The 547791-nt window shown below is 49.1% G+C and overlaps 4 protein-coding genes, 3 long non-coding RNA genes, 2 other non-coding genes and 2 pseudogenes across 9 annotated transcripts; 9 read left to right on the top strand and 2 right to left on the bottom strand.

Moving 5' to 3' along the window:
• Nucleotides 1-18203: 18203 nt before the first annotated feature.
• LOC131094637 (uncharacterized) lies at nt 18204-20568 on the top strand. The gene is made up of 3 exons (XR_009115713.1): nt 18204-18291; nt 20073-20154; nt 20342-20568. It is a non-coding gene; the product is annotated as an uncharacterized LOC131094637 (long non-coding RNA).
• A 131508-nt stretch (nt 20569-152076) lies between these two features.
• On the top strand, nt 152077-190748 carry LOC131094633 (synaptonemal complex protein 1-like; annotated as a pseudogene).
• Nucleotides 190749-197691: 6943 nt separating this feature from the next.
• LOC131094632 (zinc finger protein 239-like) lies at nt 197692-199091 on the top strand. Its single transcript, XM_058042279.1, has 2 exons — nt 197692-197707; nt 197845-199091. Exons 1-2 carry the CDS (start codon nt 197692-197694, stop codon nt 198801-198803), a joined length of 975 nt encoding a protein of 324 aa, XP_057898262.1. The 3' UTR covers nt 198804-199091.
• Nucleotides 199092-205970: 6879 nt separating this feature from the next.
• On the bottom strand, nt 205971-225198 carry LOC131094626 (antigen peptide transporter 2-like). The gene is given in 16 exon segments (XM_058042275.1): nt 205971-206715; nt 207578-207705; nt 208226-208385; nt 209153-209214; nt 209217-209325; nt 210352-210540; nt 210621-210711; nt 210713-210744; nt 211788-211844; nt 220977-221114; nt 221739-221818; nt 221821-221875; nt 222443-222504; nt 223093-223223; nt 223301-223409; nt 224697-225198. Coding segments are annotated over 16 exon segments (2172 nt in total). The 3' UTR covers nt 205971-206448.
• A 14221-nt stretch (nt 225199-239419) lies between these two features.
• On the top strand, nt 239420-239502 carry LOC131094727 (small nucleolar RNA SNORD45). Its single transcript, XR_009115769.1, has one exon. It is a non-coding gene; the product is annotated as a small nucleolar RNA SNORD45 (small nucleolar RNA).
• A 1677-nt stretch (nt 239503-241179) lies between these two features.
• On the top strand, nt 241180-241262 carry LOC131094726 (small nucleolar RNA SNORD45). The gene has a single exon (XR_009115768.1). It is a non-coding gene; the product is annotated as a small nucleolar RNA SNORD45 (small nucleolar RNA).
• Nucleotides 241263-257393: 16131 nt separating this feature from the next.
• LOC131094631 (zinc finger protein 850-like) lies at nt 257394-536150 on the bottom strand (annotated as a pseudogene).
• On the top strand, nt 303737-306755 carry LOC131094634 (uncharacterized). Its single transcript, XR_009115711.1, has 3 exons — nt 303737-303801; nt 306280-306414; nt 306698-306755. It is a non-coding gene; the product is annotated as an uncharacterized LOC131094634 (long non-coding RNA).
• On the top strand, nt 401625-404597 carry LOC131094635 (uncharacterized). The gene is made up of 3 exons (XR_009115712.1): nt 401625-401670; nt 404122-404256; nt 404540-404597. It is a non-coding gene; the product is annotated as an uncharacterized LOC131094635 (long non-coding RNA).
• On the top strand, nt 405393-414082 carry LOC131094577 (serine/threonine-protein kinase PAK 3-like). Its single transcript, XM_058042233.1, has 9 exons — nt 405393-405552; nt 407282-407348; nt 408033-408081; nt 408849-408961; nt 409628-409745; nt 410447-410546; nt 410948-411144; nt 412480-412617; nt 413990-414082. Exons 1-9 carry the CDS (start codon nt 405408-405410, stop codon nt 414080-414082), a joined length of 1020 nt encoding a protein of 339 aa, XP_057898216.1. The 5' UTR covers nt 405393-405407.
• LOC131094636 (serine/threonine-protein kinase PAK 1-like) lies at nt 492149-507204 on the top strand. The gene is made up of 9 exons (XM_058042281.1): nt 492149-492293; nt 494022-494088; nt 494769-494817; nt 495586-495698; nt 496373-496488; nt 497191-497292; nt 497694-497879; nt 499180-499361; nt 507151-507204. Exons 1-9 carry the CDS (start codon nt 492149-492151, stop codon nt 507202-507204), a joined length of 1014 nt encoding a protein of 337 aa, XP_057898264.1.
• Nucleotides 536151-547791: the final 11641 nt, after the last annotated feature.

Raw genomic sequence — 547791 nt, 5'->3', positions numbered from 1 at the left:
TAATCCCAATTCTGTAGCAATCTCTTGCATCAACCTCACAAACAGATTCTTATTCGAGGATGGCAGGTTCCAATCTTTATAGTGCTGTTTAAGCTATTTATACAATTCAGCCAATTCTTTTGACTCTTTTCTCTTGTTCTTTCCTCTATTCTCCTTTGTTTCTTTCTCTTCTTTTATTTTCTCTTTCAATTTTTCTCTTAGTGCCTGGTTTCCCATGCTTATACTTGGATCATTTCAATTATCATCTCTTTCAAAACAAAAGAACTTTTCATACTGGGGGCAAATCTGATTACCATGGGGATGAGGAGCTCGTCCATTATAGTTTAAATTTTTCCCTACCCAATGCATCTTTCTTTCTTTAACACAAACATCTATAAAGCGGTTGCGATTGTAGCAGGCAGAACTAACATATGGGCGTGTCACAAACACAGATCCCATCTTGTCCTTAATCTTCATAGGGTGATTGCAATAGTCACAAATATTGAAATTGCTGGGACTTGGTTTTTGCCCTGTTTGCTTTTTTATTGATGAAACTCTGTCCAGTGTGGCTCTCTGGCTTTGGCCAACCGTCTAGGGAACCAGAATGATCACAGTGAAAATAATATAATAGTTTCTTTAGGAAATCTACCTTTCTACCTTTCTCAAGGCCCCTTGGGTTGCAACCAAGGGCCGAGATGCTAGTCTTCTCAGTAGCAAAGGTAATATCTAGGGATCTAGTCACTGGTGTTTTTAGTTTCTTTGGTACCCATAGCCCCACAGAGTTTGCTTGTCCCCTCTTAAATGCCGTTTCTCAGTTTGGCTGGTTAAGAAGAAATAATTAAAATGACAAGAACAGGGTAAAGGTTAGGCTGGAATACCATAAACCTGTATTTTCCAAAATTTCAGGGATGTGTCAACCACAATAAGATTTCACTAAATATTTTCTACTTCAAGTGCAAGAAGTGTATTAAATCGCAGCCTCCAATAGGCACACTCGCCAGGCCAATATGCCCCTGGAATGCGCTTATGATGTGATATATAGACTTCTTCTCCACAACAACTATCTATTATGAGACACTGGTCTATAATATTATAAATCGCTCATTCTCTTATTTGTGCTATAGCAAATATGGCAAGAACCAATTGATCTAAGTTCTCTGTTAATCTAATTGCTCCTGGAAGGGTCCCGTCTCCCAGTCTCATTGGTATCTAAAAAAAATCACTAGCAATGTGTTCTATAGTTAGCTGTCTAAATACATAACTATAGCAAAGCAAGCAAATCAATTGTTTCTCCTTCTCTTCCCTGTTAGTTACTCTCCACCATGAGTTAAAGCAAAGCGTGCAAACAATACATATCCAGGGATGACACCCTAAACCATGTTTACTGCACTCCCAACATTTTAGTTGTCTCTGGACTCTTTCAACAACAGGTGTTATCAATCTCAGTTTCTGGAATTGCAGTTTTGTAATAAATTCTAATAATGTTGCTGGTGGGTAACCCTGGAGGAGATCTTTGATCCTTTTAGGCTGTTCCCACCGATTCAGAAAGTGTTGTTCTTTTCCACCAGCGTTCTTCTGCCTCTGAGCTCAAGGGAATTGCGGTCGACAGCCACTCCAGGATGCTTAGTTCATTCTTACTAAATCAGGGTTAATATAAATCCACTTAAATCCCACCATATTATCACATTCTTGGAATTACATGTTCCAACAATCTTTTAGCCTCCATTTGAACTGTAGCCTGAGCTGCTGGAAATGCTTCAGCTCACTGAGTTAATTGATCTATTATAACTAACAAATATTTCCACCGACTCACTTTAGGCAATTCTGTAAAATCAACCTGGATCTTTTCAAATAGCCTGTAGGCTGTTTTTCATCCTCCAGAGGAAGGGCTTCTTAACACCTTCTTAGTTACTTTTTGACAGGTGAGACACTCCTGGGTGATTTGCTTTCCAATTTCAAATATCCTTATACACCCATAAAATTTTAAAAAGTGATCACAAAGGGCTCTTGTTCCCCAGTATGTCCATCTATGCAAGTTATCTAAGACCTAATGTGCCACTGGTTTTGGCATCATAATCTTGCTATCAGGAAAAACCCACTTTCCCTCCTTAAATGTTGCTCCTAATTTCCTTATAGGTGCCAGTTCTGCTAGCGAAAGAGAAAGTGTCCCCTGCTGAATTCTGTTTCTTGTGAGGTCATGATTTCAGTATTTTTGCTTTGGGTTTTTTTTTTCCTTAAGGTCGCTCTTTTTGCTTCTTCGTTGGCCAAATTATTCTCTCTGACTCAAATATCCCTCTCTCTCTGGTGTCCCTTTGCATGAACTACTGCTATTTTCTTTGAGCTTTTTAAAGCTTCAAGTATCTGAATTATCAATTCCCCGTATACTAACCCTTTCTCTTGAGTGTTTATAAGTCCCCTTTCCTTCCAAATTTTTCTAAAAGTATGTACTACACTAAAAGCATATTTGGAGTCTTTATAAATAGCCCCTTCTTGCTCTTTTAGTATGAATAATGCATGGAGTAATGCATAAAGTTCATAGGCTTGTGCTGACCAGGAGAGACTAAGGGAACCAGATTCCTTTACCCCAAGCTCTTCCCCACTTCACTCAAATGCCAATCCGTATCATTAATTTCCAGATTATCTTCTTCAGTTAAAGAATAATTTTTTAGTTTTCCTTCCCAGGGATTTATCTGTAAATTTAAGGCTATTATTAGATCTCTGCTTAATAAATTATTCTCGGCTTCTGGTATCAACAATAAATAATTTACTCCAAATTTGTCGCCTGTTTAAATTTGCACCCCTTTAATTACAGGAACTGGAAAAGCCTCTCTTGTAATTCTAACTACTGGAACTCGCTCACGACTTATCTCACATCCCTGGGGTAATTTTGTCATTGTCGACTGAGAAACTCCTGTATTGACTAAGAATATAACTTATCAACACACTTTTGGTGGTGTTTTTCAGTCCCCTTCATTAAACAGAGCCCCTGACCTCCGTTAAAAGTTTCCTCATCTTGCTCTTTCTTCCTGCAACTTTTTTTGTCTGTGCCCCTTTTTATGATAGTAAAAACAGGTAGGACCTGCACCCTTTAAGGTAGGGCAAGAATTTTTTTAGGTGCTCTTTCTTGTGGTGGGAAAAACACACAGGTCTTGTGTTCCTAAAGATAGATCTTGAAATCTGCTCTTTGTTTTTCTCTGTGGATTTTTCTGTATTCAAAGCTGCCTGCATTTCTTTAACTGCTGCTACCAAAATTCTGGCATCTGCTTTCTGCTTTTTCTTATCTCCGTTCACATACACCCTTTGTGCTCCTCTCAGTAACTCCTGAGTCCCCTGTCCTGCCTCTGAACAACAGACCTACTTCTCCCCTCAGGACTCCAAAAGGCAGCATTTTCACTCTCCTCCTGATTAACAGGGTCTTTTGAATTCACATATATATTTAGAGCCTGGAAAATCCAATCCTCAAATGATCCGAACTTGGACCAATATAAATTATCTTTATGGATCATTTCCTTTGTCCATTTAAACATGCAATACTTAACTATTTTCCGTTTACTTTTTCTCCTTTGGGATTCCCATTCATCCCCAAACCGTATTATCATCCCAAGTGGGCTGTCCTGAGGAATGCTCTCCCCCTGAGAACCCGCCTCACAGTTCCTAGATACCTCAAACTGCTGTGAATTATTCACACAATCCACAACCCCTGGATCAAGGAACTTACTTTTTCCCTGACCCATTTCTGGCGACAACAAACTAAGAAATCCCAGGTGTCACAGACATCTTTTGTGAAAAATCCTTTCTATAGGATTTTTTCCCCTTCTGAGAAGCTGTGGCCTCAGCAACAAAATGTAAACAATGGTTATCTGCTGCTGTGAAATGCAACAGGTGCACCTGTGATTGGCCCATGTTGGATGTTTACAATTAATGGCCAATCAAGGACCGAGCTCGTTCTGGGACAGAGTCGGAGAGAGCTCCTTTGTTATTAATTTTTTTCTATTCTTAGCTTAGCTAGCCTTCTAAGAACCTTTCCTTCTATTTCTTTTTAGTATAGTCATCATGTAATATTTGCGACCACTGTGACACCCCGGTACCAGGAGAGTCTTAGTTTCCCACTCACCTCATGGCTCAACTTCCTCACTACTTTGTCACATTGCCTTTTCAATCTAACTGTTCCACTCCTATCTCTCCCTCTGCAATCTACTTGTTCCACTTCTATCTCTCCCTCTTTCTCAATCTATTAGCGTCAATCTCTCACCATCTAATCACATACTAAATTGCCTGCTACCAACCCCTCCAAGGAAATTTGAACCTATTCATTCACCCTCTTTCTTAGTCTCCCTACTGAGTCAATACCTCCTGTTCAAGGACCTTCCCACAGGTGCCTGGACCAGGGATCCCTCCTTCCCCCTGGGTCAAACCCTCCCGGGGTCCCCACTCGTTCACTTTTCTTTCACTTCACTCCTTTCCTGGCTGGTCTCCTCGCAGAGATCTCGGAAACGCGGTACTGGGAGGTCCCGCTCACTTTGGGGGTCCGGGACTGCCCAGCCCCTGTCTCAGACACTCCACACACACTCACACATGCATACAGCTGCCCCCTGACCCAAAACCTCGTGATACTCACAGCCTCCTTTTCTCACAAGGGTCTTCATGTACAAAGCAGTTTTCTATGGGTACCCTCTCTCCTATAAGCCGGCACTCTGATGGGAGCCTCTCTTGCGCGCTTTCATAATTAATTTGCTTACGTGTTATTTTAATAAAGACTCTCTTTTCCCAAGGAAGAGTGGTCTAACCTTGGGACCACTTAAAAGTCAGGTGGGGAGCTCCTTCCCAGAAACTATCCACCTCCCAGGAGCTGAGAGAGTCCCGGATATTGGCACCAAAATTCTTATGTTTGCCCAATTATCCCATCATAAAAAAAAACCAAACAAGATTAAAAGTAGTAACAATGTTAATTGAACAGCTAAAGTAAAAAAATATAAAATTTAATACAATTTAATTTGATTAAAATAAGGGATAATTTGGTTCCAATTATGGCACATAAGCAAAAGATAACGGCGGGGTATGGAGTGCAGGGTTCTGGGACCATTGCCACATCACGTACACGCTTGTCAAGTAAAGATTCCCCCATTTTATGCCACGTCTAAATTCCATCGCCTCCTATTTTCAGTTTGTCATACTTCTCTCACTGCCGTCATTACCATTTTTACCATGCATGTGCCACCACTCGGTTTGGTGGTCGCACAAGTCTTTGGGGCTCGTCACTGATGAAGGCTCTGTAGTCATCTTCTTTGTCCTTTAATTCACCTTTGGACTACACATGCGCATAAGAAGTACAATGTAAACCAAGAATAATATATCACTGTAGCTACATATCAAGGCAAAAAATCCCTTATAATTAGCACTTTCTGGGACCCAACCGGGTTTTGCTCATTTTTAGCAATTACATCTTCAGCTTCTTTCCTGTGGTCCTTGAGAACATCTGCTGGGAGGAGGGGTGGAGCCCCTCCTCTCCCTCTCTTCTTTGCCAGTACAACTTTTAACTATTTGAATATTCCCAAATATTAACTACTGTATCAATACTGATTACTGTTTCAATTTTTATCAGCACGAATCATACCTCTTTATCACAGTTCTGTGCCAGAAGGAGCCAAAGCCCACATGCATGGGAGGCTGTGCTCCTACCTGCAGGGGTTGATGGCAGGAGCACCTGGAGCAACTGCTGGCACACTTGGTCTCTGTCAGATGATGTTGCTCCATCCTGAAATGAGTTTTTCTCGTGGAAGGCATTGGCAGTAGCACCAGAGCACCATCCATTGCTGAGTTTCCCAGGGCAATTAGATTGCAAAGAAACAGTCTGAAATTTCCTTGTGCTTTTTTCACTCTCTTTCCCACATTCTGGAAAAACCAGAATCTGCCCAGTCTCTGCTATTCTCAGCTTCCGTTGCTGCATGTCTTGCTCTGGCAGCTCATGTCCAAACAAAACTATGTCCCTACTGAGCACAGCAATGAGCGGCCACAAAGTGGGAAATTCCCCAGTGGACATCAAGGCAGACACGTGGAAGTGCAGAAGATAAAGATAACTCTGGGAGGAGGAGCTCTTCTGTGTCTCTGACAATGGTGCCCACACCCTGAAGCCATAGCCAAGAGAAAGGCTGGAAGCAGACAGGCGCAGTTTTGGGCAGCACAGTATCAAAAGTTATGAAACCATTAGCCAGAATGCAAAGGAGGACTGCAAGGATGGAGTGTGGCCTGGAGGGGAAGCCCTAGATGCAGCTGAGGCCACTTTGTTCAGCCTGGAGGAGAGTAAAGGGCGTCATTGTGGTCTTCAACATCTGCCTGAGGGGAATCAGAGGGGCTGCTGCAGCTCTCGTCACTGTTGGGACCAGTGACAGGACTCGAAGAAAGGGCAGGCAGTTGGGACGGGGCAGGTTTCATTTCCGTATCAGGAAAAGGTTTTTCACCCAGAGCACGGTCGGGCACCGGGATGGGTTCCCCACGGACGCAGCCCAGCAGACCCCGGGCTGGCTCTTGGGAAAAGTAAAAATGGATAGAGAAAACCCTAGCAAAGTAGCAAAAAGATTGGAGTTCGTAGTCAAGAGTCAAGAGCCGGGCTGTGGTGATACTGATTCCATGTTGACAGAGCTAACCAAAGCAGCAAAAGAGTTGGCGATCGAGGCAGCCAGAGCACATGTGCAGGGACAAATTGCTAGTGGAGCCTTACAAGGTACAGCGCACAAGCACTGTCCCATCGTAAGCCCTTTGTGGGACGCGAACGATGCCGGCTGCTGTGCAATGTTCACCAGATACCAGGAATGACCGAGACTGGCAGTTCTTACCCTAGCAGGTTACCGGTTAAAATACAGCTAAAGAACAATAAAGAAGTTGAATTTTTAACTAAATGTGGAGACACATTTTCACTCTTGAATCAAGCACTGATACCCAAAAGTGAAAACTATCTGCAAGCAATAGGAGCCAGAAAAGGCATTCTTCCTGCAACCACTTCAATGTAAAATCAAGAAGAAAATGGGAATACATCAGTTTCTTTATTTACCAAACTCACTCCAATCTGTCCTAGGCATGGATTTGCTTGAAAATTTAGAAGCAAGAGTTCCGTTTAGAGAAAGAAAACTGACATGGAAGGTACCTGAAGACAAATGAGCAGTTTTAGCAGTAGGACTGACAACTGACACAAGACCAACAAACAAGACGAGCTATTTAGAGCAAGTATTGATCAGGTATACCCCAGAGTATGGGATACTGATAGCCCAAGAAAATCAAAACGAGCAGACCCTGTGAAAATTGAGCTACACACAAGAGTTGAGTCAGTAGTCAGAAAGCAATACCCTTGAAGATTAGAAGCTAGGAAAAAATAGAACCAACAATCAATAAATTCCTGACATCAGGATTATTGGAAGAATGGAAGTCAAAATTGAATACTGCTAGATTAGCAATAAAGAAACCTAATGGAACTTAGAGACTAGTGCCAGATTTCCAGGCAATTAATGGTTTATACCTTACTAGCTTACTAGCTATGCTTGGAGATGATTTTATTTGGTGCGGGGAAGGTGCATGGGCAGGTGCTGTGGAGAGCCGTTCCCTCTTGGTCTGAGAGACCAGCTCTCCCAGGCCACCTTGCTCCCAGGCCCGGAGGGTGTAATGTGCGCTCGACCAGCAGCTGCAGGAGGGCTCTTGACACCGTGTCTGATGCAACAGGGTTTATTGAAGGTAGGTCAGAGGGTGCAGGTTGGGTGAGGGTGAGAAGAGGGACAGGAAGAGGCAGGAGCACAAGCACTATAAGATGACACATAAGGCACCTGCAAGCTGCTGGGGAAGCCTCAAGTCTGCTCAGTGAGCCATGTGTGCCCTCAGCATTGGGACAGCCACCTTTCCCTCAGTGAGCCTCACATACCAGGGTCAGCAAATCAAGAGGCATCAGGCATGCTGGAGGTGACTCAGAGCGGGTGCAGTGGGCCATGGTGGCCAGGGGCCAGAAGCAGGCAGAAAGCCATCGGGGCTTGGAAAAGGCTCTGCTCTGCTTACAGTGTGGGCTGAGAGCCGGGAGAGCTCCGTTTCCCCCTTGAGATGTTGGAGACGGGGCCTTTCAGCCTCCTGATAGGGCTGCCCCTGGCTGCAGGCAGCCAGAGGAGGACGACGACACAAGGCCGAGAGCAGCAAAGCAAAGAGCCAGCCGTGCACAGCACAGGGAGGTGGCCCAGTGCAAAGCCAGCGTGGCACCCTGAAGGTGCCCGCTGCACTCTCATGTGTCCCTGCCTTGGGAAGGACAGGAACGCCCGTGATCCAAGAGGGCCTTTCTGTGGTCCCTGTGGGCTCAAAGCTGCTGCTCTTCTGGCTCAATGGGGCCTAAAGTCACAGAGCTCGGCCTCCCCCGCAGCAACAGGAACAAGACTTGGATATCAGACACTGGAGCTCAATGCCTAAGGCTGAGGGGCACGGGGCCTCCAGTCTGGAGCCCAGGGAGGGCACATGCCCAGCCCCACAACAGCTGGCCTCACAGCCCTGAAAGGCCAGGACCAGGGTTCCAGGCCTGATTCCAGGGGGTCCCTCCAACCGGCCACAAACCTGGAAGCGCCAGAGCAGCCGGCTGTCAGGATCAAGGCGGCTGCCAGGGGGCTGCTTATGGCCTCTGCCAGCCAATTGCTCAGGGCTTAGCAGCGCCTCAGCCCCTCAGGGTCTCCCCCAGCCTGGCCAAGCTTGCCGGCAGCAGCGCCGCAGCCCCACAGCAGCTCCAGAGGAGCCCCATCCAGAGGCACCTGGGAGCCCTCAGCAAGGCAGCCAGCAGCGCATGGGCAGGAGGACACGGATGGCCCTTCCTCCCCGGCACAGGGCTTGTGGCCATTGCCAGGCACCGCTCTGGCAGGGATCCCCGCAGCTCCGGCCCCTGCCCAGCCGCTCTGTCGGCAGCACAAAGGCTTCAGCAGAACCACCAAAGGCCAAGGGGCTTCTGGCCATTTTCCCTGCGACACTGCACGCCTGGACAGCTGGCTGAGCACAAGCACCTATTTCCCCCTCTCCCCCTATGCCCTACAGACCCTGTGCAGGAAAAGAAAGATCCCGGGACTCTGTGTATTGGAAGATATTCTATTCTATTCTATTCTATTCTATTCTATTCTATTCTATTCTATTCTATTCTATTCTATTCTACGTTATTCTATACTCAACAAAAACGAAAATACAAACAGAAAAATCTTGAAGAAGAAACAGAAAATCCCTGCTGGCTTAAATGGCCCCAGCAGACAGAGTCTTTCAGATCATCTCTCTGCGGAGCTCCAGCAGAACAGCACGGCAGTGCTGCACAGATGAGGCCGTTTCCTCCATACACTGCGGAATCGATCTCGCAGCTTACGCCATGGGGAGTAGGGAGCTCTCTGTAGGGCCCGGAGAACTAAACAAAATTCAACTGCAGCGTCTCTGATTGCAGGACTGCTGTCACATGCCATTTCTTCAAGGGCTGCAAGAGAGCGGAAAAGAGGCAAGGTCAGATCGCGCATGTACAGGGAGCCGAGGAGAGCCCCTGCCGGTGCTATCCCGTCCGGCTCTTGCCATGGCCCGCAGGGAGAAGGGAGCAAGGGGATCAGCCCGAAGGTGCTGGCCACCAATGCCACACGTGGCCCTGAAATCTCTGTGTGCTCTGTCCATGGGAGCAGAGCCCTCCGCAGCCGGGGCAGGGCTTGCAGCTGCCCCCTCCAGCCCCCGCGGTCAGCCGGCTGCCCTCACATGCTCACCGGTCCAGTTTAGCTGCAGCTCTTGCTGCTGCCCCCTCAGGCGCCGCCCGGCCATGCCTGTGAACACAGAGCCTGTCACGGCCGCAGCGGCACAGCTCCTTGCCAACGGCGCTGCCGGCGCTGCGGCCACACGGGCTGCTGGCCCGGCAGGGCTCAGCCCGGGCCCTTGCCGCACGCTGCCGCCCCCGGGCACGGCTGCCAGAGGGCAGCAGCAGCAATGCCCAGGCCAGGCGGGGCTCCACGGCGCCGGGCCCGGCTGGCGCTGCCGGGGGCAGCGGGCGGGGCCGGGGCCGAGCTGCGGCGGGCCGGGGAGGGAGCCCGGGCTCGGCACTCACCCATGAACCTGACGGCCACCTCTCGCAGGGACTCCTGTGGGCTCTGCAGGTAGCGCAGGGCCTGGCGCAGCTGCTCGGCTGCTCGGCTCCTGTCCTCTGCCAGCTGCAGAGAGTCGCAGGACGGAAGGCTTGGCGCGGGCTCAGCCCCTGGGCGGGGCGCTGTCTGCGCCCAGCGCCCGCCTCCCCTGCCCGCACAGCCCTGAGGCGCGGCCAACAGCCTCTGGCCAAGGGCTCCCGAGGGCAGGGGGCAGAGGGCCGGCTGCTGCCCGGGGAGCCGCGGTGCCGCCCCGCAGCCCTGCCGGGCCCGGACTCCCAGGGCACCCGACTCGGGCCTGCGGGAGCCCGGAGAAGAGCCCGCGCGACCTCTGGGTGCAGCAGCGGGCATAGCTGCCAGTCCCCCACACTGAGCACCCCCCTCAGGGTCCTTCGCCATGCTGAGGCTGGGGCTTCTCGGCTGCTCTTTCCAGGCACTCGCCAAAGCTCTGATCCACGTGTAGCATTTGTTCAATATCCCTCCTCTTCAGGAATCTGGCTGAGGAATGCAGCGTTTCCCGGGAGGCCTGGAGAGCGACAGAGAGGCACAGATGGCCCCACAGTCCAGGGCACAGGACCATCCCAGTAGCACAGGCTGGAGGAGGCTGCAGCCTGCAAGGTGCCAGGGCAGGAGGCAGCCCAAGCCCCTGCCAGGGGGACAGCAGCTGACCACAAGTGCTCACCTCAGCAACAATCTGATTCTCATCATGGCAGTGGAAGCAGAGAGGGTGCAGGCTCTGGCTCACGTGGGACTTGAGGGCCTTTCTTCCCTCTTCTGTTAATAAGTCCAGCATCTCTTGAAAGACAGCCATGGAGCTCAGCTGCACCTGGATATCATCCTGGATGAAAGGAAAGGGCAAAAGACCTGAGCATCAGCTGCTTCAGGCCCTCCAGGACACAGGCGTGCATCTGCACAGGGCACCAAGTGTCCGGGCAGCAGCCAGTGGCTGTGGCTGTGGGCACAGAGCCTTACGCTGTCAAAGAGTGGCAGGAGCGCCTCAGCCAGCTGCAGGGCGATGGGGGTGGCTATTGGGGCGCCATTATCCAGGAGCAAATATCTCAGGAGAAGAATGCTCATCCTGATCATGTCGCTGTCATTTTCCTCCAGGAGCTCCACAAGACTTTCTGTCAGGCTCTGCATTTTTTCGGCCTGTGCGGAACACCACTTTGTGAAAGGCCGCCCTGCTGCCGCAGGGCCCAGAGGCCAAAGGCCTGTCCCGAAGATCTGGGGCAGCTGGAGCGGGAGGCAGGAGAGCTGGGAGCAGCTGCCCTAGTGGCCGAAGCCCATGCAAGGCCAAGCGACAGTGTTGCCCAGCCCCATGCTGCCTGCACGGCTTCAGCCACTGTCCCTTCTCACCATCAAGGGATTCTTGCCCAGCACTATGAGGCCTCGGAGTGCCAAGTAACACCTAGCCATGTGCTCTCTCTGCAGGTTCTGTGCCAGGATTTCCAGAACGCTGTCACTGCATTCCCTCAAGTCCAGGCACTCGAGGACCTGAAAGGCACAGGGCAGTGACAGGGGAGCCGGCCGGCAGGAGTCCAGCAGCGCACAGGGCCGGGCCCAGGCAGCAGCACAGGGCGCGGGCACTGTCCTGGCAGCTGTGGCTGTGAGAGGGCAGAGGGCTGGGAGGCGGCTCAGCCGGGCAGCGCTGGCCTTGAGGCTCACCTCCACAAGGAATGCCAGGGCAGGGAAATCCCAGTATGGCATCTCTTGGCCGAGCAGGGTGAGCAGGTAGAATGCAATCGCAGAACAAAAGTGGATAGCTAAGCGGCGAATTTCTCTGAAGAGGGGAAAAAGGAAACAAGACCCTGAGCCAGTGAGGCAAACCTCTTCTCCCAGGCGTGACTCATCCAGTTCTCATCTTTCCCCAGCACCCTTCCAGCAAGGGGACGTGGGCCATTTGGCAGTTGGTTGCTCATGGGCACCGTCCTCTGCCAGCCTTTTCCAGTCTGCTTGGCCGTTCCTTTAGTGACAAGGCCCTCTGGCCCATGGCCACCACGGACACTTTGTGGGGCACCTGGGCACAGAGCAGCAATGGCAGAGGCAGTGGGGAGAAGGGGGTCTCACCTGGCAAGCAGAGCCACGGCAAAGTGGTGAGTGTCAAGAGAGAGCAGCGTGTCCCAGGCACACCTGCGCTCCATTGCCACCCCCACATCCTCGCAGCGGAGAAGGCAGAGCAGGGACTTGAGGGTGCGCACTGCAAACCTGTGTGCAGAGCAAAGCCCAGGTCACAGCGGCAGCACTGGCTCCTTGGCAGGCCACGTGGCAGGGACAGGAGGAGTGGCATGGGGCACCTGTTGGGGCTGGTGGCAAGGCCGTGCTCTTCCTGGCATCCCTTCCAGAAGGTGTCCACCGCCTCTGGCATATCCAGAGTGCTGAAGAACACTTGGAATAGCAGATGCACAAACAGGCAGGGGAAATACACCTTCAAGATCCGTGGGAGACAGGGCACCTGGAGGATCTTCCACATCACCACAGTTGCCTGCAAAGGACAAAGCCCCCCGAGAGAGCGCTCAGTGCCGAGGTGTGCGTGTGGCTGGGCCCGAAGGTGGCAGGGAGAGGCCAGGAGAGACCTCGGCAGGGGGAGCACGGGGCCTGCTGGGCCTGAAGCTGCCCCTGGGCCAGGTTTCAGGCCAGCGCCTGAGGCAGGGAGATGCAGTGAGGGAAGGAGGATGGAGAGCTGCTGGAGAGGCAGCCTTGGGGCCTGCAAAGGCCAGTTGCAGGAACTCACAGCCAGGGCAAAGACACCCGTTTCGTCCCCATCAGAGGTGCAGGTGCTGTACTCTGGCCAGCTCCCCAGCACATCCAGGAGGATCAGCTGCGCCAGCTCCGCAGTCCTGGCTGAGCCCATGATGGTCTTCCACAAGGCCATGGCAGCTCTGCGGGTTAAAGCTGTGTCTCAGGGGGGTCTCAGACACAGCAGCGGGGGCAGCTGAGCCGGCTGCCATTTCTGCCTGTGCCCACTGCCCCCCTGGCAGCAGCAGCCAGACAGCCCAGCCCTGTGAGGACAGAGCCCTGAGAGGCGGCAAGGGAGCATGGCAGCAGGCTGCGGGGCTGACACGGCAGGGCTGGGAAAGGGAGCAGCCAGAGGGCTCTGGAATTCTCTGTTGCTCAGACACTTGGGGCAGGCCGTACAGGGTGATGGGCTGGGGAGGCCTGAGCCCTGTGGGCAGGTGGGCCCCATACCTGTCACAGGACGGGGCCACACGCAGGAGCGTGATGACTGCATCATTTGGCTGTGCTTCGGTGAGATCCAGCAGTGTCTTGTCCAGCCTGTGCTCAGCAGAATCATTGGCCATGAGCCACTGGTGGATGTAGCTCACCATGGCAGGCACCTGGAGAAGGCACGGGGAGACTTGGGAAGCTGCCAGAGGGAGCAATGTTCCCAGCTTCCCCAGAGGAGTGCTTCCCTTCCCAGCCCACTGCCATGTGGCCCCAAAGGCTCCCAGCAAGCAGCATGCATGGCTGGGGAGACCAAGCAATTGCTGGGAGGATCAAAGCCTGGCCACAGGCTGCTTACTTGCTTTGGAGTGTAAAAATCTTCCTCGACAAGCATAGACAGCAGGGTAGCACTGGTCTTGCTTAGGAAGATGGGCGAGTATGGTCTGAGGCCTATGCCTGTGGCGATGGTCTCTTCCTCCTCTTTAATTCTCTTGAGGAAGTTGCAAACGAACTGTAGGAGAAGGGCAAGAAGCCGGGGATGTTGCATGGAGTGCTGCACACACGGTGCTGGGCTGAGCAGCGACAGCAGGCCCAGCCCAGGTGGGGGTGGCTGCAGGTACCTGCACTGTGCTGCGGAAGTGGCCACGGCTGGACTCCTGCTCTTGTGTGCGCTCCAGGGCTGCATCTGGCAAAGAGCGAGCGCAGCCAGAGATGAGGGGCTGCAGGAGAGGCCGGAGAACACGGGCCAGCCCTGCGCTCCCCAGGCCGAGAGAGCCCCGGGATGCCCCAGGGGATGGAGCACGGCCACTGCGGGGTGTCTGCCCGGCCCCTCTTCCGTCCTGTCCATAGGCATGTCCGCAGGGGATAGCATGGCACAGCACAGCATGGCATGGTGTGGGGCCAAGCTGGCAGCAGGCACCAGTCCTGTGGCCCAGCTCTGCCACTCACCCTCCTGCGGTGGCTGGAAGGGCACCACCTCTTCAGTCTGCTGTGCCGGGGCAGCTCCAGGGCCTTCTTCCTCCTCCTCGACCCAGGCCAGCTCGGGCACTCTCGGGGGGTCTCTGCTCCATGTCTCTGACCGGATTGGTGGCTATTTGCAGGAGAGATGCCCTGCAAAAGCCCCAAGTCACCAAGTCGTGCAATGGTGCCTGGAAGGCACCTTCAAGTAAGAAGCCTCAGGAAGGCTGCAGGACAGCAAGTCCTGCACTCGGTCTCAAGGGCTCCTGCCACAAAGACAGGAGACTCCTGCCAAGGACTTGTGGTCTGGCCTCAAGGGCACCTGCAGAAGAGAAGCCTCAGGGAGACCACGGCTCAGCAAGGCCTTGTGGTCTGGCCTCGAGCTCAGCTGCAGACACAAGGCTTCAGAAAACTCCAGGTGGGACGCGAACGAGCGCGCTGTGCGGGGGCTCCTCACAGCACCGCTCTGTCCCGTCCTGTCGCGTCGCGTGCTCTGAGCACTGTGGCGTGCTCTTGTCACCGCCAGCTCCAATGTCACCAGGTGTCACAGAGGGCCCTTGGACACCCGGTTCCATGTCACAATGACTGTGCGGCGCCGTGTCACCAAGGGCCCTTGCACACACTGCTGCCTGCCTTGGGGCTGTTGTCCGATTGATAAATGACACAAAACTCGGATAAGTTTTGTGGGTGCTTTATTAAGGGCCCGGGGAGCTTGGGGGACTCACGTCCCAAAGTCCAAGCCCCCAAATTCACGTATGGGTGCTTCCCTCTTATACATGCAATTCACAGCAAAGTCTCCAAGAAACAGTTTCCCCACTCCCCTTGCCTGGTCACAGACCCCTTGTGATACATTCCTTGGTTCACAAACAAGATCATTAATCCTCTGCTTATCTTATTCTAAGAGCATTGTACGCTGCCTCCAGACAGGTTAGCATTCTGACTTTCCTGCACTAGTTTAATTATTTATTAAAACCCTAAGACTACCTGCTAGGTTACACACAAAACCCAACACACACTTTTCAACGGCTACAAAAGTACTTTTTAACAAACCAGTTCACACACAACTAACTATAATTAAATATTTTGCTAAATTTCATTTCTTTTCCAACAGGATAATCCCTGCTCAGGGGGTGAACACCACCCCCCTTACCCAAACTGGCTCAGGTGTAAAACCCCCACCCTGGGAAGGGCACACACAGAGGGGACAATGTCACACTTACCCTGCCCCAGGGGAGGCCTCTGTCCCTGTCACTCCCTTCTCCAGCCGAATTTTCTCTTTCACAGATTGGGGGGCTTTGCCAAATATAAGAATACTTTGTCTCTTTGTCTCTGTCTCCTTTGTGAACACCTACACAGAGCTTTACCTTCCTTTTCATAATCTGAATTTGGCCGAATTTCCACATTTCTTTTATCAGAATGTGCCAGCAGCTGAGCTGGAGCTGTGCAGGACTGATGAAACTTGGAATTACCACAGAATTGCTTTTATTGTCAGTTTATTAAAGTTTGGGGGTTTTTTGCATTTCCATCAAAAGCATCTTGTTGGAAGAGCAAATTCAAGGCATTTTATGTAGGGTTAAGTTTGATTTCTGACCAGAAATTACTTTACTTTGTTCAGTGCCCAGAGGATGCTCAAGGGGTCTCTGTGCCTCTTGCCCTGGGTGATGCTTGGGAGGGTTGTCCCTGTCCCTGTCACCCCAGGCCATTCTCCAGGGGGTCTCCATCATTCTCACCCCAGGGAATGCCTGGGGGGTCTCCCTCCCTCTCACCCCTGTGCCAGGGGGTGCTCGGGGCAGTCTCTGTCTCTCTCAGCCCAGGGAATGCTCTGGGGTCTCTGTGCCCTCGCCCTGCTCGATGCTTGGGGGGTCGCCATCCCTCTGGCCTCAGGGAATGTCTGTGCAGGGCTGGGGACCAGGGGCTCTGTGTCCCTCTCACCACTGAGGGTGCTCGGGGCTGGGGGGGCTCTCCAACCTTCTCATACCTGGGTAGGCTGGGGGGATCTCTGTCCCTCTCAGCCCTGCTGTGACCCCACCCAAACATCATCAGGGACACCCCCAAACCCTCAGAAGGGCTGAACCTGGTATTTGGTCTGGGGCTGAGGATTTAGGAAGGGGCTGGAATTGGGGCTGGGCTTGGAGTTGGGGCTGAGATTTGGATTAGAGCTGGGATTGGGGTTAAGGGTAGACATGGGATTGGCTTTAAGGCTGGGGTAGGGATTGGGTCTGGGGCTAAAGAGTCTGGGACTGGGATGAGATTAAATACAGAACTGTAAATGTGTCTAAACATGGAGTGAGATTGAGACCAGGATCAGTGTCAGGTTTGGGACTGAGCTCACCCAGAGCAGGACAGAGGGGATGTCGCTGCAGGATGTCCCTGGCATCATCCCAGCCCTCCTCAGGCACCTCCAAACATGAGGGGCAGCTGTGTGCTCCAAGATCCAGGTGCTCCCACGCTGCCCCTCAATATCAGGCAAGCATTCCCTGAGGGCAGCCCTGACTGCTACCATTGGGGCTCTGGGATCAGCTCTCACATCTCTGTGGGAGCAGCTGCTGACAGGATGAGAGATTTCCCCTCCCTCTCTTTCCTGTGGAAGGGTGAAGCCTGGCTGCCCTTTTCTTTTGGTGCCTCCTCCGCTCCTCAGCTGAGGATGTCAAACTCTCCAGGAGCAGGAAAATCCCCATTCCCTGTTTGCTTGTGCCTGCAGCCTGGAAGATTGACAGAGGACAAAGAACTTTATGACAGCCCTGCTGAATGACAAGGGGAGGAGGTTTGTGAGAAAATGAAGAAATTGTATTTTGATAGGAAATAAAAGGTGCAAAATTATTTTTTTCTGTCCCATTAATTTTAAGTCAGTTCCGGTCTGTTTTCAGAGTGCCACCTTCTCACCTGATTGTGTTTGCGTCCTCCTTTCTCTCCTGCCTCTCTTTCCCTGCTCTGTTTCTCTCTCAGGGTCTCCCTTGACCGTGGGCAGCTCCCACCAAAGACCCTGCCCTGATTTCATTCCCAATCCACGAGCTACAACAACCATGGGTGAAGTTATGAAGGCTGGCAGTGAAATGTCACTGTAGGATGTTGCTCCACTTGGCTTTCAGTCCCTTCTTAAGAGCTTTGCCTTCAAGGGCGGGAACATCTTTTTCTGGCTGGGAACTGGAATTCCAGAACATGGGAGTGTGTGCCCTGGATCCCAGAGGGGCATTCCTGAGGCTCCCAGGGTGCTGCTCCTGCCGTGCCTCCCAAGGAGCTGTGCAGGGCCAGGGGACGAGGTCCAGCAGCTCTGTGGGCTCCCAGAGCATATATCAAAGATGGCTTTGATGGACATTTTCCAGCACCTTCCCCGCTAGAAGCAGAGGGAGATAGGAAATGGGAGCGAGTCCCCAACAAAATCCTGGAAGGATTGGGCTGGGAAAGGACCCTGCCCATGGGTTACGATTTCGCGAGGGAGAGACGCCTCTGTCCCAGGGAAGGAGCGAATGAGACCCTGGGAACGCAACCGGCGGATCTGCTCGAACTTGGATTGAACTGAACAGGAAATGGGGAAGAGAGAAGGAGAGAAAGAAATCGGGAAGAGGTCTCAGAGAGAGAAAGAAATAGGAAAGAGGTCTCAGAGAACAGATAGAAATAGGAAAAGGCTCTGGGCCAGACTTCGCAGCTCCCAGGGACACCCGCAGGGCGCAGCGCCTGTCACAATTCCAGCCAATCAGAAGAGGCGCCAAACAATATCCAGCCAACCAGAGCCTTTCTCGCCGATGACTCACCGGTTGCCAGGCGGGGCCGCAGAGCCCGGCGGCCCCGGAGCGGAATTTGGGGCTCGGGCCCGGGGGCGGATCCGCCCCGGGGGGGTCCCCGAGCCCCTGCCCAGCCCTGGGGCCGATCGGGGGCTCCCCCACCCAGCAGCCGGTGCTGCGGGGCCGCGGGGCAGAGCGGTGGGAAAGGGAGTCCGGGCTGGGAGCGGCGGAAATGCGGGAGGAAGAGGAGGGAGAGGAGGAGCAGGAGCAGGAGCGGGAGAATCGCGGCGCTCGCAGCGCCCGCACGCCGAGCCTGCAGCACCCCCTGCCCCGGGAGCATCGCCCCCAGCCCCGAGCCGCAGGTGAGGGCCGAGGCCGAGCTCGCCCCGGCTCCAGCCAGGGGTCTCCGGGAGGATTTTTTGGAGAGTGTTCGGAGCCGGCAGATCCCGGACTCGAGCCCCGGCTATTTCCGGGCTCCCCAAGAGGAGCTTTTCGGGGTCAGAGGAGCCGCGATCGCCCCTCGGGAGGGTCCCGGCGGGTCCACGTGGGGATGGCCCGGTACCGACGGGGCGGGACATGGGTTTTGGGGATCCCCGTGAGAGCCGAGGCTGTGGAACGGGGGACCCCCGGGGCGGGGAGAGGGGAAGGGGCGATACCGGAGCTGGGGGACCCCCGGCAGCCCGGAGATGAGGCGGGGACGGGACCCCCTGACCCTGACAGGGGCGTGTCCTGGGGTGACTTCATGATGCTCGTGCCCCATCTGTCTGTTTGGCCCAGAAATGAGTTCTGCACCTTTAAGGCTGGTTCTGAGAGCGAAGGGGAAGAGGAAGAAGCTGCAGTTTGTTTTCAGAAACTGCACTCACTCCTCCACATTCCGGCTCCCGGACTGTTGCGGTGCCTTAAGGAGCTGGAACAGAGGCCACATGGAGTTAGGAGGAGTGAAGTTGATTTTTATGGAAATGCCTTCAAAGGCCACACCCCGGCAACACAGGAGCCACAGCTGTGGCTCTGCCTGGATGGCTCCAAGATGGGAGCAGAAGAGGGCTTGGTCACGAGATCTCACATTTAAACAAGTTTTAATCCATTTGTATATAGAAGTTAACTGCTCAATTAATAGTTTCAAATTATGAAGTTACATCTTCCTTGCTTGAATGCCTGCTCTACTCTTTTCACGTTGTTTATGCTTTGGGCCAGAAGTTTGAAGAGATTGTCCTTGAGTCTCCAGCCAGAACAGAATTGTTTTGTCTTCACCACCTTGTGAAAAGATCCCAGGAACATTAATATGAAGCTAAAAGCTGCACATCCAAACAGAATGGAAAAATTTAAAACCTAAGGTATCGGTTGTCTGCAGACAGACAGCAGGACAGAGCTCTCCTTTGCTTTTAGTTAGTTTTAGCTCACTGAGGCAGAGAAGTTCCCCCAACTGTGGTTTTTGCTTTTCTTTGGAGCTGTTTAAACCTGCTCTGCACTGAACACCCAGAACACCGCTGGCAGCTCCCACCTGTGGCCCACCTGGCCGGGCCTGGGCCGCGGCAGTTCCAGTGCTGGAGGGGCTGATAAGAGACTGATAACAGACTGAGTGAGCTGAGCTACAGCCCACAGAGGGACTTTCTGAGTTTGTCATCAATTTTAGAGCGGCAAGAGGTTTTATTTTTAATATTGTTCAGTTTCTGTGCTGATGTATGTTTGCCTGTTACATAAACAGTTTTTTCCCCTTTTCTCCATGGAAATATTTTCTCAATTCGGTTTGGGGAGGGGCCGCTTGAATCTGCTTTCTAGAGGAAACGCTTTTGGAGATTTTCTCCCAAATTTGCCCTAAACCAGGACAGGGTGGTGGGAAGAGGGGAGAGCCCCAAGTGACTGGACTGGGGTGAGGCTGAAGAGGGGACCCCAAAACCGCTCAGCATCCCTAAGCAGGACCCTGGAGAGGGGGAATCCCCAGTGCCCATGGGATCTCCAGCAGCCCTGAGATGGGGGACCACCAGAACCCCAGAGACTGGAAATGGGACACTCCTGGTGGCTTTTTTTGATTCACTCTTGATTTTTGAAGGTTTTTATGGACACCAGATGACTTCTAGTGATGGACTTGGGCGGGAGGAATCCCCAGCCCAAGGCATTCACACCTTGTTTTTCCCCAAACCAGGATTTCCCATTCCCAAACCTTGGCAATATGGAGGAGGAGAAGGCTTGGAGGAAGAGGAAGATGCCCGGGGACACCCAGCCAGGTGAGGAGGAAGTCAGTGCCCCTTTCCCCCTCTCTCCTGCTCCATCTCCCAGCCCAGCACAGCCCCCAGCTGCAGGACAACCCTGCTGCCAACGCCGTCCTACCGGGGATGCACTGGAGGGGATCTCCTTCCCCTTCCCTCTGGCACAGAGGCAAATCCCATCCTCTCCTTGTCCTTCCTCCCCCAGGGAAGGAGCTGAGGATGGAGACCAGGGAGGAAAAATCCCCACAGCAGAACCTCGTGGAAGAGGCCATTTTGAGTGACTCCACAGTGCAGGAACCCAATGGGGAGGAAAAGCCCTGGGCAATCCCGCACAAGGATGGGCTCCAAACCCAGCCCAGGGTGCTCTGAGGAGGAAAGACCCACCCTGAGCCAGGAAGGTGGACAGAGCTTCAGCCAGAGCTCAGAGCTGGTGGCCCATGAGCAGCTTCAAGATGGGGAGAAGCCCTAAAAGTGCTTGGAGTGTGGGAAAAGCTTCAGGAAGAGATTCAACCTGATCTGCCACCAGAGGATCCACACTGGGGAATGGGCCTACGAGTGTGAGGAATGTGGGAAAGGGTTCAGCTGCAGCTCCCCCCTCATCACCCACCAACGCATCCACACGGGGGAGAGGCCCCACGAGTGTCCCCAGTGTCAGAAGAGGTTTCGGACAAGCTCCAGTCTCCTCCGCCACCAGCAGATTCACACAGAGCAGAGGCCCTTCCTCTGCCCTTAGTGCAGGAAGGGTTTCAAGTGCAACTCCAACCTTGTTAGGCACCAGCGCATCCACAGTGGGGAGAGGCTCTACAAGTGTCCCCAATGTGGGAAGAGGTTTCAGACCGGCTCCAATCTCCTCCTGCACCAGCGCATTCACACAGAGGAGAGGCCCTTCCGCTGCCCTGAGTGTGGGAAGGGCTTCAAGCACAACTTTACCCTCATCAGGCACCGGCATATCCACACTGGGGAGAGGCCTTACAGTGCACCCAATGTTGGAAGAGCTTCTCACAGTGCTCATTCTTTACCTGACACCAACAGAGTCACCCGTAAGGGCAGCCCTGTGAGTGCCCCAGCTGCAGGAGAAGCTTCATGTACTGCTCCAGCTTCATCCCCCATGGGAGGACCCACGTTGGTCAGAGCCCTGGCGATCCACATTCCCTGTGATCCATATTGTGAAGACACTGGGCTGGTTATTCTTTTGTTTTGGCCCTAATTTTCTTTGGATTCATCTTCATCCCTTTAAAACAGAGAAAATTGGGGTAAAAATCAATAAATTCATCAAAGGCATCTAAAGCCTCACTTTTTACTTATGTTTCAGGAGAATCTGGGATTCAGGGAGATAACTGGAAGAATTTGGGGGTTTTGGGGGTATTTGGTGTACTTGTTTCCCTTTCTTGGCAAGGAAAGAGACAAGAGGGTTCAATCTGTCACCTCAATGCCACTGAAAACTAATCAATCCCACCCCAAAATTCCTCAATTCCACACCTTTTTGGTGTGGAATGGGGTTGGGAGGGGATTGAGCAAAGTGGGCTTCAAATCAGGAGGGTTGAGATGGGCATTAGGTGGGGCAGGATGGGTGGGATGGAGTTTGGGAGGTGGGAAATGGGGGAAATATGGCTTGGGAAGGGGGTCTTGATGTCCAGGAGTGGTGGGATGAGTTGGGGTTGGGATTGGGGAGGTGGGCTGGGGTCTGGAGTGAGACAGCCAAAGTTTGGGGATGATGAAGGGAGGGGGAGCCCATTACTGAGTGAGTTTTTTAATAATCCAAATTCCTGAAGAGATTTTGAGGTATCTCATGTTTCTGAGGCAGTTTTTGGGCACTCCCCAGCTCTTGGTGGTTTCCTGAGAGCAGCTCCATGGAGCCCCATTGCCAGGGGTGGTTGCCTTGGGCATGAGCTCAGAGCTTTTGCCAGAGTCCGTTGCCTCAGTGCTGGAACGCAGAGAAATGATGAACGGCCCCAGACATCTTCAGTGTGTGTTTGGGGGCAGAGAGAGTTCTGCATAGGTGGGGTGGTCACTGCCCTACCCAGCCACTGCAGCCTCTGGTGCAGCCCCAAAGTGGCTGCCAAGCCCCTGGCACCCCAAAAACCCCACCTGTGAGAGGGACCAGAGCAGGTCAGGCAGTGACACGGGTGTGACACTGACACGTACCACGGCCCCAGAGCTCACAGCAGCTGAGATCCAAGACTGACTGTGGATCTCTCTCTCCCTCTCTCTCTTCTCCTGACTTCCTTTTATCGAAATCTGGTTAACTTGAAGTTGGACGGGTTAGAGTTTGCGAAGTCAGTGCTTTGTCAAGTGATTTACTGTAATTCAATGCTGTTTCAGATTTCCCCAATACCTCATTCTCTGAAGTTTGTGACTAAAAGTTTGTTCTCCACCCTTCTGAGCAGTTTGTTGTTTTCTCCCCTTGGCCATCTGTCCTGCAGGCTGTGCCCCCTGTGCGTGCTGCTCCTCTGCTCTGGCCGGCTGCACTCGCCCATCTCGCTGTGCCCCAGCATTTCTCACCCAGCGTTTCTGTGCCCTCCCTGGGCTCCCTGCACCCAGTGCTGCCGGCTCCTGGCACACAGAGCCAGGGCAGGAGCCCACCCTGCCAAGGGGCTCTGGAGCAGGGCGGGGGCTGCAATGGCTTCTGAGCTCAGCAGCTGCTCCTGGCATGGTTCCATGGAGACCCAGCACAGCAACGCTGCTGAGCATTGTTCCTGCTGAGGGCCACACACTGCTGGGGCACATTCCCTGCCTGCAGCATTGCTGAGCATTGTCCCTGCTGAGGGTCACACACTGCCGGGGCACATTCCCTGCCTCCAGGATTGCTGAGCATTGTCCCTACTGAGGGTCACACACTGCTGGGGCACATTCCCTGCCTGCAGGATTGCTGAGCACTGTCCCTGCTGAGGGTCACACACTGCTGGGGCACATTCCCTGCCTGCAGGATTGCTGAGCATTGTCCCTACTGAGGGTCACACACTGCCTGGGCACATTCCCTGTCTGCAGGATTGCTGAGCATTGTCCCTACTGAGGGTCACACACTGCCAGGGCACATTCCCTGCCTGCAGGATTGCTGAGCATTGTCCCTGCTGAGGGTCACACACTGCCGGGGCACATTTCCCGCCTGCAGGATTGCTGAGCATTGTCCCTGCTGAGGGTCACACACTGCTGGGGCACATTCCCTGCCTGCAGCATTGCTGAGCATTGTCCCTGCTGAGGGTCACACACTGCCGGGGCACATTCCCTGCCTGCAGGATTGCTGAGCATTGTCCCTGCTGAGGGTCACACACTGCCGGGGCACATTCCCTGCCTGTAGGATTCGTGCCCAACCCAAGCGCTGCATTTGTGTCTCCAGCATTGCTTTCCAACAAAAACAGGGGAAGGCAAACTGTGCAGGTCATGGTATTTTAGTGTGTCTAAAACTCACTAAGTCATTGATCTTAGAGGTGAGATGAATTTAGAACTCATGGCATGGAGAAGTAGTGCAAGATGGAAAAGGGGAGCATAGAAATAAACTGAGGAAAACATTTCAGATTATTTCTTTCCATTTTCATTTCATTTCTGGAAAGCTGGTTCAGTTTTCCAGGAATCTTCTCTGTGATCCTGTCTGCTCTTTTCAAAAACCTTTCCTGGAGAATGAGGTCGAGCTCCTGTCACAAGATGTGCCAGCAACTGCAGCTTCTCTTGGCTTTCCACACTGTGTGCAGCAGGACTCTTGCAGCAAAGCAGGACAAAAGTTTTGAGGACTTGACAACTTGTCCTTTCTTTTTCTGGTGGACTGGGAAGTTGTGCTATGGGTAAGGTTTTCATTGTTACTGTTCCAGGCTAAGAAAACAGGAGGTGGTACAAAGAATTGTTAGGGAATACAAGCCTGGCTGAATGCAGAGAAAGAATCTCCAGAGCCTGCAGCCACAAGTGGAGAGTTGTGTGATGATCATTCCAACCTGTCACTGGACATCTTGAAAATTATCTGGAATGTGAAAATGCTCTGACAGAGGGAGTTTGTTTCTGAATTCAGTGTGGATGATTCCACATCTGGCGCCTTGGTGCATAAATCAAGAGCACAATCAGTTCATGATAAGCACCAGAACAAGATGGACCTCTCAGAGTAGCTGACTGAAACAATCTGAAAAGGAGAAATGCAGGGAATGATCGGATGAACCTTGTCTGGAAGAAGGGTGAATTTTTCTAATAATTACTAATCCATTCCCTCGTCTTTTGGCTTTCTTAGCAAGGCCATTTGCATCCCAGATTCCCTATGAAGTGAGAGGCCTGAGCTTGTGGAAGTGCCTGAAAGATGCCCTGTTCCTCTGCAGGGAGACTCAGGCTGGAACAGGAGCCAGAGCCCTCTCTGGAGAAGCCTCCTCCAAGCTGGAATTTGTGCTGTGCTGGGAGAGGAGGAGGAGGGGGAGAAGGCTGGCTCTGTGTGGCAGGAGCAGGAGATTTGGGCAGACATTCCGTCTGTGCCGCTGCCCCACAATGGGCGGCCGTGCCCGGGGCTCTGGGCCTGGCCCCGTGTGCGCTGAGCTCCCTGGGCTGGTCTCAGGTTCCCGCTGGGACTGGGCAGAGCCTGGGCTCAAACTGGGGGCAGCAGCAGTGCAAAACACCTCTGGGCACCTGCGTTTCCTGCTGCTGGGAAGGAGCAATGAAGCGAGTTGAGAAGTTCTGGTTTCTGTTTCTCCTGGTGGATTTTTTGATTTAATTCCACATTGCGGAGGCAAATTCTGTGACAGCCTCTGTCAGCTTATTCTATTTCAACAATGCCAGCAACAGAGCTGTGTTTGAGTGCTACAAATGTGGCCTGTGTGGCTTTAATTCCCCTCATCTTAGTGTTCAGGGGCTGGTGAGCATTCCAGTATCTGCTGATCTTTATGCTTGTGACAAAAATACTGACTTCACTGTCATGAAAGCACAGTGGGTAGCACCAACTGAAACAGGCACTTGCATTTTTATGGATAAAATTCAGGTTGCAAGCAGAAGAGGGCCAAGAGCAGCCATGATCTGCAATTCCCAAGGCAAAGGCACCAGCAGCCTCCTCCTGTCACCTCAGGGTGAGTAAAAGAGCATTGAAAACAGCGCTGGAACCCGGTCCTTTCTTCCTCTGAGGGCTGGCTCAGGGCAGCACAGGCGGGCCCTGAGCAGTCAGGGCTGTGTGTGGGTGCTGGTTGCTCTGCTCCAGAATTGAGCTGGGAAAAGCCCTTGGGAGCCGAGGCAGGAGCAGGCGGGAAGGGGCCGGCGCTGCTGTTGCTCCTGGCCGGGAGCCCCGGCTGGGCCAGGCCGGCGCCCCCTGCGCTGCGGCTGCTGCTGCTGCCAGAGCCGGGCGGGACTCGGGAACAGGGAATGGACACGGGGGGACAGCAAAGGCCTGGCGGCTGCAGGGATGGTGGCGCTCGGGCCAGCGCCAGCACAGAGCTTCAGCCCACAGTTAACCCCGAGGGAAACGCTAGGGAAAGGCTTCATTTCAGCTTTCTTTACTTGTCGCTGTAATGAAGGGACTGAAACGAAAGGAGAACAAGCAGGGCCCGACCCCTCCTCCTCTGGGAGGAGCCCCGTGTCTGGGGCTGTGAGGGGACGTGAGGGGCCGTGAGAGGCCGTGGGGAACTGTGAGGGGCTGTGAGGGGCCATGAGGAGCCGTGAGGGGCCATGGGGAGCTGTAAGGCTTTGTAAGGGGCTGTGAGGTTTCATTCTTGAGTCGAGAATGACACAGGAACAGGCGGGAAGCAGTTGTGTAGAGAGAGTGAAAGAAGGTTTTATTCAAGAGAACTGTGCAGTTTTTATAGAGTGATATGATTTATTCTATTTGATTGGCTGGTTAACAAAAACACATTATACACTGTCCTTGAGAAGAACAGAAAGACAAAGTAGAAGAACACCACCTGCAGATTGTTTTTAGTTAACAAGTTATCACATTCCTACAACACCCTAAAAATTCTCACATGCTGCTGTGAGAAACACTTGCTGTTTCTCTCTCTCTCTTCCAGAGCATCCACAGTGGGGGGCTGTGAGGGATTTTGGGGAACTGTGAGGGAGCCATGAGCTGTGGGAGGCTTTGAGGGGCCATGAGGGGCCATGGGGAACTGTGAGGGGCCATGGGGAACTGTGAGGGAGCCATGAGGGGCTGTGAGGGGCCCTGAGGGGCCATAAGGGTCTATGTGGGAGGCCAGGCTCCTCATGGAACCAAGGATCCATTGTGACACTGCGGAACCAAGGAGATCATTGTTGACAGTACAGAACCTCATGGAATCAAGGGGCCATTGTGGCACAGCTGATGGCCTTGTGGAACCAAAGGGACCATGGTGACACTATGGAACCTCATGGTACCACAGGTCTGTTGTTACACAGCAGCCACAGCAGGGCCGCAGAACCAAGGAGATTGTTGTGACACTACACAACCTCATGGAATCAAGGCATCCATGTTACACAATGAACCTCATGGAGCAAAGGGTCCATTGTGACACTGTGGAACCAAGGAGACTGTTGTTGGCAGTAGGAAAGCTCATGGAACCAAAAGTCCATTGTGGGGCATCATGGAACTATGGAGACCATTAGGACACTTCAGGACCACGGGAACCAAGGGGCCATTGTGACACTGCAGGGCCTTGTATAACCAAGGGGTCCTTGTAGCACTGATAGTGGAACCCTGGAAAAAGTTAAAGATAGAATCTAAAATGTTAGGCTTTGTGCTTTCCCAGATCAACTGCACCTGCGTAAGCAGTATGATAAATTATATAATTGTTAGATGTGATGATTGTTTAGTAATTAAATGTAATTATTATATAACCATAAGAAGAATAGTGAGAAACTATGTTGGAAATTCAGAGAGGGGCTAAATTTATGTATACAATAGAACAATATAAGTTTAATAATTAACATGAAAGTTATGTAAAGATAGAGTATAAAACATGATCATTTCGGATGTATGGTCGGAATCAGATTTGGGTTGAATATACTCCGATTCCCAGAGCTTTTAATAATAAGCACTGCATATAATCCCCCGTGATTATGTGTTTCTGAACACTTACAGCACTGCAGGGCCTCATGGACTCAAGGGGATCAAAGTAACATTGTGGGGCTCCATAAGGGGCTGTGGAGCTCCATAAGGGGCTGTGGGACTCTATAAAGGGCTGTAGGGCTCCATGAGACCACGGGGCCATTCTGATGGTGGAACCAAGGATACCATTGTTACACTACAGAATAAAGGAGGCCATTGTGAACCAGCAGGGGAACCCGCTGGGACTACTGTGACACTTTAAGGGCCATTGTGGAACAGCAGGGCCTTGTGGAAGTGATGAGACCATTGTGACATCCCAGGGCCTCATGGGAGCAGGGGGCCTCTGGGACACTGTGGGTCTCCATGGAAACAAGGGGCCAGTGTAACACATCCAGGCCTGCTGGAACCAAGGGGTCACTGTGATCCTGGGGAACCCAATAGAACCAAGGGGCCATTTGGAGACATTGACCTCATGGAAGCAAGGGACCATTGTGCAGTCCCATGGCAAGAAAGAAACCATTTGGACACTGCAAGGCCCCATGGAAAGCAAGGGGCCATTGTGCCACTGCAGAGCCAAGGAGACCATTGTTATATCACTGGGCCTAATGGAAACCAAGATCTGTGGTGATCCTACAGGGCCTCATGGAACTAAAGGGCAATTTTGATGCTGCAGGGCCTCAAGGATCCAAGAACATGGAACAGGTCTGGGTGGCTGGGCCTCCTGGGGGCTGCTTGACTGGTCCAGCTGGCCTTGGCATGTTGAGAGTTGCTTCTTATCATCCCCTGAAACCCTGGAGTTCTGTGCATTGCTTCCTGTGGGAAAGAACTGTCCTTCTCCTCCAGGGGTTCAAGGCTGAAATTGGGATTCCTCCTCCAAATCTGATTATATCCAAGGATTATTCCCATATGAAACCCGCCAGAACAGACTGCTCTGGCTGGCCTTGGCCTCTTGGGGGCCACCCCTCATGTGCCTTCAAAACACTGGGGGCCCGTTCTTTTCTTCCCATTGAAAAAAACACTTTCAAGTCCAGCCATCCATGGCCAAAATTGAGAATCCGCCTCCAAAATTCCTAATATCCAATGGTACCTCCCAGACAAAAGCTGCCAGGGCTATCTAGATTCCCTTGGCTGCCCTGGTGGCCCTGGTGTTGCTGCAGGGCCTGAGTGCTCTTGGGGCCGGGCACAGCCCTGGGGGTGGCAGTGCTGGGGCTGCAGCAGGGACAGGCCATGGGCACTGCTGGGGCAGCGCTGATGGCTCAGCCCAGGGCCTGGGGGCTCCAGGTTCCTTGCCCAGGCTCTCTCAAGAACACGCCCAGGCCAGCGCTCAGCACAGAAAAGCCCCGTGAGCAGCCCCAGGCTGGCCGTGGGCAGGCTGGGGGCAAACAGCATGGCTGGGGCTCTGCAAGGGCCCTGGGGGAGATGGGAAGGAGCAGCAGAGCAGGGGCTGATCCATCCCCAGTGCGCTGGACAGCACAGGGCAGCATCCCAGAGCGTCCTCATGGAGCTGCCAACAACATCCCCCCTCTGCAGCCCTGGCCTCTCCTCCAGCTCACAGAGGTGCCCCATCCTTGCAGGCACAGACACGGCAGCACTGGCTTGACAGCCCCTGTTTGCATTGCACACAGCAGGCGGGAGCACCCCCATGCTGTTGCTGTGGGGACATGAACCTGAGGGAGCACAAATGCCATCAGCTCCTGGGGCCAGCAAGGGCTGGGGAACACCAGGGAAACCACTCAGCTTTGTCCTGACCTCTGCAGTCAGCCAGAAAGTTTGTTCCCATCAGCTGGGAGTTTCCTGTCCCACTGCAGGTGCCGTTGCTCAGAGCCAGGGCTGCCTGGCAGCCACCCCCAAACTGCCCTCAGCATTTCCTTTGCTTCACCTTTGCTTTCTTTCCTCTTCCTGCTACAAATTTCTTCCTGTTGCCCACCCCTGTTCCCTGCCCTGCAAACAGCCCATCCCTCTTTGCCCTTTCCTCTCTGGCCCCACTCCCCATTGCAGTTCCTGACTTGGCCCCATAGGAACATCCCTTGGGGAGCAGGATCATCCTACAAGTGCTGCAGGAATTGTCTGCAGGCTCCTGCAGTGCCTGGTGCTGCTCCCTTGCCAGAGGCACCCCAGGCCAGAGGGGCACATCTGGGCTGCTGTGTCTGGCTCTGGGGCTTCCTGTTCTGGGCAGTGAGGAGGAGCTGCAGAGACTCTGCAGGACTGACAGGATGGGCTTTGGGGCTGGCAGGAGAAGCTGAGGGACCTGGGCTGCTGGAGCTTCTGAAGAGGAGGCCCAGGGCTCCTCCTGCAACTGCTGCAAGGGTGGTTTCAGAGAATCCCAGAATCAACAAGGTCGGAAAAGACCTTGGATATCATCAAGTCCACCCTGTGCCCTGACACTGCCTGCTCTCCCCTGAGCCTCCTCTTCTTCAGGATAAACAACTACAGCTCCCTCAGCTGCTCTTCACAGGACTTGTGTTCCAGACCCCTTCCCAGCCTTGTTTCCCTTCTCTGGACACGCTCCAGCCCCTTCATGTCCTTCCTAAATTGGGGGGGCCCAGAACTTCAAATAGCACACGAGTTCTGAGCACTGGGGAAGAATCACTGCCCTGCTCCTGCTGGCCACAGCATTCCTGAGCCAGGCCAGGAGCCATTGGCCTCCTTGGCCACCTGGGCACCGTGCTGCCTCATGTCCAGCCTGCTGTCCATCAGTCCCTGCAGGTCCCTTTCTGCCTGGCTGCTGTGCAGCCACTCTGTCCCCAGCCTGTAGTTCTGCAGGGGTTGTTGTGGCCAGAGTGCAGGAACCAGCACTTGGACTTGTAAAAGCTCACTGTGTTAGATTTGGCCCCTGGATCCAGCCTGTCCAGGGCCCCGTGCAGAGCCCTCCTACCCTGCAGCAGATCCACACTCACACCCAGCTTGAAGTCATCTGCAAATTTAATGATGGTAGACTCAATCCCCTCATCCAGATCATCAATGCAGACATTGAAATCCACGCTGGCTGGCTCTGATCCCTTGGCCATCCTGTGGGTGCCCTGGGATGGCACTCAAGGTGTTCCATCACCTTGCTGGGCACCAAGGTCAGGCTGATAGGCCTGGAGTTCCCCAGCTCCTCCTTCCATGTCCCTGTTCCATCCCTTCTCGGGGATGGGGTCACCCTGGCACCTCCAGTCCCCTGGGACCTCCTCGCTGAGCCAGGACTGATGATAAATGATGGAAAGCAGCTTGAGGAGCTCATCCACAGCTCCCTCATCCCCCTACACCTGTGAGCATCGGAGCGGCTCTGCAGGTCACCAGGTGCTTCCTCCTGGATTACAGGGGGCTGTTCTGCTCCGTGTGCCCATTTACCAGCTCAGGAGAGCACTTGTCCTGAGGACAAGCTGTCTTCTTGTTGAAAATTGAGACAAACAAGGTGTAAAGTAGCTTAGCCTTTTCCTTATCTTTAGTTACTTTAGTTCTCTGTGTAGGAGCCGAACTTGTGACCCCTTTATCTTTAGTTATATTCTCCACTGCATCCAATAAAGAATAGAGATTATCCTTTTCCCTGCTTTTGTTATATTTTTTTATTAAAACACCTTTTTTTGTTTTACAGAAGCAGCCAGTTAAGTTCTAATTGAGCTTTCACCTCTCTAATTTTCTTTCTGCATAGCCTAACAATATCCTTAACCACTTCCTGTGTTGCCAGTACTTTATTCCTCTAGTTCCCACAAAAGCTGCATGGGCAGCCAGGACAGTCATTTTCCTCACTAGCTCATGTTTTGGCATGCTGGGACTGGCTGCTCCTTCCCCGTTAAGATTACTTTCTGGAAATGTCTTCATCCTTCCTGGACCCCTTCCTTTTTAAGAGGTCCCTTAAAAAAATCAGTACCTGATTTGGTACTCCCCAAATCAGAATCCTAACTAGGCCAAAGTCTGCCCTTCCTAATTCCAGTGTAGAAGATTTGTTGCTGCCCTCTGCAGAGCTTCCTGCCCTGCAGCACAGCCACATTCCCACCCAGCTTGGTGTCACCTGGGAACTGACTGAGGCTACCCTCTATCCCCTTGTCCAGATCAGCAATAAAGAGATTTAAATGACTGGGCCCCAAACCTGAGCCCTGGGGACACCCCTGGATGTGGTTCCATTCCTCAGCTGCTCTGAGTGTCAGGGCTTGGATGAGGGAAATGGTGGGATGGGGGTGGGGACAAAGTGTGATTGACTGTCAGCCATGAAGGGTCTTGATTTTCATATCAATTCAGGCTGCATTAGGAGGTGCTGGGGATCAATATCAATTGGACATTGCTGATACCAATCTATGAACAGGACAAGAAAACTGAACAGGACACAACAATTCTCTCTTCATTGTTTTCAATATAGTAGATTCACGTTGAATACACTTGTGAAAGCTATGTAATTAACCACAGAAAGATTGAAGACTTGAATTATTCCCATGGGCTTGTCTTGATTGGGTATTTAGAACAAATGTTTATCAGCTTTTCTCAATGAATTCCTGAACTGAAGAGCCAAAGAAAGAAGAGACCTGTGAAGTAATAAAAATCATCAGCAACCTCCAAATGGCTGAGGATCCATCCTCATCAGAGCAGCAATGAACAGAAATTGGCAGCCACAAAGCTTGGGTTGGGCCCTGGGCCTGGAGCAGGAGCAGCTTTTGAGGGCACCGAGGCCGGGGCTCTTGTGCTGCCCTGGGCAGATGGGATGGCAGCAGGGGCTGCAGAGCTCTCAGCACCTCAGCCCGAGGGGAGCAGGGCTGCCAGGGAGCATCCTTTGGCCTTGGCCAAGCACCTTCCCCCATGCCTGGGGCTGAGTCCTGTGGCAGCTGCAGCTGCTGCTGTGCCCTTGCCAGGGGCTGAGGCCGTGGGGCAGTGCCCAGAGCAGCCTGGCCTGAGCAGAGCTGTGGGGCCAGAGCTGGCTGGGCTGGGCTGGGGAGAGGCCCTTGGTGCTGCCCAGAGCTCAGGGCAGCTGGCAGAGCTTGCAGGGAGCTGGGCTGGGCTCAGAGAGCCTGGCCCAGAAACCATCAGTGTCCATCTCAGCCTGGCTGAGCGTGCAGGGGCAGGACTGAGGCCAGGCCTTGTGGGGCAGGGCCAGCACCTGTGCAAGGCACTGAAAACAGGCAAGTGGCCCAGAGAGGAGGCTGCACTGTGCCCTTGGTGGCATGGACAGAGCAGGAAGGGGGCCCAGGACATTTTTCAGCGCCAGCCTCTGTGCCCAGCCCTTGGCAGCCCTGGCTGCTGAGCCCAGCTTTGTCCTGGGCTGAGTTTGGCTGTGGCCCAGCTCCATCCTCCTGCGGGGCTCAGGGCCTGTTCCTGGCCATGGCCAGCCCTGGCTGCCTCTCTGCTGGCCCAGAGGCCGGCAGAGCCCGGGGCAGGGCTGTCTGTGCAGCCCCACAGGTGCCACGGGCTCTGCAGGAGCTGGCAGAGGCTGCCCAGCAGGGAGGCCATGGGGCACAGAGCCCCAAGGCTGCTGTGGGCACCACGGCACAGGGGCCGTTCCCAGCTGCAATGCTCCTGGCCTGGGCTGGGCCTGCACAGGGGCTGGGCCACCGTGGCTGGGCCAGCAAAGGGCCACAAAGGGGCCACGCAGCCACTGCCAGGGCTGACAGCAAGGCCAGGCACACACAAGCAATTGCTGAGCATGGCCTGCGCTGGCCAGGCCTGACTGTGCCAAAGGCAGAGCACAGTTTCCCCTGGGGGCTGCAGGAATCGTCCAGAGCCCAAAGAGGCTCCATGGCTGTCCTGGAGACCAAGGCTGGAGCAGGGAAATGCAGGGCTGCTGAGGGACAGGATGGAATTCCAGCAGACTCATCAGCTTGCAAGGTGCCAATCTCAGCTTGGCACCTCAGGGTACTGGGGCCCTACAAGGAGAGCTGCTTGGATGAGCAGAACATCAGAACAACTGGTGTCTGCCTGGAAAGGGGCACGCATTTTAATACCTGTTGTGTCCTCTGCGTTGGATCTACTGCACAAATACCAACAAGACATTCTCAGGAGCTCAAAACAACAAAACAGCCTTTACTGGCAACTTTAGAAAATAACTGAAACTTTGGCAAAGATTTAAGATGACAGTCAATCAACAAAAAACACTTCTCAAAGTGTTCACATGGCCATTCAACTACAGGAACCCAAGCCTGTTCAATTTGAAGTTAATCAAAATTTGCAAGGGGAAAGAACTAGAAGAAATAGACAGACAAAGATAGAAAGACAAATAAGATACAGAGAAACACCCACACCTGGGTTCCAGTGTTGTTCAGATGGAAATTCCAAGAGGAGGTAGGGTCAAAATGTGTGCTTGCCTTGTTGTCAGCCTTAAATACCCCTTGGTCTTCCTGGGCCCTTCCCCCAGCTGGGACTATGGGTCATTTGGTCACTCAGGAGCTGGGCTGGGGGCTGCAGAGGTGGCTGTGGAGCATTGCCTGTGCTGTGCCAGGGACTGGCAGCCACTGCTGGGCTGGGATAGAGGCTCTGGGGGGATTGGGGTTACAGGGCAGGGCAGGGCTGGGCTTACAGGGCAGGGCAAGGCTGGACCTGCTCCTTCCTCCCACACACACAAAATTATTCAAGTCAACAATCTCCTCCAATCTGTCACAATAGGCAGTGTTGGAGGTGGAACCCAAATTGGGCCATGGGCACCTGGAAGTTCCTTTCCATAGGAAGGAAAGCACAGAGTCTGCCCCAGAGTTTTGGGGACAGAGGAGTGGTGACCCTTGTGAAACCACTGCCAGACAGACTTGTCCTGGCAATATTGCTAGGGGAATAATGCCTGGATATAAGGAAACTTGGTGGTGAAATCCCAGTTCTGGTCATGGGTGCCTGGAGGAGAAGGACAGTTCTTTTCCATAGGAAGGAAAGCACGGAGCCCCAGTGTTTGAGCAGCAGATGAAAAGAGACCCTCAATATGCCAAGGTCAGCTGGACCAGTCAGGTGGCCCCCGGGACCAGCCAGACCTGTTCTGTGTTCCCTTGGTTTTATGGGGCCCTGAGGTGTCACAAGGGTGCCTTGGTTCCATGGGGTCTCACAGTGTCACAATGGCCCCTTGGTTCCATGACACCCCAAAGTGCCATAATGGTCTCCACAGTTCCATGAGGCCCTGCAGTATCACAATAGACACTTGGTTTGATGGGGCCTCTCAGTGGCACAATGATCCCTACATTCCATGGAGTCACACACTGTCCCCTTGGTTCCATGGGGCCCAGCAATGTCACCATGGTCTCCATGGTTCCATGAGGCCCCAGAGTGTCACAAGGGTCCCTTGGTCTCACAGGGCCCCACAGTGTCACATTGGTCCCTTGGTCTCACAGGGCCCCACAGTGTCACAATGGTCCCTTGGTGTCACAGAGCCCCACAGTGTCACAATGGTCCCTTGGTTCCATGGCCCTGTGCTGCTGCATTCCCCCCTCCCCTTCTCAGGCCACCCTGCCAGCTGAGAAATGTTCCCTGGGCCTCAGCGTTGGCCAACAGCCCCTGGGCTCAGCTCCTCTGCAGCTCATCACAAACACTGTCTGCCCCAGGCACTGCTGCTGCCCAACCAGCTCCTGGTTCCTGTAGGAACAGCCCTGGGAACTGTTTTTGTTCCCTCAGTGGCACAACATCCCTGTTCTCACCCTGCCAAAGAAAGCTGTTGGTGCCAAGTGCGGCCAGGATGAACCATTGCTGGGACTGAAGCCCCTCTCTTGGGGCCCTGCAAACAGCGCTCCAAAAGGAGCCCTTGGAGCTCTCCTGGGTCAGCAACTCCCTCTGAGTGGGGTCTCTCCCAGCCGGGAACTCTCCCATTTGCTGCACTCGGGGATCCTGAACAACAATGGAGCTTGGGCCGATCCCCCCACTCCTCCAGGCTCAGCCCTTTGCCCTTTGCTGGGGAGATGCCAAAGGGTCCACAGTGAGCATTTCCTGCCCTCAGGGGAATTGCTCACAGGTGCCTTGCACTGACTCTTTGTGTCTGTGTGCACACAGGAGTGCCTGTGCAGGGGAAATGTGGCAGAAATGCTGATCTCTGAGGGGTCTGAGTGCCTTGGATAGCTGAGCCAGTGAGGCCTGTACGTAAGGGTGAGTCACAAATTGTAAGCTAAGTTAAATGCTGCTAAGAGTTTTTCTTTTGCTAAGTAGTGAAGTTTAACATAAGTTATAAGCTAAGCTGAATATTGTTAAGTGTTTTTCCACTGTAAAATCATGAAGTCCTAGGTTATAAGTAAGGTTAAATACTGTCAAGTGCTGTTCTTTTGCTAAATGCCGAAGTCTAAGGTATCAATCAAGGCCTGTTAAATTTGAGTTCTGTTTAGCTTTTAGGCTGCATTCATTTTATCCTTGCCTTCAGTGTCCTTTAGGCACACATTCAGGTGCACAAATTTTGACAGTTCTTAGTTAATTTCTGGTTTGATTGCCTGGATTTTGATTGGTTTTGTTGTTCCTTTGTTTCCCTGGTGTGCCTGAAGTGTCCAGTCAGGAGCAGAGTGACTCTTGCCAAGAAACTCTGTGCTGCTTTCCCTTAATATTCAATCTGGTTTTTGCTGCTCCCTTGCTGGGGATTTTTCGGCGCTCTCAGCCCCTTGTTTGTAACAGGGTGAAGGAGCCCTGGCCCAGGCTCTGGCCCTGGGGGACACGGGGACACTGCCGGGGGGTCCCTGTCCCCCTGTGCCACCCCCAGGGCCCCATCCCCCCGTCCCCGTGTGAGGCTCTGGGGTTGATCTCATGGAACATCCTCTGGGGGAGGCTGCGGGGCCGGGGGCGGGGGGACCCGGGGGGACAGGGGACCCCGCTGTGAACGAGCAGGGTTGGACTGCTCTGGGGGGAACTGTGAGGGGGGCCGGGGCAGAGTGACCTCCCCAGTGCCCTCACACAGCTCCCGTGATGTCACACAGCCCCCGTGATGTCACACAGCTCCTCAGATGTCACACTGCCCCTGTGATATCACACAGCCCCTGTGATGTCACACAGCACCCTTGTGATGTCACACTGCCCCTGTGATGTCACACTGCCCATTGATGTCACACTGCCCATGTGATGTCATACTGCCCCTGTGATGTCACACTGCCCCTGTGATGTCACACTGCCCATGTGATGTCATACTGCCCCTGTGATGTCACACTGATCCTGTGATGTCACACTGCCCCTGTGATGTCACACAGCCCCAGTGACCTCACACAGCCCCCTGTGATGTCACACTGCCCCTGTGATGTCACACTGCCCCTGTGATGTCACACAGCTTCGGGGATGTCACACTGCCTCATGTGATGTCACACAGCCATCTCTGTGATGTCACACTGTCTCCTGTGATGTCCACAGCACACTGTGGAATGTCACAAAGCCATCCTGTGTCACAGAGCCAATGCTGGCATATCCCTCTGTGATGTCATACAGCTGTGCTGTGATGTCACAGAATGCTCTGTGATATCACAAAGAAACCCCATGATGTCACTGTCCTGGGATGTCACAGCCTGTTCTGTGATGTCACTCAGACACCCAGTGATGTCACAACCCACTCTCTGATGTCACAGAGCCACCCTCCATGATGGTAGAGTCTGCAGTATGGCCTAACACCCTACTCTGTGATGTCACAGCCACCTCTTTGATGTCACACAGTGACATCAGTGATGTCCCACATCAGTGATGTAACCCCTCAGTGATGTCACACAATCCTCTCTGTGATGTCATACTGCCACTCTGTAATGTCCCTGCACACACTTTGACCTCACAGCCTGCTCTATGATGTCATACAGCCATGCCATGATGATACAGCCTGCTCTGTGATGTCACACAGTCCCCTCTATGATGCTGTAGCTGCTCAATGACTTCACACAACAAACTCTGTGATGTTACAGCCCAATCTGTGACCTCACACAGCCCACTCTGTGCTGTCACACAGCCCCTGCCAGTGCTGAGCCCCTGTGAGCTCTGTCTGTGCCCTGCTGGTGTCCCTGAGGGGCCCTAGCAGCGTCCCAGCCCTGCTGGGCTGTGCACAGGAGCTGCCTGCCCCTGGCCAGAGCTGTCTCTCTGCAGCGCTGCCCTTGCCAGGAGCTGCCTCTGGGCCAGGAGCCCGGCCCAGCTCAGCAGCACAGACACAGCACAGGGACTATAGTGACCCTCTGGGGCTTTGGTGCTCTTTGCATCAGACTCAGTCCCTCAGAGTGTGTTCAAAAACTTCTCAAGAACTCAAAGTTCAATTGAAACACTGAATTTGCTAGAAGATTTAATGGGTCCCACTGAGGGACAGGACTGAGAAAGTGTCCCCAGGTTCCAGGTACAGCAGAACCCTGGAAGCACTGATGACAGGCAGGGACAAGCGAGGCAAAGGTGTCTCTGTGCTGAGCACACCTGGATGTGTTTGAGGAATGCAAAGGGCCAAGGCCTGAGCCCCAGCCCCTGGCCAGGCAGATCCAGATCCTGTCCCTCCCTCCTTGCTCAGGGCTCTTCCTGGGATGGGCACTGGCATGTGGGGATGGGCAATGGCAAGGGCAGGAGCATGGGGCGGCCCCTGCCAGGCTGCTGAGCAGGGACAAGGAGGCAATGAGGCCCCAGGCCTGCAAGGGTCACTTGTCTCCTGCTCCTGCCTCAGGCCCAGGCCCAGCAGCCATGGCCAAAGTGCTGCCCAAGTTGGCTCTGGCAGGGCTGTCTTGCAGCTGCTGCCCATCCCTGTGCCCTGTGCAGCCCAGGCTGTCCCACAGTGTCCCTGCCCTGCGCCTCTGTCCCTGCAGGCTGTCAGCATCCCCCGGCTGCCCCACCTGGCTGGCCCCTTCCTTTGCTGACAGCTCTGCCTCCTGCCTGCCCCTGCCTGCCCACACAGAGCCTGGGGCTGCTCCAGGCTACAGCTGGGGATGTGCTGCACCACAGCCCTGCCCTGGCAGGGAAATTCCTTTCTGCTGCTGCCCAGGCTGGGCCTCCCCAGCTGCCCTTGGTGCCATTATTTCCTTCTCATGTTTATATCCTCCAGGAAGAAAAGCTCCAGCCTCTCTGAAACCACCCTTCAGCCCCTGCCAGGCTACGCCTTTTCTATCCTCAGTCTCCACCCCACTGAGCCCAAAGCCTGCAGCCTCCACCTGCTGGTTATGTGATGAGGCCTCCAAACCTCATCTTGGGAGATGTTTGGGTCCTCTCCAAGGTTTGTGAAAATGAAAAAACAGTGGTCAAAGGTATTTTCTCCCAAATCTTGCAGTGGCAGAACAAGGGTCCATATGTCTAAAGTGAATGAGGTGGGATTTACATTTGTTAGAAGGAGGAAATATTTTACAGTGATGAGAGTGGAACAAAACTGCAACTGTTTCTCCAGAGAAGTGGATGTGCCATCCCAGGAATTATCCAAGAGCAGGAGCTTTGTGCAACCTGACATAGGGAAACGCTTTCCCTCCCCAAGGATGGAATTCCTGTTGTGTGGGTTCTCTAATGTGCTCACAAGGCTTCTGGCCAGAATGTCAGCTGAGGGCAGCCAGGTTGCTGCAGCAATTCAGAGGCATCTCCCTAATAATTTTAATAACCAGCTGATAACAACCCACTGAAACTTGAACAGAACTTGTTCACCTTTAAGTAGTTTAAGCAATCACTATAGGGAAAAATGTATAGACCAGTACATTTAGAAAATATTGCATTTCTTCAGTGCGAAAAAAAAAGCACAATCAGTAGAGCATATATTGCTCATTCACTCAGCTGGGCAAACCACTGAACTGCTGCACCAGAGGACGGGCACTATCCCATCCTGTATTTCCCTTTGGCATTCTCTCTCAGAGTGCAGATGAGACAAAACCAAGAAGTTCAACTTGAGTTAATCTTTACCTTCAAAGGACATTCGGGAACCTTTTGCAGAAGCCAATGCTATGCACGTTGATGAACTCTTTGCAGAGGTCAAAGCTCTGCAGGCGTAGTAATTTTGCAGAGGCCAATGCTCTGCGGGTGTAGTAATTTTGCAGAGGCCAATGCTCTGCGGGTGTAGGAATTCTTTCAGGAGACCAATGCTCCGCGAACAATTCCCTTGGCGAATCGCCCACTGAAGCCGCCTGCAGGAGCCCCGGCTGCGCAGACCCAGCCAGGGCCGCGTTCTCGGGCAGCTGAGGCCGCGCTGCTGTCACAGACGCCGCCGCCGCGTTCGCGGTTCCCAGGCACCCGCGGCCCCGGCAGCCGCCGCCGTTTCCCGGATCCTGCCCCTCCCGGCCCCGCACGCCCCCCCAAGATGCTGTCGGGGCTCGGGGGCTTCGTCTGCCCGGGGTGGGGCTCGGCCTCCCCTGCGGGACAAGGTGGGGGGGGGGGGGACACGACCCCCGGGGGCGTGTGTGAGTCCCCAATGTGCCCCCAAGCCGGGGTCACCCCCTTTTCTCTGCCCAGAGCTCCTGAGCCAGCTCCTGCTGCCCCCCGGCAGGGGCTTTGGGGAGCCTCCCGGGGACCCCCTTGAATGACCATTCCTGCGGACTGGGACCCTCCGCATCTCCTTCCACAGCTGCAGGACCCCCTGCACCCCCTTTCCCGGGTACCCTCCTCTGGCAGCCCCTGGATCCCCCGTTTCCGTAAGCCCAGGGACCCCCGGACCCCATTCCCGGCCAGCCCGGGGCACCTCACCCCCAGGCCTCCCTTCGCCCGGCCACCGGTGACGGCACCAAAGACTCGGGGCGCCATTGGCGGGCAGCAAAGAGCGGTGCCAATGGCGAGGCCGGAGGCGGCTCAGGGGGCGGGGCCGCAACAGAGCAGCGCGGTGGCTCCAGCGCTGGGGCTGGGGGCGTTCCTGGTGCCCGGGGGGCGGCGAGAGCTGAGGGGGACCCCCGGCACCGGGACTCTGTGATTGCCCGTTCCGGAGCACCGAGGGGCTCCTGAACCCCCATTTCTTTGACGCCGCTGTCCCCCGCACCGCCATTCCCGGGCATGGGTTCCACCCTGCGCCCCCTTATCCGGCACCAACAACCCCCGCACCCTCTTCCCGGCCATCCCCCCTCTCCCAGCCTCCAGAGCCCCCTTTTCTTTGACCCAGAGACTCCCTGACCCCTATTCCTCCCTTTGGGAATGTGGAGCAGCGGGATGGGGGTTCCCCTCCCCGCCTCACCATGCCGTGCTTCCCAGAGCCAGAATCCAGCGGGAATCTCACCCTGGTGCTCCCTGGGTCTGAACGCGCTGCCATCGGCGTTGTTCTCCTCATCGGATTCGACGTCTGGAGGCTCCAATCCGCTTCCCCCCAAACCCATCCTGGGGGTCACCCTGTTCTTCCCCCCTCCCAAGACTCCTGGAGGTCCCCCATGACCCACCGAGCCCCTCCAAACTCCTCCTGGGTCCACCATAAGCCGCACATGGGGATTCCTGGGACTTCCCCTGTGTTCCCCCATTCCCAGGACTTTGGGGGTCCCCCCCGACCTGTCCGTATCCCCCCAGATTTCTTCCACAGCCCCCTGTGATGGCGGGGCTGGGGGCTGAGTGCTGGTGCCCCCCAGCCTGCAGCAGATCCAGCGCTGAGGGGAGTTCGGGGGTCCCTTTGCATTTGGGGTCCCCTGGGGGTTGGAATGACCCCCCGGGCCCCCAGGATCCCCCTGAACACGCTGACGCTGCCTGTGCTCGGTGAGGGGGTTCATTCCCAGTACGGGGTCCCAGCTCTGTCACCAGCATTGCCAAGGTACCCCCAAAACCTCTCGGGAGCCCCAAACCCCCTGGAACACCCCAAAATCATCCCTGGACTCTCCAAAAGCTCCCCAAGACCACAAAACCCCATACAGACTCCCCCCAACCCTCCCAGGACATCAAAATTCCCACAGGACGTCCCAACACCCATCCAGATCCCCCTGGGAAGGTTCATACCTGGCACGGGATCCCCATCTCTGTTGCCAGCAGGTGCGCCAAAACAGCCTTGGGTTCCCCCTGGCATCGCCTAATCCCCCCTTTGGACCCCTGAAAATCCCCCTTGGGAACCCCAAAAAATCCACCATGACCCCCCAAAATTCCCGGTATACACAAAACCTCCCCAGGAACACCTCACAACAGTTTATACCCAGCACTGAGTCCCCATCGCCATCACCCAGGAACTCCCAAACCCTCCCAGGACCCCCAATGCCCCCTGGGACCCCCAACATTCCCAGGATCTCCAACCCCCTCCCAGGCTCTACTGTCAGAATCAGCGGGAGTGGTGTTGCCCTTTTAAGGGGACTTACAATGGGACCCGACCTCAGTGGGGGACCTTAAAGCGGCGATGGTAGAGAGAACCCCAAAAATCCACCCTGGGAGGCAAAACATCCCCTACAGGGGCTTGGAGTGGAGCCCCATAAAAATGTCACTTAAAGCTGTTATGATCCCTCCTTGAAAGGGGCTTGTGTGGCTGCAGCCACACAAACACCCTAAAATGGGGAGGATAAAACACCCTTGGAGTGGTGGGATCCCCCCAAAAAACCCTAAGAAGAGAAAACCTCCACTTCAAAGGGACCTGAAGAGCCTCAAAGGGCCTCGAGGAGGGACAAGATTCCCTCCTCTGCTGGGGCCTCTCCCAGCCAGGAACTCTCCCGTTCGCTGCCCTTGGGGCAGCCCCTGAGTCTGTCCAAACACGGGAACTTCGCTCTGTTGAGCCCAGATCCAGAGTCCTGACTCCTGCACAGGGCACAGGAAATCCCTCGCTCGCTGCTGTGCATTGTCCCTGCTGAGGCTCAGACACTGCCGGGGCACATTCCCTGCCTGCAGGATTCGTGCCCGACACAAGCGCTGCACTGATGGCTCCAGCATTGTTTTCCAACAAAACCAGGGCAAGGCAAACTGGGTGTAGCTCATGGAATATTACAGTGGCTAAAACTCGCTAAGGCATCCATCTGAGAGGTGAGATGCATTTGGAGTTCATGGCATGGAGAAGCAGTGCAACATGGAAAAGGCGAGCATAGAAATAAATAGAGGAAAACATCTCAGATTGTTCCTTCCCATTTTCATTTCACTTCTGGAAAGCTGTTTCACTTCCTCAGGAATCTTCTCCCCAGTCCTGTCTGCCCTTTTCAAGAACCTTTCCTGGAGAACGAGGTGCAGCTTCTGTCACAAGATGTGCCCCCAGCTGCAGCTTCTCTTGGCTTTCCACACCGGGAGTGCAGCACGACTTCAGCAGCAAAGCAAGACAAATGTTTGCATTACTTGACAACTTGTTCTTTCTTTCCCTTGTGGCCTGGGCAGTTGTGCCATTGCTGAGTTTTTCACTGTGCCTGTTCTGACCCAAGAAAACAGGAGGTTTTGTTGGAGACTTGCTGGGGAATGCAAGCCTGACCGAATGCAGAGAAAGAATCTCCAGAACACTCTGGGAGCTCCCTGGGCTGGGCTCAGGTTCCCGCTGGGACTCTGCAGAGAGCTGGGCTCCAAGTGGGGTCAGCAGCAGTGCAAAATACCTCTGGGCATCTCCATTTTCTGCTGCTCCGAGGAAGTAATGACGGACGCCAAGTTCTGTATTTTCGTTCTCCTGGTAGATATTTTCATTTGATTGGCCACTCCAGAGGCAATTTCTATGATGGTCTCTGTAAGTTGAGTGTATTTCAACAGCACCAGCAGCAGGGCTGTGTTTGAGTGCTGCAAATGTGGTCTGTGAGGCTTTCATTCCCCTCGACTTAGTGCTTAAGGACTTGTGAGCATTTCAATCTCTGCTAATCATGATGCCTGTGAGAAAAACTCTGAGTTCACCATCACAAAAGCACAGTGGGTAGCAGTGATTGAAAGAGGCAACAAGCAATTGTACTGAAAAAACTGAGGTGGCAAGCAGAAGAGGGCCAAGAGCAGCCGTGATCTCCAGTTCCCAAGGCAAAGGCAGCAGCAGCCTCCTGCTGTCAGCTCAGGGTGAGTCAAAGAGTGCTGAAAACAGTGCTGGAACCTGATCCTTTCTTCCTCTGAGGGCTGGCTCAGGGCAGCACAGGCGTGCAGGGCGCAGGTTCAGGGACATCACACCATGACCAATATGATCCAGTGAAGCCAAATTAATTATCCCTAAAAGGACTATATTTATAATAAATCTCTGCTGTCCACATGTCTCTAGCTAACACATGATTGGTTAATCCTAGCTGTTCATGCGTCTAAATTAAAATGTGGATTAGATCACCTAATTTTTCACCTGTCTTGCTGTGGTCGTCTGGCCCACCCATGGCTCACTTTTTTCTTACTTTCCCAAGCTTGCTGACAAACTTGCTGAGTCCTGATGACTCTTCTTGTTGTATCTCTTTCAAGGATATACCGACCCCATGTCTGAATATGTCCATTATTCATTCTTTGTGAACGTGTCCATAGTCCATTATTACAAGCAGGCTGGATTGTGCATTGGCTGAATATGGCCATTGTCTAGCAAGAACTCCTCAATCTTCAAAAAACTCCCAACAGTTCTCCGGTTTTTTTTTGCACAAGCCAGACTGATTTAAAAGCATGGTCAATTATTTTCTGCACACAGCGTACTAAGCAAGGCACTATAAGCAGAATTGAAAAAAGAACACAAAGTTTCATAATGCCAAAGCATACTAAATTCTTGAGCCAGTTTGTTATTCTCCAGGATTTTACCCACTCATCAAAAGAATTCTCAACAGCTGTGAGTGTCCTGGGGTGACGTGATAATGCTTGTATCCCCATTCATCTGTTCTGTGCCTTTAAGACTGGCTCTGAAGAGTGGAAGTTTTGTTTGGGTTTCTCTTATCAGGGACACAGAGACAGCAGTACATAGGGCTGTTTTTCACTTCTGGCTTTCAGCTTGCTGCTTTGCTTGCTTGCTCTTCTCCTGCTCTTGCTTCTCCTCCCGCTTTTGCTTCTGCTTATTAGCTAGTTCTAGCTGAACAGTCCAAATTCCTTCCCGGACTGTTTCTCCTCTCCTGTTCCTGTGACCATCTCGAACCTGCTCCGGACTGGGACCTGGGAACACCGAAGGTTTGGCTGAAGCAACTGCCCAGCGCCGGAGGGACTGAGAGCAGAGCAACCACCCCCGAAAGAGACTTTCTGATTTTGTCATCTTTCTCAGAGCGGTGTCATCGGGTATTGTTCATTTTGAGAGCTGGGGGGTGCTGTGCCTGAAATAAACAGGTTCTTTCCACCTCTCTCCAAGGAATTTTTTCCTGAACCGGTTGGCAGGAGGGGCCGTGTGGGTTTTGCTTTCTGGAGGGGCCCTCCTTTGCAGATTCTTTAACAAATTTGCCCTAAACCAGGACAGTGAGCTTTTTCATATTCTCCTTAAGCAATGACAATTTCTTGCCAATAGATTCAGAGTGGTCAGAGAGATTCATGCAACACATCCCTTCAACATCTTCACACCCATGTCCTTGTGCTAGCAACAAAAAATCTATAGCAGCCCTATCCTGTAACACAGCATGGCATATGCTACCTACATCAGTGGTAAGCTCATTCAGGATTGCAGATGTAATGTTAATTTGTTTTCCTGTCCAATAAGCCAATTGTTTTAATTGTGTAAGGGCCTGTGATGAAGCTACTCCTGGTGTAAAAAGTGATGCCAGGATAACCGAAGGCCTATTCCACAACTCTACATTATCCTTACAGTCTGAGCCTAATAGGTGCACACTATGTTTTGGACATTGGAATTTGTGCTTGATGTCAAGCATCTGCTGAATGCTAGGGGCAAACAGTATCAATTTCCCAAAATAGCACGATCCTCCTCATGCTTTCTGAGGAATTGCAGGCCAGGCTCTATCTTCACAAATGAGGAAAATTCCAGGAGGTAACATCCTTGCTGATTTTTGTTTTAGGGATACAGACCATGTCCAATTGGCACAGTATGCCATGGTATTGTAATACCATGAAGAAACAGGAGATATCCAAGTGCTATCATCTCCGGGTTTTCCTGACTTCTCCCTAATCAGCTCTTTACCCTTGTAGTACTCAAAGAACAAACAATAATTTCCTGGCACTGATTCCAAAATGTCCAATTCCTGTGGTTCCTGACTTGTAGTATTTAAACCTTGAGCGATTGTAAATGCCTGAGGTCCTAAAGGATTTCTAGGCATTTTTTGTTTTTCACACCAATTTTCTGTGATCATCCTATTTTGATTAGTGCACCAATTTGACCAGGCCTTACTTAAGTTGCCATAAATTTGAGCTCTGGTCCAATTTCCAAATTCTTCCATTGAGTCTAAGGGAATTCCAATTGAACCGGTGCAAAATGGATCCGCAGGTGTAGCTAGCGATAAGCAGAAAGACTCTTGCCCTGTTCTGTTAGCCCATGTAACCCTCATGTTAGCTCGTTGCTCTATATTGTATACTCCCTGCGTTTCTGTAATCACTACAATAAACAACATTGTTAATATTTGCCAGACTGCTGGCAGTGTTGCCAGGTTCTAATGCCCAAGTGACAGAAGTTTGGCACATCATGGGGGAGTTTTTTATGCCTTGGGGCAAACAAACCCATTCATACCTTTTGTAGGGTTCTGCCTTCTTGATAGATGGAACAGAAAAGGCAAAATGACTTGTGTCATGTGGATGCAAGGGAATGGTGAAAAAACAATCCTTGAGACGAAATGATCAATAGATTCCATGACTCAGGTATCATAGTAGGAGATGGAAGGCCAGGTTGCAAGGCATCCATACTTAGCATTTACTGCATTAACAGCACATAAGTCATGTAGCAAGCTCCATTTCCCACTCTTTTTTGGGATGGCAAAAATTGGAGTGTTCCAAGGGCTAGTGGATGGCTTTATGTGCCCTTCCTCAAACTGTTCTCGCACTAATTGTTGGATTATGGGCAGCTTTTCCTTTGACAGCGGCCCCTGATCAATCCACACAGGTGTATCAGTGGTCCAGCTAATTTTGAGGATCGGCTGCCCCCCAGTAGCCACTGCTAAAAAGGCTGTGGAACAATGGGAGCTTTTAACTGGCCGAACAGATCCCTACCAAACAAACCTAGTAAAGTACCAGGAGTTTGCATGACATAAGGCCTTGTAGATACATTCACTCCATCTGGGAAAGGAAAAGTAATTACTTCCCTGCTCATCAGAGTTGCCTGAGTCCCTCCAATCCCTGCAATGCCTAAAGTAGGATCGACCAATGCCCAATGTTTTGGCCATATCGTATTTGAAATGATGGTTACATCTGCTCCAGTGTCAATTATGAGTTTCTTTGTAATAGAATCACCATTAGGAAGTGTCACAGTTACCTGTTCATCTGGTTTACCTCTTGTGATGTCCATGGCCCAATATACTTCTGGTTTACCTGTGGAACCAAAGCTTCCTGCTCCCCGTTCCTTGTACCCTGTACAGGGGACACAAGACTTCAAAGGAACAAGCTGAGGAGTTTGTTATCCTTTAGGGATAGATACAGGAGAGAAAAATGTTTGAACCATAATTTTAACAACCCCTTGATGGTCTGCATCAATAACCCCAGGAATTAGATCCAATCCCTTTTTACTGGCAGATGATCTCCCTAACAGAAAAGCACTAAACCCATTCTCCAAGGGTCATTTTACATTGGTATCTATCAGGTGAACAGCAGAGTCCGTGATGGTCACATCTACTGCGGTTTCCACGTCCACTCCAGCGCTTCCAGAAGTTGACGATCTATCTGAGTGAGTAAAGTCCTCCTCCTCCTCTGTGGGAGGCTGAGCTATCCAGGCAGCTCTCCATACTTGTCTCATGGCGCCCGGAGAGAAGGTGCTCTGAGACCCGTTTCCCTGGAACCGACATTCTTTAGTATTGTGGTTATCTTTTGTTCAGATAGAAGAAAATTTTCTCATAATTGCAGAGTGACACTGACTCCTAACATGTCTGATTTTACCACATCCAAAGCACTTAATGTTCTTTCTTCCAGCTCCCTTTTGCAGTTTAGAAAGCAATGGTTTTATTGCATCCTGTACTGCTGCAACTACATAAGCTGCTTTTTGTCTCTCTGTAGTTCTAGCCATGAGTTCCAGCATTTCTGTAACATCAGGTCCCTTCTTTAATGTTCCCAAAATCTGTTGAGTTTTAACATTAGCATTGTCAAAAGCAACCATATTAAACAATTGTACCTTTGTGTCTGAATCCAAATCAGGATGATCATAGATAGTTTCTTGCAATCTGTCTACAAATTTATCAAAGTCCTCATTCATTCCTTGGCAAATCTGTGTAAAAGACTTAGTGTGTAATCCACCTGGCAGTGCAAGAATAGCATTATATGCCAGTTGTTGGCTCATCTGTAAGACTTGATCAATGCTCCCAGCCTGGGCAGTGGCAGTAGCCCAGGGCCCTTGGCCAAGTAACTGTTATGCTGTTGAACCATACAGAGGATCACCCTGCACTCCAGGTCTTGCTGCTTCTTGAGCACACTTTTCCTCCCAGCTTTTATGAAGCATTACCTGCTGATGGGGTGGCATTATGAGTCTTATTAGGGTATGCCCATTACCCGGAATTAATGTGTTAGATGTAAAAATATACTGCAGAAGTGACTATGCAATTTGGGATTTTAAACCAAATTGGGAAATTGCAGCTCTTAACCTCTCTAAAATCTCCCAATTGAAGGGTTCCCAAACTCTACTTGCAGCATTAGTTACTACAGGAAAAGCCTCTACATCATTTGAAAGAAAAGTCCCTTCCACAACAGCTTCTGTAATAACTCCCTTCCACTTTTGTTTCTGAGCTCCTTCTATTCCAGGGTCACATTCCAACTGTAATTCCACATTCTTTACAGCATGACCGGGAGGATTTTGTCTAACCGGTTTAAATGCTGCCTCAGAGACAAACTGAGAGGGTGGTCACCGCTTTCCTGGTTGTCTGTCTGAACCTACTATCATTGGTAAGACCATTTTCTCAAAAGAATGGTCTCTTTTGGGGACAACTGAATGCTTTTGTTGAATTACCAATTTTTGCAACCTGTCCACTAAAGACTTTTAACCCTGTTCCGTAGAAGTATTATTCATAATAACATCTCCTTCCTTATCCTTTTCACTTTCAGCATGTTTAGTTTCTAAGTTACTGTTATCAACAGTTTTTTCACTCCGATTTCAACTGTCCTTTGGTCTGCAGACTAATCCCCCCCGAAGAGGCAGCAGCTTCCTCATTCCCACTCTGAGCTGGAGGAGCTCGATTCTGAGCTGACGGTTCGTTTGCTGCGCGAGGGAATATCTAAGGTGGTAGAAAACAGTTGCTGAACTGAAGTTGCCAGAAATGCCTGAGGCTGTTCTGACTCAGAGGCAAGGGCTGCACAAGCCGCAGCAGCAGCTTTCCTCTCTGCCTTTAAGGCTTGTAACATCTCTATGACAATTTTCCACAAAGTAGCATATTTAGACACCTCTTTTTCCTCACTCCCATCAGATGCAATGCTATCCCACAACATCTGCCCCACAGCCTCCCATGTCGAAATCTCAAAAGAAACCTGTACTTCTGCCATGAGATTATGGTCCCAAGCCCAGTGTAATAGTCCCTTCACATTGGAAGCATCGTACTTTTGTTCTCTCTTAGAGAGGATATGTTGGAGGAGTTTCTGAACACCTTCCCTTTCATGTTCAGATCCCATCTCCTCCCTGGTCGCTCACCTTGATCAGAGTGAGATTCAAGTCGTCTACGACTGGAGCTCCAGTAACCTTTCCCTCTCACCGTGGCAGTGAGGATACTTTCAACTGGCTTCTCCATTCCTCGAGGGTTGGCTCCGATCCTCTGCACAGAAGCCAAATTGCCGACCTCGAGTCCCTTTATTGCTACAACATTTGGCCTGCCCGCGTTCTCCACCAGAAATGTGGGGTGCGCAGGTTCAGGGACATCACACCATGACCAATGTGATCCAGTGAAGCCAAATTTATTATCCCTACAAAGGCTATATTTATAATAAATCTCTACTGTCCATGCATGTCTAGCTAACACATGATTGGTAAACCCTAGCTGTTCATGCATCTAAATTAAAATGCGGATTGGATCACCTAATTTTTCACCCGTCTTGCTGTGGTCATCTGGCCCACCCATGGCTCACTTTTTTCTTACTTTTCCAAGCTTGCCGACAAACTTGCTGAGTCCTGATGACTCTTCTTCTTGTATCTATTTCAAGGATATACTGACCCCATGTCTGAATATGTCCATTATTCATTCTTTGTGAACGTGTCCATAGTCCATTATTACAAGCAGGCTGGATTGTGCATTGGCTGAATATGGCCATTGTCTAGCAAGAACTCCTCAATCTGCAAAAAACTCTCAACAGCATTCCTCACATATCCATTCCCTGGCTGGAGCCATTTCTGCTGCTCCACTGCATTTAGGATAGTGACAAACAATACCATGATAATTACTTTTCTCTTTTCCACCTTGAGAACACTGAAAAGAAACCCTCCTTTTCCTGTGGATTGCATGGATGTAACCGACAGGAAAAGGAGATGTTTAATCTCCTTTTGAACATCAGATGTTCACTCAAGCCCAACACACAGTTCACTCAGGTACCGCAGCAAGGACAAGGTGGATTTTTTATCAGGAACAGTCACAGTAAGGATGACTTCCAGAGTCTATTCCCCGTGGTTCTCTGGCTGAGCTGGGGATGTTGCCAGCTGGGTGTCGTTCTCTGGCTCAGCAGGCGATGTTTCTGGTGTGCCCTCAGTCTCACAGTTGCTGTTTCTCTTCCTGTTGTCAAGCACAAACGATTCACAGTTCCTCAGAAGGCAGGTCTTCAGTCCCACACTTGGCCGTGGTGCAAGCTGTTCATAGACCTCAGGCAGCCTGCTCAAACCCTCCCAGCTTGTGGGAAAATGAACGCATTCAAAGTTATGCATAAACAAGTCCAGTCTATAAAGCTCTCAGTTCACCAGAGAAGCCAATACATGGTCTCCCAAACTGAAGGGTTCAGAGGTTAAATTTTTCAGCACTAAGTCTACCCAGTTTTTAGACAACAGGTCTACCTGGCATTTAGAAAATAAAGACACCAGGTTTACCGTGCAAAATTGAGACAAGGTGTACAATTTTAGACCCTGGAACACCAGGCCTACCTGGCCATGTTTAGAGGTTTGGTTTTAAAATGGTTCTCATTTTTATGGATTTGGATAGGAAATTTGCCACAATTTTAGGAGGGTAGAATAAGATCAGTAGTGGATCCCCACCCACGTAGCAATCTTTTCCCACTTTAAAACTCTGGGGCCAGGTTTTGGGCAAAGGTTCACCCAGGTCTTACTGTCAGTTTGTTTCAGGAGGATGAAATTTCAACAGGAGGACATTGAACTGGCCATCCCCAATGCCTCTGTGCTGGGGCAGAGATCAACTGGGTTACATTACACAGGGTATTCAGCAGGACCACGAGGAGGTGCAATCTCTGCAGCAGTGCCCAGTTTTTAACTATACTCTCAAAAACTGCCTTAGGAGAGTCATAGTAGCTCCTGCCACTTGCCTGCACTTCATTGAATTTCTTCACTTTGACATTCAGAGCACTGGGCAGAAATCCCATCGCATCAACACCCGCCCCGGGCCTTTGGGATGATTTGTTTTAATTAAACAATCAGATTCCCCTGGTTTGCACCAGTTCTAATCTGGCTGCTGGGTGCTGGCCAAGGTGGGGCACCAGTACGGGGAGCCCCTCAGGGACCCTCCCCTGCACAAACCGCTCATCCAATGCCTTTCCACAGCAGTTGACAGCAGGACATGGAGCGACAGATACGGCTTGATGGTAGCCAAGTGTTCCACAGCAGCTGGGAGTCTCACAGCAGCCAGATACAGCTTGGCAACAGGCACGGGCAGCTCCATAGCAGCCAGGAATGGCTCCTCAGCCAGGCGCCCCCTTACTGTGGCAGGGCGCTCTCCCGCCGGGGCCGGGCACTGTCTCGCCATGGCTGGGCACAGCTGTAGGGGCACTTTCAGTCACAGCAAAGCACAGAGGGGTGGTTCCACTGCAGGCAGAGATGGCTACAGGGGCAGCCGCATGGCACAGAGGAGCTGGAATCTCACAGGGGCCAGGCACTGCTTCTGAGATCTCAGCTGGTATGGCAGGCCTGGTGGAGAGGCAGCAAACCCCGCTCCATGGCCAGGCACTGTCCTGCAGGAGCAAGGTGTCTCACAGTGGGGACAGCTGGGTGCCTTGCAGCGGCTGCAGGGGCAAAGCGCCTCCCTGCTGCTACCAAGTGCTGCTTCTGGGGTTCCAGCTGTGGCAGCAGGGCAAGCAGAGTGGCAGAGGGCCTGTTCAATGTGGCTCTGCAGCATGACATCTCTCCACCCTCTGGATCAGCAGCAGCGCGCTCCATTGACAACCCGCGCTGCTCTTGGCCAGTTGTGGCAGTTTCTGCCAGCAGGGCAGAACAAGGGGCAGCAGAGGGCACAGCTGCACAGCAGCCAGTCCTTTCAGGAGTCTTGGCAGCCACGGCATGGCACGGAGGGGCTGCAGGGTGCTCATTTAACACAGCCAGGCTGCTCGGGGCACCTCCAGCACTGAGCCTGGGGACGGCACACTCAGCTGACAGCGCCCTCTCACCCGGGGCAGTTCCATGAACTCCACAGTATCACAATGTTCCCTTGGTTCCATTTAGTCCTGTAGTGTCACAAGGATTCCTGGGAACCATGAGGCCCTGAGGTATCACAATGGATGGTTCCATGAAGCCCCAGAGCTTCACAGTCTCCTCTTGGTTCCATTGGTTCTACAAGACCCTGGAGTTTTACAGGGCTCCATGAGTCTTCACAGTGTGACCATGTCCCCAGGAGACACTGCAGTGTGACAATGTCCCCAGGAGGCCCTGCAGTGTCACAGAGGAGCAGCACTGGAGTGGGCACAGCACCAGGGGAAGTTTGGCAGTGTTCCCATGTCTGTGACACAACAGTGGTGGCAACACCAACGTTCCCCTCTCTATGATACCACAGCGGTTCAAGACTGAGCATTGCTCTGTCTGTGACACCACAGCTGTGGCAGTTGCATGTCCCTTCTCTCTGACACCACAGCAGTGACAATTCCAACATTCTCCATTCTATCATGCTACAAGGGTGGCAATTCCAACGTTCCCCTCCCTGTGACAGCACAGCAGTGGCAGCCCTAATGTCCTCCTCTCTGTGACACAATGGCAGTGGCATCCCCAGCGTTCTTGTCTCTGTGACACCATAGCAGTGGCAATCCTGACCTTCCCCTCTCTATGGCACCAAAGCTGTGGCAGCCCCAGTGTTCCTGTGTCTGTGAGAACACAACTGTGGCACCCCCAGTCCCATTTTCTGTGACACCACAGAGGTGGCACCCCCAGCGTTCTCCTCTCTATGACAGCACAACAGTGGCAGGCCCAACATTCCCCTCTCTATGACACCGCAGGGGTGGCAGCCCCAAATGGCTCCCCTGTCTATGACAACACAGCGGTGACTCCACCAACATTCTCCTCTCTGTGATACCACTGAGTTGGCAGTCCCAGTGTTCTCCATTCTGTGGAACAAGAGCAGTGTCAGCCCCAACATTTCCTTCTCTGTAACACCACAGATGTGGCAGCCCCAAGTGCCCCTGTCTGTGACACTGCAGCTTTGGCAGCCCCAGCGTTCTTCTCTCTGTGACTCCACAGCAGAGGCAGCCCCAGCGTTCCCATGTGTATGATACCACTGTGGTGGCAGCCAAAACCTTCCCCTGTCTGTGACACCTCAGTGGTGGCAGCCCCAGTGTTCCCCTCTCTGACACCACAGCAGCAGCCACCCCAACGTTTCCCTCTCTGTGACACCACAGCTGTGGCAGTTCCATTGTCCCGGACTCTATGACACCACAGTGGTGCTGCCCGAACACAGTGGTGTTCCCCTCTCTGTGACTCAGCAGCTGTGGCAGCAGCACTAGAACAGAAGCAGCATCTGTGGAACACCAGGGGAGCAGGGGAGGAGCAGAGAAGGAGCAGTGGAACAGTGGGAGATGAGCAGTGTTGGAGCAGCAGAGGAGCAGTGGTGGAGGAGCGGAGGAACCGTGCTGAAACAGCACAGCACAGCTTTTGAGCAGCAGTGGAGTGAGCATGGAAAAGGCAGAACAGTGGTGGCACAGGAGCTACAGCCATGGAACAGTGGTAGCACAGGAACAACAACCATGGAACAGTGGTAGCACAGGAGCTACAGCCATGGAACAGTGGTGGCACTGGTGCTACAGCCATGGAACAGTGGTGGCACAGCCCCGCAGCTGTGGAGCAGCGCCTGAGATGCTGAAGCTGTGGGACACAGAGCAGCTCCCAGCGCTGTGTCCTGCAGGAGCCAGCCCTGCACACACCAGAGCGATGCCCCTCAGGCTGAGCCAGAGCTGGGGCAGAGGCAGGAATTGGCACAGAGCCCCCAGCCCTGGCACAGAGCCCACCCCACCTGTGGCACACATCCAGCCCCCTTGCCCAGCATCCCTCCAGCTCCCTGCATGGGGCAGCTGCCCCTGCAAGGGCCCAGGCACCTGGGGCACCGAGGGGGGCAGGCAAGGAGCTGAAGGCAGCTGGATCCCCAGTACAGACAACCCCCCCCTCCAAGACAATCCATCCCCCAACAGCCCCCACAGCCACATCCCCCATGTCCTGATGCCCCTCCTCTCCCAGAGCTTTCCCTCTGGGACACCCCAGAGCTGAGCCCAGCCCCAGCATGGGGAGAACATGGGGAACAAGGCACATGGGATCAGGTGAGCAGTTGGCATCTCCAGTCACTGCAGACTCTGGGGAGCACTGGGCAATGTTGATCACCTGCAGACAAGGCTGAGGGTTAGGGAATTGCTCAGCCATGACAATTCCCACATCCAGACAACCACATATCCCTTTCCCTGCAGATCCCAAACTCATCCAAGCTCCAGCCCCAGAGGTGAGTCCAGAAAGGAATACGCCATGCCCTGACCCTCATCCTGTGACACCTGTAGCCACTGTGGCCTCCCAGAGCACCTGAGTCAATTCCCTGTCTCTGGGCCCAGGCAGGCACAGGCCCTGAGCAGGATGTGTCCATCCCAAGGGACATGGGGAAGCTGGCACCTGTCCCCATGCAGCCACTCAGAGCTCACTGGGCTTGCAGAGATGCCCTGTGAGGAGGAGGAGGGATCTTGGTCCCCTGCCAGCATCCCTGAACAGCCCTGTTCACCCAGGGCCTGAGGCACCAGGAGGACATTGAGACATCTTGGCCTTGCTGGCATTGCCTGATGGAGGCTGGTGTGTACATGGCAGAGCTGGAAGCAGATGGATCCCTCATGGGGACAAGCCCAAATCCAACACAATCCATCCTCCAACAGCCCCCAGAGACAGATACCCCCATCTCCTGCTGCTCCTTCCCTCCCAGAGCTTTCCCTGTGGGACAGCTCAGAGCTGATCCCATCCCCAACCCATCAGATGGGAGCAGAGTTGCCCCTATTCCTGCTCTGGCACTCGGAGGAAACAGCAGTGGGCACTGAGCCCTCTTCCTGGGCCAGCAGGAGCCCAGACTCAGGGAAAACAGGAATGGGGCAGGACTTGGAGTCAAGGGCAGGCAGGAGATTGGGATCTGCTGTCACTGGGGACACTGGGGAGCACTGGGCAATGTGGATCACCTGCAGACAGGGCTGAGGCTTGGGCAATGTCTCAGGTGTGCTTGTTCCCACAGCCAGACCACTCCATTTCCCCTTCCCTGCAGGTCCCAAACCATCTCCAGCCCCAGAGCAGATTCCAGATGGGAATGGCTGCTGGCCTGAAGCTCTCCCTGTGCCACCCAGAGCCACCGTGCCCACGCAGAGCACCCATGTCCTGCTCTGCTCAGCTGCCACACATGCAGGGCGCCAGGGACCCCATCCCCAGCAAGGCTCCAACTCCAGCCCTGGTCCTGGCTGGAATAGGCTGCAGCTCCCCAAGGCCCTTGTCCCCACACAGCATCTCTGCAATGCCCTGCTGTGGGATTCACCTCCTCTTTGAACAGACAGAGACGGAATTCTCTCTGCCATGATTTTTCCTGGGGAAGGCAGTCAGAAAAGTCAGAGAGAGAAGAGAAAACCATTCTTCTCTCTATTTGCTGCTCCTGTTTTTTGGCACATGTTCAATGTGTTATGGACATTGTTTACCCAAAGGGATTTGTTAATTGGACTCTGCTGATGGTTCTTTGGATTGATTGACCAATTAGGTCAAAGCTGTGTCCTGACTGTTGGGTCATGGGTTTTTCTTTAGTAGTAGAGTTCAGTGTTAGCATAGTATAGTATGTATTGTAATATAGTAGAGCATAATAAAGCAATTGTTCATCCTTCTGACATCATTGGAGTCATTGGACGTTATTTCCCTGGCTGGGGTCACCTTGGAACTATTCCCCAGCCCTGAACAAAGGTCAGCGCTGGCCCTCAGCAGGATGTGCCCATCCCAAGGGATACGGGGCACTGAGTGTTTGTCCCCAGGCAGCCACTGAGGGCTCATTGGGCAAACAGAGCTGCCAGGGCAGGAGGAGGGATGTTGGTCGCCTGCCAGCATCTCTGAGAAGCTCTGTTTAACCAGGGCCCCAGGCACCAGGAAGATACTCAGACATCTTGGCCTTCCCGCAAGGAAAATCCACCCAGAAGTGGTTCCCAAAAGCAGTCGAAGGCTGTGATTCTTGTTTGCCATTCCAGGGCATTAGTGGAGGCTACTGCTTCTCTCTTTCCACAGGGACCCTGTGGATCCATCAGACATGTTGTGGGCCAGCAAAATTGTCCCTACACTTGTGCCAGCATGTCAGGAAGGATGAGTTTCCCCTCTCCCATTGACTGTTCCATTTGCAGAACCTATTTTGCAACAGGCTCTTCAGCACAGCAACATCCTGGAGCTGACGGAGCAGTTCCAGAGCAGGCTGCCAAGACACTGCAAGGGCTGGAGCACCTCTGGGACAGGCTTGGAGAGTCGGGGCTCTTCAGTGTTGTCCTGCTTCAGGGCAAATTTGGGACAGAATTTCTGAAGGTGTTCCTAGAGAAGCAAATTCAAGCGTCCCCTCTGGCAGCTGGTTCAGGAAAAATACTTCCTTGGAGAAAAGTGGAAAAAACTGTTCATTTCACAGAGAAAGTGTTCACCAGCAGAAAGAAAATTGAACAATAAAAAAGAGGAAAACTTCTTGCTGCTCCAAAAGAGATGACAAACTCAGAAGGTCCCCTCTGTGGACTGTAGCTCGGCTCACTCAGTCTCTTCTCAGTCCCTCCAAGGCTGGAAATGCCGCTGAGAGAGACATGACCAGTGACTCTAGCATGACATCTTGGTGAGACTTGTGGAAGCATGGAGGATTGGGAAGCGAAGAAACAGAAGCTGTTGTGGCAAAAGGGACATTGTGGAGAGTGGAAGTTTGCAGCAGAGGAGGCCCTTAGAGGCAAGGCAGATTCTGTCTGTTGAACCTCTGCGTGTCATGGTGTTGGCAGCTGGGCAGCCTTGGCCCAAAGCTGATGGGCCCTGGCTGTGCAGGGAGGGAATCACTCAGCATGCGTGCATGTTCCTGCTTAGGAGCTGGACGCGTTGCCTGGCAGGAGAAAATAACAGGGAGACAGTCGGCAGCTGCCCCAGGTCCTGCACAGACCCATCCCCTGTGGGCACCCCCTGCTCCACGCTCTATCCATTGCCAAGGTCGAGAAATGAATGCCCTGCTTATCTGGGGCTGTGCATTAGTTCTGGCAGCACCACTCTCCCCTTCCCGTCGTGCTGGGCCAGGAGATGAGCAGGAGGCTCTCGTGGCACTGGCAGCTGTGTCCCTGCTGCCAAAGGCTGGGCTGAAGTGCACCCTGGTCCCCAGCATCTCAACTGCCCGGGCACATGCCATGGGGCAGGCCAGGCTCCCCCGCCTCACTGGGGCTCTGGGGGGCCCGGCAGTGTTTCCTGGATGTGCCCCAGTGCCACAGCTCACCTGGGACACTTGGATTCAGGGCAGCACTGAGGGGAAAGTTCCTCACTCAGGCACACTTGCTTGGATGCTGAGATCCACATGGCAATGTCCCTGGGCTCCCCCTCAGCATGCTCAAGGGCATCAAGGAGCTCTCGTGCCCCTCTTGGCCTTTCAGATTCTGCACTTGTACCCCATGCTTGCAGCAGATGATTCAGGTGACAGGAGACTGGCACATGTGACAACACAAACCAAACACCAGGTCTACCCCAGCTGCCGGAGCGAGGTAGACCTGGTGTCCCCGGCCGGCGCCTGCCACCAGGCAGCAAGGCCGACAACAGCAACCCCGGAGCCGGGGTAGACCTGGTGTCCCGCCGGAGCGAGGTAGACCTGGTGTCCCCTGCAGCTGGGGTAGACCTGGTGTTTTGTGAGGAGGTTCAGCCCATCATCTTGACAGCAGAAGCCAGAGCACAGAAGGGCAGTATTGTTTCTTCTCTATAAAGTTCTTTCTCTGGCCTGCCAAGGTCCATTCAGCAGGTCAGACAGAGGCACTCTGGCTGCCCTCAGGGTGGTGTTATGTTTTTATACTAAAGACTGTGTGTACAATACTTTCAATTACTTTCCAAGACCTATCACCCATGTTAGACTGTGAGCTTCTACTCTAAACCAATCCAAAAGTGCCACCATAACAGCAGAAGTTGGAGGCCAAGAAGAAGAAGGAGGAGGAAGATTGGACACACCCAGATTCCTCCACCTTGCTTCTCCATCCCCCATTCTGAAAACCCCAAAAATCTATTTTTTCACCCCATTGACAAATTATTATTTTACTTAGAATTTCGTAGCTTTCAGATCCTCATAGAAGGTTGGTATTTTTTTTTTCATGGGTCATAACCAAAGTCACAGTGTCTTGAGCTCTGTGCCACGGTCTCTGAGCCCCCCGGGCAGGGCCTGGAGCCCTCCAGGGCGGCCAGGGGAATTTCCTGGGTTCTGACACTTACCAGGAACTCTTTGTGGGGATTTGCATCCCTTGTCAATAACCCAAAGGAAAATAATTTAAATGATGCCTTCACTTACACCAGGGATCTTGCCTCGAGTCCCTAAAGGTCTAAAGTTAAGGTTCCCCCTGAAAATTCCTCCGTGCTGGCAGGAGATCTGTGGATTCATTGAAGCTCTAGGCTGATCTTCTGGCTGGCTCTCCAGTTTACTGCCACAAAATCTCTTTTTGTGACTTGGCCTCGCACTGACTGCCGCCATAGACCTGATGCAAGACAGAATCATCCACAGCAATGACCCCACAGGGATGGTCAGTCTGGACACAGAGCCCAAAACCCTTTCCCCAACTGTCTCCAGGCAGCAGCATGTTCCCAGCCACGAGGCTGAAGTGATGACAATGAAAGACAGAGCAAGTACTGTCACAGGCACCTTTGCAGAAAAATCCTTTCCTTAGTATAGTTTTAATATAAATATTTTATATTAATATAACATAAACATATTAAAACTATACTAAAAGAATAATATAATAAATATAAATAATAAATAATATAAAAATATAAAAATGATATAATACATATATTTAAATAATATAAGTATATTATATTAATATAATACAGGTATATTATATTAAAACTATACTAAAAGAATGGAAGAAAGGATTTCATCAGAAGGCTAGCTAAGAATAAAAAAGGAATAGAAGGATAACAAAAGCTTGTGTCTCGGACAGAGAGTCTGAGCCTGCTGGCTGTTATTGGCCATTAATTAGAAACAACCACATATATCATAAAATAATAAATCAAGCCTTCTGAAACAGGGAGTCAGATCCTCATCTCTTCCCTCATCCGCAGACCCCTGTGAACACCGTCACAGAGTTCCACCTCCTTCCTTCAGGTGATGCACAGAGCCCTCTTCTGTCTCTGGGAGCCAGTCCAGAACCTTTCCCAGTCCCACATGCAATCCCAGCAATTCGTGTCCAGGTGGTATTTACAGAACCACTGCCCATTGCACGAGGGCAATGTTTTGGAAAACTAAAAGCCAAGGACCAAGACCACAAGTTAATAAAAGAAGTCGTTAGTACAGTTCAAGATAAGCGTCTTTAGCTTTCAGTTGCATACAAGCACAGTTATGGATGAAAGCAACAGCAGCTCTGATCATATAGGAAAGGGGTGAAAGTAATTTTCCCGCTGAAATTCAGAAAGTTGTCTAAGATAATGCAGTTGATTTTGAAAAGAAGTTTCAACCCCAGTAGACTATAGTAAATTTCACCTCTGATCCTGATTCTAATGTAGCCATAGTCTTTGTGCTTACCATACATAATGCCACTGTTTACGTTATCCACTCCATCATTGCATTAAGATTAAATCATGAAAAATCAGCGCTCTACCCTTCAGAACATAGAGTGTGTGGAACCCTGGAGTATTTCCACTCTGCCCCAGCAGATCTCTCCCAAAGCTGTTGCTCCGTTTCCTCCATGCACGCACAGCCCAGCTCGTGCTGGCAGAGGAAAGGTGACAACAGGCCAGAGCTGCAGGGAACCAACGCCATGTGCTGGCAGGGTCTGTCCCCACATGCTGTGGCCCCAGGCTGCAGCTCAGCCCCCGTGGCCTTGGGCATTTTCCTCCTCTCTGCTTTCACTTCTCCCTGATTTCCACTCTAAAGCAGAGGGCAGCAGCTGAGCATGTGGGGACATGGATAGGCTGGAGGGGAAAATCTCTCCTTGCTGATTCTGAAACCAGGAACTGCATCAAAGATGTGGGGTGAGATTTGGGGGAAACAGGGCTGGGACTTCATGCCTCACTCAGTCCTGACCCCAAGGGATCTGCTGGGCGGGCTTTGTCCCTCCTACAATGAGAAGCAAGGGCTCACTTTGTGCTTTTTGCCCCCACCAGGCTCCAGCATCACCCACACTGCACTAAACAGGGTGAGTTCAGGCACAGCCTTGGTGCCAAAGCATAGAGCAGGGCCCTGGGGACAGGATGTGCCTGTCAGGGTCTGTGTTGGTGACTTGGGCTGGGGAGTCCCACAGGGCCCCCAAAACTCCCATCGAAGCCTTTGCAGATATACACATTTAATAGATATTTTTTTCATCAAACCATTTTGTAATTTATTCTCTCAGGATCTTTTGCAAATTTATTAGCTATAAAAATGTTACATACTGAAATTTGAAATTTAAAATTTTGGGTGTCTTCAAGTGGGAAAGAATTCCTCGAGCCCAGGTCCTTCTTCTTTCCCTCATCCTTGAAGGCAGTCAAAGAACAGCATTTTCTTGGTCCATTCTAAGAGGAAAGGCCCTGTGTCATTAGTGGAACAAGACCTAACCTCAGGGGAGGAAAATTCATCTTTCTGAAGGTCAATCTGTCTCTACAGGCAAGCTGACCAAAAAGTCCTTTGCCTTTTGTCAGAATGGGCAGAACTTCCTTGGGAGCAGCTTTTATGTCCCAGTCACGTGGAACACCTTTGATGCTGAGGTGATAACTGGATATGGTCAAGTTCCTCTTCTCTCCCTTGTTGTAGAAGGGAGTGAAAGAGCAGCAACCTCTTGGTCCTTTTTAAGAGGAAAGCTCTGTGTCATTAGAGGGACAAGACCTCAGCTCAAGGCAGAAAAAAATGATTGTCCCAGTGACACCAGGAAGGACAGTGGAGGCAAATGTCACAGGTTCTGTGAGGATGATAAACCTCTTTAGTTCATTCAATGATTTCCCTAATGAAACAAAATGTTGTTGTATTTCTTGATTTCCAATTTGTTCCTTGGATCCAGGGAAAGCTGCAACAAAATGTGGTTTCCCAAACACCAACTCATACAGGCTCACTTTCAGACTAGTTTGAGATTGTGTTTTAATTTGTAACAATGCTAATAGTAACACCTGTGGCCATTTCCTGACAGTTTCCTGACATATTTTACCAAATTGGCTCTTTAAATTTGATTCATTCACTAAACTTTTTTGTTAGACTGAGGTCTCAACAGAGATACAAATTGGGATATAAATCCCAATTAATACCCAACTATTTACTAATTGATGTAATACTTCAGATATAAAGCTGAGTACCCTGTAAGATGGCATCCCTAAAGGCACCCCAAACCTGGGCATGATTTCTTTGAGAGGTGTCTTGGTTACTTCCCCAGCCTTGCTGGTGTGGGAGGGGAAAGCTGCCAGATCAGAATCTGGCAGATATCAGAAAAGATATCCACTAATACCAGGAGATGTCTGTATCCTTGCTGGTGTGGTAGCTCAAAAATCTATTTACCAGTAACCTCTGGGAGTGTTTTCTCTTTTAGCGATATCTAAAGGTGGCCTTTTTAAGTTAAAAGCATTATTTTCAAGACATATTAGGCATTTTTCTGTAACAGACTTGACAATTTTTGTCATAAGAGCACTGGGTGTTTGAGTCTACAGACTACTCACCATATCACCAAAATTCTAGTGGGTTTGCTGGTATTTCAGCTTGAGAATTTGCAACACCAGTTGTGGTGGGACTCTGGCTGGATTGTTGGGAGTTACCAGCCATTCTGCTCTTTATTCTGGGCTTTTAGATAAGCAGCTAATTTTAAATCTGCTTGACTCTATCCAGGGCTATGTTCTTGGAGAGAAATGGCTTTCTCAGGTATTAACAGCAGGTTGTGCAACCTCTTGTGCTGCTTTATCTGCACATCTGTTCCCTGCATGAATTTGGGAATCCCCTGTTGTAGAGTAGTGCAGCCACTTCTCTGGGCAGCTGAATAGCATCTAGGAGGAACAATATTTATTTTTTAATATTTAATTGGAAATCCAACTACACACCCGTAATCCCAATGCTATTAATCAATTTTGGAAATTTTCTCCACAGCCCCAGGTCAAATGCAGTGTTCTCTTGCAAGTCTGTGCCTTTCAGCACAGAAAGTTTAAAATTCTCAGCATCCAGGGTTCCAACAGCCAGGTGTTGTCATGCCACCCCTCCTGGTAACAGCTTTCCCTCCTCCCAAATGCCAATGCCAGGGGTACAGGTACACAGCCTCCCTCCACCTGTCCTGGCTACCAAAACCTGGGTTTTGGTACCTCTGGGCAACTATTTGGGAGGGAAGGGGACTGTGGAGAGAAGAGAAGACATCTAAACAACAAATCACAATAACGTAACTGTACATCAATAAAACTTCTCTTAACATTCACATAACATCCATCCCTTAATTGTGAGAGCCAGCCATGGCATTACCCATCCATAACAGCAATTCATTCAATTTCCCTTCTCTTCTACAAAACAATGTCAGCTATAAAAGTGTCTTATAAACTAAGGTACCGTCCTCTGGCCACTTAGCCTGGGAGTTTAGCTTGCACGCTGACCACCACTGACTACAAGATTGGATTAGGTTTAGTTAGTGGGTCTTCTCCTGTCTGTTTCCAGATTTTCAACAAACATTTCAATGGAGAATTTGGAATATCATCTTCCACTTTGGTTTTAGAAGAAACTGACTCCATATTCAATAATTACAAATATACAAATTACCTTTGTAAGTTGTAATGGTGTTTCCAGCTTTGTAATGGAGGGGGAGAGGGGAAGAGGAAGGGGACTGCCAAACCTGCAGTCACTAAGACCGACAGAAGAGGGTGCTTATAGTCCACAAATGCCATCTCAGCAAGGCACACAAAAATAAAGCAACTCCAAACCACCAGCAAACACTCAGACATGCTCCAAGACTCTCAACGCTCTCTCTGCAAATTAATTTTTATATCAAGGGCATCCCCATGTGGATATGCTGGCAAACTCACATCGCGGTACCACTCTCACATGAGCACACTCTCAGAGTTCAAGAAGAATGCAGGGAATGGGAGGAATGCAAAGGAATTAACCAATCTTCACCACAAAAGTGGCTCCAGATGAAGCTGTGGCCAGGTTTCAGTTGCAAATGGAGAATGTGGTTTGTTTGTTTTTCTTCTTTCCTCCATCCAAGTCAAGATGGAGGCAGCGTATGCTACAAGACAGCAGAACAATGATTTTTCTTTAAATATGATCTTGGACTGGTACAACAATTCCTGATACCGTTAGCGTTCAGGAACACATAATCACAGAATGATTATATGCAGGTGCTTTTATTAAAGACCTCTGGGTGTCAGGGGACACAAACCCAAATCTGACTCTGACATGATTTGGGACAAAACGTGGTTTATATTCTATCATATAGAATATGATATATTCTATCATATATTATATAACTTACATATCAGTTATTAAACTTACATTGTTCTATTGTGTACATTGATATAATCCAGGCATGGATTCCTCGTGGATCCCTCAAACCTCTAACATAGTTTCTCATGGTTCTTTAAACAATAATTATATCGAATCACACCTAACAATTATATAATTTATCATACACTGACTACACAGGTGCAGTTTGACATCATCTAGCAAATACAAGGTCTAACATTTCCCAGGGCCTACCTTTAACATTTTCCCAGGGCCTACCAAGCCTAACTCCCTTTTGAGCTCCCTGAATTTTGTGATTTTAAAATCTTTTACTATCAATACCTCCCAGGTGTGGGATCTCAGCACCTCAGGACTGATGTGCAGAGTGACCGAGACCACCCTTGGGGGGCTCGGAGGTCCTGGAATGTTGCCAGAAGTGTCTGGTGGCTGGACTTTGATCCTACACGGGAGACGACACCTGTATGAGGATGGGAGGATTTCACTGGGGTAAATGGTGAAGGGATAAGTTAATTAGAGTGTGAAACACAGAGTTTAAGATTTCTGTACAGGAGGGTCTAGAGAAGTAAGATGGAGGAATTGGGGCGTGTCCTGTCCTTCTTCTTCTTCTTCTTGGCCTCCATCTTCTGTGGTGATGTTGGCACTTTGGGATTGGTCATTACTAAAGGTGTACTGGTCAATAAGGGTAAAAGGTATTGCGGGAAATAAGTAAATATTGTATACGTAGTTTTGAGTATAAAGATAAGTGACCGCCCCGGGGGCACTCAGTGTGCTCATGGCTGGCGTGCTGTGCAGACCTCTGTTGGGCCGAGAGAAAATCTTTTAGATAAAAAACTAATAAACTCTGAAGACCGAGAAAAAACCTGAAGCCTCTTCTCGTCCTTTAGAGCGCGGGCTGCCCAAGGCCACCCCGAGCCTTCCCGGGTCATGAAAACAGCCGAGAAACCAACACCCGGGGACAACCTCTAGTATTTCCTAGGGAACTCGAACCCCTGATAGTTCTTGGGGATTTGAACTCCAGACAGGGGAAACTCCCCAAGGTCAGGAACTGGAACTTCTTCCTGATAACCTAACCCAGGGACTCAAACCCCCCTTAGCTCTTGGAGTCTCTGCTGGTCAGAGTGACCCCAAGATAGGTTAGAAAGTCTCTTTTCCCAGCCTGGTGGTCAAAGAAGGAGTCAGAGCTCTTCAGTTCTTATTCTCAAGGTTTACTGTTTCTTATCTATAAAATTCTTTCTCCTGGCCTGCTGAGGTCTGCTCAGAAAGACATAAGCACACTGACACCCTCAGTGTGGTGTTATCTTTTATACTAAAAACTACATGTACAGTATTTACCATAACTTCCCAATACCTATAACCTATGTTAGACAATGAGTTTCTACTCTAAACCAATCTAAAATTGCCAACATCACCCAGAAGATGGAGGTCAGGAAGAAGAGGAAAAAAGGACAAGGCATGCCCAAATTCCTCCATCTTGGGACTGTAAGCCCCATCTTAAAAACCTCAGAAATCTATTTTTCACCCTGTGATGAATTCATTATCATTCTACTTAAAATTTCTTGACTTGTAATTCTTCCTATAAAGGTTGGTAATTTTTTCCATGGGTCAAGATCAAAGACATGGGGGTCTTGAGCTCTGTACCAAGGTCTCTGAGCCTTGGGGATTTGCATCCCGTGTCAATAACCAGAAGAAAAATAATTTAAATGATGCCTTCACTTACACCAGGGATCTTGCCACGAGTCCCTGAAGGTCTAAAGTTGAGGTTCTCCGTGAAAATTCCTGAGTGCTGGCTGGAGATCTGTAGATTCATTGAAGCTCTAGACTGATCATTTGGCTGGCTCTCCTATTTACTGCCACAAAATCTCCAAAATGTTGGAACAAGACTCCTTAACACTGATTTGGTTTAAAAAGGCATAATTTATTCAGGCCTGAGCTCACACAAAGGATACTCCTAACCATTCATGCACACATGATTTTGCAAATAAGCAATGTACATATTACAACTTAGCCATTACCATAAGGCCCAGATTCAGTCCTTGTTTTGCCTATTCCGACATTCTTGAGCCAGATGTCTTCTTCTTCTCTTCCAACTGTTCTTGCTGGGAAAGCAGTTTTTGTGTGCCTGGTTTCTCAGTTCACAGGCACAGTAAAAACTAAATTAATTCCTTTGCTGTCACATAGCATGGAAGCCTCTCTTCAGCTTCCTTGCCAGAGCTCTCCTGCTCCTGCAGAACCACCCTGATAATGGACCTCCGTGTGTTGGACATGGCGGCTGTCACCTTGGCGTGGCCAACACTCACCTGGACGGGCTCCTGGCAGGTGTCCAGGGTGATGTAGCAGCACGCAGTGCTCCCGGTGGTGGTGAAGGATGTCCTCATCTGGGACATGTGGCTGTAGGTGTCCTCCAAGCTGCCCAGGTGAGCTTTGAGCAGGGACAGCTCCAGGCCCAGCTCCATGGCAAAGGGGTTGTAGTCCAGGGGGCTGGAGAAGAAGATGGCCATGGTGAAGGTGGTGGCCTCATAGACCAGGACTCCACAACAGCCATGGAGCAGGGGGCTGGAGAACTGGCAGGTGTCAGAGGAGCCTGAGGGCACAGAGGGGCTTGGGGGGACGGCGCTGTGCCCGCTGTAGAACTAGGTCCTGAGGAGGAGAAACGGGGCTGTGTCATCAGGGGAGCATGGTGAGACCACCAGTGCCACAGACATTTTTTAATGAAAAACCCTTTCTCTAGGATTTTTCCTCTCGAGAAGCTGAGAGGCCTCAGGAACAAAATATAAGCAACGATTATCTGCTGCTGTGGAATGCAAAAGGTGGATCTGTGATTGGTCTCTTGTGGTTGTTACTAATTAATGGCCAATCACAGTCAGCTGGCTCGGACTCTCTTTCCAAGACAGAAGCTTTTGTTATCATACCTTTCTTTTTCTATTCTTAGCTAGCCTTCTGATGAAATCTTTTCTTTTATTCTTTTAGTATAGTTTTAATATAACATATATCATAAAATAATAAATCAAGCCTTCTGAAACATGGAGTCAGATCCTCATCTCTTTCCTCATCCTGAGACACCTGTAAACACGGTCACACACCAGGAGATCATCGCGGAGCAAGTGGTGGGTGGTGGAACCAGCAGGAGGCAGTCTCACCAGCACTGGGAGCACTGGGAGGTGCTGGGGGCATTGCTGGGAGGTGATGGGAGGACTGGGAGGTGCTGGGGGCACTGGGAGGTGATGGGAGCACTGGGAGGTGATGGGAGCGCTGGTGGGAGGCACTGAGAGCACTGGGAGGTGCTGGGGGCATTGCTGGGAGGTGCTGGGGGCACTGGGAGGTGATGGGAGCACTGGGAGGTGATGGGAGCACTGGGAGGTGCTGGGGGCACTGGGAGGTGATGGGAGCACTGGGAGGTGCTGGGGGCACTGGGAGGTGCTGGGGGCACTGCTGGGAGGTGCTTGGAGCACTGGGGGACAAGTAGGAGATGGACCAAGCCCAAGATATGCTCTCATTGTGGGATGATGACCCCACCCTCTGGTGGTGTTTGTAGGGGTCTCAGGATGAGGGAAGAGATGAGAATCTCGACTTAATGTTTCAGAAGGCTGATTTATTATTTTATGATATATATTATATTAAAAGAAATTTATATATTAAGAGTTCCTTAAAGAATAGAAGAAAAGATTTCATCAGAAAGCTAGCAAAGAATAGGATAGAATGATAATAAAATCTTGTGACTGATTAGAGAGTCTGAGACAGCTGATTAGCTATTAATTAAAAACAACTACATGAGCAAATCAAAGAGGCAAATCAAAGATACACTTGTTGCATTCTACAGCAGCAAATAATTATTTTATTATATATATTATATTAAAAGAAAATGATATATGAAAACTTACTGAAAGCATAAAAGAAAAGATTTCATCAGAAAGCTAGCAAAGAATAGAAAATGATAGAATGGTAATTAAATCTTGTGACTGACTAGAGAATCCAAGATAGCTGGACTGTGATTAGCTATTAATTATAAACAAGGACATGAGACCAAAGATGGACTTGTTGCATTCTACAGCAGCAAATTTATTATTTTATTATATACATTATATTAAAAGAAAATGATATATTAAGAGTTACTGAAAGAATAAAAGAAAATGTTTCATCAGAAAGCTAGCGAAGCATAGAATAGAATTATAAAATCTTGTGACTGACGAGAGAGTCTGAGACAGCTGGACTGTGATTAGTTATTAAATAAAAACAACTACCTGGGACCAATGAAAGATGCACTTGTTGCATTCTACAGCAGTAAATAATTATTGTTTACATTTTGTTTTTGAAGTCTCTCAACTTCTCAAGAGAAAAAGTCTTAACTAAAAGATTTTTCATAAAATATGTCTGCGACACCACCCTGTCCTGGTTTGGAACAGGAGGAAAATTCAGGGAAGTGATGCAAAGCTCTTTGTGTAACTGACGGGCTGCTAAACCACTGAGAAGCTGGGAACAACTCTGTGAAACACACATGTTAAAAACCAAAAAACCCCAAAACTCTCTTTTTCCTTTCCAATCAACAAAAAAGCAGCAAGCCCCAACCTCAACCCCCATCTCAGCCAAACCAAGCCAAACAGCATCACTGTGATATTTTATGGAAAATCCCCTCACTGGGATTTCTTCTCCTGGGAAGCTGGGAAGCTTCAGCTTCTCCCTGTTTTGCTGCTTTGGAATGTGATTTGGAGAATTGTTTACCCAGCCTGTGAATTGTTTTTAATTAATGACCAATCCCAGTCCAGCTGAGTCGGGACTCTGGTCAGTCACGGGTTTTTATTATTCATTCTTTTCCAGCCTTCTGATGTATCCTTTCTCTTTCTTCAGTATAGTTTTAGTATATCATTTATTTTAATATAATATTGAGGGAACCCAGGAAATTCTTCTGGCTGCCCTGGAGGGCACCAGCCCCTGCCTGGGGGGCTCAGAGCCCAAGACCCCTGTGCCTTTGACTTAGCCTTCGGAAAAAACAATTACCAACCTTTATAGGAAGAATTAGAAGACAAGAAAGTTTAAGTAGAATAATAGTTAGTTTGTCACTGGGTAAAAAATAGTTTTTTGAGATTTTTAGAATGGGAGCTTGAAGTCCCAAGATAGAAGAATTTAAGCCTTGTCCTTTTCCCTTCCCTTCCCTTCCCTTCCCTTCCCTTCCCTTCCCTTCCCTTCCCTTCCCTTCCCTTCCCTTCCCTTCCCTTCCCTTCCCTTCCCTTCCCTTCCCTTCCCTTCCCTTCCCTTCCCTTCCCTTCCCTTCCCTTCTTCTTCCATTTTTAAGTGATGCTAGCATTTTAACATTAGTTTAGAGGACAAACTGACTGTCTAACATAGATGATAAGTATTGAGAAGTTATTGTAAAGAGTGTACACATAGTTTTTAGTAGAAAAGGATAACACCGCCCCAAGGACAGGCAGTGTGCCTCAACTCGACCTGCCAGACAGACCTCAGCGAGTCAAAAAAAGAATTTTATAGATTAAAAAAAAACAATAAAGAACCTTAAGAACAAGAATAGAAGAGTTCTTACTCCTTCTTCAACTGCTGGGCTGGGAAAAGAGACTTTCTAAAACATCTCGGGGGCACTGTGACCAGCAGAGATTCTGAGATAATAGAATGTCATAAAATAATAAATCAGCCTTGTGAGAACTTGGAGTCAAATTCAGCATAATGTTAACCCTTCCAGTGCCTCAATCTTCCCTCAAACAGGAAAAAAACTCCAAAATACCAACATGTAAAAGAACAGCAAAAAGACATCAAAGTCGGTGTAGAAAAAGTTAAGTCCCAAATAACAAAGAAAAAAAATGCCTTATTTCTTAGAGCTGAAATCCTCTTATAAGCTATAAAGAGAAGACTCTTTTTCCTTATAGTACATAAAACTATAAAGAGATAAAAATGTTCAAATTGATATCAAACAAAAGCCTCCATACTAAATAAACAAATGCTAGAATAGCTGTAATCCCATAAAAAGTTAAACAGAAAAAAAGAGCAGACCTTTACTTCCAAAGAAAAGAAAATCTCTATTCCCAAAAACAAATATAGATAGTAAAGAGAACTTTTGCCTTTAAACAACTCATCTTTAAAACAATACCCCATAAATGAACATAACCCATCAACAAGCTACAAAAAATGCTTATAACAATAAGAAAAATTTCATCATAGCAACATTCCCCAAAGAACTGCTGTTCGTAACAAAATAAGAACCACAAAAAACCTGTTTCCTTTCCTCTTATGAAAAAGTCTCCACAACCTTAACAAAAAATACTACTTTCCCTCAATAAACTGAAGAAAAACTACTTTAAAAGTCATAAACTAACTAAAAATCTTAAATGTAATTTTTTACATTATCAGTGAGGAAGAAAAGTTGTGAGAAGAGGAAAAGTTTTCTAAAAGATTTGTTTTCATTCTTTCTTACTACTTTTTTCCTTTTAATTACCTCTAATAAAATTTTCTTTATACCCTCCTAAAGTTTTAAACCTGCCTTACATTTCTCCTAATCCTACCTCACAACAAAAAGTAAGTGTATTTGTAATCAGCCAACACCAAACCTACCACATTCTTAAGTACATCAGCCAAAAATCTTCAAATTAGAAAAATCTTTAGTTAGCAAACCTAAACCACAACACAAAATTAGTATTTCCACCCAATTTCAAACTAAAACCACCCCACACACCCTGCACCCCAGGGGCTCTCCTGCACCTTCCCCTCACCTGGGGTTCTCCAGGGTGACATTCCGGGTGCTGTTGGATATCTGGATCTCCACGGTCCTCTCCAGGAAATTCCACATCTTGGCATGCAATTGGCTGCTCCAGGGGGACAGAATCTACTCCTCCAGTCTGGGCTTTCCTCAGCTCTGGGATTTTCTCCCTGGAGACAGAATTTTCTCAGCTCTGGAGTCTCCTTGAATCCGTGATCTTCTCATTCCAAGGTCCCCTCCTCAGCTCCAGAGTTTCTTTGTTCCAGAATCTTCTTCTTGGATCCAGGATCTTTTCCTCAGCTCTGGGGTGTCTCCTTGGATTCAGAATCTTCTCAGCTCTGGAATCTTGTTCCTGTCTCTGGAAATTTCCTGGATCTGGAATCTCTTCAGATCTGGAATCCCCTCAGATTCAGTCTCTCTTTGGATCCAGGGTCTCCTCAGCACTAAAATCTTCTCAGCTCTGGGGTCTCCTTGGATTCAGAATCTTCTCAGGTCTGGAATCTTGTTCTTGTCTCTGGAAATTTATTGGATCTGGAATCCTCTCAGATTGGGTGTCTCTTTGGCTCCAGGGTCTCCTCAGCACTGAAGTCTTCTCCTCAGCTGTGGTGTTTCCTCAGTCCTGGGCTCTCCTCAGCACTCCTTGGATCCAGAATCTCCACCTTGGTCTCCTTGGATCCAGGGAGACCCTGGATCCTGCATCTCCACCCCAGCCCCCAAATTTCCCTGTGGTCTCCCCCTCTGAGCACCTTCTGGGTCTCCACTGGTGCTGGGAGTGTCCCGGGGCAGGCAAATCCCTCCCCTGGCTGGAAAAATCCTAAATTACAACTTCCTGGTGGTTAAACAGAACCAACTTCCTGGTGGTGAATCCGGGGCAAAATCCCCCAGGGCCTGGCACCTTTAGCTGGGGTAATTGGTTTAACTGGCTGAATTGTCTAATCAATTTCTCTAATTTATGTAATTTAATCCAGTCTATCTAACTCAGCAGGTTTAAATGTTTTAAATTATTTAAATGGTTCCACTATGAGTTTATAACTGGTTCAACTGGCTTAATTCGTTCATCTAATTGAACGAGTTTAATTGGTTTATCTAGTTAAACTGGTTCAATTGTCTCACTTCCTGAATTGGTCTAAGTGATGTAGCAGACCAGAGTGGGGGTGATTTGTGAAAAAAAGACTCCACAACTTGTAAAAGTGGTAAAGCTGGAATTATTTATTTCATTGCTGGACATGAGCACCCCCAAAATTCCTGAGTCTACTTTATCCCCTAATGTTGCATTTGCATAATGTTGCATTTGCATAAAATCATGCCTATGTATTAAACGTATCAATTTTATGAGCCTGTATTGTTTTTCAGTCCCATAGTTGTAATGTGGTGTTTATAACCCAGATTCAGTTTTTCTGTTTGCTTCAGTCTCAAAGTCAGCAGGGAGCCTCTTCTCATCTCTCTTCAGCTTTTCTTTCTTGTCACATTCCTATTTTCTGAAAAATCCCTTCACCCAGAATTTTTCTCCTGACAAGCTGAGAAGCCTCAGAGAAAAAAGAAAACAATAATTATCTGACTTGCTTCTCCAATGTTTTGCTGCTTTGGAATGTCTTTGGAGATTGTTTATCCAACAGGTGATTCATTGTTTTCATGTGAATTGTTTTGACTTATTGGCCAATCAGTGTCAAGCTGTGCTGGGGCTCTGGAAAGAGTCACGGGTTTTCATTATTACCTTTTTAGCATGTATCCTGTCTGTATTCTTTAGTATAGTTTAGTATAGTATTATTTAATATAATATAGTATTATAAAATAATAAATTAGCGTCCTGAGAACATGGAGACAGATTCATCATTCCTGACCTGAAAATACAATATTTTCTGAGTAGCCTTGAGTCTCCTTTGTTCTCTCTCTGCAGGCCTTTTGGTGAGCACACAAGTTAAAAGACTAAACAAAAAAAACAAAATTGCTTTCTACCCTGAGTTAAATTTCCAATCCCCTGTTTCATTCCTCCCTTTTCTAGAAACAAGTAAATTATTTTACTTAGTACAAATTTCTTCGATAATAGGTGTCCCTTAATGCTTTGCCATGTACATTTGATAATGAGGTCAACACTGCTATTTGCTGCAGTATTCTCCAATTCCAAATTACCACGATAAAAGATAACCCTAAACTCACCCTAGCTAATACCAATAAATTTGTAAGGCTGCCAGCAAGAGTCTCCTTGGTTCCACAGTGTTACAATGGACCCTTTGCTCCATGACGTTCACTAGTGTAACATGGATGCCTTGATTCCATGAGGTTGTGTAGTGTGACAATGATCTCCTTGGTTCTGCGGCCATGCCGTGGCTGCTGTGGAACAATGGACCTGTGGTACCATGAGGTTCCATAGTGTCACCATGGTCCCTTTGGTTCCACAAGGCCTTGCTGTGCCACAATGGCCCCTTGGTTCCATGAGGTTCTGTACTGTCAACAATGATCTCCTTGGTTCCCCAGTGTCACAATGGATCCTTGGTTCCATGGGGTGCCTGGCCTCCTACAGCCCCTCACAGACCCTTATGGCCTCTCATGGCCCCTCACAACCTCTCACAGCTCACGGCTCCTCACGGACCCTTACGGCTCCTCATGGCCCCTCATAGTTCCCCATGGCCCCTCACAGCCCTTCACAGCTCATGGCCCCTCATGGCTCCCTCACAGCTCCCCAAGACCCCTCACAGCCCCTCACTGTGGATGCCATGCGACAGAGATAAACAGCAAGCGTTTCTCCCAACAGGTTGTGAGAATTTTTAGGCAGTTGTAAGGATGTGAGAACTTGTTCTTCTACTTCATCTTTCTCTTCTTCTCAAGGACGGTGTGTAAAGAATGTGTTTTTGTTAACTAGCCAATGAAATAGAACATCTCGTATCACTCTATAAAAGACCTCACGGTTCTCTTGAATAAAACCTTCTTTTACTGTTTCTGCAATACTGCCTCCTGCCTGTTCCTGTGTCATTCTCGGCGCAAGAGTGACACCTCACAGCCCCTCATTGCCCCTCACGGTCCCTCACAGCTCAAGGGCCCTCACGGCCCCAGGCGTGAGGCAGCTCCGGCCCCGCCATTGGCGCCGCCCTTTGCTGCCCGCCAATGGCGCCCCGAGTCTTTGGTGCCGTCACCGGTCGCCGGGCGAAGGGAGGCCTGGGGTTGAGGTGCCCCGGGCTGGCCGGGAATGGGGTCCGGGGGTCCCTGGGTTATGGAAACGGGGGATCCACGGGCTGCCAGAGGAGGGTACCCGGGAAAGGGGGTGCAGGGGATCCTGCAGCTGTGGAAGGAGATGCGGGGGGTTCCAGTCCGCAGGAATGGTCATTCAAGGGGGTCCCCGGGAGGCTCCCCAAAGCCCCTGCCGGGGGGCAGCAGGAGCTGGCTCAGGAGCTCTGGGCAGAGAAAAGGGGGTGACCCCGGCTTGGGGGGCACATGAGGGACTCACACACGCTCCCGGGGGGACACGACCCCCGGGGACCTCCCTCACCTTGTCCCGCAGGGGAGGGCGAGCCCCAGCCCGGGCAGACGAAGCCCCCGAGCCCCGGCAGCATCTGGGGGGGGGGGCGTGCGGGGCCGGGAGGGGCAGGATCCGGGAAAGGGCGGGGCCACGGGTGCCTGGGAACCGCGAACGCGGCGGCGGCGTCTGTGACACCTCAGCTGCCTGAGAACGCGGCCCTGGCTGGGTGTGCGCAGCCGGGGCTCCTGCAGGCGGCTGCACTGCGCGATTCGCAAAGGGAATTGTTCGCGGAGCATTGGTCTCCGCAAAGAATTCTTACACCCGCAGAGCATTGGCCTCTGCAAAAGGTTCCCGAATTTCCTGTGAAGGTAAAGATTGACTCAAGTTGAACGTTTTAGTTTTGTCTCATCTGCTTTCTGAGAGAGAATGCCAAAGGGAAATACAGGATGGGATAGTGCCCGTCCTCTGGTGCAGCAGTTCAGTGGTATGCACTGTCACAGACATGTTTTATGAAAAATCCTGTCCTTGGGATTTTTTCTCCCGAGAAGCTGAGAGGCCTCAGGAACAAAATGTAAACATTGATTATCTGCTGCTGTGGAATGCAACAGGTGCATCTGTGATTGGTCTCATGTGGTTGTTTCTAATTAATGGCCAATCACAGTCAGCTGGCTCAGACTCTCTGTCCAAGACAGAAGAGAGTCTGTCTTTTGTTATCATTCCATTCCTTTTCCATTCTTAGCTAGCCTTCTGATGAAATCCTTTCTTCTACTCTTTTAGTATAGTTTTACTGTAATACATATCATAAAATAATAAATCAAGAGTCAGATCCTTCTCTTCCCTCATCCTAAGACCCCTGTTAACACCACCACAATGCCCAGCTGAGTGAATGAACAATATATGCTCTACTGATTGGGCTTTTTTTTGCACTGGAGAAATGCAACATTTTCTAAACGTACTGGTCTATACATTTTTTGTCTATAGTGATTGCTTAAACTGCTTAGAGGTGAATTAGTTCTGCTCAAGTTTCAGTGGGTTGTTATCATCTGGTTATTAAAATGATTAGGGAGATGCCTCTGAATTGAGGTGCAAACGAGACCAGATGGCAAAGTCAATAGTCTGGATTTTATGTGACAGTAAATGTGAGGGGCAGAGAGAGAGAGAGAAAGGAATAGAAAAAGAAGTGGGGGGAGAAAGAGAGCGACAGAGACAGATTAAGTAAAAATATGACCATTCCACAGATCCCATTGGCATACCATAAAATCCTCTTCTGGTCTTCTCTGTCTTAAGTTCCTTTAGGCAGCTTAACTCACAGTGCCAAGTTCCAGTCAAGGAATTTTCCGGGAGGGGTGGGCTTGGGTGGTCGCAGCTTCTTTATTCAGTTTTGTCACAATGAGCAGAAAGTCCTTTATAGCAATATTTAAGCCATTAGCCATAACATTCCAGTCTCTCCAAAGTCCTGTGAGGAGCAGCTGAGAGAGCAGGGGTGCTTTAGCCTAAAGATGAGGATGTCCACTTTAGGTATTTTTAAGTAATATTTAAGCTGCAGCTTTGTCTGTTCTAACTATTATTAGTGTTCAGCTTTTTAGCTCCAGGTTTCAGTATGATGCATCTTTGAATTGCACAAGGTAGCCATATAGTTCAAATAAAGTCCAGCTAGAGGCCTAACAATACTAGCTGCTTACACCAAACAAGCACTCAGCTACTTTCAAATCACAGAAAATTTTTAGCACCAGTACATCCCTTGACTCTGGCATACATTGGGCTGTGAATTTTCAGACTTCCATTGTTCCTTCTTCCAGTTTTGTTGAGGCGTTGTCACTCATCTGAGAGATCCTGCCTTCAAAATGCCTTCTGCATTCCCAAAGAAGACCTCGACACCCCAACTTTTGTCCAGGGAAAGACTGGCATCTTTCACTGTAAGTACCCACTGGGCTGTGTTAAGGCTGGAAATTGCCCTGGTGTCCCTGCTCTCCCTGCCCCTGCTTTAGTGCAAGCAAGAAAATTCTTTAAGTAGGTAGTAAGCAGAAATATTATAGTAAGGCTACAAAATGCAAATAATAAACGACATGGTTATGAAAGCTTCTTTTTAGGTGAACAGAGAGGGGAAATTGTGGGAATCTATAAAATCAGAGGGTTTTGGGAAAGCTGCAAAAGACAGGCCTCAAAGACTGTAAAACTGTGATTGGAGCTAAGCAGCAGCCATGAGATAGGTCAGCAGAAAAAGTATTTAAACTGTAGAAAAGCAAGGACAAATAGAACAATGGTCTGTGCATTAATGCTTGTCGAGAATAACTCCCTAAGCTACAGAAAAGTTTATCTAGCAAGATATTAGGAAGTTCTAAGCTTAATAATGGAGCTCTGTGCATTGTGTTTAAGGCTTACAAGCAGGTATTGTATTCAGAATAAGCAAGCATTGTTTTAACCAAAGGTACCTGTGCTTATAGTGGTTGGATAGAACTACTGTCAATGTGCTTTTGCTTTGTGTGATTGGTCAAGAAGCTTATAAAGTAAGTTGTAACATGAAGTTCTTGGTCTGCTGCCTGGGATGTGAGCTGCTGGCATCTTCCCATTGTCATAACCATGTAATGAGACTGATGCTGAAAAATAAAACAGCTCGAGGCATGTTCCACAGCAGCTGTGTCCTGTTTGTGATTTGTACAGAGCCCCCTGCCACTGTCAAGACCCAGCTGCCCTTGGGCACCTGGGCATGTGGGGGGGAAGCTCAAACTCTGCCCAAAACCTTGTGAGAAAGGGCTGGTCCCAGCTGGAAGAGCTTCCAAAGCAGCTGTTCTCTCCCAGCTCCTGTGTGGGCACAGATCCAGCCCTGCAGACACAGTGTACAGCAGAGCAAATTATCTGCTGCAGCACGTCCAGAAGAAAATGTCTCAGACATCTTTTAGGAAAATTCCTTTCCTTAGGATTTTTCCTCCTGAGAAGCTGAGAGGCCTCAGGAACAAAATGTGAACATTGATTATCTGCTGCTGTGGAATGCAACAAGTGGATTGGTGATTGGCCCGTGTTGGTTATTTCTAATTGATGGCCAATCACAGTCAGCTGACTTGGATTTTCTGTCTGAGCCACAAGCCTTTGTAATCATTCTTTCCTATTCTATTCTTAGCTAGCCTTCTGATGAAATCCTTTATTCTTTTAGTATAGTTTTAATGTAATATATATCATAAAATAATAAATGAAGCCTTCTGAAACATGGAGTCAGACCCTCGTCTCTTCCCTCATCCTAAGACCCCTGGGAATATAGTCACACCTTTGTTCTGCAGGATGGTGGAAATCTTCCTGTGATGGGAATTCTCCCCTGATTTTGGTTGGCCATGTGTTGATGGTGTCAATCCCAAAGGAGCTGACTTCTCTTGAAAGCTCTGGATTGGTAGGAATGTTGAGGGCTGTGCAGTTCTTGCCTGCTCACTGGAGTCAGGGCCACAAAAGTCCCTTGGTGTCTGGAGCTGACTTGACTGAAGATGCCCCACTGCTGAGGCTCTGTCAAGGAGATGCCTCTGTTTTCTTCTCTGGCGGGCTCTGTGAGTCCAGACAGAGAAAACAGATGCTAATTAACAGAGAGAACTAAAACTTGGACGCATTCGTGTGCTCCTCACTCTTGATACAACGTTCCTTTCTTTCATCTCTTGGACTCAGCCGGCAGTGATATCTCCTTGCTGTGAGTTCTCAGTGCTGTACAGGGATGGAGTCAGGGCAGTTCTGAGAGCTCCTCCCACTCTCTGAAAAGGTCACTGCCTCAATCCAATGAAACTAAAGAGGAAACAAATGCCCAAAGAGCAGAAATCCCCAAATATGTCCCATCAAATAATGGAGAAGCCAATGGGACAGAGCCACGTGGTTGGAGTATGTGCATTGCAGTCTGTATTATTAATTTATTTGTGCTAAGTATTTCAGCAAGTGATGTCCTGAGCTTCCAGGACTGTCCTGGACAATGTGATCACAAGTTGTTCACCAGTGCCACTTATTCAAGAAACGCCTTTCTGAACAAGCACAATTCTGAGGTTTTTGCTGTTTTATTTTTGCCTTTCAGCTGCTTCCTTCTAAGTTCCAGTGGGAGAAGTTTCTCAACATGAAGAAGAAGGCCATCACTGGGATGAGTTTTCTGCCCAGAATTGGCCCATGTGTAGACCTGGGGGTGACTCGTCCAAAGGTGCCTTTTCCTGCTCTTTTCCTTTCTGTTTGATGTGAAGTTTGAAGAGGGTGTGTGCTTGTGACAGGCAAAATACCTCAGTGTCCAGGTCCTGGTGTCATTGCAAACTGCTGGGAGTGGTGGACTGGGGGTCCTGATCTGCACTAAGCCAACCCAGATAAGCTCTGCTGCAGCTGCCTAAGTGTAGCTGCCATTGCTAAAACAATGGGGGAAAGGCTGGGGACACAAAGGCACAAAATTGCCCTTTGCCATTCTCCTGCTGAAGGAGGCACCTCTTGCTTTGGTGTGGTCACCATCAAGTGCTTGGGGTCACAGGATTCCCTCCAGAGTAGCAGCGTTGGCCTTTGAAGGCCAAGGACCTGCAGGAATTACTTCATATTTAACACAACAAATTGCCTTAATGCTTTGGGCTGGAACACCATGTGGGACCCCTGATGGGGTGTTAGATTTTGCAGGCTGCCAGATGTGCAGGGGACTGGCCCTGGGCAGAGGGGAATGGATGTGCTTTATCTGGAGCAGTGCCTACTCAGAGGTGCTTTTCTGGCAGGACTGGCTCAGTAGAAAGCACAGTCCAAACGGGTGGGTGACTGAGGTGGGCTGTTGTTATGAATGTGGTCTCTATATGTCAAATTAATAAACCAACATTAGAATTTAGCAGCAATTTTAATTGATATATATATAATATAATATATATTATATATATATAATATCTATCTATATATATATTATATATATTTTTAAAATTTATATATATAATATATAATAATGCAATCAAATATAACCAAGCAGATAAAAAATAATTTGGAAGTGGTTTAGATAGATAAAGCATAAGCAAAACCAAAAGAATCCAAACACAACTTATATACTGTATGCTAATACATATTCATCAATAATTTTCTGTAAATTTCCTCCTATTTTTGATTCTTGCAATCGATGTCACTACATTGCACATTGCATGCTCTGCTTGTTTCTAAGGGGTCTTTTGGCTTTTGGTGGTCACTTCCCATGAAGGCTTCTCCTCATCATCACTGTCTTTTGAACCACCCCACAAACTGCAGATGCACCCCAAGTCTTGTGTTATAGGAGCCAGCATTATATTCTAAAAATAAGCCTTATTATTTCATAGACACCTGGAGTCATCCCAATTTTGTCCATTTCAAGGCAGATTTTTTAATTATCCCGAGGCCTATTGCATTTTGGGATGTTACTTATCTCAAACTACATCCTGCATCCTGTTTTCTCATGAACATCTGAAAATATCTGGTTTGTGACACTGATTACATATCCTTTTCCTCTATTACTTTTTAACAAATGTTTTCTAAAATATCTAAAATATAGTTACAGTTGTTAGCATGAATCACATTCATTTCTCACACTGTTGAGCAGGAAATTGGCAGCAAGAGCCATGTAACACACTGGTTAAGGATTGCCCAGACAAAGCAGGGCAGAGTTTTCTCCAAGCAATGCCTCTGCTCCAGAAACATCTGCTGTTGTTGTGTCATTCCAGACGTGCCTCTGCCATGGTATCAATAATACAGCAATAATAACAAGATAGCAATAATTACAAGAAAGCACCCATTTTAAGCACATGGAAAACAGAGATACCAACTCTACTTTTACCCAAGTTGCTGAGAAAATAACTGAAGCTTTTCCTCATTCAGCATTCACCCCATTTGTCTTTTTCCTAACTTCTGTGTTACTTTATTTCTGCCTTTACCTCTGTTAGAAATGCTAACTAACTAACTTTTGAATACAATTAAAGGGGATAAAATCATCAAAACAAAAGGAAACTTTTGTAACGATGCAGCTGAGCCAGACGTGTCTCCCTCCCCCTGGAGATAAACAAACACAGCCTCTGAGAAAATGGCAATCTTTCTATCCCCTTTATACCCAGCCAGGGCTGCCCCTGTCCCCTTTCCCCTTGGATGGGTACTTGGGAACTTCCATTCTCTCAGATTTCCAGCTTTTCTGTCCCCTCTCCTCTCCCCCGGCTTCCTTTTGGTCAGGTCTTCAACCCTGTCCCTCTCCCACCTCACAGCAACACGCAACAAAGCAACCTGAACAATTCCAAACAATCCAAACAACAACACACAGAGCCAACAACTTTCATTTTTTAACTCAATAACCTTTTGGCTTCAGCAAAATATCACCTCATCTCTCACACCTCCTCTAGTACTGTTCTCTTCTTACTGATGCCTAAGTTCTAGATCAAAACAGATATTTGCAGTTGTGTGGGCCTTGGTTTCCCTGTCTCAGAGTAAAAGACATCCCAAATCCTTTCCCATGGAGTCTCCTGTAAATTCATGGGTTTTTCTCACTCCACGAGTGCTCAGGCAGTGCCCCAGAGCTCAGTGACCACATGAGCACAGGGCTGTGCTTAAGGAAAGTGCAGCCTGGCATTCTGGAGAAGAAAACCTGGAGAAATCCATGCCAAAAGAGCAGCTTGGCTTGAGCCTGCTCTGTGTGGCCCAGCAGCTGTGGATGAGCTCAGAGCAGAGATGGGTGAGCCACTGTTTGCCCAGATGTGCTCACCCAGAGCCTGTACTTCAGTGGGGATCAGTGTAAGGGATCCTTCATGAACCTTCCTCCCAGCAGCTGAACCTCTCCCTGCTCTCTCTGTCCTCTCCAGCTGCCGTCAGATCCCCCGAAGCAGAACTTGTTGCAAATTTCCCCACCAGAGGTGGAATTTCAGAACTTCGACCCTCGTGGTGTCTCTGAAATGGCTCTGTCTCTCACCAATGTGGGCAAGGTGAGTGCTGAGACGTGGAGCTTTCTTGGTTTCTCTGGGTCTGCATTGAAGGCACTTGAGATGGTAGTTCATGTTTGGACTCAGGTTTTTACTATTTCTTATCAGTAAAGCAGTCTCACGACCATGAGTTCAGCAGCTTTTCATTAGCAAGGCACAAAATGGCTATCTCTTGTTACAAGGTCTTTAAGACTAAGCTCTCCAATTAAGAACTGTCACCTAGATAATTTTCCCTTTTAACCCAAGAACTGATCGCACAGAGCCTGCAATGCAGACTTTTCTGTCCAATTACAAAACATCACTCAAAGCCATGAAGAAGAAGGAAGAAGCAGCATGAAGAAGAAACCCAGGATGACACCCTGTGCCTTCCATCTTCCTTTCATCCATGACATCCTAAAAATCCCAAACCCTAAATTTCTCACTGTGTGATACACCTACACTATTCTCTATAATCTGTTTCACACTTTTGTGGATTCTGGTCTATCTTGAAGTCTGGGAAACTTTCTCCATGAATGAGGGTCAAGGTCAGTGCTCCCCTGGGGGTCAGGACATTCCAGAGCAGAAAGAGAAATATTCCCAGTGCCCTGGGTTTCCACAGAGCTTTAACACTATGCTGGAAGAGGAGAGAGGTGTAATTCCCAGAGTGTACAGCAAAGCAAGTTATCTGCTGCAGCACGTCCAAAAGAAAATGTCTCAGCACCTTTGTTCTGCAGGATGGTAGAAATCTTCCTGTGCTGGGGATTCTCCCCTGATTTTTGTTTGCCATGTCTTGACGGTATCAATCCCAAAGGAGTTGGCTTCTCTTGAAAGCTCTGAAATGGTGGGAATGTTGAGGGCTGTGCAGTTCTTACCTGCTCTCATGCTTTGCCTCGAGTCTGTACCTCATCCTGTGTCTCCTTGGTTAAACTTGGCTCCTCTGCCTCTCGCAGCCAGTTTGGCTCCCTTTGTGCAGCTCACAGCCAAAGCTCAGGGCCTGAGCCTTCTGCACTTTATGCTGGAATCACTTTTCATTCATGGCATTGGCCCTGCAGGAGGTGTGTTCAGAAACAGCCCTGCAATCAGAGTGATGGAGCAGAAGCAGTGAGAGGCCTTTAGGTGCCACTCCAGGCTCCTGCTCAGCTTCATCCAGCTCTGCTCAGCTTTTCCAAAAGCAACACGGTGCTCTGCTTTCCCTTTGCAGAAGCACAGCACATCCAAAGCCATGTTCTCCTGGAGGTTTCCACCTTCACTTGAACAAATTTGGATTGTTTTGCAGTTTCCCAAGAGAGCTGAGAGGGAGAATGTTGAAAAATGTCAGCAGTTGTGTACCACTGTAAAGAGGAAAACAGAGACCATTGGAATTTCAGTCAGGGAAACATTTTCTCAAATGAAGCTTGTGCCAAGAGTGGGCTGGTGGGAAGAGACAGGAGGGAGTCCAAATCATCTGGTTTAGACTTTTGGAGAGCATTTTGGTTCTTGGGGGTGGATATCTATGTGCTAGGAAATGCCTGTGTGCTGTGTCTGTGTATCCCAGAGGGCATAACCTGGCCTGCTGGCTGCAGGAAGGAATGCCCAGCAGCCCAGCTTGCCTGCACAGGCAGCAAAAAGCCCTGGAGAGCCAAGATTGGCTTTGCATACTGGAACCACACTGTCAGTCAGTGCTGGTCCTGTTTCTCCAGGCAGAAAATGCCTTTAAAGCCCATGGTGATAGGCACAGTCTGTCTGTGTTTCTGTCACTTTTGGCAAGCTGGTTGCTCTCGTGGTTTTATGATTCTCCCTTGCCGCTTTACTGCCCATTTAAATTCTCTTTACCATCTCCTTGTTTTAGGGGTTGTCTTGCTTTCTTCCTTCATTTGCTTTTAAGGTTTGCTTTTATTCCCAGCAAAGCCACAGTGTTTGCTCTCCTCTCTTGCTGCTCTGCCTGCCTGACTCTATTCCCAGAACGTCCCTACCCAAACCTGATCTGCTAGAAGGGAATTTCTTCCTTCTCCCAGGACAATGTGCTGGTTTGCTTTCAGGTAGCACATTCCCCCTCTGGAACACGACTGCATGGCTGTGTGCAGGCAGAAGCCAGCAGGTTTCCTGGCCTTGTTGAATTTGCAGTTTACCACCAGCCAGGGGCTATGTACAAATCACAAATGGGACGGGGCTGCTGTGGAATGTGCCTTGAGCTGTTTTATTTTCCAGCATCAGTCTCATTGCATGGTTATGACAATGGGAAGATGCCACCAGCTCATATCTCAGGCAGCATACAAGAACTTAATGTTACAACTTCCTTTATAAGTTTTTTGACCAATCACACAAAGCAAAAGCACATTGACAGTAGTTCTATCCAACTACTAGAAGCACATGTACCTTTGGTTAAAACCATGCTTACTTACTTTGAATACAATACCAGCTTGTAAGCCTTAAACACAATGCACAGAGCTCCATTATTAAGCTTCAAACTTCGTAATATCTCACTAGATAAACTTTTCTGTAGCTTAGGGAGTTATTCTCGACAAGCGTTAATGCACAGACCATTGTTCTATTTGTCTTTGCTTTTCTACAGTTTAAATACTTTTTCTGCTGACCTATCTCATGGCTGCTGCTTAGCTCTAATCACAGTTCTGCTGCCTCTGAGGCCTGTCTTTTGCAGCTTTTCCAAAACTCTCTGATTTTGTGGATTCCCACAGAGATGACTTTGTTCAGGTGCTCTGTCTCCATCCTGCTGGTGCTGACCTGCTCGGCCCTTCCTTGCCACCGGGCACTGCCCAACTGCCCCTGGCCAAAATGCTGGAGCCAGACAGAAGGGGTTTGAGTTCACCCATGTGAAAGATGTGCCTGAACCTGCACAGCTGAAAGTGCTTTGGAAAAGGGGTCAAGGAGGGATGTCAGCAGGGCATGGACAGGTCTCCTCTCGTCCTGTTTCCACCAGTGGCAAAATAATTGTTTCATTGTTGGGAAGGATGAAAGTTTGACAATAAAGTGTCACAGATATGTAGGCTTAGCAGGAAGATTTTTAAATGTGACGTCTGATGAAGGAATAGAGATGGAAGCAAGTTTTGATATAGAAGAAAAGAATTGCTGAGCCACTCTTACTGGATAACTAAGAAGGCAAAGGGTGTGTGACTTAGAAGGGGTTTTTATGACTTAGAGCAAAGGATAAACCCACCTCAAACAAGAAGTTGTTTTTACCAAGCAAGAAGGTAGCACAGGCAAACAAGCCTACTGATGTGGCAAGTAGAAAAAAGGTCTGAGAATTTTCCACTGCAAGAAAACTGAAAAACAACTTCTAGCTTCAACTGTAATGTACAAACTTCTAGTGGTTGGAGAACAGTAACAAGAATATGGTAATGTAGCAGTTATGATAGGCTATAGGTAAAAATTAAGACATAGATTGGTTCTTTTATATGAAGATGCTCAGCAAAGAAGAGTATAGAATGCATTGTAACCACAATTAAAGGGTCTCCAGGCCTGCCTGCAGCTGGAGCTGACAGCTGTAGGCACAGGCTCTTTCACCCACGACCCTGGACTGCTGTAACCTCTTGGATGGAATTAACTGCATTTTTGGAGAGCTGCCTGGAGTCCTGCATCCCTCTTTCAGGCTCCTACATTTCATGTCTTTGCTGCAGGTTCCTCAGGTGGTGAAGGTCTCCATGGAGAGCTCCCCTTACTTTCAGCTCTCGTGCTCCAGCAATGTTTTCCGTCTGGTGCCGCCGGGCGCCTCTGTGCCTCTGCGCATCCGCTTCACTCCCAGCGAGAACAAGGTGGGACTGGAGCAGCCAAAACACAGAATGATCTTGTCTCGGTTTGGAAAGACAGCAGTCTGTTAAGGAAGGCAGGAGCGTCCCCTGAAATGGAAAATGTAAACCCTCTCCACCCCTCCAAATTGCTATAAATTTTAAATTAAGAGGCTCTCCGGCAAAAATATGGGAGCAGGAAATAACAGTTCTTTAATAGGGAAGGAAAAATAAAAGGATAAAATCAAAAATGCAGTTCACTAGAATAACACTGACACAGTCAGAACACAACCTGACACCCTGTGGGGTGTCTCAAGACGTCTGGATTATATCTGGGTAGCAATGCTTGGCTCCCCCCTCTGAGCAGAGTATCTCACAATGGGATGTTTCTGTTCTTATCAGTCATGCAGTGGCATTCAATAGTCTGTTATCAGCAGATGCCCCCTCCCGAGGGTGGTGTGAATGTGGTCACTCAAAGAGAGAGATAAAGCAAACTGCCCACTTGACAAAGATAATCTGCCATACAGATGGTAATTGAAAACATCTTGCATTGCAATCTTCAACATATCTCCACAGCCACTGTTCTCCCTGCACTCTGGCTCCAGCCCATTCCATGCTGTGAGCTGGGCTCCAGTCCATGGGCAGGCAGCCTGCAGCCAGTCACACCTTGGCACTGCTGGCGGGCACTGCAGCCAGGCCTGACAGGCTCTGCTTCCCTCCCTGCACATTCCTGAGCATTGCCAAGGGGAGATGCACAGGGAACAGGATGAAAATGACAGAGGGCTGTTGATAGATCTTTGGCCATCTCTAGGTGTGACACTGTTCACAGGGGTTCTTGGATGAGGGAAGAGATGAGGATCTGACTCCATGTTTCAGAAGGCTTCATTTATTATTTTATGATATATATTATATTAAAACTATACTAAAAGAATAGAAGAAAAGGTTTCATCAGAAGGCTAGCTAAGAATAGAATAGGGAGGAATGATAACAAAGGTTTGTGGCTTGGCTCTCTGTCTAAGCCAGCTGACTGTGATTGGCCATTAATTACAAACATCCAACATAGTCCAATCACAGATGCACCTGTTGCATTCCACAGCCACAGATAACCAATGTTTACATTTTGTTCCTGAGGTCTCTCAGCTTCTCAGGAGGAAAAATCCTAAGGAAAGGATTTTTCATAAAAGATGTCTGCGACAGCCCCATGTTCCTTAGAAGGGACTTTAGGAATTCTTTAACATCATTAAAATTTAGAGTAAAAATTGTGGTAGCCTAGGGCCATTCTCTGGGTGACCCAAGTGACACAAGAGTTGAATGCCACTGCGGTAGGTGTTGCAAAGTGCACTGGTACCTTTAAAATGTGACATATTAGTAGAACTTAGTGTTCATTTTTGAGGGTGCAGTATCTAAATTTTTGCCCTTGAAGGGTTATAGAAATGGTTTTTCTTCTACCACAGGGATGGCACTAAATGTCCTGTGCTGAGCCAGTTTCTTTTCCTGCAGGATTATTGCCACGAGTTCGTCTGTATCACTGAAAATGAGAGGATAGTTGTGCCAATTCGGGCCATTGGTGCCCGAGCTATCCTGGACTTCCCTGCCCAGCTGGACTTCTCCAAGTGTCCGGTCAAGGTCAGCACCCAGCAGACTCTGCTGGTGCGCAATGTCGGTAACCAGGCAGCTCGTTACCAGCTGAGCACCCAGAGGTGAGGATCTGTCCTTGTGCAAAACACCTTTGGTGATGACAGGGCTGGGGAAGAGCAACAGAAGGAACTAGGCTTCTCCATCAGCCAGCAGTGATGTTCTCACCAGTGGGAATGGGAGCAGGTCAGGCCCATCATCGCACCAAGAGATCCTTAATGAGCTGAACCTGCAGCAAGTTCATCAGCTGTCACTGCTGACATGAACAAAGCTCAACTTGCCAGGCGTTCTCCTTATTTTTGTGTGTGATGGTTCATGACCAATCTCTCCAGAAGACACTTTTGAGTGACAGAGTGACCACCAGCAAAGCAGCAAGGCCCAACAAAAGGAACTTTTGTTTCCTCAGTGGGGCTGTAGAAGAGCAGCCCAGCAGCTGCTGGGCAGAAGCACATTTCCCCTGAGCTGTCCCTGAGCATCAAAGCACAGTCTTGTGTTTGTCAGGCAAGAGCTGTTTACCTGGTGACTAAATCCTGATTGCTACTGTTAAATCCAAAGTGCACCAACACATCTGCGTCATTATTTCAAACACATTGCACAGAGTTTGTCTGGTGGGCAAGCAAACAGTTACCAGCCTGCATGACAGCCCAGAGTCCCAGACTGCATTGCTGGTAAATACAAAGAAACCTCCTATTCTGCTTCCTTGATGTGCTCCTGCTCATGGTGCTTCATTTTGCTGGGATTGGACCCTTCAGACTGTAAATGGCATCCTCCTTTTGGGTTTCCCTGTCACTGTATTGCTCTAATCTGTATTTGCACTCTCTCAGAATTTTGATTGCTCCTTTCCTTAGAGTTTTCACTGAAATGCTGATAAAATGTGCCCTTTTTTAGGCTAAATCAGGATGTTTTCAAGGTAAAATAAACCAAAAGAACCACACTGCAAATTCAACAGTAATTATTCCTTGGTCTCCAAGGAAAAGTTCCTTTTCCCTGTCTGATTCCTAGGCTGTAATCTCCCAGGACAGGGAGTGCTCTAACGTTTGCATCTCTTGAGATGCGATTTGTAGGCAGCAGGAAAAGAGAAATTCCTGAGGCAGTCAGTGTCAAGTTGTGCATGCAGATGGCTCTGAAGCCTCTCTGTGCTTTTCACAAACCATTCTCTGATGGGATTGCTGGCAGTGGGACCCTTGAGTCTCATTGCAGAGGGCTGGATGCACAGTCTGGGGGAGGTGAGGTCATTTTACCCCACAGCATCTTGTGAGGGCTGGATCTCCTCAGCAGTGGCTCAGTTGCTCTTTCTGACCCTGCCCTGTCTTCTGCTGACTGTGGTTGGTTTGCTCCCTGCTTGCTCCGGTGTGAAAAACGCCAATCACTTGTGTTAAAATTTTAAAAGTTTAACAGTAATAAAATAGTTCTAAAAAGAGTAATAAAAATTAGAGCAATAAGAATTTGGAAAATCAGAATTAGGACAATAAAAAAGCAAAGAATTATGGACAACCAGGCGTTCTGCTCTGGCAGAGAACATGTTTTGCTGACAAAGGATTAATCCTTAAAAGCAATTGCCTGTTGCATATTCATATATCTGATATGTGATGCAAACATTCCTTTCGAATTAGGGATTTTTCTGTTTATTGTCAGCTTCCCCCCCTCATCTTGTACATCAGTCATCTCAGTCCCCACAAAGTCTAGTTCTTCCTGATAAGGAGGCAATAATTCTTCTCTTGAGGTTTTGGGTGTCGTGTTGCTGTTATCTCTGTGTGAATAATTTCTTGATTATCTTATCCATTTCTTGAGCTAGTTAGAACAAGTATCTTACATCACATAGTTTCTATTTTAATATTATGTTCCAGCCTAAAACGACATTTAGCACACTACTTAAAAAGGATGAATACAGTACTACAAAATAACTTCCCAACATAACACATAGAGTGTGTGTTATGTTTATTTAAAAATACAAATTTATAAATTTATAAATATAAAAATATTTTAAAATATAAATTAGAAATGTACATAAATTTTAGTATAATATTTAAATAATTTTTATTATAAATTAATATAAAATTTATTTAAATATACATAATGTTAGATTTTTATATAATTTTTTATAAATTATATAAATATATAAAAAATAAAAATATTTAAAATAAAATATATTTAATAATAAATATATAAAATAAATATATAAAATTAATTATATTTAATTTTATTTTTATTTTTAAATATTTTTCTAAAGATAAATTTTAATTTTTATTAAAAATTGTAAATATAATTTTTAATATTTGCAAAGAGCCAATCATATAATATGCATTTTTCACACCAAGTGAGCTGAGGTGAGCTGCACTGCAGAAGGAATCTCATGCCCAGGTGTCCCCCCAACCCTGATCCCTCTCTTTGTGTTGCAATCCTTTCTCCGTGGTGCATTTTGGGTGTCTTGTTGCTGTTATCTCTGTGTGAATAATTTCTTGATTATTTTATTCATTTCTTGAGCTAGTTAGAAAAAGTATCTTCCATCACAGAGTTTCTAATTTAATATTATGTTCTAGCCTAAAATTACATTTATCACGCTACTTAAAAGGATTAATAGAGTACTACAAAATAACTTCCCAACATAACCCACATAGTATGCCTTATGTTTATTTATGAATATAAATTTATATATTTATAAATATAAAAATATTTATAAATAAAAACTTTTATATAAATTATAAATGTATATAAATTTTAGTATAAAAGTAAATTTTTTATTATGCTATTATATAAAAATATATAATTTATATAAATATAAATAAAATGTTTAGATATTTATATATAATTGTATATGTAAAAATATATTAAATATATATAAATATATAAAATTAAATATATTTAACAATAAATATATAAAATTAAATATATAAAATTAAATAATATTTATTAATATTTATATTTTTTATAATTTTATAAAGATAAATTTTTATTTTTACAAACATTTTATGAATATATATATATGAATATACAAATATATAGAATTAAAAATATTATTTATTATATAAATATAATAAATATAAATATACATATAAATATACATATAAATCTCATGCCCAGGTGTCCCCCCAGCCCTGATCCCTCTCTTTGTGTTGCAGCCCTTTCTCTGTGGTGCCAGCCATAGGAATTCTGGGCGCTGGTGACACCGTGCAGGTGACAGTGGAATTTCACCCACTGACCAAGGGTGACCATTGCAGCCTCCTGAGCTGCAGCACAGGTGAGTGCTGGGCCCTGCACTGTGTTTTGGTTTGGAAAGACAGGTGTCTGTTAAGGAAGGCAGGAGCCTCCCCTGAAATGGAAAATGTAAACCTTTTCCACCCCTCCAAATTGCTATAAATTTTAAATTAAGAGGCTCTCAAGCAAAAATATGGGAGCAGGAAATAACAGTTCTTTAATAGGGAAAAAAAAAAAAAATAAAGGATAAGATCAACAATGCAGTAAACTAAAACAACACTGACAGAGTCAGAACACAACTTGATACCCTGTGGGGTGTTGGTAGCAATCCAATTGGAAATGTGGCTGCAGTCCTCCTGCAGTGTCAGGTGTGATTCTGTTGGAGCACGGGAGATCTGTAGAGAAGGATGTATTCTTCCTCTGAAGATCCAGTGGAGGAAGAAGCAGCTGCAGTTCGTCTGGGAAATCCAGTGGAGAAAGCTGTGTCCATGTCTCAAAACCTCTGGATTACATCTGGGTAGCAATGCTTGGCTCTTCCCTCTGAGCAGAGCATCTCACAATGGAATGTTTCTGTTCTTCTCAGCCATGCAGTGACATTCAATAGTCTGTTATCAGCAGATGTCCCTTCCCCAGGGAGGTCACTCAAAAAGAGAGATAAGGCAAACTGCCCGCTTGACAAAGATAATCTGCCATACAGATGGTAATGGAAAACATCTTGCATTGCAATCTTTAACACACAGCTAAAAGCTGTGAGACTTCCTTCTGTGCCCTGTGGTTTGCTCTGTTCCTTGTGCTTCCATCAGCAACTGAGCTGAGCAAAGACTCCCCTTTGCTTTGTTCTAGGTGAAGAAAATATCCACACAAACCTGCATGGAGAAGCTGTAGATGTCAATGCTGGCTTGAGCACAAATTCTGTGGAGTTTGACAAGACTTTCATCACCATGTCAAGCCACAGAACCCTCTTCATCGAAAACAGGAGCAACATCACAGCCCACTTCCAGTGGAAGGCTTTTCCTACTGAGGAAGAAGAGAAGGAAGAGAAGAGGAGGTTGGTTTGAAAGATGGATTTCAGTGAGATCCATGGCCCAAGACTAAAACTGACGTGTGGCCTCAGAGGGTTGTTGGTGCTTCTGAATGGTTTAGGCCAAGTAAACCATGCCTGGCACTGGGGTGTGTGTCCCTGGGCTTCAGGAGCTCAGCACTCAGCATTCCAATTCCATTTATACTCAAGCCAGGGATGGCATTTTGGGAAGGAAAGGTTGCTTGCAATGACTGGATTTCCTCAAGTTCTAATTGGGCTCTTGCCTCTCTAGTCTTCTTCCTACATGACCTGGCAACATCCTTGAACAATTCAGTCTCTTTCCATAGGTGATACACCCTCTTTTTTCCCTTGGTTCCTTCAAAAGCTCCTTGTCCATCCAGGCTGGTTGTCAGCTTTATCTTTCCACACACAGGGACAGTCTGTTCCTGTGCCTTCCAGACTTCTTTCTTGAAGTGTGTCCATCCTTCCTGGACCCCTTTGTTTTTAAGGCTGTTGCCCAGGGTACTCTCCAAATCAGTCTCTTGAACAGGCTGCCCTCCACAAGTCCACAGTGGAAGTTTTGTTGATGCCCCTCCTTGTTTCACCCAATATTGAGAACTCTATTATTTCACAGTCACTGTACCCCAGACAATGGTGAACAGATGAAGTTCATTTAGTCATGAGGGAATTTCCTGGTGATAGCCAGTACCTGGAGCCCGGGGAGGCAGCAGACTGCCCTGTGGAATGGATCCAGTTGACATCCAGGGCCCTCAGTTCCCCTTAGAAGGGAATCACCTACTACCACTCCCCTTCTTTTCTTCTCAAGACCTGAGGCTGTGATCTGTGTGACAGACTAAGTGCAACTGGGAGCCTCTGCAGACAGAATTTGTTCTTTAGTGTCATCTGCCTGACGCTCTGGAGCCAGGGCCTCACACCTGTTCTGTCAGAGCACCTGGGCAGGTGATGGAGTTCACCTGAATGAGGGATGTGGGACTCCAGGCAGCTCTCCAAAATGCAGTTTATTGTGTCCAAGAGGTTACAGCAGTCCAGGGTAGTGGGTGAAAGAGCCTGTGCCTACAGCTGCCAGCTCCAGCTGCAGGCAGGCCTGGAGACCCTTTAATTGTGGTTACAATGCATTCTATACTCTTCTTTGCTGAACATCTTCACACAGAAGAACCAATCTATACCTTAACTATTATATATAACCTATCATAACTACTATCATTACCATATTCATGTTACTATTCTCCAATCAGTAAAAGCTGGGATGTCACAGTTGAAGCTAGGAGGTTTTTTTTCAGTTTTCTTGCAGTGGAAAATTCTCAGACCGTTTTTCTACTTGCAGCTTTGCTGACTTGTTTGCCAGTGCTATCTTTCTGCTTGGTAAAAAGATCTTTGTGTTTGAGGTGGATTTATCCTTTGTTCTAAGTCAGAAAAACCCCTTCTAAATAACACGCCCTTTGTCTCCTTGGTTATCCAGTAAGAGTGGCTCATCAATTCTTTTCTTCTATATCAAAACTTGCTTCCATCTCTATTCCTTCATCAGACTTCACATTTAAAAATCTTCCTGCTAAGCCTACATATCTGTGAGACTTTATGGTCAAACTTTCATCCTTCCCAACAAGGATGGCATTTTATTACCTCTCCAGCAGAGACCCATTTCCATTCTCCACTGTCTCCTAGGTCTCCTCCTTCTGCCTGATCCCAGGAAGGGCAGGGCTCCTCTGGCTCCTGCTGAGCTTCTCTCAGGGTTGGTTTTATTTCTGTTTCACTCTCCCTGATGCTCCTGAGCCTTTCCACTGCTTCCTTAAGCTCTGCCACTGGACAGAGCAGAGCATTCAGGTGCTCACAGCACACGCAGGGTGTCTTTGGCACTGTCCTCTGATCTTAGCACATGGCTCAGAGCCTTCCTGCAGCCAGGGGCTGGATAGCTGCGTCCTTCCTGGGGGTTCTCTTAGAGTTATACACTCCTCCTGGCAGCAGCAATGGCTTTGCATAATTTGTGAACCATAGCTGGGAAAAGGATAAAGGGAAAGGGGAAAGGGGAAAGGGGAAAGGGGAAAGGGGAAAGGGGAAAGGGGAAAGGGAAGGGAAGGGAAGGGAAGGGAAGGGAAGGGAAGGGAAGGGAAGGGAAGGGAAGGGAAGGGAAGGGAAGGGAAGGGAAGGGAAGGGAAGGGAAGGGAAGGGAAGGGAAGGGAAGGGAAGGGAAGGGAAGGGAAGGGAAGGGAAGGGAAGGGAAGGGAAGGGAAGGGAAGGAGGGAGGAAGGAAAGAAGGAAAGAAAGAAAGAAAGAAAGAAAGAAAGAAAGAAAGAAAGAAAGAAAGAAAGAAAGAAAGAAAGAAAGAAAGAAAGAAAGAAAGAAAGAAAGAAAGAAAGAAAGAAAGAAAGAAAGAAAGAAAGAAAGAAAAGAAAGAAGCACCTCAAAACCAGCAAAAAGACACAACCCACTACACAAGGAGGGTGGGTGGCTGCAGCCTTTCTGCTCAGCCTGCTTGTGCCAACTGCCACACAAAACCTGAAAAACACCGTGCCAAAACTGCTGGGCCAGAACTGCTGTGCCAAAAAAGCCATGCCAAAAGTGCTGTGCCAAAACTGCTGGGCCAAAACTGTTGTGGCCAGCCCCTGTTTGCTGCATGCCAGGTCGCTTGCACTCCCCAGAGCCATTTTAAATTGCCTGCAAAGGACCAGGAGAGCGACCCTTGCCCACCTGCATGGCTGGTGAGAGGGTCCTTTAGTGCCCTGGGCTTCTTTGTTTTCCAATGTTCTCCATGTCCTTACACAGTGTCTGACTCCCATACAAGCTCTGTGTGTTAAAAGAAAACTCCATGACCTTCTCTGGCTACTTCCCTGGGCTATTTATTTCCATTTTTCCCACTTTCCTGCCTTAGCCTGGACCCCAGGTGATCCATTTTCCCCTCAGAAGCAACTAGGCTTCCCAAAGTAAACTTCAGCCTGGTTTTGTAGGTTTTTTCTCAATTCCATCTGTTTTCATGCCAGTTTGTGTCCTAGACTGTCACCAGGACATTTTGTTCTTCCTTATTTCCAGTCTTAGGCATGGCTGTAGCTCCAAGGCCACTGCCCTGTTGTCAGAGCAGCTTTTGAGATCTCACAGCAGAGAGGACTTTTTAATAAGAGGAGATAGTGCAGGATCCTTTCCCTCTCAGGACATTCTACTGCCATGCGCTGCGATGGGAGCCAAAAAGCTCTGGCTCATGAAAAGGTCTCTCCAGGAGTTTGCTGTCTCCCTCCTGCACAACAAAGTCCCTTCTCCTCTCAGAGCCTCTGTTTTCATGCTTATAAAACTTTGAATGTCACTCTGAAGGGTTGTGGTGCCTGAACTCATCAATTTCCTTTGGAAGTGCTTTGGGGTGCTCTTGTGAAAGGTCCAAAATGGAAGGAGCAAAGAGTGATGCTTGTGAAAAACGCCAATCACTTGTTTTCAAATTTTTAAAAGTTTAACAGTAATAAAAATTAGAGTAATAAGAATTTGGACAATTAGAGTTAGGACAACAAAGGGACAATAAAAAAGCAAAGAATTACAGACAGTCTGTTGCATATTCGTATATCTCATACATGATGCAAACATTCTTTTCAAACAAAGGGTGTTTTCTGGTTATTGTCAACTTCTTCCCTCATCTTGAAAATCAATTGTCTTGGTCCCTCAAAGTCTGGTTCTCCCCAGTAAGGAGGCAATAATTCTTCTCTTGGGATTTTTGGTGTATTGATGCTGTTATCTCTTCTTGAGCTAGTTAGAAAAAGTATCTTACATCACATTTTTTCTGTAGCCTAAAACTATATTCACCACACTACTTAAAAAGATTAGCATAGCACTACAAAAAAGGGATTAATACAACATAACTTTCCAACATAACACATATAGTATTCATTTTAATATTTGCAAGGAGCCAATCATATAATGCACATTTTTCACAGTGCTGGTAACACGTAGCTGCAACCCAGCTTCCTCTCCCCTTCCCGGGGAAGTCCTGCTCCTTGACCATTTGTCCTGGTTTAGAGCAAATTTGGCAAATTCAGAGCAAATTTATCTGCCTCCCCCAGCAGCTCAGTGGTAGGAAAAGCCACTTGAAGTGGCTGGTGGATTCTCCCTCAGTTTTTTGGCAGAGGCTTTGAGCCAGGAGGTTCTCTGGAGGGATGCTGGCTTTGGAAACCTCTCCTGAGCTTGCAGGTGTGGAGTAAAACTCCCTGCTGGGCCAGTGAACAACAAGTTATCCTCTGATCCATCTGGGACCCCCATGGCTTGGGGTCAGCCCTTGCTGGGGAGCTGCTGCTTGGGAGAAATAGCCACTCCCTTTTCATAAGTTTAGAAAGGTTTATTAAACCTTATCAAAAATGCAACAGAAGACTGAATAGAGAAAATGTTATGGCGCCAGGAGCAAAGGATTTTCCCCACCATGTGCTCTCCCACACAATGGAGGTTTTGCCTTTTAAGCCTTTAGCCCCTCCCAAAATTCTGTCCATTGACTCCTTCTTCAGTGTCCAGTGGTAGAGTTTACTTCCTCAAATCTTGATTGGAGGTCAAATGTCACTGTAGTGACAAGGCGACCCTCCCACATATCCCAACCCCAGCTGTCCCTTGATAACAACTTGGGGTAAAAAAAATATTTTCTTAACCTCTATACATGATATTTGTCTGTTAATTGTGAGAGTCAATCATTGTGGTATTCACATTCTCTGAACAGAGAGACATAATTCTCTCTCACAGGGTTTTTTCCTGGATAAGCACAGAGAGAAGAAAGAGAAAACAATCCTTATCTCTATTTGCTGCTTCTGTTGTTTTTGCACATGTGGAATGTATTAGGAAGATTGTTTACCTGAAGTGGTTTGTCAGTTGGGTTCTGCTGAGGATTGTTTTGTTTCCTTGGCCAGTTGGAAAAAGCTGTGTCCGGGCTGTCTGGGGACAGTCACGAGTTTTCTTTAGTATTCTTTCTGGTATACTATGTATCTTTAATAAAGTATAGTATAATGTGTGGGAACCTACAAAATCAGAGGGTTTTGGGAAAGCTGCAAAAGGCAGGCCCCAGAAACAGCAGAACTGTGACTAGAGCTAAGCAGCAGCCATGAGACAGGTCAGCAGAAAAATTATTTAAACGGTAGAAAAGCAAGGACAAATAGAACAATAGTCTGTGCATTAATGCTTGTCGAGAATAACTCCCTAAGCTACAGAAAAGTTTATCTAGCAAGATATTAGGAAAGCTGAAGTTTGATAATGGAGCTCTGTGCATTGTGTTTTAATGCTTACAAGCTGGTATTGTATTCAAAATAAGCAAGCATTGTTTTAACCAAAGGTACATGTGCTTCTAGTGGTTGAATAGAACTACTGTCAATGTGCTTTTGCTTTGTGTGATTGGTCACAAAACTTATAAAGTAAGTTGTAACATGAAGTTCTTGGTCTGTTGCCTGGGATGTGAGCTGGTGGCATCTTCCCATTGTCATAACCATGCAATGAGACTGATGCTGAAAAATAAAACCACTCAAGGCACTTTCCACAGCAGCTGTGTCCTGTTTGTGATTTGTACAGAGCTCCTGGCCGGTGATGTCATGTAATATAATATAATTTAATAAAGCAACTCTTCAGCATTGTGAATCAATGGAGTCAGCTGCCAATCATTCCCTGCAATGGGGCATCCTGCTTTTCCATAAATCATCACATTACTCATCTCTCGCACTGCTGCTCCTCCCCAAGTGCTTTGCTCTCCTGCACTCACACTTCTCTCTGCCAATCTGTGGCTTATTAAACCCTCTGCTGGCTTTGTCTCTCCTGTGGCTGCAGGCAGCATCGATTCCTGCAGACGCAGAGAGAGCTGTGGCTGGAAAAATTAAAGGAGGAGAGAGAAATAGGGAAGGAGAAGGGCTCTGGTGAGGATCGCGCTGCCCTCCTGAGGCTCCCGAGGGAGATGGCAAAGCTGCACCAAGACCCCATGCTGTTCTCCGATGACATTTTTTTCATTGAGCCAATGGTAAGTGATCGCTGATGTTATTAATCAGAAGCTTGACTAGGCCAATATTCAAGCAGCAATCAATTTCTTAATTAATATGGTTAAGTATGAGCAGTACAGCGCTGGGTACAGTGGGGGAAGTTTTCCTCCAACTGCACAATGATAGTTGAGGCTTACAGGTATTTATAGAGGTACTCAAAAGCTTTCTCAGCAGTTTCTATTCCAATTTTTACTCATCAGCAGTTTCTATTCCCAACTTTTACATCACAATTCTACACACCATTGTGATTTAGTTTTTCTCAGGATGTATCCCAAAAGGAGTATTCCCAGATGGTCGTGGTCCAGTTTCCAAATGAATGAAGATGAATCCCATCTGGTGAGATCCAGCTCCCTAGATGTGGGTCCACCTTTTGATTGCAAGGACTCTAAATCTCATAACATTGATGTTCAGCTTCCCTTGGTCGAAACTATAAATCCGTTAGTTGATGTTCATCTTCCTTTCTCAAGCTTTTCTCTGCTTTATTAAGGCGTGAGATAAGCATATTTCCTTTATACATATTCCAAAGCTATAGTTTCAAGGATACAAGCAATATTCTAAAATTACACTTTAAAAGGTTATTATTGCAGAACTCTTTGAGGATCAACTACAAGCATAAAGACCCATCCTTAACGCTTTAATTCCAATGCTCCTAAATCAACCAAAGTTAATTGCAAACAAAAGACAGGTTCAAAGGCCTTCTTCCATGCTTTACTTTCCTCGGTTATTATTAGAATTTGTCTTTATAACTGTCCCATGGTCGGTTTCCACACATATCACAATCACAAATACACACATTGCCTGTACGCACCTGACACGAAACACAGCTTTGTATTTCACACTTCACACTGAGAACCCCATTTTCCTCCTCTTCTTCCTCCTCCTCCCACCCACTCTACCCCTGGCTGCGGTCACTGGGCAGATCCTCAGCTGGCTCAATGTGCTGGGAGGGAAGACATTGAGTTTCTGGTGCAGCTGCAGAGCTCACCTAAAAATGCCAAATGCTAAAAGCATTTCTACCCTGGAGCCTCAAGGCAGGGTTGGCAGCCTGACAAAGCCAAGCTCTGCTGCCAGGCTCGAGCTCAAGGCACTGTGTGTGTGTCCCTGCAGTGTCACAGGGAGCAGTTCTTGTAGGGAGGGGCTCCCCCCACACGTGAGGTTCAGCAGAGGCTGTTGGAGCACTGCCAGCTCACACACTGACCTGAAGCTTGCAATGGTTTGCTGGGAAAAGGAGGCCAAATGTGGGAATCCACAAAATCAGAGGGTTTTGGGAAAGCTGCAAAAGGCAGGCCCCAGAGACAGCAGAACTGTGACTAGAGCTAAGCAGCAACCATGACATAGGTCAGCAGAAAAATTATTTAAACGGTAGAAAAGCAAGGACAAATAGAACGATGGTCTGTGTATTAACGCCTGTCGAGAATAACTCCCTAAGCTACAGAAAAGTTTATCTAGCAAGATATTAGGAAAGCTGAAGCTTGATAATGGAGCTCTGTGCATTGTGTTTTAATGCTTACAAGCTGGTATTGTATTCAAAATAAGCAAGCATTGTTTAAACCAAAGGTACGTGTGCTTGTAGTGGTTGGATAGAACTACTGTCAATGTGCTTTTGCTTTGTGTGATTGGTCACAAAACTTATAAAGTAAGTTGTAACATGAAGTTCTTGGTCTGTTGCCTGGGATGTGAGCTGGTGGTGTCTTCCCATTGTCATAACCATGTAATGAGACTGATGCTGAAAAATAAACCAGCTCAAGGCACGTTCCGCAGCAGCCCTGTCCCATTTGTAATTTGTACATATACCCCCAACCAGCAATAGCCAAATTCAGCCCAAGGTTAATGACAGAAATGCCAATCTCCTCCTGTAACCATGCCTTGCACTATTTCTGAATGTCCCTTCCAGTGTCCTCTGTGAGCCTGGACTCGAGGGTGGAAGGTTCAAATGGGCCTTTGGAGTTGTCCTGCACACAGGGACAAAAAACCTTTTCCTTTTCTGTTTGTGCAAGCAAACCACCATGTGCTCCCATCATCCTGAGCCCTGATTCTGAGTACTGGCATTGTGAGAGACGATGAATGCCTGGTGTCTGCACAGTGCAACATCCCTTCTCATCCTGGAGTAAAGCCCAGAATAATGCCAAGCTCTGCTTTCTTTCAAAGGAGGTTAAACTAATATTTGTGTTTCCAAGGAAGGGGGTCATGTTCTCTTCTTGTGAAGAGCCAGCAGGGCACAGTGGCAGTTACAACCCACTGTAGCTGACAGCAGCATGATGTGACCAAGAGCTTGTTGTCAGAGCAGCAGGAATATTGTGGAGAGTGGGTGACGCTGGCAAGGGATTTATTTACAGATGCAAACAGGACGGGGCTGCTGGGAAAATGCCTCGAGCTATTTATTTTTTCAGCATCAGTTTCATTACATGATTATGATAATGCGAAGATGCTAACAGCTCACAATCCAGGCAGCAGGCTATAAAACTTGATGTTACAACATACTTTATGAGCTTCTCGACCAATTACACAAAGCAAAAGCATGTTGACAGTAGTTCTATCCAATCACCATAAGCACACGTAGCTTTGGTTAAAACAATGCCTGCTTATTTTGAATATAATGCACAGAGCTCCATTCCTAAGCTTAACCTTCCTAATATCATGCTAGATAAACTTTCTGCAATTTAGAAAGCTATCTAGGCAAGCATTAATACATAGGCCTATTGTTCTATTTGTCCTTGCCTTTTCTACAGTTTAAATAATTTTTCTGCTGACGTTTCTCATGAGTGTTGCTTGAGCACTGTTCACAATTCTGCTGTCTCTGAGGCCTGCCTTTTGCAGCTTTCCTAAAACCCTCTGATTTTATGGATTCCCACAATTCCCCCTCTCTGTTCACCCAAAAAGAAACCTTCATAATTGTGTCATTTATTACTTGCGCTTTGTAGCCTTACTATAATATTTTTGCTTATTATCAGCTTAAAGCATGTTCTTGCTGGCACTAAGCATTGCTATATTACAACACAGAAATTTAATGCTGTGAAGGTCTAGTCAGTGGAAAGGGCATAAATCATGCCTGACAATAGTTACAAGTCATTGTTCCAAAAACTCCTGTGGATTCCCGGGTCCTAACTCAAAACCTTCCTCCATTTCTATACCTTCATCCACCATCTCCGTGAGATTTCGAGCACTTTCTGTGAATCTTCTTCTTACTTCTCTCTCTTGTATGATAAAAACTTCTTTGACAGTTTTGTTCATCGTTCGTCGCACACACTGAATTATACAGGGTAGTACTATTAATACTACCACCAAAACAGCGCTGTGTTGAGCTGTGTTTGGAGGGTTTCCTTGGGCTCCTTATGTTGTTCACTCATCACTGATGCTCTAAACAAAGGTTTACAGGGCTGTGGTTGCAAACAAACAATGTGAAGTTTGAAGAGAAGTGTTTTGCTGTCTCTCTCTGTTGTAGGAGGGAGAAATTGGGCCGAATTGTTTGGCCGAAATCAAGGTGACCTTCAAACCCCTGGAAGAACTGGAGTACCTAAGCGTGGCTTACTGCAGCATCTCAGGTACAGCTCCTTTGCCCTGCCTCTCTCCCCCTCAGTGAAGCCATGGTGCAAGCCTGAGCCCACAGGGCTCCCATGGAAGTGCTGGGAAGAGTCCCTGGTCAGCAGGGCAGCGCTGGCACATCCCCCCTGGCCCTGCAGCCTCCAGGGAGTCTCCCGTGCCAGGCCAGGGCTCAGAATGCTGTGTGTGCCTGACTGATCCCAGAACAGCCCAGGCAGTGCAGGGAGAGGTTTTCATGCCATGGCTTTGCCAGCATTCCCTCAAAGGCCAGAGAGCTCAAGAGCAGAACAGCTTCAGTGAACAAGCACTAAGCCCCTCCATGTGATCGTGTTCACAGGGGTTCGAGGATGAGGGAAGAGACAAGGGTCTGACTCCATATTTCAGAAGGCTTGATTTATTGTTTTATGATATATATTATATTAAAACTATACTAAAAGAATAGAAGAAAGGATTTCATCAGAAGGCTAGCTAAGAATAGCAAAAGAAAGAATGATAACAAAAGCTTCTGTCTCGGACAGAGCGTCTGAGCCAGCTGACTGTGATTGGCCATTAATTAGAAACAACCACATGAGACCAATCACAGATCTACCTGTTGCATTCCACAGCAGCAGATAATCATTGTTTACATTTTGTTCCTGAGCCCTCTCAGCTTCTCAGGAGAAAAAATCTTAAGGAAAGGATTTTTCAGAAAATCTCATGGCTACACCTCCAGGATGGGTCCATTTGACATGGATCCATCATCAGGCAGCAGGAGCTGAGTAAGAAATGGGCTCCCTGAGCCTGGACCACCTCCCAGTGCCCAGACAGCAGCAGAGCAGAGGTGGCTGAGCCTTCCTGAGCCCAGGGTGTTGGTAGAAGGAGCAGCCTTGGCCAGCAGCTGCTTCTCTCCCTTTGTGGGAATTGAGCCCTTGCAGCTCTGTCTGTGGAAATAGAACACAGTGCTGAGTGTCAGGAGTTGGGGACTTTGGCAACAAAGTCCTGTGCTCCTGGGCCAGGGAGTTTGGTAATTGCCAAACTCTTTATGAGCTCTGTGCCTTCACTGAATGGATTTCAAAACTCCTCTAAGTGCATGGGAAGGAAAGCACAGAATCACAGTATGGTAAGGATGGAATGGACTTAAAGGCCTCTGGGCAGGGACAGCTCCCACTAGATCAGGCAGCTCCAAGCCCCATCCAGCCTGGCTTGGAACACTTTCAGGGCTGGAACCTCCACAACAGCCCTGGGGAACCTGCTCCAGTGTCTCACCACCCTCACAGTAAAAAAATTCTTCCTAATATCTAACCTAAATGTCCTTTCTTTCAATTTCTACCTGTTACTCATTGGCCTGTCACTACAGGGCAGCAGAGATGTTTTAAACTCAGCAGACTGGTGGCTGAAATGGGAAAGCAGCCCAAGGAATGGGTTAGAAATTAGAAGTCAGCCCCAAGGCTGAGGGAAGAGAAGGGTCCATATCTTCTCCTGCAGCATCAGAAGCTGGTTTCATCCAGCTCAGAGTCAGGGTCTAGCACTGAGGCAGCCTGGAAAATACAGTATAACAGAGGGAATGATTGTAGTGCAATGGACATCTCTCCCCAGGCTGTGAGAGCAGGCTGCCCCTGCACCTCTCAGGGGAAGGCCAAGGACCTTTGGTAGAATTCAGCTCTCCTACTCTGAACCTTGGGAACGTTTCTATCGACAACTCCTATGTCTATGAGGTGAGCAGAAGGCTTGGGGTGGATTCTGATGGCTCCTGAGGCAGAGCAAGCCTGGTGGAAGTGTGGAATTGCTGCCAGCCTGGGCACTTGTGATCAGGGAATATTTGATCTACTGGTGAAATCTGGGGGGGCTCTGAAAGGTGTGTGTGTTGTTCCTGAAGCCCCAGTTCCTTCTTTGGGGATCAGCTGGGAGGTTTCCTGCAAAACAACCCCTTGGCACATGAAACCAAGCCTGGGTCAAAAAGGGATGTTCAGAGGCTTTTGTGGCAGTGCCAGACACAAGGCACCTTTGGACTTGGCTGTTCAGAAGCAGCTGGAACAAACTGGCTGCCTTTGAGCTTCAGTCAACTGCAGACAGCTTCCAGTCAAGTGTCTCCTGCTTATTGCTGCAGGTCACAGGAAAGCCATCCAGCCTCCTGGCTCAGTGCTGGCCCTTGCAAAGGGCTTGGGAGTTCTTTCCCTTGCTGACCAGTCCCTCACCACACTTCAGCCTTGGTGCATCTCTGGCTCTAGAAAGAGAAAAGTTTTCCTGGGAATAAAGCAAAGCATTTTTCTACCTATTTGCCTCCTCCCCAATAGTGTCAAGTTTGCAAAAAAAAACTAAAGAGAGAGCAGCTGAAAGAGGTAGAAAATGAGGCACTACATCATGCCAGACACTTCCAAAAGCTTGGCTGTGGGAGGCAAAGACATGCTGAGTTTTCTTACCAAAAGATGGTGCTGTCTGTACATTTTGATGTTGATGCCTCATTCTCAATTGATTGTTTTCATGGTCTGGGAAAAGGTGAATGAGCAGATGGTGCTGTTGGAGCTGTGCTCACTGGGGCAGCAGCAACTCTGGGGTGATTCCCTACGCAGCTGCAATCAGCCCATGTTGCTCTCAGGGCCAGCTCTCCATGAGCTTGGTGCTGCTGAGCAGAGGGGCACTGCTCTGTGTCCATGGGATAAGCCCAGGGTGACTGCAGTTCTGTGGAGTTGCCACTGCTCTGCATGAAAACCCAAAGGCAGAACTTGTCCTGTTGTATCTTTGGACTTCTGCCATTCAGCAGCACAAAGCATCTTCTGCCTTTGCTGGGTGCTCATTGCATCATTGGACAATAACTCACAAGAAGGGAAGGTTCCACACGTATTTCCATTTTGCTTTCTTGCTGCTGCAGGTGGAACTGATGAACCTAGGAGCTATTGATGCTCCCTTCACCTATATCCCTTCAGCTGCAAATGTGGGCTTCTGCTTCAAGTTTGCACCCGAGGAGGGCATCATTGCAGCAGGTGGGAGCCAGATTATTCATATCTTCTTCAGTGCCACCGCAGTTGGGAGGTTTCAGGAAGAATTCCAATTCAGCGTGGCTGGATCTCCTCTGTCTGCAATCCTGGCTGTCAGGTGAGGACCCTGGGAGCTGGGTGGGCACATCTGTGGCTGTTTCTGGGACATCCCCCACCTACCTCCTTTTGGGGTTGAGCAGAGAAAAGAGGTGTTTCCTGAGGTCTGAATCTCTGCTGTGATCCTGGCATTGCCTTAGTGTGAGGATGTTAGTGTTCAGAAACACATAATCACGAGAATGATTATATGCAGGTGCTTTTATTGAAGAGCTCTGGATGTCAGGGGTACAAACCCAAATCTGACCCCTGACATGGGTTCAGGATGAACATGTTTTTATATTCTATCGTTATATAACTTTCATGTTAGTTATTAAACTTATATTGTTCTATTGTATCTACTGTTCTATTGTACATAGATTTCATCCAAGCATGGGCTACTCGTGGTCCCCCTCAAACTTCTAACATAGTTTCCATGATTCTTCTTACAATTAAACAATAATTATATTCAATTACTAAACAATCATCACATCTAACAATTATATCATTTATCATATACTCCTTACGCAGGTGCAATTTCACATAATCTGGCAAACACAAAGCCTAACATTTTCAGAGTCTATTTTTAACATTTTTTCCAGGGCCCCCCTAAGTCTAGCTTCTTTCTAATTCCCCAAATTTTATGATTTTAAAACCTTTTACTATCAAGGATGCCTGCTGCCCTGTGTGGTACCTGGGAGCTGGAATGACTCCTCCCTGCAGGGATCTCCCTGTGCCTTGGGCCATGGCAGGCAGTGGGATGGATCAGCTTTGGGCAGCAGCTGCTCTGGGATGTCCCACCTGAACACCAGCAAGGCCCCCAGGGCCAGCCTGGCTGATTCTGCAGCTGCAGCAGTGTTTGTAAAACCTTGTGTGAATAATCCATGCCAGATGGGCGGCAGCAGCGTCAGCTCACCTCTCATGGCCATGCTGTGGGGCACAAGCTGTGCCCCCAGCTCCTGTGCAGTGAGGGCTCTGGTGCCTCCTTTGCACAGCCAGCAAAGCGCTGATGTGGGAGTCAGGAACTGTGCCAGGGACATGGGCACCATCCCGTGGGCTGGTGCCATGGCAAAAGACAATCCTGGCCCAGGCACAGGGAGAAGGGCTGATCATAGGGGAAGCAGAGCTCAGTGCTCAGCACCACAGCAGCATGAGGCCTGGTCCCTGCCAGCCTGAGCCATGTGCTGCAGGATAATGCAGTGGAAGCAGGAGAGCTGGTGCTGGCTGCTCTGCAGCTTTGGAGCTGGGCTGCTGCTGGTGGGAGGCACTGGCTCAAGGCAGTGAAGGAATGAAAGGAAACTGCAGTCGATTATACCAATGAGAAGAGGGAGGTGGATTTTAAAAAGCAAGAAAGTTATTACTGAGCAAAAGTGGTGAGCATGTGTGCCCATAGTGGAGAAACAAGTCTGCTGGCTTTGTTTTTGGAGAAAAAGTGCTGCTTTTTTCATTTGGAAATCAAGAGGGAACCTTTCACCATCAAATAACTGATTCTCCTCTGTCCCTCCCCCAAACTGCTCATGGGGTGTTTCTGCATAAGCAGCTTTCTCCTTGAGCAGGGGCAGGTGTCTCTTTCTCAGATGTGCAGAGCAGAGCCAGGGGCAGTCCTGTGAATACAATAGAGGACACAGCTCACTGGTTCTTGATTTTGAACCAAAAGGCAGAGTAGTCACTGATGGGCATCAATCATGAAATCAACTGGTGAGTGTTGTGCAGCTTCAAGTGCTGATTTCAGTGGATGTTGGTGGCTTTTGGAGACTGAGCTCAAGGACAGGTGAGGTGCTGTGCTAGATTCAGGACAGCCAAGTTTGGTTGTTGAAGCTCTTGCTCTTGGCTGTGCCAGCTGGTGCACTGCTGACAAGCTGGTCCTTTCCTCTAGGATCCATCTGTCCTATGTGTAGAACTGTTGCTGCTCTTTTCAGAGGATGTTTGGGAATGCCCTGGATTTGTGTCTCAGAACTCTGTAATGATTGTGTGGGTCAAACTCTCCTGACAAAGCTCCTGCATGGGAACAGCAGTTGCAGCTAAGAAGGAGCAAAGCAGGAAAGGCTGCTTACAGAAGTTTCTGAGGACACCTCTATGTCCATCACATTACAGATGGGGAAACTGTGTCGCTGGCTGGGGGCTATTTACAAATCAGAAACAGGATGGGGCTGCTGTGGAACGTGCCTTGAGCTGTTTTATTTTCCAGCATCAGTCTCATTGCATGGTTATGACAATGGGAAGATGCCACCAGCTCACATCCCAGACAGCAGACAAAGAAATTCATGTTACAACTTCCTTTATAAGTTTCTTGACCAATCACACGAAGCAAAAGCACATTGACAGTAGTTCTATCCAACCACTACAAGCACACGTACCTTTGGTAAAAATAATGCTTGCTTATTTCAAATAAAGTACCAGCTTGTAAGCCTTAAAACACAATGCACAGAGCTTCATCATTAAGCTTAGAACTTCCTAATATCTTGCTAGATAAACTTTTCTGTAGCTTAGGGAGTTACTCTAGACAAGTGTTAATGCACAGACCATTGTTCTATTTGTCTTTGCTTTTCTACAGTTTAAATAATTTTTCTGCTAACCTATCTCATGGCTGCTGCTTGGCTCTAATCGCGGTTCTGCTGTATCTGAGGCCTGCCTTTTACAGCTTTCCCAAAACTCTTTAATTTTGTGGATTCCCACAAACCGGAGGCACAGAGCCTCAGTGGGTGTTTGCTCAGCGTCCTTCATGGGACCACCAGCAGCGCAGGGGCTCTTCCTGCCTGCCCTGGGCCCAGAGCCCATCAGGGGCTGTTGGCTGCTGCCACTTGGCTTCAGCTGCCTCCTGTGCGCAGGGCACTGGGCTGAGCACATGGTGCTGTGTTGGTTGGAACCCCACAGTGCCCTGACACGAGGTTTTACACCCCTGAGCCACAAGAGCTTGCTTTAACTCCCTTTAACCAAACCATTTCCTCCTGTGTCCTGGCCATGCAGGGGCTGTGTCACCGGACTGAGTTCACGATTTGAGGTCAATGAGCTCGACTGTGGGGACATCTCCCCTGGTGAGTGTTCCCTGATCTGTGCCTTCCAAAATGGAGCACTCGAACATAAAAGCATCCCTCACTCATGGTCTGCCACAGCAGCCTCTTCAGGGTGTGAGCTCCAGGGCTGCTGGGTGCCTCAGGTAGCCTTTTGCCATTGTGAGATCAAATAGAAGCAAGGAATAGAAATTTTCTGGTGTCCCTGTCCTGCTTTAAAAGACAGATGTCTGCCAAGGAAGGCAGGAATCTTCCTGGAATGGAAAGATGAGTCCCTCCTCCAAATCATTATAGCCTTGAAATTGCAGGGCTTTCAGGCAAAAAGATGGGGAAAGGAATAACAGTTCTTTACTAGAATATATCAGCACAAACAACAACACAACAACAGAAGTTTCCAACCTGCCAAGTGCTGTTTTTCCCCTTTGGTGTAGTTATGATCACAGGCAGGAGGAGCTGTGAGAAAGGAGAGGAGAGGAGAGGAGAGGAGAGGAGAGGAGAGGAGAGGAGAGGAGAGGAGAGGAGAGGAGAGGAGAGGAGAGGAGAGGAGAGGAGAGGAGAGGAGAGGAGAGGAGAGGAGAGGAGAGGAGAGGAGAGGAGAGGAGAGGAGAGGAGAGGAGAGGAGAGGAGAGGAGAGGAGAGGAGAGGAGAGGAGAGGAGAGGAGAGGAGAGGAGAGGAGAGGAGAGGAGAGGAGAGGAGAGGAGAGGAGAGGAGAGGAGAGGAGAGGAGAGGAGAGGAGAGGAGAGGAAAAAGCCCACAGGCAAAACCCCTAGCCCCCTTCCCAGACCAAGGGGAGCATTCGCGATGAAGCCTAAACCCTTAACAATGAAGTTCATGAACTTTTTAAGAAAACTAATTGTCTTTCCTGAGCTACTTCTTCCCCACCCTGCATCAGCACTGAGGCAGTTGTTAAATTGCCTTTTGAATAAATGAAACAAGAAAGGCAGCAGCAATCCCAGTGGCCAGCATGGGTGTGAGCTCATGTTGACTCACCCTTTGTGTGTCTTGAAAACGGTGGGAGTGTTGGCAGACTGAACAGAGAATTTGACAGCTTGAATTCTCAGAGTAAATGCTGGGTCTGGGTGCACACTCATCACTGAGAGAGCACTGGTGCTGGTTTGGGGCAGGGGAGGGAGCTCCTCCCCATCAGAGAGAGAGAGAAGCTTGCAGTGTTCAGCAGGGCTAGGAGTGGGCATTTCCAAGGCTGCAGCCTGGAATCAGTGTAAGAGGGAACTCAGTGACCATTAATTCCTCATGCAGCTGTAGTTCAGATAACAAAGGGCTGAACTCCAATCACACTTTCACCCTTTCAGGCTATTCACAGCAGCAGTCATGCCATAATTGGTACCTAAATGGATATTGACATTTGTGTCCTTTTCCTAGGCTCTACCTACACTGTGACCTCTTCCCTCAGTAACACCTCCCCGGTGTCCCATGCCAGCCTTTGGGGAGAAGCCCACTCCCCAAATCTCCAAATGCAGCCCAGCACCCTGGAGTTTGGCTGCCTGGTGGGTGGCACTGCAGAAGAAGAGAAGTGTTCTCTGGAGATGGCCAAGTGCAGCTCCCTCCCTATCCAGCACCACTGGTCAAACTGTTCCAGCAGCCAGGAGAACAGCTTGAGGTATGTGCACCTTTGCCCTCTCCTCAAAGCTCTTCTTGCTGGTGTGTCAGGAAGGATGAAAGTTAGACAAGAAAGTCTCAAAGATATGAATGCTTAGCAGAAAGATTTTAAAATGTAGAGTCTGATGAAGGAATAGAGATGGAAGCAAATTTTGATATAGAAGAAAAGAATTGCTGAGCCACTCTTATTGGATAACTAAGAAGGCAAAGGGTGTGTGACTTAGAAGGGGTTTTTATGACTTAGAGCAAAGGATAAAACCACCTCAAACAAGAAGTTGTTTTTACCAAGCAAGAAGGTAGCACAGGCAAACAAGCCTACTGATGTGGCAAGTAGAAAAAAGGTCTGAGAATTTTCCACTGCAAGAAAACTGAAAAACAACTTCTAGCTTCAACTGTAATGTACAAACTTCTAGTGATTGGAGAACAGTAACAAGAATGTGGTAATGATAGTAGTTATGATAGGCTATAGGTAAAAGTTAAGACATAGATTGGTTCTTCTGTATGAAGATGCTCAGCAAAGAAGAGTATAGAATGCATTGTAACCACAATTAAAGGGTCTCCAGGCCTGCCTGCAGCTGGAGCTGACAGCTGTAGGCACAGGCTCTTTCACCCACGACCCTGGACTGCTGTAACCTCTTGGGCACAATAAACTGCATTTTGGAGACTGCCTGGAGTCCCACATCCCTCATTAATGCTCTTACACTGGCGCCCTGCTTGTACTTTGCAAAGAACAAAGCTGTTTGCCTGGGATCTGACAAATAACACTGACCAGCTGTGCTCAGGCTGTATGCTCAGAGAATAGGTTTTCCACCAATTTGGTGCTGCACAGCCCCCATAATGGTTTCCCTGGGAAGGCAAGCTGGGGTGAAAGCGGCTTTCTCAGACCTCTGTGGCCTGAGGCCATGTCCCCCTTGATGAAGGGCTCGCAGTCCCAGCTCCCACCGTGCTGCTGGAGACCCTTCTGGCCCCTCTGCTTTGCGATGGGGCCTCTCTGCAGGAGCTGCTCTCTGCTCCTTGCCTTCCTCCATTGCATTGTGCTGGAGGATGCCCAGAAAGTCCCCACACCAGAGGAAGAGCTACCCAGTGCCTGGGCTGATGCTGAACATCCTGTTCCCTTCCCTTTCCTTCTTTTTGAGACAACTCCTTTAGTGCCAGGACAATTTCTTTCCCAGGGGTCGGCCTTCAGTGGACACCTTGGATTCTTCACTCCCTTTTTTGTGACACTTGTTACTCTTTTTGACTTTTCCCCTGCAACATGTCCCTTATGGGTTCTGTACTGCTTGACAGCAGGACTTGTTCATCACATCATCTCCTCTCCCTGCCTCCCAGACAGTTTCCACTTTAGAGAGTGTGACCATGTTCACAGGGGTTCTTGGATGAGGGAAGAGACCAGGATCTGACTCCATGTTTCAGAAGGCTTGATTTATTATTTTATGATATATAGTATATTAAAACTATACTAAAAGAATAGAAGAAAGGATTCCATAAGAAGGCTAGCTAAGAATAGAATAGCAAAGAATGATAACAAAAGTTTGTGTCTCGGACAGAGAGCCTAAGCCAGCTGGGCTGTGATTGGCCATTAATTACAAATATCTACCACGGGCCAATCAAAGATCCACTTTTTGCATTCCACAACAGCAAATAACTATTGTTTACATTTTGTTCCTGAAGTCTCTCAACTTCTCAAGAGGGAAAATCCTAAAGAAAGGATTTTCCATAAAAGATGTCTGCGACAAGAGTGAAAAATGGCATGGTCTGGGCACCATGGTCCTGGGAAGGTTCCTCAAACCATTCATTAAAACTAAAGAGAGTGGAATGGATGATTAGAGATCTCTTGGGGGTTATGATGAGACTGCCCCCCCCAATCCAGAAAGGAAACCCAGCCTTAGGGCACAAGTTTCAAAGCTAAAGACAGTGATTCTTTGGGGAGCAGGTCACTGAAGGCCCTGAATGCCTGCCTGGGAATGGAGCATCCAGGTCATGTTTGACTGTGGGGAGCACTTGCACCTCAGCAGGGTGAGAGGCAGGCACAGCTCACCTGTGTCCCTCACGTGGAATTAGAAACACCAGCAGAGTTACCCTGAGCTTCAGTTTAAAATGGGGAATGTGACCTGAGTCACCTGGGAGTGTTGGCAAATGCCAACCAACCTGCAGTGTCAGGGGAACATTCCTGATAAATCCCTGGTGGAGCTGCAGAGTTTCTGGTGTTGGGAACTGGGGTTTGCTGTGCTGGCTGGGCACTGGCTAGGTCTGCCCCTTGGTGCCTCAAATCTCACCTTTTTGCTTGCCTTCTCTGTCGTTCCTTCTCCCACTGTGCTTTTTGCATCCCCACAAGGTGTTCATCTGTGACAGTGTTCACAGGGGTTCTTGGATGATGGAAGAGACCAGGATCTGACTCCCTGTTTCAGAAGGCTTGATTTATTATTTTATGATATATATTCCATTAAAACTATACTAAAAGAGTAGAAGAAAGGATTTCCTCAGAAGGCTAGCTAAGAATAGAAAAAGAAAGAATGATAACAAAAGGTTTGTGGCTCAGACTCTCTGTCTGAGCCAGCTGGGCTGTGATTTGCCATCAATTAGAAACAACCAATATGGGTCACTCACCTGTTGCATTCCACAGCAGCAGATAATCAATGTTTACATTTTATTCCTGGGCCTCTCAGCTTCTCAGGAGGAAGAATCCTAAGGAAAAGATTTTTCATAAAAGATGTCTGTGACATTCATCCCTGTCCTCTGCAGTTGCTCAGTGCAAGCATTTGCAGCTGCCTGCACTGCTGCTACCTCAGTGTCATCCCTGGGCTGCCTTTAGAACAGACCTGCTCCAGCCTGGGTTTGGAAGGGCTGGATCAAACCATTTCTCAGTTCAATGCAACAGCACCCAGCCAGGGGCTGCATCCTGGCCAGGAGCTGCTCGTGCAGGTGTCCCCCACTCCCACTGCAACTCCCTGTTCATAGTTGTGTTATTTTCCAGATATGAGCCATAGTTCTGTTATTTTCCAGATGTGAGCCTTACCCATGTAAATTCCAACCCCAGCCACCAAAGGGGAAGAGACCCAGTTTGGATTCCTCGGCATCTCTAAGGAGACGCTTCAGGGTTAGAAATGTGGAGGAGCCAGCCACAGCCCTGAAAGAGTCGTGGGATTTTGCCCAATCTCCAGGAGATGAGGTAGATTTTCTTGCACATCCAGGGCTTGTGTTGCCTCCCCAGCCTGCCAGCACCAAGTCCTGCTCGTGCTGAGCTCCCTTTTTGCTGCCCTGCTGTGCTGTGCCCTGACAGTGGGCTGGGCAGCAGGGCCAGTGGCTGGGTATGGGCTGTGTGGGAGGGAGAAATAGGAGAGTTTTCCTTGGAGAAGCTGACTCAGATCCTGCAGACCTGTGTTGAGTGTGGGATTTCTTGGCCTGGTTTTCTTCCCAATGTAAGATGAGGCTTTTCTCTGCATCATCATGGTCAGACCTCCAGCTTCCCTCCCAGAGCAAGCTGGGATGATCCTGGTCTCCATGGAGCCTCTTCCCAAGGCAGCCAGACTCCCTGTTTGCAGGGCTGTGCTTTCACCCAAGGGCTGGCATTGCACTGCTGGCCCTGAAGTGTCACTATAGGACAGGAAAGAACACAGGCACACACTGCTGTTCTCAAGGTGAAGGAAAAGGGAAGTTTATTTTCTGACTCCAACATTTATAGTTTTCTAAGAGTGACAGTGGACTGGAGGGTGACAGTGCCACCTCTCCAATGACACTGGACAAACCAAGAGTCCATCAACTTTCTCCTCCTCCGTAAAGGAATGCAAAACAATGAGTTATTTACAGAAAGTGTGTAAGAAAGTTCATCACAAGAATGTCAACATCAGAAGGCTTAGAAAATCTCAAAAAACCAGGGTGACACTGAAGTTGTTTAAAAAAATGAGACTTTGCAAAGTGGCTGTCTCTTCCTCCTGGCACAGAGAATGGCTTGTTTTTCAGGTGCCTCCACAAACTCCTGAGCACCCTCAGCTCTCAGCAGGGCTGGCAGGAATCTCATCCTCCCTGGATGCGCCGCACACTCCCCTGGAAGCAGAGAAGGTGAGAGGGAATCTGTCTCACTTGCCCATTGTTAGTGTGGTAATCAGGGCTGCAGCTCCCAGTGCCACAGGGGGCCCTCACCTGTGACAGTGTTCACAGGGGTTCTTGGATGAGGGAAGAGATGGGAATGTTGACTCCATGTTTCAGAAGGCTTGATTTATTACTTTATGATACATATTAATTAAAACTATACTAAAAGAATCAAAGAAAAGGCCTCATCAGAAGGCTAGCTAAGAATAGAATAGAATAGAAAGGAAAGAATGATAACTAAGGCTCTGTCTCGGACTCTCTGTACAAGGCAGCTGGGCTGTGATTGGTTATTAATTATAAACATCTAAGATGGACCAAACAAAGATCTACCTGTTGCATTCCACAACAGCAGATAATCAATGTTTACATTTTGTTTCTGAGGCCTCTCAGCTTCTCAGGAGCAAAATCCTAAGGAAAGGATTTTTCCTGAAAGATGTCTGCGACATTCAGCATTGGCCACAGAGGGGCCTCGCGTCCCTCCAGGCCCATCAAAAAGTGCTGCTGAAGCAGCTGCTTCTTGGAGAGGCTGCGCACGACACGTTGTAGGGCTGCCCAAGGACGCTGTGCAGCACCTGTGGAGGGCACTGCTCCCCCTGGACTATCGCTGGCCGGGGGCTCTGGACAAATAACAAACAGAATGGGACTGCTGTGGAACGGTCCTTGAGCTGGTTTATTTTCCAGCATCAGTCTCATTACATGGTTATGACAATGGGAAGATGCCACCAGCTCACATCTCAGGCAGCAGACAAAGAACTTCATGATACAACTTACTTTATAAGCCTCTTGACCAATCACACAAAGCAAAAGCACATTGACAGTAGTTCTATCCAACCACTAAACGCACACGTACCTTTGGTTAAAACAATGCTTGCTTATTTTGAATACAATACCTGCTTGTAAGCCTTAAACACAATGCACAGAGCTCCATTATTAAGCTTAGAACTTCCTAATATCTTGCTAGATAAACTTTTCCGTAGCTTAGGGAGTTACTCTAGACAAGTGTTAATGCACAGACCATTGTTCTATTTGTCCTTGCTTTTCTACAGTTTAAATACTTTTTCTACTGACCTATCTCATGGCTGCTTCTTAGCTCCAATCACAGTTCTACAGTCTTTGAGGCCTGTCTTTTGCAGCTTTCTCAAAACCCTCTGATTTTGTGGATTGCCACACTGGACCTCAACAGCAGGTCCATAGGAAATTTTTGCAGAAGCTTTTGCTGAGGCACCCTGAGAAAGCAGCATTTAAATCAGAGAGAGAGGAAAAGCCTCAGGAGTCGGATGAGCAGGGCTGGAGTCCTTCCCTGAGCTCCAAGAGCTCTCACTCTGAGTCTCCTCCTTTTCTAAAAGCAGTAAGAAATGCTTTTTAAAGGCAAGCTGTGCATCAGAGAGAATTTCTAGTGCCAGAAGACATCCCAGTTCCCTTTAATGTAGTGTATGAATGAATGCATTGATCCCTGAGTATGGGAGAAGATTTTCCCCATGGTCCCTCCATTGGTCAGTGGCACAGATGCAGGATGAGATTAGGGTGATTCTGGCTGTGTTTGGGGAATTGGTCCCTGTCATGATCCACTCGTACAAACGGGGGTTGTGATGGTTCATTAACTGAGCTCAGAGTGCAAAAAACAACACAGAGGGGATTTCAGTATTAATCAAATCACCTGATATTGAGTGCCCACAGCAAATGTGAGAGAAGGATTAGAAAAGAGGTAAAGGAGAGAGGGAGAAAAGGGGGGAACAGCTATCAATGGAGAGATGAAATCCTCGTGGTCCAGCCAATAGATCTGTCTTGTCACACTGGTGAGAATCTCCAAGTCTTGGTTAACTCAGGAGTCTTTTATAGTCCTCTGCTGAGGGGGGAACAGTTAAAAGACAATGGAGAATAAGTTTATTGAAGATGGCTACAGATAGTCCATGTTCCCAAACAGGTTAAGTCAATCTCAGCAGTGAGTGGGACCATTGTTTCAGGACTGGCTCCCGTGGGAAACCAGTCTTGGTCCAGCAAACACACCTGCAGGCAACACTTGGCAGAAATCCTGCTTCAGTCAGGCCTGCACCCCTGTGTTAGAATTACAGGGGTCTCAGTCTCAGTCCTTGGGAGGGGGCTTCAATCTCCCTCTGTCACGGCGGTCATGAGGCAGATTGTTGGGAAGGATGCAAGTTTGACAAGAAAGTCTCACAGATATGTATGCTTAGCAGAAAGATTTTTAAATGTAGAGTCTGATGAAGGAATAGAGATGGAAGCAAGTTTTGATATAGAAGAAAAGAATTGCTGAGCCAGTCTTACTGGATAACCAAGGAGGCAAAGGGTGTGTTAGTTAGAAGGGGTTTTTATGGCTTAGAGCAAAGGATAAATCCACCCCAAAAAGGAGATCTTATTACCAAGCAGAAAGATAGCACTGGCAAACAAGTCAGCAAAGTTGCAAGTAGAAAAAAAGTCTCATAATTTTCCACTGCAAGAAAACTGAAAAACAACTTCTAGCTTCAACTGTAATGTACTGACTTTTAGTGACTGGAGAACAGTAACCAGAATATGGTAATGATAGTAGTTATGATAGGCTATAGATAATAGTTAAGGTATAGATTGGTTCTGCTGCATGGAGATGCTCAGCAAAGAAAAGTATATAAAACATATTACTGCAGCAGGATCCCCCTGGGGCAGCCCATGAGATGAACAGGTTAGCAAAGCTTGGGAGTCCAGCAATGCTTGTGAAGCTGGGCAGGCCATAGGGGAAAGCAGCCAGCAGAGACAGGGACTTGGAGGCTGTCTGCCAAAAAAATAATCTGAACAGTGTTTGTTTCTTGCTGCCTCAGGTTTCAGATACAGAAAACATCCTGGGGATTGTTCAGGCTGAAAACATCAAAATCTCTGCAGAGGTCTGTGATGTGTCTCTGAGCACCGACATGCCTGAAGGTCAGTGGGTGCCTCCCAAACAAAGCAGTCCAGGTGGAGCAAGGAAGAGGAAAATGTCTGATCATGTGTGTCCCCCCTCTTGCCAGGCCTGGGCTGTCACCCTTGGAACTTGGTGGCGTGTGGGCATGGCAGCCATGCTTGCAGAGCAGTGTGTGCTGGGCTTAGGGATATGTCAGGGTGTTTCCCTGGAAGTGCTGGGATGGGGAACTGCCTGGGGAACTCCCTGCAGAGGGAGGAAGGCTTGGAGCTAGGAAGCCTTGAACATGCAGGTGTCTGTGCACGTGAGGGGGCAGGTGGAGCTCCCTGCATGCTGACATGCCTTGCTCTCCTCCTTAACAGCTGTCAGAGTGAATCACATCGAGTTTGGGCACTGTCCTGTCGGAGAGCCCTGCTGGAGGGCCTTGACCATCAGCAGCCATGCGCAGACCAAGGTCATGCGCTTTGAGTGGGAGGCAGACGCCCCATTCTGCTTCTCCCCCAAGGTGAGCATGGACTGCTCTGCCTCTCCCCATTGCTCAAGCCCTGCCCTGCTGTGCCTGGCAGCTGGCAGGGAGTCCTCACATGCCACTGACAGCCCATTCCAGTGCCATGGAGCAGATGCAGTCCCTAGCTTGGCTGGGCCAAGGCTGTCAGCCTTGCACAAAAGGCTTCATGTTATGGCAGGTGGCACCTTCTGTTCACACTTTTGTCTATCAAACTTCACATAAATCCACTCTGAGGTGCAGATTCCTGGCACAGCTGTTCACCACATCTGTCCCTTCTGCTGTCAGTCCTGCCCTTGGCAGTGCTCCCAGTTTGGTCTTGACTCCCTGATTCCCCCTAGGTGGGACACCTCCATCCTGGCTGTGCCAAGGACATCACAGTGACCCTGAGATCAGATGTCCCAGCCACCTTCAGAAGGCACCTGGTGAAATGTAAGGTGACCACAATCAACTTGGAGCTGCCACAAAGGAAGGTTCAGGACTGGGATGACCAAATGACCATCACCATGTGGAAGAATACCACCGGGAAAGACCCGTCAGCCAGGTGGCCTCAAATACAGAGGGTAAGAAGCAGAACAGCAAAAAAAGCCAACCCAGCTTTTACAAGAAGAACCACCATAACACCATCACTGCTGGCTGAGCAGCTGCTGCTTCCTCTGACATTGGACAGCCGTGAGCTTCACCAGCAGTGCATTGCAGGGGAGAGGTGGATGCACAGTGACCAGATACACTCACACAGGATGGGGAAGCCTTTTGACAAGAGACCTTTAGCCACACACAGCTATCAGTCTGGGCCACAAGCACAAGTGTTGCAGCCCATGCTGAATGGAAGGCAATGCTTTATGATTTTATCCCATTTGATGGTGTTAGAAATCTCTTCATCTGACTGGTACCTTTTCACCAACAAAGAGTTAAGTCTGCTGCACTCTGCATCTTCTTTTGAAGTGGAGGGAAATCCACTTCTCCTGCATATGCTGGTGAACTGCGAGTTTTGTCTGCATAAGGATTTGGTTGTGGTCTCTGTATTGTGTGGGATATCTCATCATGGAGTAGCCCAGGCACTGTGTGACTCTATGGAGGAGTCCAGAGAAAGATCATCTCCAGAGACTCTTGCTTTTATTGTCATTATTGCCAAACACACTCATCTTGAGTGAAGGTTCTCTCTGAGTTACTGGACCATTTTTAGGCCTCTAAACCATCCCCTTTTCTATCAGAACGTCTGCAGTTGGAGACTTTCCCAGTGAGATCTTTCCCATCCCAAAATGCCCATCCCCAGCTCCCAGCAGTCTGGCTGTTGCTGCAGGCATGTGTTGCCTTCTAGACCAAGGCAGGCGACTTGGTTCTGAGGTACAGCTCGACAGCCCTCTCTCTCTAGGGCCGTTCGGGCCAATGACACACGCAGACACCAATGTGGTAGACGGTCAAAAGGCGTTTATTACTTCTTCTCATGGAGTCTTATAGTCTTAGGGGTCTCTACGTCAAAAAGGGGTTTGTCCTTCTTACCTATGGTTAGTAGGAGATAGAAAACTACTGGGTAAGAGATAGAAAGTTACTAGCTTCAGTAGGGCAACATTCCTATTGTTAGTGAGACCACATTCCTATGTTAATTTCTTATCTATGAGTACCTGAGAGTCTTATCTATGGAGAACCGAAAGTCCTAGCTTCCCGTGACATCGCGAAATCTTCCGCAGCGCCTCTTCCCTAGCTACCACAGGCATGACATCTGGAGAGCACTTTCTCCTAAGACAAGAAGAACAAGGTGCATTCTAGAACTCTTCAGTCTTGGGCTTCTCCATCCACAGAGCTCCAGCAGGGCAACTTCAGCCTAATTTTGAGACCTGCTGGATGTATAACAGAGCAGGAAAAAAGCCAGTCCCTCTACAAGGTTAAAGGACAGGGACTGAAATGCAGCTGTAGTCTCCATGGGGATATGAACAGCTGTGGTAGTGACTGGGATCAGTGGCTAGAAACAGCTACTGAACAGTCCCAGTACTAGAACAGTCCCAGTTTTGTCATCTTTGCAGGGAAGTAAAAGGGAATGGTCCTTTCTAGGCCCCTCTATGAGGCTGAGCTTGGAGGCCAGAAGATTGCCCTTGTGAGCCTGACTTTGTGGGCTCTGCTCAGTGATTCCTCCCTCTGTGTTTGCAGGTGGTCAAGGCAGTGCCAGAACCAGCTCACACTGTGCTGGAGGAGAGCAGCCAGGAGGTCGGGGTGTACCTCAGTGCCGTTGTTGCCCACGCCCAGTTCCAGCTGAGCACCACCAAGGTTCAGTTCAAGGACACCTTGCCCTTCCAGACAAGGACAGCCACGTGAGTGCTGGAGGCCAGGCACAGCTCCTCCTGGGAGCAGGAGCTGCCTTTGCCCAGGGCTGGCCCAGAGCCTGCTTGCCACAACTCTCCCCCAGCCAAAACCGTCATTGCCTGGGGCTCTATGTACAAATCACAAATGGGATTGGAATACTGAGGAACACACCTCGAGCTGTTTAATTTCCACATCAGCCTCATTACATGGTTATGACAATGGGAAGATGCCAGCAGTTCACATCTCCAGCAGTAGATAAAGAACTTCATGTTACAACTCACTTTCAAAGTTCTTTGACCAATCACACAAGGCAAAAGCACATTGACAGTTGTTCCATCCAACCACTACAAGCACACGTACCTTTGGTTAAAACAATGCTTGCTTATTTTGAATACAATACCTGCTTGTAAGCCTTAAAACACAATGCACAGAGCTTCATTATTAAGCTTAGAACTTCCTAATATCTCACTAGTTATACTTTTCTGTAGCGTAAGGAGTTATTCTAGACAAGCATTAATACACAGACCATTGTTCTATTTGTCTTCACTTACTTTCTGCTTCTATAACTTTTCTGCTTACAAATCCTATGGCTACTGCTTAGCTCTAATCAGAGTTCTGCTGTCTCTGAGGCTTGCCTTTTGTAGCTTTCCCCAAACACTCTGATTTTAAGGATTCCCACCAAAACCAGCACAGGCCCCTTTATGTGCACACAAGGCCAAGCAGGAGATGGTGGTCAGGAGAGGCTCAATGCTGCCGTACCTTTGTGCTGAGACCAGCCATGGCTTTGCTTTCACTGCATGTCACCGGTCCTCATCTGCTCAAGAAGAAGTTTGCAGTCAAAGCAAGACCTAAAGTCCAGAGGAAGCCCCTTAGCTTCAATGTCCTGGGCACCCTGTTGGCCCTTTTCTCCTAAACTTGCAGACTTTGAAATACATTCCTGGGTCAGCCAGGACAGCAGTCTGAGCACGGCAGGGTTGCCTGGGGAAGAAGATGCTCCTCAGGAGAAACTGCTACCAGGAGTCCATCAGACAATATTACTGTACTATTTGCTTTATGTTTATTGGAGGTCTTTTTTTAATTCCCACTTCTTGCTTTTCAGTTTCATGATGCACAACACAGGGGAGGTAGCCCTGAAATACTCCTGGGAGAAAGCTCAAGAGAGTGAACCAGTGAAGAAGGCATTCCCAACCACTCCAATGCGTAAGAGCATTTTACTTTGTAGCTGAGGGCCTGGGGAGAAGACCCTGTCACTTGACTTCAAAATATGAATTGTTTTTTCATCCTTGTCCCCACATCCACTTTCATCAGCATCTTCCCAGCCGCAGCTCTGGAGGTTTTCTCCACGTCCCCCTCTGCCTTTCAGCCCCTTCTGCTCTTGCCCTGCCACTTCTGCTCTGCAGAGGAGCTGAGCCAGGCTCTGGGGACAGCCACGTGCTGGGTCAGGACCGGCGAGGGAGACATCAGGTCATCTCTTGGAGAAGTCTGAGACTGGGAAAAACAGTGGTGTAAGGAGTGAGCTGCCCTGCAGCCCCTGTCTGTGTGCAGTTCTGCACTCCAGGGCAAATGCAAAGTCAGTGTCTAAAACCAACTCTCCTGCTTTGGCACAGGAGTGTGTGCTGCAGGCAGAGACCCTGCTCCCAGACGCTCTATTTCCTGCTAGAATAAAGGACTTGGCCAGAGATGCCCCAAGTGCATCCCAGCTCTCTCCCACCCACCTGCAGCAGGAGGCAGAGCAGCTGGGAACACAGGATTTTGTCTTTGAAAGGTGTCCTCTTCCTCCCTGCAGGTCGGTTCCTCTCCTACAATCCCGTGAAGCAACAGAAAAAGCTGCTGTGTCTTTTCTGGTCAGAGCAGAATTCTGGGAAGCAGCAGGAGCAGGATTCCGAGCAGCAGCAGGAGGAGCAGCCCGAGCTGCAGGACTGCTCCAAGAATCTGCGCTGCTCAAAACAAAAGAACCTCTCTCCAAAGCGTGCCAGCTCCTCCCTGGAAGCCTTCCCAGATGATTCCCATGACCTGTTCTCCATCAACCCCTTGCGTGGCAGCATCCCTCCTGGCCACAAGCAGACCTTTCACCTGCAGTTCTCCCCAAAGCGCGCCGGGAAGTTTAAGACCACCCTGGTGTGCAGGTGGGAAACGTGGAGGCACTTGCCAACTCCTGCTTCTGATGGGTGTCACTGAATCAGAGGCTGGGACAGGGTGGAAGGGAGCACAGTAGGTCATCTGGTCCCACCTCCCTGCTCAGGTGGGCTCATCCCAGAGCACATGGCACAGGGTTGTGTCCAGAGGGCTCTGCAATAATTCCAGTGGGGGACACTCCACACCCTCTCTGGGCAACTCATCACCAGCACAGGAAAGTTCTTCCTCAGGTTCAGGGGGAATTTCCTGTTCAGGTTCTGCCCATTGCCTCTTGTCCTACTGCTGGGCATCACCAAGCACAGCCTGGTTCATCCCCTAACACCCTCCCTTCAGTCCCTCTGACTGGGATGGGGAGGTGGGAGACAGGCAGCCCCAGAGAGGCAGCAGAAGCACCCACAGGAGCACAGAAAGATCATCATCTGGCCTTGGTAGGGAGGCACTGGGAAAAGACACTGCATGGAACAGTAAGCTCCTGGAGGGTTGCTGTCAGTTTCTCTGGATTGAAGGCACTTGAGATGGTAGTTCATGTTTGAACTCAGGTGTTTATTATTTCTTATCAGTAAAGCAGCCTCACAACCATGAGTTCAGCGGCTTTTCATTAGCAAGGCACAAAATGGCTAACAATCTCTTGTTACAAGGTCTTTTAAGACTAAACTATCCAATTAAGAACTGGCACCTCGATTATTTTCCCTTTTAACCCAAGAACTGATCGCACAGAGCCTGCAATGCAGACTTTTCTGTCCAATTACAGAACATCACCCAAAGCCATGAAGAAGAAGGAAGAAGCAGCATGAAGGAGAAACTCAGGATGACACCTTGTGCCCTCCATCTTCCTTCCATCCACAACATGTTAAAATCCCAAAACATAAATTTCTCACCGCGTGATACACCGATACCACTATCTATAATCTATTTCACTCCTGTGTGGATTCTAGTCTATCTTGAAGGCTAGAAAACTTTCTCCATGAATGAGGGTCAAAGTCAGTGCTCCTCTGGGTTTGGGACACCCCAGAGCAGACAGAGAAATATTCCCAGTGCCCTGGGTTTCCACAGTTGCAAAATCTGGAACGAGAGATCCAGGGAGAGCCAGTCCCTAGCTCTGCTTCCTTTTGGGACAAGCAAGGCCTGCTTCTCTCCATGGAACCCCACGTGCTGTAGTTGGTCCCCAGGCATTTAACTGGTCGTGTTCCTGCCCTTGCACCTCTGCAGCCTCCATGCAGCCAGTGCAGTTGTTGAATTTGCTGCTTGCTGCTTGCACAGAGAGAGGATGCAACACTGTGTGCTCTGCAAGGAGACAGAGAAGTGGCTGGCTGGAAATGTTTGTCTGGCTAATAGCAGTCCCTTTCTTCCCAGGATTCCTAACCTGGAGCCGGCTCAGAGGATGGGGCAGGTGATTGTGGAAGGCAGAGTCCAGGAGTGGAAGAATCTTGATGAACCATGAGAGTAGAGGGAGAAAGGCCAGGGAGCCAAGAAGGAGGTGCTCTGGAGAGCATCACCCGAGGGACAGCGCTTGTGTCAGCTGGAGCATCCGGCAGGAGCCGGCGGCATCGTGCCTTCTGCTGCTGATGGTCTCCCACCCTTCACCAGAGACCTGCCAAGCTCCAGCTTACCTTTTAGTTAGCTACATTAATTAACTGTTTGTTAGATAGATAAGTAGTTGATAATTGCCAGTTAATTGTTAATAAACAGTTGTTAATAAATTGTTCATTGTCGGCTTGTCTTGGTTTGAAAGACAGGTGTCTGCGGGACCTCTCTGGAATGGAGAATGTGACCCCCTTCCCTCCAAATTATTATAACTTTGAAATTAAGGGGCTTTCAGGCAAAGATGTGGGAAAAGGAGTAACAGTTCTTTGCCAGTACAACAAGGCAAGCAAACACCACCACCGGCAGCAACAACAAACAGAAACAGATACCCAAGCACAGCCTTCCCTCGGCTGCAGGCACTTTCCCTTTGGTGTCGTTCCTGTCACAGCCAAGCAGGGAAGGGAGGCAAATAATGAATAAAGTGATTGCTAGAGAAACCTGAATTATTATTGAGGGCCCAGAAAGGGACACAGCACTCGAGGTGTGGCCTCACCAGCGCCCAGCACAGAAGGACAATCACTGCCCTTGTTGGGAAGGATGAAAGTTTGACAAAAAAGTCTCACAGATATGGATGCTTGGCAGAAAGATTTTTGAATGTAGAATCTGAAGAAGGAATAAAAATGAAAGCAAGTTTGGATAGACAAGAATTGCTGAGCCAGTCTTACTGGATAACCAAGGAGCCAAAGAGTATGTAATTTAGAAGGGGTTTTTATGACTTAGAGCAAAGGATAACCCCACCTTAAACAGATAATTTTTTTTTAGCAAGTAGAAAGATAGCACTGGCAAACAAACATGCCAATGTTGCAAGTAGAAAAAAAGGTCTCACAATTTCCCACTGCAAGAAAACTGAAAAACAAATTCTAGCTTCAGCTGTGACATCCTAACTTTTACTGATTGGAGAATAGTAGCATGAATATGGCAATGATAGTAGTTATGATAGGCTATAGGTAAAAGTTAAGGTATAGATTGATTCTTCTGTATGAAGATGCTCAGCAAAGTATAGAATGCATTATAACCAAAACCAAAGGGTCTCCAGGCCTGCCTGCAGCTGGAGCTGACAGCTGTTGGCACAGGCTCTGTCACCCATGACCCTGGACTGCTATAACGTCTTGCATACAATAAACTGCATTTTGGAGACTGCCTGGAGTCCCACATCCCTTATTCAGGCTCTTACTTGTCCTGGTCCTGCTGGCTACACTATTGCTGATCCAGGCCTGGTGCTATTGGCCTTCCTGCCCACCTGGGCACACCTGGGCTCAGGTTTAGTTGTTGTCAATCGGCTTCCCAGCCACTCTTTCCACAGCTGGGAGCTGCAGAGGGTTCGTGTGGCCAAAGCGTATGACCTGGCACTTGGTCCTGTTTAACCTCATGCCGGAGGTCTCAGCCCACGGATCCAGCCTGTCCAGGGTCCTCTGCAGCCTTCCTGTCCTCCAGCAGATCCGCCAAAAAATATTATTGCAAGCACTGATTGGCGAGGGGCGGCATGTCCACCGCCAGCGGTCCCAAAGCCCAGGAGTGGGGAGAGAGGATCTTTATTTTCCAGCCAGGCTCCCAGCCAAGAGCAGCCAAAGCCGAGGGAGAAGAGATGTTGTGAGGCAGCCAGGAATTCAGCTCAAAGCTTCATTTTCTCTGTAAGGAAAAAAAAAGTCCTTTAAACTGTAAGGCGAAAGTCTTGTTCCAGCCCCAGCCTTGGCCAGAGAGTGTATGTGCCATATGGTCCAGGAATTGAATGTAAGGCATCCAGATATGCCGTGTTATCCAACAGTCACATGTAGGAAATCCATGAGTGACCTGTTGTCTAGGAAAACACACTGGGAAGCCAGACACAGCCTGTTGGACAGTGATTGCATGCCCAGTTGGACAGTGATTGTATGCAAGGAATCCAGATGTGGCACATCAGGTGGAGGCTGGATGCAAGGAATCCAGATGTGGCACATCAGATGGGGGCTGGATGCAAAGAATCCAGATGTGGCACATCAGATGGGGACTGGATCCAAGGAATTCACATGTGCTGTGTTATCCCAGAGCAACCCAGGGGGTGTGCAACAGGCAAACACACAGAGGCTGCACCTTTTTCAGGAGTGCTTGACCTCTGAGCCAGCTTGGCATCATCCAAAGAAGGACACTGAGGTGCTGAAGCAAGTGCAGAGAAGAGAAAGGAAGTTGATGAAGGGTCTAGAGAAGAAGTCTGATGAGAAATGGCTGCGAGAGCAAAGGGAGCTGGGGAGGGCTCAGTCCTGAGCAAAGGAGGCCCAGGGGAAACGTTGTCCCTCTCTACAGCACCCTGAGAAGAGGCTGGAGTGAGATGCGAATCGGGCTCTCCTCACACACAACCAGGGAGAGGACAAGAGGACACAGCTTAAGCTGCGCCAGGGAGGTGAAGTTGGACATCAGAAGGAATTTCTTCACAGAAAGGATTCTTCAACATTGAAGGCACTGCCCAGGGAGGTGGTGGAGGAGCCACCATCTCTGAAGGTGTTCAAGGACCAGCTGGACGTGACACTCGGTGCTCTGGTCTGGTTGTTTGGGCCAAAGCTTGATGCAATGATCTCAGAGATTTCTTACAATCAAATTGGTTCTGGGATTCTCTGAAATGAACACCTGGTAAAGACAGGAAAGTCGTTCAAGTTAGGTATGAAAAACGATAAGGTTTTGTAAAAGGATTTCACAGGAGCTCACCTATTCCCCTGACCCAAGTATATGATAGACATAAATCCCTAGAATTGTTAACTGTTCTCTGGTCTTTTTATCCACAAAGCACATGGTATTCCGTGAGGAGCGGCTCAGGGACTTGCAGTTGTTTATCCTGGAGAAGAGAAGGCTCAGGGGAGACAGGGCAGTGTCAGGGCACAGGTTGGACTTGATGATCTCCAAAGTATTTTCCAACCTTGCTGTTTCTGGGATTCTCTGGAACCATCCATGCAGCACTTGCAGGAGGAGCCCTGGGCCTCCCCTTCAGAAGCTCCAGCAGCCCAGGTCCCTCAGCTTCTCCTGCCAGCCCCAAAGCCCATCCTGTCAGTCCTGCAGAGCCTCTGAAGCCCCTCCTCACTGCCCAGAACAGGGAGCCCCAGAACCAGACACAGCAGCCCAGATGTGCCCCTCTGGCCTGGGGTGCTGTGGAGAGATTTATTCATAATTGGTTAGCTGAGAAAGGCCATACTGACATAAAGCCGCTGGTTAAGCTGAAGGAAGAAAGTCAGCAGTCAGCAAGCTGAAAGGAAAGGTCAGCAGTGACCTTGCTGCAACATGAGGACAGGGAGTAGAGATTATTCCTGAATATATCCTGAGAATATGTAGAAAGTATCAAAAGTAGAACCATAGGAATGCAGAAGTAGGCGTAGGTGCTGATATGTAACTGACCAATCCTGAGCTCAACTTTTCCAATATGTATGAAGCTCATTATTAACTGTATTTAACCCGCCGTACTGATCAATAAAATTGGGCCTGTGATGAACAAATTGATGTCCTGGTCTCCTTCCGTCGACAAGTGGTGTAGAATACGGGCATAACCGAATCTCTGCCCTTTTTTCTCGGATTAAAAGAAAAAGGGATTACGCCACGGTCGAGGAAGTTGGATTTGGGTCCTTGCAGCCAGGACGGTGCCGGAATTTGAAGCACCCTTGATGATCACAACGGTGACTCAAGCCAATACGTGTCTGCCGGAGCCTGGAGAGCTGCAACAGCGCACGCTGATTAATAGGTATGGATAGGCAAGCGGCATACGATTTATTCGCCACGTATTTAGAATGGCGAGGAATTAAAGGGATAGATTTAAAAAAAAGGAATTACCAGGGTTATTAGCCTATGGCCATGCTAAGGGTATCTTTTCTAATCCTCATAGAGTTCATGAGCTAGCAGAATGGAAGAAGTTTGGGGAAATACTGTGGGATACAGTGTTAGATGATGATAAGTCAGCAAAGAAATTAGGAGAATTATGGCGGGTGGTGTATAACACGTTACTTCAGCAGGTCTCTGAGAGAAAGGCAGCAGAAAGGGCGACAGAAGCTCATAAGAGGAATATAGGGTATGGTCGTGAGGATGATCCCCTGGCACCTTCTGTAACTAAGATACTTATGCCTAAGGGTCCCCAGCAAAGTGGTGTGGAGGATTTTCCTATAGGCGCAGTGGAACCGTCTGCACCTTTCCTGTCAGAGGGGGAGGGCGAGTCGGATGGTGGGGGTAAGAGCAAGCCAGCTTTGCCTCCGCCACCAGCTTCAGGCGGGTCGGATGGTGGGGGTGGGAGCAAGCCAGCTTCACCTCCGCCGCTACCCCTCAGTGAGCCGGCTCCGGTTACAGCTTCGGTGGGGGGGTCGATTCGTCCGCACGAGCCGGCTTCGGTGGGGGGGTTGCTTCCCCCGCGTGAGCCAGCTCCGCTCGAGCCGGCTCCGGTTTCACTGCCAGCTCCAGAGGGGGGGCTGCTTCCCCCGTGCGAGCCAGCCTCTGCTTCACTGCCTTCCCCGTGCGAAACCTCGGTGTCTGCACCGAAGCGCCAGCAGCATAGCACCCTTAAAGAGTCAGATCCCATCCCAGGGGCGCACCGTGATCCATGGGGGAAGATGGCTAAACAGAGGAGGGAAGCTTGGGCTGCTTTGGCGAAAGAAGTAATGCAAATGGGGGATGGCGAAGCGGTGGAAATAGCTTCTAGTCTTGCATGTCCAGTCACATACACATCACAGTATGATGCGCAGGGGAACCTTACGCATAATATAGCAGAATATACTCCCTTAGATTGGAAGCTGTTAACTCAGCTACGTTCTACGGTTAGTCAGTTTGGAGTAAAAAGTGAACCTGTTAGGCAAATGCTAGATTATCTTTTTAATACTCAGGTTTTATGTCCTAATGATTTAAGAGGAATAGTTCGGTTGATATTTACTCATCATCAGCAGTTATTGTTTAATGCACATGACCCATTACATGGAGTAATAGTAGAGGAGCTGATGGGCTTAGGGGCATTTTTGTGTACAGAGGCACAGATGATATCGGGAGCAGATAAACTTAGAGAGTCTATGTGGTTAGTGCATGCTGCAATAGACATGGTTAAAGAGCCAGGAGGGTTACCGGCTTATATGGGCATTAAACAAGGAAGGGAAGAATCATTTGGAAATTTTATCGATAGAACAGCTACTGCTATAGATCGGGCTGGTGTTGCAGGGTGCTATTGAAGCAGTGTGCTTTGCAAAATAGCAACCCAGAAACCCAAAGAGTGTTAGCTACTTTAGGGGCAAATTGGACTATTGAGGAAGCATTAGAGCGAATGGCATTAATGCTAACAGCTTCACAGGCATTTATAGCAGAAACCTTAAAGGAATTAGGATTAGGGTTGCAAAAGCAAGCAGAGTCTACTCAGAATCAGGTGTTAGCTGCTCTTGCTCCTCTCCGAAGTGGCTCACTGGCTTTCACACAAGGAGGTTCAAAACCATTCATCAAGTGTTACCGATGCGGCAATGAGGGACAGACACAAGTTGCCGCCGTGACATCGGAGACACCAGCTGCTGCCGTAACATCGTTGCTACCTCCTGTCTGCAACCCGCAACAACACGGAGCCTTGGCTTGGACTTATCAGCAGCAGTAGACGTCACACTAATGACAAACCGGCCTGAGAGGATACCCACTGGAGTAAAGGGTTCTCTTATATTAAATGGACAAACATGTGGAGCATTATTGCTGGGACATTCTTCTACAACTATGTTGGGATTATTTGTTTTGCCTGTTGTTATCGATGCGGACTTTACAGGGGAAATACAAATTATGGTTTACACCCTTTATCCTCCAATTAAAATTACAAAAGGACAACGCATCGCACAATTGATACCACTGTCACAAATGACATCGGGAATACAATCATTTACTGGGCAAACACGTGATGAAAAAGGTTTTGGCTCTACTGGTGTTACACTTTTAACTGTGGATTTACAAAATAGACCAAAGCAAAAGGTTGAAATTACTTATGGGCATCAAAGCATAACCCTTTATGGATTACTGGATACAGGAGCAGATACCAGCATCATTTCTCCAGAAGCATGGCCATAACATTGGCCCCTATTTCCTTCATCAAACATGCTGACAGGAGTGGGAGGATTTACATTGGCAAGCAGATCGCCGTCTTTGTCTGTGTGCATTGAGAATCAACAAATATCTGCTGTGTTTTCAATTGTTCAACTGCCTCCTACAGTTTCCTGTTTAATTGGAAGGGACATTTTAACCCAATTGGGAGTGGTGTTAACTAATCAGCACCCTTTGGGGTAATTGCCATTGCTTGGACTTTCCCCATTCCACTCACCTGGAAAACAGATACACCGGTGATGGTTAAGCAATGGCCATTAAGAGGGGAGAGTCTTATGCATGCCCATGAATTGGTAAAGGAACAATACACACAAGGATAGTTTACAAACCCTGGAATTGTTAGCAATAGTATGGACAGTGTTCAACTTACAGGAGCCTTTAAATGTGGTCACAGACTCTATGTATGTTGCAGGAGTAGTCAAACGAATAGAGGAAGCAGCAATTAAGGAAGTGAATAATAAACGATTGTATGAGTTACTGATACAGTTAAGGAAGGCTTTACGAGAAAGAAATGCAGCATATTCTGTGATTCATATTAGGAGTCATAAGTGGTCTGAAGGTTTAGGAGAAGGGAATGAATGTGCAGATAAATTGGTTACCCTACCCATTGATAATTCTTGTCCTATTGACAAGCACACATTGGCCAGAGAAGCACATAGTAGATATCATCAAAATGCAAGAGGTCTAGCAAAACACTTTGAGCTGAGTTTGTCAGAAGCCAAGGCCATTGTCAGAGCATGTCCAACATGTAGTTATTATAATGGTGGAATAGGTCTAGGCATCGGGGTTAATCCTCGAGGTTTAGAAATAAATGAAAAATGGCAAATGGATGTTACACACATAGCCAGATTTGGTAAAGTCAAGCATGTGCATGTCACCATAGATACATATAGTCATTACATATGGGCTACGGCTCAGGCAGGAGAGAAAGCTATACATGTTATCAGACACCTGTTAAGTTGTTTCGCTGTTATGGGAGTTCCAAAGAGTATCAAAACGGATAATGGTCGAGCTTATGTAAGTGCTAGGGTTCGGAAATTTTTGAATTGGTGGTCTGTTAAGCACGTGACAGGTATTCCACACTCTCCTACTGGACAGGCAATAGTGGAAAGAGCAAACGGTACCCTTAAGCAGTATATTGAAAAACATCAAGATTTGGCAGATCCACAAGCATGTTTGGCTAAGGTTTTGTATGTGATTAACCATTTATGCATTTTTGGGGAAGATGATACCCCTCCTGCAATGAAACATCATCCGAGGTCAGGTCAGGAAAATACTAAAGAAACAGAGGTCTGGGTTAAGTATAAGAACCCGAGTACAGGATTATGGGAAAAACCTGCAAAAGTATTATATTGGGGTCGGGGGTATCTTTGTGTTTCCTCACCTACAGGGCCTTTCTGGGTGCCTGCTAAGTGGACTAAACCTGTTTTTGATGCAGCCTCTGGTGGATCGCCTTACGGAGGAGGACAAGGAGCGACTGGGGAAGAAACTGCTTCTAGTCCTACAACCACTACTGTTACAATTGAAGGGGTACTCGGAAGCGGTGGACAGAGCACTGACACGTCACTATCGGACAGCCCGGGAGTTGATTGGTTTCATTGACTCATTATCAACTTTTCGCTTAACAAATCCAGCGAAACTACATTGCCTTGACTGTCACAATCCACATTGTGCTGCCTGGATAGCTCTACGTTGTGGGGGTTGTAAAAGAACTTTTTGGATAGAACAATCATTATTAAGGGATTTGTGGTGTCATACTTGTGAACACGAGCACATGTGGGGCAAAAGCTGGCAAGATGAATTAAGGAGACAAACAGGGCAAAACGCATATATAGCTTTAAATCTTTATGAGTCTCCTGAACAGAAAATTCTTGCTTATTATCGATGGGAAATACAATGTATTGTGAATAGAATTAAGGTTCAAGGTAAATCACGTATAGTTTCTATAAGGTGTAGGAAATTAGTGCCTTTAACACAGCATTCAATTGCAGGACCCTTCAAAGGAGATCCTGATAGAGCATTAGATTGCTGCATTGACAAGTTGCAAAAATTGAGTTTGCAAGTGGCAGGACCAGTAAAATCAGGAGCAGCAAGATTGAAGACAGATAAGAAAAGGAAGGCAAAAAGGGAACGGTCTCATTTGAATAAGGATATCAGTGATTGCTAATTAATTTTCTATGATTAGAACAATTTTGCTGTTGTGGGACCCTCAGGAGGATATAGTTGTTGAGGAGGATAACGAACAAGAACTACGATTAAGAAATAAGATACGCCTTGTGTTAAAGAAGCTGTTAGCCTCATATAGTAAAAAGGCTGAAGAGGCTTTGTGATCACCACCATTGAATTGGTTGCTTTGGATTGAAGAAACAGACTTTTATACTGGTCCTTACTTACATTCGCTTCCTTGTTATGTTTGCAAAAAGGATAAAGATAAGTGCTATGCATGGGTAGCTTTGCATTGTGCAGATTGTAATCAGGTTTATTGGTATTCACAGAGGTCACTAGGATATTTATGGTGTGCACCTTGTATTGGAAAGTGGATTCGAAATTTTATCTGGGTTAGAGCTCTTGAACAAAGTACTGGCCTGCCAGGACGGACAGGATTACAGCTTTTTGAGAGTGCAGAACAAGTGGTTATAGCATATCTTAGGTGGAAGTTACAGGAAAACCTTAGAATATTTGAAATTAATAAAGCCTCACGCATCATAGCAGCTCGCTGCAAAGCTGATTTGCCTTCAAACTTATCTCATGCTATACCTGTGAGCAAGGATGCTGATTTAGAATTGGATCAGTATATTCAAAAATTGACTCAGCCTTACAATAGACAATCTAGCAAACCAGGGAAAAGACAGTGAAGAAAGGAAAAACAAAGCAAGCAGAAGGAAGGAAAGGAGAAGCAAAGCAAGCAGAAAGAAAAATGAGGTTTGTTTTTGTAATACTGCTCAATGCTGTAGCAAGTGAAGCAGTAGGAATAACATACTTTAGTCAACCAAGGGAAAATTTATGGGTAACACTTGCTAATCAAACTAACCAATCATCACTCAGTCTTGCAGGAGTCACTAACCCATTTCGAACATGCCTGGTGGGACTTCCGGTGTAGTCTCCTGGAGAATTTTGCAGTTTGATAACCAATCAAACCTTATGTATGTCTAACATGTCAAACATCACATTGCCGGTGCAACAAGGGTATACTGCAGGTCAGAGTGATGGCTATCGTCAATGCTTACTAATCCAATCACTTAACACCTCTTTGCATTCTCCTCCTGAGGAATTGGATCTTTTTGGAAGTACAAATGCCAGTATATCTAACACTACAGCTGGTGGATGGTTTAGCTTCAAATTTTCGGATGCTCAGAATTTAAACCAACCTAAAGAAACATGGGCTACCCTAGATTCATCCCTGAATGTGAGCGAATTCTCTCCACAGCATTACAGTCAATGTAACGGCACAAATATCACAGCACCAATGAAATTACCCACAGGAATATTTTTGATTTGTGGAGACAGGGCGTGGAATGGTATACCAGCTAAACCACAGGGTGGACCCTGTTTTTTGGGAAAATTGTCATTGTTTCACCCTAATGTGTCCTTGCTAATGCAGCTGAGTCAAAATTCAAACAGGAAAAAACGTAGCATACATGACTTAGACTGCAGCCGGATTGGAGATCCACGGTTTTGGGGCACATTCAAACAAGTGATGGTTTCAACTATCTTGCCAGGAGGATCTGCCAATAAAGCCATGAATTTAGCAAAACAATTAGGATGCTGGGCAAGGGATGAGCTGAACAAGACATCACAAATTCTAGACATGCTAACTGCAGATGTGCAAAGTGTTAACCATTCTGTTTTGCAAAATAGAGCTGCTGTAGATTTTTTGCTCTTAGCACAAGGGCATGGATGTGAAGAGTTCGAGGGAATGTGTTGCATGAATCTGTCTGATCATTCGGTATCCATTCACACTAAGATAAAAGTATTGCAACAGGGACTTCACAAACTTAAGGAAGAAGACGGTTTAGGAATTGACGAATGGCTTAAAGGTTTAGGACTTGGACCGTGGCTGAGGAACCTTGTGATCTATGCTATAGGACTTCTGGGTGTAATTTTACTGTTTTTGCTTATTTTGCCTTGTATCTTTAACTGTATTCAAAACATGGTTAGCCGTACAATAGCAAAAACATGGCAAACCAATCTCCTTGCTCAAGAAGAAAATGGGGGAAATGTGGAGAGTTTTATTAATAGTTGGTTAGCTGAGAAAGGCCATACTGACATAAAGCCGCTGGTTAAGCTGAAGGAAGAAAGTCAGCAGTCAGCAAGCTGAAAGGAAAGGTCAGCAGTGACCTTGCTGCAACATGAGGACAGGGAGTAGAGATTATTCCTGAATATATCCTGAGAATATGTAGAAAGTATCAAAAGTAGAACCATAGGAATGCAGAAGTAGGCGTAGGTGCTGATATGTAACTGACCAATCCTGAGCTCAACTTTTCCAATATGTATGAAGCTCATTATTAACTGTATTTAACCCGCCGTACTGATCAATAAAATTGGGCCTGTGATGATCAAATTGATGTCCTGGTCTCCTTCCGTCGACAGGGTGCCTCTGGCAAGGGTGCAGCACCAGGCACTGCAGGAGCCTGCAGACAATTCCTGCAGCACTTGTAGGATGATCCTGCTGCCCAAGGGACGTTCCCATGGGGCCAAGTCAGGAACTGCAATGGGGAGTGGGGCCAGAGAGGAAAGGGCAAAGAGGGATGGGCTGTGTGCAGGGCAGGGAACAGGGGTGGGCAACAGGAAGAAATGTGTAGCAGGAAGAGGAAAGAAAGCAAAGGTGAAGCAAAGGAAATGCTGAGGGTAGTTTGGGGGTGGCTGCCAGGCAGCCCTGGCTCTGAGCAACGGCACCTGCAGTGGGACAGGAAACTCCCAGCTGATGGGAACAAACTTTCTGGCTGACTGCAGAGGCCAGGACAAACCTGAGTGGTTTCCCTGGTGTCCCCCAGCCCTTGCTGGCCCCAGGAGCTGATGGCATTTGTGCTCCCTCAGGTTCATGTCCCCACAGCAACAGCATGGGGGTGCTCCCCCTGCTGTGTGCAATGCAAACAGGGGCTGCTGAGCCAGTGCTGCCGTGTCTGTGCCTGCAAGGATGGGGCACCTCTGTGAGTTGGAGGAGAGGCCAGGGCTGCAGAGGGGGGATGTTGTTGGCAGCTCCATCAGGACGCTCTGGGATGCTGCCCTGTGCTGTCCAGCGCACTGGGGATGGATCAGCCCCTGCTCTGCTGCTGCTTCCCGTCTGCCCCAGGGCCCTTGCAGAGCTCCAGCCATGCTGTTTGTCCCCAGCCTGCCCACGGCCAGCCTGGGGCGGCTCACGGGGCTTTTCTGTGCTGAGCACTGGCCTGGGCGTGTTCTTGAGAGAGCCTGGGCAAGGAGCCTGGAGTCCCCAGGCCCTGGGCTGAGCCATCAGCGTTGCCCCAGCAGTGCCCATGGCCTGTCCCTGATGCAGCCCCAGCACTGCCACCCCCAGGGCTGTGCCCGGCCCCGAGAGCACTCAGGCCCTGCAGCAACACCAGGGCCACCAGGGCAGCGGGGCAGGGCCACAGCAGCAGCACTGGCAACACCAAGTGCTGCTGCTGCTGGGCACAGCTGCTGGGCCAGCACTGATCTGCCCCCAGCTCTGCACACAGACATTGCTGCTGCAGCTGCAGAGAAGGCAACAAAAGGGGCATCTTCAGTGAAAACTTTGCTGGGAGATCCTTTACTTCCCTTAAGGCCACCGACAACGCAACCCCTCATTGACACAGTCTGTGGCCACAGGGAATTTGGCGGAAAGCAAAATGAGAAACGGCAAAAACAATGACATTTCTTTGTGGGTAATATGAAAAAACTAAAACAAAGAAAAAAAACACTACCAAACTAAGAAGAAGTATCAAAGATTACTTTTATTACAAGTTATTTGCAGAAATTGGCCGGCAGTTTAATGTTCCTGAAAGCAACCAGTCATCAGTCTCCACACTGCAGCCTTGAGCTCCTGGTTCCTCAGGCTGTAGATGAGAGGGTTCAGGGCTGGAGGCAGCACCGAGTACAGAACTGACAGGGCCAGATCCAGGGATGGGGAGGAGATCAAGGGGGCCTTCAGGTGAACAATTGTGACAGTGCTGAGGAACAGGGAGAGCATAGCCAGGTGAGGGAGGCAGGTGGAAAAGGCTTTGTGCCGTCCCTGCTCAGAGGGGACCCTCAGCACGGCCCTGAAGATCTGCACATAGGAGAAAACAATGAACACAAACCAGCCAAGTCCTAAACAGGCACAAACTGCAATGAGCCCAAGTTCCCTGAGTTTTGAGTGTGAGCAGGAGAGCTTGAGGATCTGGGGGATTTCACAGAAGAGCTGGCCCGGGGCATTGGCCTGGCACAGGGGCAGGGAAAATGTATTGGCTGTGTGCATGAGAGCATGGAGAAAGGCACTGCCCCAGGCAGCTGCTGCCATGTGGGCACAAGCTCTGCTGCCCAGGAGGGTCCCGTAGTGCAGGGGTTTGCAGATGGACACGGAGTAGTCACAGCACATGATGGTCAGGAGGGAAAGCTTTGCTGAAATGAAAAAGACAAAAAAAAAATGAGTTGGACTGCACATCCTTTGTAGGAGATGGTGCTGGTGTCCCAGAGGGAACTGTGTCTGCCAATGGCAGCAGGAGGAAGTGCCTGATGGAGCTGCTGTTGGACATTTGCTGTGGCTGGGCATTGGGTTCTGCCATGGGGAAAAAGACAGTGAAGGGTTAGAGGAGATAACTGTAACCAAAATCAAAGCCATTTCTCCACCTCATGGCTCAGCAAGAGTTTCTCCAAGAAAGAAACAAAGCTTTTGCCTGAAGCTCCCACTGTGCCCATGACAGGAACCCCTGTGAGTGTCTGGGACATCCCGGCTCTTTGGCAGCCTGGGCACTCCTGGGATGTCACTGTGGAACCCCCACGAGTGCCTGTAACAGATCGGTGCCTTTTCAGCCCAAGGTGCCCTGGGATGTCACCATGGAATGGCTGTGACTGCCTCTGACCACAGGGCTCTTTCCCATCCCCAGAAAGCCCTGGGAGGTCTCCATGGAGCCCCTGTCTCTGCGTGGGACATTACAGGTCTTGAACAGCCTGGAGACTCTTGGAAAGTGCCCATGGAACCCCTCTGAGGGCCTGTAGTAACTTGGTTCCTAAGCAGGCAAACAACACCAGGCCCCGCTGTTGCTATGGTGTGTTAGTTTTACATGGGAGGCACTTACAAAAGTGATGCAAAGAGAAGCTGATAGCAGTTTCCTCCGTGTCTGACACAGAAACCAATCAGTAATTAGCTTTGAGAAATGCCAATCTGTTAAACCACTGAGAAAGCTGATGTGCCTCTGTGAACATGCATATAAAAAGGGAACAACCCTGGGAAACTCCTCTCTCTTTTCCACCTGGCACAGAGGTCACTGGCCATCCTGGCCCCCGTCTTGGCCAGGGCGGGCTGGGCTGCCCCTGCCGCAGGCTGGGCCCTTCCTGGGGAGCCCCCAGGCCCCACGGGCTGCTGGGCAGGGCCAGGGGAGGCCGTGGGGCCGAGGCCGGGCTGGGCCGTGTCTGTGGCTGCTGTCATCTGGCCACTAGTGAGCCCTGCCCTGCTGCCAGGCCAGGCTGAGCCAGGATCTGCCGGGCCCCAGGAGCAGCCCCAGGCCGGGCCAGCTCAGCCAAGATTCTGCCTCAGCTGAGATTCGTCCATGTGCTCGGGTGACGTTATGATGCTTGTATCCCCAGTCATGTGTTCTGTTCATGCTGGATGTTATATTCTGTGCCTTCAAGACTGGCTGAAAGTGAAGGTGGGGAGAAGCACACAGTTTGTTATCAGGGACTGGACTCACTCCTCCACAGTCTGCTGGAACACTGCTGTTTTTGGGGTGTCCTGGGTTGACTATATGATGCTTTTATCCCCAATCGTCTCATTCTGTTTATGTTGAATAATAAGTTTTGCACCTTTAAGAGTGTTCCAGGGAGTGAAGGTGGGGAGAGAAGAAGCGCACAGTTTGTTTTCAGACACTGCACTCTTCCTCCACATTCCTGCTCCTGGACTGTGTTGTCTGCGGATGGACAGACAGCAGGACAGAGCTCTCCTTTGCTTTTAGTTAGTTTAGCTAGCTGAGGCAGAGAAGTTCCCTGGACTGTTTTTTTCCCTTTTTCTTTGGACCTCTTGAAACTGCTCTGGATTGAACACCCAGGAGAGCACCGGCAGCTGCACCTGTGGCCCACTGGGCCGGGCCTGGCCTGCGACAATTCCAGCACCGGAGGGACTGATCAGAGACTGAGTGAGCTGAGCTTCAACCCAGGGTTTTCTCAGTTTGTCATCTCTTTTAGAGTGGCAAGGGGTCTCATTGTTTGATATTGTGTTGGTTTTATTGTTTAATAAACAGTCTTTTTCCACCTTTTTCCAAGGAGGTATTTTTTCCCTCCCGGACCAGTTGAGGGGAGGGGCTGATTGGATCTGCTTTTCCCACCGGAGCTCCTTTGGGGGATTCTTCCCCAAATTTGCACTAAACCTGTACAAATACATGGATTGGTGCCCAATGCGCGGCTGAAAAAGGTGGAAAAAAGCTCTATTAATTGTGTGTTTGTTGTTGTTAAAGCAGTTAATAGCCATGCTGCTTGGACCCCTGATGTCTCTGGGGGTTGAAAGCCTCTGTGTGGCTCTGGGCTCTAGACCTTTTTGAGGTTTCAATACTTTTCTGGTCACTAGAATTATTGTCCATAACACGTAATTTTTACAGTAGAGGGGTACAGATTGGAATAGCTGTTGTGCTGGCCTTGGTGATAATGATCACCAAAGCGTTCACAAAAATACTGGCCTCTGTTTACAATATGTATGGTTTATGGTTTCTTCATCCTACCCTGCATCCCAATTCCATTAGTACGTTTTGGGAATTTATTAGTAATTACACTCAGTCTGTTAGAGGAGGAGCCAAGAATGAGGCTTTCCAGCCTTTCTTTTCCTTCTTCTCCTTTGGATCTGTTATGTCACTTTTTGAGAATGTTCAGTTTCCGCTGAATGCTAAAGAGACCATCTTTCTGGTATTTAATCTGGTAAGCTTCCTCTATATGGTCTGCAGCTTCTCTAGAATGAGGGCTGAGATATCCAGAGGAGCTGGTGAGACCCCTGACCCAGAAGCAGATGCAGGCGTGAAAAATCCTGAGTGGTGTGGACAATGGGAAAATATAGGCCAAACCCTGAAGGAATTTTCTGATCCTGTAGACTGGGATTTTCCACGGGAACAAATTCAGAATGCAGCAGAAGTGGGGAAATACCTAAAAGAGAAGTGCCATGACGATTCTAAGGAGAAAAGGCTAATTGCAATAAGCTGGGCCCTGGCCTATGCTTATCCCACTCTGTTAGATAGTGTAGGGCAGCAGACAGAGGCAGGGGGGCAGGGAGATAAATCAGCTATCCCAGTCACTCAAGCTGTAGCCAACAGCCCAGGCTCAAAGCCAGCAGCCAGACCACACAGTGAGCCTAAGCCAGCATCTAAACCCATGGCTGTTGCTACCAGCACTAGAAGTGGGAAACGCATGGAAAAAACTGATCGACCAGTGGATGATGATGATGATGGTGATACAGGAGAAGAAACCTCAATGCCTCCTGACATAAAATCAGGAGTCAAAGCAGCAGGTGCAAGATCAGATGCAAATATTTAGTCTTATTCCCTGAAGGACCTTCGTAGCTTATGGAAGGATTACACCCGACGACCTGATGAATCCATAATTTGTTGGCTGGTCCGTCTCTGGGATGCTGCAGGCAAGGCTACAATTCTGGACGGCACTGAAGCCAGGCATTTGGGATCCCCATCACAGGATCCTGTCATAGACCAAGGAATGATGAGGGGGGCTAACCCTCACAGCCTCTGGGAACGGGTCCTAAGAAGTGTAGCACAAAGATACCTGTGCGCAGACGATCTCTATATGCAGCAAACCCAGTGGAAAACCATAGAGCAAGGGATTCAACGCTTGAGGGAGATGGCAGTAGCTGAGATTGTCTTCTCAGATGATGGAAACATTGTAAATCCAGACTTGGTACCATGCACATCTCTGATGTGGAGAATACTTGTATGACTTGGGCCACGAGAATGCGCTTCTGCTTTAGCAATAATGAAGCGGGATGATGGTGAGGAGACTGTGCTGGATATGGCAAAGAAGCTCTGAGCATATGCAGATGCATGGCCCAACACATGCCAGAATCACAGCAGTGGAAACATGTCTGCAAAAATTAGAGGACAAGATAGAGGAGGGTCACAAGAAACTGAGGGAGGAGATTAAAGAGGGCTTTCTCCAAATCTCGGCAGTGCAGATCAGAGGTTCTGGTACCCAACGCAGACGTTCCCCAGATGGCGAGAGAAGGTACATCCCACGAGCTGAACTGTGATTCTACCTGCATGATTGTGGAGAAGACATGGGGAGATGGCGTGGAAAACCTACCGCTGCTCTGGCACAACGGGTGCGACAACTGAAGACTCAGAGAGGAAGTTCCAAAAGGGAAGCCGCTCCAGTGGCCAGTAACCCAACTGTCACATATGATGATAATGACAATATTTTTGATCCCCTTGAAGGAACCTCCAAGACATATGCCCAGGGAAAGAAGGATAACCAGGCTTAGGGGGGCAATGCCTCTAGCCAGGTAGAGGCTGGGGAAAACCGTGGTTTTTGGACTGTGTGGATTCGTTGGCCTGGCACATCTGAACCGCAAGAATACAAAGCTTTGGTTGACACTGGTGTGCAATGCACATTAATCCCATCAAGATATGTGGGGACAGAGTCTGTTTCTATTGCTGGTGTGACAGGGGGATCACAGGATTTTACTTTGGTGGAAGCTGAGGTGAGACTGGAAATGAGTGGAAGAAACACTCTATTGTGACTGGCCCAGAGGCCCCATGTATTTTGGGCATAGACTACCTTCGAAGTGGGTATTTCAAAGACCCAAAGGGACTCAGATGGGCATTTGGAATAGCTGCTGTAGAGACAGAGGGTGTCAAGCAGTTGAACAGCTTGCCTGGACTGTCAGAAAGCCCATCTGCAGTAGGTCTCCTGAAAGTGGAAGAGCAACGAGTGCCAATTGCCACCTCAACAGTGCACCGCCGACAGTACCGAACGAATCGAGATGCTGTGATCCCCATCCACAAAATGATCCGTGAGCTGGAGAGCCAAGGAGTGCTCAGCAAGACCCACTCACCCTTCAACAGCCCCATTTGGCCTGTGCATAAATCTGAAGGAGAATGGAGATTGACAGTGGACTATCGTGCATTGAATGAAGTGACCCCACCCCTGAGCGCTGCTGTGCCGGACAGGCTGGAACTCCTGTACGAGCTGGAGTCCAAGGCAGCAAGGTGGTATGGCATCATAGAGATTGCCAATGCATTTTTCTCCATTCCTCTAGCAGCAGAATGCAGGCCTCAGTTTGCCTTCACCTGAAGGGTCGTGCAGTACACCTGGAACCGACTGTCCCAGGGGTGGAAGCACAGCCCCACCATCTGCCCATGGACTGATCCAGGGTGCACTAGAAAGGGGCGAGGCTCCAGAACATCTGCAGTATATTGATGACATCATTGTGTGGGGGAAGACAGCCGAAGAGGTGTTTGAGAAAGGGGAGAAAATCATCCAGATTCTCCTAAAAGCTGGCTTCGACTTCAAGAAGAGCAAAGTCAAGGGACCTGACTGAGAGATCCAGTTTCTGGGAGTGAAGTGGCAAGACGGACAGCGTCAGATTCCCACCGATGTCATCAACAAGATCACAGCAATGTCTCCATCATCCAGTGTGACAGTCTGTCTGAATTTTCCCTCATCTGCCTCACGATCGTCCTTGGGAGACCACTGAAGAGAAGACCCCTCCTGTCTATATCTGACTCTGAAGGAGGAAAGTCACACACCACGGGCCCTGAGACCTGAAAGCTCAGTGTTAAGCTATTATTTTCACAAGTGTGTTTGCTGTATGCTAAAAAGAGGGCACCATGCCCCGTTTGCAACAATAGCAGCTCTGGAAGCTTTCCCACCTCTCGGCCTGGCTGGACTTCTCGGGAGTTTTGGGTGGTCTCCCACCGAAGACCCTCACCTGTTTTACAACCACCATGACAGACAGACTGAGATGTAAGAAGTTTCTCCACCAAGGACTGGGACATGAAACTCCTAAAAGGCTCCTCTGCTCCTTCCAAGGACTGAGACTGAAACCCCCAGCCCGGGGGAGGTGTGTGGGGGAGGCAAGCTGACCGAAGCGAGATGTTTGCCTGCAGGTTGTGACCACTGGAGCAAGAAAACAATGGCTCTCATTTACTGCTGAGAACATGGACTACCTCTTACATCTGTTCCCTATTGTATCTGTTTCCCCCCCCTTACAATTTTCAGTAATAAAAACCTCTGAGTTAGCTAGAGCCTTCGAAATCTCCCCAGCATAGCAGGCGGATCTTCGGCTGGACAGGACCAAAGGACTTCATCTCTGCGTTGGTAGCTATATCCCTCTCTCTCTCTCTCTCTCTCTCTCTTTCTCTATCCTTTTCTCTCCCTTAATCCCTCTATCACATTTTTGCTGTAGTTATTTCAATAAAACTGCATTTGATTTGATTATCACTGCAAACCCCCTTGTACCGTGTTGGTGTTTTGCACTCTGAGATCATTCCTACGAATCATCAGGTCATCTGTTCACTAGGACGGACCCTGACAACATCCCAGCTTAGTTCTGCTCTCAGAAGAGGTTTTGGTGTCAGCAGCTGAATCCAGCACCTGCTGTCCTTCCCATGAGCTCAGGACACATGTCAAGAGAGCAAGAGGTTTAGGCTAAACACATCTTGACTTCTGCACTTTCAGGTTAAAAGACACTGGAGTCCAATTGAATTGGTTCAGGTCATTGTTTCCTCTTGCATGATCTTCTCCATGCCAGCTGTGTCCTGGCAGAGAGGAAAGAGTGCTTGTGAAGAGTTGGCAAAGAATGGCTTTTGCCTAGGTAGAGAGAAATGAAGGGCTGAGCTGGGATCAGAGATGGTTTGCAGTGTCCTGATCCTCTCCCTACCTTCCTCCGAACTGAGGGGACACCAGGTCTACCCCATCTCCAGGAGGAACCCAGGTCTAGCCCGGCTCCGGAGAGACACCACGTCTGCCCCCGCCACCGCAGAGCAAACGGCAGCAAACGGGCTCCCTCGCACCGCGCTCCCGGCAATGGCAGAGCCGCCGCTGCCGCCGCCTGCGCAGCCAAGCCCCCCGGCCGTGTCTCGGGCCTGGGAGCCGCGTGGAGGAGAGCGCCAAGGCGGGAGAGGAGAGCGCTGGGCCCTGTCGGCCCCGGCCCGCCGAGAGACCTCGGAGCAGGAGGAGGAGGAGCGCGCCCGCAGGCCGGAGCGGCGGGCCGGCCGCTGGTTCGAGAGAGAAAGCGAGAAAAGCTTGTGTGGAGGGCTGATTGTCAATAGATGGCAGCGAGGGAGCTGCCCTGCTCCGTCCGAAAGCCTGCGCTTGAATCAGGTGGTCTAGGAATGATTTAATCGGGGTGCTCCAAAACGATGCGGTCCGCGCCGGGGCAGAGGCGGCCCCGGAGCCGGCCGGCCCTGCGGAGCCAGCCTCCTACGGTGACGCAGCCGGAGGCGGCCGACACCAGCGACCCCTTGGTGAACTTGCGCAGCCGGCCGCGACAACAGGTCTACCCGGCACCCGCCGAAATTGGACGAAGTCCCGCCGGAGCGAGGTAGACCTGTTGTCCCCGGCCGGCGCCCGCCACCAGGCGGCAAGGCCGACAACAGCGACCCCGGAGCCGGGGTAGACCTGGTGTCCCGCCGGAGCGAGGTAGACCTGGTGTGCCGCCGGTGCCGGGGTAGACCTGGTGTCCTGCCGGATTGAGGTAGACCTGGTGTCCCGCCGGAACGAGGTAGACCTGGTGTCCCCGGCCAGCACCCGCCACCAGAGGGAAAGGCTGACTCCCCGCGGCTCCGGAGCCGGGGTAGACCTATTGTCCCCTGCAGCTGGGGTAGACCTGTTGTTTTGTTTGCGTGCTCAATTGTGCCCAAGTCTCCTGTCACCTGAATCACCTGCTGCAAGCATGGGCTACAGGTGCAGAGCCTGAAAGGCCAAGAGGGGCACGAGAGCTCCTTGATGCCCTTGAGCATGCTGAGGGGGAGCCCAGGGACATTGCCATGTGGATCTCAGCATCCAAGCAAGTGTGCCTGAGTGAGGAACTTTCCCCTCAGTGCTGCCCTGAATCCAAGTGTCCCAGGTGAGCTGTGGCACTGGGGCACATCCAGGAAACACTGCCGGGCCCCCCAGAGCCCCAGTGAGGCGGGGGAGCCTGGCCTGCCCCATGGCATGTGCCCGGGCAGTTGAGATGCTGGGGATCAGGGTGCACTTCAGCCCAGCCTTTGGCAGCAGGGACACAGCTGCCAGTGCCACGAGAGCCTCCTGCTCATCTCCTGGCCCAGCACGACGGGAAGGGGAGAGTGGTGCTGCCAGAACTAATGCACAGCCCCAGCTAAGCAGGGCATTCATTTCTTGATCTTGGCAATGGATAGAGCGTGGAGCAGGGGGTGCCCACAGGGGATGGGTCTGTGCAGGACCTGGAGCAGCTGCAGACTGTCTCCCTGTCATTTTCTCCTGCCAGGCAGTGCATCCAGCTCCTAAGCAGGAACATGCACTGATGGGCAGTGATTCCCTCCCTGCACAGCCAGGGCCCATCAGCTTTGGGCCAAGGCTGCCCAGCTGCCAACACCATGACACGCAGAGGTTCAACAGACAGAATCTGCCTTGCCTCTAAGGGCCTCTTCTGCTGCAAACTTCCACTCTCCACAATGTCCTTTTTGCCACAACAGCTTCTGTTTCTTCACTTACCAATCCTCCATGCTTCCACAAGTCTCACCAAGATATCATGACAGAGTGGGTGGTCATCTCTCTTCCTGCTGGCTGCAAGGACCTCTTTGTTGCTGAGGGAAAGGTGAGTGATTTCTGGAGATGGAGTCTGAAGTTGCACTCTGCTGCAGGGCTGTTGCTGTCTGACTCCTGCTGCTTTAGGATGGCCAGGTGCTTAGCCCATTTGCCAGGAAGCTGAGTCCCTCAGGCTTTTCTTTTCTCACCTGAGGAATACAAAGCTGAGAAGATGATCAAGACTTTCTCCAAGGGGTGACTGCCGTTCAATCTCAGAGGTCTCTGTGGTCAGGATGATCCCATGATGTGTTAGAGAGTCTCTTTTCCCAGCTGAAGAATGACTCAGGATTCCTTGACTCTCATTCTCAAGATTGTTCATTATTTCTTATCTATATCATTCTTTCTCCAACCCATGGAGGTCTGTCTGGCAGGTCAGGTTGAGGCACACTGACCGCCTTCAGAGGCAGTGTTATCTTTTATACCAAAAACCATGTGTACATTATTTACAATAATTTCCGAATACCTATGTTGGACAGTGTGTTTCTACTCTAAACCAATCTAAAAGTGCCAACATCACCCAGAAGATGGAGGCTAAGAAGAAGAAAGAAGAAGGACAAGACATGCCCAGATTCCTCCAACTTGCCTCCTGAACCCCCATTCTAAGGATCTTAAAATTCTACTTTTCTATCTTGGAACAAACTATCATTCTACTTAAACTTTAATGGCTTGTGAATCCTCATATAAGGTTGGTAATTGTTTTTTCCAAGGGCTAAAATCAAAGGCACAGGTGGTTTTGACTCTGTGCCAAGGTCTTTGAGCCCCCTGTCAGGGTCTTGAGTCCTGCAGGAACACCAGAGGAATTCCTGGGTTCCAACACTTTAACAGGAAAGCGGGGAGGAAGAGATCAAGTGCATCCCTGTGCCAGGCACACTTTGGCTTCCATGCTGTGGGCACATGAAGCGAGGCTCTGAGCTGGCTTGAATGCAGCCAGCACAGCTCCTGCACACTCTGGCTGCACACAGCTGCTGACAGCTGCTGGGAAAGGGCAGTTCTTTCTGCTGGGCTTGGAGAATCCCTGTGCCAGTGAGGTGAGGAGGTTCAGCCCATCATCTTGGCAGCAGAAGCTAGAGCAGAGAAGGGCAGTATTTTTTTTATTTATAAAATTCTTTCTCTTGGCCTGCTGAGGTCTGTTCAGCAGGTCAGACAGAGGCACTCTGGCCACCCTTGGGGTGGTGTTATCTTTTTATACAAAAAACTACATGTACATTATTTACCATAACTTCCCAATACCTATCACCTGTGTTAGACAGTGAGCTTCTACTCTAAACCAATCCAAAAGTGCCAGCATCACAGCAGAAGATGGAGGCCAAGAAGAAGGAGAAAGACTGGACACACCCAGATTCCTCCATCTTGCCCCCTGAACCCCCATGCTAAAAACCCAAAAAATCTATTTTTCACCCCATGACAAACTATTATTCTACTTAGAATTTTGTGGCTTGCAGATCCTCATATAAGGTTGGAAAGTTTTTTTTCCATGGGTCAAAATCAAAGTTACAGTGTCTTGAGCTCTGTGCCACGGTCTCTGAGCCCCCCGGGCAGGGCCTGGAGCGCTCCAGGGCAGCCAGAGGAATTTCCTGGGTTCTGACACTTACCAGGAACTCTGTGTGGGGATTTGCATCCCTTGTCAATAACCCAAAGGAAAATAATTTAAATTATGCCTTCATTTACACCAGGGATCTTGCCTCGAGTCCTTGAAGGTCTAAAGTTGAGGTTCTCCCTGAAAATTCCTCAGTGCTGGCTGGAGATCTGTGGATTCATTGAAGCTCTAGGCTGATCTTCTGGCTGCCACAAAAACTCCATATTGTTGGAACAAGCCTCCTTAACACTGATTTCGTTTAAAAAGACATAATTTATTCAGGCCTGAGGTCATACAAAGGATACTCCTAACCATTTGTGTACACACGATTTTACAAGTAAGCAATTTACATATTACAAATTACCATTACCATAAGGCCCAGATTCAGTCCTTGTTTTGTTTGTTTTGTCTATTCCTACATTCTCGAGCCGGATGTTTTCTTCTTCTCTTCCAACTGTTCTTGCTGGGAAAGCAGTTTTTGTGTGCCTGGTTTCTCAGTTCACAGGCACAGTAAAAACTAAATTAATTCCTTTGCTGTCACATAGCATGGAAGCCTCTCTTCAGCTTCCTTGCCAGAGCTCTCCTGCTCCTGCAGAACCACCCTGATAATGGACCTCCGTGTGTTGGACATGGCGGCTGTCACCTTGGCGTGGCCAACACTCACCTGGACGGGCTCCTGGCAGGTGTCCAGGGTGATGTAGCAGCACGCAGTGCTCCCGGTGGTGGTGAAGGATGTCCTCATCTGGGACATGTGGCTGTAGGTGTCCTCCAAGCTGCCCAGGTGAGCTTTGAGCAGGGACAGCTCCAGGCCCAGCTCCATGGCAAAGGGGTTGTAGTCCAGGGGGCTGGAGAAGAAGATGGCCATGGTGAAGGTGGTGGCCTCATAGACCAGGACTCCACAACAGCTGCGGAACAGGGGGCTGGAGAACTGGCAGGTGTCAGAGGAGCCTGGGGGCACAGAGGGGCTGGGGGGGACGGCGCTGTGCCCGCTGTAGAACTAGGTCCTGGGGAGGAGAAATGGGGCTGTGTCATCAGGGGAGCATGGTGAGACCACCAGTGCCACAGACATTTTTTAATGAAAAACCCTTTCTTTAGGATTTTTCCTCTTGAGAAGGAACAAAATGTAAAATGTTCCTGAGAGGCCTCGGGAACAAAATGGTTATCTGCTGCTGTGGGATGCAGCAGGTGCATCTGTGATTGGTCTCATGTGGTTGTTTCTAAGTAATGGCCAATCACAGTCAGCTGGCTCGGACTCTCTTTCCGAGACAGAACCTTTTGTTATTCATTCTTTCTTTTTCTATTCTTAGCTAGCCTTCTAATGAAATCCTTTCTTCTATTTTTTTAGTATAGTTTTAATATATTATATATCATAAAATAATAAATCAAGCCTTCTGAAACATGGAGTCAGATCCTCACCTCTTCCCTCATTCTCGGGCCCCTGTGAACACGGTCACACACCAGGATATCATCGTGGAGCAAGTGGCAGGTGGTGGAACCAGCAGGAGACAGTCTCACTAGCACTGGGAGGTGATGGGGGCACTGCTGGGAGGTGCTGGGGGCACTGGTGGACAAGTATGAGATGCTCCCATCATGGGATGATGACCCCACCCTGTGGTGGTGTTTACAGGGGTCTCAGGACAAGGGAAGACATGAGAACATGAGAATGCTGACTTTATGTTTCAGAAGGCTGATTTATTATTTTATGATATATATTAAAAGAAAATTATATATTAAAACTTAGTAAAAGGATAGAAGAAAAGATTTTATCAGAAAGTTGGCAGAAAATAGAAAATAATAGAATGATAATAAAATCTTGTCTGAGACAGCTGGACTGTGATTAGCCATTAATTAAAAACAACTACATGAGACCAATCAAAGATGCACTTGTTGCATTCTACAGCAGCAAATTTATTATTTTATTATATATATTATATCAAAAGAAAATGATATATTAGGACTTACTAAAAGAATAGGAGAAAAGATTTCATCAGAAAGCTAGTAAAGAATAGAAAAGGATAGAATGATAATAAAATCTTGTGACTGACTAGAGAGTCTGAGACAGCTGGACTGTGATTAGCTATTAATTAAAAACAACTACATGAGACCAATCAAAGATGCACTTGCTGCATTCTACAGCAGCAAATAATTATTGTTTACATTTAATTTTTGAAGTCTCTCAACTTCTCAAGAGAAAAAATCTTAATGAAACGATTTTTCATAAAATATGTCTGCGACACCACCCTGTCCTGGTTTGGAATGGGAGGAAAATTCAGGGAAGTGATGCAAAGCTCTTTGTGTAACTGACGGGCTGCTAAACCACTGAGAAGCTGGGAACAACTCTGTGAAACACACATGTTAAAAACCAAAAAACCCCAAAACTCTCTTTTTCCTTTCCAATCAACAAAAAAGCAGCAAGCCCCAACCTCAACCCCCATCTCAGCCAAACCAAGCCAAACAGCATCACTGTGATATTTTATGGAAAATCCCTTTGGCAGGATTTCTTCTCCTGGGAAGCCTCAGCTTCCCCCTGTTTTGCTGCTTTGGAATGTGATTTGGAGAATTGATTACCCAGCATGTGAATTGTTTTTAATTAATGACCAATCCCAGTCCAGCTGGGTCAGGACTCTGGTCAGTCACGAGTTTTATTATTCATTCTTTTCCAGCCTTCTGATGTATCCTTACTCTTTCTTTAGTGTAGTTTTAGTATATAATTTATTTTAATATAATATTGAGGGAACCCAGGAAATTCCTCTGGCTGCCCTGGAAGGCTCCAGCCCCTGCCTGGGGGGCTCAGAGCCCTTGGCACAGAGCCCAAGACCCCCGTGCCTTTGATTTAGCCTTTGGAAAAAACAATTACCAGCCTTTATATGAAGGATTACAAGTCAAGAGAGTTTAAATAGAATAACAGTGAGTTTGTCATGGGGCAAAAAATAGATTTTTGAGATTTTTAGAATGAGGGCTTGAAGTCCCAAGATACAAGAATTTAAGTGTGCCTTGTCCGTCCTTCCCTTCCCTTCCCTTCTTCCTCCATCTTTTAAGTGTTGTTGGCATTTTTAGATTAGTTTAGAGTAAAAACTCACTGTCTAACATAGGTGATAAGCATTTAGAAGTTATTGTAAATATTGTACACGTAGCTTTTAGCATAAAAAGATAACACCACCCCAAGGATGGGCAATGTGCCTCGACCCAACCTGCCAGACAGACCTCGGTGAGTAAAAAAAAATTATAGATAAAAAACCAATAAACAACCTTAAGAACAAGAATAGAAGAGTTCTGACTCCTTCTTCTACTGCCGGGCTGGGAAAAGAGACTTTCTGACACATCTTGGGGTCACTGTGATCAGCAGAGATTCTGAGATAATAGAATATAATATCATAAAATAATAAATCAGCCTTCTGAGGACATGGAGTCAAATTCAATGTAATGTTAACCCTTCCAGTGCCTCAATCCTCTCTCAAATGAGAAAAAAAACCCCAAAATACAAACACGTAAAAGAACAGCATAAAGACATCAAAGCTGGTGTAGAAGAAGTCCCAAATAAGGAAGAAAAGAAATTATTTGCTTTTTAGAGCTAAAATCCTCTTATAAGCTATAGAGAAAAGACTCTTTTTCCTTATAGCACATAAAGCTATAAAGAGATAAAAGTGTATAAAGTTGATAGCAAAAAATAAGCCTCCATACTAAAATAAACAAATGCTAAAATAGCTGTAATCCTAGAAAAAGTTAAACAGAAAAAAAGCGTAGTCCTATGCTTCGCAAAAAAAAAAAAAAAGAAAATCTCTATTCCTAAAAATAAAAATAATTTTTAAAATAGACAATAAAGAGAATTTTCACCTTGAAACACCACATCTTTAAACAATACCCCCTAAATCAACATAACCCATCAACAAGCTATAAAAATGCTTATAACAATAAGAAAAACTTCATCATAGCAAAATTCCCCAAACAACTGCTGTTTGTAACAAATTAAGAACCACAAAAAACCTGTTTCCTTTGTCTCTTATAAAAAAGTCTCCATAACCTTAACAAAAAAGACTTCTCTCCCTCAATAATATAATCTAACTAAAAATCTTAAGTGTAATTTCTTTACATTATCAGTGAGGAAGAAAAGTTGTGAGAAGAAGAAAAGTGTTCTAAAAGGTTTGTTTTAGTTCTTACTACTTTTTTCCTTCTAATTACTTTTAATAAAATTTTCTTTGTACCCTCTTGAAGTTTTAAACCTGCTTTACCTTTCTCCTAATCCTATCTCACAACAAAAAGTAAGTGTATCAGTAATCAGCCAACACCAAACTTACCACATTCTGTAGTACATCAGCAAAAAAAAAAAAATTCAAATTAAAAAAATCTTAAATTAGCAAACCTAAACCACAACACAAAATTAGTATTTCCACCCAATTTCAAACTAAAACCACCCCACACACCCTGCACCCCAGGGGCTCTCCTGCACCTTCCCCTCACCTGGGGTTCTCCAGGGTGACATTCCGGGTGCTGTTGGATATCTGGATCTCCACGGTCCTCTCCAGGAAATTCCACATCTTGGCATGCAATTGGCTGCTCCAGGGGGACAGAATCTACTCCTCCAGTCTGGGCTTTCCTCAGCTCTGGGATTTTCTCCCTGGAGACAGAATTTTCTCAGCTCTGGAGTCTCCTTGGATCTTCTCATTCCAAGGTCCCCTCCTCAGCTCCAGAGTTTCTTTGTTCCAGAATCTTCTTCTTGGATCCAGGATCTTTTCCTCAGCTCTGGGGTGTCTCCTTGGATTCAGAATCTTCTCAGCTCTGGAATCTTGTTCCTGTCTCTGGAAATTTCCTGGATCCGGAATCTCTTCAGATCTGGAATCCCCTCAGATTCAGTCTCTCTTTGGATCCAGGGTCTCCTCAGCACTAAAATCTTCTCAGCTCTGGGGTCTCCTTGGATTCAGAATCTTCTCAGCTCTGGAATCTTGTTCCTGTCTCTGGAAATTTCCTGGATCCGGAATCTCTTCAGATCTGGAATCCCCTCAGATTCGGTCTCTCTTTGGATCCAGGGTCTCCTCAGCACTGAAATCTCTTCCTCAGCTCTGGGGTCTCCTTGGATTCAGAATCTTCTCAGCTCTGGAATCTTGTTCTTGTCTCTGGAAATTTATTGGATCTGGAATCCTCTCAGATTGGGTGTCTCTTTGGCTCCAGGGTCTCCTCAGCACTGAAGTCTTCTCCTCAGCTGTGGTGTTTCCTCAGTCCTGGGCTCTCCTCAGCACTCCTTGGATCCAGAATCTCCACCTTGGTCTCCTTGGATCCAGGGAGACCCTGGATCCTGCATCTCCACCCCAGCCCCCAAATTTCCCTGTGGTCTCCCCCTCTGAGCACCTTCTGGGTCTCCACTGGTGCTGGGAGTGTCCCGGGGCAGGCAAATCCCTCCCCTGGCTGGAAAAATCCTAAATTACAACTTCCTGGTGGTTAAACAGAACCAACTTCCTGGTGGTGAATCCGGGGCAAAATCCCCCAGGGCCTGGCACCTTTAGCTGGGGTAATTGGTTTAACTGGCTGAATTGTCTAATTGATTTCTCTAATTTATGTAATTTAATCCAGTCTATCTAACTCAGCTGGTTTAAATGTGTCACCGACATCTTTTCATAAAAATTCTTTCTTTAGGATTTTTCTCCCTTCTGAGAAGCTGTGGCGTCAGCAACAAAATGTAAACAATGGTTATCTGCTGCTGTGGAATGCAACAGGTGGATGCGTGATTGGTCTCGGGTGAATGTTTGGATTTACTGACCACTCACAGCAGAGCTGGGTCTCTGTCTCTGCTGAGACATAGATCTTTGTTATTCATTCCTTTTCTATTCTTAGCTTAGCTAGCATTCTGAGAACTTTCTCTCTATTTCTTTTTAGTATAGTTATAATGTAATATATATCATAAAAGAATAAATCAAGCCTTCTGAACATGAGGTCAACATTCTCCTCTCTCTCTTCACCCTGAAAAACCCTTGCAAGCCCTGTAACAAATCTGCCATTCCTGACAAGTCTGGCTGGCCTTGGCTACTGAGGCTCTCATCTGCTTTCCAAACCTTGGAGCTCTGTGCTCTCCTTCCTATGGAAAAGAACTGTCCTTCTAATCCAGTTGCCCATGGCCACAATTGGGATTTCACTTCCAGCATTCCCTGTTGTGACAGACTGGAGGAGATTGTTGGCTCGAAACATTTTGTCTGTGGGGGAGGAAGGGGCAGGTCCAGCCTTGCCCTGCCCTGTAAGCCCAGCCTTGCCCTGCCCTGTAACCCCAATCCCCCCAGAGCCTCTATCCCAGCCCAGCAGTGGCTGCCAGTCCCTGGCACAGAACAGGCAATGCTCCACAGCCACCTCTGCAGCCCCAGCCCAGCTCCTGAGGGACCAAATGAGCCCAAGTCCCACCTGGGGGAAGGGCCCAGGAAGACCAAGGGGTATTTAAGGCTGACCACAAGGCAAGCACACATCTTGACCCTACCTCCTCTTGGAATTTCCATCTGAACACTGCTGGAATCCAGGAGTTGGTAGCTGTGTGTGTGCTTCTCTGTATTTTTTAAGCCAACAAACCCAAGAGAAGGCACAGTTCCATCAAATGCAAAAGTCATCCCTCTGCTGGATATTAAATCCACTTTCCACAGCAGACAGCCTGAGAGCAATGGAAAACACCTTCTGTGCCCAGCACAGATCCCAAGGTCCCCCCAAACCCTCCCTGCCCCAATTCTGCCCAGCTTTACTCTTTGCACACACGAGTCACATGCTGAAGTCAGGAGCTCCCTCCATGCCCAGAGGGAGGAAAAGAGAGAAAGGGGATGAAGAGCTCTCCTGTGCAGAGACAAGGCCCAAGTGCTCTGGGATGTCCCAGCAGCGTCTGACATGTCCACCATCTCCCAGAGATTTCCGTACAGTAACAGTTTTAGACAAAGACAAAAGGCAATTCTGTGAGATATAAAAACAATTAAGATGTTGACTAATATGATATTTATTTGAGCTTCAGAAAGATTGGGCAATTCCCTGAAGCTCAAAGCATGAAACCAGTCAGCTGAAGGGCACTTGAATGATCAGAAAGCATTGGGAGGAGTGTTAAGGGTTTTTTGCAGGACAATGGACATATGCAACATGTGCACAATCCAGCCTTCATAGAAACTGAATAAGGTCACTATGCCCTCGAAGGACATCAAAGAAGAAGAACATGCTCAGCAGCAGATGGTTCTGGATGCAAAGGCACACAAGAAAACTGCAGCGAGATGCATGAAGAAGAAAGACTAACTAAAATTAACTGAAATGTCCAAATGCATGCGTAAAAAGGATTTAACCAATCATGTATTAGCTTGAGGTGTGAACAATAGAGAACAGTATAAAAGTGGCTTGCTTTTTGTAATAAATTGGCTTCACTTGATCATATTGATCATGGCGTGATGTTCCATTAATGATCCTCCGCACCTAGGGACCAGAAATGCATGCAAGCCTTCACCCCAAGAGACATTATGAATTCAAAAAACATGACCATTAACTGCTTTATACCAACACAGAGTAATGGCAACCAAAATGCACTCAGACCCGGGTTTTTTCGACTCTCTCTCAAACCCCACATGTTGGGCACCAAATTTTGTCCTGGTTTAGGGCAAATTTGGGAGAAAACCTCCAAAGGGGCCCCTCCAAAAGCAAATCCAAACAGTCCCTTCCCCCAACTGGGTCAGGAAGGATTCCCTGGAGAGAAGTGGAAAGAACCTGTTTATTTAACAGGCAAAGCACCCCCAGCACACAAAATGAACAATACCAGGTGACACCACTCTTTCACCACTCTGAAAAACACGACGAATTCAGAAAGTCTCTCTTGGGCGTGGTCACTCTGTTATCAGTCCCTCCGGTGCTGGGGCAGCTGCTGCAGCCACAAGGTGCAAACTCTCGGTGTTCCCAGGTCCCCGTCCGGAGCAGATTTGAGTGGTTCCAGAAAAGGGAAAGGAGAAACAGTCCGGGGAAAAATTCGGACTGCTTAGCTAAACTAAATAATGAGCAGAAGCAAAAAGCAGAAGCAAGAGCAAAGCAAAAAGCCAAACAAAAAGGAAAAGCAGCATCATTTACTGCCCTGTTTGTCCCACCAGCCGTGGGGAAGCAGCTGATAACAAAACCAAAACAAAACTTCACTCTTCAGAGCCAGCCTTGAAGGCACAGAACATAATATCCAGCATAAACAGAACAGACAGCTGGGGATTCAAGCGTCCTAATGTCACCCTAGGACAGCGCAGTTATTCCAAACTGCCCCCCAGCAGCCCCCTCCTCACCCATGCCATCTGCTGGGCTGTGCCAGCTTCAGGAGATCCCTCCAGGGCCTGCATTACCTGTGTGAAAAATGCATATTGTATGACTGGCTTTTCACAAATATTAACATGAATATTATATGTGTTGTGTTAGAAAGTTATGTTGTACTAATTTTCTTACGTAGTGTCTTAAATCTAGTTTTATGGTATAACATAATGTTAAAATAGAAACCATGCTATGTGAGATACATTTTTAAAGAGAGAACTCGCTGCGAGATGGCAGCCAAAGGACACCTAAATCTTTCAGAGAAAGAGAATTTATTGCTCCCTTATCAGAACAAACGAAATTCTTCCTGCCTGCTCAGCCATGAAGGCGCTGTCAGGATTCAGAGGGAGAAGCTGACACTGACCAGACAGAATCCTGTGTTTGAATGGAATTTATGCATCATGTATGAGGTGTATGAATATGCAACAGGTTATTGTTTTTAAGGGTTAATCCTCTGTTAACCTGTGTCCTTTTTTGGGCTTATTTTGCCCAGAAAAAGGTACTTGGACATCCATAACTCTTTGTTCTTATTGTCTCGTATTGTCCTAAAACTTAATTGTCCAAATTTTTATTACCCTAATTATATTACTCTTTTTATAACAATTTAATTACTATTAAACTTTGAGAATTTTAAAAACAAGTGATTGGTGTTTTTCCCACAGTGCCCAACACACAATATCCCACGTACCGATGTTTCTTGGGGAGCCATTTACAACACGGGAGGGTTACAGGACGTGAAAAACACCAATGACTTGTTTTTTAAAATTTTAAAAGTAATAAAATGGTTATAAAAATAGCAATATAATTAGAGTAATAATAATTTGGGTAATTTGGATTAATATTTGCGAAAAGCCAATCATAAAATACGCATTTTTCCCACAGGAGGACTGGGCTCCCCCAGTTATTCCCTGCACAGGCGGGACCCCCCCTTCCCCTCAGAGCTCTCCCGCGCTGAGGGGCCGCTGCCGCTTCCCGCCCTTCGTGCCCGCCCTCAGCGGCCGCCGGGAGCTGGGGCCGCCCCGCCCGCCCTTTTATCGGAGCCATGGAGAAGGAAAACCGCTTTAAATTGTTCATGCCGCCGCGCCTGAGCGCTGGGCAGGTGTCTGCGGGTAGATCCCAGGTGAGCGCTCGGCCGCGTGGCCGCTGAGGGCGGCCCATACCACAACCCCCCGCCGCCCCCTCGGGCTGTGCTGCTCTGGAGGCCGCGGCTGAGGAGGGGACGGGGGGGAAAGCGCAGGGGCCCTTCCCTGGGGACACGGGGACAGTGCTGGGCCCGGGGAGTGCCCTGGCACAGCCCCGAGCTGGAGCACACACACACTTGCCCCTTGCCCCGGGCTGGAGCACACACACACCTGCCCCTTGCCCTGGCACAGCCCCGAGCTGGAGCACACACACACCTGCCCCTTGCCCCGAGCTGGAGCACACACACACCTGCCCCTTGCCCCGAGCTGGAGCACACACACACTTGCCCCTTGCCCCGGGCTGGAGCACACACACACCTGCCCCTTGCCCCAGCAGAGCTGGAGCACACACACACCTGCCCCTGCGTGGGCCGGGACGGCTCCTGCACTGGACTAATTTCTGTGCATATGCCTAGAGTGGCGTATGCACAGACATCTTCGGTTTGAATTTCAAAGACTTTTGTTGTTGTTTTCTGTCAGAACTGAAGGGAATCATCTTCTCGAGCATCCGCTCTGTGCTGTAAGTCCGTGTTTGATGTGGGTAATTCAGCCCCGAGGGCGAGCAGGGTTCTATCGCCAGCCAGGGTCTGTGTACAAATCACCAATGGGATGGAACTGCTGAGGAACTGCCTTGAGCTGTTTTATTTTCCAGCATCAGTCTCATTACATGGTTATGACAATGGGAAGATGCCAGCAGCTCACATCCCAGGCAGCAGACAAGGAACTTAATGTTACGACTTACTTTAAAAGTTTTTTGACCAATCACATAAAGCAAAAGCAGATTGATAGTAGTTCTAACCAACCACTATAAGCACACGTACCTTTGGTTAAAACAATGCTTGCTTATTTTGAATAAAATACCTGCTTGTAAGCCCTAAAACACAATGCACAGAGCTCTATTATAAAGCTTAGAACTTCCTAATATCTCGCTAGATAAACTTTTCTGTAACTTAGGGTGTTATTAGTTATTCTAGCCAAGCATTAATACACAGACCATTGTTCTATTTGTCCTTACTTTTCTACTTTTTACATAATTTTTCTGCTGACCAATCTCATGGCTGCTGCCTGGCTCTAATCACAGTTCTGCTGTCTCTGAGGCTGCCTTTTGCAGCTTTCCCAAACCCCTCTGATTTTATGGATTCCCACAGCTCCACTCAGATGCTCGCACTGGTGTTGGTGTCTTGGTCTCACAAGATCAGGTGTGCAGTGAAAATGTTCTGTCCCCACACTGAATTATGGGAATTCAACTAGTTATTTTTTCATGTTGAAGCTCCTTATGAAATATGTTGAGATTCAAATGGGATATTCTGAGAGCAGATGAGTTAGCGGTTTACAGGATGAACTTCTGTGACTTCAAAACCTTGTAAAAGGCTATTTTCATGCTGAAACATAATCAGATATGGTTTAGAAGTGCCCTTGGAAGTAAAGCAAAAAAGAAATATCAACTACTGGTCTTCAAAAAAGTAATTTGTCTCCTTGAGTCCTTTGCTATGCAGCAGTGCCCACACAGGCAGGAGCTGCTGAGTTCCCTGCATTGAAAGCTCCCCTTTGGCCACAGTCTGTAAATCAAACTGCAGGACACCAACAGTTTGATCAACCACTGGGAAGTAAGAAGTGAGTTTCAAAGCCATTACCAATACCTTGGGCTTTGAAAATTGTAGGCAGCTGTTTTATTAATGACAAATTCTATTTTCACATCAACTGTAGGGATTTTTTTCCTGGATTTTATAATTATTTCTTTGCAAATCTACCCATAAGAAACTAATTTTTAAATTTGTGCAGGGTTTTAAGAGATGCGCAGATGATGACTTTAAGCTGCCATTGGATGTGTCGAGCCGTGGCGAAATCACTGATTCAGGTACGATTGGAATATTTGCCATGCACCTTCTTTAGATTTTTATATATTGTCAAGTTTTAGTTTTCATGAGCAGTCTCACAGTTTCCTACCTGTAACTGTTAAGTACAGTTTCACTGTTACTTTTTTTAGAAATACATTGATCAAAATCTCTTCATGTTTCAGATACACTTCCACAAGTTTCAAGTGAAACTTTGCTCTGAAATAGATGAAGAGGTCAGATAAGTATCAACTCTGCACATCTCATTCCTTGGGGTCTTTTGAATTTGTTCCCAAACAGTGCCTAAAGCATTATTCAGTAGATATTTCAGGGCTAAAGGAAGTAGTCAAAAGGGAATAATGTTTTCTGTCTCTTGTTTAAAGCTGAATCACTTCCAGAAGATGTTTGGGATTTAGTGAACATGCTTGGAAACAAATCTTTAAAAATTAGGGTGATTGCAATATTGTTGTTGTTTTTTCTTTATTTTAAGTGCCTGTGTAGTCTAAGAGCTTTAATTAGAATAAGATTTAAACACCTAAGTATCCTTGTGGAACTGCTTCTGAATATTCTGTTGAGGGGAGAAGGGTTGAAGTCAGAGTATTCTTTGGAAAACTGAAGTAGATTATCCCAATTGCCTTGTCTGGCTTTATTTTTTCTGTAAAACAATGAATTCAGTGGTTTCCTCAAGCACTGGATTCTTTTCACAGTGTCTTTACTAGCAGATCTCTGCTTTAGCACAACTCAGTACAGCTAATTTTTTTTGCAATAGCTTCTGCACTTTGCAGCTACAAAACACTGTTTGCTACCACAAAATAAAACACATTTCTTGTGCTCTCCCTGCTGATTTTCATATCCCTGACAACTTTTGAGACTTTTTTAATCCTAAGCTATTAAAGTATGATCAGGACTGTAACAAAACTGTGCTGAAGCCAGAACAAGGATGGTGTTTGGGGCTGTTGTAAGTGAACCAAAGGGCCCTTGGGGCTCGTGTGGTGCTCTCCCTGCCTCAACCACTGGCCCAGCCCTGCTTGTAGGGCACTTTCAAGGTGTCCTAAGGGCACAAGGTTGGTGCTTTTCCTTCCTGCTCTGTGTGTGAGCAGAGAACTGTTGGGACACTTGGATATTTATAAATCCCTGGGTCCAGATGGGATCCACGTCAGGGTGATGAGGGAGCTGGCAGATGAGCTTGCCAAGCCTCTCTCCATCATGTATCAGGAGTTGTGGCTCACTGTGAGGTTCCAGATGATTGGACACTGGCCAGTGTGACACCCATGTACAAAAAAGGTAGGAAGGAGGATCCTGGTAATTCCAGGCCAGTCAGCCTGGCCTCAGTAGCCGGTGAGATAATGGAGCAGTGTCGACGGAAGGGAACCAGGACATCATTTTGATCATCACAGGCTCAATTTTATTGATCAGTACGGCGGGTTAAATACAGTTAATAATGAGCTTCATACATATTGCAAAAGTTGAGCTCAGGATTGGTCAGCTTACATATCAGCACCTATGCCTACTTCTACATTCCTATGGTTCTACTTTTGATACTTTCTACATATTCTTAGGATATATTCAGGACTAATCTCAACTCCCTATCCTCATGTTGCAGCAAGGTCGCTGCTGACTCTTCCTTTTAGCTTGCTGACTGCTGACTTTTCTCCTTCAGTTTAACCAGTGGCATTATATCAGTGTGGCCTTTCTCAGCTAACCAATTATTAATAATGCTCTCCACGTTTCCCCCGTTTTCTTCTTGTGCAAGGAGATTAGTTTGCCATGTTTTTGCTATTGTACGGCTGACCATGTTTTGAATACAGTTAAAGATACAAGGCAAAATAAGCAAAAACAGTAAAATTACACCCAGCAGTCCTATAGCATAGATCACAAGGTTCCTCAGCCACGGTCCGAGTCCCAGGCCTTTAAGCCATTCGTCAATTCCTAAACCGTCTTCTTCCTTAAGTTTGTGAAGTCCCTGTTGTAATTCTTTTATCTTAGTGTGAATGGACACTGAATGATCAGACAGATTCATGCAACACATTCCCTCGAACTCTTCACATCCATGCCCTTGTGCTAAGAGCAAAACATCTACAGCAGCTCTATTTTGCAAAACAGCATGGTTAACACTTTGCACATCTGCAGTTAACATGTCTAGAATTTGTGATGTCTTGTTCAGCTCATCCCTTGCCCAGCATCCTAATTGTTTTGCTAAATTCATGGCTTTATTGGCAGATCCTCCTGGTAAGATAGTTGAAACCACCACCTGTTTGAATGTGCCCCAAAACCGTGGATCTCCTATCTTGCTGCAGTCTAAGTCATGTATGCTACGTTTTCTCCTGTTTGAATTTTGACTCAGCTGCATTAGCAAGGACACATTAGGATGAAACAGTGACAATTTTCCCAAAAAACAGGGTCCACCCTGTGGTTTAGCTGGTATACCATTCCATGCCCTGTCTCCACAAATCAAAAATATTCCTGTGGGTAATTTCATTGGTGCTGTGATATTTGTGCCGTTACATTGACTGTAATGCTGTGGAGAGAATTCGCTCACATTCAGGGATGAATCTAGGGTGGCCCATGTTTCTTTAGGTTGGTTTAAATTCTGAGCACCCGGAAGTTTGAAGCTAAACCATCCACCAGCTGTAGTGTTAGATATACTGGCATTTGTACTTCCAAAAAGATCCAATTCTTCAGGAGGAGAATGCAAAGAGGTGTTAAGTGATTGGATTAGTAAGCATTGACGATAGCCATCACTCTGACCTGCAGTATACCCTTGTTGCACCGGCAATGTGATGTTTGACATGTTAGACATGCATAAGGTTTGATTGTTTATCAAACTGCAAAATTCTCCAGGAGACCACACCGGAAGTCCCACCAGGCATGTTTGAAATGGGTTAGTGACTCCTCCAAGACTAAGACAAAGTGATGATTGGTTAGTTTGATTAGCAAGTGTTACCCATAAATTTTCCCTTGGTTGACTAAAGTGTGTTACTCCTACTGCTTCACTTGCTACAGCATTGAGCAGTATTACAAAAACAAACCTCATTTTTCTTTCCGCTTACTTTGCTTCTCCTTTTCTTCCTTCTGCTTACGTTGTCTTTTCTTTCTTCGCTGTCTTTTCCCTGGTTTGCTAGATTGTCTATTGTAAGGCTGAGTCAATTCTTGAATATACTGATCTAATTCTAAATCAGCATCCTTGCTCACAAGTATAGCACGAGGTAAGTTTGAAGGCAAATCAGCTTTGCAGCGAGCTGCTATGATGCGTGAGGCTTTAGTAATTTCAAATATTCTAAGGTTTTCCTGTAACTTCCACCTAAGATATGCTATAACCACTTGTTCTGCACTCTCAAAGAGCTGTAATCCTGTCCGTCCTGGCAGGCCAGTACTTTGTTCAAGAGCTCTAACCCAGATATGATTTCGAATCCACTTTCCAAAACAAGATGTACACCATAAATATCCCAATGACTTCTGTGAATACCAATAAACCTGATTACAATCTGCACAATGCAAAGCTACCCATGCATAGCATTTATCTTTATCCTTTTTGCAAACATAACAAGGAAGCGAATGTAAGTAAGGACCAGTATAAAATTGTGTATCTTCAACCCAAAGCAACCAATTCAATGGTGGTGATCGCAAAGCCTCTTCAGCCTTTTTACTATATGAGGCTAACAGCTCAAGGTCTTTCTTTAACACAAGGTGTATCTTATTTCGTAATCATCGTTCTTGTTCGTTATCCTCCTCAACAACTATATCCTCCCGAGGGTCCCACAACAGTAAAATTGTTCTAATCATAGAAAATTAATTAGCAATCACTGATACCCCTATTCAAATGAGACCGTTCCCTTTTTTGCCTTCTTTTTCTTATCTGTATTCAATCTTGCTGCTCCTAATTTCACTGGTCCTGCCACTTTCAAACTTAATTTTTTCAACTTGTCAATGCAGCAATCTAATGCTCTATCAGGATCCCCTTGGAAGGGTCCTACAACTGAATGCTGTGTTAAAGGCACTAATTTCCTACACCTTATAGAAACTATACGTGATTTACTTTGAACCTTAATTCTATTTACAATACATTGTATTTCCCATCGATAATAAGCAAGAACCTTCTGTTCAGGAGACTCATAAAGATTTAAAGCTATATATGCGTTTTGCCCCGTTTGTCTCCTTAATTCATCTTGCCAGCTTTTTCCCCACGTATGCTCGTGTTCACAAGTATGACACCACAAATCTCGTAATAATGATTGTTCTATCCAAAAAGTTCTTTTACAACCCCCACAACGTAGAGCTATCCAGGCAGCACAATGTGAATTGTGACAGTCAAGGCAATGTAGTTTCGCTGGATCTGTTAAATGAAAAGTTGATAATGAGTCAATGAAACCAATCAACTCCTGGGCCGTCCGGTAGTGACGTGTCAGTGCTCTGTCCACCGCTTCCGAGTACCCCTTCAATTGAAACAGTAGTGGTTGTAGGAGTAGAAGCAGTTTCTTCCCCAGTCGCTCTTTGTCCTCCTCCGTAAGGCGATCCACCAGAGGCTGCATCAAAAACAGGTTTAGTCCACTTAGCAGGCACCCAGAAAGGCCCTGTAGGTGAGGAAACACAAAGATACCCCCGACCCCAATATAATACTTTTGCAGGTTTTTCCCATAATCCTGTACTCGGGTTCTTATACTTAACCCAGACCTCTGTTTCCTTAGTATTTTCCTGTCCTGACCTCGGATGATGTTTCATTGCAGGGGGGGTATCATCTTCCCCAAAAATGCATAAATGATTAATCACATACAAAACCTTAGCCAAACATGCTTGTGGATCTGTCAAATCTTGATGTTTTTCAATATACTGCTTAAGGGTACCGTTTGCTCTTTCCCGTAAAGCTTTCCTTAACTGTATCAGTAACTCATACAATCGTTTATTATTCACTTCCTTAATTGCTGCTTCCTCTATTCGTTTGACTACTCCTGCAACATACATAGAGTCTGTGACCACATTTAAAGGCTCCTGTAAGTTGGACACCGCCCATACTACTGCTAACAATTCCAAAGTTTGTAAGCTATCTGCAGGGTCTGCTGTGAGGAGTTGATGCTTCCATTGTCCTTTTTCTTGCCAGGTAACAGCAGCACGCCTTGATTTCTTTCCTGCATCTTTAAAAACTGTAATAGCTCCTTCTATGGGGTTTTCTTCTCTTAAAGGTCGAGTAATCCAGTTCCATTCTGTCATCCATTGCAAAACTCTAGGCACTAATTTACTAGTCTCTACTTTAGCAGGTGACATCAATAATGCTTCTTGTAAATTCTTTGAATTTATCAAGTACCAGTCCAAGGTTTCTTTTTCCATAGGCAATCTAATAGTAGCAGGTTCTCTACCATCCACTTCAAGAATTCTGAGACGCCCCTTTTTGATTAATGCAGCCAATTGTTCAATTTTTGAAGATATTGTTTTCTTATGCTGTAGTGGTGGTGACAACCATTCCAACACCTGTATCTCCCCCGTTTTCTTTTGCAACTGAGAGAGAGCACCAAGCAAGTGGCAAGGGCTATTCCAAATAGTAAGGTCAATGGGGTGGTCGAGTTGTCGACGAGACACATACCCTTGCTGTACACAGTTACTAATTTGCTGCAAGGCAAGATGATGCTCCCTTGTCAGGTGTACAGCAGTAGTAGGGTCCACACCTTTCAACAAAGGCCGTAGGGCTTCTAATAAGTGATTTGGTATTCCCACAATAGGCTTCAGCCACTGTAAGTCTCCCAGCAACTTCTGTGCATCATGTAGAGTTTTAATGTCCAATTGTAATTCCAATTTTTGTGGTATCACTATTTGATCCGTCAAAGTCCATCCCAAATATTTCCAGGGCTTTGTAGTCTGAATTTTCTCTGCAGCAATAACAAGTGAATATGCAGCAAGAGTATTTTTAATGGTGTTAATCTGTAAAGAGGAGAATGGCTGTTGCTGTGCAAACAAAATATCGTCCATGTAATGATATATTATAGTTGCTGGCCATTTACAACGCAGTGGCTGTAATGCTGCATCAACATAAAGCTGACATAAAGTGGGAGAGTTGCGCATGCCCTGCGGAAGAGATGTCCATTCAAATCTTTTATCTGGTTCCCCACGATTTATTGCTGGTAAAGTAAAAGCAAATCTCTTCATGTCATCAGGATGCAGGCCAATAGTGAAAAAACAATCCTTTAGGTCAATAATTAAAAGTGGCCAGTGTTCTGGAATCATAGCTGGATTTGGAAGACCAGGCTGTAAGGCCCCCATAGGTTCCATTTGGTCATTTACAGCCCTCAAATCATGTATCAAACGATATTTCCCTGATTTCTTTTTGATTACAAAAATAGGTGTATTCCAAGGGCTTGTGGACAGTCGTAGGTGCCCTTTTGTATATTGTTCCTGTACCAATTCATGGGCATGCATAAGACTCTCCCCTTTTAATGGCCATTGCTTAACCATCACCGGTGTATCCGTTTTCCAGGTGAGTGGAATGGGGAAAGTCCAAGCAATGGCAATTACCCCAAAGGGTGCTGATTAGTTAACACCACTCCCAATTGTGTTAAAATGTCCCTTCCAATTAAACAGGAAACTGTAGGAGGCAGTTGAACAATTGAAAACACAGCAGATATTTGTTGATTCTCAATGCACACAGACAAAGACGGCGACCTGCTTGCCAATGTAAATCCTCCCACTCCTGTGAGCATGTTTGATGAAGGAAATAGAGGCCAATGTTGTGGCCATGCTTCTGGAGAAATGATGCTAGTATCTGCTCCTGTATCCAATAATCCATAAAGGGTTATGCTTTGATGCCCATAGGTAATTTCAACCTTTTGTTATGGTCTATTTTGTAAATCCACAGTTAAAAGTGTAACACCAGTAGAGCCAAAACCTTTTTCATCACGTGTTTGCCCAGTAAATGATTGTATTCCTGATGTCATTTGTGACAGTGGTACCAATTGTGCAATGCGTTGTCCTTTTGTAATTTTAATCGGAGGATAAAGGGTGTAAGCCATAATTTGTATTTCTCCTGTAAAGTCCGCATCGATAACAACAGGCAAAACAAATAATCCCAACATAGTTATAGAGGAACGTCCCAGCAATAATGCTCCACATGTTTGTCCATTCAGTATAAGAGGACCCTTTATTCCAGTGGGTATCCTCTCAGGCCGGTTCGTCATTAGTGTGACGTCTACTGCTGCTGATAAGTCCAAGCTGAAGCTTCGTGTTGTTGCGGGTTGCAGACAGGAGGTAGCAGCGATGTCACGGCAGCAGCTGGTGTCTCCGATGTCACGGCAGTAACTCGTGTCTGTCCCTCATTGCCGCATCGGTAACACTTGATGAATGGTTTTGAACCTCCTTGTGTGAAAGCCAGTGAGCCACTTCGGAGAGGAGCAAGAGCAGCTAACACCTGATTCTGAGTAGACTCTGCTTGCTTTTGCAACCCTAATCCTAATTCCTTTAAGGCTTCTGCTATAAATGCCTGTGAAGCTGTTGGCATTAATGCCATTCACTCTAATGCTTCTTCAATAGTCCAATTTGCCCCTAAAGTAGCTAACACTCTTTGGGTTGCTGGGTTGCTATTTTGCAAAGCACACTGCTTCAATAGCGCCCTGCAACACCAGCCCGATCTATAGCAGTAGCTGTTCTATCGATAAAATTTCCAAATGATTCTTCCCTTCCTTGCTTAATACCCATATAAGCCGGTAACCCTCCTGGCTCTTTAACCATGTCTATTGCAGCACGCACTAACCACATAGACTCTGTAAGTTTATCTTCTCCCGATATCATCTGTACCTCTGTACGTAAAAATGCCTCTAAGCCCATCAGCTCCTTTACTGTTACTCCATGTAATGGGTCATGTGCATTAAACAATAACTGCTGATGATGAGTAAATATCAACCGAACTATTCCTCTTAAATCATTAGGACAAAACCTGAGTATTAAAAAGATAATCTAACATTTGCTTAACAGGTTCACTTTTTACTCCAAACTGACTAACCGTAGAACGTAGCTGAGTTAACAGCTTCCAATCTAAGGGAGTATATTCTGCTATATTATGCGTAAGGTTCCCCTGTGCATCATACTGTGGTGTGTATGTAACTGGACATGCAAGACTAGAAGCTATTTCCACCGCCTCACCATCCCCCATTTGCATTACTTCTTTCGCCAAAGCAGCCCAAGCTTCCCTCCTCTGTTTAGCCATCTCCCCCCATGGATCACGGTGTGCCCCTGGGATGGGATCTGGCTCTTTAAGGGTGCTATGCTGCTGGCGCTTCGGTGCAGACACCGAGGTTTCGCGCGGGGGGGGGCAGTGAGGCAGAGGCTGGTTCGCGCGGGGGAAGCAGGGGCCCCCCCTCTGGAGCTGGCAGTGAAACCGGAGCCGGCTCACACGGAGCCAGCCTGCGGGGGGCAATCCGCCCCCCCGCTGGAGCCGGCTCGGGCGGGGGAGGTGACCCCCCCACCGAAGCCGTAACCGGAGCCGGCTCACTGAGGGGTAGCGGCGGAGGCAAGGCTGGCGGCGGAGGCAAAGCTGGCTTGCTCTTACCCCCACCATCCGACTCGCCCTCCCCCTCTGACAGGAAAGGTGCAGACGGTTCCACTGCGCCTATAAAGAAATCCTCCACACCACTTTGCTGGGGACTCTTAGGCATAAGTACCTTAGTTACAGAAGGTGCCAGGGGATCATCTTCACGACCATACCCTATATTCCTCTTATGAGCTTCTGTTGCCCTTTCTGCTGCCTTTCTCTCAGAGACCTGCTGAAGTAACGTGTTATACACCACCCGCCATAACTTCCCGAATTTCTTTGCTGACTTATCATCGTCTAGTACTGTATCCCACAATATTTCCCCAAACTTTCTCCACTCTGATAACTCATGAACTGTATGAGGATTAGAAAAGATACCCTTAGAATGGCCATAAGCTAATAACCCTGGTAACTCCTTTTTTAAATCTATCCCTTTTATCCCACGCCGCTCTAAATAGGCGGTAAATAAATCATATGCCGCTTGCCTATCCATACCTATTAATCAGCGCGCGCTGTTGCAGCTCTCCAGGCTCCGGCGGACACGTATTGGCTTAAGTCACAGTTGTGAACCTTAAGGGTGCTTCAAATTCCGGCACCGTCCCGGCTGCTGGGACCCAAACCCAACTTCCGGACCGTGGCGTAATCCCTTTTTCTTTTAATCCGAGAAAAAGGGCAGAGATTCGGTTATGCCCGCATTCTCCACCATTTGTCGACGGAAGGGAACCAGGACATCATTTTGATCATCACAGGCTCAATTTTATTGATCAGTACGGCGGGTTAAATACAGTTAATAATGAGCTTCATACATATTGCAAAAGTTGAGCTCAGGATTGGTCAGCTTACATATCAGCACCTATGCCTACTTCTACATTCCTATGGTTCTACTTTTGATACTTTCTACATATTCTTAGGATATATTCAGGACTAATCTCAACTCCCTATCCTCATGTTGCAGCAAGGTCGCTGCTGACTCTTCCTTTTAGCTTGCTGACTGCTGACTTTTCTCCTTCAGTTTAACCAGTGGCATTATATCAGTGTGGCCTTTCTCAGCTAACCAATTATTAATAATGCTCTCCACAGAGCAGTTCACACTGAGTGCTATCACACAGCACTCCCAGCATTGCCAGGCTATCAGACCCAGCCAGCAGGGCTTTACCAAGGGTGGGTCATGGCTGACCAACCTGGGCTCCTTCTGTGAACAGGTGACTGCCTGGTGCATGCAGGAAGGCTGTGGGTGTTGTGTGTCTGGGCTCCAGCAAGGCCTTTGGCACTGTCTCCCACAGCACACTCCTGGAGAAGCTGCAGCCATGGCTGGGACAGGAGCACTCTGTGCTGGGCTCAGAACTGGCTGCATGGCCAGGCCAGAGAGTGGTGGTGAATTGTGCCGCATCCAGCTGGCAGCCAGGCAACAGTGCTGTCCCTCAGGGCTGTACTGGGACCAGTTCTGTTTCATATTTTCATAGACGACATGGATGAGGGCATTGAGTCCTTCATCAGTAAATTTGCAGAGGACACTAAGCCGGGAGCTTGTGTTGATCTATTGGAAGGAAGGAGGGCTCTGCAGAGAGACTTAGATCAGTGGGATGGATGGGCAGAGTCCAGCAGCATGAAGTTTAATCAGTCCAAGTGCTGAGTTCCATATTTGGGCCACAAAAATCCCCTACAACGTTCCAAGCTGGGGACAGTGTGTCTGGACAGTGCTCAGGCAGAAAGGGTCCTGGGGGTGCTGATGACAGCCGGTTGAATATGAGCCAGCAGTGTGCCCTGGTGGCCAGGAAGGCCAATGGCATCCTGGCCTGGATCAGGAATGGTGTGGCCAGCAGGAGCAGGGAGCTCATTCTGCCCCTGTATGGGCACTGCCGAGGCTGCACCTTGAGTGCTGTGTCCAGCTCTGGGCCCTCAGTTTAGGAAGGACGTTGAGATGCTGGAGCACATCCAGAGGAGGGCAGCAAGGCTGGTGAGGGGTTTGGAACACAAGCCCTGTGAGGAATGTTTGAAGGAGCTGGGGCTGTTTAGCCTGGAGAAGAGGAGGCTCAGGTGGGGTCAGTCTCTTCCACAGGACAGCACTGACAGAACCAGAGGACACAGTCTCAAGCTACATCAGGGGAGGGATAGGTTGGATATTAGGAAAAAAAATTTCACCAAAAGAATAATAAAGCACTGGAATGCTCTTCCCAGGGAGGTGGTAGAATCACCATCTCTGGATGTGTTTAAAAAAAGACTGGACATGGCACTAGGTGCTATAGTTGAGGTGTTAGGGCATAGGTTGGACTCGATGATCTGAGAGGTCTCTTCCAGCCTCATTATTCTGTGATTCTGTGATTCTGTGATTCTGTGATTCTGTGATTCTGTGATTCTGTGTGTGTTCATGGCAATATCACAGGTACTCCTGGGCAAAGTCTCTGAAGCTGCCTTTACTTAACTCAGCAGTGTCTGTCAGAAGGAGAGGACAGAAATGGGGTGAAGAACCTGCTAGAAGGAATTTTGGCTTCACTGATAATTCTGGCAAAACTTTTATTGATTTCGTGGACTGCAGTTATCCATGTCTTTAAGCCCATCTATTTGGTGATGTCTGAAGGGGGTTTGGGATATTTCATTGTATTTGTTTCTCCTATGTGCTCTGTAATGGCTTTTGATACATACATAGAGGATGCAGAAAGATTTAAACTTGGGCTCCTGATCATATCTAAGGTTATATCACCATCTGTGGAAAAAATGTTACTCTTGTGATGTTTCTAAGAGATAAATATGTTAACTACAACAGTCTTAATTAGATAGTATTTGAGATTAAATTGTGGAACCTGTTTTAATAGAATCCAGAAACAATGAATGAATTGTTCTCAAAACTCTACAAAGAGGCGGAGAAGATCAAGCAGTGGAAACTGACTGTGGAATCAGAACTAAACCAGAAAGAAAGAAAACTCCAAGAGAATAGAAAGATTATTGAAGCACAGAATAAAGCCATTCAAGAACTGCAGGCCAGTATTGTATAGTGTACATTAAATAGATGAAGTTCAGTGCTTCCTGATTCAGTCTGACACTATTATTGATACAGTTAAATATTAAAGACTGTTGCAGTTTGGTTTGTGTCTTGAGAAAATGATTATTTTGAGAAGTTGCAGGCAACTGTCCTGTGTGAGGGTGGGTATAAAGAATATACCTGTAAGTGTCTCATTTGCTGGTAAATTATTGTTCATTAATTATTGCATCTTTCATGCAAAAGATGACTCAGCATGTAATACCAGATAAAACAGACTTCTGTCTACTGATGCCCCAAATTACTTTTTCATGAGGAATTTGAGAAGTCAAAGTGCATTTCTAATAGATTTTTCAATAACAGTGTCTTTTTGCATTTGTACCCTATGAAATCAGTTTGAAAATGAAAAACTTCATTGGAAACGGAAGATGAGATATGTGAAAATAAAGATCTCTTGAAAGAGTAAGTAATAGAACCAAGGATATATTTTTGTGGTGGAAATAATCAGTTTCCATGTGGGCAGTTTTATATAGCTGTTAAATTTTGAAGGTCATTTCCATTGTTGCTCCTTAGGTACACAAAGCACTGTGCACTCCTGTGCAAACATGATATTTTTCCCTCCCTTAGAGCTGCTGCTTTGAGGCATCTGTGTAATCTGCTCAAGGAAACCTGCACTCGCTTCACAGAGAAGACCAGCAAATGTAAATGCTTTTTTAGTTTTTATTTATCAGAGTAAAAGTGCTTATAACTTGCTCTAAATTCACAAACAGAAGAAAGAAGAAGAAATTTCTTGTGCTGTTCAGAGAAGTTCTCCAGCTGAGATCGACTGGATGTGGCTCTCAGAATGAGAAGTGAATTTTAAGTGGCTCACAAAATTGGAAGTGAAGCCCCAGGTCTAACAGACTTGTGGTTTGTAATGCTGAATGCAGAGGGCTTTTGAAGGCAGTGAAATTGTTTGCTGCAAGGTTGCCAGCCTGGGAGCTCTTTGGGTGCCCAAACAGTGCTCCAGGTTTGAGGCAGTGCCCACAGCCCCGACTGGCACTGGAGCCACTGTAGGGCAGGGCAGGGCTCCCCAAGGCTGCCCAGCCCATTGAAGCTTTGCAGTCCCAGCCACACTCTGGGAATATATTCAGACATGAGAAGTGACACTTCATGCCTGTTTTTAGGCAGTAGAATCTACTCTGAATTCCCAGCACTCTGGAACAAATTTCCAGAGCTGACATTTCCTGTTTTCAGCCATCACACATTTGTGGGGAAAAAGGGTCTGAACCCCAAGGTGTAATGAGTAACTGGAATTCTTCTCATTAAATTGAACAAGCCAAGACAGCTAGATAACTTAATGAAGTTTAAAGCCTTGAGGTTTTAAAATATGTTCTTGATTGGAAATCCTACTTTATACGCAATTTAGAATCGTTATTATAATTAATTAGAATTTTACTAACTTGAGCCTGGATACTTAAGTGTCTGTTTCTTTTTAGCCTTAATTCTAGAAACACTTGTATATAGTTGTACTGTTCTTTTTTGATAGCTGTTTCTTTTACTGTTCTCTTTTTAATTGTTTTCTTAGGAAAAATAGTATCAATTACAAAAGTGAAAGGAAAGAAGGAAAATAGGGACATGGAGTGTTGCAATTTTATAATGACAGCTGTGTGGTTATAGGTATCTGCTGATAGAAAGAAATTCAGTGCTAAACCCTAAATTACAGTTTATAAATACTAACAGGTTTGATACAATATTATTCAACAGCATTGATACTATAATAATTAATATGCTCCCATAAACTGATCAAGAATTACACTTGTCACAGAAATGTCGACGGAAGGGAACCAGGACATCATTTTGATCATCACAGGCTCGATTTTATTGATCAGTACGGCGGGTTAAATACAGTTAATAATGAGCTTCATACATATTGCAAAAGTTGAGCTCAGGATTGGTCAGCTTGCATATCAGCACCTACGCCTACTTCTGCATTCCTATGGTTCTACTTTTGATACTTTCTACATATTCTTAGGATGTATTCAGGACTAATCTCAACTCCCTATCCTCATGTTGCAGCAAGGTCACTGCTGACTTTTCCTTTCAGCTTGCTGACTGCTGACTTTTCTCCTTCAGTTTAACCAGTGGCATTATATCAGTGTGGCCTTTCTCAGCTAACCAATTATTAATAATGCTCTCCACGTTTCCCCCGTTTTCTTCTTGTGCAAGGAGATTAGTTTGCCATGTTTTTGCTATTGTACGGCTGACCATGTTTTGGATACAGTTAAAGATACAAGGCAAAATAAGCAAAAACAGTAAAATTACACCCAGCAGTCCTATAGCATAAATCACAAGGTTCCTCAGCCACGGTCCGAGTCCCAGGCCTTTAAGCCATTCGTCAATTCCTAAACCGTCTTCTTCCTTAAGTTTGTGAAGTCCCTGTTGTAATTCTTTTATCTTAGTGTGAATGGACACTGAATGATCAGACAGATTCATGCAACACATTCCCTCGAACTCTTCACATCCATGCCCTTGTGCTAAGAGCAAAAAATCTACAGCAGCTCTATTTTGCAAAACAGCATGGTTAACACTTTGCACATCTGCAGTTAACATGTCTAGAATTTGTGATGTCTTGTTCAGCTCATCCCTTGCCCAGCATCCTAATTGTTTTGCTAAATTCACGGCTTTATTGGCAGATCCTCCTGGTAAGATAGTTGAAACCACCACCTGTTTGAATGTGCCCCAAAACCGTGGATCTCCTATCTTGCTGCAGTCTAAGTCATGTATGCTACGTTTTCTCCTGTTTGAATTTTGACTCAGCTGCATTAGCAAGGACACATTAGGACGAAACAGTGACGATTTTCCCAAAAAACAGGGTCCACCCTGTGGTTTAGCTGGTATACCATTCCATGCCCTGTCTCCACAAATCAAAAATATTCCTGTGGGTAATTTCATTGGTGCTGTGATATTTGTGCCGTTACATTGACTGTAATGCTGTGGAGAGAATTCACTCACATTCAGGGATGAATCTAGGGTGGCCCATGTTTCTTTAGGTTGGTTTAAATTCTGAGCACCCGAAAGTTTGAAGCTAAACCATCCACCAGCTGTAGTGTTAGATATGCTGGCATTTGTACTTCCAAAAAGATCCAATTCCTCAGGAGGAGAGTGCAAAGAGGTGTTAAGTGATTGGATTAGTAAGCATTGACGATAGCCATCACTCTGACCTGCAGTATACCCTTGTTGCACCGGCAATGTGATGTTTGACATGTTAGACATACATAAGGTTTGATTGTTTATCAAACTGCAAAATTCTCCAGGAGACCACACCGGAAGTCCCACCAGGCATGTTCGAAATGGGTTAGTGACTCCTCCAAGACTAAGACAAAGTGATGATTGGTTAGTTTGATTAGCAAGTGTTACCCATAAATTTTCCCTTGGTTGACTAAAGTGTGTTACTCCTACTGCTTCACTTGCTACAGCATTGAGCAGTATTACAAAAACAAACCTCATTTTTCTTTCTGCTTACTTTGCTTCTCCTTTTCTTCCTTCTGCTTACGTTGTTTTTCCTTTCTTCGCTGTCTTTTCCCTGGTTTGCTAGATTGTCTATTGTAAGGCTGAGTCAATTTTTGAATATACTGATCTAATTCTAAATCAGCATCCTTGCTCACAAGTATAGCACGAGGTAAGTTTGAAGGCAAATCAGCTTTGCAGCGAGCTGCTATGATACGTGAGGCTTTAGTAATTTCAAATATTCTAAGGTTTTCCTGTAACTTCCACCTAAGATATGCTATAACCACTTGTTCTGCACTCTCAAAGAGCTGTAATCCTGTCCTGGCAGGCCAGTACTTTGTTCAAGAGCTCTAACCCAGATATGATTTCGAATCCACTTTCCAAATCAAGATGTACACCATAAATATCCCAATGACTTCTGTGAATACCAATAAACCTGATTACAATCTGCACAATGCAAAGCTACCCATGCATAGCATTTATCTTTATCCTTTTTGCAAACATAACAAGGAAGCGAATGTAAGTAAGGACCAGTATAAAATTCTGTATCTTCAACCCAAAGCAACCAATTCAGTGGTGGTGATTGCAAAGCCTCTTCAGCCTTTTTACTATATGAGGCTAACAGCTCAAGGTCTTTCTTTAACACAAGGTGTATCTTATTTCGTAATCGTAGTTCTTGTTCGTTATCCTCCTCAACAACTATATCCTCCCGAGGGTCCCACAACAGTAAAATTGTTCTAATCATAGAAAATTAATTAGCAATCACTGATACCCCTATTCAAATGAGTTCCCTTTTTTGCCTTCTTTTTCTTATCTGCCTTCAATCTTGTTGCTCCTAATTTCACTGGTCCTGCCACTTTCAAACTTAATTTTTGCAACTTATCAATGCAGTAATCTAATGCTCTATCAGGATCCCCTTGGAAGGGTCCTACAACTGAATGCTGTGTTAGAGGCACTAATTTCCTACACCTTATAGAAACTATACGTGATTTACTTTGAACCTTAATTCTATTTACAATACATTGTATTTCCCATCGATAATAAGCAAGAACCTTCTGTTCAGGAGACTCATAAAGATTTAAAGCTATATATGCGTTTTGCCCCGTTTGTCTCCTTAATTCATCTTGCCAGCTTTTACCCCACGTGTGCTCGTGTTCACAAGTATGACACCACAAATCCCGTAATAATGATTGTTCTATCCAAAAAGTTCTTTTACAACCCCCGCAACGTAGAGCTATCCAGGCAGCACAATGTGGATTGTGACAGTCAAGGCAATGTAGTTTCGCTGGATCTGTTAAGTGAAAAGTTGATAATGAGTCAATGAAACCAATCAACTCCTGGGCCGTCCGGTAGTGACTTGTCAGTGCTCTGTCCACCGCTTCCGAGTACCCCTTCAATTGAAACAGTAGTGGTTGTAGGACTAGAAGCAGTTTCTTCCCCAGTCGCTCCCTGTCCTCCTCTGTAAGGCGATCCACCAGAGGCTGCATCAAAAACAGGTTTAGTCCACTTAGCAGGCACCCACAAAGGCCCTGTAGGTGAGGAAACACAAAGATACCCCCGACCCCAATATAATACTTTTGCAGGTTTTTCCCATAATCCTGTACTCGGGTTCTTATACTTAACCCAGACCTCTGTTTCCTTAGTATTTTCCTGACCTGACCTTGGATGATGTTTCATTGCAGGGGGGGTATCATCTTCCCCAAAAATGCATAAATGATTAATCACATACAAAACCTTAGCCAAACATGCTTGTGGATCTGTCAAATCTTGATGTTTTTCAATATACTGCTTAAGGGTACCGTTTGCTCTTTCCCGTAAAGCTTTCCTTAACTGTATCAGTAACTCATACAATCGTTTATTATTCACTTCCTTAATTGCTGCTTCCTTTATTCGTTTGACTACTCCTTCAACATACATAGAGTCTGTGACCACATTTAAAGGCTCCTGTAAGTTGGACACCGCCCATACTACTGCTAACAATTCCAAAGTTTGTAAGCTATCTGCAGGGTCTGCTGTGAGGAGTTGATGCTTCCATTGTCCTTTTTCTTGCCAGGTAACAGCAGCACGCCTTGATTTCTTTCCTGCATCTGTAAAAACTGTAATAGCTCCTTCTATGGGGTTTTCTTCTCTCAAAGGTCGAGTAATCCAGTTCCATTCTGTCATCCATTGCAAAACTCTAGGCACTAATTTACTAGTCTCTACTTTAGCAGGTGACATCAATAATGCTTCTTGTAAATTCTTTGAATGTATCAAGTACCAGTCCAAGGTTTCTTTTTCCATAGGTAATCTAACAGTAGCAGGTTCTCTACCATCCACTTCAAGAATTCTGAGACGCCCCTTTTTGATTAATGCAGCCAATTGTTCAATTTTTGAAGATATTGTTTTCTTATGCTGTAGTGGTGGTGACAACCATTCCAACACCCGTATCTCCCCCGTTTTCTTTTGCAACTGAGAGAGAGCACCAAGCAAGTGGCAAGGGCTATTCCAAATAGTAAGGTCAATGGGGTGGTCGAGTTGTCGACGAGACACATACCCTTGCTGTACACAGTTACTAAGTTGCTGCAAGGCAAGATGATGCTCCTTTGTCAGGTGTACAGGAGTAGTAGGGTCCACACCTTTTAACAAAGGCCGTAGGGCTTCTAATAAGTGATTTGGTATTCCCACAATAGGCTTCAGCCACTGTAAGTCTCCCAGCAATTTCTGTGCATCATGTAGAGTTTTAATGTCCAATTGTAATTCCAATTTTTGTGGTATCACTATTTGATCCGTCAAAGTCCATCCCAAATATTTCCAGGGCTTTGTAGTCTGAATTTTCTCTGCAGCAATAACAAGTGAATATGCAGCAAGAGTATTTTTAATGGTGTTAATCTGTAAAGAGGAGAATGGCTGTTGCTGTGCAAACAAAATATCGTCCATGTAATGATATATTATAGTTGCTGGCCATTTACGACGTAGTGGCTGTAATGCTGCATCAACATAAAGCTGACATAAAGTGGGAGAGTTGCGCATGCCCTGCGGAAGAGATGTCCATTCAAATCTTTTATCTGGTTCCCCACGATTTATTGCTGGTTAAGTAAAAGTAAATCTCTTCATGTCATCAGGATGCAGGCCAATAGTGAAAAAACAATCCTTTAGGTCAATAATTAAAAGTGGCCAGTGTTCTGGAATCATAGCTGGATTTGGAAGACCAGGCTGTAAGGCCCCCATAGGTTCCATTTGGTCATTTACAGCCCTCAAATCATGTATCAAACGATATTTCCCTGATTTCTTTTTGATTACAAAGATAGGTGTATTCCAAGGGCTTGTGGATAGTCGCAGGTGTCCCTTTGTATATTGTTCCTGTACCAATTCATGGGCATGCATAAGACTCTCCCCTTTTAATGGCCATTGCTTAACCATCACCGGTGTATCCGTTTTCCAGGTGAGTGGAATGGGGAAAGTCCAAGCAATGGCAATTACCCCAAAGGGTGCTGATTAGTTAACACCACTCCCAATTGTGTTAAAATGTCCCTTCCAATTAAACAGGAAACTGTAGGAGGCAGTTGAACAATTGAAAACACAGCAGATATTTGTTGATTCTCAATGCACACAGACAAAGACGGCGACCTGCTTGCCAATGTAAATCCTCCCACTCCTGTGAGCATGTTTGATGAGGGAAATAGAGGCCAATGTTGTGGCCATGCTTCTGGAGAAATGATGCTAGTATCTGCTCCTGTATCCAATAATCCATAAAGGGTTATTCTTTGATGCCCATAGGTAATTTCAACTTTTTGTTTTGGTCTATTTTGTAAATCCACAGTTAAAAGTGTAACACCAGTAGAGCCAAAACCTTTTTCATCCCGTGCTTGCCCAGTAAATAATTGTATTCCTGATGTCATTTGTGACAGTGGTACCAATTGTGCAATGCGTTGTCCTTTTGTAATTTTAATCGGAGGATAAAGGGTGTAAGCCATAATTTGTATTTCCCCTGTAAAGTCCGCATCGATAACACCAGGCAAAACAAATAATCCCAACATAGTTATAGAGGAACGTCCCAGCAATAATGCTCCACATGTTTGTCCATTTAATATAAGAGGACCCTTTATTCCAGTGGGTATCCTCTCAGGCCGGTTCGTCATTAGTGTGACGTCTACTGCTGCTGATAAGTCCAAGCCGAGGCTCCCGGTTGTTGCGGGTTGCAGACAGGAGGTAGCAGCGATGTCACGGCAGCAGCTGGCGTCTCCGATGTCACGGCAGTAACTTGTGTCTGTCCCTCATTGCCGCATCGGTAACACTTGATGAATGGTCTCCAGCCTCTTTACTTGACTGCCAGTGAGCCGCTTTGGAGAGGAGCAAGAGCAGCTAACACCTGATTTTGAGTAGACTATGCTTTTGCAACCCTAATCCTAATTCCTTTAAGGCTTCTGCTATAAATGCCTGTGAAGCTGTTGGCATTAATGCCATTCGCTCTAATGCTTCCTCAATAGTCTAATTTGCCCCTAAAGTAGCTAACACTCTTTGGGTTGCTGGATTGCTATTTTGCAAAGCACACCTGCTTCAACAGCGCCCTGCAACACCAGCCCGATCTATAGCTGTAGCTGTTCTATCGATAAAATTTCCAAATGATTATTCCCTCCTTGCTTAATACCCATATAAGCCGGTAACCCTCCTGGCTCTTTAACCATGTCTATTGCAGCACGCACTAACCACACAGACTCTGTAAGTTTATCTTCTCCCGATATCATCTGTACCTCTGTACGTAAAAATGCCTCTAAGCCCATCAGCTCCTTTACTGTTACTCCATGTAATGGGTCATGTGCATTAAACAATAACTGCTGATGATGAGTAAATATCAACCGAACTATTCCTCTTAAATCATTAGGACATAAAACCTGAGTATTAAAAAGATAATCTAACATTTGCTTAACAGGTTCACTTTTTACTCCAAACTGACTAACCGTAGAATGTAGCTGAGTTAACAGCTTCCAATCTAAGGGAGTATATTCTGCTATATTATGCGTAAGGTTCCCCTGTGCATCATACTGTGGTGTGTATGTAACTGGACATGCAAGACTAGAAGCTATTTCCACCGCCTCACCATCCCCCATTTGCATTACTTCTTTCGCCAAAGCAGCCCAAGCTTCCCTCCTCTGTTTAGCCATCTCCCCCCATGGATCACGGTGTGCCCCTGGGATGGGATCTGGCGCTTTAAGGGTGCTATGCTGCTGGCACTTTGGTGCAGACACTTCGCACGGGAGGGGCAGTGAAGCAGAGGCTGGCTCGTGCGGGGGAAGCGGGAGCCCCCCCTCTGGAGCTGGCAGTGAAACCGGAGCCGGCTCACACGGAGCCAGCCCGCGAGGGGAAACCAGCCCCCCTGCTGGAGCCGGCTCGGGCGTGGGAGGTGACCCCCCCACCGAAGGTGTAACCTGAGCCGGCTCACTGAGGGGAAGCGGCGGAGGCAAGGCTGGCGGCGGAGGCGAAGCTGGCTTGCCCCTACCCCCACCATCCGACCCGCCTGAAGCTGGTGGCGGAGGCAAAGCTGGCTTGCTCCTACCCCCACCATCCGACCCGCCTGAAGCTGGTGGCGGAGGCAAAGCTGGCTTGCTCCTACCCCCACCATCCGACTCGCCCTCCCCCTCTGACAGGAAAGGTGCAGACGGTTCCACTGCGCCTATAGAGAAATCCTCCACACCACTTTGCTGGGGACTCTTAGGCATAAGTACTTTAGTTACAGAGGGTGCCAGGGGATCATCTTCACGACCATACCCTATATTCCTCTTATGAGCTTCTGTTGCCCCTTCTGCTGCCTTTCTCTCAGAGACCTGCTGAAGTAACGTGTTATACACCACCCGCCATAACTTCCCAAATTTCTTTGCTGACTTATCATCGTCTAGCACTGTATCCCACAATATTTCCCCAAACTTTCTCCACTCTGATAACTCATGAACTGTATGAGGATTAGAAAAGATACCCTTAGCATGGCCATAAGCTAATAACCCTGGTAACTCCTTTTTTAAATCTATCCCTTTTATCCCACGCCGCTCTAAATAGGCGGTAAATAAATCATATGCCGCTTGCCTATCCATACCTATTAATCAGCGCGCGCTGTTGCAGCTCTCCAGGCTCCTGCGACACGTATTGGCTTAAGTCACGGTTGTGAACCTTAAGGGTGCTTCAAATTCCGGCACCGTCCCGGCTGCTGGGACCCAAACCCAACTTCCGGACCGTGGCGTAATCCCTTTTTCTTTTAATCCGAGAAAAAGGGCAGAGATTCGGTTATGCCCGCATTCTCCACCATTTGTCGACGGAAGGGAACCAGGACATCATTTTGATCATCACAGGCTCGATTTTATTGATCAGTACGGCGGGTTAAATACAGTTAATAATGAGCTTCATACATATTGCAAAAGTTGAGCTCAGGATTGGTCAGCTTGCATATCAGCACCTACGCCTACTTCTGCATTCCTAAGGTTCTACTTTTGATACTTTCTACATATTCTTAGGATATATTCAGGACTAATCTCAACTCCCTATCCTCATGTTGCAGCAAGGTCGCTGCTGACTCTTCCTTTTAGCTTGCTGACTGCTGACTTTTCTCCTTCAGTTTAACCAGTGGCATTATATCAGTGTGGCCTTTCTCAGCTAACCAATTATTAATAATGCTCTCCACACAGAAAAAAATATCTTAGGAAGGAAATTTAAAAGCTGAGCTTGCTTAAAGTTTCAATGAAATACACATTTTCCCTAGATTCTGTAACTTTTGCACAATGTTTCATAATGACTTATTTAATAAGAATGGAGCTGATAATTCCTTTTTTAATTCATTATGCTGATTAAATACAATGACTTGGACAGCTGGCATTCTTGTTCAAAAGAAAAACTTTCTCATATGTTCTTGCTTTGATAGATGAACAGGAAAAGGAAGCAACAATATAATTGTATGAGGAACTTCACAGCAACATAGAAGTAAGTTACCAAGCTCGATGAAAGGAATGTGAGTTATGTGAGCTGAGCTGAGTTCCATGTTTATGTTGGGATACTGTTTGTATCCATCCTGTGTGGGTATCATGTCATGTGTGATGCAGGAAGTTGGGTTTTCAATCCCTTTTCAAGAATTATTTTTGTGTTCTATCAAACACATTCAATGGAGAAGGTGCAGCAGTGTGTGGGATGTAGATCCCTGTGATCTGGGTGATGGTGTGCTTAGTGCTGGGTCACTGCCATAGCTTCTGGCTTCTCTTTGGGCTCTGTTTCACCTCCCTGCTGGTTCCTCAGAATGGCTGAGGTGGGCAGCAGCCCCTGGAGAAGTTCCAGGGTTTCCAGTATTGAACTTCAAGTATTAAATTTTGTTTTTAGAGAATGACAGTGGCATTTGAAGAGCTTCGTGTGCAAGCAGAGAACAACAGATTGGAAATGAGTTTCAAATGTGAGAATTCTGTTTATTGAGTTTATGCAGCTGGCTCAGTTGCTCAGTTTAGTACTTCATAGCTTGTGTTACACATGCAGTGTCAGGGCAGCAGGATGTGAAGTGCTGGAATGGTGAGCAGCTCACACTGAGACACTGGGACCCTTCTTTAATTCATGCGTCCTTTGGTCACTGCCTGGCCCTTTCTGTTGCTGTTCCACTGGGCCAAATCTGGAACTTTATTTTTCAAACAGTCACTCAAAATTGAAGTTTTGTCTGTGAAGTACAGTCTAGAGATCAACACTTATTTCCCATAGTTTGTTTAATTAAATGATAATGCACTAGTGTATAGCTACAGAAACTTTAGCTAAATGCTCTCTCTCTGTATGTATAGCCTGCGATGTTCCTGTTTCATTTTCACATGCTCTTTTCTGTTTGTATTTTGATTATAAAATCAAACATTGCCTCAACAATTGCTCTTGGGAAACAAATGGTACAGCTGTACAATTCCAAGCAATCTTAAACTGGAAGTTGTATTGAACTTGGAGTATATTTCAGCTAGAATGTTAACTATGGATGTTACTGTATCTCCAAAGTAAAAGAAGAAGCAGAAAAAGTGGACATGTTTGAAAAAGAATGCAAACTGGAAGTCAGTCAAAAGGAAAAGCAGGTTTGCTCATTTTACATCCAATATGTAGAGCTTTATTTGGGACTAAAGGGGCAATGCAAGAGCCAAGAAGTCTTTCTGGGTTTAGTGATGTTTCAATACCTTTAGTCTACTGGAATTCATGGTTTGATTTTGAATTGAGAACTTTTTGTTTAGAGTAATGTGACTTGATCAATATTTAGCTAAGATTATATCTAGCAAATATTTTCTATCTGTCTGTCTATCTATATCTATCTATCTATCTATCTATCTATCTATCTATCTATCTATCTATCTATCTATCTAATTAACTTGAATGACAGCAAAATGTCTGCTTATCATACCTGGGTACAAATGAAAATTAATATCTGTCCCTTTTCCAGACTTCATGATGATATTTCTTGCATTTTTCTAGATTTCAGCTCTTACCATACAGAGAGATGAAAAAGATGATGTCATAAAAGACATAAGGCTCAGCTGCAGATGTCACAAAATAAGATTGCTGACTTAATGGAAGCAAAATGTAAGAATTCTGCCTACTGTGTTTAAATGTAATTGTTTATAGAATTTAAATGTAATTGTTTATGATTGTTTATTTATTATATGTAATTGTTTATAGAAGCACAGGAAACAGGGCCCTGATAGTCTTAGTCTGTTGCTGGTTGGCAGCAGAATTTTGGGGCCTTGAAGGCCTTATTTTTGTTTGGAACAGGAGCTGCTCATGTGGGAGCAGGACTGGCAGGGCAGTTTTTAGGGTGAGTCAAGCAGTGAGAGCTTTTGAAAATTGCAAGGGGCAAATGTGTTGCTTCAGTTTTGCAAATTTAGTCAGGCAGATGTCACTGAGGAAACTTACTTTTCAGAACTTGACTTTCAGTATTTTTAAGCCATCTGTATTCAAATTTTATGTATTATTTTATAGTATTTGATGTCAGTACTGTTGGTCTTTGTTAAATTCTTTAAATGTATGTACTTTTCCATTTTTGTCAGCATTTTTTAGTAAATATTCTATTTTTAAAATATAAACATCTTTTTTTGTTTAGTACATAAGGAAGAAATGTTAAAGGAATCCCAGGGCAGTAAAGAACATTTGAGGGCAGAGCTGGAAGAGGCTAAAATTTCATTGCAAAAGGCAGAGGTACCCCTTGCTTATAGTTTTACAGTAGAAATAGACTAGATGAGTATTTGCATAAATAATTATGGATACTTTAGACATGAAACAGCTGTAGCTGTTTGTTGCAAAACATGTTTAGAAATGATATCATGTCTTGAAGGTTACTCAAAAGAACTTGGAAACTGAATTCCATACTACAGTGAAAACATTAATTCAGGTTACTGGAGAAAAGGAAGAGCAGGAGGAAGAATGTAAAAAACTGAAGGCTTTGCTTGCAGCCCTGACAGAGGAGTTTGAGACTTCTGTTGCCAATTTGAAAAGCTTGCTGCAAGAAGAGCAAAATAGGTAAATTAAAGAGTTTAAATTCCAAGAGTGATCTTACAGGTTGCAGTCTATGACAAAACCAAGAATAATTGGAAATGAAGCTGAAATTTGGAGGGTTTTTTCCGACAGTAGTCTAAATGCAGAGTATTTAATGTATTTTTTTTTTTGTTTGTGATAGTTGATGCTGTATAAAAAGTAAATATATGCCCCCTCCAACTTTCATAATTCTGTCTTTAAGAAATACAGATTTCTGTAGGTATATATTTGTTTACTTTTATGTCTGCTGTTCTGAGGTTGTAAAAGTGAAATTTGATATGTGTTGCAGGCAGATATCTCATCTGCCTGTTGAAAGGTAAATGTTCTTAAAGTGCTTGTGGTAAGACTTTGTCTTATTGCCCTGTAAGTTTCAAATGCAGTGCTTTATACTCCATATTTGAGATTTTTAATTTACCATTTTCTTAGATTAAAGAAATGTGAAGATAATTCAAAGCTGCTTACCTTGGAGCTCCAGAATAAATCTGCTGAACTGGGTAAGGCTTGTACAAAGGCAGAAAATGAGCTAGGCAGTAATAAAAATGTTTTCTGCTGTTGTCTGGAAATGGACTGACTGTCTCTAGCAGTTGGAGAAATGATTTTACAGTACCTGTACCTGTCAGGAATGCCTGGATTTATTTTTACTCAGCTGATCCCTTTTCTTTGGGGGTCATTGGTGCTGGCAGCAGCCAAAGGGCAGTGCTGTGCACAGCTCCAATAGTCAGACCATTCATGCATGAATTCCTCTGGAGGTAATTTTGGTTTGCAGCTCAGAGCAGCAGCACTGCAGGTGCCAGGAGTGACTTCTGCAGCAGAGATAAAACCCTCCCATGGAGGTTTCTGTGACCCTCCCCATGCTGGAAGTGGAATGATGCTGGCAGGGGTTTGTGACAGCGACCTGTGTGGGCGCTGCTGGTGATAGAGAGACGATGAATCTTGTTTCTTGATCAGAAGGCTTATTTATTAAGATATGATATATAATACATTAAGACTATACTAAAAGAATATAGAGAGAGGTTTGCAGAGCTGCTAGCTAAGCTAAGAATAGATAGAAAAGAATTCCAAACAAAGCTGTGTCCAGGGACTCAGTCCCCTAGCTTGTACTGGTGATTGGCCCTTAATTATAAACATAGGAAATGAACCAATCAAGGTGTCCCTGTTGCATTCCACAGCAGCTGATAATAATTGTTTACCTTCTCTTCGGAGGCCTCTGCCTTCCAGAAGACACAGAAATCTGAAAGAAAGGATTTCTGTGGAAAAATGTCTGCGACAGGGGTTGTCTTTAAATATCATCAGTTTGACATCCTGTGGTTTCTAGGGATGTGCTCCTTAGTCCCCAGAGTAAGAGCTCTGCCTTGCTGTTGAGAACTTGCAAAAAATACCAGAATTGTGGATGTGCACATAGAAACCATCTGGAAGTTAGTAACAACTGGTTTTCCTTCTCAGCATATCCATCTGATACCTTCAGCAGTTCAGATTTTTTTTCTGGAACAATGCAGGTGCATCAATACTTGGAGAATACTCTGGTCTTGGAGTCCATGGTTTATTTGAAGTTATAATTGTGGACAACATAATAGGCTCTAAATTTTATTTAAGATGAATATTTAGTTTCTCTTCAGATATAGATTTGCGAATGTCTGAATCATTTTTTCAAGTCTACATTTAGATTAAGTCATAAATTAGCTTTTCAGTTTCTTAACTTAATCCAACAAGTTTTGAGAACTGGGTATTGCAAAAGGGGAAATGTTTTATACTGCCTGCTAAATATGAAAAATTATTCCTGTTCCATTAATTTTACATTCCATGTGCTGTAGAAGAGATGCCTAAAGTAAAATGTGATAAAGAGTCGCAACTTGAAGAGCTGTCAGAAACTCTGGTAAATATTCATTTTATTAATCTCATGGCATTTGCTCTTCATATGAAATTCCTCTTGCTTTGTATCTTAAATGCCATAAATAAACTCCACCTAGTCAACCTTAACATTTCTACTAAACTTTCTCACACACAATTTCAGTGTTTTCTTTGAAGAACTTCTTTATTGCCTCTGTTTTTTCTTGTCTCCTATGCTTTTGGTTTTTCTTGTCTCCCATGTTTTGGTTTTCCTTCTCAAGGTTTTTGGTTATTTCCTTCTTTGTTCATGCCCATTCAAATGCCATTCCCTCTGGATATAAATGCCACTCCCTCTGTGAACCCTGCTGTGCTGTGACACAGGCCCATTTTCTGTCACAGAAATCTAAGGTATATGAAATACACTCTTAACAGAGGTTTATTTTCATTATGATTTTATATTTACAAGCCTAACAAGAATCCATATCAACTAAAGTTAAGAGAGTCTGAAATCAGGTGTGCATTTTACTGTGTCTGCTTGTTGTTATAGTCTGTGCATTGAGTGTTCTGAACTGAGTTTCACTCATTTTCTAAAATGGGCAAATTGGAGGACTTTTACTGAAGAAGAATCTTGAGGCTACTGTAGAAAAATATGCAGAGAAAGAAAAATGTGGAGAGAGAAATGAAAATGCTCTCCGAATGAGAGAGGTCTGAAGCAAGGCGATAGTAACACGTTTTTAGAAATAGTGAAGTTACATACCATGACTTGGATACAAGTTTATACATAAGAAACAGCACCCAGAGCAGGGTCCCACCCTAATTTTGCAGCCCAGGTAATGAAACTCACAGCAGAGGACAGACATGAACAGCACTGGTGTCGCAGTTCACCATCTCACACCACTTCCAGATCCCAGCAGAGATTGGAAAGATCCAATCTGGATAATCCATGGCATGGATGTTGTTTGGTTCTTCTGAAAGCCTTGTGCTCTTAGCTCATGTCTGATAACCTCCAGCAGTTGGAGTTTGCACATGGATACTCAGAACTCTTCCTTTTCATTTTGCAGAAAGAATTCCATGGTTTGAAAGCACAGCTGACAAGTACAGCTGAGAAGGAACAAGAATGTTTAAAGCAGCTTGTGACTCTGAAAACAGATCTTGAACAAGAGGGATATGACCATTTTGAAAATATAATATTGAATTAGTTTTGGTGTAATATAGAAGTTGCTTTAATCCACAGTGAAATGAACTATGATTGTTTTCTAATGAAAGTTTTGAACCATATATGTGACATTAATTATATACTTACATTTCTAAATTCCACTTTCTCTATTTGTATGTATTCTATGGCATATGTAGTTGTTCCATATCTCTCTGACTTATTTAACAAGAAGAGAAAGTTTCTGAATTCATTCTTAATCTTGCTTTGAACTACATCACCTTCACTAACCATTATATTTATATAAAAGTTGACTCTGATTCTCTTTCCTTCTTCTGTCACCTTTTTACATCTCTCTGACTCTGCTGCAAAGCTTATATTTGTAGATAAAGGCCTGGACTTCTTTCAGCATGGAATAACACTTGATAATGGGTATGTTTAATTTAAAAGGAAATTTCAAAATGCATCTTCTTATTCCTCTTGGCCATTTGTTTGAAATTAGGTTAAAGAATGAACAGCTAACAGTGTATCTCAGTAAGCTTTCACTAAAGAAAGAACAAACAGCACAAGAGAAAAATGCTGTGACTGCAGAACTCCAGAAACTGCAAGAACAACAAGAGGCCAGTTGTAAACTTCCAGCTTTCTTCAAAGGACAATACTCAATTTGACAAATTACTCAGTTTTACAAATTAGACGATGAGCTGCAACATGATTTGGGTCTGTAGAGTACCTGAGCTATTTTTTGTGTTTGAGTTGGAAAGGAAGAGTATTTACACTTCTGAACAAGGCAGGTCAGTGTGCTTTGGATGTCTTTGAGTTAAGAAGTCACTTTGAATTGTATTTCTTTGCTGACATATGGGTCTTTATTTAGGATAGTAAGAAAAAAGAAGAAAACACAAAGCAGTTAGTTGAAATCCTAGAAGAGGCAAACAGCCAGCTAAGGCAAGCAAAAACAAATATTAATAACTTACATTGTTAAAAGAAGTAGAAGTAGACTCAAATAGTTGTGTTCAAATGCTGCTTTCTGGGATTTTTTTATTAATGTTTTTCTAGATTACATAGCTAAACAGAAACTATTCAGAATTGCTGTCGGCCAAGTAGAAATTTTCTCAGATTAGAAATACCAATTGCTGCAGGAACAATGTTTGCCATCATTTTGTATTCCATAGTAGGAGCTGTCTTGTTTTGCATTAGACATCTCAGGTGTGAAGGAAATTCAAATGGAAGCTGAAGGTTATGGATGAAATGTGACAAGGCAAAACTGGATCAGAGTTACTCTCTGTATCTCCAGTTCAATAGACAGGCAGCTCCCATGTTTCACAGCTGCATTGCAATAGTCCAGGTCAGGATGTATTTTCCTTGGGTTCCTGGAACATCTTTTCCTACTTAAAAGAAGTATGGACAGTTCACATATTAACTTACTGGGCATGTTGCTGCATTTTAAGAACATTTTCATTGAGCAGCTTATGAAGTTCCCATCAACATTAGCAGCTCTTTTTAGAAAATAAAATATGGGTTTGTTAGAAGTACTGAAAATAAGTTAAAGACGTTAAGTAAATATTTACTAATGCTTGTTAATTTGGCACTTAGAAATGAACTGGAGTCTTTGAAGGAGAAAATGGCAAAGACGGGTGAAGAGATGAAAAGTACACTGGATGAAAGAGAAGAAAATGTATGTCATGTGTCGTGAAAATATCTTACAGAACCTGTAGGACAGCATTCAATGTAAAATCTTTGTTGGGGTTTTTTCTGCAAGTCTCTGCCTGGGGGATGTGATCTCTGCCAGAGGTTTCTTCTTTCCCAGCTGCTGCCAGCTGTGCCATGGTGTGTCCACATGTGAGCCCTGGTATTTCAAAAGACAAGCACAGTCACTGGGATGTTCACTCTAAAAGAGTGAAACGTCTTAAAGATTTGTTTGTTTTCAGACAAACAGAGAACCTGCTTTTCTGTTTTTTCATATGCCCACTCAGTGATGAATGGGCTCTGGATTAGCTTTTTATATGTAGTGTGAGTTTTAGCTTAAATAGATTCAAACATTTTTACTTTCTTTCTATTGGTTCAAAGCAACCTGGGGTTTTTAGCTTTAGAATGGATTTCAAAATTTCATTGTAAAAGTCAAAGATTTACAATTGCAATTTCAGGTTAAGAGTATTGAAAATGAAATTTCAAGAAAGGAAAACCCATTGAAGATTCTAGAAAATAATTGGGAAAATTCATTTTTTCATGGATGTAGGGAACTTCATACAAATGCATTTTTTAAATTGTGAAGATCCTTGTTTTTTGGGTTTTTTTTTCTTCTTCCTTCTTAACTCTATAACCACTAAGGAACTGGTTCACTGCTATAAATTAACATCTTGTGGTACTTTATGGCTAAAACTCTGATTATTCTAACATGTCAGCTGGTGTTTCAGTCCCATTGGAACAAACCAGACAGGTGCAAGTGCAGGTTTGAGAACATTTTCAGGAATTGCTCACATAGGGACTAATTTGTAGAACTTACTAATTCATGTCTGAAATACCTCTTTCAGATGAATAATTTACAGAAACAGGTGGAAAATAAAACCAAATGCATTGAAGAGTTGCAGCAGGAGGTGTGTAGAGATTTTAATTTCACAAATACATAAACACATCATACTTTGGGTTGCCTTTTCAGCAGGTTTGTGTCTGCTGTGATGTCTTTAGATACACCTATGTAATTTAAAAATTCTCCTTTCTTATCCTAACCCTGAGAAAATTAGGGAGTCATCTTAGGGATCACTTGATTTGTTAAATGAGCCTTAATTTGAAAAAAACAATTTCAAAAATAATATCTGTAATAAACATCTACTCTTTTTCATTTAGTGCATAGTGTTACTTATGTACTTGTATGAGTATCTCAGTTACCACTAGGATAAAAAAATTCTGCACTGGCACAAACTGTAGTAACTTCACTGTAAAAATAAATAACTGGTATTTTTGGTCATGACATCTTCACACCTTCTGCCAGCAGCATCTTACTTTAAATTCCCATTCTGCACCTCCTTTGTTATTCCCTGCTGCTGCTCAGGAGGAGCCTTTCTTAAGGTCATGAAGAAACAGTAATTATCACAGAAATTAGCTGAACATTCATTTGTTTTAAGAATTATTCTGGAACCTGAGCTGCACAACAGAGAGTTATTTGCCTGATGAAAGCTGGAATTTCTTGATGCAGTTAAACCATTACATAATTCTATTAACTTATTAAGGTACAGTGTTTGTTTTGTTTTCTTTCAACAGAATAAGGTGCTGAAAAAGAAAATTACTGCAGAAAGCAAGAAAAGCAATACTTATGAAGGGAATGTAGGTTTAAATAACATCATGTAGAAGATGAGGTGAGTGTTTTTAACTTCCAGTGTAAATAATGATAATACTTGTTAAATACATTCTGAACTGGTTTTTGGATCTGGAATACAGACTTTGCAGGAATGAGCTCATAGTTTTTAGAAGATGCTTCCATTTGTAATCATTGGGTGCTGACTATTGGACATTTAAGAGATGGATTCACATTGCAATTATTGATGTTTCAAATCTGTTCCTTTTTTTTCTTTTGTTGATAGCGGACTGAACAGGGCTCAGCAACCTCATTGTAACAGAAAAGCATTTAAAAGAAATATATATATATATAAATATATTACTCTTTTTAGGCTGTTCTTTAAATGTGTTCTGCAGTGGCAGTCCCTCTGATGGGAATATTGTGTCCAGCTTTGGGTACTGCACTTGAAGAAAAGTGGACTTTTTTGAGGATATTCATATGATAAACTTAAAAGGGAAAAACTGTAATCAAAATGCACAGCTGAGAGGAAAATGTACCATAAAACCTGTGAAAATCTGATACAGATTTACAAGACAGAGAATACAATCTCCATCTGTATTTGGTTTTTTTCCAAGGCATTCACAGCATTTAGGGTGACTGCTTAGGGCAGTCTTCCCCACTCTGCTGTTGTCATTGTTCCTTTGAGTATTTTCTAACTCACTTCAGGCAAAAGTTCAACTCTTTATTAAAAAAAAAGCTGAACTTTAAATAGGAAACACTTGAATCATATACCTGAAAAGTAACAGTGTTTGTGCTCAAAAATAAGATGTAAGAAAAAATCATTAACATAGTAATTCCTAAACAAATAACAGCAGCAATTCTGCTTTCTCCAAAGGTGAATAAATTGCAGTTAGAGATGGAAAATATGAACAAGCAACATAAGGAAGAAGTTGACATCTATCAAAAAGACATAGAAACAAGAAAACTAAATGAAAATAAACTTCGTGAAGAGGTGAGAGGTGTTAATTTTTATGCAATTTATTTTTTTAATTTAAAATGTTTTTATGAAGCTTTATTGGCAGGATCCTTGCTCATATTTCAGTCTTATCAACATAATTGGAACTTGTTGTGAATCCTTGTGAGCAAAGCTTTAGTACATTAGATGCTGAAGTTGAAGTATTTGAATGTGTCTTTGAAAATAAGAACTCCATTAAAACTTCTTTCTTTCAAGATGTAGTTCAAAGAAATTCCACCTTTGGTATAAAGTCAGCACAGTTAAATTAGATTGTAACTTCTCCCACATTAGGATTTTTCTGCCCACACTTTTTTTATGGCAATGCTAAGAAATGTTAGGGCAGAGTGCTTGAAATGGCATTTTGGTTTGCAGTGAGCTTGCCTGCCATGGCTGTACCTTTGATCTTGCCCATGTTAACAATCTGCAGAAAAGATGAGGGATTTGAAAGGATCTTAAAAGCAAATAAAGCCCAAGTGGGACTGCAAATTTTGCACCCACAGGGGGAAGAAGAAATTAAGATTTAAAAGAAATGTATTGTTATGTTGATGAATGAAATGCAATTTATTACTGACAGGTAGAAAAGATGAGGTTGCTTTGTGATGAAACTGCAATGATACAGAGAGAAACTGATGCCAGATGTCAGCACAAGATAACTGAGATGATGGCACTGATGGAAAAGCACAAGGTCAGAGATTTTCCTGCTTGCTGTGGTTTGCAATGTGTGATACCATGTCAATACCATGTTTATAACTTGTGACACCACGTTAATGACCTTTCAAAAGCAGAAACAGGCCTGAGTCTGGGAAAAGGAAGCTGAACATATGCTGGACTTTGCATCATCTAAAATCACATTCATTTGAAGATTATGAACACATTCCTATGGGCAGATAAATTCCATTCATCTAAACTTCTGGGATTTTTAGATTTTTTTCAGTTCAGGCTTCCTTTGATACCATGTGAATGCAATATTTTTCAGTATCAGTTTGGTTCTTTCTCTGAGATTACTTAGTGACTGTCAGCAGTTTAGCCTGACACATTTTAGTTTACCTTTCTATTCCTCTATTTTGCAACATCTTTAGCAGATACATTAATAAAGATTGCCCAGCTGGCTCTTAGTGCTGAGCACATATTGCTGCACAGAAATAAAGCACTCTCTGCCAGTCCACAAAATAATACTTGAATTGAACATTTCCTGTTTTACAGTTTCTGCAGAAGCATCAATGAACCTTTTCTTTATGAATCTTAAGAGCCTGGTTTGAAAATTGATGTTTTAAGACTGGATAACTCTATAATTGTAACATTTAGTCACATGTTTTGAGTTTGTTGTTAGTTTGGTTTTTTTACCACAGAATTAATATGATAAAATGGTTGAAGAAAAAGATGCAGAGTTAAAAGTATATGAAATGAAACAGCAAAAGCAGTTCTCATCAGAATGAGCCCTGGTAAGGAGCACTTTCCAATGGTCAGTAATTCAGTGAAGGGGCTGATGTCCTTGTGTAGGGGTTTTATACTGGCTAATTGCAGGCACACAAAAAAAACATTCACTCATTTTTCTCTGCTGTAGTTGAGCAGAGGAGGGGAAAGAAAAATTCAAGTTGAGATAAAGATTAGGAGAAAAACACTTTGAGGGTAAAGCAGATTCAAACTTAAATAGTATAAAAAAATTTATTACTAATAGAATTAAAAGTGAGTAATGAGAATTAAAATAGTATAAAAATTTTATTACTAATAGAATTAAAAGTGAGTAATGAGAATTAAAATAAACCTTTAAAACACCTTTTTTTCCCAATCCCTCCCTCTTGCCCACCCACAGCATAGAGAGACAAAAGATGTGATCTTCAGTCAGTTTGTGACTTCTCAAAATCTTTTTTCAGTTTGCTTAGAGAGTTCCTTTTCCTGCTGTGCTCTGGGGTCTTTCCCACCAGAGACCGTTCTCTGGGAACTTTTCCAGTGTGGTTTGAATTTTTACCAGTAGCAGTCCCACCCAACCTGCTGCAACAGATCTTATTCTGGGCACTAAAAACTCAAAATGTTTCTAAAAGTAAATTGGAGTAGCAGAGTGCTTGTGTCTGCTCTTCCAGATAGTGTGTCATGTTCTGATTCCCCACTTTGAATAGGAAACTTTTGTTTTAAATATTTAGATTGTGCCCCCTCACCCCTCTTCTCCCAAGGGTTTTAAGGTATTACCTTGAACACTTCTGATCAAGTACCTGTTTCTTAAAGTGCTTCAGTCTTTGTTAAACAAGCTAAAGCAAAGCTTCAAGTATAGGGCTGAAAAGCAAATAGAATTATCTTGTGTATCTAATGAGTGTCCCTGTTAATTACTGTCTCACCTGGGACTGTTTTCCTTTTTCTGGGCTGTGCATAGTTAACCCTGTTCTTTATTTAATGGTTTGTAGGAAGATGAGCTGTCATGTTTGAAAAGGGAACTGTCCTCCCTTAAGGAACAACTGAGAGCAGAAATGGAAGAAAAGGTGGAGTTTTTTTTCACTGAGCAGTGGGGGTGAGAGGTGTGGCCTGGGCTTGTGCTGTGGGAAGAGTTGGGTAAGAAATGAAACTGAACAGGAAAACAGTGACTTTGGAATGCTGGGGTTGTGCTAAATCTGGTCATCTATTTGTGTGAACTTTGTAACAGTCTGTGATTATAGATTATATATAAATAAACAAACAACAAAACAAAACTCTTCTTTATTTTAGTTAATTTTAACTAGTTAAGCAAAAAAGTTCCCTAAACTGTAGGATTTTTCAGTGACTTTTAAATGCTGAGGTTGTGCTAAATCTGGTCATATTTTTGTGTGAACTTTGTAGCAGTCTGTGATTATAGACTGTGCTCTTTAATTACACCAAGAAGATTTTTAACAACTGAATTCAAATCAATATTTCCTTGCTGTCACAAAACTCTTTTGTAGGAGAATCTTGTAAAAGAGCACTCTGGCAGTATGATTCCTAAAAGTGAAAAGAAGCACAAGGTAACTTTAACTTTTTAATTGCTTTTAGAATTTGGTAGCGTTATATGTGTAGAATCAATTGAAGTGCCATGAGTATTTATTTGCATTCAACAAAAGACATTGGAATGCTTTTGACTTAAAATTTTAAATTATAGAAAGTAAAAATTTATGTTCCTGGGATTCCTAAACCTTGTTTAGATCTATACAGTGAATCTATTCATGTAAAAAATAGAAGGTCTCCAAATTATATTCCTAACATTAAAAAAAATAAAAATAATAATTAAAAATGCCTCCTTCAGTACAGGAAGCTTCTTGGGCAGTCCAACACTGATATTTTATAACTCCTAACCGTGAATATTTCTTGTTGCATTTTTCTGCCTGTATTTCTTACTTCTCTGTAGATGATTTTTTCCCTCCCTGGGATAAGAAGGGATTTTAAAGGGTCACACCATTCCATGGAGATATTAGCCATCAGTTTCTGGAAAGGCTCCCAGTGTGTAATTTTTCTTGCTCAGTTGTTGATTTTTTTCTGTCTCTAGAATTGTTTTACTTAGTCTTAAAAGTGTCCATTTGTAAAGGCACTTTTCCTCTATGGAAGAGAAAAAAGCTGATATAGCTGTAAAAATGGTCAAAGTATCAAAGTAGTCCTGACTGCAGAGCTCACCCTTCTTCCCTGCCAGGAGTTCACTTGTGGTTTTCATATTGGAACAATGGAATCCAGCACCATTTTGATGTTATCTGTCTAAAAAAGGACTGCACTGGACCATTCAATGCTTCTCAGTTTCACTTCTAGTGAAAAGACTATTTTAAATAACACCAATCTTGATGTAGCTATCAATCTTTCTCTGAAAGCCTTTTCCTGCAGTTTTGTTTGTTCCCATTTTCTTTGATGTTTGATAGAGTCCAATGCAGTGGCTACAGTTCAGAATAGCCTGAATTTCTGCAGATAAGCATGGAGAACTTAAATACAATGTACCATGAAACTCAGCTCTTCCATAGCTTCCCCTTCATTCTCCTCATTTGGCAACAAAAATAATATAAAATATTATATTTCCACCCCTACCCACTTTGTTTGGGTTTTTGCTCCATGTTTGGATGGAAAGATCAGAATTCCACCATTTCTGTCAGGTGAATTCTTGGACACTCAGACTGTAAACTGGGTCCTGAGTTTGGCTTTAGATTCCACATTTAGCCCATAAAATATAATCTAGAAATAGAAACATTTTCTTTCCCAGACATGTGTTATAAAGACTCCTCCAGTGGATAAAATGCAGAGTGGAAGAAGCACAAACCTGCCTGCAGGGCAGAGCAGCAGGAAAAAGCAGAAAGTGCTTGTGCAGCTGACACTCAGTCAGACAGCTCTGAGCACACTGACCTCCTGGTAAGAGCCAGAGAACAAATCATGTGCTGAGCAGCTCTTTGTGCTCACTGCTGGGGCTGAGAATGGAAATAAAGAGTTTGGGCTCCCACATTCCAGCCAATATTTATCTGTATATTTTTAATTTATTGGTTCTTCCTGGAATTGTCATTGTATGTACATAATTAACATTCTTTTTATTGAACTTTATGCCTCATAATGACATCTTAACTTTTTTTTTCATAGTTTAATATCCTTAGGGGGAAAGAAAAAGTATTTTTAATATAGTGTGCCTAAGTAACTTTTAATTTAACTTTTAACTTTTCATTCATTAGAGCATAGTCTCGGAAGAAGAAACGTTTAAAAAATTGTACAGAGATTATCCACAAGCTTCATAATTACACTCCACAGCACCAAAAAAGGTATGTTAGCCTTTCCTAAGATTAAACCAAGCAGTTAATCAGATTGTTTAAAGAAACTAAAGGATGGCTTTATTTTCCTTCCTAGAGCCCAGCTCCATGCAGTGTGAAATCTCCAGGCTCTGCTCTGAAACTCAAAACCATGAGGAGAATGCGCCAGGCGGGCTGGGCTACGCTCTCCAAAATGAACAGGAAAAGGAAAATTAAAGATGCTGTAAAGCTCTTTGCTTAAAATGCAGAAATGCCCAGTGCCCTGACATTGCTTGCAGGGTTGTTTTTCTCTCAGAGTTAGTGCTTTGTTGCATTTTTCTGTTATACTCAGTGTGTTTAATACCTCAAAATGTTGTAACAAAAACTGGCCAATTTTAAATTTTGAAATAAACAGAACTACATAGAAAGTTGTTTCAAAGCTGTTTCTGGCATTAGAAATTCTGGTTTTAAAGAACTTCTGTTCTTTTAAATTTGCTCTGTTTTTCTTAACACATAAATACTTAGTGGAAGAAATGTAGCTGTTAAATGAATGTTCTTTTACCTGAAGTCCTCTTGCTTTTTCCTGCATTTTAATGGCTGTTAGACCTGTCTTTTTAGACTGTTTTGTTTTCTGTATGTTAAAATGGTTTCAAAACTTCTAAAATTTCAGTAGAATTTTTTGTATTTAAAAACATTTCAGCTTCACAAGGAGTAAAATATGCATGTTATAAGATTGTGTAAACAATGTTAGGATGCCATTAAATTGTTCATCTGAAATATCAAGTATGGGACTATTTGTTGTTGCTTTAAATATTTGAACACAGACAGAAATCACCCACCAGCCTTCCTAGGGACCAGCAGAAGTGCAAGGATAGATTAGAACACCTATTTCAGTATTAATCCTTGATTAATCTTTGTCAGGATCTCTGGCTGGTCAGAGTGACCCTGAGAAAAGTTCCAAAGTCTCTTTTCCCAGCCTGGTGCTTGAAGAAGGAGTCAGGGCTCTTCATTTCTCAGTCTCAAGGATGTTTATTTTATCTTATCTATAAAAAATATTCTCCTGCTTTGCCGAGGTCCCTCCAGCAGGACAGTTCCAGGCACTCTGCCTCCCCCGGGGCAGTGTTATGTCTTTAAACTAAAAACTACATATACAATGTTTACAATTACTTACCTATCACCTATGTTAGACAGTGAGCTTCTACTCTAAACCAGTCAGTAAGTGCCAACATCACAGCAGAAGATGGAGGCCAAGAAGAAGAAGGAGAAAGCTGGACACACCCAGTTCCCTCCATCTTGCCTCCTGAACCCCCATACCAAAACCCCTAAAATCTACTTTTCCATCCCGTAATAACTTCACTAACTAAAGTGTTGTGGCTTGCTGATCTTCATACCAGATTGGTAATTTGCTCCATGGGTCATAATCAAAACCACAGGTGCATTTTGTGCTCCGTGCCAGGGTCTCTGAGCCCCCTGGCACGGGTCTTGGCTGCTCCGGACAGCCAGAGGGATGTCCTGGGTCCTGACAAATCTTGGTTTCACAACAATGACAAACCCTGCTTCAGAGCCTAGACATACGAAGAAAACTACAAGTACATCTTAATCCCTGAGCCCCCTGCCCATCACTGGGGGCACTGAGGGTTTCTCCCCCTGCCCCAGTGTAGGATTGATGGGGGTGGCACGGTCAGGATGAACGGAGATGAGAGATCACTGCAGCCAGGTCATGGAACTTGGGGTTTATTGCACAGGGCCTGGGTGCAGGGCCCTGCTGGGATTTGGGGTTTATTGCAAAGGGCCTGGGTGCAGGGCCCTGCTGGGATTGGGGTTTATTGCAAAGGGCCTGGGTGCAGGGCCCTGCTGGGATTTGGGGTTTATTGCAAAGGCCTGGGTGCAGGGCCCTGCTGGGATTTGGGGTTTATTGCAGAGGGCCTGGGTGCAGGGCCCTGCTGGGATTTGGGGTTTATTGCAAAGGCCTGGGTGCAGGGCCCTGCTGGGATTTGGGGTTTATTGCCAAGGGCCTGGGTGCAGGGCCCTGCTGGGATTTGGGGTTTATTGCAGAGGGCCTGAGTGCAGGGCCCTGCTGGGATTTGGGGTTTATTGCAGAGGGCTTGGGTGCAGGGCCCTGCTGGGATTTGGGGTTTATTGCAAAGGCCTGGGTGCAGGGCCCTGCTGGGATTTGGGGTTTATTCCAGAGGGCCTGGGTGCAGGGCCCTGCTGGGATTTGGGGTTTATTGCAGAGGGCCTGGGTGCAGGGCCCTGCTGGGATTTGGGGTTTATTGCCAAGGGCCTGGGTGCAGGGCCCTGCTGGGATTGGGGTTTATTGCAAAGGGCTTGGGTGCAGGGCCCTGCTGAGATTTGGGGTTTATTGCAAAGGCCTGGGTGCAGGGCCCTGCTGGGATTGGGGTTTATTGCACAGGGCCTGGGTGCAGGGCCCTGCTGGGATTTGGGGTTTATTGCAAAGGGCCTGGGTGCAGGGCCCTGCTTGGAGCTGCAGCCACAGCTCAGAGCAGGCCCAAGAGAAGAGAGGGGTAGAGAGGATGACAGGGTAAGTAAGAGAGTAAAAGCATAAGAGAGTAAAAGGGGTAAGAGCATCAAAGGCAAGAGCTAAGAGACAAGAGGTAAGAGCAAGAGTAAGAGAGGTAAGAGCTAAGAGAGCAAAGTTCCCGTTACAATACAATAAATCTTCTTCTGTGTTGAATATTCTGATTCTCACTTAACCAATCTAGTACAATATACAAATCCTATAGTGTTTCCATACCGCCTGTAAGAATCACTGCATTACCATCCTGTGCTACATTTTAAACCCTAAAAACTCCTCTGTGGTCCCCTTCAGTAGGGGCTGCTCTGACCCTGGGACCTGCCTGCAGGCAGAAGGAATTGTTTCATCAAAAGGGGATTACTTTCAGCGGCCACACCGTTGTTTTCCCGTTGTTCAGTAACTAAGGGATCTCATAGCTTGCTTTCATTTCAATCTTGCTTATAGTTTCCATATTCTCAAAATCTTTTGCCAGACAATCATATTTGTAAGGCTTTCCTGTTTCATCTTCCCCAACACCCCAGAGCCGGCGCTGCTGCGGCTGTGGGGCAGAGGGGGTGCGAAAGGGGGATCCGGCATTGGAGCGGGAGGAAGGGGAGGGAGAGGGGAAGGGGAGGAGCAGGAACAGGAGCAGCACGGAGGGAGCAGCCCGAGGAGGAGCAGCAGCCGGGGAAGGAGCATTGCGGGGTTCCACGGCGAGCCTGCAGATCGGCTGGGCCCGGCAGCATCGCATTGCCCCGCGTCCCGCAGGTGAGCGCCGAGGGGAAGCGGCAGCTCCGGGAGGGTTTTTGTGGGGGGAGAGGGGGATTTTGCTGGGGTTTGGACCTTGCCGATTCCGGAGTTGTGAAAAGTGTATATTATATGGCTCTATGCAGATATTTACTGTGGGAATCCATAAAATCAGAGGGGTTTGGGAAAGCTGCAAGAGACAGCAGAACTGTGATTGGAGCTAAAGCAGCAGCCATGAGATTGGTCAGCAGAAAAATTATTTAAACTGTAGAAAAAGCAAAGGCAAATAGAACATTGGCTTGTGTATTAATGCTTGTCTGAATAGCTCTCTAAGCTTCAGAAAGTTTATCTAGCAAGATATTAGGAAGGTTAAAGCTTAAGAATGGAGCTCTGTGTGTTGTGTTTTAAGGCTTACAAGCAGGTATTGTATTCGAAATGAGCAAGCATTGTTTTAACCAAAGGTACGTGTGCTTATGGTGTGCGAAAAACGCCAATCACTTGTTTTTAAAATTTTAAAAGTTTATAAGTAATAAAATGGTTCTTAAAATAGTAAGACATTTAGAGTAATAATAATTTAGACAATTTCAATTAGGACAATACAAGACAAGAAATACAAAGAGTTACGGATGTCCGGGTACCTTTTTCTGGGCAGCATGAGCCCGAAAAAGGACCCCGCTAACAGAGGATTAAGGATTAACCCTTAAAAACAATAGCCCGTTGCATATTCATACACCTCATAGATGATGCATAAATTCCTTTCAAACACAGGATTCTGTCTGGTCATGGTCAACTTCTTCCTTCTAATCCTAACAGCCCCTTCGAGGCAGGAAGAAGTTCGTTTCTTCTGATAAGAGAGCAAAAAATTCTCTTTCTTGGAAAAATTTAGGTGTCCTGTGGCTGCTATCTTGCTGCAAGTCCTTTCTTTAAAAAAGTATCCGACATAGCGTTGTTTCTATTTTAACAATTTTTATAACCTAAAACTATATTTAACATGGTACTTAAGAGAATTAATACAGCATTACTTTCTAACACAACACATATAATATTCATTTTAATATTTGCGAAAAACCAATCATAAAATGCATGCATTTTTCACATTTACCATATGTATTTTGATGTATTGATTAATAGTGCTGTATTAACATTTTAATAATAAATGTAGTCTTGTAATTAAAAGGTAAGTCTTTTAGTTAAAATAAGAATTATGTTAGTGGGGTTTTTTTAAAGAAATGAATGAGGCACTCGCACCAGATAGCAGCCACAAGACACCTAAATCTTTCAGAGAAAAGAATTTATTGCTCTCTTACCAGAAGAAATGAACTTCTTCCTGCCTCTAAGGCACTGTTAGGATTAGAAGGAAGAAGCTGACACTGACCAGCCAGAATCCTGCCTCAAAGGGGCTGTTAGGATTAGAAGGAGAAAGTTGATGGTGATCAGACAGAATCCTGTGTTTGAATGGAATTTATGCATCATGTATGAGGTGTATGAATATGCAACGCGCTATTGTTTTTAAGGGTTAATCCTCTGTTAGCGGGGTCCTTTTCTGGGTTTGTGCTGCCCAGAAAAAGGTACCCGGATGTCCATAACTCTTTCTGTTTGTTGTCTCGTATTGTCCTAATTCAAATTGTCCAAATTATTATTACTCAAGTTGTATTACTATTTTTATAATAATTTTATTACTATTAAACTTTCAAAATTTTAAAAAGAAGTGATTGGCTTTTTTCACAGGAGTTGAGTCCCAAATATGTTTCGGTGTCGCTGAGAGAGGTGTTTTTAATTCATTTGATGAGGGGATATTTTGGATCTCTTAGGAGTGCAAAGGGGAGCAGGGGAAGCACTGAGTGCCTGGAGTGGAGGGATGCTGGAGAAAGGGGACCCTGGAACACCTGATGTAAAATTTCAATAGCCAATCCAAATTTTACTTCTATACCTTTTATTTTAAAGCAAGCAAGCAGCGCTGGGTAGCCAGAGAGTCACTGCTCCCCTCACAGCACACACAGTTTGGTAAAGTATACATACTGTTTTTAAGCCTACAAAGCATTTTCCAATGTGCTTGGTTAGTCCAAATTAGCAAATATCAATAAGCTGGGAGCACCAATTTCATAATCTTTCCAGGTGGTCATTGATTTCTATCCTTGTTGAGTTGTCTGGAGGGAGGTCTTAGACTGATGTCTGCTACATGATTTTGTCAAGTGCATCAAGTTTTTTATTATACATAAGATTTTAATTGCTTTTTTGCAATATCTCTTAGCTTTACCCCAACTTCCTCTATTTTATTCTAAGCATCAGTCATCTTGCTACCTCATCTCTTTTGCTCTACTATACTTCTTTGATTTTGATGCTTTATTTGGCTATTTGGTCATAAAGTTTCAGAAGTTTTCTTTGTGTCTCTTTTGGACACAGCGGATAGAAGGATTTGCTGATTCCATTGCCAATTGACATGAATCACAAAAACAATTTCGACAGAATCAGGGGAGGATGAGCTCTGAGACCTCCAAAACCCCCTCAGCATGCCTGAGCAGCACCTGGGAGAGGGGGGAATGCCCAGGACCCCCCAGAGCAGAGCTCTGAGAAGGGGGACCCACATAACCTCAAAGTCAGGACACTGGAAATGGGCAACTCCTAGAAGAGTGTTTTTGGAATTCCTGGTTTTTGAAGGTATTTCTGGCCACCAGACACCCAGTGACTTCTAGAGATGGACTTGGCCAGTGGGACCTTCAAAGCCAATGTCCTGGTTTAGGGCAGTTTTGGGAGAAAAACCTCTAAAGGTGTTTCCTGTAGAAGACCAAAGTCAAGTGGCCCCTCCTCCAACTGATTCTGGAAAAGTATTTCCTTTGAGAGAAGTGGAAAAAACTGTTTATTTAACAGGCAAAGCACTCACCAACCCCAAAAATTAACAGTATTAAGCAATAAAACTGCTTGCTGCTCCAAAAGAGATGACAAACTCACAAAGTCCCTCCGTGGGCTGTAGCTTGGCTTGCTCAGTCTCTTATCAGTCACTTATCAGTCTCTTATCAGTCTCTTATGAGTCTCTCTGGTGCTGGAAATGCCATTGCCCAGCCCCGGTGGGGCACAGGTGTGAGCACCTGGTGCTCTTCTGGGTGTTCAGTGCAGAGCAGGTTTAGACAGGTCCAAAGAAAAGGAAAACCAAAAACCACAGTCCAGGGAACTTCTCTTCCTCTGCTAGCTAAAACTAACTAAAAGCAGAGGAGGGCTCTGTCCCGCTGTCTGTCCGTCCACAGACAACAGAGGAGCCGGAATGTGGAGGAGTGAGAGAGGTTCTGAAAACAAACTCCATGCTTCTTCTTCCGCCATCTTTGTTCTCAGAACCAGCCTTAAAGGTGCAAAGCTTATTTCAGACAAATGGGGATATGAGCATCATAAATTTGCCCATTATCCCTGGGATCCACAAAAGACCCTTGGGCTGTGTAAGCAGGACCCAGGAGAGGGGGAATTCCCAGGACCCATGGGCCCCCCAGCAGCTCTGAGAATAGGGACCGCATAACCCCAAAGTGAGGACACTGGAAACAGGGAACTCCTGGGAGAGGTTTTTGGATTCCTTGATTTTGGAGATATTTCTGGCCACCCGGTGACTTCTAGAGATGGACTTGATCAGTGGGACCTTCGAAGGCAATGCACTCACATCTTGTTTTTTCTGCAAACCAGGATTTCCCATTCCCAAACCTTATCTGGATAGAGAAGAAGGCTGCGAGGAAGCTGAAGATGCCCCAGGACACCCAGGCAGGTGAGGAGGAAGTTGCTGCCCCTTTCCCCCTTTCTTCTGCTCCATCTCCCAGCCCAGCACGGCCCCTGGCTGCAGGACTGATGCTGCTGATGCTGTCCAGCCAGGGATGCACTGGGGGGATCTCCTTCCCCTTCCCTGTGGCACAGATACAAATCTCATCCTCTCCTTGTCTTTCCTCCCCCAGAGCAGGAGCTGAAGATGGAGACCAGAGAGGGCAAATCCCCATGGCAGAACATCGTGGCAGAGGCCACTTTGAGTGGCTACAGGGCACTGGAGTGCAATGGGGAGGAAAAGCCCCGGAGATCCCACAGGAGGAGGGGCTGCAAACCCAGCCCAGGATGCTCTGAGGAGGAAAGACCCAGTCTGGCCAGAGCTCTGAGGTGGTGGTCTATGAGCAGCTTGATGATGGCAAGAAGCCCCACCAGTACTTGGAATGTGGGAAGAGTTTCCTCACGAGCTACCACCTGATCATCCACCAGAGGATACACACTGGGGAACGGCCCTATGAGTGTGGGGAATGTGGGAAGAGCTTCAGGTTCAGCTCCCACCTGATCATCCACCAGAGGATCCACACCAATGAACGGCCCCACAAGTGTGGGGAATGTGGGAAAGGCTTCAGGAGGAGCTCCAGCCTGAAACTCCACCAGATGATCCACACTGGGATACGACCCTTTGTGTGTGGAGAATGTGGGAAGGGCTTCCGTGACAGCTCTTGCCTGATCATCCACCAGACAATGCATATTGGGGAGTGCCCCTACACGTGCTCAGTGTGTGGGAAGAGCTTCATCAAGAACTCCAGCCTGATTCTGCACCAGAGGATCCACACTGGGGAGAGGCCCTACAAGTGCAGGGAATGTGGGAAAAGCTTTAGGCAGAGCTGCCATCTGAATGCCCACCAGAGGATCCACACCGGGGAGAGGCCCTATAAGTGCAGGGAATGTGGGAAAAGCTTCAGGAGAAGCAGTGGGCTGATTCTGCACCAGAGGATCCACTCCAGGGAGAGGCCTTACAAGTGTGGAGAATGTGGGAAGAGCTTCAGCCAGAACTCCAGCCTGATTGCCCACCAGAGGATCTGCAGTGGGGACAGGCCATATGAGTGTTCTGAGTGTGGGGAGAGGTTTTTCAGAGCCAATACTGTCTCCTCAAGCATCAGCAGATTCACACAGAATAGAGGCCCTTCTGCTGCCCTGACTGCAGGAAGGGCTTTAAGAAAAACTCCACCTTTGTCACCCACCAGCAGATCCACACTGGGGAGAGGCCCTGACAGTGTCCTAAGTGTGGGAAGAGCTTCTCCCAGAACTCTGCTGTGACCCAACACCAAGGGAGGCAGCAGTAAGGGATGCCCTACAAGTGCCCTGTGTGCAGGAAGAGTGTCGCCTTGATTTTTTAAGATTTTCTAAGCCTTCTGATGTTTACATTCTTGTAGCAAACTTTCTCACACACTTTCTGTAAATAACTTATTGTTTTGCATTCTTTTTTAGAAGAAGAAAAATTTGATGGACTGTTGGTTTGTCCAGTGTCATTGGAGAGGTGGCACTTTCACCCTCCAATCCACTGTCACTTTTAGAAAACTATAAATGTTGGAGTCAGAAAATAAACTTTCCTTTTCTCCCCCTTGAGAGCAGCAGTGTGTGCTTGTGTTGTTTTGTGTCCTACAGTGACAGGAAGAGCTTTGAGCGCTGCTTCAACTCCATCCCCCGTTGGGGACCTCCACTGGATAGTCCACAGTGACCCTCGCTAGGCTGAGACTTGGTCATCCATGGTCCTGGTGATCCATGTTGGGAAGACACCTGGCTGGTGGTCTCCACATCTTCCTGGCTTCCCTTGGGCACTTGGACACAGCCATAGAAAAATCCATTGGGATGCAAACTGACATCAGAATTTCATAGGGGACAGCACATTTTTTTACTTTTGACACCAAAAAGTCTGACCTTTGGCATCCAATCCTTGCTTTGGGTGGCATCCAGGAATTCCAAATGGTGTTGGAGGTCTTTTCCAACCTGAATCATTCCATGATTCTAATTCTCTCTGGCCCACCGGCATCTTCCACAGCCAAAAGGTGATGGACTAGGGCAAAAAAACAGGATTTTGGAGACAATGGAGTGGAAATCCCTCTTAAAACAGGTCATTTCTACCCACCCAAGCACATGGATCCTCAGCCAGTGTGGACACGTAAATGCTTTTATTTTGGCCTTTATTTTCTCTCATTTTTCTTTGCCCTTCACCCAGCATTGGGGTAAATATAAAGACATTTAAATATCACACGGGTGGTGACATTGTGGGACATGGGTGGGGACGTGTTGGGGATGGGGACAAGGACATGGGTGTGAACATGGCTGTGGATGGCGATATTGGGCATGGGGGGGTGTCACAGATAGAGATGGCGACATGGGGCTCTATGGCCATGGATGAGGACATGGGGGATATGACCATGGATGGTGACACAAGTGGCCTAGGGGACAAGTCCATGGGTTGTCATGTCCATGCCATGAGGTGTCCCATGGCCAAGGACAACACATCCCCACCACCACCATGATACTGTCCCTTTCATGCTACCATTTATTCCCTGCTCCTCCCCTGGCTGTGGCACCTGCCTTACAGGATGTCCCCATGTCCTGGTGACCCGTGTCACTCAGGCCACTCCCACCAGTGGCTCCAGCAGCAGCCAGAGCTCATCCTTGGCATGCAGGATCAGCTCGGGCTGGCGGCACAGGGGTGACCTCACGTTGTCCCTCCGCAGCACCAACTGGGACGGTGTCAATGCCACTACCACCTTCATCTCAGCCATGGCAAAGCTCTGCCTGATGCAGTTCCTGCCACCACGTCCCCACTGTCACTGTCATCCCACTGTGAACCCAGCCAGGGACAGGGCTGGCACTTGGGGACACTCCTGTCCCCACTCCAGCACATACCTGGGGCCAGCAGAGAAGAGGATGAAGGATGGCAGGAAGGACTGTCCCTTGCTGTTCTCCAGACAACCTCAGAGGATTGAACACCTGGGGTGACACCGACACAGTCACACTGAGGGGACACAGCTGTCACCACTGTGGTGGCAGGGACACATGGAGGCCTTGAGAACAGTTAATAACAAGTCAATAACAGGATGAGAAAAACAAGTGTTAGTCTCAACAAGAAAACCACAGGTATCGGCAACAAAGAGGGGTTGGTGTGTAATCTGCAACCTATGATGAGCTCGGGTTTTGTAATATGTATAAGCTTAATTAACACCACTATAAAAGAGTGTAAGCTAGATCAATAAATCGGAGTTCGATGCTGATCAATTAGGATGGGTCGACTCCCTTCGCTTCCTCAAATGGTGACACCCGATGGTGATACGGCAATGCACCATGGAGAAGTGAAGATACGGCAATGCACCATGGAGGAGTGAAGACACGGCTCAGGTCCTGAGAAGCAGCCGGGATGGCAGAAAATGCGGAGAACAGAAAAAAAAAAAGCGGATAAAAAAGAAGCTGAGACGCGTCGTGCCTCGGGTGTTGTACAGGCGAGCCCGACTGATACGTGCTGCATGGACCTTGAAGAGGCTGCAACAGCGCTGACGATTTTAGGTATGAAAAGGCAAGCAGCATATGATTTATTTACTGCCTTTTTACAAAAAAGGCAGGTTAAGGGGATAGATTTGCAAACGGATTTACCAGGGCTTTTGGCTTATGGCTATGATAGGGGAGTTTTTATTAACCCCCATACAGTTCACGAGTTAACGGAGTGGCATAAATTCGGTGATTTATTATGGGAGGCTACTTTAGAGGGCGATAAAACTGCCTAGAAGTTAGGTAAATTGTGGCGGGTCGTTCGCAATGAATTACGGCAGTTTCAGGCTGAGAAAGAGGCTGCCCAGCAGGCTACCGCCGCTCATGGGTGTAATAAAGATTATGATCAGGACAGGGGATACGATCAGGATAGGGGAATACCATTAGCCCCTGCAATGAGGACGGTCTTATTACCTGCTTTGCCGCCCTCTTCTGCTTTAAGCCAGGCTACACAGAGCGCTTCTGAGGCTTCCACACCCCCTGAACAACACGAACTATGGCCAAGACCACCCAATAATCTCCCAAAAATCAATGAGCCGATCCCTGGGGCGGAAAATGACCTAGCGGGGGCTGTTGCAAGGGAGCGGAGGTTGGCCTGGGCTGCACTTGCCAGAGACACTATGAAAAAGGGGGATGGGGAGCTTATCAGAGCTGCTACCCAGCTGGCTTGTCCTGTTGTATTCAATCCACAAGAGGGAGGGGGCATGCGGGCTACTATTACAGCCCTTGACTGGAAATTGCTGTCTCAGCTGAGGTCTACTGTTAGTCAGTTTGGAGTGAAAAGTGAGCCAGCCAAACAGATGTTAGATTTTATTTTTGATGCCAGTCTTCTTCTTTTGGTGAATGATTGTCATGAGGATAGCTAAATTGATCTTTACTGAGCCTCAGCAATTGTTATTCAATGCTCATTGGCAAGGGCTTGTAAATGAATGCGTAGCACAGTTAGGGCTAGGCTTACAAGAACAGGCAAAGACCTCTCAAAATCAGGTGTTAGCTGCTCTTGGACCTCTTCAAACGTCAGCAACACTGCCTTCAATGCCTAGTTGGTGCCAGAACCACAGTGACCACGCACCAACAGAAGTCGTCGCTGCAGCATCAGCACCCTCTCGTGTCTCCAACCCGACACCACAGGGAGCCTCGGCTTGGAACCGGCAGCCGCCGTAGAAGTTATGCTGATGACCTGCACCCACGGAAGATCCCGACAGGGATTCACGGACCTATTGTTTTACAGGGTCACAAGGTGGGTGCTTTGCTTTTCGGAAGATCATCTGCATTGGGATTATTTGTTTTGCCTGGCATCATTGAAGTGGACTATATGTTATGGTGCATACTCTTTTCCCACCACTCCAGATTAACAAAGGACTGAGAATTGCTCAGCTGGTGCCACTTGAGCCAAATGACTAAGGGATTACAGACTATGAAAGGACAAGAGAGGGGGGAAAATGGTTTTGAATCCACTGGAGGACTTACTTTACTGGCTTTGAACCTTTCTGAGAGACCCAAGAAAAGGGTGGAAATGGAATTTCAAGGACAGAAAGGATCATTTTCAGGCTTGTTGGACACTGGAGTCGATTCCAGCATTATTAGCCCTAGCCGTTGGCCTCCTCTCTGGGTTCGCATGAATGAAAAACAGCTAACAGCTTTCCTTCTCAGTAGTCCAATTACCACCTACCGTGCAATGCCTGATAAGGCAGGACATTATGGCTCAGTTGGGGGTGGTTTTAACCCTTTGGAGTAAAAGCCATTGCTTGGACTGTGGCTGAGGAACCTTGTGACATATACTGTAGAGATATTAGATGTGCTTTTAATGTAGTAGATGTGCTTTTAATGCTGCTGCTTATTTTACCTTGTATTTTTAATTATATTCAAAATATGGCCAGTAGAATGATAGAAAAAACCTGGCAGACTAACCTCCTTGCGCAAAAAAGAAAAACGGGGAATTTGTTGGAGAATTTTGCTCAGACATGGCTTGAAGGAAAAAAGGCCATGAACATATACAGCTGGCTAAAAATTAAAAGGCAGCTGTGAGCAGCAAGTTCTCAGGCTTTTCCCTTAACAACAGTAAACACCATGTCCTTGAGGAAGTGATGAGAAAAAACATGGTGGAAAACATGGAGGCCTTGAGAACAGTTAATAACAAGTCAATAACAGGATGAGAAAAACAAGTATTAGTCTCAACAAGAAAACCACAGGTATCGGCAACAAAGAGGGGTTGGTGTGTAATCTGCAACCTATGATGAGCTCGGGTTTTGTAATATGTATAAGCTTAATTAACACCACTATAAAAGAGTGTAAGCTAGATCAATAAATCGGAGTTCGATGCTGATCAATTAGGATGTAGTCGACTCCCTTTGCTTCCTCAAGGGACACCTCATAGGGTGGCCCTACCTCAGGCTCGGGCCAGAGGTCTGGGCTGTGGTGGGTCCTGTAGATGCTCATCAGGCAGATGACCCCTGGTGGGATGGGAATGGCCACTTTAGGGACAGCAGATGAGGGTTGGTGGTGACACTGGGGACACCCTGTCATACCCTTGGGGATGACATGGCCATCACGCTGGGGGATGTCCTTGGTGCAGCGCCGGGACACAGCAGTGACAGGATTGGCGTTTTTTACATCCTGTGACCTCCCTGTCTGTTCGATGTTGTGTCAGGCACTGCGTGAAAAACGCCAATCACTTGTTTTTCAAAATTTTAGAAGTTTAATAGTAATAAAATGGTTATAAAAATAGCAATATTACTAGAGTGATAAAAATTTGGACAATTAGGATTTAGGACAATATGAGACAATAAAAACAAAGAGTTACAGACGGTCCGGGTACCTTTTTCTGGTACCCATTCAGCACCACAGCCACAAACAAAGGCACTGCACAGTTTTTTCCACCAAGATGCTTGAGCTTTACAACAGCAATTTCAGCTGTCAAACACAGAGGTTTGTAATATTGTTAGCATCTGTGCTGTCAAGGTCACGCTGCACCATTGCAGATGAGAGTGAACCCTCATGGACTGTGTGCTTTGCAAATCTGGCAAATTGATGTCACACACATCCCTGATTTTGGCCGTTTAAAACACACCCACGTCTCAATTGGCACCTTTTCCTCAGCAATATGGGCTACAGTACACACAGAGGAAAGGGGACTGGGTGCCATGGTACACTGGCAATCAGCTTTTGCAGCCTTGGGCATTCCTCAAACCATCAAAACTGATAAAGGGCCTGCTACACTTCCCAGAAAACCAGGCAATTTCTACAGCTCTGGGGTGTATCACACCAAGCCAGCATCCCTCATTTACCAGCTGGACAAGCAATAGTGGAAAGAGCACATGGTGCCTGAAAAGGTATAGTTAATAAACAAAAGGGAGGTATGTGGTGAGGGCCCACAGAGTAGAATAGCTAAAGCTCTATACACATTAAATCACTTAACAGTATTAGGAAAATCCCTGAACCCAGTTATGCTAAATCACTCCTTATCAATGCAATCGTGTGATGTTCAGCTGCCCAAATCCAAGGGAATGGCACGAGACCTCCTTACCAATACATGGGGGGGCCTCCCTGGGATCTCATTACCTGGGCTTGGGGACATTCATGTGTTCCAACAGACAGTGGGACACATTGGGTACCTGCCAGATGCATCCAGCCTGCACTGCATCCTGACAGCACCTCCTGATAAACCCTCAGCAGACACAGAGCCGTGTGATCAGTGATTGGTGACAACCTCATGGAAATCTGGGACTGCAGTTCACATAAAGATTCATCTGTTTACAAATTATTCCCCTGTTTACAAACTGTTTTCCTTGTCTACAGATTGTTTCCTAGTTTTTGTGTTTGTTTTTCTTTCTTTAATAAGGGTTGAATGATTCTTGTTCTTACAGACTGTTTTATTTTCTTCCAGGCTTAAATGGTTTGTTGTTTTTACAAATAAGTTGCAATCTGTAACCTATAAGCCTAATGCCTGGGGCATATTTACCTGAGCTCTCCCCTAGCAGTTCCTGGACATAAATGCTGCAGCTATAATGCAAATCAAAATTTATAGAAAAGAAAGGGTGAGATGTTGGTGTCACCTTGCCAGCCCCTGGGCTCAGTGACAAGAGCTTTAGCCAATTTGATCTCTCATAAGCCTGCAGACATCTCAGTGGCCCAGGACCCAAAGGGGTGTGGAGTTCAAACCAATGACAGCATCCAGACCAGGCCTTTCAAATGCTCTATATAAAGGAGGGAGTGGAAAACAAAACCCTCTCTTGCCACACAAACATCAGGGTGAGTGGTGTCTGTCTCCTGTGCCCCTCACCCTCCACATGTCACCTAACACAGAGGCAGATCCAGCTCTGGATCACCTCCATGCAGGTGAATCCTGGTGTGTGATCCATGCTGGAATCTCATGGATCCCCTCATTCTGCAGAAACAGGCAGAGAAACCAATTGCTTGATCACAGGTACAGAGGGGAATCTGTGCGGGATTCCAGAAGGGATATAGGGCATGATTCCAGATCAGGATCAGGTAGAATTTTAAAGTGTATCTGGGCTGGATTCCAGAGCAGGATCAGGTGGGATGGATGGGGCAGCATTGGAGTGGGATTCCAGAACAGGATTGAGGGGATTCCAAAACAGATCAGGTGGTGTTGGTGGAGCAGGATTGGGGTACAAGGGATGCAGTAGGATCTGATGGGATCCTTGCTCTCTGTGGGCTCTTCAGCCAGATCCAACCCATGGCGACAGAGACAGGGTGACACCAACTCTTACTCTCATCACCAGCTGAATGATCCATGGTGCAGGTCCAACCCCTTCCCTCTCCCTGCAGAAAGCCACAAATTGCTGGCAGAGTTCATCCTGCTGTTCCCACTCATCACACAGCAGCCCTTCCCAACAGACTGACTTCCTGTTTTCCCATGTTTTAAACACAAGAATTACAGTTGTTCAAAATGTTTTATTTCTCATGTATAAATACCCTGGTTTGGGCAATAAATCTCAGTCCCATCCTCCAGTGCCCAGCACTTCCTCTCAGGGAATGAGGAATAGAAAAGGGGACATTGGGAACTGGGATAAAGACACTGGGGATGGGGACACTGGGAAAGGACTGGGGACACCAGGAACTTGGAGTGAGCACAGCAGGAGTGAGATGAGGACGTGACACCCATGCCCAGATCCATTCCTTGGGATTGATTTTCCACCCTGTGCCCCATGTCCAGGAGCAGACATGGGGACCAGGGATCATGGGGACATGGTGGATACAGGGGATACACACACATCCAGGGAATGGGCAGACCTGGGGGACACAGTGGGGACATGGGGGACACAGGGAGTTGGGATCCTGAGGATGTGGGGAGAAGAGATTCACAGGACACTGTGACTGGGGACACCAGGAGCTGGCTGGTGACACAAACACCGGGAATGAGGACACTGGGGCTGATTCCCCTTTATTCCCTGCCAGATGCAGCCCCCTTCTCGCTGCCCATCCCGGGGCCCTCGGGCTGCCCAGTGCTGCCTCCTCCAAGGAGCAGGCGGCTGTAGGTGCTGCGGCGTTCCCGCAGCTCCGCTGGTGTTCCCGTCTCCATCACGGCCCCGCGCTCCAGCAGCACCAGGCGATCGGCCCCGTCCAGCACCCGCGGCCGGTGGGACACGACCAGCACGGTCTTGGCCAGCCCAGTGCGCACCCAGCGCTGTGCCTGCGGCCAGAGAATGCTCTCATCCCAACCCATCCAGCTCAGAGAACACTCATCCCAACTCATCCAGCTCATCCCAACCCATCCAGCTCAGAGAACGCTCATCCCAAACCATCCAGCTCAGAGAACTGCCATCCCAAACCATCCAGCTCAGAGAACTCCCATCCCAACCCATCCAGCTCAGAGAACCCTCATCTCAACCCATCCAGCTAGAACACTCATCCCAACCCATCCAGCTCAGAGAACGCTCATCCCAACCCATCCAATCAGAGAACGCTCATCCCAACCCATCCAATCAGAGAACCCTCATGCCAACCCATCCAACTCAGTCCTACCCTGTCCCACCTGATCCCACCCAGTCCCGACCAACCAATCCCACCCCACTCTCAGTCCCACCCTAATCCTATCATCCTGTTCTTACCATCTCCCTGTTCTCCATCCCATCCCCATGCCCACTATGCCATCCTGCCCACACTATCCCCATTCCCACTGTCCCATCCCATCCTACCACTCCAACCCTTCTCATTGCACTCCATCTCTGTCCTCATCCCAGCATTGCCATCCCCTTCATTCCCACCCCATCCCACCCCACCCTATCGTATCTCCTTGTCTTCATCCTTTGATTCTACTTTCCTGCCATCCTACACCCCTGGTCTCTATCCCATCCTACTATCCTGTCCTATTTCTCCACCTTGTTGACCCACACCACCCCATCCAATCCCTGTCTTCATCACATCATTCCCACTCCATGCCAATCATTATCCCTTATTGCCACTACCTCATCCCACCATCCCATTCCAGCCATCCCAGCCATCCCATCATACCCCATTTTCACCAACTGCACCCCTATCCACACCAACCCCCTCCATCCCACCCCACTCACCGCTCCATCATCTCCATCATCCAGCGCCTCGTCGAGGATGAGCACGGCTGGACGCCGGAGCAGAGCCCGGGCCAGGGCCACATGGCGCCGCTCCCGCGCCGCCAGCCGCCCCCCGTGCTCCCCCACCTCTGTGGGAGCGACCACAGGGGATCAGTGGGGTGCAGCCCTGGAGTTCTCCCCTCTTGTCCCACCCCCCACACTCCCCCACCTCTGCGGGGGGACCCTGGGATCAGTGGGGTGCAGCCCTGGAGTTCTCCCCTCTTGTCCCACCCCCCACACTCCCCCACCTCTGTGGGAGCGACCACAGGGGATCAGTGGGGTGCAGCCCTGGAGTTCTCCCCTCTTCTCTCACCCCCCACACTCCCCCACCTCTGCGGGGGGACCCTGGGATCAGTGGGATCCCAGCACGAGAGGTTCCCCCCCTTTCCCCTACCCCCCACACTCCCTCACCAGTGTGTGAGCAATCCCATGGGATCAGTGGGATCTGACCTGCGTGAGCAATCCCATGGGATCAGTGGGATGTGACCTCAGGGATCTCCCGCACACCCCACCATGCGCCACCCACTCCGCTCTCCCATCGCTGCCAGAGGATCCTGGGATCAGGGGGATGTGCCCCAGGGGTGCCCCATCCATCCCCCTAGCTCTCACCAGTGTCCCAGCCCTGCTCCAGCCCCTGGATGAACTCCATGGCTCCAGCAGCAATGGCGGCCTCCCGCAGCTCTGACTCTTTGCAGTGCTCCAGCCCCAGCAGGATGTTCTCACGGATCGTTCCAGAAAACAGGACGGGATCCTGCTCCACCAGCACCACCTGCCCCAGCCCCAAGCCCTATGATGCTGTCTTGGCTCCTGGTGTCCCCACCCCTGTTCCATGACCCCATGCCACCTTGGTGTCCCCATAGTGTCCATCCCTGATCCCATTCTCCCCATCTGTGTCCCCAGTGTCCCCACCCCTGACTTCCCACTTTTCCCATCCCCATTCCTTTCATCCCCATCCCATTTCCCAATGTTCCTATCCCATTTCTTGTTGTCCTCACCCTATTCCTGATGTCCCCATCCTCTTCCCAGTATCCCCATTTCTGCTCCCATGATCCTGTGGTCCCAGTTCCATTTCATTGTTTATTGCAGACATCTTTTATGGAAAATCCTTTCCTTAGGATTTTTCCTCCTGAGAAGCTGAGAGGCCTCAGGAACAAAATGTAAACATTGATTATCTGCTACTGTGGAATGCAATGGGTGCATCTGTGATGGGCCCATGTTGGATGTTTGTAATTAATGGCAAATCACAACCCAGCTGGCGCAGACAGAGAGCCAAGCCACAAGCCTTTGTTATCATTCTTTCCTATTCTATTCTTAGCTAGCCTTCTGATGAAATCCTTTCTTCTGTTCCTTTAGTATACTTTTAATGTAATATATATATCAGAAAATAATAAATCAAGCCTTCTGAAGCATGGAGTCAAATCCTTGTCTCTTCCCTCATCCAAAAACCCCTGTGAACACCATCACAATTGTCCCCTGACCCCTGTCCCCATTTTCCCCATTCCATGCCCAGTGTTCCCAGTGTCTCTGCTGTCCCACCTTGCGGTGCAGGTACTGGTGTTCATACTCTGGCAGCGGGATCCCATCCAGCAGCACCATCTGCTGCCAGGATCCCGCAGGCACCCCAGCAGCGCCACGGCCGTGCTCTTCCCGCTGCCATTGGGCCCCGCCAGCACCGTCACCTCCCCGGAGTGCACCTCAAAGCTCACGTCCTGTGGGATGGGGACAGGTGTGAGAGTCTGTCTGAAATATTCCTCATCTGCCTCACCATCATCATTGGGGGACCACTGAAGAGTCCCCACTGTCTAAAATCTCTGGTTCTGAAGGAGAAAGTCACATGCCAACAAGGCCCCGAGACCTGAGAGCATTGTTAAGCTGTTGTCCACAGGTGTATTTACTATATGCTACACTGAGCCCAATGAGAAGAAGAAGGGGGCACCTTGCCTTTTTGCAACAGTAGCCTTGGAAGCTGTCCCCTCTTTGCCTGGCTGGACTTCTCCTGAGTTTTGGGTGGTCCCCCACAAAAGACCCTTCACTCTTCTTACAACTGCCGTGACAGACGGACTGAGATGTAAGAAGCCTCTCCATCAAAGACCAAGACATGAAACCCCCATGTGTAAAGGCCCCCCACACTCTTTCCAAGGACTGGGACTGAGACCCTCAACCTGGGAGAGGTGTGTGGGGCAGGCAAGCTAACCAAAGCAAGATGGATGTTGCAGGTGTGAGCAGTGGACCATGAAAATAATGGCTCACGCCCACTGCTGAACATGGACTGTGTGTACCCCTTTTCCAAACATTATTCTTTCCTCCCCGAAGATACAATAAGCTACCTTTGACTCGGTTGCAAAATCCATTCCCCTTCCCCCATCGCAAAAGAGTATAATTGGGGTCCAGATGGACTGCAACCCTGAGATCTCCCCGACGTAACAGGCAGATCCTCGACTGGACTGGACCGAAGGATTTCGTCTCTGCATTTGGTAGCTATATCCCCCTCCTTCTCTCTCTCTTTTCTCTCTCTATCTTTTTCTCTCCCTTAATCCCTCTATTGGATTTTGTTGTGGTCATTCAATAAAGCTGCATTTGTTTTATTACTGCAAACTCCCTGTGCCGTGTTGGTTTTTTTGCACCCTGAGATCAATCCATGAACTATCAAGAAACCCGTTCGTAGGGATGGATTGTTACAGCAGGTGATGCCAAAATTCCCACCCCTGGGAAACCCCACCTCCCCCCAGACCCACCTTCAGCACAGGGTGCTCTGGATTTCCAGGATATGTGAAGGAGACCTTCTGAAAAGTGAAATGGCCCTGAAGCTCGGAGGGCTCCCGCATCCCCCCGACATTCCCTGCGGGTTTCCGATCCAGGTATTCCCAGATCCTCTGTCCAGCAGCTGCGTTGGTCAGGAATTCATTGAAGCTGTAGAACAGCACCTGGGGAGAAGGAAGGGGGTGGCACCAGGATGGACAGAAGCACGGTCGGATGGACAAACACGTGCATTCCATGGGATCACCTGGGTATGGCTACCAACTCTGTCCTGGTACAGCAGGAAGGTGACGAGGACCCCAGGAGTGATGGATCCGTCACGGAGCTGCTGGTGGCTCCAGCACCATGACCCGGATGGACAGTTTGATCACCTGTAGGTGGGACAGGGATATTGCCGCCCCCAACCCACTCCTGGTGTCCTCATTCCATCTGCCCCCATTCCAACCCACTCCTGGTGTCCCCATTCCATCTGCCCCCAATCCACTCCTGGTGTCCCCATTCCATCTGCCCCCAACCCACTCTTGGTGTCCTCATTCTGCCTGTCCCCATCCCACTCCTTTGTGTCTTTATCTCTGTTCCTAGTGGCCTCATCTCTGTTCCTGGTGTCCTCATTCCAGTTCTGGTGTCCCCATCTCACTCCTGATGTCCCTATTCCTGATCCTGATGTGTCACAGACATATTTTCTGAAAAATCTTTTCACCAGGATTTTTCTCCTGAGAAGCTGAGAGGCCTCAGAAACGAAATATAAACAATAATGATCTGCTGCTGTGGAATGAAGCAGGTGCATCTTTGATTGGTCTCATGTGGTTGTTTTTACTTGATGACCAATCACAGGTCCAGCTGTGTCAGACTCTCTGGTGAGTCACAAGATTTTATTATTCATTCCTTTCTAGCTTTATAATGTCTCCTTTCTCTTTCTTTAGTATATGATTTTATTTTCATATAATATATATCATAAAATAATAAATCAGCTTTCTGAAACATGAAGTCAAGAATTTTGTCTCTTTTCTCATCCTGGGGACCTGCAAACACCACCACACTGATGTTCCCAACCTTTATCCCAGTGTCCCCATCCTGTTTCTAATGTCACCATCCCCATTCCTGCCATGCCTGTTCCTGAACTCAATGTCCCTGTTCTGTTGTCCCCATTCCCGGTGTCCCCATTGTACTCTGAGTGCCCCCATTTCAGCTGCTGGTTTCCCATTCCTGGTCCCAGTGTCCCCATTCCCAGTACCCCCATTCCCAGTGTCCCTGTTCTGTTGTCCCCATTCCTGGTGTCTCCATTGTACTCTGAGTGCCCCCATCTCAGCCGCTGGTTTCCCATTCCTGGTCCCAGTGTTCTCATTCCCAGTGTCCTCATCCCTGATCCTGGCATCCCCATTCTCTGCTGTTCTGATTCCCAGTCCCCCCTGACCCTGTAGACAAAGACGACGATTGCCAGCTCCAGCTCTATCTGCTCCTTCAGCCTCAGCTTGTTGGAAAAGAAATGAAATTTAGCAAAATGTTTAATTATAGTGAGTTGTGTGAACTGGTTTGTTAAAAAGTAGTTTTGTAGCCATTGAAAGTGTGTTGGGTTTTGTGTGTAACCTAGCAGGTAGTCTTAGGGATTTAATAAATAATTAAACTAGTGCAGGAAAGTAAGAATGCTAACCTGTCTGGAGGCAGCATACAATGCTCTTAGAATAAGATAAGCAGAAGATTAATGATCTTGTTTGTGAACCAAGGAATGTATCACAAGGGGTCTGTGACTAGGCAAGGGGAACGGGGAACTGTTCCTTGGAGACTTTGTTGTGAATCGCATGTATAAGAGGGAAGCACCCATACGTGAATTTGGGGGCTCGGGTTTTTGGGACGTGAGTCCTCCAGCTCCCTGGGCCCTTAATAAAGCACCCACAAAACTTATCCGAGTTTTGTGTCATTTATCAATTGGGCAACAGTTTTCTGGCGACCGCGGCAGGATTCCGAAGGTTGCTGGGGGGGTTCGCGTCCCGATCCACTCCAAGCCGGCACCGAGCACTTCTCGGGGAGACATTGGTCGTGCCCGACCCCCCCGCGCCTGTTGGACAACTGCCAAGGTAAGCCCAAAGGTGCTTTATATTGGAAAAAGGTGATAATTGGATTTGGATTTGGTGGTTGGTAAAAAAAGCCTAGGCTCCGGCCATAAGACGTCTAAGGACGCAGGACCGGAACTCGCCTCCTGTTTGTTTTAGGGAAGGACGGCGAGAAGGTATATTGGTTTAAGGTATATTGGTTTATTGGGATTAAAGGTGGAATTAAAGGTTGTAATATGATGTCTTTTAAAACTTTTAAAACCTTAGTGCAAGCCAATGGTAAAATACCTGGAAATACACCATTAGGTTGTATATTGAAACGGTGGAAAAGTGAGGGGTATTATCAAGAATAGGATAAAAATAAAATGATAGATTATTGTAATCATTGGTGGCCTGAATATGAGATTGGGGAAGCGGGATGGCCGGTGAATGGTACACTGGAATTGGGGATAATGGAATCTTTGATGCAATTTTTAAGGAGAAATGAGAAATGGGATGAAATACCATATTTGGATTTGTTTTTTGTTTTGTACCAGAAAGAGGAATGGCAAAAGGAGTGCGGTATTTTGGTTTTAGAAGTGAATGATGAGAGGGAGTGTGTGGGATGTAAAGAAAGAAAGGAGCGTAATTTGTATCCTTCAGTCGAGGAAGATTTGTCTTATTGTATAGCACCTCCGAGGGTTCCGGTTGCTCCTAATGTGCCCCCTGCTCCCCCTGCGGATATAGCTATAAAAACGGGATCTAGTGAGAGTGATAGTGATGGTGGTGATGGTGAAAAGAATGAGAGTGTTAAAAGAACTCCGTTAGCAGGGCGGACTCGCAAGGGAAGGAAGGGGCAGAAGGGGCCACAGTTAATTGCACGGTTAAGGGAAGCTGTGGGACCACAGGGAGAAAGGATACTTATAAAGGTGCCTTTCTCCCCCGGGGATTTGGTAATATGGAAGCAATCAGCGGGGAGTTATCGGGAGGATCCTGAAAGGGTGGCAAGGGTGGTTAAAATGGTAATAAAGATTCAGAATCCAGACTGGAATGATTTACAGGTATTATTAGATATTATAATGGATTCCACGGAAAAGGAAATGGTTATTAGAGCCACTAGAGAAAAGGCTTATGAGGAAATTCGGTTGAGACAACTAAATGAGACAGTTGATGAATTGGTACCAAGTGAGGAACCTAAGTGGGACACAAACTCTACGGGAGGAATAAGGGCTGTAAAACGATATCAGGAATTGTTGGTGGAAGGAATTAGGACAGGAATACCTAAAACTATGAACTGGTCTAAGTTGTATTCAGTCAAGCAGGACAAGAATGAGTCTCTGTCTGCCTTTTTAGAATGATTAAAAGACATGGCTCGGAAGTTTACTAATTTAGATGTAGAGGATCAATCAGGAAAACTTCAATTGGCATTGTTGTTTATGGGGCAATCACAAGAGGATATTAGGAAAAAGTTACAAAAGCTGGAAGGAGAGGATACTAGGAGTTTGGATAAAATGCTGGAGGTAGCGTGGAAGGTATACAACAACAGGGAAAAAGAAACTGCAAAAAGACAACAAGCTAGTATTCTGGCTGTAATGCAACAGACAGGAGCAGGAGGAAGACCCATTAGGGGTCGAGGTTGGGGAGGAGCTAATCGCAGACAGAGGGGGATGGCAAGAGGTCAGGAAGGATTTGGGTTTGCACCTAACATGGGGAGGTTGGATCCAAACCAGTGTGCATTTTGCCGACAACTGGGACACTGGAAAAATGAATGCCTGGTTAGAGGAGGTATGGGCATGGGAAACATGGGATTAAGGACAGGTCCAATGGAGAACGCTCCTGTGGGAGGACTTACGGGAGGATCAGCAGAGGCCGCTCAAGCACTAGTTTTGGGAAACTATCAGAATCAAAGCTGACTAGAAAAGGATTTGAGGGTAGTTTTAGAAATAGATGGAAAGGATCAAGAATTTATGGTAGACACTGGAGCTACGTATTCTGTACTCAATAGACGATTGGGACCTTTGAGTGACACAACGGTACAGGTGGTGGGGGCAACAGGGAAGCTAGAGGAACAACCATTTTTACAACCTTTAAATCTTAGGTTTTGGGGGAAGGAATTAGATCACCAATTTTTGTATATGCCAAACTGCCCCACACCCCTTCTTGGCAGAGACCTGTTGTCCCAACTTAATGTGAAAATAATATTTGAAGGGGGAAGGGTGAAATTGGAAATACCTGAGGAACAAATAGCAGGCATTTTTGTGATCAAGGAAGTGGATGCCTCTCCTATTCCAGAAGAAATTGAGCAGGCTGTAGTGCCCTGGGTATGGGAGTCAGGGGTCCTCGGAAAATCTAAAGCTGCGCAGCCAGTAAAGGTGGAACTAAAGGAAGGGGCCCGACCAGTGAGGATAAAGCAATACCCCTTGAAGCTTGAGGCAAGGAGGGGAGTAGCCCCGTTAATTAAACAATATTTGGTTCAAGGAATATTACAGGAATGTGAATCGGAGTATAATACTCCAATTTTTCCAGTAAAGAAACCTAATGGTAAGTACCGTTTGGTACAGGACTTAAGGGCTATTAATGAAATAGTGAAAGACATACATCCAGTTGTTGCTAATCCTTATACCTTGTTAACATCTGTATCGGAGGAGTTTAAATGGTTCTCAGTGATTGACCTTAAAGATGCCTTCTTCTGCATCCCACTGGCAGTAGAGAGTAGGAAATATTTTGCCTTCGAGTTGGAGAGTCCTGATTTTGGGAGAAAGAAGCAGCTTACGTGGACCAGAATCTCACAGGGATTTAAAAACTCCCCTACTATTTTTGGAAACCAACGGGCCAAGGAGGTGGAGGAATGGAAGATAACCCAGGTAACAATATCCCCATCCTTGTATGTAGTCCTGCAGTATGTGGACGATATCTTTCTGGCTACTAAGGAAAGGGAAATGTGTGTGGAATTAACAGTTAAATTACTCAACATGCTTGGCCAAGCAGGGTATCGGGTTTCTAAGGAAAAAGCTCAATTGGTCAAAAATAGCGTTATTTACCTCGGTTGTGAGATCACACAAGGGCAGAGACGTTTGGGAGTAAACCGAATAGAGGCAATATGTGCTATTCCTTTGCCTCGTAACCATCAGGAATTGAGATCTTTTCTAGGAATGGTGGGATGGTGTTGACTGTGGATCATGAATTTCGGTCTCCTAGCCAAGCCACTGTATGAGGCCTTGAAGCAGCATCGGTTGGAGTGGATGACACAGCAAAAGAAGGCCTTCCCGGAATTGAAGCAGGCACTAAAGGAGGCCCCAGCCCTAGGACTCCCTGACCTGACCAAGGAATTCCAGTTGTATGTGAATGAGAGGCAAAAACTGGCATTGGGGGTCCTCACCCAGAAGGTGGGATCCTGGAAGAGGCCAGTGGGATACTTCTCTAAACAACTGGATTCGGTAAGTTCCGGGTGGCCCTCATGTTTACGAGCCGTGGCAGCAACAATAATTCTTATTCAAGAGGCCTGGAAATTGACTTTGGGGGCAAAAATGAAAGTGTTTGTTGCCCATATGGTCATGGCCGTTTTGGAGCAAAAGGGGGGTCACTGGCTATCATCCAGTCGAATGTTGCAATACCAGGCCATCCTGAAAGAACAGGATGATATTGAAATAAGGACTACTAATCATGTTAATCCAGCAGAGTTTTTATGCAGTGACCAGGAGGCTGGGGGACTGGTGCACGATTGCGTAGAGGTAATTGAACAAGTGTATGCCAGCAGACCTGACCTAAAGGATGAACCATTGGAAGAACCTGAATGGGAACTATACACTGATGGATCCAGTTTGTCGAGAATGGGACTCGCTATGCCGGGTATGCAGTGGTAACATTGGATCAGGTAACAGAGGCAAAGGCTTTGTTACCTGGAACTTTGGCCCAGAAGGCAGAGGTGATTGGACTCACCAGAGCCCTGTATTTGAGCAAGGACAAAAGGGTTAATATCTGGACAGATTCTAAATATGCCTTTGGTGTGGTTCATGTACATGGGGCGTTATGGAAGGAAAGGGGGCTTTTGAATTCACAGGGAACCAACATCAAGCACCGGGAAGAAGTGTTGCAGCTACTGGATGCGTTACACAGTCCCAAAGCAGTTGCAGTAATACATGTTAGAGGACATCAGACTGCGGAAGGAGACATTTACAGAGGAAATCGATTTGCTGATGTTACAGCACGGCAAGTGGCATGGGAAGTATGGACTCAAATGGCATTGGTACCAGTAAAAACAAATCCAGCTACCCCATACCTGAATCAGGAGCCCAAATATTCAATAGAAGATGGAAAACTAATAAACTTCCTAGGGGCACAGAGGAATCAACTTGGGTGGTACGTTACACCAATGGGACAAATAGTGGTACCTACCCGCATAATGAAATTTATTTTGGAATCAGAACATAATAAATGTCATTGGGGGGCAGAAGTATTGGTAAAATTTTTGAAGAATGAGATAATCTCTAATCAGATGTTAACAATGGCAAAAAGAGTTAATGCAATGTGCCCGGTATGTTTGAAAAATAATCCAGTAGTTAGGAGACAAATACAAATGGGAAAGTTGCAAGTCGGGCCACAACCAGGAGATTACTGGCAAGTTGATTTTTCTGAATTGCCTAGGGCACATGGATACAGATACTTGTTAGTGTACGTATGTATGTTCTCAGGGTGGCCGGAAGCTTTTCCATGCAGAACTAATCAGGCTAAGGAGGTGGTAAAAACCTTGTTAAAAGAAATAATACCAAGATTTGGAGTACCTTTAGGATTGTCATCAGATAGGGGTCCGCATTTTATAGCCGGGGTAGTGCAGGAATTAGCACGACTGTTAGATATAACCTGGAATTTGCATACCCCCTGGAGACCTCAGTCTAGTGGGCAGGTGGAAAGGATGAATCAAACCCTGAAATGACAAATCAAAAAGATTTGCCAGGAAGCTAAACTGCACTGGCCTCAAGCTTTGCCTTTGGCCCTACTCAGGATTCAAATGAAACCAAAGGAAAAGGTAGGCCTAAGTCCATATGAGATATTATATGGCAAACCATATCATGCAACTGTATTAAAAGGGGAGGTACATGTGAGTGGGGACCAGGCGATTGCAGAGTATGTTATGTCACTTAATAAGATCTTGAATTCTTTAAGAAATACATTACAGTGGAATAGACCGCTCACGCTGGAGAATTCTGTCCACGACATCCAGCCTGGGGACCAGGTGTACGTCAAGAAGTGGATCACGGATCCGCTACAGGAATCATGGAGCGGACCCCACCAGGTGATGATGACGACCTACACGGCGGTGAAGGTCCAGGGGAGGGATGCTTGGATCCATTACACCAGGGTAAAGAAGGCACCGTTCCAGTGGGAAACCCAGATAGTGTCTCCAACACGGATGATCTTCCGTGCAAAGTCGCCTTCTTAATTATATTACTGCTAGTGATCATGAGACTAGTACCCATTCAAGGGTCTACTCTAGTACAGGTTGAAGAAACAAAGGTTACAGTCATGGAAGGGATGGACGTTCAACTAACTTGTGTTATCTTTGACAGACAGAGAGTTGAGGCCGGTGAAGTTATTGCAATATGGCAACAGGGGGCTGAAAGAAGCCGAGGCAAGATAGGAGTCGGTTGGGATCAGGATAAACAGCAAGGAAACACGGTACTGAATCTTACCAAGGTAACCACAAACAATACGGGAGAATATACATGTTTGGTCAAAATACGGGATAGTTTTCATTACAAAAGAGTGAGTATGAGGGTTTTGCCATGGACAGGGGATCGTGCTGAAAACATAAAGGTTAATCCAGTATCAATGGCAGTGGACATGTGGGATGGGCCACCTCTCAGAATAAATTGTTCCTTCCTAGTAAGATCAAGATATCAAAGGAACCTTTGGGTCAAATGGTGGAAGCAAAATAGGGACTGACCTGGGACAGAATAGAGGACGGGACCAGTTGGTGGGGGAAGGAAGGCAAAGGTTGTGGGTGGTCGAGTGTCACTAATCCTAGAATAAGAAATGCATGGTGGAGGCATGACAGAATGATGTTATCCTTACAGAGACACGGTAGAAGGAGTAGATGGGAGGTTAATGATACACTAGAACGAAATACTGAGCAGGAAAACTTAGTGGTAGGATTAATCAGAGATTTTGGGATCATGCAGAATGTGACTAAAATAACAGCTTGCCTGCCATTACCACAGGCTGCAGGTGAACCAATTCCCTGGGGAATAATACCGGTAACCAAAATGCCTGAAACATTCAAGAATGTTTCATGGTCCTGCCAGTCAGTTCCCAAACCAGTAGATGTATGGAGGGATTTGTGTATGACCATTCGGGCTATGACTAGAGAGGAATGTGAAAAGAAATCCAATCATTATGGTTGGATTCAAAATACCAGGAGGTGTTTAATTGCAACCCCAATAGATGAGCCATGCAATACAGTACGAATAAGAACGAAATCCCAACGAAATGAGATGAGTTGTCAGAATGTCACACAGAATTTTGACACCTGGAATAGTTGGAAGACTGTCGGCGGAAGGGAACCAGGACATCAATTTGATCATCACAGGCTCAATTTTATTGATCAGTACGGCGGGTTAAATACAGTTAATAATGAGCTTCATACATATTGCAAAAGTTGAGCTCAGGATTGGTCAGCTTACATATCAGCACCTACGCCTACTTCTACATTCCTATGGTTCTACTTTTGATACTTTCTACATATTCCTAGGATATATTCAGGACTAATCTCAACTCCCTATCCTCATGTTGCAGCAAGGTCACTGCTGACTCTTCCTTTCAGCTTGCTGACTGCTGACTTTTCTCCTTCAGCTTAACCAGTGGCATTATGTCAGTGTGGCCTTTCTCAGCTAACCAATTATTAATAATACTCTCCACAGAAGACATTATGGGGACCTAGTGTTTTGGAACACTATAATTACCTTGGGGAAGTACAATGGTGCATCCAATGGTCAGGAGTAAAGAATCAGTCACATTATAGGGCCCTTATCACGTCTACATCTTCCTGAGAGTTCAGACTGCAGAAAGAGGATTGGAATTGTACTGAAGTTTTTACATGTGATACACCGGAAGACCGAATCGGATTGGTACCGGTGAAAATGGCATTAAAGTGGGGATGCGAGTGTAGGGGGTATGATCACACGGTTAGCAGAGAGTCCATGGATGGACCTATAGATTGCAGATATACTACTGTGCACAGCCCTGGAAATCTAGTCTGGGTGTTGGGACATGGACAGTGGACCACACATTTACCTCTAGATGGATCAGTAACACAAATCACCCTAGGGGTTCCCACATTGTGTCCATACTGGAAACAGAATAGATTGATCCAAAGGAAAGGACTCAGAAAGAGGGAAGAATCCCTAGAGGAGCAGTGGCATGAACCTGGCTCAGGAGTACAATTCGGATGGATATTGGAGTCATTCCCTCCGGTAGCGACATATTGAAACAGGGAAATGCTCAGCAATTTGTTAGGACAGACAGAAAGGTTGGCAGCAGCTACTAAGAAGGGATTTAAAGATCTAAATTTGCAATTGCAAGCTACATCAAGAATGACCCTACAAAATAGAATGGCATTGGATTTGCTACTGTTAAAAGAGCATGGAGTTTGTGGTTACCTGAGTAGGAGAATAGATCATTGCTGTGTACACATTCCAAATGTTACACTTGAAGTTGAGAAAGATATTTCTCAACTGGCAGAAGTGGAAACAAAAACCAAGGAAATTGAAAAGGAAGCACAGCATAATTGGATAGGAGCAGTATTTGATTCTTTGGGGCTTCACCTGTCTGGCTGGATTGCGTCTGCTATACAGTATGTACTAATGCTTTTAGTATTTTTAGTGACTATATAGATTGTATATAGATGCCTCTTAGATGTGATCGAAAAGGAAAAGAGGCGATCTCTCCGGTTGCTGAAGGCGATGACCCGTGGGCGGCAGAATGAAGAACACTCCCCACCTCGTTATGAAGATGTTACTGTCAATACTGTTGATTGAGCATCCTTGCAGCAGGACTGAAGGATGCTCAAAAGGGGGGAAATGTTGGAAAAGAAATGAAATTTAGCAAAATGTTTAATTATAGTGAGTTGTGTGAACTGGTTTGTTAAAAAGTAGTTTTGTAGCCATTGAAAGTGTGTTGGGTTTTGTGTGTAACCTAGCAGGTAGTCTTAGGGATTTAATAAATAATTAAACTAGTGCAGGAAAGTAAGAATGCTAACCTGTCTGGAGGCAGTATACAATGCTCTTAGAATAAGATAAGCAGAAGATTAATGATCTTGTTTGTGAACCAAGGAATGTATCACAAGGGGTCTGTGACCAGGCAAGGGGAACGGGGAACTGTTTCTTGGAGGCTAGGCAAGGGGAACGGGGAACTGTTTCTTGGAGACTTTGTTGTGAATCGCATGTATAAGAGGGAAGCACCCATACGTGAATTTGGGGGCTCAGGTTTTTGGGACGTGAGTCCTCCAGCTCCCCGGGCCCTTAATAAAGCACCCACAAAACTTATCCGAGTTTTGTGTCATTTATCAATCAGGCAACAAGCTCCTTGGACAGGTTACATCTGTGCTGCTCCTCCTCCTCTGCCGAAAAGGTTCGGATGGTCTTGATGGCAGCAATAGATTCCTGCACCCCTACGGCTGTGTGGGCGGATGCTTCCAGCATGGATCGCTGAAGTGCCTGTGGCAGCAACAGGGGATCTCCAACTTTCCCAGGTGACCTTCCTGGCCCACCATCCACATCCCATCCCACCACACCCACTGCATCCCCACTATTGCATTCCTGCTATCCCACACCCTTCTCTCTCACCCTCACCATTCCCATCCATTCTCTTATCCCACCATCCCCATCCCCACTGTCTCATCCCATACCCACCATCCCACCTTATCTCATCCTTCTCATCCACACCAGTCCCATCTCAACCATTTTGTTCATCCTCATGTCAGCACTTCCACCATCTCACTCCCCTGGTCTTTATCCCCTTTCATCCCACCATTTATCGTCCTCCTTTCCATTCTCCATCCCATCCCCATCATCCCATTCCCCTTGTCTTCATCCCCTTTCATCCCACCATTTCCACCTCCATCATCCTCCTTTCCATTCTCCATCCCATCCCATCCCATTCCATCCCATCCCATCCCATCCCATCCCATCCCATCCCATCCCATCCCATCCCATCCCATCCCATCCCATCCCATCCCATCCCATCCCATCCCCACCATCCCATTCCCCTAGCCTCCATCCCAGCTCCACTATTCCCACCTTTCTTCAGTCCCCTCCCACTCTTTCCCTCCTACTCCTGACCTGTTTGCGGGTTCTCTGGATGCAGCGGGTGGTGATTCCAAGGGGCACCTCCAGCAGTGCCAGCAGTGCCAGCCTCGGTGCCCCACCATGAACCCCCCCACCACCAGGGCCATCATAAGGCTCCGCAGTAAATGAGCCTTGCTTGGTCTTATCCTATGCAAGCTGTTACAGTTCCAGAGCTCAGTCCCCAAGTGGACTGGGTGCTAGAAGCCAGCTCGCTCTCAGACTAAGGCTGCAGGACAGCCTTAGCAAGCAGGGAATATTCAGCTCTTAGTGATTAGGCAGCTCTTATGATTTCAAGCTCTTTTGCTTGCTAGGTAGCTTTTCCCTTGGCCTAAGGCTCCAGCAGACGGTAGAGAGAGGAGAAGCAGAAGACGCTGGCTGTAGTATGTAGACGAGTATGGCTTTATTGGAGGGTCCATGAAGGGTCTCAGCTCTTCTTCTTCCAAGTTAGTAGGGGTACAGTATGCTACTTTTATACCCTTGGCCCGGATCCAATCCTGACCAATGGCAAAGGTGTTAGAGTGACCATAAGTGACCAATAGTAGGGTTAACAACATATTGCCTTACATGGCTATAGGGATAAGGTACAAGGCGGATGTCCCTGGAGACAGGAAACTTCTTTGCTGCTGTGTCAGCATTCTATTCTCCAAGGGGCCCTGGCTAAACCTGAGGGGTTTACTACACTGCAGCTGCTGGTTGGCTCCACTCGGTGCTGCCCTGCACACCCGTGGCACTTCCGTGGAAAACTGAGCCAGGAGCTCAGCTGTAGGGTGGGAAAAGAGGTTGGGATAGTGGTGGGTGAGACCATGATCCTATCCTGGATGATCTCATTTGGGATGGGAATGATGTAATGGGGAGCAGTGGGATGGGATGATGGGAATGGCTGTGGAGATGGTCAGGGTGGAATGGGGCGGGACAGGGGAAATGGGATGGTGGGAAAGGAAATGGTGGGATGGGGTGATGGGATGGTGGGAGGCAGCTGGGGATACGCAACAGGGTGGAGGCACGGGAGTGAGAATAATGGGAACAGAACAGTGGCTAGAATGGGAAAGTGGGATGGGGACAGGATGGAACACTGGAGTAGAATGAAGCCAGGAAGATGGCAAAGGATGGAATTGGATGGGATGGTGGGAATGGGAATGATGGGGATGGAGTCGTGGGATGGGATAACAGACAGATGGGATGGGATAGGATGGGATGGGATGGGATGGGATGGGATGGGATGGGATCAATGGGATGGGATGGTGGCAGTGGGGTGGGATGGGATGGGATGGGGGTGACAGACTAGCTGGGATGGGATGGAACAGGTGGGATGGGTTGGGTGGGATGGGGCTGGGCCGTACCCCGTTACCTGCTGGTGTTCCCTGGAAGAAGTCCAGGTCTTGGTGCACCAGGTGGGAAAAAAGCCGCAGGCTCAGGCTCTGACGGAGACGCGCCATCAACAGCATGAAGAGAGACCCCCGGCAGCCAGAAAACAGCACACTGTGGGGACACAGGGACACGGTGACATCGGGGACGTTGGGGACATGGGGACAGGCCCTGGGAATGCTCCAACCCACCTTGTGGCTCCAGCAGCCGCCGCCATCCCGACAGCTCTAGCGGTGACTCCGTCCCCACTCCCGATGGCATCCAGCACCTTCCCGGTGGTGTACGGCCCCGCCATCTCCCCTGGGTGTCACCGAGGCTGCGTCACCACAGGTGAGACCACTGACACAGGGGGACCCTGATTTGTGGGGGGCAGGATCCAGTCTGGGGAGCGGGGATCTAATTTTGGAAAGGCGGGACACGATTTGGGCAGGAGGCAATTTAGAGAAGTCAGGACCCAGTTTGGGGGGTTTCGTGAAAAATTTAGGGATTTTACACCCAATTTAAAGTGTCAGTACCAATTTTGGGGGGGTTCAGCACACAATTTTATGGATCAGAACCTAAACATAGGAGATCAGGACCTAAAGATCCCAGGTCTTAGAGGTCAACATCCATATTTGGGCATCAGACCATTAGTTTGATGGTCAGCACCCAATTTTGGGGGACCAACAGTCAAGTTTGCAGGGTCAAAACACAATTTGGAAAGTGAGCACCCCATTTTTGCAGGGTCAGCACCTAACTGAAGGGGTCAACTCACAATTTCGGAGGGCCACCACTCTATTTTAGGGTGGTCATCGCCTATTTAGGAGCTCAACACTCAATTTTCAGGTGGCAGCATCCAATTTGGTGGGGTATCCCAGATTGGGGGGTTCCCAATTTGGGGCTGCAGAGCCCAAATCGGGGGTGTCAATGCCTGTCACCACATGTCAACGTCCTAAGGTGACGTTAGGATGTTTGTATCCCCATCTGTGTGTTCTGTTTATGCTGGATATCATGTTCTGTGCCTTCAAGACTGGCACTGAAGAGTGAAAGCTTTACTTTGGTTTTGCTATCAGCCGCTCCCCCACGGCTGGCGGGACACAGACACGGGGCTGTACATGGTGCTGCTTTTGCTTTTTGCTTGGCGTTTTGCTTTTCTCTTGCTTCTGCTTTGCTCCTGCTTTGCTCTTGCTTTTGTTTCCCCTCATTATTTAGTTTAGCTAAGCAGTCCAAATTTTTCCCTGGACTGTTTCTCCTTTACCTTTTTTGGACCTACTTGAGCCTGCTCCGGACCGGGACCTGAGAACACCGAGAGTTTGCACTTTGTGGCTGCAGCAGCTGCCCCAGGACCAGAGGGACTGAGAACAGAGTGACCACGCCCAAGAGAGACTTTCTGAATTTGTCATCTTTTTCAGAGTGATGAAAGAGTGTTGTCATCTGGTATTGTTCATTTTGTGTGCTTTGCCTGTTAAATAAACAGGTTCTTTCCACTTCTCTCTGAGGAATCTTTCCTGAACTGGTTTGGGGATGGGCTGTGTGGGTTTGCTTTCTGGAGGGGCCCCTTTTGGAGGTTTTCTCCCAGATTTGCCCTAAACCAAGACAGTCACCCACCAACGACAGCCAGCATGAGGCAGAGGACAGCAGCTCCAAGGACATTCCTCTGCTCCCAGGTCAGTGCCAGAGCGCGCCGGACGCTGCTGGGAGCCTTGGGGACGCCTCCGGGGGTCTCAGGGACGCTGCCGGGGGCTGGGGGCGCGGCCCAGGCCAGCACGGCCAGGGCGGCAGCGGCGTGGGTGACCCCGAGCCAGGCGGGCGCTGCGGCCGCCAACAGCCCCGGGCCGGCCCCGAGCCGCCCCAGGAGGCTCCGGAAGGTTCCGAACACCGCGGGGGTGGCGGCGGCCGTGACGGCAGCCGCAGTGGCTCCGGAAGGACGGCGAGGGGCTGGCAGCCGGGTGGCCGCGGCCAGGATGGACAAGCGCAGGGCAGCCTCGAGCCACACGCCCAGCACGCCCAGCGGCGCCAGCAGCGGCACCAGCGGCACCAGTAACACCAGTGCCAGGGCGTCAGCCACTAGCAGCACACTGGGCAGGAGAGCGGCGGGTGGCAGCGCCATGGTGGGACCAGTACGGACAGTGCTCTCTGTGGGGTTCCCGGGGAATGAGCAACAGCCTGTGGAGACACCAGTTAAAACCAGTTAGGCCTGGGGCGCTCCTCTGTGCACACCAGTGCTCTCAGTCTAGACTACAGTGCTACCAGTCTGGCCCCGTGAGCTCAGCAGTCCACACCAGTGCTCCCAGTTCAGCCTGGGGCGCTCCTGAGTCCAGCCTGGGGCGCTCCCCTGTCCACACCAGTTCTCCCAGTCCAGACTACGGTGCTACCAGTCTGGCCCCCTGAGCTCAGCAGTCCACATCAGTGCTCCCAGTTCAGACCCCTGAGCTCAGCGGTCCACACCAGTGCTCCAAATTCAGCCTGGGGCACTCTCCAGTCCACACCAGTGGTCCCAGTCCAGCTCGGGGCACTTGCCACTCCACACCAGTGCTCCCAGTTCAGCCTGGCGCACTCTCCAGTCCAGACAAGGCACTCACCAGCCCACACCAGTGCTCCCAGTTCAACATGGGGCACTTCCTAGTCCAGCCTGGGGCACTCTCTAGTCCATATCAATGTTTCCAGTCCAGCTAAGGGCACTCACCAGTCCCCAGCAGTGCTCCCAGTCGAGCCTGGGGCTCTCCACAGTCCAGACAAGGCACTCCCCAGTCCACACCAGTGCTCCCAGTCTAGACTACGGTGCTCCCAGTTCAGCCCTCTCAGCTCCCCAGTCCACATCAATGTCTCCAGTCCAGCTTGGGGCACTCACCAGTCCACACCAGCGCTCCCAGTTCAGCTCCCAAAAACTCCGTTAAGGTACCGCTTTTGAGCCCCCGCCCATCCCGCTCTGCCCCGCCCTCTCCCCGCCATCCCCGCCCCCATCCCCGCCCAGACCCCGCCTACTCCCGCCCAGACCCCGCCCCCTCCAGGCACCGCCTCCTTCGCCTCTCAACCCGCTCCAGCCCCCTCTGCCTGGCAACCGATGATGTCACCTTCTCTTTGACCAATCACAGGCGTTATTTCAGGCGTGGGCGTGTCAGGCGAGGATTCCCGCGCGCGCGTTCCGGGAAACGGCGGCGGCTGCCGGGAAGGGAGTGGGGCAGCATCGGGAGCACACCGGGACCGTCCGAGGGCGACACGGTCCGGACCGGGACACGCTGCGAGCAGCACCGGGGCCCGCACGGGCCCCCGGGACTGCCCGGAACCACCGGCGAGAAGAACCGGGAGCAGGACCGGGAGCCAGCAGGACAGACCGAGACCCACCGGACACAGCAGAACCCACCGGTCCCCGTGTCCCCGATACTGTCTCCCCCCATTCGCCGGTTCCTGGCCCTGCTGAGGCCCGAGCGCGGGCGATGTACTCTGGTGGGAAGCTGATGTCGGCTTCTACTCTCGGTACGGGGGGACCCCGACCGGGGGGGCAGGACCCCTTTGAGGGGCTTTGGGATCCGATTTGTGGGTTTGGACATAACAGGACCCCTTTGAGGGGCTTTGGGATCCGATTTGTGGGTTTGGACATAACAGGACCCCTTTGAGGGGCTTTGGGATCTGATTTGTGGGTTTGGACATAACAGGACCCCTTTGAGGGGCTTTGGGATCCGATTTGTGGGTTTGGACATAACAGGACCCCTTTGAGGGGCTTTGGGATCTGATTTGTGGGCTTGGACATAACAGGACCCCTTTGAGGGCTTTGGGATCCGATTTGGACATAACAGGACCCCTTTGAGATGCTTTGGGATCTGATTTGGAGGCTTTTTGGACATAACTGGAGGGGGACGGGATGCCGTGGGGGGTTGCAAGGCAAATTTGAGGGGTCAGGACCCAATTTGGGGGAGGCAGAATCTGATTTGAGCGAGGTCAGAAACCAATTTGAGGGGTCAGGACCCAATTTAGAGGTTTTGAGCACCCGGTTTGGGGAATCAGGATCCAATTTTGGGACTTGACACGCAATTTTGGGAATGGTCAGGATCGATTTGAGGGGATTTGGGATCCAATGTGGAGGGTTTGGACATAACAGGACCCCTTTGAGGGGATTTGGGATCCGATTTGTGGGTTTGGACGTGACTGGGGAGGGGGTTAGGGTTAGGACCTGATGGGGGGTGTGGTAGCTAGGGAAGAGGCGCTGCGGAAGATTTCGCGATGTCACGGGAAGCTAGGACCTTCGGTTCCCCATAGATAAGACCCTCAGGTACTCATAGATAAGAAATTAACATAGGAATGTGGTCCCACTAACAATAGGAATGTTGCCCCACTGAAGCCAGTAACTTTCCATCCCTTACCCAGTACTTTTCCATTCCCTACTAACCATAGGTAAGAAGGACAAACCCCTTTTTGACGTAGAGACCCCTAAGACTATAAGACCCCATGAGAAGAAGTAATAAAGGCCTTTGACCGTCCACCACATTGGTGTCTGCGTATGTCATTGGCCCGAACGGCCCTAGAGAGAGGGCTGTCGAGCTGTACCTCAGAACCAGGTCGCCTGCCTTGATCCAAAAGGCAACATTTGGTGCCGAAACCCGGGACAGCGGCTTGCGCCCGGGGAACGGGGAACACTCCTGGAACGAGGACGGCGGCTGCGACAGCAGGACTGATCGCAGCGGGGGGGGACGCCTCCCGGACCAGCTTGGACCATGGAATCCACAGCGAAGGTCGTAAGTCAGGCTCATGAGCAATGGGGAATTAAAGGTGAGCTCAGGAACTCTACTCTTGCTATTGCAAGGCTCCTAGAGCTGGGGACGATCGAACGTCCGGTAAATATATTATATTGGGAAGCGCGGGAGAAGTGCACTGCCGCCTCAGCAGAGGACTCAAAGTCCGCAGGCAGTGGTAAAAACCTCAAAGCGTGGGGGAAAGTAGAAGAGGCCCCACGCAAGACGTTAGAAGAACAGGAGACGCGGGAAGCCGCGCGTATACGTTTATTAGCTACACCAAAGCCGGGGGTGGGGGTCGCGACGCAAACCGCCTCTAAGAGCGATCAGATTGAAGGCGGGAATACGCGGGGGCCGGGCGCGTTCCACCCCTTCCCGAGCCCGAGCCCAGACCCCCCAGAGCCCCCAGGAGACCCCCCGGAACCCCCAGGGGAGCCCCCGACCTTCCCGCGGAGCCCGCCGGGTCCTAGCCCCCCCGCGGAACCGTCCGAAAAAGCCGCGGTTTCTCTATCCGTCTCTTCCCCGCCGGCCGCCGGTCCGGCGCAAGAAGCAGAGCAGCGCGCGCGATGCTTCTGGCAGGGACTCGCGGAGGAGGCGCAGAACAAGGCCGGATTGTCGGACCCCGCCGGGATCGGTAAAAACTCGTCCCCGCCATGTGCGTTTAAAAATGGCGCCGAACCACATGGCGAGGGCGGAAGGGAGGAGGCGGGGGGCGGAAACGGAGTCAGCCTGCTTAACAACGCATGCGCGGGCGAGCGGGGAGACGGGGCGGCCCCCGCGGCGGAGCGTAAGAACAACCAGAGCGCTCTATTCAAATTAGGTCCTTGTAGGGTAAGGACCTCCCCCGGCAGGAGGCGGGGGGACCCCAGGGGGAGGGAGCAGCACCACCCCCGAAGGGAGGAGCGAGGTCGAAGCCGCACAAAACGGCACGGAGCGCCGGAAGTGTACCAGCAGTCAGCTTCCGGCTCAGAGTCAAGTAACAGCTGCTCAGACAGCTCGGAAGAGCCGACCGAGCCCGGCTGGGACTCGGAAACCGAGAGAGTAGAATTAATGCGGTTTCGAGCGAAACCGAATAAAGATTTAAACAATATCGAGAAACAATCGCAACACAAACTCACCGATTGGGGAAAAATGAAAGCAGCCTGTGGGGACCGGGCACCGGCAGCCTCCATGTACGCTTTCCCGGGGGGGGTTGCCGGAGCGCGGGGGAACCAACAAAGGGCATATACCCCAGTTAACCCAAAAGAAGCCAAAGCGATTTCAGAAATAGGGATCAACTCAGCTGTAGTAGCCACTCTCAAAGATGACCTTTCTAGCAATAACGATCTGCTCACTTTTGATATTATGCAAATAAGCCGCATGCTTTTTGATGGGGCGGGGCGGACTGTATTTAAGCAGGAATGGCAGGACGACCGCGTTAGCCCAGGCTTCCGGGGAAGGGCAGCAACTCAGCGAGCTGTCCCCAGCCGGCACAGCTTTCCCTGGCAGCACCCTCACTCCAAGCATCCCGGCCCCGGGGAAACGGGACGTCCTTTCCATGCTCGGATTTCGGATTACAAACCTATCCTGAAGGCCACTGCCATAGACCCCCTGCTGCCAATCAAATTGACTTGGAAATCATCAGACCCTGTATGAGTTGAGCAGTGGCCCCTGACAGAGCCTCGAATGGCAGCCTTGCTGGAACTGGTCGACCGCGAACTGCAAAAGGGTCACATAGAACCCTCCACCAGCCCATGGAACACCCCTGTATTCGTGATCCCCAAGAGGTCCGGACAAGGCTATCGTCTCGTCCACGACCTGAGAGAGGTGAACAAGACAATCCGACCCCTGGGTCTGGTCCAGACGCTGCTACCCACGAACTCAGCCATCCCCACAGGGCAGCCATGCGCAGTACTGGATATCAAGGACTGCTTCTTTTCAATACCCCTGCACCCTGAGGACAGAGAACGATTTGCCTTTTCCATGGCGTTTCGGAGCGGCGAGCGGCCCAACCTTCGCTTCCAATGGAGAGTGCTTCCACAAGGCCTAGTCGACAGCCCGACCATATGCCAGATCACCGTGGACAAAGCACTGACGCCGGTCCGACACTCCAATCCCACCGCAACCATCATCCAGTACATGGACGACATCCTGGTTGCAGCACCATCAACAAGGCAAGTAGATGACCTGGTGACCACAATCACAGAGACCCTTCAGGCCAACGGCTTCGAGATCGCGAGCGCAAAGATCAAGAGAGGACCCTGCGTGACCTTCCTGGGAGTAGGAATCACAAGCTCCTACGTGACACCCCCCGAGATGAAGGTCAACCGAGACATCAAGACGCTCCACGACGTGCAACGCCTGGTGGGATCGCTGCAGTGGCTTCGCAACGTTGTCCTGATTCCTCCCGAGGTCATGGACCCTCTGTACGAACTCCTGAAAGGGAAGAACCCCTGGGATCCCAAGGAGCTGACACCACAAGCAACGAGCTCCCTCGACTTCATCGAAAACCAGATGTCCACTGGCACACTTGCCAGGTGGAACCCAGCCATGCCACTGGACCTGTACGTCCACTTTACACCGAAGGGGGGAGTGGGAGCACTGGCCAAAGGGCCTTCTGAAAAGGCCCGACCAATCCAATGGGTGGTCCTCGGAAGACCCGCTCGTGCATTTTCCCCAGGAATCGAATGCATCGCCAGTCTCATCATGAAAGGCAGGAGACTCGCCTTGAAACACCTAGGGACAGAGCCGACAAGCATCCACCTTCCGTTTCGCAAGCAGCCGACCTTGGAGTCAGCCACAATATCAGAGTACCTGGCCCTTGCTCTCTCCGGCTTCGGAGGAGAAATCTCCTACTCCTCCAAGCCACTCTGGACGAAGCTGCTGACCGTAGTCGACATGGACGTGCCACCGAAGGTCAAGGACAGACCGCAGCCAGGACCAACGGTCTTCACAGACGCTTCCTCCACGACTTCAACTGCAGCAGCAGTGTGGCAGGCAGGAGAGCAATGGCACTGCGTCAAAGCGTGTGACCCCACACTGTCGGTGCAACAGCTGGAGGCAGCAGCAGTGGTTTTGGCGTGCGGACTCTTCCAAGACGAACACCTCAACATCGTAACGGACTCTATATTCGTGGCAAGGCTCTGCCTGTCCATGGCAGGACCAGGAGTATCGACATCAGCAGCAGCCCTAATGCTGGAAGAAGCACTTTCCTCGCAACAGGGCACCGTGTCAGTCATCCACATCAACAGCCATGACCCAGTCAAAGGCTACTTCCAGACCGGCAACGATAAAGCGGACGCCGCAGCGAAAGGCGTTTGGACCCTGCAAAGAGCTCGTCAACTGCACGAGTCGCTCCACATCGGAGTCAAAGCACTGGCGAAGAGATGCGGAATCCCGACGGCAGACGCGAAACATGTGGTAGCCACCTGCCCTCATTGCCAGAAGTCACCCCTTTGGACCTACGGGGTCAACCCGAGAGGTCTCAAGCCCTCAGAAATCTGGCAGTCGGACTTCACCTTATGTCAACTGCTGAAGCCCCGAGCATGGCTTGCAGTGACAGTAGACACTTATAGCGGGACGATCATAGCCACACAGCACCCCAAAACCAACTCCAAAAACACAATTCAGCACTGGCTGACAGCCATGGCTTGGCTTGGTATCCCCAAGCAGATCAAAACGGACAATGGCTCCAATTTCATCTCTAAACAAGTACAGGAATTCGTTGCAAAATGGGGCATCACGTTAGTGCAAGGCATCCCACACAACAGTACCGGCAGGCCATAGTTGAGAGAGCAAACCAGACCCTGAAAACCAAGATAGAAGTATTGGCAAAAGCAGAGGGCTTTGCCAATGCCATTCCCCCAGGAGATCAGGCACGTATGCTGGCAACCGCTTTGCTGGCACTGAATCAATTCCCTAGGGGAGACGAAACACACAGTCCCGTCCAAAAACACTGGGCCACTCGAGCGCTAGAAGAGGGCCCACAGGTGGTAATCAGAAACGAGCTAGGCGAGTGGGAACGGGGTTGGAGGCTGATGCTCACGGGGCGAGGGTACGCAGCTGTCAAAAAGGACGGCAAAATCAGGTGGTGTCCACTTAAGTCAATTAAACCGGACCTTCATAGCGAGCAGAATGAGACTGACGAGAATTGCGAGTCTTTGTTTACAGGACCTGCTCGTGGGACGTCCTCGTGACGCGTACATCCCGGTTCCAGACGAAAGTTACCGACCACCAAGCCGTCAGGCAGCACCCGAGAGACCCGCACGGGTGAGACCCAAGCACCAAGGGTGTTTCTGTGTGATTTTGCTGTTGGGGCTTGTCGCCAGAGGGCAAGCCAGCCCAGACCACTACCCCCATCGGCCATTCAGGTGGGTCATGCGACACCTTGGTAGTGGCAAAGCACTCAGAGAAATCACCACACCGAACACTCCATCCTTCGTGCTCCGCATCACCGACCTGTTTCCAGGACAGCCAAGGGCAAACCCCTATTCCCTACACGCCAAACACTCGTACCTATCCTACTGGTGCCCAGCTTCAAACCCTGGGAAAAGCTACTGCAATCACCCAGGGTGGGGATATTGTGGGCACTGGGGCTGCGAAACCATAGTTACAGATGCCAGACCGTCGGGGCCTGGGTGGGATCCACAAGAGCCAGACAAATTCTTACAGTTCACCTGGGCACCCATCGGCTGCAAAATACCCTTCTTCTTTCGCGAAAACCCCCATCGAAACCAAATTAAAATCTCTAACTTTCGGGCATGCACTGATTACAACATGACGGTCTTGCAGCCAGACCACCCTAGCTGGGCCACAGGCAGAACATGGACAGTGGTTCTTCAAGGGTCAAAAGAGAGGGTGAACGTGCAAATTATCAGGCTCCAGCCGTCAGCACCCCGAGCAGTCGGACCCAACAAAGTGATTAAAAGCGTGCCGAAAGGGAGAAACATAACCTACCCCAAAACCTTACCCACAGGGGTCAGCAATGTCCCGACCGGTCAAGCGGAAACCTTTCAGATGAGTCGCTTAACCGAGTCAGATGCAGACCCAATCCTTTGTATGTTAGAGGCTACCTTTGTATCCCTGAACGAATCCAACCCTAACCTAACCGAATCCTGCTGACTTTGTTACGACGTCAAACCTCCCTTTTACGAAGGAGTCGCTTTAGACACTCCCTTCAGTTATTCCACAGCCGACGCCCCTCACCAGTGCAGATGGGACACCCCTCGCAAAGGAATCACCCTGAGTCAAGTCACAGGCCAGGGCAGATGCTTTGGCAATTCAACCCTAGCTAAGCGGGGAGGTAACATCTGCACCAAAATTGGCAGGCTGAACAGGAAAAACAATAAGTGGGCAGTCCCATCCGCATCGGGGATGTGGGTTTGCCAGCGATCCGGAGTGAGTCCTTGTGTGTTCCTTCCCAAATTCAATGACTCTAACGACTTCTGTGTCCAAGTTCTGATTGTTCCTAGGGTCTTGTACCACTCAGACGAAGAGATGTACCATCTTCTTGAGGGACCCAGCCGGATCCACAAAAGAGAAATAATGACAGGTATAACTATCGCAATGCTGCTCGGCCTGGGAGCAGCAGAAACGGCCACGGGTGTCTCAGCCCTAGCGACACAGCACCAAGGACTGTCACAACTGCAGGCAACGATTGACGAAGACCTGCAGAGGATTGAGAAATCCATCTCCTATCTAGAAAAGTCAGTCTCCTCACTCTCAGAAGTGGTCTTGCAGAACAGGCGAGGCCTGGACCTCCTGTTCATGCAGCAAGGGAGCCTGTGTGCCGCCTTGAAAGGGTTTCTATGCAGACCACACGGGAGTCGTGAGAGACTCCATGGCAGAACTCCGGAACAGACTGGCCCAGAGGCAGAAAGACAGGGAGGCCCAACAGAGCTGGTACGAGTCCTGGTTCAATCAATCACCATGGCTAACCACTTTGATTTCTGCCCTGATAGGTCCATTGGCGATGCTGTTTCTAACAGTCACCTTCGGACCATGCCTGCTGAACAAGCTGGTCTCATTCGTTCAGAGCCGCCTGGAACGGACCAACATCCTGTTCATAGGGCGACGACAACTGCTGTGAATTCAACCAGGGAATTCAACCAAAGAACACTGCCAGTCACAAGATTTTCAAAACTTGTCTGGCAAAAGCTTACTCAGGTTTCCCAAAATCCCTTTCCCTTGTCAAGTCACAACCTTATACCTCAATTCAGTATCTACGTACACGACTACCTCATTCATTTGTGAAAAGGGAGGGGGAGATGTGGTAGCTAGGGAAGAGGCGCTGCGGAAGATTTCGCGATGTCACGGGAAGCTAGGACCTTCGGTTCCCCATAGATAAGACCCTCAGGTACTCATAGATAAGAAATTAACATAGGAATGTGGTCCCACTAACAATAGGAATGTTGCCCCACTGAAGCCAGTAACTTTCCATCCCTTACCCAGTACTTTTCCATTCCCTACTAACCATAGGTAAGAAGGACAAACCCCTTTTTGACGTAGAGACCCCTAAGACTATAAGACCCCATGAGAAGAAGTAATAAAGGCCTTTGACCGTCCACCACATTGGTGTCTGCGTATGTCATTGGCCCGAACGGCCCTAGAGAGAGGGCTGTCGAGCTGTACCTCAGAACCAGGTCGCCTGCCTTGATCCAAAAGGCAACAGGGGGGTTGCAAGGCCAATTTGAGGGGTCAGGACCCAATTTAGAGGTTTTGAGCACCCAGTTTGGGAAATCAGGATCTGATTTTGGGGTTCAACACACAATTTTGGCAGTGGTCAGGATACAATTTCCAGTCCTCTTCCCTCAATTCAGGGGTCACCACCCATCGTGGTGATGCTGATGCTGTGTCCCCACCGGTGAGGTGGCCGCCCCCTACTTCACCGGCCATGTCACCGACCGGGTGGCACAGGAGGAGGACGCCTCAGGCGCTGTGTGGCCCCTGGGGCTGGGTAGGTGGGTGACACCGAGTGAAATAAACAGGGCAGGAGACTTTTTCTCCTTTTTAATGCCTTTATTAAAAGTGATCAGCCCAAGGTTGGGAAGCTCGATGGGTCCGAAACTGCTCCCAGGGTGACTCGGAGGAGGAGGAAAGTGCAGCTTTGTCCGCTAAAGGGCAGAGCTGGGGGTCCCACCTGTGACGGTGTTCACAGGGGTTCTTGGATGAGGGAAGAGATGAGGATCTGACTCCATGTTTCAGAAGACTCGATTTTTTTATTTTATCATATATATTACATTAAAACTATACTAAAAGAATAGAAGACAAGGTTTCATCAGAAGGCTAGCTAAGAATAGAATAGGAAAGAATGATAACAAGGGTTTGTGGCTAGGACAGAGTCTGAGCCAGCTGACTGTGATTGGCCATTAATTAGAAACAACCACATGAGACCAATCACAGATGCGCCTGTTGCATCCCACAGCAGCAGATAATCAATGTTTACATTTTGTTCCTGAGGCCTCTAAGCTTCTCAGGAGAAAAAATCCTCAGGAAAGGATTTTTCATGAAAAGATGTCTGCGACACTTCACCTTGGCAGCAACTGGTATAACTGGTTCACTCTGCAACCCTTTTTTGCCCAAAAAATTGGCAGATTTTTTTTATTTATAACACCCCTGACCCCTCTGTCCATCCCTGCTGAGCCATCACAGAGCTGGGCTGTGACAGCCTGGCAGCTGAGGTCTTTGCTCAGGGTGAGAGGCAACAAAGGTTCTCAGCATCTCTGCAGGCTCGGTACTTTGTTCCTCACCTCCAGACATCACTCTGATCTCTTAATTCTGTATTGGCTCGTTGTTTTGGGGGTTTTTTCGGTAAGTTTGGTGGGGTTGCTTCCCATGGCATGCTGGTCCCGAGATTATTTTGCATTTTCTCTGATGCCCCCCCCACCCCATATCCAGTCCTCTCACTGTTTGGAGAGAAGGGCCATCAATTTAGCCTCAGGCAGGGCCCTCCCGATACAAAAGGAGTGATTAACTAAAACGACTGGTGATTACAATAACAAACAGGTAGAACTTCACTGTGACTGTGTTCACAGGGGTTCTTGGATTGGGGAAGAGACGAACATCTGACTCCCTCTTTCAGAAGGCTTGATTTATTATTTTATGATATATATTACATTAAAACTATACTAAAAGAACAGAAGAAAGGATTTCATCACAAGGCTAGCTAAGAATAGAATAGGAAAGAATGATAACAAAGGTTTGTGGCTCGGACAGAGAGTCTGAGCCAGCTGACTGTGATTGGCCATTAATTAGAAACAACCACATGAGACCAATCACAGATCCACCTGTTGCATTCCACAGCAGTAAATAATGTCAATGTTTACATTTTGTTCCTGAGGCCTCTCAGCCTCTCACGAGGAAAAATCCTAAGGAAAGGATTTTTCAGGAGAGATGTCTGTGACAGCCTGACTGCCTGTTCTGACAAAAGCCTGTGCTCTAAGAAACTGCTGCAGCCCAAGACAGAGATAAAGGGGGGGCCCTTGAACTCTGAAACAGAGAGGCTGCTGTGGAAAGCAGGGTCAAAATGACCCCAGGAATTCTTTCTGATAAAGAAAAATTCACAGGAAATGGAACAGGAAATCAGTAGAATGAATATGTATGAACCTGTTGTGAAATTGCATGCAGATGTATTTGAGAGGGAGCTATGCGACTGAGTTCTCAGGGGTCCAAGGATGAGGGAAGAGATGAAAATCTGACTCCATGTCTCAGGAGGCTTGATTTATTATTTTATGACATATATTATATTAAAACTGAGCAGCCCAGTTTCTGTCCAGGGATTATTTACCCTGAGCAGCCCAATTTCTGTCCTGGGATTATTGATCCTGAGCTACCCAGCTCCTGTCCAGGATTATTGATCCTGAGCAGCCCAATTTCTGTCCTGGGATTATTGATCCTGAGCTACCCAGCTCCTGTCCAGGATTATTGATCCTGAGCAGCCCAAGTTCTGTCCAGGGATTATTGGTCTTGAGCAGCCCAACTCCTCTTCAGGGATTATTGATTCTGGGCTACCCAGTTTCTGTCCAGGGATTATTTCTCCTGAGCAGCCCAGCTTCTGTCCAGGGATTATTGATCCCTTACTTGTAGGGTTCCTGCACACCCCAACACTCCTCAGGTGATTTAGCACCACAGTAGCCCCCGGATGCAGAGACATTTCTCCATCACACTTAAAAGAAAAGTTCAGGTGGGTTTTCCAATGAGCAATGTGGATTTCCCCGGAGTTCAGCAGCCAGGATCACATACCCCAGAACCAGAGCTTCTGTATCCCTATGGAAAGGTGATGGCACAGGGAGTATCGGCTCTGCTGCTCACAAACAGCTGCAGCTGCTTTGGGTGCCTGAACATCTGCAGTGACAACTGCACCCAGGTGTTCCTGCTGCAGGGTGCGCTTTTGGGAAAACATGAGCAGGATTGAGATGCTGTTCCCAGGTGCCTTCTAGAGCAGTATCAATAATCTTTCTGGAAGGAATGAGCTCCTGAGATTTGTTTTGCATTCTTTTATAGAAGAAAAGAAATTTATTAAACTTTTGGTTTGTCCAGTGTCATTGGAGAGGTGGCACTTTCAGCCTCCAATCCATGGTCACTTTTAAAAACCTATAAATGTTACAGTCAGAAAATAAACTTCCTTTTCCTTCACGTTCAGAATCCCTGAAAAGAACTGCTGCACCTCACCTGCACCTGGGTGCTGGGCCCCAGCTCCTGAGGGCAGCATCATCTCCCGGCTCACCTGTGACACAGGTACCAGCTGGGGAGTGAAAGAGCTGGGGCTGGGTGATCCCAGCGACAAAATAAAGCTATGCCTGCTTTTAATGTACGAATTGGTGTTAAAAAGTGTGAAAAACGCTAATCACGTGTTTTTAAAATTTCAAAAAGTTGAATGATAATAAAATGGTTATAAAAATAGCAATATAATTAGAGTAATAATAATTTGGACAATTTGGATTAGGACAATAAGAGACAATAGAAGCAAAGAGTTATGCACTCCGGGTACCTTTTTCTGGGCAAAATAAGCCTGATAAAGGACACACGTTAACAAGGGATTAACCCTTAAAAAACAATAACCTGTTGCATATTCACACACCTCATACATGATGCATAAATTCCATTCAAACACAGGATTCTGTCTGGTCAATGTCAGCTTCTTCCTTTGAATCCTGACAGCTTCTTCCCGAGTGAGGCGGGAAGAAGTTCGTTTCTTCTGATAAGGGAGCAATAAATTCTCTTTCTCTGAAAGATTTAGGTGTCCTGTGGCTGCTGACTGGTGTGAGTCCTTTCTTAAAAAAAAAAAAAAAAAACATCTTACATAGCATAGTTTCTATTTTAACATTTTGTTACAACCTACAACTAGATTTAACACACTACTTAAGAAAACTAATACAGCATCACTTTCTGACGTAACACATAAAGTGTTCGTTTTAATATCTGGCAGAAGCCAATCAGAAACCGCGCGTTATTCAAAATGCCCATTGCGGTGGGTGGAAGGCGCTGATTGGTGCCGGGGCAGGCGGAGGCGGCTGCGGGCGGGTCCCGTTGCCAGCCCGGCCCTGCCCGTTCCGGCCGCGTGTCCCTGGCAGCGGAGCGGCGGCGGCGGTAGCGGGTGCGTGGTGCGGGCCGGGCCCGGGGCTGGTGCAGGGCCGGGCGGATCCGCGGTGCCCGAGCGGGGCTGGGGGGGCCGGGCAGATCCGCGGTGCCTGAGCGGGGCTGGGGGGGCCGGGCAGATCCGCGGTGCCCGAACGGGGCCGGACATGGCCGGGCAGATCCGCGGTGCCCGAGCGGGGCCGGTGCAGGGCCGGGCCGATCCGCGGTGCCCGAGCGAGGCTGGTGCTGGGCCGGGCAGATCCGCGGTGCCTGAGCGGGGCTGGGGGGGCTGGGCCGATCCGCGGTGCCCGAACGGGGCTGGGGGGGCCGGGCAGATCCGCGGTGCCCGAGCAAGGCTGGTGCAGGGCCGGGCAGATCCGCGGTGCCCGAGCGGGGCCGGTGCAGGGCCGGGCCGATCCGCGGTGCCCCGAGCGGGGCCGGACATGGCTGGGCAGATCCGCGGTGCCCGAGCGGGGCTGGGGGGGCCGGGCAGATCCGCGGTGCCCGAGCAAGGCTGGTGCAGGGCCGGGCAGATCCGCGGTGCCCGAGCGGGGCCGGTGCAGGGCCGGGCCGATCCGCGGTGCCCCGAGCGGGGCCGGACATGGCTGGGCAGATCCGCGGTGCCCGAGCGGGGCTGGGGGGGCCGGGCAGATCCGCGGTGCCCCGAGCGGGGCCGGTGCAGGGCCGGGCAGATCCGCGGTGCCTGAGCGGGGCTGGGGGGGCTGGGCCGATCCGCGGTGCCCCGAGCGGTCGCTGCCCCGAGCGCGGTCCCCGAAGGGCGCTGAGGCCCAGGGCTCCTGGTCGGGCCCGGCGAGGCGGCTGAGGGCGATGGCGGCGGCGCCGAGCCGGGGCCGCGGGAAGAGCCGGGCCGGGGCGGCTCTGCCCGGGGTGGGTTTTGCTGCCAACAGCGGCACCGGCTCCAGCGCCGGGCCAAGGGCTGCTGTGGCGGGGCCCGGCTGCAGCCACAGAGAGCGGCCCTGGGCGCTGGAAACGGCGGCTCCGGGCTGGGAGGGCCCCAGCAGCAGCGGCAGGAGGAGGCGTTGGCTGGGCCCGGGATGAGCGCTGGCATGTATTATCTGAGCGGCTCTGATGTCTCTCACGCTTTAGCTCTAGAATTACTCTGAGGCCCAGCCAGCCCCCGATCCCTCTGGCAGTGCAGCTTTTCCCACTGCTGGCGTCGAGTGCTCAGGCCAGGCTGGGACCACTTTGAGGCAAGGGCTCTGAGGCAGAGGGGGAATTTTCCAGAGGAGAAATCCATTTGGATTGAGGTGAAATGTGCATCTGTGAGTTCAGTCTGCAGCTTGCTGTTTAGTCTGACTGCCTTCATCTTCTTCCTCTGAATCCTTCACAGCTGAGTGAGGCAGGAAAAAGTTCGTTTCTCCTGATAAGACAGCAATAAATTCTCTTTGGAAGATTTGGCTGTCCTGTGGCTATCTCAGTGCAAGTCCTTTCTTTTAAAGAAAGGTATTCTACATAGCAGAGTTTCTATCTTACCATTGTTGTAACCGAAAACCATAGTTAACACACAATTTAAGAACATTAATACAGCATAACTTTTTAAAATAACACAGGTAATATTCATTTGAATATTTGTAAAAAGCCAATCATAAAATATGCATTTTTTGCAGAAGTTTTTCCCTGTGGTCTGGTCACAGCTGTGCTGAGGAACAGGAAGACCCACGGCCACATGAGGGAGACCCGTGGAAAAGCCTTGGTGCCTCAAGGGGATCCTGACCAGTGGAGTGGAGAGCTGCAGGTGAGAGAAAAAGATGAAAATTCAACATCTCTCAGAGCCCTTGGGCATGGACACACCAGGCACGGGCTGTTCACTCCTTTTCCCTCTGCTGGCGTCGAGTGCTCAGGCCAGGCTGGGACCACTTTGAGGCAAGGGCTCTGAGGCAGAGGGGGAATTTTCCAGAGGAGAAATCCATTTGGACTGAGGTGAAATGTGCATCTGTGAGTTCAGTCTGCAGCTTGCTGTTTAGTCTGACTGCCTGTTCTCACCAAAGCCTGTGCTCTAAGAAACTGCTTCAGCCAAGGACAGAGATAAGGGAGTCCTTTGAACTCTAAAACAGAGAGAGAGGCTGCTGTGGAAAGCAGGGTCAAAATAAGCCCGAAAAGGGACACAGGTTAACAGAGGATTAACCCTTAAAAACAACAGCCTGTTGCATATTTATACATCTCATACATGATGCATAAATTCCTTTCAAACGCAGAATTCTGTGTGGTCGGTGTCAGCTTCTTCCTCTGAATCCTGATGGCTGAGTAAGGCGGGAAGAAGTTCATTTCTCCTGATAATGGGGCAATAAATTCTCTTTCTCTCTAAGGTTTAGGTGTCCTGTGGCTGCTATCTCAGTGCAAGTCCTTTCTTTAAGAAAATAGTATTCTACATAGCAGAGTTTCTATTTTGCTGCTTTGTTACAACCTAAAACTATATTTAACACACTATTTAGGAAAATTAATGCAGCATAACTTTATAACACACCACACAGAAGATATTCATGTGAATATTTGCCAGAAGCCAATTCAAAAATACACATCTTTAATGAAAGTTTTTTCCCATGGTTTGGTCACAGCAGTGCTGAGGAACAGGGGACAGCCAAATGAGGGAGACCCGTAGAGAAGCCTTGGTGCCCAGAGGGGATCCTGACCAGCAGCCTGGAGAGCTGCAGGTGAGAGAAAGAGATGAAAATTCAACATCTCCCAGAGCCCTTGGGCACGGACACACCGGGCACGGGCTGCAGCCGCAGAGCTGGGGAAGCACCGACCCTGGGTTCCCATGGAGGAGGAGGAGGAGGCGTTGGCTGGGCCCGGGATGAGCGCTGGCATGTATTATCTGAGCGGAGCTGATGTCTCTCACGCTTTAGCTCTAGAATTACTCTGAGGCCCGGCCAGCCCCCGATCCCTCTGGCAGTGCAGCTTTTCCCTCTGCTGGCGTCGAGTGCTCAGGCCAGGCTGGGACCACTTTAAGGCAAGGGCTCTGAGGCAGAGGGGGAATTTTCCAGAGGAGAAATCCATTTGGACTGAGGTGAAATGTGCATCTGTGAGTTCAGTCTGCAGCTTGCTGTTTAGTCTGACTGTGACTGTGTTCACAGGGGTCCAAGGATGAGGGAAGAGACAAGGATCTGACTCCATGTTTCAGAAGGCTTGATTTATTATTTTATGACATATATTATATTAAAACTATACTAAAAGAAAGGAAGAAAGGATTTAATCAGAAGGCTAGCTAAGAATAGCAAAAGAAGGAATGATAACAAAGGTTTGTGGCTCGGACTCTCTGTCCGAGCCAGCTGACTGTGATTGGCCATTAATTAGAAACATCCACATGAGACCAATCACAGATCCACCTCTTGTGTTCAACAGCAGCAGATAATCAATGTTTACAGATTGTTCCTGAGGCCTCTCAGCTTCTCAGGAGGAAAAATCCAAAGGAAAGGATTTTCCATAAAAGATGTCTGTTGCCTTCTAGACCAAGGCAGGCGACCTGGTTCTGAGGTACAGCTCGACAGCCCTCTCTCTCTAGGGCCGTTCGGGCCAATGACACACGCAGACACCAATGTGGTGGACGGTCAAAAGGTGTTTATTACTTCTTCTCATGGGGTCTTATAGTCTTAGGGGTTTCTACGTCAAAAAGGGGTTTGTCCTTCTTACCTATGGTTAGTAGGGGATGGAAAAGTACTGGGTAAGGGATGGAAAGTTACTGGCTTCAGTGGGGCAACATTCCTATTGTTAGTGGGACCACATTCCTATGTTAATTTCTTATCTATGAGTACCTGAGGGTCTTATCTATGGGGAACCGAAGGTCCTAGCTTCCCGTGACATCGCGAAATCTTCCGCAGCGCCTCTTCCCTAGCTACCACAGATGTCTGTGACACTTATGCATAGTAAACTTTTTTCCCAAAGAAGTTTCCATATTCCAAGACCTGTTTAGCATGGGTCCTCCTCAGTTCCACGTTTTTAGGGCATGTGTATTCCTTGGTTGTGGTTTTGGTCCTTTCTTATCATCTTCAGTTTTGGCCACTGCCCACACTGCCTTCAGAGGATGAGTGCTGATAGCTGGCACATCTGTACCAGGTGTCTTCATCCCATGTTCATTGGATGTTATCCCATCCAAGCAGGCACTGTAACACAAGCACACTTATATCAACTACATTACTATTATGTCTAAGCTTATAATTAACAACAGAAATAAAAACTGTATCTTAATAACAAAGTTATTTTAACAGCACCCATATAAAATCCATGTTAACATTTGCACAAAGCCAATACTGCAATCTATAGCAGGCCAAGGGCCGGGCGCCCCTTGGCGGCTCCGGCCTGGCAGAATTTTGGGGGTCCCGGTGTTTGGTGCCGGCAGAGCACCAGCGCTGGGCCGGGGCTGCGGGGCACCCTCCCTGGGGGGGAGTCGGGCTGCCCGGGGCAGGCGCTGCAGCATCAGCCCAGAGCCACGGGGGGATGTCCCGTGCCTGGCAGGCTGGGGGCTGGCACAGCGGAGAGGGGGCCCCGGAGCTGGGGGAGCCTCTGCAGCCTGCGGTGTCGGACACCCCGATAAGGGGGGGCCCAGGAGCCCGGAGATGGTGGCACCATGGACAAGGGACACCCATGGTGTGAAGAATGCATATTTTATGATTGGCTCTTTGCAAATATTAAAACGAATATTATGTGTCATGTTAGAATGTTATGCTGTATTGATTTATTAATTGATTTTTTAAGTGTGTTAAATATAGTTTAGGTTATAACATAATGTTAAAATAGAAACTGTGTATGTGAGGTATTTTTTAAAGAAAGGAATGAGGTACTCGCAGCAAGATGGCAGCCACAGGACACCTAAATCTTTCAGAGAAAGAGAATTTATTGCTCTCTTATCAGAGGAAACTAACTGCTTCCTGCCTCCCTCAGGCTTGAAGATGCCATCAGGATTCAGAGGAAGAAGCTGACACTGACCAGACAGAATCCTGTGTTTGAATGGAATTTCTGCATCATGTATGAGGTGTGTGAATATGCAACAGGTTATTGTTTTTAAGAGCTAATCCTCGGTTAATGTGTGTCCTTTTATGGGCTTATGCTGCCCAGAAAAAGGTACCTGGACGTCTGCTACTCTTTGCTTTTGTTGTCTCATATTGTCCTAAATCCTAATTGTCCAAATTACTAATGCTCTAATTATATTACTGTTTTTATAACCATTTTATTACTATTAAACTTTTAAAATTTTAAAAACAAGTGATTGGCGTTTTTCACCCTTGGGTACCCTGGGTGCTGAAACGGGAACCCTGCACAGGCAGCACCCCTGGGCCCCTCTGACTCACCTGGGGAGCCCAGGGAAGGAACCTCTGGGGTTGCCCCAGCAGCCCAGAGAGAGGGGACACCAATACACACTAGGCTGCAGGAGCCCAGACAGGAGAGAGCCCCTGAACTGCAAAGCAGGGAGACCAGAGAGGGGAACTCCTTGGTGGGTGTTTTTTTGCTGAATTTTGGTGGTTTGGGTTTTTTTGAGGGTGGCTGAATCCTGGTGGTCTGGAGGTTTTTATGGACATCAGACACCTGGTGAATTCTAGAGATGGACTCAGGCAGGAGGAACAGCCAGTCCCCAAAATCCCACTCTTGGCATCCCTCATCCCCCTCTGCATCCTCCCTCTAACATCTTTAAGCCTCTGGGAAGAGCCCAAAGGGATGGAAGTGCCTAAAACGCTGCTGAAGTGCCTGAGCTGCTCTCACCTGTGGATGTTCCTGTCCACAAACCTCTCCTGGTCAGTGCCACGGGGGGCTGGGAAGGAGTTTAGGGGATCCTGAGGGGTTTTGGTGGCTCTTGGCTCCATTTGTGGAGCTGGGAAGGGGTTAAGGTGGCTCTGGAGGGGTCTGTGGGAGAGTTTTGGGAGTTTGGGAAGGGCTGTGTGGCTTGGAGAGAACTTGGGTGGGTCTTGGCAGAGGTGGGAAAGAGTTTTGATGGATCTTGGGGCCATTTCTATTGCACAGAATGGTTCGGGGTGTGGGGGACAGCAGGGATCTGGGGGGTGGTTTGATGGAGCTGGAGTGGCTCTGGGGCTGGGAGGGGGTTTTAGGGCAGCCGTGACCCCCAGAGCTGCCCCCAGACCCTGCGCACAAGGTGCTGCTGGGGGACAGGGGCTCCGTGGAGGGGTTTGTGTTCCTGGCACTGTGGGAGTGAGGGGGGATCCCCAGGGGCCGTGTGTGACCCCCCCATGCCGGTGTCACCCCCTTGTCCCTCTCCACAGGGCTGCCTCAGCTCTGCTGCCCCAGAGGGAATTTGGGGAGGGGGCAGAGGGGGTGAGCAGCCCCTGCTGGGGGATGGCCCCAGCCCAGCCCCTTTGTTCAGCACCGAGCTGGGCTGGGGCCGCAGGAGGAAGAGGCCGATGGGAAGCAGATCCTGCAGCTGGGACAGGGCTTGGGGTCAGGGCAAGGTCCTGCCCTGCACACCTGGCTCAGGTGTGACCCTGCCCCAGCAAGGGAGCAGGACATTCCCATCCCCACGGATCAGGGCTGGGAGCAGCACTTGGAGCACAGACATGGAAATACTGGGAGCGACTGGAAGCTCACTAAGAGGGTGAATTATCCCCCCTTCCCCTTCTGAGGCCACCCTGCCAGCTGAGAAATGCTCCTTGGGCCTCGGCCTTGGCCAACAGCCCCTGGGCTCAGCTCCTCTGCAGCTCATCACAAACACTGTCTGCCCCAGGCACTGCTGCTGCCCAACCAGCTCCTGGTTCCTGTAGGAGCAGCCCTGGGAACTGTTTTTGTTCCCTCAGTGGCACAACATCCCTGTTCTCACACTGCCAAAGAAAGCTGTTGGTGCCAAGTGCGGCCAGGATGAACCATTGCTGGGACTGAAGCCCCTCTCTTGGGGCCCTGCACACAGCGCTCCAAAAGGAGCCCTTGGAGCTCTCCTGGGTCAGCAACTCCCTCTGAGTGGGGTCTCTCCCAGCCGGGAACTCTCCCATTTGCTGCACTCGGGGATCCTGAACAACAATGGAGCTTGGGCCGATCCCCCCACTCCTCCAGGCTCAGCCCTTTGCCCTTTGCTGGGGAGATGCCAAAGGGTCCACAGTGAGCATTGCCTGCCCTCAGGGGAATTGCTCACAGGTGCCTTGCACTGACTCTTTGTGTCTGTGTGCACACAGGAGTGCCTGTGCTGGGGAAATGTGGCAGAAATGCTGCTCTCTGAGGGCTTGGAGTGCCTTGGATAGTTGAGTCAGTCAGGCCTGTAGGTAAGGTTAAATCACAAGCTGTAAGTGAAGTTAAATGCTGCTAAGAGTAGTTCTTAGTTACTATGTTGTTACCTTTAGTATAAGTTATAAGCTAAGTTAAATATTGTAAAGTGTTTTTCCTCTGTTAAATTGCAAAGTCATAGGTTTAAGTTAGGTTAAATGCTGTTACACTCTGCTCTTTTGCTAAATTGTGAACTTGAAGGTATCAGTTAACATTAAGGTACAAGTTAAGTTTGAGCTCTTTGGCTGTATTCCTTTTATCCTTGCCCTCACTGTCTTTGTGTCACACACACAGGGACAGTTCTCAGTTCATTTCTGGTTTGATTACCTGGACTCTGTTTGGTTTTGTTGTTGCTTTGTTTCCCTGGTGTGCCTGAAGTGTCCAGTCAGGAGCAGAGTGACTCTTGCCAAGGAACTTTGTGCTGCTGTCCCTTAATATTCAATCTGGTTTTTGCTGCTCCCTTGCTGGGGACTTTTCAGCGCTCTCAGCCCCTTGTTTGTAACAGGGTGAAGGAGCCCTGGCCCAGGCTCTGGCCCTGGGGGACACGGGGACGCTGCCGGGGGGTCCCTGTCCCCCTGTGCCACCCCCAGGGCCCCGTCTCCCCGTCCCCGTGTGAGGCTCTGGGGTCGATCTCATGGAACATCCTCTGGGGGAGGCTGCGGGGCCGGGGGACCCGGGGGGAGCCAGGGGGACAGGGGACCCCGCTGTGCACGAGCAGGGTTGGACTGCTCTGGGGGAACTGTGAGGGGGGCCGGGGCAGAGTGACCTCCCCAGGGAACTCGCACAGCCCCTGTGATGTCACACAGCTCCTCAGATGTCACACTGCCCCTGTGATATCACACAGCCTACTCTGTGATGTCACACTGCCCCTGTGATGTCACACTGCCCCTGTGATGTCACACTGCCCCTGTGATATCACACAGCCCCTGTGATATCAACAACCCCTGTGATGTCACACTGCCCCCATGATGTCACACAGCCCCTGTGATGTCACACAGCCCCTGTGATGTCACACAGCACCCTTGTGATGTCACACAGCCCCTGTGATGTCACACTGACCCTGTGATGTCACACAGACCATGTGATGTCACGCAGCCATCTCTGTGATGTCACACTGCACCTGTGATGTCACACAGCCCTGTGATGTCACACTGTCCCCGTGATGTCGCACAGCCATATCTGTGATGTCACACAGCCTCCTGCTATGTCACAGAGCCAACTCTATGTCACCTTGTGATGTCATACAACAGTGCTGTGACATCACAGAAGACCAATGACACAAAGTCACCTTGTGATGTCACAATCTGTTCTCTGATGTCACAGCCTGCTCTATGATGTAACACAGCCACTGGGTGATGTCACAACCCACTCTCTGATGCCACAGAGCCACCCTCTATGATGGCAGACTCTGCTCTATAGCCTCATATTCTGCTCTGTGATGTCACAGCCAGCTCTGTGATGTCACAACCCCCTCAGTGATGTCACAAAACCCTCAAGAACTCAGTTCTATTGAAACACTGAAGTTTCTTGGACTTAAATAGATCCCTGTGAGGGACACAACTGAGAAAGTTTCCCCAGGTTCCAGCTGGAGCAGAACCCTGCAGGCAGTGATGACAGGTGGGGACAAACAAGGCAAAGGTGTCTCTGGTGCTGAGGAATGCAAAGGGCCAAGGCCTGAGCCCCAGCCCCTGGCCAGGCAGATCCTGTCCCTCCCTCCTTGCTCAGGGCTCTTCCCGGGATGGGCACTGGCATGTGGGGATGTGCAATGCCAAGGGCAGGAGCATGGGGTGACCCCTGCCAGGCTGCTGAGCAGGGACAAGGAGGCAATGAGGCCCCAGGCCTGCAAGGGTCACTTGTCTCCTGCTCCTGCCTCAGGCCCAGGCCCAGCAGCCATGGCCAAAGTGCTGCCCAAGTTGGCTCTGGCAGGGCTGTCTTGCAGCTGCTGCCCATCCCTGTGCCCTGTGCAGCCCAGGCTGTCCCACAGTGTCCCTGCCCTGTGCCTCTGTCCCTGCAGGCTGTCGGCATCCCCCGGCTGCCCCACCTGGCTGGGCCCTTCCTTTGCTGACTGCTTGCCTGGCCACTGCATGGTGTTTGGATTGATTGATCAATTAGATCAAAGCTGTATTGGACTGTCTGAAAGGGGATGAGTTTCTTAATAAGTACAGTATGATATGATATAATGTAGTAGAATAAAGCGATGGATCAGCCTTCTGCAATCATGGAGTCAATGCTAATTATTACCTGGCTGGGAGCCTGCAACAACAGGCAAATACTGCAGTACTGATAAACAGAGGTACAGCCAGGGGAGGGAGGCAGGTGGAAAAGGCTTTGTGCTGTCCCTGCTCTGAGGGGATCCTCAGCATGGCTCTGAAGATCTGCACATAGGAGAAAACAATGAACACAAAACAACCAAATACCAAAGACTAAGCACGATGAGCCCAAGTTCCCTGAAGCTGGAGTGTGAGCAGGAGAGCTTGGGGATCTGAGGGATTTCACAAAAGAACTGGCCCAGGGCATTGCCATGACATAGGGGCAGGGAAAATGTATTGGCCGTGTGCATGAGAGCATTGAGAAAGGCACTGTCCCAGGCAGCTGCTGCCATGTGGGCACAAGCTCTGCTGCCCAGGGGGAAGAGGGTCCTGTGGTGCAGGGCTTGGCAGATGGACACAGAGCTGTTGGACCATATGAGGGTCAGAAATGAAAGCTCTGCTGTGATAAAGAACAAAAAGAAAAAGAGCTGAGCAGCACATCCTGAGTAGGAGATGATCCTGGTGTCCCAGAGGGAATTGTGCATGGCTTTGGGGACAGTGGTGCAGATGGAGCCCAGGTCGCTGAGGGCCAGGTTGAGCAGGAAGAAGAACATGGGCGTGTGCAGGTGGTGGCCGCAGGCTACGGCGCTGATGATGAGGCCGTTGCCCAGGAGGGCAGCCAGGGAGATGCCCAGCAAGAGGCAGAAGTGCAGGAGCTGCAGCTGCCGCGTGTCTGCCAATGCCAGCAGGAGGAAGCGCCTGATGGAGCTGCTGTTGGACATTTGCTGTGGCTGCACTTGGGCACCTGTTCATGGAGAAAGGGACAGTGAAGGGTTAGAGGAGATACCGGTAACCAAAATCAAAGCAATTTCCCATACACCCTCCTTTGTAACACACAGAGACATGCTCTTGTGTTGAAGAGTTCTGATGTTTTCTTTTTAAGCTCTTTCCATGTACTTCCTGGTATTCTTGGATATCAGAAACCCTCAGCATTTCTGCTGCCCTCTGGTAGAACAGAGTGATTTCCCTGAGGCAAGATAATGAGTGGAGACTGGAGGCAGATGATCTGTCACTTCATTCTGTTTGCAGTTCCTCTGGGCTTTCACTTTTCTCAGGTGGAGGATATTCACAGTCCCACGTTTCTCTTAAAAACCCCCAGGCACTGCTGAGAGCAGATGGATCCATCACAGCCCAGCTCCACATTTGTAGCCAAGGAATCACATTGCTCATTTCACCAACCCAGCAGCATTTTCAGTGTCACAAACCTCTGCCTTTCCCCATGGATCTTATCACTGAGAGATGCTCTAGGACAGGTTTGCATGCTGGGTTGAAGCTCCCAGCCTGGACTAAAATCTCAGAGGGACTTCCAAGTGTCCTTATGATGGCATTGGATGAGGGAGATGCAGCTCCTTCCCTGGCTGCACTGACAGCATTGCCCAGAGCCGGGCACTGGAGACAGTGTCACCCTGAGCCAGCTGTGCCCCCTCCAGAGACCCCAGGGCTGGGCAGCTGCTCCCAGCCCTGTGCTCTGCAGAGGGAACTGGGCCCGGGGCTGCAGAGCTGCCCCACGGCTCTGCTGCAGCTCTGCCTGCACAGGAGGGGCTGCACGCCTTGGAGCCCCGGCCCTGAGGGCAGAGGCTGGGCTGGGGCACAGGAGGGAGGGGGCTTGTTCAGAGGGAGGGGCTGCACTGGAGGGGATCCTGTGGACATCTCTGAACTCTCCCTGCCACAGCATTGCTGGGTTTTGTTTTCTCTCATTGCCTGATCTTCTCTCTGCTTGCTGGAGATTTTCCTCCTGCAGGGGTTTCCCTGTGCCTCATCTCTCCCTGCCAGCCCTCACAGACCCCAAATCTCTGTGCACTCTCCCTGGCCCTACAGAACCCTGCCTGTTTGCAGGGCACTGCCTGGGGGCAGGTTCTGTTTGCAGCTTGGAGGAAGAACAGCTCAGACTCAGCCTGATGACTCCAGCAAGGGTGATGCTGCTGCTGACCATAGGCAGAGTAGCTGAAGGCACATCAGGGATCTACTGTGAACCTATTGATCACTAAAAGGAACAGTTCAGATGTCTCAGGCACTTGTCAAAATTCATAATTGTCCTTTAATATTTATCCCCCCCTCCATGTCATTCTCCAGTATTAGGAATCTGAAGACAAAGTCTTAGGAAATGTCCTCATTTTTATCAAAATCCTTGTCTTGGAAATATTCTGGGACTGATCAGAAGCCAACAGCATATCAGAGCTTCATGAGCATTTCACCTCCCCTGCACCAGAAATACTCAGAGATGTACTCAGAGAGTCTGTAGACATTGGGATGTTGCAGCTTTAGGAGATAACTGCAGGAGCTGCAGCTGCATTGTCCTGCAGCCAGAGGTTCCTGTGCCAAGGCTGGCAGTGATTCTGCCCCAGGCACTTCTCAGCCCCTTCCCAGCCCTGCCTGATTGAAGCTCTCTGTGCCTCTGTGCTGTGCCTGGGGTGGCTGCAGGCAGTGCCCCAGCCCTGCTGGGCTGTGCACAGGAGCTGCTCCTGGCCAGAGCTGTCTCTCTGTAATGCTGCCCTTGCCAGGAGCTGCCTCTGGGCCAGGAGCCCGGCCCAGCTCAGCAGCACAGACACAGCACAAGGACTTTAATGAGCCTCTGGGGCTTTGTGCTGAGGCCCTGAACATCAGTCCCTGAGAGGGAACTGAAGAAACTTCTCCAGAACTCCAAGTCAAAATCCAACTCCAAAGTTCCTTGAACTTTTAATGGGTCCCACCGAGGTTCATAACTGAGGAAGTGTCCCCAGGCCCCAGGCAGAGCAGAGAACTGGAGGCACTGATGACAGGTGGGGACAAAGAGAAGCCAAGTCTTGCTGCCCAGGGGCACAGCAGGGTCTGTGCCACCAAGGGCTGTGAGGAGACACCTTGTCCTGAGGCACTGGGGCCTCCTGGCACAGCCCCATCCAGGCTGGGCACTGTCAACCCCTTGTCCTGCCCTCAGCATCCCCCCCTCGCCCACATCCCAGTGGCCTCAAGGATCTGCTGGAAGGAGTCCCTGAGGAGCCTTGCTCAGCAATGGCGCTGGGGGCTCCTGAATGCTCCCTGCAGGGACTGCAGGTTTTTCAAAGGACTTTGGCTTTTGCTTTGGCCTTGCAGTCTCTGAGAGCTTTGTGCAATCATAGCCTCCAATTTTCTGCTGTAATTAGTCCCTGGAGAGGCTTTGTCAGTAACAACCCTCAGTGGAGCTCATTAATGCTTCAAGGTACTTCAGTTATTTTAAGGTACTTGGTGTTTCCATTTTGATAGAGACTCCATGAGAGATTTGTGCAATCATGGCCTCAGTTATCTGCTTTAACGAGTCCCTTGAGAGCTTTGTATTGACACTCAGTGGAACTCATTAATACTTTGAGGTAATAATGGTTTTTAAGGTGCTTTGGAATTTCCTTTCCTCAATGAGGCTTCTGAGAGGTTTTTGTGCCATCTGGCCTCCAATTCTCTCCTCCAAGGAGTCATGAGGAGCATGTTTGGGGAGGGACCTCAGTGGGACTCATTCATGCTTTGAGACACTCTGGGGTTTTCTTCTGTCTTTGACTCCTGGAAAGGTTTGTGCAATCTCCTCTCAGACCTTGAGATTCAAGGGCTCAGCTCCAAATGCACCATGGGGCTCATTAGAATCAAGCAAGTCCTGACAAACCATGGTTTTGCCTTGATTTCGCTCTACTGAAGTGCAGTTCACTAGGAAGGTTTTTTTCTATTGTTATGGAGAAATATTTCAAAGAGCTTCTAATAAATCCACATTCCTGTTTTAAGGGTGTATGGTTCTATTTAGAGAAGAAATGATAGCAGCCTTCTGTGACTGATATTGACCCAGGGACTTTCCTAAGGAGCTCTGGCCTGCTCTGAGAAGCTGTGTCTTGAGATCTGACACAGTGTGGAGAGCCTTGCTCCACATTTCCAAACCCCATCCTGTCTCTTCTCACTCACCTGGCATCAGCTTAGCTTGGAGAACTGGCTGCTCTCAGGCAAAGAGGGTTTTTTTTCTTTTCTTTTAGCACTCTAAAACTCCTAAGCTCCCTGTTGAAAACAGACACCCTCCTCAAGTGTGTGCCAAGCCCAAGCTGCCACCAAGACCCCTCCAGACCTGCCTTGGGCCAGCTGTGAGGATGTGTGGAGGCCCAGAGGCCTAGCATCAGAATCTCAATCCCCCAGACATGGAGGACTGGTTCTAGATAAGAGAAATAGGCTTTCAGGTTAGGGTGAGATGCTTTCTTCTCATATTGATCTTTGCAGACACATGCTGATTTATGTTACGTTAGATTACCCCATTGGCCCATTGGCCTAATTACCCTAGTTCAACTCCTATTGCCCACATTTGTTTGGCCCTAAAATGTTCTCTCTCTGTCCCTCCATTGGCCCTAGTTTGCTGTATTCCTCCACCCTTGTTTCCTATTGGCTGACCTCAGCTCTGACCCCTCCTCTGCACCATCTTCCCCCATATCCATTGGACCCTCATCCTCAGCTCCACCCTCACTACCCCATATAAGGCCCTGTTCCCTCAGTCTACACCCTGCCTTCGTCCCTGGGGCCTGTTCAGCTGTGTAGCTCTTTGTGTACCAATAAATCCAGTTTGCTGGAGATCATATGAAGACTCATCCTGCTCATTCTGTCAGCTTTCAAAGGTAGCAGTGAGGTTTGTGCTTATGAGTGCTGGACGCTCCAAGGGCCTCAGTAGTGCCATGATGCTACACATGGCGTCTGAAGAGGAACCAGATTCCTTGAGGTCCTTGTGTCTCCAGCAGTGATCCTGCCAGCCAGACATCACTGGAAGCTGTACCCCTTCAGGTCAGCCACAACACTGAAGTGAGTTTTATCTAATCTCGCTAAAGAAGAAGTTGACAATCCCCTCAACATCTATGGGACCTGCTTCTCTGACAGCCCCACTTTGGCTGGAGATTGTGCCTGTGAGACTGAGAGTGAGTGACTGAGTGGCAAAGAGCTCCCAGGGGTTTGGGCTTCTGATTTTCTGTTCCTGTGGGTGGGCATTCCCTCTTCCACTAGGGGCAGCTATGGGAGATACTCATTCCCAAGCTGAGAAGGATGTTTTTGTTAAATTTTGGAGAGTTTTAAATTTAGAGGGGAGTTAATTTTCTGAAGGGAGTTTAAAAGGTATTGTTCATGGTTATTTGAGGAGCTTCCTGATATCTCTGTTGATTCTATCTATCAGTTATCGTTTTGGGATGCTGTTGGGGATAAGCTTTATATTTTACAAATACAAGGGGTTTTAAAAGTTGAGAAATTTTATCTGTTGTTTCATTCAATTTATGGGATCATTTAATGAATTCATGGTTCCAAACCTTTGCCCTGGTTTATTCAAACCACCCTTCACATTCCCGAACCCAGGTTCCCTGAGAACAGGATGGGAGATGGAGCCCGCCTTTCGGCACAGACAAGCCATCTGCTGTCTGCCATCTCCCCTCCTTTTCTGTCCTCTCCTCAGGGTGGTAGTGGCCATGCTGCCTTGAGATATTCCCTCACCCACATTCCTTCATTCCCTAGTTCTAATCCTCCTTCCTATAAATCACAAGATGGCAATACTCCTGTTAGAGAGGCCGCATTTTTTGATTCCCTCCCACCTTCATCCCCATTTCCCGCCTTTGCTCCAGGTGCCTCCTCTGTGTCGAGTCTCACCTTAATGTTGAATTCCACTGCCACATTAGTCCCTCCCCTATCAGCAGAAAGGTTCTCCCCAATGCGGGCTGCACCTCTCCACTTCCAGGCCCCTTGTCCAGTCCAGCCTCTTCCAGTTCCCACATCACTGGAACCGGACATGGGACCAACTAGAAGGAAGCCATTTTGGCTACCAAAGGCCTTCAACGCCAGGCATTGCCGGTCGGCACAAAGGCCTGTGCCTCTGCCAGCAGACCTGCCTCCTCCACAGAGGAAAAGAGTGATAGCTTATCTGAGAGTGAGGATGAGCCCAAGGATTCTTGGCAGAGGATGCGGAGAAAAGCTGCAAAGGAGGGGGACTGGGAGGTGGTACCCAAGATTCAGGTGGCACCTGTGCAGTATAAGTGGGGCCAAAACCTAAATGGGAATCCATAGGGAATAGATTCCCATTTAGGTTTTGGCTCCTGGGAATCCATAGGGAATAGATTCCCATTTAGGTTTTGGCCCCTGGAAATAGATAGGGAATAGATTCCCATTTAGGTTTTGGCCCCTGGGAATCCATAGGGAATAGATTCCCATTTAGGTTTTGGCCCCTGCTTATACTGCACAGGTGCAACCTGAATCTTGGATTCCCTACCTCCATAGGGAAATGAAGGACTTAGTAAAGCTGCCAAGGATTATGGGAGGGGTTCTCCCTATTTTAACAATTTGCTGGACGTGCCATTTTCTACCCACACAATGGTGCCACAAAATTTAAAATGGTGTATGAAAATTATATTGTCATCTGATGAATTTATTTTCTGGAAAGGAGTTTGGATAAATAAAGTTCATGAGTTACCAAAAGGTTATGTTGAGGAAGAAGGGCGACAATGCCTCACAATGGACCACATTACCAGGGAAGGAGACTATACTAGACTGCAGTATCAGGCTGAAGTCATGCCCCAGTCAATACTGGAAGATCTCAAAGGCGCTGCACGGTCCACCCTCCTCCAAACACCTGATGCTTCTACACCCCACACTGACTTCACTTACATTCACCAGGGCTCGGATGAGAGCTATGTCAAGATCATAAAGCACCTTATGAAAGCCCTGGAAAAACAGGTAGATGATCAAAAAGTCCAGGATTATCTTATTAGCAAATTAGCTTTCTGTAATGCCAGTATTGACTGCAGAAAGGTTCTTCACAGCCTCTCCCTTGACCCTGAGCCAACCATTGCTCAGATGGTTGATGCTTGCATTTGCCAGGCGATCTCAGACTGTGACTCCAGCCTAGCCAAGGCCACCAGCCAGGGTGCAATTGAAATGCTGGTTGCAGCAAATGTGCTTCCCCACAATACAGAATGTAATAAAGGCAGTGGAAACTGTTATAACTGCAGGAAAACTGGACATGTAGCAAAAGACTATAAATACAAGAATACTGTTCTGGCTTTTTACCCAGCCCTCAGTCCCACAGCCATTACCCAAGCTGTTCTTGAAGCCAACAGCACTACCAGCCCTCAGGAAACTCCCAGCAGAGCATGAAATGACGCCAAATATGAAGTTATTCTGTCTCACCCTTCCATTGGTGAGAGATGTCCTAGGTTACAATATAAAGATGTATTCTATTCCCATCCTCAAGAGCTGTTGAAACAGGAGGGGCATTGTTTTATTCCTTATCTCCTGTTAATAGGCCCATCAATGCCTTTCTGCATGACTCAGAGATAATGCCCTCCAGGAGCCATTTCCCTTTAATGGACCACCTCATGACTCATAGAATATCAGCCCATTATGAGATACTCCACCCAGGGGGGAAGAGCTAAGCATGCCCCCCTGGATATTATCTGGGCTTTGGGACAAAACAAGCTGCCTTTCCACCGGATTCCCCAGAGCAACAGCTGCCATTTCCACTGGATTTTCAGAGGTAGGCTACACCCTACTACAGGATCGCTGCTCCAGCATAACCACATCTGCCACTCCAGGAGGACTGCAGCCACCATTCCAACTGGACTGCTACCAACACCCTGACCAACAGAGTGACAGGTTATATTCTGACTTTATCGGTGTTTTTTTATTTTGTATTATTGCATTATTTTTTTTCCTAATAAATTGTATTTCTGACTTTGAGTCTCTCTCTGGTTTTATTTTCAAATCAGAGCAAATGGAAAAGCCTGAGTGGGTTTCCTGAAAAACAAACCCACCTCAGAAACCACCTGCTCAGTCCAGGCTGCCTGGAATGATGTCACCCTTCTAAAAGGGACAGTGTGAGCATAAATGATCTCTGGGAGCAGAATTCTCTGAGTCTTGCAGCTGAATTCTGTGTCCCTGTCCTTTCCCTGGATCTGTGTTGCAGATGAAGCTACTGGTGCCATCCTCACCTTTTACCTCTCTCTTGAATGCAAACAGATGTTCCCAGGTGTATTAAGCACGATTTTTCCAAGTTGCTACAAAACTTTTGTGTTCCTCATGGAACGAAGGGGCCATTTTGACACTGAGGAGGTGACGTGGAAGCAAGGAGTCAGTTGTGACCCATGGAACCAAGGGGCCATTGTGACACAGCAGGGCCACGTGGATCCAGTGGTCCATTGATACACTGTGGATCCAAGGAGACAATAGAGACACCCCCAGAACCTGATGGAACCAAAGAGTCCATGGTGACCCAGCAGGGCTGCATGGAGCCAATGGTCCATGGTGGCACTGCCCATCCAAGAAGGCCATTGTGACCATGAAGAACTTCATGACACCAAATATCCATGGTGACACAGCTGGGCATCATGGGAATCAAGGAACGGCTGTTTGCGGTATGGAAACTCATGGAACCAGGAGCCGTTGTGGCACTGCAGAACCAACAGAGCTGCTGGACCTTGTCCCCTGGCCCTGCAGAGCTCCTTGGGAGGCACAGCAGGAGCAGCACCCTGGGAGCCTCAGGAATGCCCCTCTGGGATCCATGGCACACACTCCCAGGGGCGGGAATTCCAGTTCCCAGGCAGGAAAACATGTTCCTGCCCTGGAAGGCCAAGCTCCTAAGAAGGAGAAAAAGGCCAAGTGGAGCAAGATCTTACAGTGACATTTCACTGCCAGCCTTCATAGCTTCACCCGTGGTTGTTGTAGCTCCTGGATTGGGAAATAAATCAGGGCAGGATCTTTGGTGGGAGCTGCCCATGGTCAAGAGAGACACTGAGAGAGAAACAGAGCAGGCAAAGAAAGGAAGGAGAGAAAGAAGGGCACAAACACAATCAGCTGCGAAGGTGGCACTCTGAAAAACAAACTGGAACTGACAAAAAATGAATGGGACAGAAGTCAGTAATTCTGAAAGTTTTATTTACTATCAAAATACAGGCCACACATCCAGCCCCACACAATCTCAATCCCACACCCTCAAATTTGGATGCTACTTCTCCCAATCTCCTTCCAACCCCATCTCACCCTGGACATTGTGGAATCAAGTAGATTTGTCATGGACTGAGTTTTTCTTAGGTGGGAATAAGGCATTTTGACATGGATTGGTCAATTTTGGGGTAAAATGGAGGTGTTTTCAATGGGATTGAATTGTTTTGAGGTGACAGACCAATCTATCTGGAATTCTGGAGTGCAAAGATATGGAGAACACTTGCTGAAATCCCCCAAGAACCCACAAATCCTACAGAACAAATGTTCACAAACCATAAATTCCACCTCAAATACCTGTTAAATGCTGGGACTTTAGACATCCTTGATCAATTACTTTCATTTTAGTCCTATTTTAAGTGGTTTTAAGTGATAAAGACAAATCAGAAGAAAATTAGGGCCAAAAGGATAACCAGCCAGGTGTCCTCCCAACATGGATCACTGGGAATGTGGGTCACCAGTGTTCTGAACAATGTGGGTCCTCCCATGGGGATGAAGCTGCACCAGTGCACAAAGCTCCTCCTGCAGTTGGAGCACACACAGGGCTTCCCTTACCGGTGCCTGCGTTGGTGTCGGGTCAAGGTAGAGCTGTGTGAGAAGCTCTTCCCACACTGGGGACACTCGTAGGGCCTCTCCCCGGTGTGGATGCGCTGGTGGTTGATGAGGTGGGAGTTACGTCGGAATCCCTTCCCACAGTCAGGGCAGCGGAAGGGCCTCTCCTCAGTGTGAATCCGCTCATGCAGGATGAGATTGGAGCTGCTCCGAAATCTCTTCCCACACTGGGGACACTTGTAGGGCCTCTCCCCAGTGTGGATGCGTTGGTGCCTGATGAGTTCTGAGCTGCAGCTGAAGCCCTTCCCACATTCCTCACACTCGTAGGGCCATTGCCCGTTGTGGATCATCTGGTGGCGCATCAGAGTGCTGCTCTTGCTGAAGCTCTTCCCACACTCCAAGCACTTGTAGGGCTTCTCCCCATCGTGAAGCTGCTCATGCACCACCAGCTCCGAGCCCTGGCTGAAGCTCTGTCGACCTTCCTGGCCCAGGGTGGGTCTTTCCTCCTCAGAGCACCCTGGGCTGGGTTTGGAGCCCCTCCTCCTGAGGGATCTCTGTGACTTTTCCTCTCTGTTGGATTCTTCTGCCATGGAGCTGCTCAAAACAGCCTCTTCCATGAGGTTCTGCTGTGGGGATTTTTCCTTCCAGGTCTCCATCCGCAGCTCCTGCTCTGGGGGAGGAAGGACAAAGAGAGGATGAGATGTGCCTGTGTACCAGAGGGAAGGGGAAGGAGATCTCCCCAGTGCTTCCCCGGCAGGATGGCATGGGCAGTGGGGTTGTCCTGCAGCCGGGGGCTCTGTTAGGCTGAGAGATGGAGCAGGAGAGAGGGGGAACAGGTCAGGGACACTGACTTCCTCCTCACCCGCCTGGGTATCCTGGGGCATTGTCTCAGCAGGTGTCTGCTAAGGAAGGCAGGAGCCTCCCTTGAAGTGGAAAATGTAAACAACCTCCCTCCGAACTGTTATAATTTTGAAATTATGGGGCTCTAAGGCAACAGATATGGGAATGGGAATAACAGTTATTTAGCAGGAAAATTAACGCAATAGTAATAATATAAACGCAATAATACGAAGAAAAAATATTGACAGATTTAGAATACGACCTGACACCGTATGGGTTACGGTGGCGGTGGCAGTCCCAATAAACGGTGGCTGTATTCCTCCTGCAGTGACAGGTGTGGCTCTGTTGAAGCAGGGATCCTGTAGGAGGGTGGAGTTTTCCTCTGAAGATCCACTGGTGGTGGTGTTGGGCCTGGTCTTCCTCCGGGAATCCAGTGGAAAAGGCTGACTCTGGTCTTCCAGCCCTCTGATTATATCCAGGTAGGAATGCTTGGCTCCTCCCTCTGGGCGGAGCTTCTCACAATGGGATGATGGAATTTTATCAGTCATGCAGTGGCACTCAATGGCCCATTAACAGAAGATATCTCCTGGGAGGGAGGATGGGTTGTGGAAGAGATAAAGAAAACTGCCCAATTCACAGAAGGTAACTGCCCCATCAGATAGGAATAGAATACACGCCCCATGTCCAACCTAAGACAGCTGGGAAATGCTTTGCAGTATTCTGTGTCTTTGTGTCTGTGTTCATGTGTATTTTACACTCAAAGTCCCCCAAATTTCCAAGAGGTTTTCCCTGGGGTGTTGTCTTGTCCCTGTGTCCCTCTGCACCTCCCTGTGTCACTCTGTCACTGTCACCTCCACACATCTCTGAGCCCACTGGCACCTCCCAGGTTTGCACTGAATCCCTCCCTCCTGCCCTCCAGCACCAGCAATGCCCATGGCAGGGAGCTCAGAGCAGGAGCAGCCAGGCCAGGGCTAAAGCCAGGATCAGGAGTGCCTGGCAGAGGCAGGAGGAATCCCCCATTCCAGGCGGTGCAAGGGGGGCACCCGTGTCCCCTCCCAGCTCCAGGGCTACAGACCAGGGGGGAGATGCCTCAGCTGCCTCAGCTGGATAGCTTCCCTCAGCCCTTGGCCTGGGAAGTCTCTGGCTGGAGCACAACCTCTAGAGGAGAATTCCCACAAGGAAGAGAAAAGACAGGAATTGTTTCTTCCCTTTCTCTCATCACTGCCCCTTGTGCTGATTTTCTTGTCATCTCTTGGCAAAACCAACAAAAACGCATCTGGAATGAGGTGTTTCCCAGGGTCAGTTCCTAAACAGGGCCAAAGGAAGGTTTTCTGCCGGGGAAAAAGTGACAAATGTGGGATTTGTTCAGACAGTTGAAAACATGACAGTTTCTAAGCACTGGAAATCCAGAGACTATAAAAGCCAGAGTTTGCAGTTGTAATGGTCCATTGTCCTCCCTCTTCCCACTGCTGATTTGTCCCATCCCAACTCCAGAGGAGCAGATTATGGAAAGAAGACCTGCAAGGACTGTTGGAGGCCTAATCCCAGAGACTGGAAGAGAGAGGGAAATCAGGAAAAGATTTCCAGTTGTTTTCTTACCATATTGACCACAAATAGCTGTGTAGTCCATGGGCAATATCCAGATGAGGAGGCACGTTCCTGGTTTTTAATGCCAAATTGCAGTACTTTGGAACATCTTTCTGGATGAGAACAAACCACAGGCCAAAAATTGACCCACTTCAGTTCCCAAATCAGAAATCATTCAACTTCTACCAAGATGTGTTTCTCTGCAGGTGTCCCAGATTGCAAGGCAAGATGGATTTTATTTGCCATCTGTATGGCAGTTTTCCTTATCTCTTCCACAACCACTCCTCCCTCCTGGGGGGACATCTGCTGATAACAGGCTATTGAATGTCACTGCATGGCTGATAAGAACTACACCATCCCATTGGGAGATGCTCTGCCCAGAGGGAAGAGCCAAGCATTCTAGCCAGATAGAACCTGGAGATTCTGGAATAGCAGCACAGCTTCTCCCCTGGATTTCCCAGAGGAACAGCAGCTGCCTCTTCTTCCACTGGATCCTCAGAGAAAGACTACACCCTTTTCTACAGGAGCCCCTGCTCTAATAGAACCACAGCTGCCCTCCTGGAGGACTGCAGCCACATTTCCAATTGGATTGCTACCAACACCCTGACCAACAGTGTCGCAGACATTTTTTCATGGAAATCCTTTCTTTGGGATTTGTTCATCTTCTGGGAAGCTGAAGCCCCAGAAGAAGAATGTAAACAATTGTTATCGGCTGGTGTGGAATGCAACAGGTGCAGCGGTGATTGGTCTTCTGTGAGTGTTTGGATTTGCTGACCACTCACAGGAGAGTTTGTCCTTGCTTTCTGCTGGACACAGAACTTTGTTATTCTTCTTTCCTATTCTATTCTTAGCTTAGCAGCCTCTGCAACTTCTCTCTTTATTCTTTTTCGTATAGTTATAATGTATTATATATCATATATCAATAAATCCAGCCTTCTGGTCATGAACCAAGATTCTCGTCCACTTCTCTCACCCTGAAGACCTCATCAGGTCGCTGTAATAAACAGAGTGTCAGGTTGTGTTGTGACTCTGCTGTAGTTGTTTTAGTTTACTGCATTGTTTATTTTATCCTTTTATTTTCTTCCCTATGAAATAACTGTTATTTCCTGCTCCCATATTTTTTGCCTGAGAGCCCCTTAGTTTAAAATTTATAGCAATCTGGAGGCAGGGAGGTTTACATACTCCATTTCATGGGAGGCTCCTGCCTTCCTTAGTAGACTCCTGTCTTTCCAAACCAAGACAGCAGGACTGAAGGCACTTTGATTCCTTTTGTCCCAAGTTTCTGCTGAGTTCACGACTTGAGATGAACTGGAATGGTTCCAACAGCAGAAAAGCAGCCACAATGAGCAGGATCAAATCCCCAGGTCACCATTAAATGCACTCAATCCACGCCTTGCACAGCCCAGCAGCAATTCCTGCCTCTGTCCCCAGCTCTGGCTCAGCCTGAGGGGCATCACTCTGGTGTGTGCAGGGCTGGCTCCTGCAGGACACAGCGCTGGGAGCTGCTCTATGTCCCACAGCTTCGGCATCTCAGGCGCCACTCCACAGCTGCGGGGCTGTGCCACCACTGTTCCATGGCTGTAGCTCCTGTGCCACCACTGTTCCATGGCTGTGGCTCCTGTGCCACCACTGTTCCATGGCTGTAGCTCCTGTGCCACCACTATTGCATGGCTGTAGTTCCTGTGCCACCACTGTTCCATGGCTGTAGCTCCTGTGCCACCACTGTTCCATGGCTGTAGCTCTCGTGCCACCACTGTTCCATGGCTGTAGCTCCTTTGCCACCACTGTTCCATGGCTGTAGCTCCTGTGCCACCACTATTGCATGGCTGTAGTTCCTGTGCCACTACCATTCCATGGCTGTAGTTCCTGTGCCACCACTGTTCCATGGCTGTAGTTCATGTGCCACCACTGTTCCATGGCTGTAGCTCCTGTGCCACCACCGTTCCATGGCTGTAGCTCCTGTGCCACCACTATTGCATGGCTGTAGCACCAGTGCCACCACTGTTCCATGGCTGTAGTTCCTGTGCCACCACTGTTCCATGGCTGTAGCTCCTGTGCCACCACTGTTCCGCCTTTTCCATGCTCACTCCACTGCTGCTCAAAAGCTGTGCTGTGCTGTTTCAGCACGGTTCCTCAGCTCCTGCACCACTGCTACTCTGCTGCTCCAACACTGCTCATCTACCACTGTTCCACTGCTCCTTCTCTGCTCCTTCCCTGCACTCCTGCTGTTCCACAGCTGCTGCTTCTGTTCTAGTGCTGCTGCCACAGCTGCAGAGTCACAGAGACGGGAACGTTTGGGCAGCAACCGCTGTGGTGTCAGAGACTGGGACAACGGGACTGCCACAGCTGTGGTGTCACAGAGAGGGTAATGTTGGGGTAGCTGCTGCTGTGGTGTCGTAAAAAGGAACACTGGGTCTGCCAGTGCAGTGTTGTCATAGAGAGGAGAACACTGGGGCTTCCACTGCTGTAGTGTCACAGAGAGGGGAATGTTGGGGCAGCCATCCTTGTGGGCTCAAAGACAGGGTAATCTTGGGGCTGCCACCGCTGTGGTGCCACAGAGAAGTCAATGTTGGGAATGCCAATGCAGTGGGATCACAGAGAGGGGAATGTTGGGGGAGTCACTGCTGTGGTGTCACAGACAGGCGAGTATTTGGCACTGCCAACTCTGTCGTGTCACAGAGAGGAAAATGCTGGGGTTGCAATTGCTTTGGTGTCATTAATGGGGGGACATTGGTATTGCCACTGCTGTCATGTCACCGAGAGGGGAACACTGAGGTTTCCACCATTGGGGTGTCACTGACAGGGAAACACTGGGGCTGCAAATGTTGAGGAGTCACAGAGAGGGGAATGTTGGAACTGCCACTGTGTTGCTGCCATAGAGAGCAGAACTTTGGCTGGCCACTTCTGCAGTGTCATAGAGAGGAGAACTTTGGGGCTGCGAACACTGTGGTATCACAGACCGGGGAAGGTTGGGGCAGCCATTGGTGTGGTGTCAGAGAGAGAGGGACCTGGGGCTTCCACAGCTGCAGTGTCACAAAGAGGGGAAAGTTGGGGCATTCACTAGGTCTCCACCAAGGCTAACAGTGAAAGCAGGGTTCTGGGGCAGGCAGCAGGGAGAGCAGATGCTGTGCTGGGTGAGCGAGGGAAGAGGATGAGTGCAGAAGGCACAGCCCACCAGGAGGCCACCAGGCAGAGCTGTGGAGCCTCCCCAGGTGAGGGTGACCTGCCCAGGGTGTGCCCTGCTGCCCCCAGGACTGTGCTGCCACCCTTGGCCGAGGTGTTTGCCCATCAGGATGTCCCCTGGTCACCCGGGGCCGTGCCGCTGCCCCGGGTGAGAGGGCGCTGTCAGCTGAGTGTGCTGTCCCCGAGCTCAGTGCTGGAGGCGCCCCGAGCAGCCTGGCTGTGTTAAATGAGCACCCTGCAGCCCCTCTGTGCCCTGCCATGGCTGCCAAGGCACCTGAAAGCACTGGCTGCTGTGCAGCTGTGCCCTCTGCTGCCCCTTGTTCTGCCCTGCTGGCAGAAACTGCCGCAACCGCCCAAGAGCAGCGCGGGTTGTCAATGGAGTGCAGTGCTGCTGATCCAGAGGGTGGAGAGATGTCATGCTGCAGAGTCACATTGAACAGGTACTCTGCCACTCTGCTGTGCCCTGCTGCCACAGCTGGAACCCCAGAAGCAGCACTTGGTAGCAGCAGGGAGGCGCTTTGCCCCTGCAGCCGCTGCAAGGCACCCAGCTGCCACCACTGTGAGACACCTTGCTCCTGCAGGACAGTGCCTGGCCATGGAGAGGGGTTTGCTGCCCCTCCACCAGGCCTGCCATACCAGCTGAGATCTCAGAAGCAGTGCCCGGCCCCTGTGAGATTCCAGCTCCTCTGTGCCATGCTGCTGCCCCTGTAGCCATCTCTGCCTGCGGTGGAACCACCTCTCTGTGCTTTGCTGGGACTGAAAGTGCCCCTACAGCTGTGCCCAGCCACGGCGAGACAGTGCCCGGCCCCGGCGGGAGAGCGCCCTGGCACAGTAAGGGGGTACCTGGCTGAGGAGCCATTCCTGGCTGCTATGGAGATGCCCGTGCCTGTTGCCAAGCTATCCCTGGCTGTGAGACTCCCAGTTGCTGTGGAACACCTGGCTACCATCAAGCCGTATCTGTTGCTCCATGTCCTGCTGTCAACTGCTGTGAAAAGGTGTCGGCCGAGTGGTTCACACGGGGGAGGTCACCAGGGGGGTTCCCTGGGCCGGTGCCCCACCTGGGCCGGCACCCAGCAGCCAGCTTAGAACTGGTGCAAACCAGGGGAATCCGACTGTTTAATTTAAACAAAGCATCACAAAGGCCTGAGGTGGGTGTTGATGCAATGTGATTTCTGCCCAGTGCTCTGAATGACAAAGTGAAGAAATTCAATGAAATGCAGGCAAGTGGCAGGAGCGACTATGACTCTCCTAAGGCAGTTTTTGAGAGTATAGTTACAAACCGGGCATTGCTGCAGAGATTGCACCTCCTCGTGGTCCTGCTGGATACCCTGTGTAATGTAACCCAGTCAATCTCTGTCCCAGCACAGAGGCAGTGGGGATGGCAAGTTCAACATCCTCCTGTTGAAATTTCATCCTCCCGAAACAAATTTACAGTAAGAGCTGTGTGGCTTTTTGCCCAAAACCTGGCTCCAGAGTATTAGGATTTAATTCCAACATCACACTGCAACATCAGAGTTTGAAAGTGGGCAAAAGATTGCTACGTCCTTGGGGGTCCACTATCATTCTTATTCTACCTCTCCTAAAATTGTGGCAAATTTACTATCCAGATCCATAAAATGGGGAACCACTTTAAAACCAAACCTCTAAATGTGACTAGGTAGCCTTGGTGTCCCAGGGTTTTAAAGTGGACAATTTGTCTCAATTTTGTAAGGGAAATTTGATGTCTTTATTTTCTAAAAAGCAGGTAGATCTCTTGTCTAAAAACTGGGTAGACCTAATGCCGAAAAGTTCACCATCAGAACCCCCCATTTTGGCAGACCATGGATTGGCTACGCTGGTGAACTTGGGGTTTTATAGATCAGAGTTTTTAGTGAATAACTTTGAATGTGTTCATTTTCCCACAAGCTGGGAGGGTTTGAGCAGGCTGCCTGAGGTCTATGAACAGCTTGCACCACGGCCAAGTGTGGGACTGAAGACCTGCCTTCTGAGGATCTGTGAATCGTTTGTGCTTGACAACTGGAAGAGAAACAGCAACTGGGAGATGGAGGGCACACCAGAAACATCATCTGCTGAGCAAGAGAACAACACCCAGCCAGTGACATCCCCAGCTCAGACAGAGAACTGCAGGGAACAGACACTGGAAGACATCCTTACTGTGACTGTTCCTGATAAACAATCCACCTTGTCCTTGCTGTGGTACCCGGGTACCAGGTGAACTGTGTGTTGGGCTTGATTGAACATCTGAGGGTAACCCATGGGAAAATGAGGGTTTGCTTTCAGTGTGCTCAATGTGAAAAAGAGAAGAGTAATTATCATAGTATTGTTTCTCACATTCCTAAATGCAGGGGAACAGCAGAAATGGCTCCAGGCAGGGAGTGGATATGTGAGGAATGCAGCATGGACTTCAAGATGAAAATTGTTCTGGGACAACACAAAAGATTGGCACATTTATTGATTAGAAATCAGGAAAGGGTTGCTTTCCCACCCAAAAGAGACTTCCAACCAAGGAGCCCACAAAAGATGCTTGACTAAAGAGAAGGAAGAACTACTGATAAGATTGGAGGCTCAGTTTGAGGGGAACAAGAACATCAATAAACTCATTGCAGGACACACATCACAAGCAAAACAGCTAAACAAAGCAAGGACAAAAGGAGATTGCTGCCCAAGAAACCAGCTGAGGATGTAGATAAAGAAACAGGGATGAGTCATCAAACCAGGAGATCACATGAGGGCCTGAGAATGGACTTGGACAAAGATCTTGGGAGCAGTCAGATGCTTGGGAGAGCAGCTGCTGGAAGGAAAACAGATCCCAAGATGAGTCACCACCCTGATAAGGATAACAACAGTTGGGAAACAGCAAGTGACAGAGGGAGAGGCAGCTGCAGACCCATTATCTCAGAACCCCCAGTGAATGGTATCAGCTGGGACAATTAACAGGCATTCAAGCACGTCCTAGATGGCCAGGAGATGCAATCAACAGTCAATCAATCAGCACAGGAGTGCTTCTGATGCTTTGAATCAATCAGCCAGATAAGAATAGCAACCAGAGATAAGGGAAAAATGGGGACCCAGGAAAAAGGCACAACAGGACCTTTTCAAAAATGGATGAAAAGAAGAGCAGTTAAGAAAGGTTATTTTCTTTTAGTCCAGGACCTGTTCCATCTAGATAGGGGAAAACTTGCTAAAATTATCCTGAATGACACAGTGTTTGTCCTGTGAAATCATACCCAACGAACATTTTTCAGTTTTAAAAGCCATATGAGAACACTTGATAGCCTTGGAAACTTCCAAACTAATGGGAAAGCTGACAATGGTGCTTTCAGAGAATTAATTACAGCAAAAGAAATTGAGAAAAATGGGCAGGAGATGAGCAAAAACTCAGCTCCCAGTTTGGGATAACTCTAAGAGACATCAAGAAGATGGACCCAGAGAACTCCTGGACCACGGAGATCTTCAGCTTATGGTTAACATCAGGAAAAATCCCAGACATGGTGAGGGGTTGCAGGACTGTTTTGCTTCCTAAGTCAACCAAACCGGAGTGCCTAAAGGAAATTAACAACTGGAGACCCATGCAGATCTGATCTTGCTAAGACTGTTCTCCAGCATTTTAACAGCCACACTGACCAAGGCTTGCCCCCTCAACCCAAGGCCAAGAGGCTTTATAAGAGCAGTGGGATGCTCTGAAAACCTGAAACTCCTGCAAATCATAATTTGGTTGACAGAAGGAGAACACAAACCCCTGGGTGTTGTATTTGTGGACATCACCAAGGCTTTTGACACCGTAAGCCAGCAGCACTATCTACATGCCCTACAGGAAAGGGAAGCAGATCCCCACATCATCAATTTGGTGAGCAAATTGATGTGTGAGCATTAATTTGTGTGAGCAAATCCATGTGCCTGCTCCCATGTTTTTTCCTGAGAGCCCCCTTAATATAAAATTTATAGTAATTTAGAGGGGTGGGGAGGGTTTACATTCTCCATTTCAGGGGAGGTTCCTGCCTTCCTTAGCAGACGCCTGTCTTTCCAAACCAAGACAGATTTTGGCGCCCAACATGAGGTTCGAGGGCACAGAAACAAAAAAGGGAATAACAGCTCTTGAGTAATCTAATTTTTGTGTGTGGCTATAGAAACCTCATTAAGTGACCATGTGGTCCAGCTTGCCCTGGTTTGGGTGGCACGTGATCATGGCTGTATTTCTCCCATTTGTAGGCCCTCATCTAAACATGGGTCCTATAACCAAGGCTTCTGTGTCTGTTATCTGGATTGTTTTATGGGTGAATAAGGTGAGGAATTAATGGATTTTTAACTTCCTCTGGAAAGCAGGCACATGGATTCACAGCTATCACACACTAACTCTATGTTTTTGGGTTACTTTATTAATGGCACCTGCTGTAAGGAAATGACACTGGGCGAAATCTTCTCCCAACCCTTTAGCCACTTCTTTGGGTCCTCCCCACCAGTTTTTGAAGGGTTCAGTTCCACTCTGAATATTAATTATATCATACAGTGGCTAGTGTTGCTGATAAGCCTGCTCTATTTAGCATTTAGAGAGAAGGGGTGACTTACTTAGATAACCACCCTGACACCTACCCCAGAACCTAACATGCCACCAGAGTCTAGGGATGCTGCTGCCCCAGAGCCTGACCCTGCCCCACAGCCCACCCCAGATACAAACCACCCAGATTGGGTGGGGGGTCTGGTGAAGGAGATGCATGAGATGGGCCAGATGCTGAAGGAATACACTTCCCCAGCTGGTGAGGAAACCTCTCCCTGCCTTGAAGAGGGAAAGTCTAATAGTGCAGCAGTGGAATCCACAGATGTTACAACTGTCCAGGTTTCCAGCTGAATTGCAAAGGCAGACACAGCCAGCAGCAGTTGCCCCTGTAGAAACAAGGAGATCTAAGATGAAAGCAGAGCACCCAGATAGGGGAGGGCGCTCACAACCCACAGGGGAGCCAGAGGTTGCAATCATCACCGAGCCCCTGACGTATGAAAGTCTCCGTAATCTGCACAAAGACATTGTACGACGGAGACGTGAGACTTATACAACCTGGCTACTTCGGGTCTGGAACCTTATGGGTACAGGCCTGCAGCTGGATAGTGGTGAGGCAAGGAATTTGGGACCCTTGCCAGGACTCAGGTATCAATCAGGTTTTTGTAAGGGAGCCAGGGTCCCTTTCCCTCTGTGAGTGGCTTTTATGAAGTGTCAGAGAGAGGTTTATTCACAGAGAAAGAATGCAGGAGCAGCACCATAGAATGCGCTGGAAGACTCTTAAAGGAAGGGATCCAACAGCTGAGAGAAGTGGCAGTATTGGAGGTGCTCTTTGGGAGGGATGGACAGCCTGATAATGACCCCGACAAAGCCAGGTGCACAGGGAGAATGTTGTGGAGCCTGGCAAATCTGGGGCCATCTCAATACACCACCTTTATTGCAACAATTAATGCCGACACCAACTGAGACACAGTGGATTCTGTGGCCAACAATCTTAGGAATTATGGAAGTATGATCAATGGACTGATGCAGGCTCATGTCTCTGCTGTGATTAAGGACCTCAAAGAAGAGATGAGTGAGGTGGTGAGGGAAGAGGTGAGGAGGACCAGTTCCCACATGGCACCAGTACAATTCACAGGCACCAGAGTCAGAGCCCAATGTTCCCCAGCTAGAGAGGGGGGTGGTACACCCCATGGGCTGACCTGTGGTTTTTTCTGCATGACCATGGGGAAGACATGGGAAGGTGGGATGGAACACCCACTTCTGTCCTGGCAGCACAGGTGCATCAGCTCAAGGAGGGAAACACAAATCAAGGGAACTCCAGTAACGTGAAGGTAGCCTCAACTTCCCATGACCGAGCTGCTGAGTATGATCTGTCAGATGCCCTGGAAGGTACCTCTACCATGTATACCCAGGGTTAGAGGGGCCCTGCCTCCAGCGAGCCCAGGCTGGCTCTTGGGAAACCTGCGGGGCTGCGCCGGGAGTGGGGAACGGCCAAGGCGTGGGTCCTGCCCACGGCTAACCCTGGTGAGCCGCTGCTCAGTGGTTCAGGATCTACTCACTGCAGCACGCAGCAGGCCAAAGAGAAGGAGGAGGCTCCTCTATTGTTAGGTTCCAAAGGCAAATGTTTATCCCAAGGGAAGGATTCAGCCTGAAAGAGTCGGCAGCACTTCTGTGCAGGGGATTTTATCGGGGTACATACAACTCAGGGGGTGGATACAAACAACTGAGCAATAAGGAATCTGCAGGGGAGGAGTGAGGGCATTCCATCAGTTGCTTGGGACTAATTAGGACAGATGAGAGGAGAGGGTAGGTCACATGGGCCAGTGGGGCTTCCAGCAATAGGGGAATTCCAAAGGGGTGGTGCAGTCAGGGGTTGGTGCAAGGCAAAAGTGACAGGGAAGGTTCAGGAATAAAGAGCTGGATTATCTTGAGAGGCAGGGAAGGAGCTGGAACAAAGGCAAATGGCATGAGGGACAGCTTTGAGGGAAGGCAAAACCTGCGGGTAAACCAACTTGGGGAAAATACGGGGTACATATAAACAAACCATTCTACCGTAGCTGATAAATAAACACAAACCGGAACACCCCAGGGAAATGGGCACAGCACCAAGCCCGTCTGAGTTGGAGAAGTGTTTGAAGAACATTGAGCAGTCACCCAAGCTTTTAGACACTCCATCAAAAGTCAAGGGTTTTGACCTCTAGGTTTACATGAGTATATACTCCTGAGTAGGACTTTAGGCAGTGTTTTCAGAAACTTGTTGTATGTCCGATCATACCCCAATTCCTTGTAGATTGTGTGGAACGTGGAATCCTTTTGTTTTCACTGCTTGTTAGGACTATCAAAAAGAATATTGGTGCTGGGTGACTCAGAGACAGCCCATGCATGTTAAGTGTAGTATGCAGGGGATAAAGAGAAGGAAAGGAGAAGTACTAATACATCCTGCTAAGACTGGAAATTTAGATAGCATGAAGAATGAATAACACAAGAAGTAAAGATGGTATTAAAAAGAGTCCACTAGAATGTAATTTAGCAGATGAGAAAGATTTGGGAGGAATCCCAGAGGGTAATTTTTCGTGTAAGGTCACCTGATGAAATACTCTTACCCAATGGTAGGCTTAGTATCAATTAGAAAGTGGTGAAATGTGACCCCCTAATGGAACGTTATGATCCATTGCTACAGTTGATGTTATTTTTAAGACAAGAAGAAAAATGAGATCCGGTGATATATGCAGACATGGCTTTTACCCTGAAGAATAAATCCGAGTGGCACAAAAAATTGTGGCTTTGATTTGGCCCCACAGGACCTGTAGTCCTAACTTTGGAAAGAGATAAGAGGCAGAAAAGAAAGAGATGTCATTCAGCATTCAGCATAGGGCAGAGATGTTTGAACATGGCTGAAATGCCCCAGGAAGATTGTGTTCTAGGTGTCCAAGATTTACAGCCGAGTTAGCCCAGGCCAGCTCGGGTACGCTCCCCCTCAGGCAACCACTCTGCCCCCTCAATGAAAGCCAAATGGCAGTGAGGAGGAGATGAATGATCCAGGTGAGGGGACAATTTCAGAGAGCCCCAGTGACAAGCAACACACGGAATAAAACCAAGAAAGCTTTGCCTTTAGTCACCCCCTTAAGGCAAGACTTGAGTCCCCCAGGAGAAGCCATGTGGGTGAACATCTGCTTTTCTACTAGTGCCCTGAACAGTTGGTGGGAAAAAGTTAAAATGGATAGAGAAAACCCTAGCAAAGTAGCAAAAGGATTGGAGTTCATAGTCAAGAGTCAAGAGCCGGGCTGAGGTGATACTGATTCCATGTTGACAGAGCTAACCAAAGCAGCAAAAGAGTTGGCGATCGAGGCAGCCAGAGCACGTGTGCAGGGACAAATTGCTAGTGGAGCCTTACAAGGTAGAGTGGACCAGCTGTGTCCTATCATAAGCCCTTTGTGGGACGCGAACGATGCCGGCTGCTGTGCAATGTTCACCAGATACCAGGAACGACCGAGACTGGCAGTTCTTACCCTAGCAGGTTACCGGTTAAAATACAGCGAAAGAATAATAAAGAAGTTGAATTTTTAACTAAACGTGGAGACACATTTTCACTCTTGAATCAAGCACTGATACCCAAAAGTGAAAACTATCTGCAAGCAATAGGAGCCAGAAAAGGCATTCTTCCTGCAACCACTTCAATGTAAAATCAAGAAGAAAATGGGAATACATCAGTTTCTTTATTTACCAAACTCACTCCAATCTGTCCTAGGCATGGATTTGCTTGAAAATTTAGAAGCAAGAGTTCCGTTTAGAGAAAGAAAACTAACATGGAAGGTACCTGAAGACAAATGAGCAGTTTGAGCAGTAGGACTGACAATTGACACGAGACCAACAAACAAGAAGAGCTATTTAGAGCAAGTATTGAATCAGGTATACCCCAGAGTATGGGATACTGATAGCCCAGGAAAATCAAAACGAGCAGACCCTGTGAAAATTGAGCTACACACAAGAGTTGAGCCAGTAGTCAGAAAGCAATACCCTTGAAGATTAGAAGCTAGGAAAGAAATAGAACCAACAATCAATAAATTCCTGACATCAGGATTATTGGAAAAATGGAAGTCAATATTGAATACTGCTAGATTAGCAATAAAGAAACCTAATGGAACTTAGAGACTAGTGCCAGATTTCCAGGCAATTAATGGTTTATACCTTACTAGCTTACTAGCTATGCTTGGAGATGATTTTATTTGTTGCGGGGAAGGTTCATGGGCAGGTGCTGTGGAGAGCCGTTCCCTCTTGGTCTGAGAGACCAGCTCTCCCAGGCCACCTTGCTCCCAGGCCCGGAGGGTGTAAGGTGCACTCGACTGGCAGCTGAAGGAGGGCTCTTGACACCGTGTCTGATGCAACAGGGTTTACTGAAGGTAGGTCAGAGGGTGCAGGTTGGGTGAGGGTGAGAAGGGGGACAGGAAGAGGCAGGAGCACAAGCACTGTAAGATGACACATAAGGCACCTGCAAGCTGCTGGGGAAGCCTCAAGTCTGCTCAGTGAGCCACGTGTGCCCTCAGCATTGGGACAGCCACCTTTCCCTCCGTGAGCCTCACATCCCAGGGTCAGCAAATCAAGAGGCACCAGGCATGCTGGAGGTGACTCAGAGCGGGTGCAGTGGGCCATGGTGGCCAGGGGCCAGAAGCAGGCAGAAAGCCATCGGGGCTTGAAAAAGGCTCTGCTCTGCTTACAGCGTGGGCTGAGAGCTGGGAGAGCTCCGTTTCCCCCTTGAGATGTTGGAGACGGGGCCTTTCACCCTACTGATAGGGCTGCCACTGGTTGCAGGCAGCCAGAGGAGTACGACGACACAAGGCCGAGAGCAGCAAAGCAAAGAGCCAGCCGTGCACAGCACAGGGAGGTGGCCCAGTGCAAAGCCAGCGTGGCACCCTGAAGGTGCCCGCTGCACTCTCATGTGTCCCTGCCTTGGGAAGGACAGGAATGCCCGTGGTCCAAGAGGGCCTTTCTGTGGCCCCTGTGGGCTCAAAGCTGCTGCTCTTCTGGCTCAATGGGGCCTAAAGCCACAGAGCTCGGCCTCCCCCGCAGCAACAGGAACAAGACTTGGATATCAGACAGTGGAGCTCAATGCCTAAGGCTGAGGGGCACGGGGCCTCCAGTCTGGAGCCCAGGGAGGGCACATGCCCAGCCCCACAACAGCTGGGGCCCTGAAAGGCCAGGACCAGGGTTCCAGGCCTGATTCCAGGGGGTCCCTCCAACCGGCCACAAACCTGGAAGCGCCAGAGCAGCCGGCTGTCAGGATCAAGGTGGCTGCCAGGGGGCTGCTTGTGGCCTCTGCCAGCCAATTGCTCAGGGCTTAGCAGCGCCTCAGCCCCTCAGGGCCTCCCCCAGCCTGGCCAAGCTTGCCGGCAGCAGCGCCGCAGCCCCACAGCAGCTCCAGAGGAGCCCCATCCAGAGGCACCTGGGAGCCCTCAGCAAGGCAGCCAGCAGCGCATGGGCAGGAGGACACGGATGGCCCTTCCTCCCCGGCACAGGGCTTGTGGCCATTGCCAGGCACCGCTCTGGCAGGGATCCCCGCAGCTCCAGCCCCTGCCCAGCCGCTCTGTCGGCAGCACAAAGGCTTCAGCAGAACCACCAAAGGCCAAGGGGCTGCTGGCCATTTTCCCTGCGACACTGCACGCCTGGACAGCAGGCTGAGCACAAGCACCTATTTCCCCCTCTCCCCCTATGCCCTACAGACCCTGTGCAGGAAAAGAAAGATCCTGGGACTCTGTATATTGGAAGATATTCTATTCTATTCTATTCTATTCTATTCTATTCTATTCTATTCTATTCTATTCTATTCTATTCTATTCTATTCTACGATATCCTATCCTCAACCAAAATGAAAATACAAACAGAAAAATCTTGAAGAAGAAACAGAAAATCCCTGCTGGCTTAAATGGCCCCAGCAGACAGAGTCTTTCAGATCATCTCTCTGCGGAGCTCCAGCAGAACAGCACGGCAGTGCTGCACAGACGAGGCCGTTTCCTCCATGCACTGCGGGATCGATCTCGCAGCTTACGCCATGGGGAGTAGGGAGCTCTCTGTAGGGCCCGGAGAACTAAACAAAATTCAACTGCATTGTCTCTGATTGCAGGACTGCTGTCACATGCCATTTCTTCAAGAGCTGCAAGAGAGCGGAAAAGAGGCAAGGTCGGATCGCGCATGTGCAGGGAGCCGAGGAGAGCCCCTGCCGCCGCTATCCCGGCCGGCTCTTGCCATGGCCCGCAGGGAGAAGGGAGCAAGAGACACTGCTCTCTAATATTATCAGCTGCTTGTTCTCTTATTTGTGGTATAGACCATATTGGAAGAACCAATTTATCTAAGTTCTCTATTAATCCAATTGCTGCTGAAACGGTCCCATCTCCCAATCTGAAAGGTATCCAAAAAATCACTAGCAATGCATTCTATAATTAGCTGACATAACCATAGCAAAACCAGCAAATCAATTGTTTCTCCTTCTCTTCTCTTTTACTCTCCACCATTAGTTAAAGCAAAGTGTGCAAACAATACATATCCATGGATGACACCTTAAACCATGTTTACTGCACTCCTAATGTTTTACTTGTCCCTGAGCTCTTTTAACAACAGGTGTTATCAATCTCAGTTTCTAAAATTGCAGTTTTGTAATCAGTTCTAATAATGTTGCGGGTGGGTGATCCTGGAGGAGATCTTCGATCTTTTTCGGCTGTTCCCACCGATTCAGAAAGTTTTTTTATTTTTTTTCCACTGGCGTTCTTCTGCCTCCGAGCTCAAGGGAATTGCGATCCGCAGCCACTCCTGGATGCTTAGTTCATTATTTCTAAATCAGGGTTAATATAAATCCACTTAAATCCCACCATATTACCACATTCTTGGAATTTCATGTTCCAACAATATTTTAGCCACTGTTTGAACTGTAGCCCAAGCTGCTAGAAATGCTTCAACTCACTGAGTTAATTGATCTATTATAACCAACAAATATTTTAACCAACCCACTTTAGCAAGTCTACAAAATCAACCTGGATCTTTTCAAATAGCCTGTAGGTTGTTTTTCATTTTTTTGGTTTTTTTTTTTTTTTGTCCTCCAGAGGGAGGCCTCTGTAACACTTTCTTTTTTACCCTTTGACAGGTAAGACACCCCTGTGTAATTTGCTTTCAATTTCAAATATCCTTATACACCCACAAAATTTTAAAAAGTGATCACAAAAGGCTCTTGTTCCCCAGTGTGTCCATCTGTGCTAGTTATCTAAGATCTAATGTGCCACTGGTTTTGGCATCATAATCCTGCCATCAGGAGAAACTCACTTTCCCTCCTTAAATGTTGCTCGTAATTTCCTTATAGCTGCCAATTCTGCTAGCAGAAGGGAAAGTGTCTCCTGCTGAATTTCTTTTTTTTTTTTTTTAAGGTCATTATTTCAGTATCTCCCTTTCTTAAGGTCGCTCTTTTTGCTTCTTCATCAGCCAAATTATTTCTCTGACTCTAATATCCCTCCCTCTCTGGTGTTCCTTTACATGAACTACTATTATTTTCTTTAAGCCTTTTAAAGCTTCACATATCTGAATTATCAATTCCCCGTGTATTAACCCTTTCCCTTGAGTGTTTCTAAGTCCCCTGTCTTTCCAAATTTTTCTAAAAGTATGTACTACACTAAAAGCATATTTGGAGTCTGTATAAATAGTCCCTTCTTGCCTTTTTAGTATTAATAATGCACAGAGTAATGCATAAAATTCACAAGCTTGTGCTGACCAGGAGGGACTAAGGGGACCAAATTCCTTCACCTTAAACTTTTTCCCACTTCACTTGAATGCCAACCCGTGTCAATAATTTCTAGATTATCTTCTTCAGTTAAAGAATAAATTTTAAGTTTTCCTTCACAGGGTTTTATCTGTAAATTTAAGGCTATTATTAGATCTCTGCCTAACAAATTATTCTCAGCCTCCAGTATCAACAATAAATCATTTACTCCAAATTTGTCATCCGTTTCAATTTGCACTCCTTTTATTACAGGAACAGGGAAAGCCTCTCCCGTAATTCCGATTACTGAAACTCGCTCACGACTTATCTCACATCCCAGGGGTAATTTTGTCACCGTCGACCGAGAAACTCCTGTATTGACTAAAAATACGACTTCTTCACTTTGAGGACTAACTTTGAGCTTTATTATCAAGGCCTCTTCTGGTTGTATTTCGGTCCTCTTCATTAAACAAAACTCTTGACCTCTCTGATTCTCATCTTTTCTCATCTTGCTGTTTCTGTCTGCAATTTTTTTGCAGGTGCCCCTTTTTATGACAATAAAAACAGGTGGGTCTCGCACCCTTCACAGTGGGGCAAGAATTTTTTTAAGTGTCTTTTCTTGGGGCGAGAAAAATGCACAGGTCTTGTGTTCCTAAAAATAGATCGTGACATCCACTGCTTGTTTTTCCCTGAGAATTTTTCTGTATTCAAAGCTGCCTGCATTTCTTGAACTGCTGCCACCAAAATTCTGGCATCTGCTTTCTGCTTTTTCTCTTTTCTCTTTACAAACACCCTTTGTGCTTCTCTCAGTAACTCCTGAAGTCCCCTGTCCTGCCAATCTTCTAATTTTTCCAGCTTTTTCCTGATGTCACTGCAAGATCTGGTCACAAACTGAATTTTTAACATCTACTGCACTATCAGTATCTATACCTGAATATAATTGCAAGTCTCTTTTTAATCTTTTTAACCATTCTGCCAGGGACTCATATTTTTTTCTGATGCTCACTCAAAGCTTTTCCTATATTATCTTCCTTAGGCACTGCCCTCTGAATTTCTTGATTTTCTTCCCTTCAGGATTCCCATTCACCCCAAAACCATATTATCATTATAGTGGGCTGTCCTGAGGAACGCACCCCCTGAGAACTCCCCTCATGGCTCCCAGATACCTCAAACCACTGCGAATTTTTCCTACAATCCGCAGCCCCTGGGTCAAGGAACTTACTCTTTCCCTGACCCAGTTCCGGTGGCAACAAACTAAGAAATCCCCGGTACCAGGAGAGTCTTGGTTTCCCACACTCACCCTGTGGCTCAATTCCTCACTTATTCTTCTGTCACACTGCCTTTTCAGTCTACCTGTTCCACTCTTATCTCTCCCTCTGCAATCTACTTGTTCCACTCCTCTCTCCCTCTTTCTCAATCTATTAGCCCCGTCCTCTCACCATCTAATCGCATACTAAATTGCCTGCTACCAATCCCTCCAAGGAAATTGAACCTATTCATTCACTCTCTTTCTCAGTCTCCCTACTGAGTCAACCCCTCCTGCCCAAGGACCTTCCCACAGGTGCCTGGACCAGGGATCCCCTCCTTCCCCCTGGGTCAAACCCTCCCGGGGTCCCCACTCGTTCACTTTTCTTTCACTTCACTCCTTTCCTGGCCGGTCTCCTCGCGGAGATCTCGTAAAGTGGGAGGTCTGGGTACGGGGAGGTCCCGCTTGCTTCGGGGGTCCAGGACTGCCCAGCCCCTGTCTCAGACACTCCCCACACACTCACACATGCATACAGCTGCCCCCTGACCCAAAACCTCGTGATATTTACAGCCTCCTTTTCTCACAAGGGTCTTCGTGCACAAAGCAGTTTTCTATGGGTACTCTCTCTCCTATAAGCTGGCACTTGGATGGGAGCCTCTCTTGCGCGCTCTTAAAAACTAATTTGCTTATGCGTTATTGTAATGAAAATTCTCTTTTCCCAAGGGAGAGTGGTCTAGCCTTGGGACCACTTAAAAGTCTGGTGGGAGCTCCTTCCCAGAAGCTATCCATCTCCCCAGAGTTGAGAGAGTCCTGGGTATCGGTACCAAAATTGTTATGTTTGCCCAATTATCCCATAAAAAAAACCCAAACAATATTTAAGGTAGCAGCAATTTTAATTGAATCGTTTAGAAAATATATAAATAAGGGATAATTTGGTTCCAATAATAGCGCATAAGCAAAAACAACCGCGGGGTACGGGGGCAGGGTTCAATGACACTTGCCACCTCATTTAGAAGCTTCCCAAGTGAAAGTCACCCCTAATATGCCATGTCTCAATGCCATCTCCTCCTATTTTCGGTTCATCACTTTTCTATCTCCACCCTCATTACCACCCTTATCACACGTGCGCCAGCACTCCGTTTGGTGGTCGCACAAGTCTTTGGGGGTCGTCACTGATGAAGGCCCTGTAGTCTTCTTCGTTGTCCTTTAATTCACCTTTGGGTTACACATGCACACCAAGCCAGTACAATGCAAGCCAAGACTAACGTATCACTGCACCTACATATCAAAACAATAAATCCCTTATAATTAGCATTTGTTGGGACTGAACCAGGTTTTGCTTCCCTTTTTGCTCATTTTTAGCAACTGTATCTTCAACTTCTTTCCTGTGGTCATCGAGAACATCTGCTGGGAAGGGGGGTGGGTGGAGCCCCTCCTCTCCCTCACTTCTTTGGCATTACAACTTTTAACTATTTTATAGTTTTCAAATATTAATTACTGTATCAATATTGATTACTGTTTCAATTTTTATCAGCCTGAATCATACCTATTTAACACAGAGACAAGAAAATCTCCCATTGTTCCTGACAGCCTGAAGCAACTGCCAATTCCAGATCATTCCATGCATATAGGAAAAGAGGCTTTTGCATTAAAGTAGAAAAGAGTTATCGAAAAGGAGAGCAGGATCAAACAACAAAGTTATTTGGACTCATGCTTCTTGTGTCTGTTAAAAAGGCCAAGAAAATGCTCTCCTTGCTCTTCTGACACAGCTCTCTCTGTTCATGATGTGAGACAGTGAGTGCTGATGTGCAGGAGCTGATGCAAGGGACAGGGACGAGGATGCAGCAGGCTCAGTGCCAAGCTGACAGAGGGATGATCTCTGGCAGAGGCACTGAAGGAGAAGAGTTTGCAGGCAGGACAGAACATGGCCCTTTGTTTCACCTCTTCTGTCAGTGCTGCTAAGAATGTAGCCCGGAGCAAGCTGGGAACACCAGAGCCTGGAGCCCTTTCCAGGCAGGACTGCATCAGACACAAACCAGCAGGGGACTGAGGAGCCCCTGGGGTGGCAGTGAGCAACCTCGGGCTCTGCTCACTGCTGCTGGCATTTTCTATTGACCCATCTCCAAGGACTTCTGTTGTGCTCTGTGTTCCTAAGGGTTTCCCCCCTTGGTTTTTTTTGGTTGTCTCCTGCACCTTTTTTTCTCCAAATTTTCCTACCCTGGCAGCAGCAGCCCCTGTCCAGAACTGGCTCTAAAATATCAGCAAAGCAGCTAGGAACAACAACGGGTGGAATCCTGTGGCTCAGGAATTCCTATGCCAGAGCCCTGCCTGTGCCTGTGTCTTATGTCAGGATCTCCTTCTCTGTGCAAAAACTAGGGATTAGTGCAGTTTTTTTGCCACAGAGCTCCTGAGAGGCAAATGTTGTGCTAGGTTTCTCAGGAGTGTATCTGTTAAGTTCATTGCTGGCAAACAGAAAGTAAGGCCAGGGTAGCAGAGCAGTGGGAGCTGGTCACTCCCTGCAAAGGGCTGCTGTATGATGTGAGAACACCACGTTCCAGGAGGGGCGAGCAGGGTCAATGTGCTCAAAGTGCTGCCAATAAGGTTTGGGTTCAGTTACAGAGCAGTCAGGAGCGGTGAGCACTGCAAGATCCAGCTGCAGTCCCCATCCATGTCCCTTTCAGTGCTGGCTTTAGTGTGTCTGCAGCCTGGATCCAGAGCGCCCTGGGGGCTCCTGAGGCTGCCTTTGCATTCAGGGTGAGGATGCCCAGGAGCCCCTGAGGCCGCAGTGGGGAGCAGGGCTGGGGCTTGTGGCCTGGCAGGTGTGGCTCTGGGGGCTGTGACATGCCAGGGCATGGGTCACTGTCACTGCCCTCGGCAGCCCTGGCTAGCTCTGTGATGCTCCAGGGACAATGGCAAGAGTGGGGAACTGGCTAGGTTAGGGTTTGCCTGAGCCAGAACGTCTAGGCCAAATGCCCAGCAGTAGAGACCCCTGGAGGGCCGAGTGAAGGAAGCAGAGGAGGCTCTTCTGCGGTGTAAAGTGCAGCAAATTCATCAGGAGAGGCGGGGAAAAGGTTCACAGGACAGAACTCCCAAAGGGAACAGATGTTGAAAGAACCCCTAGCACTCCTCTGCACAGGTTTTTAAAATCTTTCAAAATACGGGGTGGACACCATATAGTAACCAATAAGCGACTCTTGGGGTGCGGTTTTGAGGGCTACAACAAATCAGAACAAGGGGAAGAGAGAGCGTTGGGTTAGGGATTGGATCTTAGGGTGAGGGACAGGGAACTTTCTGGAACAAAGGGTAGGGTTTGGGCTGAGGGATGGGGCAAAGGGGCTGGGTTGTCTTGATAGACAGGGAAAAATCTGGTGAGGAGGGAGGGGATTCCTTGAGGGACACTTGGGTAGGAGGGTATAACATAGGGGAGAGACTAACTGTAATAACTCGGGGAACACTTGAACATACCACTATATAACAGAACATTTGGCTCAATAAACTAACCCAGTGCAACACAGAAATTCAGGCTTTCGGCAGCTGAGAGGTGGCACTATTAGAACCCGCAGCAGCTGGTGAAAGCCATCTCTGTCCTTCATGGCATGGCATATTAGGGGTGACTTTCACTTGGGAAGCTTGCTGTGTCGGAAGGTGCTGCGAGTTGTGGTGGCTGCACTCCCCCTTTGCTGGGAGGATGATCTGTACCAGGGGAGAGCAGAAAGCTGCCATGGTGAGCAGAACATGCTCAGAGCATTACAGTTCAGAGAATGGCACTGCCCCTGAAGGGCAAAAAGCTTGAAAGCATAGAATTCTGTGCAGATGCGTTCCACAAATTTTCTCTACTAGAACATGCCCATTTTTGTATGCTGTAGATGAATACTCTGGGCTTTATAGAATACATGGGGTTTTTTTCTTAAGATTTTTGGGAGAACTCTCAAGTTAATTTCTGTTTGTATTTTACACCCAGATTTACATGCATACAGGTTTTATTTAATATTATTTTTCTTTAGTAAATACTAAGGGAAAAAAATACCTAAGCATTTTTTAATCCTTTGGGATGTTGTGATTAATATTCTAAGAAAAAAAACCTAGTTGAACAAGTGTGAAAACACAGAGAGAGGGAAAATAGCATAGATGTCTTTTAGAACAGGGCATGTAATAAGGACTGCAGAACTGAGTAATTCCTCCAAGGGCAGAATTAGCAAGATATACCACCTAGAATACCTGCCAAGATACTTCCTTAAATCAAGGGAAATGTGACCTGCAGCCATACGAAGCATAGCCAAAGCAAATGAAAACCTTTGGAAAAGAGGGAATTTTGCCAGTGACATCCGTCTGTCTGGATAACTGAGGGATGCCCATCAATATTGCACTATATTCCTCAATATTTGCAATGTCTTTTCTCCCAATTTCTGTGAAATTTATAAGCTGCAGTTGTTTACCATTAACTTAAGCTCTTAGGGGCATTACCAAGCACCATGTATGTTTTTCTGTAGCTGAGCAGGACTTGAGTTTCCCAAATCTTCTACAAAGCAGAAGGGAATCACACAGTTACTTGTGCTAATGTTAATGAAGGGTTTCATGAAAGCAGGTGAATGAGAGCATTGCATTGTAAAACTTCCACATGCAAGAAAACAGGAGTCCACTTAGAGTAAAACATATAAGGCTAGCATAACATCAGAACAGGATAAAATGAAATTGCTAGACAGGAACTGATGCATCAGAAATTTGGTGTATCATTTCTGATACATCTGCGTGCATTTGCAAGCTAAAACAGAAAAGGAAGGGCAGAGATTATAAGGAACTAAGATTTTAAAATTGCACTGTGCAGAAGAGACACACGAACCACCAGTGTGAACACAGCTGGGAGATTCAGCTTGGAGATGGATTAGAGTGGAATCCATTCACTGAAGGTCTCTGGTGCACATGAGTGCAAAGCCTGAGGAAAAAAGGAGAAAAGTTTAATTTCTGAAAGCTATTTAGATTCCTGGAAGCATTGTCTAGAGATCTAAAAATCTAAAGCCTCAGAGAATCTGAACCTAAAACATCCCCAAATGGATTGATAAGGTATGATGTGCACATCTCTGCTGCTTTCAGAGTCAATGAAATTGACAATGAGTGGCTGGAAATTAGGAATGCCCACCCAGATTTTATCTCCATTACTTTAAGAACACCTTAATAAGGCGCTTCCAGAACTAAACACTGACATTCTCACCCTGCTCTATTTACTTTACATTTGAATACAGGCTGGTAGAAGGAGAAATTGGTCTGTAATTTCTCCCCAAATGACCTGTTGCACTTTCAGGGTAGGAGTAGATGTAGATTCAGCTAATCACTCTCTCTGTCCATGAATATTCCACTAGTGAACTGACATAAAGAACATCCTTGTTCTCTTTTGTACCTTCCTAAATGGTGCCCAATGAACAGGACACTTGCATAAATCTCACAGAAAATCACCAAAATTGCTGAAATTGACACTGAATTCCATGATAAAAGCTTCTGAGGAAAGGCTTGACAGAATCACTGAAGAAACTGAATCTTGGAAGAGAAACACATTTCAGCACTGATCAAGGGGAAAGAAAAAGAAATGCTGTAAAAATTCCAAGTGGAAGGTAAGGAGAAACACAGGAAGCACAGAAAGAACAAGGCCCTGTCAGGTGACCTGTGCAAGGTAACTTTGTGCCCCAGCACTGTTAGAGGACATTCCCTGTCATTGGTGCAAGCAGCTGGAGACATAAATGCCGATTGATTTGGGGGCCACACTCTGTTGCCTTCTGGACCAAGGCAGGCGACCTGGTTCTGAGGTACAGCTCGACAGCCCTCTCTCTAGGGCCGTTCGGGCCAATGACATACGCAGACACCAATGTGGTGGACGGTCAAAAGACGTTTATTACTTCTTCTCATGGGGTCTTATAGTCTTAGGGGTCTCTATGTCAAAAAGGGGTTTGTCCTTCTTACCTATGGTTAGTAGGGGATGGAAAAGTACTGGGTAAGGGATGGAAAGTTACTGGCTTCAGTGGGGCAACATTCCTATTGTTAGTGGGACCACATTCCTATGTTAATTTCTTATCTATGAGTACCTGAGGGTCTTATCTATGGGGAACCGAAGGTCCTAGCTTCCCGTGACATCGCGAAATCTTCCGCAGCGCCTCTTCCCTAGCTACCACATCTCCCCCTCCCTTTTCACAAATGAATGAGGTAGTCGTGTACGTAGATACTGAATTGAGGTATAAGGTTGTGACTTGACAAGGGAAAGGGATTTTGGGAAACCTGAGTAAGCTTTTGCCAGACAAGTTTTGAAAATCTTGTGACTGGCAGTGTTCTTTGGTTGAATTCCCTGGTTGAATTCACAGCAGTTGTCGTCGCCCTATGAACAGGATGTTGGTCCGTTCCAGGCGGCTCTGAACGAATGAGACCAGCTTGTTCAGCAGGCATGGTCCGAAGGTGACTGTTAGAAACAGCATCGCCAATGGACCTATCAGGGCAGAAATCAAAGTGGTTAGCCATGGTGATTGATTGAACCAGGACTCGTACCAGCTCTGTTGGGCCTCCCTGTCTTTCTGCCTCTGGGCCAGTCTGTTCCGGAGTTCTGCCATGGAGTCTCTCACGACTCCCGTGTGGTCTGCATAGAAACAGCACTCTTCTTTCAAGGCGGCACACAGGCCCCCTTGCTGCATGAACAGGAGGTCCAGGCCCCGCCTGTTTTGCAAGACCACTTCTGAGAGTGAGGAGACTGACTTCTCTAGATAGGAGATGGATTTCTCAATCCTCTGCAGGTCTTCGTCAATCGTTGCCTGCAGTTGTGACAGTCCTTGGTGCTGTGTCGCTAGGGCTGAGACACCCGTGGCCGTTCCTGCTGCTCCCAGGCCGAGCAGCATTGCTATAGTTATACTTGTCATTATTTCTCTTTTGTGGATCCGGCTGGGTCCCTCAAGAAGATGGTACATCTCTTCGTCTGAGTGGTACAAGACCCTAGGAACAATCAGAACTTGGACACAGAAGTCGTTAGAGTCATTGAATTTGGGAAGGAACACACAAGGACTCACTCCGGATCGCTGGCAAACCCACATCCCCGATGCGGATGGGACTGCCCACTTATTGTTTTTCCTGTTCAGCCTGCCAATTTTGGTGCAGATGTTACCTCCCCGCTTGGCTAGGGTTGAATTGCCAAAGCATCTGCCTCGGCCTGTGACTTGACTCAGGGTGATTCCTTTGCGAGGGGTGTCCCATCTGCACTGGTGAGGGGCGTCGGCTGTGGAAAAACTGAAGGGAGTGTCTAAAGCGACTCCTTCGTAAAAGGGGGGTTTGACGTCGTAACAAAGCCAGCAGGATTCGGTTAGGTTAGGGTTGGATTCGTTCAGGGATACAAAGGTAGCCTCTAACATATGAAGGATTGGGTCTGCGTCTGACCCGGTTAAGCGACTCATCTGGAAGGTTTCCGCTTGACCGGTCGGGACATTGCTGACTCCTGTGGGTAAGGTTTTGGGGTAGGTTATGTTTCTCCCTTTCGGCACGCTTTTAATCACTTTGTTGGGTCCGACTGCTCGGGGTGCTGACGGCTGGAGCCTGATAATTTGCACGTTCACCCTCTCTTTTGACCCTTGAAGGACCACTGTCCATGTTCTGCCTGTGGCCCAGCTAGGGTGGTCTGGCTGCAGGACCGTCATGTTGTAATCAGTGCATGCCCGAAAGTTAGGGATTTTAATTTGGTTTCGATGGGGGTTTTCACGAAAGAAGAAGGGTATTTTGCAGCCGATGGGTGCCCAGGTGAACTGTAAGAATTTGTCTGGCTCTTGTGGATCCCACCCAGGCCCCGACGGTCTGGCATCTGTGACTATGGTTTCGCAGCCCCAGTGCCCAGAATATCCCCACCCTGGGTGATTGCAGTAGCTTTTCCCAGGGTTTGAAGCTGGGCACCAGTAGGATAGGTACGAGTGTTTGGCGTGTAGGGAATAGGGGTTTGCCCTTGGCTGTCCTGGAAACAGGTCGGTGATGCGGAGCACGAAGGATGGAGTGTTCGGTGTGGTGATTTCTCTGAGTGCTTTGCCACTACCAAGGTGTCGCATGACCCACCTGAAGGGCTGATGGGGGTAGTGATCTGGGCTGGCTTGCCCTCTGGTGACAAGCCCCAACAGCAAAATCACACAGAAACACCCTTGGTGCTTGGGTCTCACCCGTGCGGGTCTCTCGGGTGCTGCCTGACGGCTTGGTGGTCTGTCACTTTCGTCTGGAACCGGGATGTACGCGTCACGAGGACGTCCCACGAGCAGGTCCTGTAAACAAAGACTTGCAATTCTCGTCAGTCTCATTCTGCTCGCTATGAAGGTCCGGTTTAATCGACTTAAGTGGACACCACCTGATTTTGCCGTCCTTTTTGACAGCTGCGTACCCTCTCCCCGTGAGCATCAGCCTCCAACCCCGTTCCCACTCGCCTAGTTCGTTTCTGATTACCACCTGTGGGCCCTCTTCTAGCGCTCGAGTGGCCCAATGTTTTTGGACGGGACTGTTTGTTTCGTCTCCCCTAGGGAATTGATTCAGTGCCAGCAAAGCGGTTGCCAGCATACGTGCCTGATCTCCTGGGGGAATGGCATTGGCAAAGCCCTCTGCTTTTGCCAATACTTCTATCTTGGTTTTCAGGGTCTGGTTTGCTCTCTCAACTATGGCCTGCCCGGTACTGTTGTGTGGGATGCCTTGCACTAACGTGATGCCCCATTTTGCAGCGAATTCCTGTACTTGTTTAGAGATGAAATTGGAGCCATTGTCCGTTTTGATCTGCTTGGGGATACCAAGCCAAGCCATGGCTGTCAGCCAGTGCTGAATTGTGTTTCTGGAGTTCGTTTTGGGGTGCTGTGTGGCTATGATCGTCCCGCTATAAGTGTCTACTGTCACTGCAAGCCATGCTCGGGGCTTCATCAGTTCGCACCAGGTGAAGTCTGACTGCCAGATTTCTGAGGGCTTGAGACCTCTCGGGTTGACTCCGTAGGTCCAAAGGGGTGACTTCTGGCAGTAAGGGCAAGTGGCTACCACATGTTTCGCATCCGCTGTCGGGATTCCGCATCTCTTCGCCAGTGCTTTGACTCCGATGTGGAGCGACTCGTGCAGTTGACGAGCTCTTTGCAGGGTCCAAACGCCTTTCGCTGCGGCGTCCGCTTTATCGTTGCCGGTCTGGAAGTAGCCTTTGACTGGGTCATGGCTGTTGATGTGGATGACTGACACGGTGCCCTGTCGCGAGGAAAGTGCTTCTTCCAGCATTAGGGCTGCTGCTGATGTCGACACTCCTGGTCCTGCCATGGACAGGCAGAGCCTTGCCACGAATATAGAGTCCGTTACGATGTTGAGGTGTTCGTCTTGGAAGAGTCCGCACGCCAAAACCACTGCTGCTGCCTCCAGTTGCTGCACTGACAGTGTGGGGTCACACGCTTTGACGCAGTGCCATTGCTCTCCTGCCTGCCACACTGCTGCTGCGGTTGAAGTCGTGGAGGAAGCGTCTGTGAAGACCGTTGGTCCTGGCTGCGGTCTGTCCTTGACCTTCGGTGGCACGTCCACGTCGACTACGGTCAGCAGCTTCGTCCAGGGTGGCTTGGAGGAGTAGGAGATTTCTCCTCCGAAACCGGAGAGAGCAAGGGCCAGGTACTCTGATATTGTGGCTGACTCCGAGGTCGGCTGCTTGCGAAACGGAAGGTGGATGCTTGTCGGCTCTGTCCCTAGGTGTTTCAAGGCGAGTCTCCTGCCTTTCATGATGAGACTGGCGATGCATTCGATTCCCGGGGAAAATGCACGAGCGGGTCTTCCGAGGACCACCCATTGGATTGGTCGGGCCTTTTCAGCGAGTCCTTGAGCCAGTGCTCCCACTCCCCCCTTCGGTGTAAAGTGGACGTACAAGTCCAGTGGCATGGCTGGGTTCCACCTGGCAAGCGTGCCAGTGGACATCTGGTTTTCGATGAAGTCGAGGGAGCTCGTTGCTTGTGGTGTCAGCTCCTTGGGATCCCAGGGGTTCTTCCCTTTCAGGAGTTCGTACAGAGGGTCCATGACTTCGGGAGGAATCAGGACAACGTTGCGAAGCCACTGCAGCGATCCCACCAGGCGTTGCACGTCGTGGAGCGTCTTGACGTCTCGGTTGACCTTCATCTCGGGGGGTGTCACGTAGGAGCTTGTGATTCCTACTCCCAGGAAGGTCACGCAGGGTCCTCTCTTGATCTTTGCGCTCGCGATCTCGAAGCCGTTGGCCTGAAGGGTCTCTGTGATTGTGGTCACCAGGTCATCTACTTGGCTTGTTGATGGTGCTGCAACCAGGATGTCGTCCATGTACTGGATGATGGTTGCGGTGGGATTGGAGTGTCAGACCGGCGTCAGTGCTTTGTCCACGGTGATCTGGCATATGGTCGGGCTGTCGACTAGGCCTTGTGGAAGCACTCTCCATTGGAAGCGAAGGTTGGGCCGCTCGCCGTTCCGAAACGCCACGGAAAAGGCAAATCGTTCTCTGTCCTCAGGGTGCAGGGGTATTGAAAAGAAGCAGTCCTTGATGTCCAGTACTGCGCACGGCTGCCCTTCGGGGATGGCTGAATTCGCGGGTAGCAGTGTCTGGACTGGACCCAGGGGTCGGATCGTCTTGTTCACCTCTCTCAGGTCGTGGACGAGACGATAGCCTTGTCCGGACCTCTTGGGGATCACGAATACAGGGGTGTTCCATGGGCTGGTGGAGGGTTCTATGTGACCCTTTTGCAGTTCGCGGTCGACCAGTTCCAGCAAGGCTGCCATTCGAGGCTCTGTCAGGGGCCACTGCTCAACCCATACAGGGTCTGATGATTTCCAAGTCAATTTGATTGGCAGCGCAGGGTGCACGGCAGTGGCCCTCAGGATAAATTTGTAATCCGAAATCCTAGCAAGGAAAGAACATCCCTTCCCAACAGGGGTGGAGAATTTTGCAAAATGTAGGGGTAGATTGCTACTGTCTGTTCTGGCCCCTTTTTCGTGTGAAGTGTTATAGCCACCAGCTGGGTGCTTTTCCATGCCCGGGACTGCCCCCCCACTCCATTCACTGGAGGGACTTCTTTGATTTGCCAATGTCCGGGCCAATGTGCTTGGGGAATAATCGTGCAGTCTGATCCCGTGTCCGCCCAGAACTGGAACCCTATGACGTGTGGATCTTGACTACCATAAAGGCGGCATGTCCCCCACACCATCAGGGGTTCCTTCCCTATTTTCATGACCAAGGCCACCCAGGGATCCCGCTCTGGGGTGTCCCCTGCTGTTCCTGTGACTCCGGCGCGGCTTGTGGCGGTGGGGAGTGCGAGGGTATTGAGGGCGGTGCTGCGCAACTCTGCCATTGTATTGCTGGAGGGGATGCAAAGGTGACTGCTCCCTGTGGGGGCATAGGGTATGAGGGTCCCCTCCCCCACTGGGGGTTGTTGTAGCTGGGCCGCTGCATGTTCCAGGTGGGAGGGGGCTGGATACGGCCTGGCTGCCCCCTCCCTCTCCCGTTTCCCTGAAACCTGGATCTGCATTCCTTAGCTAAATGCCCCTTCCTTCCGCACACCCAGCACGGCCCCCTACCTCCCCCTTGGCGTGGTGGAGCATCTGCTGATAGGCGCCTTGGCTGGGGGCAGTTTACTGCCAAGTGGCCTGCCTGGCCGCACTTAAGGCACGCCATCACACTGGTTATTGCGGTGTGAACTGCTGCTTGAATGGGAACTAGATGTTCCTCCTTTGCAACGTGTCTGATCATGGCAGCTACATTGGACCCCTGCGGCAGTGACCTTAAAATGTCTTTGGTGGCTGAGTTACATTGCTGGCGTAGGCAGTCTGCCAGCACGGGACCCTTCGCCTCTGGGGGTAACGCAGAGGAATCTAATGCAGCCTGAAGTTTGTCCACAAACTGAGTGAAACTTTCACTCTCACCCTGTTTTATGAGAGACCACGGGGATGGTTTAGCTACCACTTTCGAAGTGTCACGGATGGCTTCTCGGGCAGCACGGGTGGTTGTCATGACCTCATGGGCACGCAAACCCTCAGCCTGTTGCTGGGGGGTGATCATAGTGGGGTCTGTGCCCATTAGCCTCTGTATGCTGGAGCCGTGCAGTGGATGGTCTGCCCCCGTTACCAAGGCTAGCTGTTTGAGGCAATTATCCTCCCATTCTTGTTTAAAAACGATCATTCCCGCACCATCAAATATCATTCTACACGTCTGCTTAATATCAAAGGGAAGCATATCGTCCCCACCAAAAAGGCCGTCAATGAGTGTGCGAACCATGGCAGAATTAATTCCCTTATCCGCAATCGCTTTAACAATTGCCTGCACATCTTTTGGATTAACCGGTGAATAAATCCTTTGGTTTCCGCCTGCCCCCCCCACACGAACCAGGAACACCAGAGTGGCAGACGGAGCCCATTCCGCGCAAGCCATTTTTATTTTCCGCCAGTTTGTAAGCGGGGTTCGGTTTTTCTCTGGTAACCCCTTCACCCATGCAGGAGCGTTGTGGCTAGTGACCTTACATGCCGCTGCTCTCTCTCTGTTAGAGCTAGAATCTGAGTCGGAATCCTCCGACCCTGTCTCGGGCACAGAGCTCGCGTCTGAGTCCGAGCCGGAAGTCGAGTAAAGAGACGCTTCCGGGCTGCTCTGCCTTTTCCTCGGGCTCCGACCCCGCCCCTTCTTGCGGGGGTCGGGCCGTTCCCTCCCCCTGGGGTCCCCCCGCCTCCTGCTGGGGGAGGTCCTTGCCCTACAAGGACTTAATTTGAATAAAGCGCTCTGATTGGTCTTACGCGCCTCCGCGGGGGCCGCCCCGTCTCCCCGCTCGCCCACGCATGCGTTGTTCAGCAGGCTGACTGCATTTCCGCCCCCCGCCTCCTCCTTTCCGCCCTAACCACGCGGTCTGGCGCCATTTTCAAACGCATATGGTGGGGGGGCGTTTCTATCGGTCCCTATGGGGTCCGACATTCTGGCCGCGTTACGGGCCTCCTCCGCGAGCCCCTGCCAGAACACCCGCGTGTGCTCCCCCCCCTCCGATGGTGAGTCCGCTCCCTGAGGGGGATCCGGCGTTCGCGCCTCCGCACGCCCGCCCGGGTCAAGCACCTCCGCGGTTTGTGTCGCCGCGCCCACCCCCAACTGCGGCACGGCTAATAAACAAGCTCGCGCGGCTTTCCAGGTTTCTTGCTCTTGTCGAGCTTTTTTCAGAGCCTGGACAACTCTGCCCCACGATTTTAGGGCTTTCCCTGAGCCCAAGGACATAGCGTCCTCCGCCAGGGCTTTTGTACAGTTATCCCACACGTCTGAATGTAGGACGTCCACGGGGCTTTCAATAGCCCCAAGATTAATCAATCTCGTCAATGCGAGAGTTAAATCCTTAAGTTTACATTCTATACCCCATTGCGCATGCATCTCTGTTACGACCTTCGCTATGGCTTCCATCGTCCAAGCTGGTCCGGGAGCGTCCTCCCCGCTGCGATCAGTCCTGCTGTCGCAGCCGCCGTCCTCGTTCCAGGAGTGTCCCCGTTCGCCGGGCGCAAGCCGCTGTCCCGGGTTCCGGCACCAAATGTTGCCTTCTGGACCAAGGCAGGCGACCTGGTTCTGAGGTACAGCTCCACAGCCCTCTCTCTAGGGCCGTTCGGGCCAATGACATACGCAGACACCAATGTGGTGGACGGTCAAAAGGCGTTTATTACTTCTTCTCATGGGGTCTTATAGTCTTAGGGGTCTCTACGTCAAAAAGGGGTTTGTCCTTCTTACCTATGGTTAGTAGGGGATGGAAAAGTACTGGGTAAGGGATGGAAAGTTACTGGCTTCAGTGGGGCAACATTCTTATTGTTAGTAGGACCACATTCCTATGTTAATTTCTTATCTGTGAGTACCTGAGGGTCTTATCTATGGGGAACCGAAGGTCCTAGCTTCCCGTGACATCGCGAAATCTTCCGCAGCGCCTCTTCCCTAGCTACCACAACAGTCTTGATAGGTGCAGAGGTGGTTCAATAACCTGACATGAGGGAGTTCCCTCAGAGCAACTGGGATGCCAGAAAGAAGTGAACAGCTCACTGCAGCCTGGCCCGCCCGGCTGCTTTTCCTTCTGACCCTCATGGGGAGGCTCTGACATTTCCTCTGCCCTGATGGAAGTGCAGCTGCTGCCAAGGGAAACGTCCCCACACTCACTCAGTGTTCCCTGTGCTTGCCAGATGTCCCATCTGCTGTCCCTGCCCAGGAGAGCTGCTCTGCTCGGGAGGAGGAGACCGAGCGAGAGCCTGGGAACATCGGCAGCTGCAATCCCTCCTGATCTAGCGCTGTTTATGGATGTGTAGTTAGATTTGGATAGTTACAAGTATAGGGATATTGACATACACTGACTGATATTTGCACAGGGATATTATGTGTGTATATTGTTATATTGATGCGTGTATATTCATCTGTTTACATACTTGTACAGCTCTGTAGCTGTGCATTTCTATTGCTGGAGTTGTATGGATTTTTTTATTGGTCCATTGATATTTGTGTATTTATAGACAGGTTTGTTATGTTTGTATTATATTGTCATGTTATATGTCATGAAATATGTAATGCATGTTTACATCTCTATATTGTTATGCCCATATATGTATTTACTTCTATTTATTATGTATGGAGTTGTATAGTTCTAAAATTCTATTTATTTAGTTCTGGATCTGAGATTCTTTAGAGAGGGATATTGATGTTTCTGTATTTGTATATGGGCTGTACAGTTGTAGTAATATGTAATAAATTTGATTGTTAAACTTCAATTCAGTAACTTCAATATTTGCGAACAGTGAGTTGTTGCAGATGGTTGCAATAAAGTAATTTTTTTTCACTCAAGTTGATATCTGTATATATTTACATAGCACAATTCTCAGAATAAATTAGATTTTATTCATAAATTGATATTTCTGTGTTTCCATATTGGTAGCTAGCACAGATGTTGTAATTTAAAATAAATTTCATTTTTAAACATAAGTTAATGTTTGTGTATTTGTACATTAGTAGCGCGGGTGTAACTATCTGCAATAAATGCAATGTTTCAACTGAAGTAAGTGTAGATTTGTGCTACCCAAAGCCATGGGCAGATGTAAATGCTGGAGGATTCTGGCCATGCAAATCTCCGGCCATGCCCAGCACATGCCCCACCTGCACTCAGGCTGGGCAGGGGAAGTGCAGATTTGGGCTGGCAGCAGAGCCCCACGTTGGCTCAGAACTCGCTGCAGAGGCTGCTGAGAAAACTCCGGGGCTCCACGAGCACAGAATCCAAGCAGGAGCCACCCGGGGAGGACAAATCCCTCATCCCACAGGCAGCTCTTTAGGAAAGTGCTCCAAGAGTCCCCCTGAAGCTCATCCCAGAGACCAGAAGCCAGCAGGGATCCTGAGCCAGCTCTGCTGCCTTTGGCAGCACTTTGGCAAATGAGCTGCAGCAAGGGGGAGGCAGCAGCGACTGTGACTGCTGCAGGCTGGGGATGAAGGAAGGGCCATGGACACAAGTGCTGAGATGCCCCAAAATCCAGAGGGAGGCTGGAGAGCTGGGAATCGACTTGGCATTTCAGTGCCAAGCTGTCACAGGCCCTGAAATGATGGAATCCCTTTGTGTGAAGTTACCTGGAGGAACTGACAGGGAGTTGCTGCTAGGATCAGCAGTAGCAGAAAGCAAAAATGTACAAACACTAGGAGATCATCTAATATCCCCCACAAGCAATGGCTTCAAAAATGATCTCATATATTCATAATAGAATAGAATAGAATAGAATAGAATAGAATAGAATAGAATAGAATAGAATAGAATAGAATAGAAATCAAAATATATAATATGCATGAAATTTAATGCACATGTATTTTTGGACAATTTTATTTTTTGATATATATTTTCATTTAAGATATATATTTGAAATAGTCTTTCAGCTTGGGAGAGTGAAGATTTACAACAGTGCAAAACCATCTGCACACACAGCAGTCAGCCTCTGGGAGTGTGCATGCACACCCACCCACTGTGCCTGCTCTTCTCAGCATCTCGGGGCTGCTGTTTGCACACAATTGGGATGAATTTAACTCGACAGAGCCATGAGTGGGGTTTCCAGCTTGTCATGAACACTCATGTGGCAACGAACAACACAGAGCTCTCAAATCACATTATCACAGGTCATTTCATTCCTGCTGGGCACTGTGGAACTCTTAAAGGACACAGAAAAGGGGTGGAAAACATTGGCATCATGCTACTGCTGGTGTCCTCCTGGAGGAAAATCTGTTGGGTTTCTTAAGGTGGTAGCTTTCCAAAACCTAGGAAAACCGCTCAGCACTGGTAGCCCAATTGTGAATGGTTTTCTTGACTTGGCAAAGCTGGGGTGTTAACAATGGACTCCGTCCTTGGTCCAAATCACCTGCCCTCACCTGCAGACAAAAGCACCACCACCACCAGCAGCAGCAGAAGCTACATCAGTCAGTTTTCTCAGAAAGCTGTGTTAAACTTGGGAGAGGAAAGGAAAACACATCAGACACTGTGGATTAATGACAAGACTCTGAGGAACAGTTCCAAAGCAAAGGGCAGCAGCTTCTCTCTGGGACACTCCTTGTGCTCCAAGGCAGCAGGGCTGCCCTGGCTGCCCAGGACCCTGCGCCCCGCGGGCTCTGCAGAGCTGCACAGCGGGGAGGCAGCTTCGGGCACCTCAGCACCTGGGCAGAAGGGGCTGCTTGCTCTGCAGGGCTGCCTGTGGGCAAAGCAGGGTGCTGGCCTTCTGCTCCTGGCCCTAGCCTGGCCTTGCAGGGCTGATCCTGTACCCTGTCTCAAATGTGCTAAAGACAGACTTGTTTGTTTCCAGCTCTGCACAGGTGTGATTTGCACCACAAAATACTGAAGGGCTAAGGCCTGAACAACAGACCCTGACTGAAGCCTCAACAACAGGACCTGAGCCAAAGCTGCCCTCTAGATGACCTTCCCAACCCAATGTTCTATATACCTGCTCCTTAACCAAGTGTTATTATCAAAAGGATTGTTGCATCCATTCACTGGTGAAACACATCTTCACCTTTCTGCATGAGGAAAATGGACAAGGCCACACCTGGCCTTGGTTCCTCCTGGAGCCCTGGCCAGGCTCAGGGAGAAAACCAAGAGGAGAATGACACCAGCTGTGCCCCCAGCAGAAGCTCTGGCACATTGCTCGCCCAGCACTGTCAGAGCCGGGCTACTCTCACAGCACACTCGGGAGCCTCATGGCCGCCAAAGGTGGAGGCACCGCAGGATTTCCCGGTTCCCGGCCGTGGCTCTGCAGGGCTGGGCTGGGACAGCTTCCCCCAGCTGATGTGCAGCTCTGAATGAAGGGGAAACCATTGGGCTACCTGGTGATGGATCTTCCTTAATCACCAGAGGCACCCTTTTGTAATAATGCTGAGGTGCATTGCTTAGCTTATCCTTTCCTGACTATTTTTTGCACTTTTCCATTACAGGAAATCACATTATTCCTTCAGCTGGTGTCTGTGTCTGCATCTCTGACCCTCTCCACCATCAAAACAAACACACAGCCAGTTTAGCATGAGACCTGACTCTCTGCCAGCCCATCTCTTGGCAAACACCGCTGGTGGCCATCTCCACAAATGAAATTCCCACTTTGCAATTTCCTTTCCTGCAGGCAGGTGAGAAAAGGAGCCACTCCCAGCTCTGGACACCTCCAGAAACCAGCTGCTTTCAGCAGTCACAACCCTGAAATATCAACCTCCTTCCTTAACCTGCCCACTGGGCGCCCCCCACCAAGAGGCCTTTTGTCCAAGGATACCCACAGAAGAGCTGGAGAAGGGAGCAGTTTGAAACACAGCTGCTTCAGAGTTTAAACCTGCCTTTATCAAGTGAGCACACACCAACCTGTCCCAAAGGAAAAGCAGGCAGGAATGAGAAGCTCCTCTCCCACAACAGCAAACTCTGTGCTTCCTTCTGTTCCAGCTGGAGACTGGAGGCCATGGGCTGCAGCTCACTTTGGGAAGGCGCCCTGGGAATTGGCCTGATCTGGGAGGGGAGCAAAGGAATTCCCCAAGAAGTAGGAAAAGATTCTTTGGAAGCATTAGATTATGACAATATTTCTGGAGGAAAGCAAAAAGAAAAAAAAAAAAAAAGAGTAATTGCAGTAATTCAAGAAGTTCCGAGAATGAAATTTGTTCGCCAGTGTGCCAACCCCAAAGTCTCTGTGGTGTGTCAGGAAGCTCAGGAATGTAGAGAGCATTTTGAGCAGACACTGGATGGAAGCAAGCTGCACAACCCTGCATACGTGCCTTAGAGTAGAAACATGCTGCCCTTGGGCAAACAATATAAAGAAGTTTGCCAAGATGTACCCCAGGAAAAGAGATGTGAAGCAAGATGTTCTAAGGATGTGAAGAGAAGATATGGGGCAGAATGTTCTGCTGACGCTTTTGCCAGTTTATCCAAAGATATGTTAGCTCTTTGTCCTACACATAACACTTTGTAACTAGTTATATGTATTGTCCCGGTGCTGAACCCTGCATTACCATATAAATGTACCCTGAGATTTGCAATGAACTAAGCACTGATCATTACCTCCATGAAGATTGATCTCTGCCTGCGGAGGGCTCCTTTCTCTATTACCCCTCTCCTTTTCCCCATCTCTCTCCTGTATACCTTTTTTCTCTATCTGGCATCCATATATTTTCTTTCTTTACAGGAATGAACCTGCAAGACTTGGATAAACACCACTGGTGTCCGTCCCCCAGAGCACGAGCAGCTCCCCAACAAGACTTCAAGACTAAGGGACAAAGCTTCCCCCTTCAGCTCTCCACAGCAGCTCTAGGGAGTCTCTCTCCTCTGCAAGATCTCCTTTGTCAGTCCACAGTGACAAGAGTTGGCTGCAGGAGCTCTCCCCAGATGGGAGGAAGAAAAAGAAGAGGTGATTCCTGAGGAAAGAAAAAGGCAACACCATTAGGGAAGACACCAGTGTGAGTTTGCTACAACTCTAAGCCAAAAATCCCATGAAGAAAGCAACATCCATCCATGGGGCAGCGCTTTGGCTTTGATATCAATGCTGACAAAATTGCTTCCCATTCCTGCTGCCGTAGCTCCAGTTCAGTAGAAATGTGCCACCTCTGCCAAAGCCAGGCAGACATGGTGAGATAAAACCAGCTGGTCTGCTGAAAAGGAGTCCAAATGAATGTTTTCTAACTCCCCCTTTGCATCCTCTCTGCAGCCAAGACAGAGCAATGTCCTTCCTCTCTGTCCTCGATGGTGACCCAGGCATGGGATGCAGCGTGGGGACAGAGCCTGTCGCTGCTCCCAGTGACCTGCCCTGCCCTTCCCTGCCTGCCTTGCCCTGCCCTGTCCTGCTGGATCCTGCTGTGCTGTGCCGAGCTGAGCCGAGCCCGGCCAGCGGTCACGCATTTCGGGAATGACCCTCCCCTGTGCCACCCATAATGAACATACCACTTTGTAACTTTGACTAGTTAGAGAGGCTTTGTCCCTGGTTTTCAGTTTTAACAATTCAGGGAGCTTTTGTTTTCCCTGACAGTACAGTTGCTGCCAAGGGAAACACACCCAAAGACCAGTAGTGACCCAGCCTTCCCTTTGCTTCCCTTTTCCTTCCCTCACTGCTACACAGCGCTCTCGTACCAGGACCTCAGTGCTGTCTCACTTGAGCATTTAGAGCTGCCACCAGGCCCTTCCAGGCTACGTGCAGGTGCTCAGGATTCTGAGGTTTTCCTAGCTTCTTGGGGAAGGTGTTTGCTTCATCTGGACTTCTTGGGGTTTCATTGGAGGAGCCAGGCACAGGCAAATTTCATCTCCACTCTGAGCTCTTCATTCTGCTTGTTCCCATGAAGCTCAAATGCCAACCTGAGCTCATCATTCCTCTGGTTCCCCTAGACCATGACAGCCCTTCCATGGCCTCTCCAGAGAGGAGCAGCTGCACATCTTCAGAGCAGCAGTTGCCAGCCCGCATCCCATCAGGGAGGGAAAGAGTTTCTACCCTTGCTTTCCAAGCAGGCTCTGGTTAATGACCCTTTAAAGTGTTTTCCTGCAGTGCTCTATCATGGGTAGATCTCAAGTGAGAATCAGGTAGAAAGGGTCAAGTTGCCTGGGAAGGGGGACCTTGAAAACAGAAAGATACTCTGCCTGCTTTTCCTGTCCTTGCTGCAGATTTGGATGGTGTTCTGGGCATTTTGCAGACAGCCTCTCTGTAGGGGTACAAGGGCAAGGTGGAAGATATTGCCTAACAAGTGGTCAGTGTTAGGTGCACTCTCCTCTTTCTTTGACTGAAGCCAAACTAGGACTCTGATAGGATATTGCAGATGTTTAAGACTGTCTGCCCTGCAAATCAAGCCGTGCCATTTGACGCTGGCAGGGGCTATGTAGAAATCAAGAGCGGGCCGGGGCTACTGAGGGACGCGCCTCGAGCTGTTTGTTTTCCAGCATCAGTCTCATTACGTGGTTATGACAACGGGAAGATGCCACCAGCTCACATCCCAGGCAGCAGACAAAGAAATTAATGTTAAAACTTACTTTATAAGATTTTTGACCAATCACACAACGCAAAAGCATACTGACAGTAGTTGTATCCAATCACTATAAGCACATGTACCTTTGGTTAAAACAGTGGGGGCTCTGTCCTTACCAGGCTCCTCGGGCTCCTGGGGATTGTTCCCACAGCTCTCGGTGCCAGGCAAAGCTCCCTCTGCTGCAGCTCTGTCCACAGGCTCCCCTCCTGAGGACTCAGGGGCAACATTAATATTCCCCTTGAAAGAGAAACAGAAAGGAAGAAACCCTTCTCACCACTTAGACAAAACACCTCGTTCAACAACTCCATGGCTCACACACTTAATCCCTTGTTCCTAACAAGAACTCTGGGCCCCAAAGCCCTTCAACAGTCAGAAAAAATTGACTTCTCAAACACAGTCCAAAAGCTGTCAAAGTTGACAGTGACAGTGTTGAACATGGGGGTGACACTGAACACATGGAATGGCTGCTAAGGAAATCAATTGCTGCTCTGTTCTGTAAGGTTGTATGTCTGACAGCACTAACATCAGTCCTCATGTCACTGATTGCAATGGAAGTAGCACTGTCTTCTTTCTTCAGCCAACACCCCAATCGGTGTAATGGTTTCAATGCCTCACCCAAGGCAAGTTGATGTAGAAATAAATTCAATGTACCTCATTTTGCAGGGCCCTACGGTCTGAAATTGCTATTACAGTTTTCTTTATAATGATGGGCAAATATTTTTTTCTCCGTGTTTTCTCTTGATGGCTTTTTTAACGATAGGTGCTATCACAGTGAGTTGTCTGATGCTACATGGGCCACCTTTAATTTTGGAGGGAATGTCCTGCCAGGCTCTATCTCCACAAATGAGCCAATATTCTGTTGCTAATTGTCATGGGGACTCATCTAGGTCATCTACCCATCAGCAGTTTCACCCTTAGGGGGCACTGGGGCAGTACAATTGGACCACAAACTTGAGTATCTGTCCTCAGGATGATGGGGAGTAACATTTAACTGTGGATCTCCCTGATACTGAAACTCAGCACAAAATTCCATCACTAATGAACCAAGAATTTGAATTCTTGAGGTTCAGAAGGTGCTTTAAGAAGATCAGGGGCCCAGTGATGCCAGCTGTTATGGGATTGGTCTCGTTGGCAGCCTCACACCAATATTTGTCACGATTGGGTATTGGCTGCTCCTTGGCTGGCACAGGCACACCGACCAAACGGGTTGCAAAGGATTTGTGTGGGCTCAAATTGGTCAAACACACGGTGTCTGAGCCTGCTGACTTGGCTAAAGCAAGGCAAACATTCATTTTTGGTTGATCTACAGGCACATATGCATGCAAAAGCAAGCAGGCAAAACCAACAAATGCCAGTATATCATTTGATCAAGCTCCATGTTCCTGTTCAGCTGTTTTTTGGCAAAAGCTTCCCCATCTATTTCAGTTCTAAAGCAAAACTTTTAGCACTTGTTCAGGGACTGGCCAACTATAGGGCACTAAACTGTCCCTCTAACCTTCAATTTTTACAAATTTGGATATCTTAGAATTCTTTCGAACACAATGGACACCACGCTTTTGCTGAAAGAGCTCTATGATACAAACCATTTTCACAGCCCAAAAATCAACATCAAACTCCAGAATTGTAGCTTTCACAGGTTGAACGGGGAACGTCTGGCATGCACCGTAGCTTCTCTGTGCGGCTCACGTCTGCGTGCTCATTTCCCTGCTGGTGGAATTGTCGCTCTTGTGTATGAGACGGTTTCACATCCTTCGCGGGGACCCACTTAGGTCCGGCACCTGTGCAAATACAAGCACACCCTTTGCCCCAAGTGATTAGTGAAAATGGTCCTTCAATTTGTCCTAACTCAAGGTTTCTGATCAAAACTGAAGGATTTTCTTTCAATTTTGCCTGTGTGCTGTTTGAAAAGTGCCTAAAAATTGGAGGGTTAGTTCCTGCAAATGAGCTATTAAAAACATAAAGACATATAAAGCTTTGCTCAACCTCATCTGGGGTGTTGCTTGGGCCACTCCCCCTTTTGTTGACCTAGAATGGTTTTAGAGTGTGGTGCATCCTTTCAACAATTGCCTGACCTGTGTAGGAATAGGGAATTCCAAAAGTGCGGCGAACACCCCAGTCCATCAAAAATATCGCCAATTTTTGAGCTGTGTATGTGGGGCCATTTGTCAGTTTTCACCTTGTGGGGAATCAGTTTGGCGAGCTCTGGGCCCAGTGACACTGACAAGGACAAAAGCAAAAGACGAGAGGCGTTCTCTCTTCCCAGGACCAAAGTCCCACAGCTTTAATGGAGAACAGCTCCAGGAGAGAAAGGGAGTGTCCAGGAGAGGACAGAGGATGTCCAGGGGAGGAAAGAGAGCATCCTCCTCGTGGCAGGAGACTGTAAATGCTCGGAGAGGGGGGCAGTAGAAAGGAACTGCCATAGTTCAACATAATAAATCACCACACTGTAGTTTTCTGCATAAATTGCTGCACTTGTTGCAAACAAAATCCTGAAATCTCCCCAAACACAACCGTGCAGTCCCAAATGACCACAGTGTGGGAGAAAAACCACTTAACCCCCCTGTATACCCAGGCACCAGGTGTCACAGGGAGTACCAACCCCTGCAATTACAAAGTCCACACACACAGGCTCACCAGGAAAAGGAATATCTCTTTATGAGGGGACAGAGAGCTCACTTTTCTCAACACAACACACGCCATCCACCACATCAGCATCCACCCACATCATCTTCCTCAAACATTCACACACTGAAAATACAACCACAATTACAACACACAGGCAAAATTGCAGCAATAAAACAGGATTTGCTCAATTCACCCCCAAAATTCCTAGCAGGTCCTTATTGACACAGCAAATCCTTTCTGCCAGCAGCCAGACCCACACCCAAACTGTACAGGCGTATGTTGTGCACAGGACATCTCTATGTGACTTTTGAACAGCCCTTCCCCTGCATATGCCTTACGGGTTACTTTATACAGAGTTAAACGTTCCTTTCTCCACAGTGCCAGCAGTCTTGTCTGTCCCCCACGAGGAGCAGCCCAGAGCGGAGGTGCCTCCAGGAAAGGAATGTCCTGGCAGCACCCAGAGACGTCCAGAGCCCGGATGTTCTCGCTGGAGCAGGGAAGCGTTCCTGCCGCGGTCACCAAATGAGGTGTGGAATAGAACTCTCCACAGTTAAAGGTAGAAGGTGGTATGTTTATTACAGCCAGGCACAGGAGGAGTTGTCTCCTAAAGACATGTGTGAGGAATCACTGCCGCTCTACTTATCTAAAAAAGTCTTACATACTGATATAATTCCCAAAATGACTAATACATATTCATTAGGTAACCCAAACAACCCCCTTTGTATTAAAATGTGTTATAATTGAATCCAAAGTTCCTTCACATTTGCGGATTCTTTCACATCACATGGGTTGGTGGGTTTTAAAGTGGGGAATGGTCTCCTTCAGATGAAGGCCAAGACCACTTCCTCAATTTGACCTCTTTCCTTATGATCTGTTGGCAGGCTTTCACACCCCTTGGCTATAGCTGTAGTTTTGGGGCCCAGGTGCAGGCTACGGTCCTCTTCTTTGTCACAAAGAAATCCGCATCCCATCCCCCTTCTTTAAACATAGTAAAGACAGGCAAGTGATATATTACCCTAGCCTTAACTACCTTATCTGATAAAAATTAACTATCCCTTATTATTTCTACTCTTCTTGCTATACTCTTTCCCCCTAACTAAATCCTGCTAAAATTTTAACTCTTCCAGTTCTTTTAAATCCTGGATTCATGGCCTCATCTCACACACCAGCCATGTGTGAGCCGATGCTGTAACTGGGAAATTCCACTCCTGAGCAGGAGATCCCAGGCCTGGTTCTGAGCTGGAAGGGTGAGAAGGATGAGATGCACGTGGTTTTGCTCCAGGGGATGTCCTGAAAGTGCACTGCCTACCTGCCCCTGCTGCCAAGCACCACGCTCCACCTCCTTCTCCTGCTCAGCAGATTTTTAGGAATCCAGGGCTTGGTATGTATTATTTGCTACTCCAACAAATAGAATGAATTTGCTTTGCAATCCCAGTTTTGTCCTGGGTTATTTTCTGCATGGGTCTCCTCCTGAACCTGTGACAAAGACCAGCAGGGACTTAAAGGACACTCCTATTCTCTTGTCAGTAAATTTGGAGAAGTGATTTAAGTATCAATAAGTCAATAAGTATGAATCAGTAAATCAAATACTTTGGGGGAATATTGAGCCTGTGAGTTTCAGCAAAGTATTGAATATGTCTTAGATCCATGGAAACAAACTAGTAAGTGAGATTGCTGGGTGGGCACATGTTAGGGAAGTGATTCCCCACACACCCAGTGCTGAGATCAAGGATTGCCTCTTTTCTAACCCTGAGCTGGCAGCAGGGATCGGGCCCTGCTTGGTAACATTCATTTTGAAGACTTCTGTTGAGCAGGTAAGAATGGTCAAAATGAAATCTTTTCCAGCTGTTTTCCTTTGGTTTACCTGTTTGGGGGTTAAAATTCTGTGCTGCAGGTGTGCTGTGTGTGTGCAGAGCAGTGCAGCCCCAGAAACCCCTTGGCTTGCCCACAGGTTGTCATGCCTTGTTGCCAGGTGTGCCCAGCTGTGGCAGGAGAAGGAGCCCGCAGCACAGTAGGCACCGTGCCCTGCCCAGCCGGGGCTGTCTGGCACAGAGCAGCAGCAGCACCAGCACCGTTCAACCCGCTCCTGCCTTGGCTTCCCCTGGCACACAGAAGCCTCTGGAAATCAGCACCGCCAGTGGCGTTCCCAGCTTGGAGCGGCTGCTGCTGGCGGGCAGATGCTGCCAGTTCGACTGCTGCCAAAGGGGAAGAGAGGCAGAGATGTACACGCACCGGAGCCCTGGGCATGTCCAATAAAGGTGCAAATATGTGGGGAGATTTGTTAGGAAACATTTCAGCTGTGATGCCAACAGTGGCTTCTCTCCTGGTTCTGTGTGTTCTGCATGAGTAATGCAATGGTTGGCTCTGACAAGTAAGAAGTAGACATTATGTGGATGTTCAAATGTGTAGTGATTGTATTGTAATATATCCTGTCATAGTCCTCTTTCCCGTCCCCCTTGTAACAGCCTGGGTAGTCAGGGCATTTGGGGAGGGCTGGCTTGTGACCAGCAGGCAGGGTGTAACAACACCTGACCTCCAGTCAGGATGCAAGAAAGTAATCTCCACCAATGGACAGCAGAGAAAGAGTTGACTGACAAACTTTTGGAGGGGCTGAGGGTGTAAAAGGCAGAGCGTCCTTTTTGCAGATGAGCGCATCAGCTAATCACAGAGACTCCCAATGCTGCAACTTTTCCTTAGTCAGTCCTTTGTTAAGGTTTACTAAACCTTTAAAATTTTAAAAGTGAGAGTCATTTCTCACACGTGCAATGCTGTGGGCCATTGTCTTGGTCTGGTTTCCTTTGCTTGTGTCCCATCTGAGTGCTCAGTTGGGGTACAGGCTGTAGGTGCTTGGGGCACTCCTGGAGTTCCTCTTGGATCCCCTGAACAACAGGGTTTGGCCCATGGGGGGAATTTTTTCTGCTTTGTGACAGATGAGAATTTCCCAGGCTCTTTTGTGTTTGCTGTAGGGAAGGTTGGTTATTGCTTTGCATAAACTCACAGTCCAACACAGAGCTGTCCCTTTGTGATGTCAGGGCATGGTTGCCACGTTGTCATAGTGGCATCAGAAGGTTGCCTTGGTGCACAGAAGGCCTGAGTGTCAGAGCAGCCCTAGGCCTTGCTCAGATCAGGAGAACCTTCCTGGTCAAAGCATCTGTCAGTAGGCAGCTGCCCACTGAAAAGAGGCTTGTTTTTATAGCTTTTAGAAAAATTGCAGAAATGCCAATAATTAACCATCTGGTCATTGCAGCTTTTGCTGCATATGGCATTACTTATTCCATTTATTATTTTAAGAATTTTGCACATAAGTAGAGGCTTCCCTTCTGCTTAGGTTAGGGTGTATCCTTACCTGGCTTTTGTATGTCTTCCTGCTCTTTCTTGGTGGCTGAGTTTCTGATTTTGAAAGAGAAAGAGCATTAGGATGCCTCTGGTTTGGTAAAGCTCCTGTCAAGAGGTTCAGCTAAAAGGGGGTGTCTGCAGCCACAGGGGCAGCATTTGCAGGGGAACCTGCAGGGCTTCCGTTCCCTGCACGGGAGAGTCTGTGGCAGCAGAGTCTGTCATTTCCTCAGTTTGCTGGGACAAGCAGGACACCTTTGAAAATGTAGACTGGCAGACCTTCTTTAAGGCCTTCCAAAAACTCTGCAGTTGTTCCCAGAATTCAGAGAAAGCTTCCTTCTTTTTAAATTTTGTCATGAAAGGATTTGACTAACTTGACCTTTTACTGAGTGCTAAAATAGTTGTTCCCTTTGAAAGGAAGTGCTGCTGTGCTTTTCCACAATAGAACTGCGCCACCTCTGGGGGATTTTGGGGAAGCTTTTCTGGGCAACGGTTTCCTGCAAGTTCATCAGAATTAGTGCATGACACTGAGTGAAAAAAAAAAAAGAGTACCTGAAGGAGATTTCAGAAGCTGTCTTATGTGTTTGATAGAACAGGAGCATTGAGTGTTAAAGAAAAACACTTTGCATTTGCTTGATCATATTTGTATTCATTTACTGGCTAAACAGGCCAAAGTGTAGGCACAACCAAGAATATTGTCCTGATCTCTTGCTGGATGTGTGAATGAGATGTGTCTCCTGGAGGGATGTTGTGAAATGGGAAATCATCTCTGTTTGGGATGACTTGTTCTGTGGGATTCAGCAGCCCCAGGCAGTTTTCTGACAGCATCTGGTTCATTTTCCCTTCCCACTACAGGACACCTGAAGCGTGTATTCAGCAGCGCTGAAGATCCTGAGGTGAGTGAGAAAGGAACATTTCATGTTCCTGGTGTTTAAGAATTGTAGAGGAAGATGTGAGCTTGGCCAGTAGCAATAGACTGTACAGGGCCAGCTAGGAAGGCCAAAAGAAAAACCATATTCATGCCTGTAACAAAATTAATAAAGGCAGAGATAGATATTTTTAAATTTCCTTCTCAGAGTTTGAAGAACTAAAAACCTAGTTTTGAAAAGAGAACGATGCTTGCCGACAGCAGACAGGGAAAATTTAATTAAGAGCAATTTCCTGTACAGTTGAATTAGATCATTTTAATTTAAAGAGAGGGACTTAGAATCCTATTCCCATCAAAACTGATGATATCTACTTGGAACATGAGGTGGTAGAACAGGAAGGCCATCTTGCAATGGTGCCTGCTGTATCTGAAGTGCAATGGGCACCTTTGTGGCTGGGGAGCTGCGTGGGCCCAAAGGACGCAGGGCTGGCGGTCGTGAGCAGCTGAAGATGAGGCAGCGTGGGGCCAGGGGGCCAAGAAGGCCAAGGGCACGGTGGCTGTGCCAGCAGCAGTGGGGCAGCAGGAGCAAGGCAGGGAGCGTGGCCTGTGCTGGGCAGCGCTGCGGCCACAGCTGGAGTGCTGTGTGCAGCTGTGGGCCCTGGGAAGCAGAAAGTCATGGAGGGGCTGCAGCGTGGGCACAGAGGGACAGGGGAGCTGGGCAAGGGGCGCAGCACAAGGCCAGGGAGGAGGGGCTGAGGGAGCTTTAGCCTGGACAATGGGGGCTCATGAGGAACCTTCAGGCAGACTGCCATTGATCCCTGCCTTGGATCCATAGAGCCAATGCTCAGCACGAGGGCTGTTTGCCTGCCAGACATCCCTTCACTGCATCCAAGTGCTTTAGACACTGGTGTGGGTACCACTTTCATATTTTGTTTGTTTGTTTGTTTGTTTGCTAGAAGGAGAAGCCTTGTGTAATTTCTCCTTCTCCAGGGAGCTTTTTCTCAATCTTTCCTGACCTTTTTCCAGCACTGGCAGAAACTTTCAGGTTAATGACTCCCATGTCTTTTGGCAGCCCAGGGAATCAGTGTGTGTTGTGTTTGGGAATTGAGCAGGAAATCAATGCCCTTGCATTCCAGCTGGTGCTCAGAGATTAGAGGAGGTGGGAGGGGCTGGGCTGCATTTCTGATTCCAGCCACTTTAGCACCATCAGTGTGGCCGAGACCAAGAGAAGAACTTGCCCGAGCACAGATGCACAAAGAGAGCTGTTCCCAGTGCAATGCTCTGGGTCTGGTTGCATTCAATAAGGACCTACATGCTCCAGATTCCCCAAGAGTGTGGGTTACTGAAGCAACAGGAGAGCAAGTTCAGGATTGTAGCTGAGTGGGGCACTGGCTACCAAATTTTGATGTCTGTAGCAACAGAGAGGACAGTAAAGGGAGTTTCCAGTAATAGGATCTGTCTGTCTGTCTATCTATCTATCTATCTATCTATCTATCTATCTATCTATCTATCTATCTATCTATTTAATTATGTAACATTTACATAACTGAATCTTCCTGGCTCTGGTCCAAGGCAGTTGGAGGTGCAAAGGTCACCTAAATCATCCCTTTCTGGGGAGGATTAGAGACATGTTCCCTTGACCGATTCTGAGTAGGCAGAGATGTTTCCCCCTCCAGAGATGGTGATTTTTCCCCTCAGTGCTGTTTTCCTCCTCCAGCCTCTTGTGCCCTGAAGTCTCCAGTTAATTCTTTAAACTTCTGCCTCTCCTAGAGAGGTGGAACAATTCTGTGTTTAGGTGGTGTTTGGTGACTCTGGTCATACATGCCATGCCATACATGACACATGGTTTCCTTCACTGGCATCCCCAGGGCTGTGTGAGTGCATTCGTTAATGGGGCCTTATGAGAAACTCTGTTACTGCTGGTCAGAATTCTCCATTGACAAAAGAGGGAGAAGAAACACCTTGGTCCTCCTCCGTATACTGAGATGGCCATAGAGGTTCTCTGACTTCCATCAGAGATCTTTGCATGCATCCTTATCTCCTGAATGACCCGGTTTTCTAACAAGAGTGTGGATGTCAGGAAGGAGGAATGCTGGTGCAGGCCTGAAGAGAAGGTGAACTCCAGAAGTGTCTCTCACAAGGAGTGAGCTCACCCAGGAAGCCCCTGCAGAGCCAGGATGGAGCTGTGGGACAGGGCAGGGTGTCAGTCACTACTGAAAGACGAACAGGACATGGCAGAAGCAGAGGGAGGCCCTCACCAGACCCTTGAGAAATGCCACCCCTTCCCTGTCAGCTGCCTGAGAGGCTGCTGGAGCTTCAGTCCCAGATGGCCCCTGATTGTAGGGCCAGGGTCACTTTGGAATCTGTGCCTCCCCTCGGGCAGAGAAGGACCCAGGAGAGCAGCAGCACAGTGCTTTGGGAACATGTGAGCCCAGCAGTCTGTGAGTCTTGGCCCACAAAGGGCGTATGGGAAGTTGAAACTCATCTTCTCTTGCTTTCTGTGCAGGTGCTTCTAGAGAAAGAGCAGGAGCACACTGCCTCATCTGAGCTGCCATGCCAGACTCAGGGAGAGCTGTTCCCAGCCCGAGAGCAGGAAGAGCAGCTCAGGCAGCAGGTGGAAGAGCCACAGGAGAATGGCCAGGTAAGCCTGACTGGCCAGGGCACAGAGGGAAGGGCAGGGAGAGGGGCATAAACCAGAGCTCTTGGGACTGAGGAGGCCAGGAAAGGCCTCCAACAGGCACTGAAAGCACAGAGCCTTGCAATCTGCAGAGTTCAGCCCTGGGACAGGAGGTTTGCAATGGAGGTAGATGTGGGGAGGGAAGCAGAAAGAAGGGGCTGAATAAATGTGATTTTGAGGCTGCAAGAGGACAAAAGCTGGGCCTGATGGCAGCTCTCAGTCCCTTGCTCTGCTTTTGTGTGTACAGAACATCAAGGCAGAGCCACAAGCAGAGCTGCCCGAAGCTCAGAGTGACAACATGGCAGTGAAGAGAAAGAACAAGGAAGACATGGGAAGAATTCAAGAGGAGAATCTCCATCAGCAGAGGGGCGATCAGCAAAACCAGGTGAATGAAAGAGTGGCAGCCACTCCACTCATGAAATGTCCTCTCTTTTGTTTGTTAGAGAACATGAAGGAACAGCTGGATGCAGAGCTTCAGACAGCTCACAGTATGATCAAGGCAAGGCATAAGCGGCTGGAGGAAGAAATGAAAATCATCAGAGAGAAACTTAATCGCTTCCGTCAGTCTCTGCAAAACCAAGTGAGTGAAAGAGGGATGCAGCCACTGCAGTCACCAATCTGGTGGTTTCTGCCCTTCTTGCCTTTCCAGTGCAGAGCAGCAGGGAGTGGGGCCATGCCTCTGAGTGCCATGCTGCTGTAGTGTGTGTATCACAGTCACTCTGAAGGACATTTCCCGGTGTGCTGAATCTCAACATCTGCCCTGGACAGTGAAACTTGTCCTTTGGCCTTTTGGCCAGCAGTCATCCAAATTGATTCCTGCTGGCCTGTTCCTGCTCTCCTTTTTTCTTGAGGTGTTTTTACAGTGGAACTTGGTGACCCAGCTGGAGGATTGAAACAAGCTGTTGTATCCCCTGTCAATCTGTTCTTTGCCTTTCCTCACAGTCGATGACTCCTGGCCGACAGGGACAAGCTGTAGTGTCTGACTGCTTTGTTCTGTTTGACTTGAGGTGCAAGTGTTGACATCTCTGCGAAGTCCCTGCGAAGACTTGCAGGGAATGTGTGGCAATGAAGAACCCCAAGTTAGGAGTGAGGCACAGGAACAGTGCCCACCAGAAATGCTCCAGGTCCAGCACATCATGGGCTCTGAACCTGCTGCAGCAGCAGCATCACCTCGAGGAAGCCCTTCTGTGAAACCTGGGAACTCAGGCTCGGGCACATCCCGGGAACAGGAGATTGAGGAGGAGTACCTGGAGCTGCTGGGTACGTCTGGGGTGTTTCTTGTCTGAGGGACAGTGTGTTGTGTGCAGGTGTCAGCAGAGCTGTACCAAATGCTCCTCCTGAGCTCGGTGTCACAGGGCCATTTAGGACTCCCCAGAGGCAGTGCTGTGCTCCGAGGCAGTGAGAGAGCTCTGGGTGTTCCTGCTGCCTCTGAGGGCACCTGGCACTGGCTTGGGTTTGCCTGAGCTTCCCTCTCTGCTAAAGGCTGAAGCAGGGATTGTTCTTGGATCAGCAGAAGGCTGTGACCTAGCAAATAATCTAGGCAAGTCCTGTGTGCTAGTGGCCAACCTGAACAGAATTTTTAGCTTCCTAAATTCTCCTTAGACTCCTGACTTCCAACCAGTCATCAGAGTAAAAAAACTTCACAGAAATGGACTGGCTTTGGAGTTTTGTCTTTTTGGTTGGGGATTTTTTTTTTGGGGGGGGGGGATGTGGGATTGTTTTTTTGTTGTTCATTTTTGGTGGGGGTTTTTTGTTGTGTTTTTCTCCATCCTGAAGGAGCCCTTCTACCCCACGTCTTACTGATGCCATTTTTATGACTGTTACTGTTACCACTACTACATCTGCAGTTTATTTTCATGAGAATGCTATATTTTTGTCAATAAGAGAATGCTATCTTTTTGTCAATAAGAACTACTTTGAAAGAACATCAGGTTACAGGACAAATAGAGAGCACGAGGTATTTTCCATGTGCTCCCAAAGAAAAAACAGAGACTTTATTTAATCTTCTAGTTTTATGCTTATCAAGATGTGTCCAGGAGACACATCCAAGTGGCATGATCAGATAAAACTGTACTGCAGGCATTTCTCAGGAGAGAGCCTCCAGCCCAGCCATGGTATATCCCTCAGATCCATGGCACTTTTCCATACCAGATTCCCACTCTTTCCCATGACTTTTAGAATCCTACCCATTGGCCCAGGCCCTGCTCAGATCAGTCTCTAGGAAAACACATCAAGCCCTTTGTGATTCTGCAGCACAACCCAATGAATCTGCTTCTTGCCTGTAACAGCTGCCAGTTCTGTGCTCTCAGATAAGAGACCTGGTGGGGCTGAGACCAGAGCCCAGTGGATTCTGTGTCTGCCATCACCTGTTGGGACAAAAAGGGCACTGATCTGTGCCTCGGTGTGGCTGATCTCAAAGCCCATCCTGTTGTGTCCTGAATGGGAGCAACAGCTTGTCCGGGGCTCAGGCTCACTCTGGCTTCTTCCCATCAGTGCCTGTCAGTGCTCATGCTTGGGCTTTGCCAGCCTTGTTGTGGTCGCTGCCCTGCCCCTGAGGGCTGGAGGGACTGCAGAGGCTGGAGCCTTCCTTAGCTGGGAGAGGGGCATCTTTGAGCTCAGCCTGCTCACAAACAGGTCAGGGTCCTGATGCTGAAAGCCCCGTCAGGATTGGTTACAGCTTGAGCTGCTCTGGTTGACAAATGGGAAGGCATTCCTTTGGCAAACTGCTGAAAGGTGGGGAAGATGTCCTCCTCTCCTGGGATTGTATGTCCCTATGCTTTGTTTCCTGTCAAGAGAACTCTTCAAAAGACTGTAAAAATCAGTCTCTGTGCTGGCCACTTGTGCTACAGGGCTGTCTGCCTGGTTGTGGTTGTTGTTACCCAGCCGACCACAAAGGCCTCAGAGTTCCAGGCACTGGGGCTGCCTTTTGTATCTCCTGGAAGCTGGGATCTCTGCTTTAAAGTCAGCATTTTGCATTTTGTTTCCCTCAGGGAGAATGGTGAACACCACTGAAAATCCCCTGATGAAATACACGCATCTGAATTATATTGGCAGCAGGTGAGTCCAACAGCAGTTACTCCTGTACAACCGTGGGCCAGGTGTTTTGGGGGTGGAATGTCTATCCAGTGTGAAGTCAGGCCAGCTGCAAATATGATCACACACTGGGGATAGATTGTCCCATCTCTCAATGCTGCTCAGAATTTGTGAGTGGGCTCAGAAGGCATTGTCAGAGATGCCTTGCTACCGAGGTCTTGCCTGCATCAAGGAACAGGACCTGGAAGGTCTCCTTGTCTCTCAAGTGTGGGACAGCTCTGTGTTAATTTCTTTAGCATTTTTTGTGTGTCTCAAAATCATACTGGCACACTAATGAAAAGAGAAGAAACTTGCTTGCCGGAAAGAGCAACCTATGCCCTATCAAAGCTGTGAGATAACAGTTCCCAGGAACAATTCTTTCCCCTGGTTTGAAGAGGGAAGCACTCTGTGGTCAGGATAATAACCACACCGTTTAGACAGTGAAATCCAAGAGGAAAGACTAACCTCCCTTTAGAAATTGAACCCCAGTGCTTCAGGAACAGGCCCAGTGCCCATGCACTTGAGAGGAAAATGCATCATCTGCCTTCTGGCAGAGCCCTCCTGCATCCTGCAGGTTTTGACACTTCCAGCACAGATCTCCTGTGTGGGCTGGCTTTCACTGCAAGATCTAAACAGCTTCTCCTTTCTCTGCTTCTGTTTTGTTTCTAGGGGGTTTGGAGATGTTTACAGAGCACTCGACACTGCCACAGGAGGAGAGGTAAATGTCAACAGCACCTGCAGGCTCTGCTGCACTCGAGGGCTTTCCCCTCTGGTGTGAGCTGTGGCTGGAGCTTTGGGCAGAGCTGTGCTGAAAAGGCACAAGAAGCACAGACTGGTGCCAGCCCACAAAACACATTTGGGACTTTGTCCTCCTCAGGTGCCAGAAGGAAGGCACGGAGGGCAGCGGTTCCTTTCAGAGAAGGACGTGCTCACTCGCTCTCCATTGCTAAAACAAAGGTGGTGCCTGCGAGCACCTCACTGCTCTTTGGGGCTACAGCTTCAGAGTCCTGAATTCTCATTTCTGGCTGCCAGCAAATCCATCTGAAAGTTACTTAGGTAGTTCCTTAGCCACCTGCAGTGCTGCACTTGGGAACTGCACGAGGGAGAGATCTGCAAGGCGTCCCTGAAAGCCCTAAGCCCTGCCCATAGCCCAAGATGTATTCACAGAGTATTAAGGCATGGATTCCTTCTTCTGAGTCCCAAACAAAGCAGCAGAGAGTGCGGTCAGAGGTTTGTGGGTGATAACTGAGACAGCGTTGTTACCAAGTGGTCAAGGCAAAATGTCAGTGGCCCCACGTGTCCTGTAACTGGCTCCCAAGGGAGCAGAGAAATGGGCTGTTGGAATGTCAGTTCCTGATTACTGCAGTGCCTAATCACAAGGCAGTTTGGCACAGCTCAGCTGTGTCATTGCAAAATCACTCGCTCCACGTGCCTTGTGGTCTCGTGACACCAACCTCCCAAGTTACTGATTTCAATGTCATTTTAGGTGGCAATAAAAAAAATAAATCTTCAAGGAGTGCGGAGGAAGGAGCTAACCTTTAATGAAATAATGATCATGAAGAGGTATAGGAGTCCCAATGTTGTGAATTATTTAGACAGGTGAGAGGTCATGGTCTTATCCCATGGATGTGTGTTTACATAAAGCAAACATGAGAGGTTAAAAACCCACTTTGGTCAGTGGCAGCAAGTAAAGCTGTTAATTTTTATTTATTCATATTCCTCTACTCATCTCCAATGGATGAGAAGAGAGTGCATCTTGTCTGCATGACTCTTCCCTGGCACACCTAGTTTGATAATTACTCCAAAATTATTCAAAACCTGGATCAGCTGTATCTTCCTAACTCAATAGCCTCAAAGTTCACTGCCTCCACATTTATTTGGGATTGACTTTTTAAAGTTTCTTAAGTGCAGATGAAACATCCTAAAGTTGATTTCCCTTGGATTGTTGCCCCTCTTTGCCATTGCTATGCATGCCAGGAAGACTAGGTGCCTCTTTCCAGAAACACCATGCCTGACATGTTTTTTATCTGGGCTGTTTCTAAACTGCACTTTTCATTTGCTGCCCATCTAAGACATCTCCTTTTTCACAGATGTGTCTTTCTCCTTGAGACTGCACAGATTGCAAACAATGCACAGCCAAGAGGGAATGTCTATTCCTTTGATTCTGTCCTTGTCACAAAGGCATCTGGAAATAAGAAACCTAGAAGCAAAAAATCAACATAGCCATGCATGTTCATCTCTACCCCCTTGTTTCCTTCTTTCAGCTAGCCTCTGGGCGAGGCACTCTTGCTGGTTATAGAGTACATGGATGGAGGTGTCCTGAGCGACATCGTCAGCCAGACCTGCCTGTCTGAAGATGAGATGGCAGCCATCAGTCAGGAGGTCAGCAATCCCAGCTGTGTTTCCAAGGGCTTGGGCAGGATTGTCTGGGAAACAGGGGCTCAGAACAGGAGAGGTTTCCTGTGCCAAGCTTTGTTTCTGTGTTGCTGGTATTCTATGGGCAAGTAAAAGCATCTCAAGGGAAAGGGCTGCCAGTGCCCCTGCACTCACTGTACTCAGTGCCAGTACTCTTATCTCCTGCTATTGTATTCTCACTCTGTCTCTTGTATTTGTATTTGCTGTTCTCCACTTTGCCTCTCTAAATCTTTGCCTGGAGTCTGTCTTCACTGCATTCCTTGCCTGTAAAAGCAAAGGTGCTGGTGGCAGGATTTGAAACAAACAGCAAAGAAAGAAGAGAGAGACTCGTTTCTCTCAGTGCTCAGCTAAAAAGGATAGGAGTGCAGCCAGAATGCTCTTTGCTTCTGAGCACATGCGCTGCAGCAGGAGTCATCCTGGCTGGTTGGCAGGGGACAGCCTAGAACAGCAGGTGCTGTTGCACTTTCAAAAGCTGACGTGCCTTTCCTCAGAAAGGTCCTGCTCTGCAAGTGTTGGAGCAGCAAGCTCTTCCTCTCAGTGGCCATTACTGTTCTGCCATTACTCCCCATTCCCCTGGAGAGGGAATCTTTTAGATTCTTTGTTTCCTTTCTTGTGTGATGAAATCACATCACTCATTTTTGCCCTTCTGTTTCTGTTTTCTCCCTCAGTGCCTGCAAGGACTGGATTTTCTTCATTCAAACGATGTGATCCATTGAGACGTGAAGAGTGACAACATCCTTCTCAGAACCGACGGCTCTGTCAAACTGGGTCAGTATATTCTTGGTCAGGTGCAGCGTTCCAGGGATGTGGGTGTGGGGCTGCTTGGCGTGACTGCCAGCTCCCCAGAAATGGTGCTGGTGGCAGTGCAGGGACCCCTGCTGCGAGCTGGAGGCACAGTTGCAACGTGCACAGAGGTAGAAGGAGCCACAAGCAGTCAAGAGTGGCCTTGCTCTGTGTGGGTCCCTTCCAGAGGGAGGGAGTTGCAAGTCTAAAGTTTCCAAAGAACAAAAGCCACTGCTAGAGGCAGTGTAAAAAATGGGGGGATTTTTAAAGTCACCAATGCCAGAAGATTCAACAGCACATTTACAAACTTCCACTGGGGAATTCTTTTGCTTGCTTTCCTAATTGCACAGAATTCAGATAAAACCAGTATTTTGTTTTCTCCTCAGCTGATTTTGGCCTCGCTACTCAGCTCACCCCTGAGCAGAGCAAACGGTGCTCGCTAACTGGGACTCCTTGGTGGATGGCGCCTGAAGTGGTGACAGGTCAACCATATGGCCCCAAAGTGGACATATGGTCTTTTGGAATTGTGGACATTGAAATGATAGAACAAGAACCTCCTTACTTGAGTGAAAGTTCTGGCACGGTAAGGAGCAAATACTCACTGATCCCACCGTCTTTCTCACCTGTCCCATGTCCTGTGTGCCACTGGACAAAATCCCATTGCCATCTGCTGGAACTACTTCCACCAAGGTCCCCTCCTACAAATGTCCCTGCAACACATCAGCATCTGCTGGACTTTTGGCTGCATCAGTGGGGGAATTCAAGCCTTACCACATGCAAACAAACTCCAAACAAAGTGTTCTCAGGCAACACTTTCCTTTGGGTTAGTGGTTCCAGTTCTTTTGTCTGTGTAGACGGCCTTAATAACAGGTAAAAAGCATCTTACAACTGTTGTTATCTTTCCAGAAATGAAGGAAGGAAACCCAAACCCAACAAAGTTTCTAAAACCGTGGTCTTTAGAGAGGAACCTAACCCTGTGTGCAGTTTCTTCTCACTGGGAAACATGGGCATGAGGGTGTAAATGCCACAGAGTCTCTTCTGCTTCTTGTGCAGTGCTGCTGAAACACTCAGTGACCGTGTTTCTCTCCTAGCCCAAGCCACATTCTGCACGTCACCAAGCCAGAGCCTGGTGATGCAGAGAGCCTGCCAAAACCTCCTGTTTGTTTCCTGGCACTTTCTGGGATGGGCCTACCATTCATGCACTGACTTGAGCAGCCAAATGACTAGAGGGTGATCATAGGGATGGAACCTCTCCTTCTTCTGACCTAGACAATTTTTCTTTTGCTGCAAAAATGGGAAGCTGAAATTTTCAGACTGCTGAGAGACAGAGCTGCAGTTGGCTCCTGTGTGTCCAAGCAGGCATTTTCATCCCAATACATTTGTGCAGGCAACCTAATGTGTCTGTGTTAAAGAGGAGATTGTAAATGTTTGTTTTCCTACCTGGGTATTAACTGATGGATTTCCTTTCTTTTCTTCCAATTCCCATTGTTTTCAAGAACAGCACAAAAAGCTTGATGAGTTTTGTTCTAGGGCACGTGTGCTTAAAGGACCAACAAGCACTGCAGAGATGCCTTTGATGTACTAACCCTTGAAATTAGTTAGTATAGCAAAGTCCCTCTTCCAAAAACCATTTCAAGCTGGCATGAATCCTCAGAGAAGCAAATGTCCTTTTTCTGATGTAGTTCCCACTAACTAGGTCAGGCAATGAAATCAGCTGCCAAGGCAAGATGTGCAGGATGGTGGAAAAGCTGTGGCTGCATCGGGGTTTGGGTTTTTGGTTGGTAAAGGAAAGTCATCTCTGGGTCTGTGCCAGGGCAGAAACTGCCACTGAAGAACAGAGGTTAAACAAAGGGATCTGGGAGAGCCTTAGAGATGTGAAAGCAGGAGGTGGAGCCTGGTGTCTCCTTTCTCTCCAGGCTACATACCTGATAGCCACAGTAGGGACTCCACAGCTGCGGAAGCCCAAGCTCCTCTCGGCTTTGCTGCGTGACTTCCTGAGCTGCTGCCTGCAGACAAACAAGGAGCGGCACTGGTCTGCTAAGGAGCTCCTGCAGGTAAAATGTGAAGGGGCTGCAGGTGAAACAGGCTCTGAGGGATGGGCTCCTCTTCCACTCAAGTCCAAGGCAGCAGATGAGCCCCCTTCGTCCTCACCTCCACTCTTGCTGCTCTTCAAATGAAAATGGTGAGGAATCCTAGACTGGGCTGGGGTGGCAGGGCCCTGTAAATGTCCTCAGGTGCAAGTGTCCTGCAAAGAGCAGGGACATCTCTAAAGAGATCAGGTTGCTCAGAGCCCTTTGCCACCCGAGCCGGAATGGTTGCAGGGATGGAGCTCCTACAAGCTCTTGGGGCAAGCTGTGCCAGGGTGGCACCACGCTCCGAGTAAACAAGTTCTTCCTTCGACCTACTCTGATTAGATGCCCTTTGTGTTTAAAAATATTTGTCCATATCCTATTGTAACTGGCCCTGTTAAAAAAGATGTCCCCCACTTTCTTCAAAGCCACTGTGAAGTCTTGGAAAGTGGCAATAAAATCTCCCTGGGGCCTGTCCTTCACAAAACTGAATAACTCCAGCTCCCTCTGCATTTCCTGACAGGAGAGGTGCTCTGTCCTCTGACTGTTTCTGTTGCCCTCTTTTGTGATTTGGTGGAGTGTTCAGCTTTATCTAATGGCAAAAGAATTGAAGTAGAGCAATGCAGGGTACAGAGACATGAAATGGTGGTGGAGGAACCCAAGGAAGCCAGTCCCAGCCTAGGGGTCAGAGATTTGGCTGTGCGCAAGAGGGGCTGTGGGGGGCTCGCTGTGAGCCTCTGAGGGGCCCTGATTTGTGCCCCCCAGTCCACCCTCAGAGGTTTCTGCCACACAAACAGGGACAGCTGGGAGGGACTTGTCCCAGCCCCATCTGCTGCCTGGCACGCTCAAGCAGACGGGAACTGTGCCAGGGTTACTGCCAGGCTGTGTGGCCGAGAGGGAACTGCAGGGCCCAGTGCCACTGGGCTGGCCCTGCTGGGAAGGAAGGTGCCATCCAGCACACGAGAGACAGGGCATGGAAAGGTAGACACTGCTTTCTGTCCCTGTGGGAATCAGCACAGTGCCTGTCTTTCAAAGGCAGGGACCTATGTGAGTCATTGGAGTTTCCTGAAAGGAAGAAGACCCAGGGACAGAAAGCGCCATTTCTAGAGCACTGGCAGGGCAAAAATCCCAGCATGATGAAGACATCACAATAAACAGATGAGTGGGATTCTGGGCCAGGTTTGCCTGTGATGGCAAGGTCTTGCACATTGGGGATGACTGGGGAGCAGATGGTCCCTTTGCTCCTCTTTCTGGGTCTTTCCAGGAACTTGATGTATCCTGATTGAGTCCCTGAGGCAATGAGCTTGGAAAGTAATGGTTCAGTGTTCTTTGTTTTATTTTTTTTTTCTGGTGGACAGCATCCATTTGTAACTTCAGCCAAGCCACCATTCATCCTGGCACAAGTCATCAACTCAGTGAAGAAGACGAATAACCCTAACCCTAAACCCTAGCCCTAAACCCTAACCCTAAACCCTAACCCTAACCTTAAATGCTAACCCAAATCCTAACCCTATCCCTATCTCTAACACTTACCCTAACCCCAACCCCAACCCTAAGCCTAAGCCTAAGTCTAAGCCTAAGCCTAAGCCTAAACCTAAGCCTAAGCCTAAACCAAAGCCTAAGCCTGGGAGACTAGAACATAGCAATCACGTCAAGATGTTATCTCTGTTACCAATTTAGAGTAGGATTGTAGAGTAGGGTTGCTAAAGAGATTTGTAGCATACAATTATAGATTAGAGTTGTAATTAATAAAGTTTCTGAAACATCAACTCATTTGGAAGATTCTCCTCCTTCTGACCCCTTCAGAAAATTCAACATTTCCTTCTGAATTACCAATTGTTTTTTTATTGGTGCTAAGTCACACATATGGCTTCTTTTGTATGGTTTCATAAGTGAGGAGGGGACTTCATATCATTCATCCTCTCCAGACCGCACTGCCTTTGGAATATGACCCACTGGCTGGTTATGGCACAGCTGTGGTATTTCTGGTTGAGGCAGAAAGGGCAATGACATTTGAAGGCAAAACCAAAGGAAGAATGAGGCAGCCCAAACATCTTGTGCAGATGCAGGCCTTCAGCTGTGACTGGAGAGCAATGGGGCTCCTGCCACTTGGATTTGCATCCCTAAATGCAATAATCTCTTTGGCTGGAGGAGAGCCTTGCTCAAGTGAGAAAGCAGAAAGATCAGAGAGGGTGCTCGGGAAGGTCTCCTGTGGTGCAGAGCTGTCAGCGCCTGTGAGGTGAGAGCGGGCCCGGCCTTGCCCGGGCTGGAGCCCCAGCAGAGCCCCGGCAGAGGCCGGAGCAGCCTGAGCCCCGGCAGAGGCAGGCTGGAAGGAGGCCCTTGGAGCTGCAAGAGGCAGCAGCCGGGCCCTGGGTGCCTCTTGCTGGGAGCAGGCGAATCCTCTGCTCTCAGAGCCCAGGTGGCAGCTGGCTGCTGCTGAGGGGAAGCGCAGCCGTGCTGGGCACAGCCCGGCCTGGAGGCCATGGCCGTCTGGAGTGTGCCCAGGAGCAGAGAAAGGCCAAGGGCAGCCGCGGGCCGCTGGGCTGGCTGAGGATTCCTCCTCTTCTGCCGGCTGCCCTGCACCTCCTGGCAAAGGCCAGCAGTGTGTGCAGCACTCTGGGCACCGGGGCAGGGAGCCGGGCTGCTCAGCAGGCTGGAGCACAGGGCAGCTCCTTCAGGCCCAGCACTTGAGCCAGGGAAGCGAGGCCAGCGTGAGGCAGGGACAGCTTGGCAGGGCACATCTGCAGCAGCCAGCGCCTCACGCAGCTCTGGGAGGAAGCGCCTGCAATCCTGCTGTTCTGCACTGAGCCAGAGCAAAGGTGTGAGATGCAGAATGTTTGGCAGAAATATTCAGGCCCACCAGGCCAGCCTGCTTTGTGCTCTGTGGTGCACAGCAAGCGCTGTGCAATGCAGCTCTGAGCTGCTGGGAGATAGGCAGTTGGGGGATGTGCCTGAGGTGAGTCAAGGGCTTAGCTGAAAATGTAATGAGGATAATTGAAAAGTGCAGATGGGTCGAGGGGCCAGCTGGGAATAGAATTGGGATAGTAGAAGACTGCATATTTTAGTTAAGATTTTCAAATGAGGTAAGAAGCTAAGTTAGTAATACAGCTAGCAGAAATCACATACCTTAGGTAAAGAGTACCAAATATATTAGGAACATAAAGCTAGGAGTGACAGGGATAGAGGAAGCAATTGTGAAGAAGCTGAGACCATAGAAATACCTTGCCTTAAGAATAATTGAACAGTTAGGAGAGGCTTGGACCATGAGCAGCAGGTCAAAAGGTCTTGCCAACTGGCCATGAGAGAAGAGTTCACCATGAGGAAGACGGCTTTCTTCCTCCCATACAACCACTCCCTCATTTCAAAATCCCACCGACCCAGTTAAGGGAATACAATTGCGTAGCTGTAATAGATATTCAGCTGATAAAAATGCGAAGCAGGCAGGTAATAATTATGTATTATGGGTCCTTAGAAACCTAATGTAAAATCTTTTCTGTAGAAATAGAGAGCAGGAGTCTGCAATTCCTTGCACATGTCTTTGGAAACTAGTTCACATGTGTCTAGCACTGCAATAAATACCCTTCTTTTCAACTATAATTAGTTGAAGAGTCATCTGTCCGTGCTTCAAGGGTTATGCTGGAGTAGTGAACTGATTTGGATGGGAGCAGAAGAGTTTCAGCAGGCAATTTTTGGAAGAGATGGAAGCCAAGGCAGAAGTGCTTAATGCCTATTTTGCCTCAGTTTTTAGTGGGAAGATGACTTGCCCTCAAGACACCTGCCCGTCTGGGCTGGTTGATGGTGACAAGGAGTAGAATGGTTCCCCCATTATCCAAGAGGAGGCAGTCATAGAACTACTGAAATGCTTGGATATTCATACATCTATGGGACCAGATGGGATCCACCCCAGGGTAATGAGAGAGCTGGCAAACCAGCTTGCAAAGCCACTCTCCATCATTTACCAACAGTCATGGCTCACTGGTGAGGTTCCGGATGACTGGAAGCTGGCCAATGTGATACCCATTCACAAAAAAGGTGCAAAGGAAGATCCTGGTAATTATAGACCAGTCAGCCTGACCTCAGTACCTGGCAAAATAATGGAACAGTTTATATTAAGCGCCATCACGCAAAATTTACAAGATGGCCAGGGTATCAGACCCAGCCAGCATGGATTTAGGAGGGGTAGGTCATGTTTGACCAACCTGGTCACCTTTTATGACCAGGTAACCCGCCTAGTGGATGCAGGGAAGGCTGTAGATGTTGTTTACTTGGATTTCAGCAAGGCCTTTGACACTGTCTCCCATAGCATACTCCTAGACAACATCACAGGCCGTGGCTTGGACAGGAGCACTCTTTGCTGGGTTCAGAACTGGCTGCATGGCCGGGCCCAGAGAGTGGTGGTGAATGGTGTTGCATCCAGCTGGCGACCAGTCACCAGTGGTGTCCCTCAGGGGTCTGTGCTGGGGCCAGTTCTGTTTAATATTTTTATTGGTGACATGGATGAGGGTTTAGAGTCCTTTATTAGCAAATTTGCAGATGACACTAAGCTGGGAATGTGTGTTGATCTGTTAGAGGGACGTAGGGCTTTGCAGAGGGACTTGGAACGGTTGGATGGATGGGCAGAATGTAATGGGATGAATTTCAATAAGTCCAAGTGCCGAGTCCTGCACTTTGGCCACAATAACCCCCTGCACCGATATAAGCTGGGGACGGTGTGGCTGGACAGTGCTCAGGTGGAAAGGGACCTGGGGGTGCTGGTTGACAGTCGGCTGAACACCAGCCAGCAGTGTGCCCAGGTGGCCAAGAAGGCCAATGGCATCCTGGCCAGTATCAGGAACGGTGTGGCCATCAGGAGCAGGGAGGTCATTCTGCCCCTGTACTCAGCACTGGTGAGGCCTCACTTGGAGTATTGCATGCAGTTCTGGGCCCCTCACTTTAGGAGGGACGTTGAGATACTTGAGCGTGTCCAAAGGAGAGCAACGAGGCTGGTGAGGGGCTTGGAACACAAGCCATATGAAGAATGACTGAGGGAGCTGGGGTTGTTCAGCCTAGAGAAAAGGAGACTCAGGGGTGACCTTATCACTCTCTTCAACTTCCTGAAGGGTGGCTGTGGTGAGCTGGGGGTCGGTCTCTTTCTCCGGGCAACAACAGACAGAACAAGAGGACACAGTTTCAAGCTGCACCAAGGGAGATACAGGCTAGAATTAAGGGGGAAGTATTTTACAGAAAAAGTGGTCAAATACTGGAATAATCTACCAAGGGAGGTGGTAGAGTCACCATCCCTTGAAGAGTTTAAAAAAAGACTGGATGTGGCACTTGGTGCCATGATCTAGTTGAGGTGTTAGAACATGGGTTGGACTCGATGATCTTAAAGGTCTCTTCCAACCTAAAATTTCTGTGATTCTGTGATTCTCTTGTGACTGAAGGGAAAGCCATTTGGAATGGAGAAATGATACCAAAGTCCATCCAATTGTATCTTTGTGTCTGAATTTAAATCAGAATGATTATAGATAGCTTCATGCAATTTGTCTAAAAATTTATCAAAGTCTTCATTCTTTCTTTGACAAATTTGTGTAAAAGACATAGTGTGTAACTTATCTGGAAGTGTAAGAATAGCACTACATGTTAGTTGTTGGCTCATCTGTAAGACTTGATCAATGCTCCCAGCCTGGGCAGTGGCAGTAGCCCAGGACCCTTGCCAAGTAACTGTTATGCTGTTGAACCATACAGAGGATCACCCTGTACTCTAGGTCTTGCTGCTTCTTGAGCACACTTTTCCTCCCAGCTTTTATGAAACATCACCTGCTGATGGGGTGGCATTCTAAGTCTTATTAGGGTATGCACATCAGCTGGAATTAATGCGTTAGATGGAAAAATATACTGCAGAAGTGACTGTGCAAGTTGGGATTTTCAACCAAATTGTGAAATTGCAGCTCTCAACTTTTCTAAAATCTTCCAATCAAAAGGTTTTCAAACTCTACTTGCAGCATTAGTTACTACAGGAAAAGCTTCTACATCATTGGAGAGAAAAGTCCCTTCTACAATAGCTTCTGGACTAACTTTTTTCTACTTTAGTTGCTGAGCTGCTTCTATTTCAGGGTCACATTCCAACTCTAATTCCACATTCTTTACAGCTTGAGAGGGAGGATTTTGTTTAACTGGCTCAAATGCTGGCTCAGAGACAGAATGGAGGAGTTTTTGCAAGAGAGTGGCCATATTCAGCCGATGCACAATCCAGCCTGCTTGTAATAATGGACAAAGAACACGTTCACAAAGAATGAATTATGGAAATATTCAGAATTGGGCTCGGTGTGTCCTTGAAAAAGACACAAGAAGAAGAGTCATCAGGACTCAGCACGTTTGTCAGCAAGCTTGGGAAAGTGAGCCATGGATAGGCCACACAACCCCAGCAAGATGCGTAGAAAATCAGATGATCCAATCAGCATTCTATTTTATATGCGTGAACACCTAGGATTAACCAATCATGTGTTAGGTAGAGACGCGTGGACAGCAGAGATTTATTTTAAATATACTCTTTTAAAGGATAATAAATTTGGCCTCACTAGATCATATTGGTTATGGTGTGAGGTCCCAGAACCTCTGCACCCTGCAGCCTGTTCCCGCAGGAGGCTCTGGTGAGCCCCTTGCAGGACGCTGTGCCGTGCACGCAGCCCTTCTCCTGCCTGCCCAGAACGCTCCTGGGACAGCAGGACACAAGCTGGCCAGCTGTGGGCTCAGCACAGCCCAAACAGAGGGGCAGGAAGATGCAGCGGCTGTTTTGCGGCCCTGCCCAAGAGAGGTGGGAAGGGTCTCCTCCCACTGGTCTCACTGGGCCTGAGGCAGGGGCTGCTATTCCTCATTGTGGGGAGACCAGAGTTGCCAGAACCACACCGAGCCTGCAGGCACTGACTGACAGCGCTGCAGCCACTGGGACGGTCGCACCTCCGAGTCTCAGCCACTCCCTGCAGCTGCTGCTGCTGCTGCTGCTCCATTTGCTTTTAGGCACACCCAGAGCTCACTGCTAGGCCACGGTGGTCTCTGCTTCTGCCCTCTTCCTGTCCCTGTGTAGGGATGGAGCATTGCTGTTCTTTCAGGAAGCTCTTTGTGAAACCTTCCGGCATTGCAAGCTCCTTTGCCCTCAGTGGATGCTTGCCATGGAATCCTGCACAGCTGGGTTCAGAGCGTACTTGAGCTGGCTCTTCTAAAACCCAGGGTCCTTGTTTCCTTCAGCGTGTTCAGCATGACCTTTAACTCCACGGTGCTGGGCAGCTGGAGCAGCAGGACAGGCACCTTTGCAGCCTGAGCTGCCCTTGTTCCTCTCTGTCCGTGCACGGAGGAGAACGGCAGCAGGGCCCTGCGCGTCCCCGGGCTCAGGTTTTGCGCCGCTTCAGCTCCACGGAGACGTGGGTAAAGTGAAAAACCCAAACAGTTTATTAAGGGAAAACGAAGCAAAGGGGTGAGCTGGGAGGCAGAAAAGGGGATGGGCAGGGCCTGAGGGCTGCAGGGAGGGAGCTGCCAAGAGGGAGAGAGATGGCAGGAGCTCCTGGAGCTTCACACAGCCAGAGCTGTTTCTGGAGCTGCAGCTGGTCCATCCTGCTCTGCAGGTGGTCCCATCTTCAATGGGCACTGGAAATCGCCGATGGACGCTGGTACATCTGATCCAGCAGACGAACAAAATCCTGCACATCTTCTTTCAAAGGTCATCTGAAGCAGTTTGCTCATGCACGATGGACTCTCCTCTTCTTTCAGGGCTTGAAGAGCTGGAAGAGAGAGGAACAGAGCCAAGGTCAGAGGCCAGATTGAGGGAATCCAAGGAAAGCCTCCTGCCGGGGCCATCCCAGCCGGCTGCAGGGGCCTGGGCGCGGCTCTCACTGTAGCCGGGGCAGCAGCCGGGCCGGGGGCAGGGAGGGGCGCCGGGCTGCTGGCTCACCCATGAACCTGATGGCCGCCTCTCGCAGGGGCCTCTGTGGGCTCTGCAGGTGCGGCAGGGCCCAGCGCAGGTGCTTGGCCGCTCGGCTCTCGTCCTGCAGCAGCTGCGGGGAGCACCAACACAGAAGGCTCGGCGCGGGCTCTGCCCCTCGGCCGGGCGCTCCCTGCACCCAGCATTGGCCGAGCCGGCCCGCACGGCCCAGGGCAGGGAGCAGCGTGGGGGGCGCAGGCTGGCGGGCCCGGCTGCAGCGCTGGGCAGGGACACAGCTGCCAGGCCCCTGCACCGAGCTCCAGGGGCAGGGCTCGGGCTCCTGGGCTGTCCTTACCAGGCTCTCAGCAAACTTAATACGCCGCGCCTTCGTCACCAGCTCCTCAAGGTCCCTCCTCCTCAGGAAGCGTGCCGCACAAAGCAGGGCTTGGAAAGAGGCCTGGAGAGCAGCAGAGAGCTGCAGGTGGTACCAGAGCCCAGGGCACAGGACCTGTGTCCCTGCGCCACAGCCAGGGGAGGCTGGAGTCCGGCAGGTGCCAGGGCAGGAGGCGGCTGAGCCCCCTGCCAGGGATGCAACAGCATCGCACAAAACCTCACCTCGGCCACGTGCAGGTTCTCATCGTGCCAGCGCAAGAATAGAGGGAGCAGACTCCGGGTCACGATTGTTGTGAGAAGCTCTTCCCCCTCTTCCACTACCAGCTCCATCACCTTGCAGAAGAGCTGAATGTAGAGCAGCTGCACGTGGCTGTTGTCCTGGAGGGAAAGGAAAAGTCCTAATCACCAACTACTCTGGGCCCATTGGGGCAAAGGCTCAGAACTGCACAGAGCACAAAGTTTCCAGGCAATGTCCAGTGCCCTTGGCTGGGGGCACAGAGCCTTACAGAGCACAGTTCTCAAAGTGTGGCAGGAGGGACTCAGCCAGCTTCAGGGCGGTGACACTGGGTAGCAGGAGGTCTTTGTCCTGGAGCATACGTGTGAGCACACAGAGGCTCATCTGGACCACCTCTGCATCTGGATCAGCCAGCTGCTGCACCAAGTGTTGATACAGGCCGCGTATTCCTCCTCCCTGTGTGTAAGACCAGGCTGTGCTGTGAAGCCGTGAATGGCCGCAGCACCAACAGCTGCTTGGGGCACTGGGGCAGCTGAAGCAGGAGGCAGGAGAGCTGGGAGCAGCTGCCTCTGCTGCCAAAGCCCAGCCAAGCCCAGAGGTCTGCGTTACCCAACCCCACACTGCCAGTGTGGCTTCAGCCACTGCCCCGTTCTCACCAGCGAGGGCTCCTTGCTGAGCACCACGAGGCCTCTGAGTGCCAGGCGCAGCCTGTCCCTGCACTGGCTCGGCAGGTGCCTGGATACCACCAGCAGGGCACTGGGACCGTGTTTGCTCAGGTCCAGACACTCCAGGAGCTGAAAGGCACAGGAGGGCAGTGACAGGGACCCGACTGGCAGTAGCCCGGAGCCGCACAGGGCCGGGCCAAGGCAGCAGCACAGGGCGTGGGCACCGTCCCAGGCGGCTGCAGCTATGAGAGGCCCAAGAGCTGGGAGGCAGCTCAGCCAGGCAGCGCTGGCCATCAGACTCACCTCCACAAAGAAGGCCAGGGCAGGCAGATGCCAGCAGGGCTGCTTCCCCATGAGATGGCTGAGCAGGTGTGAGGCCATGTGGAGACAAAAGGGGCTCAAGCCACAGCGCCTCTCCCTTCCAGGGGAAAAAGGCACCAAGGCCCTGAGCTGGGCGGGCAGACCTCTCCCAGGCATGGTCTCACAGAGGTCTGATCTTTCCCCAGCACTCTGCAAGGGCACATGGGCCCCTTGGAAGGCAGCTGCTGCTGGGAATCCTTCTCTCCCAGCCTTTCCCAGTCTGCTCGGCCCTCCCTCGCTGACAAGGCCCTCTCGCTTACAGCCCTGGGGACTGTGTGGGGCATTCCGGGCAGGGGGCACAAATGCTGGTGGTGGTGGCAGGAGTAGGGGATCCCCCCTGGCCAGCAGACCCGCTGCATAGTGCTGGGTGTCAGCACAGAGCAGGGTGTCCCAGAGCTGCTTGTGCTCCAGAGCCAGCAGATTCTTGCCAAAGCCCAGTCGGGAGAGCAGAGCCCTCATGGTCTGCACTGCAAACCTGCGTGCCGAGCAAAGGCCAGGTCACTCTGGGAGCGCTGGCCCTGGCCGCAAGGGCGTGGGAAGGACAGGGCGACTGGCACCTGTGGGGGTGGCAGGGAAGGCCGTGCTCCTCCCGGCACGCTCTCCAGAATCTCCAGGTTTCAACGTCCCCTGGCATCTGCTCTGTGGCGGTGACAATTTGCAAGAACAGAGCCACAAACAGTTGGGGAGAATGAAGCAAATGGTACAGTGTCACTCGCACATGGGGGCAATCCTCCACAGCACCAGAGTTGCCTGCAAGAGACAAAGCAGCCCTTTGGCAAGACAAGCAGCACTTGCCTACCCCAAGGCAGTGCTCAGTGCCGAGGTGTTCATGAGGCAGGGCCGAGGGGAGACGCAGGGGGAGCACGCAGCCTGCTGCCCCTGAGCCTGCCCCTAGGCCAGCTCTCAGCCCAGGCTGGGGAGAGCAGGGAGAGCTGCTAGAGAGGTGACCGAGAGGGCGAGCAAAGGCCAACTCCAGAAACTCACAGCCAGGGCAAGGACGGCCTCGTTGTCCCCGCAGGAGAAGCTGCCATAGGGTAGCTGCTCCTCCATGGCAGAGAGCAGCGCTGGAAGCACCTCCTGGGCGGCCACTCTGGACGTGCCCATGGCTCTCCACATCAGCGCAGCGGCTCTGTGGGACCAGAGCTGTGCATCAGCACCGTGCCCTGCGCAGCTGTGTGGGGCCGGGGGACAGAGCCCCGGTGCCCTGAGGGGCAGGGAGGGAGCACATCAGAGGCTCAGGAAACAGAGGGGCCCGAGACTCCCGCAGCTCTCTGCCTGTCTGGCAGAGCCCATTGGACAGGGCAAAGGGCCCTAGGAGCCGGTGAGCTCTTGAGGCACTTGTGCTCCGTACCTGTCACACGTTGGGGCACAGCATAGGAGGCTCATCACCACTTGAGCAGGGTGTTCCTCCATCAGGCTCAGAATCTCCATTTGCTGCCCGGCGTCCACGGTGACACAGGACGCCAGTCTCTGGAGAATGTCCCTGACCGTGGCTTCCACCTGGGGGAGGCAGCGTGGGGAAGACTTGGAGTGCTGTCCAAGGGAGCAACTTGCCCAGCTTTCCCCAAGAAGTGCTTGCCTTCCCACCCACTGTGATGGCCTCAAAGGCTGAGGGGGTCCAATGGATGTAGCTCGAGGGGCCACATGATCCTGGGAGGCATTCAGCCCTGGCCCCAGGCTGCTTACCTGCTGTGGAGAAGCAGCACCCTTCTGGAAAACCTCCAGAGTGGGTGCAGGAGTCCCGGTCAGTGTGGACATGGCCTGAGTGTCTGGCATGCCCTGAGCCTGGGTGTGGGTGGTGGCCATGCCCTCAGTCAGGGCCATGCCAGCCTTCGCCCTGCCCTGGGCCGTGTCCTGCTCAGAGGGTGCTGCGAGCTCAGAGGCCGCTGAGCTGGCAGCAGGCTCTGCCCGCAGCTGGGCGGGCCTGGAGTCAGGCTGGGCCGTGCCCTTGGTGCCGGTGCTGCTGGTCTTTGTGTGGCCAAGGCGCAGGAGCCTCAGCAGTGTCTGCAGCAGAAGGAAGGGCTGGAAGAGAGGGACGTTCCATGGCCTGCTCCAAGCGCGGGCCCTGCTGAGGAAGTGCCAGCAGGCCCGGCTCAGGTGGGGATGGCCCCAGGTACCTGCGCTGTTCTGCGGAAGCAGCCATGGCTGGACTCCTGCTCTTGTGTGCGCTCCAGGGCTGCATCTGGCAAAGAGCGAGCGCAGCCAGAGATGAGGGGCTGTGGGAGAGGCCGGAGAGCATGGGCCTGCCCTGCTCTCCCTAGGCTGAGAGAGCCCCGGGATGCTCCAGGGGATGGAGCACGGCCATTGTGGGGTGTCTGCCCGGCCCCTCTTCCATCCTGTCCAGGGGCATTTCCCCAGGGAATGGCATTGCATGGCATGGCATGGCATGGCATGGCATGGCATGGCATGGCATGGCACCAAGTTGGCTGCAGGCTCCAGCCCTACAGCCCAGCACTGCCACTCACCCTCCTGCAGTGGATTCAACGGCACCACCTCCTCAGTCTCCTGTGCTGGGGCAGCTCCAGGGCCCTCTACCTCTTCCTCCTCCAGCCAGAGCAGCTTGGGCACTCTCGGGGCTCTCTGCTCCATGGCTATGCCTGGACTTTTCTGTGCCAGCAAATCACTGGACTTGGGTTGTGCCAGCACCAGGAAGTTTTCAGATTTGGGCACTGGCGCTGCCAGCAAACACCAGATCTGGGTGGTGTCGTTGCCAGCGACAGAAATCTGCCGGATTTGGGCTCTGCTGGCACCGGGAAATTTCCAAATCTGGGCACTGGCGTAGCAAACACAAGATGTGGGCGGTGCCAGAGCCAGTAGCAGAAAGTTGCCAGGTTTTGGATTTCTGTGCCAGGAAATTGCTGCACTTGGGCTGTGCCAGAACAGGGACGTTTCCAGATCTGGGCACTGGCAGTGCCAGCAAACACGAGTGAAACCTTCTGGTCCTCATCCAGACTGGTGACCAGTGGTTTCCTGAGAACCGGCTCTGGCCACTTTACAGACAGAGACTGCTTTCATCTGGTGCTCTGGAAACAGAACTTTAATGAAGGCAAACACAACAAACAGGATGGCGTGCACTGTACGGAGAGTGAAGCAGAAAAAAGCACGGGTCCAGGGTCTAGCAGGCATATTTATACATTTATATATGGGGAGGGGTATGGAAGTCCATCTGAAAATCCTTCATTTTTGCCTCACAATTGTCATGAGAAAAAGACCACCAAAAGGTTAAAAAACTGTTGAGCCAGTTGGGAAAGAAAGTCTCATGCTTATTCAGTGTGTTCACAGGTGGTGTTTGCAGAACATGCCATGCTGAACTCAAAGGGGCATGCTGCCCTTTTGTGAACAATGGCTCTCTACCTCCTGACTTGGCTGGACTGACCTCTGGGGTGGCTCCCCCCTCCAAGAGAAGACCCCTCTTGTCTGCCTTCAACCACCGTGACAGACAAACAGAGATGCGAATCCCCTCATCAAGGAACCAAGACAAGACAAGGAACCCCCCTGGCACCCTATTGGCACCCCCATGGTATCCCCTTGGCACCCCCATGGCAACCTCCTTCCAGAGACTGGGACTGTACCCCCTCCCAACTTGGGGAGGGGGGAAAACCTGCCCAGAGTAAACGTACCTGCGAGCATTCGGCCATGAAAACAATGGAATAACCTCTCTCCCTCCTCCTGTTCCTATTCTTTTCCCCTCCATGGAAATCTAATTTCAGCCACCCTTCCCCTAACCGAGAACAGTATATTTAGGGTTCGGTTCCACTGTTCGCTGAGATCTCCCCAAAGCGTGCACCAGCGAGTTTCAGCGGTGGGACCCCAAAGACATCACATTTTGGAAGCTATACCCCTTCCCTAACCTTCTTTCCTCCCTTTTTCCCTTGTCCTACCCTTCTCTTCCCCAGATTCCCTAACCAAACGCATATTCAGCTGTGGTTATCATCAATAAAATTGCATTTTGTTGATTTGCTACTGCAAAAACCCTGTGCCTTTGTTGGTTATTTTTTGCACCAAAAAATCATCTGTCACCCGTTCATTTCGGGCAGACTTTCACAAGGGGTTAAGGTGGGATCTGAGGGAAGGATCCAAGAGGAAGGAAGGATTAAGAATATTACAATTTTTGCAGTAAAAAGTAACCAATGGCAGCAAAGAGAACTCAGAACTTGCCAGTGACAATCTGCATAACTGAACGAGGGGATCATGGGCGGGAGCTCCTGCTCACCCCAACTAAAGAGGGTTTTCCCATGGCCTTAAGCTGAGGTCTCCCTCTTCTTTTAAACCAACCCCAACACAGCAGATCTGGGTGGTGCTGGGTTTTGGCTTTCTTTGCAGAAAACTGCTGCATTTGGGTTTTGCTAGCACCAGGAAATTGCCAGATCTGGGCACTGGCAATCTGCCAGCACACACCAGATCTGGGTGGGGAATGTGCAGGCACCAGAAAATTGCCAAATGTGAACTTTCCGTGCCAGCAAACTGCTGGAATTATGCTGTGCAGGCATCTGAAAAATTCCGGATCTGGGCACTGGAGGTGTCAGCAAACATGAGATCAGAGTAGTGTAGGCACCAGGTATTTGCCTGGTTTTGGCTTTCTTTGCCAGCAAATTACTGCACTTGGGCTGTGGTGGCACAGGGAAATATCCAGATCTGGGCATGGGTGGTGCCATCAAACACCAGGTCTGGGTGGTGACAGTCTTGGCACCAGGAAATTGCTGCCTTTTGTCTTCTTTTTCCAAAAAATTGCTGCACTTGGGCTGTGCTGGAACCGAGAAATGTCCAGATTGGGGTACGGGCAGTGGCAGCAAACACCAGATCTTGGCACTGCAGGTGCCGGCAGTGGGAAATTGCCAGGTTTTGGCTTTCTTTACCAGAAAATTGCTGGACTTGGCTCTGCCAGAACAAGGGAATTTCCAGATCTGGGCACTGGTGGTGGCAGCAAGAACCAGATCTTGGCAGTGCCAGACCCAGTAATGTTGGAAATGAATTTGTAGAGAATTTTTAAGGCTTGATAGAAGATTTATGTATTATGTATGCAAGTGTCACAATCCATCCTTATGAACGGGTTTCATGATGGTTCGTGGGTTGATCTCAGAGTGCAAAAAACACTGACACGGTACAGGGGGTTGCAATGATAATCAAAACAAATGTACCATTATTGAATAACCACAACAAAATGCATTGGGGAGGAATTGGGGAAAAGAGAAAAAGAGGGAGGAAGAGAAAGGAAGGTACAAAGCTACCAAACGTAGAACGGCGAAGTCCTTCAATGTCCAGCCAATGGAGTTCACCAGGTCACGTCTGGGGAGATCTCAGGGTTGCAGTTCATCCAAACTCTTATTATACTCTTTTTTTTTGATGGGGGAAGGGGTAAAACTTGAAACTGAATCAAAGGTAGTCTATTGTATTTTGGGGGGGAAAAGTGGTATTTAGAGAAGGGTACACACAGTCCATGTTCTCAGCAGTGGGCGAGAGCCATTATCTTCTTGGTCCACTGCTCGCACCTGCAACATCCATCTTTCTTTGGTCAGCTTGCCTCCCCCACACACCTCCCCCAGGTTAGGGGCCTCAGTCCCAGTCCTTGGAAAGAGTGGGGGGGGGCCTTTTCACGTAGGGATTTCATGTCTCGGTCTTTGATGGAGAGGCTTCTTACATCTCAGTCTGTCTGTCATGGCAGTTGTAAGACAAGTGAGGGGTTTTCTGTGGGGACCACCCAAAACTCAGAAGTCCAGCCAGGCCGAGAGGTGGGACAACTTCCAAGGCTATTGTTGCAAAAAGGCAAGGTGCCCCCTTCTTCCTTTCATTGGGTTCAATGTAGCATACAGCCAACATACCTGTGAACAATAGCTTAGCAATACCAGGAGCTGTGCTCAGGTCTCGGGGCCCTTGGCATGTAACTTTCTCCAACAGGGCCAGAAACCTCAGACAAGGGTCTTTTATTCAGTGGTCCCCAATGACGATCATGAGGCAGATGAGAGAAACTTCGGACAGAGTCTCACACCTACATTGTATGGATGATGTACGAATCTGTGCTTCCACCAAGTCCCACTTAGACGCAGCACTTTCCTAGAGTGTCGCAGCTGTCGAAAGCACAGGGTTTCAGATAGCTCAGGAAAAAATCCAGCTATTGAGCCTATGGAAGCACCTCGGGTTTTTATTCACAGGAAGGACCATTGTGCCTCAGTCTCTATCCATCAACAAGCACTCCCAGACATTAAAAAACATGCAACAGCTGTGCGGCGTCATCACGTGGATCTGACCTCTCCTGGGCCTCAGCACAGAAGAACTGGCACCGCTCTTTGACCTTCTACGAGGAGACGGCGACCTGACTTCCCCACGCTCGTTAACGCCAGAAGCCTGTGAGGCTTTGGAGAGAGTCGCCAACGCCATCAAACACCGCCAGGCACATCGGACAGACTGGTCCCTTCCCCTCAGCCTCGGTATTTTTGGTAAGTGCCCAAACTCCCATGCATTGCTCTTTCAGTGGGATGATACTGCAAAAAACCCACTCATCATCATCGAGTGGCTTTTTCTGCCGCACCAACCACATAAAACTGTTACCACCCCACCAGAACTTGTCGCCAAACTTATTATTAAAGGCCGACATCGCCTCTGGACCCTCGCAGCTTGCGATCTGGTGTGCATTTACCTCTTTTATACTTTGGAACAATTGGATTCTCTATTACAAACAAATGAACACCCGCAAATTTCATTAGACAGCTATCCCAGAAAAATTTCCATTCATTATCCTAAACACAGACTTTGTAAAGATTCACTGCATTTGTCCCCAAAATCATATAAAAGTAAAACTCCACTCAAAAATGCTATCACAGAGTTCATTGACGGTTCAGGCAATTCTCACAAGTCAGTGCTCACTGGAGGGACCCGCACACTCAGAAGGAGGAGTCTGAAGTCTGGGTTGTTGAAGGTTCCCCCCAGACTGCAGAACTTGCTGCAGCAGTGAGGGCGTTTTGAACATTCCAACAAAACATCAATTTAATCACAGATTCTGCATTTGTCACCGGGATAGCAGAGCAGGCAGAGCGTGCCCTGCTCAAGAAAGTCCAAAATAAAAAATTATACAGCTTGCTCTCTGAATTAATTTGGTTCATCTCCCACAGAGAGCAACCTTATCACATCCTGCACATCCGGTCGCACACAGAGCTGCCAAGATACATCACTGAGGGCAACCGGAGAGCAGACTTGTTAGCAATGGCAACAAGTGCCACCCACATTTCCCCTGCTGCACCACATGTCTTTCAACAGGCTTGTCTAAGCCATGCATTCTTCTGTCAGAACGCTCCAGCTTTGGTACGTCAATTTAAGATTTCCAGAGACCAAGCCAAGGCAATTTTCTCCACCTGCCCCAACTGCCAATCCCTCACCCTCCCTTCCATAGGGACAAAACGAAGAAAATTACAATGACAACTAACTTGACCATTCATGTTTCTATCAGTGCTCGAACAGTCGATAACTGATTCACTTGAGGACCAGATGGCCACTCCCAGGACACCCCGAAATACCTTAACAGCTGCTGCCACCATCATTGTTTCCATCTTTCTACCACGGGTTGCAGCTGCAAAGGCCCTCGGTGAGCTTTCTCACCTGGAGTGCTGGCTTAGTAAGCAGACCAACGCTACGTCCACTGCCTTATCAGACCTTCTAGCGGACGAGGAAACCACCAGACATGCCACCCTTCAGAACAGAGCAGCCATCGCTTTCCTGCTGCTCTCCCATGGCCATGGTTGTGAAGATTTCAAAGGGCTTTGTTGTTTTAACCTGCCATCGAAAAGCACATTGATCCAGGCCAACATCAAACCAATGCAAGAGCAAATGAAGACTCTTCTTACTGAAAATAAAGTTGTGGACATGATGGACAAAAAGCTCATGCAGTGGAGTGTTCCTGTGTGGGTGGCCCCCATTCTTAAAAGTTTATTGTGGGTCCTTCTCATAGTTGTTATAGTTTCAGCAGCACTGATGTGTTTTAAGAAAACAATTGACAAAACACTGGGAAATGTTTATTTAATAAATAAAAAAGAGGGAGATGTTGGAGACAGCCATGGAGAAGAGGAACCTGGAATGCCATGGGAGGACACCACTGTTTAAGTTAAGGTGAGAGACTGCCGCAATTCCCCATGTTTCTTTGCTTGTTAATGTTAACGTGCTGTTGTCAATCGACTGCTGTTCATCCCCCAGTTCCAGAAAGTTCTGTACTTCCCGTTCCTCCATTGGCTTTCCCCTAGAGACCCCTCCCACTCTGCCCCCCCATTGGTGCATCGCGCGTCACCCCACCTTAACCCCAACCCTGGCTCCCTTCCACATTTGATTGTTTGTACCCTGACCCCTCCTGCCTTCCTCCAGTTATATACGCTGGCCCCAGCCCTGCTCCTGGCTCTTTGCCTCTGGTTCCCTTCAGCAGAGGTTGTGTTCCTGCTTGTTCCTGTTTCCCTCTTCACCCTCACTTCACTGGACCCTTGGATTTTCCCTTAATAAACCCGGCTGGATCTGCTATGTGAGGAGTCCTCTCGTCCCTCTGGTGAGGCTTTGATTGCACCATGCGGGCTCAGGGTCTGCTGGGCTGGGGGAGTTGTCAAGGCAGCCCCAAGTGGAGACGCTTTTGGTGCTGCAGGCACCTGACAGCACCTGCCTGGGGAAGCTGCTCTGGCCACCTGCAGCAACCAATTCCTTTTCCCAAGCAGCAGCTCCCAGCATCCTCCACTGAAGCCCAGAGAGAGAGGGAGCAGCTGCCCTCAGCCCTGTCCTTTACCGCATCCCCATTCTCATGGAATGTCCCCCCTTGGAGAGAAACTCCCAGAGAAGTGCGACCAGATCCCCTCCTCCCCTGAGCTTGATCACTGCTTTTGTTTCTTAAGGATCCATTCCACCAGAGCAGTGGTATTGCACTGACAGCTGGGACACCAGCAGGGGATCACCCCACACTGCCCACTGTGCGCCAGGCTCAACAAGGTCTGCTTCCCCCCTGATTCTACCAGGCCTCTTCCCTTGGCTGTGGTTTTGCTGGATAGTGGGTCAGGACAGTGAGAATCTCCTTCACCCATTCATTCACCACTTAGGGTCCTGCAGACACTTCCTCAATTTCTCTCCAAGGTGACCTCAGCCCACCAATGATGTCACAGCTCTTGTCCATCTGGTCAAGAATCCCCTAGGAGGACACTCTGATCTCTCCTCCAAGGGCACAAAGCAGCAAAACTCCCGAGGAAAATCTTCCCCCTTGGGCCCTGCGCCTCCTTGGGTGAGTTCCAGAGCAAACAGTCAAGGCAGTGGCCTGAAATGTTTTCCCAGCTGAGTCATAACACTTCTCTGATGGATCCACATTGTGCCTGGGGAAACAGATGTGCAGAATCCTTCACTAATGCCCTGGAATGTCAAACAGGAATCACAGCTTTGGACAGCTCTCAGGAACCACTTCACTGTGGATTTTCCTTCCTGGAAGCCCAAGATGTCACAACATCCTCCTGGTGCCTCAGGGCTTGGGTAAACAGGGCTTGTCAGAGATGCTGGCAGGCACCAACACCCCTCCTCCTCACAGGGCACCTCTGTTACCCCAATTAGCTCCGAGTGGCTGCCTGGGGACAGGTGCCCACTTCCCCATGTCCCTGGGATGGGCACATCCTGCTCAGGGCCAGTGCTGGCCTGGGGCCAGAGCCAGGGCCATGACCCAGGTGTTCTGGGGGGGCTCCGTGGCTGCAGGTGTGACAGGATGAGGGGCAGGGCAGGGCATATTCCCCTCTGGACAGTGCTCTGGGCATGGAGCTTGGTCAGGTTTGGCATCTGTGGGGAAAGGGATATCGGGTTGTGTGGATGTGGGAATTGTCACTGCGGAGCCATTCCCCAGCCCTCAGCCTTGTCTGCAGATGATCAGCATTGCCCAGTGCTCCCCAGTGTCTGCAGTGCCTGAGGTGCCAATCAGCCACCTGATCACATGTCCCTTGTTCCCCTTGTTCTCCCACATGTTGGGTTTGGGGCCGGGCTCCGCTCTGGGGTGTCCCACAGGGAAAGCTCTGGGAGGGCAGGGGCAGCAGGAGATGGGGGATCTGGCACTGGGGGCTGTTGGAGGATGGATTGTGTTGGAGTGGGGGCTGTCCCCACAGGGTCCCCAGGTGCCTTTGTCTCCCTGGCTGCCCCCTTTGGCCCCCCAGGTGCCTGGGCCCTTCCAGGGGCAGCTGCCCTGTGCAGGAAGCTGGAGGGATGCCAGGCAAGAGGGCTGGATCCGTGCCACAGGTGGGGTGGGATGGACTCTGTGCCCGGGCTGGGCTTGTGGCCAGGGCTGGAGGCTGTGCCAAGCCGGGCTTTGGCCTGGGGGCTGGCACGGAGGGTGCAGGGAGGAGTCCCGGCAGGGATAAAGGGGCTCCTCACCTGCTGCAGCCTCAGACAGAGCTGCCCAGAGCCAGAGGAAGATGAAGGTGGCTGTGCTCAGCGTGGCCCTGCTCTTCTCCATCCTGCTGTGCCCCCCGGCACAGGCCAAGGTGAGGCACCAGCCAAATGCTGTCCCCACATCCTGCCCTTTCTGGCCTCCCGTCCCACCCTTTTGGTCCCTCCTCTGTGTCCCATTCAGGGTCCCCAGCTGCCCTCCCACTGACCATTCCTGAGGCCTTTCCTTTCATGTCCCCCCCTCAATCCTTTGTCTTTCTTCCTGGCCACTGCAGAGGGGTCCCCCTGTACAATTCCCTAACTCACTCCCCACTCCCACACCATCTCCCAGTACTGTTGGTTTTGTCCCCACCTGTCCTCATTCTTCTGTCCCCACCAAGCCCCTCCCTTGCACTCCCATGTCCCTACACCTCAATTCCTTTCTCCTCCCCTGTACCTCACACCCTGCTCCTTCCACACCCCCAGCCCTGTCCCCTGGGCCCTCAATTGACCCCAGATCAGTGGTTTTGGGTCTCCCCCCACCTCAAACAGATCTCCTTGGAGGCCCTGAATTCCCATCCCTCTGCCTGCACCCTGCTCCCTGCACCCGTGTGTCCCCCCACAGCTCCACAAGGTCCAGTCCGGACCCAGCCTTTGTTCTCCTTTCCAGGCACTCCTGAAAGGAACCCAAGATGATCTGCGGGAGGTGAGTGGGCTGCTGGCATATCAGGGCATCCCCTCAGGGAATTGGGGGACAGTGGTGTCCCCCTATCCCTTGCTGGCACTGGGGGCATCCCAGTGACCAGCGAGGTCTCCTGGTCTCTCTGCAGTTGGATTTAGACAGTGTCATGGTCCTGGAGACGCCTCTGGTAGGTACCACAAGTTCTGCCGGCACCAGACCCTCCCACTGCATGGCCACCACAGCCCAGGCCATCCCAGTGTGTCCCAGCACAGCCCAGTGCACCCCTCCTGACAGCCCAGACAATGCCCTGCCCCAGGGCTCCTCCCCAGGGAAGCCTTTGCCCAGGGCCCTGCTGCATTCCCATCCCTGTCACCCCAGGACCCCCTGGATGAGCCAGGACGCAGCCCCTGCCCCAGCTGTGCCTCTTGGCCCAGAGCCCAGTGCTTCTGGGCAGCAGCACAGCAGCTCCTGCACCCCATTGCTGCCACAGCCCCTTCCCCAAGGCCCCCCTGCTCTCCCCTGCCTCCAAGTGCAGCCCGGTGCCCCCAGTGTGTCTCTAACGCTGCCTTTGTCCCCAGCCCCCTGTGGCTGAAGAGCTGCAGGCTCTCCTGCGGCAGAAGCGCCTGGCTGCCTCTCTGGATGCCTAGGTGAGCCGTGCCTGCAGGGACAGGGCTGGAGACAAAGCCCAGCCATGGCCCAGTGGGCTCCAGAGCTCACCTTCTGGGGTTTGTCTTTTAGGGGTGGAAGGACCAGTGTCCTCTTTCCTCTCCAGTGGCATGAGGTGATGATCATCACTGGAGAAAACCCCTGAACTCTTTGAGCCCTGGGCCATTTCCCCTGAAGAATCAATCATCAAGAATCAATAAACCCTTTGAGCAAAGCTTTGCTCTGTGTCCATGTGTGTCCATGGATCTGGATTTCCTCCTTTCCAGTGGTCCAGGGAAGTCAGGCCAGGTCTGGGCTTTGCTGCCTTTACACAGTCGGTGCCTTCCCCCAGACAAATGGTGTGTTGGGAGTTGTGCAGAGTCCAGGGGGAGTGGGTTGACTGGGGGGATGGGTGTCCAAGTGGTGAGAAAGGTGGTGGTTCACTGTCAGCGTGGTAGGAATGGCCTGGGTTTAAAAGAAAAAGAAATAATTTCAAAGAAACTTTCTTTTACAACTTTTTCTCCCTGTGAGAAATCACTGTTTACTTCTCAATATTTTGAAAGGTCTATTAAACACTTAATAAAACTTACAACAAAGGGACTAAATAAGGAAAAAATTATGGTGCTGGGAGCCTCCCCCACTTCGTGGCTGGTAACCACGTGGCTGGCTCATCCACACAATGGCTGCTCTCCCTTTTATATCCTTGCTGTTGCAACAGGCAGCCCCAGCTCCTCCCAAAGGCTGTCTGTTGACTCTTGGTCGCTGTCCATTGGTGTAGACTGCTTTCTTGGAACTGGATTGGAGGACAGGTGGTGCTAAGCCTTGCCCCTTAGGAACAATTTACCCCTCCCCAAATGCCCGGACTACCAAGATCATCCCGGGATAACAATGCTGGGCGGGGGGAACACATTGCAGTAACATAACTATACATCTGTACAACTTCTCTTAACATACTTATCATGTCCCGCCTTTAATTGGGAGAGCCAAACATCTCATTACTCATCTCTAACACGGTGGCGTTCACATTCTCTGAAAAAATCCCTTTGCCCAGGATTTTTCTCCTGGGAAGCTGAGACACCTCAGAGAAAAAGGAAAACAAATCTTATCTCATTTGCTTCTCCTGTGTTGTGCTCATGTGCAGAATGTGTTTGGAGATTGTTTACCCACAGGTGATTTGTTTGATTGGATTCTGGTGGGAGTTATTTTGTCTCGTTGGCCATTTATGGCCAGGCTGTGTCAAGACTCTGGAAAGAGTCAGGAGTTTTCATTATTATCTTTTGAACATTCACTAAGTATCCTTTCTGCATTCTTTAGTATAGTATAGTATAGTATTCTTTAATAAAATATAGTATCGTAAAATAATAAATTAGCTTTCTGAGAACATGGAGTCAAATGCAACATTGCTGCCTTCGTTGGGCATCCCTGCAAATACAATATAACACCCCCAAAATTCTTGATTTACTCAAAAGAATTTAAATGCCAAAAAAAATCTTCATACGTCAAAAGTAGGTTGAAATTATTTATTGGTCTGGAAATTTGGTACCCTGGCAGGACGGGGCTGCTGGGTCTACCTGTCTGCAGGGCCCTGCGGGGCTGTGGGGTTTCCTGGGTGAGGGGCCCTACACGGTCACCCGTAATGCCTGGCCACAGTGGGGTAGAGCCACCACGGTGTCCTGGGAAAGGGCGAGTGGTTCTACCTGGCTCTGGGGTCGTTCTTGGCCGCTGAGTCCATCGGCTCCAGCAGGACTTGGGTGAATTTTGGGGTGGGCCAGGTGGACCAGTTGTTCCCGGCCATCCTGAGAGCTCACCTGGGCTCAGTCATGTTCGCTGACTCCAGTTCCAATACTGAAGGAACGACTGGTGCTGGCAGCGCCCCAGAGAAGCCTCACAGCAGAGCTGGCACAGGGCATTGCCCTGGCAGAAGGGCAGGGAAAATGTCTTGGCCATGAGCAGCAGAATGGCGAGAAAGCCCCTGGTGCAGGAGTTGCCCACCCCAGCAGGTTGAAGGCAGGTTTGGGTTGCATTCCTGCTGTCCTGGCAGTGAAATTCTGAGCAGAGGGCACAGAGGTGTCTTCTCCACGGGGCTCACAGGTGACACCGAGATGCTGTTGGGGAGCTGAGCCCTGCCTGAGGGCAGACTCAGCCCAGCAGGAGCCCCAGGCTGACACCGCGCTGGAATCCACACCTGGCTCAGGGGGCCGCAGTGCCATGAGTGGGGAACAGCTTCCCCTGAAACAGGGAGAGCTGAACTTTGGAGCCACCTGCTTCACAGCTGGAATGGTGTCAGCATCAGGGAGCAGACTAAAGAGGAAAGGGAGGCCTTCAGTGTGAGATTCTGAGGAAGATTTATTCCTCAAAGGTAAGAGGCACCAAAGAGCCTCAAACACCAGTGTGCTCAGGATTTTATAGAGCACTAGAACTGTGGGTGGGCACGATCGCTGAACCAATAGGGAATCAGGGAGGGAGGAGCAAAAGGAGGGGAATACATCTCAGGGGCCAATGGGATAAGGGGGGTGGTTGGCAGGTCACATGGGCCAATGGGGCATCATCCACGAGGGGAATTCCCGAGGGGCGGAACCTGCAGGGGAGGGGTTTACAGGAGACTGACAGGGAAGGGTCCAGAACAGGGGCAGAGTTTACAGGGATGGATAGGGAAGGCACTGGAATACAGGGTGGGGATTATAATGATTGAAGGGTAAAAGGGGAGGGATATAACCTGGGAATAATCCAGCTTGGGGAAAGACAACAGACAGGGGGTGAACTGGAACAGACCATCCAAAAAGCTATGAAATAAAAGGGCACTGCAACAGCACCCGATAAAGAGGGATGCAGGACACATTTTATGGTGCAAAAAGAAAGGATCAATCCTGTGCTATTTTTATACGGTCTTTTTATAGGCCTTTTTGAAGGGTTTTTTAAGAACATCCCCTGTCTATCCCCAGTTGGTCAGCAACAAGTTGTTACCCTGTATTGATTAGTCACTCAAACTCCTGGTGTGTATGTGCAGGAAAAGTTGTTTGTGAGAGATAGTCTTCATTTTTCTATCTAAAAGAGAAAAAACGGTTTATACAGGTGGCTGGTGTTTATCACAGTCTTACAGCTCTTTTTCAGGGAAAGTAGGTTGTTTTCCACAGTCCTAGAGCTCTGTCTCAGGAAAAACAAGTTGTTTTTCCCTGCTCCACAACTCTGTTCTCACAAAGAGTTGTCAGCTTTCTCATGGCTTCTGCCTCTTGCTGGGATTTATTAAAAGGCCTTCAAAGGATTCACTTTGAGCAGGTCAAGAGCCCAGCTGAGGCTACACTCAAAATGGATGACTGGTCAGGAGTTTTCACACTTTCATAAGGTTTGGTCCGTTTAAATATTGGGCTTAGTTGTCCAATTACAGCCTCAGGTTATGCAGTCCCATCATCCTGGTTTGCTCTCCGCAATTCGCTGTTGTTTGCACTTTTTGTGCCTGAAGCTGCAACAGTGTCTGGTTCTGGGGCTAGAAAAGGATTGTTTTGTCTGACTACACTGTGAAGAGAACTTGATAACACTGTGTATGAAGTCCAGAATTACAGACTAATGCAGTAGAAAATCTGGAAATATGACAGCTAAAACTGAAGGCATCAGCGTGTTCCATGTTCCCTTGGTTCCATGGGGATCCACAGCATCAAAATGGCCACTTGTTCCCACGAGGTTCCCTGATGTCACCGTGGTGTCCTTGGACCCACCTGGTCACAACTGACCCATGGTTCCATGAGGTTCCCCAGTGTCACCATAGTCACTATCAGAGGATGGATGAGATCAATGTCCTGAGACACTGTGGGATGAGCTGTCAATCAGTCACACAGTGGGGACAGTGCTAACCCAGCCCTGATTGCCTGAGTGATCAGAAATCCCACCTGGGGGGAGACCCACAAAGGCCCAGAGGCTTAAAAACACGGAGCACAAGGTCAGGCCCTGGTATGGACTCTGCCCTCTCCTGGGGTTTGTGTTTCACCCACACTGGAACCCTAGGAGCTGATAGTCATATGTGTCTTTCTATAGAGCATCTGTCTTTCTGGCTCTCTCTCTTTCTTCTCCTTCTAATGCTCTTTATATGGAACATTTTTGGGTACCTCAACAGCTTACATGTTCAATGATTTCTACATCAAATGAACTAAGTTAATGAAGTTACTGCTATGATAAGTATTTTCTTTGTAATTGGATGTTGCATGAAATCCTCTTCCAAAGTTTCTTGTTTTTTGTACTTGGCCTGTAAAATTTTGTGTAATTCCTGACCTCTTGCAGATATCTGGCTGGTGTTTTTCCTGTGCACCAAACTCGAGTAAAGGTGGCAGATGAATTGGTGAGTTGGCACGCAAACCCCGAACGGAGCTCCGGGTGCATGGAGGATCGGGGCAGTGTGAGTCGCGCACAATCCCTGCAGTGGGGGGACACGGGTCCCTAGCGGGGTTTAGGGTGCCCCAAGTACAGCAGCAACACTGAGGAGAGCCAAGAGGGCCCCAGTGCCCAGGGTGGGACGGCGGTGCTGGGGGTTCAGGGTGCCACCCTTCAGGTAGAAACCGTAAACCCACTGGAGGCCCCTGGGGGGATTGGGGTCACAGGGCAGGGCAAGGCTGGGCTTACAGGGCAGGGCAAGGCTGGACCTGCCCCTTGCTCCCCCACACACAAAATGTTTAGAGCCAACAATCTCCTCTGGTCGGTCACAACAGGCAGTGCTGGAGGTGAAATCCCAATTGTGGCCATGGGCACCTGGCTGAGAATGACAGTTCTTTTCCATAGGAAGGAAAGCACAGAGCCTCAAGGTTTGGAAGGAAGGTGACAACCTCAGTAGGCCAAGGCCAGCTAGACATGTCAGTAATAGCAGATTTTGTATTTAGGGAATTTTGGAGGTGGAAACCCAATCTCGCCATCGGCACCTGGAGAAGCAGGACAGTTCTTTCCCATGGGAAGGAGAGCATGGAGCCTCCCCCAGTGTTTTGGGGACAGATGAGAGGTGACCCTTGTGAAACTACTGCCAGCCAGACTTGTCCTGGCAATATTCCTATGGAAACAATCCCTGGATATAAGGAACTTTGGAGGTGAAATCCCAATTCTGGCCATGGGTGTCTGGAGCAGAAGGACAGTTCTTTTCCATTGGGAAGGAAAGCACAGAGCCCCAGTGTTTCAGCAGCAGATGAGAAGTGACCCTCAACATCCAAAGGTCACTTGGACCAGTCAGGCAGTCTATGGGAAGCCAAACCAGCCAGACCTCTTCTGTTTTCCCTTGGTTTTATGGGGCTCCATAGTGTCACAATGGTGCCTTGGATCCACAGGGCTCCGCAGTGTCATCATGGTGACTTGATTCCATGGGTTCGAGCAGTGTCACAATGGCCTCTTGATTACAAGAAGACCTGCAGTGTCACTGGCCCCCAGGTTCAATGGGGTCCCACAATGTCACAGTGGCCCCCAGGTGTCACAAGGTCCCGCAGTGTCACAATGGTCCCAAGGATTCCATGAGGCCTTGCAGTGTCACAATGGTCTCCGTGGTTCCCCAGGCCCCAAAATGTCACGTGACTCCTCTGTTCCATGAGATCTGCAATGTCTCAATGGACCTTTGGACCCTGGGGGTTTGCTGTGTCACAATGCTCTCCTTTGGCTCCACAGTGTCACAATGGACCACTGATGACAGGAGGCCACTCTGTGTTGCCCTGGAGTTTTGGTTCCATACAGCCCTGCAGTGTCACAATGGTTTCCTTGGGTTGCCCACTGTCACAATGGGCCACTGATGACATGAGGCCCTGTAGATTTCCAGCCTTTCTCTTTGCTGATTTATGCTTGGTGGTTTTCTGTTTCTCCTGCTGGCTGATTTATGACCGGTTTATGTCCGGAGATAGCTCAGGGATGCCACTTGCTCGGTTTCTCGGCTGTTTCAAAGACCTGGAAAGGCCCAGGGTGGCCTTGGACAGCCCGCGCTTCAAAGGACGAGGAGACACTTCTGATCTTGTTTCGGTCTCGGTGTTTATTAATTGTTTATCTAAAAGATTTTCTTTCAGCCCGACAGAGGTCTGCACAGCAAGTCAGCCATGGGCACACTCCCCAGCCCCTGGGGCGGTCACTTATCTTTATACCCGAAGTTACGTGTACAATATTTATAATTTTTCCCCAATACCTTCTACTCTTATTAACCGGTGCACTTCTAGTAAAGACCAATCCCAAAGTGCCACCATCACCACAGAAGATGGAGGCCAAGAAGAAGAAGAAGAAGGACAGGACACGCCCCAATTCCTCCATCTTACTTCTCTAGACCCCCCTGTACAGAAATCCTAAACCCTGTGTTCTACACCTTAATTACCTTATCCCTTCACCATTCACCCAGTAAAATCCTCCCAGTCCTCATACAGATGTCATCTCCTGTGTAGGATCAAAGTCCAGCCACCAGACACTTCTGGCAACATTCCAGGATTCCCGAGCCCCCCCATGGGTGGTCTCGGTCACTCTGCACCTTCATCCTGAGGTGCTGAGATCCCACAAGGCCCTGCAGTGTGACAATGGACCTTTGGTTCCATGCAGCCCTGCAGTGTCACAAAGGCCTCTTGGTTTCACGAGGCCCCACAATACACAGTGGTCCTCCCAGGGTCACAGTGGTCTCACTGGTTCCATGAGGCTTCACAGTCTCACAATGCTTTGCTTATTCCATGGGGCCTCATAGTGTCACAATGGTCTCCATGAGTCCCCTGAGTGGCACAATGGTGTCTGTGATTCCATGGGCCCCTCAGTGTCACAATAGCCCTTTGGTTCCATGAGGCTGTAAAGTGTCTCAATTGTCTTTCCATGGTTCCACGAGGCCTTGCAATGTCACAATGAACCTTTGGTTCCATGGAGTCCCACAGTGTCACAATGGTCGCTTGGTTCCATAACACCACAACGTGTCATAATGGTCTCCATGGTTCCTTGAGGCCCTGTGGTGTCATAATGGACCCTTGGTTCAATGGGGCCTCTCAATGTCACAATGATCCTGAAGCCCTAAAGCAGATAGCCTTCCAGAAGTAATGGGTTAAAACATGGAATGAGAGGCATGTAAAGAAGGGCCTAGCACTAGAACACACGGAGAAAGCACAGCACTAGGAAAACAGAGCAACAAATTAGATAAGAGGTAGAGCATCATGACAGGGGAAGAGATAGGTATAGGAGAAACTAATGGGCTAAGCAGGTTTAGAGCCAGCAATGTCGAAACGACCCTAAGGGTTTTGCCAAGCCACGGGATCTAAGCCAAATACACCGGGAATTGACCAAATTAGGAAAGGAGTTCAAAAGTTTAAAGAGGAAGACTCATCGGAAAGACCCCGTCTATGATGAAGGCAACAGGAACGACCACCTGAAAATTCCCCAAAAGAGATGTCTCCACCTACGCTCCGCCCACGCTCCGCCTACATCACGCCCCATATGTATATGCATGATTATGTATCTGATCTGATGTAATCCTATACCCAAAAAATGTATATAAGGCTTGCTTTTGCTATGTGAACTCAGAAATCCATTTTGTGATTTCTCCGACGCGTCGCTAATAAAAATACCTCCTGCTTAATTGACTTAACCTGAGTCTGATTAGGCAGTCACTCTGCCTGTTTGGGGCAAAATTTGGCATCATTTCTGGCGACCCAGATGGGACCAGACAGGAGATCCAGGACTTGAGGGGTCCTCCCCGAGCCGGGTCCGGGGTCGGGACCCTCGGGCGCCCCTGACTAACGTTTGTCAGAAGAGACTCCCCCCCGGACCAGTGCTCTCGGTGGACGAAGAGTACCCTGCATCTCCTGCTCCAATTAAGAGGTATTTAAATTCTTTATTGGTTTTAGAATAAAGCGCTTTTATTGGGAAACGGGGGTCAGACGTGACCGCCCGAAGGGAAAGCTGGGGGACGCCCCAGTAAAGAATCCCAGCTGGGTTGAAATCCTAGCATTGGTTTGCTAGCATTGGTTTGCTAGCATTGGTTAGCTAGCATTGGTTTGCTAGCATTGGTTTGCTAGTATTGGTTAGCTAGCATTGGTTAGCTAGCATTGGTTTGCTAGCATTGGTCAGCTAGCATTGGTCAGCTAGCATTGGTTTGCTAGCATTGGTTAGCTAGCATTGGTCAGCTAGCATTGGTTTGCTAGCATTGGTTAGCTAGCATTGGTTGGCTAGCATTGGTTTTGCTGGGGTTAAAAATCCCAGCTTCGGTTAAAATTAATTGGGAAAAAAAAAAAACACAGGTTAAAGTCCTGCCGGACGCAGTATTTGTTTATCTTGGTATCTTCGATCTGTTTTTACTGTGTGGGAACTGTTTTAAACATTGTGCACTGTGTTATAACACTGTGGATTGCTTTCTGAGAGGTCTGTCAGCCAGAGATCCTTTTGTGTCTGTTCTATGTGCCTGTTGCAAAATCTTACAGGAAATATCTTGTCGCTCTCTCTGTAATCTTTTAGAAAAGACTAAGTTGATAGACGTCCGGCAAGAAATTTGTCACCCCCTGCAGTTGTTATACTGTCTACAGTTGTGATTGCATGAGTCTGGCAAACCGGTATCTCGCGGTCAGTAGGCGACCTCTCGTGACCAAACCTGGTAAAACAGTCTGTTCTGACATAAGACCATAAGGTAGGAGCCTTTCACTGTACGGGTGTGTGTGTGGAGTGAGTGAGACGCAGCATTGCTGCGAAACGAGAGCGGAGTCTCGATCCGCATTTTCTGGACGAAGCAAATGGAAATTGTGTGAATGAAGTGTTAAGGTATATTGGCATATAGTACTTGTGGAAAAGAGCACGAATACAGAGAATAGCCATGGGAAGCCAACAGAGTAAAGATATAAATATGAAAACCCCTTTAGGATGTATCCTAAAACACTGGAAGGACCTGGGAGGGATTCCAGGGGGAAACATAAGTAAAAAGACACTTCTTAAGTATTGCACACAATGGTGGCCCCTGTACCGTCTTGATGACGGAGAAAAATGGCCACCGGAGGGGACAACTAACTATAATACCATTTTACAACTTATGCTCTTCCTCCGGCGGCTCAATAAATGGGATGAGGTAATATACGCAGACATGTTTTTCACCCTAAGGAATAAACCTGAGTGGCAAAAGGAATGTGGAATTAATGTAGCCCCTCGGGACCCCCTAGTATTGGCTTTGGAAAGAGATAAGAAGGGTCCGAAGTCAAAGGACCGTTGCTGTGATGCATGCAGTATTGGACAGCAGTGTCTCAAGTTAACAAGGAGAGATAGTGGAAAGGAGAGCGAAATAAGCTTGTGGGAATACCATCCATTCGCTCCCGGGTGGGAAGGACCCCTTCCCAGACCAAAAGAGGAACAAGGGGATCCTAGCCCATTAAAGGAATTGGAGCAGTGGTGGAAATCTAAGTTTGGATGCAGCCCTCAGAAGCTAGACAACGGCTGGGAGGAGGGTAGCCCATCAAAATCGGGGATTAGCGAGGGGAAAGGCAGCCCTCAGGAACCAGGTAGCCCACAGGGGTCGGGGAGCTATGCTGACAGCCCACCCAGACTGGAACTCGAAAGGGAAGAAGGCAGTCCGTCGGGAGTAGAGAGCCGGGGGGAGACACGCAGCCCGCCCGAGCTTAGTCCATATGGGGATAGTAACACATCCAGAAATGGGGGTGACTGTAGAATAGAAACTAGCACACCAAGGACTGGTGTTTGCAGAATGGAAACCAGCACGCCAAAGGCTGGGGACAAGAGCGGCTCATTGGGGGGCGACGTCTCTGAATTAAAATATAGTAAGGGGAGTGGTAATGTGACATGCGAAAAGGAGACAGAGAACAACTCGCAGAGACTGAGTATAATAATACAGATAGAGGATAAAAGAGATGGGAAAGCAGCAGAGTACGAGAGGGGTAGTAGCCCGGGGCAGGATAGGAGCCGACAGATATTAGGGGGACGACAGACCCAGGACGGGAGTCGGACGGACTGTGTAATAGAGATAGGAGGTGAAAATGAGGAACTGGACATAGAGGCACAGGAAGAGGACCCCGGGGCAAGGACCAGTCACTCGTATTATACCAGATCTGTGGCACGAGGGGAGGCAAAGCGAAGAGAGGAGGGGAACCATACGATAGCTCCTCTCCGACAAATTATGCCAATGGTAGGGGAAAAGACTAGAGTAAAGGTGCCGTTCTCGACAAGTGATTTGAACAATTGGAGAGATGAAGCAAGAAACTTCAGGAGGAATCCAGAGGGAGTAGCAAAGAGGTTTGAGCTAATGGCGAAGAATTTAGATATTGACTGGGAAGATATAGAGGTGATGCTGTCAGAACTGACAGATACAGAAAGGGAACTCGTATTGGAAACAGGAAAACGACATGCCCAAGTATTGTCAGGGAGACTAGAGGATAATTTCCCCAGCAGTAAACCAGAATGGGACCCGGGCAACGAAGAACACTATCGACGACTGGTGCAGTATAGAAAGCTGATCGCGATGGGCCTGCGTAATGCGATCCCTAAGGCTATCAATTGGTCGATGCTATACGACATTAGGCAGGGAAAGGATGAGACCCCGTCAGAGTTTTTGGATAGACTTAGGGCAGCCATGAGACAATACACACCCCTGGACCCAGCAACGGAAGAAGGAAAACAACACCTGTTGGGATTAATGATGGGACAGAGTAACCCAGACATTAGGAAGAAATTGCAAAAACTTGAGCATCCAGAAAATAAAAACCTGGAGGCCTTGCTGAATGAGGCATGGAAGGTATATAATAATAGAGAAGTTGAGGAGAAGAAAAGAGAGGACAGGAGGATAGCTCGAGTAGTGGCTGTGGCAGTAGCAGCTCAGAAGACAGGTTACCCGGAACCTGGAGCCAGGGGTAGGGGTAGAGGTTACCCAGTGAGAGGGGGAGGGAGGTTCCAACCCCACCCAGCTAGAATGGGGCCAGATCAATGTGCATACTGCCTACAGACTGGGCACTGGAAACAAGAATGCCCCCAATTAAAGAAAAGGCTAATGGCCACTACTACCACCACACGGCAAGAAAGTGAATGAGGGGGACCGGTGGGCCATACCCTAGCAGACCCACTGGTTAAAATGGAGCTAGGGGAAGGTAAACAGGAATTGGACTTTTTGATTGATACGGGAGCGACTTTTTCGGTTTTAAATCAACAACTGGTACCTAAAAGTGATGAATTTGTACAAGTTGTGGGAGCAACAGGCCAACCAGAAAAAGCTTACTTTTTGAAACCTATCAAATACAAAATTGGGAAACAAATGGGAATTCACCAGTTCCTGTATTTGCCAAATTCACCAAAGCCTCTATTAGGGAGAGATTTATTGGAGAACTTGGGAGCCACAATAAAATTCAATAAAGACAGATTGGAATTTCAAGTAAACGATGAACAACTGATTACAGCCCTAAGCCTAACAATCAGTTGTGTGGAACCCAAATCTGAGAACCACAACTTCGAGCGAATCCTGAGCAAGACTTATCCATTAGTATGGGCTACGGATATACCTGGAAAATCAAAACGAGCGACACCGATTGTTGTCGAACTTAAGGTCGGGGCAAGACCGGTGGTAAGAAAACAATACCCTCTGAGGATAGAAGACAGAAAGGGAATTGAGCCCCTAATCAAAAGGTTTCTAGAACTGGGGTTATTGGTAGAATGTGAATCGGATTTTAATACACCGATCTTGCCAGTAAAGAAACCTAATGGAACGTATAGGCTCGTTCAGGATCTGAGGGCAGTAAACGAAATAACCAAGACATTACACCCGGTGGTTGCTAATCCATATACGCTTTTAACTAGGCTAAAGGATAGCCTGGCCTGGTTCACCGTATTAGATTTGAAAGACGCATTCTTCTGCCTTCCCTTAGCCCCCGAGAGTCAAAGGATTTTTGCCTTTGAGTGGGAATCAGTAGATAGGGGGAGAAAGACCCAACTTACCTGGACACGGTTGCCCCAAGGCTGGTCTAACTCGCCCACGATCTTTAGGAATCAGTTAGCCAAAGAATTAGAACAATGGGAAGGGCCACCGGGAGATGGCGCCCTCCTGCAGTACGTAGACGACCTCCTAATAGCGACAGTGATGGAGGAAGAATGCATTGAATGGACTATTTCCTTGTTGAATTTCCTGGGTTTAAGTGGATATCGAGTCTCTCAACAGAAAGCACAACTGGTGCAAAAGGAAGTGGTGTACCTGGGATACGAAATCTCCAGAGGACAGCGATCCCTGGGAGCAGCCAGGAAAGAGGCCATCTGCCAGATGCCCAAACCAGAGACAGTGAGAGACCTGCGCGCCTTTCTGGGGATGACAGGTTGGTGTCGGCTATGGATCTATCAGTATGGGATACTCGCTAAACCACTGTATGATTTGCTGAAGGAAACCAAGAATGTCCTAGTTTGGACTCCCAAGGCGGAAGGGGCCTTCAAGAGGCTGAAGCGGGAGCTGATGAGAGCACCAGCCTTAGGTCTCCCAGATGTGTCAAAACCATTCTGGCTATTTTCCCATGAGCGGCAAGGGATGGCCCTAGGAGTCCTAGCACAGCAGTTGGGACCACACAAGAGGGCTGTGGCCTACTTCTCCAAGCGATTGGATGAAGTAAGTAAAGGATGGCCAGGCTGTCTGAGGGCAGTGGCCGCAGTGATAATTAACATAGAAGAGGCCAGGAAGCTCACGCTGGGCCAAAAGGTGACTGTGTTAGTATCCCACACTGTGTCAGCCGTGCTGGAACAGAAAGGCAACCATTGGTTGTCGCCTTCCAGATTCTTAAAGTACCAGGCCATCCTGGCTGAATCAGATGATGTAACCATTCAGGTAACTAATATTGTGAACCCAGCTTCATTCTTAGAAGGAAGAGCCCCAGCAGAACCCATCGAACATGACTGCCTGGAAACAATTGAAGCCGTCTACTCTAGTCGCCCAGATCTCAAAGAAGAGCCGTTCGAAGACGCGGACAACTGGTTTTCGGATGGCAGCAGCTTCGTGAAGCAAGGGGTAAGAATGGCTGGCTATGCAGTCACCACTACAGAAAGGGTAATTGAGTCAAACCCCCTGCCTGCAGGGACTTCAGCTCAAAAGGCAGAGCTGATAGCTCTGACCCGAGCCCTGGAATTAGCAGAGAACATGCAAATTAATATATGGACAGACTCTAAATATGCCTTTTCTGTCGTACATGCTCATGGAGCCATCTGGAAAGAAAGAGGACTGTTGACTACACAAGGAAAAACAGTCAAACATGCAGAAGAGGTTCTGCGACTGCTGGAGGCGGTCCAACTCCCAACACAGGTGGCCATAATGCATTGCAAGGGGCATTTGAAAGGCAATACTATTCCAGAAATAGGGAACAGGAAGGCAGATACAGAAGCTAAATTGGCGGCCGCAAGAAATAGGGAAGCTGAAATAGCGGCCCTAATACCAGGGGAGCTGGATATCAATATCCAGCCAGATTACCAAGAATCAGATCATAGGTGGATTCAAAGGAATAAGGGCAAAATACTAGAAAATGGTTGGGGTCGATTAGAAACAGGACAGTTAGTGATACCAGGAAACGTGATGTGGCAGTTTGTGAAGGCAGAACATGAGAAGGCCCATTGGGGCCTAGATTCGCTTTACCAATATTTGCAGACCAGAATAGCAGGACCAAAATTATTTACTACTATAAAACACGTTATGTCCCAGTGTGAACGGTGTCTGAAGAACAACCCGAATACAGGAACCAAAGTACACCAAGGAGCCATAAACCGAGGCAAATTCCCAGGTGAGGTATGGCAAATTGATTTTTCTGAACTCCCAAGAAAAGGGGGGTTTCGGTACTTGTTGGTATTAACTGACACATTTTCTGGGTGGCCTGAAGCATTCCCCTGTAGGACAAATAAGGAAAGAGAGGTAACTAGAGTACTGTTGAATGAAATTATTCCACGGTTTGGGGTACCGAAGAGCATTTCTTCGGATAGAGGTACACATTTCTGTGCAAAAGTAGTGAGAGCAATAAGCAAAGCATTACAAATCAAATGGCAATTGCACACGCCCTACCGTCCACAGGCCAGTGGGCAAGTGGAAAAGATGAATCATCTTATCAAACAGCAAATTGCTAAAATATGCCAAGAGACTAATTTGCAGTGGTATCAAGCTTTGCCTATTGCTCTGCTGAGACTGAGAGTCAAGCCAAGATCGAAGGAAAAGTTAAGTCCTTTTGAAATTCTGTATGGTAGACCTTATGCTATGCAAGTTGTAAATGGGGATGTCATAGACCAGATCGGTAATCAATACATTTACGATTATGTAATTGCGGTGGGGAAACAGTTTGATAAGAATGCTACTGTGATGATCGAGCACCAACCTAAGCAACCTGATTGTAAACTGCATCCGTTTAACCCCGGTGATTGGGTGTATGTTAAGAATCTTTTAGGAAAACCCCTACAAGAAAAGTGGGAGGGACCTTTCCAAGTGCTGCTGACTACCTTCACCGCGGTTCGGATCAAGGAACGACCTACGTGGATCCACTATTCACGGGTCAAGAGAGCTCCGGAAAACAAACAAGAGGAGCTTAAACCTGCCCTAGATGTACAGACTTCTGAGTCAGCTGTCTCCGCAGGATCACGTGAGAATCCAACATAAACTAACATTGACTTTGCCAAAACCTTTATCTCTCATAGCAGAATTTAATGCCGAAGCTAGAGCTGCATTGCGTAGCACGCCAATACAGTGGATAGGGTGGGTTGAAACATACAGTCAACAAGGACCTGATCCACAGGACCCTATTCACGATCAGCCGTGTTTTGGGTGTGGGGAAAGAAATTGTGTGGGACTAATTGGATTTCTTTGTGGAGGTTGTGATAGAAAATTTTGGAACGTACAAAGTTGTTTACTGGACCTCCAATGTTATGAGTGTAGCTGCAAAGAAGCAAGGGAAAATGACGACTATTTGGCCTTAGAGAAATTCGCCAACAGACCCATTTTAGAGGCTAAGGAATTGTTTGAAGCTCCCGAACAAATTGTATTAGGGTGGTGCCATTGGAAAGTACACCGCTGGTTACAATATTGTTTGAAACTTAGTCGTTCTAAGGTTTTATCGACCCGTTGCTATTCTTCTGTCCCACGACATCCACTAACAAGTGACCAAATTGGACCCTTTAAAAAACAAAGAGATTTAGACACTGAACTAGAAAAGGTTATTTTACGGGTAGAACAAATTCACATCAAGAAACGAGAGCGCCAAAAGAAACAAAATTGACAGCCAGACATCATGACCCCGACTCCACCTCAAACCCTTACAACTCTGATCATTGGACTCTCGATAAGTATAACTCTTCCCCAAGATTCTGCCCCAATCGACCCATGGTCTCAGGCACACCAGTGTATCCATCCAGAATTGGGAATGAGCGGACCCTATTTCGAGGTTTATGCCTTACGTAACAATCAGCCATATGCAAGTGAAGTATGGGACCAGCCCTCCATGATAGCATACAAGGGAGACCAAATCCAAATTGGGTGTCGAGAGCTTGACCCAGCAGAAGGAAGAGAAGGAAAAACAAGGCGGCTGGTATTAACAATTCAACCCTCGATGCCAGCCTCTGAACATAACCTAATTACCTTTAGTCTAGTGAAAATGGGCAAGCCTATTGCCTGGACTCAGCAAAAGGGCCCAATTTCATGTCAGTGGAGCGACTTCAGGGAAGATCCACCTGGATCACAACCCCGAAACTCGGTGATTTATAGAGAAGATTCACTTGGGGAGCTACACCCTCAAAACATAACCTATAACCCTCACCCCCTTCTCCATTCTCCGGGAGAAATTGTAGCATCTAGTGGTCCTGAGGAAGGAAAAGCACAGTGTGAGATGGCATTTAGATTGGATCAGTCAATGACGTTCACATGTGAAAGGGAGTTGAAAACACTGGGACGGGGTTTTAGCTTCCCCGGACGTGCTGTCGAATATAGGATAGAATTACCAGGAGACGTGATCCCATTGTATCCAGATCTAGACTTGCCCCAAGAAACCACCCTACCAGTGGAATGTAAAGCAGTACATAACCTAACCTTTATAGGGCCTCAGGTGATAAGAAAATCTAACGAACTAAAATTATTGTTAGACCCCACTTATTCCCTGAAAAAGGTGCAAATGAACATTCACACCGATATTACTTATTTACAAAAGGATTGCCGACCATTTATACAGCAAAGCCTTAAGGGATGGAATGCATGGCTAGCGACAAGGTCTCATCACAGAAGAACAAAAAGAGATCTAAGTGGGTGGATTGACACTGGACTTGGCATAGTAAACACAATAGATCAAGAGGTATTAGTAAACAAATTAAGTACCGTCACATCGAGCTTAGGAAAGCTTAAGATGCCCCTCAGTTCATCCATGCTTACATTAGCTGAAACACAATCGCTAGTGGTGAAATTACTAACCATGGTAGCAAACCATACTGCAGAGGATTTTGTAAAGCTTACTGACTACACAGGGGAACTCAGCAGAGACGTTGCACTCGCTATCCAATGCTCTCAGACGCAACAATGGGTACAATCAGTAGCGGCAGGAATAATGAGAGAAGGAACGTCAGGTATATTACCTCAAGAAATAAGGGAAACAATATTAAAGGACAATCACACTACACAATTTGAGAGGGACCATCAGGCTTGGTGGCAATTAGTGAACTTCACTTATGAGCCTCAACAAGAACACATTGAAGCTTATGTCCTCACCATTAGTGCGGCAGAGGAAAGAGCTATCTTTCCCATCCTCACTCTAGGAACAATACACCAAGAAGTCGTTGTCAGGCCAATAAACTATAACGTCTGGGCCAGTTATGATTACACCAAAAATAGGTGGCAATCGGTTAGCACAGAAGCATGTATCCCTAGAGGACAATTAGGCTATGTTTGCGAAAATGCTGTAGTAGAAGCCGAAGATTTATGCTTAGATGCTGAAAATAGTGTATGTACCTTAGAAATGCTTCCGCATGATAGAACACAATCACAAGTTTACTATATAGGAAATGGGTGTGCTTGCGTAAGGACAGCTTGTGACAACGTCACTATAGATAATTGCCAAGAAGAGACTAACAATACTAACTTTTGTGTATGCAACTTTACCAAGATCGTAGGTTGTGATTTTCATTACACTGTCCCAATAACTACCCAACAGCTAATTAACGCAAATTTCAACCTATATCAAGAGATACCGAAATTACAAATAGGGATGGATGTCAAGATTCTCAAAGCAATGCTTGCACACCCTGAAGTAAAGAAATTGGTGCAAAAGGTGAATCAAACAACTAAACGAATGGTATGGCAGATAGAACACAATTCAGAAAAAATAAAGAATGTCCTGACCGAAGTAGAACAAGTAGGCCAGCATCACTGGTGGGACATCTTTACAGGATACTCCCCAACAGCTACACAGGTCTTCCATTACCTGGTGCACCCAATGCTAGTAGTAATTGTAGCTTTGTTATTACTAACTCTTACAAACATTTGTTTGTGGTGGAGACTAAGGAGCATAATGAAAAGGACCCAAATGATTTGGGCAATGGTACGAGCCTATCAGCGTCCTGTGGGACCAGAACTTGACGAAAGAATTCGTAAGTTACAAGAAAAAGGGGGGAAATGAAGCCCTAAAGCAGATAGCCTTCCAGAAGTAATGGGTTAAAACATGGAATGAGAGGCATGTAAAGAAGGGCCTAGCACTAGAACACACGGAGAAAGCACAGCACTAGGAAAACAAAGCAACAAATTAGATAAGAGGTAGAGCATCATGACAGGGGAAGAGATAGGTATAGGAGAATCTAATGGGCTAAGCAGGTTTAGAGCCAGCAATGTCGAAACGACCCTAAGGGTTTTGCCAAGCCACGGGATCTAAGCCAAATACACCGGGAATTGACCAAATTAGGAAAGGAGTTCAAAAGTTTAAAGAGGAAGACTCATCGGAAAGACCCCGTCTATGATGAAGGCAACAGGAACGACCACCTGAAAATTCCCCAAAAGAGATGTCTCCACCTACGCTCCACCCACGCTCTGCCTACATCACGCCCCATATGAATATGCATGATTATGTATCTGATCTGATGTAATCCTATACCCAAAAAATGTATATAAGGATTGCTTTTGCTATGTGAACTCAGAAATCCATTTTGTGATTTCTCCGACGCGTCGCTAATAAAAATACCTCCTGCTTAATTGACTTAACCTGAGTCTGATTAGGCAGTCACTCTGCCTGTTTGGGGCAAAATTTGGCATCAATCCCTACATTCCATGGAGCCACACAGCGTCAGTACAGTCCCCTTGGTTCCATGAGGCCCAGCAATGTCACAGTGCTCTCCATGATCCCATGAGGCCCCACAGTGTCACAATGGTCCCTTGGTGTCACAGGGCTCCACAGTGTCACAATTTGTCCCTTGGTCTCACAGGGCCCCACAGTGTCACAATGGTCCCTTGGTCTCACAGGGCGCACAGTGTCACAATGGTCCCTGGGTTCCATGGGCCCTGTGCTGCTGCATTCCCTCCTCCCCTTCTCAGGCCACCCTACCAGCTGAGAAATGCTCCCTGGGCCTCGGCCTTGGCCAACAGCCCCTGGGCTCAGCTCCTCTGCAGCTCATCACAAACACTGTCTGCCCCAGGCACTGCTGCTGCCCAACCAGCTCCTGGTTCCTGTAGGAACAGCCCTGGGAACTGTTTTTGTTCCCTCAGTGGCACAACATCCCTGTTCTCACACTGCCAAAGAAAGCTGTTGGTGCCAAGTGTGACCAGGATGAACCATTGCTGGGACTGAAGCCCCTCTCTTGGGGCCCTACAAACAGCACTCCAAAAGGAGCCCTTGGAGCTCTCCTGGGTCAGCGACTCCCTCTGAGTGGGGCCTCTCCCAGCCGGGAACTTTCCCATTTGCTGCACTCGGGGATCCTGAACAACAATGGAGCTTGGGCCGATCCCCCCACTCCTCCAGGCTCAGCCCTTTGCCCTTTGCTGGGGAGATGCCAAAGGATCCACAGTGAGCATTGCCTGCCCTCAGGGGAATTGCTCACAGGTGCCTTGCACTGACTCTTTGTGTCTGTGTGCACACAGGAGTGCCTGTGCTGGGGAAATGTGGCAGAAATGCTGCTCTCTGAGGGGCTTGAGTGCTTGGGATAGCTGAGTCAGTCAGGCCTGTAGGGAAGGTTAAATCACAAGGCCTAAATGAAGTTAAATGCTGCTGAGAGTTCTTCTTTTGCTAAGCAGTTACCTTTAGTATAAGTTATATGTTAAGTTCAATATTGTTAAGTGTTATTCCTCTGTTAAATTGCGAAGTCATAGGTTTAAGTTAGGTTACATGCTGTTATACTCTGCTCTTTTGCTAAATTGTGAGGTTGAAAGTATCAGTTAAGGTGAATGTATAAGTAAAGTCCTGTTAAGTTTGAGCTCTGTTAAACTTTCAGACCATGTTCCTTTTATCCTTGCCCTTGCTGTCCTTGTGTCTCACGCACACACACACACACACACACACACACAGGGACAGTTCTAGGTTAATTTCTGGTTTGATTACCTGGACTCTGTTTGGTTTTGTTGTTGCTTTGTTTCCCTGGTGTGCCTGAAATGTCCAATCAGGAGCAGAGTGACTCTTGCCAAAGAACTTTGTGCTGCTGTCCCTTAATATTCAATCTGGTTTTTGCTGCTCCCTTGCTGGGGATTTTTCAGCGCTCTCAGCCCCTTGTTTGTGACAGGGTGAAGGAGCCCTGGCTCAGGCTCTGGCCCTGGGGGACACGGGGACACTGCCGGGGGGTCCCTGTCCCCCCTGTGCCACCCCCAGGGCCCCGGCCCCCCATCCCCGTGTGAGGCTCTGGGGTTGATCTCATGGAACATCCTCTGGGGGAGGCTGCGGGGCCGGGGGCAGTGGAACCCAGGGGGACAGGGGACCCCGCTGTGCACGAGCAAGGTTGGACTGCTCTGGGGGGAGCTGTGAGGGGGGCCGGGGCAGAGTGATCTCCCCAGTGACCTCACACAGCCCCCGTGATGTCACACTGCCCCTGTGATATCAACAACCCCTGTGATGTCACACTGCCCCCCTGATGTCACACAGCCCCTGTGATGTCACACAGCCCCTGAGATGTCACACTGACCCTGTGATATCACACTGATCCTGTGATATCACAGAGCCAACTCTATGTCACCCTGTGATTTCATACAGCAGTGCTGTGACATCGCAGAAGACTGATGTCACAAAGTCACCCTGTGATGTCACAATCTGTTCTGTGAGGTCACAGCCTCCTCTATGATGTTACACAGCCACCAGGTGATGTCACAACCCACTCTCTGATGCCTCAGAGCCACACTCTATGATGGCAGACACTGCTCTATGGCCTCACACCCTGCTCTGTGATGTCACAGCTAGCTCTGTGATGTCACAGAACCCTCAAGAACCCTTAAGAACTCAGTTCTATTGAAACACTGAAGTTTCTTGTACTTTGAAGAGATCCCTGTCAGGGACACGACAGAGAAAGTGTCCCCAGGCCCCAGGCAGAGCAGAGAACTGGAGGCACTGATGGCAGCTGTGGACAAAGAGAAGCCAGTTCTTGGTGCCCCGGGGCACAGCAGGGTCTGTGCCACCAAGGGCTGTGAGGAGACACCTTGTCCTGAGGCACTGGGGTCTCCTGGAACAGCCCCATCCAGCCTGGGCACTGTCAGCCCCTTGTCCTGCCCTCAGCATCCCCCCCTAGCTCACATCCCAATGGCCTCAAGGATCTGCTGGAAGGAGTCCCTGGGGAGCCTTGCTCAGCAATGGTGCTGGGGGCTCCTGAATGCTCCCTGCAGGGACTGCAGGTTTTTCAAAGGACTTTGGCTTTTGCTTTGGCCTTGCAGTCTCTGAGAGCTTTGTGCAATCATAGCCTCCAATTTTCTGCTGTAATTAGTCCCTGGAGAGGCTTTGTCAGTAACAACCCTCAGTGGAGCTCATTAATGCTTCAAGGTACTTCAGTTATTTTAAGGTACTTGGTGTTTCCCTTTTGATAGAGACTCCATGAGAGATTTGTGCAATCATGGCCTCAGTTATCTGCTTTAACGAGTCCCTTGAGAGCTTTGTATTGACACTCAGTGGAACTCATTAATACTTTGAGGTAATAATGGTTTTTAAGGTGCTTTGGAATTTCCTTTCCTCAATGAGGCTTCTGAGAGGTTTTTGTGCCATCTGGCCTCCAATTCTCTCCTCCAAGGAGTCATGAGGAGCATGTTTGGGGAGGGACCTCAGTGGGACTCATTCATGCTTTGAGACACTCTGGGGTTTTCTTCTGTCTTTGACTCCTGGAAAGGTTTGTGCAATCTCCTCTCAGACCTTGAGATTCAAGGGCTCAGCTCCAAATGCACCATGGGGCTCATTAGAATCAAGCAAGTCCTGACAAACCATGGTTTTGCCTTGATTTCGCTCTACTGAAGTGCAGTTCACTAGGAAGGTTTTTTTCTATTGTTATGGAGAAATATTTCAAAGAGCTTCTAATAAATCCACATTCCTGTTTTAAGGGTGTATGGTTCTATTTAGAGAAGAAATGATAGCAGCCTTCTGTGACTGATATTGACCCAGGGACTTTCCTAAGGAGCTCTGGCCTGCTCTGAGAAGCTGTGTCTTGAGATCTGACACAGTGTGGAGAGCCTTGCTCCACATTTCCAAACCCCATCCTGTCTCTTCTCACTCACCTGGCATCAGCTTAGCTTGGAGAACTGGCTGCTCTCAGGCAAAGAGGGTTTTTTTTCTTTTCTTTTAGCACTCTAAAACTCCTAAGCTCCCTGTTGAAAACAGACACCCTCCTCAAGTGTGTGCCAAGCCCAAGCTGCCACCAAGACCCCTCCAGACCTGCCCTGGGCCAGCTGTGAGGATGTGTGGAGGCCCAGAGGCCTAGCATCAGAATCTCAATCCCCCAGACATGGAGGACTGGTTCTAGATAAGAGAAATAGGCTTTCAGGTTAGGGTGAGATGCTTTCTTCTCATATTGATCTTTGCAGACACATGCTGATTTATGTTACGTTAGGTTACCCCATTGGCCCATTGGCCTAATTACCCTAGTTCAACTCCTATTGCCCACGTTTGTTTGGCCCTAAAATGTTCTCTCTCTGTCCCTCCATTGGCCCTAGTTTGCTGTATTCCTCCACCCTTGTTTCCTATTGGCTGACCTCAGCTCTGACCCCTCCTCTGCACCATCTTCCCCCATATCCATTGGACCCTGACCCTCAGCTCCACCCTCACTACCCCATATAAGGCCCTGTTCCCTCAGTCTACACCCTGCCTTCGTCCCTGGGGCCTGTTCAGCTGTGTAGCCTGTTTGTGTACCAATAAACCCAGTTTGCAGGAGATGATATGAAGACTCATCCTGCTCATTCTGTCAGCTTTCAAAGGTAGCAGTGAGGTTTGTGCTTATGAGTGCTGGACGCTCCAAGGGCCTCAGTAGTGCCATGATGCTACACATGGCGTCTGAAGAGGAACCAGATTCCTTGAGGTCCTTGTGTCTCCAGCAGTGATCCTGCCAGCCAGACGTCACTGGAAGCTGTACCCCTTCGGGTCAGCCACAACACTGAAGTGAGTTTTATCTAATCTCACTAAAGAAGAAGTTGACAATCCCCTCAACATCTATGGGACCTGCTTCTCTGACAGCCCCACTTTGGCTGGAGATTGTGCCTGTGAGACTGAGAGTGAGTGACTGAGTGGCAAAGAGCTCCCAGGGGTTTGGGCTTCTGATTTTCTGTTCCTGTGGGTGGGCATTCCCTCTTCCACTAGGGGCAGCTATGGGAAATACTCATTCCCAAGCTGAGAAGGATGTTTTTGTTAAGTTTTGGAGAGTTTTAAATTTAGAGGGGAGTTAATTTTCTGAAGGGAGTTTAAAAGGTATTGTTCATGGTTATTTGAGGAGCTTCCTGATATCTCTGTTGATTCTATCTATCAGTTATCATTTTGGGATGCTGTTGGGGATAAGCTTTATATTTTACAAATACAAGGGGTTTTAAAAGTTGAGAAATTTTATCTGTTGTTTCATTCAATTTATGGGATCATTTAATGAATTCATGGTTCCAAACCTTTGCCCTGGTTTATTCAAACCACCCTTCACATTCCCGAACCCAGGTTCCCTGAGAACAGGATGGGAGATGGAGCCCGCCTTTCGGCACAGACAAGCCATCTGCTGTCTGCCATCTCTCCTCCTTTTCTGTCCTCTCCTCAGGGTGGTAGTGGCCATGCTGCCTTGAGATATTCCCTCACCCACATTCCTTCATTCCCTAGTTCTAATCCTCCTTCCTATAAATCACAAGATGGCAATACTCCTGTTAGAGAGGCCGCATTTTTTGATTCCCTCCCACCTTCATCCCCATTTCCCGCCTTTGCTCCAGGTGCCTCCTCTGTGTCGGGTCTCACCTTAATGTTGAATTCCACTGCCACATTAGTCCCTCCCCTATCAGCAGAAAGGTTCTCCCCAATGCGGGCTGCACCTCTCCACTTCCAGGCCCCTTGTCCAGTCCAGCCTCTTCCAGTTCCCACATCACTGGAACCGGACATGGGACCAACTAGAAGGAAGCCATTTTGGCTACCAAAGGCCTTCAACGCCAGGCATTGCCGGTCGGCAGAAAAGCCTGCGCCTCTGCCAGCAGACCTGCCTCCTCCACAGAGGAAAAGAGTGATAGCTTATCTGAGAGTGAGGATGAGCCCAAGGATTCTTGGCAGAGGATGCGGAGAAAAGCTGCAAAGGAGGGGGACTGGGAGGTGGTATCCAAGATTCAGGTGGCACCTGTGCAGTATAAGTGGGGCCAAAACCTAAATGGGAATCCATAGGGAATAGATTCCCATTTAGGTTTTGGCCCCTGGGAATCCATAGAGAATAGATTCCCATTTAGATTTTGGCCCCTGCTTATACTGCACAGGTGCGACCTGAATCTTGGATTCCCTACCTCCATAGGGAAATGAAGGACTTAGTAAAGCTGCCAAGGATTATGGGAGGGGTTCTCCCTATTTTAACAATTTGCTGGACATGCCATTTACTACCCACACAATGGTGCCACAAAATTTAAAATGGTGTATGAAAATTATATTGTCATCTGATGAATTTATTTTCTGGAAAGGAGTTTGGATAAATAAAGTTCATGAGTTACCAAAAGGTTATGTTGAGGAAGAAGGGCGACAATGCCTCACAATGGACCACATTACCAGGGAAGGAGACTATACTAGACTGCAGTATCAGGCTGAAGTCATGCCCCAGTCAATACTGGAAGATCTCAAAGGCGCTGCACGGTCCACCCTCCTCCAAACACCTGATGCTTCTACACCCCACACTGACTTCACTTACATTCACCAGGGCTCGGATGAGAGCTATGTCAAGATCATAAAGCACCTTATGAAAGCCCTGGAAAAACAGGTAGATGATCAAAAAGTCCAGGATTATCTTATTAGCAAATTAGCTTTCTGTAATGCCAGTATTGACTGCAGAAAGGTTCTTCACAGCCTCCCCCTTGACCCTGAGCCAACCATTGCTCAGATGGTTGATGCTTGCATTTGCCAGGCGATCTCAGACTGTGACTCCAGCCTAGCCAAGGCCACCAGCCAGGGTGCAATTGAAATGCTGGTTGCAGCAAATGTGCTTCCCCACAATACAGAATGTAATAAAGGCAGTGGAAACTGTTATAACTGCAGGAAAACTGGACATGTAGCAAAAGACTATAAATACAAGAATACTGTTCTGGTTTTTTACCCAGCCCTCAGTCCCACAGCCATTTCCCAAGCTGTTCTTGAAGCCAACAGCACTACCAGCCCTCAGGAAACTCCCAGCAGAGCATGAAATGATGCCAAATATGAAGTTATTCTGTCTCACCCTTCCATTGGTGAGAGATGTCCTAGGTTACAATATAAAGATGTATTCTATTCCCATCCTCAAGAGCTGTTGAAACAGGAGGGGCATTGTTTTATTCCTTATCTCCTGTTAATAGGCCCATCAATGCCTTTCTGCATGACTCAGAGATAATGCCCTCCAGGAGCCATTTCCCTTTAATGGACCCACCTCATGACTCATAGAATGGTATCAGCCCATTATGAGATGCTCCACCCAGGGGGGAAGAGCTAAGCATGCCCCCCTGGATATTATCTGGGCTTTGGGACAAAACAAGCTGCCTTTCCACCGGATTCCCCAGAGCAACAGCTGCCATTTCCACTGGATTTTCAGAGGTAGGCTACACCCTACTACAGGATCGCTGCTCCAGCATAACCACATCTGCCACTCCAGGAGGACTGCAGCCACCATTCCAACTGGACTGCTACCAACACCCTGACCAACAGAGTGACAGGCTATATTCTGACTTTATGTTTTTTTATTTTGTATTATTGCATTATTTTTTTTCCTAATAAATTGTATTTCTGACTTTGAGTCTCTCTCTGGTTTTATTTTCAAATCAGAGCAAATGGAAAAGCCTGAGTGGGTTTCCTGAAAAACAAACCCACCTCAGAAACCACCTGCTCAGTCCAGGCTGCCTGGAATGATGTCACCCTTCTAAAAGGGACAGTGTGAGCATAAATGATCTCTGGGAGCAGAATTCTCTGAGTCTTGCAGCTGAATTCTGTGTCCCTGTCCTTTGCCTGGATCTGTGTTGCAGATGAAGCTACTGGTGCCATCCTCACCTTTTACCTCTCTCTTGAATGCAAACAGATGTTCCCAGGTGTATTAAGCACGATTTTTCCAAGTTGCTACAAAACTTTTGTGTTCCTCATGGAACGAAGGGGCCATTTTGACACTGAGGAGGTGACGTGGAAGCAAGGAGTCAGTTGTGACCCATGGAACCAAGGGGCCATTGTGACACAGCAGGGCCACGTGGATCCAGTGGTCCATTGATACACTGTGGATCCAAGGAGACAATGGAGACACCCCCAGAACCTGATGGAACCAAAGAGTCCATGGTGACCCAGCAGGGCTGCATGGAGCCAATGGTCCATGGTGGCACTGCCCATCCAAGAAGGCCATTGTGACCATGAAGAACTTCATGACACCAAATATCCATGGTGACACAGCTGGGCATCATGGGAATCAAGGAACGGCTGTTTGCGGTATGGAAACTCGTGGAACCAGGAGCCGTTGTGGCACTGCAGAACCAACAGAGCTGCTGGACCTTGTCCCCTGGCCCTGCAGAGCTCCTTGGGAGGCACAGCAGGAGCAGCACCCTGGGAGCCTCAGGAATGCCCCTCTGGGATCCATGGCACACACTCCCAGGGGCGGGAATTCCAGTTCCCAGGCAGGAAAACATGTTCCTGCCCTGGAAGGCCAAGCTCCTAAGAAGGAGAAAAAGGCCAAGTGGAGCAAGAACTTACAGTGACATTTCACTGCCAACCTTCATAGCTTCACCCGTGGTTGTTGTAGCTCCTGGATTGGGAAATAAATCAGGGCAGGATCTTTGGTGGGAGCTGCCCATGGTCAAGAGAGACACTGAGAGAGAAACAGAGCAGGCAAAGAAAGGAAGGAGAGAAAGAAGGGCACAAACACAATCAGCTGCGAAGGTGGCACTCTGAAAAACAAACTGGAACTGACAAAAAATGAATGGGACAGAAGTCAGTAATTCTGAAAGTTTTATTTACTATCAAAATACAGGCCACACATCCAGCCCCACACAATCTCAATCCCACACCCTCAAATTTGGATGCTTCTCCCAATCTCCTTCCAACCCCATCTCACCCTGGACATTGTGGAATCAAGTAGATTTGTCATGGACTGAGTTTTTCTTAGGTGGGAATAAGGCATTTTGACATGGATTGGTCAATTTTGGGGTAAAATGGAGGTGTTTTCAATGGGATTGAATTGTTTTGAGGTGACAGACCAATCTATCTGGAATTCTGGAGTGCAAAGATATGGAGAACACTTGCTGAAATCCCCCAAGAACCCACAAATCCTACAGAACAAATGTTCACAAACCATAAATTCCACCTCAAATACCTGTTAAATGCTGGGACTTTAGACATCCTTGATCAATTACTTTCATTTTAGTCCTATTTTAAGTGGTTTTAAGTGATAAAGACAAATCAGAAGAAAATTAGGGCCAAAAGGATAACCAGCCAGGTGTCCTCCCAACATGGATCACTGGGAATGTGGGTCACCAGTGTTCTGAACAATGTGGGTCCTCCCATGGGGATGAAGCTGCACCAGTGCACAAAGCTCCTCCTGCAGTTGGAGCACACACAGGGCTTCCCTTACCGGTGCCTGCGTTGGTGTCGGGTCAAGGTAGAGCTGTGTGAGAAGCTCTTCCCACACTGGGGACACTCGTAGGGCCTCTCCCCGGTGTGGATGCGCTGGTGGTTGATGAGGTGGGAGTTACGTCGGAATCCCTTCCCACAGTCAGGGCAGCGGAAGGGCCTCTCCTCAGTGTGAATCCGCTCATGCAGGATGAGATTGGAGCTGCTCCGAAATCTCTTCCCACACTGGGGACACTTGTAGGGCCTCTCCCCAGTGTGGATGCGTTGGTGCCTGATGAGTTCTGAGCTGCAGCTGAAGCCCTTCCCACATTCCTCACACTCGTAGGGCCATTGCCCGTTGTGGATCATCTGGTGGCGCATCAGAGTGCTGCTCTTGCTGAAGCTCTTCCCACACTCCAAGCACTTGTAGGGCTTCTCCCCATCGTGAAGCTGCTCATGCACCACCAGCTCCGAGCCCTGGCTGAAGCTCTGTCGACCTTCCTGGCCCAGGGTGGGTCTTTCCTCCTCAGAGCACCCTGGGCTGGGTTTGGAGCCCCTCCTCCTGAGGGATCTCTGTGACTTTTCCTCTCTGTTGGATTCTTCTGCCATGGAGCTGCTCAAAACAGCCTCTTCCATGAGGTTCTGCTGTGGGGATTTTTCCTTCCAGGTCTCCATCCGCAGCTCCTGCTCTGGGGGAGGAAGGACAAAGAGAGGATGAGATGTGCCTGTGTACCAGAGGGAAGGGGAAGGAGATCTCCCCAGTGCTTCCCCGGCAGGATGGCATGGGCAGTGGGGTTGTCCTGCAGCCAGGGGCTCTGTTAGGCTGAGAGATGGAGCAGGAGAGAGGGGGAACAGGTCAGGGACACTGACTTCCTCCTCACCCGCCTGGGTATCCTGGGGCATTGTCTCAGCAGGTGTCTGCTAAGGAAGGCAGGAACCTCCCTTGAAGTGGAAAATGTAAACAACCTCCCTCCGAACTGTTATAATTTTGAAATTATGGGGCTCTAAGGCAACAGATATGGGAATGGGAATAACAGTTATTTAGCAGGAAAATTAACGCAATAGTAATAATATAAACGCAATAATACGAAGAAAAAATATTGACAGATTTAGAATACGACCTGACACCGTATGGGTTACGGTGGCGGTGGCAGTCCCAATAAACGGTGGCTGTATTCCTCCTGCAGTGACAGGTGTGGCTCTGTTGAAGCAGGGATCCTGTAGGAGGGTGGAGTTTTCCTCTGAAGATCCACTGGTGGTGGTGTTGGGCCTGGTCTTCCTCCGGGAATCCAGTGGAAAAGGCTGACTCTGGTCTTCCAGCCCTCTGATTATATCCAGGTAGGAATGCTTGGCTCCTCCCTCTGGGCGGAGCTTCTCACAATGGGATGATGGAATTTTATCAGTCATGCAGTGGCACTCAATGGCCCATTAACAGAAGATATCTCCTGGGAGGGAGGATGGGTTGTGGAAGAGATAAAGAAAACTGCCCAATTCACAGAAGGTAACTGCCCCATCAGATAGGAATAGAATACACGCCCCATGTCCAACCTAAGACAGCTGGGAAATGCTTTGCAGTATTCTGTGTCTTTGTGTCTGTGTTCATGTGTATTTTACACTCAAAGTCCCCCAAATTTCCAAGAGGTTTTCCCTGGGGTGTTGTCTTGTCCCTGTGTCCCTCTGCACCTCCCTGTGTCACTCTGTCACTGTCACCTCCACACATCTCTGAGCCCACTGGCACCTCCCAGGTTTGCACTGAATCCCTCCCTCCTGCCCTCCAGCACCAGCAATGCCCATGGCAGGGAGCTCAGAGCAGGAGCAGCCAGGCCAGGGCTAAAGCCAGGATCAGGAGCGCCTGGCAGAGGCAGGAGGAATCCCCCATTCCAGGCGGTGCAAGGGGGGCACCCGTGTCCCCTCCCAGCTCCAGGGCTACAGACCAGGGGGGAGATGCCTCAGCTGACTAGCTTCCCTCAGCCCTTGGCCTGGGAAGTCTCTGGCTGGAGCACAACCTCTAGAGGAGAATTCCTACAAGGAAGAGAAAAGACAGGAATTGTTTCTTCCCTTTCTCTCATCACTGCCCCTTGTGCTGATTTTCTTGTCATCTCTTGGCAAAACCAACAAAAACGCGTCTGGAATGAGGTGTTTCCCAGGGTCAGTCCTAAACAGGGCCAAAGGAAGGTTTTCTGCCGGGGAAAAAGTGACAAATGTGGGATTTGTTCAGACAGTTGAAAACATGACAGTTTCTAAGCACTGGAAATCCAGAGACTATAAAAGCCAGAGTTTGCAGTTGTAATGGTCCATTGTCCTCCCTCTTCCCACTGCTGATTTGTCCCATCCCAACTCCAGAGGAGCAGATTATGGAAAGAAGACCTGCAAGGACTGTTGGAGGCCTAATCCCAGAGACTGGAAGAGAGAGGGAAATCAGGAAAAGATTTCCAGTTGTTTTCTTACCATATTGACCACAAATAGCTGTGTAGTCCATGGGCAATATCCAGATGAGGAGGCACGTTCCTGGTTTTTAATGCCAAATTGCAGTACTTTGGAACATCTTTCTGGATGAGAACAAACCACAGGCCAAAAATTGACCCACTTCAGTTCCCAAATCAGAAATCATTCAACTTCTACCAAGATGTGTTTCTCTGCAGGTGTCCCAGATTGCAAGGCAAGATGGATTTTATTTGCCATCTGTATGGCAGTTTTCCTTATCTCTTCCACAACCACTCCTCCCTCCTGGGGGGACATCTGCTGATAACAGGCTATTGAATGTCACTGCATGGCTGATAAGAACTACACCATCCCATTGGGAGATGCTCCACCCAGAGGGAAGAGCCAAGCATTCTAGCCAGATAGAACCTGGAGATTCTGGAATAGCAGCACAGCTTCTCCCCTGGATTTCCCAGAGGAACAGCAGCTGCCTCTTCTTCCACTGGATCCTCAGAGAAAGACTACACCCTTTTCTACAGGAGCCCCTGCTCTAACAGAACCACACCTGCCACTCCTGGAGGACTGCAGCCACATTTCCAATTGGATTGCTACCAACACCCTGACCAACAATGTCGCAGACATTTTTTCATGGAAATCCTTTCTTTGGGATTTGTTCATCTTCTGGGAAGCTGAAGCCCCAGAAGAAGAATGTAAACAATTGTTATCGGCTGGTGTGGAATGCAACAGGTGATTGGTCTTCTGTGAGTGTTTGGATTTGCTGACCACTCACAGGAGAGTTTGTCCTTGCTTTCTGCTGGACACAGAACTTTGTTATTCTTCTTTCCTATTCTATTCTTAGCTTAGCAGCCTCTGCAACTTCTCTCTTTATTCTTTTTAGTATAGTTATAATGTATTATATATCATATATCAATAAATCCAGCCTTCTGGTCATGAACCAAGATTCTCGTCCACTTCTCTCACCCTGAAGACCTCATCAGGTCGCTGTAATAAACAGAGTGTCAGGTTGTGTTGTGACTCTGCCGTAGTTGTTTTAGTTTACTGCATTGTTTATTTTATCCTTTTATTTTCTTCCCTATGAAATAACTGTTATTTCCTGCTCCCATATTTTTTGCCTGAGAGCCCCTTAGTTTAAAATTTATAGCAATTTGGAGGCAGGGAGGTTTACATACTCCATTTCATGGGAGGCTCCTGCCTTCCTTAGTAGACTCCTGTCTTTCCAAACCAAGACAGCAGGACTGAAGGCACTTTGATTCCTTTTGTCCCAAGTTTCTGCTGAGGTTCATGACTTGAGATAAACTGGAATGGTTCCAACAGCAGAAAAGCAGCCACAATGAGCAGGATCAAATCCCCAGGTCACCATTAAATGCACTCAATCCACGCCTTGCACAGCCCAGCAGCAATTCCTGCCTCTGTCCCCAGCTCTGGCTGAGCCTGAGGGGCATCGCTCTGGTGTGTGCAGGGCTGGCTCCTGCAGGACACAGTGCTGGGAGCTGCTCTATGTCCCACAGCTTCGGCATCTCAGGCGCTGCTCCACAGCTGCAGGGCTGTGCCACCACTGTTCCATGGCTGTAGCTCTTGTGCCACTACCATTCCATGGCTGTAGTTCCTGTGCCACCACTCTTCCATGGCTGTAGCTCCCGTGCCACCACTATTGCATGGCTGTAGCTCCTGTGCCACCACCGTTCCATGCCTGTAGCTCCTGTGCCACCACTATTGCATGGCTGTAGTTCCTGTGCCACCACTGTTCCATGGCTGTAGTTCATGTGCCACCACTGTTCCATGGCTGTAGTTCATGTGTCACCACTGTTCCATGGCTGTAGCTCTTGTGCCACTACCATTCCATGGCTGTAGTTCCTGTGCCACAACTGTTCCATGGCTGTAGCTCCCGTGCCACCACTATTGCATGGCTGTAGCTCCTGTGCCACCACCGTTCCATGCCTGTAGCTCCTGTGCCACCACTATTCCATGGCTGTAGTTCCTGTGCCACCACTGTTCCATGGCTGTAGTTCATGTGCCACCACTGTTCCGTGGCTGTAGCTCTTGTGCCACTACCATTCCATGGCTGTAGTTCCTGTGCCACCACTGTTCCATGGCTGTAGCTCCCGTGCCACCACTATTGCATGGCTGTAGCTCCTGTGCCACCACCGTTCCATGCCTGTAGCTCCTGTGCCACCACTATTGCATGGCTGTAGTTCCTGTGCCACCACTGTTCCATGGCTGTAGTTCATGTGCCACCACTGTTCCATGGCTGTAGCACCAGTGCACCACTGTTCCATGGCTGTAGCTCTCGTGCCACTACCATTCCATGGCTGTAGTTCCTGTGCCACCACTGTTCCATGGCTGTAGCTCCCGTGCCACCACTGTTCCATGGCTGTAGTTCCTGTGCCACCACTGTTCCATGGCTGTAGCTCCTGTGCCACCACTGTTCCGCCTTTTCCATGCTCACTCCACTGCTGCTCAAAAGCTGTGCTGTGCTGTTTCAGCACGGTTCCTCAGCTCCTGCACCACTGCTCCTCTGTTGCTCCAACACTGCTCATCTACCACTGTTCCACTGCTCCTTCTCTGCTCCTTCCCTGCACTCCTGCTGTTCCACAGCTGCTGCTTCTGTTCTAGTGCTGCTGCCACAGCTGCAGAGTCACAGAGACGGGAACGTTTGGGCAGCAACCGCTGTGGTGTCAGAGACTGGGACAACGGGACTGCCACAGCTGTGGTGTCACAGAGAGGGTAATGTTGGGGTAGCTGCTGCTGTGGTGTCATAAAAAGGAACACTGGGTCTGCCAGTGCAGTGTTGTCATAGAGAGGAGAACACTGGGGCTTCCACTGCTGTAGTGTCACAGAGAGGGGAATGTTGGGGCTGCCATCCTTGTGGGCTCAAAGACAGGGTAATCTTGGGGCTGCCACCGCTGTGGTGCCACAGAGAAGTCAATGTTGGGAATGCCAATGCAGTGGGATCACAGAGAGGGGAATGTTGGGGGAGTCACTGCTGTGGTGTCACAGACAGGCGAGTATTTGGCACTGCCAACTCTGTCGTGTCACAGAGAGGAAAATGCTGGGGTTGCAATTGCTTTGGTGTCATTAATGGGGGGACATTGGTATTGCCACTGCTGTCATGTCACCGAGAGGGGAACACTGAGGTTTCCACCATTGGGGTGTCACTGACAGGGAAACACTGGGGCTGCAAATGTTGAGGAGTCACAGAGAGGGGAATGTTGGAACTGCCACTGTGTTGCTGCCATAGAGAGCAGAACTTTGGCTGGCCACTTCTGCAGTGTCATAGAGAGGAGAACTTTGGGGCTGCGAACACTGTGGTATCACAGACCGGGGAAGGTTGGGGCAGCCATTGGTGTGGTGTCAGAGAGAGAGGGACCTGGGGCTTCCACAGCTGCAGTGTCACAAAGAGGGGAAAGTTGGGGCATTCACTAGGTCTCCACCAAGGCTAACAGTGAAAGCAGGGTTCTGGGGCAGGCAGCAGGGAGAGCAGATGCTGTGCTGGGTGAGCGAGGGAAGAGGATGAGTGCAGAAGGCACAGCCCACCAGGAGGCCACCAGGCAGAGCTGTGGAGCCTCCCCAGGTGAGGGTGACCTGCCCAGGGTGTGCCCTGCTGCCCCCAGGACTGTGCTGCCACCCTTGGCCGAGGTGTTTGCCCATCAGGATGTCCCCTGGTCACCCGGGGCCGTGCTGCTGCCCCGGGTGAGAGGGCGCTGTCAGCTGAGTGTGCCGTCCCCGAGCTCATTGCTGGAGGCGCCCCGAGCAGCCTGGCTGTGTTAAATGAGCACCCTGCAGCCCCTCCGTGCCCTGCCATGGCTGCCAAGGCACCTGAAAGCACTGGCTGCTGTGCAGCTGTGCCCTCTGCTGCCCCTTGTTCTGCCCTGCTGGCAGAAACTGCTGAAACTGGCCAAGAGCAGCACGGGTTGTCAATGGAGTGCAGTGCTGCTGCTGATCCAGAGGGTGGAGAGATGTCATGCTGCAGAGTCACATTGAACAGGTACTCTGCCACTCTGCTGTGCCCTGCTGCCACAGCTGGAACCCCAGAAGCAGCACTTGGTAGCAGCAGGGAGGCGCTTTGCCCCTGCAGCCGCTGCAAGGCACCCAGCTGCCACCACTGTGAGACACCTTGCTCCTGCAGGACAGTGCCTGGCCATGGAGCGGGGTTTGCTGCCCCTCCACCAGGCCTGCCATACCAGCTGAGATTTCAGAAGCAGTGCCCGGCCCCTGTGAGATTCCAGCTCCTCTGTGCCATGCTGCTGCCCATGTAGCCATCTCTGCCTGCGGTGGAACCACCTCTCTGTGCTTTGCTGGGACTGAAAGTGCCCCTACAGCTGTGCCCAGCCATGGCGAGACAGTGCCCAGCCCCGGCGGGAGAGCGCCCTGGCACAGTAAGGGGGGGCCTGGCTGCGGAGCCATTCCTGGCTGCTATGGAGCTGCCCGTGCCTGTTGCCAAGCTGTACCTGGCTGCTGTGAGACTCCCAGCTGCTGTGGAACACCTGGCTACCATCAAGCCGTATCTGTTGCTCCATGTCCTGCTGTCAACTGCTGTGAAAAGGTGTCGGCCGAGTGGTTCACACGGGGGAGGTCACCAGGGGGGTTCCCTGGGTCGGTGCCCCACCTGGGCCAGCACCCAGCAGCCAGCTTAGAACTGGTGCAAACCAGGGGAATCCGACTGTTTAATTTAAACAAAGCATCACAAAGGCCTGAGGTGGGTGTTGATGCAATGTGATTTCTGCCCAGTGCTCTGAATGACAAAGTGAAGAAATTCAATGAAATGCAGGCAAGTGGCAGGAGCGACTATGACTCTCCTAAGGCAGTTTTTGAGAGTATAGTTACAAACCGGGCATTGCTGCAGAGATTGCACCTCCTCGTGGTCCTGCTGGATACCCTGTGTAATGTAACCCAGTCAATCTCTGTCCCAGCACAGAGGCAGTGGGGATGGCAAGTTCAACATCCTCCTGTTGAAATTTCATCCTCCTGAAACAAATTTACAGTAAGAGCTGTGTGGCTTTTTGCCCAAAACCTGGCTCCAGAGTATTAGGATTTAATTCCAACATCACACTGCAACATCAGAGTTTGAAAGTGGGCAAAAGATTGCTACGTCCTTGGGGGTCCACTATCATTCTTATTCTACCTCTCCTAAAATTGTGGCAAATTTACTATCCAGATCCATAAAATGGGGAACCACTTTAAAACCAAACCTCTAAATGTGACTAGGTAGCCTTGGTGTCCCAGGGTTTTAAAGTGGACAATTTGTCTCAATTTTGTAAGGGAAATTTGATGTCTTTATTTTCTAAAAAGCAGGTAGACCTCTTGTCTAAAAACTGGGTAGACCTAATGCCGAAAAGTTCACCATCAGAACCCCCCATTTTGGCAGACCATGGATTGGCTATGCTGGTGAACTTGGGGTTTTATAGATCAGAGTTTTTAGTGAATAACTTTGAATGTGTTCATTTTCCCACAAGCTGGGAGGGTTTGAGCAGGCTGCCTGAGGTCTATGAACAGCTTGCACCACGGCCAAGTGTGGGACTGAAGACCTGCCTTCTGAGGATCTGTGAATCGTTTGTGCTTGACAACTGGAAGAGAAACAGCAACTGGGAGATGGAGGGCACACCAGAAACATCATCTGCTGAGCAAGAGAACAACACCCAGCCAGTGACATCCCCAGCTCAGACAGAGAACTGCAGGGAACAGACACTGGAAGACATCCTTACTGTGACTGTTCCTGATAAACAATCCACCTTGTCCTTGCTGTGGTACCCGGGTACCAGGTGAACTGTGTGTTGGGCTTGATTGAACATCTGAGGGTAACCCATGGGAAAATGAGGGTTTGCTTTCAGTGTGCTCAATGTGAAAAAGAGAAGAGTAATTATCATAGTATTGTTTCTCACATTCCTAAATGCAGGGGAACAGCAGAAATGGCTCCAGGCAGGGAGTGGATATGTGAGGAATGCAGCATGGACTTCAAGATGAAAATTGTTCTGGGACAACACAAAAGATTGGCACATTTATTGATTAGAAATCAGGAAAGGGTTGCTTTCCCACCCAAAAAAGACTTCCAACCAAGGAGCCCACAAAAGATGCTTGACTAAAGAGAAGGAAGAACTACTGATAAGATTGGAGGCTCAGTTTGAGGGGAACAAGAACATCAATAAACTCATTGCAGGACACACATCACAAGCAAAACAGCTAAACAAAGCAAGGACAAAAGGAGATTGCTGCCCAAGAAACCAGCTGAGGATGTAGATAAAGAAACAGGGATGAGTCATCAAACCAGGAGATCACATGAGGGCCTGAGAATGGACTTGGACAAAGATCTTGGGAGCAGTCAGATGCTTGGGAGAGCAGCTGCTGGAAGGAAAACAGATCCCAAGATGAGTCACCACCCTGATAAGGATAACAACAGTTGGGAAACAGCAAGTGACAGAGGGAGAGGCAGCTGCAGACCCATTATCTCAGAACCCTCAGTGAATGGTATCAGCTGGGACAATTAACAGGCATTCAAGCACGTCCTAGATGGCCAGGAGATGCAATCAACAGTCAATCAATCAGCACAGGAGTGCTTCTGATGCTTTGAATCAATCAGCCAGATAAGAATAGCAACCAGAGATAAGGGAAAAATGGGGACCCAGGAAAAAGGAACAACAGGACCTTTTCAAAAATGGATGAAAAGAAGAGCAGTTAAGAAAGGTTATTTTCTTTTAGTCCAGGACCTGTTCCATCTAGATAGGGGAAAACTTGCTAAAATTATCCTGAATGACACAGTGTTTGTCCTGTGAAATCATACCAAACGAACATTTTTCAGTTTTAAAAGCCATATGAGAACACTTGATAGCCTTGGAAACTTCCAAACTAATGGGAAAGCTGACAATGGTGCTTTCAGAGAATTAATTACAGCAAAAGAAATTGAGAAAAATGGGCAGGAGATGAGCAAAAACTCAGCTCCCAGTTTGGGATAACTCTAAGAGACATCAAGAAGATGGACCCAGAGAACTCCTGGACCACGGAGATCTTCAGCTTATGGTTAACATCAGGAAAAATCCCAGACATGGTGAGGGGTTGCAGGACTGTTTTGCTTCCTAAGTCAACCAAACCAGAGTGCCTAAAGGAAATTAACAACTGGAGACCCATCCAGATCCGATCTTGCTAAGACTGTTCTCCAGCATTTTAACAGCCACACTGACCAAGGCTTGCCCCCTCAACCCAAGGCCAAGAGGCTTTATAAGAGCAGTGGGATGCTCTGAAAACCTGAAACTCCTGCAAATCATAATTTGGTTGACAGAAGGAGAACACAAACCCCTGGGTGTTGTATTTGTGGATATCACCAAGGCTTTTGACACCGTAAGCCAGCAGCACTATCTACATGCCCTACAGGAAAGGGAAGCAGATCCCCACATCATCAATTTGGTGAGCAAATTGATGTGTGAGCATTAATTTGTGTGAGCAAATCCATGTGCCTGCTCCTATGTTTTTGCCTGAGAGCCCCCTTAATATAAAATTTATAGTAATTTAGAGGGGTGGGGAGGGTTTACATTCTCCATTTCAGGGGAGGTTCCTGCCTTCCTTAGCAGACGCCTGTCTTTCCAAACCAAGACAGATTTTGGCGCCCAACATGAGGTTCGAGGGCACAGAAACAAAAAAGGGAATAACAGTTCTTGAGTAATCTAATTTTTGTGTGTGGCTATAGAAACCTCATTAAGTGACCATGTGGTCCAGCTTGCCCTGGTTTGGGTGGCACGTGATCATGGCTGTATTTCTCCCATTTGTAGGCCCTCATCTAAACATGGGTCCTATAACCAAGGCTTCTGTGTCTGTTATCTGGATTGTTTTATGGGTGAATAAGGTGAGGAATTAATGGATTTTTAACTTCCTCTGGAAAGCAGGCACATGGATTCACAGCTATCACACACTAACTCTATGTTTTTGGGTTACTTTATTAATGGCACCTGCTGTAAGGAAATGACACTGGGCGAAATCTTCTCCCAACCCTTTAGCCACTTCTTTGGGTCCTCCCCACCAGTTTTTGAAGGGTTCAGTTCCACTCTGAATATTAATTATATCATACAGTGGCTAGTGTTGCTGATAAGCCTGCTCTATTTAGCATTTAGAGAGAAGGGGTGACTTACTTAGATAACCACCCTGACACCTACCCCAGAACCTAACATGCCACCAGAGTCTAGGGATGCTGCTGCCCCAGAGCCTGACCCTGCCCCACAGCCCACCCCAGATACAAACCACCCAGATTGGGTGGGGGGTCTGGTGAAGGAGATGCATGAGATGGGCCAGATGCTGAAGGAATACACTTCCCCAGCTGGTGAGGAAACCTCTCCCTGCCTTGAAGAGGGAAAGTCTAATAGTGCAGCAGTGGAATCCACAGATGTTACAACTGTCCAGGTTTCCAGCTGAATTGCAAAGGCAGACACAGCCAGCAGCAGTTGCCCCTGTAGAAACAAGGAGATCTAAGATGAAAGCAGAGCACCCAGATAGGGGAGGGTGCTCACAACCCACAGGGGAGCCAGAGGTTGCAATCATCACCGAGCCCCTGATGTATGAAAGTCTCCGTAATCTGCACAAAGACATTGTACGACGGAGACGTGAGACTTATACAACCTGGCTACTTCATGTCTGGGACCTTATGGGTACAGGCATGCAGCTGGATAGTGGTGAGGCAAGGAATTTGGGATCCTTGACCCAGGACTCAGGTATCAATCAGGTTTTTGTAAGGGAGCCAGGGTCCCTTTCCCTCTGTGAGTGGCTTTTATGAAGTGTCAGAGAGAGGTTTTTTCACAGAGAAAGAATGCAGGAGCAGCACCATAGAATGTGCTGGAAGACTCTTAAAGGAAGGGATCCAACAGCTGAGAGAAGTGGCAGTATTGGAGGTGCTCTTTGGGAGAGATGGACAGCATGATAATGACCCCGACAAAGCCAGGTGCACAGGGAGAATGTTGTGGAGCCTGGCAAATCTGGGGCCATCTCAATACACCACCTTTATTGCAACAATTAATGCCGACACCAACTGAGACACAGTGGGTTCTGTGGCCAACAATCATAGGAACTATGGAAGTATGATCAATGGACTGATGCAGGCTCATGTCTCTGCTGTGATTAAGGACCTCAAAGAAGAGATGAGTGAGGTGGTGAGGGAAGAGGTGAGGAGGACCAGTTCCCACATGGCACCAGTACAAATCACAGGCGCCAGAGTCAGAGCCCAATGTTCCCCAGCTAGAGAGGGGGGTGGTACACCCCACGGGCTGACCTGTGGTTTTTTCTGCATGACCATGGGTAAGACATGGGAAGGTGGGATGGAACACCCACTTCTGTCCTGGCAGCACAGGTGCATCAGCTCAAGGAGGGAAACACAAATCAAGGGAACTCCAGTAACGTGAAGGTAGCCTCAACTTCCCATGACCGAGCTGCTGAGTATGATCTGTCAGATGCCCTGGAAGGTACCTCTACCATGTATACCCAGGGTTAGAGGGGCCCTGCCTCCAGCAAGCCCAGGCTGGCTCTTGGGAAACCTGCGGGGCTGCGCCGGGAGTGGGGAACGGCCAAGGCGTGGGTCCTGCCCGCGGCTAACCCTGGTGAGCCGCTGCTCAGTGGTTCAGGATCTACTCACTGCAGCACGCAGCAGGCCAAAGAGAAGGAGGAGGCTCCTCTATTGTTAGGTTCCAAAGGCAAAGGTTTATCCCAAGGGAAGGATTCAGCCTGAAAGAGTCGGCAGCACTTCTGTGCAGGGGATTTTATCGGGGTACATACAACTCAGGGGGTGGATACAAACGACTGAGCAATAAGGAATCTGCAGGGGAGGAGCGAGGGCATTCCACCAGTTGCTTGGGACTAATTAGGACAGATGAGAGGAGAGGGTAGGTCACATGGGCCAGTGGGGCTTCCAGCAATAGGGGAATTCCAAAGGGGTGGTGCAGTCAGGGGTTGGTGCAAGGCAAAAGTGACAGGGAAGGTTCAGGAATAAAGAGCTGGATTATCTTGAGAGGCAGGGAAGGAGCTGGAACAAAGGCAAATGGCATGAGGGACAGCTTTGAGGGAAGGCAAAACCTACGGGTAAACCAACTTGGGGAAAATACGGGGTACATATAAACAAACCATTCTACCGTAGCTGATAAATAAACACAAACCGGAGCACCCCAGGGAAATGGGCACAGCACCAAGCCCGTCTGAGTCGGAGAAGTGTTCGAAGAACATTGAGCAGTCACCCAAGCTTTTAGACACTCCATCAAAAGTCAAGGGTTTTGACCTCTAGGTTTACATGAGTATATACTCCTGAGTAGGACTTTAGGCAGTGTTTTCAGAAACTCGTTGTATGTCCGATCATACCCCAATTCCTTGTAGACTGTGTGGAACGTGGAATCCTTTTGTTTTCACTGCTTGTTAGGACTATCAAAAAGAATATTGGTGCTGGGTGACTCAGAGACAGCCCGTGCATGTTAAGTGTAGTATGCAGGGGATAAAGAGAAGGAAAGGAGAAGTACTAATACATCCTGCTAAGACTGGAAATTTAGATAGCATGAAGAATGAATAACACAAGAAGTAAAGATGGTATTAAAAAGAGTCCACTAGAATGTAATTTAGCAGATGAGAAAGATTTGGGAGGAATCCCAGAGGGTAATTTTTTGTGTAAGGTCACCTGATGAAATACTCTTACCCAATGGTAGGCTTAGTATCAATTAGAAAGTGGTGAAATGTGACTCCCTAATGGAACGTTATGATCGATTGTTATAGTTGATGTTATTTTTAAGACAAGAAGCGAAATGAGATCCGATGATATATGCAGACATGGCTTTTACCCTGAAGAATAAATCTGAGTGGCACAAAAAATTGTGGCTTTGATTTGGCCCCACAGGACTTGTAGTCCTAACTTTGGAAAGAGATAAGAGGCAGAAAAGAAAGAGATGTCATTCAGCATTCAGCATAGGGCAGAGATGTTTGAACATGGCTGAAATGCCCCAGGAAGATTGTGTTCTAGGTGTCCAAGATTTACAGCCGAGTTAGCCCAGGCCAGCTCGGGTACGCTCCCCCTCAGGCAACCACTCTGCCCCCTGAATGAAAGCCAAATGGCAGTGAGGAGGAGATGAATAATCCAGGTGAGGGGATAATTTCAGAGAGCCCCAGTGACAAGCAACACACGGAATAAAACCAAGAAAGCTTTGCCTTTAGTCACCCCCTTAAGGCAAGACTTGAGTCCCCCAGGAGAAGCCATGTGGGTGAACATCTGCTTTTCTACTAGTGCCCTGAACAGTTGGTGGGAAAAAGTTAAAATGGATAGAGAAAACCCTAGCAAAGTAGCAAAAAGATTGGAGTTCATAGTCAAGAGTCAAGAGCCGGGCTGAGGTGATACTGATTTCATGTTGACAGAGCTAACCAAAGCAGCAAAAGAGTTGGCGATCGAGGCAGCCAGAGCACGTGTGCAGGGACAAATTGCTAGTGGAGCCTTACAAGGTACAGTGGACAAGCTGTGTCCTATCGTAAGCCCTTTGTGGGACGCGAACGATGCCGGCTGCTGTGCAATGTTCACCAGATACCAGGAATGACCAAGACTGGCAGTTCTTACCCTAGCAGGTTACCGGTTAAAATACGGCTAAAGAATAATAAAGAAGTTGAATTTTTAACTAAATGTGGAGACACATTTTCACTCTTGAATCAAGCACTGATACCCAAAAGTGAAAACTATCTGCAAGCAATAGGAGCCAGAAAAGGCATTCTTCCTGCAACCACTTCAATGTAAAATCAAGAAGAAAATGGGAATACATCAGTTTCTTTATTTACCAAACTCACTCTAATCTGTCCTAGGCATGGATTTGCTTGAAAATTTAGAAGCAAGAGTTCCGTTTAGAGAAAGAAAACTGACATGGAAGGTACCTGAAGACAAATGAGCAGTTTTAGCAGTAGGACTGACAATTGACACGAGACCAACAAACAAGAAGAACTATTTAGAGCAAGTATTGAATCAGGTATACCCCAGAGTATGGGATACTGATAGCCCAGGAAAATCAAAACGAGCAGACCCTGTGAAAATTGAGCTACACACAAGAGTTGAGCCAGTAGTCAGAAAGCAATACTCTTGAAGATTAGAAGCTAGGAAAGAAATAGAACCAACAATCAATAAATTCCTGACATCAGGATTATTGGAAGAATGGAAGTCAAAATTGAATACTGCTAGATTAGCAATAAAGAAACCTAATGGAACTTAGAGACTAGTGCCAGATTTCCAGGCAATTAATGGTTTATACCTTACTAGCTATGATTGGAGATGATTTTATTTGTTGCGGGGAAGGTCCATGGGCAGGTGCTGTGGAGAGCCGTTCCCTCTTGGTCTGAGAGACCAGCTCTCCCAGCCCACCTTGCTCCCAGGCCCGGAGGGTGTAATGTGCGCTCGACCGGCAGCCGAAGGAGGGCTCTTGACACCGTGTCTGATGCAACAGGGTTTACTGAAGGTAGGTCAGAGGGTGCAGGTTGGGTGAGGGTGAGAAGGGGGACAGGAAGAGGCAGGAGCACAAGCACTGTAAGATGACACATAAGGCACCTGCAAGCTGCTGGGGAAGCCTCAAGTCTGCTCAGTGAGCCACGTGTGCCCTCAGCATTGGGACAGCCACCTTTCCCTCCGTGAGCCTCACATCCCAGGGTCAGCAAATCAAGAGGCACCAGGCATGCTGGAGGTGACTCAGAGCGGGTGCAGTGGGCCATGGTGGCCAGGGGCCAGAAGCAGGCAGAAAGCCATCGGGGCTTGGAAAAGGCTCTGCTCTGCTTACAGCGTGGGCTGAGAGCTGGGAGAGCTCCGTTTCCCCCTTGAGATGTTGGAGACGGGGCCTTTCACCCTACTGATAGGGCTGCCCCTGGCTGCAGGCAGCCAGAGGAGTACGACGACACAAGGCCGAGAGCAGCAAAGCAAAGAGCCAGCCGTGCACAGCACAGGGAGGTGGCCCAGTGCAAAGCCAGCGTGGCACCCTGAAGGTGCCCGCTGCACTCTCATGTGTCCCTGCCTTGGGAAGGACAGGAATGCCCGTGGTCCAAGAGGGCCTTTCTGTGGCCCCTGTGGGCTCAAAGCTGCTGCTCTTCTGGCTCAATGGGGCCTAAAGCCACAGAGCTCGGCCTCCCCCGCAGCAACAGGAACAAGACTTGGATATCAGACAGTGGAGCTCAATGCCTAAGGCTGAGGGGCACGGGGCCTCCAGTCTGGAGCCCAGGGAGGGCACATGCCCAGCCCCACAACAGCTGGGGCCCTGAAAGGCCAGGACCAGGGTTCCAGGCCTGATTCCAGGGGGTCCCTCCAACCGGCCACAAACCTGGAAGCGCCAGAGCAGCCGGCTGTCAGGATCAAGGCGGCTGCCAAGGGGCTGCTTATGGCCTCTGCCAGCCAATTGCTCAGGGCTTAGCAGCGCCTCAGCCCCTCAGGGCCTCCCCCAGCCTGGCCAAGCTTGCCGGCAGCAGCGCCGCAGCCCCACAGCAGCTCCAGAGGAGCCCCATCCAGAGGCACCTGGGAGCCCTCAGCAAGGCAGCCAGCAGCGCATGGGCAGGAGGACACGGATGGCCCTTCCTCCCCGGCACAGGGCTTGTGGCCATTGCCAGGCACCGCTCTGGCAGGGATCCCCGCAGCTCCGGCCCCTGCCCAGCCGCTCTGTCGGCAGCACAAAGGCTTCAGCAGAACCACCAAAGGCCAAGGGGCTGCTGGCCATTTTCCCTGCGACACTGCACGCCTGGACAGCAGGCTGAGCACAAGCACCTATTTCCCCCTCTCCCCCTATGGCCTACAGACCCTGTGCAGGAAAAGAAAGATCCTGGGACTCTGTATATTGGAAGATATTCTATTCTATTCTATTCTATTCTATTCTATTCTATTCTATTCTATTCTATTCTATTCTATTCTATTCTATTCTACGATATCCTATCCTCAACCAAAATGAAAATACAAACAGAAAAATCTTGAAGAAGAAACAGAAAATCCCTGCTGGCTTAAATGGCCCCAGCAGACAGAGTCTTTCAGATCATCTCTCTGCGGAGCTCCAGCAGAACAGCACGGCAGTGCTGCACAGGCCGCACTCCATGCACTGCGGAATCGATCTCGCAGCTTACGCCATGGGGAGTAGGGAGCTCTCTGTAGGGCCCGGAGAACTAAACAAAATTCAACTGCAGCATCTCTGATTGCAGGACTGCTGTCACATGCCATTTCTTCAAGGGCTGCAAGAGAGCGGAAAAGAGGCAAGGTCGGATGGCGCATGTGCAGGGAGCCGAGGAGAGCCCCTGTCGGCGCTATCCCGCCCGGCTCTTGCCATGGCCCGCAGGGAGAAGGGAGCAAGAGACACTGCTCTCTAATATTATCAGCTGCTTGTTCTCGTTTTTTATGCTATAGACAATATAGCAAGAGCCAATTTATCTAAGTTCTGTATTAATCCAATTGCTGCTGAAACGGTCCCATCTCCCAATCTGAAAGGTATCCAAAAAATCACTAGCAATGCGTTCTATAATTATCTGACGTAACCTTAGCCTAACAAGCAAATAAATTGTTTCTCCTTCTCTTCTCTTTTACTCTCCCCCATGAGTTAAAGCAAGGTGTGCAAACAATACATATCCATGGATGACACCTTAAACCATGTTTACTGCACTCCTAATGTTTTACTTGTCCCTGAGCTCTTTTAACAACAGGTGTTATCAATCTCAGTTTCTAAAATTGCAGTTTTGTAATCAGTTCTAATAATATTGCGGGTGGGTGATCCTGGAGGAAATCTTCGATCTTTTTCGGCTGTTCCCACCGATTCAGAAAGTTTTTTTATTTTTTTTTCCACTGGCATTCTTCTGCCTCCGAGCTCAAGGGAATTGCGGTCCGCAGCCACTCCAGGATGCTTAGTTCATTCTTTCTAAATCAGAGTTAATATAAATCAACTTAAATCCCACCATATTATCACTTTCTTGGAATTTCATGTTCCAACAATATTTTAGCCACTGTTTGAACTGTAGCCCAAGCTGCTAGAAATGCTTCAACTCACTGAGTTTATTGATCTATTATAACCAACAAATATTTTAACCAACCCACTTTAAGCAAGTCTACAAAATCAACCTGGATCTTTTCAAATAGCCTGTAGGCCAGTTTGTTGGGGTTTTTTTTGTCCTCCAGAGGGAGGCCTCTGTAACACTTTCTTATTTACCCTTTGACAGGTAAGATACCCCTGGGTAATTTGCTTTCCAATTTCAAATATCCTTATACACCCACAAAATTTTAAAAAGTGATCACAAAAGGCTTTTTTTCCCCAGTGTGTCTGTCTATGCAAGTTATCTAAGATCTAATGTGCCACGGGCATCATAATCCTGCCATCAGGAGAAACTCACTTTCCCTCCTTAAATGTTGCTCGTAATTTCCTTATAGCTGCCAATTCTGCTAGCAGAAGGGAAAGTGTCTCCTGCTGAATTTCTTTTTTTTTTTTTTTTTTTAAGGTCATTATTTCAGTATCTCCCTTTCTTAAGGTCGCTCTTTGTGCTTTTTCATCAGACAAATTATTTCCCTGACTCTAATATCCCTCCCTCTCTGATGTTCCTTTACGTGAACTACTATTATTTTCTTTAAGCCTTTTAAAGCTTCACATATCTGAATTATCAATTCCCCGTGTATTAACCCTTTCCCTTGAGTGTTTATAAGTCCCCTGTCTTTCCAAATTTTTCTAAAAATATGTACTACACTAAAAGCATATTTGGAGTCTGTATAAATAGTCCCTTCTTGCCTTTTTAGTATTAATAATGTACAGAATAATGCATAAAATTCACAGGCTTGTGCTGACCAGGAGGGACTAAGGGGACCAGACTCCTTTATCCTAAACTTTTTCCCACTTCACTTGAATGCCAACCTGTGTCATTAATTTCCAGATTATCTTCTTCAGTTAAAGAATAAATTTTAAGTTTTCCTTCACAGGGTTTTATCTGTAAATTTAAGGCTATTATTAGATCTCTGCCTAAAAAATTATTCTCAGCCTCCAGTATCAACAATAAATCATTTACTCCAAATTTGTCATTGTTTCAATTTGCAATCCTTTTGTTACAGGAACAGGGAAAGCCTCTCCCATAATTCCAATTACTGAAACTCGCTCACGACTTTTCTCACATCCCAGGGGTAATTTTGTCACCGTCGACAGAGAAACTCCTGTATTGACTAAAAATACGACTTCTTCACTTTGAGGACTAACTTTGAGCTTTATTATCAAGGCCTCTTCTGGTTGTATTTCGGTCCTCTTCATTAAACAAAACTCTTGACCTCTCTGATTCTCCTGAGAAGTTTTCTCATCTTGCTGTTTCTGTCTGCAATTTTTTTGCAGGTGCCCCTTTTTATGACAATAAAAAAGGGTGGGTCCCGCACCCTTCAAAGTGGGGCAAGAATTTTTTTAAGTGTCTTTTCTTGGGGCGAGAAAAATGCACAGGTCTTGTGTTCCTAAAAATAGATCGTGACATCCACTGCTTGTTTTTCCCTGAGAATTTTTCTGTATTCAAAGCTGCCTGCATTTCTTGAACTGCTGCCACCAAAATTCTGGCATCTGCTTACTGCTTTTTCTCATTTCTCTTTACAAACACCCTTTGTGCTTCTCTCAGTAACTCCTGAAGTCCCCTGTCCTGCCAATCTTCTAATTTTTCCAGCTTTTTCCTGATGTCACTGCAAGATCTGGTCACAAACTGAATTTTTAACAGAACCTGCCCTACTGCAGTATCAGTATCTATACCTGAATATAATTGCAAGTCTCTTTTTAATCTTTTTAACCATTCTGCCAGGGACTCATATTTTTTTCTGATGCTCACTCAAAGCTTTTCCTATATTAGGCACTGCCCTCTGAATTTCTTGATTTTCTTCCCTTCAGGATTCCCATTCACCCCAAAACCATATTATCATTATAGTGGGCTGTCCTGAGGAACGCACCCCCTGAGAACTCCCCTCATGGCTCCCAGATACCTCAAACCACTGCGAATTTTTCCTACAATCCGCAGCCCCTGGGTCAAGGAACTTACTCTTTCCCTGACCCAGTTCCGGTGGCAACAAACTAAGAAATCCCCGGTACCAGGAGAGTCTTGGTTTCCCACACTCACCCTGTGGCTCAATTCCTCACTTATTCCTCTGTCACACTGCCTTTTCAGTCTACCTGTTCCACTCTTATCTCTCCCTCTGCAATCTACTTGTTCCACTCCTCTCTCCCTCTTTCTCAATCTATTAGCCCCGTCCTCTCACCATCTAATCGCATACTAAATTGCCTGCTACCAATCCCTCCAAGGAAATTGAACCTATTCATTCACTCTCTTTCTCAGTCTCCCTACTGAGTCAACCCCTCCTGCCCAAGGACCTTCCCACAGGTGCCTGGACCAGGGATCCCCTCCTTCCCCCTGGGTCAAACCCTCCCGGGGTCCCCACTCGTTCACTTTTCTTTCACTTCACTCCTTTCCTGGCCGGTCTCCTCGCGGAGATCTCGTAAAGTGGGAGGTCTGGGTACGGGGAGGTCCCGCTTGCTTCGGGGGTCCAGGACTGCCCAGCCCCTGTCTCAGACACTCCCCACACACTCACACATGCATACAGCTGCCCCCTGACCCAAAACCTCGTGATATTTACAGCCTCCTTTTCTCACAAGGGTCTTCGTGCACAAAGCAGTTTTCTATGGGTACTCTCTCTCCTATAAGCTGGCACTTGGATGGGAGCCTCTCTTGCGCGCTCTTAAAAACTAATTTGCTTATGCGTTATTGTAATGAAAATTCTCTTTTCCCAAGGGAGAGTGGTCTAGCCTTGGGACCACTTAAAAGTCTGATGGGAGCTCCTTCCCAGAAGCTATCCATCTCCCCAGAGTTGAGAGAGTCCTGGGTATCGGTACCAAAATTGTTATGTTTGCCCAATTATCCCATAAAAAAACCCCAAACAATATTTAAGGTAGCAGCAATTTTAATTGAATCGTTTAGAAAATATATAAATAAGGGATAATTTGGTTCCAATAATAGCGCATAAGCAAAAACAACCGCGGGGTACGGGGGCAGGGTTCAATGACACTTGCCACCTCATTTAGAAGCTTCCCAAGTGAAAGTCACCCCTAATATGCCATGTCTCAATGCCATCTCCTCCTATTTTCGGTTCATCACTTTTCTATCTCCACCCTCATTACCACCCTTATCACACGTGCGCCACCACTCCGTTTGGTGGTCGCACAAGTCTTTGGGGGTCGTCACTGATGAAGGCCCTGTAGTCTTCTTCGTTGTCCTTTAATTCACCTTTGGGTTACACATGCACACCAAGCCAGTACAATGCAAGCCAAGACTAACGTATCACTGCACCTACATATCAAAACAATAAATCCCTTATAATTAGCATTTGTTGGGACTGAACCAGGTTTTGCTTCCCTTTTTGCTCATTTTTAGCAACTGTATCTTCAACTTCTTTCCTGTGGTCATCGAGAACATCTGCTGGGAAGGGGGGTGGGTGGAGCCCCTCCTCTCCCTCACTTCTTTGGCATTAAACCTTTTAACTATTTTATTGTTCACAAATATTAATTACTGTATCAATATTGATTACTGTTTCAATTTTTATCAGCCTGAATCATACCTATTTATCACAGAGACAAGAAAATCTCCCATTGTTCCTGACAGCCTGAAGCAACTGCCAATTCCAGATCATTCCATGCATATAGGAAAAGAGGCTTTTGCATTAAAGTAGAAAAGAGTTATCGAAAAGGAGAGCAGGATCAAACAACAAAGTTATTTGGACTCATGCTTCTTGTGTCTGTTAAAAAGGCCAAGAAAATGCTCTCCTTGCTCTTCTGACACAGCTCTCTCTGTTCATGATGTGAGACAGTGAGTGCTGATGTGCAGGAGCTGATGCAAGGGACAGGGACGAGGATGCAGCAGGCTCAGTGCCAAGCTGACAGAGGGATGATCTCTGGCAGAGGCACTGAAGGAGAAGAGTTTGCAGGCAGGACAGAACATGGCCCTTTGTTTCACCTCTTCTGTCAGTGCTGCTAAGAATGTAGCCCGGAGCAAGCTGGGAACACCAGAGCCTGGAGCCCTTTCCAGGCAGGACTGCATCAGACACAAACCAGCAGGGGACTGAGGAGCCCCTGGGGTGGCAGTGAGCAACCTCGGGCTCTGCTCACTGCTGCTGGCATTTTCTATTGACCCATCTCCAAGGACTTCTGTTGTGCTCTGTGTTCCTAAGGGTTTCCCCCCTTGGTTTTTTTTGGTTGTCTCCTGCACCTTTTTTTCTCCAAATTTTCCTACCCTGGCAGCAGCAGCCCCTGTCCAGAACTGGCTCTAAAATATCAGCAAAGCAGCTAGGAACAACAATGGGTGGAATCCTGTGGCTCAGGAATTCCTATGCCAGAGCCCTGCCTGTGCCTGTGTCTTATGTCAGGATCTCCTTCTCTGTGCAAAAACTAGGGATTAGTGCAGGTTTTTTGCCACAGAGCTCCTGAGAGGCAAATGTTGTGCTAGGTTTCTCAGGAGTGTATCTGTTAAGTTCATTGCTGGCAAACAGAAAGTAAGGCCAGGGTAGCAGAGCAGTGGGAGCTGGTCACTCCCTGCAAAGGGCTGCTGTATGATGTGAGAACACCACGTTCCAGGAGGGGCGAGCAGGGTCAATGTGCTCAAAGTGCTGCCAATAAGGTTTGGGTTCAGTTACAGAGCAGTCAGGAGCGGTGAGCACTGCAAGATCCAGCTGCAGTCCCCATCCATGTCCCTTTCAGTGCTGGCTTTAGTGTGTCTGCAGCCTGGATCCAGAGCGCCCTGGGGGCTCCTGAGGCTGCCTTTGCATTCAGGGTGAGGATGCCCAGGAGCCCCTGAGGCCGCAGTGGGGAGCAGGGCTGGGGCTTGTGGCCTGGCAGGTGTGGCTCTGGGGGCTGTGACATGCCAGGGCATGGGTCACTGTCACTGCCCTCGGCAGCCCTGGCTAGGGCTGTGATGCTCCAGGGACAATGGCAAGAGTGGGGAACTGGCTAGGTTAGGGTTTGCCTGAGCCAGAACGTCTAGGCCAAATGCCCAGCAGTAGAGACCCCTGGAGGGCCGAGTGAAGGAAGCAGAGGAGGCTCTTCTGCGGTGTAAAGTGCAGCAAATTCATCAGGAGAGGCGGGGAAAAGGTTCACAGGACAGAACTCCCAAAGGGAACAGATGTTGAAAGAACACCCAGCACTCCTCTGCACAGGTTTTTAAAATCTTTAAAAACACGGGGTGGACACCATATAGTAACCAATAAGCGACTCTTGGGGTGCGGTTTTGAGGGCTACAACAAATCAGAACAAGGGGAAGACTGAGCACTGGGATAGGGATTGGATCTTGGGGTGAGGGACAGGGAACTTTCTGGAACAAAGGGTAGGGTTTGGGCTGAGGGATGGGGCAAAGGGGCTGGGTTGTCTTGATAGACAGGGAAAAATCTGGTAAGGAGGGAGGGGATTCCTTGAGGGACACTTGGGTAGGAGGGTGTAACATAGGGGAGAGACTAACTGTAATAACTCGGGGAACACTTGAACATACCACTATATAACAGAACATTTGACTCAATAAACTAACCCAGTGCAACACAGAAATTCAGGCTTTCGGCAGCTGAGAGGTGGCACTATTAGAACCCACAGCAGCTGGTGAAAGCCATCTCTGTCCTTCAGGTTCTTGCTGTGTGGGAAGGTGCTGCGAGTTGTGGTGGCTGCACTCCCCCTTTGCTGGGAGGATGATCTGTACCAGGGGAGAGCAGAAAGCTGCCGTGGTGAGCAGAACATGCTCAGAGCATTACAGTTCAGAGAATGGCACTGCCCCTGAAGGGAAAAAGCTTGAAAGCATAGAATTCTGTGCAGATGCGTTCCACAAATTTTCTCTACTAGAACATGCCCATTTTTGTATGCTGTAGATGAATACTCTGGGCTTTATAGAATACATGGGTTTTTTTTCTTAAGATTTTTGGGAGAACTCTCAAGTTAATTTCTGTTTGTATTTTACACCCAGATTTACATGCATACAGGTTTTATTTAATATTATTTTTCTTTAGTAAATACTAAGGGAAAAAATACCTAAGCATTTTTTAATCCTTTGGGATGTTGTGATTAATATTCTAAGAAAGAAAACCTAGTTGAACAAGTGTGAAAACACAGAGAGAGGGAAAATAGCATAGACGTCTTTTAGAACAGGGCATGTAATAAGGACTGCAGAACTGAGTAATTCCTCCAAGGGCAGAATTAGCAAGATATACCACCAAGAATACCTGCCAAGATACTTCCTTAAATCAAGGGAAATGTGACCTGCAGCCATACGAAGCATAGCCAAAGCAAATGAAAACCTTTGGAAAAGAGGGAATTTTGCCAGTGACATCCGTCTGTCTGGATAACTGAGGGATGCCCATCAATATTGCACTATATTCCTCAATATTTGCAATGTCTTTTCTCCCAATTTCTGTGAAATTAATACGCTGCAGTTGTTTACCATTAACTTAAGATCTTAGGGGCATTACCAAGCACCATGTATGTTTTTCTGTAGCTGAGCAGGACTTGAGTTTCCCAAATCTTCTACAAAGCAGAAGGGAATCACACAGTTACTTGTGCTAATGTTAATGAAGGGTTTCATGAAAGCAGGTGAATGAGAGCATTGCATTGTAAAACTTCCACATGCAAGAAAACAGGAGTCCACTTAGAGTAAAACATATAAGGCTAGCATAACATCAGAACAGGATAAAATGAAATTGCTAGACAGGAACTGATGCATCAGAAATTTGGTGTATCATTTCTGATACATCTGCGTGCATTTGCAAATTAAAACAGAAAAGGAAGGGCAGAGATTATAAGGAACTAAGATTTTAAAATTGCACTGTGCAGAAGAGACACACGAACCACCAGTGTGAACACAGCTGGGAGATTCAGCTTGGAGATGGATTAGAGTGGAATCCATTCACTGAAGGTCTCTGGTGCACATGAGTGCAAAGCCTGAGGAAAAAAAGAGAAAAGTTTAATTTCTGAAAGCTATTTAGATTCCTGGAAGCATTGTCTAGAGATCTAAAAATCTAAAGCCTCAGAGAATCTGAACCTAAAACATCCCCAAATGGATTGATAAGGTATGATGTGCACATCTCTGCTGCTTTCAGAGTCAATGAAATTGACAATGAGTGGCTGGAAATTAGGAATGCCCACCCAGATTTTATCTCCATTACTTTAAGAACACCTTAATAAGGCGCTTCCAGAACTAAACACTGACATTCTCACCCTGCTCTATTTACTTTACATTTGAATACAGGCTGGTAGAAGGAGAAATTGGTCTGTAATTTCTCCCCAAATGACCTGTTGCACTTTCAGGGTAGGAGTAGATGTAGATTCAGCTAATCACTCTCTCTGTCCATGAATATTCCACTAGTGAACTGACATAAAGAACATCCTTGTTCTCTTTTGTACCTTCCTAAATGGTGCCCAATGAACAGGACACTTGCATAAATCTCACAGAAAATCACCAAAATTGCTGAAATTGACACTGAATTCCATGATAAAAGCTTCTGAGGAAAGGCTTGACAGAATCACTGAAGAAACTGAATCTTGGAAGAGAAACACATTTCAGCACTGATCAAGGGGAAAGAAAAAGAAATGCTGTAAAAATTCCAAGTGGAAGGTAAGGAGAAACACAGGAAGCACAGAAAGAACAAGGCCCTGTCAGGTGACCTGTGCAAGGTAACTTTGTGCCCCAGCACTGTTAGAGGACATTCCCTGTCATTGGTGCAAGCAGCTGGAGACATAAATGCTGATTGATTTGGGGGCCACAGTCTTGATAGGTGCAGAGGTGGTTCAATAACCTGACATGAGGGAGTTCCCTCAGAGCAACTGGGATGCCAGAAAGAAGTGAACAGCTCACTGCAGCCTGGCCCGCCCGGCTGCTTTTCCTTCTGACCCTCCTGGGGAGGCTCTGACATTTCCTCTGCCCTGATGGAAGTGCAGCTGCTGCCAAGGGAAACGTCCCCACACTCACTCAGTGTTCCCTGTGCTTGCCAGATGTCCCATCTGCTGTCCCTGCCCAGGAGAGCTGCTCTGCTCGGGAGGAAGAGACCGAGCGAGAGCCTGGGAACATCGGCGGCTGCAATCCCTCCTGATCTAGCGCTGTTTATGGATGTGTAGTTAGATTTGGATGGTTACAAGTATAGGGATATTTACAAGCACTGACTGATATTTGCACAGGGATATTATGTGTGTATATTGTTATATTGATGCGTGTATATTCATCTGTTTACATACTTGTACAGCTCTGTAGCTGTGCATTTCTATTGCTGGAGTTGTATGGATTTTTTTATTGGTCCATTGATATTTGTGTATTTATAGACAGGTTTGTTATGTTTGTATTATATTGTCATGTTATATGTCATGAAATATGTAATGCATGTTTACATCTCTATATTGTTATGCCCATATATGTATTTACTTCTATTTATTATGTATGGAGTTGTATAGTTCTAAAATTCTATTTATTTAGTTCTGGATCTGAGATTCTTTAGAGAGGGATATTGATGTTTCTGTATTTGTATATGGGCTGTACAGTTGTAGTAATATGTAATAAATTTGATTGTTAAACTTCAATTCAGTAACTTCAATATTTGTGAACAGTGAGTTGTTGCAGACGGTTGCAATAAAGTAATTTTTTTTCACTCAAGTTGATATCTGTATATATTTACATAGCACAATTCTCAGAATAAATTAGATTTTATTCATAAATTGATATTTCTGTGTTTCCATATTGGTAGCTAGCACAGATGTTGTAATTTAAAATAAATTTCATTTTTAAACATAAGTTAATGTTTGTGTATTTGTACATTAGTAGCGCGGGTGTAACTATCTGCAATAAATGCAATGTTTCAACTGAAGTAAGTGTAGATTTGTGCTACCCAAAGCCATGGGCAGATGTAAATGCTGGAGGATTTCTGGCCATGCAAATCTCCGGCCATGCCCAGCACATGCCCCACCTGCACTCAGGCTGGGCAGGGGAAGTGCAGATTTGGGCTGGCAGCAGAGCCCCACGTTGGCTCAGAACTCGCTGCAGAGGCTGCTGAGAAAACTCCGGGGCTCCACGAGCACAGAATCCAAGCAGGAGCCACCCGGGGAGGACAAATCCCTCATCCCACAGGCAGCTCTTTAGGAAAGTGCTCCAAGAGTCCCCCTGAAGCTCATCCCAGAGACCAGAAGCCAGCAGGGATCCTGAGCCAGCTCTGCTGCCTTTGGCAGCACTTTGGCAAATGAGCTGCAGCAAGGCGGAGGCAGCAGCGACTGTGGCTGCTGCAGGCTGGGGATGAAGGAAGGGCCATGGACACAAGTGCTGAGATGCCCCAAAATCCAGAGGGAGGCTGGAGAGCTGGGAATCGACTTGGCATTTCAGTGCCAAGCTGTCACAGGCCCTGAAATGATGGAATCCCTTTGTGTGAAGTTACCTGGAGGAACTGACAGGGAGTTGCTGCTAGGATCAGCAGTAGCAGAAAGCAAAAATGTACAAACACTAGGAGATCATCTAATATCCCCCACAAGCAATGGCTTCAAAAATGATCTCATATATTCATAATAGAATAGAATAGAATAGAATAGAATAGAATAGAATAGAATAGAATAGAATAGAATAGAATAGAAATCAAAATATATAATATGCATGAAATTTAATGCACATGTATTTTTGGACAATTTTATTTTTTGATATATATTTTCATTTAAGATATATATTTGAAATAGTCTTTCAGCTTGGGAGAGTGAAGATTTACAACAGTGCAAAACCATCTGCACACACAGCAGTCAGCCTCTGGGAGTGTGCATGCACACCCACCCACTGTGCCTGCTCTTCTCAGCATCTCGGGGCTGCTGTTTGCACACAATTGGGATGAATTTAACTCGACAGAGCCACGAGTGGGGTTTCCAGCTTGTCATGAACACTCATGTGGCAACGAACAACACAGAGCTCTCAAATTACATTATCACAGGTCATTTCATTCCTGCTGGGCACTGTGGAACTCTTAAAGGACACAGAAAAGGGGTGGAAAACATTGGCATCATGTTACTGCTGGTGTCCTCCTGGAGGAAAATCTGTTGGGTTTCTTAAGGTGGTAGCTTTCCAAAACCTAGGAAAACCGCTCAGCACTGGTATCCCAATTGTGAATGGTTTTCTTGACTTGGCAAAGCTGGGGTGTTAACAATGGACTCCGTCCTTGGTCCAAATCACCTGCCCTCACCTGCAGACAAAAGCACCACCACCACCAGCAGCAGCAGAAGCTACATCAGTCAGTTTTCTCAGAAAGCTGTGTTAAACTTGGGAGAGGAAAGGAAAACACATCAGACACTGTGGATTAATGACAAGACTCCGAGGAACAGTTCCAAAGCAAAGGGCAGCAGCTTCTCTCTGGGACACTCCTTGTGCTCCAAGGCAGCAGGGCTGCCCTGGCTGTCAGGACCCTGCGCCCCGCGGGCTCTGCAGAGCTTCGGGCACCTCAGCCCCTGGGCAGGAGGGGCTGCTTGCTCTGCAGGGCTGCCTGTGGGCAAAGCAGGGTGCTGGCCTTCTGCTCCTGGCCCTAGCCTGGCCTTGCAGGGCTAATCTTGTTCCCTGTCCCAAATGTGCTAAAGACAGACTTGTTTGTTTCCAGCTCTGCACAGGTGTGATTTGCACCACAAAATACTGAAGGATTAAGGCCTGAACAACAGATCCTGACTGAAGCCTCAACAACAGGACCTGAGCCAAAGCTGCCCTCTAGATGACCTTCCCAACCCAATGTTCTATATACCTGCTCCTTAACCAAGTGTTATTATCAAAAGGATTGTTGCATCCATTCACTGGTGAAACACATCTTCACCTTTCTGCATGAGGAAAATGGACAAGGCCACACCTGGCCTTGGTTCCTCCTGGAGCCCTGGCCAGGCTCAGGGAGAAAACCAAGAGGAGAATGACACCAGCTGTGCCCCCAGCAGAAGCTCTGGCACATTGCTCGCCCAGCACTGTCAGAGCCGGGCTACTCTCACAGCACACTCGGGAGCCTCGTGGGCGCCAAAGGTGGAGGCACCGCAGGATTTCCCGGTTCCCGGCCATGGCTCTGCAGGGCTGGGCTGGGACAGCTTCCCCCAGCTGATGTGCAGCTCTGAATGAAGGGGAAACCATTGGGCTACCTGGTGATGGATCTTCCTTAATCACCAGAGGCACCCTTTTGTAATAATGCTGAGGTGCATTGCTTAGCTTATCCTTTCCTGACTATTTTTTGCACTTTTCCATTACAGGAAATCACATTATTCCTTCAGCTGGTGTCTGTGTCTACATCTCTGACCCTCTCAACCATCAAAACAAACACACAGCCAGTTTAGCATGAGACCTGACTCTCTGTCAGCCCATCTCTTGGCAAACACCGCTGGTGGCCATCTCCACAAATGAAATTCCCACTTTGCAATTTCCTTTCCTGCAGGCAGGTGAGAAAAGGAGCCACTCCCAGCTCTGGACACCTCCAGAAACCAGCTGCTTTCAGCAGTCACAACCCTTAAATATCAACCTCCTTCCTTAACCTGCCCACTGGGCGCCCCCCACCAAGAGGCCTTTTGTCCAAGGATACCCACAGAAGAGCTGGAGAAGGGAGCAGTTTGAAACACAGCTGCTTCAGAGTTTAAATCTGCCTTTATCAAGTGAGCACACACCAACCTGTCCCAAAGGAAAAGCAGGCAGGAAAGAGAAGCTCCTCTCCCACAACAGCAAACTCTGTGCTTCCTTCTGTTCCAGCTGGAGACTGGAGGCCATGGGCTGCAGCTCACTTTGGGAAGGCGCCCTGGGAATTGGCCTGATCTGGGAGGGGAGCAAAGGAATTCCCCAAGAAGTAGGAAAAGATTCTTTGGAAGCATTAGATTATGACAATATTTCTGGAGGAAAGCAAAAAGAAAAAAAAAAAAAAAGAGTAATTGCAGTAATTCAAGAAGTTCCGAGAATGAAATTTGTTCGCCAATGTGCCAACCCCAAAGTCTCTGTGGTGTGTCAGGAAGCTCAGGAATGTAGAGAGCATTTTGAGCAGACACTGGATGGAAGCAAGCTGCACAACCCTGCATACGTGCCTCAGAGCAGAAACATGCTGCCCTTGGGCAAACAATATAAAGAAGTTTGCCAAGATGTACCCCAGGAAAGGAGATGTGAAGCAAGATGTTCTAAGGATGTGAAGAGAAGATATGGGGCAGAATGCTCTGCTGACGCTTTTGCCAGTTTATCCAAAGATATGTTAGCTCTTTGTCCTACACATAACACTTTGTAACTAGTTATATGTATTGTCCCGGTGCTGAACCCTGCATTACCATATAAGTGTACCCTGAGATTTGCAATGAACTAAGCACTGATCATTACCTCCATGAAGATTGATCTCTGCCTGCGGAGGGCTCCTTTCTCTATTACCCCTCTCCTTTTCCCCATCTCTCTCCTGTATACCTTTTTTCTCTATCTGGCATCCATATATTTTCTTTCTTTACAGGAATGAACCTGCAAGACTTGGATAAACACCACTGGTGTCCGTCCCCCAGAGCACGAGCAGCTCCCCAACAAGACTTCAAGACTAAGGGACAAAGCTTCCCCCTTCAGCTCTCCACAGCAGCTCTAGGGAGTCTCTCTCCTCTGCAAGATCTCCTTTGTCAGTCCACAGTGACAAGAGTTGGCTGCAGGAGCTCTCCCCAGATGGGAGGAAGAAAAAGAAGAGGTGATTCCTGAGGAAAGAAAAAGGCAACACCATTAGGGAAGACACCAGTGTGAGTTTGCTACAACTCTAAGCCAAAAATCCCATGAAGAAAGCAACATCCATCCATGGGGCAGCGCTTTGGCTTTGATATCAATGCTGACAAAATTGCTTCCCATTCCTGCTGCCGTAGCTCCAGTTCAGTAGAAATGTGCCACCTCTGCCAAAGCCAGGCAGACATGGTGAGATAAAACCAGCTGGTCTGCTGAAAAGGAGTCCAAATGAATGTTTTCTAACTCCCCCTTTGCATCCTCTCTGCAGCCAAGACAGAGCAATGTCCTTCCTCTCTGTCCTCGATGGTGACCCAGGCATGGGATGCAGCGTGGGGACAGAGCCTGTCGCTGCTCCCAGTGACCTGCCCTGCCCTTCCCTGCCTGCCTTGCCCTGCCCTGTCCTGCTGGATCCTGCTGTGCTGTGCTGTGCCGAGCTGAGCCCGGCCAGCGGTCACGCATTTCGGGAATGACCCTCCCCTGTGCCGCCCACCGGCGTAATGAACATACCACTTTGTAACTTTGACTAGTTAGAGAGGCTTTGTCCCTGGTTTTCAGTTTTAACAATTCAGGGAGCTTTTGTTTTCCCTGACAGTACAGTTGCTGCCAAGGGAAACACACCCAAAGACCAGTTGTGACCCAGCCTTCCCTTTGCTTCCCTTTTCCTTCCCTCACTGCTACACAGCGCTCTCGTACCAGGACCTCAGTGCTGTCTCACTTGAGCATTTAGAGCTGCCTCCAGGCCCTTCCAGGCTAAGTGCAGGTACTCAGGATTCTGAGGTTTCCTGGCTTCTTGGGAGAAGGTGTTTGCTTCATCTGGACTTCTTGGGGTTTCATTGGAGGAGCCAGGCACAGGCAAATTTCATCTCCACTCTGAGCTCTTCATTCTGCTTGTTCCCATGAAGCTCAAATGCCAACCTGAGCTCATCATTCCTCTGGTTCCCCTAGACCATGACAGCCCTTCCATGGCCTCTCCAGAGAGGAGCAGCTGCACATCTCCAGAGCAGCAGTTGCCAGCCCGCATCCCATCAGGGAGGGAAAGAGTTTCTACCCTTGCTTTCCAAGCAGGCTCTGGTTAATGACCCTTTAAAGTGTTTTCCTGCAGTGCTCTATCATGGGTAGATCTCAAGTGAGAATCAGGTAGAAAGGGTCAAGTTGCCTGGGAAGGGGGACCTTGAAAACAGAAAGATACTCTGCCTGCTTTTCCTGTCCTTGCTGCAGATTTGGATGGTGTTCTGGGCATTTTGCAGACAGCCTCTCTGTAGGGGTACAAGGGCAAGGTGGAAGATATTGCCTAACAAGTGGTCAGTGTTAGGTGCACTCTCCTCTTTGACTGAAGCCAAACTAGGACTCTGATAGGATATTGCAGATGTTTAAGACTGTCTGCCCTGCAAATCAAGCCGTGCCATTTGACGCTGGCAGGGGCTATGTAGAAATCACGAGCGGGCCGGGGCTGCTGAGGGACGCACCTCGAGCTGTTTGTTTTCCAGCATCAGTCTCATTACGTGGTTATGACAACGGGAAGATGCCACCAGCTCACATCCCAGGCAGCAGACAAAGAAATTAATGTTAAAACTTACTTTATAAGATTTTTGACCAATCACACAACGCAAAAGCATACTGACAGTAGTTGTATCCAATCACTATAAGCACATGTACCTTTGGTTAAAACAGTGGGGGTTCTGTCCTTACCAGGCTCCTCGGGCTCCTGGGGATTGTTCCCACAGCTCTCGGTGCCAGGCAAAGCTCCCTCTGCTGCAGCTCTGTCCACAGGCTCCCCTCCTGAGGACTCAGGGGCAACATTAATATTCCCCTTGAAAGAGAAACAGAAAGGAAGAAACCCTTCTCACCACTTAGACAAAACACCTCGTTCAACAACTCCATGGCTCACACGCTTAATCCCTTGTTCCTAACAAGAACTCTGGGCCCCAAAGCCCTTCAACAGTCAGAAAAAATTGACTTCTCAAACACAGTCCAAAAGCTGTCAAAGTTGACAGTGACAGTGTTGAACATGGGGGTGACACTGAACACATGGAATGGCTGCTAAGGAAATCAATTGCTGCTCTGTTCTGTAAGGTTGTATGTCTGACAGCACTAACATCAGTCCTCATGTCACTAATTGCAATGGAAGTAGCACTGTCTTCTTTCTTCAGCCAACACCCCAATCGGTGTAATGGTTTCAATGCCTCACCCAAGGCAAGTTGATGTAGAAATAAATTCAATGTACCTCATTTTGCAGGGCCCTACGGTCTGAAATTGCTATTACAGTTTTCTTTATAATGATGGGCAAATATTTTTTTCTCCGTGTTTTCTCTTGATGGCTTTTTTAACGATAGGTGCTATCACAGTGAGTTGTCTGATGCTACATGGGCCACCTTTAATTTTGGAGGGAATGTCCTGCCAGGCTCTATCTCCACAAATGAGCCAATATTCTGTTGCTAATTGTCATGGGGACTCATCTAGGTCATCTACCCATCAGCAGTTTCACCCTTAGGGGGCACTGGGGCAGTACAATTGGACCACAAACTTGAGTATCTGTCCTCAGGATGATGGGGAGTAACATTTAACTGTGGATCTCCCTGATACTGAAACTCAGCACAAAATTCCATCACTAATGAACCAAGAATTTGAATTCTTGAGGTTCAGAAGGTGCTTTAAGAAGATCAGGGGCCCAGTGATGCCAGCTGTTATGGGATTGGTCTCGTTGGCAGCCTCACACCAATATTTGTCACGATTGGGTATTGGCTGCTCCTTGGCTGGCACAGGCACACCGACCAAACGGGTTGCAAAGGATTTGTGTGGGCTCAAATTGGTCAAACACACGGTGTCTGAGCCTGCTGACTTGGCTAAAGCAAGGCAAACATTCATTTTTGTTGATCTACAGGCACATATGCATGCAAAAGCAAGCAGGCAAAACCAACAAGTGCCAGTATATCATTTGATCAAGCTCCATGTTCCTGTTCAGCTGTTTTTTGGCAAAAGCTTCCCCATCTATTTCAGTTCTAAAGCAAAACTTTTAGCACTTGTTCAGGGACTGGCCAACTATAGGGCACTAAACTGTCCCTCTAACCTTCAATTTTTACAAATTTGGATATCTTAGAATTCTTTCGAACACAATGGACACCACGCTTTTGCTGAAAGAGCTCTATGATACAAACCATTTTCACAGCCCAAAAATCAACATCAAACTCCAGAATTGTAGCTTTCACAGGTTGAACGGGGGACGTCTGGCGTGCACCGTAGCTTCTCCGTGCGGCTCACGTCTGCGTGCTCATTTCCCTGCTGGTGGAATTGTCGCTGCGCTCTTGTGTATGAGACGGTTTCACATCTTTCACGGGGACCCACTTAGGTCCGCCACCTGTGCAAATACAAGCATACCCTTTGCCCCAAATGATTAGTGAAAATGGTCCTTCAATTTGTCCTAACTCAAGGTTTCTGATCAAAACTGAAGGATTTTCTTTCAATTTTGCCTGTGTGCTGTTTGAAAAGTGCCTAAAAATTGGAGGGTTAGTTCCTGCAAATGAGCTATTAAAAACATAAAGACATATAAAGCTTTGCTCAACCTCATCTGGGGTGTTGCTTGGGCCACTCCCCCTTTTGTTGACCTAGAATGGTTTTAGAGTGTGGTGCATCCTTTCAACAATTGCCTGACCTGTGTAGGAATAGGGAATTCCAAAAGTGCGGCGAACACTCCAGTCCATCAAAAATATCGCCAATTTTTGAGCTGTGTATATGGGGCCATTTGTCAGTTTTCACCTTGTGGGGAATCAGTTTGGCGAGCTCTGGGCCCAGTGACACTGACAAGGACAAAAGCAAAAGACGAGAGGCGTTCTCTCTTCCCAGGACCAAAGTCCCACAGCTTTAATGGAGAACAGCTCCAGGAGAGAAAGGGAGCGTCCAGGAGAGGACAGAGGATGTCCAGGGGAGGAAAGAGAGCATCCTCCTCGTGGCAGGAGACTGTAAATGCTCGGAGAGGGGGGCAGTAGAAAGGAACTGCCATAGTTCAACATAATAGATCACCACACTGTAGTTTTCTGCATAAATTGCTGCACTTGTTGCAAACAAAATCCTGAAATCTCCCCAAATACAACCGTGCAGTCCCAAATGACCACAGTGTGGGAGAAAAACCACTTAACCCCCCTGTATACCCAGGCACCAGGTGTCACAGGGAGTACCAACCCCTGCAATTACAAAGTCCACACACACAGGCTCACCAGGAAAAGGAATATCTCTTTATGAGGGGACAGAGAGCTCACTTTTCTCAACACAACACACGCCATCCACCACATCAGCATCCACCCACATCATCTTCCTCAAACATTCACACACTGAAAATACAACCACAATTACAACACACAGGCAAAATTGGAGCAATAAAACAGGATTTGCTCAATTCACCCCCAAAATTCCTAGCAGGTCCTTATTGACACAGCAAATCCTTTCTGCCAGCAGCCAGACCCAAACCCAAACCGTACAGGCGTACGTTGTGCACAGGACATCTCTATGTGACTTTTGAACAGCCCTTCCCCTGCATATGCCTTATGGGTTACTTTATACAGAGTTAAACGTTCCTTTCTCCACAGTGCCAGCAGTCTTGTCTGTCCCCCACGAGGAGCAGCCCAGAGCGGAGGTGCCTCCAGGAAAGGAATGTCCTGGCAGCGCCCAGAGACGTCCAGAGCCCGGATGTTCTTGCTGGAGCAGGGAAGCGTTCCTGCCGCGGTCACCAAATGAGGTGTGGAATAGAACTCTCCACAGTTAAAGGTAGAAGGTGGTATGTTTATTACAGCGCCAGGCACAGGAGGAGTTGTCTCCTAAAGACATGTGTGAGGAATCACTGCCGCTCTACTTATCTAAAAAAGTCTTACATATTGATATAATTCCCAAAATGACTAATACATATTCATTAGGTAACCCAAACAACCCCCTTTGTATTAAAATGTGTTATAATTGAATCCAAAGTTCCTTCACATTTGCGGATTCTTTCACATCACATGGGTTGGTGGGTTTTAAAGTGGGGAATGGTCTCCTTCAGATGAAGGCCAAGACCACTTCCTCAATTTGACCTCTTTCCTTATGATCTGTTGGCAGGCTTTCACACCCCTTGGCTATAGCTGTAGTTTTGGGGCCCAGGTGCAGGCTACGGTCCTCTTCTTTGTCACAAAGAAATCCGCATCCCATCCCCCTTCTTTAAACATAGTAAAGACAGGCAAGTGATATATTACCCTAGCCTTAACTACCTTATCTGATAAAAATTAACTATCCCTTATTATTTCTACTCTTCTTGCTATACTCTTTCCCCCTAACTAAATCCTGCTAAAATTTTAACTCTTCCAGTTCTTTTAAATCCTGGATTCATGGCCTCATCTCACACACCAGCCATGTGTGAGCCGATGCTGTAACTGGGAAATTCCACTCCTGAGCAGGAGATCCCAGGCCTGGTTCTGAGCTGGAAGGGTGAGAAGGATGAGATGCACGTGGTTTTGCTCCAGGGGATGTCCTGAAAGTGCACTGCCTACCTGCCCCTGCTGCCAAGCACCACGCTCCACCTCCTTCTCCTGCTCAGCAGATTTTTAGGAATCCAGGGCTTGGTATGTATTATTTGCTACTCCAACAAATAGAATGAATTTGCTTTGCAATCCCAGTTTTGTCCTGGGTTATTTTCTGCATGGGTCTCCTCCTGAACCTGTGACAAAGACCAGCAGGGACTTAAAGGACACTCCTATTCTCTTGTCAGTAAATTTGGAGAAGTGATTTAAGTATCAATAAGTCAATAAGTATGAATCAGTAAATCAAATAATTTGGGGGAATATTGAGCCTGTGAGTTTCAGCAAAGTATTGAATATGTCTTAGATCCATGGAAACAAACTAGTAAGTGAGATTGCTGGGTGGGCACATGTTGGGGAAGTGATTCCCCACACACCCAGTGCTGAGATCAAGGATTGCCTCTTTTCTAACCCTGAGCTGGCAGCAGGGATCGGGCCCTGCTTGGTGACATTCATTTTGAAGACTTCTGTTGAGCAGGTAAGAATGGTCAAAATGAAATCTTTTCCAGCTGTTTTCCTTTGGTTTACCTGTTTGGGGGTTAAAATTCTGTGCTGCAGGTGTGCTGGGTGTGTGCAGAGCAGTGCAGCCCCAGAAACCCCTTGGCTTGCCCACAGGTTGTCATGCCTTGTTGCCAGGTGTGCCCAGCTGTGGCAGGAGAAGGAGCCCGCAGCACAGTGGGCACCGTGCCCTGCCCAGCCGGGGCTGTCTGGCACAGAGCAGCAGCAGCACCAGCACCGTTTAACCCGCTCCTGCCTTGGCTTCCCCTGGCACACAGAAGCCTCTGGAAATCAGCACCGCCAGTGGCGTTCCCAGCTTGGAGCGGCTGCTGCTGGCGGGCAGATGCTGCCAGTTCGACTGCTGCCAAAGGGGAAGAGAGGCAGAGATGTACACACACCGGAGCCCTGGGCATGTCCAATAAAGGTGCAAATATGTGGGGAGATTTGTTAGGAAACATTTCAGCTGTGATGCCAACAGTGGCTTCTCTCCTGGTTCTTTGTGTTCTGGATGAGTAATGCAATATTTGGCTCTGACAAGTAAGAAGTAGACATTATGTGGATGTTCAAATGTGTAGTGATTGTATTGTAATATATCCTGTCATAGTCCTCTTTCCCGTCCCCCTTGTAACAGCCTGGGTAGTCAGGGCATTTGGGGAGGGCTGGCTTGTGACCAGCAGGCAGGGTGTAACAACACCTGACCTCCAGTCAGGATGCAAGAAAGTAATCTCCACCAATGGACAGCAGAGAAAGAGTTGACTGACAAACTTTTGGAGGGGCTGAGGGTGTAAAAGGCAGAGCGTCCTTTTTGCAGATGAGCGCATCAGCTAATCACAGAGACTCCCAATGCTGCAACTTTTCCTTAGTCAGTCCTTTGTTAAGGTTTACTAAACCTTTAAAATTTTAAAAGTGAGAGTCATTTCTCACACGTGCAATGCTGTGGGCCATTGTCTTGGTCTGGTTTCCTTTGCTTGTGTCCCATCTGAGTGCTCAGTTGGGGTACAGGCTGTAGGTGCTTGGAGACCTCCTGGAGTTCCTCTTGGATCCCCTGAACAACAGGGTTTGGCCCATGAGGGGAATTTTTTCTGCTTTGTGACAGATGAGAATTTCCCAGGCTCTTTTGTGTTTGCTGTAGGGAAGGTTGGTTATTGCTTTGCATAAACTCACAGTCCAACACAGAGCTGTCCCTTTGTGATGTCAGGGCATGGTTGCCACGTTGTCATAGTGGCATCAGAAGGTTGCCTTGGTGCACAGAAGGCCTGAGTGTCAGAGCAGCCCTAGGCCTTGCTCAGATCAGGAGAACCTTCCTGGTCAAAGCATCTGTCAGTAGGCAGCTGCCCACTGAAAAGAGGCTTGTTTTTTTAGCTTTTAGAAAAATTGCAGAAATGCCAATAATTAACCATCTGGTCATTGCAGCTTTTGCTGCATATGGCATTACTTATTCCATTTATTATTTTAAGAATTTTGCACATAAGTAGAGGCTTCCCTTCTGCTTAGGTTAGGGTGTATCCTTACCTGGCTTTTGTATGTCTTCCTGCTCTTTCTTGGTGGCTGAGTTTCTGATTTTGAAAGAGAAAGAGCATTAGGATGCCTCTGGTTTGGTAAAGCTCCTGTCAAGAGGTTCAGCTAAAAGGGGGTGTCTGTAGGCACAGGGGCAGCATTTGCAGGGGAACCTGCAGGGCTTCCGTTCCCTGCACGGGAGAGTCTGTGGCAGCAGAGTCTGTCATTTCCTCAGGTTGCTGGGACAAGCAGGACACCTTTGAAAATGTAGACTGGCAGACCTTCTTTAAGGCCTTCCAAAAACTCTGCAGTTGTTCCCAGAATTCAGAGAAAGCTTCCTTCTTTTTAAATTTTGTCATGAAAGGATTTGACTAACTTGACCTTTTACTGAGTGCTAAAATAGTTGTTCCCTTTGACAGGAAGTGCTGCTGTGCTCTTCCACAATAGAACTGCACCACCTCTGGGGGATTTTGGGGAAGCTTTTCTGGGCAACGGTTTCCTGCAAGTTCATCAGAATTAGTGCATGACACTGAGTGAAAAAAAAAAAAGAGTACCTGAAGGAGATTTCAGAAGCTGTCTTATGTGTTTGATAGAACAGGAGCATTGAGTGTTAAAGAAAAACACTTTGCATTTGCTTGATCATATTTGTATTCATTTACTGGCTAAACAGGCCAAAGTGTAGGCACAGCCAAGAATATTGTCCTGATCTCTTGCTGGATGTGTGAATGAGATGTGTCTCCTGGAGGGATGTTGTGAAATGGGAAATCATCTCTGTTTGGGATGATTTGTTCTGTGGGATTCAGCAGCCCCAGGCAGTTTTCTGACAGCATCTGGTTCATTTTCCCTTCCCACTACAGGACACCTGAAGCGTGTATTCAGCAGCGCTGAAGATCCTGAGGTGAGTGAGAAAGGAACATTTCATGTTCCTGGTGTTTAAGAATTGTAGAGGAAGATGTGAGCTTGGCCAGTAGCAATAGACTGTACAAGGCCAGCTAGGAAGGCCAAAAGAAAAACCATATTCATGCCTGTAACAAAAATAATAAAGGCAGACATAGATATTTTTAAATTTCCTTCTCAGGGTTTGAAGAACTAAAAACCTAGTTTTGAAAAGAGAACGATGCTTGCCGACAGCAGACAGGGAAAATTTAATTAAGAGCAATTTCCTGTACAGTTGAATTAGATCATTTTAATTTAAAGAGAGGGACTTAGAATCCTATTCCCATCAAAACTGATGATATCTACTTGGAACATGAGGTGGTAGAACAGGAAGGCCATCTTGCAATGGTGCCTGCTGTATCTGAAGTGCAATGGGCACCTTTGTGGCTGGGGAGCTGTGTGGGCCCAAAGGACGCAGGGCTGGCGGCCGTGAGCAGCTGAAGATGAGGCAGCGTGGGGCCAGGGGGCCAAGAAGGCCAAGGGCACGGTGGCTGTGCCAGCAGCAGTGGGGCAGCAGGAGCAAGGCAGGGAGCGTGGCCCTGTGCTGGGCAGCGCTGCGGCCACAGCTGGAGTGCTGTGTGCAGCTGTGGGCCCTGGGAAGCAGAAAGTCATGGAGGGGCTGCAGCGTGGGCACAGAGGGACAGGGGAGCTGGGCAAGGGGTGCAGCACAAGGCCAGGGAGGAGGTGCTGAGGGAGCTTTAGCCTGGACAATGGGGGCTCATGAGGGACCTTCAGGCAGACTGCCATTGATCCCTGCCTTGGATCCATAGAGCCAATGCTCAGCACGAGGGCTGTTTCCCTGCCAGACATCCCTTCACTGCATCCAAGTGCTTTAGACACTGGTGTGGGTACCACTTTCATATTTTGTTTGTTTGTTTGTTTGTTTGCTAGAAGGAGAAGCCTTGTGTAATTTCTCCTTCTCCAGGGAGCTTTTTCTCAATCTTTCCTGGCCTTTTTCCAGCACTGGCAGAAACTTTCAGGTTAATGACTCCCATGTCTTTTGGCAGCCCAGGGAATCAGTGTGTGTTGTGTTTGGGAATTGAGCAGGAAATCAATGCCCTTGCATTCCAGCTGGTGCTCAGAGATTAGAGGAGGTGGGAGGGGCTGGGCTGCATTTCTGATTCCAGCCACTTTAGCACCATCAGTGTGGCCGAGACCAAGAGAAGAACTTGCCCGAGCACAGATGCACAAAGAGAGCTATTCCCAGTGCAATGCTCTGGGTCTGGTTGCATTCCATAAGGACCGACATGCTCCAGATTCCCCAAGAGTGTGGGTTACTGAAGCAACAGGAGAGCAAGTTCAGGATTGTAGCTGAGTGGGGCACTGGCTACCAAATTTTGATGTCTGTAGCAACAGAGAGGACAGTAAAGGGAGTTTCCAGTAATAGGATCTGTCTGTCTGTCTGTCTGTCTGTCTATCTATCTATCTATCTAATTATGTAACATTTACATAATTGAATCTTCCTGGCTCTGGTCCAAGGCAGTTGGAGGCGCAAAGGTCACCTAAATCATCCCTTTCTGGAGAGGATTAGAGACATGTTCCCTTGACCGATTCTGAGTAGGCAGAGATGTTTCCCCCTCCAGAGATGGTGATTTTTCCCCTCAGTGCTGTTTTCCTCCTCCAGCCTCTTGTGCCCTGAAGTCTCCAGTTAATTCTTTAAACTTCTGCCTCTCCTAGAGAGGTGGAACAATTCTGTGTTTAGGTGGTGTTTGGTGACTCTGGTCATACATGCCATGCCATACATGACACATGGTTTCCTTCACTGGCATCCCCAGGGCTGTGTGAGTGCATTCGTTAATGGGGCCTTATGAGAAACTCTGTTACTGCTGGTCAGAATTCTCCATTGACAAAAGAGGGAGAAGAAACACCTTGGTCCTCCTCCATATACTGAGATGGCCATAGAGGTTCTCTGACTTCCATCAGAGATCTTTGCATGCATCCTTATCTCCTGAATGACCCGGTTTTCTAACAAGAGTGTGGATGTCAGGAAGGAGGAATGCTGGTGCAGGCCTGAAGAGAAGGTGAACTCCAGAAGTGTCTCTCACAAGGAGTGAGCTCACCCAGGAAGCCCCTGCAGAGCCAGGATGGAGCTGTGGGACAGGGCGGCGAGTCAGTCACTACTGAAAGACAAACAGGACACGGCGGAAGCAGAGGGAGGCCCTCACCAGACCCTTGAGAAATGCCACCCCTTCCCTGTCAGCTGCCTGAGAGGCTGCTGGAGCTTCAGTCCCAGATGGCCCCTGATTGTAGGGCCAGGGTCACTTTGGAATCTGTGCCTCCCCTCGGGCAGAGAAGGACCCAGGAGAGCAGCAGCACAGTGCTTTGGGAACGTGTGAGCCCAGCAGTCCTTGAGTCTTGACCCACAAAGGGCGTATGGGAAGTTGAAACTCATCTTCTCTTGCTTTCTGTGCAGGTGCTTCTAGAGAAAGAGCAGGAGCACACTGCCTCATCTGAGCTGCCATGCCAGACTCAGGGAGAGCTGTTCCCAGCCCGAGAGCAGGAAGAGCAGCTCAGGCAGCAGGTGGAAGAGCCACAGGAGAATGGCCAGGTAAGCCTGACTGGCCAGGGCACAGAGGGAAGGGCAGGAAGAGGGGCATAAACCAGAGCTCTTGGGACTGAGGAGGCCAGGAAAGGCCTCCAACAGGCACTGGAAGCACAGAGCCTTGCAATCTGCAGAGATCAGCCCTGGGACAGGAGGTTTGCAATGGAGGTAGATGTGGGGAGGGAAGCAGAAAGAAGGGGCTGAATAAATGTGATTTTGAGGCTGCAAGAGGACAAAAGCTGGGCCTGATGGCAGCTCTCAGTCCCTTGCTCTGCTTTTGTGTGTACAGAACATCAAGGCAGAGCCACAAGCAGAGCTGCCCGAAGCTCAGAGTGACAACATGGCAGTGAAGAGAAAGAACAAGGAAGACATGGGAAGAATTCAAGAGGAGAATCTCCATCAGCAGAGGGGCGATCAGCAAAACCAGGTGAATGAAAGAGTGGCAGCCACTCCACTCATGAAATGTCCTCTCTTTTGTTTATTAGAGAACATGAAGGAACAGCTGGATGCAGAGCTTCAGATAGCTCACAGTATGATCAAGGCAAGGCATAAGCAGCTGGAGGAAGAAATTAAAATCATCAGAGAGAAACTTAATCGCTTCCGTCAGTCTCTGCAAAACCAAGTGAGTGAAAGAGGGATGCAGCCACTGCAGTCACCAATCTGGTGGTTTCTGCCCTTCTTGCCTTTCCAGTGCAGAGCAGCAGGGAGTGGGGCCATGCCTCTGAGTGCCATGCTGCTGTCGTGTGTGTATCACAGTCACTCTGAAGGACATTTCCCGGTGTGCTGAATCTCAACATCTGCCCTGGACAGTGAAACTTGTCCTTTGGCCTTTTGGCCAGCAGTCATCCAAATTGATTCCTGCTGGCCTGTTCCTGCTCTCCTTTTTTCTTGAGGTGTTTTTACAGTGGAACTTGGTGACCCAGCTGGAGGATTGAAACAAGCTGTTGTATCCCCTGTCAATCTGTTCTTTGCCTTTCCTCACAGTCGATGACTCCTGGCCGACAGGGACAAGCTGTAGTGTCTGACTGCTTTGTTCTGTTTGACTTGAGGTGCAAGTGTTGACATCTCACCGGGCAGCCTGCGAACACTTGCAGGGAATGTGTGGCAATGAAGATCCCCAAGTTAGGAGTGAGGCACAGGAACAGTGCCCACCAGAAATGCTCCAGGTCCAGCACATCATGGGCTCTGAACCTGCTGCAGCAGCAGCATCACCTGGAGGAAGCCCTTCTGTGAAACCTGGGAACTCAGGCTCGGGCACATCCCGGGAACAGGAGATTGAGGAGGAGTACCTGGAGCTGCTGGGTACGTCTGGGGTGTTTCTTATCTGAGGGACAGTGTGTTGTGTGCAGGTGTCAGCAGAGCTGTACCAAATGCTCCTCCTGAGCTCGGTGTCACAGGGCCATTTAGGACTCCCCAGAGGCAGTGCTGTGCTCCGAGGCAGTGAGAGAGCTCTGGGTGTTCCTGCTGCCTCTGAGGGCACCTGGCACTGGCTTGGGTTTGCCTGAGCTTCCCTTTCTGCTAAAGGCTGAAGCAGGGATTGTTCTTGGATCAGCAGAAGGCTGTGACCTAGCAAATGATCTAGGCAAGTCCTGTGTGCTAGTGGCCAAACTGAACAGAATTTTTAGCTTCCTAAATTCTCCTTAGACTCCTGACTTCCAACCAGTCATCAGAGTAAAAAAACTTCACAGAAATGGACTGGCTTTGGAGTTTTGTCTTTTTGGTTGGGGATTTTTTTTTTTGGGGGGGGGATGTGGGATTGTTTTTTTGTTGTTCATTTTTGGTGGGGGTTTTTTGTTGTGTTTTTCTCCATCCTGAAGGAGCCCTTCTACCCCACGTCTTACTGATGCCATTTTTATGACTGTTACTGTTACCACTACTACATCTGCAGTTTATTTTCATGAGAATGCTATATTTTTGTCAATAAGAGAATGCTATCTTTTTGTCAATAAGAACTACTTTGAAAGAACATCAGGTTACAGGACAAATAGAGAGCACGAGGTATTTTCCATGTGCTCCCAAAGAAAAAACAGAGACTTTATTTAATCTTCTAGTTTTATGCTTATCAAGATGTGTCCAGGAGACACATCCAAGTGGCGTGATCAGATAAAACTGTACTGCAGGCATTTCTCAGGAGAGAGCCTCCAGCCCAGCCATGGTATATCCCTCAGATCCATGGCACTTTTCCATACCTGATTCCCACTCTTTCCCATGACTTTTAGAATCCTACCCATTGGCCCAGGCCCTGCTCAGATCAGTCTCTAGGAAAACACATCAAGCCCTTTGTGATTCTGCAGCACAACCCAATGAATCTGCTTCTTGCCTGTAACAGCTGCCAGTTCTGTGCTCTCAGATAAGAGACCTGGTGGGGCTGAGACCAGAGCCCAGTGGATTCTGTGTCTGCCATCACCTGTTGGGACAAAAAGGGCACTGATCTGTGCCTCGGTGTGGCTGATCTCAAAGCCCATCCTGTTGTGTCCTGAATGGGGGCAACAGCTTGTCTGGGGCTCAGGCTCACTCTGGCTTCTTCCCATCAGTGCCTGTCAGTGCTCATGCTTGGGCTTTGCCAGCCTTGTTGTGGTCGCTGCCCTGTCCCTGAGGGCTGGAGGGACTGCAGAGGCTGGAGCCTTCCTTAGCTGGGAGAGGGGCATCTTTGAGCTCAGCCTGCTCACAAACAGGTCAGGGTCCTGATGCTGAAAGCCCCGTCAGGATCAGTTACAGCTTGAGCTGCTCTGGTTGACAAATGGGAAGGCATTCCTTTGGCAAACTGCTGAAAGGTGGGGAAGATGTCCTCCTCTCCTGGGATTGTATGTCCCTGTGCTTTGTTTCCTGTCAAGAGAACTCTTCAAAAGACTGTACAAATCAGTCTCTGTGCTGGCCACTTGTGCTACAGGGCTGTCTGCCTGGTTGTGGTTGTTGTTACCCAGCCGACCACAAAGGCCTCAGAGTTCCAGGCACTGGGGCTGCCTTTTGTATCTCCTGGAAGCTGGGATCTCTGCTTTAAAGTCAGCATTTTGCATTTTGTTTCCCTCAGGGAGAATGGTGAACACCACTGAAAATCCCCTGATGAAATACACGCATCTGAATTATATTGGCAGCGGGTGAGTCCAACAGCAGTTACTCCTGTACAACCATGGGCCAGGTGTTTTTGGGGTGGAATGTCTATCCAGTGTGAAGTCAGGCCAGCTGCAAAGATGTTCACACACTGGGGATAGATTGTCCCATCTCTCAATGCTGCTCAGAATTTGTGAGTGGGCTCAGAAGGCATTGTCAGAGATGCCTTGATACCGAGGTCTTGCCTGCATCAAGGAACAGGACCTGGAAGGTCTCCTTGTCTCTCAAGTGTGGGACAGTTCTGTGTTAATTTCTTTAGCATTTTTTGTGTGTCTCAAAATCATACTGGCACACTAATGAAAAGAGAAGAAACTTGCTTGCCGGAAAGAGCAACCTATGCCCTATCAAAGCTGTGAGATAACAGTTCCCAGGAACAATTCTTTCCCCTGGTTTGAAGAGGGAAGCACTCTGTGGTCAGGATAATAACCACATTGTTTAGACAGTGAAAACCAAGAGGAAAGACTAACCTCCCTTTAGAAATTGAGCCCCAGTGCTTCAGGAACAGGCCCAGTGCCCATGCACTTGAGAGGAAAATGCATCATCTGCCTTCTGGCAGAGCCCTCCTGCATCCTGCAGGTTTTGACACTTCCAGCACAGATCTCCTGTGTGGGCTGGCTTTCACTGCAAGATCTAAACAGCTTCTCCTTTCTCTGCTTCTGTTTTGTTTCTAGAGGGTTTGGAGATGTTTACAGAGCACTCGACACTGCCACAGGAGGAGAGGTAAATGTCAACAGCACCTGCAGGCTCTGCTGCACTCGAGGGCTTTCCCCTCTGGTGTGAGCTGTGGCTGGAGCTTTGGGCAGAGCTGTGCTGAAAAGGCACAAGAAGCACAGACTGGTGCCAGCCCACAAAACACATTTGGGACTTTGTCCTCCTCAGGTGCCAGAAGGAAGGCACGGAGGGCAGTGGTTCCTTTCAGAGAAGGACGCGCTCACTCGCTCTCCATTGCTAAAACAAAGGTGGTGCCTGCGAGCACCTCACTGCTCTTTGGGGCTACAGCTTCAGAGTCCTGAATTCTCATTTCTGGCTGCCAGCAAATCCATCTGAAAGTTACTGGTAGTTCCTTAGCCACCTGCAGTGCTGCACTTGGGAACTGCACGAGGGAGAGATCTGCAAGGCGTCCCTGAAAGCCCTAAGCCCTGCCCATAGCCCAAGATGTATTCACAGAGTATTAAGGCATGGATTCCTTCTTCTGAGTCCCAAACAAAGCAGCAGAGAGTGCGGTCAGAGGTTTGTGGGTGATAACTGAGACAGCGTTGTTACCAAGTGGTCAAGGCAAAATGTCAGTGGCCCCACGTGTCCTGTAACTGGCTCCCAAGGGAGCAGAGAAATGGGCTGTTGGAATGTCAGTTCCTGATTACTGCAGTGCCTAATCACAAGGCAGTTTGGCACAGCTCAGCTGTGTCATTGCAAAATCACTCACATCCATGTGCCTTGTGGTCTCGTGACACCAACCTCCCAAGTTACTGATTTCAATGTCATTTTAGGTGGCAATAAAAAAAATAAATCTTCAAGGAGTGCGGAGGAAGGAGCTAACCTTTAATGAAATAATGATCATGAAGAGGTATAGGAGTCCCAATGTTGTGAATTATTTAGACAGGTGAGAGGTCATGGTCTTATCCCATGGATGTGTGTTTACATAAAGCAAACATGAGAGGTTAAAAACCCACTTTGGTCAGTGGCAGCAAGTAAAGCTGTTAATTTTTATTTATTCATATTTCTCTACTCATCTCCAATGGATGAGAAGAGAGTGCATCTTGTCTGCATGACTCTTCCCTGGCACACCTAGTTTGATAATTACTCCAAAATTATTCAAAACCTGGATCAGCTGTATCTTCCTAACTCAATAGCCTCAAAGTTCACTGCCTCCACATTTATTTGGGATTGATTTTTTAAAGTTTCTTAAGTGCAGATGAAACATCCTAAAGTTGATTTCCCTTGGATTGTTGCCCCTCTTTGCCATTGCTATGCATGCCAGGAAGACTAGGTGCCTCTTTCCAGAAACACCATGCCTGACATGTTTTTTATCTGGGCTGTTTCTAAACTGCACTTTTCATTTGCTGCCCATCTAAGACATCTCCTTTTTCACAGATGTGTCTTTCTCCTTGAGACTGCACAGATTGCAAACAATGCACAGCCAAGAGGGAATGTCTATTCCTTTGATTCTGTCCTTGTCACAAAGGCATCTGGAAATAAGAAACCTAGAAGCAAAAAATCAACATAGCCATGCATGTTCATCTCTACCCCCTTGTTTCCTTCTTTCAGCCTACCTTCTGGGCGAGGCACTCTTGCTGGTTATAGAGTACATGGATGGAGGTGTCCTGAGCGACATCGTCAGCCAGACCTGCCTGTCTGAAGATGAGATGGCAGCCATCAGTCAGGAGGTCAGCAATCCCAGCTGTGTTTCCAAGGGCTTGGGCAGGATTGTCTGGGAAACAGGGGCTCAGAACAGGAGAGGTTTCCTGTGCCAAGCTTTGTTTCTGTGTTGCTGGTATGCTATGGGCAAGTAAAAGCATCTCAAGTGAAAGGGTTGCCAGTGCCCCTGCACTCCCTGTACTCAGTGCCAGTACTCTTATGTCCTGCTGTTGTATTCTTGCTCTGTCTCTTGTATTTGTATTTGCTGTTCTCCACCCTGCCTCTCTAAATGTTTGCCTGGAGTCTGTCTTCACTGCATTCCTTGCCTGTAAAAGCAAAGGTGCTGGTGGCAGGATTTGAAACAAACAGCAAAGAAAGAAGAGAGAGACTCGTTTCTCTCAGTGCTCAGCTAAAAAGGATAGGAGTGCAGCCAGAATGCTCTTTGCTTCTGAGCACATGCGCTGCAGCAGGAGTCATCCTGGCTGGTTGGCAGGGGACAGCCTACAACAGCAGGTGCTGTTGCACTTTCAAAAGCTGACATGCCTTTCCTCAGAAAGGTCCTGCTCTGCAAGTGTTGGAGCAGCAAGCTCTTCCTCTCAGTGGCCATTACTGTTCTGCCATTACTCCCCATTCCCCTGGAGAGGGAATCTTTTAGATTCTTTGTTTCCTTTCTTGTGTGATGAAATCACATCACTCATTTTTGCCCTTCTGTTTCTGTTTTCTCCCTCAGTGCCTGCAAGGACTGGATTTTCTTCATTCAAACGATGTGATCCATCAAGATGTGAAGAGTGACAACATCCTTCTCAGAACCGACGGCTCTGTCAAACTGGGTCAGTATATTCTTGGTGAGGTGCAGCTTTCCAGGGATGTGGGTGTGGGGCTGCTTGGCGTGACTGCCAGCTCCCCAGAAATGGTGCTGGTGGCAGTGCAGGGACCCCTGCTGCGAGCTGGAGGCACAGTTGCAACGTGCACAGAGGTAGAAGGAGCCACAAGCAGTCAAGAGTGGCCTTGCTCTGTGTGGGTCCCTTCCAGAGGGAGGGAGTTGCAAGTCTAAAGTTTCCAAAGAACAAAAGCCACTGCTAGAGGCAGTGTAAAAAATGGGGGGATTTTTAAAGTCACCAATGCCAGAAGATTCAACAGCACATTTACAAACTTCCACTGGGGAATTCTTTTGCTTGCTTTCCTAATTGCACAGAATTCAGATAAAACCAGTACTTTATTTTCTCCTCAGCTGATTTTGGCCTCGCTACTCAGCTCAGCCCTGAGCAGAGCAGACGGTGCTTGCTAACTGGGACTCCTTGGTGGATGGCGCCTGAAGTGGTGACAGGTCAACCATATGGCCCCAAAGTGGACATATGGTCTTTTGGAATTGTGGACATTGAAATGATAGAACAAGAACCTCCTTACTTGAGTGAAAGTTCTGGCACGGTAAGGAGCAAATACTCACTGATCCCACCGTCTTTCTCACCTGTCCCATGTCCTGTGTGCCACTGGACAAAATCCCATTGCCATCTGCTGGAACTACTTCCACCAAGGTCCCCTCCTACAAATGTCCCTGCAACACATCAGCATCTGCTGGACTTTTGGCTGCATCAGTGGGGGAATTCAAGCCTTACCACATGCAAACAAACGCCAAACAAACTCCATTCTCACTCAACACTTTCCTTTGGGTTAGTGGTTCCAGTTCTTTTGTCTGTGTAGACGGCCTTAATAACAGGTAAAAAGCATCTTACAACTGTTGTTATCTTTCCAGAAATGAAGGAAGGAAACCCAAACCCAACAAAGTTTCTAAAACCGTGGTCTTTAGAGAGGAACCTAACCCTGTGTGCAGTTTCTTCTCACTGGGAAACATGGGCATGAGGGTGTAAATGCCACAGAGTCTCTTCTGCTTCTTGTGCAGTGCTGCTGAAACACTCAGTGACCGTGTTTCTCTCCTAGCCCAAGCCACATTCTGCACGTCACCAAGCCAGAGCCTGGTGATGCAGAGAGCCTGCCAAAACCTCCTGTTTGTTTCCTGGCACTTTCTGGGATGGGCCTACCATTCATGCATTGACTTGAGCAGCCAAATGACTAGAGGGTGATCATAGGGATGGAACCTCTCCTTCTTCTGACCTAGACAATTTTTCTTTTGCTGCAAAAATGGGAAGCTGAAATTTTCAGACTGCTGAGAGACAGAGCTGCAGTTGGCTCCTGTGTGTCCAAGCAGGCATTTTCATCCCAATACATTTGTGCAGGCAACCTAATGTGTCTGTGTTAAAGAGGAGATTGTAAATGTTTGTTTTCCTACCTGGGTATTAACTGATGGATTTCCTTTCTTTTCTTCCAATTCCCATTGTTTTCAAGAACAGCACAAAAAGCTTGATGAGTTTTGTTCTAGGGCACGTGTGCTTAAAGGACCAACAAGCACTGCAGAGATGCCTTTGATGTACTAACCCTTGAAATTAGTTAGTATAGCAAAGTCCCTCTTCCAAAAACCATTTCAAGCTGGCATGAATCCTCAGAGAAGCAAATGTCCTTTTTCTGATGTAGTTCCCACTAACTAGGTCAGGCAATGAAATCAGCTGCCAAGGCAAGATGTGCAGGATGGTGGAAAAGCTGTGGCTGCATCGGGGTTTGGGTTTTTGGTTGGTAAAGGAAAGTCATCTCTGGGTCTGTGCCAGGGCAGAAACTGCCACTGAAGAACAGAGGTTAAACAAAGGGATCTGGGAGAACCTTAGAGATGTGAAAGCAGGAGGTGGAGCCTGGTGTCTCCTTCTTCTCCAGGCTACACACCTGATAGCCACAGTAGGGACTCCACAGCTGCGGCAGCCCAAGCTCCTCTCGGCTTTGCTGCGTGACTTCCTGAGCTGCTGCCTGCAGACAGACGAGGAGCGGCGCTGGACTGCTAAGGAGCTCCTGCAGGTAAAATGTGAAGGGGCTGCAGGTGAAACAGGCTCTGAGGGATGGGCTCCTCTTCCACTCAAGTCCAAGGCAGCAGATGAGCCCCCTTCGTCCTCACCTCCACTCTTGCTGCTCTTCAAATGAAAATGGTGAGGAATCCTAGACTGGGCTGGGGTGGCAGGGCCCTGTAAATGTCCTCAGGTGCAAGTGTCCTGCAAAGAGCAGGGACATCTTTAAAGAGATCAGGTTGCTCAGAGCCCTTTGCCACCCGAGCCGGAATGGTTGCAGGGATGGAGCTCCTACAAGCTCTTGGGGCAAGCTGTGCCAGGGTGGCACCATGCTCCGAGTAAACAAGTTCTTCCTTCGACCTACTCTGATTAGATGCCCTTTGTGTTTAAAAATATTTGTCCATATCCTATTGTAACTGGCCCTGTTAAAAAAGATGTCCCCCACTTTCTTCAAAGCCACTGTGAAGTCTTGGAAAGTGGCAATAAAGTCTCCCTGGGGCCTGTCCTTCACAAAACTGAATAACTCCAGCTCCCTCTGCATTTCCTGACAGGAGAGGTGCTCTGTCCTCTGACTGTTTCTGTTGCCCTCTTTTGTGATTTGGTGGAGTGTTCAGCTTTATCTAATGGCAAAAGAATTGAAGTAGAGCAATGCAGGGTACAGAGACATGAAATGGTGGTGGAGGAACCCAAGGAAGCCAGTCCCAGCCTAGGGGTCAGAGATTTGGCTGTGGCCTAGGGGCTGTGGGGGGCTCGCTGTGAGCCTCTGAGGGGCCCTGATTTGTGCCCCCCAGTCCACCCTCAGAGGTTTCTGCCACACAAACAGGGACAGCTGGGAGGGACTTGTCCCAGCCCCATCTGCTGCCTGGCACGCTCAAGCAGACGGGAACTGTGCCAGGGTTACTGCCAGGCTGTGTGGCAGAGAGGGAACTGCAGGGCCCAGTGCCACTGGGCTGGACCTGCTGGGAAGGAAGGTGCCATCCAGCACACGAGAGACAGGGCATGGAAAGGTAGACACTGCTTTCTGTGCCTGTGGGAATCAGGACAGTGCCTGTCTTTCAAAGGCAGGGACCTATGTGAGTCACTGGAGTTTCCTGAAAGGAAGAAGACCCAGGGACAGAAAGCGCCATTTCTAGAGCACTGGCAGGGCAAAAATCCCAGCATGATGAAGACATCACAATAAACAGATGAGTGGGATTCTGGGCCAGGTTTGCCTGTGATGGCAAGGTCTTGCACATTGGGGATGACTGGGGAGCAGATGGTCCCTTTGCTCCTCTTTCTGGGTCTTTCCAGGAACTTGATGTATCCTGATTGAGTCCCTGAGGCAATGAGCTTGGAAAGTAATGGTTCAGTGTTCTTTGTTTTATTTTTTTTTTTCTGGTGGACAGCATCCATTTGTAACTTCAGCCAAGCCACCATTCATCCTGGCACAAGTCATCAACTCAGTGAAGAAGACGAATAACCCTAACCCTAAACCCTAGCCCTAAACCCTAACCCTAAACCCTAACCCTAACCTTAAATGCTAACCCAAACCCAAACCCTAACCCTATCCCTATCTCTAACCCTTACCCTAACCCCAACCCCAACCCTAAGCCTAAGCCTAAACCTAAGCCTAAGCCTAAGCCAAAACCTAAGCCTAAGCCTAAACCAAAGCCTAAGCCTGGGAGACTAGAACATAGCAATCATGTCAAGATGTTATCTCTGTTACCAATTTAGAGTAGGATTGTAGAGTAGGGTTGCTAAAGAGATTTGTAGCATACAGTTATAGATTAGAGTTGTAATTAATAAAGTTTCTGAAACATCAACTCATTTGGAAGATTCTCCTCCTTCTGACCCCTTCAGAAAATTCAACATTTCCTTCTGAATTACCAATTGTTTTTTTATTGGTGCTAAGTCACACATATGGCTTCTTTTGTATGGTTTCATAAGTGAGGAGGGGACTTCATATCATTCATCCTCTCCAGACCGCACTGCCTTTGGAATATGACCCACTGGCTGGTTATGGCACAGCTGTGGTATTTCTGGTTGAGGCAGAAAGGGCAATGACATTTGAAGGCAAAACCAAAGGAAGAATGAGGCAGCCCAAACATCTTGTGCAGATGCAGGCCTTCAGCTGTGACTGGAGAGCAATGGGGTTCCTGCCACTTGGATTTGCATCCCTAAATGCAATAATCTCTTTGGCTGGAGGAGAGCCTTGCTCAAGTGAGAAAGCAGAAAGATCAGAGAGGGTGCTCGGGAAGGTCTCCTGTGGCGCAGAGCTGTCAGCGCCTGTGAGGTGAGAGCGGGCCCGGCCTTGCCCGGGCTGGAGCCCCAGCAGAGCCCCGGCAGAGGCCGGAGCAGCCTGAGCCCCGGCAGAGGCAGGCTGGAAGGAGGCCCTTGGAGATGCAAGAGGCAGCAGCCGGGCCCTGGGTGCCTCTTGCTGGGAGCGGGCGAATCCTCTGCTCTCAGAGCCCAGGTGGCAGCTGGCTGCTGCTGAGGGGAAGCGCAGCCGTGCTGGGCACAGCCCAGCCTGGAGGCCATGGCCGTCTGGAGTGTGCCCAGGAGCAGAGAAAGGCCAAGGGCAGCCGCGGGCCGCTGGGCTGGCTGAGGATTCCTCCTCTTCTGCCGGCTGCCCTGCACCTCCTGGCAAAGGCCAGCAGTGTGTGCAGCACTCTGGGCACCGGGGCAGGGAGCCGGGCTGCTCAGCAGGCTGGAGCACAGGGCAGCTCCTTCAGGCCCGGCACTTGAGCCAGGGAAGCGAGGCCAGCATGAGGCAGGGACAGCTTGGCAGGAGCCAAGCACCTCACGCAGCTCTGGGAGGAAGCGCCTGCAATCCTGCTGTTCTGCACTGAGCCAGAGCAAAGGTGTGAGATGCAGAATGTTTGGCAGAAATATTCAGGCCCACCAGGCCAGCCTGCTTTGTGCTCTGTGGTGCACAGCAAGCGCTGTGCAATGCAGCTCTGAGCTGCTGGGAGATAGGCAGTTGGGGGATGTGCCTGAGGTGAGTCAAGGGCTTAGCTGAAAATGTAATGAGGATAATTGAAAAGTGCAGATGGGTCGAGGGGCCAGCTGGGAATAGAATTGGGATAGTAGAAGACTGCATATTTTAGTTAAGATTTTCAAATGAGGTAAGAAGCTAAGTTAGTAATACAGCTAGCAGAAATCACATACCTTAGGTAAAGAGTACCAAATATATTAGGAACATAAAGCTAGGAGTGACAGGGATAGAGGAAGCAATTGTGAAGAAGCTGAGACCATAGAAATACCTTGCCTTAAGAATAATTGAACAGTTAGGAGAGGCTTGGACCATGAGCAGCAGGTCAAAAGGTCTTGCCAACTGGCCATGAGAGAAGAGTTCACCATGAGGAAGACGGCTTTCTTCCTCCCATACAACCACTCCCTCATTTCAAAATCCCACCGACCCAGTTAAGGGAATACAATTGCGTAGCTGTAATAGATATTCAGCTGATAAAAATGCGAAGCAGGCAGGTAATAATCATGTATTATGGGTCCATAGAAACCTAATGTAAAATCTTTTCTGTAGAAATAGAGAGCAGGAGTCTGCAATTCCTTGCACATGTCTTTGGAAACTAGTTCACATGTGTCTAGCACTGCAATAAATACCCTTCTTTTCAACTATAATTAGTTGAAGAGTCATCTGTCCGTGCTTCAAGGGTTATGCTGGAGTAGTGAACTGATTTGGATGGGAGCAGAAGAGTTTCAGCAGGCAATTTTTGGAAGAGATGGAAGCCAAGGCAGAAGTGCTTAATGCCTATTTTGCCTCAGTTTTTAGTGGGAAGATGACTTGCCCTCAAGACACCTGCCCGTCTGGGCTGGTTGATGGTGACAAGGAGTAGAATGGTTCCCCCATTATCCAAGAGGAGGCAGTCATAGAACTACTGAAATGCTTGGATATTCATACATCTATGGGACCAGATGGGATCCACCCCAGGGTAATGAGAGAGCTGGCAAACCAGCTTGCAAAGCCACTCTCCATCATTTACCAACAGTCATGGCTCACTGGTGAGGTTCCGGATGACTGGAAGCTGGCCAATGTGATACCCATTCACAAAAAAGGTGCAAAGGAAGATCCTGGTAATTATAGACCAGTCAGCCTGACCTCAGTACCTGGCAAAATAATGGAACAGTTTATATTAAGCGCCATCACGCAAAATTTACAAGATGGCCAGGGTATCAGACCCAGCCAGCATGGATTTAGGAGGGGTAGGTCATGTTTGACCAACCTGGTCACCTTTTATGACCAGGTAACCCGCCTAGCGGATGCAGGGAAGGCTGTAGATGTTGTTTACTTGGATTTCAGCAAGGCCTTTGACACTGTCTCCCATAGCATACTCCTAGACAACATCACAGGCCGTGGCTTGGACAGGAGCACTCTTTGCTGGGTTCAGAACTGGCTGCATGGCCGGGCCCAGAGAGTGGTGGTGAATGGTGTTGCATCCAGCTGGCGACCAGTCACCAGTGGTGTCCCTCAGGGGTCTGTGCTGGGGCCAGTTCTGTTTAATATTTTTATTGGTGACATGGATGAGGGTTTAGAGTCCTTTATTAGCAAATTTGCAGATGACACTAAGCTGGGAATGTGTGTTGATCTCTTAGAGGGACGTAGGGCTTTGCAGAGGGACTTGGAACGGTTGGATGGATGGGCAGAATGTAATGGGATGAATTTCAATAAGTCCAAGTGCCGAGTCCTGCACTTTGGCCACAATAACCCCCTGCACCGATATAAGCTGGGGACGGTGTGGCTGGACAGTGCTCAGGTGGAAAGGGACCTGGGGGTGCTGGTTGACAGTCGGCTGAACACCAGCCAGCAGTGTGCCCAGGTGGCCAAGAAGGCCAATGGCATCCTGGCCAGTATCAGGAACGGTGTGGCCATCAGGAGCAGGGAGGTCATTCTGCCCCTGTACTCAGCACTGGTGAGGCCTCACTTGGAGTATTGCATGCAGTTCTGGGCCCCTCACTTTAGGAGGGACGTTGAGATACTTGAGCGTGTCCAAAGGAGAGCAACGAGGCTCGTGAGGGGCTTGGAACACAAGCCATATGAAGAATGACTGAGGGAGCTGGGGTTGTTCAGCCTAGAGAAAAGGAGACTCAGGGGTGACCTTATCACTCTCTTCAACTTCCTGAAGGGTGGCTGTGGTGAGCTGGGGGTCGGTCTCTTTCTCCGGGCAACAACAGACAGAACAAGAGGACACAGTTTCAAGCTGCACCAAGGGAGATACAGGCTAGAATTAAGGGGGAAGTATTTTACAGAAAAAGTGGTCAAATACTGGAATAATCTACCAAGGGAGGTGGTAGAGTCACCATCCCTCGAAGAGTTTAAAAAAAGACTGGATGTGGCACTTGGTGCCATGATCTAGTTGAGGTGTTAGAACATGGGTTGGACTCGATGATCTTAAAGGTCTCTTCCAACCTAAAATTTCTGTGATTCTGTGATTCTCTTGTGACTGAAGGGAAAGCCATTTGGAATGGAGAAATGATACCAAAGTCCATCCAATTGTATCTTTGTGTCTGAATTTAAATCAGAATGATTATAGATAGCTTCATGCAATTTGTCTAAAAATTTATCAAAGTCTTCATTCTTTCTTTGACAAATTTGTGTAAAAGACATAGTGTGTAACTTATCTGGAAGTGTAAGAATAGCACTACATGTTAGTTGTTGGCTCATCTGTAAGACTTGATCAATGCTCCCAGCCTGGGCAGTGGCAGTAGCCCAGGACCCTTGCCAAGTAACTGTTATGCTGTTGAACCATACAGAGGATCACCCTGTACTCTAGGTCTTGCTGCTTCTTGAGCACACTTTTCCTCCCAGCTTTTATGAAACATCACCTGCTGATGGGGTGGCATTCTAAGTCTTATTAGGGTATGCACATCAGCTGGAATTAATGCGTTAGATGGAAAAATATACTGCAGAAGTGACTGTGCAAGTTGGGATTTTCAACCAAATTGTGAAATTGCAGCTCTCAACTTTTCTAAAATCTTCCAATCAAAAGGTTTTCAAACTCTACTTGCAGCATTAGTTACTACAGGAAAAGCTTCTACATCATTGGAGAGAAAAGTCCCTTCTACAATAGCTTCTGGACTAACTTTTTTCTACTTTAGTTGCTGAGCTGCTTCTATTTCAGGGTCACATTCCAACTCTAATTCCACATTCTTTACAGCTTGAGAGGGAGGATTTTGTTTAACTGGCTCAAATGCTGGCTCAGAGACAGAATGGAGGAGTTTTTGCAAGAGAGTGGCCATATTCAGCCGATGCACAATCCAGCCTGCTTGTAATAATGGACAAAGAACACGTTCACAAAGAATGAATTATGGACATATTCAGAATTGGGCTCGGTGTGTCCTTGAAAAAGACGCAAGAAGAAGAGTCATCAGGACTCAGCACGTTTGTCAGCAAGCTTGGGAAAGTGAGCCATGGGTAGGCCACACAACCCCAGCAAGATGCGTAGAAAATCAGATGATCCAATCAGCATTCTATTTTATATGCGTGAACACCTAGGATTAACCAATCATGTGTTAGGTAGAGACGCGTGGACAGCAGAGATTTATTTTAAATATACTCTTTTAAAGGATAATAAATTTGGCCTCACTAGATCATATTGGTTATGGTGTGAGGTCCCAGAACCTCTGCACCCCGCAGCCTGTTCCCGCAGGAGGCTCTGGTGAGCCCCTTGCAGGACGCTGTGCCGTGCACGCAGCCCTTCTCCTGCCTGCCCAGAATGCTCCTGGGACAGCAGGACACAAGCTGGCCAGCTGTGGGCTCAGCACAGCCCAAACAGAGGGGCAGGAAGATGCAGCGGCTGTTTTGCAGCCCTGCCCAAGAGAGGTGGGAAGGGTCTCCTCCCACTGGTCTCACTGGGCCTGAGGCAGGGGCTGCTATTCCTCATTGTGGGGAGACCAGAGTTGCCAGAACCACACCGAGCCTGCAGACACTGACTGACAGCGCTGCAGCCACTGGGACGGTCGCACCTCCGAGTCTCAGCCACTCCCTGCAGCTGCTGCTGCTGCTGCTGCTCCATTTGCTTTTAGGCACACCCAGAGCTCACTGCTAGGCCACGGTGGTCTCTGCTTCTGCCCTCTTCCTGTCCCTGTGTAGGGATGGAGCATTGCTGTTCTTTCAGGAAGCTTTTTGTGAAACCTTCCGGCATTGCAAGCTCCTTTGCCCTCAGTGGATGCTTGCCATGGAATCCTGCACAGCTGGGTTCAGAGCGTACTTGAGCTGGCTCTTCTAAAACCCAGGGTCCTTGCTCCCTTCAGCGTGTTCAGCATGACCTTTAACTCCACGGTGCTGGGCAGCTGGAGCAGCAGGACAGGCACCTTTGCAGCCTGAGCTGCCCTTGTTCCTCTCTGTCCGTGCACGGAGGAGAACGGCAGCAGGGCCCTGCGCGTCCCCGGGCTCAGGTTTTGCGCCGCTTCAGCTCCACGGAGACGTGGGTAAAGTGAAAAACCCAAACAGTTTATTAAGGGAAAACGAAGCAAAGGGGTGAGCTGGGAGGCAGAAAAGGGGATGGGCAGGGCCTGAGGGCTGCAGGGAGGGAGCTGCCAACAGGGAGAGAGATGGCAGGAGCTCCTGGAGCTTCACACAGACTCAGCTGTGAGCAGCCAGAGCTGTTCCTGGAGCTGCAGCTGGTCCATCCTGCTCTGCAGGCGGTCCCATCTTCAATGGGCACTGGAAATCGCCGATGGACGCTGGTACGTCTGATCCAGCAGACGAACAAAGTCCTGCACATCTTCTTTCAAAGGTCATCTGAAGCAGTTTGCTCATGCACGATGGACTCTCCTCTTCTTTCAGGGCTTGAAGAGCTGGAAGAGAGAGGAACAGAGCCAAGGTCAGAGACCAGATTGAGGGAATCCAAGGAAAGCCTCCTGCCGGGGCCATCCCAGCCGGCTGCAGGGGCCTGGGCGCGGCTCTCACTGTAGCCGGGGCAGCAGCCGGGCCGGGGGCAGGGAGGGGCGCCGGGCTGCTGGCTCACCCATGAACCTGATGGCCGCCTCTCACAGGGGCCTCTGTGGGCTCTGCAGGTGCGGCAGAGCCCAGCGCAGGTGCTCGGCCGCTCGGCTCTCATCCTGCAGCAGTTGCGGGGAGCACCAACACAGAAGGCTCGGCGCGGGCTCTGCCCCTCGGCCGGGCGCTCCCTGCACCCAGCACCGGCCGAGCTGGCCCGCACGGCCCAGGGCAGGGCGCAGCGTGGGGAGCGCAGGCTGGCGGGCCCGGCTGCGGCGCTGGGCAGGGACACAGCTGCCAGGCCCCCACACCGAGCTCCAGGGGCAGGGCTCGGGCTCCTGCACTGTCCTTACCAGGCTCTCAGCGAACTTAATCCGCCGCGCCTTCGTCACCAGCTCCTCAAGGTCCCTCCTCCTCAGGAAGCGTGCCGCACAAAGCAGGGCTTGGAAAGAGGCCTGGAGAGCAGCAGAGAGCTGCAGGTGGTACCAGAGCCCAGGGCACAGGACCTGTGTCCCTGCACCACAGCCAGGGGAGGCTGGAGTCCGGCAGGTGCCAGGGCAGGAGGCGGCTGAGCCCCCTGCCAGGGATGCAACAGCATCGCACAAAACCTCACCTCGGCCACGTGCAGGTTCTCATCGTGCCAGCGCAAGAATAGAGGGAGCAGACTCCGGGTCACGATTGTTGTGAGAAGCTCTTCCCCCTCTTCCCCTACCAGCTCCATCACCTTGCAGAAGAGCTGAATGTAGAGCAGCTGCACGTGGCTGTTGTCCTGGAGGGAAAGGAAAAGTCCTAATCACCAACTACTCTGGGCCCATTGGGGCAAAGGCTCAGAACTGCACAGAGCACAAAGTTTCCAGGCAATGTCCAGTCCTCTTGGCTGGGAGCACAGAGCCTTACAGAGCACAGTTCTCAAAGTGTGGCAGGAGGGACTCAGCCAGCTTCAGGGCGGTGACGCTGGGTAGCAGGAGGTCTTTGTCCTGGAGCATACGTGTGAGCACACAGAGGCTCATCTGGACCACCTCTGCATCTGGATCAGCCAGCTGCTGCACCAAGTGTTGATACAGGCCGCGTATTCCTCCTCCCTGTGTGTAAGACCAGGCTGTGCTGTGAAGCCGTGAATGGCCGCAGCACCAACAGCTGCTTGGGGCACTGGGGCAGCTGAAGCAGGAGGCAGGAGAGCTGGGAGCAGCTGCCTCTGCTGCCAAAGCCCAGCCAAGCCCAGAGGTCTGCGTTACCCAGTCCCACACTGCCAGCGTGGCTTCAGCCACTGCCCCGTTCTCACCAGCGAGGGCTCCTTGCTGAGCACCACGAGGCCTCTGAGTGCCAGGCGCAGCCTGTCCCTGCACTGGCTCGGCAGGTGCCTGGATACCACCAGCAGGGCACTGGGACCGTGTTTGCTCAGGTCCAGACACTCCAGGAGCTGAAAGGCACAGGAGGGCAGTGACAGGGACCTCGCTGGCAGTAGCCCGGAGCCACACAGGGCCGGGCCAAGGCAGCAGCACAGGGCGTGGGCACCGTCCCAGGCAGCTGCAGCTATGAGAGGCCCGAGAGCTGGGAGGCAGCTCAGCCAGGCAGCGCTGGCCATCAGACTCACCTCCACAAAGAAGGCCAGGGCAGGCAGATGCCAGCAGGGCTGCTTCCCCATGAGATGGCTGAGCAGGTGTGAGGCCATGTGGAGACAAAAGGGGCTCAAGCCACAGCGCCTCTCCCTTCCAGGGGAAAAAGGCACCAAGGCCCTGAGCTGGGCGGGCAGACCTCTCCCAGGCATGGTCTCACAGAGGTCTGATCTTTCCCCAGCACTCTGCAAGGGCACATGGGCCCCTTGGGAGGCAGCTGCTGCTGGGAATCCTCCTCTCCCAGCCTTTCCCAGTCTGCTCGGCCCTCCCTCACTGACAAGGCCCTCTTGCTTACAGCCCTGGGGACTGTGTGGGGCATTCCAGGCAGGGGGCACAAATGCTGGTGGTGGTGGCAGGAGTAGGGGATCCCCCCTGGCCAGCAGACCCGCTGCATAGTGCTGGGTGTCAGCACAGAGCAGGGTGTCCCAGAGCTGCTTGTGCTCCAGAGCCAGCAGATTCTTGCCAAAGCCCAGTCGGGAGAGCAGAGCCCTCATGGTCTGCACTGCAAACCTGTGTGCCGAGCAAAGGCCAGGTCACTCTGGGAGCGCTGGCCCTGGCTGCAAGGGCGTGGGAAGGACAGGGCGACTGGCACCTGTGGGGGTGGCAGGGAAGGCCGTGCTCCTCCCGGCACGCTCTCCAGAATCTCCAGGTTTCAACGTCCCCTGGCATCTGCTCTGTGGCGGTGACAATTTGCAAGAACAGAGCCACAAACAGTTGGGGAGAATGAAGCAAATGGTACAGTGCCACTCGCACATGGGGGCAATCCTCCACAGCACCAGAGTTGCCTGCAAGAGACAAAGCAGCCCTTTGGCAAGACAAGCAGCACTTGCCTACCCCAAGGCAGTGCTCAGTGCCGAGGTGTTCATGAGGCAGGGCCGAGGGGAGACGCAGGGGGAGCACGCAGCCTGCTGCCCCTGAGCCTGCCCCTAGGCCAGCTCTCAGCCCAGGCTGGGGAGAGCAGGGAGAGCTGCTAGAGAGGTGACTGAGAGGGCGAGCAAAGGCCAGCTCCAGAAACTCACAGCCAGGGCAAGGACGGCCTCGTTGTCCCCGCAGGAGAAGCTGCCATAGGGTAGCTGCTCCTCCATGGCAGAGAGCAGCGCTGGAAGCACCTCCTGGGCGGCCACTCTGGACAGCCCATGGCTCTCCACATCAGCGCAGCGGCTCTGTGGGACCAGAGCTGTGCATCAGCACGGTGCCCTGTGCAGCTGTGTGGGGCCGGGGGACAGAGCCCCGGTGCCCTGAGGGGCAGGGAGGGAGCACGTCAGAGGCTCAGGAAACAGAGGGGCCCGAGACTCCTGCAGCTCTCTGCCTGTCTGGCAGAGCCCATTGGACAGGGCAAAGGGCCCTAGGAGCCGGTGAGCTCTTGAGGCACTTGTGCTCCGTACCTGTCACACGTTGGGGCACAGCATAGGAGGCTCATCACCACTTGAGCAGGGTGTTCCTCCATCAGGCTCAGAATCTCCATTTGCTGCCCAGTGTCCACGGTGACACAGCATGCCAGTCTCTGGAGAATGTCCCTGACCGTGGCTTGCACCTGGGGGAGGCAGCGTGGGGAAGACTTGGAGTGCTGTCCAAGGGAGCAACTTGCCCAGCTTTCCCCAAGAAGTGCTTGCCTTCCCACCCACTGTGATGGCCTCAAAGGCTGAGGGGGTCCAATGGATGTAGCTCGAGGGGCCACATGATCCTGGGAGGCGTTCAGCCCTGGCCCCAGGCTGCTTACCTGCTGTGGAGAAGCAGCACCCTTCTGGAAAACCTCCAGAGTGGGTGCAGGAGTCCCGGTCAGTGTGGACATGGCCTGAGTGTCTGGCATGCCCTGAGCCTGGGTGTGGGTGGTGGCCATGCCCTCAGTCAGGGCCATGCCAGCCTTCGCCCTGCCCTGGGCCATGTCCTGCTCAGAGGGTGCTGCGAGCTCGGAGGCCGCTGAGCTGGCAGCAGGCTCTGCCCGCAGCTGGGTGGGCCTGGAGTCAGGCTGGGCCGTGCCCTCGGTGCCGGTGCTGCTGGTCTTTGAGTGACCAAGGCGCAGGAGCCTCAGCAGTGTCTGCAGCAGAAGGAAGGGCTGGAAGAGAGGGACGATCCATGGCCTGCTCCAAGCGCGGGCCCTGCTGAGGAAGTGCCAGCAGGCCCGGCTCAGGTGGGGACGGGCCCAGGTACCTGCGCTGTTCTGCGGAAGCAGCCATGGCTGGACTCCTGCTCTTGTGTGCGCTCCAGGGCTGCATCTGGCAAAGAGCGAGCGCAGCCAGAGATGAGGGGCTGTGGGAGAGGCCGGAGAGCACGGGCCAGCCCTGCTCTCCCTAGGCTGAGAGAGCCCCGGGATGCTCCAGGGGATGGAGCACGGCCATTGTAGGGTGTCTGCCCGGCCCCTCTTCCATCCTGTCCAGGGGCATTTCCCCAGGACATTCCCCAGGGAATGGCATTGCATGGCATGGCATGGCATGGCATGGCACCAAGTTGGCTGCAGGCTCCAGCCCTACAGCCCAGCACTGCCACTCACCCTCCTGCAGTGGATGCAACGGCACCACCTCCTCAGTCTCCTGTGCTGGGGCAGCTCCAGGGCCCTCTTCCTCTTCCTCCTCCAGCCAGAGCAGCTTGGGCACTCTCGGGGCCTTCTGCTCCATGGCTATGCCTGGACTTTTCTGTACCAGCAAATCACTGGACTTGGGTTGTGCCAGCACCAGGAAGTTTTCAGATTTGGGCACTGGCGCTGCCAGCAAACACCAGATCTGGGTGGTGTCGTTGCCAGCGACAGAAATCTGCCGGATTTGGGCTCTGCTGGCACCGGGAAATTTCCAAATCTGGGCACTGGCGTAGCAAACACAAGATGTGGGCGGTGCCAGAGCCAGTAGCAGAAAGTTGCCAGGTTTTGGATTTCTGTGCCAGGAAATTGCTGCACTTGGGCTGTGCCAGAACAGGGACGTTTCCAGATCTGGGCACTGGCAGTGCCAGCAAACACCAGTGAAACCTTCTGGTCCTCATCCAGACTGGTGACCAGTGGTTTCCTGAGAACCGGCTCTGGCCACTTTACAGACAGAGACTGCTTTCATCTGGTGCTCTGGAAACAGAACTTTAATGAAGGCAAACACAACAAACAGGATGGCGTGCACTGTACGGAGAGTGAAGCAGAAAAAAGCACGGGTCCAGGGTCTAGCAGGCATATTTATACATTTATATATGGGGAGGGGTATGGAAGTCCATCTGAAAATCCTTCATTTTTGCCTCACAATTGTCATGAGAAAAAGACCACCAAAAGGTTAAAAAACTGTTGAGCCAGTTGGGAAAGAAAGTCTCATGCTTATTCAGTGTGTTCACAGGTGGTGTTTGCAGAACATGCCATGCTGAACTCAAAGGGGCATGCTGCCCTTTTGTGAACAATGGCTCTCTACCTCCTGACTTGGCTGGACTGACCTCTGGGGTGGCTCCCCCCTCCAAGAGAAGACCCCTCTTGTCTGCCTTCAACCACCGTGACAGACAAACAGAGATGCGAATCCCCTCATCAAGGAACCAAGACAAGACAAGGAACCCCCCTGGCACCCTATTGGCACCCCCATGGTACCCCCTTGGCACCCCCATGGCAACCTCCTTCCAGAGACTGGGACTGTACCCCCTCCCAACTTGGGGAGGGGGGAAAACCTGCCCAGAGTAAACGTACCTGCGAGCATTTGGCCATGAAAACAATGGAATAACCTCTCTCCCTCCTCCTGTTCCTATTCTTTTCCCCTCCATGGAAATCTAATTTCAGCCACCCTTCCACTAACCGAGAACAGTATATTTAGGGTTCGGTTCCACTGTTCGCTGAGATCTCCCCAAAGCGTGCACCAGCGAGTTTCAGCGGCGGGACCCCAAAGACATCATGTTTTGGAAGCTATACCCCTTCCCTAACCTTCTTTCCTCCCTTTTTCCCTTGTCCTACCCTTCTCTTCCCCAGATTCCCTAACCAAACGCATATTCAGCTGTGGTTATCATCAATAAAATTGCATTTTGTTGATTTGCTACTGCAAAACCCCTGTGCCTTTGTTGGTTATTTTTTGCACCAAAAAATCATCTGTCACCCGTTCATTTCGGGCGGACTTTCACAAGGGGTTAAGGTGGGATCTGAGGGAAGGATCCAAGAGGAAGGAAGGATTAAGAATATTACAATTTTTGCAGTAAAAAGTAACCAATGGTAGCAAAGAGAACTCAGAACTTGCCAGTGACAATCTGCATAACTGAACGAGGGGATCATGGGCGGGAGCTCCTGCTCACCCCAACTAAAGAGGGTTTTCCCATGGCCTTAAGCTGAGGTCTCCCTCTTCTTTTAAACCAACCCCAACACAGCAGATCTGGGTGGTGCTGGGTTTTGGCTTTCTTTGCAGAAAACTGCTGCATTTGGGTTTTGCTAGCACCAGGAAATTGCCAGATCTGGGCACTGGCAATCTGCCAGCACACACCAGATCTGGGTGGGGAATGTGCAGGCACCAGAAAATTGCCAAATGTGAACTTTCCATGCCAGCAAACTGCTGGAATTATGCTGTGCAGGCATCTGAAAAATTCCGGATCTGGGCACTGGAGGTGTCAGCAAACATGAGATCAGAGTAGTGTAGGCACCAGGTATTTGCCTGGTTTTGGCTTTCTTTGCCAGCAAATTACTGCACTTGGGCTGTGGTGGCACAGGGAAATATCCAGATCTGGGCATGGGTGGTGCCATCAAACACCAGGTCTGGGTGGTGACAGTCTTGGCACCAGGAAATTGCTGCCTTTTGTCTTCTTTTTCCAAAAAATTGCTGCACTTGGGCTGTGGTGGAACCAAGAAATGAACAGATTGGGGTACGGGCAGTGGCAGCAAACACCAGATCTTGGCACTGCAGGTGCCGGCAGTGGGAAATTGCCAGGTTTTGGCTTTCTTTACCAGAAAATTGCTGGACTTGGCTCTGCCAGAACAAGGGAATTTCCAGATCTGGGCACTGGTGGTGGCAGCAAGAACCAGATCTTGGCAGTGCCAGACCCAGTAATGTTGGAAATGAATTTGTAGAGAATTTTTAAGGCTTGATAGAAGATTTATGTATTATGTATGCAAGTGTCACAATCCATCCTTATGAACGGGTTTCGTGATGGTTCGTGGGTTGATCTCAGAGTGCAAAAAACACTGACACGGTACAGGGGGTTGCAATGATAATCAAAACAAATGTACCATTATTGAATAACCACAACAAAATGCATTGGGGAGGAATTGGGGAAAAGAGAAAAAGAGGGAGGAAGAGAAAGGAAGGTACAAAGCTACCAAACGTAGAACGGCGAAGTCCTTCAATGTCCAGCCAATGGAGTTCACCAGGTCACGTCTGGGGAGATCTCAGGGTTGCAGTTCATCCAAACTCTTATTATACTCTTTTTTTTTGATGGGGGAAGGGGTAAAACTTGAAACTGAATCAAAGGTAGTCTATTGTATTTTGGGGGGGAAAAGTGGTATTTAGAGAAGGGTACACACAGTCCATGTTCTCAGCAGTGGGCGAGAGCCATTATCTTCTTGGTCCACTGCTCGCACCTGCAACATCCATCTTTCTTTGGTCAGCTTGCCTCCCCCACACACCTCCCCCAGGTTAGGGGCCTCAGTCCCAGTCCTTGGAAAGAGTGGGGGGGGGGCCTTTTCACGTAGGGATTTCATGTCTCGGTCTTTGATGGAGAGGCTTCTTACATCTCAGTCTGTCTGTCATGGCAGTTGTAAGACAAGTGAGGGGTTTTCTGTGGGGACCACCCAAAACTCAGAAGTCCAACCAGGCCGAGAGGTGGGACAACTTCCAAGGCTATTGTTGCAAAAAGGCAAGGTGCCCCCTTCTTCCTTTCATTGGGTTCAATGTAGCATACAGCCAACATACCTGTGAACAATAGCTTAGCAATACCAGGAGCTGTGCTCAGGTCTTGGGGCCCTTGGCATGTAACTTTCTCCAACAGGGCCAGAAACCTCAGACAAGGGTCTTTTATTCAGTGGTCCCCAATGACGATCATGAGGCAGATGAGAGAAACTTCGGACAGAGTCTCACACCTACATTGTATGGATGATGTACGAATCTGTGCTTCCACCAAGTCTCACTTAGACGCAGCACTTAGCTAGAGTGTCGCAGCTGTCGAAAGCACAGGGTTTCAGATAGCTCAGGAAAAAATCCAGCTATTGAGCCTATGGAAGCACCTCGGGTTTTTATTCATTCGCAGCTGTCGAAAGCACAGGGTTTCAGATAGCTCAGGAAAAAATCCAGCTATTGAGCCTATGGAAGCACCTCGGGTTTTTATTCACAGGAAGGACCATTGTGCCTCAATCTCTATCCATCAACAAGCACTCCCAGACATTAAAAAAGCTGCAGCTGTGCAACAGCTGTGCGGCGTCATCACGTGGTTCTGACCTCTCCTGGGCCTCAGCACAGAAGAACTGGCACCGCTCTTTGACCTTCTACGAGGAGACGGTGACCTGACTTCCCCACGCTCGTTAATGCCAGAAGCCTGTGAGGCTTTGGAGAGAGTCGCCAATGCCATCAAACACCGCCAGGCACATCGGACAGACTGGTCCCTTCCCCTCAGCCTCGGTATTTTTGGTAAGTGCCCAAACTCCCATGCATTGCTCTTTCAGTGGGATGATACTGCAAAAAACCCACTCATCATCATCGAGTGGCTTTTTCTGCCGCACCAACCACATAAAACTGTTACCACCCCACCAGAACTTGTCGCCAAACTTATTATTAAAGGCTGACATCGCCTCTGGACCCTCGCAGCTTGCGATCTGGTGTGCATTTACCTCTTTTATACTTTGGAACAATTGGATTCTCTATTACAAATAAATGAACACCCGCAAATTTCATTAGACAGCTATCCCAGAAAAATTTCCATTCATTATCCTAAACACAGACTTTGTAAAGATTCACTGCATTTGTCCCCAAAATCATATAAAAGTAAAACTCCACTCAAAAATGCTATCACAGAGTTCATTGACGGTTCAGGCAATTCTCACAAGTCAGTGCTCACTGGAGGGACCCGCACACTCAGAAGGAGGAGTCTGAAGTCTGGGTTGTTGAAGGTTCCCCCCAGACTGCAGAACTTGCTGCAGCAGTGAGGGCGTTTTGAACATTCCAACAAAACATCAATTTAATCACAGATTCTGCATTTGTCACCGGGATAGCAGAGCAGGCAGAGTGTGCCCTGCTCAAGAAAGTCCAAAATAAAAAATTATACAGCTTGCTCTCTGAATTAATTTGGTTCATCTCCCACAGAGAGCAACCTTATCACATCCTGCACGTCCGGTCGCACACAGAGCTGCCAAGATACATCACTGAGGGCAACCGGAGAGCAGACTTGTTAGCAATGGCAACAAGTGCCACCCACATTTCCCCTGCTGCACCACATGTCTTTCAACAGGCTTGTCTAAGCCATGCATTCTTCTGTCAGAACGCTCCAGCTTTGGTACGTCAATTTAAGATTTCCAGAGACCAAGCCAAGGCAATTTTCTCCACCTGCCCCAACTGCCAATCCCTCACCCACCCTTCCATAGGGACAAAACGAAGAAAATTACAATGACAACTAACTTGACCATTCATGTTTCTATCAGTGCTCGAACAGTCGAAAACTGATTCACTTGAGGACCAGATGGCCACTCCCAGGACACCCCGAAATACCTTAACAGCTGCTGCCACCATCATTGTTTCCATCTTTCTACCACGGGATGCAGCTGCAAAGGCCCTCGGTGAGCTTTCTCACCTGGAGTGCTGGCTTAGTAAGCAGACCAACGCTACGTCCACTGCCTTATCAGACCTTCTAGCGGACGAGGAAACCACCAGACATGCCACCCTTCAGAACAGAGCAGCCATCGTTTTCCTGCTGCTCTCCCATGGCCATGGTTATGAAGATTTCAAAGGGCTTTGTTGTTTTAACCTGCCATCGAAAAGCACATTGATCCAGGCCAACATCAAACCAATGCAAGAGCAAATGAAGACTCTTCTTACTGAAAATAAAGTTGTGGACATGATGGACAAAAAGCTCATGCAGTGGAGTGTTCCTGTGTGGGTGGCCCCCATTCTTAAAAGTTTATTGTGGGTCCTTCTCATAGTTGTTATAGTTTCAGCAGCACTGATGTGTTTTAAGAAAACAATTGACAAAACACTGGGAAATGTTTATTTAATAAATAAAAAAGAGGGAGATGTTGGAGACAGCCATGGAGAAGAGGAACCTGGAATGCCATGGGAGGACACCACTGTTTAAGTTAAGGTGAGAGACTGCCGCAATTCCCCATGTTTCTTTGCTTGTTAATGTTAACGTGCTGTTGTCAATCGACTGCTGTTCGTCCCCCAGTTCCAGAAAGTTCTGTACTTCCCGTTCCTCCATTGGCTTTTCCCTAGAGACCCCTCCCACTCTGCCCCCCCATTGGTGCATCGCGTGTCACCCCACCTTAACCCCAACCCTGACTCCCTTCCACATTTGATTGTTTGTACCCTGACCCCTCCTGCCTTCCTCCAGTTATATACGCTGGCCCCAGCCCTGCTCCTGGCTCTTCGCCTCTGGTTCCCTTCAGCAGAGGTTGTGTTCCTGCTTGTTCCTGTTTCCCTCTTCACCCTCACTTCACTGGACCCTTGGATTTTCCCTTAATAAACCCGGCTGGATCTGCTATGTGAGGAGTCCTCTCGTCCCTCTGGTGAGGCTTTGATTGCACCATGCGGGCTCAGGGTCTGCTGGGCTGGGGGAGTTGTCAAGGCAGCCCCAAGTGGAGACGCTTTTGGTGCTGCAGGCACCTGACAGCACCTGCCTGGGGAAGCTGCTCTGGCCACCTGCAGCAACCAATTCCTTTTCCCAAGCAGCAGCTCCCAGTGTCCTCCACTGAAGCCCAGAGAGAGAGGAAGCAGCTGCCCTCAGCCCTGTCCTTTACCGCATCCCCATTCTCATGGAATGTCCCCCCTTGGAGAGAAACTCCCAGAGAAGTGCGACCAGATCCCCTCCTCCCCTGAGCTTGATCACTGCTTTTGTTTCTTAAGGATCCATTCCACCAGAGCAGTGGTATTGCACTGACAGCTGGGACACCAGCAGGGGATCACCCCACACTGCCCACTGTGCGCCAGGCTCAACAAGGTCTGCTTCCCCCCTGATTCTACCAGGCCTCTTCCCTTGGCTGTGGTTTTGCTGGATAGTGGGTCAGGACAGTGAGAATCTCCTTCACCCATTCATTCACCACTTAGGGTCCTGCAGACACTTCCTCAATTTCTCTCCAAGGTGACCTCAGCCCACCAATGATGTCACAGCTCTTGTCCATCTGGTCAAGAATCCCCCAGGAGGACACTCTGATCTCTCCTCCAAGGGCACAAAGCAGCAAAACTCCCGAGGAAAATCTTCCCCCTTGGGCCCTGCGCCTCCTTGGGTGAGTTCCAGAGCAAACAGTCAAGGCAGTGGCCTGAAATGTTTTCCCAGCTGAGTCATAACACTTCTCTGATGGATCCACATTGTGCCTGGGGAAACAGATGTGCAGAATCCTTCACTAATGCCCTGGAATGTCAAACAGGAATCACAGCTTTGGACAGCTCTCAGGAACCACTTCACTGTGGATTTTCCTTCCTGGAAGCCCAAGATGTCACAACGTCCTCCTGGTGCCTCAGGGCTTGGGTAAACAGGGCTTGTCAGAGATGCTGGCAGGCACCAACACCCCTCCTCCTCACAGGGCACCTCTGTTACCCCAATTAGCTCCGAGTGGCTGCCTGGGGACAGGTGCCCACTTCCCCATGTCCCTGGGATGGGCACATCCTGCTCAGGGCCAGTGCTGGCCTGGGGCCAGAGCCAGGGCCATGACCCAGGTGTTCTGGGGGGGCTCCGTGGCTGCAGGTGTGACAGGATGAGGGGCAGGGCAGGGCATATTCCCCTCTGGACAGTGCTCTGGGCATGGAGCTTGGTCAGGTTTGGCATCTGTGGGGAAAGGGATATCGGGTTGTGTGGATGTGGGAATTGTCACTGCGGAGCCATTCCCCAGCCCTCAGCCTTGTCTGCAGATGATCAGCATTGCCCAGTGCTCCCCAGTGTCTGCAGTGCCTGAGATGCCAATCAGCCACCTGATCACATGTCCCTTGTTCCCCTTGTTCTCCCACATGTTGGGTTTGGGGCCGGGCTCCGCTCTGGGGTGTCCCACAGGGAAAGCTCTGGGAGGGCAGGGGCAGCAGGAGATGGGGGATCTGGCACTGGGGGCTGTTGGAGGATGGATTGTGTTGGAGTGGGGGCTGTCCCCACAGGGTCCCCAGGTGCCTTTGTCTCCCTGGCTGCCCCCTTTGGCCCCCCAGGTGCCTGGGCCCTTCCAGGGCCAGCTGCCCCGTGCAGGAAGCTGGAGGAATGCCGGGCAAGGGGGCTGGATCTGTGCCACAGGTGGGGTGGGATGGACTCTGTGCCAGGGCTGGGCTTGTGGCCAGGGCTGGAGGCTGTGCCAAGCCGGGCTTTGGCCTGGGGGCTGGCAGGGAGGGTGCAGGGAGGAGTCCCGGCAGGGATAAAGGGGCTCCTCACCTGCTGCAGCCTCAGGCGGAGCTGCCCAGAGCCAGAGGAAGATGAAGGTGGCTGTGCTCAGCGTGGCCCTGCTCTTCTCCATCCTGCTGTGCCCCCCGGCACAGGCCAAGGTGAGGCACCAGCCAAACGCTGTCCCCACATCCTGCCCTTTCTGGCCTCCCATCCCACCCTTTTGGTCCCTCCTCTGTGTCCCATTCAGGGTCCCCAGCTGCCCTCCCACTGACCCTTCCGGAGGCCTTTCCTTTCATGTTCCCCCCTCAATCCTTTGTCTTTCTTCCTGGCCACTGCAGAGAGGTCCCCCTGTACAATTCCCTAACTCACTCCCCACTCCCACACCATCTCCCAGTACTGTTGGTTTTGTCCCCACCTGTCCTCATTCTTCTGTCCCCACCAAGCCCCTCCCTTGCACTCCCATGTCCCTACACCTCAATTCCTTTCTCCTCCCCTGTACCTCACACCCTGCTCCTTCCACACCCCCAGCCCTGTCCCCTGGGCCCTCAATTGACCCCAGATCAGTGGTTTTGGGTCTCCCCCCACCTCAAACAGATCTCCTTGGAGGCCCTGAATTCCCATCCCTCTGCCTGCGCCCTGCTCCCTGCACCCGTGTGTCCCCCCACAGCCCCACAAGGTCCAGTCCGGACCCAGCCTTTGTTCTCCTTTCCAGGCACTCCTGAAAGGAACCCAAGATGATCTGCGGGAGGTGAGTGGGCTGCTGGCATATCAGGGCATCCCCTCAGGGAATTGGGGGACAGTGGTGTCCCCCTATCCCTTGCTGGCACTGGGGGCATCCCAGTGACCAGCGAGGTCTCCTGGTCTCTCTGCAGTTGGATTTAGACAATGTCGTGGTCCTGGAGACGCCTCTGGTAGGTACCACAAGTTCTGCCGGCACCAGACCCTCCCATTGCATGGCCACCACAGCCCAGGCCATCCCAGTGTGTCCCAGCACAGCCCAGTGCACCCCTCCTGACAGCCCAGACAATGCCCTGCCCCAGGGCTCCTCCCCAGTGAAGCCTTTGCCCAGGGCCCTGCTGCATTCCCATCCCTGTCACCCCAGGACCCCCTGGATGAGCCAGGATGCAGCCCCTGCCCCAGCTGTGCCTCTTGGCCCAGAGCCCAGTGCTTCTGGGCAGCAGCACAGCAGCTCCTGCACCCCATTGCTGCCACAGCCCCTTCCTCAAGGCCCCCCTGCTCTCCCCTGCCTTCCAGTGCAGCCCGGTGCCCCCAGTGTGTCTCTAACGCTGCCTTTGTCCCCAGCCCCCTGTGGCTGAAGAGCTGCAGGCTCTCCTGCGGCAGAAGCGCCTGGCTGCCTCTCTGGATGCCTAGGTGAGCCGTGCCTGCAGGGACAGGGCTGGAGACAAAGCCCAGCCATGGCCCAGTGGGCTCCAGAGCTCACCTTCTGGGGTTTGTCTTTTAGGGTTGGAAGGACCAGTGTCCTTTTTCCTCTCCAGTGGCATGAGGTGATGATCATCACTGGAGAAAACCCCTGAACTCTTTGAGCCCTGGGCCATTTCCCCTGAAGAATCAATCATCAAGAATCAATAAACCCTTTGAGCAAAGCTTTGCTCTGTGTCCATGTGTGTCCATGGATCTGGATTTCCTCCTTTCCAGTGGTCCAGGGAAGTCAGGCCAGGTCTGGGCTTTGCTGCCTTTACACAGTCGGTGCCTTCCCCCAGACAAATGGTGTGTTGGGAGTTGTGCAGAGTCCAGGGGGAGTGGGTTGACTGGGGGGATGGGTGTCCAAGTGGTGAGAAAGGCGGTGGTTCACTGTCAGCGTGGTAGGAATGGCCTGGGTTTAAAAGAAAAAGAAATAATTTCAAAGAAACTTTCTTTTACAACTTTTTCTCCCTGTGAGAAATCACTGTTTACTTCTCAATATTTTGAAAGGTCTATTAAACACTTAATAAAACTTACAACAAAGGGACTAAATAAGGAAAAAATTATGGTGCTGGGAGCCTCCCCCACTTCGTGGCTGGTAACCACGTGGCTGGCTCATCCACACAATGGCTGCTCTCCCTTTTATATCCTTGCTGTTGCAACAGGCAGCCCGAGCTCCTCCCAAAGGCTGTCTGTTGACTCTTGGTCGCTGTCCATTGGTGTAGACTGCTTTCTTGGAACTGGATTGGAGGACAGGTGGTGCTAAGCCTTGCCCCTTAGGAACAATTTACCCTTCCCCAAATGCCCGGACTACCAAGATCATCCCGGGATAACAATGCTGGGCGGGGGGAACACATTGCAGTAACATAACTATACATCTGTACAACTTCTCTTAACATACTTATCATGTCCCGCCTTTAATTGGGAGAGCCAAACATCTCATTACTCATCTCTAACACGGTGGCGTTCACATTCTCTGAAAAAATCCCTTTGCCCAGGATTTTTCTCCTGGGAAGCTGAGACACCTCAGAGAAAAAGGAAAACAAATCTTATCTCATTTGCTTCTCCTGTGTTGTGCTCATGTGCAGAATGTGTTTGGAGATTGTTTACCCACAGGTGATTTGTTTGATTGGATTCTGGTGGGAGTTATTTTGTCTCGTTGGCCATTTATGGCCAGGCTGTGTCAAGACTCTGGAAAGAGTCAGGAGTTTTCATTATTATCTTTTGAACATTCACTAAGTATCCTTTCTGCATTCTTTAGTATAGTATAGTATAGTATAGTATTCTTTAATAAAATATAGTATTGTAAAATAATAAATTAGCTTTCTGAGAACATGGAGTCAAATGCAACATTGCTGCCTTCGTTGGGAATCCCTGCAAATACAATATAACACCCCCAAAATTCTTGATTTACTCAAAAGAATTTAAATGCCAAAAAAAATCTTCATATGTCAAAAGTAGGTTGAAATTATTTATTGGTCTGGAAATTTGGTACCCTGGCAGGACGGGGCTGCTGGGTCTACCTGTCTGCAGGGCCCTGCGGGGCTGTGGGGTTTCCTGGGTGAGGGGCCCTACACGGTCACCCGTAATGCCTGGCCACAGTGGGGTAGAGCCACCACAGTGTCCTGGGAAAGGGCGAGTGGTTCTACCTGGCTCTGGGGTCGTTCTTGGCCACTGAGTCCATCGGCTCCAGCAGGACTTGGGTGAATTTTGGGGTGGGCCAGGTGGACCAGTTGTTCCCGGCCATCCTGAGAGCTCACCTGGGCTCAGTCATGTTCGCTGACTCCAGTTCCAATACTGAAGGAACGACTGGTGCTGGCAGCGCCCCAGGGAAGTCTCACAGCAGAGCTGGCACAGGGCATTGCCCTGGCAGAAGGGCAGGGAAAATGTCTTGGCCATGAGCAGCAGAATGGCGAGAAAGCCCCTGGTGCAGGAGTTGCCCACCCCAGCAGGTTGAAGGCAGGTTTGGGTTGCATTCCTGCTGTCCTGGCAGTGAAATTCTGAGCAGAGGGCACAGAGGTGTCTTCTCCACGGGGCTCACAGGTGACACCGAGATGCTGTTGGGGAGCTGAGCCCTGCCTGAGGGCAGACTCAGCCCAGCAGGAGCCCCAGGCTGACACCGCGCTGGAATCCACACCTGGCTCAGGGGGCCGCAGTGCCATGAGTGGGGAACAGCTTCCCCTGAAACAGGGAGAGCTGAACTTTGGAGCCACCTGCTTCACAGCTGGAATGGTGTCAGCATCAGGGAGCAGACTAAAGAGGAAAGGGAGGCCTTCGGTGTGAGATTCTGAGGAAGATTTATTCCTCAAAGGTAAGAGGCACCAAAGAGCCTCAAGCACCAGTGTGCTCAGGATTTTATACAGCACTAGAACTGTGGGTGGGCACGATCGCTGAACCAATAGGGAATCAGGGAGGGAGGAGCAAAAGGAGGGGAATACATCTCAGGGGCCAATGGGATAAGGGGGGTGGTGGGCAGGTCACATGGGCCAATGGGGCATCATCCACGAGGGGAATTCCTGAGGGGCGGAACCTGCAGGGGAGGGGTTTACAGGAGACTGACAGGGAAGGGTCCAGAACAGGGGCAGAGTTTACAGGGATGGATAGGGAAGGCACTGGAATACAGGGTGGGGATTATAATGATTGAAGGGTAAAAGGGGAGGGATATAACCTGGGAATAATCCAGCTTGGGGAAAGACAACAGACAGGGGGTGAACTGGAACAGACCATCCAAAAAGCTATGAAATAAAAGGGCACTGCAACAGCACCCGATAAAGAGGGATGCAGGACACATTTTATGGTGCAAAAAGAAAGGATCAATCCTGTGCTATTTTTATACGGTCTTTTTATAGGCCTTTTTGAAGGGTTTTTTAAGAACATCCCCTGTCTATCCCCCGTTGGTCAGCAACAAGTTGTTACCCTGTATTGATTAGTCACTCAAACCCCTGGTGTGTATGTGCAGGAAAAGTTGTTTGTGAGAGATAGTCTTCATTTTTCTATCTAAAAGAGAAAAAACGGTTTATACAGGTGGCTGGTGTTTATCACAGTCTTACAGCTCTTTTTCAGGGAAAGTAGGTTGTTTTCCACAGTCCTAGAGCTCTGTCTCAGGAAAAACAAGTTGGTTTTCCCTGCTCCACAACTCTGTTCTCACAAAGAGTTGTCAGCTTTCTCATGGCTTCTGCCTCTTGCTGGGATTTATTAAAAGGCCTTCAAAGGATTCACTTTGAGCAGGTCAAGAGCCCAGCCGAGGCTACACTCAAAATGGATGACTGGTCAGGTGTTTTCACACTTTCATAAGGTTTGGTCCGTTTAAATATTGGGCTTAGTTGTCCAATTACAGCCTCAGGTTATGCAGTCCCATCATCCTGGTTTGCTCTCCGCAATTCGCTGTTGTTTGCACTTTTTGTGCCTGAAGCTGCAACAGTGTCTGGTTCTGGGGCTAGAAAAGGATTGTTTTGTCTGACTACACTGTGAAGAGAACTTGATAACACTGTGTATGAAGTCCAGAATTACAGACTAATGCAGTAGAGAATCTGGAAATATGACAGCTAAAACTGAAGGCATCAGCGTGTTCCATGTTCCTTTGGTTCCATGGGGATCCACAGCATCAAAATGGCCACTTGTTCCCACGAGGTTCCCTGATGTCACCGTGGTGTCCTTGGACCCACCTGGTCACAACTGACCCATGGTTCCATGAGGTTCCCCAGTGTCACCATAGTCACTATCAGAGGATGGATGAGATCAATGTCCTGAGACACTGTGGGATGAGCTGTCAATCAGTCACACAGTGAGGACAGTGCTAACCCAGCCCTGATTGCCTGAGTGATCAGAAATCCCACCTGGGGGGAGACCCACAAAGGCCCGGAGGCTTAAAAACACGGAGCACAAGGTCAGCCCCTGGTATGGACTCTGCCCTCTCCTGGGGTTTGTGTTTCACCCACACTGGAACCCTAGGAGCTGATAGTCATATGTGTGTCTTTCTATAGAGCATCTGTCTTTCTGGCTCTCTCTCTTTCTTCTCCTTCTAATGCTCTTTATATGGAACATTTTTGGGTACCTCAACAGCTTACATGTTCAATGATTTCTACATCAAATGAACTAAGTTAATGAAGTTACTGCTATGATAAGTATTTTCTTTGTAATTGGATGTTGCATGAAATCCTCTTCCAAAGTTTCTTGTTTTTTTGTACTTGGCCTGTAAAATTTTGTGTAATTCCTGACCTCTTGCAGATATCTGGCTGGTGTTTTTCCTGTGCACCAAACTCGAGTAAAGGTGGCAGATGAATTGGTGAGTTGGCACGCAAACCCCGAACGGAGCTCCGGGTGCATGGAGGATCGGGGCAGTGTGAGTCGCGCACAATCCCTGCAGTGGGGGGACACGGGTCCCTAGCGGGGTTTAGGGTGCCCCAAGTACAGCAGCAACACTGAGGAGAGCCAAGAGGGCCCCAGTGCCCAGGGTGGGACGGCGGTGCTGGGGGTTCAGGGTGCCACCCTTCAGGTAGAAACCGTAAACCCACTGGAGGCCCCTGGGGGGATTGGGGTCACAGGGCAGGGCAAGGCTGGGCTTACAGGGCAGGGCAAGGCTGGACCTGCCCCTTGCTCCCCCACACACAAAATGTTTAGAGCCAACAATCTCCTCTGGTCGGTCACAACAGGCAGTGCTGGAGGTGAAATCCCAATTGTGGCCATGGGCACCTGGCTGAGAATGACAGTTCTTTTCCATAGGAAGGAAAGCACAGAGCCTCAAGGTTTGGAAGGAAGGTGACAGCCTCAGTAGGCCAAGGCCAGCTAGACATGTCAGTAATAGCAGATTTTGTATTTAGGGAATTTTGGAGGTGGAAACCCAATCTCGCCATCGGCACCTGGAGAAGCAGGACAGTTCTTTCCCATGGGAAGGAGAGCATGGAGCCTCCCCCAGTGTTTTGGGGACAGATGAGAGGTGACCCTTGTGAAACTACTGCCAGCCAGACTTGTCCTGGCAATATTCCTATGGAAACAATCCCTGGATATAAGGAACTTTGGAGGTGAAATCCCAATTCTGGCCATGGGTGTCTGGAGCAGAAGGACAGTTCTTTTCCATTGGGAAGGAAAGCACAGAGCCCCAGTGTTTCAGCAGCAGATGAGAAGTGACCCTCAACATCCAAAAGTTCACTTGGACCAGTCAGGCAGTCTATGGGAAGCCAAACCAGCCAGACCTCTTCTGTTTTCCCTTGGTTTTATGGGGCTCCATAGTGTCACAATGGTGCCTTGGATCCACGGGACTCCGCAGTGTCATCATGGTGACTTGATTCCATGGGTTCGAGCAGTGTCACAATAGCCTCTTGATTACAAGAAGACCTGCAGTGTCACTGGCCCCCAGGTTCAATGGGGTCCCACAATGTCACATGGCCCCCAGGTGTCACAAGGTCCCGCAGTGTCACAATGGTCCCAAGGATTCCATGAGGCCTTGCAGTGTCACAATGGTCTCCGTGGTTCCCCAGGCCCCAAAATGTCACGTGACTCCTCTGTTCCATGAGATCTGCAATGTCTCAATGGACCTTTGGACCCTGGGGGTTTGCTGTGTCACAATGCTCTCCTTTGGCTCCACAGTGTCACAATGGACCACTGATGACAGGAGGCCACTCTGTGTTGCCCTGGAGCTTTGGTTCCATACAGCCCTGCAGTGTCACAATGGTTTCCTTGGGTTGCCCACTGTCACAATGGGCCACTGATGACATGAGGCCCTGTAGATTTCCAGCCTTTCTCTTTGCTGATTTATGCTTGGTGGTTTTCTGTTTCTCCTGTTGGCTGATTTATGACCGGTTTATGTCCGGAGATAGCTCAGGGATGCCACTTGCTCGGTTTCTCGGCTGTTTCAAAGACCTGGAAAGGCCCAGGGTGGCCTTGGACAGCCCGGCGCTTCAAAGGACGAGGAGAGACTTCTGATCTTCTTTCGGTCTCGGTGTTTATTAATTGTTTATCTAAAAGATTTTCTTTCAGCCCGACAGAGGTCTGCACAGCAAGTCAGCCATGGGCACACTCCCCAGCCCCTGGGGCGGTCACTTATCTTTATACCCGAAGTTACGTGTACAATATTTATAATTTTTCCCCAACACCTTCTACTCTTATTAACCGGTGCACTTCTAGTAAAGACCAATCCCAAAGTGCCACCATCACCACAGAAGATGGAGGCCAAGAAGAAGAAGAAGAAGGACAGGACACGCCCCAATTCCTCCATCTTACTTCTCTAGACCCCCCTGTACAGAAATCCTAAACCCTGTGTTCTACACCTTAATTACCTTATCCCTTCACCATTCACCCAGTAAAATCCTCCCAGTCCTCATACAGATGTCATCTCCTGTGTAGGATCAAAGTCCAGCCACCAGACACTTCTGGCAACATTCCAGGACTCCCGAGCCCCCCAAGGGTGGTCTCGGTCACTCTGCACCTTCATCCTGAGGTGCTGAGATCCCACAAGGCCCTGCAGTGTGACAATGGACCTTTGGTTCCATGCAGCCCTGCAGTGTCACAAAGGCCTCTTGGTTTCACGAGGCCCCACAATACACAGTGGTCCTCCCAGGGTCACAGTGGTCTCACTGGTTCCATGAGGCTTCACAGTCTCACAATGCTTTGCTTATTCCATGGGGCCTCATAGTGTCACAATGGTCTCCATGAGTCCCCTGAGTGGCACAATGGTGTCTGTGATTCCATGGGCCCCTCAGTGTCACAATAGCCCTTTGGTTCCATGAGGCTGTAAAGTGTCTCAATTGTCTTTCCATGGTTCCACGAGGCCTTGCAATGTCACAATGAACCTTTGGTTCCATGGGGTCCCACAGTGTCACAATGGTCGCTTGGTTCCATAACACCACAACGTGTCATAATGGTCTCCATGGTTCCATGAGGCCCCGTGGTGTCATAATGGACCCTTGGTTCAATGGGGCCTCTCAATGTCACAATGATCCCTACATTCCATGGAGCCACATAGCGTCAGTACAGTCCCCTTGGTTCCATGAGGCCCAGCAATGTCACAGTGCTCTCCATGATCCCATGAGGCCCCACAGTGTCACAATGGTCCCTTGGTGTCACAGGGTTCCACAGTGTCACAATTTGTCCCTTGGTCTCACAGGGCCCCACAGTGTCACAATGGTCCCTTGGTCTCACAGGGCCCCACAGTGTCACAATGGTCCCTTGATCTCACAGGGCCCCACAGTGTCACAATGGTCCCTTGGTGTCACAGAGCCCCACAGTGTCACAATGGTCCCTTGGTTCCATGGGCCCTGTGCTGCTGCATTCCCTCCTCCCCTTCTCAGGCCACCCTGCCAGCTGAGAAATGCTCCCTGGGACTTGGCCTTGGCCAACAGCCCCTGGGCTCAGCTCCTCTGCAGCTCATCACAAACACTGTCTGCCCCAGGCACTGCTGCTGCCCAACCAGCTCCTGGTTCCTGTAGGAACAGCCCTGGGAACTGTTTTTGTTCCCTCAGTGGCACAACATCCCTGTTCTCACACTGCCAAAGAAAGCTGTTGGTGCCAAGTGCGGCCAGGATGAACCATTGTTGGGACTGATGCCCCTCTCTTGGGGCCCTGCAAACAGCGCTCCAAAAGGAGCCCTTGGAGCTCTCCTGGGCCAGCCACTCCCTCTGAGTGGGGCCTCTCCCGGCTGGGAACTCTCCCATTTGCTGCACTCGGGGATCCTGAACAATGATGGAGCTTGGGCCGATCCCCCCACTCCTCCAGGCTCAGCCCTTTGCCCTTTGCTGGGGAGATGCCAAAGGGTCCACAGTGAGCATTGCCTGCCCTCAGGGGAATTGCTCACAGGTGCCTTGCACTGACTCTTTGAGTCTGTGTGCACACAGGAGTGCCTGTGCTGGGGAAATGTGGCAGAAATGCTGCTCTCTGAGGGGCTTGAGTGCTTGGGATAGCTGAGTCAGTCAGGCCTGTAGGGAAGGTTAAATCACAAGGCCTAAGTGAAGTTAATTCTGCTGAGAGTTCTTCTTTTGCTAAGCAGTTACCTTTAGTATAAGTTATATGTTAAGTTCAATATTGTTAAGTGTTATTCCTCTGTTAAATTGCGAAGTCATAGGTTTAAGTTAGGTTACATGCTGTTATACTCTGCTCTTTTGCTAAATTGTGAGGTTGAAAGTATCAGTTAAGGTTAATGTATAAGTAAAGTCCTGTTAAGTTTGAGCTCTGTTAAACTTTCAGACCATGTTCCTTTTATCCTTGCCCTTGCTGTCCTTGTGTCTCACACACAGACACAGACACAGACACACACACACACACACACACCCAGGGACAGTTCTAGGTTAATTTCTGGTTTGATTACCTGGACTCTGTTTGGTTTTGTTGTTGCTTTGTTTCCCTGGTGTGCCTGAAATGTCCAATCAGGAGCAGAGTGACTCTTGCCAAAGAACTTTGTGCTGCTGTCCCTTAATATTCAATCTGGTTTTTGCTGCTCCCTTGCTGGGGATTTTTCAGCGCTCTCAGCCCCTTGTTTGTAACAGGGTGAAGGAGCCCTGGCTCAGGCTCTGGCCCTGGGGGACACGGGGACGCTGCCGGGGGGTCCCTGTCCCCCTGTGCCACCCCCAGGGCCCCATCCCCCCGTCCCCGTGTGAGGCTCTGGGGTTGATCTCATGGAACATCCTCTGGGGGAGGCTGCGGGGCCGGGGGCAGTGGAACCCAGGGGGACAGGGGACCCCGCTGTGCACGAGCAGGGTTGGACTGCTCTGGGGGGAACTGTGAGGGGGGCCGGGGCAGAGTGACCTCCCCAGTGACCTCACACAGCCCCCGTGATGTCACACTGCCCCTGTGATGTCACACAGCCCCTGAGATGTCACACTGACCCTGTGATATCACACTGATCCTGTGATATCACAGAGCCAACTCTATGTCACCCTGTGATTTCATACAGCAGTGCTGTGACATCGCAGAAGACTGATGTCACAAAGTCACCCTGTGATGTCACAATCTGTTCTGTGAGGTCACAGCCTCCTCTATGATGTTACACAGCCACCAGGTGATGTCACAACCCACTCTCTGATGCCTCAGAGCCACACTCTATGATGGCAGACACTGCTCTATGGCCTCACACCCTGCTCTGTGATGTCACAGCTAGCTCTGTGATGTCACAGAACCCTTAAGAACTCAGTTCTATTGAAACACTGAAGTTTCTTGTACTTTGAAGAGATCCCTGTCAGGGACACAACAGAGAAAGTGTCCCCAGGCCCCAGGCAGAGCAGAGAACTGGAGGCACTGATGGCAGCTGTGGACAAAGAGAAGCCAGTTCTTGGTGCCCTGGGGCAGAGCAGGGTCTGTGCCACCAAGGGCTGTGAGGAGACATCTTGTCCTGAGGCACTGGGGCCTCCTGGCACAGCCCCATCCAGGCTGGGCACTGTCAGCCCCTTGTCCTGCCCTCAGCATCCCCCCCTAGCTCACATCCTAGCGGCCTCAAGGATCTGCTGGAAGGAGTCCCTGGGGAGCCTTGCTCAGCAATGGTGCTGGGGGCTCCTGAATGCTCCTTGCAGGGACTGCAGGTTTTTCAAAGGACTTTGGCTTTTGCTTTGGCCTTGCAGTCTCTGAGAGCTTTGTGCAATCATAGCCTCCAATTTTCTGCTGTAATTAGTCCCTGGAGAGGCTTTGTCAGTAACAACCCTCAGTGGAGCTCATTAATGCTTCAAGGTACTTCAGTTATTTTAAGGTACTTGGTGTTTCCCTTTTGATAGAGACTCCATGAGAGATTTGTGCAATCATGGCCTCAGTTATCTGCTTTAACGAGTCCCTTGAGAGCTTTGTATTGACACTCAGTGGAACTCATTAATACTTTGAGGTAATAATGGTTTTTAAGGTGCTTTGGAATTTCCTTTCCTCAATGAGGCTTCTGAGAGGTTTTTGTACCATCTGGCCTCCAATTCTCTCCTCCAAGGAGTCATGAGGAGCATGTTTGGGGAGGGACCTCAGTGGGACTCATTCATGCTTTGAGACACTCTGGGGTTTTCTTCTGTCTTTGACTCCTGGAAAGGTTTGTGCAATCTCCTCTCAGACCTTGAGATTCAAGGGCTCAGCTCCAAATGCACCATGGGGCTCATTAGAATCAAGCAAGTCCTGACAAACCATGGTTTTGCCTTGATTTCGCTCTACTGAAGTGCAGTTCACTAGGAAGTTTTTTTTCTATTGTTATGGAGAAATATTTCAAAGAGCTTCTAATAAATCCACATTCCTGTTTTAAGGGTGTATGGTTCTATTTAGAGAAGAAATGATAGCAGCCTTCTGTGACTGATATTGACCCAGGGACTTTCCTAAGGAGCTCTGGCCTGCTCTGAGAAGCTGTGTCTTGAGATCTGACACAGTGTGGAGAGCCTTGCTCCACATTTCCAAACCCCATCCTGTCTCTTCTCACTCACCTGGCATCAGCTTAGCTTGGAGAACTGGCTGCTCTCAGGCAAAGAGGGTTTTTTTTCTTTTCTTTTAGCACTCTAAAACTCCTAAGCTCCCTGTTGAAAACAGACACCCTCCTCAAGTGTGTGCCAAGCCCAAGCTGCCACCAAGACCCCTCCAGACCTGCCCTGGGCCAGCTGTGAGGATGTGTGGAGGCCCAGAGGCCTAGCATCAGAATCTCAATCCCCCAGACATGGAGGACTGGTTCTAGATAAGAGAAATAGGCTTTCAGGTTAGGGTGAGATGCTTTCTTCTCATATTGATCTTTGCAGACACATGCTGATTTATGTTACGTTAGGTTACCCCATTGGCCCATTGGCCTAATTACCCTAGTTCAACTCCTATTGCCCACGTTTGTTTGGCCCTAAAATGTTCTCTCTCTGTCCCTCCATTTGCCCTAGTTTGCTGTATTCCTCCACCCTTGTTTCCTATTGGCTGACCTCAGCTCTGACCCCTCCTCTGCACCATCTCCCCCATATCCATTGGACCCTGACCCTCAGCTCCACCCTCACTACCCCATATAAGGCCCTGTTCCCTCAGTCTACACCCTGCCTTCGTCCCTGGGGCCTGTTCAGCTGTGTAGCCTGTTTGTGTACCAATAAACCCAGTTTGCAGGAGATCATATGAAGACTCATCCTGCTCATTCTGTCAGCTTTCTAAGGTAGCAGTGAGGTTTGTGCTTATGAGTGCTGGACGCTCCAAGGGCCTCAGTAGGGCCATGATGCTACACATGGCGTCTGAAGAGGAACCAGATTCCTTGAGGTCCTTGTGTCTCCAGCAGTGATCCTGCCAGCCAGACGTCACTGGAAGCTGTACCCCTTCGGGTCAGCCACAACACTGAAGTGAGTTTTATCTAATCTCGCTAAAGAAGAAGTTGACAATCCCCTCAACATCTATGGGACCTGCTTCTCTGACAGCCCCACTTTGGCTGGAGATTGTGCCTGTGAGACTGAGAGTGAGTGACTGAGTGGCAAAGAGCTCCCAGGGGTTTGGGCTTCTGATTTTCTGTTCCTGTGGGTGGGCATTCCCTCTTCCACTAGGGGCAGCTATGGGAAATACTCATTCCCAAGCTGAGAAGGATGTTTTTGTTAAGTTTTGGAGAGTTTTAAATTTAGAGGGGAGTTAATTTTCTGAAGGGAGTTTAAAAGGTATTGTTCATGGTTATTTGAGGAGCTTCCTGATATCTCTGTTGATTCTATCTATCAGTTATCATTTTGGGATGCTGTTGGGGATAAGCTTTATATTTTACAAATACAAGGGGTTTTAAAAGTTGAGAAATTTTATCTGTTGTTTCATTCAATTTATGGGATCATTTAATGAATTCATGGTTCCAAACCTTTGCCCTGGTTTATTCAAACCACCCTTCACATTCCCGAACCCAGGTTCCCTGAGAACAGGATGGGAGATGGAGCCCGCCTTTCGGCACAGACAAGCCATCTGCTGTCTGCCATCTCCCCTCCTTTTCTGTCCTCTCCTCAGGGTGGTAGTGGCCATGCTGCCTTGAGATATTCCCTCACCCACATTCCTTCATTCCCTAGTTCTAATCCTCCTTCCTATAAATCACAAGATGGCAATACTCCTGTTAGAGAGGCCGCATTTTTTGATTCCCTCCCACCTTCATCCCCATTTCCCGCCTTTGCTCCAGGTGCCTCCTCTGTGTCGGGTCTCACCTTAATGTTGAATTCCACTGCCACATTAGTCCCTCCCCTATCAGCAGAAAGGTTCTCCCCAATGCGGGCTGCACCTCTCCACTTCCAGGCCCCTTGTCCAGTCCAGCCTCTTCCAGTTCCCACATCACTGGAACCGGACATGGGACCAACTAGAAGGAAGCCATTTTGGCTACCAAAGGCCTTCAACACCAGGCATTGCCGATCGGCAGAAAGGCCTGCGCCTCTGCCAGCAGACCTGCCTCCTCCACAGAGGAAAAGAGTGATAGCTTATCTGAGAGTGAGGATGAGCCCAAGGATTCTTGGCAGAGGATGCGGAGAAAAGCTGCAAAGGAGGGGGACTGGGAGGTGGTACCCAAGATTCAGGTGGCACCTGTGCAGTATAAGTGGGGCCAAAACCTAAATGGGAATCCATAGGGAATAGATTCCCATTTAGGTTTTGGCCCCTGGGAATCCATAGGGAATAGATTCCCATTTAGATTTTGGCCCCTGCTTATACTGCACAGGTGCGACCTGAATCTTGGATTCCCTACCTCCATAGGGAAATGAAGGACTTAGTAAAGCTGCCAAGGATTATGGGAAGGGTTCTCCCTATTTTAACAATTTGCTGGACATGCCATTAACTACCCACACAATGGTGCCACAAAATTTAAAATGGTGTATGAAAATTATATTGTCATCTGATGAATTTATTTTCTGGAAAGGAGTTTGGATAAATAAAGTTCATGAGTTACCAAAAGGTTATGTTGAGGAAGAAGGGCGACAATGCCTCACAATGGACCACATTACCAGGGAAGGAGACTATACTAGACTGCAGTATCAGGCTGAAGTCATGCCCCAGTCAATACTGGAAGATCTCAAAGGCGCTGCATGGTCCACCCTCCTCCAAACACCTGATGCTTCTACACCCCACACTGACTTCACTTACATTCACCAGGGCTCGGATGAGAGCTATGTCAAGATCATAAAGCACCTTATGAAAGCCCTGGAAAAGCAGGTAGATGATCAAAAGGTCTAGGATTATCTTATTAGCAAATTAGCTTTCTGTAATGCCAGTATTGACTGCAGAAAGGTTCTTCACAGCCTCCCCCTTGACCCTGAGCCAACCATTGCTCAGATGGTTGATGCTTGCATTTGCCAGGCGATCTCAGACTGTGACTCCAGCCTAGCCAAGGCCACCAGCCAGGGTGCAATTGAAATGCCGGTTGTAGCAAATGTGCTTCCCCACAATACAGAATGTAATAAAGGCAGTGGAAACTGTTATAACTGCAGGAAAACTGGACATGTAGCAAAAGACTATAAATACAAGAATACTGTTCTGGTTTTTACCCAGCCCTCAGTCCCACAGCCATTACCCAAGCTGTTAGGGAAGCCAACAGCACTACCAGCCCTCAGGAAACTCCCAGCAGAGCATGAAATGATGCCAAATATGAAGTTATTCTGTCTCACCCTTCCATTGGTGAGAGATGTCCTAGGTTACAATATAAAGATGTATTCTATTCCCATCCTCAAGAGCTGTTGAAACAGGAGGGGCATTGTTTTATTCCTTATCTCCTGTTAATAGGCCCATCAATGCCTTTCTGCATGACTCAGAGATAATGCCCTCCAGGAGCCATTTCCCTTTAATGGACCCACCTCATGACTCATAGAATGATATCAGCCCATTATGAGATGCTCCACCAAGGGGGGAAGAGCTAAGCATGCCCCCCTGGATATTATCTGGGCTTTGGGACAAAACAAGCTGCCTTTCCACCGGATTCCCCAGAGCAACAGCTGCCATTTCCACTGGATTTTCAGAGGTAGGCTACACCCTACTACAGGATCGCTGTTCCAGCATAACCTCATCTGCCACTCCAGGAGGACTGCAGCCACCATTCCAACTGGACTGCTACCAACACCCTGACCAACAGAGTGACAGGTTATATTCTGACTTTATCGGTGTTTTTTATTTTGTATTATTGCATTATTTTTTTTCCTAATAAATTGTATTTCTGACTTTGAGTCTCTCTCTGGTTTTATTTTCAAATCAGAGCAAATGGAAAAGCCTGAGTGGGTTTCCTGAAAAACAAACCCACCTCAGAAACCACCTGCTCAGTCCAGGCTGCCTGGAATGATGTCACCCTTCTAAAAGGGACAGTGTGAGCATAAATGATCTCTGGGAGCAGAATTCTCTGAGTCTTGCAGCTGAATTCTGTGTCCCTGTCCTTTCCCTGGATCTGTGTTGCAGATGAAGCTACTGGTGCCATCCTCACCTTTTACCTCTCTCTTGAATGCAAACAGATGTTCCCAGGTGTATTAAGCACGATTTTTCCAAGTTGCTACAAAACTTTTGTGTTCCTCATGGAACGAAGGGGCCATTTTGACACTGAGGAGGTGACGTGGAAGCAAGGAGTCAGTTGTGACCCATGGAACCAAGGGGCCATGGTGACACAGCAGGGCCACATGGATCCAGTGGTCCATTGATACACTGTGGATCCAAGGAGACAATGGAGACACCCCCAGAACCTGATGGAACCAAAGAGTCCATGGTGACCCAGCAGGGCTGCATGGAGCCAATGGTCCATGGTGGCACTGCCCATCCAAGAAGGCCATTGTGACCATGAAGAACTTCATGACACCAAATATCCATGGTGACACAGCTGGGCATCATGGGAATCAAGGAACGGCTGTTTGCGGTATGGAAACTCATGGAACCAGGAGCTGTTGTGGCAGTGCAGAACCAACAGAGCTGCTGGACCTTGTCCCCTGGCCCTGCAGAGCTCCTTGGGAGGCACAGCAGGAGCAGCACCCTGGGAGCCTCAGGAATGCCCCTCTGGGATCCATGGCACACACTCCTGGTGGCGGGAATTCCAGTTCCCAGGCAGGAAAACATGTTCCTGCCCTGGAAGGCCAAGCTCCTAAGAAGGAGAAAAAGGCCAAGTGGAGCAAGATCTTACAGTGACGTTTCACTGCCAGCCTTCATAGCTTCACCCGTGGTTGTTGTAGCTCCTGGATTGGGAAATAAATCAGGGCAGGATCTTTGGTGGGAGCTGCCCATGGTCAAGAGAGACACTGAGAGAGAAACAGAGCAGGCAAAGAAAGGAAGGAGAGAAAGAAGGGCACAAACACAATCAGCTGCGAAGGTGGCACTCTTAAAAACAAACTGGAACTGACAAAAATTGAGTGGGACAGAAGTCAGTAATTCTGAAAGTTTTATTTACTATCAAAATACAGGCCACACATCCAGCCCCACACAATCTCAATCCCACACCCTCAAATTTGGATGCTACTTCTCCCAATCTCCTTCCAACCCCATCTCACCCTGGACATTGTGGAATCAAGTAGATTTGTCATGGACTGAGTTTTTCTTAGGTGGGAATAAGGCATTTTGACATGGATTGGTAAATTTTGGGGTAAAATGGAGGTGTTTTCAATGGGATTGAATTGTTTTGAGGTGACAGACCAATCTATCTGGAATTCTGGAATGCAAAGATATGGAGAACACTTGCTGAAATCCCCCAAGAACCCACAAATCCTACAGAACAAATGTTCACAAACCATAAATTCCACCTCAAATACCTGTTAAATGCTGGGACTTTAGACATCCTTGATCAATTACTTTCATTTTAGTCCTATTTTAAGTGGTTTTAAGTGATAAAGACAAATCAGAAGAAAATTAGAGCCAAAAGGATAACCAGCCAGGTGTCCTCCCAACATGGATCACTGGGAATGTGGGTCACCAGTGTTCTGAACAATGTGGGTCCTCCCATGGGGATGAAGCTGCACCAGTGCACAAAGCTCCTCCTGCAGTTGGAGCACACACAGGGCTTCCCTTACCGGTGCCTGCGTTGGTGTCGGGTCAAGGTAGAGCTGTGTGAGAAGCTCTTCCCACACTGGGGACACTCGTAGGGCCTCTCCCCGCTGTGGATGCGCTGGTGGATGATGAGGTGGGAGTTACGTCGGAATCCCTTCCCACAGTCAGGGCAGCGGAAGGGCCTCTCCTCAGTGTGAATCCGCTCATGCAGGATGAGATTGGAGCTGCTCCGAAATCTCTTCCCACACTGGGGACACTTGTAGGGCCTCTCCCCAGTGTGGATGCGTTGGTGCCTGATGAGTTCTGAGCTGCAGCTGAAGCCCTTCCCACATTCCTCACACTCGTAGGGCCATTGCCCAGTGTGGGTCATCTGGTGGCGGATCAGTTTGCTGCTCCGGCTGAAGCTCTTCCCACACTCCAAGCACTTGTAGGGCTTCTCCCCATCGTGAAGCTGCTCATGCACCACCAGCTCCGAGCCCTGGCTGAAGCTCTGTCGACCTTCCTGGCCCAGGGTGGGTCTTTCCTCCTCAGAGCACCCTGGGCTGGGTTTGGAGCCCCTCCTCCTGAGGGATCTCTGTGACTTTTCCTCTCTGTTGGATTCTTCTGCCATGGAGCTGCTCAAAACAGCCTCTTCCATGAGGTTCTGCTGTGGGGATTTTTCCTTCCAGGTCTCCATCCGCAGCTCCTGCTCTGGGGGAGGAAGGACAAAGAGAGGATGAGATGTGCCTGTGTACAAGAGGGAAGGGGAAGGAGATCTTCCCAGTGCTTCCCCGGCAGGACGGCATGGGCAGTGGGGTTGTCCTGCAGCCAGGGGCTCTGTTAGGCTGAGAGATGGAGCAGGAGAGAGGGGTAACAGGACAGGGACACTGACTTCCTCCTCACCCGCCTGGGTATCCTGGGGCATTGTCTCAGCAGGTGTCTGCTAAGGAAGGCAGGAGCCTCCCTTGAAGTGGAAAATGTAAACAACCTCCCTCCGAACTGTTATAATTTTGAAATTATGGGGCTCTAAGGCAACAGATATGGGAATGGGAATAACAGTTATTTAGCAGGAAAATTAACGCAATAGTAATAATATAAACGCAATAATACGAAGAAAAAATATTGACAGATTTAGAATACGACCTGACACCGTATGGGTTACGGTGGCGGTGGCAGTCCCAATAAACGGTGGCTGTATTCCTCCTGCAGTGACAGGTGTGGCTCTGTTGAAGCAGGGATCCTGTAGGAGGGTGGAGTTTTCCTCTGAAGATCCAGTGGTGGTGGTGTTGGGCCTGGTCTTCCTCCGGGAATCCAGTGGAAAAGGCTGACTCTGGTCTTCCAGCCCTCTGATTATATCCAGGTAGGAATGCTTGGCTCCTCCCTCTGGGCGGAGCTTCTCACAATGGGATGATGGAATTTTATCAGTCATGCAGTGGCACTCAATGGCCCATTAACAGAAGATATCTCCTGGGAGGGAGGATGGGTTGTGGAAGAGATAAAGAAAACTGCCCAATTCACAGAAGGTGACTGCCCCATCAGATAGGAATAGAATACACGCCCCATGTCCAACCTAAGACAGCTGGGAAATGCTTTGCAGTATTCTGTGTCTTTGTGTCTGTGTTCATGTGTATTTTACACTCAAAGTCCCCCAAATTTCCAAGAGGTTTTCCCTGGGGTGTTGTCTTGTCCCTGTGTCCCTCTGCACCTCCCTGTGTCACTCTGTCACTGTCACCTCCACACATCTCTGAGCCCACTGGCACCTCCCAGGTTTGCACTGAATCCCTCCCTCCTGCCCTCCAGCGCCAGCAATGCCCATGGCAGGGAGCTCAGAGCAGGAGCAGCCAGGCCAGGGCTAAAGCCAGGATCAGGAGCGCCTGGCAGAGGCAGGAGGAATTCCCCATTCCAGGCGGTGCAAGGGGGGCACCCGTGTCCCCTCCCAGCCCCAGGGCTACAGACCAGGGGGGAGATGCCTCAGCTGCCTCAGCTTCCCTCAGCCCTTGGCCTGGGAATAGCTTCCCTCAGCCCTTGGCCTGGGAAGTCTCTGGCTGGAGCACAACCTTTAGAGGAGAATTCCCACAAGGAAGAGAAAAGACAGGAATTGTTTCTTCCCTTTCTCTCATCACTGCCCCTTGTGCTGATTTTCTTGTCATCTCTTGGCAAAACCAACAAAAACGCATCTGGAATGAGGTGTTTCCCAGGGTCAGTTCCTAAACAGGGCCAAAGGAAGTTTTTCTGCTGGGGAAAAAGTGACAAATGTGGGATTTGTTCAGACAGTTGAAAACATGACAGTTTCTAAGCACTGGAAATCCAGAGACTATAAAAGCCAGAGTTTGCAGTTGTAATGGTCCATTGTCCTCCCTCTTCCCACTGCTGATTTGTCCCATCCCAACTCCAGAGGAGCAGATTATGGAAAGAAGACCTGCAAGGACTGTTGGAGGCCTAATCCCAGAGACTGGAAGAGAGAGGGAAATCAGGAAAAGATTTCCAGTTGTTTTCTTACCATATTGACCACAAATAGCTGTGTAGTCCATGGGCAATATCCAGATGAGGAGGCACGTTCCTGGTTTTTAATGCCAAATTGCAGTTCTTTGGAACATCTTTCTGGATGAGAACAAACCACAGGCCAATAATTGACCCACTTCAGTTCCCAAATCAGAAATCATTCAACTTCTACCAAGATGTGTTTCTCTGCAGGTGTCCCAGATTGCAAGGCAAGATGGATTTTATTTGCCATCTGTATGGCAGTTTTCCTTATCTCTTCCACAACCACTCCTCCCTCCTGGGGGGACATCTGCTGATAACAGGCTATTGAATGTCACTGCATGGCTGATAAGAACTACACCATCCCATTGGGAGATGCTCCGCCCAGAGGGAAGAGCCAAGCATTCTAGCCAGATAGAACCTGGAGATTCTGGAATAGCAGCACAGCTTCTCCCCTGGATTTCCCAGAGGAACAGCAGCTGCCTCTTCTTCCACTGGATCCTCAGAGAAAGACTACACCCTTTTCTACAGGAGCCCCTGCTCTAACAGAACCACACCTGCCACTCCTGGAGGACTGCAGCCACATTTCCAATTGGATTGCTACCAACACCCTGACCAACAATGTCGCAGACATTTTTTCATGGAAATCCTTTCTTTGGGATTTGTTCATCTTCTGGGAAGCTGAAGCCCCAGAAGAAGAATGTAAACAATTGTTATCGGCTGGTGTGGAATGCAACAGGTGATTGGTCTTCTGTGAGTGTTTGGATTTGCTGACCACTCACAGGAGAGTTTGTCCTTGCTTTCTGCTGGACACAGAACTTTGTTATTCTTCTTTCCTATTCTATTCTTAGCTTAGCAGCCTCTGCAACTTCTCTCTTTATTCTTTTTTAGTATAGTTATAATGTATTATATATCATATATCAATAAATCCAGCCTTCTGGTCATGAACCAAGATTCTCGTCCACTTCTCTCACCCTGAAGACCTCATCAGGTCGCTGTAATAAACAGAGTGTCAGGTTGTGTTGTGACTCTGCCGTAGTTGTTTTAGTTTACTGCATTGTTTATTTTATCCTTTTATTTTCTTCCCTATGAAATAACTGTTATTTCCTGCTCCCATATTTTTTGCCTGAGAGCCCCTTAGTTTAAAATTTATAGCAATTTGGAGGCAGGGAGGTTTACATACTCCATTTCATGGGAGGCTCCTGCCTTCATTAGTAGACTCCTGTCTTTCCAAACCAAGACAGCAGGACTGAAGGCACTTTGATTCCTTTTGTCCCAAGTTTCTGCTGAGGTTCATGACTTGAGATGAACTGGAATGGTTCCAACAGCAGAAAAGCAGCCACAATGAGCAGGATCAAATCCCCAGGTCACCATTAAATGCACTCAATCCACGCCTTGCACAGCCCAGCAGCAATTCCTGCCTCTGTCCCCAGCTCTGGCTCAGCCTGAGGGGCATCACTCTGGTGTGTGCAGGGCTGGCTCCTGCAGGACACAGCGCTGGGAGCTGCTCTATGTCCCACAGCTTCGGCATCTCAGGCGCTGCTCCACAGCTGCAGGGCTGTGCCACCACTGTTCCATGGCTGTAGCTCTTGTGCCACTACCATTCCATGGCTGTAGTTCCTGTGCCACCACTGTTCCATGGCTGTAGCTCCTGTGCCACCACTATTGCATGGCTGTAGCTCCTGTGCCACCACCGTTCCATGGCTGAAGCTCCTGTGCCACCACTATTGCATGGCTGTAGTTCCTGTGCCACCACTGTTCCATGGCTGTAGTTCCTGTGCCACCACTGTTCCATGGCTGTAGTTCATGTGTGTGGTGGTTTGACCAGGAAGAAGTGGGAATTCTGGGATGTTGTGGTCAAACCAATGGGTGCTTGGATTTTGATATTGGCACCTGGGATAACCAGTGGGTTTTAGGACACACCTCCGAGAACACCCAGGGGTTAAAAGCAGAGCTTCGGCCCTGGGACGCGCTCTTGGGACTTCGAGGGACGCAGGTCGGAGCTCTCCCCTGTCCAGCCGCTGTTGCTGGGCGGGGGAGGGGCAGCCGTGCGGTAGGCCTGGGCCTGGACAGAGATGGGAGTGAGGAGGCCCTGGAGGATGGAAGGGTGGAGAGCAACAAGAGACATCGGGCAGCCATTCCCCCCCCCCCCCCCCTTTTGGAGACAGACAGAGAGAGAGAGAGAGAGTGCTGCCTGTGTTACCTTGAAACTCAGTAAATATGTCCTGGCAGCAGGCAGCCCAGCTGAGGAGATGGGGGGGGGTGCAGCCAGGAGTCCAGCCGCCTGGAGGAGTTTTTTTAACCCTTTTTTGGACAATGAAGGCCTTACAGAACATTAACCCTTCCTAGACGAGTGATAAGAGAGGAGGAGGATGAAGTCATGGAATGAGTGATGGAGGTCTGGACCAGAGAGAGAGAGAGTGAGAGATGTTGAAAGAATGGAGAAGATGGAGTGGCATTTAATGCTGGACTCTTTTGTGTAGTCATGGACAGAGCTATGTTTCCGTGAGATACAGAGACTGAGTCCAGGGGGAGAAATGTCCCAGAGCCAAAGAAGAGTCAGTGTGTGGACCCCTCGGCCCCAGGGGGTATATAAAATATGGGGGGGACGGATGTCCCAGAGGATGAGAAGGTGAGATACAGTGCTTTTCTGGAACTGGACATAGCATCCTTAAAAAGACAACCCTGGAAGCAGCCCTGATCCCTGTTTGGTGGTGAGAGCACCGGAACAAGGACGGAAAAGGCCACCATGACACATGGAAGGACTCCCTCTCCTCTTGAGGAGTTGAAAGTTTGACCAATCTAAAGGGTGGTGCCAGACGGAGTGTGAATAATTTTGGGAGAGTGGATAATTTTGGGAGATGAATTGTACGGGGATCTGGAGGAGGAGGGGGAAGTGTTTCTGTGTAGTTTTCATTCTCCTTGTGATTTTTTTTTTTTTTCCTTTGTGTATGTGTAGTTTAGTGTTTGTGTGTAGTTTAGTAATTGTTTGTATGTAGCTTAGTTAATAAACTTTTCTGTATGTTGAAGTTGGAGCCTGCTTTGTTTATTCCTGGTCACATCTCGCAGCGGACACCGGGGAGAAGGTGTCCTCATGGGGGCTCTGGCTTTGCCAGGCCCAAACCATAACAATGTGCCACCACTGTTCCATGGCTGTGGCTCTCGTGCCACCACTGTTCCATGGCTGTAGCTCCTGTGCCACCACTATTGCATGGCTGTAGCTCCTGTGCCACCACCGTTCCATGGCTGAAGCTCCTGTGCCACCACTATTGCATGGCTGTAGTTCCTGTGCCACCACTGTTCCATGGCTGTAGTTCCTGTGCCACCACAGTTCCATGGCTGTAGCACCAGTGCCACCACTGTTCCATGGCTGTAGCTCTCGTGCCACTACCATTCCATGGCTGTAGTTCCTGTGCCACCACTGTTCCATGGCTGTAGCTCCTGTGCCACCACTGTTCCATGGCTGTAGCTCTCGTGTCACTACCATTCCATGGCTGTAGCTCCTGTGCCACCACTGTTCTGCCTTTTCCATGCTCACTCCACTGCTGCTCAAAAGCTGTGCTGTGCTGTTTCAGCACGGTTCCTCAGCTCCTGCACCACTGCTCCTCTGCTGCTCCAACACTGCTCATCTACCAGTGTTCTACTGCTCCTTCTCTGCTCCTTCCCTGCACTCCTGCTGTTCCACAGCTGCTGCTTCTGTTCTAGTGCTGCTGCCACAGCTGCAGAGTCACAGAGACGGGAACGTTTGGGCAGCAACCGCTGTGGTGTCAGAGACTGGGACAACGGGACTGCCACAGCTGTGGTGTCACAGAGAGGGTAATGTTGAGGTAGCTGCTGCTGTGGTGTCATAAAAAGGAACACTGGGTCTGCCAGTGCAGTGTTGTCATAGAGAGGAGAACACTGGGGCTTCCACTGCTGTAGTGTCACAGAGAGGGGAATGTTGGGGCTGCCATCCTTGTGGGCTCAAAGACAGGGTAATCTTGGGGCTGCCACCGCTGTGGTGCCACAGAGAAGTCAATGTTGGGAATGCCAATGCAGTGGGATCACAGAGAGGGGAATGTTGGGGGAGTCACTGCTGTGGTGTCACAGACAGGCGAGTATTTGGCACTGCCAACTCTGTCGTGTCACAGAGAGGAAAATGCTGGGGTTGCAATTGCTTTGGTGTCATTAACAGGGGGACATTGGTATTGCCACTGCTGTCATGTCACCGAGAGGGGAACACTGAGGGTTCCACCATTGGGGTGTCACTGACAGGGAAACACTGGGGCTGCAAATGCTGAGGAGTCACAGACAGGGGAATGTTGGAACTGCCACTGTGTTGCTGCCATAGAGAGCAGAATTTTGGCTGGCCACTTCTGCAGTGTCATAGAGAGGAGAACTTTGGGGCTGCCAACACTGTGGTATCACAGACCGGGGAAGGTTGGGGCAGCCACTGGTGTGGTGTCAGAGAGAGAGGGACCTGGGGCTTCCACAGCTGCAGTGTCACAAAGAGGGGAAAGTTGGGGCATTCACTAGGTCTCCACCAAGGCTAACAGTGAAAGCAGGGTTCTGGGGCAGGCAGCAGGGAGAGCAGATGCTGTGCTGGGTGAGCGAGGGAAGAGGATGAGTGCAGAAGGCACAGCCCACCAGAAGGCCACCAGGCAGAGCTGTGGAGCTTCCCCAGGTGAGGGTGACCTGCCCAGGGTGTGCCCTGCTGCCCCCAGGACTGTGCTGCCACCCTTGGCCAAGGTGTTTGCCCATCAGGATGTTCCCTGGTCACCCGGGGCCGTGCTGCTGCCCCGGGTGAGAGGGCGCTGTCAGCTGAGTGTGCCGTCCCCGAGCTCAGTGCTGGAGGCGCCCCGAGCAGCCTGGCTGTGTTAAATGAGCACCCTGCAGCCCCTCTGTGCCCTGCCATGGCTGCCAAGGCACCTGAAAGCACTGGCTGCTGTGCAGCTGTGCCCTCTGCTGCCCCTTGTTCTGCCCTGCTGGCAGAAACTGCTGAAACTGGCCAAGAGCAGCACGGGTTGTCAATGGAGTGCAGTGCTGCTGCTGATCCAGAGGGTGGAGAGATGTCATGCTGCAGAGTCACATTGAACAGGTACTCTGCCACTCTGCTGTGCCCTGCTGCCACAGCTGGAACCCCAGAAGCAGCACTTGGTAGCAGCAGGGAGGCGCTTTGCCCCTGCAGCCACTGCAAGGCACCCAGCTGCCACCACTGTGAGACACCTTGCTCCTGCAGAACGGTGCCTGGCCATGGAACGGGGTTTGCTGCCCCTCCACCAGGCCTGCCATACCAGCTGAGATCTCAGAAGCAGTGCCCGGCCCCTGTGAGATTCCAGCTCCTCTGTGCCATGCTGCTGCCCCTGTAGCCATCTCTGCCTGCGGTGGAACCACCTCTCTGTGCTTTGCTGTGACTGAAAGCGCCCCTACAGCTGTGCCCAGCCACGGCGAGACAGTGCCGGGCCCCGGCGGGAGAGCGCCCTGGAACAGTAAGGGGGGGCCTGGCTGAGGAGCCATTCCTGGCTGCTATGGAGCTGCCCCTGCCTGTTGCCAAGCTATCCCTGGCTGTGAGACTCCCAGCTGCTGTGGAACACCTGGCTACCATCAAGCCGTATCTGTTGCTCCATGTCCTGCTGTCAACTGCTGTGAAAAGGTGTCGGCCGAGTGGTTCACACGGGGGAGGTCACCAGGGGGGTTCCCTGGGCCAGTGCCCCACCTGGGCCAGCACCCAGCAGCCAGCTTAGAACTGGTGCAAACCAGGGGAATCCGACTGTTTAATTTAAACAAAGCATCACAAAGGCCTGAGGTGGGTGTTGATGCAATGTGATTTCTGCCCAGTGCTCTGAATGACAAAGTGAAGAAATTCAATGAAATGCAGGCAAGTGGCAGGAGCGACTATGACTCTCCTAAGGCAGTTTTTGAGAGTATAGTTACAAACCGGGCATTGCTGCAGAGATTGCACCTCCTCGTGGTCCTGCTGGATACCCTGTGTAATGTAACCCAGTCAATCTCTGTCCCAGCACAGAGGCAGTGGGGATGGCAAGTTCAACATCCTCCTGTTGAAATTTCATCCTCCCGAAACAAATTTACAGTAAGAGCTGTGTGGCTTTTTGCCCAAAACCTGGCTCCAGAGTATTAGGATTTAATTCCAACATCACACTGCAACATCAGAGTTTGAAAGTGGGCAAAAGATTGCTACGTCCTTGGGGGTCCACTATCATTCTTATTCTACCTCTCCTAAAATTGTGGCAAATTTACTATCCAGATCCATAAAATGGGGAACCACTTTAAAACCAAACCTCTAAATGTGACTAGGTAGCCTTGGTGTCCCAGGGTTTTAAAGTGGACAATTTGTCTCAATTTTGTAAGGGAAATTTGATGTCTTTATTTTCTAAAAAGCAGGTAGACCTCTTGTCTAAAAACTGGGTAGACCTAATGCCGAAAAGTTCACCATCAGAACCCCCCATTTTGGCAGACCATGGATTGGCTACGCTGGTGAACTTGGGGTTTTATAGATCAGAGTTTTTAGTGAATAACTTTGAATGTGTTCATTTTCCCACAAGCTGGGAGGGTTTGAGCAGGCTGCCTGAGGTCTATGAACAGCTTGCACCACGGCCAAGTGTGGGACTGAAGACCTGCCTTCTGAGGAACTGTGAATCGTTTGTGCTTGACAACTGGAAGAGAAACAGCAATTGGGAGATGGAGGGCACACCAGAAACATCATCTGCTGAGCAAGAGAACAACACCCAGCCAGTGACATCCCCAGCTCAGACAGAGAACTGCAGGGAACAGACACTGGAAGACATCCTTACTGTGACTGTTCCTGATAAAAAATCCACCTTGTCCTTGCTGTGGTACCCAGGTGAACTGTGTGTTGGGCTTGATTGAACATCTGAGGGTAACCCATGGGAAAATGAGGGTTTGCTTTCAGTGTGCTCAATGTGAAAAAGAGAAGAGTAATTATCATAGTATTGTTTCTCACTTTCCTAAATGCAGGGGAACAGCAGAAATGGCTCCAGGCAGGGAGTGGATATGTGAGGAATGCAGCATGGACTTCAAGATGAAAATTGTTCTGGGACAACACAAAAGATTGGCACATTTATTGATTAGAAATCAGGAAAGGGTTGCTTTCCCACCCAAAAAAGACTTCCAACCAAGGAGCCCACAAAAGATGCTTGACTAAAGAGAAGGAAGAACTACTGATAAGATTGGAGGCTCAGTTTGAGGGGAACGAGAACATCAATAAACTCATTGCAGGACACACATCACAAGCAAAACAGCTAAACAAAGCAAGGACAAAAGGAGATTGCTGCCCAAGAAACCAGCTGAGGATGTAGATAAAGAAACAGAGATGAGTCATCAAACCAGGAGATCACATGAGGGCCTGAGAATGGACTTGGACAAAGATCTTGGGAGCAGTCAGATGCTTGGGAGAGCAGCTGCTGGAAGGAAAACAGATCCCAAGATGAGTCACCACCCTGATAAGGATAACAACAGTTGGGAAACAGCAAGTGACAGAGGGAGAGGCAGCTGCAGGCCCATTATCTCAGAACCCTCAGTGAATGGTATCAGCTGGGACAATTAACACCTTCCCACAGGCATTCAAGCACTTCCTAGATGGTCAGGAGATGCAATCAACAGTCAATCAATCAGCACAGGAGTGCTTCTGATGCTTTGAATTAATCAGCCAGATAAGAATAGCAACCAGAGATAAGGGAAAAATGGGGACCCAGGAAAAAGGCACAACAGGACCTTTTCCAAAATGGATGAAAAGAAGAGCAGTTAAGAAAGGTTATTTTCTTTTAGTCCAGGACCTGTTCCATCTAGATAGGGGAAAACTTGCTAAAATTATCCTGAATGACACAGTGTTTGTCCTGTGAAATCATACCCAACGAACATTTTTCAGTTTTAAAAGCCATATGAGAACACTTGATAGCCTTGGAAACTTCCAAACTAATGGGAAAGCTGACAATGGTGCTTTCAGAGAATTAATTACAGCAAAAGAAATTGAGAAAAATGGGCAGGAGATGAGCAAAAACTCAGCTCCCAGTTTGGGATAACTCTAAGAGACATCAAGAAGATGGACCCAGAGAACTCCTGGACCACGGAGATCTTCAGCTTATGGTTAACATCAGGAAAAATCCCAGACATGGTGAGGGGTTGCAGGACTGTTTTGCTTCCTAAGTCAACCAAACCGGAGTGCCTAATGGAAATTAACAACTGGAGACCCATGCAGATCTGATCTTGCTAAGACTGTTCTCCAGCATTTTAACAGCCACACTGACCAAGGCTTGCCCCCTCAACCCAAGGCCAAGAGGCTTTATAAGAGCAGTGGGATGCTCTGAAAACCTGGAACTCCTGCAAATCATAATTTGGTTGACAGAAGGAGAACACAAACCCCTGGGTGTTGTATTTGTGGACATCACCAAGGCTTTTGACACCATAAGCCAGCAGCACTATCTACATGCCCTACAGGAAAGGGAAGCAGATCCCCACATCATCAATTTGGTGAGCAAATTGATGTGTCAGCATTAATTTGTGTGAGCAAATCCATGTGCTTGCTCCCATATTTTTGCCTGAGAGCCCCCTTAATATAAAATTTATAGTAATTTAGAGGGGTGGGGAGGGTTTACATTCTCCATTTCAGGGGAGGTTCCTGCCTTCCTTAGCAGACGCCTGTCTTTCCAAACCCAGACAGATTTTGGCACCCAACGTGAGGTTCGAGGGCACAGAAACAAAAAAGGGAATAACAGCTCTTGAGTAATCTAATTTTTGTGTGTGGCTATAGACACCTCATTAAGTGACACCATGTGGTCCAGCTTGCCCTGGTTTGGGTGGCACGTGATCATGGCTGTATTTCTCCCATTTGTAGGCCCTCATCTAAACATGGGTCCTATAACCAAGGCTTCTGTGTCTGTTATCTGGATTGTTTTATGGGTGAATAAGGTGAGGAATTAATGGATTTTTAACTTCCTCTGGAAAGCAGGCACATGGATTCACAGCTATCACACACTAACTCTATGTTTTTGGGTTACTTTATTAATGGCACCTGCTGTAAGGAAATGACACTGGGCGAAATCTTCTCCCAACCCTTTAGCCACTTCTTTGGGTCCTCCCCACCAGTTTTTGAAGGGTTCAGTTCCACTCTGAATATTAATTATATCATACAGTGGCTAGTGTTGCTGATAAGCCTGCTCTATTTAGCATTTAGAGAGAAGGGGTGACTTACCTGGATAACCACCCTGACACCTACCCCAGAACCTAACATGCCACCAGAGTCTAGGGATGCTGCTGCCCCAGAGCCTGACCCTGCCCCACAGCCCACCCCAGATACAAACCACCCAGATTGGGTGGGGGGTCTGGTGAAGGAGATGCATGAGATGGGCCAGATGCTGAAGGAATACACTTCCCCAGCTGGTGAGGAAACCTCTCCCTGCCTTGAAGAGGGAAAGTCTAATAGTGCAGCAGTGGAATCCACAGATGTTACAACTGTCCAGGTTTCCAGCTGAATTACAAAGGCAGACACAGCCAGCAGCAGTTGCCCCTGTAGAAACAAGGAGATCTAAGATGAAAGCAGAGCGCCCAGATAGGGGAGGGCACTCACAACCCACAGGGGAGCCAGAGGTTGCAATCATCACCGAGCCCCTGACGTATGAAAGTCTCCGTAATCTGCACAAAGACATTGTACGACGGAGACGTGAGACTTATACAACCTGGCCTCTTCATGTCTGGGACCTTATGGGTACAGGCATGCAGCTGGATAGTGGTGAGGCAAGGAATTTGGGATCCTTGACCCAGGACTCAGGTATCAATCAGGTTTTTGTAAGGGAGCCAGGGTCCCTTTCCCTCTGTGAGTGGCTTTTATGAAGTGTCAGAGAGAGGTTTTTTCACAGAGAAAGAATGCAGGAGCAGCACCATAGAATGTGCTGGAAGACTCTTAAAGGAAGGGATCCAACAGCTGAGAGAAGTGGCAGTATTGGAGGTGCTCTTTGGGAGAGATGGACAGCATGATAATGACCCCGACAAAGTCAGGTGCACAGGGAGAATGTTGTGGAGCCTGGCAAATCTGGGGCCATCTCAATACACCACCTTTATTGCAACAATTAATGCCGACACCAACTGAGACACAGTGGGTTCTGTGGCCAACAATCTTAGGAACTATGGAAGTATGATCAATGGACTGATGCAGGCTCATGTCTCTGCTGTGATTAAGGACCTCAAAGAAGAGATGAGCGAGGTGGTGAGGGAAGAGGTGAGGAGGACCAGTTCCCACATGGCACCAGTACAATTCACAGGCGCCAGAGTCAGAGCCCAATGTTCCCCAGCTAGAGAGGGGGGTGGTACACCCCATGGGCTGACCTGTGGTTTTTTCTGCATGACCATGGGGAAGACATGGGAAGGTGGGATGGAACACCCACTTCTGTCCTGGCAGCACAGGTGCATCAGCTCAAGGAGGGAAACACAAATCAAGGGAACTCCAGTAACGTGAAGGTAGCCTCATCTTCCCATGACCGAGCTGCTGAGTATGATCTGTCAGATCCCCTGGAAGGTACCTCTACCATGTATACCCAGGGTTAGAGGGGCCCTGCCTCCAGTGAGCCCGGGCTGGCTCTTGGGAAACCTGCGGCGCTGCGCCGGGAGTGGGGAACGGCCAAGGCGTGGGTCCTGCCTGTGGCTAACCCTGGTGAGCCGCTGCTCAGTGGTTCAGGATCTACTCACTGCAGCACGGAGCAGGCCAAAGAGAAGGAGGAGGCTCCTCTATTGTTAGGTTCCAAAGGCAAAGGTTTATCCCAAGGGAAGGATTCAGCCTGAAAGAGTCGGCAGCACTTCTGTGCAGGGGATTTTATCGGGGTACATACAACTCAGGGGGTGGATACAAACGACTGAGCAATAAGGAATCTGCAGGGGAGGAGCGAGGGCATTCCATCAGTTGCTTGGGACTAATTAGGACAGATGAGAGGAGAGGGTAGGTCACATGGGCCAGTGGGGCTTCCAGCAATAGGGAAATTCCAAAGGGGTGGTGCAGTCAGGGGTTGGTGCAAGGCAAAAGTGACAGGGAAGGTTCAGGAATAAAGAGCTGGATTATCTTGAGAGGCAGGGAAGGAGCTGGAACAAAGGGAAATGGCATGAGGGACAGCTTTGAGGGAAGGCAAAACCTACGGGTAAACCAACTTGGGGAAAATACGGGGTACATGAAAACAAACCATTCTACGATAACTGATAAACACAAACCGGAACACTCTAGGGAAATGGGCACAGCACCAAGCCCGTCTGAGTCGGAGAAGTGTTCGAAGAACATTGAGCAGTCACCCAAGCTTTTAGACACTCCATCAAAAGTCAAGGGTTTTGACCTCTAGGTTTACATGAGTATATACTCCTGAGTAGGACTTTAGGCAGTGTTTTCAGAAACTCGTTGTATGTCCGATCATACCCCAATTCCTTGTAGACTGTGTGGAACGTGGAATCCTTTTGTTTTCACTGCTTGTTAGGACTATCAAAAAGAATATTGGTGCTGGGTGACTCAGAGACAGCCCGTGCATGTTAAGTGTAGTATGCAGGGGATAAAGAGAAGGAAAGGAGAAGTACTAATAGATCCTGCTAAGACTGGAAATTTAGATGGCATGAAGAATGAATAACACAAGAAGTAAAGATGGTATTAAAAAGAGTCCACTAGAATGTAATTTAGCAGATGAGAAAGATTTGGGAGGAATCCCAGAGGGTAATTTTTTGTGTAAGGTCACCTGATGAAATACTCTTACCCAATGGTAGGCTTAGTATCAATTAGAAAGTGGTGAAATGTGACCCCCTAATAGAACGTTATGATCCATTGTTACAGTTGATGTTATTTTTAAGACAAGAAGCGAAATGAGATCCAATGATATATGCAGACATGGCTTTTACCCTGAAGAATAAATCTGAGTGGCACAAAAAATTGTGGCTTTGATTTGGCCCCACAGGACTTGTAGTCCTAACTTTGGAAAGAGATAAGAGGCAGAAAAGAAAGAGATGTCATTCAGCATTCAGCATAGGGCAGAGATGTTTGAACATGGCTGAAATGCCCCAGGAAGATTGTGTTCTAGGTGTCCAAGATTTACAGCCGAGTTAGCCCAGGCCAGCTCGGGTACGCTCCCCCTCAGGCAACCACTCTGCCCCCTGAATGAAAGCCAAATGGCAGTGAGGAGGAGATGAATAATCCAGGTGAGGGGACAATTTCAGAGAGCCCCAGTGACAAGCAACACACGGAATAAAACCAAGAAATCTTTGCCTTTAGTCACCCCCTTAAGGCAAGACTTGAGTCCCCCAGGAGAAGCCATGTGGGTGAACATCTGCTTTTCTACTAGTGCCCTGAACAGTTGGTGGGAAAAAGTTAAAATGGATAGAGAAAACCCTAGCAAAGTAGCAAAAAGATTGGAGTTCATAGTCAAGAGTCAAGAGCCGGGCTGAGGTGATACTGATTTCATGTTGACAGAGCTAACCAAAGCAGCAAAAGAGTTGGCGATCGAGGCAGCCAGAGCACGTGTGCAGGGACAAATTGCTAGTGGAGCCTTACAAGGTACAGTGGACAAGCTGTCCTATCGTAAGCCCTTTGTGGGACGCGAACGATGCCGGCTGCTGTGCAATGTTCACCAGATACCAGGAACGACCGAGACTGGCAGTTCTTACCCTAGCAGGTTACCGGTTAAAATACGGCTAAAGAATAATAAAGAAGTTGAATTTTTAACTAAACGTGGAGACACATTTTCACTCTTGAATCAAGCACTGATACCCAAAAGTGAAAACTATCTGCAAGCAATAGGAGCCAGAAAAGGCATTCTTCCTGCAACCACTTCAATGTAAAATCAAGAAGAAAATGGGAATACATCAGTTTCTTTATTTACCAAACTCACTCCAATCTGTCCTAGGCATGGATTTGCTTGAAAATTTAGAAGCAAGAGTTCCGTTTAGAGAAAGAAAACTGACATGGAAGGTACCTGAAGACAAATGAGCAGTTTTAGCAGTAGGACTGACAATTGACACGAGACCAACAAACAAGAAGAACTATTTAGAGCAAGTATTGAATCAGGTATACCCCAGAGTATGGGATACTGATAGCCCAGGAAAATCAAAACAAGCAGACCCTGTGAAAATTGAGCTACACACAAGAGTTGAGCCAGTAGTCAGAAAGCAATACCCTTGAAGATTAGAAGCTAGGAAAGAAATAGAACCAACAATCAATAAATTCCTGACATCAGGATTATTGGAAGAATGGAAGTCAAAATTGAATACTGCTAGATTAGCAATAAAGAAACCTAATGGAACTTAGAGACTAGTGCCAGATTTCCAGGCAATTAATGGTTTATACCTTACTAGCTATGCTTGGAGATGATTTTATTTGTTGCGGGGAAGGTCCATGGGCAGGTGCTGTGGAGAGCCGTTCCCTCTTGGTCTGAGAGACCAGCTCTCCAAGGCCACCTTGCTCCCAGGCCCGGAGGGTGTAATGTGCGCTCGACCAGCAGGTTGGGTGAGGGTGAGAAGGGGGACAGGAAGAGGCAGGAGCACAAGCACTGTAAGATGACACATAAGGCACCTGCAAGCTGCTGGGGAAGCCTCAAGTGTGCTCAGTGAGCCACGTGTGCCCTCAGCATTGGGACAGCCACCTTTCCCTCCATGAGCCTCACATCCCAGGGTCAGCAAATCAAGAGGCACCAGGCATGCTGGAGGTGACTCAGAGCGGGTGCAGTGGGCCATGGTGGCCAGGGGCCAGAAGCAGGCAGAAAGCCATCGGGGCTTGGAAAAGGCTCTGCTCTGCTTACAGCGTGGGCTGAGAGCTGGGAGAGCTCCGTTTCCCCCTTGAGATGTTGGAGACAGGGCCTTTCAGCCTCCTGATAGGGCTGCCCCTGGCTGCAGGCAGCCAGAGGAGTACGACGACACAAGGCCGAGAGCAGCAAAGCAAAGAGCCAGCCGTGCACAGCACAGGGAGGTGGCCCAGTGCAAAGCCAGCGTGGCACCCTGAAGGTGCCCGCTGCACTCTCATGTGTCCCTGCCTTGGGAAGGACAGGAATGCCCGTGGTCCAAGAGGGCCTTTCTGTGGCCCCTGTGGGCTCAAAGCTGCTGCTCTTCTGGCTCAATGGGGCCTAAAGCCACAGAGCTCGGCCTCCCCCGCAGCAACAGGAACAAGACTTGGATATCAGACAGTGGAGCTCAATGCCTAAGGCTGAGGGGCACGGGGCCTCCAGTCTGGAGCCCAGGGAGGGCACATGCCCAGCCCCACAGCAGCTGGGGCCCTGAAAGGCCAGGACCAGGGTTCCAGGCCTGATTCCAGGGGGTCCCTCCAACCGGCCACAAACCTGGAAGCGCCAGAGCAGCCGGCTGTCAGGATCAAGGCGGCTGCCAGGGGGCTGCTTATGGCCTCTGCCAGCCAATTACTCAGGGCTTAGCAGCGCCTCAGCCCCTCAGGGTCTCCCCCAGCCTGGCCAAGCTTGCCGGCAGCAGCGCCGCAGCCCCACAGCAGCTCCAGAGGAGCCCCATCCAGAGGCACCTGGGAGCCCTCAGCAAGGCAGCCAGCAGCGCATGGGCAGGAGGACACGGATGGCCCTTCCTCCCCGGCACAGGGCTTGTGGCCATTGCCAGGCACCGCTCTGGCAGGGATCCCCGCAGCTCTGGCCCCTGCCCAGCCGCTCTGTCGGCAGCACAAAGGCTTCAGCAGAACCACCAAAGGCCAAGGGGCTTCTGGCCATTTTCCCTGCAACACTGCACGCCTGGACAGCTGGCTGAGCACAAGCACCTATTTCCCCCTCTCCCCCTATGCCCTACAGACCCTGTGCAGGAAAAGAAAGATCCTGGGACTCTGTATATTGGAAGATATTCTATTCTATTCTATTCTATTCTATTCTATTCTATTCTATTCTATTCTATTCTATTCTATTCTATTCTATTCTATTCTACGATATCCTATCCTCAACCAAAATGAAAATACAAACAGAAAAATCTTGAAGAAGAAACAGAAAATCCCTGCTGGCTTAAATGGCCCCAGCAGACAGAGTCTTTCAGATCATCTCTCTGCGGAGCTCCAGCAGAACAGCACGGCAGTGCTGCACAGACGAGGCCGTTTCCTCCATGCACTGCGGAATCGATCTCGCAGCTTACGCCATGGGGAGTAGGGAGCTCTCTGTAGGGCCCGGAGAACTAAACAAAATTCAACTGCAGCATCTCTGATTGCAGGACTGCTGTCACATGCCATTTCTTCAAGGGCTGCAAGAGAGCGGAAAAGAGGCAAGGTCGGATGGCGCATGTGCAGGGAGCCGAGGAGAGCTCCTGTCGGCGCTATCCCGCCCGGCTCTTGCCATGGCCCGCAGGGAGAAGGGAGCAAGAGACACTGCTCTCTAATAATATGAGCTGCTTGTTCTCTTATTTGTGGTATAGACCATATTGGAAGAACCAATTGATCTAAGTTCTCTATTAATCCAATTGCTGCTGAAACGGTCCCATCTCCCAATCTGAAAGGTATCCAAAAAATCACTAGCAATGCGTTCTATAATTATCTGACATAACCTTAGCCAAACAAGCAAATCAATTGTTTCTCCTTCTCTTCTCTTTTACTCTCCACCATGAGTTAAAGCAAGGTGTGCAAACAATACATATCCATGGATGACACCTTAAACCATGTTTACTGCACTCCTAATGTTTTACTTGTCCCTGAGCTCTTTTAACAACAGGTGTTATCAATCTCAGTTTCTAAAATTGCAGTTTTGTAATCAGTTCTAATAATATTGCGGGTGGGTGATCCTGGAGGAAATCTTCGATCTTTTTCGGCTGTTCCCACCGATTCAGAAAGTTTTTTTATTTTTTTTTCCACTGGCATTCTTCTGCCTCCGAGCTCAAGGGAATTGCGGTCCGCAGCCACTCCAGGATGCTTAGTTCATTCTTTCTAAATCAGAGTTAATATAAATCAACTTAAATCCCACCATATTATCACTTTCTTGGAATTTCATGTTCCAACAATATTTTAGCCACTGTTTGAACTGTAGCCCAAGCTGCTAGAAATGCTTCAACTCACTGAGTTTATTGATCTATCAAAACCAACAAATATTTTAACCAACCCACTTTAAGCAAGTCTACAAAATCAACCTGGATCTTTTCAAATAGCCTGTAGGCTAGTTTGTTGGGGGTTTTTTTTGTCCTCCAGAGGGAGGCCTCTTTAACACTTTCTTATTTACCCTTTGACAGGTAAGATACCCCTGGGTAATTTGCTTTCCAATTTCAAATACCCTTATACACCCACAAAATTTTAAAAAGTGATCACAAAAGGCTTTTGTTCCCCAGTGTGTCTGTCTATGCAAGTTATCTAAGATCTAATGTGCCACGGGCATCATAATCCTGCCATCAGGAAAAGCTCACTTTCCCTCCTTAAATGTTGCTCGTAATTTCCTTATAGCTGCCAATTCTGCTAGCAGAAGGGAAAGTGTCTCCTGCTGAATTTCTTTTTTTTTTTTTTTTAAGGTCATTATTTCAGTATCTCCCTTTCTTAAGGTCGCTCTTTGTGCTTTTTCATCAGACAAATTATTTCTCTGACTCTAATATCCCTCCCTCTCTGGTGTTCCTTTACATGAACTGCTATTATTTTCTTTAAGCCTTTTAAAGCTTCACATATCTGAATTATCAATTCCCTGTGTGTTAACCCTTTCCCTTGAGTGTTTATAAGTCCCCTGTCTTTCCAAATTTTTCTAAAAGTATGTACTACACTAAAAGCATATTTGGAGTCTGTATAAATAGTCCCTTCTTGCCTTTTTAGTATTAATAATGTACAGAATAATGCATAAAATTCACAAGCTTGTGCTGACCAGGAGAGACTAAGGGGACCAGACTCCTTTATCCTAAACTTTTTCCCACTTCACTTGAATGCCAACCTGTGTCATTAATTTCCAGATTATCGTCTTCAGTTAAAGAATAAATTTTAAGTTTTCCTTCACAGGGTTTTATCTGTAAATTTAAGGCTATTATTAGATCTCTGCCTAAAAAATTATTCTCAGCCTCCAGTATCAACAATAAATCATTTACTCCAAATTTGTCATTGTTTCAATTTGCAATCCTTTTGTTACAGGAACAGGGAAAGCCTCTCCCGTAATTCCGATTACTGAAACTCGCTCACGACTTTTCTCACATCCCAGGGGTAATTTTGTCACCGTCGACCGAGAAACTCCTGTATTGACTAAAAATACGACTTCTTCACTTTGAGGACTAACTTTGAGCTTTATTATCAAGGCCTCTTCTGGTTGTATTTCGGTCCTCTTCATTAAACAAAACTCTTGACCTCTCTGATTCTCCTGAGAAGTTTTCTCATCTTGCTGTTTCTGTCTGCAATTTTTTTGCAGGTGCCCCTTTTTATGACAATAAAAAAGGGTGGGTCCCGCACCCTTCAAAGTGGGGCAAGAATTTTTTTAAGTGTCTTTTCTTGGGGCGAGAAAAATGCACAGGTCTTGTGTTCCTAAAAATAGATCGTGACATCCACTGCTTGTTTTTCCCTGAGAATTTTTCTGTATTCAAAGCTGCCTGCATTTCTTGAACTGCTGCCACCAAAATTCTGGCATCTGCTTACTGCTTTTTCTCATTTCTCTTTACAAACACCCTTTGTGCTTCTCTCAGTAACTCCTGAAGTCCCCTGTCCTGCCAATCTTCTAATTTTTCCAGCTTTTTCCTGATGTCACTGCAAGATCTGGTCACAAACTGAATTTTTAACAGAACCTGCCCTACTGCAGTTATCAGTATCTATACCTGAATATAATTGCAAGTCTCTTTTTAATCTTTTTAACCATTCTGCCAGGGACTCATATTTTTTTCTGATGCTCACTCAAAGCTTTTCCTATATTATGTTCCTTAGGCACTGCCCTCTGAATTTCTTGATTTTCTTCCCTTCAGGATTCCCATTCATCCCCAAACTGTATTATCATCCCCAGTGGGCTGTCCTGAGGAACACTCCCCCCCTGAGAACCCCCCTCATGGCTCCCAGATACTTCAAACCACTGTGAATTTTTCCTACAATCCGCAGCCCCTGGGTCAAGGATTTTACTCTTTCCCTGACCCATTCCTGGTGGCAACAAACTAAGAAATCCCCGGTACCAGGAGAGTCTTAGTTTCCCACACTCACCCTGTGGCTGAACTCCTCACTTATTACTCTGTCACACTGCCTTTTCAGTCTACCTGATCCACTCCTATCTCTCCCTCTGCAATCTACTTGTTCCACTCCTCTCTCCCTCTTTCTCAATCTATTAGCCCCGTCCTCTCACCATTTAATCACATACTAAATTGCCTGCTACCAATCCCTCCAAGGAAATTGAACCTATTCATTCACTCTCTTTCTCAGTCTCCCTACTGAGTCAACCCCTCCTGCCCAAGGACCTTCCCACAGGTGCCTGGACCAGGGATCCCCTCCTTCCCCCTGGGTCAAACCCACCCGGGGTCCCCACTCGTTCACTTTTCTTTCACTTCACTCCTTTCCCGGCCGGTCTCCTCGCGGAGATCTCATAAACTGGGAGGTCCCGCTCACTTTGGGGGTCCGGGACTGCCCAGCCCCTGTCTCAGACACTTCACACACACTCACACATGCATACAGCCGCCCCCCGACCCAAAACCTCGTGATACTCACAGCCTCCTTTTCTCACAAGGGTCTTCGTGCACAAAGCAGTTTTCTATGGGTACTCCCTCTCCTATAAGCTGGCACTCGGATGGGAGCCTCTCTTGCGCGCTCTTAAAAACTAATTTGCTTATGCGTTATTGTAATGAAAATTCTCTTTTCCCAAGGGAGAGTGGTCTAGCCTTGGGACCACTTAAAAGTCTGGTGGGAGCTCCTTCCCAGAAGCTATCCATCTCCCTGGAGTTGAGAGAGTCCCGGGTATCGGTACCAAAATTGTTATGTTTGCCCAATTATCCCATAAAAAAACCCCAAACAATATTTAAGGTAGCAGCAATTTTAATTGAATTGTTTAGAAAATATATAAATAAGGGATAATTTGGTTCCAATAATAGCGCATAAGCAAAAACAACCGCGGGGTACGGGGGGCAGAGTTCAATGACCCTTGCCACTTCACGTAGGAGCTTGCCAAGTGAAAGTCACCCCTTATATGCCATGTCTCAAAGCCATCTCCTCCTATTTTCGGTTCATCACTTTTCTATCTCCACCCTCATTACCACCCTTATCACACGTGCGCCACCACTCGGTTTGGTGGTTGCACAAGTCTTTGGGGGTCGTCACTGATGAAGGCCCTGTAGCCTTCTTCATTGTCCTTTAATTCACCTTTGGGTTACACATGCACACCAAGCCAGTACAATGCAAGCCAAGACTAACGTATCACTGCACCTACATATCAAAACAATAAATCCCTTATAATTAGCATTTGTTGGGACTGAACCAGGTTTTGCTTCCCTTTTTGCTCATTTTTAGCAACTGTATCTTCAACTTCTTTCCTGTGGTCATTGAGAACATCTGCTGGGAAGGGGGGTGGGTGGAGCCCCTCCTCTCCCTCACTTCTTTGGCATTAAACCTTTTAACTATTTTATTGTTCACAAATATTAATTACTGTATCAATATTGATTACTGTTTCAATTTTTATCAGCCTGAATCATACCTATTTAACACAGAGACAAGAAAATCTCCCATTGTTCCTGACAGCCTGAAGCAACTGCCAATTCCAGATCATTCCATGCATATAGGAAAAGAGGCTTTTGCATTAAAGTAGAAAAGAGTTATCGAAAAGGAGAGCAGGATCAAACAACAAAGTTATTTGGACTCATGCTTCTTGTGTCTGTTAAAAAGGCCAAGAAAATGCTCTCCTTGCTCTTCTGACACAGCTCTCTCTGTTCATGATGTGAGACAGTGAGTGCTGATGTGCAGGAGCTGATGCAAGGGACAGGGACGAGGATGCAGCAGGCTCAGTGCCAAGCTGACAGAGGGATGATCTCTGGCAGAGGCACTGAAGGAGAAGAGTTTGCAGGCAGGACAGAACATGGCCCTTTGTTTCACCTCTTCTGTCAGTGCTGCTAAGAATGTAGCCCGGAGCAAGCTGGGAACACCAGAGCCTGGAGCCCTTTCCAGGCAGGACTGCATCAGACACAAACCAGCAGGGGACTGAGGAGCCCCTGGGGTGGCAGTGAGCAACCTCGGGCTCTGCTCACTGCTGCTGGCATTTTCTATTGACCCATCTCCAAGGACTTCTGTTGTGCTCTGTGTTCCTAAGGGTTTCCCCCCTTGGTTTATTTTGGTTGTCTCCTGCACCTTTTTTTCTCCAAATTTTCCTACTCTGGCAGCAGCAGCCCCTGTCCAGAACTGGCTCTAAAATATCAGCAAAGCAGCTAGGAACAACAATGGGTGGAATCCTGCGGCTCAGGAATTCCTATGCCAGAGCCCTGCCTCTGCCTGTGTCTTATGTCAGGACCTCCTTCTCTGTGTAAAAACTAGGGATTAGTGGAGTTTTTTTGCCACAGAGCTCCTGAGAGGCAAATGTTGTGCTAGGTTTCTCAGGAGTGTATCTGTTAAGTTCATTGCTGGCAAACAGAAAGTAAGGCCAGGGTAGCAGAGCAGCTGGGAGCTGGTCACTCTCTGCAAAGGGCTGCTGTATGATGTGGGAACACCACGTTCCAGGAGGGGCGAGCAGGGTCAATGTGCTCAAGGTGCTGCCAATAAGGTTTGGGTTCAGTTACAGAGCAGTCAGGAGCGGTGAGCACTGCAAGATCCAGCCGTAGTCCCCATCCATGTCCCTTTCAGTGCTGGCTTTAGGGTGTCTGCAGCCTGGATCCAGAGCGCCCTGTGGGGCTCCTGAGGCTTCCTTTGCACTCAGGGTGAGGATGCCCAGGAGCCTCTGAGGCTGCAGTGGGCACCAGGGCTGGGGCTTGTGGCCTGGCAGGTGTGGCTCTGGGGGCTGTGACATGCCAGGGCATGGGTCACTGTCACTGCCCTCGGCAGCCCTGGCTAGGGCTGTGATGCTCCAGGGACAATGGCAAGAGTGGGGAACTGGCTAGGTTAGGGTTTGCCTGAGCCAGAACGTCTAGGCCAAATGCCCAGCAGTAGAGACCCCTGGAGGGCCGAGTGAAGGAAGCAGAGGAGGCTCTTCTGCGGTGTAAAGTGCAGCAAATTCATCAGGAGAGGCGGGGAAAAGGTTCACAGGACAGAACTCCCAAAGGGAACAGATGTTGAAAGAACACCCAGCACTCCTCTGCACAGGTTTTTAAAATCTTTAAAAACACGGGGTGGACACCATAGAGTAACCAATAAGCGACTCTTGGGGTGCGGTTTTGAGGGCTACAACAAATCAGAACAAGGGGAAGACTGAGCACTGGGATAGGGATTGGATCTTGGGGTGAGGGACAGGGAACTTGCTGGAACAAAGGGTAGGGTTTGGGCTGATGGATGGGACAAAGGGGCTGGGTTGTCTTGACAGACGGGAAAAATCTGGTGAGGAGGGAGGGGATTCCTTGAGGGACACTTGGGTAGGAGGGTGTAACATAGGGGAGAGACTAACTGTAATAACTCGGGGAACACTTGAACATACCACTATATAACAGAACATTTGGCTCAATAAACTAACCCAGTGCAACACAGAAATTCAGGCTTTCGGCAGCTGAGAGGTGGCACTATTAGAACCCGCAGCAGCTGGTGAAAGCCATCTCTGTCCTTCAGGTTCTTGCTGTGTCGGAAGGTGCTGCGAGTTGTGGTGGCTGCACTGCCCCTTTGCTGGGAGGATGATCTGTACCAGGGGAGGGCAGAAAGCTGCCGTGGTGAGCAGAACATGCTCAGAGCATTACAGTTCAGAGAATGGCACTGCCCCTGAAGGGAAAAAGCTTGAAAGCATAGAATTCTGTGCAGATGCGTTCCACAAATTTTCTCTTCTAGAACATGCCCATTTTTGTATGCTGTAGATGAATACTCTGGGCTTTATAGAATACATGGGGTTTTTTTCTTAAGGTTTTTGGGAGAACTCTCAAGTTAATTTGTTTGTATTTTACATCCAGATTTACATGCATACAGGTTTTATTTAATTATAATTTTTCTTTAGTAAATACTAGGGGAAAAAATACCTAAGCATTTTTTAATCCTTTGGGATGTTGTGATTAATATTCTAAGAAAGAAAACCTTGTTGAACAAGTGTGAAAACACAGAGAGAGGGAAAATAGCATAGACGCCTTTTAGAACAGGGAATGTAATAAGGACTGCAGAACTGAGTAATTCCTCCAAGGGCAGAATTAGCAAGATATACCACCAAGAATACCTGCCAAGATACTTCCTTAAATCAAGGGAAATGTGACCTGCAACCATACGAAGCACAGCCAAAGCAAATGAAAACCTTTGGAAAAGAGAGAATTTTGCCAGTGACATCCGTCTGTCTGGATAACTGAGGGATGCCCATCAATATTGCACTATATTCCTCAATATTTGCAATGTCTTTTCTCCCAATTTCTGTGAAATGAATAAGCTGCAGTTGTTTACCATTAACTTAAGCTCTTAGGGGAATTACCAAGCACCATGTATGTTTTTCTGTAGCTGAGCAGGACTTGAGTTTCCCAAATCTTCTACAAAGCAGAAGGGAATCACACAGTTACTTGTGCTAATGTTAATGAAGGGTTTCATGAAAGCAGGTGAATGAGAGCATTGCATTGTAAAACTTCCACATGCAAGAAAACAGGAGTCCACTTAGAATAAAACATACAAGGCTAGCATAACATCAGAACAGGATAAAATGAAATTGCTAGACAGGAACTGATGCATCAGAAATTAGGTGTATCATTTCTGATACATCTGCGTGCATTTGCAAGCTAAAACAGAAAAGGAAGGGCAGAGATTATAAGGAACTAAGATTTTAAAATTACACTTGTGCAGAAGAGACACACAAACCACCAGTGTGAACACAGCTGGGAGATTCAGCTTGGAGATGGATTAGAGTGGAATCCATTCACTGAAGGTCTCTGGTGCACATGAGTGCAAAGCCTGAGGAAAAAAGGAGAAAAGTTTAATTTCTGAAAGCTATTTAGATTCCTGGAAGCATTGTCTAGAGATCTAAAAATCTAAAGCCTCAGAGAATCTGAACCTAAAACATCCCCAAATGGATTGATAAGGTATGACTGTGCACATCTCTGCTGTTTTCAGTCAATGAAATTGACAGTGAGTGTATGGAAATTAGGAATGCCCACCCAGATTTTATCTCCATTACTTTAAGAACACCTTAATAAGGCGCTTCCAGAACTAAACACTGACATTCTCACCCTGCTCTATTTACTTTACATTTGAATACAGGCTGGTAGAAGGAGAAATTGGTCTGTAATTTCTCCCCAAATGACCTGTTGCACTTTCAGGGTAGGAGTAGATGTAGATTCAGCTAATCACTCTCTCTGTCCATGAATATTCCACTAGTGAACTGACATAAAGAACATCCTTGTTCTCACCTTCCTAAATGGTGCCCAATGAACAGGACACTTGCATAAATCTCACAGAAAATCACCAAAATTGCTGAAATTGACACTGAATTCCATGATAAAAGCTTCTGAGGAAAGGCTTGACAGAATCACTGAAGAAACTGAATCTTGGAAGAGAAACACATTTCAGCACTGATCAAGGGGAAAGAAAAAGAAATGCTGTAAAAATTCCAAGTGGAAGGTAAGGAGAAACACAGGAAGCACAGAAAGAACAAGGCCCTGTCAGATGACCTGTGCAAGGTAACTTTGTGCCCCAGCACTGTTAGAGGACATTCACTGTCATTGGTGCAGGCAGCTGGAGACATAAATGCTGATTGATTTGGGGGCCACAGTCTTGATTGGTGCAGAGGTGGTTCAATAACCTGACTTGAGGGAGTTCCCTCAGAGCAACTGGGATGCCAGAAAGAAGTGAGCAGCAGGTCACCACAGCCCGGCCCGCCCGGCTGCTTTTCCTTCTGACCCTCCTGGGGAGGCTCTGACATTTCCTCTGCCCTGATGGAAGTGCAGCTGCTGCCAAGGGAAACGTCCCCACACTCACTCAGTGTTCCCTTTGCTTGCCAGATGTCCCATCTGCTGTCCCTGTCCAGGAGAGCTGCTCTGCACGGGAGGAGGAGACCGAGCGAGAGCCTGGGAACATCGGCGGCTGCAATCCCTCCTGATCTAGCGCTGTTTATGGATGTGTAGTTAGATTTGGATAGTTACAAGTACAGGGATATTGACATACACTGACTGATATTTGCACAGGGATATTATGTGTGTATATTGTTATATTGATGCGTGTATATTCATCTGTTTACATACTTGTACAGCTCTGTAGCTGTGCATTTCTATTGCTGGAGTTGTATGGATTTTTTATTGGTCCATTGATATTTGTGTATTTATAGACAGGTTTGTTATGTTTGTATTATATTGTCATGTTATATGTCATGAAATATGTAATTCATGTTTACATCTCTATATTGTTATGCCCATATATGTATTTACTTCTATTTATTATGTATGGAGTTGTATAGTTCTAAAATTCTATTTATTTAGTTCTGGATCTGAGATTCTTTAGAGAGGGATATTGATGTTTCTGTATTTGTATATGGGCTGTACAGTTGTAGTAATATGTAATAAATTTGATTGTTAAACTTCAATTCAGTAACTTCAATATTTGTGAACAGTGAGTTGTTGCAGACGGTTGCAATAAAGTAATTTTTTTTCACTCAAGTTGATATCTGTATATATTTACATAGCACAATTCTCAGAATAAATTAGATTTTATTCATAAATTGATATTTCTGTGTTTCCATATTGGTAGCTAGCACAGATGTTGTAATTTAAAATAAATTTCATTTTTAAACATAAGTTAATGTTTGTGTATTTGTACATTAGTAGTGCGGGTGTAACTATCTGCAATAAATGCAATGTTTCAACTGAAGTAAGTGTAGATTTGTGCTACCCAAAGCCATGAGCAGGTGTAAATGCTGGAGGATTTTGGCCATGCAAATCTCCGGCCATGCCCAGCACATGCCCCACCTGCACTCGGGCTGGGCAGGGGAAGTGCAGATTTGGGCTGGCAGCAGAGCCCCACGTTGGCTCAGAACTCGCTGCAGAGGCTGCTGAGAAAACTCCGGGACTCCATGAGCACAGAATCCAAGCAGGAGCCACCCGGGGAGGACAAATCCCTCATCCCACAGGCAGCTCTTTAGGAAAGTGCTCCAAGTGTCCCCCTGAAGCTCATCCCAGAGACCAGAAGCCAGCAGGGATCCTGAGCCAGCTCTGCTGCCTTTGGCAGCACTTTGGCAAATGAGCTGCAGCAAGGCGAAGGCAGCAGCGACTGTGGCTGCTGCAGGCTGGGGATGAAGGAAGGGCCATGGACACAAGTGCTGAGATGCCCCAAAATCCAGAGGGAGGCTGGAGAGCTGGGAATCGACTTGGCATTTCAGTGCCAAGCTGTCACAGGCCCTGAAATGATGGAATCCCTTTGTGTGAAGTTACCTGGAGGAACTGACAGGGAGTTGCTGCTAGGATCAGCAGTAGCAGAAAGCAAAAATGTACAAACACTAGGAGATCATCTAATACGCCCACAAGCAATGGCTTCAAAAATGATCTCATATATTCATAATAGAATAGAATAGAATAGAATAGAATAGAATAGAATAGAATAGAATAGAATAGAATAGAAATCAAAATATATAATATATAATATGCATGAAATTTAATGCACATGTATTTTTGGACAATTTTATTTTTTGATATATATTTTCATTTAAGATATATATTTGAAATAGTCTTTCAGCTTGGGAGAGTGAAGATTTACAACAGTGCAAAACCATCTGCACACATAGCAGTCAGCCCCTGGGTGTGTGCATGCACACCCACCCACTGTGCCTGCTCTTCTCAGCATCTCGGGGCTGCTGTTTGCACACAATTGGGATGAATTTAACTCGACAGAGCCACGAGTGGGGTGTCCAGCTTGTCATGAACACTCGTGGCAACGAACAACACAGAGCTCTCAAATCACATCATCACAGGTCATTTCATTCCTGCTGGGCACTGTGGAACTCTTAAAGGACACAGAAAAGGGGTGGAAAACATTGGCATCATGCTACTACTGGTGTCCTCCTGGAGGAAAATCTGTTGGGTTTCTTAAGGTGGTAGCTTTCCAAAAACTAGGAAAACTGCTGAGCACTGGTAGCCCCATTGTGAATGGTTTTCTTGACTTGGCAAAGCTGGGGTGTTAACAATGGACTCCATCCTTGGTCCAAATCACCTGCCCTCACCTGCAGACAAAAGCACCACCACCAGCAGCAGCAGCAGAAGCTACATCAGTCAGTTTTCTCAGAAAGCTGTGTTAAACTTGGGAGAGGAAAGGAAAACACATCAGACACTGTGGATTAATGACAAGACTCTGAGGGACAGTTCCAAAGCAAAGGGCAGCAGCTTCTCTCTGGGACACTCCTTGTTCTCCAAGGCATCCGGGCTGCCCTGGCTGCCCAGGACCCTGCGCCCCGCGGGCTCTGCAGAGCTGCACAGCGGGGAGGCAGCTTTGGGCACCTCAGCCCCTGGGCAGGAGGGGCTGCTTGCTCTGCAGGGCTGCCTGTGGGCAAAGCAGGGTGCTGGCCTTCTGCTCCTGGCCCTAGCCTGGCCTTGCAGGGCTGATACTGTACCCTGTCTCAAATGTGCTAAAGACAGACTTGTTTGTTTCCAGCTCTGCACAGGTGTGATTTGCACCACAAAATACTGAAGGATTAAGGCCTGAACAACAGATCCTGACTGAAGCCTCAACAACAGGACCTGAGCCAAAGCTGCCCTCTAGATGACCTTCCCAACCCAATGTTCCATGTATCTGCTCCTTAACCAAGTGTTATTATCAAAAGGATTGTTGCATCCATTCACTGGTGAAACACGTCTTCCCCTTTCTGCATGAGGAAAATGGACAAGGCCACACCTGGCCTTGGTTCCTCCTTGAGCCCTGGCCAGGCTCAGGGAGAAAACCAAGAGGACAATGACACCAGCTGTGCCCCCAGAAGAAGCTCTGGGACATTGCTCGTCCAGCACTGTCGGAGCCGGGCTACTCTCACAGCACACTCGGGAGCCTCATGGCCGCCAAAGGTGGAGGCACCGCAGGATTTCCCGGTTCCCGGCCGTGGCTCTGCAGGGCTGGGCTGGGACAGCTTCCCCCAGCTGATGTGCAGCTCTGGATGAAGGGGAAACCATTGGGCTACCTGGTGATGGATCTTCCTTAATCACCAGAGGCACCCTTTTGTAATAATGCTGAGGTGCATTGCTTAGCTTATCCTTTCCTGACTATTTTTTGCACTTTTCCATTACAGGAAATCACACTGTTCCTTCAGCTGGTGTCTGTGTCTACATCTCTGACCCTCTCAACCATCAAAACAAACACACAGCCAGTTTAGCATGAGACCTGACTCTCTGCCAGCCCATCTCTTGGCAAACACCGCTGGTGGCCATCTCCACAAATGAAATTCCCACTTTGCAATTTCCTTTCCTGCAGGCAGGTGAGAAAAGGAGCCACTCCCAACTCTGGACACCTCCAGAAACCAGCTGCTTTCAGCAGTCACAACCCTGAAATATCAACCTCCTTCCTTAACCTGCCCACTGGGCGCCCCCCACCAAGAGGCCTTTTGTCCAAGGATACCCACAGAAGAGCTGGAGAAGGGAGCAGTTTGAAACACAGTTGCTTCAGAGTTTAAACCTGCCTTTATCAAGTGAGCACACACCAACCTGTCCCAAAGGAAAAGCAGGCAGGAAAGAGAAGCTCCTCTTCCACAACAGCAAACTCTGTGCTTCCTTCTGTTCCAGCTGGAGACTGGAGGCCATGGGCTGCAGCTCACTTTGGGAAGGCGCCCTGGGAATTGGCCTGATCTGGGAGGGGAGCAAAGGAATTCCCCAAGAAGTCGGAAAAGATTCTTTGGAAGCATTAGATTATGACAATATTTCTGGAGGAAAGCAAAAAGAAAAAAAAAAAAAAAAAAAAAAAAAAAGAGAAATTGCAGTAATTCAAGAAGTTCCCAGAATGAAATTTGTTTGCCAATGTGCCAACCCCAAAGTCTCTGTGGTGTGTCAGGAAGCTCAGGAATGTAGAGAGCATTTTGAGCAGACACTGGATGGAAGCAAGCTGCACAACCCTGCATACGTGCCTCAGAGCAGAAACATGCTGCCCTTGGGCAAATAATATAAAGAAGTTTGCCAAGATGTACCCCAAGAAAAGAGATGTGAAGCAAGATGTTCTAAGGATGTGAAGAGAATATATGGGGCAGAATGTTCTGCTGACGCTTTTGCCAATTTATCCAAAGATATGTTAGCTCTTTGCCCTACACATAACACTTTGTAACCAGTTATATGTATTGTCCCGGTGCTGAACCCTGCATTACCATATAAATGTACCCTGAGATTTGCAATGAACTAAGCACTGATCATTACCTCCATGAAGATTGGTCTCAGCCTGCGGAGGGCTCCTTTCTCTATTACCCCTCTCCTTTTCCCCATCTCTCTCCTGTATACCTTTTTTCTCTATCTGGCATCCATATATTTTCTTTCTTTACAGGAATGAACCTGCAAGACTTGGATAAACACCACTGGTGTCCGTCCCCCAGAGCACGAGCAGCTCCCCAACAAGACTTCAAGACTAAGGGACAAAGCTTCCCCCTTCAGCTCTCCACAGCAGCTCTAGGGAGTCTCTCTCCTCCGCAAGATCTCCTTTGTCAGTCCACAGTGACAAGAGTTGGCTGCAGGAGGCATTTGCATTGGAGCTCTCCCCAGATGGGAGGAAGAAAAAGAAGAGGTGATTCCTGAGGAAAGAAAAAGGCAACACCATTAGGAAAGACACCAGTGTGAGTTTGCTACAACTCTAAGCCAAAAATCCCATGAAGAAAGCAACATCCATCCATGGGGCAGCGCTTTGGCTTTGATATCAATGCTGACAAAATTGCTTCCCATTCCTGCTGCCGTAGCTCCAGTTCAGTAGAAATGTGCCACCTCTGCCAAAGCCAGGCAGACATGGTGAGATAAAACCAGCTGGTCTGCTGAAAAGGAGTCCAAATGAATGTTTTCTAACTCCCCCTTTGCATCCTCTCTGCAGCCAAGACAGAGCAATGTCCTTCCTCTCTGTCCTCGATGGTGACCCAGGCATGGGATGCAGCGTGGGGACAGAGCCTGTCCCTGCTCCCAGTGCCCTGCCCTGCCCTTCCCTGCCTGCCTTGCCCTGCCCTGTCCTGCTGGATCCTGCTGTGCTGTGCCGAGCCGAGCCGAGCCCGGCCAGCGGTCACGCATTTCGGGAATGACCCTCCCCTGTGCCGCCCACCGGCATAATGAACATACCACTTTGTAACTTTGACTAGTTAGAGAGGCTTTGTCCCTGATTTTCAGTTTTAACAATTCAGGGAGCTTTTGTTTTCCCTGACAGAAGTACAGTTGCTGCCAAGGGAAACACACCCAAAGACCAATAGTGACCCAGCCTTCCCTTTGCTTCCCTTTTCCTTCCCTCACTGCTACACAGTGCTCTCGTACCAGGACCTCAGTGCTGCCTCATCTGAGCATTTAGAGCTGCCTCCAGGCCTTTCCAGGCTAAGTGCAGGTGCTCAGGATTCTGAGGTTTCCTGGCTTCTTGGGAGAAGGTGTTTGCTTCATCTGGACTTCTTGGGGTTTCATTGGAGGAGCCAGGCACAGGCAAATTTCATCTCCACTCTGAGCTCTTCATTCTGCTTGTTCCCATGAAGCTCAAATGCCAACCTGAGCTCATCATTCCTCTGGTTCCCCTAGACCATGACAGCCCTTCCATGGCCTCTCCAGAGAGGAGCAGCTGCACATCTCCAGAGCAGCAGTTGCCAGCCCGCATCCCATCAGGGAGGGAAAGAGTTTCTACCCTTGCTTTCCAAGCAGGCTCTGGTTAATGACCCTTTAAAGTGTTTTCCTGCAATGCTCTATCATGGGTAGATCTCAAGTGAGAATCAGGTAGAAAGGGTCAAGTTGCCTGGGAAGGGGGACCTTGAAAACAGAAAGATACTCTGCCTGCTTTTCCTGTCCTTGCTGCAGATTTGGATGGTGTTCTGGGCATTTTGCAGACAGCCTCTCTGTAGGGGTACAAGGGCAAGGTGGAAGATATTGCCTAACAAGTGGTCAGTGTTAGGTGCACTCTCCTCTTTCTTTGACTGAAGCCAAACTAGGACTCTGATAGGATATTGCAGATGTTTAAGACTGTCTGCCCTGCAAATCAAGCCGTGCCATTTGACGCTGGCAGGGCCTATGTAGAAATCACGAGCGGGCCAGGGCTGCTGAGGGACGCGCCTCGAGCTGTTTGTTTTCCAGCATCAGTCTCATTACGTGGTTATGACAACGGGAAGATGCCACCAGCTCACATCCCAGGCAGCAGACAAAGAAATTAATGTTAAAACTTTCTTTATAAGTTTTTTGACCAATCACACAACGCAAAAGCATACTGACAGTAGTTGTATTCAATCACTATAAGCACATGTACCTTTGGTTAAAACAATGCTTGCTTATTTCGAATACAATACCTACTTGTAAGCCTTAAAACACAACGCACTGAGCTCCATTATTAAGCTTCAACCTTCCTAATATCTTTCTAGATAAACTTTTCTGTAGCTTGGAGAGTTTTTCTAGACCAGTGTTTATACACAGATCATTGTTCTATTTGTCCTTGCTTTTCTGCAGTTTAAATAATTTTTCTGCTGACCTATCTCACGGCTGCTGCTTGGCTCTAATCACAGTTCTGCTGTATCTGAGACCTGCCTTTTGCAGCTTTCCCAAAACCCTCTAATTTTGTGGATTCCCACAGAGGACTCAGTGCCAGAGCCTCTGGAGAAGCGTGGAGGGCAGGGCTCAGGCAGGCTGTGCCAGTGCAGGATTTGAACTCAAGGCACCAGGAAGCACCAAAGCTGCAGACACGAACTCAACCCTTCTCATCTCCCTCCCTGCCAGAGGCAGGCCCAGAGCAGCCATCTCACACCTCTCTAAACCAGTGGGGGCTCTGTCCTTACCAGGCTCCTCGGGCTCCTGGGAATTGTTCCCTCAGCTCTCAGTGCCAGGCAAAGCTCCCTCTGCTGCAGCTCTGTCCACAGGCTCCCCTCCTGAGGACTCAGGGGCAACATTAATATTCCCCTTGAAAGAGAAACAGAAAGGAAGAAACCCTTCTCACCACTTAGACAAAACACCTGGTCCAACAAATCCATGGCTCACACGCTTAATCCCTTGCTCCTAACAAGAACTCTGGGCCCCAAAGCCCTTCAACAGTCAGAAAAAATTGACTTCTCAAACACAGTGCAAAAGCTGTCAAAGCTGACAGTGACAGTGTTGAACATGGGGGTGGCCAACACCCCAATCGGTGTAATGGTTTCAATGCCTCACCCAAGGCAAGTTGATGTAGAAATAAATTCAATGTACCTCATTTTGCAGGGCCCTACGGTCTGAAATTGCTATTACAGTTTTCTTTATAATGATGGGCAAATATTTTTTTCTCCGTGTTTTCTCTTGATGGCTTTTTTAACGATAGGTGCTATCACAGTGAGTTGTCTGATGCTACATGGGCCACCTTTAATTTTGGAGGGAATGTCCTGCCAGGCTCTATCTCCACAAATGAGCCAATATTCTGTTGCTAATTGTCATGGGGACTCATCTAGGTCATCTACCCATCAGCAGTTTCACCCTTAGGGGGCACTGGGGCAGTACAATTGGACCACAAACTTGAGTATCTGTCCTCAGGATGATGGGGAGTAACATTTAACTGTGGATCTCCCTGATACTGAAACTCAGCACAAAATTCCATCACTAATGAACCAAGAATTTGAATTCTTGAGGTTCAGAAGGTGCTTTAAGAAGATCAGGGGCCCAGTGATGCCAGCTGTTATGGGATTGGTCTCGTTGGCAGCCTCACACCAATATTTGTCACGATTGGGTATTGGCTGCTCCTTGGCTGGCACAGGCACACCGATCAAACGGGTTGCAAAGGATTTGTGTGGGCTCAAATTGGTCAAACACACGGTGTCTGAGCCTGCTGACTTGGCTAAAGCAAGGCAAACATTCGTTTTTGGTTGATCTACAGGCACATATGCATGCAAAAGCAAGCAGGTAAAACCAACAAGTGCCAGTATATCATTTGATCAAGCTCCATGTTCCTGTTCAGCTGTTTTTTGGCAAAAGCTTCCCCATCTATTTCAGTTCTAAAGCAAAACTTTTAGCACTTGTTCAGGGACTGACCAACTATAGGGCACTAAACTGTCCCTCTAACCTTCAGTTTTTACAAATTTGGATATCTTAGAATTCTTTCGAACACAATGGACACCACGCTTTTGCTGAAAGAGCTCTATGATACAAACCATTTTCACAGCCCAAAAATCAACATCAAACTCCAGAATTGTAGCTTTCACAGGTTGAACGGGGAACGTCTGGCATGCACCGTAGCTTCTCCGTGCGGCTCACGTCTGCATGCTCATTTCCCTGCTGGTGGAATCGTCGCTGTGCTCTTGTGTATGAGACAGTTTCACATCCTACGCGGGGACCCACTTAGGCCCGGCACCTGTGCAAATACAAGCATACCCTTTGCCCCAAATGATTAGTGAAAATGGTCCTTCAATTTGTCCTAACTCAAGGTTTCTGATCAAAACTGAAGGATTTTCTTTCAATTTTGCCTGTGTGCTGTTTGAAAAGTGCCTAAAAATTGGAGGATTAGGTTCTGCAAATGAGCTATTCAAAACATAAAGACATATAAAGCTTTGCTCAACCTCATCTTCAGATGAAGGCCAAGACGTCTTCCTCAATTTGACCTCTTTCCTTATGATCTGTTGGCAGGCTTTCACACCCCTTGGCTATAGCTGTAGTTTTGGGGCCCAGGGGCAGGCTACGGTCCTCTTCTTTGTCACAAAGAAATCCGCATCCCATCCCGCTTCTTTAAACCTAGTAAAGACAGGCAAGTGATATATTACCCTAGCCTTAACTACCTTATCTGATAAAAATTAACTATCCCTTATTATTTCTACTCTTCTTGCTATACTCTTTCCCCCTAACTAAATCCTGCTAAAATTTTAACTCTTCCAGTTCTTTTAAATCCTGGATTCATGGCCTCATCTCACACACCAGCCATGTGTGAGCCGATGCTGTAACTGGGAAATTCCACTCCTGAGCAGGAGATCCCAGGCCTGGTTCTGAGCTGGAAGGGTGAGAAGGATGAGATGCATGTGGTTTTGCTCCAGGGGATGTCCTGAAAGTGCACTGCCTACCTGCCCCTGCTGCCAAGCACCACGCTCCACCTCCTTCTCCTGCTCAGCAGATTTTTAGGAATCCAGGGCTTGGTATGCATTATTTGCTACTTCAACAAATAGAATGAATTTCCTTTTCAAGCCCAGTTTTGTCCTGGGTTATTTTCTGCATGGGTCTCATCCTGAACCTGTGACAAAGACCAGCAGGGACTTAAAGGACACTCCTATTCTCTTGTCAGTAAATTTGGAGAAGTGATTTAAGTATCAATAAGTCAATAAGTATGAATCAGTAAATCAAATAATTTGGGGGAATATTGAGCCTGTGAGTTTCAGCAAAGTATTGAATATGTCTTAGATCCATGGAAACAAACTAGTAAGTGAGATTGCTGGGTGGGCACATGTTAGGGAAGTGATTCCCCACACACCCAGTGCTGAGATCAAGGATTGCCTCTTTTCTAACCCTGAGCTGGCAGCAGGGATCGGGCCCTGCTTGGTAACATTCATTTTGAAGACTTCTGTTGAGCAGGTAAGAATGGTCAAAATGAAATCTTTTCCAGCTGTTTTCCTTTGGTTTACCTGTTTGAGGGTTACAATTGTGTGCTGCAGGTGTGCTGGGTGTGTGCAGAGCAGTGCAGCCCCAGAAACCCCTTGGCTTGCCCACAGGTTGTCATGCCTTGTTGCCAGGTGTGCCCAGCTGTGGCAGGAGAAGGAGCCCGCAGCACAGTGGGCACCGTGCCATGCCCAGCCGGGGCTGTCTGGCACAGAGCAGCAGCAGCGCCAGCACCGTTTAACCCGCTCCTGCCTTGGCTTCCCCTGGCACACAGAAGCCTCTGGAAATCAGCACCGCCAGTGGCGTTCCCAGCTTGGAACAGCTGCTGCTGGGGGGCAGATGCTGCCAGTTCGACTGCTGCCAAAGGGGAAGAGAGGCAGAGATGTACACGCACCGGAGACCTGGGCATGTCCAATAAAGGTGCAAATATGTGGGGAGATTTGTTAGGAAACATTTCAGCTGTGATGCCAACAGTGGCTTCTCTCCTGGTTCTGTGTGCTCTGGATGAGTAATGCAATGGTTGGCTCTGACAATTAAGAAGTAGATGTTATGTGGATGTTCAAATGTGTAGTGATTGTATTGTAATATATCCTCTCATAGTCCTCTTTCCCGTCCCCCTTGTAACAGCCTGGGTAGTCAGGGCATTTGGGGAGGGCTGGCTTGTGACCAGCAGGCAGGGTGTAACAACACCTGACCTCCAGTCAGGATGCAAGAAAGTAATCTCCACCAATGGACAGCAGAGAAAGAGTTGACTGACAAACTTTTGGAGGGGCTGAGGGTATAAAAGGCAGAGCGTCCTTTTTGTAGATGAGCACATCAGCTAGTCACAGAGACTCCCAATGCTGCAACTTTTCCTTAGTCAGTCCTTTGTTAAGGTTTACTAAACCTTTAAAATTTTAAAAGTGAGAGTCATTTCTCACACGTGCAATGCTGTGGGCCATTATCTTGGTCTGGTTTCCTTTGCTTGTGTCCCATCTGAGTGCTCAGTTGGGGTACAGGCTGTAGGTGCTTGGGGCACTCCTGGAGTTCCTCTTGGATCCCCTGAACAACAGGGTTTGGCCCATGAGGGGAATTTTTTCTGCTTTGTGACAGATGAGAATTTCCCAGGCTCTTTTGTGTTTGCTGTAGGGAAGGTTGGTTATTGCTTTGCATAAACTCACAGTCCAACACAGAGCTGTCCCTTTGTGATGTCAGGGCATGGTTGCCACGTTGTCATAGTGGCATCAGAAGGTTGCCTTGGTGCACAGAAGGCCTGAGTGTCAGAGCAGCCCTAGGCCTTGCTCAGATCAGGAGAACCTTCCTGGTCAAAGCATCTGTCAGTAGGCAGCTGCCCACTGAAAAGAGGCTTGTTTTTTTAGCTTTTAGAAAAATTGCAGAAATGCCAATAATTAACCATCTGGTCATTGCAGCTTTTGCTGCATATGGCATTACTTATTCCATTTATTATTTTAAGAATTTTGCACATAAGTAGAGGCTTCCCTTCTGCTTAGGTTAGGGTGTATCCTTACCTGGCTTTTGTATGTCTTCCTGCTCTTTCTTGGTGGCTGAGTTTCTGATTTTGAAAGAGAAAGAGCATTAAGATGCCTCTGGTTTGGTAAAGCTCCTGTCAAGGCATTCAGCTAAAAGGGGGTGTCTGTAGCCACAGGGGCAGCATTTGCAGGGGAACCTGCAGGGCTTCCGTTCCCTGCACAGGAGAGTCTGTGGCAGCAGAGTCTGTCATTTCCTCAGTTTGCTGGGACAAGCAGGACACCTTTGAAAATGTAGACTGGCAGACCTTCTTTAAGGCCTTCCAAAAACTCTGCAGTTGTTCCCAGAATTCAGAGAAAGCTTCCTTCTTTTTAAATTTTGTCATGAAAGGATTTGACTAACTTGACCTTTTACTGAGTGCTAAAATAGTTGTTCCCTTTGAAAGGAAGTGCTGCTGTGCTTTTCCACAATAGAACTGCACCACCTCTGGGGGATTTTGGGGAAGCTTTTCTGGGCAACGGTTTCCTGCAAGTTCATCAGAATTAGTGCATGACACTGAGTGAAAAAAAAAAAAAGAGTACCTGAAGGAGATTTCAGAAGCTGTCTTATGTGTTTGATAGAACAGGAGCATTGAGTGTTAAAGAAAAACACTTTGCATTTGCTTGATCATATCTGTATTCATTTACTGGCTAAACAGGCCAAAGTGTAGGCACAACCAAGAATATTGTCCTGATCTCTTGCTGGATGTGTGAATGAGATGTGTCTCCTGGAGGGATGTTGTGAAATGGGAAATCATCTCTGTTTGGGTTGACTTGTTCTGTGGGATTCAGCAGCCCCAGGCAGTTTTCTGACAGCATCTGGTTCATTTTCCCTTCCCACTACAGGACACCTGATGCGTGTATTCAGCAGTGCTGAAGATCCTGAGGTGAGTGAGAAAGGAACATTTCATGTTCCTGGTGTTTAAGAATTGTAGAGGAAGATGTGAGCTTGGCCAGTAGCAATAGACTGTACAGGGCCAGCTAGGAAGGCCAAAAGAAAAACCATATTCATGCCTGTAACAAAATTAATAAAGGCAGAGATAGATATTTTTAAATTTCCTTCTCAGAGTTTGAAGAACTAAAAACCTAGTTTTGAAAAGAGAACGATGCTTGCAGACAGCAGATAGGGAAAATTTAATTAAGAGCAATTTCCTGTACAGTTGAATTAGATCATTTTAATTTAAAGAGAGGGACTTAGAATCCTATTCCCATCAAAATTGATGATATCTACTTAGAAGATGTTGTTGTAGAACAGGAAGGCCATCTTGCAATGGTGCCTGCTGTATCTGAAGTGCAATGGGCACCTTTGTGGCTGGGGAGCTGCGTGGGCCCAAAGGACGCAGGGCTGGCAGCCGTGAGCAGCTGAAGATGAGGCAGCGTGGGGCCAGGGGGCCAAGAAGGCCAAGGGCATGGTGGCTGTGCCAGCAGCAGTGGGGCAGCAGGAGCAGGGCAGGGAACGTGGCCTGTGCTGGGCAGCGCTGCGGCCACAGCTGGAGTGCTGTGTGCAGCTGTGGGCCCTGGGAAGCAGAAAGTCATGGAGGGGCTGCAGCGTGGGCACAGAGGGACAGGGGAGCTGGGCAAGGGGTGCAGCACAAGGCCAGTGAGGAGGTGCTGAGGGAGCTTTAGCCTGGACAATGGGGGCTCATGAGGGACCTTCAGGCAGACTGCCATTGATCCCTGCCTTGGATCCATAGAGCCAATGCTCAGCACGAGGGCTGTTTGCCTGCCAGACATCCCTTCACTGCATCCAAGTGCTTTAGACACTGGTGTGGGTACCACTTTCATATTTTGTTGATTTGTTTGTTTGTTTGCTAGAAGGAGAAGCCTTGTGTAATTTCTCCTTCTCCAGGGAGCTTTTTCTCAATCTTTCCTGGCCTTTTTCCAGCACTGGCAGAAACTTTCGGGTTAACGGCTCCCGTGTCTTTTGGCAGCCCAGGGAATCAGTGTGTGTTGTGTTTGGGAATTGAGCAGGAAATCAATGCCCTTGCATTCCAGCTGGTGCTCAGAGATTAGAGGAGGTGGGAGGGGCTGGGCTGCATTTCTGATTCCAGCCACTTTAGCACCATCAGTGTGGCCGAGTCCAAGAGAAGAACTTGCTCGAGCATAGACGCACAAAGAGAGCCGTTCCCAGTGCAATGCTCTGGGTCTGGTTGCATTCCATAAGGACCGACATGCTCCAGATTCCCCAAGAGTGTGGGTTACTGAAGCAACAGGAGAGCAAGTTCAGGATTGTAGCTGAGTGGGGCACTGGCTACCAAATTTTGATGTCTGTAGCAACAGAGAGGACAGTAAAGGGAGTTTCCAGTAATAGGATCTGTCTGTCTGTCTGTCTGTCTATCTATCTAATTATGTAACATTTACATAATTGAATCTTCCTGGCTCTGGTCCAAGGCAGTTGGAGGCGCAAAGGTCACCTAAATCATCCCTTTCTGGAGAGGATTAGAGACATGTTCCCTTGACCGATTCTGAGTAGGCAGAGATGTTTCCCCCTCCAGAGATGGTGATTTTTCCCCTCAGTGCTGTTTTCCTCCTCCAGCCTCTTGTGCCCTGAAGTCTCCAGTTAATTCTTTAAACTTCTGCCTCTCCTAGAGAGGTGGAACAATTCTGTGTTTAGGTGGTGTTTGGTGACTCTGGTCATACATACCATGCCATACATGACACATGGTTTCCTTCACTGGCATCCCCAGGGCTGTGTGAGTGCTTTCATTAATGGGGCCCTATGAGAAACTCTGTTACTGCTGGTCAGAATTCTCCATTGACAAAAGAGGGAGAAGAAACACCTTGGTCCTCCTCCGTATACTGAGATGGCCATAGAGGTTCTCTGACTTCCATCAGAGATCTTTGCATGCATCCTTATCTCCTGAATGACCCGGTTTTCTAACAAGAGTGTGGATGTCAGGAAGGAGGAATGCTGGTGCAGGCCTGAAGAGAAGGTGAACTCCAGAAGTGTCTCTCACAAGGAGTGAGCTCACCCAGGAAGCCCCTGCAGAGCCAGGATGGAGCTGTGGGACAGGGCGGCGAGTCAGTCACTACTGAAAGACAAACAGGACACGGCGGAAGCAGAGGGAGGCCCTCACCAGACCCTTGAGAAATGCCACCCCTTCCCTGTCAGCTGCCTGAGAGGCTGCTGGAGCTTCAGTCCCAGATGGCCCCTGATTGTAGGGCCAGGGTCACTTTGGAATCTGTGCCTCCCCTCGGGCAGAGAAGGACCCAGGAGAGCAGCAGCACAGTGCTTTGGGAACGTGTGAGCCCAGCAGTCCTTGAGTCTTGGCCCACAAAGGGCGTATGGGAAGTTGAAACTCATCTTCTCTTGCTTTCTGTGCAGGTGCTTCTAGAGAAAGAGCAGGAGCACACTGCCTCATCTGAGCTGCCATGCCAGACTCAGGGAGAGCTGTTCCCAGCCCGAGAGCAGGAAGAGCAGCTCAGGCAGCAGGTGGAAGAGCCACAGGAGAATGGCCAGGTAAGCCTGACTGGCCAGGGCACAGAGGGAAGGGCAGGAAGAGGGGCATAAACCAGAGCTCTTGGGACTGAGGAGGCCAGGAAAGGCCTCCAACAGGCACTGAAAGCACAGAGCCTTGCAATCTGCAGAGATCAGCCCTGGGACAGGAGGTTTGCAATGGAGGTAGATGTGGGGAGGGAAGCAGAAAGAAGGGGCTGAATAAATGTGATTTTGAGGCTGCAAGAGGACAAAAGCTGGGCCTGATGGCAGCTCTCAGTCCCTTGCTCTGCTTTTTTGTGTACAGAACATCAAGGCAGAGCCACAAGCAGAGCTGCCCGAAGCTCAGAGTGACAGCATGGCAGTGAAGAGAAAGAACAAGGAAGACATGGGAAGGATTCAAGAGGAGAATCTCCATCAGCAGAGGGGCGATCAACAAAACCAGGTGAATGAAAGAGTGGCAGCCACTCCACTCATGAAATGTCCTCTCTTTTGTTTGTTAGAGAACATGAAGGAACAGCTGGATGCAGAGCTTCAGACAGCTCACAGTATGATCAAGGCAAGGCATAAGCGGCTGGAGGAAGAAATGAAAATCATCAGAGAGAAACTTAATCGCTTCCGTCAGTCTCTGCAAAACCAAGTGAGTGAAAGAGGGATGCAGCCACTGCAGTCACCAATCTGGTGGTTTCTGCCCTTCTTGCCTTTCCAGTGCAGAGCAGCAGGGAGTGGGGCCATGCCTCTGAGTGCCATGCTGCTGTCGTGTGTGTATCACAGTCACTCTGAAGGACATTTCCCGGTGTGCTGAATCTCAACATCTGCCCTGGACAGTGAAACTTGTCCTTTGGCCTTTTGGCCAGCAGTCATCCAAATTGATTCCTGCTGCCCTGTTCTTGCTCTCCTTTTTTCTTGAGGTTTTTTTACAGTGGAACTTGGTGACCCAGCTGGAGGATTGAAACAAGCTGTTGTATCCCCTGTCAATCTGTTCTTTGCCTTTCCTCACAGTCGATGACTCCTGGCCGACAGGGACAAGCTGTAGTGTCTGACTGCTTTGTTCTGTTTGACTTGAGGTGCAAGTGTTGACATCTCTGCGAAGTCCCTGCGAAGACTTGCAGGGAATGTGTGGCAATGAAGGACCCCAAGTTAGAAGTGAGGCACAGGAGCAGTGCCCACCAGAAATGCTCCAGGTCCAGCACATCATGGGCTCTGAACCTGCTGCCGCAGCAGCATCACCTCGAGGAAGCCCTTCTGTGAAACCTGGGAACTCAGGCTCGGGCACATCTCAGGAACAGGAGATTGAGGAGGAGTACCTGGAGCTGCTGGGTACGTCTGGGGTGTTTCTTATCTGAGGGACAGTGTGTTGTGTGCAGGTGTCAGCAGAGCTGTACCAAATGCTCCTCCTGAGCTCGGTGTCACAGGGCCATTTAGGACTCCCCAGAGGCAGTGCTGTGCTCCGAGGCAGCGAGAGAGCTTTGGGTGTTCCTGCTGCCTCTGAGGGCAACTGGGACTGGCTTGGGTTTGCCTGAGCTTCCCTCTCTGCTAAAGGCTGAAGCAGGGATTGTTCTTGGATCAGCAGAAGGCTATGACCTAGCAAATGATCTAGGCAAGTCCTGTGTGCTAGTGGCCAAACTGAACAGAATTTTTAGCTTCCTAAATTCTCCTTAGACTCCTGACTTCCAACCAGTCATCAGAGTAAAAAAACTTCACAGAAATGGACTGGCTTTGGAGTTTTGTCTTTTTGGTTGGGGATTTTTTTTTGGGGGGGGGGATGTGGGATTGTTTTTTTGTTGTTCATTTTTGGTGGGGGTTTTTTGTTGTGTTTTTCTCCATCCTGAAGGAGCCCTTCTACCCCACGTCTTACTGATGTAATTTTTATGACTGTTACTGTTACCACTACTACATCTGCAGTTTATTTTCATGAGAATGCTATATTTTTGTCAATAAGAGAATGCTATCTTTTTGTCAATAAGAACTACTTTGAAAGAACATCAGGTTACAGGACAAATAGAGAGCACGAGGTATTTTCCATGTGCCCCCAAAGAAAAAACAGAGACTTTATTTAATCTTCTAGTTTTATGCTTATCAAGATGTGTCCAGGAGACACATCCAAGTGGCGTGATCAGATAAAACTGTACTGCAGGCATTTCTCAGGAGAGAGCCTCCAGCCCAGCCATGGTATATCCCTCAGATCCATGGCACTTTTCCATACCTGATTCCCACTCTTTCCCATGACTGTTAGAATCCTATCCATTGGCCCAGGCCCTGCTCAGATCAGTCTCTAGGAAAACACATCAAGCCCTTTGGGATTCTGCAGCACAACCCAATGAATCTGCTTCTTGCCTGTAACAGCTGCCAGTTCTGTGCTCTCAGATAAGAGACCTGGTGGGGCTGAGACCAGAGCCCAGTGGATTCTGTGTCTGCCATCACCTGTTGGGACAAAAAGGGCACTGATCTGTGCCTCGGTGTGGCTGATCTCAAAGCCCATCCTGTTGTGTCCTGAATGGGAGCAACAGCTTGTCCGGGGCTCAGGCTCACTCTGGCTTCTTCCCATCAGTGCCTGTCAGTGCTCATGCTTGGGCTTTGCCAGCCTTGTTGTGGTCGCTGCCCTGTCCCTGAGGGCTGGAGGGACTGCAGAGGCTGAAGCCTTCCTTAGCTGGGAGAGGGGCATCTTTGAGCTCAGCCTGCTCACAAACAGGTCAGGGTCCTGATGCTGAAAGCCCCGTCAGGATCGGTTACAGCTGGAGCTGCTCTGGTTTACAAATGGGAAGGCATTCCTTTGTCAAACTGCTGAAAGGTGGGGAAGATGTCCTTCTCTCCAGGGATTGTATGTCCCTGTGCTTTGTTTCCTGTCAAGAGAACTCTTCAAAAGACTGTACAAATCAGTCTCTGTGCTGGCCACCTGTGCTGCAGGGCTGTCTGCCTGGTTGTGGTTGTTGTTACCCAGCCGACCACAAAGGCCTCAGAGTTCCAGGCACTGGGGCTGCCTTTTGTATCTCCTGGAAGCTGGGATCTCTGCTTTAAAGTCAGCATTTTGCATTTTGTTTCCCTCAGGGAGAATGGTGAACACCACTGAAAATCCCCTGATGAAATACACGCATCTGAATTATATTGGCAGCGGGTGAGTCCAACAGCAGTTACTCCTGTACAACCATGGGCCAGGTGTTTTTGGGGTGGAATGTCTATCCAGTGTGAAGTCAGGCCAGCTGCAAAGATGTTCACACACTGGGGATAGATTGTCCCATCTCTCAATGCTGCTCAGAATTTGTGAGTGGGCTCAGAAGGCATTGTCAGAGATGCCTTGCTACCGAGGTCTTGCCTGCATCAAGGAACAGGACCTGGAAGGTCTCCTTGTCTCTCAAGTGTGGGATAGCTCTGTGTTAATTTCTTTAGCATTTTTTGTGTGTCTCAAAATCATACTGGCACACTAATGAAAAGAGAGGAAACTTGCCGGAAAGAGCAACCTATGCCCTATCAAAGCTGTGAGATAACAGTTCCCAGGAACAATTCTTTCCCCTGGTTTGAAGAGGGAAACACTCTGTGGTCAGGATAGGAACCACACTGTTTAGACAGTGAAACCCAAGAGGAAAGACTAACCTCCCTTTAGAAATTGAACCCCAGTGCTTCAGGAACAGGCCCAGTGCCCATGCACTTGAGAGGAAAATGCATCATCTGCCTTCTGGCAGAGCCCTCCTGCATCCTGCAGGTTTTGACACTTCCAGCACGGATCTCCTGTGTGGGCTGGCTTTCACTGCAAGATCTAAACAGCTTCTCCTTTCTCTGCTTCTGTTTTGTTTCTAGGGGGTTTGGAGATGTTTACAGAGCACTCGACACTGCCACAGGAGGAGAGGTAAATGTCAACAGCACCTGCAGGCTCTGCTGCACTCGAGGGCTTTCCCCTCTGGTGTCAGCTGTGGCTGGAGCTTTGGGCAGAGCTGTGCTGAAAAGGCACAAGAAGCACAGACTGGTGCCAGCCCACAGAACACATTTGGGACTTTGTCCTCCTCAGGTGCCAGAAGGAAGGCACGGAGGGCAGCAGTTCCTTTCAGAGAAGGACGCGCTCACTCGCTCTCCATTGCTAAAACAAAGGTGGTGCCTGCGAGCACCTCACTGCTCTTTGGGGCTACAGCTTCAGAGTCCTGAATTCTCATTTCTGGCTGCCAGCAAATCCATCTGAAAGTTACTGGTAGTTCCTTAGCCACCTGCAGTGCTGCACTTGGGAACTGCACGAGGGAGAGATCTGCAAGGCGTCCCTGAAAGCCCTAAGCCCTGCCCATAGCCCAAGATGTATTCACAGAGTATTAAGGCATGGATTCCTTCTTCTGAGTCCCAAACAAAGCAGCAGAGAGTGCGGTCAGAGGTTTGTGGGTGATAACTGAGACAGCGTTGTTACCAAGTGGTCAAGGCAAAATGTCAGTGGCCCCACGTGTCCTGTAACTGGCTCCCAAGGGAGCAGAGAAATGGGCTGTTGGAATGTCAGTTCCTGATTACTGCAGTGCCTAATCACAAGGCAGTTTGGCACAGCTCAGCTGTGTCATTGCAAAATCACTCACATCCATGTGCCTTGTGGTCTCGTGACACCAACCTCCCAAGTTACTGATTTTCAATGTAATTTTAGGTGGCAATAAAAAAAATAAATCTTCAAGGAGTGAGGAGGAAGGAGCTAACCTTTAATGAAATAATGATCATGAAGAGGTATAGGAGTCCCAGTGTTGTGAATTATTTAGACAGGTGAGAGGTCATGGTCTTATCCCATGGATGTGTGTTTACATAAAGCAAACATGAGAGGTTAAAAACCCACTTTGGTCAGTGGCAGCAAGTAAAGCTGTTAATTTTTATTTATTCATATTTCTCTACTCATCTCCAATGGATGAGAAGAGAGTGCATCTTGTCTGCATGACTCTTCCCTGGCACACCTAATTTGATAATTACTCCAAAATTATTCAAAACCTGGATCAGCTCTATCTTTCTAACTCAATAGCCTCAAAATTCACTGCCTCCACATTTATTTGGGATTGATTTTTTAAAGTTTCTTAAGTGCAGATGAAACATCCTAAAGTTGATTTCCTTGATTTCCCTTGGATTGTTGCCCCTCTTTGCCATTGCTATGCATGCCAGGAAGACTAGGTGCCTCTTTCCAGAAACACCATGCCTGACATGTTTTTTATCTGGGCTGTTTCTAAACTGCACTTTTCATCTGCTGCCCATCTAAGACATCTCCTTTTTCACAGATGTGTCTTTCTCCTTGAGACTGCACAGATTGCAAACAATGCACAGCCAAGAGGGAATGTCTATTCCTTTGATTCTGTCCTTGTCACAAAGGCATCTGGAAATAAGAAACCTAGAAGCAAAAAATCAACATAGCCATGCATGTTCATCTCTACCCCTTTGTTTCCTTCTTTCAGCTACCTTCTGGGCGAGGCACTCTTGCTGGTTATAGAGTACATGGATGGAGATATCCTGAGCGATATCGTCAGCCAGACCTGCCTGTCTGAAGATGAGATGGCAGCCATCAGTCGGGAGATCAGCAATCCCATCTGTGCTTCCAAGGGCTTGGGCAGGATTGTCTGGGAAACAGGGGCTCAGAACAGGAGAGGTTTCCTGTGCCAAGCTTTGTTTCTGTGTTGCTGGTATGCTATGGGCAAGTAAAAGCATCTCAAGGGAAAGGGCTGCCAGTGCCCCTGCACTCACTGTACTCAGTGCCAGTACTCTTATGTCCTGCTGTTGTATTCTTGCTCTGTCTCTTGCATTTGTATTTGCTGTTCTCCACCTTGCCTCTCTAAATGTTTGCCTGGAGTCTGTCTTCACTGCATTCCTTGCCTGTAAAAGCAAAGGTGCTGGTGGCAGGATTTGAAACAAACAGCAAAGAAAGAAGAGAGAGACTCGTTTCTCTCAGTGCTCAGATAAAAAGGATAGGAGTGCAGCCAGAATGCTCTTTGCTTCTGAGCACATGCGCTGCAGCAGGAGTCATCCTGGCTGGTTGGCAGGGGACAGCCTACAACAGCAGGTGCTGTTGCACTTTCAAAAGCCGACGTGCCTTTCCTCAGAAAGGTCCTGCTCTGCAAGTGTTGGAGCAGCAAGCTCTTCCTCTCAGTGGCCATTACTGTTCTGTCATTACTCCCCATTCCCCTGGAGAGGGAATCTTTTAGATTCTTTGTTTCCTTTCTTGTGTGATGAAATCAACTCCACTCATTTTTGCCCTTCTGTTTCTGTTTTCTCCCTCAGTGCCTGCAAGGACTGGATTTTCTTCATTCAAACGATGTGATCCATCAAGATGTGAAGAGTGACAACATCCTTCTCAGAACCGACAGCTCTGTCAAACTGGGTCAGTATATTCTTGGTCAGGTGCAGCGTTCCAGGGATGTGGGTGTGGGGCTGCTTGGCGTGACTGTCAGCTCCCCAGAAATGGTGCTGGTGGCAGTGCAGGGACCCCTGCTGCGAGCTGGAGGCACAGTTGCAACGTGCACAGAGGTAGAAGGAGCCACAAGCAGTCAAGAGTGGCCTTGCTCTGTGTGGGTCCCTTCCAGAGGGAGGGAGTTGCAAGTCTAAAGTTTCCAAAGAACAAAAGCCACTGCTAGAGGCAGTGTAAAAAATGGGGGGATTTTTAAAGTTACCAATGCCAGGAGATTCAACAGCACATTTACAAACTTCCACTGGGGAATTCTTTTGCTTGCTTTCCTAATTGCACAGAATTCAGATAAAACCAGTATTTTGTTTTCTCCTCAGCTGATTTTGGCCTCGCTACTCAGCTCACCCCTGAGCAGAGCAGATGGTGCTCGGTAACTGGGACTCCTTGGTGGATGGCGCCTGAAGTGGTGACAGGTCAACCATATGGCCCCAAAGTGGACATATGGTCTTTTGGAATTGTGGACATTGAAATGATAGAACAAGAACCTCCTTACTTGAGTGAAAGTTCTTGCACGATAAGGAGCAAATACTCACTGATCCCACCATCTTTCTCACCTGTCCCATGTCCTGTGTGCCACTGGACAAAATCCCATTGCCATCTGCTGGAACTACTTCCACCAAGGTCCCCTCCTACAAATGTCCCTGCAACACATCAGCATCTGCTGGACTTTTGGCTGCATCAGTGGGGGAATTCAAGCCTTACCACATGCAAACAAACTCCAAACAAAGTGTTCTCAGGCAACACTTTCCTTTGGGTTAGTGGTTCCAGTTCTTTTGTCTGTGTAGACGGCCTTAATAACAGGTAAAAAGCATCTTACAACTGTTGTTATCTTTCCAGAAATGAAGGAAGGAAACCCAAACCCAACAAAGTTTCTAAAACCGTGGTCTTTAGAGAGGAACCTAACCCTGTGTGCAGTTTCTTCTCACTGGGAAACATGGGCATGAGGGTGTAAATGCCACAGAGTCTCTTCTGCTTCTTGTGCAGTGCTGCTGAAACACTCAGTGACCGTGTTTCTCTCCTAGCCCAAGCCACATTCTGCACGTCACCAAGCCAGAGCCTGGTGATGCAGAGAGCCTGCCAAAACCTCCTGTTTGTTTCCTGGCACTTTCTGGGATGGGCCTACCATTCATGCATTGACTTGAGCAGCCAAATGACTAGAGGGTGATCATAGGGATGGAACCTCTCCTTCTTCTGACCTAGACAATTTTTCTTTTGCTGCAAAAATGGGAAGCTGAAATTTTCAGACTGCTGAGAGACAGAGCTGCAGTTGGCTCCTGTGTGTCCAAGCAGGCATTTTCATCCCAATACATTTGTGCAGGCAACCTAATGTGTCTGTGTTAAAGAGGAGATTGTAAATGTTTGTTTTCCTACCTGGGTATTAACTGATGGATTTCCTTTCTTTTCTTCCAATTCCCATTGTTTTCAAGAACAGCACAAAAAGCTTGATGAGTTTTGTTCTAGGGCACGTGTGCTTAAAGGACCAACAAGCACTGCAGAGATGCCTTTGATGTACTAACCCTTGAAATTAGTTAGTATAGCAAAGTCCCTCTTCCAAAAACCATTTCAAGCTGGCATGAATCCTCAGAGAAGCAAATGTCCTTTTTCTGATGTAGTTCCCACTAACTAGGTCAGGCAATGAAATCAGCTGCCAAGGCAAGATGTGCAGGATGGTGGAAAAGCTGTGGCTGCATCGGGGTTTGGGTTTTTGGTTGGTAAAGGAAAGTCATCTCTGGGTCTGTGCCAGGGCAGAAACTGCCACTGAAGAACAGAGGTTAAACAAAGGGATCTGAGAGAGCCTTAGAGATGTGAAAGCAGGAGGTGGAGCCTGGTGTCTCCTTCTTCTCCAGGCTACACACCTGATAGCCACAGTAGGGACTCCACAGCTGCGGCAGCCCAAGCTCCTCTCGGCTTTGCTGCGTGACTTCCCGAGCTGCTGCCTGCAGACAGACGAGGAGCGGCGCTGGTCTGCCAAGGAGCTCCTGCAGGTAAAATGTGAAGAGGCTGCAGGTGAAACAGGCTCTGAGGGATGGGCTCCTCCTCCACTCAAGTCCAAGGCAGCAGATGAGCCCCCTTCCTCCTCACCTCCAATCTTGGTCCTCTTCAAATGAAAATGGTGAGGAATCCTAGACTGGGCTGGGGTGGCAGGGCCCTGTAAATGTCCTCAGGTGCAAGTGTCCTGCAAAGAGCAGGGGCATCTCTAAAAGAGATCAGGTTGCTCAGAGCCCTTTGCCACCCGAGCCGGAATGGTTGCAGGGATGGGGCTCCTACAAGCTCTCGGGGCAAGCTGTGCCAGGGTGGCACCATGCTCCGAGTAAACAAGTTCTTCCTTCGACCTACTCTGATTAGATGCCCTTTGTGTTTAAAAATATTTGTCCATATCCTATTGTAACTGGCCCTGTTAAAAAAGATGTCCCCCACTTTCTTCAAAGCCACTGTGAAGTCTTGGAAAGTGGCAATGAAGTCTCCCTGGGGCCTGTCCTTCACAAAACTGAATAACTCCAGCTCCCTCTGCATTTCCTGACAGGAGAGGTGCTCTATCCTCTGACTGTGTCTGTTGCCCTCTTTTGTGATTTGGTGGAGTGTTCAGCTTTATCTAATGGCAAAAGAATTGAAGTAGAGCAATGCAGGGTACAGAGACATGAAATGGTGGTGGAGGAACCCAAGGAAGCCAGTCCCAGCCTAGGGGTCAGAGATTTGGCTGTGGGCAGGAGGGGCTGTGGGAGGCTGACTGTGAGTCTCTGAGGGGCCCTGGTTTGTGCCCCCCAGCCCACCCTCAGAGGTTTCTGCCACACAAACAGGGACAGCTGGGAGGGACTTGTCCCAGCCCCATCTGCTGCCTGGCACGCTCAAGCAGACGGGAACTGTGCCAGGGTTACTGCCAGGCTGTGTGGCCGAGAGGGAACTGCAGGGCCCAGTGCCACTGGGCTGGCCCTGCTGGGAAGGAAGGTGCCATCCAGCACACGAGAGACAGGGCATGGAAAGGTAGACACTGCTTTCTGTGCCTGTGGGAATCAGGACAGTGCCTGTCTTTCAAAGGCAGGGACCTATGTGAGTCATTGGAGTTTCCTGAAAGGAAGAAGACCCAGGGACAGAAAGCGCCATTTCTAGAGCACTGGCAGGGCAAAAATCCCAGCATGATGAAGACATCACAATAAACAGATGAGTGGGATTCTGGGCCAGGTTTGCCTGTGATGGCAAGGTCTTGCACATTGGGGATGACTGGGGAGCAGATGGTCCATTGCTCCTCTTTCTAGGTCTTTCCAGGAACTTGATGTATCCTGATTGAGTCCCTGAGGCAATGAGCTTGGAAAGTAATGGTTCACTGTTCTTTGTTGTATTTTTTTTTCTGGTGGACAGCATCCATTTGTAACTTCAGCCAAGCCACCATTCATCCTGGTACAAGTCATCAAGTCAGTGAAGAAGACGAATAACCCTAACCCTAAACCCTAGCCCTAAACCCTAACCCTAAACCCTAACCCTAACCTTAAATGCTAACCCAAACCCAAACCCTAACCCTATCCCTATCTCTAACCCTTACCCCAACCCCAACCCTAAGCCTAAGCCTAAGCCTTAGCCTAAACCTAAGCCTAAGCCTAAGCCTAAGCCTAAGCCTAAGACGAAGCCTAAACCTAAGCCGGGGAGACTAGAACATAGCAATCATGTCAAGATGTTATCTCTGTTACCAATTTAGAGTAGGATTGTAGAGTAGGGTTGCTAAAGAGATTTGTAGCATACAGTTATAGATTAGAGTTGTAATTAATAAAGTTTCTGAAACATCAACTCATTTGGAAGATTCTCCTCCTTCTGACCCCTTCAGAAAATTCAACATTTCCTTCTGAATTACCAATTGTTTTTTTATTGGTGCTAAGTCACACATATGGCTTCTTTTGTATGGTTTCATAAGTGAGGAGGGGACTTCATATCATTCATCCTCTCCAGACCGCACTGCCTTTGGAATATGACCCACTGGCTGGTTATGGCACAGCTGTGGTATTTCTGGTTGAGGCAGAAAGGGCAATGACATTTGAAGGCAAAACCAAAGGAAGAATGAGGCAGCCCAAACATCTTGTGCAGATGCAGGCCTTCAGCTGTGACTGGAGAGCAATGGGGTTCCTGCCACTTGGATTTGCATCCCTAAATGCAATAATCTCTTTGGCTGGAGGAGAGCCTTGCTCAAGTGAGAAAGCAGAAAGATCAGAGAGGGTGCTCGGGAAGGTCTCCTGTGGCGCAGAGCTGTCAGCGCCTGTGAGGTGAGAGCGGGCCCGGCCTTGCCCGGGCTGGAGCCCCAGCAGAGCCCCGGCAGAGGCCGGAGCAGCCTGAGCCCCAGCAGAGGCAGGCTGGAAGGAGGCCCTTGGAGATGCAAGAGGCAGCAGCCGGGCCCTGGGTGCCTCTTGCTGGGAGCGGGCGAATCCTCCGCTCTCAGAGCCCAGGTGGCAGCTGGCTGCTGCTGAGGGGAAGCGCAGCCGTGCTGAGCACAGCCCAGCCTGGAGGCATTGGCCGTCTGGAGTGTGCCCAGGAGCAGAGAAAGGCCAAGGGCAGCCACGGGCTGCTGGGCTGGCTGAGGATTCCTCCTCTTCTGCCAGCTGCCCTGCACCTCCTGGCAAAGGCCAGCAGTGTGTGCAGCACTCTGGGCACCGGGGCAGGGAGCCGGGCTGCTCAGCAGGCTGGAGCACAGGGCAGCTCCTTCAGGCCCGGCACTTGTGCCAGGGAAGCGAGGCCAGCGTGAGGCAGGGACAGCTTGGCAGGGCACATCTGCAGCAGCCAGCGCCTCACGCAGCTCTGGGAGGAAGCGCCTGCAATCCTGCTGTTCTGCACTGAGCCAGAGCAAAGGTGTGAGATGCAGAATATTTGGCAGAAATACTCAGGCCCACCAGGCCAGCCTGCTTTGTGCTCTGTGGTGCACAGCAAGCGCTGTGCAATGCAGCTCTGAGCTGCTGGGAGATAGGCAGTTGGGGGATGTGCCTGAGGTGAGTCAAGGGCTTAGCTGAAAATGTAATGAGGATAATTGAAAAGTGCAGATGGGTCGAGGGGCCAGCTGGGAATAGAATTGGGATAGTAGAAGACTGCATATTTTAGTTAAGATTTTCAAATGAGGTAAGAAGCTAAGTTAGTAATACAGCTAGCAGAAATCACATACCTTAGGTAAAGAGTACCAAATATATTAGGAACATAAAGCTAGGAGTGACAGGGATAGAGGAAGCAATTGTGAAGAAGCTGAGACCATAGAAATACCTTGCCTTAAGAATAATTGAACAGTTAGGAGAGGCTTGGACCATGAGCAGCAGGTCAAAAGGTCTTGCCAACTGGCCATGAGAGAAGAGTTCACCATGAGGAAGACGGCTTTCTTCCTCCCATACAACCACTCCCTCATTTCAAAATCCCACCGACCCAGTTAAGGGAATACAATTGCGTAGCTGTAATAGATATTCAGCTGATAAAAATGCGAAGCAGGCAGGTAATAATCATGTATTATGGGTCCATAGAAACCTAATGTAAAATCTTTTCTGTAGAAATAGAGAGCAGGAGTCTGCAATTCCTTGCACATGTCTTTGGAAACTAGTTCACATGTGTCTAGCACTGCAATAAATACCCTTCTTTTCAACTATAATTAGTTGAAGAGTCATCTGTCCGTGCTTCAAGGGTTATGCTGGAGTAGTGAACTGATTTGGATGGGAGCAGGAGAGTTTCAGCAGGCAATTTTTGGAAGAGATGGAAGCCAAGGCAGAAGTGCTTAATGCCTATTTTGCCTCAGTTTTTAGTGGGAAGATGACTTGCCCTCAAGACACCTGCGCGCCTGGGCTGGTTGATGGTGACAGGGAGTAGAATGGTTCCCCCATTATCCAAGAGGAGGCAGTCATAGAACTACTGAAATGCTTGGATATTCATAAATCTATGGGACCAGATGGGATCCACCCCAGGGTAATGAGAGAGCTGGCAAACCAGCTTGCAAAGCCACTCTCCATCATTTACCAACAGTCATGGCTCACTGGTGAGGTTCCGGATGACTGGAAGCTGGCCAATGTGATACCCATTCACAAAAAAGGTGCAAAGGAAGATCCTGGTAATTATAGACCAGTCAGCCTGACCTCAGTACCTGGCAAAATAATGGAACAGTTTATATTAAGCGCCATCACGCAAAATTTACAAGATGGCCAGGGTATCAGACCCAGCCAGCATGGATTTAGGAGGGGTAGGTCATGTTTGACCAACCTGGTCACCTTTTATGACCAGGTAACCCGCCTAGTGGATGCAGGGAAGGCTGTAGATGTTGTTTACTTGGATTTCAGCAAGGCCTTTGACACTGTCTCCCATAGCATACTCCTAGACAACATCGCAGGCCGTAGCTTGGACAGGAGCACTCTTTGCTGGGTTCAGAACTGGCTGCATGGCCAGGCCCAGAGAGTGGTGGTGAATGGTGTTGCATCCAGCTGGCGACCAGTCACCAGTGGTGTCCCTCAGGGGTCTGTGCTGGGGCCAGTTCTGTTTAATATTTTTATTGGTGACATGGATGAGGGTTTAGAGTCCTTTATTAGCAAATTTGCAGATGACACTAAGCTGGGAATGTGTGTTGATCTGTTAGAGGGACGTAGGGCTTTGCAGAGGGACTTCGAACGGTTGGATGGATGGGCAGAATGTAATGGGATGAATTTCAATAAGTCCAAGTGCCGAGTCCTGCACTTTGGCCACAATAACCCCCTGCACCGATATAAGCTGGGGACGGTGTGACTGGACAGTGCTCAGGTGGAAAGGGACCTGGGGGTGCTGGTTGACAGTCGGCTGAACACCAGCCAGCAGTGTGCCCAGGTGGCCAAGAAGGCCAATGGCATCCTGGTCAGTATCAGGAACGGTGTGGCCATCAGGAGCAGGGAGGTCATTCTGCCCCTGTACTCAGCACTGGTGAGGCCTCACCTGGAGTATTGCATGCAGTTCTGGACCCCTCACTTTAGGAGGGACGTTGAGATGCTTGAGTGTGTCCAAAGGAGAGCAACGAGGCTCGTGAGGGGCTTGGAACACAAGCCATATGAAGAATGACTGAGGGAGCTGGGGTTGTTCAGCCTGGAGAAAAGGAGACTCAGGGGTGACCTTATCACTCTCTTCAACTTCCTGAAGGGTGGCTGTGGTGAGCTGGAGGTCGGTCTCTTTCTCCGGGCAACAACAGACAGAACAAGAGGACACAGTCTCAAGCTGCGCCACAGGAGATACAGGCTAGAATTAAGGGGGAAGTATTTTACAGAAAAAGTGGTCAAATACTGGAATAATCTACCAAGGGAGGTAGTAGAGTCACCATCCCTTGAAGAGTTTAAAAAAAGACTGGATGTGGCACTTGGTGCCATGATCTAGTTGAGGTGTTAGAACATGGGTTGGACTCGATGATCTTAAAGGTCTCTTCCAACCTAAAATTTCTGTGATTCTGTGATTCTCTTGTGACTGAAGGGAAAGCCATTTGGAATGGAGAAATGATACCAAAGTCCATCCAATTGTATCTTTGTGTCTGAATTTAAATCAGAATGATTATAGATAGCTTCATGCAATTTGTCTAAAAATTTATCAAAGTCTTCATTCTTTCTTTGACAAATTTGTGTAAAAGACATAGTGTGTAACTTATCTGGAAGTGTAAGAATAGCATTACATGTTAGTTGTTGGCTCATCTGTCAGACTTGATCAATGCTCCTAGCCTGGGCAGTGGCAGTAGCCCAGGGCCCCTTGCCAAGTAACTGTTATGCTGTTGAACCATACAGAGGATCACCCTGTACTCTAGGTCTTGCTGCTTCTTGAGCACACTTTTCCTCCCAGCTTTTATGAAACATCACCTGCTGATGGGGTGGCATTCTAAGTCTTATTAGGGTATGCACATCAGCTGGAATTAATGCGTTAGATGGAAAAATATACTGCAGAAGTGACTGTGCAAGTTGGGATTTTCAACCAAATTGTGAAATTGCAGCTCTCAACTTTTCTAAAATCTTCCAATCAAAAGGTTTTCAAACTCTACTTGCAGCATTAGTTACTACAGGAAAAGCTTCTACATCATTGGAGAGAAAAGTCCCTTCTACAATAGCTTCTGGACTAACTTTTTTCTACTTTAGTTGCTGAGCTGCTTCTATTTCAGGGTCACATTCCAACTCTAATTCCACATTCTTTACAGCTTGAGAGGGAGGATTTTGTTTAACTGGCTCAAATGCTGGCTCAGAGACAGAATGGAGGAGTTTTTGCAAGAGAGTGGCCATATTCAGCCGATGCACAATCCAGCCTGCTTGTAATAATGGACAAAGAACACGTTCACAAAGAATGAATTATGGACATATTCAGAATTGGGCTCGGTGTGTCCTTGAAAAAGACGCAAGAAGAAGAGTCATCAGGACTCAGCACGTTTGTCAGCAAGCTTGGGAAAGTGAGCCATGGGTAGGCCACACAACCCCAGCAAGATGCGTAGAAAATCAGATGATCCAATCAGCATTCTATTTTATATGCGTGAACACCTAGGATTAACCAATCATGTGTTAGGTAGAGACGCGTGGACAGCAGAGATTTATTTTAAATATACTCTTTTAAAGGATAATAAATTTGGCCTCACTAGATCATATTGGTTATGGTGTGAGGTCCCAGAACCTCTGCACCCCGCAGCCTGTTCCCGCAGGAGGCTCTGGTGAGCCCCTTGCAGGACGCTGTGCCGTGCACGCAGCCCTTCTCCTGCCTGCCCAGAATGCTCCTGGGACAGCAGGACACAAGCTGGCCAGCTGTGGGCTCAGCACAGCCCAAACAGAGGGGCAGGAAGATGCAGCGGCTGTTTTGCAGCCCTGCCCAAGAGAGGTGGGAAGGGTCTCCTCCCACTGGTCTCACTGGGCCTGAGGCAGGGGCTGCTATTCCTCATTGTGGGGAGACCAGAGTTGCCAGAACCACACCGAGCCTGCAGACACTGACTGACAGCGCTGCAGCCACTGGGACGGTCGCACCTCCGAGTCTCAGCCACTCCCTGCAGCTGCTGCTGCTGCTGCTGCTCCATTTGCTTTTAGGCACACCCAGAGCTCACTGCTAGGCCACGGTGGTCTCTGCTTCTGCCCTCTTCCTGTCCCTGTGTAGGGATGGAGCATTGCTGTTCTTTCAGGAAGCTCTTTGTGAAACCTTCCGGCATTGCAAGCTCCTTTGCCCTCAGTGGATGCTTGCCATGGAATCCTGCACAGCTGGGTTCAGAGCGTACTTGAACTGGCTCTTCTAAAACCCAGGGTCCTTGCTCCCTTCAGCGTGTTCAGCATGACCTTTAACTCCACGGTGCTGGGCAGCTGGAGCAGCAGGACAGGCACCTTTGCAGCCTGAGCTGCCCTTGTTCCTCTCTGTCCGTGCACGGAGGAGAACGGCAGCAGGGCCCTGCGCGTCCCCGGGCTCAGGTTTTGCGCCGCTTCAGCTCCACGGAGACGTGGGTAAAGTGAAAAACCCAAACAGTTTATTAAGGGAAAACGAAGCAAAGGGGTGAGCTGCGAGGCAGAAAAGGGGATGGGCAGGGCCTGAGGGCTGCAGGGAGGGAGCTGCCAACAGGGAGAGAGATGGCAGGAGCTCCTGGAGCTTCGCACAGACTCAGCTGTGAGCAGCCAGAGCTGTGCCTGGAGCTGCAGCTGGTCCATCCTGCTCTGCAGGCGGTCCCATCTTCAATGGGCACTGGAAATCGCCGATGGACACTGGTACATCTGACCCAGCAGACGAACGAAGTCCTGCACATCTTCTTTCAAAGGTCATCTGAAGCAGTTTGCTCATGCACGATGGACTCTCCTCTTCTTTCAGGGCTTGAAGAGCTGGAAGAGAGAGGAACAGAGCCAAGGTCAGAGGCCAGATTGAGGGAATCCAAGGAAAGCCTCCTGCCGGGGCCATCCCAGCCGGCTGCAGCGGCCCGGGCGTGGCTCTCACTGTAGCCGGGGCAGCAGCCGGGCGGGGGGCAGGGAGGGGCGCCGGGCTGCTGGCTCACCCATGAACCTGACGGCCGCCTCTCACAGGGGCCTCTGTGGGCTCTGCAGGTGCGGCAGGGCCCAGCGCAGGTGCTTGGCCGCTCGGCTCTCGTCCTGCAGCAGCTGCGGGGAGCACCGACACAGAAGGCTCGGCGCGGGCTCTGCCCCTCGGCCGGGCGCTCCCTGCACCCAGCACCGGCCGAGCTGGCCCGCACGGCCCAGGGCAGGGAGCAGCGTGGGGGGCGCAGGCTGGCGGGCCCGGCTGCGGCGCTGGGCAGGGGCACAGCTGCCAGGCCCCCCCACCGATCTCCAGGGGCAGGACTCGGGCTCCTGCACTGTCCTTACCAGGCTCTCAGCGAACTTAATCCGCCGCGCCTTCGTCACCAGCTCCTCAAGGTCCGTCCTCCTCAGGAAGCGTGCTGCACAAAGCAGGGCTTGGAAAGAGGCCTGGAGAGCAGCAGAGAGCTGCAGGTGGTACCAGAGCCCAGGGCACAGGACCTGTGTCCCTGCGCCACAGCCAGGGGAGGCTGGAGTCCGGCAGGTGCCAGGGCAGGAGGCGGCCTAGCCCCCTGCCAGGGATGCAACAGCATCGCACAAAACCTCACCTCGGCCACGTGCAGGTTCTCATTGTGCCAGCGCAAGAATAGAGGGAGAAGACTCTGGTTCACGATTGTTGTGAGAAGCTCTTCCTCCTCTTCCACTACCAGCTCCATCACCTTGCAGAAGAGCTGAATGTAGAGCAGCTGCACGTGGCTGTTGTCCTGGAAGGAAAGGAAAAGTCCTAATCACCAACTACTCTGGGCCCATTGGGGCAAAGGCTCAGAACTGCAAAGAGCACAAAGTTTCCAGGCAATGTCCAGTGCTCTTGGCTGGGGGCACAGAGCCTTACAGAGCACAGTTCTCAAAGTGTGGCAGGAGGGACTCAGCCAGCTTCAGGGCGGTGACGCTGGGTAGCAGGAGGTCTTTGTCCTGGAGCATACGTGTGAGCACACAGAGGCTCATCTGGACCACCTCTGCATCTGGATCAGCCAGCTGCTGCACCAAGTGTTGATACAGGCCGCGTATTCCTCCTCCCTGTGTGTAAGACCAGGCTGTGCTGTGAAGCCGTGAATGGCCGCAGCACCAACAGCTGCTTGGGGCACTGGGGCAGCTGAAGCAGGAGGCAGGAGAGCTGGGAGCAGCTGCCTCTGCTGCCAAAGCCCAGCCAAGCCCAGAGGTCTGCGTTACCCAGTCCCACACTGCCAGCGTGGCTTCAGCCACTGCCCCGTTCTCACCAGCGAGGGCTCCTTGCTGAGCACCACGAGGCCTCTGAGTGCCAGGCGCAGCCTGTCCCTGCACTGGCTCGGCAGGTGCCTGGATACCACCAGCAGGGCACTGGGACCGTGTTTGCTCAGGTCCAGACACTCCAGGAGCTGAAAGGCACAGGAGGGCAGTGACAGGGACCCGACTGGCAGTAGCCCGGAGCCGCACAGGGCCGGGCCAAGGCAGCAGCACAGGGCGTGGGCGGCAACCCAGGCAGCTGCAGCTACGAGAGGCCAGAGAGCTGGGAGGCAGCTCACCCAGGCAGGGCTGGCCATCAGGCTCACCTCCACAAAGAAGGCCAGGGCAGGCAGATGCCAGCAGGGCTGCTTCCCCAAGAGCAGGCTGAGCAGGTGTGAGGCCATGTGGGGACACAAGGGGCTCAAGCCACAGCGCCTCTCCCTGCCAGGGGAAAAAGGCACCAAGGCCCTGAGCTGGGCGGGCAGACCTCTCCCAGGCATGGTCTCACAGAGGTCTGATCTTTCCCCAGCACTCTGCAAGGGCACATGGGCCCCTTGGGAGGCAGCTGCTGCTGGGAATCCTCCTCTCCCAGCCTTTCCCAGTCTGCTCGGCCCTCCCTCACTGACAAGGCCCTCTCGCTTACAGCCCTGGGGACTGTGTGGGGCATTCCGGGCAGGGGACACAAATGCTGGTGGTGGTGGCAGGAGTAGGGGATCCACCCTGGCCAGCAGACCCGCTGCATAGTGCTGGGTGTCAGCACAGAGCAGGGTGTCCCAGAGCTGCTTGTGCTCCAGAGCCAGCAGATTCTTGCCAAAGCCCAGTCAGGAGAGCAGAGCCCTCATGGTCTGCACTGCAAACCTGCGTGCCGAGCAAAGGCCAGGTCACTCTGGGAGCGCTGGCCCTGGCCGCAAGGGCGTGGGAAGGGCAGGGCGACTGGCACCTGTGGGGGTGGCAGGGAAGGCCGTGCTCCTCCCGGCACGCTCTCCAGAATCTCCAGGTTTCAACGTCCCCTGGCATCTGCTCTGTGGCGGTGACAATTTGCAAGAACAGAGCCACAAACAGTTGGGGAGAATGAAGCAAATGGCACAGTGCCTCTCGCACATGGGGGCAATCCTCCACAGCACCAGAGTTGCCTGCAAGAGACAAAGCAGCCCTTTGGCAAGACAAGCAGCACTTGCCTACCCCAAGGCAGTGCTCGGTGCCGAGGTGTTCATGAGGCAGGGCCGAGGGGAGACGCAGGGGGAGCACGCAGCCTGCTGCCCCTGAGCCTGCCCCTAGGCCAGCTCTCAGCCCAGGCTGGGGAGAGCAGGGAGAGCTGCTAGAGAGGTGACCAAGAGGGTGAGGAAAGGCCAGCTCCAGAAACTCACAGCCAGGGCAAGGACGGCCTCGTTGTCCCCGCTTGAGAAGCTGCCGTAGGGTGGCTGCTCCTCCATGGCAGAGAGCAGCGCTGGAAGCACCTCCTGGGCGGCCACTCTGGACGTGCCCATGGCTCTCCACATCAGCACAGCGGCTCTGTGGGACCAGAGCTGTGCATCAGCACGGTGCCCTGTGCAGCTGTGTGGGGCCAGGGGACAGAGCCCCGGTTCCCTGAGGGGCAGGGAGGGAGCACGTCAGAGGCTCAGGAAACAGAGGGGCCCGAGACTCCCGCAGGTTTCTGCCTGTCTGGCAGAGCCCATTGGACAGGGCAAAGGGCCCTAGGAGCCGGTGAGCTCTTGAGGCACTTGTGCTCCGTACCTGTCACATGTTGGGGCACAGCATAGGAGGCTCATCACCACTTGAGCAGGGTGTTCCTCCATCAGGCTCAGAATCTCCATTTGCTGCCCGGCGTCCACGGTGACACAGGACGCCAGTCTCTGGAGAATGTCCCTGACCGTGGCTTGCACCTGGGGGAGGCAGCGTGGGGAAGACTTGGAGTGCTGTCCAAGGGAGCAACTTGCCCAGCTTTCCCCAAGAAGTGCTTGCCTTCCCACCCACTGTGATGGCCTCAAAGGCTGAGGGGGTCCAATGAATGTAGCTCGAGGGGCCACATGATCCTGGGAGGCATTCAGCCCTGGCCCCAGGCTGCTTACCTGCTGTGGAGAAGCAGCACCCTTCTGGAAAACCTCCAGAGTGGGTGCAGGAGTCCCGGTCAGTGTGGACATGGCCTGAGTGTCTGGCATGCCCTGAGCCTGGGTGTGGGTGGTGGCCATGCCCTCAGTCAGGGCCATGCCAGCCTTCGCTCTGCCCTGGGCCGTGTCCTGCTCAGAGGGTGCTGCGAGCTTGGAGGCCGCTGAGCTGGCAGCAGGCTCTGCCCGCAGCTGGGCGGGCCTGGAGTCAGGCTGGGCCGTGCCCTCGGTGCCGGTGCTGCTGGTCTTTGAGTGGCCAAGGCGCAGGAGCCTCAGCAGTGTCTGCAGCAGAAGGAAGGGCTGGAAGAGAGGGACGATCCATGGCCTGCTCCAAGCGCGGGCCCTGCTGAGGAAGTGCCAGCAGGCCCGGCTCAGGTGGGGATGGCCCCAGGTACCTGCGCTGTTCTGCGGAAGCGGCCACGGCTGGACTCCTGCTCTTGTGTGCGCTCCAGGGCTGCATCTGGCAAAGAGCGAGCGCAGCCAGAGATGAGGGGCTGTGGGAGAGGCCGGAGAACACGGGCCAGCCCTGCGCTCCCCAGGCCGAGAGAGCCCCGGGATGCTTCAGGGGATGGAGCACGGCCACTGCGGGGTGTCTGCCCGGCCTCTCTTCCATCCTGTCCAGGGGCATTTCCCCAGGGAATGGCATTGCATGGCATGGCATGGCATGGCATGGCGTGGCGTGGCGTGGCGTGGCGTGGCGTGGCGTGGCGTGGCGTGGCGTGGCGTGGCGTGGCGTGGCATGGCATGGCGTGGCGTGGCATGGCATGGCATGGCATGGCATGGCATGGCATGGCATGGCATGGCATGGCATGGCATGGCGCCAAGTTGGCTGCAGGCTCCAGCCCTACAGCCCAGCGCTGCCACTCACCCTCCTGCAGTGGATTCAACGGCACCACCTCCTCAGTCTCCTGTGCTGGGGCAGCTCCAGGGCCCTCTTCCACTTCCTCCTCCAGCCAGAGCAGCTTGGGCACTCTCGGGGCTCGCTGCTCCATGGCTATGCCTGGACTTTTCTGTGCCAGCAAATCACTGGACTTGGGTTGTGCCAGCACCAGGAAGTTTTCAGATTTGGGCACTGGCGCTGCCAGCAAACACCAGATCTGGGTGGTGTTGTTGCCAGCAACAGAAATCTGCTGGATTTGGGCTCTGCTGGCACCGGGAAATTTCCAAATCTGGGCACTGGCGTAGCAAACACAAGATGTGGGCGGTGCCAGAGCCAGTAGCAGAAAGTTGCCAGGTTTTGGATTTCTGTGCCAGGAAATTGCTGCACTTGGGCTGTGCCAGAACAGGGACGTTTCCAGATCTGGGCACTGGCAGTGCCAGCAAACACCAGTGAAACCTTCTGGTCCTCATCCAGACTGGTGACCAGTGGTTTCCTGAGAACCGGCTCTGGCCACTTTACAGACAGAGACTGCTTTCATCTGGTGCTCTGGAAACAGAACTTTAATGAAGGCAAACACAACAAACAGGACGGCGTGCACTGTACGGAGAGTGAAGCAGAAAAAAGCACGGGTCCAGGGTCTAGCAGGCATATTTATACATTTATATATGGGGAGGGGTGTGGAAGTCCATCTGAAAATCCTTCATTTTTGCCTCACAATTGTCATGAGAAAAAGACCACCAAAAGGTTAAAAAACTGTTGAGCCAGTTGGGAAAGAAAGTCTCATGCTTATTCAGTGTGTTCACAGGTGGTGTTTGCAGAACATGCCATGCTGAACTCAAAGGGGCATGCTGCCCTTTTGTGAACAATGGCTCTCTACCTCCTGACTTGGCTGGACTGACCTCTGGGGTGGCTCCCCCCTCCAAGAGAAGACCCCTCTTGTCTGCCTTCAACCACCGTGACAGACAAACAGAGATGCGAATCCCCTCATCAAGGAACCAAGACAAGACAAGGAACCCCCCTGGCACCCTATTGGCACCCCCATGGTATCCCCTTGGCACCCCCATGGCAACCTCCTTCCAGAGACTGGGACTGTACCCCCTCCCAACTTGGGGAGGGGGGAAAACCTGCCCAGAGTAAACGTACCTGCGAGCATTTGGCCATGAAAACAATGGAATAACCTCTCTCCCTCCTCCTGTTCCTATTCTTTTCCCCTCCATGGAAATCTAATTTCAGCCACCCTTCCCCCAACCAAGAACAGTATATTTGGGGTTTGCTTCGACTGTTCGTTGAGATCTCCCCAAAGCGTGCACCAGCGAGTTTCAGCGGCGGGACCCCAAAGACATCATGTTTTGGAAGCTATACCCCTTCCCTAACCTTCTTTCCTCCCTTTTTCCCTTGTCCTACCCTTCTCTTCCCCAGATTCCCTAACCAAACGCATATTCAGCTGTGGTTATCATCAATAAAATTGCATTTTGTTGATTTGCTACTGCAAAACCCCTGTGCCTTTGTTGGTTATTTTTTGCACCAAAAAATCATCTGTCACCCGTTCATTTCGGGCGGACTTTCACAAGGGGTTAAGGTGGGATCTGAGGGAAGGATCCAAGAGGAAGGAAGGATTAAGAATATTACAATTTTTGCAGTAAAAAGTAACCAATGGTAGCAAAGAGAACTCAGAACTTGCCAGTGACAATCTGCATAACTGAACGAGGGGATCATGGGCGGGAGCTCCTGCTCACTCCAACTAAAGAGGGTTTTCCCATGGCCTTAAGCTGAGGTCTCCCTCTTCTTTTAAACCAACCCCAACACAGCAGATCTGGGTGGTGCTGGGTTTTGGCTTTCTTTGCAGAAAACTGCTGCATTTGGGTTTTGCTAGCACCAGGAAATTGCCAGATCTGTGCACTGGCAATCTGCCAGCACACACCAGATCTGGGTGGGGAATGTGCAGGCACCAGAAAATTGCCAAATGTGAACTTTCCATGCCAGCAAACTGCTGGAATTATGCTGTGCAGGCATCTGAAAAATTCCGGATCTGGGCACTGGAGGTGTCAGCAAACATGAGATCAGTGTAGTGTAGGCACCAGGTATTTGCCTGGTTTTGGCTTTCTTTGCCAGCAAATTACTGCACTTGGGCTGTGGTGGCACAGGGAAATATCCAGATCTGGGCATGGGTGGTGCCATCAAACACCAGGTCTGGGTGGTGACAGTCTTGGCACCAGGAAATTGCTGCCTTTTGTCTTCTTTTTCCAAAAAAATTGCTGCACTTGGGCTGTGCTGGAACCGAGAAATGTCCAGATTGGGGTACGGGCAGTGGCAGCAAACACCAGATCTTGGCACTGCAGGTGCCGGCAGTGGGAAATTGCCAGGTTTTGGCTTTCTTTACCAGAAAATTGCTGGACTTGGCTCTGCCAGAACAAGGGAATTTCCAGATCTGGGCACTGGTGGTGGCAGCAAGAACCAGATCTTGGCAGTGCCAGACCCAGTAATGTTGGAAATGAATTTGTAGAGAATTTTTAAGGCTTGATAGAAGATTTATGTATTATGTATGCAAGTGTCACAATCCATCCTTATGAACGGGTTTCGTGATGGTTCGTGGGTTGATCTCAGAGTGCAAAAAACACTGACACGGTACAGGGGGTTGCAATGATAATCAAAACAAATGTACCATTATTGAATAACCACAACAAAATGCATTGGGGAGGAATTGGGGAAAAGAGAAAAAGAGGGAGGAAGAGAAAGGAAGGTACAAAGCTACCAAACGTAGAACGGCGAAGTCCTTCAATGTCCAGCCAATGGAGTTCACCAGGTCACGTCTGGGGAGATCTCAGGGTTGCAGTTCATCCAAACTCTTATTATGCTCTTTTTTTTTGATGGGGGAAGGGGTAAAACTTGAAACTGAATCAAAGGTAGTCTATTGTATTTTGGGGGGGAAAAGTGGTATTTAGAGAAGGGTACACACAGTCCATGTTCTCAGCAGTGGGCGAGAGCCATTATCTTCTTGGTCCACTGCTCGCACCTGCAACATCCATCTTTCTTTGGTCAGCTTGCCTCCCCCACACACCTCCCCCAGGTTAGGGGCCTCAGTCCCAGTCCTTGGAAAGAGTGGGGGGGGGGCCTTTTCACGTAGGGATTTCATGTCTCGGTCTTTGATGGAGAGGCTTCTTACATCTCAGTCTGTCTGTCATGGCAGTTGTAAGACAAGTGAGGGGTTTTCTGTGGGGACCACCCAAAACTCAGAAGTCCAGCCAGGCCGAGAGGTGGGACAACTTCCAAGGCTATTGTTGCAAAAAGGCAAGGTGCCCCCTTCTTCCTTTCATTGGGTTCAATGTAGCATACAGCCAACATACCTGTGAACAATAGCTTAGCAATACCAGGAGCTGTGCTCAGGTCTTGGGGCCCTTGGCATGTAACTTTCTCCAACAGGGCCAGAAACCTCAGACAAGGGTCTTTTATTCAGTGGTCCCCAATGACGATCATGAGGCAGATGAGAGAAACTTCGGACAGAGTCTCACACCTACATTGTATGGATGATGTACGAATCTGTGCTTCCACCAAGTCTCACTTAGACGCAGCATTTTCCTAGAGTGTCGCAGCTGTCGAAAGCACAGGGTTTCAGATAGCTCAGGAAAAAATCCAGCTATTGAGCCTATGGAAGCACCTCGGGTTTTTATTCATTCGCAGCTGTCGAAAGCACAGGGTTTCAGATAGCTCAGGAAAAAATCCAGCTATTGAGCCTATGGAAGCACCTCGGGTTTTTATTCACAGGAAGGACCATTGTGCCTCAATCTCTATCCATCAACAAGCACTCCCAGACATTAAAAAAGCTGCAGCTGTGCAACAGCTGTGCGGCGTCATCACGTGGTTCTGACCTCTCCTGGGCCTCAGCACAGAAGAACTGGCACCGCTCTTTGACCTTCTACGAGGAGACGGCGACCTGACTTCCCCACGCTCGTTAACGCCAGAAGCCTGTGAGGCTTTGGAGAGAGTCGCCAATGCCATCAAACACCGCCAGGCACATCGGACAGACTGGTCCCTTCCCCTCAGCCTCGGTATTTTTGGTAAGTGCCCAAACTCCCATGCATTGCTCTTTCAGTGGGTTGATACTGCAAAAAACCCACTCATCATCATCGAGTGGCTTTTTCTGCCACACCAACCACATAAAACTGTTACCACCCCACCAGAACTTGTCGCCAAACTTATTATTAAAGGCTGACATCGCCTCTGGACCCTCGCAGCTTGCGATCTGGTGTGCATTTACCTCTTTTATACTTTGGAACAATTGGATTCTCTATTACAAACAAATGAACACCCGCAAATTTCATTAGACAGCTATCCCAGAAAAATTTCCATTCATTATCCTAAACACAGACTTTGTAAAGATTCACTGCATTTGTCCCCAAAATCATATAAAAGTAAAACTCCACTCAAAAATGCTATCACAGAGTTCATTGACGGTTCAGGCAATTCTCACAAGTCAGTGCTCACTGGAGGGACCCGCACACTCAGAAGGAGGAGTCTGAAATCTGGGTTGTTGAAGGTTCCCCCCAGACTGCAGAACTTGCTGCAGCAGTGAGGGCGTTTTGAACATTCCAACAAAACATCAATTTAATCACAGATTCTGCATTTGTCACTGAGATAGCAGAGCAGGCAGAGCGTGCCCTGCTCAAGAAAGTCCAAAATAAAAAATTATACAGCTTGCTCTCTGAATTAATTTGGTTCATCTCCCACAGAGAGCAACCTTATCACATCCTGCACGTCCGGTCGCACACAGAGCTGCCAAGATACATCACTGAGGGCAACCGGAGAGCAGACTTGTTAGCAATGGCAACAAGTGCCACCCACATTTCCCCTGCTGCACCACATGTCTTTCAACAGGCTTGTCTAAGCCATGCATTCTTCTGTCAGAACGCTCCAGCTTTGGTACGTCAATTTAAGATTTCCAGAGACCAAGCCAAGGCAATTTTCTCCACCTGCCCCAATTGCCAATCCCTCACCCTCCCTTCCATAGGGACAAAACAAAGAAAATTACAATGACAACTAACTTGACCATTCATGTTTCTATCAGTGCTCGAACAGTCGATAACTGATTCACTTGAGGACCAGATGGCCACTCCCAGGACACCCCGAAATACCTTAACAGCTGCTGCCACCATCATTGTTTCCATCTTTCTACCACGGGTTGCAGCTGCAAAGGCCCTCGGTGAGCTTTCTCACCTGGAGTGCTGGCTTAGTAAGCAGACCAACGCTACGTCCACTGCCTTATCAGACCTTCTAGCGGACGAGGAAACCACCAGACATGCCACCCTTCAGAACAGAGCAGCCATCGCTTTCCTGCTGCTCTCCCATGGCCATGGTTGTGAAGATTTCAAAGGGCTTTGTTGTTTTAACCTGCCATCGAAAAGCACATTGATCCAGGCCAACATCAAACCAATGCAAGAGCAAATGAAGACTCTTCTTACTGAAAATAAAGTTGTGGACATGATGGACAAAAAGCTCATGCAGTGGAGTGTTCCTGTGTGGGTGGCCCCCATTCTTAAAAGTTTATTGTGGGTCCTTCTCATAGTTGTTATAGTTTCAGCAGCACTGATGTGTTTTAAGAAAACAATTGACAAAACACTGGGAAATGTTTATTTAATAAATAAAAAAGAGGGAGATGTTGGAGACAGCCATGGAGAAGAGGAACCTGGAATGCCATGGGAGGACACCACTGTTTAAGTTAAGGTGAGAGACTGCCGCAATTCCCCATGGTTTTTGCATGTTAATGTTAACGTGCTGTTGTCAATCGACTGCTGTTCGTCCCCCAGTTCCAGAAAGTTCTGTACTTCCCGTTCCTCCATTGGCTTTCCCCTAGAGACCCCTCCCACTCTGCCCCCCCATTGGTGCATCGCGCGTCACCCCACCTTAACCCCAACCCTGACTCCCTTCCACATTTGATTGTTTGTACCCTGACCCCTCCTGCCTTCCTCCAGTTATATACGCTGGCCCCAGCCCTGCTCCTGGCTCTTCGCCTCTGGTTCCCTTCAGCAGAGGTTGTGTTCCTGCTTGTTCCTGTTTCCCTCTTCACCCTCACTTCACTGGACCCTTGGATTTTCCCTTAATAAACCCGGCTGGATCTGCTATGTGAGGAGTCCTCTCGTCCCTCTGGTGAGGCTTTGATTGCACCATGCGGGCTCAGGGTCTGCTGGGCTGGGGGAGTTGTCAAGGCAGCCCCAAGTGGAGACGCTTTTGGTGCTGCAGGCACCTGACAGCACCTGCCTGGGGAAGCTGCTCTGGCCACCCGCAGCAACCAATTCCTTTTCCCAAGCAGCAGCTCCCAGCGTCCTCCACTGAAGCCCAGAGAGAGAGGAAGCAGCTGCCCTCAGCCCTGTCCTTTACCGCATCCCCATTCTCATGGAATGTCCCCCCTCGGAGAGAAACTCCCAGAGAAGTGCGACCAGATCCCCTCCTCCCCTGAGCTTGATCACTGCTTTTGTTTCTTAAGGATCCATTCCACCAGAGCAGTGGTATTGCACTGACAGCTGGGACACCAGCAGGGGATCACCCCACACTGCCCACTGTGCGCCAGGCTCAACAAGGTCTGCTTCCCCCCTGATTCTACCAGGCCTCTTCCCTTGGCTGTGGTTTTGCTGGATAGTGGGTCAGGACAGTGAGAATCTCCTTCACCCATTCATTCACCACTTAGGGTCCTGCAGACACTTCCTCAATTTCTCTCCAAGGTGACCTCAGCCCACCAATGATGTCACAGCTCTTGTCCATCTGGTCAAGAATCCCCCAGGAGGACACTCTGATCTCTCCTCCAAGGGCACAAAGCAGCAAAACCCCCGCGGAAAATCTTCCTCCTTGGGTGAGTTCCAGAGCAAACAGTCAAGGCAGTGGCCTGAAATGTTTTCCCAGCTGAGTCATAACACTTCTCTGATGGATCCACATTGTGCCTGGGGAAACAGATGTGCAGAATCCTTCACTAATGCCCTGGAATGTCAAACAGGAATCACAGCTTTGGACAGCTCTCAGGAGCCACTTCACTGTGGATTTTCCTTCCTGGAAGCCCAAGATGTCACAACGTCCTCCTGGTGCCTCAGGGCTTGGGTAAACAGGGCTTGTCAGAGATGCTGGCAGGCACCAACACCCCTCCTCCTCACAGGGCACCTCTGTTACCCCAATTAGCTCCGAGTGGCTGCCTGGGGACAGGTGCCCACTTCCCCATGTCCCTGGGATGGGCACATCCTGCTCAGGGCCAGTGCTGGCCTGGGGCCAGAGCCAGGGCCATGACCCAGGTGTTCTGGGGGGGCTCCGTGGCTGCAGGTGTGACAGGATGAGGGGCAGGGCAGGGCATATTCCCCTCTGGACAGTGCTCTGGGCATGGAGCTTGGTCAGGTTTGGCATCTGTGGGGAAAGGGATATCGGGTTGTGTGGATGTGGGAATTGTCACTGCGGAGCCATTCCCCAGCCCTCAGCCTTGTCTGCAGATGATCAGCATTGCCCAGTGCTCCCCAGTGTCTGCAGTGCCTGAGATGCCAATCAGCCACCTGATCACATGTCCCTTGTTCCCCTTGTTCTCCCACATGTTGGGTTTGGGGCCAGGCTCCGCTCTGGGGTGTCCCACAGGGAAAGCTCTGGGAGGGCAGGGGCAGCAGGAGATGGGGGATCTGGCACTAGGGGCTGTTGGAGGATGGATTCTGTTGGAGTGGGGGCTGTCCCCACAGGGTCCCCAGGTGCCTTTGTCTCCCTGGCTGCCCCCTTTGGCCCCCCAGGTGCCTGGGCCCTTCCAGGGGCAGCTGCCCTGTGCAGGAAGCTGGAGGGATGCCAGGCAAGAGGGCTGGATCCGTGCCACAGGTAGGGTGGGATGGACTCTGTGCCAGGGCTGGGCTTGTGGCCAGGGCTGGGGGCTGTGCCAAGCCGGGCTTTGGCCTGGGGGCTGGCACGGAGGGTGCAGGGAGGAGTCCCGGCAGGGATAAAGGGGCTCCTCACCTGCTGCAGCCTCAGACAGAGCTGCCCAGAGCCAGAGGAAGATGAAGGTGGCTGTGCTCAGCGTGGCCCTGCTCTTCTCCATCCTGCTGTGCCCCCCGGCACAGGCCAAGGTGAGGCACCAGCCAAACGCTGTCCCCACATCCTGCCGTTTCTGGCCTCCCGTCCCACCCTTTTGGTCCCTCCTCTGTGTCCCATTCAGGGTCCCCAGCTGCCCTCCCACTGACCCTTCCGGAGGCCTTTCCTTCCATGCCCCCCCTCAATCCTTTGTCTTTCTTCCTGGCCACTGCAGAGGGGTCCCCCTGTACAATTCCCTAACTCACTCCCCACTCCCACACCATCTCCCAGTACTGTTGGTTTTGTCCCCACCTGTCCTCATTCTTCTGTCCCCACTAAGCCCCTCCCTTGCACTCCCATGTCCCTACACCTCAATTCCTTTCTCCTCCCCTGTACCTCACACCCTGCTCCTTCCACACCCCCAGCCCTGTCCCCTGGGCCCTCAATTGACCCCAGATCAGTGGTTTTGGGTCTCCCCCCACCTCAAACAGATCTCCTTGGAGGCCCTGAATTCCCATCCCTCTGCCTGCGCCCTGCTCCCTGCACCCGTGTGTCCCCCCACAGCCCCACAAGGTCCAGTCCGGACCCAGCCTTTGTTCTCCTTTCCAGGCACTCCTGAAAGGAACCCAAGATGATCTGCGGGAGGTGAGTGGGCTGCTGGCATATCAGGGCATCCCCTCAGGGAATTGGGGGACAGTGGTGTCCCCCTATCCCTTGCTGGCACTGGGGGCATCCCAGTGACCAGTGAGGTCTCCTGGTCTCTCTGCAGTTGGATTTAGACAATGTCGTGGTCCTGGAGACGCCTCTGGTAGGTACCACAAGTTCTGCCGGCACCAGACCCTCCCATTGCATGGCCACCACAGCCCAGGCCATCCCAGTGTGTCCCAGCACAGCCCAGTGCACCCCTCCTGACAGCCCAGACAATGCCCTGCCCCAGGGCTCCTCCCCAGGGAAGCCTTTGCCCAGGGCCCTTCTACATTCCCATCCCTGTCACCCCAGGACCCCCTGGATGAGCCAGGACGCAGCCCCTGCCCCAGCTGTGCCTCTTGGCCCAGAGCCCAGTGCTTCTGGGCAGCAGCACAGCAGCTCCTGCACCCCGTTGCTGCCACAGCCCCTTCCCCAAGGCCCCCCTGCTCTCCCCTGCCTTCCAGTGCAGCCCGGTGCCCCCAGTGTGTCTCTAATGCTGCCTTTGTCCCCAGCCCCCTGTGGCTGAAGAGCTGCAGGCTCTCCTGCGGCAGAAGCGCCTGGCTGCCTCTCTGGATGCCTAGGTGAGCCGTGCCTGCAGGGACAGGGCTGGAGACAAAGCCCAGCCATGGCCCAGTGGGCTCCAGAGCTCACCTTCTGGGGTTTGTCTTTTAGGGTTGGAAGGACCAGTGTCCTTTTTCCTCTCCAGTGGCATGAGGTGATGATCATCACTGGAGAAAACCCCTGAACTCTTTGAGCCCTGGGCCATTTCCCCTGAAGAATCAATCATCAAGAATCAATAAACCCTTTGAGCAAAGCTTTGCTCTGTGTCCATGTGTGTCCATGGATCTGGATTTCCTCCTTTCCAGTGGTCCAGGGAAGTCAGGCCAGGTCTGGGCTTTGCTGCCTTTACACAGTCGGTGCCTTCCCCCAGACAAATGGTGTGTTGGGAGTTGTGCAGAGTCCAGGGGGAGTGGGTTGACTGGGGGGATGGGTGTCCAAGTGGTGAGAAAGGCGGTGGTTCACTGTCAGCGTGGTAGGAATGGCCTGGGTTTAAAAGAAAAAGAAATAATTTCAAAGAAACTTTCTTTTACAACTTTTTCTCCCTGTGAGAAATCACTGTTTACTTCTCAATATTTTGAAAGGTCTATTAAACACTTAATAAAACTTACAACAAAGGGACTAAATAAGGAAAAAATTATGGTGCTGGGAGCCTCCCCCACTTCGTGGCTGGTAACCACGTGGCTGGCTCATCCACACAATGGCTGCTCTCCCTTTTATATCCTTGCTGTTGCAACAGGCAGCCCCAGCTCCTCCCAAAGGCTGTCTGTTGACTCTTGGTCGCTGTCCATTGGTGTAGACTGCTTTCTTGGAACTGGATTGGAGGACAGGTGGTGCTAAGCCTTGCCCCTTAGGAACAATTTACCCCTCCCCAAATGCCCGGACTACCAAGATCATCCCGGGAAAACAATGCTGGGCGGGGGGAACACATTGCAGTAACATAACTATACATCTGTACAACTTCTCTTAACATACTTATCATGTCCCGCCTTTAATTGGGAGAGCCAAACATCTCATTACTCATCTCTAACACGGTGGCGTTCACATTCTCTGAAAAAATCCCTTTGCCCAGGATTTTTCTCCTGGGAAGCTGAGACACCTCAGAGAAAAAGGAAAACAAATCTTATCTCATTTGCTTCTCCTGTGTTGTGCTCATGTGCAGAATGTGTTTGGAGATTGTTTACCCACAGGTGATTTGTTTGATTGGATTCTGGTGGGAGTTATTTTGTCTCGTTGGCCAATTATGGCCAGGCTGTGTCAAGACTCTGGAAAGAGTCAGGAGTTTTCATTATTATCTTTTGAACATTCACTAAGTATCCTTTCTGCATTCTTTAGTAGAGTATTCTTTAATAAAATATAGTATTGTAAAATAATAAATCAGCTTTCTGAGAACATGGAGTCAAATGCAACATTGCTGCCTTCATTGGGCATCCCTGCAAATACAATATAACACCCCCAAAATTCTTGATTTACTCAAAAGAATTTAAATGCCAAAAAAAATCTTCATATGTCAAAAGTAGGTTGAAATTATTTATTGGTCTGGAAATTTGGTACCCTGGCAGGACGGGGCTGCTGGGTCTACCTGTCTGCAGGGCCCTGCGGGGCTGTGGGGTTTCCTGGGTGAGGGGCCCTACACGGTCACCCGTAATGCCTGGCCACAGTGGGGTAGAGCCACCACGGTGTCCTGGGAAAGGGCGAGTGGTTCTACCTGGCTCTGGGGTCGTTCTTGGCCACTGGGTCCATCGGCTCCAGCAGGACTTGGGTGAATTTTGGGGTGGGCCAGGTGGACCAGTTGTCCCCGGCCATCCTGAGAGCTCACCTGGGCTCAGTCATGTTCGCTGACTCCAGTTCCAATACTGAAGGAACGACTGGTGCTGGCAGCGCCCCAGGGAAGCCTCACAGCAGAGCTGGCACAGGGCATTGCCCTGGCAGAAGGGCAGGGAAAATGTCTTGGCCATGAGCAGCAGAATGGCGAGAAAGCCCCTGGTGCAGGAGTTGCCCACCCCAGCAGGTTGAAGGCAGGGTTGCATTCCTGCTGTCCTGGCAGTGAAATTCTGAGCAGAGGGCACAGAGGTGTCTTCTCCACAGGGCTCACAGGTGACACCGAGATGCTGTTGGGGAGCTGAGCCCTGCCTGAGGGCAGACTCAGCCCAGCAGGAGCCCCAGGCTGACACCACGCTGGAATCCACACCTGGCTCAGGGGGCCGCGGTGCCATGAGTGGGGAACAGCTTCCCCTGAAACAGGGAGAGCTGAACTTTGGAGCCACCTGCTTCACAGCTGGAATGGTGTCAGCATCAGGGAGCAGACTAAAGAGGAAAGGGAGGCCTTCGGTGTGAGATTCTGAGGAAGATTTATTCCTCAAAGGTAAGAGGCACCAAAGAGCCTCAAGCACCAGTGTGCTCAGGATTTTATACAGCACTAGAACTGTGGGTGGGCACGATCGCTGAACCAATAGGGAATCAGGGAGGGAGGAGCAAAAGGAGGGGAATACATCTCAGGGGCCAATGGGATAAGGGGGGTGGTGGGCAGGTCACATGGGCCAATGGGGCATCATCCACGAGGGGAATTCCCGAGGGGCGGAACCTGCAGGGGAGAGGTTTACAGGAGACTGACAGGGAAGGGTCCAGAACAGGGGCAGAGTTTACAGGGATGGATAGGGAAGGCACTGGAATACAGGGTGGGGATTATAATGATTGAAGGGTAAAAGGGGAGGGATATAACCTGGGAATAATCCAGCTTGGGGAAAGACAACAGACAGGGGGTGAACTGGAACAGACCATCCAAAAAGCTATGAAATAAAAGGGCACTGCAACAGCACCTGATAAAGAGGGATGCAGGACACATTTTATGGTGCAAAAAGAAAGGATCAATCCTGTGCTATTTTTATATGGTCTTTTTATAGGCCTTTTTGAAGGGTTTTTTAAGAACATCCCCTGTCTATCCCCAGTTGGTCAGCAACAAGTTGTTACCCTGTATTGATTAGTCACTCAAACCCCTGGTGTGTATGTGCAGGAAAAGTTGTTTGTGAGAGATAGTCTTCATTTTTCTATCTAAAAGAGAAAAAACGGTTTATACAGGTGGCTGGTGTTTATCACAGTCTTACAGCTCTTTTTCAGGGAAAGTAGGTTGTTTTCCACAGTCCTAGAGCTCTGTCTCAGGAAAAAAAAGTTGTTTTTCCCTGCTCCACAACTCTGTTCTCACAAAGAGTTGTCAGCTTTCTCATGGCTTCTGCCTCTTGCTGGGATTTATTAAAAGGCCTTCAAAGGATTCACTTTGAGCAGGTCAAGAGCCCAGCCGAGGCTACACTCAAAATGGATGACTGGTCAGGAGTTTTCACACTTTCATAAGGTTTAGTCCGTTTAAATATTGGGCTTAGTTGTCCAATTACAGCCTCAGGTTATGCAGTCCCATCATCCTGGTTTGCTCTCCGCAATTCGCTGTTGTTTGCACTTTTTGTGCCTGAAGCTGCAACAATGTCTGGTTCTGGGGCCAGAAAAGGATTGTTTTGTCTGACTACACTGTGAAGAGAACTTGATAACACTGTGTATGAAGTCCAGAATTACAGACTAATGCAGTAGAAAATCTGGAAATATGACAGCTAAAACTGAAGGCATCAGCGTGTTCCATGTTCCCTTGGTTCCATGGGGATCCACAGCATCACAATGGCCGCTTGTTCCCACGAGGTTCCCTGATGTCACCGTGGTGTCCTTGGACCCACCTGGTCACAACTGACCCATGGTTCCATGAGGTTCCCCAGTGTCACCATAGTCACTATCAGAGGATGGATGAGATCAATGTCCTGAGACACTGTGGGATGAGCTGTCAATCAGTCACACAGTGGGGACAGTGCTAACCCAGCCCTGATTGCCTGAGTGATCAGAAATCCCACCTGGAGGGAGACCCACAAAGGCCCGGAGGCTTAAAAACACGGAGCACAAGGTCAGCCCCTGGTATGGACTCTGCCCTCTCCTGGGGTTTGTGTTTCACCCACACTGGAACCCTAGGAGCTGATAGTCATATGTGTGTCTTTCTATAGAGCATCTGTCTTTCTGGCTCTCTCTCTTTCTTCTCCTTCTAATGCTCTTTATATGGAACATTTTTGGGTACCTCAACAGCTTACATGTTCAATGATTTCTACATCAAATGAACTAAGTTAATGAAGTTACTGCTATGATAAGTATTTTCTTTGTAATTGGATGTTGCATGAAATCCTCTTCCAAAGTTTCTTGTTTTTTGTACTTGGCCTGTAAAATTTTGTGTAATTCCTGACCTCTTGCAGATATCTGGCTGGTGTTTTTCCTGTGCACCAAACTCGAGTAAAGGTGGCAGATGAATTGGTGAGTTGGCACGCAAACCCCGAACGGAGCTCCGGGTGCGTGGAGGATCGGGGCAGTGTGAGTCACGCACAATCCCTGCAGTGGGGGACACGGGTCCCTAGCGGGGTTTAGGGTGCCCCAAGTACAGCAGCAACACTGAGGAGAGCCAAGAGGGCCCCAGTGCCCAGGGTGGGACGGCGGGGCTGGGGGTTCAGGGTGCCACCCTTCAGGTAGAAACCGTAAACCCACTGGAGGCCCCTGGGGGGATTGGGGTCACAGGGCAGGGCAAGGCTGGGCTTACAGGGCAGGGCAAGGCTGGACCTGCCCCTTGCTCCCCCACACACAAAATGTTTAGAGCCAACAATCTCCTCTGGTCGGTCACAACAGGCAGTGCTGGAGGTGAAATCCCAATTGTGGCCATGGGCACCTGGCTGAGAATGACAGTTCTTTTCCATAGGAAGGAAAGCACAGAGCCTCAAGGTTTGGAAGGAAGGTGACAGCCTCAGTAGGCCAAGGCCAGCTAGACATGTCAGTAATAGCAGATTTTGTATTTAGGGAATTTTGGAGGTGGAAACCCAATCTCGCCATCGGCACCTGGAGAAGCAGGACAGTTCTTTCCCATGGGAAGGAGAGCATGGAGCCTCCCCCAGTGTTTTGGGGACAGATGAGAGGTGACCCTTGTGAAACTACTGCCAGCCAGACTTGTCCTGGCAATATTCCTATGGAAACAATCCCTGGATATAAGGAACTTTCGAGGTGAAATCCCAATTCTGGCCATGGGTGTCTGGAGCAGAAGGACAGTTCTTTTCCATTGGGAAGGAAAGCACAGAGCCCCAGTGTTTCAGCAGCAGATGAGAAGTGACCCTCAACATCCAAAGGTCACTTGGACCAGTCAGGCAGTCTATGGGAAGCCAAACCAGCCAGACCTCTTCTGTTTTCCCTTGGTTTTATGGGGCTCCATAGTGTCACAATGGTGCCTTGGATCCACGGGGCTCTGCAGTGTCATCATGGTGACTTGATTCCATGGGTTCGAGCAGTGTCACAATGGCCTCTTGATTACAAGAAGACCTGCAGTGTCACAATGGCCCCCAGGTTCAATGGGGTCCCACAATGTCACAGTGGCCCCCAGGTGTCACAAGGTCCCGCAGTGTCACAATGGTCCCAAGGATTCCATGAGGCCTTGCAGTGTCACAATGGTCTCCGTGGTTCCCCAGGCCCCAAAATGTCACGTGACTCCTCTGTTCCATGAGATCTGCAATGTCTCAATGGACCTTTGGACCCTGGGGGTTTGCTGTGTCACAATGCTCTCCTTTGGCTCCACAGTGTCACAATGGACCACTGATGACAGGAGGCCACTCTGTGTTGCCCTGGAGCTTTGGTTCCATACAGCCCTGCAGTGTCACAATGGTTTCCTTGGGTTGCCCACTGTCACAATGGGCCACTGATGACATGAGGCCCTGCAGTGTGACAATGGACCTTTGTTTCCATGCAGCCCTGCAGTGTCACAAAGGCCTCTTGGTTTCACGAGGCCCCACAATACACAGTGGTCCTCCCAGGGTCACAGTGGTCTCACTGGTTCCATGAGGCTTCACAGTCTCACAATGCTTTGCTTATTCCATGGGGCCTCATAGTGTCACAATGGTCTCCATGAGTCCCCTGAGTGGCACAATGGTGTCTGTGATTCCATGGGCCCCTCAGTGTCACAATAGCCCTTTAGTTCCATGAGGCTGTAAAGTGTCTCAATTGTCTTTCCATGGTTCCACGAGGCCTTGCAATGTCACAATGAACCTTTGGTTCCATGGGGTCCCACAGTGTCACAATGGTTGCTTGGTTCCATAACACCACAACGTGTCATAATGGTCTCCATGGTTCCATGAGGCCCCGTGGTGTCATAATGGACCCTTGGTTCAATGGGGCCTCTCAATGTCACAATGATCCCTACATTCCATGGAGCCACACAGCGTCAGTACAGTCCCCTTGGTTCCATGAGGCCCAGCAATGTCACAGTGCTCTCCATGATCCCATGAGGCCCCACAGTGTCACAATGGTCCCTTGGTGTCACAGGGCTCCACAGTGTCACAATTTGTCCCTTGGTCTCATAGGGCCCCACAGTGTCACAATGGTCCCTTGGTCTCACAGGGCCCCACAGTGTCACAATGGTCCCTTGGTTCCATGGCCCTGTGCTGCTGCATACCCCCCTCCCCTTCTCAGGCCACCCTGCCAGCTGAGAAATGCTCCCTGGGCCTCGGCCTTGGCCAGCAGCCCCTGGGCTCAGCTCCTCTGCAGCTCATTACAAACACTGTCTGCCCCAGGCACTGCTGCTGCCCAACCAGCTCCTGGTTCCTTTAGCAGCAGCCCTGGGAACTGTTTTTGTTCCCTCAGTGGCACAACATCCCTGTTCTCACCCTGCCAAAGAAAGCTGTTGGTGCCAAGTGCGGCCAGGATGAACCATTGCTGGGACTGAAGCCCCTCTCTTGGGGCCCTACAAACAGCACTCCAAAAGGAGCCCTTGGAGCTCTCCTGGGCCAGCGACTCCCTCTGAGTGGGGCCTCTCCCAGCTGGGAACTCTCCCATTTGCTGCACTCGGGGATCTTGAACAACAATGGAGCTTGGGCCGATCCCCCCACTCCTCCAGGCTCAGCCCTTTGCCCTTTGCTGGGGAGATGCCAAAGGATCCACAGTGAGCATTGCCTGCCCTCAGGGGAATTGCTCACAGGTGCCTTGCACTAACTCTTTGTGTCTGTGTGCACACAGGAGTGCCTGTGCTGGGGAAATGTGGCAGAAATGCTGCTCTCTGAGGGGCTTGAGTGCTTGGGATAGCTGAGTCAGTCAGGCCTGTAGGGAAGGTTAAATCACAAGGCCTAAATGAAGTTAAATGCTGCTGAGAGTTCTTCTTTTGCTAAGCAGTTACCTTTAGTATAAGTTAAGTTTAGTATAAGTTAAGTTTAGTATATGTTAAGTTCAATATTGTTAAGTGTTATTCCTCTGTTAAATTGCGAAGTCATAGGTTTAAGTTAGGTTACATGCTGTTATACTCTGCTCTTTTGCTAAATTGTGAGGTTGAAAGTATCAGTTAAGGTTAATGTATAAGTAAAGTCCTGTTAAGTTTGAGCTCTGTTAAACTTTCAGACCATGTTCCTTTTATCCTTGCCTTTGCTGTCCTTGTGTCTCACACACACACACACACACACACACACACACACACACACAGGGACAGTTCTAGGTTAATTTCTGGTTTGATTACCTGGACTCTGTTTGGTTTTGTTGTTGCTTTGTTTCCCTGGTGTGCCTGAAATGTCCAGTCAGGAGCAGAGTGACTCTTGCCAAGGAACTCTGTGCTGCTGTCCCTTAATATTCAATCTGGTTTTTGCTGCTCCCTTGCTGGGGATTTTTCAGTGCTCTCAGCCCCTTGTTTGTAACAGGGTGAAGGAGCCCTGGCTCAGGCTCTGGCCCTGGGGGACACGGGGACGCTGCTGGGGGGTCCCTGTCCCCCTGTGCCACCCCCAGGGCCCCGGCCCCCCGTCCCCGTGTCAGGCTCTGGGGTTGATCTCATGGAAAATCCTCTGGGGGAGGCTGCGGGGCCGGGGGCAGTGGAACCCAGGGGGACAGGGGACCCCGCTGTGCACGAGCAGGGTTGGACTGCTCTGGGGGGAACTGTGAGGGGGGCTGGGGCAGAGTGACCTCCCCAGTGACCTCACACAGCCCCCGTGATGTCACACTGCCCCTGTGATATCAACAACCCCTGTGATGTCACACTGCCCCCCTGATGTCACACTGACCCTGTGATGTCACACAGCCCCTGAGATGTCACACTGACCCTGTGATATCACACTGATCCTGTGATATCACAGAGCCAACTCTATGTCACCCTGTGATTTCATACAGCAGTGCTGTGACATCGCAGAAGACTGATGTCACAAAGTCACCCTGTGATGTCACAATCTGTTCTGTGATGTCACAGCCTCCTCTATGATGTTACACAGCCACCAGGTGATGTCACAACCCACTCTCTGATGCCTCAGAGCCACACTCTATGATGGCAGACACTGCTCTATGGTCTCACACCCTGCTCTGTGATGTCACAGCTAGCTCTGTGATGTCACAGAACTCTCAAGAACCCTTAAGAACTCAGTTCTATTGAAACACTGAAGTTTCTTGTACTTTGAAGAGATCCCTGTCAGGGACACAACAGAGAAAGTGTCCCCAGGCCCCAGGCAGAGCAGAGAACTGGAGGCACTGATGGCAGCTGTGGACAAAGAGAAGCCAGTTCTTGGTGCCCTGGGGCACAGCAGGGTCTGTGCCACCAAGGGCTGTGAGGAGACATCTTGTCCTGAGGCACTGGGGCCTCCTGGCACAGCCCCATCCAGGCTGGGCACTGTCAGCCCCTTGTCCTGCCCTCAGCATCCCCCCCTCGCCCACATCCCAGTGGCCTCAAGGATCTGCTGGAAGGAGTCCCTGGGGAGCCTTGCTCAGCAATGGTGCTGGGGGCTCCTGAATGCTCCTTGCAGGGACTGCAGGTTTTTCAAAGGACTTTGGCTTTTGCTTTGGCCTTGCAGTCTCTGAGAGCTTTGTGCAATCATAGCCTCCAATTTTCTGCTGTAATTAGTCCCTGGAGAGGCTTTGTCAGTAACAACCCTCAGTGGAGCTCATTAATGCTTCAAGGTACTTCAGTTATTTTAAGGTACTTGGTGTTTCCCTTTTGATAGAGACTCCATGAGAGATTTGTGCAATCATGGCCTCAGTTATCTGCTTTAATGAGTCCCTTGAGAGCTTTGTATTGACACTCAGTGGAACTCATTAATACTTTGAGGTAATAATGGTTTTTAAGGTGCTTTGGAATTTCCTTTCCTCAATGAGGCTTCTGAGAGGTTTTTGTGCCATCTGGCCTCCAATTCTCTCCTCCAAGGAGTCATGAGGAGCATGTTTGGGGAGGGACCTCAGTGGGACTCATTCATGCTTTGAGACACTCTGGGGCTTTCTTCTGTCTTTGACTCCTGGAAAGGTTTGTGCAATCTCCTCTCATACCTTGAGATTCAAGGGCTCAGCTCCAAATGCACCATGTGGCTCATTAGAATCAAGCAAGTCCTGACAAACCATGGTTTTGCCTTGATTTCGCTCTACTGAAGTGCAGTTCACTAGGAAGTTTTTTTTCTATTGTTATGGAGAAATATTTCAAAGAGCTTCTAATAAATCCACATTCCTGTTTTAAGGGTGTATGGTTCTATTTAGAGAAGAAATGATAGCAGCCTTCTGTGACTGATATTGACCCAGGGACTTTCCTAAGGAGCTCTGGCCTGCTCTGAGAAGCTGTGTCTTGAGATCTGACACAGTGTGGAGAGCCTTGCTCCACATTTCCAAACCCCATCCTGTCTCTTCTCACTCACCTGGCATCAGCTTAGCTTGGAGAACTGGCTGCTCTCAGGCAAAGAGGGTTTTTTTTCTTTTCTTTTAGCACTCTAAAACTCCTAAGCTCCCTGTTGAAAACAGACACCCTCCTCAAGTGTGTGCCAAGCCCAAGCTGCCACCAAGACCCCTCCAGACCTGCCCTGGGCCAGCTGTGAGGATGTGTGGAGGCCCAGAGGCCTAGCATCAGAATCTCAATCCCCCAGACATGGAGGACTGGTTCTAGATAAGAGAAATAGGCTTTCAGGTTAGGGTGAGATGCTTTCTTCTCATATTGATCTTTGCAGACACATGCTGATTTATGTTACGTTAGGTTACCCCATTGGCCCATTGGCCTAATTACCCTAGTTCAACTCCTATTGCCCACGTTTGTTTGGCCCTAAAATGTTCTCTCTCTGTCCCTCCATTGGCCCTAGTTTGCTGTATTCCTCCACCCTTGTTTCCTATTGGCTGACCTCAGCTCTGACCCCTCCTCTGCACCATCTTCCCCCATATCCATTGGACCCTGACCCTCAGCTCCACCCTCACTACCCCATATAAGGCCCTGTTCCCTCAGTCTACACCCTGCCTTTATCCCTGGGGCCTGTTCAGCTGTGTAGCCTGTTTGTGTACCAATAAATCCAGTTTGCTGGAGATCATATGAAGACTCATCCTGCTCATTCTGTCAGCTTTCTAAGGTAGCAGTGAGGTTTGGGCTCATGAGTGCTGGACGCTCCAAGACCTCAGTAGGGCCACATGGCGTCTGAAGAAGAACCAGATTCCTTGAGGTCCTTGTGTCTCCAGCAGTGATCCTGCCAGCCAGACGTCACTGGAAGCTGTACCCCTTCGGTCAGCCACAACACTGAAGTGAGTTTTATCTAATCTCGCTAAAGAAGAAGTTGACAATCCCCTCAACATCTATGGGACCCGCTTCTCTGACAGCCCCACTTTGGCTGGAGATTGTGCCTGTGAGACTGAGAGTGAGTGACTGAGTGGCAAAGAGCTCCCAGGGGTTTGGGCTTCTGATTTTCTGTTCCTGTGGGTGGGCATTCCCTCTTCCACTAGGGGCAGCTATGGGAAATACTCATTCCCAAGCTGAGAAGGATGTTTTTTTTAAGTTTTGGAGAGTTTTAAATTTAGAGGGGAGTTAATTTTCTGAAGGGAGTTTAAAAGGTATTGTTCATGGTTATTTGAGGAGCTTCCTGATATCTCTGTTGATTCTATCTATCAGTTATCATTTTGGGATGCTGTTGGGGATAAGCTTTATATTTTACAAATACAAGGGGTTTTAAAAGTTGAGAAATTTTATCTGTTGTTTCATTCAATTTATGGGATCATTTAATGAATTCATGGTTCCAAACCTTTGCCCTGGTTTATTCAAACCACCCTTCACATTCCCGAACCCAGGTTCCCTGAGAACAGGATGGGAGATGGAGCCTGCCTTTCGGCACAGACAAGCCATCTGCTGTCTGCCATCTCCCCTCCTTTTCTGTCCTCTCCTCAGGGTGGTAGTGGCCATGCTGCCTTGAGATATTCCCTCACCCACATTCCTTCATTCCCTAGTTCTAATCCTCCTTCCTATAAATCACAAGATGGCAATACTCCTGTTAGAGAGGCCGCCATTTTTGATTCCCTCCCACCTTCATCCCCATTTCCCGCCTTTGCTCCAGGTGCCTCCTCTGTGTCGGGTCTCACCTTAATGTTGAATTCCACTGCCACATTAGTCCCTCCCCTATCAGCAGAAAGGTTCTCCCCAATGCGGGCTGCACCTCTCCACTTCCAGGCCCCTTGTCCAGTCCAGCCTCTTCCAGTTCCCACATCACTGGAACCGGACATGGGACCAACTAGAAGGAAGCCATTTAAAAGCAATTTAAAATTTAAAATGGTGTATGAAAATTATATTGTCATCTGATGAATTTATTTTCTGGAAAGGAGTTTGGATAAATAAAGTTCATGAGTTACCAAAAGGTTATGTTGAGGAAGAAGGGCGACAATGCCTCACAATGGACCACATTACCAGGGAAGGAGACTATACTAGACTGCAGTATCAGGCTGAAGTCATGCCCCAGTCAATACTGGAAGATCTCAAAGGCGCTGCATGGTCCACCCTCCTCCAAACACCTGATGCTTCTACACCCCACACTGACTTCACTTACATTCACCAGGGCTCGGATGAGAGCTATGTCAAGATCATAAAGCACCTTATGAAAGCCCTGGAAAAGCAGGTAGATGATCAAAAGGTCCAGGATTATCTTATTAGCAAATTAGCTTTCTGTAATGGCAGTATTGACTGCAGAAAGGTTCTTCACAGCCTCCCCCTTGACCCTGAGCCAACCATTGCTCAGATGGTTGATGCTTGCATTTGCCAGGCGATCTCAGACTGTGACTCCAGCCTAGCCAAGGCCACCAGCCAGGGTGCAATTGAAATGCCGGTTGTAGCAAATGTGCTTCCCCACAATACAGAATGTAATAAAGGCAGTGGAAACTGTTATAACTGCAGGAAAACTGGACATGTAGCAAAAGACTATAAATACAAGAATACTGTTCTGGTTTTTACCCAGCCTTCAGTCCCACAGCCATTACCCAAGCTGTTAGGGAAGCCAACAGCACTACCAGCCCTCAGGAAACTCCCAGCAGAGCATGAAATGATGCCAAATATGAAGTTATTCTGTCTCACCCTTCCATTGGTGAGAGATGTCCTAGGTTACAATATAAAGATGTATTCTATTCCCATCCTCAAGAGCTGTTGAAACAGGAGAGGCATTGTTTTATTCCTTATCTCCTGTTAATAGGCCCATCAATGCCTTTCTGCATGACTCAGAGATAATGCCCTCCAGGAGCCATTTCCCTTTAATGGACCCACCTCATGACTCATAGAATGATATCAGCCCATTATGAGATGCTCCACCAAGGGGGGAAGAGCTAAGCATGCCCCCCTGGATATTATCTGGGCTTTGGGACAAAACAAGCTGCCTTTCCACCGGATTCCCCAGAGCAACAGCTGCCATTTCCACTGGATTTTCAGAGGTAGGCTACACCCTACTACAGGATCGCTGGTCCAGCATAACCTCATCTGCCACTCCAGGAGGACTGCAGCCACCATTCCAACTGGACTGCTACCAACACCCTGACCAACAGAGTGACAGGTTATATTCTGACTTTATCGGTGTTTTTTATTTTGTATTATTGCATTATTTTTTTTCCTAATAAATTGTATTTCTGACTTTGAGTCTCTCTCTTTTTTTATTTTCAAATCAGAGCAAATGGAAAAGCCTGAGTGGGTTTCCTGAAAAACAAATCCACCTCAGAAACCACCTGCTCAGTCCAGGCTGCCTGGAATGATGTCACCCTTCTAAAAGGGACAGTGTGAGCATAAATGATCTCTGGGAGCAGAATTCTCTGAGTCTTGCAGCTGAATTCTGTGTCCCTGTCCTTTCCCTGGATCTGTGTTGCAGATGAAGCTACTGGTGCCATCCTCACCTTTTACCTCTCTCTTGAATGCAAACAGATGTTCCCAGGTGTATTAAGCACGATTTTTCCAAGTTGCTACAAAACTTTTGTGTTCCTCATGGAACGAAGGGGCCATTTTGACACTGAGGAGGTGACGTGGAAGCAAGGAGTCAGTTGTGACCCATGGAACCAAGGGGCCATGGTGACACAGCAGGGCCACGTGGATCCAGTGGTCCATTGATACACTGTGGATCCAAGGAGACAATGGAGACACCCCCAGAACCTGATGGAACCAAAGAGTCCATGGTGACCCAGCAGGGCTGCATGGAGCCAATGGTCCATGGTGGCACTGCCCATCCAAGAAGGCCATTGTGACCATGAAGAACTTCATGACACCAAATATCCATGGTGACACAGCTGGGCATCATGGGAATCAAGGAACGGCTGTTTGCGGTATGGAAACTCATGGAACCAGGAGCTGTTGTGGCACTGCAGAACCAACAGAGCTGCTGGACCTTGTCCCCTGGCCCTGCAGAGCTCCTTGGGAGGCACAGCAGGAGCAGCACCCTGGGAGCCTCAGGAATGCCCCTCTGGGATCCATGGCACACACTCCTGGTGGCGGGAATTCCAGTTCCCAGGCAGGAAAACATGTTCCTGCCCTGGAAGGCAAAGCTCCTAAGAAGGAGAAAAAGGCCAAGTGGAGCAAGATCTTACAGTGACATTTCACTGCCAGCCTTCATAGCTTCACCCGTGGTTGTTGTAGCTCCTGGATTGGGAAATAAATCAGGGCAGGATCTTTGGTGGGAGCTGCCCATGGTCAAGAGAGACACTGAGAGAGAAACAGAGCAGGCAAAGAAAGGAAGGAGAGAAAGAAGGGCACAAACACAATCAGCTGCGAAGGTGGCACTCTGAAAAACAAACTGGAACTGACAAAAAATGAGTGGGACAGAAGTCAGTAATTCTGAAAGTTTTATTTACTATCAAAATACAGGCCACACATCCAGCCCCACACAATCTCAATCCCACACCCTCAAATTTGGATGCTACTTCTCCCAATCTCCTTCCAACCCCATCTCACCCTGGACATTGTGGAATCAAGTAGATTTGTCATGGACTGAGTTTTTCTTAGGTGGGAATAAGGCATTTTGACATGGATTGGTCAATTTTGGGGTAAAATGGAGGTGTTTTCAATGGGATTGAATTGTTTTGAGGTGACAGACCAATCTATCTGGAATTCTGGAGTGCAAAGATATGGAGAACACTTGCTGAAATCCCCCAAGAACGCACAAATCCTACAGAGCAAATGTTCACAAACCATAAATTCCACCTCAAATACCTGTTAAATGCTGGGACTTTAGACATCCTTGATCAATTACTTTCATTTTAGTCCTATTTTAAGTGGTTTTAAGTGATAAAGACAAATCAGAAGAAAATTAGGGCCAAAAGGATAACCAGCCAGGTGTCCTCCCAACATGGATCACTGGGAATGTGGGTCACCAGTGTTCTGACCAATGTGGGTCCTCCCATGGGGATGAAGCTGCACCAGTGCACAAAGCTCCTCCTGCAGTTGGAGCACACACAGGGCTTCCCTTACCGGTGCCTGCGTTGGTGTCGGGTCAAGGTAGAGCTGTGTGAGAAGCTCTTCCCACACTGGGGACACTCGTAGGGCCTCTCCCCGGTGTGGATGCGCTGGTGGATGATGAGGTGGGAGTTACGTCGGAATCCCTTCCCGCAGTCAGGGCAGCGGAAGGGCCTCTCCTCAGTGTGAATCCGCTCATGCAGGATGAGATTGGAGCTGCTCCGAAATCTCTTCCCACACTGGGGACACTTGTAGGGCCTCTCCCCAGTGTGGATGCGTTGGTGCCTGATGAGTTCTGAGCTGCAGCTGAAGCCCTTCCCACATTCCTCACACTCGTAGGGCCATTGCCCGGTGTGGATCATCTGCTGGCGGATCAGGGTCCTGCTCTTGCTGAAGCTCTTCCCACACTCCAAGCACTTGTAGGGCTTCTCCCCATCGTGAAGCTGCTCATGCACCACCAGCTCTGAGCCCTGGCTGAAGCTCTGTCGACCTTCCTGGCCCAGGGTGGGTCTTTCCTCCTCAGAGCACCCTGGGCTGGGTTTGGAGCCCCTCCTCCTGAGGGATCTCTGTGACTTTTCCTCTCTGTTGGATTCTTGTGCCATGGAGCTGCTCAAAACAGCCTCTTCCATGAGGTTCTGCTGTGGGGATTTTTCCTTCCAGGTCACCATCTGCATCTCCTGCTCTGGGGGAGGAAGGACAAAGAGAGGTTAAGATGTGCCTGTGTACCAGAGGGAAGGGGAAGGAGATCTCCCCAGTGCTTCCCCGGCAGGACGGCATGGGCAGTGGGGTTGTCCTGCAGCCGGGGGCTCTGTTAGGCTGAGAGATGGAGCAGGAGAGAGGGGGAACAGGACAGGGACACTGACTTCCTCCTCACCCGCCTGGGTATCCTGGGGCATTGTCTCAGCAGGTGTCTGCTAAGGAAGGCAGGAGCCTCCCTTGAAGTGGAAAATGTAAACAACCTCCCTCCGAACTGTTATAATTTTGAAATTATGGGGCTCTAAGGCAACAGATATGGGAATCGGAATAACAGTTATTTAGCAGGAAAATTAAAATATAAACGCAATAATACGAAGAAAAAATATTGACAGATTTAGAATACGACCTGACACCGTATGTGTTACGGTGGCGGTGGCTGTCCCAATAAACGGTGGCTGTATTCCTCCTGCAGTGACAGGTGTGGCTCTGTTGAAGCAGGGATCCTGTAGGAGGGTGGAGTTTTCCTCTGAAGATCCAGTGGTGGTGGTGTTGGGCCTGGTCTTCCTCCGGGAATCCAGTGGAAAAGGCTGACTCTGGTCTTCCAGCCCTCTGATTATATCCGGGTAGGAATGCTTGGCTCCTCCCTCTGGGCGGAGCTTCTCACAATGGGATGATGGAATTTTATCAGTCATGCAGTGGCACTCAATGGCCCATTAACAGAAGATATCTCCTGGGAGGGAGGATGGGTTGTGGAAGAGATAAAGAAAACTGCCCAATTCACAGAAGGTGACTGCCCCATCAGATAGGAATAGAATACACGCCCCATGTCCAACCTAAGACAGCTGGGAAATGCTTTGCAGTATTCTGTGTCTTTGTGTCTGTGTTCATGTGTATTTTACACTCAAAGTCCCCCAAATTTCCAAGAGGTTTTCCCTGGGGTGTTGTCTTGTCCCTGTGTCCCTCTGCACCTCCCTGTGTCACTCTGTCACTGTCACCTCCACACATCTCTGAGCCCACTGGCACCTCCCAGGTTTGCACTGAATCCCTCCCTCCTGCCCTCCAGCACCAGCAATGCCCATGGCAGGGAGCTCAGAGCAGGAGCAGCCAGGCCAGGGCTAAAGCCAGGATCAGGAGCGCCTGGCAGAGGCAGGAGGAATTCCCCATTCCAGGCGGTGCAAGGGGGGCACCCGTGTCCCCTCCCAGCTCCAGGGCTACAGACCAGGGGGGAGATGCCTCAGCTGCCTCAGCTGAATAGCTTCCCTCAGCCCTTGGCCTGGGAAGTCTCTGGCTGGAGCACAACCTCTAGAGGAGAATTCCCACAAGGAAGAGAAAAGACAGGAATTGTTTCTTCCCTTTCTCTCATCACTGCCCCTTGTGCTGATTTTCTTGTCATCTCTTGGCAAAACCAACAAAAACGCATCTGGAATGAGGTGTTTCCCAGGGTCAGTTCCTAAACAGGGCCAAAGGAAGGTTTTCTGCTGGGGAAAAAGTGACAAATGTGGGATTTGTTCAGACAGTTGAAAACATGACAGTTTCTAAGCACTGGAAATCCAGAGACTATAAAAGCCAGAGTTTGCAGTTGTAATGGTCCATTATCCTCCCTCTTCCCACTGCTGATTTGTCCCATCCCAACTCCAGAGGAGCAGATTATGGAAAGAAGACCTGCAAGGACTGTTGGAGGCCTAATCCCAGAGACTGGAAGAGAGAGGGAAATCAGGAAAAGATTTCCAGTTGTTTTCTTACCATATTGACCACAAATAGCTGTGTAGTCCATGGGCAATATCCAGATGAGGAGGCACGTTCCTGGTTTTTAATGCCAAATTGCAGTACTTTGGAACATCTTTCTGGATGAGAACAAACCACAGGCCAATAATTGACCCACTTCAGTTCCCAAATCAGAAATCATTCAACTTCTACCAAGATGTGTTTCTCTGCAGGTGTCCCAGATTGCAAGGCAAGATGGATTTTATTTGCCATCTGTATGGCAGTTTTCCTTATCTCTTCCACAACCACTCCTCCCTCCTGGGGGGACATCTGGTGATAACAGGCTATTGAATGTCACTGCATGGCTGATAAGAACTACACCATCCCATTGGGAGATGCTCCGCCCAGAGGGAAGAGCCAAGCATTCTAGCCAGATAGAACCTGGAGATTCTGGAATAGCAGCACAGCTTCTCCCCTGGATTTCCCAGAGGAACAGCAGCTGCCTCTTCTTCCACTGGATCCTCAGAGAAAGACTACACCCTTTTCTACAGGAGCCCCTGCTCTAACAGAACCACACCTGCCACTCCTGGAGGACTGCAGCCACATTTCCAATTGGATTGCTACCAACACCCTGACCAACAATGTCGCAGACATTTTTTCATGGAAATCCTTTCTTTGGGATTTGTTCATCTTCTGGGAAGCTGAAGCCCCAGAAGAAGAATGTAAACAATTGTTATCGGCTGGTGTGGAATGCAACAGGTGCAGCAGTGATTGGTCTTCTGTGAGTGTTTGGATTTGCTGACCACTCACAGGAGAGTTTGTCCTTGCTTTCTGCTGGACACAGAACTTTGTTATTCTTCTTTCCTATTCTATTCTTAGCTTAGCAGCCTCTGCAACTTCTCTCTTTATTCTTTTTAGTATAGTTATAATGTATTATATATCATATATCAATAAATCCAGCCTTCTGGTCATGAACCAAGATTCTCGTCCACTTCTCTCACCCTGAAGACCTCATCAGGTCGCTGTAATAAACAGAGTGTCAGGTTGTGTTGTGACTCTGCCATAGTTGTTTTAGTTTACTGCATTGTTTATTTTATCCTTTTATTTTCTTCCCTATGAAATAACTGTTATTTCCTGCTCCCATATTTTTTGCCTGAGAGCCCCTTAGTTTAAAATTTATAGCAATTTGGAGGCAGGGAGGTTTACATACTCCATTTCATGGGAGGCTCCTGCCTTCCTTAGTAGACTCCTGTCTTTCCAAACCAAGACAGCAGGACTGAAGGCACTTTGATTCCTTTTGTCCCAAGTTTCTGCTGAGGTTCATGACTTGAGATGAACTGGAATGGTTCCAACAGCAGAAAAGCAGCCACAATGAGCAGGATCAAATCCCCAGGTCACCATTAAATGCACTCAATCCACGCCTTGCACAGCCCAGCAGCAATTCCTGCCTCTGTCCCCAGCTCTGGCTCAGCCTGAGGGGCATCGCTCTGGTGTGTGCAGGGCTGGCTCCTGCTGGGAGCTGCTCTATGTCCCACAGCTTCGGCATCTCAGGCGCTGCTCCACAGCTCCGGGGCTGTGCCACCACTGTTCCATGGCTGTAGTTCCTGTGCCACCACTGTTCCATGGCTGTAGCTCCTGTGCCACCACAGTTCCATGGCTGTAGCTCCCGTGCCACCACTGTTCCATGGCTGTAGTTCCTGTGCCACCACTGTTCCATGGCTGTAGCTCCTGTGCCACCACTGTTCCATGGCTGTAGCTCCCGTGCCACCACTGTTCCATGGCTGTAGTTCCTGTGCCACCACTGTTCCATGGCTGTAGCTCCTGTGCCACCACTGTTCCGCCTTTTCCATGCTCACTCCCCTGCTGCTCAAAAGCTGTGCGGTGCTGTGTGAGCACAGTTCCTCAACTCCTGCACCACTGCTCCTCTGCTGCTCCAACACTGCTCATTTACCACTGTTCTACTGCTCCTTCTCTGCTCCTTCCCTGCACTCCTGCTGTTCCACAGCTGCTGCTTCTGTTCTAGTGCTGCTGCCACAGCTGCAGAGTCACAGAGAGGGGAATGTTTGGGCAGCAACTGCTGTGTTGTCAGAGACTGGAACAACGGGACTGCCACAGCTGTGGTGTCACAGAGAGGGTAATGTTGGGGTGGCTGCTGCTGTGGTGTCATAAAAAGGAACACTGGGTCTGCCAGTGCAGTGTTGTCGTAGAGAGGAGAACACTGGGGCTTCCACTGCTGTAGTGTCACAGAGAGGGGAATCTTGGGGTTGCAATTGCTTTGGTGTCATTAACGGGGGGACATTGGTATTGCCACTGCTGTCATGTCACCAAGAAGGGAACACTGAGGTTTCCACCATTGGGGTGTCACTGACAGGGAAACACTGGGGCTGCAAATGCTGAGGAGTCACAGACAGGGGAATGTTGGAACTGCCACTGTGTTGCTACCATAGAGAGCAGAATTTTGGCTGGCCACTTCTGCAGTGTCATAGAGAGGAGAACTTTGGGGCTGCCAACACTGTGGTATCACAGACCGGGGAAGGTTGGGGCAGCCACTGGTGTGGTGTCAGAGAGAGAGGGACCTGGGGCTTCCACAGCTGCAGTGTCACAAAGAGGGGAAAGTTGGGGCATTCACTAGGTCTCCACCAAGGCTAACAGTGAAAGCAGGGTTCTGGGGCAGGCAGCAGGGAGAGCAGATGCTGTGCTGGGTGAGCGAGGGAAGAGGATGAGTGCAGAAGGCACAGCCCACCAGGAGGCCACCAGGCAGAGCTGTGGAGCCTCCCCAGGTGAGGGTGACCTGCCCAGGGTGTGCCCTGCTGCCCCCAGGACTGTGCTGCCACCCTTGGCCAAGGTGTTTGCCCATCAGGATGTCCCCTGGTCACCCGGGGCCGTGCCGCTGCCCCGGGTGAGAGGGCGCTGTCAGCTGAGTGTGCCGTCCCCGAGCTCAGTGCTGGAGGCGCCCCGAGCAGCCTGGCTGTGTTAAATGAGCATCCTGCAGCCCCTCTGTGCCCTGCCATGGCTGCCAAGGCACCTGAAAGCACTGGCTGCTGTGCAGCTGTGCCCTCTGCTGCCCCTTGTTCTGCCCTGCTGGCAGAAACTGCGGAAACTGGCCAAGAGCAGCACGGGTTGTCAATGGAGTGCAGTGCTGCTGCTGATCCAGAGGGTGGAGAGATGTCATGCTGCAGAGTCACACTGAACAGGTGTTCTGCTCTGCCACTCTGCTGTGCCCTGCTGCCACAGCTGGAACCCCAGAAGCAGCACTTGGTAGCAGCAGGGAGGCGCTTTGCCCCTGCAGCCGCTGCAAGGCACCCAGCTGCCACCACTGTGAGACACCTTGCTCCTGCAGGACAGTGCCTGGCCATGGAGCGGGGTTTGCTGCCTGTCCACCAGGCCTGCCATACCAGCTGAGATCTCAGAAGCAGTGCCTGGACCCTGTGAGATTCCAGCTCCTCTGTGCCATGCTGCTGCCCATGTAGCCATCTCTGCCTGTGGTGGAACCACCTCTCTGTGCTTTGCTGTGACTGAAAGCACCCCTACAGCTTGTGCCCAGCCATGGCGAGACACTGCCCAGCCCCGGCGGGAGAGCGCCCTGGCACAGTAAGGGGGGGCCTGGCTGCGGAGCCATTCCTGGCTGCTATGGAGCTGCCCCTGCCTGTTGCCAAGCTGTACCTGGCTGTGAGACTCCCAGCTGCTGTGGAACACCTGGCTACCATCAAGCCGTATCTGTTGCTCCATGTCCTGCTGTCAACTGCTGTGAAAAGGTGTCGGCCGAGTGGTTCACACGGGGGAGGTCACCAGGGGGGTTCCCTGGGTCGGTGCCCCACCTGGGCCAGCACCCAGCAGCCAGCTTAGAACTGGTGCAAACCAGGGGAATCCGACTGTTTAATTTAAACAAAGCATCACAAAGGCCTGAGGTGGGTGTTGTTGCAATGTGATTCCTGCCCAGTGCTCTGAATGACAAAGTGAAGAAATTCAATGAAGTGCAGGCAAGTGGCAGGAGCGACTATGACTCTTCTAAGGCATTTTTGAGAGTATAGTTACAAACCGGGCTTTGCTGCAGAGATTGCACTTCCTCGTGGTCCTGCTGGATACCCTGTGTAATGTAACCCAGTCAATCTCTGTCCCAGCACAGAGGCAGTGGGGATGGCAAGTTCAACATCCTCCTGTTGAAATTTCATCCTCCTGAAACAAATTTACAGTAAGAGCTGTGTGGCTTTTTGCCCAAAACCTGGCTCCAGAGTATTAGGATTTAATTCCAACATCACACTGCAACATCAGAGTTTGAAAGTGGGCAAAAGATTGCTACGTCCTTGGGGGTCCACTATCATTCTTATTCTACCTCTCCTAAAATTGTGGCAAATTTACTATCCAGATCCATAAAATGGGGAACCACTTTAAAACCAAACCTCTAAATGTGACTAGGTAGCCTTGGTGTCCCAGGGTTTTAAAGTGGACAATTTTACTCAATTTTGTAAGGGAAATTTGATGTCTTTATTTTCTAAAAAGCAGGTAGACCTCTTGTCTAAAAACTGGGTAGACCTAATGCCGAAAAGTTCACCATCAGAACCCCCCATTTTGGCAGACCATGGATTGGCTACGCTGGTGAACTTGGGGTTTTATAGATCAGAGTTTTTAGTGAATAACTTTGAATGTGTTCATTTTCCCACAAGCTGGGAGGGTTTGAGCAGGCTGCCTGAGGTCTATGAACAGCTTGCACCACGGCCAAGTGTGGGACTGAAGACCTGCCTTCTGAGGAACTGTGAATCGTTTGTGCTTGACAACTGGAAGAGAAACAGCAATTGGGAGATGGAGGGCACACCAGAAACATCATCTGCTGAGCAAGAGAACAACACCCAGCCAGTGACATCCCCAGCTCAGACAGAGAACTGCAGGGAACAGACACTGGAAGACATCCTTACTGTGACTGTTCCTGGTAAAAAATCCACCTTGTCCTTGCTGTGGTACCCAGGTGAACTGTGTGTTGGGCTTGATTGAACATCTGAGGGTAACCCATGGGAAAATGAGGGTTTGCTTTCAGTGTGCTCAATGTGAAAAAGAGTAGAGTAATTATCATAGTATTGTTTCTCACTTTCCTAAATGCAGGGGAACAGCAGAAATGGCTCCAGGCAGGGAGTGGATATGTGAGGAATGCAGCATGGACTTCAAGATGAAAATTGTTCTGGGACAACACAAAAGATTGGCACATTTATTGATTAGAAATCAGGAAAGGGTTGCTTTCCCACCCAAAAGAGACTTCCAACCAAGGAGCCCACAAAAAGATGCTTGACTAAAGAGAAGGAAGAACTACTGATAAGATTGGAGGCTCAGTTTGAGGGGAACAAGAACATCAATAAACTCATTGCAGGACACTCATCACAAGCAAAAGAGCTAAACAAAGCAAGGACAAAAGGAGATTGCTGCCCAAGAAACCAGTTGAGGATGTAGATAAAGAAACAGGGATGAGTCATCAAACCAGGAGATCACATGAGGGCCTGAGAATGGACTTGGACAAAGATCTTGGGAGCAGTCAGATGCTTGGGAGAGCAGCTGCTGGAAGGAAAACAGATCCCAAGATGAGTCACCACCCTGATAAGGATAACAACAGCTGAGAAACAGCAAGTGACAGAGGGAGGGGCAGCTGCAGGCCCATTATCTCAGAACCCTCAGTGAATGGTATCAGCTGGGACAATTAACACCTTCCCACAGGCATTCAAGCACTTCCTAGATGGCCAGGAGATGCAATCAACAGTCAATCAATCAGCACAGGAATGCTTCTGATGCTTTGAATCAATCAGCCAGATAAGAATAGCAACCAGAGATAAGGGAAAAATGGGGACCCAGGGAAAAGGAACAACAGGACCTTTTCAAAAATGGATGAAAAGAAGAGCAGTTAAGAAAGGTTATTTTCTTTTAGTCCAGGACCTGTTCCATCTAGATAGGGGAAAACTTGCTAAAATTATCCTGAATGTCCCCGGGGCCGGGGACACCAGGTCTACCCGGGGGCCGGTGGGACACCAGGTCTACCCCGGGTCCCGGGACACCACGTAAACCCCGGGGCCAGCGGGACACCAGGTATACCCCGGATCCGGCGGGACACCAGGTCAACCCCGGGGCCCGGGACACCAGGTCTACCCAGCCGCCTGGGACACCAGGTCTACCCTGGGGCCCGGGACACTAGGTCTACCCCGCGGCCCGGGACACCAGGTCTACACCGGGGCCCGGGACACCAAGTCTACCCCGGGGCCGGGGACACCAGGTCTACCCCGGGGCTAGCGGGACACCAGGTCTACCCCGGGGCCCGGGAAACCAGGTCTACCCCGCCGCCTGGGACACCAGGTCTACCCTGGGGCCCGGGACACCAGGTCTACCCCGCCGCCCGGGACACCAGGTCTACCCCGGTTATTAGGACACCAGGTCTACCCCGGGCCCCGGGACACCAGGTCTACCCCGCCGCCCGGGACACCAGGTCTACCCCGGGCCCCGGGACACCAGGTCTACCCCGGGGCCTTGGACACCAGGTCTACCCCGGTTATTAGGACACCAGGTCTACCCCGGGGCCCGGGACACCAGGTCTACCCCGGGCCCCGGGACACCAGGTCTCACCCACCGCCCGGGACACCTGGTCTACCCCGCCGCCCGGGACACCAGGTCTACCCCGGGGCCAGCGGGACACCAGGTCTACCCCGGGCCCCGGGAAGCCAGGTCTACTCCGCCGCCCGGCACACCAGGTCTACCCCGCCGCCCGGGACACCAGCTCTACCCCGTGGCCGGGGACACCAGGTCTACCCCGTGGCCGAGGACACCAGGTCTACCCCGGATCCGGCGGGACACCAGGTCTACCCCGCCGCCCGGCACACCAGGTCTACCCCGCCGCCCGGGACACCAGGTCTACCCCGTGGCCGGGGACACCAGGTCTACCCCGGATCCGGCGGGACACCAGGTCTACCCCGTGGCCGGGGACACCAGGTCTACCTCGGAGCCCGGGACACCAGGTCTACCCCGGATCCGGCAGGACACCAGGTCTACCCCGTGGCCGGGGACACCAGGTCTACCCCGGAGCCCGGGACACCAGGTCTACCCCGGATCCGGCGGGACACCAGGTCTACTTCGTGGCCGGGGACACCAGGTCTACCCCGGAGCCCGGGACACCAGGTCTACCCTGGATCCGGCGGGACACCAGGTCTACCCCGTGGCCGGTGACACCAGGTCTACCCCGGGGCCGGCAGGACACCAGGTCTACCCCGGGGCCCGGGACACCAGGTCTACCCCGTGGCCGGGGACACCAGGTCTACCCCGGGGCCGGCGGGACACCAGGTCTACCCCGGATCCGGCGGGACTTAGTCATATTTCGGCCGGTGCTGGGTAGACATGTTGTCCCGGCCGGCTGCGGAAGTTCACCAAGGGGTCGCTGTTGCCGGCTGCCTCCGGCTGCCTCATCGTAAGAGGCGGCCTGCGGTGGCGCCTTTTCCCGGTCGAGCTCCATCAGTCCCCTTGGAGGCTTGAGCGCCTTCGGACTCATCTGTCCGTATTATGGGAGCGAGGTGACGGGCCGCATCCCCACAGGTTGGCTTCATGCCGTGCCTGTGTTTAAGGCGGAAGGGAGCGACCGTGCTTGTGCGGTCGGCAGGGCAGAGGAGGTGCCGCCTAGCCGGGACGAGTCTGTCTGTGGCTTTGTCCCGGCTCCCGTCTTTCCCGGAAAAGCTTGGTACAGAGAGGCCGAGAGAGAAGGGCTGCCGGAGAACCGGGGCGATCTGCCCGCGAGGCCGAGAGAGAAGGGCTGCCGGAGAACCGGGGGGATCTGCCCGCGAGGCCGAGAGAGAAGGGCTGCCGGAGAATCGGGGCGATCTCCCCGCGAGGCCGAGAGAGAAGGGCTGCCGAAAGACGATCCGAGAGGGAAACCGCTTGGCGTTCGAGGCGAGGCGGAGAGAGAAGCTGCGAGCTTTCCCGCACCGGCCCGGCTTCTGCCGGCCGATTCGCAAGGGGGGGCGGCCCCCCTGGGCAGCGGTGGCGGGCGAGGCGGCGGCGCCTCGTCCCTTTCGTGCCTGGCCTTAAGCCGGGGCCCACTCAGCGGGCACTTTTTTGGGCTGTCGATCCGCCTCGGCGGCGGTCGGCCCGCCCGGTAAAGCTGCAGAGCCCGGGGTCGGGGCGCCCCGTCCCCGGCCCGCGTTGTTGAAACCATCCCCCTTCCTCGGCCTTAAGCCGTGGACCCGCGTTGGCGGGCAGAGTTTTTTGGAGTTGACGGACCCGGCACCCGACGGAGGGAGCCCCCCAGACTTGTCCCGGGCGAGGCGGCGGCGCCTCGCCCACCTCGGTCGTGGCCGCACGGACCGAGCCGCTTATGCCGGGCGGGCTGGGTTGCCACGCAGGCCCGGCTTTTTTTTTTCCGCGGTTTAGGCGCGCCGGCGTGCGGGCAGAGTGGGGGCGCCCGCCCGGCCTCCGCGGATCTTCTTAATTTTTCTCCGGCGGCCCTAAGCCGCGGCACCGAGAAGCGTTGCGACGAAGGGGCGCGCGGCGGCGGCGAGAGAGAAGGGAGCGAGCGGGAAGCCGGCGGGTCCGTGGGGGGAGTGAGTCTCGCGTCTCGCCCCCCCGGGTCCCCGGTGCCCCGTGCCCGCGGCCCCCGTGGCTAGCACGGATCGTTGCGAACGCGCCTCCATGTGCCTTTTTGTCGTGCCGCTCCCCCGGCAATTTTTTCCCGGAAAAGGGAGAGCCGGCCGCCGGTGGCGCGGTCCGGTGGCACTTTTTCTCGCACGCTCGGCCGGGTTCCCCGGGCCGGAAGGGGAAGCCGAGTCCCCCCGGCCTGGCGGGCCAGCCCAGTCCCAGTCCTGCCGTTGCCTAGCCGAAAGGGGAAGCCGTTGGAGCCCGCGGGAAGACGGGCGGGCGGGTGGCGGCACCCCCCGCGCTCCTCCTCTGCCGCGAGCGCTCCGCAGGCGGGGCTTGGGCGGCCGTCGCCGTTGTCCCAGGACCGTGGCTGTGGGGCCCTTGTCGCTGTTGGCGCGCAGGTGGGGCTTGGGCGGCCGTCGCCGTTGTCCCAGGACCGTGGCCGTGGGGCCCTTGTCGCTGTTGGCGCGGCTCCTTCCTCCGCTGCGCGCCCGATCGATGAGGCTTTTCGGGTGGCATCGGAGAGGGCCCTCGGCCGGCCGGCTCTCCTTCCGGGGCTTCTCTGTCGCGGGGAAGTCACGGCGCGGGGGTGTCCGGTGCTCGGGCAGGGCGGTCTCCTTTTCCAGTTCGCTTCCCGTCGCAGGCGAGGTGTCGCCCCTCCCGCTGCCGGGGAGGGCGTCTTTACCGACCCCAGCTGTGTGACGGCCGCGTGGCCCCGCTAGCCTTCAGGTGTCCTTCAAAAGCCACGCGAGGTGCCGGTGCCGGCCCCGGTCCGGGGAGCGCCCGTGGGTGCCGGCCGCGAGCAGCGCCGGGCGGCGGTGCGGTTGGAGCTGAGCCGCGGGGATGATGGAGAGAGAGAGAAGAGAGAGCGAGAGAGAGGCTGAAAATGACCCGAACCCGATGGGGCGCGGACGGGGGACCAGAGCCCGATCCGCGCGCTCCTTTGCCGTTCCGCCGCCTGCTGCAGAGCGAGCCGCCCCGGCCGAAAAGGGGGCCTCGGTGTCCGGGCCGCGCCCGCCTCGTCGGGTCGCTGTCTCCTCTAGCACGTCCGGTGCTTTCCGCGCGGCCCGGTGGGGGGACGCGCCGGGCGGGGTTTCGCTCCCTGCGAGCGTGCCCCGCTCGGCCCAACCTCGCCGGCGGCCGGTCGCTTCGCCGGCGACCGGCCGGCGGGCGGGTGGTTCGGCTTTGTGGGGGGGCGGGTCAGCCCCGGCCGAGCCCCGTTCCGCGCGCCGCGCGCCCTGACTTCCAGCG

The sequence above is a fragment of the Melospiza georgiana genome, chromosome 30, assembly GCF_028018845.1.
Source record: "Melospiza georgiana isolate bMelGeo1 chromosome 30, bMelGeo1.pri, whole genome shotgun sequence".
In the NCBI taxonomy this organism is placed as follows: domain Eukaryota; kingdom Metazoa; phylum Chordata; class Aves; order Passeriformes; family Passerellidae; genus Melospiza; species Melospiza georgiana.
This window is presented reverse-complemented; position numbering and strand designations above follow the sequence as displayed.

Excerpts from the sequence above, each read along its gene's own strand:
- LOC131094636 (XM_058042281.1), top strand. The coding sequence starts at position 492,149 with ATGCTCCAGGTCCAGCACATCATGGGCTCTGAACCTGCTGCCGCAGCA. Across the intron at positions 492,294-494,021 it reads GGAGTACCTGGAGCTGCTGG|GGAGAATGGTGAACACCACT; the intron begins GTACGTCTGGGG and ends TGTTTCCCTCAG. Across the intron at positions 497,880-499,179 it reads ACCTCCTTACTTGAGTGAAA|ATGTGAAAGCAGGAGGTGGA; the intron begins GTTCTTGCACGA and ends AGAGCCTTAGAG.
- LOC131094577 (XM_058042233.1), top strand. The coding sequence starts at position 405,408 with ATGCTCCAGGTCCAGCACATCATGGGCTCTGAACCTGCTGCAGCAGCA. Across the intron at positions 405,553-407,281 it reads GGAGTACCTGGAGCTGCTGG|GGAGAATGGTGAACACCACT; the intron begins GTACGTCTGGGG and ends TGTTTCCCTCAG. Across the intron at positions 412,618-413,989 it reads CTGCTAAGGAGCTCCTGCAG|CATCCATTTGTAACTTCAGC; the intron begins GTAAAATGTGAA and ends TCTGGTGGACAG.